Below are 560189 nucleotides of genomic sequence, written 5' to 3'. Positions count from 1 at the left end.
GTAAATACAGATTTAGATATTTGGTATGTGAGATATACATTGATTAAATTATAGCATGTCTCTTAGTGTGGTGTGCCTGTCGGCATAGGCCTCTTCCAACTCTTTCTAGTGCTGTCTGTCCAGGGCTACTCTGGTCCAGTTGGGTCCTAGAGTCAGTTGGATGTCATCTTCCCATCTGGTTATTTGTTTGCCTTTTGTACAACCAAGTGGGTACCAGTGCATCACTTGTTTGCTCCATTTTTCCCTATTGTCACGCAGCATGTGGCCTGTCCACTTCCAATTTTGTTGGTCGATACGCTCGAGTATGTCCGTTACTTTTGTTCTTCGCCTTATTTCCTCGTTTCGGATTCTGTCCCTTAGTTTTGTACCGAGCATACTTCTCTCCATAGCACGTTGGCATTTAGCGAGTTTGTCTCTATGTTCTGCTGTTAATGACCAGGTTTCGCATCCATATGTCATGTATGGAAGAATGCACGTATTAAACGTCTTTCTCTTTATGTGGGTGCCTAGGTCCTTGCTTTTCATCTCATGAAAAACAAGGACATAATGTATACCATGAAAATATACACCGTGTGTTAAGTGGATTACTAAACATTTAGCAGAGCCAAATACATAAAACATTATCGAGATTCAGATAACATGCCAAGCGCCACCAAAGAATTTGGCTCAAATTCAATCTTTTCATCGTTCAGTCGTTGTCACCATCAGATAAATCAAAACGGCCAAGGTGCCCACAAATATCTGAACACCCTTTATTGTAAAGGATTTTGTGTTCATATAATTTGAGCACCTTGGCAGATCCATAAGTTCATATTATTATGTGGTCATTATGTTCCACTACTGGACAAAGGCCTTCTCTTTTTCTACTTGTCTCGATTCTTTGCTAATTCAGGCCAGGGCTGAACCGCGAAAATCGAAGCTCGTAAATTGCAGGCATTTTTCTCTGTCACTCTAATTACGTCTTAATGAGGGTAAAAAAGAAAGATCCCCGCAATTTGCGAATTTCGGTTTTCGCGGCAGACCCCCAGTCTTCCAAAAAGGAGTCCAATGATTATCCCGCCATAAGTCATAGCTTCACAAATTCCTTAATAAAGTATCATTATTATATCTCAGCTTTCGATCAATAAGCTGAAAGCTAAAACATAAGCCGAGACAATAATCTCGCCCCTGATAGAATAATTTCAAGCAGGGAGCTAAAAATATCTCCCCGAAGTTCGAAAATGAATCTTAATGCTTTGGAATAGATTGCAATGATGTTAATGGATGAAGGAAGTACGGTGTCAGTCACAGTCTTGATCAGGCTACAGATATATCTAAGTAGACTATTTTAAAAAGATAATATACTCGTAAATTTGTCAGTTACCTAGCTTTGAAACAATATTTTATTTTTTAAGTTTTATTGTTAACACACTTTTTCCACCATTACGTATGTCAATTCTGTTCGAAGCGGACAAAAAATTAAGCGTATTTTTTTGCATGTTATGTGTACGTATGTATGGTAAGAAAATAGGTATAATCTAAGTTATGGTTGGTTGCTTAGCTTAGCTCAAGAAAAGAATCATAGCGAGTGGAACATTGATATAGTATAAAGAACTGGATACCCAATCAGCCGCCAAAAATGGCCCCACAAAAGTGATGTCAAAACAGATCATGCATTACTTTTTCGTTTAGTCTTGTTTGAAACGCTCAAATGTGAAGTTGTCAACAATTACGAAATGTGCCGTTAAAATATGTAAAAATAACAATGATAAAACAAGGAAAAAGGATGGAATGTATTTCTTTCGGTTAGTTCTTTGGATAGCATTACATAATTTATGTAATCTGGTGGTAATTTTATGGTTTTGAATAAATTAATTTGTTAGTACCAAAGAAGGGATGTTAAGGAACAAAAATCTAATGAGTCGATGTGAGGTCAATATTTTTTTATATTTTTATATGGAATTCATAAGAAATAATATTATGTTTAAATTCAAGATTTCCAAGAAAACCTATGCGACGTGCAAAGTGGACTGCTATTTAATTATAGCAAGAGATAGGGGTGATGCAGTTTTAAACCAGGCAAAACGGCACTTGTGTGTTCGGGCCATTTCCCTGTTTCCGACATATACACCACCAATAAGGGCTTATATCGACTAACTGTAAATGCTAAACCTGTCGGAACACAGTGACAACCACAGGATTTTTTTATAAAGTATAGGTAGACTTTATAAAAAAAATCCAATCAGTATCTAAATGTCCCCGTACACCCGCGCTATGAGTAAATGTAGATCTTAGATACACAGTTATTTAATAAGTAGAATTTATTTCAAGGAAATTAGTATTTAAAGACGTATACTTACGAATTAAAAATTTAATTTGTTTGAATTTGAACCACGAATTAATTTTATTTGAGCTCCCGATTAAATTAAATTTGTTTTATTTATTACTTCTATTGGTTTTCCTGTACAGTAATACATATTAAAGTGTACCAAAGTGACTCCATTCGTTCATTATTCTCGTTTGACGTTGTTTGACGTAAATACGTTACGTTTAGTGCCATCGGACTAAATTTTTTAACAGTGTTGGTACTTATGTTTGCAAATTTGACACTTAATGCTTACGACATTAAGCTCTTTTCTGTACGAAACATTTATCTTGACTCAAAATTTACGTAAGCGTTTTTATCATCAATGCAAATGGTGCGAAACGTCATTGGGATCCACATTTCTTGACGTTTTTGTTCTGCTTTGTGTGTCTATTTCTTTTATATTAAGTCAGTGGAGTGGAATACACCAATGGAGAAAATAAAGTCAAAAGTAAGTAGTTTTAGTACTGGCCACGGAACAAGTCGAAGTTTTGCAACTATAAGATGGCAAAGTGGACAAAATGCCCCTGGCACGGGCCAGGAAGTAAAGCACAGGCCAAGATTGGTCACGCACTGACAAGACGAAAATATTATCCAGATATTCCAGATCGATGTCTACTTGAGATGTGTCTGTGGTTAGGACTCCTACACGTGAGACAATGGAAATGGAACGTGTCTCGGAATGAGTTGCGAGCGAGGTGACCATGATTTCAAGAAAAATGACACATTTTACCTTCTTACCCATTTTGTCAGTGAATCAAATAGTCGTAAAATCTCATAAATAATGACTTTTGACTAATGACTTTGAATGAATCTCATAAATAGTGAATTGTTGCGGTAATCTCCATTGCATTTGTTTGCAAATCGCAGATACGAGTAAGTGTAGGTATGTGCCTTGTTGACAAGCGACAAAGTGGTACTTTTGCCTCGGAATGACACAATGGTACGCTTATGTGCCGTTACAGTAACAAAAGACTGAAAACTGCGAATTAGATGAGCTATTGTTCCTATAGGTAATAGGGTACGAAGTCCAATAGTGTCGTGTTATACTTATACTCGAATACAAGTGATTCGGAATTTTGTGATGTTTTACATTTTACTATCATGATTTTTATTTAATGTTTTGAATGGAATGTGAACCTATTAGTTCAATTTCTATAAAGGTACTTATTATGATAATGTGTTGATGTACGAGGGGCGTTCAAAATATTCTCGGTATTGATATCTTACGACCTCTTCTAAAATTTCTTTCGTTACTGGCCGCTAAGGTTTATTCATTGACATTAAAAAAAAGTATAATTCGAACCGAGATAGTCTTTTGTTTTTCTGCAATTGCTGAACAAACATGAACATCATGTGCGAATTGACAATGTTAACTAAATTAGAACATCGATGCGTGATAAAATTCTTGACAAAACAGGGTAAAAATCAAAAAACCATAAAAGAGGAAATGGATTGTGTTTACCGTGAGTCTGCTCCTTCTTTATCTACCATTCAAAAGTGGTCAAGCGAGTTTAAACGCGGAAGGGAGAGTATTGAAGATGACCCTAGACCTGGCCGGCCTGTAGTAGCTACTTCACAAGAAAATATTGATAAAGTGGAAAAACTTATATTGGAAGATGGTCGAGTGAAGGTAAAATCTATAGCACAAGTAACCAATCTCTCTATTGGTACCGTACATGATATTATACATGACCATCTTAATATGTCAAAAGTAAGTGCAAGATGGGTTCCGCGAATGCTGACTCGGCTTCAAAAAGACATGCGTGTAGCTTGTTGTTCCGATTTTATTGACCTGTGCGGTGAAAATCCTGATGAGGTGCTGCAAAGAATAGTTACTGGAGATGAAACCTGGGTTCATCATTATGACCCAGAGAGTAAACAAGAGTCCATGCAGTGGCACATTAAGGGTTCAGCTCATCCCAAGAAGTTCAAGGTCATCCCTTCAGCTGGCAAGGTCATGGCCACGATATTTTGGGATTGTGAAGGAGTATTACTAATCGATTATAAAGAAAAAGGTGTAAATATCACAGGACAGTACTACGCTAACATTCTACGTCAATTAAAGGATGTAATTAAAGAAAAGAGGCGAGGAAAGTTAACCAAAGGTATTCTGCTTCTGCATGACAACGCCCCCGTCCATACTGCTCATATTGCCAAGGCAGCTATTGTTGAATGTGGGTTTGAAACTGTTACTCACCCACCGTATAGTCCGGACTTAGCCCCCAGCGACTTCTTTTTGCTCCCCAATCTTAAAAAGGATCTGCGTGGAAATAAATTTTCTGACGATGAAGCATTGAAGGCGGCAGTGGAGGAGCATTTTTACACGAAATATAAAAAATATTTTTACGAGGGATTAAAAAAAATAATTGATCGATCTTTTAAGTGTATGAACATAGGGGGGGAGTATATTGATAAATAAAAATATCAAACTTTTCGTACTTGTTTGTTTTCATTCTCATACCGAGAATATTTTGAACACCCCTCGTATGTTTGAATACCTACTTAATAGCAAACTATTGGTTTCTAGTGTTTAGCGTAGAAGTATTGGTATGTTACATGGCACGCGGACTAACTTATTCAAAACACCCACCAACAATGATATTATATAACCATAGATAGGTTATACTCATACTTAAGGAGCACAAAAAATACTTCCATATTTATTTCTGTGCCTACGAAGACATCTGTTATTTTTAACCGACTTCAAAAAAAAAAGGAGGTTCTCAGTTTGACCCGTATGTATGTATGTATGTATGTATATTTGTTCGCGATTATCTCGCGTTTGGCTGAACCGATTTTGATGCGGTTTTCAGAAAAGTGTTTGTTACATTCTAGAGAAGGTTTTAGTATACATAGATCTGAGCTGATGCTGAACCCTGGCTGTACCTAGTGGAACTCAGGTTTGGTACAACATAGGCCCACGCTGTTTTGGTCATCGGACACGCCTTGATGAGCACTTGGGAGAGCAGTACCCAAGATAGAGCTGATGCTGAACCCTGGATGTACCTAGTGGAACTCAGGTTTGGTGCAACATACGCACACGCTGTTTTGGTCATCCGACACCCCTTGATGAGCACTTGGGTGAGCAGTACCCAAGATAGAGCTGATGCTGAACCCTGGATGTACCTAGTGGACCTCAGGTTTGGTGCAACATACGCACACGCAGTTTTGGTCATCCGACACCCCTTGATGAGCACTTGGGAGAGCAGTACCCAAGATAGAGCTGATGCTAAATCCTGGATGTACCTAGTGGAACTCAGGTTTGGTGCAACATAGGCCCACGCTGTTTTGGTCATCTGACACCCCTTGATGAGCACTTGGGTGAGTAGTACCCAAGATAGAGCTGATGTTGAACCTTGGCTGTACCTAGTGGAACTCAGGTTTGGTGCAACATAGACACAATCTGTTTTTGTCATCCGACACGCCTTGATGAGCACTTGGGTGAGCAGTACCCAAGATAGAGCTGATGCTGAACCCTGACTGTACCTAGTGGAACTCAGGATGGTAAACCATAGGCACCTACTGTTTTGGTTAACCGACTCGTCGTCGTGTGCCTATGTTGCAGAGTTACCTAGAGACACCTAGGTATGGGTCGATCGACTTTTTTTTTCTAACCGCCTTAATAACTATAGGAAACAAACTCATATTTTTGCTCAAAACCTAAAATAAATGAAGAATGAACCTATCACTAAAAAGTAAAAAATAAAAATAAAATGAAACAAAAAAATAATTAAAAAAATAATTTAAAAAAAAAACAACCAAAATAACTACATTTTAATTCTTTTTTTAAAAAAAGGGAACCGCCTTCAAAAAATCAACCCACTGAAAAGCACAAAATAATTTTTATATACCCCACCCCTATCCTTGTTCAGTCCCTATACCGTCGTTAAGCAAATTTCTGCCAAAAAGTAGTTAATACCTAATAATAAGAAAATTAATAGCCATCCGGGTAATTACTTAGTTTTTGAAATCGGTGCCAAACCAAAATTTTAGAGTCTTACTAACTTAGTTCTTGCATTAGGTACTTGCTAACTACTCGTTTTTTATTCTGGCAGCAAAGAATATTTTTGTTGGTTTGGCACCGCCTTCAAAAGCTAAGTAATTACCCGGATGGCTATTAATTTTCTTATTATTAGGTATTAACTACTTTTTGGCAGAAATTTGCTTAACGACGGTATAGGGACTGAACAAGGATAGGGGTGGGGTATATAAAAATTATTTTGTGCTTTTCAGTGGGTTGATTTTTTGAAGGCGGTTCCCTTTTTTTTAAAAAAGAATTAAAATGTAGTTATTTTGGTTGTTTTTTTGATTAATTTTCTCCTTCCATCCATCTTTCTCACACTCGTTATTAAACATAAGGTTGCCTCTTTCTCTTTCGGTGTGCGGGAGCTCGTTAGCACGTGCACATTTCTCGCTTGTCCAGCCACGACTAAAGGCAACTTGTCCAATTTGTCACAAGTTAAGCGCTTCAATTTTGGAAAGCCTATAACCTATCTTGAGTTATAAATCATTGCCCACCAAGAGTTTAAAAACCTTTGGACGTAGGACGTAGCATATATGGTTCGATATGATTCATCAAAGTATTCCGAATATTTTTATCGCTACGAGGGGCGTTCAAAATATTCTCGGTATTGATATCTTACGACCTCTTCTAAAATTTCTTTCGTTACTGGCCGCTAAGGTTTATTCATTGACATTAAAAAAAAGTATAATTCGAACCGAGATAGTCTTTTGTTTTTCTGCAATTGCTGAACAAACATGAACATCCTGTGCGAATTGACAATGTTAACTAAATTAGAACATCGATGCGTGATAAAATTCTTGACAAAACAGGGTAAAAATCAAAAAACCATAAAAGAGGAAATGGATTGTGTTTACCGTGAGTCTGCTCCTTCTTTATCTACCATTCAAAAGTGGTCAAGCGAGTTTAAACGCGGAAGGGAGAGTATTGAAGATGACCCTAGACCTGGCCGGCCTGTAGTAGCTACTTCACAAGAAAATATTGATAAAGTGGAAAAACTTATATTGGAAGATGGTCGAGTGAAGGTAAAATCTATAGCACAAGTAACCAATCTCTCTATTGGTACCGTACATGATATTATACATGACCATCTTAATATGTCAAAAGTAAGTGCAAGATGGGTTCCGCGAATGCTGACTCGGCTTCAAAAAGACATGCGTGTAGCTTGTTGTTCCGATTTTATTGACCTGTGCGGTGAAAATCCTGATGAGGTGCTGCAAAGAATAGTTACTGGAGATGAAACCTGGGTTCATCATTATGACCCAGAGAGTAAACAAGAGTCCATGCAGTGGCACATTAAGGGTTCAGCTCATCCCAAGAAGTTGAAGGTCATCCCTTCAGCTGGCAAGGTCATGGCCACGATATTTTGGGATTGTGAAGGAGTATTACTAATCGATTATAAAGAAAAAGGTGTAAATATCACAGGACAGTACTACGCTAACATTCTACGTCAATTAAAGGATGTAATTAAAGAAAAGAGGCGAGGAAAGTTAACCAAAGGTATTCTGCTTCTGCATGACAACGCCCCCGTCCATACTGCTCATATTGCCAAGGCAGCTATTGTTGAACGTGGGTTTAAAACTGTTACTCACCCACCGTATAGTCCGGACTTAGCCCCCAGCGACTTCTTTTTGCTCCCCAATCTTAAAAAGGATCTGCGTGGAAATAAATTTTCTGACGATGAAGCATTGAAGGCGGCAGTGGAGGAGCATTTTTACACGAAAGATAAAAAATATTTTTACGAGGGATTAAAAAAAATAATTGATCGATCTTTTAAGTGTATGAACATAGGGGGGGAGTATATTGAAAAATAAAAATATCAAACTTTTCGTACTTGTTTGTTTTCATTCTCATACCGAGAATATTTTGAATACCCCTCGTACCTATACCTTTCAAAATCGCGGCTATAAACACTTATACACTTATACACATTTTTACCTTATTTCGAAGGTGAAAATGTGTATTTCTGCAAAAAAAAGGTTTCGCCAAGAGAAAATAATAAATACTTAAATACATACTTCCATTATCATTGATTAATATTTGTTAGAAACTAATAGAAACGTTAAACTCTAATGATGAGATTGTGTTGATAATAAATAATATATAGTATACCCGCATGAGCTGATGAATGAGTGAATCAAATTTATGCCCTTCTGAGAATAAACATAAGTATTTGAGGGCAAATTCCTTGAGCCTTGTCGTACTAGAATGAAGACATAAAATAAAGTGAATGCGGAATATTAGACAAAGTGTTAGGTTAGTATCAGGAATCAGGAGAGCAGACACAAGCACAACCCACAATAGACATTAGACACCTTTCATTGTGAGATATGAATTGAGTAACCAGCATGGTTTCTCTTGTGCAGTATTTTCAGAATGCAGTAGTTTGGTGACATTATCGGAGCGGATGGCGCGGCCGGATGGCGACGATGGGGGCAAAGTCCATACTGGAATAGCGCGAGGGTCACTGTGTGATCTTCTATAAGTAGTATTATTCTTATTTTCATTGATAAGGAACAAGGAACCAACCGATTTTTTTCCTGGCAACTGTTTGACAATGACATTGATAATTCACCGTACATTACTGGTCCAACAACTATGTATCGTCGTTAATTACCGACCCACAAATGTACATGAAATTGTCAATATCAGGTGTCAATTGTCAAGTTGATGAAATAGTCGTCTGATGGCGATAGCAGACCTAGTATTACTTACAAGTAGCATAGATACAAGTTAGCTACAGATATAAGTCACAATAGGGAAAACTAGTCGTCCAAGGAGTCAACGTCAGAGCTAGGTCATTCATACTTGCCACGGCTCGTAGGACTTGGAACTTTAGAGCTATTATTCATTAAAGTCGAAGGGTTTATTGGGCATCGACAGGTCGCGGTCCAAATGTCTGCCTGTTTAATGATTCACAATCACTACACCTTATAAAACAAAGTCTAGTCCGCGTCTGTCTGTTTGTATGCATGTTTTCGTGATAAACTCGAAAACTACTGAACGGATGTTCATGCGGTTTTAACCTATCAATAGAGTGATTCTTGAGGAAGGTTTAGGTGTATAATTTGTTAAGGTTTTATGTAACCCGTGCGAAGCCGGGGCGGGTCGCTAATAGTGGCTGTAAGTCAACTCACTGATGGTCGGTGGATCTTATGTCTTTGGGACAAGGTATCTATATGCATATGAATTGTGAGTTGACAGTGTAGGTAGACAGTACAACTGTTAACTGCTGGATATTATGTAACGTGAAGAGTCAGCCTTAGGTAAGCAACAACAAGAGTTAAACGAGGTCTTCTTCTTCTTCAATTTAAGAGTTATCCTCTTTTCGGTGGAGTATTTTCCATTTCTCCCTCTCGTATGCCATATCCTTGACCTCTTGATACGACACGACACCAGCCCTTTCCATTTGATCTACGTAGCCACTAGCTATGCCTTGGTCTGCCCCTGTTAAACGAGGTAGCGGACTCAATTTCAGTTGTATCTAATTCTAGTACCATCTTTGAAAAAAGTGTTTGATTCACCATACAAATAGTCAGCTAGGTAGCTGACAATTCTGAAGGGGTACCGGTCGTCTCATTGATTTTCATTTTCATTTTGTACTCGTCACTCGGTCTTTATTCATCGTTTTCACTTTTACCCATTATCTTCTTACGTAAAATTCTGTAACTCGTCACTTTACATATCATCATAGTTTTAAATCAAATCATAATGAAATAAAACTATTAAAACAGATTATACCGCGTATATTGAATTTATCCTTATATCTTTATTTAGTCTCATCTAAGGATAACCATGAAAATAAATAAAGCCGCCCAGGAGAAACTGACAATAATCTATGTCCTATTTCAATATGCTGCACGAAAAACTAATTACAACCTAATTTAAATCGTCGCGTGACTTGTTTGCGGTCTTTTCCCCTAAGCAATGATATCGACTGAGGTTGGTTTCAACGGTTATCCTCCACTCCACGCATCAGCTGCTTCAACTGACAAGAGCAAACTAAGCAACATTACAAATTAACCATTGGACAACCTTATATCTAAGCAAGAAGGTTTATTTCGTTTCAGTGCAGACGATGGTACTCTAATGTGACACTGTTAAGTAACTCGTCGCTAGTAGATTTAACTGACCCTTAACGATTCATAGTCCATAGTCTAATGTATTAAACGTAACGTATTGTTTTTAATTAATGGCATAATACGAAGAAATAATATCGCCGGTTTCGCACGGCTCAAAGGGCGGGAATAGGGCAGAGGTTAGTGGGGCAACTCTTGAGGCGGTTTTCTTTTGTGAGACACTGGGTCACTTAGTTATTATTATAGGTTTTCCCAGCCATGTGTTTTCAGAACCTTTGTAGGCACGAAATACGAGTATTATTTGTTATTTACCAGTCACATTTCGGTGACATACCAATAAGGCCTTTTTTGACGCCCCCTGGGACCGTGCTTGCTATGATATGCTTGTGTTCGCCTGAAATGGTAGGCCACGTCACAAAACCAAAGCATTGTCACAATAACCTAATTCACGCGTGTCAATCAATATTGGTGCACGTGGTACGCCCCACAGCGGACTTTATACCCTCTGTTGATACGCAGAAGGTCACTAATTGGTTATCGAGTTATTTTTACGCGTATCGCCTTTTGCGTTAGGCCACGAGTAGAGAGTACGTCTACGCCTCTAATCACAGACATCACAGTAGCCTTAATACTAAGTACTACTCGTACTAAATGGTAATAGGTATTATCTTTAGTTTGATCTTGACAATGGTTTTTATACATTTGACTTTACTTTTTATTTATCTTCGCCCTCTTTTATAATTTTATTGACTTTCCTCTAGTCTATTGTACTCAGTGTTATATTTGCCTACCGCGTTCTTCATCAATTCTCATCTACTCAAAGGTTAACTGGAAGAAATCCCTTAAAGGGATAAGTTCGTCTTGGCACTGCCTATCTTGTGCAATAAATGTGTGCTTTGTGTTTTGTACAATAAAGAGTTTATACATAGGTACATACTTTACTTTGTAAGTTTGTACAAGAAAGAAAAATATTCGTAGGTATCCATACGATTGGGTGGAGTGTTTGATGTTGACGTTATTTTATTTCTGTTTAAGTTTGAAATTAAAATAAATGGCAGAGGGGCGTTTTAAATACTTTTTTATTTAAGTACTTAAAACAATGCTACTATGAAAAATTACTTAATATGAAAAAGATAACAAACCTTATTTTTAACTACTGTTCTTTATATTAGTTACCTTCAAGTTCGCGTCTATATCATCATATACGTATCATCATTATTTACAGATTTTAATGGAAATTAATTATTTATTTTTACTTTGAATGTAAATTTCCATTGTATGCTAATATTTTTTCAAATTTATCTAACATCCATAAAAGAAAATTGCAAAGGTTAAAGGGATTATCTGTTAATATTATATTATTTTGAGAAAATTATCATTAAACATGTCTGTATTTTTGTTTGACATTAGATAGGTTAGGTACCCATCTAAGTATCTACTTAATAATAAACTTAGCAGGTACATTCAGCCGCCACAGCCGCTGTACAGATTTACAACACAAAATTATGAATTATCGTGAACTTATAGTTATTATTAATGCCAGCGGCGTAGCGTCTTATATGCCAATGGCAGAGGGGACGACCGAATCCGAATACCTAGTCAACGTCCCCGATTTTTTATTTATTTAAAAAATATGCACAGCGGGTCGCCTCCTATCATGTGCAGATCGGTGACAATGACAACGCCCATTCCCATTATCCCCCCCCCCCCCCCCCATTGAAAAATGCCTAAAATGTTAAGACGACAACGGTGAGTGAAACGTAAATGTCTCACGAAAGTTTAATTTCGATTAATGTCTAAAATATTAATAAATGTTATCTACGAGTACGTTTAGAAAGCAAGCCTCGGTTTTTAATCAACAAAATAAGACAATTAAGTACTCAATTAAAATATTAGTTAGGACTATCTACGTTACTGGTTCGTGATGACCTCACGTCGATTCACGACCATTATCGTCTGTAAGCGCGATAAACGATAAATACTATAACGCCACTATTGACACAACGTGTTTAATGGACGGTTCTGATGGGGCTCCGCAATGATCTCTATCGCGATAAACAGCGACAACGATACAGCTTAATACTACTTTATAGACCCTAATACTAGCCCCTTGTTCTGCAGGTTAGCCCAATTCGTTTTCCTTACCATCTCTATATTTGTGGCGTTCCATGCATATTTCAGCCTAATTTCGCCCGCTGCTGAGCATTGGCCACTCTTCGAGTACGCAACTTATCCCGGTCCTGAGTTAATCTCATCCAGAAGTGCCCCGGGCCCACAATCTTCCGAATGCCGTCCACCCAACGAGCCAACGGACTCTATACTCAATACTCGAACGAACTGAAAAAGAAGCATGGAACGCCATATTTTCTAACATACCTAACTAAAACCACTACGAACAAGAAATTGCTGAACGACGTACATGGGGATTAAGGATTCAATCAGCTTCTGATCTGCTCTAATTGTCCTCGACGTGTCCGTGGCTGTGCGACCGCCGTAGTCTTCACATGAAAAAAATCGTACGAAATGTAAAAAAAAAAAAAATAACGCTAAAAAGGTACGGCTGCTAGTAGGATTCATACGGACGAACAAACATTACGTTTTCGAGGTGCGTTAAAAAGAAAAGAAAAAAAAACATTTTCATCACACTTGCTCGTATAAATATGTGTTATCACAGTCCGTAAGTACTGTATTTCGACTTATTAGGGCTGTAATGTATTTTATTCTCATACTTGCTCGTAAAACATGTTACAAGTATAACCATGGACTAATCTAGATTAGTCTATGCTATAACACGTAGGTATAGGTGAACCAGGATCTATTGAGGGTGCGCCATGTTGCGGAATTTCACTGGAACTAATTTTTTCATACTACACTGAATTGTCACCCTATACATGAGAATAACAGCGCCCTCTTGACAATTATCATATATTACTGGTCAGGCTATAACGCGGTTCGTAAATCCAAAATTTCGCCCTAGGGCTGTCATTTTCGTCTGAAATTAGGCAGAAGTTTTCTTTTACAAGCTTTTATTTAGTTTCACCTGTCCCGTTGTCGGTCTGTACCTACAGGAATTTCAATCCACATGGGTTCTAGCTAAATTGGACATTCCATAGCGTAAGTAAGTACGGAACAACCAATTTAGCTAGGACCCTAACTGGCGTAACGCGTAACAATCCCGTGCGGTGACTGTACTATGCAGTGAAGTGTTTTTATATAGGAAAACTACAGTGAAAACAGCATGAGGCCAGATGCATCCTAAAGTCCACCAGGCAATTAGCTTGTCCCAAGTCCGCAGATAAGTTTGTGGGACGGACACCGTATCAATTTCGACCAGTGGGTCAGACAGGACAGGACTGTCATATCGTGTGATGTCTGGAGGTTGGACTTTGGGCCAGTCGCCGTGACTTAGGAAAGTTTTGAGGACGGGCAGAAGTCTTCTTGAAAGGGTTATCAGACACAAATGTCTTAAATTCTGATTGAAAACAAATCTTAACCCAGTTCTAATTGGTTTAGCATTGGTTTGGAACTCTGGTAGCCGTTTAAGAAGTGTAGTACTCTTACGGTAGATGTCGCTATGAGCCTCCCTAGGGCTCATATATGGTGGAAATCAAGGCCCCAACGTGTCTGTTCTCTTTGACGGCGCAGGAACTAGTATCACTTCTCTCTCCTCCCTCTTGTGAAAATGCCACTTGTCAAAAAAGGACAACTATACTGTTGACAAGACGAACTTCAAATCCAGTTGTTGCCGTTTTGGTGGTTACAAAGCTGTGTATGTGTGCGTAAAAAGTCGATTTTAATCATGTTATATATCGATAAACGCTACACAGCGGAACGGAAAAGCGATTAATTAAAGCTTCAATTTCTTCGTTAAAAATAAACAAAATTGAAATGCTAATGGATTATGAATATATTATAATATAATACAATGATTCAATTATTGCGGAACACATATTTTAGTACGTATTTATGTACCTATTGTAATTAAAAATCTGAACTTTCCCTTCGTTCCTTGCTGTGGCGTGACGATAAAATCGTGATCTGATAACCACGATAAAGAGTAAAAGCGTTTTTTGTTCATTTTAGGTATCGGTAAACTTTTCAAGTAAAATTCAAATTGCAAGAAATGTCGATAGTTTATCGATATGACTTTATCGACATGGCCACAGCGAGGTGGTTACATATTGTTAATCGTACATAAAAACAAAGTGGCAACAGTGACAGCTCGCTTAGGGTCCATCTTTACAAATATTATATCTATGGTGGAAATTGTCGCTGAATTGGGTATGGTCTTGGTAGCTCAGATGGAAGAGCACTGTACTAGTGATCCAGTGGTCGTGGGTTCAAGTCCCACGCAAGACAGTGAATTTTTCCACTTTTAATTTATTTCGATGCTTAATAGCATCGTTCGCAGACGTTTCTGCTTAATACAAAATTAATTTACCTATTTTGTCGGCGAATACAATTATCTGTGTTTAGTATTTGGTTTGTTTTTAGGTTACACAAACAAATTTTTAATAGATATCTTTTTCATTTACTTATAAGAAACGTGTCACAGGTTCTTATATGTATTCCGACAGTATTATTTACTAATAATTACCATTCTTCCGGACGTTTCAGAAAACTTCCCATAAACTAAACTTCTATAAAAGAGTTTAGTGAATTAATTTTGAAAAAGAAGTGGCTGACATATTATTAATATAATTTTTAAATCTAATGTATGACGTGCTAAATGTAATGTATATTAGGTACATGGTCAATAAATCAATCTTTAAGTGTGATGGGGACCTTTGGACCCGGCATGGCATGGCAGAACGGGTTTTAGTTCTTAAGTTTTATATGTACCTTTATATCTTAAACTAAGAAAAATATCTTAGAGACAAAATTACAAAAAAAAAACATAAAACCGGTTTGCTTAATCTTCTTCTACGTGTTTTGTTTTTGGGCTGACTGGGTCTTGATATTAAGTTTACCTATAACCGCTTTACCGACGATTACCGCTGCTTGGTTACAAAATGTATTACAAATCCCGAATCGGAAGAGTGTTTGTGTTATTTTTGATGGTTACGTTACATTAGGTGGCAAAGGTTATGTGATGTCTCGTAACTCTTCAGATAAGAAGGAGGATGCTAGTAGGCCTAGTAGCCTGACATTGTTTACTTTACAGTAATATTCAGAATTCGATAAAATTTACCTACTCGCAGTAAAGAAAAAATACTCGTATTGTTATGCATTAGCATCGTCATCTTTCGCGGTTTGTACTTTTGTACTAGATGTGTAAGGGTCGAGACAAATTCGTATTTCGAATTAGACAGCTTATGTAGATGGCGCCAACTCAAGTTGTCGTTTAAAATTGAAAGTTTGACAATTCAGATACCATGATGAAACATATAGTGCGATACAGGATTTTTTTATACTTTAGGTATACACATCTTATACGATTGTATAAATGATATTAGTGATTACTAACAGGTAATCATGTTGTTAGTGAGCAATTTCATAGATATTTATAGGCAAACCGTCTCTGGGGGAACAAGGACGTGCACTTTGAACTTCCGCCGCCACTGACTCAATTAGGACCCCTCGGTGTTCTCGGTGGACCTAGAGTTGTAAGAACAAGAGTCTTTTTGTCTTAAAATTAAAAAACGAGATTCTAAACTTTAAGGCTGTTTTAGAATGCCTTAAGTGATTCTTTTTTAATCTATTGGAGCGTGTTTTTAAAGGACTTTAACTAGTCTTAAAAATATTGTCGTCATTATTTTTGTTGTACTATCAAAATAATGAAAATTGACACAACATTCTTAATCGTGAATTGAATAGCCAGCAGCAAAAGAAAACTAAATGATTTGGACTGGACACAAGTAAATTATTAAATTATTATGCTACCATGTATGTATGTGAGTTTGTAAATCTGAATGCGTCTTGAAATAATATGTTGCAAAAATGTTGATTCTCCTTTAAAATGCACTCGCATACAAAAGAAAACACTCAACGACTATAGACAAAGTCGAGTCCTAAAGCTGACCCTAGAGACTCGAACGCTTGCCAACACTATTCGTGGGTCGGCGCAAATCTAATAGTAATAAGGAATTAGCTAAGTTGTTTGTCTTCAACTGGATACATACGTCTCACTTGCAAATGAACAAATAAACATGGTTAGGGACAAATAGCAAATAAACACTGACGGGTAAAAATACCATAGTATAGGATAACAGCGTTTTTGACAGATAAATGATTTGTTCTAGGTTCCTAGCCTATCCTTCCACAAAAATCAAAACTTACCCAAACATTCTCGTTGCACAAGTCAAAAGTCTACACCTCGCAGAATCATTGGCATTGAACCTACACATTGGCAGAATCCACCTTAAAAATAAATATAGCACCATCCATACCTGGGAAAATTATGCGATATTTATCGATAATTATCCGATATTTATCGGATCGCGAACCCTGGTGGAATGGAACAAGCATTGTTCAGAGTTTCAATGGGAGATTGAATTAGAAATGAGATTCAGCAGGAGAAACGTAGACTTACCAGCCTTTATATTAAAAAAAATTCTCAGTACTTTCCATATAACAGTTTACATAAGGGTCTAGTAGAATACCATTCTAAACAATAACCATATGCAATGGCATATGGCATGTAATGACATATCTTTACATTTTTTACCTTATTACAATGGAGTAAGGTGCATAATTGAAATCTTTTTCTCAGAACAGGACTTTATATCAGAATTTTATAATCAGGGAACAATCTTACACAAACATTGCTGACTAAGAGTGAACCGCGTTTAAAATACCTATGACAATACTTTGCCTGCAGTTGCACCAGCATATTGAGTAAGGGGCATTTCTTCTTTCCATTGTATTGTAAATTTTTTTTGGAAAATATTTTTATTGATTTAATTTATTTTTACATTTAGTTGATACACAACTCATGTCAATATTTTGTTGTAATATTTATTGTTGAGAACCCTTTGTTTTCTTCTCCAATCAATTCACTTTTTTTTCGATATTTTCTATTACCATTCTAAGCTGCAATATTCACATTATGCGTGAACTAAATATTAAAAGTAATGGATGATGAATTTATCAAGAGGGCTCTACCAGAAAAAAACCTAGTGTGCACAAAAAGTTTAGGTACTCAGAAGAAAAAAGAAATGACTAATAATCAAATAAAAATATTATACCTATTTAGTCACCCAATTTATTAACTCACATTTATAGACGGGTCTAACGCGAAAGGGTCTAGCCGCAATCCTATAGTGAAACAGGATTGCGGCTAGACCCTTTATTCACATACCTTTATTTACCGACCCAATTTATTTCTGCATAAAGCAAAAACTTAATTATGGTCATAACACTCATAACCATTAATTATTCATGAGGAAATTTAATAACTTATGTCTAATTTTAAAGGGTGCTTTGCCTAAAGTTTAAGAGCCATTGTATACGATTATCATAATCAGACCAACAGCGAGTAATACACCATGTTTTTATTTGTACTATTATATCAGTTTCTTATCACTATTGGTCACTTGAGTGATAAGAGATCTGTGATTTAATTTATCACTACCAATATTTACTTACGTAAGTAGTTATCAATTATCATGCTATACACAACACATTGAGTTAGAGTCCATACACACCAGTCACCCGCTAAAATATATTAGAGATTAAAGAACAAAAAGATGTCATTACTGTTGATTTCACAAAACAACATTTTAAATCTTAATACCCTTTTACTACTATGTTTAAACAAAGCCTCAGTCTGTAGGTATAGGTCCTTAAGGTTTCTTAGCCAGTGGAAACCATAACATTTCTTGCCAGTGGCGGATTTGCCCTAAGGCCCAGTGGGCCCGGGCCTAGAGCGGCAAGATATTAAGGGCGACAGTCTATAGATGGGTGCAGCTAGTAGTTACTACAGGGTCTGGGGTCTAGGCCGAAATAAAATATTTTTTAGCTTGTAAGATTTTTATTATTGTAAGTATGTTAGTTTGTAAGGTATGTATCTATGGGCCTTAGTTGCCTGATAATAAATGATATTTGATTTTTTGATTTTTGATTCTAGGGCGGCCAACACTGCAAATCCGCCACTGTTTCTTGCTTATGAGTTATGACTCATTAAAGTTTGTTAGTAATCTTTACCATATTTATCAAAACTGATATAGGTACATAATCATAATCCTATTTTTAACTAATTGTCTCAAAGAGCAGGTATTGTTTTATATAAACAAAGTTGGCAAGTAAAACATAATGATTTCGATACAAATAAGTTATAAGATTAACATAAAAAACATAAGTGCAGTAATTCCTGAGTACTCACAATTAATTTCGTCGATTAACAAAGTACAAGAGAGGCAAAGGATGCATGTGCGGACATTGGATTCCTATATTTGGGAGACGCACAGCGCATAGATGTAATTCTTACTCGAAAGTGTAGGTAGTGGAACAGAGTATGAAAAAGTTCAATGAAAGAATGCGTGGCATTTCTTGACGTCAGAATTCGAGGTTCCTTAAGACCAATTACAGATTTACGCAACGTTGTTAAATAGGCACACGTTTTCGGAAAATAGAAAATCGAGGCCAAAATTTTGTGAGCGGTTTTTTCTTATAGGTTATGCATAGAACGCACAAAAGGCATTCAACGCAATTTTTTTGTGGGAACTTAAATTACACGTACATACCTTAGATTTCTGCGTGCCTCTTCGTAATGTTTCACTTGTAAATTATCACCAAACTTTAAATAAACGCGAAATAAACACTCAACGTTCTTCGATTTCGTACATACTAGTGTTGTGTTTTTCTTGTTGTCATTTTGAAGTTTAGTGTGACCGATATCGAGTCGATGTTTTTAAACGATAATCGGGTTATCACAATCGTTATGATCTATCGCTTTACTATTTTTACGTGTTGAAGCCTTACAACATTTCAACTTAAAAACACTAGCATAAAATGAAATAAACATAGAATTTCAAGCTAATATGTGAAGTGTATTAGTTCTTTACAACGACATCATATATTAGCAATCGAGTTAATAATCGATTTCACTTTGACGTAGAAATAAAACATCGAATCGTTTGGTTCGTCACTAGACATGTTGAATGTCCCGTATTTTGATTAGTAGGGGGGGCGAGTAGCAGCTTCGGCCAATCACATTGCAGCAACTGATCCTAGAAAGGTGGCGTGATCTCGACGTCACAATATACATAAGAAACTTCTTATAATACACCTAGAAATCAATACTCTCGAAATCGTCATTTTGGGAACTTCAGTTAATTTCTCAGCTTCATAGGAAGTTATGGCTTGAATAAACGGATTTATTTGTACTATTTTCCGTAAACGATCGTGCGTTATTTATGTAAAATAATAAACTTATAACGCTTTTAGCGCCATCTATTGTATTTGTTTACAAATACCTCACAGATAACGTTTGGTAAAAAATATGTATTTAACCGGTTCACCCCGGGTAAAACTTTGGTTTCCTCCGAAAGTGGTGCCGTCATATAGCGGCCGTCTCCATACAAATACTACGACATCCATATTTAGCCGTATTATTTAGTATGGAGACGGCCGCTATATGACGGCACCGCTATCCTAGGAAAACCGATCGATTGGGATGGTGCAAGTGGCGCTTAATTTTAAATAGAAGCCTTTCTGCCATCTTTCGACAGAAACTGTTAGAACGCCATTTGACTTTGATTTTCATTCTTTCACTGACATGTGTTCAATTTGTTAAATTTCAAAATTTAACGCCATCTACTCGACAGTAGGCCAAAGGTTTGGCGCCATCGCTCGAAAAGATTGCACCATACCTTTGGCCTAGAGTCGACTAGATGGCGTTACTTAACACAACATAACCTATCAGTTGATTCTATCAATGAAAGAATAAGGATCAATGGGGATGCATTTGAATTACGCATTATAGGGAGGGGGGAGGGGGTAGGAACCCCCCCTCCCCAAAGTTAGGTAATCAATAGTTACCTACCACGAAAATTTTATTTTTATTGTTTGAGTTTATGTTCAATAAAACAACCAATCGGTTCTGTGACTAAAATTGGTTGAGGTGTACGAAAGGGTAATCAATTTGGAATTTCGTATACATATTTTTGAGCACTTTGTCCGTATACATGTTTTTGAGCACTTTGTCCGTATACATGTTTTTGACCACTGCATTTATTTCTTGACAGCGAGTCGGGTGTGTTGTGAACTTGGAGGATATAACCAAACGGAGACGCCTTGTCTGTAACTTTCTGTACAAAACTGTCTGTCGATTTTTTGCGGGGGAGGGGCACGTCAAATGTATGCGTACCGTAAAAATTGCCATATCTGATAAACGTCAGTCCATACGTTGTGTATGACCATTGGCCGCCTATTTTCGACAGAGGGGAAAGCCTGTAAATGGCTACTCCATTTGGTTATATCCTCTAAGGTTGTGAACGCAAGATACCTAACACTCCTCCTCGCTTCGCTCGTCGTCGTACCTAATGGTGACTCTGGCTGCTCTGGCACTGTATTTCATTTTTGACCACTGTATTTCGTAACTTCAAAGACGTATAAAAAAAACTACGCGTCTCCTAGGGAGCGTTCAAGTATTACGTAACGAATTTGGGGGGAGGGGGGGGCTTGTAAAACGTTACGATGCGTTACAGGGGCTGGGGCGGGGGGGTTAGTTTGAACTACGCGTTGCGTAACATTGTTTTTTAACCTTTTCGACGCCGTGTCAAACATAAAAGCTGTCACTTATTTATTCGTATGGCGTATGGCATTATGAGTCGTTCTACAATTTTATTTACAAATTAATGTCTAGGTTCTTTACCCATTGGGCTGCGTTATCATTAAACGCTATTAAGTCCAGAGGGTCACCAGGATATTTCGGACACGCATTCCGGTGAGTTTTTCCACCCACACCTAAACATGAAATCGCCAGATCGACCGTGCCCTGTGAGCGTGCCACGTCACCGAAGTGTTAAAACTGAAATTGAACTTTATGCATATGCACCTAGGACTATGTTGCTCTGTGGTCTATGACCGATTAATACGTCTTTGCCGTTGGACCTGCGGTGCGTATATATTGGTCATTGGCGTCCAAAAGGTTAACCCTTCAGAACTTTTCGTCACTTTACGGTACTTTACGCCACATAATTGTGGCCTTTAAGTAAAAAAATGGTCACTTGGTGGTTACGTAACGTTTTACTAGGGGGAAGGGGGGTACAGAAAAACGTTACGGCGCGTTACTTGGGGGGAGGGGGGGTTAAAAATGACCAAAAATTGCGTTTCGTAATACTTGAACGCTCCCCTAGACACAAATCGGATGTAATTTGAAAGGGGTGACCAACCCCTATAAAATGCCACCCTCCCTCCCCCCTCACTATAATGCGTGATTCAAATGCCAACCCGGATCAAAGTCAAATGGCGTTCTAAGTTTTTATTTTGAACATTTTTCTTATTCGATATTTACGAAACAATATCGATTTCATTTTATTTCATTCCCTTCACTATTTTTATGAAATGGCAAAAATGAGATCGAATCATCAAGCTGACAAAAATGGCATTTATGAAATGACAGATAAACATAAATAATATAATTATCATTACCTAATATCTTTCTAAATTACCTAAATCTACAAGTAAGTATACTCGTAACCGTTATCATCATACATGTCATAAACTTCGGTACAAAAAACATTCAAACAAGTTAACAAAATGTTCAAGCACTACAAAGATTTGTGCGATGTTGTTTCCTTATTGGCATACTGTTCTGCCGAGAGATCGTACTTGCTGAACCGAGAGGCTAACGGTGAATATTGGCTACCTTCTTGCAAAACCGAGAAAAACTGTTGGAATACGACAGCCCAGAAAATGAATGTAGAGGTACTTACCAAATTATTGTATATTTTTTTGTATTTTCCTTTTCTATGTAATGTTTAGCTTCTGCATCGATTCAAAGTAATCACAAGTGCGTTGCTGATTCTTTCAAACCCTTGGACTAACTCAACCCTAGGTATTATAGAGTACTTATTCATTCATAGGGTGCCTTAGGTCTGGTGCCGTTAAAATAGTTTACTTACTGTTACGGTAGATGTCGCCAGGGGCTCCCGGTTTTAGAAGGATAAATGCTGGAAATATTGTTAGCACTTGGGTAGCACATGAACAGTGGCGTGGGCGAATGGGGCCTTCGCCCACGGTCTTGCACTTAGGGGGGCCTCGCAAATCCAACCTTAAATATTACCATCGGAAATCACATTGAAATGGGTCTCGTAGATGTGGTTTTTATATCCCACGGCACGGAATTTATATATTCTCATAGGAGTATCTAAAAAAATCCTTCTAATATTAATATCAATGGCCTAGATGTCCACGGCGGCCTAGAGGTAGAGGAAATTACCCGCATAAAAGCTGAAGACGCCGCCGGTTTGTTTCCGGCCTCGGCCAATGAAGGGCTTGGTCACTTTTTTACTACCTATTATGGCATCTATTTATTTCAGTTTATGACTTGTTAATAAAGTGTTGGTGTTTAGCTATTCGGCAGCGAAGCAAGCGCTTGCCAGCCGCTCCAGGTCTTGAAGACCTGGTTACCAGACCACGAGAGTGAGTGCGTGTACCACGCAGTCTACAAGACCGCCGTCAAGTCGGAGGTCAAGAAACGGATGAGGAATAAGAACGTCAGCGTATGTATTTCAGCTTATAGTTGGTAGTAGTATAGGTAGGTAGTAGTACTGTGTAGATATTATTTCTCTTCGATCTTTCTCTTTTACTCCAATGTATATAGGCGTAATGAGATTTCCGCGGTTATTTAGCTTTGGTTTTGAAACGATCTACCTACTATAGATCGTATTTAAGCCCTTCTTGTTACTCGTCTCCCGGACTTAGGTAGGTACAGTTAGTAAGGGTACAATGGTAGTGTTGTAAATAACGCTCATTTTGAGGCTTAAAGACTCGACTCTTGAGGCTTAACGCCTCAAAGGCGGCAAAGACGATTTCTTACATCCATACGTGTAAAATTAATAAATAAAATTCTCAAATATAGTCGAGTCTTCAAGACTTACGAGTCATGAGGGCTCGAGTCTTTAAGCCTAAAAATAAGCGTTATTTACAACACTGTACAATTGGTCATATTTGGCATTTATTTTCACAGTATTTTTAAATTAGGGCGCCAAAAACCGTCAGTGGGTGAACTCAGTCGAGTTGGATCGCCTGCGTGCGCACTGCAGTCTCCGCAGCCCAGAGATCGCCATGTTGGCGGCCATGGCTACCGGGGACCAATGCAAGGGCCAAGAAAGTGTAAGCATTTCTAATGAGCCACCGTACGGAACATGAAAATAAAGTCCAAAGTTCATGCTTCTACCTTTTCTTTTATCTATAATGTGACACTCGCTAGTATTCTCAAGAATGCATCAAATAAGTAGAATGTCGATGGTAAAACCCTGAAAAATAGTTTAAACGTGAGACCTTCAATCGAGGGGTCATAGAGAGGAAACGTAGTGATTATGTTCTCTTTGGTCATAGGACTATAATCCTCGTTTTTACCAATAAGTTTTCAAAATGTACCTATATACCTACCTAATAATTGCTATTGCTAACCATTATTAACATCCCAAGGAAACCTGGGTACGTGACTAGCAAAGACCTCAAAGATCTTTTCTTTTTTAGAACGTAATCAGAAGCTTAAACCAATAATAAATGGTTAATGACAATTGACTTCCAATAGCAAGAGCTGAAGAGCAGCATGGTGGTGGAGGTGTGCGAAGAGAACACGCTGATTGGGCCGGACTGTGCGGGCAGCCTCGCTGGCGCCGCTCTGCAGCAGTGTCAGCTGCTCGCGGCCGCTAATTACAAGAAAGAAGGTTCATGTCCTCTTAGGCCCACTTGCACTATTCCACCAACCCGGGGTAAACCGGTTAAACATGGAGTTACCATGGTTACCAGTACAATTTAACACTAGGTTAACGGTTGAACCGCTTAACCCCGGGTTAGTGGGATGGTGCAAGTGGACTTTAAGATCATCTTCTTCCTCGCGTTGTCCCGGCATTTTGCAACGACTCATGGGAGCCTGGGGTCCGCTTGACAATCACGTGAGCCTCTAAGCTCTCTTAAGATCGATCCAAATGTTGAGCCAGTCACGGTAAACCTACGGAATGCAACCTATTACCTAATACATATAATAAATTAGCGGAGCAACTTTTATCGATCTCATTCTACCGTATAGCGTCCTAAGGAGTAAATTCACCGCGGATAGCCTAAGCTAGGGTTCGCAATCCGGATCTGAAACGTATGAAATTATCCGGATCTGGATCCGGATCCGCGGATCTTCCCACCGTGCAAACCCTAGCCTAAGCCTAAAGCTTTGGATTCCTCCGAAAACGGTGCCGTCATATGACGGCCGTCATATAGCGGCAGCAAAAGACGGCCGTCTTTACGGTGGCGACATGTGGAAAGTACCACGGCGTCATAACACACCGTCATCCACCAAGGTCAAAGCGGCAAATTTGAAAAATGTAGGCGCGATGGGATAACGTCCCATAGAAAATTTGAATTTCGCGCCTTTTCCTACTGACAAGATTTGCTTGATCATCTATAATTTACTTGGAGGATGAAATATCATCAGAAGAGGAAAATAATCGTAGTACGGAATCATTTATTCAAATCTCGTGTCATTTATTCAAAATGGCGTCACCGCTATCTAATAAAACGTTCACGAAACTATCGACAAGGTCATGACGGCCGTCATCTTACGTTACGTTGACAATCAACGTAACGTAACGCCGTCTAGGAAACCGCGCCATCTTGTTTACATAGACAACGTTCTAGTGACGTCAGTCAACGCTATATAGCGGCCGTAATGTGACGGCACCGTTTTCGGAGGAATCCAAAGCTTAACAGATGTTACTTTGCAGACCAGATCCGTGTGTACCGTGAGTTCACGGAGATGGTGTACCCCGCTCAGTACATGAGCCCGCACCTGTTCAAGCAGCTCATGGTGGACGTTGGCTGGCAGTACCAGCAGTGCCCGGCGCTGTTTAGGTATTTCTTTATTATATTACCTACATCTCTTTTTAGGGTTCCGTACCAAAGGGTAAAAAACGGACCCTATTACTTACTAAGGCTCCGCTGTCCGTAATATGCCCTCCGACTGTCCGTCTGTCTGTCACCAGGCTGTAACTCATGAACCGTGGTAACTAAGCGAAACTCTATAGTTATAAATACATATTTAATTATTTACAATGCTGGTTACTTCTTTCTCATCGACCTATATAAGGGTTGGCATTCTGGTGGACGGCGGCGTATTGACAGTTTTAAGATTTGGCTTGGCACTGACTTCAAACGTATCAGTTGCTGTTAGCGCATATAAAACGGGATAATAAAGTCTGCCAAGCAATTTCCGTCAGCAGAAAAAAGTGACAAATTAAAAAAAGGTAGGCGCGAAGGTCAAAAATGAAAATTAGTCCCAAAGAATTTTTTTATATCGCGCCTTTTTCTACTGACAAAGTTGTTTGACCGGCTATATTTTATTTAATCCTTTTTGAAGTCGTTTTTTTCTTAAAGATTAGTTTTATAGGTAGGTATTAAATAATGCTTTGTTTCACAGTATGCAGTTGTGCACGGTTGGTTGTGTTTTAGAGCTGCAGACATGACAAACCGCGGCGGGATCTCGTTTCACGATCTGCTGATGTGGATAGCAGCCCTGGAGCCCGTGACGCAGCATAGTGGCTCCACTGCGGAAATCCGGTGCAAATACATCTTCAGGTAGTAGCTTCCACTGCGTCCCTTAAGTTGGGTTGGCCTAAGTATACCTACTTTATTCGATGTGGATAGGGTTTCAGCCTTTCATAAAGCTTTAATCCTCTTAATAATGGCAAAGCAAATACCTAAACCTTTTCATTGAAACTTCATCATAGAGTTTCTCAGTAACCTAAACGAAATCATACACAATGGCTTTACCGAAGCGGAATCAAACCCTCCACAGATACTTTGACACCGATCGCGACCAGAAGTTGGAATACGCAGAGTTTAAAGAGCTTGTTGCGGCGGCTCGCGCTGCGCGGCAACTCCCTATTGACGCACTGAGCGTAGCTCGCGACGCCGACAATGTCTACAGGTGCCTATTCCTTCCATCTCAATTGACTAATATCCTCAATGTACCTACTTGTGATACAGCACCGTAAATCATGGCACACCTGTTGGCATAATGCCCCGTGTGCCCGTATACTCGTGGGGGCTTAGCCAGATGATAATCGTTTGAGCTACGACAACGAAACGCTTTCTATCTCTCTAACTCATCCATGTTTACTTTTAGTAGGTACGATAGAATCATCTTGGTTTAGGCCCTCTGCTCGGAATCTGACTTAAGAGACGCAACGGTCATTGCTGTCAGAATCCCTGTTATCTGGGCATCCACTGTTTATTAATGGAAACTCGAAAAGAAAAAAGAAGAATAGGTCTCTTATCAGATGCGATGGGCTTTGATAAAGCAGCCACTTATGACCTACTCTACATTTCTTAGGTACCTACTTTTGTGGGGTGTAGAATCTGTAGATTGAACCGTTCAACAGATTTACCAAGTTCAAGAAGAAACGATTTGGTTTAGCTTACTTTTTAACATGTTTAATTTAAACAATGACCTTTCGCTCTTGTTGAAGCAGGCAGCTAAACTTGCAGCCAAATTCCCAATTGTCTATGACGGACTACTTACGTGGCGTCAGCGAGGCTCGTCTCCGAGGGACCAGCGCCATGCTGCGCGCCAAACGAAGGATCGCCAACTATCTAATCGACCTGCAGTGAGTTGTGAGTTTTATTATCATCACAGCCTGACTCCCTGTCCATGGCGGTGCAGTGAGGCAAGTGAGTATTGAATAGGTAGGTACCTACTATCTTTTAACATTACGTTTGTAACAACTGAATATGCACAGCGACTTACCTAAAAGGGCTAAAAGTGTTGAGTTTTGTATAAAATGTTCGTCTTCGACATTTTACTACCTAAAGTGTCATTCAATAGAACTTGCTAACTATGTAAACAAACCGCCTTACTAAAATTGACACTGAATGTCAATTTACTAGTAACTTTTGTTTACATAGTTAGCAAGTTCTATTGAATGACACTTTAGTAATATATTCGATCTCAGTTGAGTTACCTATAACCATTATTTTGTTTGAAACAGGCAAATGAAGCTGGCTCGCCCCCAAGACAAACAGTAAGTTTATTCTGTCTTAAATAAGTTCTTGCTTTTTAACTTATCCTATTGCATTAGCTTTTGTGCCTAACCGGAGCGGGTAAAAACATTTGTTCCTTGTGCACAACCTTTGCATTTCGTTACGGATTTTTGTCTGAATACGGACTTTTCTTTATAAATGTAATCTGATTTCAGGCCTCCATCACCTGCTACTCCAGTACCGCCACACTTGGCAAAAGTTGCGCAGACTCGCTGTGAGTATTCCTGCACAAGAATGCAGTGCTCTTGATATTCTATAGGGTCCAGGTATGTAACATCTGTACTATGGTATGCAAATAAAGATCTCTATAGGCCTATCCAAGTGCGCAAGCCACATCGGAAATATTAGAATTCCTAATAAGTAACATAAAGTTTGGTCTAAATGAAATAAATTTTGTGGCCACTCTTTGAAGCTGGCTCTAGCTTCGGTGTTGCCCATCAGTTTTTAAATGTTACCAGATCGTTTAAAAACCTTACATACCAAATTTCATATAAATCGGTTCAATGAAGAGGTAACATACAGAAGACACACAGTTAATTCCGCATTTATAATATCTACTTACCTATTATATTAGGGATCTAATAACTGCAAAACTGGGGGGCCTAGCTAAGATATCAATCGTACATCGACTAACGCCAAACAAAAAAAATGTATCAGGATAACAGAGGTTACGAAAAGTCACATGACTGGGTATTTATTTACATTAAGTATGTAAGTTTTAATTGGCGTTTTATATCAACGATTGTCATCTTGGTTAGGCCCCCTGGACTGAAGTCATCGGAAGAGCCAGTCTTATTATTTATCCCGACAGCCTTAGGACAGCAGACAGAGAGCGGTGTATCCCGTCGGGGTAAACTGAGCGCGAGTACTTTTCGCCGCGCCGACTATACCGTGGCAGCTTACTCAGTGCGAGTGAGACGCCGCAACAACGAGATGCTAGAACTCACTGCCATAGACGGTACTTCTTGTACTCTATTGTCCAGCAGACTATCGCACGTCGGGGCCCCGTGGGCCTTCCGTTTTGACTAAGTAGCGTTCTACAAGGAAGGATGTTGGATCCGACCACAATAGACGCGCGGTTGGATGCCTTGCTTTGCTTCACATAAAAAACAAACGTACGTTACGGCAGGGTGAATGGAGGATTTATCGCTCAAGTGGAGGAACCCACAGATTTGGAAATTTTATAGAGATGAAGTACATAGGTAGTATGTACTAGGTAGACACAGGTACTAAAGGTACTCTGTATTTTAATGGATTTGGCATGATGTCACAAGTGTTCCGTTTTGCTGACAGTTGAATAGACACACATTTTGGAACTGCATAACCTATCTTTTTATCAACGGATGCTATGCATAACATGGGTACCTATGTAGTACCTAAAGTAATTTTTTGAGTATTGTCTTATCTATTTTATAAGTGGAAGATGCCTCCTCGCCTTGGAGGATACAACTAAACGGAGTAGCCATTAACAGGCTTTCCCCTCTGTCGAAAATAGGCGGCCAACGGTCATACACAATGTATGGACTGACGTTTATCTGACATGGCTATTTTTACGTTACGCATACATTTGACGTTCCCCTCCCCCGCAAAAATCGGCAGACTGTTTTGTACAGAAAATTACAGACATGGCGTCTCCGTTTGATTATATCCTCCAAGCTCCTCGCTTCAGCTGCTGCTAATTCAACTCGATGGGATTTCGCATAGATAATTTATTAATCCTAATTCTTAACTTTACGCAGTCAAATAACTGTTTATTTCTATAACAGAAGACGCGGTGACCCCCTCAACAGCGAACGTCCTAGGTTCCCTGTCACTAGAGGTCCTGGGGCCATCCACGGCACCTGTAGCCGCGCTCGCTGCTGTCAGATACTTCGCCACCGCCATTAGTAGCGTTAACGCCGTAAGTGCAGTTGCATCTTGACCAGAACATACACACCAGGGATGTTGCGGATGCAGATTTTTTGACATCCGCGGATGCGGATTTTTAAAGGCTCACATCCGCGGATGCGGATGTCAAGATTAGGTACTTAGAAAACGTCAAATATTAAATTTTTAGTATTTTTTTATTTAAAAAAACCTAACGTTTAGTATTTGAGCAAGAATATAGGTGCGTTATATTTAATAAACAGTAACTTCGCCGACTTTTCTGGATCTAGACGATTTCGTTATAGGTAATGACGAAATTACCTAGCACTTACGCCGCCGCTAAGACGTTCCTGTACCGACTTGTTCGACATCCGCATCCGCATAAGCTCCGCATCGATTTTATGCGGATGCGGATGCGGATGTTGAAAATAATGCGGATGTTCCGCGGTTGCGGATGCGGATGCGGATGTTCGCAACATCCCTGATACACACATTAGAATTTAACCTCCTGAGACCCCATAGCTACAAATTTTTGTACATATTCCAAAATCTATTTTGAACTTTTATTGCATAACAAAGAGTTTCAAATTCAATAACAAAACAACTGCTTCCGGGTTTCAGGAGGAAATAAAAGCTTGTAATACTTGTTTGTCCAGAAACGCCCGTCAGTAGCCGGCAACGTAGCGACCTCGGCCAAGCTGGCATGGAGCTGGGCCAATAAATCCGAAGAGGTTGATCTGGGGAACCTGATCATCAAGCTCGCAGACGCGGTGGCTCACATCTGCGTCAATGAGCCGAGATTGCTGCGGATACGATCGCCTATATACGCTGTGGGTGAGATTATTTTGAATTTTCCCAATCGTAACTTATCGTAGATTCTCTTTTTTTTCCAGATGACTGCTTCACTTTAGCTCCTCCTGGTCTTGTGTATTTTATTTGCTAATTATTTATGTGAACTTGCTTCTGACCGACTAGTGGCCCCGAGCTTTCAGGTAGGTAGCCTAATTTGAGAAACCCTTGATGGTCTTTGGAGTTTGCGTTTTAGAGTTTTTAACATTTAGTTTGCTATGATACTAATATATTTTCCGTTTATTTGAGCAATAATCGGTGTTTTAACTATTCCCTCGTTACTCCCGCCGTTCCATCTTCAGGTGACCTCCACGGCAACTTAGCGGCGCTCCTCGCGATGGAGACCGCCTTCTGGCCGATGGGTCCAGCACTGGCCCCGACCCACTTCCTCTTCCTAGGAGACTATGTGGACCGCGGGCCGCACGGCTCCGAGCTGATAGCGTACCTTCTGGCGGCCAAGCTACAGAGGCCGCAGTCGGTGCTATTGATTCGGGGGAATCACGAGACGAGGGATATACAGAAAATGTTCACGTTTCATGCGTAAGTTGCTCAGAATATATTTATGAGACGCTAGGGTAGAATAGGCCTAGGGATTTACTTCAAACTGCTCACTAGTCAAGTGTAAAAATATGGGCACACATACTCAAAAATATGTCCCATTACATAGCTCTTATGTCAGCGAATTAAGAGAACTATATGGGACATGTTTTTGAGTAAGTACGTAAGCAGCACCCATATTTTTACACTTGACTGTACTTGTAGACAACATTTTTGCAGTGAATGCCTAACCAAGTATGGTGAAGTAGAGGGACCGAGAGTGTGGTCGGCGATCAACAACGTCTTTGACGCGCTGCCACTTGCTGCCGTCGTCGACGACAAGGTGAGTCGCTAGAAAGATAATGTTAGGTACTTTGGGTTTGTTGGATTATTGTCTTTAAAAGATAAGGAAATAAAGTTTTTAAATTAGCAAAACATGGCGCAGTCGGTAGGATACGAACCCATGCACCCGTAACTAATTTATTATGATGGAAAAACGTAATCAAATAGTTGCCAGCTAGCAATTCTGCACAAATTGGTGATTACCGGTGGGAATAGCCAGGTCGGTTTTATTTTATTGTTAGATCGTGCTAAATGCTAATTCTATATTGCAGGGTACGGTTCACGGTACGCGGGGTCTGCCGTCTTATGGCCTAAATCGGAATAATTACAATCGAGCAGCAACGCATTCTTCTATTGTAGTTGTCGCACTAGTTAGCGGCATACATCATCGTCATGTTACGCTTTGTGTGGGTTGCAGGTATTCTGCTGCCACGGCGGCATCCCCCCGCCGTGGGTGTGCCCGCTAATATCAGCTATCGACAAGGTTTCCGTGCCGCTACCGAAGCCCTCTGAGCAGAGCTCGATAGCTTGGGAGCTTCTGTGGAACGACCCTGTCAAGTTAGTAGACTTATAGTTACCATGTCCCCATCCTCAAGATCCAATCCTTATTCAAACTACGGCGTATGTTGCAAACGGATGACCGCGTGGGCGGACTCGTGCTCACTTGTTATTTCCATTTCAGCAAGTTCTTATATAGGAACAGCGCCTATTATGAACGTTCGCCACATTAGTTTTTTGTGTCTGTCCTGTAGACCGCACAAGATCACGGCTACGCAGGCGTTGGAGCTGGCCGCCAACGAGGGGTTCGCGGCGAACTCCAAGCGCGGCACGGGACACGTGTTCGACCAGAGCGCGCTTGACCGGTTACTTGTTTATCTTTATCAGTAAACACATCATCTTAATGTGTCCGATTAACCGGGTCAGACGTAATTTCTCAACAAAAGGATTTGGGTGTAGGCACACAATCAGCTGCAAAGATTTACTGCACCCCGGGGTTGAGGAGCCTAGACTAGAGTACTCAAAATCATGAAATTGATAACAATACCTAATAGATATCGTAATAATTATAGGATAGGTATATATTTATAGAACGTTTTATTCTGAAAAAATACTTGGTGAAGTAAGTACCTTGTAAACACCTTGGCCGCTCCGATGTAAAGTATACATGTATGTATGTATGTATGTATGTCACTTTATTGCACATAAACAGGTTTACATAAAACGGACAAAAACAAAACAAAATACATAATAGCTTTACTTGTTATTCCTTAGATTCCTGCTAACGAATCAGCTGTCGCACGTACTCCGAGCGCACGAGGTGCACCAGGCCGGGTTTATGGTAGGTATCAATGTTATCATAATCTTGTGAATTGTCACCATCGTCATCATCTTACGAGTATGTACATAAACATTCTTGGAGCGCATTACGAACTCAATAAATGAACACAGGTAGCCAAGTCAGCGCAGGAGCCCCCCAATTTGGCGCGAAAAAGTTTCCAATTTTGTCCACAAGATGGCAGACCCTCTAACGCTCGCGTAAACTAGAGGGCAGCACCTGCTGATTGATTTTGATTTTTTGCCAGTGTCAGCTGCGCGGGCGACTGGTCTCGGTGTTTTCATCTTCGCGCTACTGCGGCGGCACCAACGACTCCGGCGTGGCTTTACTAGACGACGGCAAGCTGCGATTGTTGAGGATCAATGCAGAATAGGGGCCGTTGCACCAGCGACAATTGTCATCGCCACTCTGCAGTGAACTATGTAATACAATTTTGCGAACGTTATTCTAGACCCCGGACTTTTGTCGCAATGACGTCACAATAGGGTAGTCTGGGGAGTTAATGGAGCGGTGTTAATTAATACGCCTTTGTTAATTAAATTAAAAAATCAGGCATCCACGGTATAAATTACCTGTAAGTTAATTGTCAATTGATTGTTGATACATCGATATCGACGTTGTTCTTTCGTTAACTGACTCTCCGTAACAGATCAAGAGTTTTTTTAAATGACTCGCGGTTAGGCTACGTCTTCTATCAGAACATATCCACTTCAAAAAGGAAAGCTTCTATCCACCTCGATGGGATGTTATTGGTGCATATTTGAAAAGTTTGTTATCGAAGCAGGATTTATAAAGGTTGCTTGGATTTATTTGTATTGACTTACATGTAATTTATATCGTGAATGCCTGATTATTAAATTTTAATGAACACAGCCGTATTAATTAACACCGTTCCATTTACTCCCCAAACTACCCTATTGTGACGTCATTGCGACAAAAGTCCGCGGTCTAAAATAAAGACTTAGCGATATTTCGGGCGAGACTTACTCGTATCAGAGTATCCTGCCATTACTAATCGCTATTAGTCTTCATTACGCCACCATCAGGGTATTTAAAGTGTCATTCTATGGAACTTGCTAACTATGTAAACAAACCGCCATATTGGAATGAATTTAAGTACTAGTGACGTTTGTTTACATAGCAAGTTCCATAGAATGACACTTTAGGGTAAGAGTGCCTACCTACCCTTATAAGGAAGGTACTTATCTATTTACGCTATGCCCATTGCGAATTTATTGCTAGTGGTGTGTCAAAGCTAAATCTGTGATAATGTTGTAAAATTATGTGGTCTACCGCCAATTCGCTATTGTGAATTTTAATTCGATAAAGTGACGTAGAACGTAGACATGGTAGATGTAAAAAAAAGATTGATAAGTAGGTATCTACATTGTTTCTTAACCTTTCTGAACTTTTATTGTAAGTTAATAAATTGAAGACTTTAGTTTCGTATCGAACAAAAAAATAAAAAAATGTGTAATTTCATATTCTCCTCATTTATTTCTAGATTTATTTATTAGAAAACTCTTGGGACTATTACTATTGGAAACGAAAACAACGTGAATCTGAATGATTATAACTTAGTGTAACTTACATTACATTAATTACAAAATACGGTAATTTACAATAGGAATAACGTTAAGCTAGCAGTTGACAAAGAAATGGGGAGAAATATAAACACTTTCAACCCTTGGCATTTCACTCATACAAATTAATTTCTTTCGAAAAACTACAAATTCTGATTCATTTACACTGTTACTAGTACATTTTTATACATCTTACTTATAAATAATAAAAGGCTGGATTTAGAGGCAGACTTACCAAGCATTTTCCTAAGCTTATTTTTTCTTATTAAGGTGTTTGTTTTTATGATCAACTTCAGTTCCATGGGTTTTATTTTAATGTTACATTTCGTCTAGCACAGAATCTTACCTCGCTAAAAAGAGCTAAGAGCAGTAAGTATGAACAAATTATATTTTTAATACATACACACTTCAATATCAAACCCAAATCACTCAACACACCGTCCCCGCCATCTCTTTGTCAAGATTTAACAGGGTTCGAATGGATAATACTCTTGATAATTATCGTTATAAAAATCTGTGAGGAATTAATTCACTGCAAGATATTTTAATAACTTAAAAAAAGTATCACTCAATCTGATATTTATCAAGGCAGATAATTATCTTATTACGAACCCTGATTCATAAATATCAAATACTCAGTTTGATTGCAATCCAACGAGTTTTGCTGGTTGATAATAAATTATTATCTGATTGATTATCAAACATCGTCTATGTTAAACGTAAGTCGAGTCGGGCTTACGCGGCACATTCGCAATATACAGATATTTAAAGCACAAATTTGAAAAATCATTAATAAATACAAAACAAGACACGACCCTTTTTTGATGATGATGGGTTTTCCTCTTAAATTGTTTAATATTTGAGTAACTGTTACAAAAGAAGTGATAAGGCTATTAAACCATTTAAGAACTAGCTAGTTAAAAATAATAAGAAATTAATTTGAGAAGAATATTACAACTGGGGTGGCAGTGCCTCAGTCTTTTATACAAATTAAATAGAAGCCGCTATTATTCATCGAGTTGAAAATCGCTTTTCTCACTTTCTGGTGAGCGTAAAGATTAAACATGTAACTTAAATTTTTATTTATATACACAAGTTAAGATCGAATAAGTATTTTTACGTGCTGAAATGTTTCAATCCAGTATAATAAATCATAAGATCGTAACGTTGCGACAAGACTAAATCATTCTTTAACTGCTTGATTTAGTGTTTTTACACAACTTTGGTGGAAAACAAGCATACTGCCCGCCTTATGGTAAGCAATTTAAAGCTTTTTGACTTTTGCATCAAGACTAATGTCTAGTTTACAATATTTAAAACTTTTGTGAACTATGAGGCCTCTGTCCATTAGTGATTATTACAATAATTATTACACATTAGATGAGGAGTGTCTTTTCAAAAGGGTTTATTTTTTCTGAAAATCTATTTCTAAATTGGACCTTACGTTTTCTTGAGCAAGGTTCTCTCTAGAAGTACCGCTAAGAAAAAAATAAACCCTTTTGAAAAGACACTCCTCAGATGATGTAGGTACAAAAAAATACAATCTAAATAACTGTTATAATTTTACAGCTTTCAAATTAATTACTTGCTATTTGGCAAACTCATTCAAGACACCACAATTAAATAAAAAAAATCGTTCATACACTCATTACAAGTAGTTAGCATTATATCCTAATATTCCTAATGGACAGGGCGAATATTATATTTCTTGGTGTAGAAATGAATTTTATTATAATTATTCAAAATGTCAATGCAAATTATATGCCAATCCAATGCCTTGTTGTTAGATTTATTTTCCATTACAAAATTAGTTTGTTAATTTTAAACATTTATGTGTGGCCAATGAATACTAATACAGTAGGTGCATTGGGATAATTACGTAAACATATTGAAAACTAAAGTATCTACTATACTAGAGGCACTTTATTTAACACTTATGCCTCTGAAATTCAAAGTGTCTTAATAAATGCTGTTAGAGTACAGTCAGTATCAAATAGAAAGTGACGGCCAAAGTGGTCAAATATATCGATACACATCTAAGGATGTGGTAACAAAGGCGTGTTATGATATATTTGGTCACTTTGACCGTCACAATGTATTCAATGCTGCCTGTACCTATGTGATTTTAGTTTAGTAGAAAATTATGAGTTAAAATTACCGTTCTCCGAAGTTAACAGAATAGAAGTAAAAAACAATTGTCTTATAAGGAGATAAACAGCAATACATTTAATGTGGTTAGAAATTGGCTGATTAGTCTGTAAATAAATTAAATGCTGATGTTACACTTAATGTAATACAATATTTCTTATTCATTTAGCTCCTAGACTACCCTAGGAACCTGTTTAAATCACTTCACTGGTTCACTGTAGAACCTACCACATTTGCGGTTTTGACAAAACTTTAATTGTCAAAGCACTTTCTGTAGCTTGAAATAAATTAGAGAATTATGTAGGTGAATTGTTTCATCAAGAATATCGTAATTTTAATTTGAAAAAGGAGAATAACTACAGAAAATGCTCCTGACAAATAAGGATTTGACAGAAACTTCAGGCAAATGTTTGAAATCCAAGTAGAATTTGCCGAAAAACCATTTCACTGCTTACACTTTACAGATAAAGGCTGTTGACGCCAGTCATTAAAAATGGTATATTCACTTCACTATATATTTTAGATTGTTTTTTTATACCGGGCAACATCTTTATTCCAATAAAGATTATAAAGAAAATAAATAACACTATATTGCCCATTCACTTTATTGGTATTCTGTATGGATGGAGTCACTAAGGAGTGTAAAGTTGTAGAATTAAGTAAGGTTCTTCATAGATCTCAATCCATTTCCTTGGGAATATATTTCCTCTGGCTTTCTATATAGACTGCATGTCCCCATAGTGTGCACCGTGTCATATTTTAACTATAGGGTAGCCATCTAGGAATCTTTAAAGCTGTCTTGCGGCAGAGATATCGTTATTTTTGATACAAGTGCGAAAAAGAGGAAATTCGAAACGAGTGGCGATAAATTAAAACACGACCGAAGGGAGTGTTTTAAATCGACACGAGTTGCGAATTACCTATTCGCACGTGTATCGAACAACGTTCTACAGTACATATGGCACTTTAAAGTTTCGACATACGCACGAAAAGTGTTATTTTACGCCCCATATGTACTGTAAAAGTATGTTTGTCATTTTCTTATTCTTGATATGTGGAATTAATTATTTTCATCACTAGTTTGCTGTCTGGATAGGCCATTAAACTCTCTTACATCAGTAGTTATACAGTAATGATCTTTCAAGGTTGCCTTGCGTAGATATCGAACACTAGTGCTTCTGTATGGACAAGTCGCAGTGTATGTGTAGTGTTTTCAGTTTACAGCAGTAACCGGCCGGTGATGATCTCCAAGGCGGCCTTACGGCGCAGATAGGGCATGTGTTGCTGCGAGAAGCAGTAGGGCGCGCCGCGGGCGGAGAATTCCGCAAACGTGCAAGAGAACATGCCGCAGTCGCTGCCGTTCATCTGCTGCGGGATGTCCTGCAATTGCAGATTTTTTTATCAGATTGGCTGTTGACAGAATCCTGGGGTTCAAGAAGTGGTCATCTGAAACTGTAAACTAGTTACCTAATTTTATATTAAAGGAAAAAATGGAAAAATTACGCTTCCGGCAGGACTTGAACACGCAACCTCCGCAATCCGTGCGTTAGCTCTGCCAATTGAGCTACGGAAGCCTTCCAGAATCTTGCGAATCTTTCCATTCCTTCCCTCATGCATACACACCTTTTCGTCTTACGGTAGATGTCGCTATACGACACCCCAAAAGGTGTGTATGCATGAGGGAAGGAATGGAAAGATTCGCAAGATTCTGGTAGGCTTCCGTAGCTCAATTGGCAGAGCTAACGCACGGATTGCGGAGGTTGCGGGTTCAAGTCCTGCCGGAAGCGTAATTTTTCCATTTTTTCCTTTAATATAAAATTTGGAATATCGCTCGCAGACGTAATCTGCATGTTTAAAAAATTGATTTAGTTACCTAATGAATTATTATTTTTTGTTTTGCTCACCTTACTCAAAGAGTCCATATTTATCATTAAAAGATTGCCCCCTTCCTATTTTGACATTCATCCTTGGGATGTTGAGCATAAATCTTCTTCCAAAAGTATATATAAATAAAATAAGACAAGTATTTACCAATTTTTGACATGATTCACCTTTTAAACACTCCAGCTTCCAACTCTTATCATCAAAGGCTGTCCCTTCTTATCCTGATCCTTCAAGTACTGCAGAAGGGCGTCGAGACACCAAAAATTTACCTCCCATGCTGTCCCAAGTACTGGTTTTCTTCCAAAAATTTACCAGACTGACAAGATTTGTCTACAAACTCCACTCACCTTGCTTAAACACTCCAACTTCCACCCGTTATCATCAAACGGCTGTCCCTTCTTATCCTGGTGTTCGTCCTTCAGGTACTGCAGTAGGGCGTCGAGACACGGCTGGTTTCTACCTCCCATGCTGTCCAAGTACTGGATATTCTTCCAAAAATTTACCAGACTGACAAGATTTGTCTACAAACTCCACTCACCTTGCTTAAACACTCCAACTTCCACCCGTTATCATCAAATGGCTGTCCCTTCTTATCCTGGTGTTCGTCCTTCAGGTACTGCAGTAGGGCGTTGAGACACGGCTGGTTTCTACCTCCCATGCTGTCCGAGTACTGGTTTTCTTCCAAAAATTTACCAGACTGACAAGATTTGTCTACAAACTCCACTCACCTTGCTTAAACACTCCAACTTCCACCCGTTATCATCAAACGGCTGTCCCTTCTTATCCTGGTGTTCGTCCTTCAGGTACTGCAGTAGGGCGTTGAGACACGGCTGGTTTCTACCTCCCATGCTGTCCGAGTACTGGTTTTCTTCCAAAAATTTACCAGACTGACAAGATTTGTCTACAAACTCCACTCACCTTGCTTAAACACTCCAACTTCCACCCGTTATCATCAAACGGCTGTCCCTTCTTATCCTGGTGTTCGTCCTTCAGGTACTGCAGTAGGGCGTCGAGACACGGCTGGTTTCTACCTCCCATGCTGTCCAAGTACTGGATATTCTTCCAAAAATTTACCAGACTGACAAGATTTGTCTACAAACTCCACTCACCTTGCTTAAACACTCCAACTTCCACCCGTTATCATCAAACGGCTGTCCCTTCTTATCCTGATGTTCATCCTTCAGGTACTGCAGTAGGGCGTTGAGACACGGCTGGTTTCTACCTCCCATGCTGTCCAAGTACTGGATCTTCTTGCTCCGGAAGTCCACCATGCTCATGCACCAGTGCACGCCGAGGTGCACGGGTACCACCATGAGGTCGTGCGCGAATATGTCCACCTGTAGCGATAAATAGTAAGAATAAAGTATACTTGTTAATTAGATAACTCCAGTGAGACAGTCTAAACATACTGAAATATTTAAAACAAGAACTCTAACATGCTCCGGAAGAATATACATTGATAAATTTAAAGTGATCTGCACTGAGCTCCGCCGGTTTGCACAGGCCTTAAGTGAAAGTTAAAGATAAAAGATAGTTTATTCAAGTAGGCATAATTACAATGCGCTTATGAACGTCAAATAAAGCTAGGTAGACCGGCTCCAACCCTACACCTCTGCCCCGAGAAGATTTAAATCCCCCCTCAATTGGAGGAGGGTATCCCAATTTGGGACCGGCAACAAACTCGGCGGGAGACATCTTTTCAAAAATAATTACATCTTATAATTAACATGCATTACGAGAAAATAAGGGAAAAAATACAATTTAAATTACTATAGAATTCATGCAATTATACACATAAGGTGTAATAGAAATTTGATTTAGAAAATATACATATGTACATGGAATCATACAAATTCGTAGCTCTTTCAGAAAACATATCAAATTCTTACAAAAGGAAAAGAAAATAAGGTTATTAAAAGAAATCCGGATCGCCGCGGATTGACCCTGGTTTCTGTATTGAAAAGAGGACCTCTCACCTTCCGTGTCCACCGGCGGAGGCCGGCCTGGCCACTCTGCATGAGCTTGGGGTAGAAGAACGTGTTGGCGGCGTAGGTCTTGGGCAGGTCCTTGCGTTCCTCGCAGCGCTGCATGATCAGGTTCATGTAGAAGTTGATCACTTCGTCGTTCAGCCAGTTCAGGCCGCTCAGCGTTTGGAGGTCGCGTCTGAAATACAATAGTTTGTAAGTTTGTTTGTCATATCTTTGAACTGGGATACAATGGGTTCTTTTGTACAGAAAAGGTGCAACAAAGACACGCAAGAATGTTTATGAAACACTCAACTCCCGTGTATAGTTTCCGATTAAAACAAACATTAAAGTTTTAAATTTTTGATTGTTACTGATCCGATTTCACAGTCATTTTAATTTCGTATATCTGCTGAATTTAAAAAACCGGCCAAGTGAGAGTCGGACTCGCGTACCAAAGGTTCTGTACATTAAGTCCGACTCACGCTTGACTGCCCCTTTCTGATAGGTTTTCCTGTCATCTATAGGTAAAGAATAGAATTTTAGACCCAGTGGTTTCGGAGATAAATGGTCGGACAGACAGACAGATGCACGGGTGATCCTATTGGCAAGGTGCGAAGTCGGTGGAGGGGGAAGTGGCGCTGATCGTCACAAACACAGGTAATCTTATGGAATGTCCGCCATTAGTACTAGCGGCAGCCGCTTGAACTAATTTTACTGCATAAGATTTAACGTAGAAAGTCTGCCAAAATGAGGGCAGCACCAGTCGTGCACGTAGCGAATAAGGGTTCCGTTTTTTTCCTTTTGAGCTACGGAACCCTAACAAGAGTAGCAGTAGTCGTACATAGTAGCATAGCAGAATACTGGTAATAAACCATTTGATCTTTAGAATAACCTGGCTAATTTTAATGCTCCCCTGTAAAAATAAGAAGTTAACCACGTAGGATTACCATACCTGTGTATTCTTAAATTGAATTTCTCTATAATCAACTGTCCCGATGGTCCGGGGCCTATTGCCCTGTTGATCAGTTTCTCTTGCTCCGGAGTCAGTTCCGGAAGCTCCACAGTTGGCTGGGGCTCCTCAATGAGGCTCTCCGGTATGCTCAACTCATATTTCAACTTATGCTCTAAATGTGCTAACTTCTGTTCATAGTTAACCTTAGAAATAATGTCAGATTCGCGTCGCACATCTTTTAACTTCTCTTGAGTTTCTTGCCTTTTCTTTCTATACTTAGAATCTATTTTTGCGAGCCAATCTGTTGAAGTTACATCCTTATCTCGGTACGAGTCTTTTAATGAGTTAATGGGGTTGATTCTAACTGAAGATGAGGTGGATGACTCTGAAGGTACTACTTCTACTTCAGAGTCTGAAGAGTTGATTGATGCAACTGTAATAGGGTCATATTCTTTAGATGCTTCGCCTTCCCGCTCCGCTAAGAGACCTTTTTCAACTAATCTTATTTCATTTAAAGACTTCCTCTGCGCTCTTTGCGTATTCCGGAACGACGCAGAATCGTCAGCTATATTTATTATATCTATTGGCTTTGAGAATGAAACTGGTTTCGTAGTTCCCGCTACTCTTCTAATCAACTCTTGGTAATTTCTCTTCTCGTCTAAATTGAATACTTCTGATAGTGTTGATCTAATGTTTGATCCGTTGGTGTCTAGCAGTCTACTCCGTGGGAAGGCCGAGGGTTTCTGTGGGTGCATCCACTTAGGAATGCCTGTTTTCTTATAAGTTTTCATGATGCCGGCTGGGGCTTTAAACTTAGTGTAACTTCTAGGTGACAGGGAGTGTCTGTCATTCAACTTTCTACTTATCCTGTAGTATGGTACATCTTTTGTAGGTTCTTTTCTATCGTTTTTAGTTACAAAGAATTTGAAGGGTTTTCCCTGGGGGTCGGAGACTTTCTTGACGAATATGACGTCATTCTCAGTTTCCTCTGGGTCATGGTCATCATCTTCCAGATCTATGTACACTTCTGAAGGTTTTTTAGATTTTCCTGGCTTGCTCTCCACCCATGTGACCTAAAATAACAATATGTATTTTGTACATTTTACAAATTGATGTTGACTTTACTAAGTGATTAGACCAGCCATACTCTAAGTGTGTTCCGCGGAACCCTAGGGTTCCGCGACACCCCTGCAGGGGTTCCGCAAGAATTTAGAACACTATGCTTTAGTCGCCTCGAAAAATTTTACTATGCCGCCACCGTATTGTAGGGTTCCAAGTATTTCAAGGGTATCAAGTATTTCGCTTTCCAAAAGGGTACCGTCAAAAAAAAAGATTGAGAACCGCTGGATTAGACAAACAGTGCTCAGAATAGCAATCAATAGTTCTAACAGTGCACATGACGAAAAAAATGAAATGATTAAGTTTGTTATTATTGTGACTACAATAACACAGATGTGTAGGTAAAAATATTCAATGTATCTGAGATGTTAGTTAAACACTGCATTTTTTTATTAGTCACAGGCAGTCACAGCGGGCTTAAAATATATTAAACTGTCCTTATAAATATTATCCTCTACTTGCATGTAAACTTTTGTTTAGCATTAAAAAAAAAAACATACATAAGCTTACAACAGAAAAAACCTTTTTTACAAACCATCAGTTGCATGATTTGTAATATCTCTATTAAGTAGAAAGATTTGAGATGAGACTGGCTTGTCTTACATGATTGTAATTTGGCCTGCCAACTTTAATTAATTAAAACATGACTAATCAATTACTAAATACACTAATAGCATACCTCTTCCTCATCATCGTCATCATCATCATCAACCACAGCATGCATCACTGGTCGCACTGGGGTGTGCATCCGTGGCTTCCGCAGTGGAGTGGCTGGCCCATGTCCTGTCACATCCACTAACTTCAGTGGCGCAGTGCGGCTTCGGCCGCCTGAACGATTCAACTCTAGTGGGGTTGATGTGCTAGGGTGCCCACTCTCTACTTGTATAGGAACATACCGAACATTTTTTTCCTTCTTTTCCCAGGGATCTAAAACAACAGCATGGTTATGATTATGAAATCGCAAGACGCGAATACAGTATTCTGAACTTAATCTCACCATTAGAAGACATAATGTCGGGAAAATTGGTGCTTCTCAGCTGCTTGAGTCGCTTAAGTGCCGGTGCCTCGTCGCACAAAACATCGTCATCCGTCCTGAAAGAGAACTTGCTGTTAACACCGTTTCCAATGCGCAATTCGCGTCCATATGAAGATTACTTACTTCCAAAACCTCGAGGCTACTTTTAATGGTATTTTGTACATATTTTCCTTCGTATTTCAGCTAATAAGATTGAGTTTTCACGGTCTTTGCCGCCATAACTAAAACGTTGTAAACAAGTGTCATACCTGTCTCGTTTGAAGCTTGTTCTAATGGCTGGGTCATCTTCATCACACCAACCTAGAAGATTGCGCACATAAGCCACAATGGACTTCATCTTATTATAATTATGTTTCCATCACCATTTGTAGGTTGTATTTCTGTTTAAAATGCAAAAACGACGTTCGACAAAAAGAAAAGCACAACGACACCGATATCCACCGATTCGTTTCGTTGACGCTAATTACATTTCGTTAAAAACCGATTATTTCCGATAAAAAAACCGGTTTTCTATTTTTTTTTTAAAGGATCGGTGCTGCGGTTATAGCGATAGCTTGAACAGTTTTTGTTCAAAGGAGTTTTCATTACAACAAAGCCTAAAAACGCGTTCATAGTTAATAATGAAAGACGCCTTAAAACTGTCAGTGTCAATGTCAAGTTGTCAACCTCATGTGAATATTTTGGAGTCGAAAACGGGCATAAAAATTATTGAAATTGAATGAAAAAATACAAAATATTGAAAGTGCTCTATATTTTTTTTACCGAACCATCCGAATGTTTTAGAAATTTCTAGAACGAGGCACATTCTATTGACTTTTCTGTCACTGCGAATAAAGTTCCAACGTTATCAAAATGTTGCAACCAGTTATGCATGTTTTGAAGCAGAAAAATATTATTCTAGCTTCTGGCTCGCCTAGGAGGAAAGAGTTGATCGAAAATATAGTAAGTATATCTTGTTCGTAGATTTCATTTTAGGTTTACGTACCAACATGGTAATTTTAACATGAATCTTGTTTTAGGGGTTAAAAGTAGGATTGTGTCCATCTCTATTTGAAGAGAACCTTGATCTTAAAAGTTTTAAGAGTTTCTCGGAGTTTGTGGAAGAGACAGCGCTGCAGAAGGCTCTGGAAGTTGAGAATCGTCTGATTGGGCAGGGCAAGGCTCCGGACATAGTTATAGGAGCGGATACTATGGTGACTCTGGATGGGGAGATGTTTGGGAAGCCTACCACTAAAGCAGACGCTTTCCAGATGTTGTCAAGGTTGTTAGGTTTGTTGGTTATATCACTTCATCATCACATTTTTTTAACACATTGTTTTTATTTTTACTTTTTATTCAAAGTAGGTATATTACTTTGTAACATTGTTTATTTTTTTTAGTTAACTCATCAAAATAGCTTAACCAAGATATTTGACCTATAACTATGAAATACTGCCCATAGGAAATAATAATGGAACACTCATTTGATTCTTGCAATGAAAATGTATGGTAGTGCACCTAATACTTTATACTTAAAAAAATGGACATAACAAAAAACTTGTGGTCATTTTTGAATACATAGCTGGGTTGTATATTACACAATTTTAGTGGTACAAGTAAATGTTATTTAATTTTTGAATTGCAGATTGTCAGGACGAGGACACACAGTATACACCGGGGTTGTGGTGAAGGCCAAGAACGAAACAGTTAAGTTCACGGAGAAGACTGATGTCATATTTGGCAAACTGAATGAAGACCAGATCAACGGGTACATTGCCACTGGTGAATCTATGTAAGTTGCTAAATTACAAAACAGTAAACTGATCTATTTAGGTTTTAACCCTTTGACCACCAAATACGTTCATAGACGCGCGCGGCTACCAATATCAAACTTCGTGCATTCCCATTCCGACAAGGTCTACGATTACGCACCAAGTGTGGTGTGGCCGTCAAAGGGTTGAATTCAGCCTGTTAATTATAGTGCATATTGTTATTTGTAACTCCATTTTGGGCCTATAAATCCCGGTCTTTTGATATGCTTGCGTGGGGATATATCCAACACGTAGAGGCCCTTTGGAGAGCTTTAATGTCATGTAGAACGTGCAAAGTGAATATATTATTATTTATTGATCTTATGAAGCCAAAAAGATAAGTACTAGAAAATGCATTTTTGTAGATTCATTGTGTGTTACTGCTTATCTTAGAATAGAATAGAATATGAATAGAATATGATTTTGATTGTTTTATTTTGTTTTGATTATTACGATTTGGTAAGGTGAAATTTTAAATGTTTCATCTCACTAAACTATAACAATTTATTATTATCAATTATCGCACGAAGTTTGAGAATTTACGAGGGTGACTGCTGCAGTTTACTATGATTCCTCGAACATCGTGTGTAATCTGAAAATATGATACTAATACAAAACTTACCATCATCATCATCTTCCTCGCGTTGTCCCGGCATTTTGCCACGGCTCATGGTAGCCTGGGGTCCGCTTGCCAACTAATCCCAGTAATTGGCGTGGGCACTAGTTTTTACGAAAGCGACTGCCATCTGACCTTCCAACCCAGAGGGTAAACTAGGTCCGTATTGGGATTAGTCCGGTTTCCTCACGATGTTTTCCTTCACCGAAAAGCGACTGGTAAATATCAAACGATATTTCGTACATAAGTTCCGAAAAACTCATTGGTACGAGCCGGGGTTTGAACCCGCGACCTCCGGATTGCAAGTCGCACGCTCTTACCGCTAGGCCACCAGCGCTTTAACCACAAAACTTACCATATTTCTGCTATTTTTATCATTTCACCATCACCACATCTTTATTCCTTATTTAAATTACCATACATTGCGTATCTCATGTTATCTTTACCTTATCTTATCTTCCCAGGGACAAGGCAGGCGGCTACGGCATCCAGGGCGTGGGCGGAACATTCGTAGAGCGAGTTGAAGGAGATTACTTCACTGTAGTAGGCTTGCCTCTCTACAGGCTCTGTGCTGTGCTCTATGACATGCATAAACACTTATAGATCTACCCTTAGTGGACCTTTTGTGGACCATAGTACCTACATTAATAAAGTGTGGAGATTTTAGAATGTACATACCATCAGATGCGAAATTGCATGGTGAAATTATGAATTAATTCATTCATAAAGTCGCCATGCACTTTTGCAGCTGATGGTACGTTTCAATCCAGAATTAGAGTAACTTACACCAATTTGAATATGTGCTTTTTAAAGGTTCGGCAACGCGCATGTGTCACCCCTGGAATTGCAAGTGTCCACAGGCTTTGGTAACCGCTTACCAACAGATAGGCTGGTAGCTTGGTTGTCAGTCACATGGTATAAACAAAAGTACTATGTAAGTATGTACTGTGTATTCTTGGTATGAGATTAATCCATAATGCAATAAGTAGTTTCATTTTCAAGTCTGCAGTATAATTAATTTATACCTACCTAGATTCATACTGTATCATACTCGTAAAGTGAAAAGCATTTGTACCAAGGTATCTGTTCAAAACAGTGGGTAGGTTTTTTTTCATATGAGTACATATTTTGTTAGATTCCAAAGCAAACTACCTAGAGTACCTAGTTGTTGCTGTGATAATGATATAATGTTTATTTTTAACTAATTCTTTGTTGTTGTAAAATTCATGTTTATTATTAATTGTTTTTATGTTATAAGTGGAGAAATCATAAATAAACATAATTCGTATGATTCCTGTTGTTTTATATTTTTGTAGTCCCTGTAGGAAGTCAGTAGCAGTAGTAGCTAAGCGAGGTGTTCAAAATGCGATGACAAGATTTTTCACTCCATTAAGCGTCTTTTATGGCCTGTTTTTACATATTGATTAGTGTTAAAAACGAGTTCATACCATTTCTGCACCATTCGTCCGATTTTCCGTTACTAACAAATGTGTAAACAGGCCCATAATATTTCTTTGTTCCTATTATAGTTAGAGTACAGATATTTATGAGAGCCACTGTGTCGCAGTCACGTGGATCGCTCCACCGTAGGTACCTGAATAGTTGCAGTTAGCCACATCCTCATTGTGAACATTCTCAAGCTCTTACAATGTTTCTGAGCTAGGGTTGCTAGTTTAACCTAGCTACTGAACTATTTATTTACGCTAAGCTAGCCTACCTACGTATCTAAATAGTTAAATACATTTATATGTGCATTTGCTAGCTTTTATTACCTAGGTACCTATGGTCATCATATACTTGGGGCATCTAAAAGGACTTTCACCACAACAAACGCCGATAAACGAAAAAAAAATACTCGGGGAAGCTACGACAAGTCACGTGACCTTTTCTACCCATTATTTATTTTAGTTTCGATTGACACGTTTTCTATCAACTATTGTCATCTTGGTTAGGCCCCCGGGTATACGTTCATTTATCGATCTTCCTCTATTTATTTTTTCCAAGATGGAGGTTGCAACACGGGGTCAAACTAATACTAATAGGTAGTCTGTGAGCTTTCACGTTCGGGCACCCCGATGCATCAATTTGTGTTTTCAAATATACCATTTTAACAAATAGATCCACACAGAGCTAGCCGCCTCGCGAGGAAATTGCCTCGGGAGCGGCCGCGAGTGCGTTTGCTTCGCCCAAGGCACGTCTACACAGACTGAGCTTCGCGCGGCAATTACCTACCTGCCTCGCGAGGCGGCTAGTCCTGTGTGGACCCGCCTAATTGATCTTAATCTTAAAGTAAAAGGAATAACAGATAACCGTGACTTGTGTCAACCCTGCAGCCGACTTACAATAGAATTGGATGATGCCTTGTTTCCAGCTTCCTGCGTTCATAGTTCGCAATTACGGCCCTAAGGTACCTCTTCACAGTCTATTGACCATTCCTATACCTTATTCCGACCAGTTAAGGTCTTACATGGTCTAATGTGTTGCTGTTAGTCGCGGCGGGCCTACTGGTTTTTTGCCACGGCTTGCTGATGTCGACTGGGGTCCTAATCAAATTAGCGTAAGTACCTAGTTTTAACGAAGGCGCGCGATGGTCCAATGGTGTATTTTGAACAGCGCGGCAAGCGGAACGTTTTGGAAACTCAAAATCCCATACAAAATGATACTTAACGCGTACGTCACGTACACACTACCGAATGAAATTTACAGTAGGTAGGGGTACAGTTGTTATTGTTACTTGCTACATATCAACGGAGCTGACAGTGCTAGATGCAAATAGGTCTTACCTGTCCGTGTACAAGCTAATTTGCAACTAGGAAGCGTGTTATCGCTATGAATACATTGTGTTCCTAGTTCCCGCTCGTAATACTAGCTGTAAGATGTAGTAGTTGCTGCCATAATGCATGGGAGCACGGAAGATGCCAGGCTCGTTACCTAAGTCTAGTGAGGAGATGAGACGATGACATATCATTGTCGATAGTTCCAGAAAAATTACTAGCAAAGATTATTAATGCTGTAGGTACATTAACAAGTTTATCGATCTTTTCGCTATGGAATCGTTATTTATTACTAAATCTGACTCTTATGAATGTTTGCACTGTCGTTGGTTTTGTTGGGTACCTACTAATATCTTACTACGTCGGATCGGACTGCATTACATCTATCATCGAGGCGCACATAAATCGGAACTTGCCAGGAAACATGAAATTTTAATTTGTCGGAACAAATATTTTAGACCACGTTTAAGAATACTAAACTGTACTAAATTATTATCGGTAGGTCAGGTCAGGTCATATAATAAGTTTTTATTCTTACACAAACTTTTTTCCTTTCACCGACACCTTTCCAAATCCAACCTTCCCATCTCTATTCTCATTATTTTTTTCGACATGTCTGCGAGAGCTAGTGATGGCACTTGTTAGAATCGGCAAAAACGCCATTGTTGTGCTGTGGGAACTACAGATTTAACACCTGTCTCGCCCCCTACGGCGTCTGTAGGCTACGCCACGCCTTCTAAATTGCGGTTTGGGAAATAATTGTTACCTATTGAAGCATTCAATCGATCATAACAAGGTAAAGAATTTAAGATTTATTATAGGCATAGGTAGCAATTTAGCAAACGTCTTCCCTACTTGTAGGTAGCAAAACTATCTAACTATCTAGACTGCGTAGTTGTAAGTTATGTTTAGTTATTAGTTTGTATTTTAGCCGTAAGTAATACTAACATTATTTTTCATTGCTTTGTTTTGTTTTGATTTTTGTTACTAACCAATGATATGGACGATATTATGTCTGAAAAAAAAACATCAATTTCAATTTCAATAACTATTTTGGTAGAAAATATGATTCTACTTTGAAGTTACCTATTTGAATCGTAATTTAGACAAACTTGATTATACTTATTATTAACCTTATGTATGGGGTTAAATTAACGTTAATGTATGACAAATAAATAAGTACCTTAACGAAATGTTAAAGGATTTTTTTCATGTGATGATTTATTCTGAATTTGTTTGGTACAGTTAACAGCAGGAGTTGCTAAGCGGGCAAGGTGTTAAAAATACCTTGATACGCTCTTATTCTCTTAACAATAAAGTCGCGTCACGATCATTTTGAACACCTGACCCGCTTAGCAACTTCTGCTGCTGACTGTACCTAACAAATTCAGATTAATTATCACATAAAAAAAACTCCTTTATCTTTTTGTTGAGTTTTTATCTTATCTTATAACTTTAAACAAGAGCAATTCTTGTATATTTATTTATTTATTTATTTATATGTATAGGTAGGTATATATTTTTAGGATCACGGAAACGGCTCTAACGATTTCGATGAAATTTGCTATATGGGGGTTTTCGGGGGTGAAAAGTTGATCTAGCTAGGTCTTACCTCTGGGAAAACGCGGATTTTTGAGTTTTTGTATGTTTTCCGAGCAAAGCTCAGTTTCCCAGATATTTGTGATTAAATGTAATGTAGGTAGGTATAGCTGGTCAATCAAATGTTGTCATTAAAAAAAGGCGCGAAATTCAAATTTTCTATGGGATAATATCCTTCGCGCCTACATTTTTCAAATTCGCCTTTTTCTACTGTCAAGATCTGATTGACCAAGTATAAATGATGCAACAAAAATTTTTGATGGTCAAAAAAAAATTAACTTTTTAAAATTTGACATTAAATACTTAGGTCTACCTATACTCATAGTCAAAGAGTAAAGTAAGTAAAACTCTAATAGTCCTCACAGAAATCCATCACAAAATAGGTACCGCTTCCGAGTACCTATGCGCCGAAACAATAAATTAAGAAAAAAAACATGCGTTCGAAATCCGAAAAGTGAAAAAAGTGCGGGTGTGGGAATAACGGACAGATGCTTTCCACCGGATCTGACGTTTATTATCCTGTCGTCTATTCCAATCAAAGACGCTCATGAGATCTACTTACGGGTGCTTGCGGTACCTAACGATAATCAGCTGTGTAAAATGGTGTTATCTCACGGTTTTGGGACCAGGAGGCCGATGCTAATAAGCTAAGTTTAAAAGGTCTGTCCTGAAAAGGGCGAGTTAAAATATTTAATTAATAACCCCTTGCATTACAATTAAGGGACAAATCATAAACGAAAACGACGCGAAATATATAAGAATATTTCAGCGTTTTCTGTATGTACCTAGGTACCATTAATTTACAGAGATTGACATAATAAATACCGCATTACACAATACGAACTGAGCAAAAGATTTCTAATTATTAACGTATATGATTGTAATTGCAACGTCCCGTTGGACTCAGTATAACAAGTGTTTTAGTTAACTCCATAAATAGAGAACCTAAAAGCGAATGTGCATCACGTTGCAGTTAGTCTACAGTACCTATATACACGCGGTGGCGATGGCGGTTCCCTGAAACATTGTTACCCCTTCATTTCCTGTGCAGTATAGTTATTACCAGTACAATATTATACTGTAGGTACATGTATCTAATAAAATCTGGAGGAGGCCTATACCCTACAAGAGGGGTCCCTATAAATTAAGAAAAAAAAATCTAAAATCGTTGTAAATTATGTATTTGGGAAATAAAAAGGCTTTATTATTATTCTCTTTATTTGTTTGAACTCTTAGGCTAGGTTATTTTATAATATGGATATAAAAATAAAATACAAAAACACTTACAAAAACAATACAAAATACGTATAAACATATTATAAAAAACCTAACCTAGGGTGCCGCCAGCAGCGGGGCAAGGCCCAAGCTGCCGGTGGTCAGGGCTGCAGAGAGAGGAACCGGCGGACTATCCGCGCCGTGTCCAAGATCACCGCCTTCTGCATCTGACCCTTGATCCAACCACCTAGCGAGAGTCTCTCAAGATGTTGGTTATTATTATTATTATATTATTACATGTAAAATATATCAGTCAAAATTTTAGAATACTTACAAACGATATTAAAAATAATAATTGATTTAGAGTTGTGAACCAGTGTTCTATTAACTATTGTCACTGTGAATAGGTACTGAAATTAAATTCCTTGAATGGACTGAGCTATTTACGAACAAACTGGTCTAATGATCCAGTAATTTTATACATTTTGCGTTTGCGTCAAATCCGGTAGTTCTGATTTTTTGCAGACTTGTTTATGATGATGGCCCATGAATAATCCAAGTTTGTGACCTCGAGCGCCGAACACAACTTTTTCAAAAATTGAAAAAACCGCGAAAATTTCGGTTTTTTTGTAGTTTTGGGCGATTCTAACCCTAAAGGACTAGTTTTTGATAGTACCTTCCTTAGAAGTTTTTAAAGAAGACTAAATTTGCTACAATACCAGATTAGAACTGTCTCTGTAGATTGAACAGTTTCCGAGATAAAGCTAAGTGAGTGCAGTGAGTATGCACTTTTGACTCAGGCACGATTGTTCCTAAGGTCAAACAAAGCTGATTTGGTCCAGTAGCTACGAGATCGTACTGTGCCTACCCCCCCAAAAAGGGAGGGGAAAGGTCGGATCGCTATATCTCTTTCTACTCTTAGCAACTAGGGCAAGTTATATATATGTCGGAAAAGGATGGTCCTAATGGCGGTGGGCGCGTGGGCATGGTACCTCGATGTATTACTTCACAGCCAAAATAGTAGGTATGCTACCAACGCATGAAATAAACATTCGGACTCATTAACCATACTCGTGCCTACTATTATTTCAGTACTAAATAATCAAAATAACTAAACGATCTTACGATGGAATCGGATTCAATAAAAATAAAAAGATCACATGAAATCGTTCAAATCTTTATTTAAGTCAAACTACACCGGCTCCAACCCTACACTCTGACCCGAGAAGATTTAACCCGGCAACAAACTCGGCGGGACACATCTTTTCAAAACAACACATAGTTTCTTTATTTTTACAAAAGTAAGCTTCTAATGGCACATAAAAAATCAAAATAACACTTGGAATAAAACACTTAGCTAAACGGTTAAACAACGTGAGAATCTATAAGCTTTCAGAATAATCCTTCAGGTGTAAGCCTTCAGGAACGTAGCGAATTCGGCACGAGCTTGGCTAACGTCCGATCTCTAGCGCGGTCCGATCAAGAAGAAGGAAGCCAGTTCCAGCGGCGGAGCCAACCGCTCCCGCCTCTAATTCAAGTTGGTAAACCTGCCTGACCAGTCTACCAACATAACGACAAAAATGCCTGCTCGTGCCTACGTTCACTCAAGATACACATCTTGACGTTCCAAAGCCTTCTACCTGTCATTTTAGTTCAACAATACGCCAAACATTGCTAATCGATTTTATACAGGCGTCTAACTATGAACTGTAATGCTGCAATACGTCTTTCTGGTGTCTCGCTCCGACATATATGTCGACGCGCAGGTGATAATAATTGGTAAATTCAAATAATGGGCGCTTACATGACATACTTACGATTTATCAAAAACACTTGTAAGCGACGTGGGTAATAAAGATGTCTCTTCAAGAGGCTTGGGAGCGTATTAGAGGCGTCAGGGGTTTTTGTAACGTCTGAATGTGTTCTCGGAAATTGCTGTTTGATAATTAATTAGCTCATGGTTTTTTGTGGACTAGAGTGAGTGGGATCGCCAGGCTGCAGGCTGGCGTCACTCTGGGATTGAACCTCATTCTGGTCGGACAGTGGCAATAAAGAGACTGCATTACGCCTCGCGTACTTGTTCTCGCGTTAAATATCTACGCCCTAACGGATGTACTACCTAGTGCATCCAGCCATTCCTGAATACCTAAACCTATATTAAGCCCCGACATATATATATCATTTTCATACTTAGGTATAGTATACATATTATGCTAAGTTCTGTTATTCTCTTGCCACAAAACATGTTGACAAAATTGTCCAGCAGTATCAAAAAATTGGTTCAGGAGAGTTTATAGGTATTACCTACTTACTCATACATATTTCGTTCATGGTAATGCATTATCAACAATTTTAGTTCCCCCAACACGCTCATTCCAAATATCTAATAATGAGTTAGTTTTTTCGGCATTTACAATTACGTAGAGTAAGTAAGTACCTAAGTGATCAGTGTACTGAAAATTTTACTTGTGCTAATGGCCTGTTTCCGGCGCGGGAATAGAGCAAAGACAATGTCAAGTTCGCGCGGAAGGGGTGCGCTGGCGCAAGTAAACAAAACACACGCACCGGATGCGCGCACGCGCAGTGTACGCGCACGCACCGTTGCAATTAACCCTTTCATGAGTTTCATATGGTGGAAGTGAACGAAAATAAATTTAGTTTTAATTACTAACTTACTTTAATTTTATTTTATTGAAAACTATAAGCTCCTGCCGACGACATGGTCTGCGGTATTAATGATGATTGATGCTATCCTATGTCCTGCCCCGGGCTTCAAATTATCTCCATACCTTTATCACGTCAGTTGAGCGATTTAAACTTGAAAATTTAATAGACAGATAGTCACGCGTTACTTTCACATATTAAATTAGTAGAGAAGTAGCGATGTATATGAAGTCAATTCGTTTTTTATAATTTAGAGTTTGATCCCATAGTAAAAATTATGCATATTCACCTCATAGAATATAGCACTACGTGTTGAAAAAGCGGCCTGTATGATCTTTTATTTGTAGCGATCGTCATTTTTACCATACGTTTTCATATTTGATGGCTCAGGCAAAGGGTAGGTACTTATTGTATCTGGTCAGGAGCTCGTAAAGCTGGCAGTAAAACATGTCCGGCCATCCTCGACCTTACCAAACAAAGCGCGTTTGTTGCTGCTGGGTGGTCTTTTCACTATAGTACAGTCCGTGACAGCCAAATCATACATACTGACTTGGAAACTGCGAACGATCTTTATAAGTTTTCGTCTTAAAATATCCTTTCCTAATTTTTTGCGAATGCGACGCCTATTCAACGCGTCGTCGTGAACCTTGCCCGAACGCACGAAGGTTGATATCTGGCATCTGACTGTAGCCGCGAGCGTCAGATGGAACATAGGCCTCCTCTCCATTTTAGTGGACGTGGACGACGATATAGACGCTATAGCTTTTAGTTCTTCTCAAAAAACTCTAATTTTCATAACAAACCTAAGTAATAAAAATGTAGTTGACTGTACTTTGCCACGAGTAAAATAAATCCGCGGTTGAACCCTTAAACACTTTCCCATTGTAAATAAGCTACGCATTCGGAATAGCTGAGTGCTTCATGAGTGCTTCTGTCTTCGTGGAATCGATTTGGGAAAGAATCATCACTTTAGTGTTTCCACTCCACTGTTGTTGTGATCAAACGAAACTCTCTTGTGTTGTGGATGTTAAAGTAACATTCTATTTCAAAATCACAATGTTCGATAAATATGTATTTCGTGGAACCTTCATTAAGTTGCCATAATGGTACTATATTTGTGCGTGTAAAATACATTACTTATATCGATTGATCAATCAGGTAACTTCCGCCGATTCTGATTGAAATAGGCATGCAATCATTTTTGAAATACAGGCAAATCCTAAGGGCCAAGATATCGTTGATATGATATTAGAAAACGGCAATCGAAACTAAAATAATGTATAAAAAATGTCGCGTGACTTTGCCTGAACCTTTAAAACTTTCCTTAGAAATAAATACAAAGTTCCTCCCATATTGTATTGTAGGTATACAAACTAAATAGCTTATTATAACCCTTTGTATTCCGAACGCACTTTATCACATCGCAACATACATTACTTGTTTACATTCAAAATGATCTACCGCCCGCCCACAGCCCGTGGGCGGCCGCGTAAGGCCTTATCGGGCCATATGGTCCATAACGGGGCATTGGAAGGGCCTCGATGGGAACGTGTAACATGTCGATATACGCCTACGGAAACGTGTTAGGTAAGGCTAATGAACAAATAATAGACTGATAGGGTTCAGTTGCAATTTAATGTAGGTAATGTCTGTTAAAGAATTATAAGAGGTTCAATTTTGTTCAAGATTGTTTCTTTAACCCTTACAGTGGATATCTTATTTTACAAAAATGTCATACACACCACATTATTATTAGGAAAGTAAACTCTATAGTGCTTTGCTCATTAGAGGGAAAATAATAAATTGCCCGATAAAGATGCAGTTCTTATTAAATCAACCAATAGTGTACCTAGTGACAACACTTTTAGGTTCTTTTTGCATCATTATCTCCATGACTACTGCCATAATTACTTCTTTATTGCACAAATTACAAATGGCGGACTCAATGCGTAATGGGATTCTCTATAAAAAAATAAAGCACCAGTAGCAGTGCCTTTCGCAAAGATCACGTCGAAATCCTCACTTAAAAAACACGTGACGTTACTCATAAGTACCTAGTGATAAGCCTCTCCCTTTGACCTGCCGTGGGTGCGCTGCGCCCACGATTGCCCCAAATTTGGTGAAATAGACAACCGCACAACATTATATTCGAATAAAGACTTATTTTATTACATTACGGACGAGTTTGGGCATGTGATTATAAAGAATTGGCTATGAATTTAACATTAAATAGGTTTGGCTTCCTTTGCTCAAAATTGGATGTGGTTAAATTATTAAATTTACAAATGATGCTACGAGTAGTTGAAATGGGATTATTTTTTGATAGCTTATATACATACTTAGTAAAAAGCGGCCAAGTGCGAGTCGGACTCGCCCATGAAGGGTTCCGTATTTAGGCGATTTATGACGTATAAAAAAAAACTACTTACTAGATCTCGTTCAAACCAATTTTCGGTGGAAGTTTACATGGTAATGTACATCATATATTTTTTTTAGTTTTATCATTCTCTTATTTAAGAAGTTACAGTGGGGGGGGACACACATTTTACCACTTTGGAAGTGTCTCTCGCGCAAACAATTCAGTTTAGAAAAAAATGATATTAGAAACCTCAATATCATTTTTGAAGACCTATCCATAGATACCCCACACGTATGGGTTTGATGAAAAAAATTTTTTTGAGTTTCAGTTCGAAGTATGGGGAACCTCAAAAATTTATTGTTTTTTTTCTATTTTTGTGTGAAAATCTTAATGCGGTTCACAGAATACATCTACTTACCAAGTTTCAACAGTATAGTTCTTATAGTTTCGGAGAAAAGTGGCTGTGACATACGGACGGACAGACAGACGGACAGACGGACAGACGGACAGACAGACAGACATGACGAATCTATAAGGGTTCCTTTTTTTGCCAATTGGCTACGGAACCCTAAAAACACAGTAAGTTATTATCAGACTTGCGGTGGGTAGGTAAACATACATTTATCTTCCAAATAAGGTACAGTGTAACGTAAGTAAAATGCAATATATCATAAATTATTTATGAGGAACATTTAATCGCAACCATATACAATAAGTAATACTTTTTTATCGTGAGCAATAAAGTAATGTCATTAATACCTGCCATTATAAATCCTTAAGAACTTTAAAAAGGCTCACAATTACACCAGTAACATGCTTTAATTGACGGGTGAAATTATGCGAAACACTGTTTTAATAATTGATCAACTTACGAGCGACCTTTAATAAATCACAGCCTACATCAAAACGCATCAAGTTCTTTCTCACGGTCAATCCAAATTCGACTTTAATGGTTGTTAATAAAGTTTATAATCCTAGTAATCGATAGATGCACTTGTTGTTAATACCGAAAAGCGCTTGCGCAAGAAGTAAGGGCTCCAAGGCCATATTGGGGGCGGATGACAGCCATATTAGGTTTGTTTACCAACACTCGATAATGCCATGTGTGGTGGGTAGACTGTTGAGGGATTGAGATCGACACATCGTATATCAAACGTTAAAATCACGTATGAATAAAATTTAATATCAAGGGAGTACGTGGGTGTGTCTGAGTTGCATGACTTGTTGATTATGAATTAAGATTTCATATCCCGAACATTTGACAAAGGGGTTCACACATTTAAGAATATGTATTTTCTAAATGTTTAAACTAAACAATACAAGATTTGATTGAATGTGTTATGTCTACACATTATTACCGAGAATAATTAGCTTCAAATGTTGCAAGTTCATTAAATGTATTCAGAGTGAGTCGTGGACAATGTGTGTGACTCAACTCTGTGTACTGTATGAGTGAGTATCGATGCGATGTAGTCGATAAGATGCTCTTTGGGTTTGTTTCAGTGCCGGCCGGCTGCTTTTATTTTACGAAATGTCGAAGAACTGACCGCCTGACTAGTAAATAACAAATAATATTAATTAATCATGTATACAACAATTGACAACTTTTTGGAATATTTAAGTCAACATGTAATAAGAGCCTCTGATGAATTAAAACCTCCAAGAAAAATTCTACCCGCCATCTTGAAGGCTGGCAACGCACTTACAAGTCTTACAACCTCTCTAGTATTACGGGTATCCATGGGTGACGGTAGTCGCTTACCGTCAAGCGATTCGTCTGCTTCTGCCTCTTATTTAGGTACCTATCGGTATCATAAAAAAATCGTCGATCGGGTGACATACGTTCAAGTTAATAAACAAGACCAAGTACGGGTAGTTCGGAAAACTCGCGCGCCTAGTAAATGTTCATGTCAACTTTAGCCAGGCTTCTCCGACACCACGGAGACAACGCCGTCCTCGAAACGTCGGGGCTAAATTTAAAACTTAATTTTATGCGATTAAGTCCCGTCGTTGTGAATAATAATGAGTAAAAATCGTGAAAGTTTAAATCAGTGTATCATAAATAAAACTCTTCAACAACTCAGAATCTGTAACAGAAACGACCTCTACTGCGAGAGATCCGAACTGTTATCATTATCACACATCTCAGATTGCACTGTAAAGGTCAGATTTAGGAACGACCCGCTCCCACGGCCGAGCGTAAGACGAGCGTAAGACGAGCGTAACCTGAGCGCCACTTCAGCGTAACTAAAGCGTCAACGGGGTGGTCGTTATTGGACGCTTATGGGCAATCTTCATCCTGTTTCAATACCTACGATGACGCGGAGGATTTTATTTAGGTGATGGTACGTTATAAATATAACTCATAAGTACCTACCTCATAAGTAGTTAAATAACTTTAAATATCGACTCGATTCCTTCACCAGGTTTTTCTTTATGGAATTAAAAAAGGTTTATTGTGCTCTTTACTTTTTTATCATGGGAAAATATGTTTACGCATGCTGATCTTTATTTGACCCCATTATTTCTTAACTAGAATTTTTTACCGAGCAGGCCTCATTATCCCCGGGTAACCTAGTTCTCAACGAATGTGAATCTATTTAGTTTTGACAAAAACTATAGAATTCTTTTGAACAGCCAAAGCTACACAATACACATCATCGATGGAAGTCAGTTCAACATTAATATACAGGGTGCTTCCTGTAACAGGAGCAATAAATTAAACTGTAGGCTGTACTCCTCAAACTGACCAACATTTGTTCAGCAACTTTTGAAAATAACTCATGTTTTGATTTTTATTACACTTTAAAGTTTATTCTAAGACGCAATGTATTGCAAATTTTGTTATGTTTAAAGCGTGACAAGCAATGTCAAACACACTGATGTCAGCGTACATTGAAGGCAATATTTATTTTGTATGAAAAAGAGGAAGTCAAAGGTTTCATAATTTTTAAAAGTTGCTGAACAAATGTTGGTCAGTTTGAGGAGTACAGCCTTTAGTTTAATTTATTGCTCCTGTTACAGGAAGCACCCTGTATGAACTGGGGCCTTATTCGACAAGCGACGTTTGACGTATCGTGTTGAATTCCCGTTGAATCTGAACAATCCTGTTCACATCACAGTTAGGTGACAATTGAGTTAGGGGTTAATTGATTTGAGTAGGTAATAAAACAAAGTTGATATTTGTTGAATTATTGGTTGTACCAAATTATTTTATCCGCAGTTGATGAACATGCGATTCAATCAACTGGGTCAATTTCACCAAACGAGCATTTTTGTCTAATTCCCATGGAATTTTGAAATACCAACATTACACAAAAAAAAATATGCTGATAATTTGATAAAAAATATAATAAACATTAATTTTCTTATGGGGTAAAAATATTCATAAAACTATAAAAGTTATTTCAATTTAAAATTTTGGTCAGGGCACGGGAATTAGTGTGTCCATGGGAATTAGATTTTACTAGCACGGAAATTAGAACATGGCACAGGAATTGTTTTCTTAGCTTATTTTGGTAGTTAAAACTATTATTTATGTATATTTTAATCTACAATAATATACTTCAACCATACTGAAGCGGCATCGAACATATTTATCTACTTTAATTTTAGTTTCGGACGACAAATCTACGAAAGTATGATACACTAAAAACTACGTATTTGACTAATAGTTTCCTTGATTTTAATGGCAACTAATCTCTCTTTCTTAGTAAAATATATATATTTCAAAACAATACTTTGAGTAGTTGCGTAAACATGTCCGCCTTACATACAAAACTATTCATTAAAAAGTGTCATTATGTATCTGCATGTAGATAGGTACAAGGTGTATGATCTGCTTTATGGCCGTATAGGAAATGATACTAAGAAATAAATAGGGGCACAGAGAGAAGAAGTTATTGTGTAAGTTAATCTGAAGAAATCGAATATGCTGCCTTCATAAATTCATAACACAAACAATTGTTTAACCACATATTAGGTAAGGTGGGGTAAGACTATCACCGGGGTAAGACTATCACAGACAGACAGACATGACGAATCCATAAGGGTTCCGTTTTTTGCCATTTGGCTACGGAACCCTAATAAGGTATCTAATAGTATTACGGTTTTAATACCCCCCTGGCATTGTCTAAAATAACCGACTTGGTTTCACATTACATCCCAAAACTTTTTTTGTAGTAGAAGAACTGTGTTGCGAGACTTGCATCTTTTTACATGTAATGGTTTTGATAGGATCCCATCTCTTTTTGTAGGCTGTCCTTCTTTTCAGGTAATCATACCCATACCATACTGATACTATGTATACACATATCATAACTATATACATCTTTATTCATACTCACATCGTACATCGTAGTGTACCTTTACTTTCCCTACTAATTGTAAGAACTAAAAGGTAAATTTGTTATCGCATATATTTCTATAGGATTACAAACTTATTTATGCAGTTATTAGATCTTTAGAACGTGACTAATATTGCAGTATTATTAGATTTTTATTGGCTTAAAAAGCTTAAACCTAATTACGTTTCAAATTTGGAACTTGTGGGTATGCTAGAAGTACCTTAGAATAATGATGATCGTGAGTGATTGTGTCAGTGACAAAACTAAGGGATTTTAAAGTGCATTAATTCTTAGACTACATGTTCAAATTAAATGTTATTTTGACGGTGCCACTTTGTTTTGCTCGACTTGGCGGCGGCACTGCCGTGTCCCCAGATCCTTTGTCCTTCCCCGGGCCTCAAACTATCTCCATGTCAAATATCATGAACATGATATTGGTTCAGCTGTTTAAGCGTGACGAGATAACAGACAGACAGACAGATATACTTTCGCATTTATAATATAGTAAGAATAGGATATATTTAATTTTTCTTGTATTAGAAAAGCTAATTTATAACAACTAATCTATTAAACGAGCAATTCTTGTATATATTTCGGGGATCTCGGAAACGGCTCTAACGATTTCGATGAAATTTTATCATATATGAGGGTTTTCTGGGGTGAAAAATCTATCTAGGTAGGTGTTATCTCTGGAAAAACGCGCATTTTTGAGTTTTTAGGTAGGACCTATATGTTTTCCAAGCAAAGCTCGGTCTCCCAGATATTTAAACTTTATACGGCATACGCTGTCAGCTGTCAAATTTACAAAAACAAAACATTGCAAATGTGATTCATTTTGTTTCATGTAACCTTAGGTACAGGTATTATAATATGTAATAATTCCAGAAATAGTTTTATGTTTATATAATATTTTAATGTTATAATATGATCAATGAATAAGGTAAGGTGGGGCAAGACTAACAGTACAAGGATTCCATACAAGTGATAGTCTTACCCCGGTGTCGTCCTACCCCACCTTACCTTACGTATTAAAATTGCCCGGGTTATTCGGGTCGATCCTGTATGTAAGTACTATAGTACTTATACTAAAAAACTATTCACAGATTTTTGTACATTCTTTAAGATTTCCTTAAATGTAAAATAGAAAGATATACGTCGTATTATTATTACATATAATATATATTCAATGCCAATATATATAAGTAATAATAATATGACGTAAATATTGCCAATTAACTTACAGTGCCCCCAATAAAAGTTTTGTTGACAATATACGTAATACTTTCTAATTCCCGTGCCACTTAATCAGCTGTTTTAGGTAAATTTGTTATGGGAATTAGGGCACGGAAATTAGAATTCGTAATAAAAAAATTCGCCAAAAATTTAAATCGTGTTTGACCAAACTGTTATGTTATCGCTTACATAAAGATACATAAAGGGCTCCTAAATATGACAATTGCTATTGAAAAGCTATGTGGAAAATAACATTTATAAGGGGCATCGAAATTAGAAAAAAATTGTCGCCCACCCGGATTCCGAAATACTTACGCGATTTGCTCGAACACGCCGCGGCTTGACTTACATCCGCTTGCTTTGAGAGACAGCCGAATACTGCCAGTACAGGTGAGGCGGGACACGAGGCGGTTCAAATACAAACGTCGGCTGTCAGAGCCCTTAAGCCCTTGCTACACGGTCGCCGACAAGCCCCTCAGACCGCGTGGCCTTGGTCTGGACGGACCGTGTAGACAGTTGTTTCCAACAAAATTTGACCAAAACTGATCAAGGTCAGACCAAGGACAGACGGTTAGAAGGCTTGTCGGCGACCGTGTAGCAAGGGCTTTTGAGTTTTGCCGACGAAATTTTACTCGCGCGCTCGGACAAAATTTAAACATCGATCACGAGTTATTTACCACAATGAAGTTAATAGTATATGTGCTCAGTGATAGTAAATATCATCTAGTTTAAGTATTTGACACTAAATTAGTGATACTAATGTAGAATTTTTCGTAGGATTTTTCATTATGCTCAAAAGTAGATTCCGGACAGGGCACGGGAGTAGTAATTTGAGCCTTTAGGTATTTTTATGTGTACTCTAAAAACCAACTAATCAGTGAATTCATATGGAACTCGGTGTGAAAGTGTGACTTCTTTATGTAAAAAAAAATTGGTAAGTATTGTCTGATGCTAACCCGCGATTTTCATCACGGACAGAAAAAAAATCGTGTTCAGAAATTGACCCAACTGTTGAATTGAAGTGGACGCGAAATCTGGCAGTTGTACATGTCGAATAGGGGCCCCTGGCTTGTCTTTTCGAAACAACAGTTGTCATACTAAGTTTGTGGAACAGTGCTAAATAATTAGTAATCTAGACGTATCTAAGACATAATTAATTGCTTATAAAAATCTTAATTATACTTTATTGTCGCTAATGTATGAGAAACATTGCCAAACTATTTAGTTGTATTTTATGTTTATGACCTGACTTTTTAGGGTTCCGTAGCCAAATGGCAAAAAACGGAACCCTTATAGATTCGTCATGTCTGTCTGTCTGTCTGTCCGTCTGTCCGTCTGTCTGTCCGTCCGTATGTCACAGCCACTTTTCTCCGAAACTATAAGAACTATACTGTTGAAACTTGGTAACTAGATGTATTCTGTGAACCGCATTAAGATTTTCACACAAAAATAGAAAAAAAACAATAAATTTTTGGGGTTCCCCATACTTCGAACTGAGACTCAAAAAATTTTTTTTCATCAAACCCATACGTGTGGGGTATCTATAGATAGGTCTTCAAAAATGATATTGAGGTTCCTAATATCATTTTTTTCTAAACTGAATAGTTTGCGCGAGAGACACTTCCAAAGTGGTAAAATGTGTGTCCCCCCCCCTGTAACTTCTAAAATAAGAGAATGATAAAACTAAAAAAAATATATGATGTACATTACCATGTAAACTTCCACCGAAAATTGGTTTGAACGAGATCTAGTAAGTAGTTTTTTTTTATACGTCATAAATCGCCTAAATACGGAACCCTTCATGGGCGAGTCCGACTCGCACTTGGCCGCTTTTTGATGTTATGATTAGAGTTCTGACCGCATTTTAAATAAGGTCTGTTATTACTTAAACGACACTTGGTTGATTGTTATGTCTGATATAGGTACATAAGTAACGTAATGTATAATGTAATGTGTAAATTGTGTGTTTGATAAAGTGTAATAAACAATAGTTCAACTCATTAGGTAATCATTTAGACAAACCATGTTATGTTGCACCTCACTTATGCATGGAGAAGATCGCCGTTTAGTGATAGATAAGACCTTACGATTTCGCATAATCGCTATATACCTAAAACAGAGATGACATAGATGTAATTTTCACGAAAGCGAATCCTATTCCTATGTTAGCTACTTGCTAAATTTTAACTACTTAAAATTAGTTCAGTAGGTATGTACTTTTAGCTTAGCCCAGATGGATTGTTTTGTATCAAGTCTCAGTAGTCATAGAACCCCAAAGTCCCGAATTAATCAAAGTCTACCATCAGCGTTAGCACCAACGCACCATGCATGGGAACCACCTTGCTTTACTGCTAATTTTCCAATAAAACCATTAAAAAGTTAACCCGCAATCGCTCATAATTGTTACTGATTTCGAGCTCACCTTTAAGCTGACTGTTCGTAAGATAGTGGTTGGTAAACAATAGTAGGTAATATCAGTCCCAGTAATAAATACGGATAAGTAGGTTAAGCTAGTGCCGAATAGCTACTTTTTCAAAAAGACTTATAAAAGTGTCTAATTTCAAAGCATATAAGATCTTCTTGAAGTTAAAAGAATACCTAGCTCCCACTTGTTTATTGTCGGGTAAAAAGTGTTTATTGAGGTGATGATTGAGGTACCGTATTGTTTTCGTGATGAATTGGACTTTTTTGACACGGCATGGGAGCTGCGGAAGCGAGATGTGAAATGCGTAATTCCAACATACGTACGCCTAACAGTAGCTCATTCAAAATTAAAGATGGTTGTTGTTTTGAGGATGAGACTGGGAATATTGTATTTATAGTTGGTGTTTGAAAATGCAAATACTCAAGATTGGACCCAAAGAAAGCTTAACAGCGAAAAATCTTAATAAATACGGTGTTTAGATTTAAATAGGTATACATTTTTTATCTATGATCTTTTTATAACTCTTGATTTTCAGTGGTACTTGTCAGTCTTTCTGGTTTTGTTCTCAGAATCTATGTAATCCCTTACGTCTGGAAGATAGTAAGTAAAAACTGCAATAGATTCTAAACGATGCAGCAGGGAACTAGCTGAAAGAAAAAAATCAGTCAATTTTCTCGAGAATAATTCTCGTTAATCAAATTTGTATTTAATTTTATTTATTTTATCGAAAAACAAATTGTGCAAGGCAATGTTAGTTCTACGTATGCCACTTGTCACCGGTCATGACAATCTCAATCGTGTGCGCATTTTGTCATTTGTTACTGTTAATGATTGTGTCACAAATTGGTAACTTCCTTTGTTGTAATTCATTATGTCACCTATGGGAATGTGGTACAAGTGTTAGTATTGCTATAATTATGTGACCGGTTAGCCCGCTGGTGACCCGCTGTAATGTGTATTGTACAGTCAGCTACAAATACTGGGCCTCTTTGATCTGCTTAAACCTTTTATTTTATCTAAATCTTTTAATTAAATTTATGTATTTGGATACCTACCGCGGATAATAATGTTAATGGAATACATATAGTGATATCCATAGATATAATGACGTATTTTTCGTTAAATAGCACAGTGATTAAAACTTACGGAGAAAATGAAAATGAATGAAAATGAAAATGAAAGTTTATTGGTAACAATGGTTCCAAGTCTGTTTAAGTCTATTTTTCACCTACATACACAAACATGGTAAGTTAGGGTTTTTACAGACAAATTCACAATTTGGAAATTCATTACGTATACATTTATATAATTATATTACATTCATTTTATTTTACTATATATTTAAGATTCATTATTGAGATAAAGGTAGAGATCGTGTAATCTCTACTCTCATAGACAGATAGTCCCCATACGGCTGACCTGTCAAAAGTGAAGCCGAAACTCGATCGATGTGTGCGTGCGAGGCTCGTGTTTTACGCTCAGCAACACACACATACATACAAAAACGTGTTGCCAGTATATAGATATTTCTCTCAAAGTGGGGTATTTTATTTTAACCACATCCTTAACACTTGGTTATTAATAATTTGTATGTGTGTAGATTTGATTTTGTAGCAAAAGCTTTTTATGTTCCTTTTAAGGATTTTTTGCATTTCTGTACTTTGTGAAATAAGTTTTCAATAAAAAAACGGATACATTTTTACTATTTTTATTTAAAATGTGCATAAAATAATAAAAATAATACATAAATTGAAATAAAATAATGAAATACTTAAAAATATATATTTTTATGCAATTATACAAGGAACTTCAATTTAGCGTATTTATTTTAGAATGTAAACGGCATGTCTCATTTTGAGGAAAAAAAATCACTACACTGGCAACATAAGAAATGGCGGCTGAAGAAACTTAGGATTTTTGTATTTACGATTACGTAAAAATATCACATTAAACTCGATACTTACGCGTGAAATGTAATGTCAGTCTGTTTGTCTTTATAATATGATGCGTTGTGACACCCATTCACTGCACAAACAACCATCTTTCCTTTTTTTTTTTAAACAGGAGGTGTACACAAACCAATTTGACCTTGAGAACTGCCAGGGCGGTTCGAAAACGGTGACACGAGTGCGACGTGACGTCGCACTTGAAATGGCTTCACATGGTATGTACGAACACTCCATCTGTGCCTGTGCATTAGAACGCGAGCTGTTTATTTTAACTTAACGGTATTGTTATGCAAATGTCCTAAGTATCTACGAGTATTAATTACTCTTACAATAATGAAACAATTACATAATAGGTAGGTATGTAATAATAAAAGATTAACAAAATAAAACAAACGCTATGTGGGACTGACTGTACGACTGTTACTCTGATTCGGCAGTTATAAAATTTATTATCTAATCTAGGTACCTAGGTAATTTATTCATAGACTAAATTGATTTAACGAATAATGGCCATCTAATGATATGGTCGACGGAAGACATGCTTAACAACATCGACAGGTAGTTATTATCCGTATTAAGACAGGGTTTTAAATCAAATTTATTTAATTTTAGTTAAATATTAGTGTCGTAGTTCTCTACGAGCCCAATAAGTTCTTTAAATTGTCGAAAAACAACAGCATCCAAGATTTGATTTCACGATCTGATCCTTATCTGAACAATCGAAGATTATCTAAGTGGTGTGATGATATACATCTAGAACGGAAATTACACCGCGTTGCGCACTTTTTGCTGAACCGAAACTAGTGTAACTTATTGGGAAATTAGCCTTCTAATTAGTTTAATAAGATTGCGTGCCTGTGGTTGATAAACAATAGATTTTACGTTATGTACAAAAAACACAATAGTTTTTAGTGGTACCTACTAAAAACACAATCATTGTTTTGTTATATATTAGTGCCGTAGAACCAAAAAGTGGCAAAAAGGCAAAAAGCCATCCAGTGTTGCAATTAATTGAAAATAAGCTAAAATGTGGTAGGTACCTATTTCAATAACAAATGATCTTGAAAATTGAACTTTCAAATAAAGAATTTAAGGTACATTTTGCATTTGTGATGCAATTTGCCTCTAAAGCAGGGCAGCATAATCTTTAACCTGCCTCAATCAATATACAATATTACCTCAAAGCCATAAACAAAGTTAACGTCAATTATCATTTAAATTGGTCTTGTGCAGATAAAATCGATCAATAGATTCAGCAAGAGTCTATGACCAATTAAATCCCGTTGAACCCTAGCAATAAATTGGGCCACCGAACGAACCGCATCTGATCTTGCATCGATAGTTTCAATTTACATAAGAATGCATTCGATGCATCGATTTCTCGTCGCGGCTACGTATTTGATCTTCGAGATCTGTCGCGAGATATAACAGGACAGGTAGAAATGCGTTTATGTTTCTTACTAGGTAGCTGTTCGTTTAGCAAGGTTTTATTCACTTGCTAAGCTCATAATTTGCCCCTACACGCCACTAATTACCCAAGTAACCATTCATTTTAACGTGAATTAGCTAATGTAATGTTATAGGTAGGTCTGTACGTTTACCGTACTGTGTATATTAAGGTAGGTACCGTCGAGTTTAAATATCAGCTAGGGGCCCGTTTCTCAAAAGCTTGTAACTTGTAATGCAAATGGAAGTCCCTTTCTAACAAAAGCTGTCAAAAAGTGACATCCGCTTGTATTACAAGTTACAAGCTTTTGAGAAACGGGCACATGGGAATGTTGATGGAAGGTAATATAAAACCACGTATCGAAAAGCGTGTCATACTGGGGGTGGTTTTTAGTGATGCACCGCCAGCTGCAAAAGAGGATTATTGAGTACCTTCCGTTACAGCCAGAAATATGGTTGCAGACATTTTTCGTGTCTTGGTTTTGGCATCCAAAAATTTCCCCTCTGTCCTCTTGTGTCTTTTTGCAGAAAAATATAGTTGGTCATGAAAGTTTGTATGAAAAAACCGGCCAAGTGCGAATCGGACTCGCGCACGGAGGGTTCCGCACCATCAACAAAAAATAGAGTAAAACAAGCAAAAAACGGTCACCCATCCAAGTACCGACCCCGCCCGACGTTGCTTAACTTCGGTCAAAAATCACGTTTGTTGTATGGGAGCCCCACTTAAATCTTTATTTTATTCTGTTTTTAGTATTTGTTGTTATAGCGGCAACAGAAATACATTATCTGTGAAAATTTCAACTGTCTAGCTATCACGGTTCGTGAGTGACAGACGGACGGACGAACGGACGGACGGACGGACTGACGGACGGACGGACGGACGGACGGACGGACGGATGGACAGACGGACGGACGGACGGACGGACGGACGGACGGACAGACGGACGGACAGCGGAGTCTTAGTAATAGGGTCCCGTTTTTACCCTTTAGGTACGGAACCCTAAAAATGATATCTTATGAAAACTTATGTGAAGCGCCTGTATACGTATATTTTCTTGGCCCCTTGTAAATATCCCCGGTAGCAATGGACCACTAAAGTGGTAAGTGGTTACGCAACTGAGTGCATGAACAGTTACTACTGTCTGATCCGGACCGGTCGGTTGCAGTCACACCGACGGGAACTAAACGGCTCTTTTAATGCATGGAGTTGCCAAATGAAAACGAGCGTATTCGCTCGTCGCACCGGTGTGCGAATGGCATACCTCAATATATGTACCTACGTGCAAAGTGTTGCCTTGCTCATACACCGGAGCGGCATCTGCTTCATTATGATAACCGCGTATATCGGTACGGTGTGAGATGCGCCTGCACGCGGCGCCCCGACCTCGCAAGGCCGCGTCCGCTGCCGAATAAGGCTCCCGCGCTACACACGTTTTTACACCCCACATTCCACCGAGTAGCGGTACGCTTTGCCATCTCTGATCAGTCTGTAGAGGTTATAATGAGGCATTTAATGGTTTTCTGCGCTTTGTCGGAGGTTTTTGTTTATCTGGCAGGTTACGCCCGATTTATATACACCAACAACCAAGCGGTAACACTGCGCATCCTCATTCAGTTTTCATTTAGTTTGAAATTCATTGTGATTCTCTGTAATTGGAATGTTAATTACTTATTCTTATATTCAAGAATATAGTAAAAAGTTTTCAAGTGAGATGATAAGTTTGAATTGGTATTATGTAAAATACAAACTTAAAAAAGTTCAATAGAAATCAAATTAATGACAATATCTCATTAATATGCGATCTTAAGTAATACTAAATCTTAACATATGAACTTAATCACATAAGCATGCCATTCCGCAGCTTTTCGCTGGAAATCATAGTTGGAAGTCATAATTTTAATATGCACATATGTAGTTTACCTACTTAATACAATTTTTTCAAGAACAAACTAAACAATTGCGTGGGATGTTTAACTCGTTTTTAATCCGCCTACAACAATCAGATAACTCGATTGACAGTCCTCGCCCATAATTTTCCTATCAACAGTATCAACACATAATCTAATGTCGAAATGGTAATATTTAAATACCTGTATATCTGTATGTGGACGGGGGCGGACACTGGACCGGGCACATAATTTGTATAATTACAGGTCGATTTACAAGAATTGGCACAAGTTTTTACTTAGCTGTTGATGCATATTATGAGTATAATTTATTTATATAGGTATATACCTATATTAATTTAAGAAATTTTAGCAGCATTACAGCCAAGCCGTTTCAGTATTGTGCTAGCTACGGCAACCCAGTAGCAACGTCCTTCCCAAGCAGTTAAACAAATCCACTTGATTAGCGCGAATTGTTAATGTTAACGACATTAGGGTCAGCTCACACCATTGTGCCGCGACCTTGCCTCGTTACCCCGGCTCAACACGACTCCTTTCCAAAAAGCCTTATCTTACATACATATGTACAAGATCTTACAACTTTATAAAAAGGACATAAAAAATCAGGCTATTGTTTACTGGGAAAATTAACGAAACACACAATTATTCTGAATTTTGTTGATATCAAATTTAATTGGGATTTTTATGGGCCGTTAGCTACGGGACATTAATTAAATAACCTACGTTTAGTTAAATGGTGTCTTATGGAAAAACAATAATGTTACTAGCTTCCGTGTTAGTTGGCTCAAAATAATGTCTACCGGAAATAATCCAATACCTTCCACGACTCTTCTCTTTCCGCACAGACTCTAACAGGCATTGTGTTTACTACCTCTATTGCTAAAATTATGATTTAAGGTCGGAACTTTATGATATATAAGTATCCAAAGAAGAAAATAAAAAACAACGTGGCAATTTTTAAGTCCAGCTGTCATTTTACTAAAAGCAACTACCGAATATGCCTCCAAACGACATAATATACGACAAATTGGTTTGAAATACGTTTCTTTTATGCGGGGACAAGTAGGTTATTGGGGTTCCTCACAATCTGTGAATCTCTTGTGGTGTACTTGCCAGAGTATTTAGGTGTTCGGTCGATCATTAAGGTCGCGGGTTCGCGTGTTCCCACGTCCGTCACGGCCGGCTGCCGCGCGGTCGCCGGTTCGATTCTCACCGGTGTCTCTTTACGACACCTGTGTTTTCTTTATTTGTCGCCCCCGTTAGTGACAACTATTTAACTTCACCTGAAGTGGCGATACTGATGTGAGTCATATGCCAACGGAAAGTTTGAAATTTTGCATACCTTTTCACATGAAATGATTCCGGAAATTCCTTTATAACTAAGAACTTTCTATAACTCCTGACAAATTTTATATCGATATCTATTAACCTGTTTACATCCAAGTTAAAAAAATAGAAATACTGAAAATGAAAATAAACTGTTGAGTCGGTACGGTTAGGCGAGGAACGGAACCTTGTGTCGACGTACACGTATAAAATGTTAGTAAAATAAAAATAATTATTCCCTCCCGGTAATATTCTTAATTAAAACTTTGCAAGAGTGTAACCAATCGGATCAATCGATGATATTGCTTCGCAATGACCACAACACAAGTAAAATGACAAACAAGTTGAAACTTTGAAATAAGTGTGAGTGTTAGATCAATCATAACAGCTCTTAGTAAAACGACTGCCCTATCTGCAACAAGTCATTTATCTGGATGTATCACATTACTAGATGGGTAATAGATTATCAACTCCTACTCCGGAGATGACACCGTTTTCATATAATCTGACACTGATATTGGCATTGATAGCAGTGTGAAACTGCCCCCGTTATATCAGTTCACAGTCAGAAGGTGCAACTGAAGCCAACGCATCAGGTTTCTAATCCCATCATACCGCTAATGATTAGAAGATGAGACGAAGCACTGATTGTGTACTACTACCAACAGCACCAAATACTGAAATTTTATAAACCTTATTAGAAGCACATAAGGTCTACAGATGGCTAATTTTAAAACAATCGAAGAGGTGTACAATCTTCACTCGTATAGGCGTGAATGTATCTTACGATGATTTAGATTATGTCGGTGTCGGTTTCTGTAAGGCTTCTCACGGGTCGTCACAGCCTCTTTAGCTCGAGGTATGGTCTACCGCGTGTCTGCGATATTCCCACTGTCTACACATTCACACACGCATCTATCCTTTTTACCCTTGTGTTCTACAGCTAAAGTGTGAACGAGATGGTTGTGTGTGTTGCGGTTGGTGGTGTCGGTCTCACGGGGTCGCATCCTTCGGATTGATGTCCGTGTAATTAGGGGACAATTTGAATTCACACCTATTTGTATGTCATTTTGAAGATTATCATACGTTTTGATACTTGGGTGTCAAAAGGTAGTTATCACATTTGAGTTTGAGACTATTCTATGAATTCATAATCACAAATCATTTATTTTACCCCGCCGAAGACGCATTCGAGCGAGTGGCGAGACGAATGAAGATTGCAAGCAAGCAAAACGTTGTTTCAGCTTTCACACGACGCTCCTTCTGTGGAATGAGTGTTCTACCGAGGTATTCTCGAGTTACTTTAGTACGGGGTTCTTCAAAAAAGGAGTGTACAGGGTCGGCATCGGCAATGGGCATGTAACAGCCCTGGAGTTGCCGGCGTCCCTAGGCTACGGTACATAGCGGTGGCTTCGTGATTAATTCGGACTGTTAGAATAGGATATTAAAAGTTGTGATCCTTAAATAAAGAACAACGGTGCCAAGCAATTTTTGAAGATATTTTAATCACTTTCAGTTATAGTTATGTAAGCAATTAAAAGCATCACCAGACATTCCAAACGCTGTTTCAATAGAATTAAGCCACTGATACCTACTACCTAATATATTCGCACCTACATTGAAGACTACTTCAATTAATTTTTGTGTATGGATGGTTATGTAACTTATGTACCTACTTATGAGAAACTCCCGCGCATCGCTCCCGGCCGGACGTCACGTCGAAACCACACACCGGCATGGTCATCGACATGTATAATATAATAATTACATACCTACTGCACCTGGCCTGCCATTCCTATCCGTTATGTAACAGACTTTGTGGTCAAAATAGTTTGCTATAAGAAAGACATACCATGACATCAGCATCAGGCTATGAGCAAAAATCGCGATCAATTCTTTTCATTGTGTACCGATACTTATTTATTACCAAATAGTCATCAAGATATTTAAAGTACCTACTGAATCGGAAATTATGTAGTCTACACAGCGTACTATAGAGCAAAAAAATATAATTCGATACAGATGTCATTCTATCTTAGCTAAGGAACAAGACCAAGAACGTAAATGGCATACCCACAGCAAGAATAAAGAAGAATACAAGAAAGAATGATCCCACCAAAAACATTTTCATGTAAAATGTTGCCAAGACGAAACCATAATGCTCGCACTGACAAAAAGCTTATAACTCTACAGGCCCTACCTTCACAGACTCTACACCTTAGTATGTGGCTTGGCCGTTTCGTCACATGGGCGTAAGGTGAAATATGTATTCATATTTCATTATTTTTTATTATAAAATAGTTCTTGTAATAATGAAACGGCCAAGCCACATATTTTGACTAAGGTGTAGAGTCTGTGAAGGTAGGGCCTGTAGAGTTATAAGCTTGGCTCTACAAGATATCTGATAACTTTTTGTCAGTGCGAGCATTATGGTTTCGTCTTGGCAACATTTTACATGAAAATGTTTTTGGTGGGACTGGGATTTCACATATTTTTGTAAGTTGCTTATGACAATCTTCTGATTTAAAGGGTTGCGGGTGATTTACTATTAAAAATCCTGAAATACGTACTTGGGGGCATCTTTTATATACAATCTTCTTTTTTACTGATTCCCCATACAAACTTCAACCCCCTTTTTCCCCTAACGCCTTTTTCCACCCCTTTTCACCCTTACGGGGTGATTTTGGGGTTGAAACTATTTTATATCCTTCCCCATAACAATAACTATCTACATACCAAATTTCAACTAAATCGGTTCCGCGGTTATCGATTTCCCATACAAAATTCCACCCCCCTTTTCACCCCCTTAGGGGCTAATAATTTCAAGTTTTTGAATTTTTTTGTTGTTTGTGGACTAATACTATCTCACATACCAAATTTCAGCTTCCTAGGACTTCAGGAAGTACCCTAGAGGTTTTGATACAAAATTCCACCCCCCTTTTCACCCCCTTAGGGGCTAATAATTTCAAGTTTTTGAATTTTTTTGTTGTTTGTGGACTAATACTATCTCACATACCAAATTTCAGCTTCCTAGGACTTCAGGAAGTACCCTAGAGGTTTTGATGATCAACAGTGAGTGAATGAGTCAGTGACGAAATCGGGGTTTTTTAGACATTAATAAAATCCAAAGTATAAGAGCTATGCAATTGAAATTTTTTATGCTTACTAAGTCCACTATTGACATCATATCCCGAGAGTTTTGTTTATCTGGTATAATCCAAACCCAAGTTAAGAGGGTTCAAAAAAACGACGAAGCGCTTCGAGAAAAGGTAGGTAGTGCACTTGCGCTTCGCTTTGCTCGTCTTGGCGGGGGCACTACCGTGCCCCCAGATACAGTTGTTGTATGTAGTTATATACTTCATTAGATCATTACTCATACTAAATGACAGTTGGGACAGTCAGCAGGAGAAGTAGCTTAGCTGGCTATATGTTGAGTAGCGTGTGCTAGTACGGAAGCCTCATCTGGTGCCGACTGCCGGCTTCAACAAATCTATTGTTTTGTTACTTTTTTACACTGTTTCTAACTAATACTTGACCACTAAGCCTTATGAAGAATGGTTCAGAAACCCGAGCCACCTCGACTGCGGTGAGCCGCTCCCACGCATTGTTTACGGACAGGTGCCGCATCAGGTTCACTTTTCCCGAAGCTACTTGTCTCTCGTGTTGCGTTTAGTAGCAACTGATGAACTCGCACTTAACACTAGTCAATTAAGTCTTTGTAATAGGGCTTATGAATTATCAGTAGTAAACCATCGTTGCGGCACTTGTGGCGCTGTTAATTGACCAGTTACATACTTTATTGCATCGACATAAAGTCGAGTGAAAGTCTATCAATGGTCAGTAAACAGTGCTGCGGTAGCAATCACACTTAACATAACTTCCAAGCAATCCCAGTGACTTGTTCTTCTGGGTAGATATTGAAACCCATTGCAGTTTAAGCTTGGTAATATCATCGTCCCTAATGTCCACTATCTATTCCTAAACCTTATTTCAAAGCCATAAGCCACACCGATGATAAGTTAAGACTGTTGCTGTTACCGCGGAAGCCCGACTGCGAACAGGCAATTGATTGCGGTTTCAAGTTTCAGTGCTTTCAAGTTTAAGTAGAAGTGTCTGTTACAATCGAAGTCGGTGACCTGGTGAGCCCGGCTGTAGTCATTTGTTTGGATTCTTCACTAGGGTTTCTAGGCTTCAAGAAACCTGATGGTGCCAAGCTGAAAAGTGGTGCCGTGATCCCAGCCCCTTGAATTTCCGCATTACAATTCTCATACATGCGGCGTCGAAAATATCAATTTTTTTATAAAATGGGCTTTATAGTGATTTATTGGCAATTTTTTTATTATTTGAAGTCGTATTTTCAGGAAATTATATTAATTTTGGAGGTTTTCATAACGGTACCTTATATTTTGGGTTTTATTTCCGTCATTCCACTTTCAAAGTCAGGAAACATGTTCAGGAAATGTAACATGACTGATTAAAATATCCCGTTATATCCTGAGTCTCGAGTATACTTGTTTGGTTTTAATTCAACCATTAAAACTCCCACAACGTCTCATTTAGGAAGTATTGTTCCTCGCAGTCGGAACAATTGACGGCACACCGCGCCTTAATGTCTATAAATTATAATTAATTACAGCGTAATCGCACCGCCGTGTGAAAGTATTTGATACCAACAACAACAAAGTTAACTGACCACTGGTATACTTTATGTCGTTGGAATAAGGTTTAAGATGTCCAATAATTACTGATGACGATGGTGCTAAGCCGCGGTGTAGCATCACGTACGGATACTTTTGATTAATTATCAATTTATCAGCCTATATACGATTCGAGTTTCTTACTTCCCACCGCTTGGCACAGGATTCTGCTCCTAAGAGTTCAGGCTCTTAGGTCCTACGTTAGCTTAGCTTAATGTCCGTTGTGAACTTCATAGCACGAACCCGGGATACCTAATATCTATAAATATGCGAGTTGAGAAAAGTATCCAAAAAAGTCGGAAGGGTCTTCGGAAATTTTAGGAAAAATTACAGGAAACAAAAGACAATTTCATCTAGGAAATCGAAAAACATGAGAGTTTCCCGAAGTGTAAATTTCGTAATTTGAGAAACTTTTCGACGGGACTTAAAATAGTAACATCTCGTAGACTGAGCAGAGTCACAAGCTAATAAACAAGGTCCCTTTGAGAACGTATCCTTTTTGAGTAACGGCTTTAACTTTCCAGTATTCATATGATAAATACAGCACTGTCAATTACCGTTAAATATAGGGTGTCACCTGAAGTCACGCGTAAACGCCTTAAATAGCACCCTGTAGCCTTTAGCAATTGACATTACATCTCACCTATACACCAGAGAAAAAATATCTTTATATCGTTTTCGGCAAGGTTCAATATTGAGTGGCAATTTCAGCAAAGCCCCCCTGTAAATAAGTATGGTCTTTGGCAATGTGACATTAGGTCTCAACAGAGAACCAACTTTATTTTCTACAAGACAAGGTTCCATTTTTAATGGTTGCAATATGCAGGGTAGAAATAAATCGGTTAGTGCACAAGGGCGCTAAATAGAGACGTATGCGTGAAACGTGACTATTCAAGAAGGGAAACGTATTATGGTTATTGTTTCCTATACTTCCGATATGGGGTGGCTATGATTGACGATTAATAAAAGATAATCTTTAAGCCCCTTAAACAGTCGCTGAATAAAATTTGACCCTCGTATACCTCTAAGACCTTATAAAGCAGTGTGTATGTTCACGATAAACTCATAATCTCCTTAACGGATTATCATGCGATTTTCACCTATCAATTTTCTGATTCTTGAGAAAGGTTTAGGTGTGTAATTTGTTAAGGTTTTGTGTAACCCGTGCGAAGCCGGGACGGGTCGCCAGTTTAATATAAAACCGGATCTCATAAATGTAAGTTTATGGAATAATAAGCAAAGAAGCGTACTTAAAGCAAGTTTAGCGATAAGACCGCCTGTCGTCTGCCTCTATGTTTAAACAATTGTTTTTTTTTGTGAAACAATTTTTTTAATGTGTTTTCTATCTATCATATGATAGGTTTTCTCTAATTGTGTAGTTACGCGTCGCTATTTTAATATCAGTATTCCACCACCGTACTGTCAGCATGGTCACCGCGGCCAGGTGGCGTTTAGCGGCGCACGCGCAGCTATTTCAGGAGCAATTAGGAAAGCGCGCGGTTCCGATTTCAAACGCGCTGTTCGATGCGTCAGTCTTAGGTAATGCAACGGGTAATAATTTGTATAGAAATTACCGTTGAACTGGTAAACTATCTATATTTCATATTATTTGCCGGTTGGATTCCCTAGTATAGTCAATCTAATGCGGTGTCTCCGTGGTAAGTACTGGTCGAGAAACTTTCTGCTTACACGAAGCATATTAAGCATAAGACTCTTTTAAACTCTTATCTTAACATAATATATTCGTTATATTGAAAAGTTAATTTTAATGCATAGAATTCACCGACGCTTTTAAATTTAACAACTTTTTTGTCGTAGGCATATTTGCTAGGGTGTAAAAGTTTATACGACAAACGCATAAAAGTTTACTGCATTTTTAGAGTTTTGTGTTGGAATTTCGGGGATATAATGCGAAAGTAGATTATTTTTGTTCGACCATGTGTTGTCAAGCAGTTTGGTGGGTTGCAGCTGGTTTTCAGTGTTGATCGAAACCGGATTTTTTGCCGAAATCGAAACCGAAACGGTCGGTCGACTAGTTTTGCTCGAAATCTAATCTAGGTACATGATTTTTATGCCATAATTTGCCGAAACCGAAATTTCGGCCGGGTCCTACCAAAAATACAATTACGGCGAGGCCGTTTTTAGGCCGAAACTGATGAACCTTCGGCCGAAACATGATTTATATGGCGAAACCTGTAACCTGAAAACAGATTTTGGTTGGAGCCACACCCTTTGATCGTTTTGCTATGCGATTTCGTTTCTTAATAAGTATTTAGTTTTTGTGTTCCCGCAATTTCGCAGGCTTGAAGCACCCATAAACATTCGTACTTGATCGTCTTGGGCCCACTGCATTTCGTAGGTATGGTATGTAATGTATTCAAGTCGATGAGAGTAAAAGTAGGTAAATAAAATGAACAAAAAGATAATATTAATGAAAAACATAATAACACTTAAAAAATAAAAACTTCTAAATAAAAAAGATTGACTTTAACGGTATTAAGTACGAGTATAACTGTGCTTAATTTTTTGAGTCATAAAACGATGCTATAAAAATGAAATGCCAGCAAAAACCTTGGAACACCCAAAATGCAGGACTTATCTCTTGTTTTATTAGTAATAAATCTCGTATTGTAAAGGCCGATTGCTGTAAATGTCGTCTGGCCACTGATTTACGCGAGATATGATTGTGTTGCAGTTGCACTGCATTACTGAAAATCATTTTTGGGCTGAATTGAACAGTTGAGTACCTACAATGTCACAATAAATGCAAAATTATCATAATAAACCGGCCAAGAGCATGTCGGCCAATTGGGCTATGCTCAGTGTATGGTTCCGTAGGTACCCTTCCGTCACAAATACTTGTCCATTTACATAACAAGCAAAAGGGAGTGCCTTTCACAGCGCTTTGTATCTACGTCTTTTTACAATGAAGAGAAGACTGCGATAACTCAAAAACGGCTTAACTGATGATTATGTTCGCTATAGTTAGGGTTGCCATCTCTGTCCGAAAATAATAATATAAAAAAAACAATTGAATTCAATAAGGTGTTTCCTCACATAAAAAGTGTCCGGGTTTTCCCCAGTGGGATTCGACAGGTTAAATTACCTAGGTTCTGACGACAGTATTGCAGACCCTTATTATTTGTCTGTCATTATAGTACTTATTTGAAATATAGAAACAGACTTTACCATATACCTATCTTACTATCTGAAATCTAACCAGTGGGAATCGAGAAGGTATTAAAAGTTTTGCCACAGTTCCTCAGTGCCACGTGGCCACAATCATCAAGCAGACGAATTATTCAAAATTGACATTCATGTAAAACGGCGCGGGTGTTTTGCATGCAGCTGGCGCGCGTGTCAAGGCTGTTGACGACTTGTGTATGCGTAGTGGCGGATTACGGGTGGGTCGTTCAACCCTTAAAATGGTCAGAAAACCCAGAGTTTGCTATACAAAAGCATTGGCTATCATCTATATGTATAGAACAGTAACGTCATCTATATAAAAAGCTTTACAAAGTGGCAGTATAGCATAAAAGGATTTGGAACAATAAATACCGTAAAATGGGGTGAGTAGGTTTCGCGGTGAGAGTTGGGTTATGAATGGGGAGAGAAGGGATGAAAGGGGGGTGAGATGGGATTTTAAGGCTACTGCTACAAAAATAATGTATTCCAATTTAAAATGGAGCTAAAGTAATACTCATAATAAAAAAAATCGATCCAACAATCTTCCAAATTCACCTTTGTATGAAATTCCATCTCACCCCAATTACGAGGGACTACGGGGTGAGGTGGGATTTCCTATTTATCGTCAAAGTTATGAAATGGAACTACCTAAAATAAAATAAAAACTAAAATATGTACAAACGTCCGGAACACTTATTATATACACCATTCAGTTTGCATATGTAAAAATAAAATGTTATCGAGGTTTGAATGTCAGTTTTGACCCTACTCACTCCATTTTACGGTACCTAATAACTCTAGCAACTTATAAGTGGGGTATTTAACCAGTGTTGGCCGTAATGTGTAATTCTAATTAACAATTAATCATTTGCATTAACCATTAAATACGCAATTAATCAATTGCATTACGCATCAATTTAATTAAAGTTAATTAGAATTGAATTTTGAGACGTTTAATTACATTGATTGTCAATCTAAATTAACGTTTAATGCCATTAACTCAATTTTTTCATAAACTAATAATTAATGTTACTATTGCTTAGAAACTTGGAGCTAGGTATTAAAATTAAAAATAAGCATATGAATACAAGCTTCAGTGAATTATCAGATCGTGATATTTTAAAATGAGACAACAAAATGACCCTGAAACCTGGCAGTAGGTACCTAGTGGAACTCAGGTTTGGTGCAACATAGACACACGCCATTTAGGCTATTCGACTCGTCACAATGAGCACTTGGGAGAGCAGTACCCTAGATGGAGCTGATGCTGAACCTTGGCTGTACCTAGTGGAACTCAGGTTTGGTGCAACATAGACAAACGCCGTTTAGGCTATTCGACTCGTCCCAATGAGCACTTGGGAGAGCAGTACCCAAGATGGAGCTGATGCTGAACCTTGGCTGTACCTAGTGGAACTCAGGTTTGGTGCAACATAGACACACGCCGTTTAGGCTATTCGACTCGTCACAATGAGCACTTGGGAGAGCAGTACCCAAAATGGAGCTGATGCTGAACCTTGACTGTACCTAGTGGAACTCAGGTTTGGTGCAACATAGACACACGCCGTTTTGGTCATCCGACTCGTCTTGATGAGCACTTGGGAGAGCAGTACCCAAGATAGAGCTGATGCTGAACCCTGGCAGTACCTAATGGAACTCAGGTTTGGTGTAACATAGACACACGCCGTTTTGGTCATCTGACTCGTCTTGATGAGCACTTGGGAGAGCAGTACCCAAGATAGAGCTGATGCTGAACCCTGGCAGTACTTCAGGTTTGGTGCAACATAGACAAACGCCGTTTTGGTCATCCGACTCGTCTTGATGAGCACTTGGGAGAGTAGTACCCAAGATAGAGCTGATGCTGAACCCTGGCAGTACCTAGTGGAACTCAGGTTTGGTGCAACATAGATAAACGCCGTTTTGGTCATCCGACTCGTCTTGATGAGCACTTGGGAGAGCAGTACCCAAGATAGACCTGATGCTGAACCCTGGCAGTACCTAATGGAACTCAGGTTTGGTGCAACATAGACACACGCCGTTTTGGTCATCCTACTCGTCTTGATGAGCACTTGGGACAGCAGTACCCAAGATAGAGCTGATGCTGAACCCTGGCAGTACCTAATGGAATTCAGGTTTGGTGCAACATAGACAAACGCCGTTTTGGTCATCCGACTCGTCTTGATGAGCACTTGGGAGAGCAGTACCCAAGATAGAGCTGATGCTGAACCCTGGCAGTACCTAGTGGAACTCAGGTTTGGTGCAACATAGATAAACGCCGTTTTGGTCATCCGACTCGTCTTGATGAGCACTTGGGAGAGCAGTACCCAAGATAGACCTGATGCTGAACCCTGGCAGTACCTAATGGAACTCAGGTTTGGTGCAACATAGACACACGCCGTTTTGGTCATCCTACTCGTCTTGATGAGCACTTGGGAGAGCAGTACCCAAGATAGAGCTGATGCTGAACCCTGGCAGTACCCAATGGAACTCAGGTTTGGTGCAACATAGACAAACGCCGTTTTGGTCATCCGACTCGTCTTGATGAGCACTTGGGAGAGCAGTACCCAAGATAGAGCTGATGCTGAACCCTGGCAGTACCTAGTGGAACTCAGGTTTGGTGCAACATAGACAAACGCCGTGTTGGTCATCCGACTCGTCTTGATGAGCACTTGGGAAAGCAGTACCCAAGATAGAGCTGATGCTGAACCCTGGCAGTACCTAATGGAACACAGGTTTGGTGCAACATAGACAAACGCCGTTTTGGTCATCCGACTCGTCTTTATGAGCACTTGGGAGAGCAGTGCCCAAGATAGAGCTGATGCTGAACCCTGGCAGTACCTAATGGAACTCAGGTCTGCTGCAACATAGACAAACGCCGTTTTGGTCATCCGACTCGTCTTGATGAGCACTTGGCAGACCAGTACCCAAGATAGAGCTGATGCTGAACCCTGGCAGTACCTAGTTGAACTCAGGTTTGGTGCAACATAGACACATTACGACAAATCGGTTAACCAAAACAAAGTGTGCCTATGTGTTGCACCAAACTTGAGTTCCACTAGGTACAGCCAGAGTTGAGCATCAGCTCTATCTTGGGTACTGCTCTCCCAAGTGCTCATCAAGATGAGTCGGATGACCAAAACGGCGTGTGTCTATGTTGCACCAAACCTGAGTTCCACTAAGTACAGCCAGGGTTCAGCATCAGCTCTAACATGGGTACTGCTCTCCCAAGTGCTCATCAAGACAAGTCGGATGACCAAAACGGCGTGTGTCTATGTTGCACCAAACCTGAGTTCCACTAGGTACAGCCAGGGTTCAGCATCAGCTCTATCTTGGGTACTGCTCTCCCAAGTGCTCATCAAGACGAGTCGGATGACCAAAACGGCGTTTGTCTATGTTGCACCAAACCTGAGTTCCACTAGGTACTGCCAGGGTTCAGCATCAGCTCTATCTTGGGTACTGCTCTCCCAAGTGCTCATCAAGACGAGTCGGATGACCAAAACGGCGTTTGTCTATGTTGCACCAAACCTGAGTTCCATTAGGTACTGCCAGGGTTCAGCATCAGCTCTATCTTGGGTACTGTTCTCCCAAGTGCTCATCAAGACGAGTCGGATGACTAAAACGGCGTGTGTCTATGTTGCACCAAACCTGAGTTCCACTAGGTACTGCCAGGGTTCAGCATCAGCTCTATCTTGGGTACTGCTCTCCAAGTGCTCATCAAGACGAGTCGGATGACCAAACGGCGTGTTTCTATGTTGCACCAAACCTGAGGTCCACTAGCTAGATAAAAATTACGGGCGCCTTTATAAAATTACGATATATTTTTGTTAATTGATAATTACCAATAATATTTTTAATTGTCATTAAAAATTGAATTAATTTTTAATGGTTTCTGAAGCATTAACCATTAATTCTTTTTAATTTTTAATGGTTCGAAATAAATTAATATTAATGCAAATTGATGTTAATGCGAATTGACAATTAATTTTCCTTTAATGGTTAATGGTTAATTCGAATTAACCTTTTCAATGGCTAATTTTTAATGGTAATTGGGATTAACGTTCGGCCAACACTGTATTTAACCCTTAAAATGTTCTAAAAAGCCCGAGGTCACCTTACGAACTGACTGAATGAAAGATCTTGATTCCTTACTTAATAATATCAACGCGAAATTTACTCTTTCTGTTTGTCTGTATGTTACTTCTTCAATCCAATGGGCAATCGTCATTCTTCGCAAACGAAGTCGTAGACAAAAGCTAATTAGGTACCTATCAAATACATACCTTTAGGTACCTTTTGAACGTGAATTGTAGAGATTTATCTCTATTTGGAAAAGTATTCTAGGGTGGCAGATACTTTTAGCGCGTTGTGTCATCTGCTATTACTTATTGATGCTGACAGTACCTGTACCTACCACGTTTAGGTCAATATTTCAAGAGTTGTGTCTAATTATAGTCTTCACATGCAAATTAAACAATCCAGAAATAAACTGGCCAATGATATGTTTTAGGGTAGGTAATAAATTACCTTGTTCGACTTGTGAATACAGATATATATAATATATCTCTATTCACGTTTTTAAATCCTGGGATATAAATTGATAGGCAATTCAAACAAAAATATTAAATACATGCTAATTCACGAAATAATAATCAATAATTTCGCGAATCAGGAACGTAATATTTTTGGTTTATGTAATAAGGATTTCCGCAACGTTACGCCTGATTCTATTAATTATTTATAAATGCAATTAATGTAATACTCAATATACTTACTCATACACACGAGGCTAAGTAGATGTGTACTGGTAAAGCAATGTTACGCTCCGCCGAGCATGTCATGTTAGTGTGACGACATTTTAAAGTGTTCTAGTAGAATTGCGACCGCAAATTATAACTTATAAGGTTTTTGAAATATCCTGCGGGTTTTAGATACGACTTTATGTCAAAATAAACGCTTTGAAAATAAAATCGTACGTGAGCACCTTGAACTCTCCAATGTTTAAAAATACCAATATTTAGGGGCCTATTCATAAATTTGCCTTTTGTTCTACATTGGAGTGGGATTTTTGTGATAGGGATAGGTACCTATTGACGATAGTGGAATTTCTTCTCGGTGTAATTTTCCAATATAGATTGTTATACATACTTAAAGGACACCCTTATCTTAAACAACCAAATGTAGGAATGATAAAGTTGAGCTTCAATGTTTTTGTGGACACCTTATTCTGGAAGATGTATGTTTATCCCCATCAAGGATTAACCTACAACCTACCTAACCTAAACATGTTTAGATTTACGCGACAGCGCTTAAATAATTTACATACATTTTTTTCTGTTTTCAGGTCGAAGAATCCCAGGTGCAAACCGTACGTGGCATCCATTTTAGTATTATTATAATCTAGGGCGTTTATAAAAGTCGTTCCGGTTTACTTTGCTTTGAAGTTGATATAGAACAGTTCCTGGCGATTCTCACTCTACACCTCATGTAAACATTGCAGATTTATCTAAACTTTATCGGGCTACAGACTCAATTAACTTATTTGGTGATCAGTTAATCAAGTCCAATTAAATGAGAGAATAAATAACTATTAATTATACTAGTCAACATAACATTTTCGCTTTCGTATTTATTTAATCAATTAGGATATGCCATAAATAGGCTTTAAACCTATTGTTAACCAAGGGACGAAAAAGGGGCTTGAACCTGAGTTACGCTCTGTAGTCTCTACCACTCTACTTTTCATTTCCAATACGAAGAAAGAAAAATACATGTGTATTTTACAAAATATTAAGTTACCGTATGTCATGAGACTCATGAGGTAACCTAGTAGTGACCTCACTTTTAACTTTTGAAAATATAACGTTTTTGTCGCTACTATTATGCCATGTCCCTGCAAAGTCTGTGCAGAGTTAGCTTAGATGGATTCTTTTAATTGTTTGAGATATTTATATATTGACACCATCGTCATACGACTAAATAAATCATATAAGTGACATGTACTTATAGACACTTCAGCACGTTCCCTCCATATTTATGAAGACTTGTTTTTGCCAGTTGCGACTGACGGAATAAACATCAGCTGACGCAAGAACTCGCCACCAACTTTGCATTGCTAAAGGATTTCAGAATAGCGCTATATTTGTATCGCAGGATGTTTTGTTCCACTTGGGCTTACATCCTTTTATACGAAATTGAAATAGCACTGAATATTGTTTTGGTTCGAAAGGAAACGTATTGCAAGGAACTAACTATTTCAAATATATATTTCCTGAACGTAAATGTGAATGTTATATATGTTTAGGTATTGGTGGTAAAAAGATGGTCTGGGTTACGATATCTTCGAGTGAGTTTTTTGAGTGCCTTCGGTTTTATTTCATGTGTTATTGAATGTATTTATTAGGTAAGTTGACATTGTTTGTATAGTAATTTTATCTTGTGAACATTTTGGGGTCACCTGTAAGCCCGCAAGAGTTTTTCGCAAATAAAATAAAATAAATAAATAAGATATGTAGAGGGGAAAATTATACTTAAGTATGTTTTATAATAATAGCGCCAAAATAAATCAATGGAGCCAATTTAAGTTAAAATTAAAGAGTGATACTTACATATTACACTTTCTAAAAAGGGACAAGTAAAAATTACAAAAAGCTAAAGAGAAAGAACAATTACCCAATTGATGTAGGTAAGCTAAAACGTAATGAAACAAAAATACATAATTAATGGAAGTAAAAATCAATGCCCTTATGCAATTGTTTCAATTCTCGTAGGCGATGGCGCCGTTTTGTCAATTAGACTGTATTACTTACCAAAAGTTCAATTCTAACTCGACAACGCTGTCGTTTACGGCTTTTTTCCTGTGATGGATTAGTTCTGGCGTGTGGGCGGAGCCCTTAATGGTCAATCCATCGATGCTTTGTAAGGCAGATGCATAAAAGAGCGCAATAAAGAACGAGTAATGTTTGATGCGTTTCTTCACCACGCCGCCTCTGTAGGCGTTGGAAAGCTCTTAAAAAAACTGCAATTAAAAGACAAGCTTATTTTCCTGTAAAAGTCAAAGGAGATAAGACATTTTGGTGTAAATGAGATAAGTGGTAAATTATAGTAAATTTAAAGACCGGATAAAGTCAGCGGGAGATTTTACTTTGTAAAACAAAAGACGGTGTAACAATGGTGCAATGATTGACGTCATGGGTCTTATTTTAATTGGCTGGATTTGCGTCAAATGGTGTGTTTTTTATTTTATTACTTTTTTTGGTTGTTGACGCAAAAGTTATGTGTAGATTAGGTAGGTAGGTACCTACTACAATTAACTTTAGCCCAAACATGATAAGTCCAATTAATGCACGATTGATTTGCTTTTGTTAAATCAGTATCAAAATTCCACTGCAATAGTATCATGAGGTATCTAACAATCGACCTACTGCGCCTTCATTTTCGACACATGTCCTTTCATTATTTACTTGTGGAAACTTATAAAATCATTATCATTGTGTGTCAGATAACTGTCATTAAATCATTATCTCAGCAACACCTACCTGAAACCAGGCAAAACCACTCAAACTAAAAAACGCAATAAGGAACTGTTTACACACCACACAATAGGATTCCCATTAATTATACGAGATCTATCAAATCGGCGTCTACGCATTAAGATGACAACTCATATTTTCCAAACAAATACGTAGAAAAATCGACTTTATTGTTCAGTAACTGGGTTCAAAATCAAATGGTTTGGAGGCGAAACCAGCGGCAAAGTTGATTGCTGCAATACCGATAGCATCGCAAGGAAGATGACGGACAATGCTAACTTGATGTATTAAAATTACCATTTACCGAGTTTTTCCTGAAGATAATGAATAATCTATTTGGTACTTCGCGCAAGATGTTAATGTAAGCTTTGTAATTTTCCGGCAAATATTTAGGTAGCGGAAAATTTCCAAAAACATTCTAGGAAAATTTCATAGGAAACAAAGGAAGCTTTCATTATGGAAATGGAAAATTTCGTGTCCCATACAAAAATAATTTAAGGTAAACGTACTGGTGCTCGACGCGGTACCAGTACATGTTATCTTGAAACTTACGTCATTGTCAATAGAGGTGATAGCAGGGTGTCATCTATTGGGCATTAGCATGTCGAGCACTAGTACGTTTACCTTATGAGAAGTTTACGAAATGTTTTCCATGTGAAAATTTCGTAATTCTGGAAAGTTTCCGATGGCACATCAGTAATGATGATGAAGGCAGCCCGAAAGAAGTTTTTCTTATTTCCAAGTAGATAGCTCGTTACAGAAGACTAGCGCCGCACCCGTCACGGCCCGCGCGTGCGCTAACAACGTCACGTCGCTCGCGCACGATTCGGCGCTACGCAGCGCAGGTTCAAGGTCCGGCTAGATCTTTGTTACCTAATAGGGGGTAATTTGCTGTTTCTGCTCACTAATTATGTAAGGGATTTTCTAAAGAACGTTGTTATTTTTACTTGCTTTCGTTTATACGTAGGTATCTACAATGTAAAGGGTTCGAATGTCAATTGAATTACTGTACGAGTATCTGTTAATTACCTTTATAAAATGAGTGACGGAATAAACGTAAAATTGCATACTGCAATATCAAGCAAATTGACAGAAACCGCCTCGGAGAACAACGTCGACGCAACGTAATGCACCACCACAAGTTTAGTGCCTAAGTACTAGTAAAAGTTTAGAACTCATCATATTCCTCGCGTTGTCTCGGCATTTTGCCAAGGCTCATGGGAACCTGAGGTCCACTTGGCAACTAATCCCAAGAATTGGTATAGGCACTAGTTTTTAAGACAGCGACTGCCATCTGATGATCTGACCTTTCAACGCAGAGGGTAAACTAGGCCTTATTGGGAGTCCGGTTTCCTCACGATGTTTTCCTTCACCAAAATGCGACTGGTATGTACCTGAATATCAAATGATATTTCGTAGATAAGTTCCGAAAAACTCATTGGTACGAGCCGGGGTTTGAACCCGCCACCTTCGGATTGCAAGTCGCACATTCTTACCGCTAGGCCACCAGCGCTTCTTAGTAAAAGTTTAGAACTAGGTCAAAAATAATGGTATAGTGGCCCCGCTGAGTGCTGAACTCGACAGCTTTTTCCTTGAAACTAATCAAAATTCAGGCCACCCAGCAAGCCACAAGCCATATCGAAGAAGTGCCCAATCAAATATACGGGATTCATTGTACCGCTAGCCAAATCACACACATATTTACTTTTATAATAGCTCAAGTGTATTAACCTATCATTATCACGTCAATTGTCAATTCATAATCCTTATTTCAGTTACAAAATAGTTCTTTTAAGATGTTTGCTGTTACAGAGTACATTAAAAGGATAGTGGACGGCCTAGCTTTCTCATACAAACGTAGTTCCCATTTTCCTGGATAGTGACATCATGGAAAATATTTTTACACAATTTCTTGTATATCTATCAACCATAGCTTCGTTTGAGTCTTGGATTTTGTGATTCTTTTTAAGAGTTAGGAGCGTAAACGTGCATAGCTGTGGTTAATATAAGTACATCACAATGCGCAAAAATATTTTCTACTAGCGACCCGCCCCGGCTTCGCACGGGTTAACAAATTATACGAGTGTGCTGTGAGGGGCAGGCGGGAACGGAATCTGAGTGAAAACAGCGTGTTAGGGCTACGTTTCTTTAATGACTGTCTTACATGGAGTCGTCTTATGCTTAAACTATATTTATACTTAACTTACTAGCTACATACCACTACAACGAGTACATAAACCTTCCACTTGAATCACTCTATCTATAAAAAAGCGGCCAAGTGCGAGTCGGACTCGCCCATGAAGGGTTCCGTATTTAGGCGATTTAAGACGTATAAAAAAAAACTACTTACTAGATCTCGTTCAAACCAATTTTCGGTGGAAGTTTACATGATAATGTACATCATATATTTTTTTTAGTTTTATCATTCTCTTATTTTAGAAGTTACAGGGGGGGGGGGGGGGACACACATTTTACCACTTTGGAAGTGTCTCTCGCGCAAACTATTCAGTTTAGAAAAAAATGATATTAGAAACCTCAATATCATTTTTGAAGACCTATCCATAGATACCCCACACGTATGGGTTTGATGAAAAAAAATTTTTTGAGTTTCAGTTCGAAGTATGGGGAACCCCAAAAATTTATTGTTTTTTTTCTATTTTTGTGTGAAAATCTTAATGCGGTTCACAGAATACATCTACTTACTAAGTTTCAACAGTATAGTTCTTATAGTTTCGGAGAAAAGTGGCTGTGACATACGGACGGACAGACAGACGGACAGACGGACAGACGGACAGACGGACAGACAGACAGACAGACATGACGAATCTATAAGGGTTCCGTTTTTTGCCATTTGGCTACGGAACCCTAAAAACCGCATTAAAATCCGTTGCGTAGTTTTAAAGATCTAAGCATACACAGGGACAGACAGCGGGAAGCGACTTTGTTTTATACTATGTAGTGATAACGTTTACATCGAGTGAGGAAAACGGGGACTACGAGCTATAATATGTTTGTAGGAGCAGCGTCCCTTGAGTGGTCGTCCCCTTTCGTCTTAAACACCCTTATTAGACTAATACTTCAGAAACTACCGTGTAATAGAGTAGTTGGTCGCTAAGTGTAGTTCGCCGCAATATTCCACGAGTTTAGGCCGAGCGTAATGACTACGTCCGCCCCGGACATCCCGGTATAATTATAACTTGCTGATTGACTCCCGATTCCGGCATTCGCTGCCGCTGCGATACAATTACATGATTTGGAACATTCCAGGGTATGCTCCAAATGTAACGTCTGAAACGAATCAGGCATCAGCTATTTTATTCTGAATTATAATAAGTATATGTTTACCATACATAACACCTTAAAAGGAAGGACTTAGACCCGAGAAGATACTAATCTTAATTTAATGAATAATATTTTTGAGTTTCTACTGTTCTTGAAATGTTACTTGTGTATTTGAAGTTAATTAACCTACTTCTAAGTATCGATTTGAAACTGTGCAAGTACTTACATAAAATGACGATGACAAGTGCAGTCCGAAACAGTTGTGTTTTTAAATTATTATTTTTTGTCAGAAACTTATTGATACCTCATGTGCAAATGTGCAAATGTGCAAAAAATATTAATTTCATCAGACTTCAAACAAAAGCGATTCCACTGGAAATAAATGATAATCGGCCGCGATTTTTATTTCGTTGTCGATTTTATTTCGTCATAGGTACCTATTTAGATACAATTTGGTTCAGTATTTTCGTAATTCATCGGAAAATAACCTGCTTAATTTTTTCTACCCCGAATAGTGATTTCTTATTCATTCCACCCAGAAAATCGACGACAAAATAAATCGGCCCTGATAACGATGACCACAACACAGCTATACCTACTTTATTTCCAATAGCTATATTTATGGGATGTCCTACGTCATTGGAGTTGTATAGATTTACAACACCATTACAAGCACCGAGCGTCGTCCGCGCAATTCCGGTGGTAATTTTATCCAATCAGCTTCCAGCTCACGCGCTAATACCAGTCATTTCCCCGGCACAAGGCTGCTGTGTACTATAATATAACAGCGACATAACTGATCATTCATGAACTTTATGTCATTGCAATAAGGTATACGATTAGCTAACGGTGTACGAAAACCGATAATACTAAAGCTAATTTACAGTATTAGCATGACTTTACGGGCGTCTTTGAACGTGAATTAGTTAAATTTAGTCGATAAAAGCAGGTAATGGAGTGCTGTGTGGTTGTTAATGTGCTATATTAGGTAGCAAGTAGCAAATGTACAGCGAGCTGCAAAAGCACTTTACAGCTGAGAATTACAAGCTAAAAAGAGTAGGTACTTGGCTAATACAACTATTTGCGTGCTGTGTGAATTGAACATTACGTACTAGAGTCTGTGCGGAAAGAGAAGAGTCGTGGAATGAATTCCATACATTCCATGACTCTTCTCTTTCAGCACAGACTCTACCTGAAAGTTGGTGTATACTCAACATACAGAACGTACTATGTGTCGTAAGTGCCTACAGAAAGTTAGCATGCATAAGTAGGTATAGTATATTTTCTTAAAAAATATATTATTACCCATCGTGAAAAATTCCAGAGAGAAAGGAATACTTAAATGAAATGTGAATTTCTGTTTCGTGAATATTAGCCGAAAATGGCATTATAAGTTCCCTAGCGAGTACTAGGAAACTGGGATAATGATGTGTTGAAGGCCAGGAGCCCGATTCAGGTTTAACAACTCGTTAGGGTTTTGATCCTATTTTGATACGACCTTGAAGATGGCTCACGCTAATTGGTGGATGCGAAATGAAATGAAAGTAAGTAATTTTTAACAAGCAGAAACGTCTGCTAACGATGCCTATTTAAGCTTAGAATATAATAAATTTAAAAGCGGATATTTACAGCAGTTTTTCCAATGGGAAATTTATTCTAAGTGAAATGATAGCAGTTTGTGAGATGCACGTCAATTACCAAGACGATTGTCAAGGGTAAATAATCAATGTTAAAACGTTATAATAATAAAAAAGCTTTATAATAACTACATAATTAATATATCCATCAATAATTGAAATACTCTTACCCGAAGTTTTTAACTGAATAAATTAGATCATCCTGTAACCGCTGCACGCCCCACCCGGTGCATACTCAAACTCGGTACTCAATTAATGGCATACGCCTTAAGGAAAACCTGAGCCGCTTAAGACTTTCTTGACACGTAAACCGCACAGCGATAAGGAATGCACGGCCGATTGTGTACTCGAGTGGGAGCTATTTAGTTATACCCGCTAATTTATCTCTTGTAGAATTTAAGTAATCTCACTTGTAATTTTATATAAATATCGATTATCCCATGTATCACAACAATGCTTAACGTAAAATGTATCCACGAATGTCGTGTCGGTACAAACCCGATAGGGTTTCACGGCACTTTTCTGTTTGATTTATTATAAGATTTTAGTATAGAATAAAAAAAAAAAAAAAAAAAAAGGCCGTATCAAAACCAGTTCTAAACCGTATCAACATATTAATTTGAATCGGGCTGCAGAACGAGCTACATGTATTTGTTCTAAACATGACAGCCTAGCAGACACGTCAGTAAACACATAAGTGAAGATATCCGCGTCCGCGCCGACATTCCTCGGGTCGCAGTCGCAGGACAAACTGCCACATCCCGAGTTCTAACCTCAATTACAGCATCATCCAGGCTTGGCAGGCTTCCTGGACCATTAACGTTCTACAATTATAATAGCATGACATTTAATGTGATATGAAGTTGACTCAACTTTGTGAAAGAGAAAGAATGATTATTTTTTCATCTGAGGCCCTATTTACACTTTGAACCTAACCTTAACTTTAAAAAAATCACCTAACCTAAACCTACTTACCTTATACTTACATACGTTACCTTATACTGACTGAAAATATTGTTGTGAAGTGATTTGCCATCTTTTGCAAGAAATTGCAAGGCACGGTTGCAAGAAATAGTGGTCTACCCATATAGGTACCACAGCGACTTCTTTTTTATTATTTCGTTGTTGTCTTAATGTTAGTTATTAATGTTATTATGTAAGTAACTATGTTCGCTAGAAACCGTATGAATTTCTTTGTTTACGCAGCTTGAGTCACGTGGCTAGTTTTAGTACCTTTGTGATATTTTCCACCATGATTCATGAATCATTTGGCTGTTTGTGATCGATACGGTTTATAACGTTAGCGTGGTCGTAAGGGGAGTGCGATGCGTTGGCGTGATTCAGTATGTGATGTAATATGTAAACTACGGAAAATATTAACATTTAGCTTGTCTATGATTAATTTTGTGGAAACTGAGATATTTAAAACGACTAGGTTCTCTTCCTTTTTACTCGGTTTTCGCGAAGCTTGCAGCAACACAACATAATGAGCATCGCTATATTCCTGTAAGAACTTTCTATATTCCTGTAAGTTGGCGTGAGTGGTGGGTCCCACTCGTTCCAATAGATTTTTAGTAGGTTTCTAATTTCACTCGTGCTACTGAAATTGAAAAATTTATTGTCTTTGATTATGTCACATTCTAACACAAGAAACAAATGTCATAATGATTATTAAGGGCTTTTTAGACTTCACAGGCGTTTAAAAATAACCCCTTAAATTACTCGCGTAGGGCCTGACAATGCCCGTGCGCAGCGGAGTGTGGCGTGACGTGAGTCATCCATAGCACGCGCGCAAGGCCAAGAGCTAATAGCTCATCCACAACATCGAGTAGGTTCCATATTTCATGGTATGTATATGAATTTATGATTATGTAAATACTGTACTCAGCCGGCGACTACGACCTCATTTTCACCTCTTTAAAGGTTGAATTTTCAAAAATCCTGAAGTGGAGCTCTGCATTATTTGAAGAAAAGTTAGGTACATATTAAATGTCAAGTCAATGGTTTAGGTTTACACTATTAGAAATACATATAACTCACTTATTAAAAACTTAATTTCACGAAACATCAACTTCCTTCAAGCCCGTCTTTCAAATAGAAACGTCACCCGCTGTTCCGACTTATTACGTTTCACTTCATATTTCATTACCTGCGATTCTGATTTCTGACGTGTTCAGCTTTCAAGATGGCGGCTTCTTCCGGTGCTTCCTGCGCGGGGCGCATGCTTCAGGGGCGGTAGTTTCAGTACACTACAGTTTGATATACATATGTAAAATGAAATAAAATTATTTAGCCGAATCTGGTATAATCTGGTACTTAGATGACGGAACCCTAGGAGGCGACGTGAATACTGTGCTCTCTGATTTGTCTTTTATTAAGAGTAGTTTCGAAAATATTGGTTTAGAACTGAATTTCAGCAAATGCGAACTCTTTATTCAAAAATCTTCTTGTACTTTGATTGACTTACAAACCAAATTTGACGATCTGACTCCCAATATCAAATCAGTAGACAAGTATTCTCTTTGCCTCCTGGGTTCTCCTATATTCGAGGAATCATTTCCCCGTTTTATTTCTAACGCTATAACTAAATTCAAAAGTCACACGACTCGCTTACTCGAAATTAGCCCTCATTATGCTCTTGTGATTCTCAAATTCTGCCTTTTTGTCCCTAAATTTACATATGTGCTCCGCTGTTGTCCTTTTTGGAAACATCAAAATTTATTGTCGCCTATAGATAATTTGATCAAAATTAGTTTAGAGACGATTCTAAACATTCAGCTAAGTGAGCCTTCCTGGTCTCAAGCGTCCCTCCCTATTCGGTTTGGAGGATTAGGAATTCGCAAAATTTCCAGTGTGGCTTCCCCAGCCTTTTTGGCGTCCACTCATAGCACGTCTGGTCTCATAGGAAATATCTTAAGGGCTTTGCCCACAAACTGTGAGATTGCGGGCTTTGAGGACGCCAAAAATGCTTTTAAAATTGCTTGCCCAGGCAAACAATTTCCAGACAACCCAAATTCACAAAGGAGCTGGGATAATGTTTACTGTGATTTAGCTTACAATACTCTGCTAAACAACTGTACAGGTCCAGATCGCGCGAGGCTTTTGGCGGTCGGAGCCCGGGAAGCCGGTTACTGGCTACATGCCCATCCTTCGCCGAATACTGGTACTTTCTTGGATCCGGCCTCCCTTAGACTGGCGACTGGTTTGCGACTTGGGGTTTCGGTGTGTACGCCACACATATGCTCTTGTGGCACGGACGTGGACCGACTGGGACACCATGGATTATCTTGTCAAAAAAGTGCAGGACGCTTTTCGAGACATGCGTCGCTTAATGACATAATCCGTCGGTCTCTTGCCACCATCAATGTGCCTGCTCTTCTTGAGCCGACTGGCATTTTCAGAGACGATGGCAAGAGGCCCGATGGGGTGTCCTTAGTTCCTTGGAGCTTGGGACCGATGTTAGTGTGGGATGCTACCTGCGTAGACACACTGGCACCGTCCCACCTCCAACGGACTAATGTAAAAGCGGGCGGGGCGGCGGAAAGCGCCGAAATTTTAAAACGTAACAAATATAAGAGCCTCGGTAGAGAGTACCATTTTGTACCATTTGGAGTTGAAACTCTAGGTCCATGGGGTCCCAGCGCGCATAAGTTGTTCGCAGAAATCGCGAAGCGTCTGGTTGACGTAACTGGTGACCGAAGAGCTGGCGGCTACCTCGCACAACGTATCAGCATTGCGATACAGCGAGGAAATGTCGCCAGCATCCTTGGTACAATGCCTCAAAGGCCTATTTTAGATTTAAGCTAGTTTTTAATTTCTTTTAGTAATACACTGTATATATCTTTTTTAGCCGAATTATATCGCATATAATTAATTTAATAATATATCCCGAAGTTTCGAACCCATTACAGTGTTCGTTCATGGTCAACGGATTTCTGTAAGTAATACCTACCTATAATTTTTATATTTTAATAAATAGTGGGTGGGTTTAGAAGCGCTGGTGGCCTAGCGGTAAGAGCGTGCGACTTGCAATTCGGAGGTCGCGGGTTCAAACCCCGGCTCGTACCAATGAGTTTTTCGGAACTTATGTACGAAATATCATTTGGTATTTACCAGTCGCTTTTCGGTGAAGGAAAACATCGTGAGGAAACCGGACTAATCCCAATACGGGCCTAGTTTACTCTCTGGGTTGGAAGGTCAGATGGCAGTCGCTTTCGTAAAAACTAGTGCCCACGCCAATTACCGGGATTAGTTGCCAAGCGGACCCCAGGCTCCCATGAGCCGTGGCAAAATGCCGGGACAACGCGAGGAAGATGATGAAATAGTGGGTAGTTTTGGATATTTTAATTTTGACAGAGGTGAATATTTTGTACTTTTTCCTTAGTCACCCGTTGACCACGAACGCTGAAAAGGGTTGGAAGCATCGGGATGTATTTTTGAATGCATTATACGCGATATAATCCGTCTCTGAATAGTTTTATTTCATGAATAACTATCACGGTAACCGAAGTCAATATTAAATTGTGCTTCTTAAAATTATCAAAATGTCTGCCGATTAACTGAATGAAATAGTTGAACATTATAACTCTGAAAACTCCCTACGTTTATGTATACCTAGACATTTGATGTGGGTTACTTTTGGTACTAAGTACATCATCGGTGCTAGGCGGTGGCAGGCGCGTTATGTCACGTTGTTGTAGTGGTTACTTATTGTGTAAGGCCTGTAGCTGTAAGCTTACATAGGTACTTTGTAATTGCACGCTACTCAAACATGCCATTACCATTAATTCTAAATAGGTAACATCAAATTTATGTGCGTTTGTGTAAATATTTAAGGAAGACGATTTTGTAAATACAGTTCATGCATCGTTTTAATGAATATTATTTAATACTTTATTATTGATGGTTAAAATTTACCAAAAACTACTAAAGGCCCACTACGCTTAAGTGGCCATTTTAACTTATATAGACCTCTAGAAACTCCAGATCCCATCACCTGATTAATCTAAGTAAAACAAGTACATTTTAAGGGAGAATATTCTGTGAAACACCATTACAAAATACAATAGGTAATAAATCTTCTAGAGATCATGACCATACATAACTTTATGTTTATATCTGTCATACATATATTACGACTATCATAAGTCAAAATTTTGCGAATTAATTTTGCAAATTAATTCTGCGAGAAGGCCCTAAGGGCTTTTTCACGACTACATCACAATCAAATTCCGACTATAAATAATTTTAGCTTAATTTTGTGAAATCAGTATTGCGCTACTTCTGCGGTGGCTTATCGCGATAACAATTAAACTAAAATAACGAGTCACGTGCGAACCAGGACGCATGGAGACTCGGAGATCGGCACTTTCCTCATTGTCACTCTTAACTTGACGTTATCAGAGAACTTAGAGGTAGAGACGAACAGTGGAACGATTACCGTCTGTTCTGTTCCACTTGAATAAATTTATTGATTTCGTGATTGCATTAATTAATAAATCTAAAGCAGGGAGAATAAAGATCGGTACTTTCCTCATTGTCTGTCACTCTTGTCATCAGATATCTTAGATAACTATTATGGAGCTATTACCATCTGTTCTGTTCTACTTGAACAAAATTGATTGTGAATTTATTTAATTTCTCGTCTTGCTAATCTTCTGCATCTTCTTGAAAAATTTGGGGTAAAATTATTTCGCCTTCGAATCATGCGAACCAAAACTGCTAACGTAATAGAGGTATACTCATATATAATCATCATTGCAATCATCAGTATCCATAACTTTTAAAAATCATTATCTGTAATTTATAAGTTTTATTATGTAATATATTATTTACCAACAATTGGTATTTTTTTTATTTTTAGGCTGTTTATGAGTTATTTATTATTCGCAATTTGCGATATAGCAAAACAGTAGGTAACAATAATAGCTACATAATAATATGTTTAATATGTTCATCATTATCAACAATTAGCGGAATCACATCCTTCCTCGCTATAAATACCACTCTATTTACACCGCTCCTACCATCTTTTACACAAATACCTAGTTGACCATTTGTTAGGTGTTGATTAGTAAAGTCAGCATCAATAACTAATAGTAGCTTATAGAACAATCAAAAGTATCCGTCAACCTTTCGATCTTTTACAGATAGAGATATCTCTTTAGTTCGCATTGAAAAGTATCTGCCACACTTTGTTTTGTATATCTATAAGTCAGTATAAGTACTATTACACCGTGTATAAGTATATTCTTTAATGAAATCAATGTTATCTCGTCAGTGTATCGGGTAACAATGGACAACGTTCTTCCGGGATACATTTAACGCTCCATGGCGCCGGCGCCGCTGCTGGGGCCAATACCGTCCTCATTGAAAACAATGAACCATTGAGCGGAGACCTAGACCGGCATTCAGGTACAATTAAAGTTCTAATTCCGTCCCTATTTTTGTGAGGTAGGTACTCCTATTACGTCGTACCTGTAAAAATAATTTAATGACAATTTTGACGGCATTGACGCAAGCAAAGACAAAAAAAGAGACTACTATATTTTAATATCAGTATAGAAATACATAGTCTTAGATACTTACAAAATTCTATATTTAACTCCTCATCTATTAATCAGTAGTTGACATTCATAAAAAATAGTTACCAAGCCTAGTATTTAATAATAACAGAACAGAAATCTTCAACAGAAACTGCGCTAATTCTTCTAGTTGCTTCTCAATCGACCGAATGAGCAACAGTGATAGAGAGGCAGATAATTTAGATTTACGCAGTAGGCCCTCGGTTCCTCCTCGTTTAAGACGAAACAAAGTTAATTGCGCACGCGTCGGGCCGTGTCTTTTGTACGGAACCAGTGGCTTATGACCGCGTGCCTTAAACACGCGTGTGCTATGATTATCCAGACACGGTTGGTTTCTCCCAAGAAGCTAAATTTTAGTACTTTGCCTGGCTAAGGTCATTGGCCTGGTCAAGGACAAGAAATATTATTTTTAATAAGTAAGTTTTTTTGTTAAAATTTTCATGTTCGTTACAAGCTTTTATTGTCGACTGTACTTTTGTTTTAACAGTCATCCTTATACCAATTGCTAGGTTGTACATAGTTTTATCTCTAGTACGAATCATTATAAATTACAGCTCGATGTCATCATAATATTGCAATGTGTCAGTCTAAATGGGAAAATTTTCAGCTTAATCGGGTACTAACAAGAGTAACAAGTGGCCGAAAAATGGTAGCCGGTTTGCATTAGAAAAAACTTACACAGTTAATAACTTAACATATACCCATTGCAAGTTAAAATACCTACCAGCTTGAAAAAATGTTGATACCTGTTCAATATTTTCGTGAGAAAGTGGTTTGCTCGGTGACTGGAAACTAATAAATAATCTTAAACATATAAAGCGAGGGTCCCAGGAGAGACCCCTGCGGTAAACCACAGGCATTTCATCGAAGAAGACACTGAAACTGTTGAAACCTTACGATACCTTACCTCGTCTTAAGGAATATACTTTGATCAAACAAAAAATGCCTCAAGGTAGACTAGGTAGTTACAATGAGAAAGATTTTGTTTTCCTGTCAATAAAGTAAACTTGACTTTGTTTCACCGTAGTTATATAAACAAGCGTGGCGTGTTATCGCCCACGCCACGTGAGCCGGTTACTGCAATAATTTACACTTTACGGGCAAGGAAAAGGAAATGGGGAAGGCACGTGCTTTTTGCAAGGTTAGTCGGCGAGTCATGCTCGGTGGCCGGCGATGAAAGCGAAGAGAGTCGGAAGCTACTTTAGTGTAAAAACGGCAGGTTTAGGTAATTGCAGCAGGGCAATCTTATGGAAAATAGAATCAGCAAGGTATATGTACATACACACAGTACATGAAACGGTAGGTAAAGGTTTTAAGTTATACATAATATATTTAACATGTCGAAGTCTTACTGAAATTTTGCATTTAATTATTACTTAGACGGGATCATAGGATAGGTATACCTACTGAATATGAGACGTACGTTCATTCACCTTTTACTTTTATAAATCTGTAATACATACTTTAAATTCCCCGACTGAATATTAAATTGCTCATTTATATAAGTACCTACCACTAATATGTAGTTATATGCTGTGCATATCTATTTAAATATTTACTTGGACTTAATTGCATAAAAATGTACCTACAAATAGCTGAATTTATGTCGAATAGCAAACTCTACTAGGCAACCGTTTGATACTTATGATGTAGATATTATCAAACCAAAAAATAGGCAAGTAAATGTAAGAAACTTGTTACATTTGTATATTAAGTGGGTGTGAAAAGGTTAAAAGGTAATAATAATCCCACATGAACGTTGAATATTCAGAAGGAAATGTTTATTTAACACTACCCACGTTTTGACGTAACTTGTACCGTTATTACAGCCTTGAGACTCGAAATTCGAAATACAAATGTCTTAATCTTACCCACTCGATAATCGACGGGTCCCACGGACGCTACGGTGTTATTCAACACAAGTACCACAACCGAGCACGGGTGAATCGAAGGGTAAGACGATAGTAGAGCGAAAAAAAAATTCATAAAAAGCCTCAGAATTAATTAATTACCAAAGTAATAATAATAATAATTATTATTCTCTTTATTTATTTGAACTCTTAGGCTAGGTTATTTTATAATATGGATATAAAAATAAAATACAAAAACACTTACAAAAACAATACAAAATACGTATAAACATATTATAAAAAACCTAACCTAGGGCGCCGCCAGCAGCGGGGCAAGGCCCAAGCTGCCGGTGGTCAGGGCTGCAGAGACAGGAACCGGCGGACTATCCGCGCCGTGTCCAAGATCACCGCCTTCTGTATCTGACCCTTGATCCAACCACCTAGCGAGAGTCTCTCAAGATGTTGGTCGAGACTCTTCGCTATTAGACCGTTCGCTGAAACAACTATCGGGACAATGATCGTCGAATCAACATCCCACATGGCGGTTATCTCGTGAGCCAAGTCTAGGTATTTACTGGACTTGTCCTTCTCGGCTTTCACGAGATTCTCATCATGGGGGATGGTGATGTCAACGAGCACGGCCCGGCGCTGCGATCGATCTATTATCACAATGTCAGGCTTATTGGCTACAATAGTCCTGTCAGTGATGATAGATCGATCCCAATAGAGCGTGGCACGACCATTCTCGAGAACTTGCGCAGGTGAATACTTGTAGTACGGTACTTCGCGGTCCACAAGGCCGTATAGAAGAGCAAGCTGCTGGTGAATAATCCTGGCTACGAGATTATGTCTGTGCAAGTACTCGCCGTTAGCAAGATGAGAACAACCGGAAATGATATGCCTGAGTGACTCTCCGGGACGGCGGCATGCCCGACAAATGTCGACCGTACCGTCCTTCAGGATATATTTCCGATAGTTGTTTAATAATTAATAATATAATTATTATTATTATTAGGAGCCTGTAATGTCCCACTGCTGGGCAAAGGCCTCCCCCCACTTTTTCCAGTCTTCCCGATCCTGTACAGTCTCTGGCCATTCCTTTAAAAAGGAGTCTAGCTCGTCTCGCCATCACCGACGTGGTTTGCCAACTCCTCGTTTTGAGCTGGGCTGCCACTCTGTGGCGATCTTGGCCCACAGCTCACTCGGCATTCGGCAGACATGACCAGCCCAGTCCCACTTTAGCTTGGCCGCTTTCCGAGCTACGTCGACCACTTTTGTTCTGGAGCGCAGCGTGGTGTTCCGGATACGATCCATTAATGTCACACCTAATATGCTGCGCTCTATAGCTCGCTGGCAAACCCCTAGTTTGGACCTCTGACACGCCGTCAAAGACCAAGTTTGTGCACCATAGGTGAGAATTGGAAGTATGCACATGTCCATGAGTCTCCGCTTAAGTGACAGGGGGAGATCGCCTTTCATCAGATGTTTCATGGACTAATAGCTTCTCCAGGCGTTTTCAGTCCGTCTTCCGACTTCCTTCTCTTGTCGCGCCTGGAAGGAAACTAGTTGGCCCAAGTAGATATACTCCTGGACATATGCAACCAGTTCTCCGTTTATCTCAATCCTACGTGGGGTGCTGATATTTGTCATCAGCTTGGTCTTCGACATGTTCATCCGAAGTCCAACCTCGAGGCTTGCATTGCTGAGGTCTTGAAGCATTGATCGTAGCTCGGGAGCAGTTGAGGAGAACAGAACGATGTCGTCGGCAAATAGAAGATTAGTTAGTCTTCTACTTCCGACGACAAGGCCCCTATCACCCCAACTCGGGACAAGCTTCCGGAAGACTTGTTCTAGTGTGCTGGTAAACAGTTTCGGCGACAACGGATCTCCTTGTTTGACTCCTTTTTGAATATTGAAGGATGGACCTGAGGACTGTAGTTTTATGGCGGCCGTACTATTTCGGTAAATGGCGGTTATAAGCTGGATGTAACTAGGATCTATATCTTGACTGCGTAAAGCTGTGAAAATGGAGTCGTGATGGAGACTATCAAACGCTTTAGAGTAATCGATGAATGCGATGCGTTAAGTAATAATTATATAATTAAAACAATAACTAGTGTAGGGATCAGCATAAATGTTAAGTACACTTAATTATTACTATATTTATGAAATTCGAATTTCCAGTAATTAGTACACTTCTATTTGAGCTTGTTTTAGATTTAGGTACTTACTAACTTTTAATTTAAGATAAAAGATAAGAGCGCACCGCCAACAAACTGTTCTACAGTTTGGCGAAATTTTTGTTACTGTTTATGTATGTGTTTTTATATAACAATAAAAAAAAAAAGTAAATGTAAATGAAAGCGTGAACGATATTCGCCGACTGAAAAACCGAACATCGTGAGAGTTGTATGTCGAACGAGTGTCAACCCTAATGTGCAAAACGTTCAAGTTGATAAGCACGACCAAGTGCGGGTAGTTCGAAAAACTCCTAGACCTAGAAAACGTTGATGTCAGCTTGAGACAGTCTTTCTTTGGGATCACGAAGGTCAACGTCTGAGATAATTTTCAGGCTTAGTTATGATCAAGTTCCTTTTATTGAATAACAATGAATAAAAAAAATATGGCGTTGGTCTAAATAGGTGTCAAGTTTCGCTGGTATATTTATCCACCAACACTATACTGCTTGCGTTACTAATGAGAATAGAGCTAGTAATTAAGTCAATAGATAGAGAACCTGTCGTCGACGGATTAACTGGTAATCAATTAAAGATGGAGCCTGATGCGGCATAATGATGAGTCCATAATTAATGACGTATTGGCGTCGGACCGATTTAACGATTTTTAATTGATGGGCTACTGTTTTAACACTTTTAACCTAATTCTGTTAATGATAAGCAAACAATAGTAAGGTAGGTGTGTACTTAATTTTAATTGGTAATAGAACTCCAGCGAAATCGGTAATTAATGTAGATCATTAATGTAATGTACCTATCTAACTAATCTACTTAAACAGAGGCATTTCTGGAAAACAAAGTTACTATCTTTACCTAAAAGAAGTTTCAGCAATTTCAGTATATTAAATTGTACAACGGGACTTAATCGCGTCAATTCGCGTCTCTAAGTTTTTAAGATTTACCTCCGACGTTTAATAATGTGTAAAAATCGTGAAAGTTTAAATCAGTGTTAATCTCAGTATAGTTTAACGTTGTGGAAATACTAAAATCCAGGTAATCCACTAGGGCTAAGATGGCAGGGTTGCATTTTACAAAAGCCCTGTAATCTGTTAATCGTTGTTTACAGCTTTTTCTCTTAAGTTACAAGCTAAAAAAGCTTAAAACGCGATTCGAGCCACTGAAATCTAATAAGCACAAGACAAGACGTGAAATTCAGGAAAGAATCCTGAATTTTTCTGCCACCCTACTTCAGTGACTGTCTGTCCGTTTGTCTAATGAATCAGAATTATATTCTTAGTACCGATCTCATTTCATCCGTTTGTTTTTATCGATGACCCGACGAACCAAAACAAACGCTTGCGCGCACGCAGCCTTCCCGCCACTCCGCGTCGAACCTCCACGCGTGCCGCTCGTGCCGCGCCGCCGCACAGACTCGCGCGCAATCGAACGATCGACTAGCTAGTGCAGTGCTAGGATTCTGTGATGTTCTGTTCTGTGTCTGCCCTGTAGGGCTCTGGATAATTGTGTGCTTTGTGGATTTTCAGGAAGGTAAAAATATGTTTGGTGTTGCTTGATTTTACTTACTAAGCTTTTTATGGAACATTGTTTTTATCGTCTATTGTTTTCGAAACTTTTTGATTGACAGTCCACACGCGTGTTTATAGCCCTTTACCGTTATAAAATTCACGTTCTATATCACTATTGTAGATATGGATATTTTTTGTTTTTATGTGAGCTTTAAAATCTTTTTATGGGATGTTTAATGCTTTTTTTTTCGAGTGGATGCAATGGCACGCAGCATTGGCATCTTATTAAACAACTTTGGTTACTAGTCCCTGTCCCTACTATAAATAGGTCATACTGCCTGGGAACTGCGTCACTGGAATTACAAAAACGTCGTCTCGTCCAGTTCTGTTGTTGACGCTCGAGACAATTAGATCTCGACCATCTTGGGATGGGAAAATAAATAATGATTACGAACGTCTAGATTCTTGGCGGCCGTGATAATTATTTATTCTTATAAGGCTGCAAATTACGAGTGATTATTCAACTATCCTGCTTTTACGTTTGATAAAGATCTTACCTTGTTATATTATGCAAACAATTGATTAAGAAGACGCAAATATAAAAACAAAATATTGCAGTGAGTAGTAGTTGTAATAATGGTGATGCTAATTAGATTGTTAAATATTGTTGAAAATTTAGTGAGCATATCTGTTATTACTAATAATAATTTAGATCAACACCGATTGAATTGTTAAGGAGGTCGCGGAAAAAGACTCACCGTAAAATTTGTAAAAAGCTCCAGCCGCGAACGAAATACGAATCACCTTTTTGCGTGATTCATAAAGAAAACTGCTTCTTCCTCTATGTTATACTGTTACATTTCTTTATTAAAAACTATTCTAGCGGCGCCATTTTTTATCTTAAAAAAATTAACACCTTCTGCATTAAATTCCACAGCGGCAACGAAGAAAAAAATAACAAAAGCTTTGCGGTGCTTCTAAAATGAAAAGTTTAGGGAATCTTCATAGCGAGCATAAATGCGGTAAGCCTTGGCTTTTTGATAAAAACAATGAAAAAAACTACAATAGGCGATGCCACATCATGTAGTTAAAGATCGCCCACCCATTTCTTTTAACCATTCACTGAGATTTGGATCTTCCAAGTCAGTGCACGAACAGAAAAGGTTAATAACGACGTTCCGTCAATCTGTAATTATGGATTGATTTCTCGCCAGCAACTTTTATTATAATAATGATAAATTCGATTAGATATCGCCGCGATTAGCAACCTGCCACCCATATCAATTAGACTCTATTGGCAACTTCTTAAAAAAAAAAGATACCGACTTATTGCACTCAGCTCTAAGAGTTAATTCCCGAGGTCATTGCTCTACCCACTTGATTGGATTATGTAGGTGCATTGCATACCTCTGACTACCACAGGAATTCTCTATGCAGCTAATTTGACATGATTGAGTTATTATGCCTCTACTTGCCGGTGATTATTTAACAGGATGATGAATCATTGATTAAGTCTAATTCATCCAAATCCTATTATTGATTTATGAACACGCAAATGCATTTAATTGTATTTGACGTTTCAATTGTTTTCATGTAGTATTATTACAGCGTCTAGAGAGTGAGCGTTTATAATTGTCATCATTGTAACATCAGTAAAAATCGCATCTTGTTCAAACAATGACAGTAATCAGTTCGTTGATCCATTTTCTAAACAATTATTTTAGCACAAAAACTACGAAGCACATTAGAGCCATGAACACACAGCAGGTAATATATCTCAGTTAAAAATGAGTTAAATCATCTTTTTTACTGTTTTGCTCAACATTTCTGTCGACTCTTCAAATATTAGTTTGTTAGGCTCGGTTTCAATATTATCACAGCAGTGGTCGTTCAAATTTGGATCAGAGGCTAATGCATGTTTGTTTAGGACTTAGCCGCTTGCATAGGATTTCGACGAAGTCTCCGAGATTGTTTGCCCAGCTTCGGATTCTTGCATTTTTGTGATGCGTGCTGCGACCTCAAATATTTAAATTACTTAACTGTATGTAAACAGGCGTCGACGCTAACGCGATAATGACTCAATTTATTATTTCTCACACTCGGTCACACATAACGTTTAATTTTGAAGAACTTGATAAGAGTTGATAATTTTCTACATTTTCATAACGGGCTTTCCTTGTACAATCTTTTATTAGAAACGCAATACATTTTTTATAAGTACCTATTAAGCACTTTGAACACAATTACTTATATAGGCAAAATAGCCATGCAAAATGTACTATTCACTAGCAAAAAGCAGAGCTTTGTAAGGGCTCGCGGAGTTTTTCTACCTAAACGTACCGGACTGCGACTTTGATCCAATCCGAGGCTTGTTTCATGTTCGATCGAGCGGGTAAGTAATAAGTCCGTTAAGAACGCAGCTATAAGTGAGAGCAAGAAAGAAATATACTAACCGGACCCCGGTTGCTGTCCGGTACGCTTGTCTGTCACAGCTTTTACTTTGTCCATTAAAAACGTGTCCAGACGACAAAATCAAATTGCCAATATCATCCACACGTAATATACAATTTCATAAGCGATTATTACATCCTACACGGTCGCCCAGTACTTTTTGTAAGGAAGCTAACTGGCTTTCCTACATAACGTTGGGTCAGCGAGCCAATTGATGTCCTTGAATTTAATTTTTGCGTCTACACCACACAATTGAGCGAAAAACTATCCCGTCTGGATACCTACTGGCGATAATCACGCTGCTCCGCACATAAACACACACAGTTCCACTAGGTACAGCCAGGGTTCAGCATCAGCTCTATCTTGGGTACTGCTCTTCTAAGTGCTCATCAAGACGTGTCAGATGACCAAAACAGCGTGTGCCTACGTTACACCAAACCTGAGTTCCACTAGGTACAGCCAGGGTTCAGCATCAGCTCTAGTTTGGGTACTAATCTCCTAAGTGCTCATCAAGACGAGTCGGATGACCAAAACAGCGTGTGCCTACGTTGCACCAAACCTGAGTTCCAATAAGCACAGCCAGAGTTCAGCATCAGCTTTATCTTGGGTACTACTCTCCTAAGTGCTCATCGAGACGAGTCGGATGTCCAAAACAGCGTGTGCCTACGTTGCAATAAACCCGAGTTCCACTAGGTATTGCCAGGGTTCAGCATCAGCTCTATCTTGGGTACTGCTCTCCCAAGTACTCATCATGATGACTCGGATGTTCAAAACAGCGTGTGTCTATGTTGCACCAAACCTGAGTTCCATTAGGTACTGCCAGGGTTCAGCATCAGCTCTATCTTGGGTACTGCTCTCCCAAGTGCTCATCATGACGAGTCGGATGTCCAAAACAGCGTGTGTCTATGTTGCACCAAACCTGAGTTCCACTAGGTACAGCCAAGGTTCAGCATCAGCTTTATCTTGGGTACTTACTACTTTCCTAAGTACTCATCAAGACGAGTTGCATGACCAAAACAACGTGTGCTGTGGTATAAAACCCGAGCTCCACTAGGTACTCTCAGGGTTCAGCATCAGCTATCTTGGGTACTTAACTGGTCTACCCAGTGATCACATGACGAGTCGGATGTCCAAAACAGCGTGTGTCTATATATGTTGCAGTTACATACAAGTTGCAGTCGTGTATCGGCCCTAAGTCACTGAAGTTTGTATGATCTAAACTTTATTTATAATTTTAGCAGTTCCAAGCAATACGTAGTCACAGGACAAAGGTACTTGAGCTCGTTTAAGCTAACTGTGCACCGTGTTTCATAGCATACTTAGAGTGTAGAAGTATTATTATTATTTTAAACGTCGATTTCATAGAAATTTAAAAAATCGCATCTTTGTGATCTTGCCTACGTAAGAACTATGAAAACTCCCTCCCTCCCCCAAGTAAGAAAAAAAAGAATAAACAAAAACAACGGGTTGCACTCCGGGAGTACCGGCAGAAGTGAAAACTACAAATATTACATCTACACCCTTTTTCTATGCGGACACCGGATTTCATCTTGACTTTTGCAGTTTTAATTTCCTATATTTATTAAACACAATGAATGATGCTATACAAATCTATGCCTTGCTTTGCCTTTAATATTCCTTGAGAACCGATAACTCCAGAAATATCTACCTACATTTTGTACCTACATGTGTATTATGAGTCACATTTCACCCGAACGAAGCCGGGTTTTCATCTAGTATATTTATAAAGTACTCACACATTTTCTTTCGCTATTTCTTCGTTACTTTTTTAGGGTTCCGTACCCAAAGGGTAAAAACGGGACCCTATTACTAAGACTCCGCTGTCCGTCCGTCCGTCCGTCCGTCCGTCTGTCACCAGGCTGTATCTCACGAACCGTAATAGCTAGACAGTTGAAATTTTCACAGATGATGTATTTCTGTTGCCGCTATAACAACAAATTCTAAAAACAGAATAAAATAAAGATTTAAGTGGGGCTCCCATACAACAAACGTGATTTTTGACTGAAGTTAAGCAACGTCGGGCGGGGTCAGTACTTGGATGGGTGACCGTTTTTTTGCTTGTTTATTTTGCTTGTTTTGCTTTATTTTTTGTTGATGGTGCGGAACCCTCCGTGCGCGAGTCCGACTCGCACTTGGCCGGTTTTTTCATTAATAGATGCACTTTGTTCAATTTCCATATTTTAAACACATTATATACACGAATTTTACGAGTACACAGACGGTCGAGCCATCAGCAGTCACCATCCATGGATGTGCGTAGCACGCTGTAACACAAACACACACGCACATTCGCGTAAGCGCCCTGCGCCGCCTAAACGAAACAGCAGGCTCAGGCATACATTTTCGCCGCGCGGTAGAAAGAGAGGGTTACGTCTTACGTCTTACGCTATCGCAAGTTTAAAATTTTTTCCCCATCACAAAAAGTGCACAGCGCCGCTAAAGAAGCTTTTCACTTCAATAAGATATGTTCGACCCCCCTTCACCTCAAAATCGTCTTACGTAATAAATTAATGGCGCCAAAACTGGTTCTCGAACTGAAAATACCCGATTTAAGTTTGCTAACACAACATGACTGATTAGTTCATCAGCGTTACAAAACATACGAGTGAATTGACCTCCGTAGTGAATATACAGCAAGACTGATTATTCTAGTAGGTATTCACAGAAACAAATATTGCTAAATTGGGAATCAAACCAAGCGAAAAGAGGTGGGTCTGAGTCCAAAATGGTAACTCACTTTTGTATTCATCGTTGTTAATGGCGTAAGCGCCATCGACATTATTGAAATTGAAAACACCACATAGATATCGTTGTTTGAGTACCCATAACACAAATCTTCTTGGGCTTTTCTGGGGCTTAGTCAATTTGTATAAGAATGTCAAATATATATTATTTATTTACTACTAACGCCGTCTGTTAGAGAAATAAATAATTAACATTAGCACGAGTGTTAATTCATAATTTTGCCAACAGATGGCGCTAGTAGTAATACAAAGTGTTATTACATTATTTTATTTTTTTAGGTTTATAAAATGATATTTTTATGTTTGATAACACATCTAGACATGAATTTAACTTACTATGTTAAATCTCAAACCTAACAGTGCAGTAGTTTTTCCGTAAAGTGTACCACAAGAATGCATAGTTTGTCGAATAGTGATAGGGCTCGCTTCGCTCGCCCTAATAACATTTACTGGCAATGATTTGGTTCTTTTTCGCATAATTATGTGCAATTAATTTGTCAAAATCTGTGATTCAAGTAGTTGAGTTCCCGATAATCTCAGGTTGCGAAAGGATGGACAATGCTCGATATTCTGCGCAGACGCTTGCTCGTGTGAACAGTGCACAATGCTCACGGCTCCCACGCTCGTGGGTGGTTCTTGCGACATTCAGAACATTGTCAGCGGCTGGTAAATTTAATAGATCTCTTTTCCAAGCATGTCCAACGAGGTCAACAATCTTAAGACATATACGATACCATCCCTGATTACGCAAATATTTTGTGGATGAGGATAATTGCATAGTTTCTCTCCCCAAAATTTGGTAAGCAGATCAGAATCTGCAAAATTGATTTTTCTTTGAAGGTTATGCTAATTTTTTTCAACAGTGTCGTCCGGTCACTTAAGATTTTCCGAGAACTTAAGTGCGCTGATGACGGTCAATAGCTATTGACCGATGAGTCACAAATGTCGAATCGTTTTAACAAAACCTACTTATGGTAACCATTACTTTAATTCATTAGTTCCATGCTCATGATTTGTTGTGGCTAAATGTCGGATCTCGACCTTTATAATCGGTTGCCGACGAGATGTCCACGATCTCCAAACACGATTAGAAAAATATTTCGTTGGAACGTGATCGTTATGTTATAACCAAATAATTAAAGCTTAGAAATTGTGTGGTCACAATCCAAAAGAATAAAGGACAAAACGACAGAAAACATAATAGGTTGCATAATTGTGGATTTAAGATGAGGACTTTTAGGAGATCGTGGAGTCATTCCTAAACTCGGATTGACAAGCGAAAGTTTGTTGGTAATCCTGCACTAAACACCACGTTCGCACTTCACGCGATATAGCGTGAGTACCAGAAAGAATGCGAAACTGCGTGTGTCCACAGACGTATGAACCAATGATTTACTCCATATATTGCATTGGTAAAAACTGTGGTAAGCATTGAATTAAATAAACTATGAGAATAAGATGTTCCAACGGTAGAAACTAGCTGTTGTTTTGTAAATTATTTACAGCACCTGTTTTAAAGTGCTCTACGACAATGATTGACATCTCCTTGAGTTAGTTACCGTGCTAAATTTGACGCTTTATTTTTAAAACGTGTTTGATGTTATTTATGTTGTTACTGTCACAGTAATATCAATGAGAAATGTTTGGCATATGCTATGTGTTGTGAATCTGTTTACGCTGTACAACGTACATAGCTCCCGTCTCGTGAGCATTGTAACAATTTTTGATTCCATAAAATAAACCAGCCTGAACAGTTGAGAACCGGAATTCTCATCTAAACACTGTGAAATTACATGGATTGGTCGGCATATTTAAGATGAAAACTGTTTATCATTGTTAATATTCGAGGCGCATTCCTCGGCGTAAAGCGGTAATTGAAGAAGTAATGCCCGTATATTAAGTACACAATGACTCGTGACATTTTTTGTTACATCCAGTTTCTTTATCCGGAGTAGATCCTATCTTAAGCATTCCTCTCTTGGACGATGCCCCTTGATTCGGAAAAAAGGAAAAACGAACTTTCCAATCATCTAATCTCAAGGCCGTGAGAGCATTAACACGTTTTTCAATTGTTTTTTTTCCTGCACGATTCTTGAGACGCATTCAAGCGAATTGTCACGAACGTCTTCAATATTCAGCTGTTTATCATTAATCATCGATCTTAAGACTAAGTTGCACGAACACGGCGAAACTCTTCTAGATAAACGTAAGACTAGCTTTCTTGAAGACAATTTGTGAAACTTCACACAAAATTCATTGTTTTAACGGTAAAGGATCCAAACTTGCAACTACCGTATTGTTTGGATCAGAAAGCAGTACTTAATTCAAAACTTAATTGCCATGAGAATGTCGTTTTATTCTAATTAAAATGAAATACGACTTTGAAACCGATAAGAATGAGTGTGCAGAGGTTGAAGAAACCTTGAGAAATTCTTTCGTTTTATTGTTGATTGTTTTGACTTTTGAGCAATTTCGTAGAAATCTCTTTTTGATGTCCTTGATAAGGTTAGTTTTTTATGCTAACGGATGCTGGCAGTCAAGGCTGGAGTTGATAAGAGTTTAACTATAGTTTGCCCATAGCAGATAACGGGGGTTTGGCTTTCAAACATAGCAAATGGGTTAAACCCTCTCGGTCCAGAGGGTTTAACCCATTTGCTATGTTTGCAAGCCGTGGATAGGGGATATCTGATAACAGTTCGAAAATTAACATGTACGTTTTCGTTTTTAATGTTTTTATTCCGAAAATGCTTAGTATCTTTGAGTGATCGCCTGAACGGATAGGTAAGTACAAATACTCTATTTGTCAATATTAGTGTGTTTGGAGACAATCTCGGCATCCCACACACATAGACATTAATCATCGTCATTTGCTGGAGCCGGCACATTTGTTTTAATTAGTTACTTGTCATCATTTAATGGCGGACTTAAATCTTCTATGTTTACATTAAACTGCGTGTTTAGCAGACTATTTGATTTTAAGTTAATTTTGTGTAGTCACAAAGAACCGGGATGGGGAGCATATTGAGCGTAGCTTGTATTTTTGAATGCTTTTATGATGTCGGAAAATAAACACCGAATGGTTTTTACCAAATTTTAGAGACTTGTCAAATCTACGAATACTTACCTATTATAAATATGTACTAACATAGTTTTATTTAGTATCTTTCTCCCTACTTATATGTACTTATATTATGTATGTATGTATATTAGTAAGGGAATGTGTACGCCATTTATGCTTTTGTTTCGCGATTGTTATCTGCTCTACCCATACTTTAGAAGTAATAACACTATTTAATTTGGTACAATCTGCATTCAAAACTGTATTTATAAATAAAAAATAAATAAAAATAAAAATCATTTATTTCGGACCACAAAAAATCCATAATATGTTAGTTGAACATGTACATGCAGGAGCTTGTAAATTAGACTATGTTAGTACTTAAAATTAACTTATTACCCTATCTACCCTATTTATCAGTTGTAATTTTGAATTTAAAGTATGAGTACCTACACTTGTCATTCTTTTTACCCTCTCGAATCTCCTCCAAATAACAATGTCATTATTACTTACATTTCCAATTAAAGCCCATCCTTTACTGACGCCGGACACTGGACAAATCCGGAGGGTCTCTACGTATCATTGAAGTTACATCTTTCTGCCCAATAGTATACCCTATCTTAATGCAATAAGGTTTAGAAATGGTCAGTGCGTGTCTTCGAGTACGCAGCTGTAGGCAATTGAAACAAATGAGCACGGCGCCACGGTCCGGTACCCCGATACCATCTCAACCACTTTAAGAAGACCTTTTTCATACAACTATATAAGTATACTTGTATACTTGCTATATGTATTTTAAAATAGGGAAGTTCTGGTGTAGTATGGTCCAACGAAATATGGTAGAAGTCGGAGGTCTTAAGAATTTGACGAGAGTACCTACTATTTAATTATCATTTGATGGATTAAATTGTGCGTTTTGTGGCTACCAATATTCTATCCGCTGTACAAAGAAAGATAAATTAGGTACTCACTGTAAACCTTGTAAAAAGTCTTACAATCTGCTTCAAATAGAATTCATTGGACTGCGTGGAATATTTCAGTCAATTGCATTTCATTTGTACATTTCTATGGTTTTATGCCCTTACATTTTTTCTTAGTACATACTTCTTTCTTCTTTAGTTTTTTTAATTTTGTGGTTAATGTAATAACACACAGACAGTATACGAGTACAGTTAACGTCAAAAGATGAGCTTGTTAGATCATAACATTAGCAATGTATTTGCTGTTTCTATTAATTTCACTTGTTGAAACATTTATTGACGTAACATTTATTAAACCAATGTTGTGCAAGGAAACACTGATACGATTATTTGTTGAACCTGAATAGCCTGTACTCGCTGTACTATAATTTACTATGTGTTGATAACGGCTGATAACACACTCAGTATAGAACTGAAAGTAAGAGAATCGGACATGGTTTATATCGGTTTTAAAATTGATAACTGTTTTTTTTTTCGAATCATGTTTATCTTGTTGGTGTTATACTGGACAATTAATTCCTTTTTTTCTTAAGAAAGAGTCTAGTTGATGGATGATGATAGAGGTTTCTAATTTTACATGTAACCTACCTAATTACCTTTTTACCTTTTTAATCATGAATTTGCAATTACATTTAAAATATGTAAAAATTGAAATCGTTTTAGCTGTTATTATAAATATTATTAAATATTATCATTAAAAAGCTTTTGACTTATCCACTAAGTAAGTAGCAACAATGTTGTATTAAATTAATGCAATACATGTTATCAAGACGCAAATTTAGATACGTACCTACAATTATTAAATTGTACAACGGAACTTAAATTAAGTAGATATTTGAATAAAGATTAATTAGTTCTCATCATGTATTTAATAATGTGTAAAATCGTGAAAGTTTAAATCGACGTACCTACAATATTTTATACATGATATTTATATTAAATACCGTAGGTAGATAACTACTTAGACTATTTTTCTGGCCATTTTGATTTATAAACAATTAAATATACCTTATCTTCATATTTAATATTGTCAGTCTTATCTCGTTGACTCTTTCCAAAGTTTCGAGTGTGGGCGTTATCGCCTTATCAAGTATTTGTTACTTTCTTACGAAATCATTCCACGGTGCATTCTAATATAACTGGGTCAATTAATTACATTTGACTGACATTGGTCTGATAATAGATCGTCAGTTTAAGTGGTACGTAATTAGAACTAAGGGCAATAATTCTGAATCAAACTTATTACCGTTTATACCGTAACACTAAGGGTGACTGATTCATTGATAAAATTCGTGTTTCGTGTCATTGTAGAAATAAAAGACTAACAATTAAGGCCACCTATAAAAAAAGCTTTTATCGAAGACAAAAACCCATTAAAAATAACATCAAACAACGAACGAGGTTGATTAAAAATAATGTCATCAATTTTGTCCGGCGCACCAAATCGAACTTTTTGCACTAACTGTTGATTGGAACCGAGAGACAAGGACCGTGCAATTTAGAGACAATTGAGGTAATTAACTGATAATTAGTTAATTGATTTAACAAGCGATTGGCGGTGTTCAGATCTGGCTCATCGGCGCCGGCGCCGCTCAGCGACACAGATGTAATTGTTTGTTAGCTTTAATTTGACTTGAAGACCTGGCAATGGAAAAAATATTTCGCGTCCTAATCCTAATGTTTTCAATAATTTTATGGCTTTCGCTATGGATATTCCATTATTTAAATTGCTAAAGTATTTTACTTTGCATGATAGAAAAATGAGCGCTTTTTTTTGCTTTAATCTAAATACTGGGGGCCTTAGCCAATGCCAATGGCTTATAGAAAACGCAAAATAAAATTGAAACAATATTTTGTTGCATCTGTCATCACGATTTTTATTTTCGATTGGACAACCTTAAAAACGGTTGCTGTAAATGGATCTCAAACTGTTGAAAACTGGAAAATTAGACACGTTTGTACCGCGACGTAATCCATGACATCTCACCGAAACCTGTAGAACAATGCGGCCAAATCACGGCAATTACATGACGTATTACCGAAATTTCAGCGATTAACTTTCTATAAGCGTAAGCGCACGTTTTGAACGCTAATTGTCTGTTCTGTCTCATGCGTAAACAGGCGTAACAATTTGGAATTTACTGCACAATACGATTAACAATTGCATGAGTTTTGGCTGTTATGACAATAGGGCAGAGCTGCTGCGGTCATAGTATGAAAATTTGTTGTAATATGGTATTGTTGGATATTTCTTGTGGTTTTGTTCTCATGGGTGTCATAAGATGAAGGTCATTTGAAAGGTTCTTCGCCACTCTAAATAGCATATAAAAGCAAAAGCAATTGTAGCATTTTATTTATATGTTGAGGACTATAGTTATCTCAGTTACAAATAATTATTTGCCCTCGAGAAAATGCAAACAGAAACAAGACCTTCTTGAGACACATATGGCGTTATTCATCAACGCTTGTCAAATGTCAAGCCCTTGATAATCGACAAGAGGTTTGTAAAGTTTTATAAATAAGGGGATTGGTTAGTTCATGAATTTACTCGCTCGCCGCTATACAATATGCTATTTTTGTTCGTAAAGTGTGTGATCGACTGATCGTATACGGACTATACGGTATAAGATAACATCAGATCATGGATACATATTAGGGTGGAATCACATCTGTCAGCATCGAGCCGCATTTTATATATGAGAAATCGCTCGTTAGTATGAAGATGCGTACGCATGCTTTCAGCTTTCCGATGCGTACGCATCTTCATACTAACGAGCGATTTCTCATATATAAAATGCGGCTCGATGCTGACAGATGTGATTCCACCCTTAGGCATTTACACAAAAGGAAATAGTCACATACTTAGATATAAAAGCTGTCTCGGACGTCATAGCCGCGTAAAGAAGAAAACTATCGATAAAACAGTGCAGCTACTGCGCTGACGCATTATGATGTGAAGTAGCCATTTGTATGTGTTGTGTTGTGTCAGTCCCTCTGTTCCATAAAAACTAGTAGGAAAGCAAGCATGTGATAGTGAACGATCATTTTATAGATAACAAGTTTAGCCCTTTGAAAAATCTTACTTACTGTTTGTTCTAACATTCTTATTTAGACGGAGATAATCATACTGTCTTTATCTTACGCTTGTACTGGTACCCAAAAGAAAAGGATGCGCATAGTTTTAACTAAATAGACGCTAATGAGCGACGAAAATGTTAAATGAAACAGTTGTCACCAGTTAACAATATATTTTATTGAGTAATGATCTCTCATCTCAACTCCCGGAACTTTCTAAGTGGAAACTTTCATGAGAATTTATTTATGAAAGTTTTCTGAAATTGCGGAAATTTTGAGATTTTGCTGCAACTTGCACATTGCCTTCGATTCTTGTCGAACATAAACCGTATTGCGAAAGTGTTGTCTCCCCTGTACTGCTTGTACACGATCTAGTATTTCTGCTACCATTATTCGTTGAGCACAAAATGCCTCGATTCCATAGGACCTTTAATGGCGTTTGCAACATTCATGCACAAGAATGTCTCGACTCATTTGAGCCGTGGGACTCTGTGTTATTCTGTATTATTTTAAAAGGACGTATCTGCAAGTAAATATCTATGTATTAGTAACAACCTTTTTTAGATGGGTGTGGGATTTTCTTCCCGCTCTAGACGGTTTTGCTCGCATTGTTCATCTTTCTCATGTGCATTAAATTAACATTTTAGTGTTTTTTCGTAATGTAATGATACGGTGGCTATGTGAATATTTCAGGTTAGTTGAAATGACACAGGAATAGAAAAACAGTAGAAGGGACAAGATGTGTTGGCAATAAAACAAGATTATTTTTAGTTTGAATGGAACTCCAGTGTCTTTGCAATTCTGTCACATTTTGCCAACATTTTGAGGAAACAATAGTGTTTTTTCGTAATGTAATGATACGGTGGCTATGTGAATATTTCAGGTTAGTTGAAATGACACAGGAATAGAAAAACAGTAGAAGGGACAAGATGTGTTGGCAATACAACAAGATTATTTTTAGTTTGAATGGAACTCCAGTGTCTTTACAATTCTGTCACATTTTGCCAACATTTTGAGGAAACAATATAGTTAAGCAAGTATAAACAAGTATTATTACCTATAATGATAGTAGGTATTTATATTCAAATGTAAAACAAAAATTGGTTCAAAACGTTACGCACTAATATTCTCGGTTAGGTATTTTAAGTGTAAGAATGGTTCTTTATCCTTGATGAAATATAGTTATCACAATTTCTTAGAAACGAACCATCACCTTATTAATATTTTATCGCGCCTTACTTGAACGTTTGACATTTCTTTCAAACAATACTTACATTTTAACTTATCTGTAAACGGTTAGCCAAGCAAATGTACGTCTTCACCCCAAATAGTTACAGCTTATATTCGCTTGTGAAGAAGGTCAGACACTGACAATCAGTGAGATCGTAGATTCGCACGCGTACTGAATATCCATTAGATTACGAACTGCCTCTAATTTAACAGCGTAGGTACTATGCATTTCTTTAAACGTACCTATTCAGATTCAATAATAATACAATTATTGAAACACTATTTAATTTTACAACTTTTAATATAAAATACGTATGAAAATAGGAAAAGTAGTAGGAAATTACAACATGAGTAATTTTGTGGTATTTAACCACATTTAATCTAATCCTTGCCTGGTAACAAATTACTAATACGTTAGGTATACGTTTTATACTAATGTGTAATTATTAATATAAATAGGTACTTACCTGGTATTATACGTTACATAAGTCACGTACGCGATGTTAAAAATAGGTACAATTATTTTAATGTATTTAATATACTTAATGGTAACAAAAATAATTTGCAAAAAACTAAAGACTTCAACGCGCTTTCGATTACTGTGTTTTCGAATAAGTTACGATTATTAACTAATGCTTCGATAAATAAAATGTAAACACACCGCACAAAGGCGAGACCCTCAGCATTTTGAGGATTTTCAATTTTGTGGCACAGTCAGCTATATACGATAAAAGGGGGAGGTGGTCAAAAATAACTTTATACGATCTTGCTAACTTAGTAAACTTACAAATAAAGTTGATAAGCTCAGATAATTTTGAACTCGCCAGCTTTGCAACTCCGGTACGGACTGCACATCTACTCATGTCATACTTGTAGATAATATTTATAAAAAAAAAATTATAGAATCTCAAATGGCAACCATACAAAGATTTTCTATTTAAACGAATGTTTAGAAGTATCATCTTTAAAATTGTAAACAATCTCATGACCGAGATCAATTAGGCTGAAATTCAACACTCGACATTGCAACCGATACGTGAAGCATAATATTGTAAACAAGACGAGATATCTATAACAAAACTGTTTAGTCTCGAGCCTTCCTAGTACAGATAACGACAGGCGATAGCAACACGCCCATCCGTGTCGTTTTACATTTGAAAGTAGTCTTTAAACAAAAATGTTGAGTTTGTATACAACATACATGTCAGTTACGTCCTTTAAATGGGTAAAAGTAGGTATTGTGCGGACTAGGCACAAACTATTGGGTTGCTATGCTGTGGTCCAACAGGGAGAGCAATGACTGCAGATTTACACGAGATAAGAAATTGGTCACTCGTATGCGTAATAGTTCAGACAAGTAATATTTAAGAGATTTAAAAAACCGACTGGTAACCTAAATGAACGAATTACTCTCCTAAGACGAATCTAACAACACCTCACTATTGAAGCAAGAACGTAGTATTTTCATTTTCGCTATTCGAGTTGGTAAATAAAGATGTGAAGGTTTAGAAGGTTTAGGTAAGATATTTATTTATATTTCCTATTCTATTTCACTATTTCACTCTTCCTTTAGGCATAGTATTAAACGTAAGATTCATAAGAACAACGTTGTTGCCTAAAATAAATGCTTAGTTACGGCATGACTCAATAATTTGCAATTTCAAGTAATGCAAATATTTCAAGTTAGCACTAAACCAATCTACACTTGCAGAAATAATGCGTAGCTAACTTTGTATTTCAATAATTTATAATCTATTCGATCCATTTCTAAATTGCGTGAAGTGTGTTTGTAAAACAGTTAAGATAATCTTTCTTTAGATTACTTAATTGAATATCAAGTTATTACCAAAACATAATTAAATTAATCGGTAAAGTCTTCGGAATTAGGAAGAATGAATTGTCACCTAAGGCATTTTTAAATGAGTCGAACCAATCAAATAAAACTGCGATTTATTCACGAAATTACAGGATTATCGTGGTTTGTCATCTTTTTAATTCACGCACGCGAATGCCTATTCTAGAGAAAACTATATTTTTGCACATTGATTTAATGCTAGCCAGTTCTGCGGAGCACACAAATAAATATAGTAAAAAAAGTAATTCTTAATTGAAAATTTTATTTAAAATAGTTGTCAGCCAGTGTTTGGGAGTCCGGATATCGGCTTCACACTTTCGAGCGGCGGATACGTCGGACGCCCGCTGCATACAAATCACCCGCGCGCTATCCGCCTGGCGACGACACTCAAGGATGCACACCATGGCACGTGTAGCTTTTAAAATAGTATGGATACTAGGTTTTTGCCAAAATATTTAACTTGTAAAAAGTAATGTGCGGGCATTATTTGATGCGCGTCAGATCTAAAAAAATCAAAGTTAATATACCTCTTTAATAACACACTAAGATTAGAGAAACATTATAAGATTAACCGCTATGTCTAGACAAAACCAGTCTAATTTAGAGGTATCATTTTACCGTGGGTTTTTACGATAGTAATTATCAACAAAATAAGATAATCAAATCCAAAAAGTACTAAAAGAGCAATAACAGTAAAACGACAGATAGACTGTTTACCGATAAACTTAATTATCTTGTAAGCCTTTCCAAAGGGCTTTGCGTTGCTAGGTCAGTTTCCTATCTGTAAACTAAATCCCATCAAAAACATTACATGTAAAAAGGTGCAAGTCTCGCAACGCTTTTACTACAAAAAAGTTTTGAGATGTAATGTGAAACCAAGTCGGTTATGTTATTCAGTGCCAGGGGGTGTTAAAACCGTATCAATAAGATATCTTTAATTTGTAATACGTATAATGACATGGCCATCGCACGGCTACATAATGACAAAAGGATCATCGTCACCTATTAAAAATAATTCTAATTGAACATAACGCTAGCGCTAATTGCAGTTTGAGCATTACACATATTTACGAGTACGGTACGAGTAAAGCATTATGTGCGATTGCCAAGTCATTATATGTATTACAAATTAAAGATATCTAATTGATACGGTTTTAACACCCCCTAGCACTGATTAACATAACCGACTTGGTTTCACATTACATCTCAAAACTTTTTTGTAGTAAAAGCGTTGCGAGACTTGCACCTTTTTACATGTAATGTTTTTGATGGGATCTCATCTCTTTTTGTAGGCAGTCCTTCTTTTCGGGTACTCATACCCATACTATGTATACACATATCATAACTAAACATATCTTCATTTATACTCACATCGTACACATCGTGATCGTAGTGTACCTTTACTTTACCTACTATTAGTAGGAACTGCAACAGTAACTTTGTAATATCATATATTTATATGGGATTACAAACTTACTTATGCAGTTCTTAGATCTTTAAAACGTGACTGATATTGCAATTATTTAATATTTTAAAACCCTTTATGTGGCCATTAAACCCTAACTCTGTACCAAATTTCAGCTCTCTGAGTTTATGGGAAGTACTAGTTCTATTCTGATGATCATGAGTGAGTGAGTGAGTGTCATAAATGCGAAACTTTGCTTTCGCTTAACTTCGGAACTAAATGACCTACAGACTTGAAATTTTGGATTTTAAGTATGTGATTATAGCTTACTGGATGACGAAAATTTCTGCGTTCTGGTCTTATCCAGAGGTTCTCAAATAGGGGCCTGAAAATGCGGCGAAATGGTTCCAGTAAAGGATGGTACGGCAGTGTTTGCTTCGCGCTCGACTTGGCGGGGGCACGGGAGTGCAGATCAGCTTTAACTGTAATGCTGTTACAGCCTTATCTTAGTGTTAAGATAAAATAAATGTCCTTTATAATGAGTGTAACAGAAGTTTAGCCGTAACATCACGTTTTGTAGCAACAGAGATTAGAGGTGTCAGGTTTGATGCCTGTTTCTTATCTGGTCTTTTGTTCTATCGTGTTGAACACAGTTGTGAAAAAAAAAAACAGTTATCTGCATAGAGTTTGACAAAGGAGAATGGGCAATTTGTCCCATGGATGTATACTGTTGAGACATATCTCATTTGAAAGCGCTTAGTAATAGCATTATTTTATTGTATGACACCAACTTTAGATAACTTGCAGGGACTGAGCTATTTAAAAAAAAGAGTGAAACATATAAACTGTTTTTTTACAATATACTTGTTACGTAGCCAGTTGTTAGGTGTTTTATATGAAAGAATGTGAGAAATGCTACACTTCTGTATACCAACACCTACGTTTAAGTACGTACAGGGCTAGAATTAATTGATAAAACATATGCTTGAATTGAAAAACTGTTACTATACACTGAAACTTACTTGTATACACAAGCCATATATAATATCGAAATGGCATTATTATAAGCTATTTTTTAAAAAGTATACTCGGACTCAAATCCTTGCAGGGGCGGAAATAAAACTAGTTTATTAGTTAATTAGTTGTGGTAAATGCCGCTTTGATTGCTCTACCTGACACTAGATAGAGCTTTGGTAGCAGAATGGGCAATTTTTACTATTGGTATATATAATTGAGACATATATTATTTGGTAGGTTTTAATTTTATCTATAATTATTTCTATGACACCAAAGACCGAAAGTGTCCAGGGAAGATGCTATTCATGATTTTGATCATGCACTGCGGCGTAAACTGGAACTAAAAAAATGTCATTAATGTAGGGCTACTTTTGTAACCATTAACATCACTTTGCTTACCTGAAATATAATAAAAAATTAAGTAATTATGTTCCGTAAATAGTTACTGCTAAATAAATCGCACAAAACTACATAAGTATGTATTTTCAAATCCTCTCTAGTACTGACATCTTGCGTGCAATAGAAGAACCGAATGAGCGGCTAGTGCTGAATCCATATAGTCGCTTTTAAACGCTCCAAATGTAACCAAAAACTAAGACTTCGCGTATTTATAAGTTCGTTTAATTCCGAACGCACGACATCACGAATACTGTAAGTTTCGTCTATTTGTCTCTCTTTGTTGCTCTTACATATTCGAGTGATAAAGGAAGATATATTATTAACGGCAAGAAAATGTAATCTAAGTTTCTAGAATCTGTGCGGAAAGGAAAGAGAAGAGTCGTACGACTCTTCTCTTTCCGCACAGTCTCTTTGCGTCTTTGGAAAATGGTGTTATACTGTACAAGTGAAACATTTGGGTTTGCATTGCGCGCTACCTAGACTTTTCGTCCGTTTTCCATATAAAGCAGGATAAAATTCATAGACTTTTTTTAGAGGAAGTTAAATATTTACCAAGCCGATGGTAGGTGTATTTCGTTCACTCATATAGATTTTATTAAATAAAACCTTTTGAATATTTTAAACATCTTTATTTCATGCAAATTAAAAAATAATTCACATTATACTTTTCTTAAAGAATAATTCACACTATACTTTTCTTTACTTCACTTATAAAGCGAGCCTTGGTAATAGGAGTGAATAGGAGCATCGAGAAATGCATGGCTAGTGCGCTAATCTTGGACCGTTTGCGAAATGTTCGCTTAGTGCCTCCGCTAGCTGGTGTGGCTGCACACAACACCGAAACGAAAAATAGTATGAGCAATGCAACGCTAACTGGCGCGGACTCGTGCGACGGATTTTGATTTTACCTACAATGACCCCCGGCGCGTGTGCCCGTTTCATGCACCCGTGCTAGCTATTAGAAACCGCTCTTAACCTTTTGAACGCCAAGAACACCTAAAGGCGTCGTACACTGCTTCTTGTTAATAACAGTTTGTGCGACTAATTACCACAATTAACGAAATACTCGCATAAAGTGCGCGTTTTTGGGCCGCGGATTGGATCACTGGACCCACGTGCCCGGGCGGAGCGGCGAGCGGCATATCAAGGCTGTTCATACCCCTCTGTCCAGTAGGATCCAATGTCGATCCACCAGTGGATTGAATAGTACACTAAAGTTCACTGTGATCCACCAACGATTATCAATGACATTTTAGACTTAGCTGTTTATGAATACCACCATTAGTTATCATAACTAACCTAGATTCCAGTGGAGCCTAATATATATAAATTATATCACAGTTTCCACTGAAATCAGTAGTGGATCTTACCAAACCCTGAATTCTGTTCGATCCACTGGTGGAGCATATAAAGAGATGCAAGTATCACAGTATCCACCGAGCCAAATCGTGGATCACAGTGAACTTCAGTGTGCTATTCAATCCACTGGTGGATCGAGATAGTGGATCCTACTGGGCAGAGGGGTTCATACAATGGTCGAGCGCAATGCAAGCCCTAGCACAAGCTAGTGCAGTGCAAGACTGACGCGCAGCTTTAGGTGTTTTTGGCGTTCATAAAGCTAAAATCACCTAATGAGCTACATTTAGATGCCGACCCACACGCCGGTCCGATGTGCGAGTGAGGAACATCTTATATTAGGCACGTGCATAACCTTTAGGCCAATTCGAACGTGCACCAGACATGAAACCCGATATTAGAATAATATTGGAATCATATCAGTTAGCAGTCATTCGCACGATCATTTTGCTCAGACTTGTCCGCATATTAAGTCTGTGCGGAAAGAGTGCTCTTTCCGCACAGACTCAATTAGAGCCACCAGTCTCCAGAGCGTCGGCGTCTAGTCAACTCTATGGCTGCTACTTGACGCAACGTTGGCGCAACTGCGTAGCGACACAATTTTCCATAGCGCTGACTAAACGCCGACGCTCAAAATACGCTTGTGGGAGGTGGCCCTTAATGCAAGCGAGAGGCCAGCGCGAATGACAGCTTAACTGATATAATTCCAATATTATTATAATATCGGTTTGATGTCAAGTGAACGTTCGAATTGGCCTGACTGTCTCACTCGGACACCTGGGCACCGTGGGGATCGGTTATTAGTTCCCAATTGGCCGGATTTTTGATTCTCTTATTCTTGGATTGTGATGTCCTAAAGTAAACCCAGCGAAACAAGAATCCGGCGAATCTATAACCAACCTGGGGATTCGCTAATTTAGACGGCGCGCGAATTTAGTTAGGTACATAGCGTGCTATTGAGGTTTTACCCAATTGAGTCAATTGATCCCCTCTGTTCAGTAGGATCCACCAGTAGATTGAATATCACGCTAAAAAACTTGTCTGTGATCCACCATTGGTCTGGGTAGATCCTGTGAAACTTGCATCTCTCAAATAGGCTCCACCATAAATGATAGAGTGACGTCGAGATCTTTATCATAATTTACCTATCGGTTTTATTCCAAAACAACGACCCAACTTTTTTACATACGGATCTTACAATGTCCACTAGCTGACGCACGCACCCGGGTGCTACATTACAGGTAAAATCCGTCGCACGCGTCCCACCAGTTAGGCTAAGCGTATGCTGATTGCAGAGACGCAGGCGACGCAGTTCACGCGCAGAGCAGATTTTGTAAAGTATGGAACGTCCTTACGATGCAGCGTGCGTAGCTAAATGACGTTCTATACTTTACGAAATCTGCTATGCACTGCGTGAACTGCGTCGCCCGCGTCTCAGCATACGCCCTTAGTCATTATTAGTAGTTGCTCATGCAACCGCACCAGCTAGCGGACGCCCTTACCAAACTCCCTGAGTGCTGTTCAATCCACTGGTGGTGTTGCAAGTGATTTAAGACACATTCGTCAGATTCCTTTTTCGTCAGGATAAATTATAGCCTGTTTTTTTCGGACGAAAACGGAAATACTCTTTGGACAGAAAAAACTTAACTATAATGTGGAAGATTTGGAATTATCCTGTGATACTTGCATCTCTTAATATGCTCCACCAGTGGATCGAACAATTTAATTTAAACCTTTCCTTCATAACTTAACCAGACGGAGCTACCTAACGAACCTAATCTACCTACCTACCTACCTACGCTTGTCTCCCCAGTGTAATGTTTTCACGAACGTCACACTAAATCAATAGGTAGGTAGGTTAGGTTCGTTAGGTAGCTTCAGATGCCCGAAGGGCAAACCGCCCAGAAATAGGAGCCCCGTTCGCGGGGCTCCGTCTGGTTAAGTTGTGCAGGAAATGTTTTTGGAACAGAAAATTCTGACAAATGCGGAATCTGACCAAAAGTCCGTTGTCGTCCGAAAAAAAACAGGCTATAATTTATCCTGACGAAAAAGGAATCTGACGAATGTGTCTTAGATCTTGCAAGGATCCACCCAGACCAATAATAGGTATCCACAGTGAACTCACTACATCATACTGGACAGATTAAATACGTAATGCTCACCGGTAGAACAGAACCACGTCAGCTCTAATATGGAAAAAATAAATAATAAATCTATAGAATTCTATAATCATTAAAAAATCTATATCAATAGGTTGGTAGATGTAAACCAAGTTTCTTTTTGGTCCTGTTGGGTGTTTCTTGCAAATATACAATTGTTTTATTTATCTAGCTTACAGTGTCTCATTTTATCATAAACGAGTATTTAGGTACTTATACTAAGTACAGCACGAATTTTTGCTTACACATATAGCAAAACTATTGATATAGATTAATTTTAAAATGGTTAAGAATTTATAGATTTACCTAATATAATTTCTTCCCATGTATTGAAATTCATGACAGCTGATGTGGTTCTGTTAGAGAACATAATAAAATCAATATTTTGTGAACGTGGTGTAGAGAACCGGTTACGGCAGAAGTAGGTAAGCGGGCAACATGGTCAAAATGGAACGAATGTAGATCATTTTGAATACCGCGTCCATTGTAATTTATATTCTACTAATACCTTTTTGTCGGCCACTGGTATCTTATTGCTAAGAGGGACACACTTGGAAAACAACATTTACGTCACCCTAAAGCTTTGGTTTCCTCCGAAAGCGGTGCCGTCATATAGCGGCCGTCTCCATACAAATACTACGACATCCATATTTAGCCGTATTATTAAATATGGAGACGGCCGCCATATGACGACACCGCTATCCTAGGAAAGCCGATCTTTAGACAGGCAAGACGTAAAACTTTAGACAAACCACGGGCGGTAATTCGTAAAGCCCCAGATCGCACAAACACCTGCGATCTGGAGCATTCACGAATTCACCTCCCTAGGTATGTAATGTACTATTACCTACCTCTGTCTGTCACTCTCGGCAGAAAGTTGGCCTAAAACTATGTGTTCCCAACAGCAGTCGCACACGGAGACTGCATCGATTCACTCGCGCGTGAGCCCCTCGTCGCATTTGCAACGCGCGATGCACCGTGGGCCCACTGCAGTGTGGGCAGTGCACTGCTTTGACCCACAGTGGGTCCACGGGTACGTCTTTTTTTCCCGTATTCCCTGCAGTCTTACCGTGTAGTCTTACCAGTTGGACTACTGGGAATTTCCTTCCCAATAGACTCACTAGTAAGACCATTGGGAATTTTGTGCCCTGTAGACTTACCAGTAAAACAAAACTCCCAATAGTCCTACTCTTACATAAGAGTCTACATAGACTTAGGTTATTGATAGACTTTTCCAGGCATAGTACGATATATCGACCACATACGTGTCAATAGAATTTCAACCTTAACAAATGGATTAAAGTTTCAAATTAGATTGAACTTTCGGAAAATGTGACTCTTCATTAAATAAATCATCAAAACAAAACTATTTGGAGCCTACTTGGATTTTGAGGGAAAACCTTCTAGATTAGTGGGGCCTGAGGCCGGGGAAAATTTATTTAATAAAAATAGATTTACATTTAAATAGTTTATGAACTCGACTGTACTTGTCTTTGAGTTTGTTATTGTTTGTCATTAGAAAAAAATGCATTTAATTTATTTTTCTTCTTAGATTTAATAAAGCTACTGTCTATCAAATATGAGGTCTATGATTTATACATTTTAAAAGAGTAAAACTAATGGGATGAAAATGACATCTGCGAAGTCTTACGACCAGTAAGTCTATTGGGAAGGAGATTCCCAGTAGTCCAACTGGTAAGACTACGCGGTAAGACTGCAGGGAATACGTCATTTTTTTTTACCCGTTGCTCTAACGTTCTAAACAGTGGTCCACGTAGTAATTTATTTTTACCATGTCCCACCGCACTGTTTCTTTTCCAAAAACATTATCACAACTTGGCATGGGCATCTGAAGCTACCTAACGAACCTTCACAACTTAACAAGACTTGAAAGTAGACCACTGTTTAGAACGGTAGGATAACGGGTAAAAAAAATACCCGTGGGCCCACTGTGGGTCAAAGCAGTGCACTGCCCACACTGCAGTGGGCCCACGGTGCATCGCGCGTTGCAAATGCGACGAGGGGTCACACGCACGAGTAAATCGATGCAAAGTCGCCGTGTGCGAGCGCTGTTGGGAACACATAGTTTTAGGCCAACTTTCTGCCGAAAGTGACAGACAAAGGTATACCTACCTACCTTATACCTACCTACCTAATGTTATTTTCTAAGTATGTCCCTCTTAGCTATAAGATAGCAGTGACCGACAAAAAGGTAGTAGTAGAATATAAATTACAGTGGATACTGCGGTATTCAAAATGATCTACCTACACTCGTTCCATTTTGACCATGTTGCCTGCTTACCTACTTCTGTCGTAACCGGTCCTTTACACCACGTTCACAAAAGATTGATTTTTAGGTTAAAACTCACGTTGCGTGAAATTTTTCCATGAGCAAATACTTCCAAGTGCTACCGTAGGACCTAAAATCTTTTGTGATAGTAATGCAAAAATAAATACTGTTGACAGTTCGTCAACAGTATTTAACATAATAATTACACTAAAACAGGTCATGTACATTTAGAATACAGAACCTACATATGTTTGGGTACCTAAGTATTCCGATGAAATATAATTGAAAAAAAAAAAGAACTATATTAGTACCAGTAGTACGATCTACCTGTATGTATTATAATTTTAATGTTTGGACCATAAGAACTATTATATAATCTGTGCCATTGGTTCTGTATCCTATGCACATAGTTATTTATTTTTCAACTTTCTTTGACTACACAAGTACCTATACATTAAGTATATTAGATTTTTTCTTGACCAGGTCGATTCTTCTTGTATCGAAGCTTCCTCGTTCTTGCCGTATAGTTTCTGAAAACATAATTAATAATCTATATCTTGTTTACTGATATATTTGAAGGCGGTTTCTTTTTTTGAGATTAGTTTTTTGGCTTTGGTCAAAGATTGTAAAAAGTACACTGCTGTCAACCCTGTTTACCCCACCTGCACCCATTTACTTAGTAACTTACTACTAGGTATTTGTTATGAGTGACGCAGCAATATCACTAAACAGTTTGGCATTTCGGGTAAGTTTCATCAAGATTTGAGATGTTCCTTCGATCCCGACATCCGAGCTGGATCTTGACACAAATGTTCCTTAAAAACCTTACTTGCATAAACAAACTTAACGAAGAACACAACTTTAGCGAATATGGTCGATCCACCGTTCTTGAGTTATTCCAATAAGTCTTCTCTTCTTAGTAAAAGTAGGGTACAAAGCGCTGCGAAGGCACTCCCTTACGCTTGTAATGTACATGATACCTACTAATAGCCCCCGGGTTGCCTATTCTGACAGGATGCTACGGAACCACACTGAGCATGGCCCGACATTCTCTTGGCCGATTTTTACTATAAGAAGAAGTGACTGCTACAACTTGCTTACTAGTACTTACTTTTAGTATGAGTCGACAAAATGGGCGTCGTTGCCATTCCGGGGTGTAGGGTGTAGGGTAGGGGGTTTCACCGCATGAAAAACAGATATAAAATACAGTGAATTCTTAATTAATTACTTCGATCAATACCTTACTTGCTTAACAAACTGATGAAGAAGACAAATGAGATTAATCAGAGAGACCATGCAGAGATTGGTTGGTAGAAGTATACTTACAACCAAAAAATAATTTTCCAAACGTTGGAGGCAAATCTTAAAAATTAATTATGCCATTAAGTCCCGTTGTAGGTACAATTTAATAAAAAATACCTTCAGCCGAAATGTGAACCTAATCCTTTTATTATTGATTTTCATTTCATTCCAGGAAATGGATAACTATATTCTAAGAAGCAAAAATCCTATGTTGCACATCCCTTAGGCGCGACTGATGACTAACTTACTTATGGGAACGTACACTTGCGTAAGTTTACCGACACAAAGGGCTCAAGTGGGTGTCGAAACCACGCCATAAGTCTGCAAGAGGTACAATGTGCTTCATTGTGTAGACACAAACATACAAACTTACTTGATTGTTTGTAGATTGACCGACACAAATGGCTCGAGTGGGTTTCGAACCCACGCCTTAAATCAGCAAGAGGTACAATGTGCTTCATTGTGTAGACACAAACATACAAACTAACTTAAGCGTCCGTATGTTTACGTAAATTGGCCGACACAAAGGGCTCAAGTGGGTCTCGATCCCACGCCTTAAATCAGCAAGAGGTCCAATGTGCTTCATTGTGTAGACACAAACATACAAACTAACTTATGCGTCCGTATGTTTACGTAGATTGGCCGACACAAAGGGCTTGCATGGGTGTCGAACCCACGCCTTAAATCAGCAAGAAGTACAATATGTGTTCATTGTGTAGACACAAACATACTAACTAACTTATGCGTCCATATGTTTACGTAGATTGGCCGACACACAGGGCTCTCGTGGGTGTTGAACCCACGCCTTAAATCAGCAAGATGTATAATGTGCTTCATTGTGTAGACACAAACATACACACTAACTTATGCGTCCGTGTGTTTACGTAGATTGGCCGATATAAGGGGCTCGAGCGGGTCTCGAACCCACGCCTTAAATCAGCAAGAGGTACAATATGCTTCATTGTGTAGACACAAACGTACAAACTAATTTATGCGTCCGTATGTTATGTCGATTGGCAGACACAAAGGGCTCGCATGGGTGTCGAACCCATGGCTTAAATCAGCAAGAGGTACAATATGTGTTCATTGTATAGACACAAACATACTAACTTACTTATGGACACGTATGTTTACGTAGATTGGTCGACACAAATGGCTCGAGCGGGTCTCGAACCCACGCCTAAAATCAGCAAGAGGTACAATGTGCTTCATTGTGTAGACACAAACATACAAACTAACTTATGCGTCTATATGTTTACGTAGGTTGGCCGACACAAAGGGCTCGAGCGGGTCTCGAACCCACGCCTTAAATCAGCAAGAGGTACAATGTGCTTCATTGTGTAGACACAAACATACAAACTAACTTATGCGTCTATATGTTTACGTAGGTTGGCCGACACAAAGGGCTCGCATGGGTGTCGAACCCACGCCTTAAATCAGCAAGATGTACAATATGTGTTCATTGTGTAGACAAAACATACTAACTTACTTATGAACACGTATGTTTACGTAGATTGGCTGACACAAATGGCTCGAGTGGGTCTCGAACCCACGCCTTAAATCAGCAAGACGTACAATGTGCTTCATCGTGTAGACACAAACATACAAACTAACTTATGCGTCCGTGTGTTTACGTAGATTGGCCGACATAAAGGGCTCGAGCGGGTCTCGAACCCACGCCTTAAATCAGCAAGAGGTACAATATGCTTCATTGTGTAGACACAAACGTACAAACTAATTTATGCGTCCGTATGTTATGTCGATTGGCAGACACAAAGGGCTCGCATGGGTGTCGAACCCATGGCTTAAATCAGCAAGAGGTACAATATGTGTTCATTGTGTAGACACAACATACTAACTTACTTATGGACACGTATGTTTACGTAGATTGGCTGACACAAATGGCTCGAGTGGGTCTCGAACCCACGCCTTAAATCAGCAAGAGGTACAATGTGCTTCATCGTGTAGACATAAACATACAAACTAACTTATGCTTCCGTATATTTACGTAGATTGTCCGACACAAAGGGCTCGAGCGGGTCTTCCTCATGGAACCCATCATCAAAACTGGACCTTGATGCAAATGTAACTTACGGACCTTACTTGCTTTAACAAGAAAGGCAAATTGCGTGTATTGGCAGTTTAAAATCCCTGAATTATAATATAATTAATTAAATTAGTACCACATACAACCTTACATGTAGGTAGGATTAGTTTCTCAGTAGGCCATACACTGCCCCGTCCTCCTTCCTATTACGGACAGGAGGCTGTGGTGGCTCGTCGTACGCAGCGTAGTGCTTGCGGAGCGTCCGCGAACATGTATACCGGACGGACAGCTACAGTGCCGCGGCAGCCGCTACAACACACTGAAAATGACGTTATACTGGACTCGCAGAGCATTTAGCAATCGTTGAGAGTACTTGTTTAGTACATACAGGCTGTAAACAGCGATGTAAAGTACCTACATTACACTACTCTTAGAAACAAAGAGATGCAGATTGGTTTGTACATCAGCTGAACCTAAGCGCTATCATATTTATTGAGTCTTATCGCTACCGCTGTGTTCCCTCTCGATGTCCGCAGAGGTCGTCGGTAACTAAATGCTCTACCATCGCATCGCCGTTGTCCTCCAAAACGGCTCAAAACTGCATAAACCGCTCCGATCTTCCGCTCGCGCCGCTCTGCTTGAGCTACACTTGATTGAATATAAAGAGTAAACTTGACGTACCTACACATTGATATTTTTATAAATGTGCACTTTCCAATTTATTCCGCTGTAAGCTCCTCCATTATGTGCAGTGAGGAGTAAGATGATTTAATTTTATTCTGAAAGGAATAGCAATAAATACATTTTACATTCCATGCAGGTCCCGTAAACTTAGACGAAAAAGCAGACAAATCGAAGGACTACGTTGCTGAATATATAAATTATCACACTAATTATTAACAATGAAGATATTTTATGTGATCCGTGAGTGAGCGTCAACTTGACAACACATTATTTTTTTTAGACAATACATTTACTAATCCATTGACAATCTGTCATCAAGGTATGTATACTTTTAAAAATGATGGGGTAAGACTTCCGAATTTACCGCTCTACATAATAATTTTTTTTGGCTGTTGGCGACATCTAGCGTTGAGTAGTAAAGTTATGGAAAAATTAACAACAATTAATTAACTCATTTAATGAATTTATTTCGATTCCTGCAAGCGTTTGACCGCAGCTACATTATTCGAAAAATAGCTTATACAAATACTTTTCGCATGATATACATGGCTTGTGTATACACGCTAATTCCGCTGTACAGCAAACAATTTTTAGTTTGAGGATTTTTATAAACTGTAAATTCTAAACCTTTAAATACTTTAGCGTTGGAGTTAGCACAAAAAACATAAACCATTTCTTATATTCTTTCTAATGAAATACGCTCTTACTTGTTATATCACGCGTATTATGTAAAATAACTGTTTATGTGAGCAACTTATTTTTTTTTATAGCTCGGTCCCTGCAACTTGTCTGACGTTGGTGCCATACATTAAAATAATACTATGATTAAGAGCTTTAAAACCACATATGTCTCAACAGTATACATCCATGGGACACTCCCCATACAAAATTGCCCATTCTCCTTTATGATATTTCGTTATTCTGACTTGGGCAAAAATACTTATTATATTTTTTTCTTCAATGGAATCCAATCAAGCTCTTTTACTTGAAATACTACTTACTTATTTTTTTTTAATTATATTTATGTTGAGTGTCCATGGGGTACATGCACCTATTTACCTACTAACTATTTTAGCAATTCGTATTTTTAAACTTGTTCATGTTTACAACTCGTTCACATGAAGAAATGCAAGTGCATAAAACCTGTAACCAGCCATTAAAAATGAACCGTTCGTGCTGCACATATTTGGATGTTGTGTAACATAAAGTTCACATCACACGATCGTTTATTACTTCCTTTAGTCGATTAATTAGTACGAATTTAGATACCGCGTCACTGCCAACCTGACGGCGTTAAAATGCAGACCATAAATACACGGATATGGCGTTCGGTTTTTAAATGTTTTTAAACGTTGCCCAACTCGATTCTAGAGTTTTGAACTGGGAACGACGAATGCCGTTAGTTTAGGTACAGGTTTAGATATTTTAATTACTGAGGACGACATTTTGTGAATGTTTGGAAATATTTTATGAGTTTAAGCTACCTATTTTTGTTACTTGCCTCGACATAATTACGAAGAAATATGTGTTTTAGATCCTAGTTTGTTGTCACAGTTACCATGAAATAAAACACTTAATAATTCTTAACTGTTCTAGTTCATTTCTGAACGCTCCAAATAAGATAAAATATATAGCTGGCATTAAAATCATCACAAAATGTAATGTGACTACATTGTACCCACCACAGCGTTTTTTTTTTAGCTTTCATTTTAACTTAAACTTGGTCATCAGTCGTCCTGTCTTCGGTTTGCATTGTTTCAACCCGTAATGCATCTTCATTTAGTTCCCTCGACTATCCATTTAGCATTCGCCCGCATGCGCGTGCGGCTCTGATGGACGCGTGCTCATGAGTTTGCATTTCTATTTACCATTCTAATTTCAACTTAAACATAATGTCAGTAAGGCTCTTTGCGGCACCTAAGTAGACCGGAGAACATTGATCATGCTTTGCGATTTCTGACGTTACTGCTTTTAAATATGGTTGGAATTTGTATGTATTTGATCACAATGAAAGAGTTGAACGTGCAGTCTGTTTGTTATTACATTTAGCTTGCATTCCAGTGGCCGGAACATCTCTTGAACCAAAAAGTCGTACTTATAAGGAACTGGTATGGAGATTCGACTTATTGGAAGTACGAAGCCAGTAATGCACTAGTGTTTTGCCGCGGCACGCGTCTATTTGATTTGTCATGTTTGCGATTGGCATTTGATTTGTGTTTCCAACTTGTGTTTTGCTTGTCATAATCGTGTTTTATGGACGATGGATGCTGTAAATAATGGGAAATGGAAGGAAATAGTTTGTATTTTTAGCACTGTTTTGAAGGTTACTGTAAACATTACTTCTAAAATGTTTACCATTTAGACATAAGAGAGGTATATCTGGTCTGATTCTTCGCAGTGTTTCTCGGCTGTTGAATATAATTCGCATCGTTAATAATTTCATAGATCATAGGTGTAAGTGCGTAGTAAAATCGCTTTCTTGTCAAACAGAAAACTAAGAAGTACTAAGTATATTTCAATAGTAAAGTATCTATGTGAATATCTATATAGGCCACGAACATATAAGTATTATGTACTTGTACGTAGGAAACATGAAAAATTCCGAGTCATAAAGGTCATTCTTAGCACGCTATCTCTTTCAATAAAAGTAAGTATTGAATAATTTTTCGGTTTAGACTCACTTGTTCAAAACAAAAACTTGCTTGCTTGCTTCCTTGCTCTAAAAACAAGTGAGACTAAACCGAAAAATTATTCAATGTTAGTATGTCTCACAACAGTTTAAATTCGATTAAAAATAAGTATCTTTATGTTTGATGTTTATCAAACTTGAAAGTTTGTTTATCTTTACCGGCATGGGAATCTTCATATCCGGGGCTAATGATCGGACCGGGCCGGACCGGGCCGGATCAATAAAATGCACGTAATGCGTCGGTATGTCGATCGATCGAACATTTACGGAATCTCTGTCACTTTCGATTTAAATGAGATAAAACTCTGTGTATAAGTAAGGGGTGCAGAGCTGAGTGATAATATTATATCACACAGTTTTCCCTCTGGCTTTTATTGTTAAATTCGGTATTTGCCTCTCTTTCGCGCGTAATACCTATACCTGTACGCGCAAGGAGAACAGGGAGGCAAATAACAAATTATAATTTTCGATGTTTGCGGTAGGCCCTCAAGAACGCAGTTATATTTGGTGCTGGTTTTACATAAATAATGTATGCGTGAGCACTTTCGATTGTTGTTTTTATTGCTATCCTAATATGAACCAATGACATTGTCGTCAAACCAAAATCGTTTACGTACCTATTCTTAATTTGGAAGGAGCGCTATAAAAGACTGGTCACCAATATTGGCGAACATTCTTTCACTTTTTCGTTGTGTTAATTAGCATGACTTTTTTCAATATTCTTTATTGTTGTAAGTCAAATCTATGGTACTATTTTTGTTGAAATTGAATAATACGTAAGCATATTAATTAATATCAATAGGAAGTTATAATTTAGAGTTGTGGACATTATGCGTGTCCAGTATGTAAATTCGTGACAAGCCTTACAAGATATTACGTGGGAACACATTTAGGACTGGGCCTAATATAGAAGTGGTCACGATGCGTATTTAGCGAGTTGTAAAATTGCTAAATTATCATTTTGACAGCTGATCTTTTGCAAACCAAGCATCTGGGTGGTGTCCATATAAACACGCTTTTTAAAAAATCAAAATAAAATAAAATAAGTAATAAAAATTGTTTTTTGTCATGTTGATGGTCTAGCAGTACCTACTTAGTATAAAAATTTCGGTTTTATGTGATAAGTTGATAATGATAACATACAATACTTTAACATACATGCTTCATAGCATGCATGCATTTTATACATGTTTGTAATTTCTAATACGTATTAAATACTACGAGCGGTTTGTGTTGACAACAAATGAATCTCTAACTCTGCATACAATAAATTGACAAGTAAAACTATTATATCTTCACACAAGGAACATACTTTTATATGTCTATCATAACTGTAACCTTCACCGGACCAAACTAGTGATGCATGGGTCTACAATTAAAACCATTTGTGAACGGAAGTGGGTATCTGTGTGCAATTAGATGTTCCTGCTGAATATACACTATTTCAACATTTTCGCCTGAGGAGGTCCGCAATCTATAATAAAGGAGTATGGCCATATTTTGAAGCCTTGATCGGCGCTCACGGTCGTCTTAAAAGGCAAAGTTTAATATGTAGGTACCTACTTATTTGTGTCTGCAGGGGTATGTTACTGCATTATTAACATTCTAAAGGTACTTCGGAAAGCAATTCAGATTCTAGAAATACGGATCCGTGCTTAAATGCTCCGATGCTTTTGTTAGACGAGAATGAGACGAGTTATAGGGGGTAAAGGACACGCGTCTTACACGCACGATCTATATATGTAGAAAAAGTAAATACATAAGTATGTAGTTACTTTCATGTATTATTTACTCGTACGTTCTTTACCAGAGATGCTTCTTTTATAAAATATTTACAATTTTAAACGTAGGTACTATTTACTCGTGCGTAATTTATTAGAGGGCAAAATTGCTCCAAAATCCACCTCTCAAGTACCTACCTACAGTCAGCAGCAAAAGTTGCTAAGCGGGTCAGGTGTTCAAAATAATCTTAACGCAAATTTATTGTTAAGAGAATAAGAGCGTGTCAAGGTAATTTTGAACACCTCGCCCGCTTAATAGTAACTTCTGCTGCTGATTGCACATATTAATATGCTACTTCACATTTAACAGTTCCGCTAGTATTCTGATTGATTACAATATATTTAATTAGTAATATATTCAATTGTGGCCTATAATTTGGCGTTTGTGCCACGATTACATGTTAATTGTGTCGACTGCGGTATGCTAATTTGTAGTTATGGAGAGATTAAATAAATGATCTTGAATTTAATCGTTTGCTTTTCTATTTCTGTAAACTAAAGCAATATCTATTTCTGTTCATTGTATACATAGGTTAGGTACTCAAGAGAAGTATCCCTTTATTTTGAAAATTGCCTGCATCTGTCTGTTAACATATCTAACTGTACATACATTATAGCTTATAGCTGTATTTTTGTCATTAATAGATAACTGATAAATAAACTCGCACATTGGCTAAGGTGAAACATAATTGTATTTATTAGAACATATCTTTCTATTGTTTCTTAACTACTTCCTCAGTTCCTTCCGCTTATAACTAAGTTTATATATTATTCTCGTACAACGATCGCAGAAACTTCAAACTGCAAGAAATTCTCTTTCAAGTTCAAAAAACAATCCGTCATTTACCTCGTAAGTGTCAACATCTTTAGTAGGTAGTACCAACCTGCTACAAGTAAACCGCATTCAATAACCCTTATATCTTTGAAATTAAGTCTACAATTGCAATTGTCTTTGGAATCATCAGCGTCGCTCTTTTGCAAGAGTTAATGACATGGCAAAGGGCGCAAGCGCGGATGTTGTGGATGCGCGGGCGTCGCGACACGCCCCTATGGTGGTGTTCCAAACATATATTAATAAATCCTCTAAGACACAGACAATAAGGTCGTGTAAATTTATTTTAGTTAATTGAACATTCGTAGTTCTTATGGCAATGAGATGTAGACTATGTACTTTATTAGAAAGTACCTAACTAACAATTAAAAGCCAATATATTAGGACAAAACTTTGTCGCCTCTACCGACGAGTTTCTCAATAATTATATTACCATTATTCAGCTCTAAACCAAACCATTATCAGCGAACCAAATCTCACAACAGACAGAAGCGTGACATGCCATCGTCACACAGTTGGCTGACCATTTGTAAGCCTTATTGCAACTACAAAAGGTCTATAAATGCTCTGTTGAGTCTGCTTCAGTTAATACGTGACGCCACAAAAACGCCGTAAAGCGCGTCAAGATGTATAATAGCATTAATTAGAGATGAGATGAATAGCGCCCCGCGGGGTGCAGGTACCGGGTTCTAAGAAGGGATGTCCATCCCTTATGCTATACGGTGGAGTATGCGGCGCACGAAGTGGATTGTAACAAGTGTCAGATGGTAACACTTGTCTTTTATTAAAGTTCTGACGGACTAACGCGAAAATCAAAAATCAAAATTTCGTTGTAATATTTACAAGTGGAGCTATAATCACTCATATTATAAAACAAAGTCGTTTCCCGCTGTCTGTCCCTATGTATTTTATTGTAAATTATTAACTACTCATACATTTATCCATAAATGCACTAGGTTACATACGTGACACATATTACATGTATTTCTACAATTCTAAGCTAGTTTTTATACATAAAATTATCGTTTATTACTATGTACCTACCTTGTAACAAGTGTAACAGCTGGCATACTTCTATTGTCCCGATATAAACTCGTAAAATAAACAGACATACATTGAACTACATCCATAGGTATTCCAAATACCTTGCAAAAAGAATGGAACAAAGAAGTAATGACTCTACTATTGTCACAAGCAACTACCTATTTCCTTTCGTTTAGGTCAGAATTACGATCAAATACTGTGCCGGTTTTTTACTTGCACTTTAATCTGACTCGGCCATTTTATAAATCAGTCAGTGCAAATCAGAACAGAATGTCGAATATTATTATCGTAAAAACGTTATTGCATCCTGCTCAAATACATAGAAACTATAAACTGACTTTTTGACAGGTTTATAAATGAATGCTGCTAAAATGTATCTTGAGTGGCACGATTAGGTACCTACTGTGATTGCATTTCTTCTAAAAAGTATGATTTTTGCCGCGATTGTTTTGTTACATCTAGCGATAAAATTTTCACGGAATATTTCGCAAGCGGCTCCCTTTTTTTAAATTAACCGTAAGGCCATTCATGTTATTTTGATTTAGCTAGATTCCTAAGTGTATAGTTAAGATACTGTCGATCATATTTAAACCATGCCTGCGCCGGCGCCGGATGTAAGGTCATACGATCCCTAACATGTGCGAATTAACACCAGAACAGATAATTTCAATAAAATCCGGAGCAGGGTAGTAAAATGTTTTATTATAGTCATCGTCATTGTTATGACAATTAAAATAGAACCAAGGTGAAGTTCTGAGAATTTAAAAATGTTATAAAATTTTACAGAAAAACACGGCACACCCACGTTTTAGCTGTAACATTACGAGTTAATTAAAATAAATTTGACAGTCTAGAAAATTCGTGACATTCATTTAAAAAGTGATCATGTTTGCCTTTTTTTTTTTTAATAATCACATAGAGGCAGAATGTTGGATCTTAACATTACTTTTGTGGCCTCATTCTACACCAATTTGTCAATTGTCACTACAGACAAACAGACAGCCAATTTGCTGTACATTTCTGGGTCGACCCGTAACAAACAGTCGTTAGATCTAGTAATTTACCGCGATTGTAAAAACGAGGCGACACCTGCGTAGATGCCTACTTGTTCAAACCACTACACATTTTAATTTCTTATTAATCAAAGGCATAGGGGTGGACGTATGGCCACGCGTTTGGCGGACACAATTAAGAACAATTAAAGAACAGGATTAATCAAAGAAATATCGAAAGCATTGAGAAAATAATCATACACAGATTAGAATCCTGCATCGACATTACCGGAATAAATATGTAGGTTTTAGCTACAATTAGCTACAATTTTGAAATAAACCTAAACCCACAAATCCGCTAATCTTTGCCAAATAAGTACAAAATGGGTCGATTATCGCAACAACCCGTTTAAACCCAAAAAGTAGGAAAGTACATATAAATAAAAGCTCTTATGTCATTTTGGTTCTAGACTGCAATCGCTTTCGATCGCGTAATGTAATGATGTGGGTGACCGGTGAGAGTAGTTCAAGGTAGTCGCCACCGCAAACACGGTAGCTGTAAGATAGTTCACTTTATCTTATCGAATAGTATTATCTTCTGTGCATTTGTATTATATCTCAGTTATAAATCTGTAGAACAGATTTCTAAATTGAAGTATTTGAAGCGTCCCTAAGCTTTGGGCTCTCTAAGCTATGGGGAGCTCTTGTTTGAACTATGCTTTGTAGGTTTTTTTACCTTTAATAAAGACAGATTAAAGATGACCGACCGATTGTAATTATTTATTTATAAGTAAGAATTTTATTACACAAGTAATAACGTAATACATTGGGAATAGAAATATCAGCCAACGTATACAAGTGAAATGGCTGTAGGTTTGATGCGATATGTTCGATCGATGCCTTCGGCAGCGTCGCTATATCCTGTTAAGTCGTTACTAAGTGCTTTAATTCTGGCACGCTTTCCTCATGTTCTGCTAGAGTTTCTGGGAAAGCGCATTCTTACGAATCAAACTTGCTTATGTAGAGTATACTCGATCTAGTAAACTAGGGGGATCTACCAAGGTGGATCACATTACAAACAGTAGATTCATTCTGGGGTTACATCGAGAAGATTTTATGAATCAAACATATCGCGATTAAACTCAATTGTTACACCTCGAAAAATATCACTTAATGGCATTTACATTGATCACTTACCCCTTTATTCATAAAACTTAGCAACCTCTCACAAGCCTCTGTTAAATTTTGTCTCTTTCTAACAAATAAAAATGTCAAAATATGACAAGTTATCATCAACTGTAGGGCTAAGATGGCCGGCTCTTTATCATTTGTCACCATGGCTGTCACGTTCTAACAAATATGTAAGTGCGAAAGTGACGCATAGCGTGACAGGTGATAAAAATGCGACCATGATAGGTGGTCTGTTTGTTAGATTGAACACACGTTTGTCGTCTAAGAATAACGTCATTAACAATTACAAACCTAGTTCAGCTAAGCATATGCCGTTTTTCTATCATCTCTAAAAGGTGCATCTTTCTTTGCAGACATGCTGAAGCACGTGGCGGTGTCTCCGCACCGCGCACGCGCGGACTCCGTCAGCCTGGCCTCGTCGGCCTCTTGCTGCAGTCTCGGCTCCCTCGACCACAGGCACGACTCCGTCGGAGACCTCTCGCAGAGGACGGTGAGTTACCATTTCTTCCTTTAGTGCTCAGCATTGATGAGGTCTTGAACCTGCTTTGGGCCAGAGCGAAAGCCAGAGGAGCGAGCCAGCAGTGAGAAGTATACGTTGGCTCAAGGTAGACCGAATCATCAGAGAATTTCAAATGGTTGTTCAATTTGTGAAGCTCGTTGAGGACTGAAACAAAAACCAATCAAATTTTCCAATATAATAATCTAGATACCAAATAACGAGAAAGTCATGACTGCTGAGAATTTCCAGTCATTTAAAATGTGAAGAATTTGGACATTCGTAGCTAAATTTGAGTTTCTTAAAATTTCGTAATCATACCTATTTCAATTCAATTATTTATGTAATATGTTAGATTTTTACAACCAATACGTCCGCTACAGGAAACTCGGAAATGCGCAAAACTTTGCAACTAATGTAGAGTCATTCCACGACTCTTTCTCTATCCGAACAGACCATACAGTACTTAAGCTGTCTTTGGCATCAATTTTCGAAAAGGTACTTTTGCGTAATACTTTCATTAGTTTCTATGTCAGCTCTATCAGTACCTATTATATCATGACGCAACTGAAAGTTTAAAGAAAAACGTCAAGTAATTGACTACGACGACAATATGTTCCTATCTTCCATCAGCATCATTAGAAAGTTAAACATTACTTGGAAATTAAATGCAAGACCTCTGACTCCTGCAAATTATGAATGTATAAGAAAATCCCTCATTTCCTTTAGGTACCAGTTAGCATTACGTTTGTTCAAATGATTCTATAATTGTTTACGTATGTAAATATGAGGAAATATCGTCACTACTTTCTTTCCATGTATGAAGCAAGGTCCCCAGCACGGCCTTGACCACGAGTAAACTTGAGGCAGGAAGCATTATTGACTTTTAAGGCCAATATTTTTGATAGTGCGTTATCGGTGTTTGTTTAAATTTGAACATGTTTTGAGTAAATATTAGTTTCCTTCCTTTTTGGACTCGATTATTAGTAATATATCAGCTCACATATTTTCATATAGTTTCCTTTATTATTAATAGCGAAGAATTTATTCCTGTAGATTCTTTTGATATTTGATATGGCATCTTCTTGAGACAATTGATAAGAAAAAAATCTCAATTCTGAAAATAAATTTCTATGTTGCTTAGTTTTCATATTATCCGATTTACTTATAGCAGTATTCTTTACTTTTTTTTAATCCAGGCAATGTAGCACGAACATTATCTTAGTGCCTTGCGTGCGGTTAATCACTAATTAGTTTTCTAAATTAATATAAACACATATTAAGAAATCCTGGGAAGACTGCATTGTGTGAATTTGCATGAAACTCCACAATAGTTATATTCTATTGTGTGGGCAATAATTCACAAAGAATGAGAACAATTGGGGAGTTATGGAGAAATACTTACCTCGGTTTAGACGTGGTTTGTGTTGAAATGATTGTATGTTGGCTTGGTCTGTCATCGCCCGCCCTCTAATTTAATAATCTATCTTCAAATTTCAACTGATATCCGATTGTGTTTGTAAAATTCGGAATGATTAAAGAGTTCTATAACAATGCAGAAGGGATAAATAGTGGCTTGGCCTCCAGACATCCTTTTTGAATAATACATGTTTGTTAAACTAGTATACTATCAGACTAATGACTATTGAATCATGTCTAATAGGTATTCATAAAACTGATCGAAATTCGTCTTTCACAACAACAAGTTTTGACATTGCACCACAAAATTAAAGCTCTCTATTAAACGACACTGACATTCTGCATTTATCTTATCTTCAATTTAAAGAGCATAAATAATTAAATTGCAATTTCAACCAAAATACAGTGTGTATTAAGTCAATAATTAAATGTTTGTTCATTAGATGCTTTATTGTTTCGAATGAGTGATGACCGAGTGAGATAGAGAAGATTTCTCGATTGTTCAGCTCGGTATGGTTTTGAACACTCTGTTTTTTAGATGAACAACGTCCTAACTACCTATGCTACTCGTACGTTAGTTCCTAACATTCTCTTAAGAAAAGTCTCTCAAACCCTCTCATGCAAAAGGTTGTAAGTCACAATTGTCACAAACCAAGTTGTGTGGAAAAATACATTTTTTAAGCACACGTGTAAGCGTGGGAGAATTACAAAATGATGGGATTTGGACAGATGGGCCGAGCAAGTGTACTCAGGGCATTTGTTTTTCAAATATGTATAACCACAATGGGTTCTGTGTGCTAGTTTACTTTCCCTGTTGGTTTAAGTTAGATTCTGTTTAAAGTCGTCGGTAGATCATGTGCATGACGGTATTGACTATCTCATAAAATTAAAAACATTTATTTTCTTTGTATAAAATAGAAGCGAAATTTGGAAATAAAACACCTCTTTTTTGTAAAATAGCGCATCGGCCAATACAATTTAGTCAAGGAAGTTAAAGATTTCTTTTAACATTGTGATAGTCAAAGTTTAATAAATATATTGAAAAATACATATAATTATTAATGAAAAACTTAATAACACTTAAAAAATAAAAACTTATAAATAAAAAATTTGGCCTAGGTCGTGGTCGCTCGGTAGGGTACCCAGAAGGCTGGCCGCATTGCCCCGCTGGATGGCAATGCTGATCCGCTGGGCAAAATATTGGCCAGCCCTCTGGTCGCCAGAAGCCTCTATAAGGCGCTTTGAGAGCTCCTTATAGAGGCTACGTGCGCTAGGTCCCCACGGCCCCAGGGTTTCCACCCCAAACGCCGCAAATATGTAGCTACTACCTAGTGTCGCATATTTGCGGCGTTTGAGGCTTTCGGCTGAGGATGCCGCCGCACCAGCACCAACTTTGGTGCTTGGAATATGGGACGGCGCCAGGGTATCTACACAGGTAGCGTCCCAGACAAGTGGCCGACCCATACTCCAAGGCACCAGCGTCATTCCGTCAGGCCTCTTGCCATCGTCCCTGGCCAGACCGTTGGGCTCGAGGACCGACGGTATCTTGGCACTGACAAGGGCCCTTCGGATGACGGCCCTTGAAAAATTGTTTCTTTAAAGATTTTTTTTCCCAAAACGTAAATACATAAATATATTAAATATCTGTATGATTAAAACAAATAGTAAAAACTAAAGTTATAATAAAATATCACTAAATAAAAAAGTTTGTTTTGAGTTAAAATTGCACAACAAACATTTTCATCTTACCTAAAGTCCATGAAACTAATGATGTGATGTCATTGAATTGATTTAAGGTTGAAATTTGCCTGTACTTAAATGATTTGAACTTATGTATTTTGTATTATATTATAAGTTCAGTCGTAGTAAGCGCACATGGCGTCGCTTCAGGCGTCTGACCTTTTTGTAGACATCTTACAGCAATATATAACTAACACATGTGCAATCTGTGCTAACCACTGTCATCACTGTTGCCTAATTTACTAATTTAGTATGTTTGTTACTCACAAATTCTTTTTAGTATATGATTTATACTGGATCAACCAAATCTTGTCAGTAGTAAAAGGCGGCAAATTTGAAAAATCGCGGGTTAGCAACACTGTGTTCGAATAATTCCAAAATCGCGTGTCATCTGTGTGTTATCTGTGGAATGTGGATCGTGAATGACAGCCATCATCTTATTGTTTACATTCTGAATCGTTTCTATTTCAAGAGAAATTTCTGCTGTCACTATTAAATACCAAGATTATGCATGACCTCAAGCAAAGCTGAGGTGCCTACAATGTACATACAATCATGCTCGTTGACGGTAAACATTACTAAAATTTGATGTTATGATAATTCACTCGAACTGACGTATGAAGGGCGGAAAAATAAACACGTTTTGGTTCGATGTACATTGCTGCTTTTCTTAGCGCAATTCTGCTCTTTGAGTGTTACATGGTGTTACCCTACTTTAATTTGCAGTACATTGCTACTGACAAGATTTGCTTGACGCACTATAGCTAATGTTCTGCCAATTGTTTAGGTTTATGGTAAGTTGCACGGTGATTTTATGCATGATGTGACGCACGGGTTCCATATTCGGAAGCAAGTAATCTATACACTTAAGTAGTAGTAATCTATAATAATAGTCCACTTCACTTTAATTTAATAGGGTATCGGACTAAAGAAAAACTCAAGGGTTTATGTAGGTACCTTATATAAAATGTTACATATAAGTAGTTTCGTTTAGCAAAATTTTTATTTTCTAGCATTGTTGTTGTACTTAATAAATGTTTTACATTCTCTTGAAAGTAAAAGAAAACGCGTAGCATAATAAAATCACGCAAGGCAATAATACTACACCTGTATCTTATTATCGATATTTTCCTTAGAAGTACATATTATCAATGACACGGAAAACAACATATTGCCCGCAAATAGCGACCATGATTATATTCTCGTCGAATCATCCTGCCGCATGCACTATTGCATGACTGCTTTTAAAACATGACATACTATGTATCTACTCAATCAGTAGGTACGGTCAAGGATTTGATTTCTGTACGAATTTGTACCTTATCCAACAGTCATATGTAGCTTTCTATCAGAAAAGGGTCCTCATGTTTCCTTGATGGAAAACGGAAAGCCAAATAATATATTTCTTGGATAAATGACGGCTTTCATACTGGTTATTGTGACATCGATATTAGTTTATTAGACTATACGTGTATGTTATTCCATTAATACGGATTTTAATTGCATATCAATAACTTCGGAAGTGCTTGTAATCACTTATCATTTCTCTAGTGCCCCTTTCTTTCCGGCTCATCCAACCAGCAATGAAATATTCTCATGTCCCATCTTAATGAAGCGTAAAACATATAATTTTAATAAACATCTCTTCAGATAAAATACATTCGCTCCATGACACGCGAGTTCATTTTCCCGCCGCTAGATGTCGGTTTTTACAACTGACAATGGCACCCACGCCCCCGATTTGACTTTCCCATGGTTTCTTAGATGATTAGCACACCACGCGATCGCGGTATCGACAATCATGTGAATTATCAGGCCGTTCATTCTTATAGCTTCACATGGGCAAGTGAATCTAAAAACCAGTGTATCTTGAGCCTTAGATTGGTTGTAACTCTGGCTTATCATTAAAGCTCTTATACATTGGTTCTATCGAGTCGTTAACTGGTTTGCGTTGTCAAGCTATTGGAATGGGGTGTTAGGTTAATTTTTGTGTTTTTACTTGTTAATGTGGGCTCCAGATATGTTTTCCGGGAAAGAGATGAATGTGAGATAATAATTTTAATAATTGTGTCGAGACTTTCTCATTATTGTAAATATAGAGATCAAGCTATAGGTACACGCAGGTAGCTATTATTTTACCCATTAATAACTGGTATTTATATACATACCTTACATATGCCTTTACTTAAACATATTTCAATAGATGCATTTTTAAGAACATAGCATTCTGACATTTCTTAAAAGTACCACAAGACTTGCGTCCGTCCAAATGACTAAACTGTTCGCTTCATTTGTTTCACATAAACCCACATCTCCCATTCCAAGTCCCTTTATCGATGCTCTAAATGCCATTTTAGTAACACTTAGTAACATTAAAATCTTGGAGATATGCGTATGCCGATACGATACTTAAGTCGGTAGAGTAAAGTTTAGTTTCGCGAGTGAGTTAGTAATGTCTAGTGATGTGACGTATTTGGTACGAGGGAATATTTTGGACATATAAGTTTTTCTCACTGCCAAGTTTTCCCGATCTAATATGCGCACAGTACGCATTTCGGTACCTAAGATACTATGACAGTATAAAAAATTGCAAAAATAAAAATAAAAGATAATATTCATTATTTTAATTCCTAATTAATTCATTATTACGCCCCACACACATCCATAGTAGCTATAAGCTAGAATTTTAGCCAGTAAATTAGAGTTAATTAGCTTAGTAATAGTTATGTCACCTAAAGGAAGAGCGGCGTCACCCAACACAGGCATTTTTGCTTACCGGGTGGCTCCATCACTGTACATTATAAACAAAGTGTGTCTTATGTAATAAAGAATTTTAGATTTTTTGTTTTTTTTTTATTATTATGAAAAAGACAGTCACGCATAAAATACAATTTCAATCTCTTTTCTTAACTTAAATATTTACCTGAATTTATAGCTAAACACAAGTCTTCTCTACGTTCTAAAATTGTTTTAAATGAGGCTATGTTAAATATGTCTAATTTTTTTACTATCTATATTACTTTCCCTAGTTTCCAGATATTCCCGGTAATATTTCCGCACCGCATCACTAGTGATGAGATGAGACCGCCGCGCGCGCCGGTTCACACGGCAACATGTGCATCCTGCGGCATTGTTCGGTTTATTTTTCTACATCGCCCATTGTTTGACGCGAAATGCATCTGTGCCAGAGAAATATACAAATTTAGAGCGTTTTTGTGAGCAAGTACATTTTTTTGTAAGTCGAAGTGCATATAGTGTTTTTTTAGGATGTCCCAACGGAAATCCGGAAATAATCCGCGCTGAGACATTTTTGCAAAAGATTTTATCAAATAGTTATTGGGGTTTTTGAATCTTCGTCAATTTTAGCAATACGCTAATATAATCTTTAATAAAATTATGGACAAAAAGTTTCTTTCTTTCTTCTTCCTTGCGTTATCCCGGCATTTTGCCAGGGCTCATGGGAGCCTGGGCCGCCTGGGGTCCGCTTGACAACTAATCCCATGAATTGACGTAGGCTCTAGTTTTTACGAAAGCGACTGCCATCTGACCTTCCAACCCAGAGGGGAAACTAGGCCTTATTTGGATTAGTCCCGGTTTCCTTACTATGTTTTCCTTCACCGAAAAGCAACTGGAATATATTCAATGATATTTCATACATAAGTTCCGAAAAAGTCATTGGTACGATCCGGGCTTTGAACCCGCGACCTCCGGTTTGTAAGTCGCACGCTCTTACCGCTAGGCCGCCAGCGCTTTTTTTAAACAAAAAGTTTCTTTCTGAAATTGCTAAAAGATATTAGGTATTCCAGTTCCTAGAAGACTACATACCTTTTGCGTGATCATGATTTGCTGCGCTAATATTTTTAATTTATCTTTTATTTATTACACAAAAGGTAGCCAAATACAGCTGTCTCGGCGCTCAATACGAATTCGTCGCATTTGGCGTCGAGACGCTTGGTTCGTGGGGCAGAGGCGCACAGATGCTCCACAAGGCACGCGGGAAACGGCTGAGGGAGGCAACGGGCGACCCCCGCGCGGGTAGTTTTGCAATGCGCAGAGAATTGCAATCGCAATTCAGCGCGGGAACCATGGTATAATAATATACTCCGCCTGGTACTCTATTCCGAGATTCGCGAATGACCTAACTGGCACTTGCCTACGTCATCATGCTGTTTACAGGTTCTCAAACTTTAAAATGTGGGAGAATTTTAACCAACAGTGAAAATTATTTTAACGGCATTAATTTTAAGTTATTCATGTAGAAACATAGTAAAATAAAACAAATCTATACTGCACTTTTCACTCCTACTCTTACAGTTCCGAATAGAGCAGCCAACCATTTTCGTAACAAAACATTAATTACGAAGCTTACGACGTGAAAAGTTTGGAAAACACTGCGACTGCTGACACTGAGCGAGAAGGGAATAACAATTAACACGCGTTCGACAAGGACGGTCGGTCAGGGACAAAATGGCGGATTGTCAAATGTGAAAGCGCTATCCTGTGTTGCCAGTAGTGTAAACAGAATTACCCGAACGTCTGAAATTTCTTTCGTGAATCGGAAGATATTGCTAATGAATAATTAAAAATGACGTGTTATTGTAAAATTTAAGATAAAATACATATAAATGAAAATTATTAAATTATAAAGAAATAAATTAACTTATTAACCATAGATATAATGTACCCATGTAACATGTTATGTTGAAATAAAGTGGCAATGTTATTGTGACGTAGGCAAGTGACACTCTGGGAAGAGAAGACCATGTTTTATTAGACCATGGCGGGAACGCTGCCTGCGTATTGGGCACCCTCCCGAGGGCACCAAATTTTAATAGGTATTTTTAATTTTTAGTTATAGTTATTTTAATTGTAGTTAGTTTTAGTTTTATATTCCTGTCTATGTCTTTTAGTAATTTATATTTATCTCAGATTTTTCAGTAAAGTCGCAACGTATTTTATATACATTTAGTTCACTGATGTTCTTAACTTTTCATTAAAGTAAATCCATGTAAGTACGAGCGTAATGTTTCTTTGTTCAAGACATAGTTGGATTTTGCGAGCCACATTAGGCCATTTCATAAGCACGATGAGCTAAAATTACTTCAGCATTCGTATATGCCCTAGGTCTCTTAACTTACATTTTCACCGATCTCACATAGAAAGCCGACCGGAAGTGACGAGTCCTTCCTGTGCCCATTGATCACGCAATGAAGCCATTACCGCTTCCGGTGTTAGTAAACAAGCGGCGGCCATTGTCGAGTGACCTTTCTCTGGCTTGTCAACATGGAGCTAATCTGCATAATGGATAATGCAGAACGATGGAGGAAGTTTGCATGGTTCCTGATAAGTTGCCGAAGGGAAATAAAATTATTCCCTTTATTTCTAAATTAGAATTTGGATTAACATTTGTTATATTTAAAAACGAGAATATTATTGGTACCTAAAGCTGACAAAATATTGAGAGCGTAATACGACTTAATATTTATAACTTTATAGAGTTTGTGCGGAAAGAGAAGAGTCGCGGAATGTATGGGCTCCCTATACATTCCACGACTCTTCTCTTTCCGCACAAACTCTAAGCGTTTGTGCTCGTTTGTGTGTGTTCTTTTGATGCAAACTTTTTAGTTTGCATTTGATTCAGCAATTACATATTTATTATTTACAACGGTGTGTCTTAAAGATTTATTTGTCAAAAACGCAAACAGCCTATCCAGGTTGCTGGTAAATCTTGTTAAAGATAGGTACTTCTGACCATAATCGTAGCGAATGTAGTACATAAACAAACGGTAATCTTAGCCTATCAACACCTTTAACCTAACGGATATCACCTCAGATCATAGAAGATATCACTTTAAGCGTCGTTCTCTAAGCGTACTAAGCTTTGAAAAAGCTAGGCCATTGTTCCTGTCATATCCAGTTTCAATCGCTCTGCTATGTAAATTGCGCTCGTATTATACTCCATACCAAGCGGGAACCTACGAATTACCTTTATAACGAACAATTGTAACGGCACCGCACCACCCACGCTGTATGCGGTACATGTATGTACGTGTAACGAGCGAGCAAAACAAAAGCTACCGTATCAAATGAGCCACTCGCTCACGCACGGTGTCATCATAGAGGATGCTCGTGCGCAGTGCACAGTGTAACGCGCGAGCAGTAAATTAATCTCTTGAACTGGCAAGAAGCACTTTTAAATCTACTTAAATATTTTATATCTTAAGTCTAAATATCAGAGCTATTTATTGATGCAAATTATTGTTCTTAAAAAAAAACATCAAATTTTAAAGAGAATTTACACATGATAAGGATCCCATTATTTAATTTGTAATTGGATATTTTAATTTAAGTAAAAAAATAGAACATGAAATAATTGAAATAACAGGTGCACTATTTAACACTGCTTTCTAAATAAGTATTTTCTAAAATGCAAAGACACTGTACTGCTTGTATTCGGTAACTGTGGTAAGCCCCGACCGAAGATAACGAAATGTAATGATCTGGGCAATCCGATATTTATCTTTACATAACCGTTATACAACTATATTAACGCCACTTGGAAAGCACTTTCTACTGAATGTTTCAAATGTCAAAGCCATTTTTATTCATTCTCGCTTTGTTTTTTTAAATAATAAGCGAGATAATAAAAAATACTCATCTTACGCTCATCTTAGTTACTCATCTTTTGATGGTATAACATCCAATCAAATAGTAGTAGAAGTAAAATAATTTTAACAGTTTTGAATGATTCAACGGTTAGTTTCACTAGACTAATCACGGTTCATATCCCGGTCGATATTAAGTCTAGTAAAATTATTTTGTCACCAATGTCAATTTAGTATGTTCAATACAGACAGACAAATAAGTAGGTACCTACCTACTTGACTAAAATAACGTTCCCTCAACACATCAATACATCAAATACCCAATTCCAGGCCTACAGTTACTCAGATGAACACAAATTTCATGCGCGTGACTCGATTTCAGGTCAATTATTTGAATTATTTTCAAAACCGTTACATGATTCGAAATCCTTGCAAATAAAATTACTAAAATTAGATATTATTACAGTGGCTGCATCCAATTTATATGCACGCATGCCACAACATGCATGCTAGTGCTATTGAGGTCCATCTGCGTGCTATATCTAGAAGATAAATGTAAGCTCAAGAAGTTATTCCGATTACCGATCATTCGCCTCATACGATCAGTAAATAAAGATAAACTTGAGATTCGTGATAAATATACACAGTTGGATGTCAATTCCGAACTTTTGTATGATACGTTAAGCGATAGGAATCATAATTATCTAACTGACTTTTTGTAGATCTTATGTCATTGCACTAACTAAAGGTTTACCAATGGTCAGTTACCTACGTTGTAAGGTCGAGTTCACAAACATTTACAAGCCAGTGTTCAAAATATTATTTACACGACTTAATTTTCACGTCGCGTGTCAATAGGTACCTATTATATTTTTGGGACGTTCGCTTGTAAAGATCTTTGTGAAGTCGACTGTACTATAAGTAGTACCATGCACTTATTGCGTCTTGTTTCTGAGCGTGCGTGACATGACATGACATCACGTAGTGATGCGCGGATGACGCATCAGACATCAGTATGTGTTAATATGACAAGGGCCTTCGGATCCTGGAGTAAATCGATTAGCGAGGCACATTGGTTTGACGCCATGTGTCCTAGTCATGGTGGTTGACTAATAAAATGCTAATTAGTATTATTTGGAAAAAAATCGATATTCACAAAGAGCTAAGTGTCTTTTAATTGTTTACTACTACTTAAGACTAATCAATTTTTATTTTCTAAGACAGGTGTTAGCAACGAATTGGTTGACTAGGAGTTAAAAATATATGCCGATCATAAAATAAAGTTAGATATACGAGTAGGTACTAGATATTCTAAGACTGCTATAAGAATTATATAGGTACTTAAAATCTACAAATAACAAGATTGTAACACAGAAATGCACGTGTTACTCGCCTTAGAGTGACTAACCAATCACGTTTCTATGATTGTGCCAAGAACTTTGCTCAGTTGTTAAATGCACAAATTGCTTTATGCACAAATAAGCTCATTTCCATATGAAACTGACTGACGCGTTATGACTTTTTTCCGCGAAGGCAGTAGGTATGTGTCATACCTGCGTAAAATTGTGTGAATTAGTTTAAAAATAATCTGTTTATGTATAAGTAGAAACAGACGGAAGTAAATTTACATGTTCATCCGATCTAAAGGTGACCTCACTACAGTATTCATCTTTTCTTAGATTTTCTGTAAATGAGTCAATAAGTATAATCGATTCGATTAAATTAAGTTTCATAAATTGACGACATCAATGTTGCCATCTCTTGCGAAGATCTCGGGACAAAAAATGATCGCTTCTGTTCATAAAGGCAAATCTTACGGCATGTAGTTGCAAGTTTAGGTATAATTTATAACATACCTATAATAAAAATAGTAAACATTCTCATTAATTAAAAGATTCTCATTCATTCGATGAACATTCTCATTCTAAGAAAATTTGGTAATAATGACTACAAATTACGCATTAGATACGCAATAGCTCAATAGCAAAGCGTAAGATATCTGTTATCGCTAAATATAAACATAATACATGTTAACGGCTCCCCTGATCAAACAAACCGCACAATGGTAACAGTGGTAACCCAGTTGCAACACGTTCTTAGAACAGATAGTGTATCGAGAAAAATAGCTGCATTCAGTACAACACGGTGCTGCAGTCAATAGAAGACAAATGGGGGTCGATCGATAAATACATAAACATTATAAAGTAAGATTAGTAAGAAATTTGTTATCTGAAATATATGAAAGTGTTTATTCTTTCAGTGAAAATCAACAACATATTATTGCTTCTACGTGGTGGAGTGAAAAGTTCGCCGGATACTAGCTCGACTATTTTATTGCTGAAATGATGTCCTATAAAATAGAGCTACCTGTTATAAGAAAATACTATTTCAATAAGCATATACTTAATATAAATAAAGTAATTAAATATTATATTAAATGTTTGTTAGTTTTCTGCTGATCGGTAGCGTTGGTTTCTTATTACATTTAAAAAGGTTTTCAATTGCAACATAATTTGCCCTAAGGTGACTGGCATAGAATGCCTTATGACATTAAGTTCGCTATCGGTATTTTTGTTTTGTGTGAAGTTTATTTTAAATAATATTTACAAAAGACAACCTGTACAATGAAACTAATGAACTAGTATCTAATTAGTGCAATTACGGAAAAAAGTATAATTTTCCAGTGCATTGACCCCTTCGACTAGTAATGAATTGATGGTTAGTCATGTCCGCGGTTGAGGAAAAAACCTCGATAGTAACCGCCCCTCCTTTAATCGTGCTTTTCAATTCGATATCTGAATGATGATTGTCAATTCTATTTAATTTTTTTCGTTACTCTCTGTACGTGCGTTGCTCAATTCTTCACAGCTTTATAGCCAGACTAGCTTCTGCCCGGCTGCCGTATTCGAACTTCAAGATATTCACAAGAGACGATACGTACTAGATCCATTCTAGATACGTTATAGTTTAGATTTCAACTAGTTCTCTTTTACAGCGCAATTCGGCAGCCAATGTCACTTTTACGTTAGATAGAGTTAGATATCTATTAGATGTGAATTGGATCTCTAAGTCATATCTTGTGGAAATTGTTTCGGAGTATCTCCAGAATTGCGGAAATGTCAAATTTGAATCCTAAAAATATCGTTATCGTATCGTGGTGATGTCTAAAAGATATCTTATAGATGTCTATTTTAAAATCCGAATCGGGCCCCGGGTCTACGTCTGGCTAGAATAAGTCTACCTCCATAGTAGATTCCTCCCCCTTTCATGCCCTTAAATGATGATTTAAGTGACGAAAACTATATTATGACTTTTCTAGGGACTCAAACTATTTAGAGACAAACCAAAGAAAGTCTGCAGCGCAATAATTTGACATTGAATTAAAAAACTACATATGGCAATGTTTTTAAGCAGTCAGTAAACGTCATGCACTATGGTATGTGTTTGTCAAAATCGTTTAAATATTCATTGTGTTTTGTGATGAACGGAATAAACATGGTGAAACCTTACAAAACCGGCGTGCGGGAGTTACTTTTCCGCATGACGAATAATTTTACACTTGTAAAAAGTCAGCACGAGGCGATTCAAGCTGAAAAACGACAATGTTTACAAAATTTGGAGTTGATGACGGGTAAGTGGAATGAAACATCTTAATACTTCACCATATGTACCTACTTAGATAATATAATATTGGTTTAGACAAAGGTTTCACAGCAAATTGAACACACCTAATAGGTATAGGCATACTTATGAACTTCCTCTAACATTTCGAGAAACTCATTGGTACTAGCCGGGTTTTGAGCTCGAACCCACAACCTCCATGCTTATGCTCACGGCATGGGTACCTACTAGTTAAAGCTAAAATTAATTTTTAATATATGTTTTTTGTTTTAATGGTTTATTTCGTTTTTCCGAAAACTTTAGTTCGCAAATTGCGGGAAATTTCTCTGTCAATCTAATTACGCCTTAATGGGAGTAAAAGAGAAAGATGCTCGCATATTGAGAACTTCGGTGTTCGCGGTAGGCCCTCTGTACCTATTTACCGCCGTCGCGGATATTACAAAAGCTTATTAATTTTGATGAAGCCAAATGTCACATTCTCCCAATATTATTTATCAATATTAGTATATGTCTACATATTAATAGTGACATCTATTGTTGGAATGAAATTTATTTTACCATAAAAATTAAGCTGTGCATACAGCTTAATTTTTTCATACACGGTAAATATGGTAGAAATTTCACAAGTATCAAGACTATTTAATCCATTTTCTGTGGTGTTGTCGCATACTGATTTTTAAAAACTACTTTTAATCTAGCGCTGCAGACTTTCTTTGGTTTGTCTCTACCTCCATATCAGTTCAGTGGCTTAAGCGTGGAGTGGTAACAGACAGATTTACTTTCTCATTTATAATATTAGGACTTTTTCAGTCAGAGTTGACTATTACCTAAGTACTTAAATCCGTCATTATTGGCGTAGTTACGACAATGAATGAATCAAAGTGTAAATAATGTCGAGGGCCAATTTGTAGACTGATAACCTCTGCACTCGCGGCGGCGCGTTAGTTCCATGTCGTGTCTATTAGAGCTAGAGATGTACGTACAAGATGTCGATAATCATGAGTTATCAAGATATAGTTTTATCGTTACGTGCTAATATTATATGGGATTGAATACAAGAAGAGTCCAAGTGAATCTGATTGTAAATTTTTGCTTTATTGTTTGCCATGTCTACATAACATAGGTATTTTAAATCTAAAATATTCCGGGTAGGAGTTTAAACTGTCCTTTTTCCTACACCTTGACCTTTTCATTAGAAGTTAGTACTGCCGTGACCGATCAAAAGGACCATAAAGAATTGGAAAACTGAAATCTCGTTGATCGCCTGAACTTTTCATATACCCAGACCAGTATAGCTTACTTATATTTAATCAATATGAAGAGCTCACTACAATGATTTCAACAAAAAGAAACGAAACGTACTTAGATGTTTGGGTTGCATGGTAACAGTAGCAGATAGGGCGATAACCTTTGTTACACTTAGCTATTGTGAGTGCTATGTCTAGATATCACCGATTATCGATAACACGGTGACAATGGCAAATAACTGGTGTTGAATAAAACATTGGGATTGTTAGTAAATAAACGGTAAGGGAACAATGGATTTTCAAAAGGGTACTTAAATATTGTTTGTAGGAAAGTCAATGCCATTCATGTGTTGAATTACACATATACATAGTTTATGTTTCGTACCGATGCAATGAAAATTTATATTGTAAACGCGCTTGTTAAACAATTTACTGTGGCAAGTATTTATATATTTTCGATTTTTTCGTTATTTTATCGTAACGTAGCTATTTTATCGTATCGTATCGTATCGTAGCGTTTCATATTTTAAAATATTAACTCAATCTGGGGTTTTACCAATCCGGTTCTAATTGCGATATTAAACAAAGATATGATTTTTTCTTATTTCTACACAGTAGCAGTTCTTTCTATATATTAAAAATCAAGTTTTATTGTTACCTATATTGTTAATTAATTAATTAATTTATTTAGAAATTTAATTCAGGCAACAAGGCCCATATTACAAATACCTTACAGAATACAGACTAACATACATATGTATTTTATAAACTTAAAACTAAACACTAGTTATTTAGTCGATAAAACGGCGTGGCTCCGTTGCATCGGCTGCTGCTGTGTCGGATTCGGCAGTTTGCCCCGGAACCTCCGAAACACGACACCCTTCGGCCAGAAGTCGGCGCACCCGATGGTCCCCTGCAGCGGTCGCGGCACGCGCACCACAAAAGAGTTGAAGTGCACGTAGTGGCGCGATCGAAGCGGGAACACCCTCAGCGTGTAACCGGTCTTCTGGTAAATGTTTGCCTTCTTTATGTATTGTATATTATTAAGGATTTATATCTTAAGATTGTTTCAAATTAATCATCTCTTTAACTATACAAATAAGTAAATTATCTTTAAATGTAACAAATCTTTATCTTATTATCATTGTGACTAAGAGAACGCCTGTGCCCTTTACAATAGCACGCGTGTAAATGGGTGAACTATCGTAAAACTATCGATATTTCGATCATGACCCCAGCCCGGATGGCGAAGGGCTCCAATGGGCTCAATTGTCCGGAAGTCCCGTCCGACCGGAAATGCACTTGCCGCGGCGCGTGACGTCGAGGGCGTGCCATGTTGGGGTAATCTGATATTGATAGAGTTCCGTTCTCAAAAGTTCTGCTTGTTTGGGTTGCTTTGTGTTGGGGAATCCCTGTGACATAAAAGGGGAATAATAAATGAAAATGGGTATTATGGCCCTTTAATATTTCGACCTATCTTAAACGTCCACTGCGTCGTATTTATTACTCCATTGTGTTACGTCGTTCGTATGTACAATCTAAAAGTATACTTAAAATGTCATTCAATAGAACTTGCTAACTATGTAAACAAACCGCCATACTAAAATTGACACTGAATGTCAATTTACTAGTAACTTTTGTTTACATAGTTGGCAAGTTCTATTGAATGACACTTTAAATATAAAGTTTTTTTTTGTGTTTATTTTGGTACTTATTTAGTTAAAGTTTAATAGGTACCTAATTGAAATTGTAGGTATTTAATACATATAAATGTAAATCCTTTTTGAAACTTTAAAGTATATTGTTAGGAAGGCTTACTTAACTCATTTACACTCGCCAGTGCGAATTCCTCTGGTAATGTATGCGGCGCGCGAGTGCGACCTCGGCGTTCTAGGAAACGTTTAGTTTCGCTTGCGCCACTCGTTGCACTGGTGACAGTGGTGACGCGTGCGCAAGTATTTGTCCAATCTCCAGGATCTAGCATGGAATCGTGAGGGTGTACTATATTGTATGTTGTATATGTCTGGCTATGCCGCCTTTGACACTTCGGTAGCAACAATGTCCTGCAGGAGATGCTGATTTGACGTCAATGGTCTCATGAAAGTTGTCGATGATAATGTGAAGCGGAGGAGTAAATGTCGGAAAGCGGACCCTGGGCCCCAAAGCAGCAGCTGAGAGCGCTAGCTGAGCACCCAACCGGGATCATCGCTAAAATAAAAGAGAAAGGGGATCTGTTGTAGTACTTGTAGTAAATAATTTGATGCCAATTGGTTTGGTAAGTCTTTGTTCTCCAGTTGATGGATGCTATGCATAGTATTCAACTTCAGTTCTTTAGGAATGTGGCTGTCTTCCCTTACAATATGAACGAGGCCTAATGATTTGTTACTTGAACCAGTCAGTGGTGCTATTGGCGCGTGCGCGTAGTTGCTAAATCTTGAGGATAAGCATTTGAGTGGACAGGTCGGGAATTCCTTAAGGTCGACAGTAGCGTAACGTGGGTTTTGGAATGTATTACGCGTTTTTAACGGTTGTTCCGTGATGATAGATAATTATGTTTCCCAGAACTCATGGTTCTGCTTGCGATGATCAAAAGCAGGAGACAGCTTGCTGCTAGAGAAAAAAGTAATATAACAGCTATTGTACTAGTTAAGTTATACAACATAATTGAATAATGGTAAACTTAAAAAATATATAATCGTGTGATATTGTTCTTGCTATTTGGAATAGTTTTTGTGCTAAAAGGATTCTTATTAATGCTAATTAATGACTGCCTTGAAGCATACCGTATTTGTCGTGACTCAATTATTGTATCAATAAAGCGGGTCAGTCATAAATCAACTACGTCACACAGTAGAGTCCGGTTTAGTAGGTACTCTAGTCAATACCAAGCGGAATTTCAAATAGACATATTTGCTCTACTACTGTAGTTGTAGGCCGAGTAGCCTTGTCTTTTGAACCACGTCGGATGAGTGAGAAAAGTTATACGTGTAACTCTGCTTACTCCTAAACTCCTTAAAACTTTAGAATTCCTAAAAAGAAAATAATGCCAGTAAAAGGTACTCAGCTGTTTGGTAGGTACCCGTATCGTTTTAATTTAACCTGATGCATCTCAAAACCTGCTTTCTCTACCATACTGCATAATACTTTTTGGTTTCACGCGTCACAATTAGTTTGCATATTACAACAATTACTTTACTTTTATGTGCATCACCAAGCTAGCTATATACCTGGACAAATAGTAATAGTTTAGGACCTAGATTTTGTCAGCGTTGTGTTTCTCAACAGCAAAATGAAGTTTGCTTTTGCGTCTTGGCGGTGACCTTGCGCTAGGCCGTAGTCCACATTGCTGATGCTAATTTATTAGTGGCTGCCGTTTTACTATGAACATTCCTGCCTTTGTCTCTAGTACTACTTACAAAAGCTGTAACAGATTGGTAGATGGATAAGAAAACATAACGTAGAAAATTTCTTTATGTAGGTATTGATTATATAAGGATGAACAGTGAACACTGACAATTACATACAACTAATATACAGTAACGTTATAATGGACACATGGTTAATAATAAATAAGGGATTCATAGAAAGATAAAAGCAAGAAGCAAGAAGCTACTGATTAAGGTGTACATCTGGAAGATTCCCTTTATGGAAGTGAAACGTGGACAATGACCCTAAGAGATAGAAAGAGAATGGAAGCATTTGAAATGTGGTGCTGGAGGCGTATGGAAGGCATTAGCTGGAGAGACAGGATAACGAATGAGGAGGTGCTAAGAAGAGTGAATGAAAGGAGAGCTATCCTGAACACCATTGCAAATAGACGCGGAAAAATGATTGGACACTTAATACGACACGCACGACCACTTCTTTAAAACTCGCCTGGAGGGGCGGATAGGACGCAAGCGGGGTAAAGGAAAACCCAGACGCAGCTTTCTAGACCAAGTGAAAAAAAAAGTGGGGGTCGTGTCGTATCAGAAAGTCAAAGAGCTGACGCAAGATAGGGAATGCTGGAAGATACTCCACCGACAAGAGAATAACTCTTAAGTTAATGATGATGAGAAAGATAAAAATGAAGGTTTCTCAGTAAATGTTGGACCTTTAACGAGTATCCTTATGATATGAAACCAAAAATATATTTACCTTAGGTACTACGAGTAAAATATTAATGTATTCTTTTTCATGGTTTACTGCAAATTAAGGATAAGTGTTTAATTAGTGCCAACAATAAGCAATTGTGTGTAACCGCACTGTTATGCAGTATTATGTTTGGTGATTCATAATGCAATCATTGCACATGCTCGTAACTGGGCGCGTTCATGCACTTATGTGGGCTTTAAGATAAATCCTGGTTCATAGTCGTTGGTATATTAATATCCTGTAAATAATACTGTGGTTATTAAAGTTACTACTGACTATACGTATAAATGTATGAATAAAAAAAAAGTGCTTGCATAAAGTGTTGCATAGCTATATTGTTTGATAGTTATAGTTTTCACCACAGCTAGCTTATCTGTGTTAAATGTAGGAATAAAAGTTCCTCATACTCATACTCATAATCTTTATTGCATATCACATTGTATCTTAACCTATTGCATAGAATCGTGTACAACATGACACCCTGTAGGGCACAGCAAACAGTTTATTCAAGAGGAGATCGAGTTTTTTGTACAAGATGTTATTTATTTATACTTAAATGTTATTTATTGTATAGGGGTACTTTTTTAATTGCAATTATTGGTCGTGAAAAAATTCATTTAATGTATAATAAGCTTTTTTAATGAGGTGATCTTTTAGTTTTTTAAAAAAATCATTGTCGGACTTAGTGTTATTTATTTCGTTACTAATTTTATTAAATATTTTTATTGCCATTGAGTTTGGACTTTTTGAATGTAGTTTTAGTTTTGAGGGTATTACCTGCACCAGCTTATTTTGAAACCTGCTGGCGTAACGTCGGGGTATATCTGAATGTTTGGTATAAAATTGAGGGTATTTTTTTACAAACTTACAGGTTTCCAAAATGTATATTGATGTTAAGGTAAGTATTTTTAGATCGATGAAGTGTGTCTTAGTACTTTCCGGTATATTTATGTTTGCCAAAATTCGTACACATTTTTTTTGTAATATAAATAGGCTTTCCACGTCTGTGCTATTCCCCCATAGAATTACACCATAGGTAAGCCAAGCATGGGCATAGGAGTAGTAAGCTGTTAAGGCGGTGTTGAGGTCGCATGCTTTTTTTAATTCGCGTAAGGCATACGTGAACTGGGACAATTTCGTTTTTATTTTTGCTACATGCGCTTTCCAATTAACATTGCAGTCAACTTCGAACCCTAGAAGAGGAGCGGTATCTACACATTCTAATTGTATATTATTGAAGGTGAAATCAATATTAAGGGGGTTTTTTGATAAGGCCTAAACTGTAAGATTTTTGTTTTTGTGAAATTTACTTCTAAGTTGTGGTCCGATAACCAGTCAACTACGTTTGTTAATAAAGTGGTTAAGTCTTGTGTTATGTTATGGTCGTCTGTACACGATGTGAGGATGGAGATATCGTCGGCAAATAAAGTACACGCCTGCTGTATAGTTTTTGGAAGGTCGTTGATGTATATTAAAAAAAGTAGACATCCTATTGAGCTTCCTTGAGGTATGGAATGTTTTATATATTTTAAATCCGAATGGGTGTAATTTATTTCGCCATTATTTTCATCGTAGTTTTGTATTTCTATGCATTGCTGACGATTTTCAAGGTACGATCTGAACCAATTATGCGGAATACCTCTAACACCTATCCCATATAGTTTCTGTAATAGGATATTATACTGGACACGGTCGTACGCTTTCGTCATATCGAGCAGAATTCCGATCGCGTATCGTTTATTATTTATAACGTCAATAGCATGCTGCATAAACTTGTACATAGCTAAAACTGTTGAACGATTTTTTCTAAAACCGTTTTGACTATCATTAAAGATTAAGTTTTTTTCGCAGTAATCATATAATCGTTTACTCATAGCGGTTTCGAATATTTTTGACGATGAGGGTAATAGCGCGATTGGTCTGTAGTTATTAAATTCTGCAGTGCTACCTTTTTTATGAATTGGTTTAATTTTGGCCGTTTTTAAGAGATCTGGGAATACTCCAAGTGAAAAAGACTGATTTATAAGGAGACAAAATGGAATCGCGAGTTCATCAGCGCATTGTTTTAGCAATATTGGAGGTATTTCGTCTATTCCACAGCTGTGTTTACTTTTTAGATTTTTTAAAATAGATCGAACTTCATTTATATCTACTGGTCGAAGGTAGAAACTGTTTACGGGAGATTCCATGACCGGTCGGCCGGGCGGTGCGGGGGCCGGCGGTTCTATGCGCCCCACCGCTGCAAAAAACTCATTGAATGCATTCGCTATCTGTTTAGGACAAGACGTAAGATTATTGTGGATTTTAATTTGTAAGTTACGTACCGGTTTGTTCGCGGATTTATTTGTGCGTTCTTTTATGATCTTCCACATTGATTTAGTTATATTATCAGAGTTTTGCATTTCTTTAATGTATTGGAGCTTTTTAGATTTTATTATAGCGTTTTTTAGTGTTTTTTCATATTGTTTGTAATGCTTTATGATGACTGGATGATTGCATTGAGATGTCAACAATCGTAACAGTCTTTTATTTTTGCAGGAAACCCTTATACCTTTCGATAACCATTTTTTCTTTTTTGTATATAATTTTAATTGTTGCACCGGAATGCTAATATCAAGAATGTGTTTAAGTTTGTTTATGAACATATTATAATTATAATTTACGTCGTCGCAACTTTTTAACAACTCTAGCCAATTTATCTTTTTCAAGTGTTCTTTAAATTTATCTATGTTTTGTTTACTAAAAATCCGTTTACTTGTTTTCCAGAACGGGCGTATTTTCCTTAGTTTACAACTCAATTCTAAGGCTATTCCTCTGTGGTCGGAAAAGCCTAGGTCGAGAACATTTACGCATAATTGTGCATCGGTAAAATTGGTAAAAATCAAATCAATACACGTAGAACTATTTTTTGTGACTCGGGTTGGCTGATTTACTTTTTGAGAGAAGTTGTACTCTAACATGAAGTCTGTAAGTGTTGACGCTTGTTTATCTTTAGCTAGAATGTTTATGTTAAAGTCTCCCCCTATGATTATCTTTTTTTTCGTGTCTTTTTTTTCTATTAATGCTAATATTAGTTTTAATTGATTGTAAAAAATCTCGCTCTCTCGTCCATTCCAATAAATACTTATTAACAAAATATTCAGTTTACATAGTTCTACGGCAGCCACTTCAATTATATATTCAACAGACATGTCCACTATATCCTTTCTTTCGTAATACTCTTGATCTTCGCGCAGTAGTATACAGGTGCCGCCACCTCCGTAGTTCATGCGATGATATGATGCGGCTAGGACGTAGCCATTTATTTGTAGTGTAGCTTGTTTAGCTTTTGTTAGCCAAGTTTCTGTGATACATATTGCCTGATAGTTGTTATGATCCTCTTCTAGAAATGCTTCAAGGGTGGTCGTTTTATTACATATACTTTGCATGTTTTGAAATAGGACTCGTAGGTTTTCATTGTTTTCGAAAGTTATGTGCGTGCGGGTCAGGAGAATATGTTTTTTCTTGTTTATCGTCCGTGATAGTGGTAGTACTTAGGCGCGGGCTTGTGTGTTGGTCATTTTTATCCTGCTCTGGTGTTATTTGTGTTTCAAGTTGCAGTGGCGATGGCGTATCGACTATACTTCCATTTATTATAAGCTTATTAATTCGAATTACGGCATGCTGTCCATTTTGTCCTGCACGACGAAGGTTATATTGTAATAGCTTACGTTCTCGTAGTGCATCTTCGTTTAGGTATTCTGCAATCGATAGCCCCGTATTTTGGAAACTTCGGGAATTTTGAAGAAGGTATTTGGCCATTCGTTTGCTAATTAGGTCTATTACAAGCGGTCTGTTCGGTTTCGTATTTTTACCAATGCGGGTCATATCCTCGATGTAGCCTGTTAGATCAACGTTTAGGATGTCGTAAAATGTATGTAGCACGCGATTTTCAAGCTCCATTTCTGTTTCTCTGTGGTACTCAGGAAGTCCAAATATTACGATTTTATTATTATTTTCTACGTTTGTAGTTTTTCTTGAATTTTTTATTTGATCTTGTAACTGTTTAACTTCAGATTTTAGAACACTGTTTTCCTTCTCTAGATTTTCAATTTTAGATGAGATTGATTGAATGTTATCTTTCATTAAATTTTGTTCTAGTTTCAGTTCATTTGTAAATGTTGAGAAATTATTGTCGAGCTTGGACATTGCTTGATTTATCTCAAAATGCATATTCGATTTTAGCTCATTAATAATGGACTGGTTATTAAGAAATAGTTTTTGGTCTAGGAGTTTACTGATATTGTCTAGCGTGAGTGTACTATTTTCAGATATATTTTGATGGGCAGATGCGCTAATAGTACGTTCCGGTGTTTGTCTTGCTTGAGGGCAATATGGTGGTGTTGTGGGGTTTTCGAGTGCCTGGTTTGTAGGGCTCATTTCTTCATCTTTTTGGGTATTACCATCGATTGACATGGTCGTGTCGTTAAGTGAAACATTGCTTCGACGAATAGGTGTGTCATCATTTATTCTTATACGACGAGTTACATTTTCGCACATCGGGCAGTGCCATTTTTTTTCGAGCTCGAATTTATGCATCATAAAATATGCTGTTGTCATTTGCATGCAAGTGTAGTGATATTTTCCTGAACATGCAGTGCATATAATTTTCTCGGAATCGTAGTTAATTGGAAATTGACAAAATAGGCAATTCATTTTTCTTTGTCTGTCGGTTTACCTTTACTTAATCGTCAACTCTCGGGTTTCGTCGCAGCGGATGAGCCAATCAGGGCTCGCGGAGACGCTCGGTTGTGCGGATTTTTGTAGTAGGGGCGGGGTCAATGACCGCGTTCGTGGTACCGAAGTATTCACTTGCACTATTTTGAACAAATTTGCAACGATTTTTTTGCTGTTTCACTCACGTATCCACTTTAATATTTAATATATTTTTTTAAACTATAGTGCACTTTTATCCTTAAGGTTCGCGCTTCAATCCAATACCAAATTCGCGCGTGAATATTAGCTTTTTCCATAAGTTTTCGATTAAAAACTGACGACTGGATGATAACAGGTGTTGACTGTCGCGCACTCTCTCTCGCACTTTTCCTGAACTGAACCAATAAAAAAAAACTTGAGTACGACTATTAGTATTCAAGTATAAGTAACTAATAAAGATGCATTTTCTTGAAAAGCCCCAGCTAGCAATTGGAAAGAATATGATCTTGAAAGTTCATACGTTTAACAAATGCCCTTAATGGGCCCTCCTTGGTTGAGTAAGTACTCGCAGTGACGTCAAACGAGCAATGATCTAATTGACACGTGCATGAGTCACTGCATTTGTGCAGCGTTTCCTACAACCAGTGCGCGGACTTTGGCTACTTGAGATTTCTCTCGTAGCCTTGTGCAAGGGTTGTTTTTTTTAAACTTTGCACTAATGTTATTTAGGTGTAGCTTTATTTGACGTTCATAAGCGCATTGTAATTATGCCTACTTGAATAAACTATCTTTTATCTTTATCTTATCTTTCTCTTAACATGTACGCAGTATATCTCAATTACACCAATCAAAGTACGAGCGAGGTACATGGGTGACTTATGTCTACTCGTAATTTACAACAATTTGTAAACGTAGAGAATAAAAATCTTTTATTTGAATGTCACTATTTTTACAGTCAAGACTTTTTACAATAACAATTTTCTGCAAGACATACTTTGATTCCTTGTATTTGTAGCAAATTCTAATAAATATTATGTTTATTGCTTGTTACAGGTAAGTTGATCGAAAGAAAAGCTTCATTGACGACACGGCGTTTTTTATTCATCTGTATGAAGGTATTTTTATTGTCAAATGGTTTTATAAATAGGTACCATTAATTTAGTGCCAGCAAAAATGTGCAGAAGATGATTTCCAAAAATGATCGATCTTTAAAAAACTAGGTATTTAAGTACAAAGTAAGAAAGTTGGCATTTAAAGTCCGTTTATTTTATAATGTTCACAGAAATTTATCTTAGTCGTTTCCGAATATTTCTACACGGTAGTCAACTACTTCAACCTAATTCCCCAACAGAGCTATTATTTATTTAAACTTAAGAGTAATTAGTCGCAATAAACAATCTTGATTGCTTGTACCATTGGCTTAATTACAAAGTCATTGGTTGGTGGTAAACACAGATCCGGGTATCGGTAAATCCAGCCTTGTCATTTGAATGTTCATAATATCGTACGAGGAAGTTGACATTTTACCAAATCACATTTGACCATATTCTAGGAAAGTATATCTACAAATACATATTTAAAATAAAGTTTCGTAGTTCGAGGAAAGTATCTATTGAAGGAGTTGGGCAATTTATAAGGGGTTTCCTAACGCTTGGATTATCCTTAATGTTATTTTGGTAGTTGTAGTAGTAATCATAATGCGCTTAGGAAGTTTTTATTGAATTAATAATACTCTTTTTAAACACAAACCCAAAGCGCACAAATTATATTCTTGTTTGTCGCTTGATGCAGTCCTGGGCGTACCTATTATAGAAAATATACACATTCTAATCTGCTATATTTTGTTCCCACATTGTACACAAAATATTTATTTAATTTTATAACCTCATTGCTCTCCAATAAGATAGACTTCGTTTCATGGTGATGACAGCGTATGGCGTTAAGTTACTCAACAATTATTATCATTTGCACCAGTTACCGGTAACGTTGACCTTAACACGACCTATTGGTTCTTAGAACTGCAACGTTATTCAATAATCACTATTTGCCGCCATTTATAAACATTATCATCCAGTTCCAAAACGTAGTTACAACCATGAGGTCAATTTAACAGTCTGTTAGTCGTATCAAAATAAGATCATAACTGTAACAAGTTGTTAAATCTGAATCGGAATTCTTGAACGTTTTGAAACTCGGAGTTTTTTTACACAGGTGTCACGCAAAAACTCAGATGATTCCTAGAAATCATTACGGCATTTAAGATGTATTTCCTTTTTTGCTTAATCTCTTTGGCGCCGGTGACTAAGATGTCATTTAGTTGCTGTGATAAAAGACTCTCGTAAGATGAATGACCGGAATGAATGGAATCGGAGCATTGAGAGACATCAATGGTCCTTCAAGCCGGATGATCCGAAAAACGTGAAGTATTGCGGCTTTCCGTTACTTTATTTTATGGTGGCGCCAACTTTAGTGAACAGGGAATGTGCATTTTATGGTGGAATTGTTAAATACATAATTATATACGATAATAAATGGTAATCGGTGCGAAATCTTTATTAAGTTAATCTTTTATTAATTTCCGCTACCTATGTTTACCTCTTTTTGATTTGCAGTAGCCATTCCTTGTAGGTAACCTATTGTTTTCTGTATTGAGGTGTGCAAATACTCTTTAGTACTTACTCGTATTTGTATTGTATTGTAATATTTTCAGTGGCATCCTGTGGGTTTTGAGAATTGGTTCCTTCGAATGAAACTATAGTCAAAATGCGATTGAATTTATAATTTCGAACGTCAAATTGATTGATCCCTTATTTGCAAAGTAAGACAATTCTACAAAGTCCACAATTCCCAATAATGTAGTTAACTTAACAGCTGCTTACATCAAATGTTACATTAATACAAATATTTACGAGAACCAGTTGCCACGAATTGCCTATAAAACCCCAGCAGGCTAATAAAGGTAAAACATCCGAACATTAACTTTAAGTTTTCACTTATATCAACCATTAATAACTAGTTTACTACAAGGTCACTTAGTTTTTACGCTGATCTCATTTAAAACAAACGAAAGCGACACTTAATTAGACTACACATTACACATAGTATGCTGGCTTGATGATACTTATTTTAAAGGGATAAAGATTATTTTTGAGCGACTGAACTGTGTTGTCAAATATGGTATGTTGACTGATGAGACTAGAAGTATGTCAATAGGTAAGTGCGTCCCTCGAAACTAGTAATATACCTTTTAATATGGTATTGAGAAAGCGATCATCTTCAAGATCTTGTTTTAATGGTTTAAAAACTTGATTTCACTCGTTTTGATTAAAGGGAATGTTATAAGCACATAGGTTTGTATATATTAAAGATTGCGCATGTGTTTACAAAAAAACTTAAGATTCACAAGAATATTGCCACCGCTATACAATCGAAAATACGCTCTCATTTAAAAACCACATGCTGAAATAACATGATCATTTAAGTAACACATATATTATTACTGGTGTTATTTTTCGTTACTAAAAGTTTATTTTATACAAAACTATGTTTTACATACAAAAGTTACATGATTAAATCTTAAATGTAGTGAAGGTAAATGATAATTATGTTTACTGTAACCTAATGGACCAAGAACTCACGAATTCAATTACTCGAGAAAAAATGTAAGTATCATGATCATGAAAAACTAGGAGTCTTCTGTTTTATTTTAAGCTCAGTATTACGATATTGTTCAATAATAGAATAATGAAAACACTAGAATAATAGATTTATTTATAACACCATTAAAATGATAATACATTATAGGAAAACCAAGCTATAATATAAACGCAATTAAGCTTATATTATATTATACGGAGTAATATAACGATTGTATACCTACGGATTTATAGCGTTCCAGAAATTACTGGCTCGGATGACGCAAAATGCTTTATACATACGTCGTGTACTCGTACCAAAGAAAATTGATTGTAATAGAGATGTAAAGTCTAGGAAATAAATGTGCCCCTTAGCTTGACATCAAAAAACAGATGGCGCTGTACTGTGTCATATGTTCTGGGTTATTGACAAATCTAACAAAGCTTTTTTAAATTGTAATCCGATAGTTTCTGTTGTTATGTTAGTTCTCATACTTCTTTAGAAATCATTTGTATATGAAAGACGTAGGTGGAACCGAGTAGGCGTCGCGGCGTCAGCATCACGGCTTATCTTTTATTTGCTCGAGCTAGTTTTTAGTGCTGCATCTCAGAGCGAGAAAACTCCAAGTCTGTTTAGCAATACAATCTAATAGACCACTTGTTACTGAAAGCTTAAGACCTCAAATGGCGTGCATTGTTCATGGACTTTAATTGTTTTATCTGTCACATGTAGATAAATGATATTAATTCTTTGTAAGTAATGTAACCTCATCATTAATCCTTCCGTGTTTCGTCGTTTCAGCTTAGGTAAACGTTCGTATATGTATTTGTATGTATGTCCGGATGCTTGGCGGTTCTCCTCTACCATTTGCATTTCTTAGCCGATTCTCGTTCTCGTTAAAACTTGAGAGCAGGTTCGATGATTAAAATGATTCTTTTGGTGATTCAAGTTATGTTTTGCGAGGGCTGCAGCTCACAGAGCCACTGGCCAAGTCTTGTTATTAGATTTATCTAGCTCATATAAGTCTGTACAGAACATTTACATCTCACCATATTGTGTTACTTAATGAGTGCGTCCTACCTTATTTAGTTTAAAGCCGGGGATAGGAGATCATAACACGTTTATACGAGTAACTGTACCTATATATTTACTATGTAGTTTAGTGGTGCAAGTAATATAATAACGGGATTACATATGCGTTCCAAATCTGGAAATTGGGGTAAACCTTTTATCTTATGAGGCTCAAAAATACTCTCTAGTAGAAATATAAAAAGACACTTAAACAATTGAAATAAGTAAAAGTTTGGGTGCGGTTTAAGGTATTGTAACTATCACTAAAAAGGTAATTACTCAAATAAAATAAGTCACAAAATATTGAAATACATATATGTAACACCCTTGAGAAGCATCATTAGTTCACTAAAGCTTGTCCCACGCAATTTGCCAAGGTTCAGTTAGACTGTCGCCACTAAAAGGCTCGGAATCTGTGCACTGAATGCTAAGGTAACACTCCCACATTGAATTAGTGTGGTCCAAGTCCAAGGAAAATACTTCAGTGGAGTTGCAACTAGTTGTCAACAGCTATTAAGGAACAAATTGACACATTTGGCATAAAAGGTCGCAGAGTGCACGTTATACGTAGGTAAAACTAAAACAATTTTTGACGTCTACCATCAATACATTTTTGCACAGAAAACGTTAAGGATCAAGAATAGCTGGACATGCTTTTATACTACATCGGTGGCAAACAAACATACGTCTGATAGTAAGCGGTCACCGTAGCCCATCGTCTGTAACTCCACAGGTGTCACATGCGCGTTGCCGACCCTAACACCCCGCACCCTCGTTGAGTTCTGGAAACCTAACTCAGCGGCTGGAACACAAAAGTCACAAAACAATGATGTAAGCATTTGTACTTAATTTCTGCGGTTTGTATAAAAGCGATTTTTGAATGCTTATGTTGTATTTGTACTCTAGTCTAGTCGTAAAGACACAAGAAACAACTGTTGTAACCATAGACTTTCTCGCTTTAAAAGCTTACAAAGAGGCCCTCAAAGGTTATCGATCGGGCGGCGGCTCACAGTCACAGTACAGCATCATAACGAGATCACGGTCCACTGGCACATCCCGCCATTCCTGTGGGTCGGCCGAGCGCGTCCTGAGGGCACGTGTACCGTGCGCGCGCTCGACCGTGGAGAACCGAGATCAGATACTCGTATTATCGGGACTTAAACTTACTGAGAAGATGGATTCAAAACATACTTTTAGACATTTGACGTGACAACGCTAATTAGGGTAGAATTGGATGTCGCTGAAGGAACGAACATCAAATTAAATTTGCCATGGCATGGAATGCAGAGAAGACCTTATTGGAGATGGAAATAATTACAAAAATCTCATGATGAAAATGCAGTAATAAAATCTTTTCTGTTCAAAGAAATTCAAGAACTTGCTGGACTCATTAAAAGATTTTGGCTTGGTTAGCTGATATTATGCTTTTATTTATTATATTCACAGTATATTTTATCTATGTACTTAAATGAATACTGCTGATCGCTAAAAATTAAACCAAAAATGGCTTAATTTCAATTTTAGCCTTTAACTTTCGCGTTGACACAAATAATATAATAACATTTCCAAACGAGCTTTTAAACATCACCAGAGAATTCATTAAAGCACGTGAGGTCAATTCGTATCATTTACTTTTCATCTTAACGCATTCTCGGTCGATTACCGTGCGGGCGCAAATTGGTGCGTATGCGCATATGTTTGCCATCAATCTGCGCAGGACCATACCGGGCACGCACGTGTGGTTACAGTGGCCGTTTAAGCATTTATCATACTGATGCGGATTCGCACGTCGCGTCGCTCCGGTGTCTGAACGAGACAGCGATATGCATTGACATGGGGTATTTTTTCAACCCTCGCGAAATGAATGTATATAGGTCATAACTCGGAATCGCCAAAAAAAAAAAATAGCTTTTTCATAAATTTTGATTGATCAGATGTCGATGTTTTCTATGGGAGAGCCAAAGTTGGATCAACCTGAGGTCCTTGCAAGTGTTGCGATTGTGCAAAAGTAGGCGTAGCGTAGGTTGATGCGGTTCATACAGGTTTTAAAGACTTTATAAATATTATACAGTTTGTACATGTTGAGGGAACAAAAATTAAAGGTGCTATTCGAAGCCTCTTAATGTGACAATAATTACGAAAAGTTGTTGTCTATAATTTTAAAGCTTATTTTTTGATTGAGGCGAAGCTTTAAAGTCTAATTAAACTTGCAAGATTTGACCCGAACATATATACATACAAACATTGCAAGTTAAATAAAAACTTGTAAAAAAGACCCATGCACCATGAGGTCTGCTACCTAAATTCATTAATTAACAAAACCAAGATACCTTGCAACTATAATTATAAGTTTGCCCGTTACTAATGCGGGCAGACGGCATGTAAATTCTATTTACTTTATAACATCTGTAAAGTTATTTGTTCATAACAACCTTTAATGGGCCTACAAAGTTACGAACCTACTCGTTTAGCCCTTGCTAACCCGTAAAGATCTCACAATACTTAATGTCAGTACTTATTAATATAGCTGGTGTTGTGTTCCCTTGCGTGGGCGCAGACGGCTTTGTACGGTAACACTTGGGATTGACCTACTTTTGGAACTCGAATAAATGGCTTTTAAGCAAGTACAGTTAATTTTAACGCCCGTATAAAGGGAGGTCTTATTTCAATGTAAGATCCTTGTCGTGTGTAAAATTTGGCATTGGTTTAGGGTTAATATTATTTTGGTGTCTGTGTAGTTATCTCCGTGAAATATAAATTTAAAATATAAGCTATAACTCACCTTTAGATACTCATTAGATCAATTATGTTAGTTGACATGTAATTTAACTTAAATAATATTAACAACTTTGCTTATTACGCTAAATTGTAAAGACAATTTTAGCTGTCACCGTAACTTCTGCGTCTTCCAACCAAAGTGGCGAAGCTTTTTTCGTTTTACACACGATTATCCTACTTATTACTAAATATATAAAACATGAATTTACGTAAAGTTAACATGGACATAACGCGTTTCGCTTTTAAATATAAATCTGGCAAAAAATGTGCAGCAAATTAAAATGATTAAAGCTAAAATTAGAACAGTTACCCAAGCTGCTGCAGTTGGAAATTAACCGTTAAAAAAATTAATGGCGTCGCATATTTTGCATGTTTCGGAACAGAGAGAGAAAGGTCAGATAGGTAATCTTAGGTTTCAGTATGAGAGTTATATTTTACATGAATGAAAGCAATTTTGACGCTTAATTGATAAAGATCCTGTCTTTAACATGTTATGCCAATGTAAGAACTGTGAGGTGTGACACAATATAAGTAAAGTGAAAATAAACAGTCGACGATTTTTGAAAGGTTATGCTTAGCTTATGGTTATTTTCATCGCTCGTGGATCTCAAAAAAGATACTTATGAAACAACCTTAAAAACCGATACCTACTGTACAATTCACTTAGCACTTATCTCATAAAACAAAGAGGCTTCAGATCATAATGTGCGGGTCGGGTTGCCTCGACAACGCGCCCTTGTGCCACTCTTTATCACTGTTGTTGTATCGTTTATTTTACATTTATTTAGTATCAGATTACGCCGCATTGGCTGACGCTTTGCGGATGATTATAAAAGTGTACTTTCGCGCGATCTTTGTTTCATGTTCCATATTTTATTTGTTTGATTAGATGCCGTTTTTTGATTCTGATATTTACGATCGTTTGAAGAACGGATTTTAAAAGTACATGGACAAGGTGACAGAGTCTATCGATAACTGCAGGTAACTATTAATACATACTTAAGGAAGAGATCACTCGGCTTTTCGTTCGAATTAAAAGGATTCTCGAAAATTTCCATATTTACATTAAATTACACTTTTAAGCCATAAAATTGCTACTACATGCCTACATGTTAACTTTATCTTCTTTTATTTTATTTCCAGTTTATTAAATCATATTTCCGTACTACTTAACTTAATATACTTACCTAACTCTAAATTTTAGACAATGACATGATTTAGTTACTTACCGCCTAAAGGCACGTATAATAGGTATGTGTATAAGTACATATTATAAATATATCAACTACTGTATTTTTTTTTCTCATAACTGTTTTGAGAACCGAACGCCGTTATACACTTGACAATAGATTTGTTATGTTAATATCTGTCTTTATCGTAGGAAACAGTTTATTAAAACGGCACAATGGACCACTATTCGCTTTTTTTACATTTTAAGGCATCAATAGGCGGACGATTGTTGGACAATGTGGTTGTACGCTTGTTAAGGCCACTGATAGGACGTTGTACATCCGGTGTCTTGATGGCTTAAAGCACAACAAGTAGCGGGTGAATTATTATAATATTATAAACTTTATTTTCTTTTTACTTGATATTCCTGTTTTAGTCCTTATAACTACATGGTTTGCATCAATGATCTGGGAATGAAAAAAATATATTTGAGTAGATACCAACGCGTCATAATTATATGTAGATAGGCCTACTTTTGAGTCTAAGGGAGTACAACACCGGTTAAGAAGTTACGACTAAATTTTGTAAATTACTAAAAGAGTGGTTAATTAATTACGACAATTATAAGAAATAAATTATTTTTCAGACAAGACTATTAAAACAAATCATACTTTTATTTTTAAAATTTCCTTTTTATCTTTTAAAATCTTTAAAAATAAATTAAATGATGTACTCTTCGAACAGGATATATGAAGCATATTTAGTAACGGGTTTCGAATTAAACATTAAATTTGATCGCATTTTGCCATCACTTATCTCGTACGGGCGACCACTTACTTATTTGTGCGAGCGGGATGCACTGTGAATGTCATCTTGAGATCAAAAAACGCTGATCACTTGTCGCTTAGAATCGCCAAACAATATGTTATCAGAGCTAATTTTAGTTGATACATCAAACGCGGCCGAAACTATAGCCATAGAGAAAAAAATACATAGAGTGCTCACTCCATACATCAGTTTTAGTACCAAAAAGACTATTAGCATCTAGCATCGAGTAGCGGAACTATCAGTACTGCTACTTGACAATAGATGTAGCACCGACCGGAAAGTCTTATGCTGTTGAGATAAGACTTTCCGGTCGGTGCTACATCTATTGTCAAGTAGCAGTACTTATAGTTCCGCTACTCGATGCTAGATGTAGACACTGAAATTAATAGTCTGAACTGATGTATGGAGCGAGCACTCTATGTATTTTTTTCTCTATGCTATAGCGAAACGTTGGGTCGATGGGACTGTCCGGTCTGCGCGGGAGTTCAGGGAATCCCTTATCTTATATACTCAAGTCAAGAGTAATGATATCGGGGCAACTGGCAATTTAAATGGATGTTATACAAAGTTACCTACCTACCTAAAGACTACAAAACGTTTGTACAGGTAGGTACACTGTGTACAGGCAGCAGAAATAGCTTTGAAGGGTAAAGTGTTAACTGATATTGCTTTGACTTGACAATTTGTTACCATTTATCAAAGGCTATATCAATGAATATCATCAATTCTGTACGGATATGATGGTCGTTCTTGTCTACGTGACAGCGTGATAAAACGGTGTCCGTCACTTTCTTTCCCACGGTGTTAAACAGTGACAGTTATTTTATCACGTGGATAAAGATGGATAAAGCTATCCATAATAGGCTGGCTGGTAAAATAATAGCTTTCTAACCAAGCACTTATTACATATTTAGATATTTCTCAAGCATTCTCTGATAAACTCATTGAGCTATCTAGGAAAGTAGTATATATTTTAAATAATCTTGTAAAAGCAGCGAAAGCGGCGCAAATCCGAAACAAGAACAATACCTGGCCTCGACTCGACACGGCACACGCTATTAAGAAAGTATTTAATTTGCTATTGTTTACATAAATCGATTTCAAGCTGGACCAATAATTTTACGGTTAGTTGCCAACATTGACCTAAAGATTTTTTTATTATAATTGGGATAATTGGTGTTGGAAAGTTGTTCAACAAGCCTACTTTAGTTGCTGAATAAACTAGGCCCTAAGATACTACCTTGGGATACTTGAAATTGTTTGCTATTAACTTAAAATGCTCAGTAAAAAAGACTGAAACAAATCAAACTTCATTTTGAAATGTTGTACGGGTAATTTATTCACAAACTATTACAAAATGATACAGATGATGTTAATTGGTAATAGAAAACCATTTCAAAACACCTTGCCCGTAATATGCCCGTAATGTAACAAATGACCATAGGCGCCATTAACCGCCACTTCGTCGTTATTAGCGTCCCTCGTCCCGTCTTGGTTCCAGAATTAATTATGAAATTATGCTCAATATTGAGCAGCTGCTCTTAATTGAGCACTCGTCAATGAGTGTAGCAAATATTATACCAGTCAAGAAGTCCCCAACAATGTAACTGAGAAGTGGTGACTATGTAAGTAATGACTTTGACTACAGAAAATATTAATAATATTGAATTCCTTGATTATAATTTATAACGATGACGATGTCAATCATTTAATCATTTGTTAAAGTTAAGCAGACAGCTATGGCTAAAATCTGCTCCAAAAAAATCATGAATGAATATATATCATTCTATAATCATTTTAGATTTCATTAAGATTCAGAAGGTCGGCTGTTAATTAAAATTTAATTCAATTTGTTTCCATCTTATCAAGTTTTCGATGCTGTAACGGCGTTGACTACAATATCTTATCTGATTGAAGCTAAGTTTTAGCTGGTGGCCTTATATTTACATTTAATATTAAAACAATACTGTTAATTCTATTAAATTTTTGTGGAAGAAATATTTTGTTCAAGCCAGTCGTCGTTATTTGGTGTAACGAAATAATTGTCGTGGTTGAAAACTAGTTAGGGACTGCTTGCAAGCGTGATGCGCTCCTTAGCGACCCAACGTTGGCACACAATTTCTAATAATTGTTATGTAGTTTTTTTTTAGTTTGTGTGCATTATCATCCTTGGCTGTATATTCCACACTATTCATAATATCCTTATAGCAATTTACCTACTGACCAGTATAATGCACTGTATCAAATTCATTAGAAACCATGTTTGTTTGTAAAACCCCGTTATCTTAGTTCAATGGCGTGTAATCGATATTTACTCAAGCATCGGCCACAAATCGATTATTCGTACAATCGACTAATAAAAGGTTTATTGAATCGAGTGTGAACACGTGTGTGAAATTGCTTTAAGAATCTTACCGATTTTGGACTGAGCAGCCAGAATCTTCTAATTAAAGAGTTTCATGTAACTCGTATCTATACTATCTATGTCTATGCATATCCTTATAACTTTCTCAAACCCTCATCAGTCAAAAAATCACATTGTATATATATAAGAGACATAACATATTATTTACTATGTGCCGGTACAGGGTAGGAGCTACATCTTTTTAGTCTGTTAAAAATATAAACATCTACGTGACACTCTTCAAATTGAAAAGTCAAATTCGAAACCTTGTCACCCGTCAATATCGAGTATTTTGGGAGTAAGTTGGTGAGCCCCTCATTTTTTTTTACAATGTTCAAAATTAGAATAGTACAGAATTTTGTTTCTAATCCAAAAGATTTTTATAACTTGTGGACTTGTTATATTTCAGAAAAAATACGTTTAAAAATGCTAAATGTCTGACTTCATTTTGTCAAATTTTCGATGAAAGACACGACGATTGAAAATAAAAACCGCTTTGGTAGATCGAAAGTATTAGTATACGCACTATATCATAAATAAATGGCCATGATATTAAATTTAGAATTAGCAATCGAATTGCAAAACTAATCCAAGAAAGTCCAAATCATAAACTTGCCGACAACCGGGCCAGTTTCCATATCAGTACATTTACATAACCTCGTTTTACTCAAATAACATTGTTGCCATGGAGTTGCGTTAGCGCATTCTATAAATCGAGTTAAATGTCAATAAATTATCCCCAGTTCCGTGATATTAAGGGATTATAAACAGTCCATGTATAAATCGGCTTTGGGCCCGATTCGGATTTTGAACTAGATATCTATTAGACATCACCAAGATACGACAACGATATTTTTAAGATCTAGCCTGTCAAATATGTCATTCCCGCGATTCTGGAGATACTCTTGAACGATTTTCACAATGTCTAAAACGTCTCGTTATGTATTTTTAGATCTCAAAACGATTTTGAAACGATCTTAAAACGATAATTTAACGTAAAAGTGACATTGGTTGCCCGAATTGAGCTTCTTTTGCAGCTCTAACTTCTTCTTCTAGTTGAAATCTAAACTACATATCGTATCATTCTTTTCTCTAGAACGGATCATGTTTTCCGAATACCGCGGTTTCATATACGTACTTATCGGTAACCAGTGGCAGAAATGTACGAGAGTGTCTACGCGAATTTGAGACTGAATTGAATTAAGATTAGCATTACAGTCGAGTGAAAATTAAATGGTCTGGGGTCACTTAGATTTTAAGTCTAGGAATATTAAGTGAGGTTATGGTTTAAATTATTTATAAGCTATTGTTTTCTATTATTATTTAGCTTTTCATTAACAATAACAATTGTTCTCATTTATCTCATTCATTTAGCTTGATATTGCGTTGACTGTTCTGACAATAGGTACCCCACTAATGTTTAAGCAACTTCAAAATAAATATTGTTTTAATATATACAGAATTGAGAATAATTATGATTAAACGAAGTTCAAATTGTTAAAGATGAATGAAACGCACACCTGCTTGAAAGACGTACGTATAGTCACAGATGAGCACGTGCGTATAAATACATTTAAGAATACGTTGCATACCTGTTCCTTTAGAATATCTCTTATCTGTCTCATTCATACATAGGCCGTACATTCATACATAATACCACCAACCTATAAACGGAAAACAATGGCTATAAAAAGTGAATATGCTCGAGTTACAAAAAACTCCTAACAGATGTCGCGCCGTGATTCCGCTTCCTGCACCTGGCTCCGCACGTGCGGGAGTTCTTTCGCTTAAAACTTCACTGCTTTCGAAACGTCGTATCTCACGAACAAACTAGAATCACTTACGACATTTTGAAAAGTTGGTCTTTCACTCATTAAATTCCAAACGACGTATCTCACGAATAAACTAATGTGACTTGGAGCATTTTGTAAGTTGATGTTTAACCCTTTACTCTTGGCAATAAAGACTTATGTCTTTAAGAAAATGATCACCAAGTTGGTGTCAGCTGGCTTTGTAAAAAACTTCTGCAGCAATGTCTGGATCCGGTTTTGGTTTTTACTTGTTTTAGTGGAGCACATGTTCCTGCGTTTAGGGTAATCACTATGTAGGTAGGTAGTAAATATAATAATGATATAGACGGTTACAGGTGATCTGTCAGCCGGCTTGTGTTCTGTTTAGCAATTTTTTCTGCTGAAACGGTGTCAGAGTCGAGTTAGTGATACTACAGCTGTCGAAATTACCTAGGATTACAAAACTATTAGGCTATTTTAGCTAGATTTAGGAATGTTACGTATTTTGTATTATTTTGTACCTAAATTAAAACATATTACGCAATATAGGAAAATATATTATGTGACTAAAACTCAAAGCTCTTAATTGTCTACATTCATTAAGTAAAATACCTGTAAGCTGCTCTATTATGGCTCCTCTACACGATGGGCCAGCGCCGGCCACTCCAAAGGACGCATTTATTGCTTGCATCTATGCAAGTGATATTGCTATCTCATTCTACCGCATGGCTGCGTCCCTTGGAGTGGCCGACGCTGGCCCATCGTGTAGAGGAGCCATTACGTTTAAGAAGTTGCAAATTGGCCTTTTATGGCGTTATTCGTCATAACATCTGTCAAATACAACACATCGTTGATTATCGCTTGTCCCTATATCTTGTTAGAAAAATACAAAATTTAACACAGGTTTGTAAGTGGTTACTCAGTTATATGAATAAAGGGTATAATTATAATACTGTCTATAACAGGTGGACGGTTCCCGTGACCTGCGAATGTCGAAATTCGAATAAAGTATCTCCGTCTCTCTCGTTCTTGCAATGAGATAGAAAATGTACGGTGTCGTTCACGGTAGCCCCTCGAGCTCAACAATCTTCTACTTGTCCGTTCCACTCTAACCGTATCTAAATCGGTTGCGCCACTTGAAGTCATAACCAGCATCTGCATCTATTTCGGATTCATTGCCTAACAACTGTAACAACATTGAGGTGTCTTCTGTTTAATTGTTTGACTGTGAAGAAGAAAAGGGGTTCTTTACGTGGCAAGAACGTAAAATGATATTTACGGGTTTTACAATGAAAATAATCTTTACAGTACATATGGTTCCGCACTAGTGCGTAAAATAGCACTTTTCGTGCGTATGTCGAAACTTTAAAGTGCCATATGTACTGTAAAACGTTGTTCGATACACGTGCGAATAGGTAATTCGCAACTCGTGTCGATTTAAAACACTCCCTTCGGTCGTGTTTTAATTTAATTTATCGCCAGTCGTTTCGAATTTCCTCTTTTTCGCACTTGTATCGAAAATCGAAAATAACTATTAAAGATACATTTTCTTTATTAGCTTAACTGGCTCCTTATATAGTGCTTGGGCATAGGGCTTTGGCCCATGTACGAAAAAACTAAACGTGAAATATCGACTTAGGTTATAGCCCATGCGCCGGTAAAAGGTTTGGATGCAATGTTACCTACCTTCGTATCTCCGTCCTTACCCAAAGTGACTGGGGGTCGTTTCTCAAAAGCTTGTAACTTGTAATACAAGCGGATGTCACTTTTTGACTGATTTTATTAGTAAGGGACTTCCATTTGTGTTACAAGTTACAAGCTTTTGAGAAACGGGCCCCACTTCGTGATTTAATGGTAGGGATGGTAGGAAAATGCCGATGTTTCCTGAAGCTCTCCACACAAGCCAGAGAAAATTGAGTCTTATGCCAATGTTACAAGGCCTATGCGTAGTTTTTCGTCGAAGCTTTTCTCACCTTATCTGTCCATTGACGGATTCTTCTAAAGCCACTATATTCTGGTTACTTATCACAGTATTGCGACACTCACGACTATCTATTTGCCTAACAGTAACATCGAGTAATGCTTGTAATACTCCCCAATATTCGTGCGTGTTGACACAAGACTTCCGGACTGGTCAAATAAACCCAGGGTCAATAGCTCCTTGATTGGTCAAATAAGCACAAACAAAGATAGAATGCCTTAAGTGAACCTGCTTGCTCATTCAGATTTAAACCGACGTTTCTATGTCTTAAAGTTTATTTTTGAACTGACTGGTATCTCCATCGGGATCGTCTTTTGTTTTAACGGGGTTACATTGGTTCTATCGTCGCGTGCCATGGCGTTTGTCATTACCAAAGTGGTAATAAGGAGAATACGCGAGACGCTCTGTTTGTTTCGTAATTTTGATAACTGCGAATCATGCGCAGCTTTCCGACCTGAAAATTATAATCATTTGTTGGTAACTGTAAAAAAAATATTACCTACTTACTTGATGCAAATTAAGTAACCTTGATCGTTTTGGTTAGTTTTTGGGGTCGTTAGATGATAAACCATAAGCTATAGATAAGAAAAACTTAGAAATACCTAGATAAGAAAAAAAACCAACAATGTAAGATAAGATAACTTACACACATGGATTGTTGCGAGGAGGTCAATTTATGGATTTGGTTAAGTGAATTTGTTGATATTAGCCTTTTCGAGTAGTATTTATGTAAAATCCAATAATCTTTTACTATTGCATTCTCACAACATAAAATATAAATTAGTGATCCTTGAACGTTAAAACTAAAATAGCATTAAAACGATTAAATTGCATCCTCTTTAAATTCACTAATTTAGACCAATTTACGTTAACTCTGACTAATCGCACAAAACAGAAGCAAAGCGATCATTTAGGTAGGTATATAAATAAATAATGACATAAAATTAAACTTCCGACTTCACCTGCCCAAAATAAATATAAAATCTGTAGTTTTCTTTGAAAAAGCGTTACAAATCATCTTAACGCCTTTAATCGGTATGCGGCGGAAATCCAAATTACGACTCTTGGCCTATAATAAGACGACAACTAGTTTTGTATGAAAGGACGTAAGTGTCTTATGTAATGGATGGAGATAAGCTATTTTGTATGGATTAATGGCTCGTGCTTCCCATTTCCTAATTTCCTGCGCATCACACCTCATTCACTCAATTTAGTTCACGTCCTGTGTCCGAGTCTAATATAAAATAAAATACCTACCTTAAATAATAATATTAATAATTCAGCCTATATACCTACGTCTCACTCCTGGGCACAAGCATCCTTTGGCCTTTGCAGATGTTGGAGGTTTCCTCACGATGTTATCCTTCACCGAAAATACCTAATAGGTAATATTCCTGTATAATATCCTGTATAATATTCATAGTCAGCAAATATCAATAGAGATAAGTTCAGTAAGTCCTACACTTTTTACTTACGTAGATAAGGCTCTTTCTGGGTCGTAGTATAGGTACCTCACTTCGAATGTGCGTTACTGGAGGAGGCTTAATCGAACGGGTAGGTTCCGACGAACTTTTAGTGACCTAATAATCTCAGTATGTACCATTTTCACTTTTATACCTGCGATTTTTTAGCACTGATAGTGATTATATTTGAAATTGACTTGACTGTTCCATAAAATAATGCTAACGTACAATTTAAGGGAACCTGTCCTATTAGATATGGAGTCGGCCATCCATCTTCTCATGACAACCGCCACAATTTTAAAACTAGAACTAAATTACACGCTAACTAAATGATAATCTGACATAACCCTATCACCATCATTATTAAGCGAAAATAAACCTTAACTCTTTGACGTCACGGGCTGAGAGACTTGCAAAGTTAAGCTAGTTTGTAATATGTATCGTAGAACCGCCAGGTTGAAGTGAAAACGACCTTAAAAGAAGGGGATAGAGTTCAACAGAGACGCAGAGTTAAGTTGGTAGGGCCGGTGACACAGTGGTCGATCCGACGCGCCCTCTGACCCGAAGATTATCCTTCATCTATTAAGTAATGCAATGAAAGTTCGCTCACGTGACATTTTACTTATTAAATTGAGCTATGAAATCGCTCATCTTGGCTGTACCCAAAGGATTTATACTACAATACAATACTAATACTTACCTATTACGCTTTTTACACCTGTATATATATTGAATTCCGCAATAGTAGAAAACAATACAGAAATGAAACAGCAACGCAAGTAGTGGTAAACAACAGGCTAAAAAGCGATCTCTTCTAGACAACACTATTTGAAGATATTCTAGGATTTCACTAATTTTAATTTATTTTTACAACTGTTATATTATAAATTAAGGTTTGCACAACTACCAGTTTTAGATGAAAAGAAGATCTAGCAGAAAAAAATATTGAAAATTACTCAACTTGATCTGGGCTAAAGGTTATTGACAATATTTTTGGGTTACCTATTAGGTTTAGTTTAATTTCTTCCAAGACGTCGAATTACAAATCGATTTATTATACCATTACTATACATATAACACAAACAAAAGGTAGCTATGATCCATGTTTATTTTTTAAGAATCTTATCTATCTTTCTTGTCTCAATAAGGAATACATATTTGTACCTAACAGAAAATCTTGTCATTCAACTCGTACCAGATTTATTAAGATCGAAGTAAGTAATTGAGTTAATAAAATACCAACTTTATTGTTGTTCTTAATCTGCTTAAAACAGGAAGGCACTAATAAACACTTGCAAAAACCCATGTCGCCTTCCGCACTACTACTCAATCTACACACATCTTATATCACTAACAAACTCTTTGTATTTACGCCATTTTAAAACTGAATAAACCAAGATTGAATTAACTGGAAGAAAGTACAAGACTTTCGTGAACTTGACTCGGAGGAAACGCAAAAAGTGGCACCGGACGCCAAGTTATCTTGGAGCCGGATTCCTTGACCAATGAGCGAATTAACCGCAAAGTTATTTTGGTGCGCGTTAGAAAAGACGGGGAAGAAAATAACGTCATTATGGAAGATGGCTGCAGCTTCTTGAAGTGTATTTCATTGACTAAAAGAGCTCAAGCGAGTCGAGGCTTACTCAATTTTTTTTAAATCAATTCCTACTTGTTATTATACATGTCGATGCAATTTCGTATAGGAGAGAAGTATGGAGATAGTTTGAGGTCCGAGAAAGAACATCAATCATCATCATAAAAGCCGTAAAAGTTTATATAATTAGCTAATCCTCGCGTCATAAATTCAAAGTACATAAATCACACTTGTTTTCCACAAGCGGTGGTTCCGAGTCCCAGAGTCCCGCTTTCAAGTTTCACCTGAGTTTCAAGAAAGAGCCTCTTTCATTTAATAAAACATTGAAGACCCTCACTGAAAACTCTGGCTTAAATATGGGATCGAAAATGCCCTGAAAATCTAAAAAAAGAGTAAGTTTTACTATGTTATTTATCACCAGATTACATATTTTCCGAGGCTGATGCTCGTGAAGTGACGGCAACAGCGCTTGTGTAGTCGGTCACGGTGATTTGTCGCCGACATTTTCGCTTCCGACCACATTATGTCGTTCTGATACAATCTGCAATCATGTATGCAGGCTTTATGATAGTTGGATACGGTTAAGTACATTTTTAAACACGACTTTAGTACGACAGTATATTGAAAAATGTTATTGGTTACGAGGAATGTGCGCGGGGGAAAATACAAGCGACGACAACGCACGGCATGGAAAAAAAACTTGGGACGGAATCATATTATTGGACAGCTGCTTAACAACATTTTATAGCACCGAATATTCTCCTCATCGACCTCATCATGTGTAAAAGACATTAGGGTATCCACAATATCCACATTGCTTATATCCGGAAGGACAAGGACTTAGCCAAAATAAATCACCAGAGCGGCGCCACACTCATGCACAGCACAAATACTAATTAAGTCACAATTTTTACACTCACCGTAATTAGCTGGTAAATTTTATGATAAATATTTCATACCTACGTATCTAGTTCCAAGAACTCATTGGTACGACGGGGTTCGAACCTACGGCCATTTTAAATAATGTTATCCATACGTGTACAAATGGTCGCTAGTTATTAGGGGGACATTGTTTTGATAGTACAGGAAGCCCTTCATTTACTTAAAAGGGATGAAAGAGTTTAGTGAGGGGAGGCCTTTGACCGGAAGGTTACAATTTTAATTGGAGTTTATATACGTTAGAACCGTTTGTTTTTATTTCGGAAAATAACTAAGTCAATGGAATAAATGCTTTAAGGATTATTATATTAGTGTTATAAACTTATAAACTATTATTGACACACTCGACTCGACCCTACAGATGATTTCCTCCTTCAATATTTAAGACAGCAGTGGTGGGTTTTCTACAAAAATAGTTGCCAACCACAGGTATAAAATCAATTACTGGAAACGCTAAAACATCAATAGGTATAAAGCACTAAAATTGCCTACATTTATAATGTAAATCTGTCATCATAACAGCTGAGAGCTGAGTCAAAGCTTGTAAATTCATACTAACTATTGTCAATACTATCCAAACTTATCAATACATCTGAAGACTAAAAAGCTATATGCCTCAAATATTTTAATCGCTTCAAAAGTACAGAAGGCTATTTAATCGATTTCACACAAAGTAGGCCAACATGAATAAAAATTACCTATTCGAATATACTCCCTTTCATATTAGAAAAGCCAACCTAATAAAAACCACGATAATTCATTGAAGCTTCCTTTCGCTCAATAAGCGTATCCAAATGATCGACTCGCATCCTGTAATACATCAATCGATATAGGTACAAAAACTACCCCAACACAAAAATCATACAAAAAGTCCCAAGCGCCCTTTAAACTCTAATATTTATTTTTGAAAGAGCAACCTTAATGGCGTTTAATAAGGTTTATTTTCTTAGATATCAGCAGTTTGTAGCTTTCAAATGAAACAGTAGAATAGGAAGCTTCGATCGCATTACATGAGATGATTCGAGTTTGCCGAGTTTTAGCGAAATATTTTGTTCAAATAGCGACCTTACAATGTTAGTTACAGAGTTCAAATTGTATGAACGGTTGTAGAGTCTTATTGAATTTTATTCTATACCTGTCGATATGTGATTGTGCAAACGCCTCGCTTCCTGTGTATTGTATCGAGCGTCCATCAATTCCTATACAATCGCTTATGCAATGTCGTATCTATATATTAGTTTCATAGTGACATACGACGTTTTAGCATAAATGAGATACGTGTTACAAAACGAATTATTTATTGCGAAATCAGGAAGTGTAAATCGCTGTTTATTGCCTTACTTTTATTAAAAAAATTAATATGAGTATTGTCGACTTTGCTCAGCAGGAGGACACTTACAAATAAGACTCCGATAAAAAATATAATTCTGGAATCTTTTCAAAGGTCTTGTCAAAACAAGCTCTTATTAAGCTCAATTAAGTAATGTTAATTTTATAAATTCTCTACATAAAAAGTAACAGTAAAGACGCTTTTTTATAATTTTACATTTTTGATAATTAAACGTTTTGTAAAGTTTCTTAACAATAAAGACGCTGGTTTTAAAAGTATAGTTAACTATTTTTTATTTTTAGAAACGAATCAATGTTTTTTTCTATTGTCTAGTAAATAAATTAAATACCAATGTAAAGTGTAAATGCGAGTTAAGTGGTTCTAAATTTCATTTATCTTAACTTAAAGTTTACAAAATCCATAAAATGATAAATCACAGTTTCGTTTCCCACAACCACCTGACTTCCATCTTCCATCATTAACCATCTGAACCATTCGATAAACCATCTGCCACCACCTTCCCACCCTCAGGAAAGCTTTCCTGTGACAGGTGGTCATATCAACTTACCTTTACAATCCAAATCGACGCCTCTCTAGCTCTCTACCTTCAAAATACCGCACTTATGTCCTTTAGTTACAAACTGTCAAAACTATGCGCTGTATCAAAACTGAGGGCCTACCGCGAACCACGTTCGACGTGTTGCCTCCCCGTCACACTTACGTACAAATTTACAAGTGCGACAGAGAGACAACACGTCGAACGTGGTTCGCGGTAGGCCCTCTGACTTATGATTCTATCAAAAGCGCTGCACTTATAACCTTTTAACAACGGTAAGAGTGACGCTCTATATTGTAAAAGACGTAAAGACAAGCGAAATTCTCAGCTCGTAAGCTCTTTTGTAACTAACGAGTCAAAGGGCTGCATATCCGGCTCGAAGGACCACGGGCACGGGCGTTGGGCTCACTTGCGCGTGCGCCGCGGTCCGAGTGACAGCGAGTGATGATTGAGTATAAGGAGTACAAGCCGGTGCCGGCGCCGCGGCTGCGGCTCGCGTTCCATCCGCATAATATTCATGTGAGTGGTTTTCGTGTTTCAGAATTTTTATTGTGAATTTTGGTGGTTTTCTTAAAAAGTTTTCGGGTTTCGGAAACTAAGATAAAACTTATTGTGCATAAAATATTGTATTGTGTGCAGCGCATGTTGTTGTTATCGCGATATAATCCGTTTTAATAGATTTAGTTCGTATTGGGCATATTTAAAAGGATAAAAAAAAATTGCTTGCCATAAAAAAAAATTGCAAAATAAATAATAAGTCAAGGTGATTTTTTTTAAAAGTTTCTTTAAGACTGTGCTGACAACATTTGTGTAAAAAATAAAAATCGGGGACAAAATTTGTGTAAAATACGAAGTGTAAAAAATACCCACCAAGATTCGCTATCCAGTTTTTAGCGATCCATTAGTGTTATCAAAAGGGAATTTTATTAGCCAATTTAGTCGAGCGTGAGAACCTGAGATGTAGACGCCGGGTCTGGTGCGCGGGCGCACGCGGAACCTGATTCGCCGCAATCCTGGCATTCTACCGCGTTGAGCAACCACTATCACCTTCCTGTGGTCTCACCGACTGATTAAAGGGCTTTCTATGTAGCCTGGCACACGGCCAAATCATTAAAAAGCTCCTGATTTCAGGATACTGAAAGATTGAGACCTGAAATACGCGAAAGTAACTTTATGTAAAACTTAAGTACATTATAAAGATAGATTATTTTGCCTGAGTATTAAAAGTTATTTTCAAGTGTAGACCGATTTTTACTTTACAAAGTTTACTTTGCTGCTCTTTTTACATCCCTAATAAAATAATTTACGTCGCCATGATTTTTAATAACCGGATTCAAAAGTTTAATTCCAAAATGTTATATCCCTAAAACTATTCATTGTCCCAGCGAAAATCGTAGGGATTACAAACCGTTGAAGAATTACATCGTATACGTCGATCTCGTTTTACCGCTCTAACCATATCCTTTCTTTTGTCCTCAGACCACAATCAAAGTATACGCCCGTCGGCTCCGGCCGGACATCGAATACAAGACCCTCTCCGTGACCTGGGGCACGCGGGCCCAGGAAGTCGTGGCCACGCTCCTGGGCAAGTTCCGGATGCGGCACAGAGACCCTCGCCTGTTCTACCTGAGCATGGAAGTGAGGGTGCGCGCTGCGGGCTTGAGGACCACGCTGGTGTTGGACGACGATGCGAGGCCGGCGGCGCTGCAGGCTTGCCATCCGAAAGGATACTCTAAGTGAGTGTAATTTTGGTTTAAAATTGCAAAATCACTGTTATATTACTATAGTACTCTAGGTAATAGAAGTACTTAATGCTTATTTTAAAAGTTGATTCAGTCTTAAATTATATCATCCGCATTATCAATCGGATGGGTAGGATTCATTCATTCTGATTCTATGTTTATGTATTTCTAGTACTTGTGTCTGAAACTCTCATTAGTGAACACTGATCAGTGTTACAAGGTTAATGAGATTCATAACAGAATTGAATGTCAACAATTCACTGGGTTTCCCAAATATTAATACTACTTATATTACTTAACATTTTGTCACAAGCATTTTCCGTATTCTCAATTCCTCACCTTAATTACAGTAATTTGGGAAATAATTGTTGTTATAATAAACACTTCGAAATACCTCTAGCATAAAAATACCTAATATGTAACTCAAATGTAGAAAACATTAAAAGCTGATTAGGCAAAAATAAACCGCAATTAGCTAAATTAGTGACTTCCGTAGCTTAAGCCATGTGTCCATTTGCCACAATTCCTATATTAATAGTTTAGTAAACACAAGATGTCTCTAAATTCCGCACCATTGTTTACTGTCCCACATTTCCACACAAATCTCATAGCGATTTGGTTAAAATGTATGGTGACATTTACGACATTTGTTTACATTCAGGAAATGTTGTAGCTTGTGGTTTACAAAACATAATTATGAAGAATGAATTAGTCAACAGTGACGAAAATGTAAAATCATTGTCTGATGTTAGGATGGAATATACTGAAGTAAGTTTTTCGGAATTTTTATTTACTACATACTGGCTCCAACATAATTAGAACTATTTTTCCTTGAGTATATTTTTGGTCCAGTATTTTTTTATTAGTGAACAATGGAATAACTATGGTGTAATAGTCAATGATGGATTGAGGAACTGTGAATGGTGCCTGTAGAGCCCAAAGTTTTCGGCGCAAGAAAAACAAGAGAGGACGCTATTTTTCCTGCAGAAAATCTGACAGGCGAAAGTTAATGATCCCCACTTTAACTATTCCAAACACTGCCATATAAATAACCTTTTCTCCGGACCACCGGCTAGCCTCTTAAAAAAGACTTTTGTCTTCCGCTGCTATTCCTGCTCACTAAAAATAAAAAAAACTCACGATCAACTCTTCAAACGATAGCTTTTATTCCATTGACATAAAATATACTTCAGCCTGGTTAGTAGGAAGAAAGTTTAGGTTCTTTACTCGGACCATATGGACCGTGTTGTGTTGACATTTCGAATTACACAACAAACTTAAGTATATAACAGTTATTAGAGTTCTTATTCTAAAGTAGCTGTGGATATAATTGCTTGACTTATTGTAATAGTTATTTGGTCGGTGTAACTTTTGTAAACATATTTAATACATAAAATAAAAAGTGGTTTTTGATCCAGTAATAGATTTAGAGGGGTTGGTTTCTTACACTTTGGATTAGAAAGTACTTCATTTTAATGAGATAATTAAAATGGGCCACCCTTTTGTTGAAGTGTGCTATTAAAGATAACAAAAAAACTAATTAGTTGCTTGTCGAATGTCTTATTTTAATGGTATGTTGGTAATTTGTAAGAAGACGGTCTTACTTTTAATCTATTTTAGGAGAAGAGCGGATAATTTGTCTAATTATAAAATGAGTTTTTAAACAATGACTTGGAAGTTGGGAGTGGATGACTGCATCCACTCCCAACTTAGTTAAGTACTGACTTAACTAATCAACTATGTTTTGTTTAGTCCCCCTTTTAATGACTTCCGCTCAGGTTTAACTATGTCAATTTTCTTTCCAAAATATGAAGGTATTATACTTTATGCATTTACAATTTTGTAGGTAACTTAGATGTCAAAGTGCGTCAAGCATTTTTTGCGATAGCATCTCTGACATGTTCACGGGCATTAAAACGTAGGAACGAAGTGCTTTGTGTATGCAGCGTGCAAGAAGTGCGTGAATGGCGCATTTTCAAGATCTGTATGCAATTTTAGACGATTCTCTCTACACGACTAAGGGTCACTTGCACCATCCCACTAACCCGAGGTTAAGCGGTTAAACCGTTAACACAGTGTCAAATTGTACTGGTAACCATGGTAACTCCAGGCGGTCTAGCATGAGTTGCGTTCTCGCGCGCGACTCCATACTAGAAGTCACGCAAGATGTATGGAATCGCGCGCGAGAACGCAACTCATGCTAGACCGCCAGGTTTAACCGGTTAACCCCAAATTAGTGAAATGGTGCAAGTGGCGCTAAAGCGCTTCACACATCTTAGGTACTTAATTCAGAATCCGAAATCATCGTATAGGTGTAATCGCGTTTTGTAAGTCTGACGCTGACGGCACTAGGGTCGTAGTTAAGATGCCATTTCATGTTCCTATTCGACTTACAAGTACCAGAACAATGTCTGCAACTTCTTTTATTTAATTCCAGGTTCTCTCTGGAGATGCGCCCCGGCGGCCTGGTGAAGATCTACGACTCGGCGTTGATGTCCTCCTCCCAGTACAAGTGTTTGCTGACGAGCGAGCGGACCACCGCCGACGAGCTGCTGGCGATCCTCCTGCAGTGCTACAACTCCGCCGAGGGCGTGGAGCGGTTCTCTCTGTATGAGGTAGGTGTCACACCAACATGTTTGCGAAATCTAACATTATAAACTTTTGAAGGTTTTATCACGTAGCTCAAACTCATGTAAAACGATAGCACTTTTAAAATACGCGTGTCTGCTACAGAAAACTGCGAATCGATGTCTACTTATTATTTTTATTTTTCAACGTATTTATATTAATTAAACGCCTAATACTAAACGCTCCGCGCTTGTGTTAAGAATACTCATTGCTATAAAAAATTTGCAGGCGTTCCAAACATGTCAACCTAAAATTACGAGTAATTTTAAATCATTATAACAGTTTTATTTTTTTAAATTTCCAGGTGTGTCCCTCACAAGAGTATGAGCGCAAACTACATCCCGATGACCTACCCCTGCTGGTCCAACGAGCGTGGCCCGCCGACAGCGACTGCCACTTCCGGGTCCGGCGTAATCCCCGCGCGCCGCCCCTCCCGCCGCGAACCCTCCCCCCGCCAGAGGAACCCGAGGATGAACCCTCCCGAGCCCTCTCAGCTCTCTCCTTAGAGTCAGACAGTGACAACAGGAGGTACAGCCCAGTCTACAAATTCCCTAGCATCAGCTATTGCAAGGAAACGAAAAACGACTATCTCTACATATGACTCGCTAAGTGAATTGTGCAAGTGTAAATAAGACTTATTTTCGTGTGAAGTGTAAATAGCTTTTACCTCAGGACGTTTCTAGGAGTGAAACCAAAGACATGGCTTTGATTAATGGGTTACTAAACTGTATTGACAATGCAATAGAGACTATTAATCGATGGGGTGAAATACGTAACTTTCCCATCTTAACTTAAATGTATTATGTATGTAAAAATAGTATGTAACAATTTATTTTCTAGTCTTGTAGTATTTCACCTCGCTAAAGCGTATGTATCTTCTATCGTTACCAAAATTCGGACAATATTTGAATCGGGCTTACTGTAAATTATCTTGTAAATAACTAATATAAATATTAGCTAGTAGACACCAAAGAGGCAAGCGAGAATATATAAAATTAGAGTTATTTTCCTGTTATGTATTGTAATGTTTAATTTATTTATGAAAATGGCTGCCGCCTGTCGAATTTCAACGCCTGTAATAAAACGCAAGTTTTTAATAAAATGTGGACTTTATTTCACCCCAAGCCCCGAATACGATCCATATCAATGAAAACGGCCATTCGATATAAAGTATTTTATTTACAAATGATTGCAACAATGAAGTACAGACGATGCAATATAATTACAGAGTATGTATGTTCAAAAAATGGGAAATGGATAATATCTAATCGGTACTAAAATTATGTTTTATGTAAAATTTATACATTCCACGCGAGCTCCGTACTTCGAGTGCGACAGTGTTACTAGCCTAATCTGCCGCGCGCACAGTCCTCGGCCTCCGCGCAAGCGTGCCTAAAGCTCAGCGAATCGAAACGGCGCGGAAACTAGACCCGCGGCCGCGGAACGACGAGGGAGCTCATCGAGGCGGCGGGTCTGCAAAACAACCGTTCACAAGCACCACTCACTCCGGCGGCGACAGGGGCGGGGGCGGCCCGCCCCGCGCGCGCTACACGGCGTTGAGCGCGCGCCGCGACGGCCCGTACTCCTCCGCCGGCTCCCGCTCCCGCCGCGCCCGCTCCTCCCGCCCGTAGCCTTCCCGGGGGTACTCCCGCCCGTAGCCGCGCTCGTACTCCTCGCGGGCGTACGCGTCGCGCGTGTAGTCGTGCCCGTACGCCTCCCGCCCGTAGCCCTCGTAGTCCCGGGCGTCTCTCGCCTCCCTGCCCTCCCCGCGGCCGTAGCGCGCGTACCGCTCGCGTGGATCTCTCGGATCCCTCGCGTCTCTCGGATCTCTCAAGTCCCGCATATCTCTCGGGTCCCGCAGGTCCCGCACGTCCCGCGGGTCCCGCAGCTCCCGCGGGTCGCGCGGGTCGCGCGGGTAGTACTCCTCCTCGAGCCGGTCCGGCCGCGGCTGTCGAGACCTTCCACCTGGAAAAAGAGCTGGCATAAGGAAATGATGAGAGCCACTGTTGATGCGAGGAGCCCGCCAGCAGAGACGTTTTCTTATCACCATCGTTAGTCTTTCGCTAAAGTGCCCTCGAACAGGGCAACATGCCTCTATTAAAACGCAACGGGGAAAATTGGAGGCTATGACATACGCTCTAACTCGGGCGGAAAAACTTCGTTGACAGGACACATACTTCAACCCCGTGGAGATAAACACTTAACAACCTGACTTAACAACTCCATGCCAATGAGTCATGATAATAAAAACCTTGGATTCCGTAGTTCACGCCCATCTTACTCAAAAACGATCCACGACGTAAAACACTCATCTCCAACTTGCTCGCATGTGTTAGGTGACTGTTTATTATCGATGTCAAAGGGAATTTGCTCGGGATGTAGGCTCGGAATACGAATAAATTCCTCCAAACGGTAATATAAGAAAACGTCTCAGCCCACAATGAAATCCAGCACACTGCAAACACACGGGCTTGACACGCGGGGGCACGCGCACTTACGGCCCTACGACACAAGACTGAGGGACATCTGCATGATGGCGCCGGTCGTCCGGACCTTGCCGGGGCATGGCAGCACATACTCCGCACACGGCGGCGGCGTCGGCGTGGCTGTGGAGAAGCAAGCGTCAAGCAAGCCCTAACTTAAACGATGACCATTGTTATATGTCGATCCGTCATCTGGGTATCGCTAATAGATCACGACAATGACTTCACAGATGCGATATCGATCCAAATTGAACTTCTCGCAATATCCTCAGAAGATTACAGGATCACTCAGATAACTTTTAATATGAAATGAGTTTATATCACGAACTCGTTAGCCAAAGGGCTCAAACGGTATGTAGAACATTTTCAGAGTGAATCTAGCTCAGAGTTAAATAAATCACACGCACAGGATGCCATAACACCAACCAAAAGTGTTTAAGGGTAGGGATATTAATAAAGAAAATTGTGCATTCTATATTTATTAGGGGTTTGTATTCATGTTGGATATACGTAAAGGGTACGTAAAAATTCCATTTCACAATTCAATCATTCCATTACACAATTTCAATCACCTGAGTGGTCTCTGTAGGTAATCTATTGCTGATATCACGTTAATATTATAATTGGGAATCGATATCGATCTCTAAATGCATGTCGACCTGTACAGTAAGCTGCATCGAAGATCACCCTCGACCATGTTGCATATGTGGTCTTATTTAACCTTACCATGGTGAGGTATATAGAATATTTGTCTGAAGCTGACCATACATCTATTAGGAAAACCCTAAGCACAGTTAGTAAGCGGCACCCTCAATGCTAGTGAAGCGGGTTATGCCGCTAGAAAGAGTTCGGAACCTGTGGTGGCTGCTGCTATATTATATACTGGAATAATATCTTCTGCTCGTTAGTGCGCCTGGCCTGACGCTTGTACTGAAATGAACAGGTCAGTGGGTGAGGGGCGGTGCTAGGGCTGTGGGATTAGCTACAGTTGACACGGAAATAGGACACATTAATGCATTCATTAGGACACTTATAGGTACAACATTGCTACAAAGATATACCTTCTATGGATCTACTGTAGTCGCGTTTAGGTATAAACAAAGTAAGATAAATATAATATCTTTATCAATTGATAGACACAACTATGTATATATAAGGGCATCACCGTGTTTGCCTACGTCAAATCAGCTAAGGCAAATCAAAGAAATATAACATACGTTTATGTCATGTCATAAGAGCGTTAATAACAGAGCCAAGACCGACCCATAAAGAGTTAAGTATAAATTGAAGTAGAAAATGACATCTGCTTAAGCCGATTCTATGTAGAAAATTCGGTGACATCCAACGCCTCTAGATATATCATGAGCAATTGCACAGGGCGATAATTTGTTGCACCGATTCTTTCATGTATTTTGAAAACTTGCTCGTTCTACAAATTTCGAAATCGGTAATAATGCACGAGTGGTTCAGGCGATAAGAAAAATAACTGAGTCGATGCGACTTCATCGTGATTTATAAAAAACATCGTCGTGTGCAATGGGCTCTAAAATTTCCGTAAATAAGTAATATACAGTTTTAGGGTAGTGCTAATGACAATCATACTTGTATTTCGTACATAAAGTTAAAATGCATTTCTAACTACAAGGTACCTCGTGCACCTAAAATTAAATCGTGCCTTTGGCCCAATTTTCCATATTATAGAGATGTACATCAAATAATATTGTTGAATACTTATAGACATCTCGATCGTATTTGCAAAATTGGGCCTAACAACTTACGGTGGTACATTACCTTCAGTGGTTAACAAAATTGTCTGTATTACTGATAACTTGACGAACGGCATTTAATAAATTGGGCACATTCAGTTCAGGGGTAAGTTCCATGAAGGGGTTTTTCACAAGATTAATAAATTCCTCCATCAATTACTTTTGGCAAGATACCATCGTGTAAATTTTCTATGTTAACTCATTCGATATTAACATGATATTAACTGACTTGTTTCTAAAAAGTAGAGTTTCTTAATTAAAAAATGTCTTGTGATTTGAAAGTACCATTTGGTCACGTAGTTAGTTCGCTTCACACGTAATTCAACTTTGTGAACTCTTCAGTGAGGGTCTACCGCGAACACTGAAGTTCGCAAATTGCGGGCATCTTTCTCTGTCACTTTAATTAATTACGCTTTAATTAAAATAATAGAGAAAGGTGCCTGCAATTTTCGAACTTCGATATTCGCGGTAGGCCCTCTGTAGGTATTACGTTGGCACAAACGCCATAAACTTGTAATGATCATTCTCTTAAAAATAAACACGTCAATTAACACCCAATGATCTAAATTGTTACTTCTAACAGTTAGTCTCCAAGCCAGTAACAGTAAGATCTTCTAAGAGCTACATGCAGTCGAGTAAGCAGTTACCTCTGTCCCGGTCATAGGTGTAGGAGTCTGCGCGCTCGCGGTGGCCGCCGGGGTGCGCGGGGGGTTCAACAGAGGAACACACGGTTACACACACACACACACACATCGTTAGAGGTTAGACGTGTTAAAATCAAGACAGGAAAAAGATGCACAGTTAGTGTTAAATTCTTAGGGTCAATTGCACCAACCAAGACCCTAAGAGTCGGTTGCACCAAACCATCTGTCACCAATAAGCTCGATAAATGTTGTTGTATTGGAAGATAAAAACTTCACTGCTGAGTGACGTTGCTGAGCCTTCTAAATGCTAAATGTTAATATAATTGGTGTAACTGGCCCTTAATGAGATAGAATAGAATGTAGTCGGTCGATGAAAGAACTCTTTAACAGGGAATGTATTCAGAAAATATAACATTTCGGAATACAAATTGCCTGATCAAAACTCGATACGTATGATCTTGGTTATTAAGCACGTAGACTATAATATAGACTATGTTGCACTATTATTTACAAAATACCTGTGCGTATAATGATAGAACAGAAATATAATTAGTTATTTATAACTATAAAATACACTATTCATTGAATACACTAGACTAGAGGACAAAATATCAGCAAAATATAGAGACGACCGAAAAAATATGCAACAGTTGCCCGATAAAAGTAGTACTTATTATTCGGCTCTACTAGCATGTGAAACACGAGATAATTTGTCCTCTAACAAATTCAATGCTTTATAACTGTAATGCTGTGTTACTTATTTGATTAACAAATAAAAATAAATAAATAACAATCAGTCGATAAAGCTCGTACAACATCAACATTAGAACAAATACTGTGTCTTAAAGTAGTTGACTCTCAGTAAGGACCTTCCTAATTTTGCTACTACATAGATACGTTATATTAAAAAAACAACAAAATTCAAGACTATTTAATTAGGCACTTAAAGAAGCACACATCCAGAGGTATCCACAGGTCGATGGTTCATGTCCGGCTCGAAGGACCAAGAATCGCATGTATGAATCAAATCAGCAACGCTTAGAATATTATTAAATTGACGTTGGAAGACATTGCATGCTAACGTTCCATTAAACAAGGTGTCAAATCAAAACACCAGTTTTAACAACTCTTAAAAGAAATAACCAAACGACATTTGATTTTAATCTTGGATTTTGTTGCGTAGTGTTCTTGTTTTTATCTCTGAGCATGAAATTTTCCGGGACTTGTGTCCGTCGGGCGCTTGTGTGGACGTGTCATATATTATACTCACCAGGTTGCGCGTGAGTGGACGTGTGCGACGGGTGCGGCATGGCGTGCGGCAGCGGCCGAGGGACCTGCGGCGTCTCCGTGGGGTGCGTCGCTCGCCAGTACGCCTGAAAAATTAGATAATAGTTTATATTTAAAGAAGGGACAAAGAGCAACACTGCGAGCTAGAGCTTCTCCTCTTGGTTTAACCATACGAGACTTCCTTTCACAGAAGAAGAAGGGTGTTACCGTGGGGTTTACCTCCAAATAATTCGCGCTGTGTTCACACGCGTCTACTAGCTCATTCCCGTCAAGTATAACGTCAAACATGCCCGGAGGATACTACACTGTGAGAGCTTCTCGTCTTACGAGACTTAAGAGAGTAAAGGCTTACCTCCAAATAGTCCGCGATGTGTTCACACGCGTCTTCTAGTTGGTTCTCGTCGAGAATGACGTCGAACATATCTGGAGGGCACTGTGATAGCTTCTCCGCGGCCACCATTTGTACGGAGAGACTCTTGCTTTGGCCTTTCCCTCGGGATTTGATTAGCCGTTGTAACACCTGAAAATATTAGGAGGCTAATTTGAGCATGTCACACGTCACCCATCATCACATTGTTCACATCATTTATAGAAAGCAATAATACTACCTAACTAATGGAAAAGTTACCTTAGGACTAGAGATCTTCAGGTACACTATAGTGGGCGCGAGCGAGGTCTTGGCGAGCTGCGACGGGTGGTTGATGGTGTCACAGTCCAGCACCACCAGTTGCAGTCCTCGCGCCAGGTCAAATATCCTCTCGATCTCCGCCTGGAAAGTCAGCTGTTAGCAGGTCTACACGGACCAAGGTGAGGACTATTTTCCCCTTGGATTGGAAGGTCGGATGGCATTCTCTAAAAAACAATACTAATTTTCAATTTCCAAATCTGGGGCTCCGTTAGGATGTGAACGGAAAAGCGCTAAAATGAGGAGACCAGACATTAAAGTTCGGGGAGAAATAGAACTATCCACTTATGTGCACGCAATGCTGATATACTGACAAGATCAGAATATCCAAAATATGGAGTAGGGTTGCACATCAGCAGTGATCGGCACGACCCGTGACGCACCGCGGGATTGCGAGCAGAAATCATAATATGGACATGATTAGATTATAACATAACTCCGTGATTTTGTTAAATAGAATAATTTTATTGTATGATATATATTTGCAAATATACGATAAAGTGTTAAATAAGCTTATAAAATGTATAATTAATTATTAAATAAAAAATTGATATATTACTATGTGATTATATACCTATTTTGAACTTGATGTCGTTTTATTTAATGGTAAAAATCATTCATCTTCCTGTGTGGAATACCTTTATGTACTACAATCGGAAATATTGACTTCCTAAAAAGACCGAAATCTCGGGGCATATCCATGTTAACATAATGATTGAGGTCATTGACACCGCGACACGGGTCGTGCCGATCACTGCACATCAGTCATCAGTGCTACTGTTGATTAAACCTATGTGGACACATGTACGAGTAGGTAGGATAAAAATATTTGTTAATTCTTCGCTATAAATGATTTTAGACAGGTGATGTATATAACTTTTCGTGAAAAGTTTTTGTTGCTAATTTCAAAAAGAATGGCTAATCAAGGCTGCAGTGCACGTAGAGTAACTCCATTATTTTAAGCGATCTGGTCATTGTCCTAAATGTTAGTTAAGCATTCCTAACCTCCGCTGAAAACCCACCACCTCTGGAATTTTGGAACGGAATATATTACCTAAGTATGTACTGACTGCAACGGACTACAAAGACAGATGTTTGGTAAACTTACTTAGTGGTTAGAAATGTTAGTGATCAAGTTAGCAAATGTGAAAGAAATATTCAACTGCTGCAAAACAACTTATCACGGCAACTGCAAGCTTTAATGACGAGTGCGTGTTATTTATATTTAAAATGTTATTACTTTTATAAATAACGATGCAGTGTTTAGTAGTTTTTATTTTAATCTCAAAAGCACTCTTTTAAAAGGTCCTGTTAGACCTGTTGGCAAAAAATGATCATTTGGCCCATGAACCCTATCTACGACATAGGCGGTCTTCACATTGGATGCGGATCCGCATGCCGCTCCATAGTCCGAGCGGGATATCGCTATATGCGTGCATAGCGCTGTCCCTCACACATCGGAACGACGTGCGAATTCGCATCAGTGTGATAACCGCGATTAACGAGTGACATGCGTAAGGTAAACAATCAGGCATTATTATTAGGAATGGAAGTGTTGTGAGTCAATGCATTTTCAACCCAAGCATTACCGCGTCTGTACTCTTTGGCTCTCTTTTTACTCGCGCTTTTCTAAGTTTAAATCGGGTGTTATGTTTTTGTGGTTAGGTACCTGTTTTAATTATAATCACGTAGCATTTTGTTTTGGGCAAGAATTAAGCTAGATTTCTCTTTACCTGATCGCCTATGGTTAACTTTTGCTTGATGATGATAACAACAACTTCACCAATAGTGCAGATTTGTGGCAGTATTAATTCTGATCATGAATGTGTTTCGCGGAAATATATTATAAGTGTGAAAACGCGGGCAAAAAGGCATCCACCGCGGAGTACAGGCCGCTCGCAGCAGTACTAGCGTTCTACGATGAGTACATAGCACAATCAGGCGCACCTGAACCTCGGCTAAACAATTCGATCTCGAATTTGACCTGTCCATGATCGGTTTCTTTGGCGGGTTATTCAATAAGGAGCGTTTTGCCAGCGAAATGTCCGCTGACACCCGGGTGATGATGATCCTGGAACATCAAGACAATGATTACCTGGACTTCGGCAAGGCATGAGGAACGCGAGTTGGAGCGTTCCATGATAGCTCGTTTCGACGGGTTGTTGAGGAGCGACCGCTTCGCTAGGGATATGTCGGCCATCACTCGAGTTATTATTATCCTGCAACGTTAATTGCGCTTACGTTTTGGCCGATTCGTCTAGTTTTGTCTACTTTACCAATCGGCTAGTTTCCACTACGTAAGGAGCTACCGAAATACTATGTATAAATCTAAAAGCTGGTTTCCAAGACTCTAAAAATTTACAACCTACTAAAACTAGCTATGGCTAATACCTATAGAACTATTAAAACGGTCTAATCATTTTCAAAATCACATCTAAATCAAAACCATAATATATACAGTACCTATTATAGAAATCCATAAAACTAAAATATGTTGTTAAAAAAATCAGGAAAATTTTGGGGTAGGTTTTAGACGGTATTAGTTGTCTTGGAAGTTTGTGAGTCGAAATTTTACTCAAGTTATCTTGGTGAATATACAAAGAAGGTGTCAAATGTCAAGTTGATGAAAAGTCACCACATCCTTAGCATACATCATTAGAATCATCATCGACCTCACCTGCCCTCGAACCTTCTCTTCAAGAAGTCAAAGAGCGCTTTCTGCATCATGTCCGTGACCTCGTACCCCTTGAGCGAGGGTCCCACGAGGACCACGGGGCGCATGGAAGGCACCACGTCGTAGGGCGTGCACGCCTCCTGCTTCTTGAAGAAGGGTTTCCTCTTCTCCTTGTTGGCGGGGAGCGCGCCGGCGCCGCGCCCGCGCCCGGCCGAGTCCGAGTCTTCGCCTGGGGATTTGTGTTTGTTAGCGTGTGTGTGTTTGACGATGGCTTTTGTATATTGGAAATGCTAGGGTTCATATTGACGGGTCGTTTGATAGTTTGTCTTCTTTCCGGTGAGTATGAAATACTGCCAGAAGAATGATTTTAGTCAAAATATTATATTTGTAGAGCTGCAATGTTTTAGGAGAGTACCTAAGCTATATAAATAGATAGGTAACACTATTTTGAATTGTTATTTAGAGCGTGGAGACTAACAAATTTTCGGAAACGTTCTCCAAATATAATTTTTTTAATTATTAATAATGTAAAACCTAGTCGTTATGTAAGAACTTAGCATTAAGTTGCATATATTATGTGTCTACTTGGTTGCAAATAAACATTGGAATTGAATTAAAAAAAAGCTTCTATGAAATACTGTTTGCTCTATGGTCGTTGAAAGGTATGTGTACCATGTAAATTGTGTCTTATTTCTCACTCTCACTAGTCATAAAAATTGGTTTCAAGTTGTTTAGGATATTTTCCGTTCCTGAATGTAAGAAAACATTTCAGTAAGTGGCGTTTTATCTCCTTTAGAGTTAATTATGATAGTCACAGTCATACAGTAATAATACTCAACCTATTTTAAATACAATCAAAGGTAGATATACATAATTATAATACAGTAAAACATAATTTAAATACCAAGATAATATGTACATACATTAACATAACACCTACCTACTTAAAAACTAACATTTACTAAGACAATAGTAATGATTAGAACTAAGATACTGAAAATAAAGACCATCAACACATAATAATGCGACGTCCAAAATACTGTAAGAAAATAGAGGGTAAATAATTATCAATATTATATCAGTCGATATCACACAGGAAAATGGAATGAGGATGACACGAAAGATAAAATAATTATTAATAATATAAACATTATTAATAAAGAAAACATTAATAGGAATAAAGATAATAAATAACAAGGCGAAATCAAGAGGGCTGGTGGAGAATTGGCAACATTTCCTGGTGTTCAGGTAATGGGTGAAGTGAGCTTACCTCGGTCGAAGGAAGTGGCATCTGAAAACATGGCAAGAGTGAGTGCTACGCTCGCCGCGTCACAAGACACCCGCCGGGACCCGAGCGAGAAGACAAGGACAACCAAAGTTAGTAGCATGACTTATGACAAGGTAATCTCTCATTCACTAATAAATAGAATTACCTAATGATTTTATCAGAAAAGAAAATATAAAATAATAATATAATAATCACCATTAAAATGTCTGAACATGTTTAACAAAAACAAAAAGTGTTCTTCTGTAGATGTTTCTCAATTCCGTGGTAAACCAATAAACAAATAATTATGTACCACGAGCACAGAATAAGTAATAGTATTACACCGGGTTATTATTACCAAAAACCAAATACATTCGTTTTCATAAGAGGATCATGCATTTAAGGTTGTTTAATTGCCACATTATCAACAGTCAGGGTATATTTATTAACAAGTTGTTCATTGTCTTCAGCCGGGCCATAGATGGTGTCGTATAAAGTGGCACACTCAGGAAATCCCATCAATTTCCACCCGAGTCATTATGGGTTGTGAGATGAAATGGTAGTACAAAGCAGTTATACATTCCATAAATAATTATTAATATTTATATAATTACAGGTCTATATATAAAGGAGAATTTTGATTCGCTACTGAACCACAAGTGACATTGGAAATGTCTGTAGATAGAGAGCAATGTACAGGGGTAATCTATATAGGAAAAGTTTGTTAATAATACGTACAATATAAGTATAAATCTAAATACTAAAGAACATGTGATAGAACCCAACATTTTAGAAGAAGAAATGCCACTTGCAATTTAGATTAAAGAATTGTCTTTAGTCAATATTCACAAAACAGCCAATTACATCGAATCACGACTACACATACACGACCGCCTAGCTTTTCTATTAGTAAGGTATTGTTACTTGCTAGTTTTGTTAAAGGAAGTATATATTAATAATAATCACAGACATAGATATTAGAAAGAGCCAGACGATCAGTTAAGAAGATACAAACAACTGCGTTGTACGTAATGCACCAGACAAAACTGAGCTGTGACAATTTCATTCGATAGAAGAATATTCAGGTCATATAGTAAATTTGCTTCTCAGTACATTTTCAAAAAGTAAGTTAAATCTAGGGTTGACGTGTTGTGAATATAATAATGTTTTCGTTCACGGATATTTTCATTAGGCACCTGTTCAAAATCGTAATGTCACTAAAGTCCGTCTAAGCTATTTTCGCACCGATTTTGTCGTAACAAAGTATGGAAATGCTATTATAAACGTCATACTTTCATAGTAATTCGACGTTAATTTTGACACCGCTATACACTAAGGTGGTAAAGGCTCAGTTCGGTCAGATTCTAGTAGCTTTAAAAATAGACTGGATTCTGGAAGCAAATTCACCATATTCAATTTTAGTTAGTGCATGCTTGTTTTCAAGGTAGTAATATAATAATGCAATAGTGAAGGGACTTTGCCTTAGTCTCATATTGTCTGGCGCATGATAAAAGCGGTCCGTGGACGGTCGAACCTTCTGCCGGAACCCCATTGATAGTAACACTGCTATCAGTAATTTGCTCAAGTTTCTTCAATTTCTTCAAATTCAATTTTATACCCGTATTTCAAACTTACTTTTAGATATTATACCAGAAAATTAGTTTTGTGTAGTAATTATGTTTTCATAATGTATCGTGCAATAAAACACGTGATTTCGAGAGTACGACCAGTATTTGGTGTTGTGCCGATAGGATATCGGTATGTATCGACCAGGCAAACCTATAAATTCCGTAAGGTGTTAAAACTCCTTCTCGTCTTAGATCTTCGGAAGAAACATTCAGCCCGTATTCAAAGAATTCAAAGCATCTTACAGAGTGGAAACTTGAGCAAACTTTAAAGGAAACCGGCAGTGTCAGACCATCCAGCACCAGTGAACGTACCGGGCGTGGGAGGGGTGCTACCTCTGCTGGCGTCGGGCGCGAGGTTGGCGGCGGAGGCGGGGCGCGGGTAGCGGCCGCGGTGCAGCCCGGCGCGCACCGTCTCCAGCTTCACCGGCGACGGGATGAAGCCGATGTCGGAGCCCTCTTTCACGAGGCGCCCGATCCACCAGTTGTTGTCGTACTTCTCCTGGAATTTTAAAAAATTAAATTAAAATTCATTTATTTCAAGTAGCGGTGACTCATATGTACAAAATTCAAATATTATCATTAAACAAACAAACACAAACATTTATATTTAAAACATATAACATTAAAATATAAAAAATATTACAGCAACCGTGGTAGGCACATTGACACCCATCATCTACTTCTCAATGTGTCTGTCGGAGGCAGATCGTAAAATCGGCCTTATCGAGATATTCCTAGGTATATCATGAAACGCCGCCATTTCATGATCTGACTAGCGACTACCAGCCATATCGTTCAAACATCAACGTTTGACGATTTGCCTAGCGACGTTTAGGCATATCAAATAAGTAGGGTGTGATATTCCTAGGCATATCATGAAACGCCGGCATTTCATGATCTGCCTAGCGCGACCATCAGCCATATCGTGCAAACCTCAAGGTGTGATATTCCTAGGCAGATCATGACACGCCGGCATTTCATGATCTGCCTAGCGACCACCAGCCATATCGTGCAAACCTCAATGGGTGATATTCCGAGGCAGATCATGACACGCCGACATTTCATGATCTGCCTAGCGACCACCAGCCATATCGTGCAAACCTCAATGGATGATATTCCTAGGCAGATCATGAAACGCCGGCATTTCATGATGTGCCTAGCGCGACCATCAGCCATATCGTGCAAACCTCAATGGGTGATATTCCTAGGCAGCTAGATCATGAAACGCCGGCATTTCATGATCTGCCTAGCGACCACCAGCCATATCGTGCAAACCTCAAGGGGTGATATGCCTAGGCAGATCATGAAACGCCGGCATTTCATGATCTGCCTAGCGCGACCACCAGCCATATCGTGAAAACCTCAATGGGTGATATTCCTAGGCAGATCATGAAACGCCGGCATTTCATGATCTGCCTAGCGACCACCAGCCATATCGTACAAACCTCAAGGGGTGATATTCCTAGGCAGATCATGAAACGCCGGCATTTCATGATCTGCCTAGCGCGACCATCAGCCATATCGTGCAAACCTCAATGGGTGATATTCCTAGGCAGATCATGAAACGCCGGCATTTCATGATCTGCCTAGCGACCACCAGCCATATCGTGCAAACCTCAAGGGGTGATATTCCTAGGCAGATCATGAAACGCCGGCATTTCATGATCTGCCTAGCGACCACCAGCCATATCGAGCAAACCTCAAGGCTCAAACGGAACGTAAACTTGTATTAAAAGGTACGATCTGGCAACACTGGACTCGGACGCAGCGCCATATAGAATGCAGCGCCACCAGTGGCAAAAAATGCAATTATTTTAAGATGCGATCGGTATGAATGAATTCGACGAATACATTGCTCCCATCGATCTGCCGAATCTTTTATAAGACAGATCGTGATATGCCTGAGTTAATTTTAGTCATATCATGAAATGGCGGCGTTTCATGATATGCCTAGGAATATCTCATCAATTATTTTACGATGCGCCCGGTATGAAGTTAGGAATATCAACGAATACATTGGTCTGACCGATCTGCCGCCTCTTTTATAAGGCAGATCGTGATACGCCTAGGTTAATCTTAGTCAGATCATGAAATGGCGGCGTTTCATGATATGCCTAGGAATATCTCGATATGCCCGATTTTACGATCTGCCGCCGACATGTCTACCACAGTGCTGCCGGGCGTATGCAGTCCGCAGCAAAATGTGATATGCGGACAAAACTTGTCCGCAATCATTCCCAGGACGCTGTTGGAGCTGGCGCGCACACGTCGCACCAGGGAATTTGAAAGGATTGCTGAGATTTTTAGCAAACGTTTTTGACCCAAACGGTGTGACTAGAAAATCATGTACATGGCCAATGTATCGCTATTTGTATTCGTATGTGCAGGGTTTTGGCAAAGATTATCAGCCTTTTATCGGCCACTGAACATAGGCCTCTCACACAGACACACATGTGGTCTGCTGTTATCATCGGGGGCACAATCTAATGCCCTAACAATGGACGCGGGTCAATCGATCGAGTACCAAGCTTTTATTAGGTCCGGTAGACAAAGGCATTATTACATACGTGCAATCGAATAACTTTCGGATAATCGAATTACTTTTACTAATGTATCTTTTTATATTTATGTTTCTAGGGTTAAGTAGCTACTTTTTTGAAGTTTTGCCCTCATGTCTTCCAATCTTAGTTTGACTAACTATAGGTATATAATGAATGGAACATACCTTGATGTGCAAGAAATCCCGCACCTCGAAGGAGATGGCGCTGCCGTGGACGGGCGAGTCGTCGTCCTCCGCGGCATTGTAAGACACGTTGGTGCGCACGGCGAACGCGACCGGCTTCGACTGGATACATACAAATAAACAACTTATCATACGATTATGAGTAGGTAGTACCGGTTTTCTCTTTATTTATTGCTCTCGTCTTCCTTTATGTGTATCCAAAATTCTCATATTGCTATTTGTCCATATTAAATTGTCTTTCACCTGTTAATGTTTGATCCTTTCGCATTTTCTCAAAGGTTGGCTGGAAGAGATCCCTTTTAGGGATAAGTTCGCCTTTATACATAACATTCTTATTTATGTTTTGTTTTTGTCCGTTTTATGTAAACCTGTTTATGTGCAATAAAGTGGCATACATTATGGCTTCTGCTGGCATGTACTAGAATCAACTTAGATCAACTAGGAATCAATTAGGCTGTGGAATGTAGAGAGAGGGCAATAGAGAGTACTCTCTCCAGGTGGGTGTTGAGCCTGAGGCCCGAAGTCCAATGAAATAGGGTTAGGACTCCTAACTTAGGAGTTGTACTTATTTTGCAACTGACATTCGGAACACCATAAGCGCGATGTATGGAAAGTATGGCGCTTCGGTCATCGAATCAAATAAAAGTTACAGTGGATTTATGATTTAAGGCTAGTTAACGCGAAGTTGTGTTTCCTACTGAAGGCGAATTTAGGGTATCTACATTATTTTTACTAATACCTATTTTCCATTAAATGCAACATTAATTAACGGGATTTGTTTAATATACATTCAAAGCTGGAATTTCTCTTACACTTTACAAATCTAATATACCTACAATTAAGGAATCTTTGATATTTACTTTCAGATGTGCACGTTGCGGAAAGTTTCCAAAAACTTGGAAATGTTCTCGGATATTTTGGAAAATTTCATGAATTCTCCAAAATATTACGGGCATAGTTTGTGAATACTTTTCCAAGTTTTTGGTAACTTTCCGCAGATTGCAAATCTGTACTTACTGTTTGGTATACGTATGTGAGAAGGTGAACTAAAGCGATTTATTAAGGCGTATCAAGATAGAGATGTCTAGACTGAATAAGATGTCTAGCCAAGTTAATAGATTTATCAATCACCCAGAAACAACGAATTCCATGTATTAACAAATCTTCATAGTTTATCTCAACAACTTTATTGGCACACAACACTAATCAATAGTCCAAAAAGAGCCAAACAGGAACAAAGGCAAAGGCCAAAAGCAAGTTTTATTTTTTCATCACTTTGTCCATCGCTTTTAAACCAAGCACAATGGTTCAACAAAAATGACTCATGTAGTTACAGCACATTAACTGACCACGGATAGCTCTTATCACCTTACAATAAGGTCTCCGAAAGGTAATTTAACAATTTTGCCGATGGTACTGTTATAGGCTGTTTCAGGCCAGAGAATGGTGTTGGCTTGGAGCCAATTACTTGAATCAATACCGGTCCAGCGGCGGTGTTTGTGGAGCGGCCAATCGGGCCAATTTGACCCTAATGGGCTGTGATCTGCTAGTTTACTCCTCGTTTCAGTTGAGGATGAATCAGACTAAGATAATTGCAATCGTGGATCTTATATGAGTCAGTCTGGATCGCGAGCATATGGTTCTGTAATCTCACCCGACTACAAACTTGGCTTAGTAACACAAAAATTAACGTCTCATATGTACGATGATCAAAAATCGTGGATTTAAACCTCTGTTGTGATTTATCGAGCAGAAAAAGTTGTACTCGATAAAAAAATGCAAAAAGATGGATAAAAATTCTGTCAGCTATCAAAGCCGAAAGGCGGACAACGCAGCTCAGGAGGAGTGGAAGGCATCGTCCCGTTGTGAAAGAAAGAGAGGCACATACCCGAGCCTTGTCGAGCTGGGAGAGAGCCTGCGCTTCCTTCTCTCGGCGCAGAGCCTCCTTGTCTTCGTCCAGCGACAGCTCCGACGAAGGTTGCGAATAGTTTGAATCCGCTGAGCCCTGGAATTGAGAAAGTTCATGTTTAGAAATATACACGGATACTGCACAGGATATTACTTACTAGCTGTAACAAATAAGATACCGATCCACCCAACTATAGTTCAGTAGTACAACGATGGTCCACAAGTTCAACACGTAATTAAATTAAATAAGTATCAATTACAATCTTCTTTTTAGCGTTGCCTGGGTTTTATCTACCTGACGAGTATTGTGAAAATGTTTTGCCGTAGAACTGCGATATATTCACATAATATAGATCTGGACGAAGATATGCGATAGTGTTGGACCATAGTAGGGATAATAAGATTTTGGACTAATATATAGTTGTGTGGTTTTACTGTACCTCATTTTTGGGCTACATAAGTCCCCAGCGACTGACGTGGGGACTACAGCCCAAACCCTGCTGTAAAATGAGGGGCTTGTAGTGAAACACTAAGACTGGTGATTTGATATTGCACTATGCAAGGAGGCTTATTCTGATTGTATTAACAGGTTACAGTTACAGTCCAGGTAACAGAATAAGCCTCAAGATCTTTGTACTTACTAACAAAAAAGGTGTCTCCCTAAAGCGAAAGGAATATATTGATCCAGTAACTAGTTGTCTCAACTTTTAACCACGACCTTGATGATTCTGTCTTCTGTAATTTATATAATGAAGCGAACCAACATTTGAAAATACTTAACTCAATTTAATTTAAGCTTAAAGGAGCTTAAAGCGCTGTGGGCGGGTCCCACATACAAACGTGTGATGCTTTATAGACATCGAAGTCTAGATTCGCAGATCTAGACTAGCTTATTATATTAGTCTGGGACTAATTTAATACTCAAGTAACGCTGCGACTCCCTCGGGCGTGCACTAGATTTAATTTAAAGACTTCATTCGATACACTTGGGGAGCTAAAATTGCATTAAATTGTTAATGCACTTTTGGTAAAGTATTTTTTCTTTAAAGTTTGCAGAAGGTTTGGTTTGGTTTGTTTGGTTTAGTTTGATATTTCGTCATATCATCTTCTCCATTTTTTTCTTAGCTAGTAGCCAATGTGTAAATCATACATTGATATATTGTACATTAGAATGAACCTATCATCGGACATAAACTATGGTAGGTTAATTTAACCCTTAAATTGGCATTGTGCATCACCGTCTAGGGTAACAGCACCAGTGACCAGCCAGGTACCAGTAGTCAGCCTTTTGAGTCGTTTATTGGTCATAAATATCTGGTATATTCGTTTAAACAAATCCCGAGTACTCAAATAGGAGCTTTGATTCCTCATTGGTTAATACGTCACACGACAGGTGCGGTGAGGGAACGGGGGGAAGAAATATACTCGTTCATACAGGTGCTGTTTGTCGACGAGTGCAATAGTGTCATGTTCGCCATATTTTTTACTGCACGTGGTGTTCTCTTAACAGGCAAGAAAAACTATGTTTTAATGTTAAAAGTTATTGTTTTTGTTAATGATTGGTTTATTTATTAGTTTATCTAATAAATTGCATTATATTTGAATGAAAATATCAATATTTCACTTATAAATTGAGGGGGCTGGCCACTGGATAACACTTTTTTCCAAAGAATCCAGTGCCCAGCCCCCCACGGCTGACCTTTGGGTTATTCGTTTATTATATTATTTTCGAGCCAATGCGACCGTTAGGACCGTTAAATTTACATTTTCAAATTTAGTTAGGCATGCCCTAGTCAATTTAAAGTAAAACCCAGTAGTCAGCCGCATTTGAAATAACGTTTTAATGCGGCTGAGCACTGGGTTTCGCGGATCCAGTACTCAGCCATTGACCTTGCTTGGTACGTCGCCGCCAAAAACATGTCCACATTTTAAAACCCTATCTCATTGAAATAAGGTTCAAAAGTGTATACATATTTTTGACGTTAACTATACATAACTATCATTTTGTTTTTTCCTGGTCGGTATATGACTTTGTTTATTAATGTTAATTAGATCTGCATAGACTCGATTAATTAATTTTTACCGAATACCTACTAGGAACATAATTAGATATTACCTGATTTACCTCGTTAATTTTTGACGGATTAATTATTAGAAAACAAATATTGCGATTCTTAGTTTGCAAGAATAGTGTTAGTTAATTAAGTACCTATGGCCAACAAATTTCGTGTCATAAGAATTGTATGTACTTATAAGATTTTTTTTATTAAATAAGTAAACAAGTAGGTAAGTAATACATATATGCAAAAAAATTATAAACTAAAATTAAAAACTACAACTAACTACAATAACTAAAATTATAAATAAAAAATAGATATTATTTTAACATCGTTGATTTTGATATATGCAAAAAATTATAAACTAAAATTAAAAACTACAACTAACTACAATAACGATAACAAAAATTATAAAGAAAAAATAGATATTATATTATCGTTGATTTTGATATAAATATTAGTGATTTTAATCTAATTATTATGAATAGTTTATATAGGCCGAGTACTGGGTACACAGAGGCTGCTTACTGGATTTTGGAGGCTGACTACTGGAGAAAAGTGCCACTTTTTGTTTAAACTTAATTAGAGATATTATAAAGATGATTGTTATTTCTTTAAATATTTGGTTTTAAAACTATGATAAACAATTGATCTAACCATGTCATTTGTTTAATTATCCGACTAATCCTGTAGAAATGCCGAACGTTCAAACTTAAAAAAGTCGTTATAAGGCTGACTACTGGTGCCTTTACCCTACGTTAGTTAATAAAAAATCCTGTCATAAATATATCGAATTATCTAAGCTTTTATTGTCAGAAACTACTTAATAATGATGTTATGAATAGTACTAAAATATGTGATATGGCAAAAAATTGAAATTAACGTCACTATCAAAAAATCTGATCAAAGCGCCGACGCTCGCCAGTACCTCTTATAAGTTTTATTAAATTTTAATAAATTTTCTGTATGGAAGTTATAATTATTATGTTTTGTGTTTTATAAGAAAATAGTAAAGTATATGAATAATTGGTCATTTTGTGTGCATAAGGCATAATAATAAAGATAATCACTGGTAAATAGGAATGTACACCACAGTTACCGTTGACAAGTTTGTAAATATGTACTTACATTCAACCACGGTAACCACCGTGTACGTTGCCAACTACACGGTAAATAAACATAGGTAACCACGGTGTACATTACCAACTTATCTGTACTTAACTTTTGTTTTGAAACTAACGATTTTGCATGTCCTTCTTTATTTAAAATATTTTTAAGCAGTATGCTTTCCTTTCTTTGTCTGTAGTACTTAACACTGTGTAGATCGCATAAGATTTTGGCTTTAATTCCCGTAAAAAAATTATGTTCTGATGATGAATCTGACTGATTCCGATGAGGAGCCTACACGCATTCACACAATTCTATTCTGATGATAGCGGGTCTCTATTGTTTCCCAAAAAAAGTATTGTTTGTCCGCATTTTCGTTAGTCATAATTTGTTTGGTTCAGATACGCGTTACTTTTCAGGATTGCTATAAAACAAACCTAACATAACCTATCTATAGGATAACCTTACAAAAGTCCTGAAAAATTAACGATTTAAGTTTTATGACTAAGTAATGAAAATATGACAAACAATACATTACGACTTAAAACTTTATGTGAAACAAAGGGACCCCCGATAAATAATATAATCAAGCACGATTTAATTCTGAAAGCACGTTGATTGTCTTTCGACCATATTAGAGGAAGTTCTACATTCTCCATCTACAGTTATTTATGATGCCTTGCCCACATTAAACTCTGTCCGTAGCCACGCCATCTACCAACACTTGAACACTCATCGCCATTAACTACTAGGGTAACAAGAGCTTCATATAAACACGAAAAACAAAATTAGATACAGCTTTAGGTTACCTACTTTTAGAACTTCCGGTTTGAGCTATTCTGAAGGACATTGTAAAGCGACGAAGATTGGTAACCGATGAAATAAAAGTTGAGAAACTGTGGCATAACAAAAAAAAATACAAAAGGTTGTGAAATAGAGTCCTACAGACAGTTTTTGGTTTAACAACTTGGGGCATTTTCCGGAGAATGGACCGAAAAATGTATGCTGTATAGGGAATGACGAAGTTTTATTGCATCAAATGCAATATGCTCCATTGTTTCATCGTCGGAGAAACAAAAAAACTAAATTGCCTTTGACAGTTCCACACTAAATGATGTTTTTTCATAATTATTTACGTTAATTTTTATATAATATTTTACTGGCTTCTTGGCAGCGGTAACCAGCGTGTACATACAAGAATGTTACTTTCCTTGTTATAAAATTGGCAACGTGCATAGTGATGTACATAGATTTTCCGAAAAACTAATAATACTGGATTTTTTTTACATTTTTCTGTAGACCCCCAGACGGTATTAAATAAAGGTATGCTACTATATTACTTGTTTTTACAAATTTTTACTCTTGCCAATTTAAGGGTTAAATTAACATCTACATCTAAAATATTATATATCTCTCTCTTTTTACATCAAATAATAGACGAGGATATAACTTTCCGGATCTTAGACTAAATGCTACGGAACTATCTACGGCGTAGCGCTAAGGAGTGAAATGCGCAGTGAAAAAGTTCTGTAATTTGAAAACTTTCAACTTCAATAAATAAATTATGCTATAGGAACTAGAGGATAAATTTATTTGAACTTACTATCAGCTAAGTTACAGTCGTAGTCGTAATGCTTTGTAAAGGTGAAATAATAACGTGACGTGAGAAACCATGAATGGGTAAAGATAGATAGATAAAGCCTTTAAGACTAAGAAGAAGAATAAGAATATTTAATTTGCAATAAACACATATTTCCTTATTATGAAACTCGTTTCTGCGTGCAACGCAATCTACTGGGACTTTTGAGTCTCAAAGCAATAACCAACGAAATTTCAAACTAATCCCTAGAAATGAGGTTGACCAGCGCAAAGCCTATATGAGCGCGAGTATGTTATGCTGTTTAGTAATAAATTCTCTAGAGTCATCCCTTTATTTATTAAACCAAATCCTTTGGAGCTTATGGTGCCATAGGTATAGTTAGAAGATCTCTAAGAGGATAATAAAAAACCTAACAGATCAATTTCGGCGGTAAAAGTTATCTCTAAGTATTTTTTCAGTAGGTACCTACTTGGCCAGTAGCCTTTAGTTTTCATGCATACAAATGCGATGCCAGCAAACAAATTAAAACTAAAGATTAGCGACACATAGTAAGCGTGAACATTGGCATTTTGCGACATAAAAAAAAAACACAAGTTAACTTTAAGCATGTTTTTTTTTATCTATAATGCACCTATAGTAGATTAGTTGCTAATTTGCATTTCGTTGCATATTCTCGAAGCCCTTTTGAATTTGGAACTTTCTCTTATTGTTGCTGGCGACTTCTAGCGCTGATGCATAAATGAAAATGAATCTCACGCAGGTGAAAATAGTAAGAAGGTGAGAATTATAAATTTAAAATGCATACAGTTCCATGCAGTGAGTGTTCCTGTGTATGTGGCCAATGGTCATAGGGTGACATAGTTATTGGCCAGTATATAATAATTGGCCACTCTTAATAATGTTTCAATTGGCTTGTTTCTTTCCGATTTGTAAGGAGTGGCCAATTACTATATACTGGCCAATTACTTAAAGCAGTCACCCTACCTCGCGAAAAGCGATAGAAATTGCTTACCAATATTTTGTAGTTGGTCATTGGGTGCGGGTGCGGGCTGCATGCAACGTACACGGACAGTCAGACGAGCATGCCGACAAGTGGTATTTGTTATGTAGGACAGTGGGAAGTGGCTGTGTGGTTCAGAAGTCAGTACATGTACAGGGTGCGTCAACCGTGTGCCATTTTTACGTTCTGTTGTTCATTGTTTCGGTCTGATTTAATGTTATTTTAATTAACTACCTAAATATGCATTTTTGTGGTAGTTACTTGTATCCCTTTCCATAATGGGTCATCTATCATATGTTACCTACTTGAACGTGTAATATCTTTTTTTCTAAGAAACATGGATACTGTTGTTGGCCCCTGGCTACCGGGACATAAATACAACATAAATAGTTAATCCACCAATTTTTTACTTGATGTTTAAACCTATGTACTCGTAAAAATTTAATATTTTTTCACTATTATTTTAAATATTAGTAAGATGTGTATATGTACTCTTAATGGTATATGTATGTACCTATTTACTTAAAATAATATATACATCATAATAATGGAACTAGATATATTTAATTTGAATTGGCTAAGGATTTTTGTTTCTAAAGTTTATTAAAAATCAAAAGCGTATGTATTATGTCATAGTAAGTTTCATGATATCATAGAGAAAAAAATACATAGCTTGCTCACTCCATACATCAGTTTTAGTACCAAAAAGACTATTAGCATCTAACATCGAGTAGCGGAACTATCAGTACTGCTACTTGACAATAGATGTAGCACCGACCGGAAAGTCTTATCTCAACAGCATAAGACTCGATGCTAGATGTAGACACTGAAATTAATAGTCTGATGTATGGAGTGAGCACTCTTGTCTTACTATATTTTTTTATGATGATATGGATGGTTAGTTACCTAACTGATTTAATTTAAATAACTTAGTACCATAAACACTGTCTACTAAGTCTAGTATATAAAGAAGAAGACTAGAAAGTAAAGGAAAGGAAAACAACAGTAAGAAAAATAAAATGTCTAAAAGAGTTAGTGTGAGAAATATGTGGGTATGATTTCAAAGTAGAATTTAATATTGTAAAAAAAGTATCTAGTTAAGTAGAAATATTAAACAAATAAAAACTATCAAACTACAAAACTAAACTCAAACCACCGCGCTTACCTCAGCTACAGCTCAACACCAAATAAAAAAAAAAACAAAATAAAATCGACGAATCAGTTAAATCAACGACGTATTTTAATTTGTCTACATATCCGGGCAGTCTTAGGCCCGAGCTCGCAGGTTTGACTGGAGGCTCCGGCGGCGGCAGCGCGGCGGGCCGGCGGGTCGAAGCGTGACGTCACCACCCCCTTCCCCCTGAATATTTTACGCCCAAAAACGGCCCAGCGCTATTTTTCGGTGACATTTGTGCGGCTATTCCGTTGTATTTTGTTGTGAATGCAAGTTTTTGCCGCTTTGCGGATGTTTGGCGTCGCGTGGTTTGGAAAAGCATTGGCGTCCATTTTATAATGATTGGCGTTCAACGAATTTTAAGCCTTGTTCATAAAAACAGAAGTCCATGCTCGATAATTCTGGTTTTCAACTATATATTTTATTTATTCGTAGCGTTCGTAATCTGACTTTTATTCATAGCTTTCAGCAGGGCCGTAAATAATTTCATTCAGATATCAATGAGTATAGTGTTACATAAAATTTTACAACATTTAAGCAAATACCTAAGCAAAATAAATACAGTTGGCAAACAATGCTTAAACCACTTTCCATCATGTTTTCGGATCAATTCTACTTCTGGAAAGTCACCAAAACGCATTATGGCAAACCTTACTGACAGTACAAGAGTGTAACTGCATAATTGACGTCAGAATGACGTAAAAAAGAGCCTCCATTAATTATAGCCTGACTTGTGACCTATTTTAAAGGAAGCCATGCACCAATAGTTCGGCTTTTCAAATTGACGCGTGACGTTAGGCTTATTTTCAGTGCAACATAGTACCGGTATCGTGGTCGCGTTTTTATCACCTGTCATGTGATGCGTCACTTTCGCACTTACATACTTGTTGGAACGTGACAGGCATGGTGACAAATGATAAAGAGCCGGCCATCTTAGCCCTTCAGGTTACCCCATAAAATGTCAAAAAATGTTTATGTTATTTTTTTTACTTGACATGTATGTATTTTAAAAAGTGTTATAAAAATTTTATCTTCAAATTATTCTCCTTTTGACTTTGATACACAAACGCAAACGTCTGTTAAAATTATCAACAGAGGCTGCAATAAAATAAAATGACAACTGTAAAACGTGCCTAATTTGCTCCTTGGTGAGTAACTATACTCCAATTAAAAAAATGGCTTATCGTTTATTATATCCAACCATGATATTTCTATATTATTATTTATATACTCAGATAAACGAAATTGTATATAATTTTTGAATTGCTACTTTAGTCATAAAATTAATCTCTTTTCTTGGCGGGGTCTATTAATTTGGCGCACAATGGGGTGACTTTACACCTCTAAGTGAACTAGGTAGGAGCAAAAATACCCCCAACAATGAGTATGTTGTGCCCCGTATTCAAAGCTTCGTTTTATATAAAACAACATTTAATAAAGTTGATTTACCGATGAAATATGTCACATGGGATGTTCTTCTTCATATTCAATTTGTCTGAATATTTAAATGAGGAACAGTTTAAAAAATATTCAAAATTTCCTTAAAGTGGAGCCAATTTTATGACACCATAAGATTGTGAACCCGTTAGTTTATAATCTAACGTAGGTTAGGAGGTTAATATGACGAGTGTTTACAATTTTACGGTGACATATGTAATATATAGTTAAGACGCGATATTGGAATGTAAGACTAAAGTTATTACTCTTTTGGACAATGGTTAACAGATAATTAGGCTTTATAGCCCTTTATAAGTATGTAAAAAAGAAAATACTTAGTACTTAATTACTTTTTATATGACCTAAATTCTCTCGGTCCTCAAAATATTTTTCATGATAAGATACTAGACTTCACTAGAGCATAGGTAATTTACATTTGACTAGAATCTTCGTAAGCTTATTAAGCACATACGCACTAACTATTAAATATAAAAAAAGGAATTGTAGAATGTTTTGCAACCAAACTAAGAAAGCAAGAGCAACCAAGGAACTACATCTCGGATCTGCGACAGATCTCCCCGATAGGATTCCTTGAGGAGTCGGGCCGTCAGGACTAGCCCCCCACCCCCCGTCTCGCAACATAGACGCCAGTCGTAGAGTTGCGTCATGTATGAGATGAAAGGACGGGCGACTGACAGGTCACTATGGGCTATTGCTCAACCAACGTCATGAACAGCCCTAGTAGCACGGTCGCATTTTTATCGTTTGTCACAATTAGGGTTTGCAATCCGGATCCGAAATGTATGAAATTATCCGGATCTGGATCCGGATCCGCGGATCTTCCCATACATTTTGGATCCGTCGTGCAAACCCTAGTCACAATGCCTGTCACGTTCTAACAAGTATGTAAGTGCGAAAGTGACGGGCATAGTGATAGTCGAAAAAATGGAACCGTGCTGAGCCCGCAGGATGATTAAAAAGAATTGGATAAGATCTGTAATTCAGTTTAAGTTTCTTCATCAAGACATTATAAAAGGTACCCGGTTATTCGGTGCTGTTCACTTTTAAAAACGGCAAGCCACGCACGCGCACTTGGCCGCATAGTTCTGTCGATCCAAGTTCATTGAGACGTAAACATTGGAGCGCGAGCGCGGACAGTAAGATACACAATACATAATATGTGTCTTTTGGTAGATCTTATCACGTTGAATTGTTTCACACCAGTTTCACACAAATGGTTAGTGAACTCTATTGATGGTCACCTTAAGGGTAACTTGGTAATTCTTCATCTTTATCATCAGTCTATGTGTATATCCGACTGCTGGATACAGGCCCTTCTTGTCTTTTCTCTCCACTTCGCGTAATCGGACGTGTCGTCTATTAAAACGTCGCAACCACTCATGTCTTTTGCTATAGTATCTACCCACCTCATCTTCGGTCTTTCTCTTCCTCTGGACCCAACAATGTTCAGATCTATCATGTTGTCTATATGCTAGGCTAATTGGGAATTAAAACCAGTGGTTGAATTTGCCTGACTCTCACGCAGTTTAGCAATTTTTCTTGAGCTCATTGGGAAGAGGAAAGCGAAAATAACTCAGACTTATACCTACTTAGGTATATTTTTGACTTGCCGTAAAAAGACTGATGGAGATTTTATAAATAAGTACCTAGGTAACTTTGAATTTATCTATGTAAGCACTAGTCAGGTTAGTTCACAATGAAAATCAGCCAAACGACAAATATGAATTAAGCATTTTTTGTAGATTTAAAATTTTCAATAGGCTGCTCAAACACTTTCGTACACTCGTACAGTGAGATGGGGCCTATTTTAAATGCTTTGTATGCCTATCTGTGTGAGATGTAGACAGATGCTAACGATGATGAGTGGCGGGTAATTAATAAATAGTGGAATATGAGCCATGACTTACGTTAAAAGTTGGCTTTATAGTAAAATTCCTTCTTTCGACAGTGTACAGACCTACATAAGTCATGAACATTCTATACAAATAAATTGCGTTGCGTTCAACAGCTATAAAAACAAAACAACACCGAATGCAACTTCAAGCTACACCCATTTTAGACTTTATTTACACCATTCAAGTTTGATATTTGAACGACACAACACAACTCGATTTGTTACAATGTACTAATAGCAACACATCTGACTCAATAGTCATATGTAGACCTTATCTCCTTGCAATAAGGTTTACGAAAGGACAGAAAACTGAGTCAAAGATTGTTAGCCTGCATAGTGCGTACGGAAGTCGCAGTGGGCTTTACTGCCCTATTTCACAGGTATTTGAATCATATTGAAATCATATCAGTTAGCTGTCATTCATAATTGATTTTTTGATTTTCAATGTAGGTACTTAAGTAATTACAATTTTTCCTTGTCTTAATTGATAGCATTTTGCGTCAATCAGACCTTTCAACGAAAGGAAATTTGTGGTTAAATTATTGCCATCTGCACTAGTATAGTTCCCTATAGTGCATTATTAATTAGTAGGTAGTGTATTAACCCTGGTATTACGCGACGCCTTACTATTTAACACTGAACAAAACTATTTCAAACCGCCAGACGTACAGTAAACATAATCGGAACGTAAGTCGTAAATTCCACCGTATGATTTGCGGCCTTGCCTTCATTTATTCGCATATTGTTTTATAATTAGCTCAATCTGACGGAGTTTCCCGCGAGAGCCCTGAGCATCATGAGACGATCAAGCGTGCTCTGCGTGCTTATCAATCACATACGATGAAAATCATAATTTACCATTTTAGATCTCGATTGATATGATTTATTTGCTCAATTTTGGTAAATCGATTTATCGTACCGTGTTATTGACAATTACTTCTTATTGTTACATTTTTGTCTTCCCTTTGGCAAAACATTGGACCATAGATCGAATTCGCATGTGCTGAGTAGAACCGTGGCTTCTGGGGCAAGAAAGGGGCAAGAAATTTCTTGAGCGGCGTGGCTGCTGATAGATAGAGCCTCTAAAGTGGTCTAAAGGATTAAAGGCTAAAATAAATGTCACTATTGACAGCTGACAGATCATATCCATAAAAATTTGATAGCATTACTGTACGAGTTGACCTTCGTAGCATGCATGAGTGGCCTTGTTTTTTAGATCACTGGCTATGAGTTTTACCAAAATTGCACTGAATGAAGAATCAATAACAAAAAAGGACTAAGTATAAACTACAAACATATCGTGCTTATTATAATCCAACATAAGCGGATCATATGGCAATGGTGATATCATGCAATTTGAATTTAAATATGTTATACAACTAGGCATCTCAAACAACGTGAATGACGGGTAAAGCGTCATGATAGTGGCCTTTTCAATTCTTAGGAAGCAAATACATCAAGGGTAGAAATAGGAACGCTGGATGAATCACGCAGGGATTCGTAAACATTCATTTTGCTAGTCAAGGTTGCTAATAAACGCATTTATGACTGTCGTAACAAACATGTGTCTGGTTCTTGTTCATTTGTTTATGCGTGAGACGGGAAGCATGCATATGTAGTACCGCCATATGACATTAGCCTAATCAATGAAAATAAAACAAATGACTTTCGTTTAGTGAAATTCGTACGTAGCAAACGCATAGGTACTTTAAATTTCTGCTAAGATGCGTTAATTTTGGATTAAGTTGGAATATTTGGGTTTGGCTGCGAGTAGTGGTGGTAGTAGTGGTGTTTAACTGTTATATGTGTGTTAGAAATATAGATAATATAGATATGTAAATACATAAACTCTGTATATGAGGGAGAAAAAAGTGCCCTTCATACTTTACACGTACCTAATCATTATGTATTTTCTGAAAAAACTAGTGTAGGATGAACCTTATTTGGTAAAATTCTACCAGAATTTTTCACTGTAGGTTATATATATTTGAGGAATTGCCAGGAGCTTCTTGCTGAAATTTGCGCTTTTTTGGTTTCGACTCTTCAAGGAACATAAGGAACCATGATGTAATTGTAATTGACTCGGATAAATAAATAAATAAATAATATACCAATATCAGGTACATAAGTAATAAATGAACTATATGAAGTATATTTTGGAAAGTAGACATATACTAACAGGAACTTGCTGTTTTAGCTCACTCGAGCAACATACTTGACGAATGATGTAATTGTAATAGATTCGGACAAACACTCTATTGTGATTGGCCAATAACAACGATGCAAATAGTTTTATATACGCTCGTAAGTAATGTTTCGTTTGTGTCTATTACTATAAATATAAAGCGTTCGTGTGTTTAACTCATTTAAGGCGTGGCTTCTTATTCTGGTAGAACAACAAATAAGTCTGGTTAAAAGACTACGAGATAAGAAACTAAATGGATTTAAACTAGTAAGTCTAGTAACTATTCAGCATGTAGGTACAAAATAGAGCTTTTTAGAGAAAAAAACTGAAATAGATCTCGCATGGGGACTAAAGAAAAGATGATCAAGCCATCAGTATAAGATTACTCTTTAGATTAGGTTTTGCTTGTGTCTAAACTTTTAATATGGGTGGATACTGCAATGTAATTCACTACAGGCAAAAAAAGGATCTAAATCCAAGTAAAACGTCCGTAGTAGTGAGCTTTCAAGAGACTACATACAACTGAGGCTTATGTCTGTGTTCAATGTAAAAACAAAGAACATCGCAGAACACCACAGACCATCACGGACGACAAGTTGACATGTTTCAGCCCCTAAACGGTCACCACAGTTACTTGTGTAAGTAACCTACCTAATGTTTGCATGGGAATATTTCCGCATTACATCAACCAAGCATATGTTCCACTCCCTTCACAAAACGTCGCATGTGAACCTAAACATGCATACACTTAGGCTTTTTTATCCAAGGGCAACACCCTTCAGCTTTACACGCGATTATCAATACCGTACTGATAAGTACTACGTAAACAACTCCATACCGACCTTAGGCGTAACTATTAAAACACTTTAAAGATCACAAACACAACAAACACTATCTGCGCGCGCACCTGCGTGAACAACTTGTTGTATCCATGGCCTTGGTTATAGATCATCCGGCATGGCGGCGGTTGGTGGCCACTGCGGACCACCAGCGGGATGGCGTCGGGGTCGGCCGTGGTGCACGCGCGGCGGCGCGCGAGGCCGCGGGCGAACAAGCCCGACGCGCGATGCCCGAGCCCGAGCCGCCCCGACGCCGGCGGTGAATGGGTGCGCGCGCACGCGGTTCATCAACCGTACGCCAAGATTAAACGATTACTGGAGTGACAACTAGGTCACCTTAGAGAGCGGTTCCTGTACGTGGACGTAAATGTCATTAACAAGTACGCACTTTTTGTGTAAAAAAAAACAATTGGGGCAAAACAAGGAAAAATGCCGTTTGGGCTGAAAAACGCATTTATTACCAAATGAGCTTTGTTCGCTAGGCTGCTCGATTAGGACAAATGATAACTCGATTAGAATGAAAGATATATACTTACACCTAGTACTACTAAATGTTCTGTTTCGGTAGTGACGCAGCTTATGAAGCGGTTAGTCCCGGGCTCGAATCCTGGTAAAGGCATTTGTATGTGTGTTTATCACATATATTATTTTATTCCTGAGCTGAGTTCGTCTGTAGGTATATCAAGGTCTGTTTGTGATTGTTCTCATAATATTTATTTATTTATGCTAGACTTGATTAATACCCTTGATTAATAATATTGATTTGGACTACAAAATGCCATGACCAGATTACCAAACCGTAATTCGTGAGTAACACCCCTGAACTAGTACCATTTTTAGTGGACGTAAGGCCAGTCCTGAGATATATGTTAAATGGATTTAACAGACAGTAAGATTACAATATCCATATTATAATTAAACTTTTTAGGGTTATTTCGGCTTATTTACGATTTAAAAGGTTAAATTATTCCAAATAATCGTCGTTCGTTTCGCCATGGAAAAATCGCATCTGTAACTATTAACATAAAGCCCACACTTTCGAGATTCCTTCAGCCGGTGGCAATGTCACCGATCTTCCGAAACACGAAACGGAGCAGGCTTCGTTCTGATGTCAGCCTAAAAGCCTTTACTACTCTATTATCCTAAGTATTATGCTTCAATTTTGTAGGCGTCAAAACTTACGTTATCGTCTGAGATAAATCGGCAAGTATGAAAAGTAAGGCAATGTGATAGCTTACACAAAACACCCTACGTAAAGTATGTACCTACTTAGTGAAAGAATTAGTTTCACTTTTTGGCTGCAGAGAGTGACGAAAACGGACTCCCAAGTCTAAACATAACCCTCCCTTCCGTGACGAAGAAAATAGGTCAAACAAATCAGGTTCATTGATGCGTATCCTTGCGAGTTCCCTTGATTTATATCGCACAGTTGCCATCGGATACATCGGATCGGCCGAGGTGCTCAAAAATATCTGAAGCACTCTAGCGCCTTGACAATAGAGGCGTGTAGAGATATTTGTGAGCACCTTGGCCGCCCCGATATATCTGATGGCGACTATCGTACGTATCTACAGTTATTGAGATGCATCATTGCCCGGATATATGGGTGATAATACGCGGGATGTTTGGGCGGTAGCAATTGTCGTAAAATTTAAAAAGTAAATTGAGTAATGCATGGGTGCTTTGAAAGAAAAATTTGAGAAAAGGGAAAAAGTAGGGATGCACAATTGTGCAAGGTTTTTGGCAGAGGGGTAATCTCTTAAAGGCGATTCCGTTTCTTAAATGCTCTAAGGTCAGCCCTGTAAACAAGTCACTATAATAGCAATGCACTTGTGACCCGCTTTCGACCCGACGCTTTGGGCGCGCGGCGGTAAGGGTGAACGGGCTTAGCCCGGTAGCAAATGTAGAAATCGGCAAATACCAATCGAAAATTAAATAATTTAGGGAATGATCTGTGTGATCTCTTTTATCATGTGAATACTTTAAATTCGCAAAAGTATCCTTGTATTGAATAATTTTACGGTTTAGACTCACTTGTTTTAAGTCACACACAACATCCACAAACATCCGAAACATGTCGCACGAGTAACTTAAAACAAGTGAGTCTAAACAGTAAAATTATTCAATGTTAGTATGTCTCACAACAGTTTAAATTCGAGTATCCTTGTAGGTACAACGAGCTGCAAAATTCCATGGACATATATCAACGGCTTATCATGAAAACTGGCACAAGGCACAACTCAAAATGAAATGCTATTGTATTTAATATTCTATCTTTTACTGGTAAGGTTTAAAATCGAATGGTATTGCGTTTTGTTTTGTGCCACTCTGTTCATGATAAGCAATGATATTATAAATGGAATAATTTATTAAGTGGACATGCACTTTAGCAGCTGGCTGTACATTTTTTAACACAGAATTAAAATGAGTCAAAAGGTCTTCCGTCTCTCCCTACTCTCCCTAGACGCTTACCTAAATACAACGCTATGAATAAATCCCGATCCATCTCCGATGTAAATTATTGAAATAGTTGTATAGTTGAACTAAGATTTAGGGCCCGATTCAGATTTTGTAATAGACATCTATTAGACATCGCCAAGATACGATAACGATATGTTTAAGATCTAACCTGTCAAATTTGACATTTCCGCGATTCTGAAGATACTCTTGAACAATTTCCACAAGATATGACTTAGAGATCCAATTCACATCTAATAGATATCTAACACGATCTATCGTGAAAGTGACATTGGTTGCCCGAATTGCGCTGCAAAAGAGAACTAGTTGAAATCTAAACTATAACGTATCTAGAATGGATCTAGTACGTGTCGTCTCTTGTGAATATCTTGAAGTTCGAATACGGCAGTTACTGTGATTAGGCAAAAAAAGTTAACTATAGTTAGGTATTAGTAAATAAATTCATTAATGGGCAATTAGGTTATAAGTTATCCCGTAAAAACTCAAATTAAATGCAATAAAAAGGTTGTTCGATGGTTAATTTATACATATTAAGTTGAAGACACTGAAACCTTACTTGGACCACGAGCAATCATTTATGTATTTACGTATGGACATTTCAAATGGGTACAAAAATAGAATCTACAGACTGGCGGGTCAAACGTTCCGAAATAGCTCTCCAAATTAAGGCTGCCTTCGGTGTATAGCGCGGAACTGGGGCGGTCTGATTAGGCATCATCTGCAACCTTAACTGCCCGGAATTCTTTAATAACTTAACAAACCGGTCAAGTGCTAGGCGGACTCGCGTTCCAATGGTTCCGTACATTACCCAATTTTTAACAATCTATTTTTTTATGTGAAACGTGAATGAAATGTCTTTAAATAACCCGTAGCGGTCGGATCAAATACTATATAATATACATAATTAAGTCCGACTCACGCTTGACTGCACATTTCTAATAGGGTTTCCAGTAATCTATGGGTAAAGAACTATTTAGTGTATTTTTTTCAAAATTTTAGACCTAGTAGTTTCGTAGACAGACAGACGCACGAGTGATCCTATAAGGGTTCCGTTTTTTCCTTTTGAGGTACGGTACGGAACCCTAAAACGATATAACTTCAAATGTAGCTAGAACAATTTAGACGGTAGGTAACAGTTATTTCGCCGTTTGATCGCCAACAATACAGATATATTTTGATGCATTGTTTCATTCGCTACTATTGAGGCTGACTGTACGTGCAAAAGTTTACTTAACTTTTTTAAAGTACTTGTTTGTTTACTTAGCGCAGTGAATGAAAACCGACTTCTGACATTTAGCCGGTTCGGGGGCCGCGGCGGTGGCCGACCGGCGGCGGATCCCATTGTATTACAGTACGGTTACCATCAGTTTGTCACTGACATAAACGCCGTCGAGAACGTAATTTACTTTCTATACATCCCGTTTGCACGAATATGCGAGTGCAAGTAAAAGTAAATTACGTTCTCGACGGCGTTTAAATATGTCAGTGACAAACTGATGGTAACCGTACTGTTTGCCCAAATATCGGTGGGCCGTTACCTACCACAACAATATATGTAGGTAAATGACCTTTTAAAAAGTAGTTTTTACAGTATTGCATCTAATAAATACCTACTACAAAAAGAGCTGCTGCAAATTGAAACTTTTTACAGGGCCTACTGCAGCCGCGTCTGGCGCTTCGTAAACCACGCCCGCTAGTTCTTCCCTCCCCGCTAACACGCACACATGGAAACGCTTCGCGCCGCACGTGAAGTTTGTGTGACCTTTTAGCACCATCTAACGTTACAGAAGTTAACTACCATTATACGCGGTCGCTGCGGTCGGCCATAAACTTAAATTCGGAAAAAATTTAAACAGATGGCGTTGTTACTTGTTCATAATAGCAAACAATAAAATAATTAATTAATAAACCTGAATATTTATTGTTGTTTTGGAAGATGTTAACAGCATAGAAGCACAAGCGTATATAGCATATAAGTTAAGAGTATTGATAATAAGAAAATAGCACAAGAACAGAAAAGAGATTATTTTTGATAAAATATGATGAAAAGAGATTTACTTGATTACGCTCACCTGACTTTGCGGTCACTAAATGCAAATTTCAACCTTATTGTTATGGGGTTACAATACCCCTGGGGTTGCAGGCGTCCATAGTCGTTATTATTATAAATGCTTTGGTTGAAATGCTTTTTAACCCTCGAATTTTTCATAGGTACTGTAATAATATGTTACTCTTCGACGGCCGCAAAAATATGTGACACGCTCTTATGGCTCTACAAATAAGATCTAACATCTATCTACCGCAAAACGGCCTTCGGTGTGTAACATATTATTGCAGCTGACTGTACTCGTATTCATTGTTGTATAGGTAGGTATTAATATCTTTTATCCGATCGATTTGCATTTATTTGAAATAAATCACAGTGTTTAGTAATTATATGTTTTATTGAATAAGAGATTATTTAGGTATGTAAGGAATACAGGGTGCCTTTTTGAAACACTCATTTTTAGGGTTCCGTAGCCAAATGGCAAAAAACGGAACCCTTATAGATTCGTCATGTCTGTCTGTCTGTCCGTCTGTCCGTCCGTATGTCACAGCCACTTTTTTCCGAAACTATAAGAACTATACTGTTGAAACTTGGTAAGTAGATGTATTCTGTGAACCGCATTAAGATTTTCATACAAAAATAGAAAAAAAAAATTTTTTTTGGGGGTTCCCCATACTTAGAACTGAAACTCAAAAAATGTTTTTTCATCAAACCCCTACGTGTGGGGTATCTATGGATAGGTCTTCAAAAATGATATTGAGGTTTCTAACATCATTTTTTTCTAAACTGAATAGTTTGCGCGAGAGACACTTCCAAAGTGGTAAAATGTGTGTCCCCCCCCCCCTGTAACTTCTAAAATAAGAGAATGATAAAACTAAAAAAAATATATGATGTACATTACCATGCAAACTTCCACCGAAAATTGGTTTGAACAAGATCTAGTAAGTAGTTGTTTTTTAATACGTCATAAATCCCCTAAATACGGAACCCTTCATGGGCGAATCCGACTCGCACTTGGCCGCTTTTTCTGGATAATTTTGAATTTCAATTGTCAGGGGTGCCTACATTATTTTTTAATACATTTTACAACGACAACAAACAAAAGTTCAAATTCGCCGTATTTTTATTACCCGGGTCGATCGCAACAAAATAGAAAATCATGTTTTTCAAATCTAAGCGTTATTGTAATTTATCTCAAATAACCAAAAAGTCAATCTGACTAGAACTTAAAAACGAACTGAATTATTTTAATATGTCGATTTTTCTTGGTGACCCAGGAGAATTTTTTTTTGTATCCCATACGAAAAGAGCGTATCCCAATCGCGTATCGGTTTTGGTTTTTACCTATAAGTGTGAAAAATATATTCTACCATATACGAAGGATGTGTTTTTTCATGTTTTATGTGTCTTTTTGTACAATAAAGTTTAGTGTTTTACTGCTACTAATATATCATATTAACGATTAACTAAAAAGGTATTTACATCTAATTTAACTGGTAAATTATTAAAGTCCGCTAAAATTAATATATACCTATTCAAAAAAATATTTGTTAATATGTCCCAAAATCATGGCTCATTTTTTAAGTCTCCTGACTTACCAAACATATCGCAACGAAGGCAAGGGCACAACGCGGCATCGTGAACCTAATAACGTAACGTTTCAGTTACTTTTATCCGGGGTACGAAAAGAGGTATTAGATCTATCCTGGGTCTAATATGTTATAAAAACATAGTTTTTTGAAAAATGTTCGTAGGTAGTACACAAAATTTACCTTTTCTTTTAAATGTGATTTGGGTCATCGTTCTCCCTGGTGACTTTTCTGGTGACCCAAGAGACATCAATTTTATTATGACTCAGGAGACTTTTTTTCTATGCACTTTGATTTTTTTGATGCGCTAATTTTGTTATCTAAAATAACTTTAAACTGCTGATATACTTATATCACTTTGCTGATGAGTGGAAGTGGAATTGAAACTTAATTTATTGTTCTCTCCCTTGACATTTTGGCATACATTTGACATGCTGCAGTGCACTCCTAACGTTAATAAAGACATAATTTTTAGAAAATGCTTTAGGAAAACTCACTCTTGAGCTTAAAACGATTAAGTCCTTATCATTGTATGTTAGATTTTTAGTACAGATTTGGATCAGTGAAAATGTCTCTTAGCCAACTAAATTTGTCTCTGGGAAAAGTACGATATCCCTAAAAATTGTACGTACATTTCGCATTTTTCTGAAGGAACGGAATTCATAAATTGGGTTATTATTATTTTTTCAGATTATTTGATTGCATTGACATATCACCAAGATAGATAGAACATTTAAGTTACCAGAAGAAAAGCATTTTGTTATTTTATACAGTGTGGAAAAAGTAGGTTCGATTCCCGGGCGCGACTAAGCGAATTTAAAAAAAAAACAACGTGTTGCATTCCGGGAGTGCCGACAGAAGTTAAAACTCAATGACTAGTCCAAAATGTCTGCAGCACTATGTATAATTGACCCATCCTCCTTTCTATTGAAAACTTTTGGTTCCGAAATTGCTGGTCAGTGAGCTTGTTTAAAATTCGAAATTCAAATTTATAGCGTTAATTGTTTAAAATTCGAATAGAAATTGTAAAGTTACCTTGCAGACCTCGCATCTAAATATATTTGGTCATGATATTTTGAGTTTTATTCACCAGTACTAGAGTTCACTTTTATTAGCGATTTCATCAAGATGTAGCTTTATTGAATTATATTTGAGTGGTATAAAGTTATAATACTGTGAGATCCTCGTATTTCAGCCCGTACAAGATTATAACCTTTTTCATGTAATGTCATTGAGTTTTTCTTTATTGATTTAAATGCCATCTAAACCTTACGGTCACATGATCGCCTTACGCTGTCTCGAGTTTATCATTTTTTCCCCACCTCAAAAAGTGCCTAGCGCCGCTAAAGAAGTTTTCACTTCAAAAATCTTTGAATGCAGTTGTTTCTTTAAAAAACAATAATGTTTCATTTAAGTAAAATGAGCAAACTTAAGGTTTTAAGGCACTTTCCCTCCAGGGCCCATAATTTTTTTCCACCCGGTAGTAGACAACTATTTTTTTCGACTAAATGAAGTTTTATTAGATAAATCGTTGATCACATGGTTCGTTTCACACATCACATCAAAACGTTTGTCAAAGTAATGAAATTTATGCCAAAAAAACATAAATAAAACATATAAATTCAACACATTTTTTAAATAAAAATCTTTCTCGATGATATAAAAGCGGCCAAGTGCGAGTCGGACTCGCCCATGAAGGGTTCCGTATTTAGGCGATTTATGACGTATTAAAAAAAAAACTACTTACTAGATCTCGTTCAAACCAATTTTCGGTGGAAGTTCACATGGTAATGTACATCATATATTTTTTTTAGTTTTATCATTCTCTTATTTTAGAAGTTACAGGGGGGGGACACACATTTTACCACTTTGAAAGTGTCTCTCGCGCAAACTATTCAGTTTAGAAAAAAATGATATTAGAAACCTCAATATCATTTTTGAAGACCTATCCATAGACACCCCACACGTATGGGTTTGATGAAAAAAAATTTTTTGAGTTTCAGTTCGAAGTATGGGGAACCCCAAAAATTTATTGTTTTTTTTCTATTTTTGTGTGAAAATCTTAATGCGGTTCACAGAATACATCTACTTACCAAGTTTCAACAGTATAGTTCTTATAGTTTCGGAGAAAAGTGGCTGTGACCTACGGACGGACAGACAGACGGACAGACGGACAGACAGACAGACAGACAGACAGACAGACATGACGAATCTATAAGGGTTCCGTTTTTTGCCATTTGGCTACGGAACCCTAAAAAAGAACATCGACAAATTATGTTCAAAGAATTAATATCAAAACAGATGTCATAATTAGGATTGGCTACTTTAAGAAAGGGACAGAGAGATTTAATCCTCTCGCTCTGCACGTTTTTCTCATTCCTCCTTGTCAAGCCAAAATAAACTATAAAATGATAGTAACACAAGTACATTGTAATATTCACTTTTTCCACGGTATCATGTCATTGTAAATTACTTATGTGAAATTGTAGTGGCGTGCGACTTTCAAACCGGAGGTCACGGGTTCGAACCCCGGCCCGTGCAAGTGAGTTTTTGTAAGTAGGGACCTTTTTTAGTGGTACTTAAATATAATAACTTTTCGTATTATTGAAATAAAATATTTTATTCAAACAAACTTAATAATATAATAATTAAAACGAATAATATCAATTAGTTTTCAATATTTATTCAATTATTTTAAATTATTTGAGCATGAAACATACTAGATTTATTTTTATCATTACAATAGAAAAAAAGCAAAAAATATATTCTTATAGATATTTTATTTTTAAACAAAAATAAAGCAAAAAGTTACGGTTAGATTCTGATGGCTAAATACCAAACAGCTACCGATACATTTCAATATCTGTCGAAATTTCCTAACCCGTTGTAACTGACAAAGAGTATAGATTTCGACGTAGCATGACGTAGCTAAGCAAACACGCACACATGCGTAACGTATAGGCCTGTAAGAAGGCACCATCATAGGTTTACCTCCGATTCCGTTACTACTCAATGGAGTTACGACTCAACGTTTATTGGATATTAAAATTTTACGTAATTCGGAGCGCTGCGCGAAGTGACATAGGTCTTACCTCTTTGAGGCACGACGGCCATCTAACATTACTGGCATAAAGGATGCATTTATGACTTTGACGCATGACAGAAAGAGAAACCGAACTGCGTAAAATGGGCGTTTGCTGTTGAATTCATAAAATCAAAAATCGATAATAAATCCATCGGTAAAGGATAATAAGTTAATATTTAGTTCTTTGAAAGTTAAGACGAGATGAAAACCTTTGCTGTAAGGTGGATTGTGCTGGATATGGATGTGTTTTCTAGTTGCACGAAGCTAAAACCGAAAAATGAACACGTAAGTTTGGATTTATTTTCTATCGAGAAAATTTTAAGCATTCGTGTTTCGACTACTACGAAATCTCTTATCATATAGTCAAGAAACATATATCCGAAAATCACTACTGTTTGTTTCCGGGGCTAGCCACTGCCACCTTTCTAAGATCCTGTTATTTTTCGATGCACGGCCTTAAATAGTGTTTTTTGTAGTAGTTTTTAGTAGGTACTAAGTTTTTAGGGTTATGATGTATGTTAGTGGCGGTATACTTTATATGTATGTAGTTATTATAGTACACTCCAAAATTGAATTGGTAGTCTTTATAACTTATGGGTCTAATTTCAAAATCTCTGACCTTCTTATAATGCATACTTCAAGTTTTTTCAGTTTTAAGCCGAATCTTTCTATATAGGTACTTAGATTTATACAGATATATATCCAACAAAGTGAGAAGGTACGTGTGTTTTTTTTTTTAAATCCAGGTATATTTATTTCTGCTTGGATAAAAAAAGTAAAATGTGAGCTAATGTTCCACCATACCAGGCGTGTCTCACTCCGCGATTTCATCGCTTTGCTACAGGTAGCTAAAAGTACATCCGTTCCGGCCCCAATTTTGGGGAAAGCCATAAGCCGCGCGTGGCGCTGTCGCCACCTAGCGGCCATATCTGTGCTGATCGAAACAGACGCGTTTTGTTAGAGAGTGAGTCTTCTGTACTTAGTATATACTATTATTTATTCTGTGACCATACTCTAAATACGCTCCGTGTTCGCCCACACGCCGTCTCTATGAGGTTCATCTCCCATCGGCCTTGAGAGGCTGACTCACCGATCTGGCGAACGGACTAAGGCATTAAGAGTATATGAAAGTTAAAGGCGCTTACGACATTTTGAGTAGGGCGGTACGGTGGCGCCGGCAAACGCCTATAAAACCAGCCTTAATGGGAATTTCTACTAATGCTGGCATATGATGATAATGAAGAACTTAGTAGCAAAAATGTGTCAACCTGTATTTATAAATAAACACCTATTATACGGAAAAGAAATATAAATAAAACGTTTGAAGAATGATAATCCGGTCATCATAAGGATGCAACCATACTAGATTGCTAATGTGATCGTGGCCTTATGTGCAACCGACAATGTCTTCGTGCGGCGAACGACCCACAGGCCCATTCGAACGTGCTTGTTGCTTTTATTTTACAGCATGGACAAAAAACTTTTTAAAAGTCGTTTACATAATTAGATTTTACCTCTTTGCAATAAGCTTCACATATGATCAGTTACTTGTGTTAATTTTGATAATTTATATACCTTATTATCTAGTAATAAAGTTCTCAATCGATCAACTTGTGTGCAAGCGAGGCGTCGTAGCACTGAAAGGTTACCGCGTAGCGGCGGCGGCGCGTAGCAACACCGCAGTGGCAATGCCCTCGTAGCTGCATGCTACGCGGCCCCCGCTACGCTGCGTATGGGTTACAAAGAAAGGGCTGTTTTATTAGGGTTCCGTAGCCAAATGGCAAAAAACGGAACCCTTATAGATTCGTCATGTCTGTCTGTCTGTCTGTCTGTCTGTCTGTCCGTCTGTCCGTCTGTCCGTCTGTCCGTCTGTCTGTCCGTCCGTATGTCACAGCCACTTTTCTCCGAAACTATAAGAACTATACTGTTGAAACTTGGTAAGTAGATGTATTCTGTGAACCGCATTAAGATTTTCACACAAAAATAGAAAAAAAACAATAAATTTTTGGGGTTCCCCATACTTCGAACTGAAACTCAAAAATTTTTTTTTCATCAAACCCATACGTGTGGGGTATCTATGGATAGGTCTTCAAAAATGATATTGAGGTTTCTAATATCATTTTTTTCTAAACTGAATAGTTTGCGCGAGAGACACTTCCAAAGTGGTAAAATGTGTGTCCCCCCCCCTGTAACTTCTAAAATAAGAGAATGATAAAACTAAAAAAAATATATGATGTACATTACCATGTAAACTTCCACCGAAAATTGGTTTGAACGAGATCTAGTAAGTAGTTTTTTTTTATACGTCTTAAATCGCCTAAATACGGAACCCTTCATGGGCTAGTCCGACTCGCACTTGGCCGCTTTTTTTATTTAGCGATCAGCGAGATACTGCCGTATTCGAACTTCAAGATATTTACAAAAGAGACGACACGTACTAGATCCATTCTAGATACGTTATAGTTTAGATTTCAACTAGTTCTCTTTTGCAGCGCAATTCGGGGCAACCAATGTCACTTTTACGATAGATCGTGTTAAACATTTTTTAGATGTGAATTAGATCTCTAAGTAATATCTTGTGGAAATCGTTCAAGAGTATCTCCAGAATCGCGGAAATGTCAAATTTGACAGGTTAGATCTTAAACATGTCGTTATCGTATCTTGGCGATGTCTAAAAGATATCTAATAGATGTCTATTACAAAATCCGAATCGGGCCTATAGTAGGTAATGTTCGTAAAAAAACAGTTAACCGGATCAGATAGGCCATGAAATTGAATCTCTTAAAATTTTCAAAATTAATCGACAATAGGTACATATATTAATCCAATAAGAAAACTAACTTAACTTGAGAATTTTCGTGATATTTTTTCTAAAGAAACAAGTACGGAGCGAAATATATCATCATACATTTCGCTCTGAACATGTTTATAGACCTACTAAAGATTTAATATTTTGTATTCTTGTGTTTCCCGTATAAAAATGACAACATAAAATATCCTGCCCAAAACTAAACAAAACATTCTACGCCAGCGTTCTCAATATTGTACATACACATACGTATAACGTATAATAATAAGTACTTGGAAGGAAAAATCCTATATACGGCAAAATCCAGACTCTACCCATAGTCCGAACACTGTTTTAATATTAAATTCTCCCAAACTCCACACAACCTATAATACCACTATCCATGCGAAAATCAACCTTTCAACCTTAAAATAAGGTATACTTAAATAAAATAAAATAACTATCCGCAACACGAAAGATGTTCAAAATTAAACCCACGCCGATAGAAAAGCAACTGTAATACGTAAACAATAAAACTCATAACAGCCGGGCTAGTACATGATTGGCACGACAGTATCTCGCCAGCGAGATAGACTACCCATCCCTTTTTAATTAATACAGTTAGAAAAAGACGCTCCTGTGCTAGGCCTACGGTTGCCGTTGTAAATTTGTAATAGACATGCGGTATACGGGAGCCCTCTCATCGCGACCGTTCTGATTTGAACCTTGTTGTTGTAGTGTTAGGATTGGGTTTGGGTTGTGTTGTTTTGACAGGAGCGCGCATGCGCGGAGCTGGATCGATGGCTGACCTACTTGCGGCAGACGGCTCCGGGTGAAAGCGTCAGGCCAAATGTTGTCGTCGCTCAGCGAGCGAGGGTGACTCGGGCGATTGGCCGGACCAGTCAGCAAGATCGGTGGCGATCAGCAAGTAGCGAGTAGGTGTATAGTGAGTGTTTTCACATGCTTTTGTTTAAAATGAATGAGAAATTGTTTTATTGAATATTTTATACCCTTTTACCTACTTAAAGCACAAAAAACAAGATTTATGTAATATGGACGTAAAACGGAAATATTTTTTTACCTTTTCGTCATTTTGCCACAATTTTCCCCTTAAAAATCGCAGTATTGTTATTAGTTATAATTTATTTATTTATTTATTTATTTAGGAGAATCATTAGTAAAATAAGGACGCTAGGCAAGAATAATTTCGTACATTAAGGCGCGGTGTATAGTAAAATGCGCTATTTTGAGACGATATTTACAGACTTTTACAAGGATTTCATGCATTATTTTCAAGTATGTATAACTTCAGTCTTTGAACTACAGGTTTGCTTGTCAGAAACACGAAGGTTCATTATTTTCTCGATAGAATTTTCAATTGAAAACATGCTTAAAATTGTCTTTATATCCTTATTTTAGTAGTACTACCAAGAAAATTAATGTGAAACTTACTTAATTCAATTGCTTTTAAGTAAATCTACGTTTTTGCTTAACCGTTTATCGATACGTTAACTTTTTCACTCATAATTTTATGAATTTTTCCCGCCCAATATAATTACGCGAGTGCGAATCGCACTCGCGTAATTATACTGCTGCACTGCCGTGTCACGCCAAACTCCGTTAACTCGAGTTACATGAGTTACGGGTAACCAGTCTAAATCGTCTTAAAAACCGTTAAATATAAATCTTCTAAAGTAACATTTTGAAAATCTTCATTATTTACTGAGAAAAGCATATGACTAACTCATGTAACTTTATTTTTTGCCGATGGCGTCAGACACAACTCAGTTAAGTTAAGTCCAGCAGTATAATTACGCGAGTGCGAATCGCACTCGCGTAATTATACTGCTGCACTGCCGTGTCACGCCAAACTCCGTTAACTCGAGTTACATGAGTTACGGGTAACCAGGGCCGGATTAACCCTAAGGCAGAGTAGGCAACTGCCTATGGGCCCCGCCTCGGCTAGGGGGCCCCGGCGGCCCCGCGCGCGCCAAAAAAAATGTGTTTCATATGGCCAAAACTCATAAATAATTTTTTATGGTACCTACTTATACCTAATGTCCAATATCAGTTTCTCAGACACACAATCATCAAATGATTATGTAAATTAGGTATGTTATTTTATAGCTTTTAAAGTCTGTAAATCGAGCTCGAATTTCAGGCTCCCGAGGGCCTAAAACCTCATTAATGAAACTTCGGCCCTCCTAGTAACTGATGATTGGTTCGTATCAGAGCGCAGTTTTCTTACAGTTCGACCTTCGGCGTCGCTTTTTAACGAATATAAACATTGATTTCAGAAGCTTAGCATTTTGCCTCGCATGAAAGCTTACCTCGCTGGTTATAAGTACGCTTCGGGCTTGTTAAGTATGTGGAGATTGCTGAGCTCGACCTTCAGCCTCACTTTTTACCTCAATTTTTGGTTCGTCTACCAAATCTCTTCTTCAGCTTAGCCTTTGGCCTCGCTGCGCCAAGCTCGGCCTGCGGTCTCGCTTTTTAATACAATGGACATTGGTTGGCGTCTGTGATCTAGCTGAGCTTATCCTGAAGCACGGCTTTGACCTCGCATGAAAGCTCGCCTCACTGGGTAACTTCGGATTTTTAGGCTTTTTAACACGCTTTCACAATTTTTTTTTATTGCTTTTCTGATTTACCCAGTACTTAGTACTTACATGCTAGTTTGACTGATTAATGAATAATCATTTAAACACATGTAAAATATTTATTATTAGGTTAATTTTAATCATGTGGCTCGTATGGTCGGACAATCGCTGTTCAGCCTCGCAAAATATTTAACTACTTATTGAGAAAAAAAGAGCTCTCCCTACACTGGACGCAAGGAGGAATCGGCAAAAAATAATATAAAAAACCTTTATGTCCACGCAAGAGCGAAAAAGACATCGTTCGGCATGTTCGGATCGGCTCAACCGACACCTGAAGGTTGAAATTAAAACCGCAAACTTACTTCCCTGTACTGAACAACTGAACTTATGTACCTATGCAGAATTAACTGTAAGGGGGCCCCGACCATTGCACTGCCTAGGGGCCCCGACATGCTTAATCCGGCCCTGCGGGTAACCAGTCTAAATCGTCTTAAAAACCGTTAAATATATATCTTCTAAAATAACATTTTGAAAATCTTCATTATTTACTGAGAAAAGCATATGACTAACTCATGTAACTTTATTTTTTTGCCGATGGCGTCAGACACAACTCAGTTAACTTGAGTTGCATGATATATGTTCTTAAGTTACCGGAGTTAGGCAATTTGGCATGACTGGCCGAGCGCTTGGTTTATACGACAACAATATTATTTCGCTTAAAACGTGGCACGTCTGATTACGCGTATGACAACTTGACTTACATGACTTCGTGTGACCACTATAGTATGGAAGAGTTGGTCATTAAATTCGAATAAAATTAAAACTATTCAATTATGCGGAAAAAAAAATTAAAGATCCTATTCTGTGACCATATTTCCTACATGTAGATTAGAAAAAATTACGATAAACCGCCAACGATAACAGCATTTGAATCTTTAAAACTTTAAACGTAATTATCTCGAAACTCAACTTTTAAAGTTACACGAGATGCGCGTGACACGGCAGTGCTGTCCTTCCCTTAGGGCCACACCACATCTAGCGTCTTTCGAGCGTTGTCGTCTACAATGTCTACATCTCTATGGCCGAACGTCGACGCAACGTCATTTTCCATAGCGCTGACCAGACGCCGACGCTCGAAAGACGCTAGATGTGGGGTGGCCCTTAATGCCGGCGGTCAATGCCACTGTGCGAGTGGGACAGAAATATAAATATGCGCGTGCGATAGAGATAGGAACGCCCGGGTTAATGTACGAAATTCTTCGTGCTTGGCGTCCTTACTTTACTTAAACTGGATAAAATGAAGACTCGCCTCACCCTCACTATGTAAGCGATCTCAACAACACTCGGCTAGTGTCGACGACACAAATACCCGCGTGACCTCACACTACGGTCACGGCGAACCCGCTACCAAACGATAACCAACCTTAAAACAACGACACACGATCTACAACAATTGCATTACTAACATTGTTTTGTTTCTAAAGCTACTATATTCGAAATTTTACCGTAAAGTTTTGTAATAAGGTGTACTTTGGAATGATAAGTGAAATGGTGTTAGTGCGTTTAGGTTTTTCGGATCCTGTAGTAGAGAGTAGTTTTACAGGGATAGTTTTGCGCGAAAGATGTTTGCTTTTAAATTAGGAATGTTTTTCAAGCCATTTTTCAGGTGAAAACTGTGCGTAGACGAAATATAAATTGAGCCGATTGCTCATAAAAGTCATAAAACTTTATCTTTACGAATACAAAAGGACAAAAGAGGTGTGAAAGTGCTTTACTGCACGCACGTCTCGTCCATATAGCGGGAATAACTAGTTATGATACCTACTTGAGTTTCTGGGATTATATCGACAGTCTTTACTTTGAAATTTTGAATTTAATATTTCGTAAAATGGGGTCAGTAGGGTTCGCGGGGAGAGTTGGGTTATGAATGGGGAGTAAAGGGATGAAAGGGGGGTGAAATGGGATTTTAAGGATACTGCTACAAAAATAATGTATTCCAATTTAAAATGGAGCTTTAGTAATACTTACTCATAATATAAAAAAATCGATCCAACAATCTTCCAAAATCACCTATGTATGAAATCCCATCTCAACCCAATTACGAGGGACTACGGGGTGAGGTGGGATTTCCTATTTATCGTCAAAATTATGAAATGGAACTACCCAAAATAAAATAACAACTAAAATACAAACGTCCGGAACACTTATTATATACACCATTCAGTTTGCATATGTAAAAATAAAATGTTATCGAGGTTTGAATGTCAGTTTTGCCCCTACTCACCCCATTTTACGCTATTTTTTAAATTATCTTCGTCGAGTCTTTAACAGAGGACTAAAGAATATAGTCTTAATAAACAACACTAAGATTGCTTGCTATACACACGTACTGTCATTTACAAGTATTTACAGAAACAACTTGAAACAAGTATAGGTACGTTTATACAAAACAATATCTAGTAATGATAAGAGTCGGACCAAACTAACTCTGCATGGCATTTGCAATCACAAAGTGAGACAATGTCGTCATTAATCTCAAATTTCTATGAAAATATGACGTTAGGTATAATAACACCCCCTCACACAAAGCCAATAAATAAATAGAGGGTGTTAGTGTTAGTGCGAAAACAAGACCTGGGGTAAACCGTCCTACGCCAAGAAACTTGCTAAGCACATAGTGTGGGCATTATTTTACGATCATAATTATGTAGATAAATGTCGTGGCTATTATGTGGGTGTCTCACGGCCTTAATAGGGTGAGACGGGGGATGGCATCACGTCTCGTGGGCAGCGGCCGCAATCAAGTGGTGCCGAGGGTTGGGTGGGAGTGTGGGAGGTTTCGATATGCAATAGGGATGATGACACATGTGTTTAATTTTTTAACACAATCTAGTGAAATAGATAGAAAACGTGAAAATTAAAATTAAAAAAAATAAATTAAAATGCGTTTATTTCGGACAGCGTATATTACATACACAACACAAATAAATTTAGAAAACACAAAAACAATAAATTAACATGCACATTATCACATACATTAAATTATTCAATTAAATAAAAATTATAAATTAAATTATAAATTCAACTATCAAATTCTCCACATGCTCACTTGTCTTATAGTGCGCATGTGGCGCGTGAGACTTCGCCCAGTGGCCAAATATCGGGCTGTCATGAGCCCCTGCGACCGCGGTCAAGTAAGAAGTTTGGCAAAACGATCTGAACAAGGTTAATTTAACACTTGTTGTGCATTTTGCAAACCTGCGGATCAACATGTTGCTTCTCACATAGTGCCCTGCGCTCCCTCTCTACGTCCGAAAATGAATAGTTCTTGAGTTACGAAAAATTCTGGTAATATTTCGGTGTAATGTAACGTTCTCGGCGAACGTGGTACATTACAGTTAGTTTTTTAATAATATGATGCTTATATTTGAGGCTAAAATATTTTTTTTGTCGCTAAAATATTAATGCACAGCCAAATTATATTATTATATGCCCAATGAAAGTTCCTGTTTAATATTTTAGTTGCCCGGTTAATAATAAGCCTTACAGTTACATTACCTACAGCTACAGCATTACTGCCCTGAACGCTCGTCTCCATCGCTCTGCTTGTGCTTTATTTTCAGAACATTTGGCTTGCAAACAAAATATCTACCCGAAACCCGAGACACGCGCTCTCGAACCTGGGCCCTATTTAATAAACGTTACAATTCGACAATTTTGTTAAAAAGTAACATATTTGTTAAATTTATGTACAAGTACTGTTTAATAAATCCTACAAATAAGTAAGAAGCTTACAAGTAAATAACTTACAATTATTACCATTGCAAACATTGTTTAATAAACGTTTACATATGTAGAAAACGCCTGTCGCTTTCAATTACAATATTGTACTTACAAAATTGTAATTGTGAAGTACAATTTACATAAAATGTAAGTTTTTTCTACAAGTTCTTAATGAATGAGGGTAGACTTATTTGTTACTCATTAAGAAATTATTAAATTGGTTTACCTATTGAAATCATGGAGAACAACAACAAATTTTATCTCTAATATACGAGAATAAAGATATATTATTCGGCCGGTTTAGCGAAAAATTAACCCATGATATGAAAATCACGAAGTGGAAAGATATTACCGAACAACTAAAATCGTTGAGTATTTATAACAAAGACTGGAAGTACCTACGTGACACAACATGGCAAAATTTTAGAAAAAGGACTATCGTAAGTAATTTAATTATACTTAAGTAAGGCGAATATGTACAGTCATAAACCGTAATTGACAACATTTCATATTTTAAGTGCTGTTTTTTATTGTATGGCTTGAAAGAAGGCACTAACTATTTAATGGTACCCGTATTTTTATTTATTTGCGTAACTAATATTTTAGTCAAAATCCATTCATATTATGAGAATTGTGACATCCATTGTGACATGTCAGCATCCATTGGAATAAGCGAACCATCCACAATGCCTGCTATTCTTGGTATATTATATTTCATAAACGATCTGGGGATATCGAGACAATTTGCAGGCCAGCGGACTTCCTCTCCAAATAATTTACTGACCAATAATCTAGACACATTTTTTATGCAGTTATGTACCGTTGCTTTGGTTACTCCATGTGCATCTGCTACTACATGGTACTGAGAGCCACAGCCCATCCAGTGCAATGTACACAAAATCTGTTCAGTCGGCGTAAGGGCTGCATTTCTTTTTGTATCATGCTCAAGATCATGCCCTATTTTTAAAATATTCGACGGTAGTCTTGCTCACCCGAAATTTTTCGTTGAACGAAAAATCCGTTACATCAAAAGTAAAATGTATCCTTTTACGAAAAACTCGCCGATTCCGTTGAATTACATATTCGTTATCACTATCCTCACTATTACTGTCACTACTTGTTGTTAGAACCATGTTTTTTTCTTATTCCGATCGTAAAGCACACTTCAAATCAAGTTTTGACACAGCATTAAAAACCTGTCGTAATTATATTACAATTTACAAAATATGTAAACTTGTCAGTACAATTATGTGTTTAATAGAGTAAATTTCCATACAAAATTGTAAACAATCACCTGTGAGGTGAAAATGTTTATTAAACAGAATTATGTAAAATTGTAGCTAAAATTAAACAATTATGTAAATTTTCCACTATGACAAATTTGTAACTTATAATTTTTATTAAACAGAAACTTGTAGAGTTGTAACCTGTCAGGTACAACTACAATTTACAATTTGTAATGTTTATTAAACAGGGCCCTGTACTACTTTTGTAATGTAATGCTACACAGTTGTCGAGAGACCCCAAGAACGGCTTAGAATGAGTACATACTGCTCCCTTCTCGTCTCGCCGTTCTCCGATTGGGTCGGAGCGGTGCCTAGACTGCCTAGGCTCTCGGCGAGAGGCTCTCGACTGTTTACACTCAAAGTGATTCGCGAAAAAACCGACAGCCGAGTGGAGCGCGCGGCGCGAGGGCCGAGCAGCTCGGCTCACTGCACTAACTGCTGTAATGCTCGGGTTGTAATGTGTTACATTACACTGAAATGTTACAAGTCAGTCGCCACCTTTAAACACGAATATCTGCTGGGTATCTCTGCAGCATGAGTATTCATACAGATTCTGATGCTGACATTCTACTCCTTCAGATACACCGGTTTTTAACAAAATTCAGCCTCTAGGCCAGAGCCACCCTGTAGACAGCGAAAACCTTGTAATACACGCTAGCAGTAGAACCCCACCCAAAAATATACTGACTGGCAAGACCTTCAGAACGTCTCGTATCTCAAGTGTGCACTTTATGCACTCGAGTCAAGGTCCAAAACAGTTTGAGGGCTGATCAGATATTCCAGTATCAAAGTTTGTTTCTCAGCGAATCGCGGGTTCATTAGGGTAAGGCGTCATAGAAATCTGCCCGTCAACAGTACTGAGGTACCTATTAGTGCATAATTTACTAATGTAAATAAATGATGAACTCCTAAACTATACAATTTAAAGGATGACTCACGTTAGACCGGGCCGTGTCTGGGCCGGAGCTTCCGGAGCTTCGTTTTCTATGGAAAGCATCACATGATCACCTGTCATCTGTCATAGAAAAGTAAGAGCAAGCAGGGACTTCCTGCTCGTTTTTTATTAATGTTGTTTTTACATTAAAAACTGGTTTTAAGTAGGTAAGTACATTCTCAGTATCAGTCATTTTAGTACAGTCACCATCAGTTATATCGGAGCGGCCAAGGTGCTCAAAAATATTTCAGTTCAGATATTTTAGAGCACCTTGGCCGCTCCGATATATCAGATGGCGACTGTACTAAAATGACTGATACCTTGGTCAGACAAATTAGTCAGAATCAGGGATAAAACTAGAATTGAGTACCCAACAATCGATCGAGCCTCCAGCTACTGCTCGGGGAAGCCTCACTTCTCGGAATGGGGGTGATCCAAGTGTTCCTCCAACGTGGAATACATAATAGTTTGAAAATAATCACTACTCGTGGCAGCAATTTTCCGAGAAATTACACGACTTAACCTTGATAAAGTTACTTTCTTTTGAAGGAAGTACCGTCAAACGGGGTGAATAGAGATGGCTGGGGTGTATAGGGACAAAACTTAAAATGTGATTTAGCTGACAATTTCTTAATAACTACCCACACGAATTGTATCATACCTACTATTATTTTCAATCAAATGATACATTTTGTGTGGGTGTTTTTAAGAAATGTTTAAGTAAATCACATTTTAAGTTTTGTCCCTATTCACCTCAGCCATCCCAACTCACCCATGAACAGGTACACACACATGAACAGTAAGCATCAAAAGTAGCGGATCAAACTACGCGCCAAAATTATCTACCTTTTTCTAATAGCTAAATAAAGGTTATTGATTATGACGTTTTAGCAATTGGTTATGAAGTTTCCCGCGAAAATGTTCAGTGCCCAATCTAATACCTTTAAACGAGCAATTCTTGTTTTTTTATTTATTTATTTATATATATATATATTTCGGGGATCTCGGAAACGCCTCTAACGATTTCGATGAAATTTGGTATATAGGGGTTTTCGGGGGCGAAAAATCGATCTAGCTAGGTCTTATCTCTGGGAAAACGCGCATTTCCGAGTTATTATATGTTTTCCGAGCGAAGCTCGGTCACCCAGATATTGTATCATAAACAACAAAGAAACAGCAAAATAAGCTGTAAATAGATTGGCAATGAGTACGGCCGATAGCGCTGATGATTGGGCGATGAATGTCTGTCTGACACCTACGTTTCTCATTCAATTGCACATATGATTAGTTTAATCTTTGATATTGATTGTTTTATGTAGGTACATACTTAACTAAGTACCTTATCTATCTTCTCATGCCTAATTAATTCAATTATTGGTTGTACCTAAACGTAAATTAAGTACCAACATGTAGCCTGTGTAGGTAGACACTAAGTAGACACGGCTTATGCCGAGCCGCGTCCTAATATTTGGTGTAGCGACTTGTGATTAATGACTTTGTTGGTTTTTATACATTTATTGTTTTTACGCCAAATAAATATTTTTCTATTCTATTGTTTTTCCACCTTATGGCTTAATACGAAAACAAGGTATTACCGTGCTGCCCCTACAATTAATGCACGCTATTTATTGAAGGTAAGCTTACCCAAACTTAAAACTGAAAAGCCCAAATACGTCACGCCATTACGAATTCACGAAACAGAGTGTAGGCGGGAGTTTTTAATGGTTTCCATGGAATTGTGAGTGTGTTCAGGCGACGTTGCGTGCCGCGTCACTTCCGGCCGGCCACGCAGGCCGCTGTTCCGGTCTCTGGGAATGCAAGCGATTCATGAAGGCGAATAAGGAGCTTCGCTTTTAAAATTTTAATTTAATTTAAGACGAGAGACGAAGAACTGTTTGAGCGATGGTATGAAACGAACGCAATTGAATGACGAGATGATATGATAAGAAACTTGCATACAATATTCTTCGATACTTTTGCTATAACTACAGTGTAAGTACCTACAGTTAAGAGTAAAATATAGGTGCACATAACTTACTCAAAAATATGTACGTACCGTATTTTTTGACATAAGAGCTATGGCATATTTTTGCTTATGATGTGTGCACCTATATTTTTACACTTGCCGTATAATGAATTCAGTCGATCGAATGAGGCTTTTTAATAGGGTAGGTAGTCAAAAATTGTTGGGTATATAAATCAAATTTAGTTGTAAGAAAAATCTGTGGCTCGTTTTCTAAATTATTTAATTATCACGTGCTTAATGTGATTGATAATAATATATGTACATCGTATTGAAAAGTAAAAGGTATACCTACCACAAATACCTATGTATTAATTACTATCAAACTATGTATTATTAATAAAGCCTTTGAAATGATAAACTGTCCAATAACATCGCCTTGGCAGCGAACTATTCGTCTGGTAGTTGTAAATTAGTTAGGTTAGATTTAAAAACTTGGTTAAGAATTAGCTTTAGGTTTTTTTCTGGTTGGAGACTGAAAATCAGCGGTCTCGCGGAGTCTCATCCATTTTACTGCACAAATATTTGTAAATTCTACCTGTTTCTTACTGTACTTGCAATTCGTTGTATTTTTTGTGTCGGTAAATAAATATCTTTTTATATATTTATTTAAATTCCTCGGAACATAAGTCGGAACAAAGAACATATGATATAGGTCATATAGGTATGCCTAAATTGAATAAAAATGATGACTGTGTCTGTGTCAGTTTCGTGACGCCTCTGTTATTAAAATGAGGTATGAGTACCTATTGGTACCAGTGAACTTAGGTTATCAATTACTTAACTATTATTTAGGCGCGACTTTGGTGTCATTATCCATTTGAACATGGTCACACGCACGCGTGGGCAAGGTCAATAACTACTGGATCCTTTAATAGGTACCTATATGTACTACATTTAGGACTATGAGTATTTGAGTAGGTATATTTTATTATGTCAAAACATGGATTTAATGGCTTTACAGATATTGCCGCATATTATTATTGATAATTCCACAACACTTACGCTTACGCACAGTATAATAATGTTTTTATTTGTATCTATTCCAAACAGCCTTTATAATCTGTAATTTCATAAAAACTGCATAAATGCAATTAGAGAAATCAATGGTTAAAACCATTTGACTGTAAAATTTAGACTGAGTTAAAATCATAACAATTTATATTTTAATATGTATCATGAAAATGTAATGCTATACTTAAATACCCTACGCAAGGCAAATGTCAATGACAACACGATCATAGATCTAAAAAATATATCCATTACAATTACATAGCTCTGTAAAGTAAAATGTTGCAGATAATCACTGAAGGTACCTACAAGACGGGCAAACACGAGAGTTCAATGATCGCGTAATCGTAATCACATTCATTTGAATTCGATGTTCGTTGTTTAGCAATCTTAAAAAGATTACTGTATTTCATTGTCTATTCATTCAATACTGAATACATACCTACCTTCAAAGTGGCTAAGATAAATGTCAATCTTGCGAATGAGCTTTAGCTGTCAACTGAGGAAATCTGTCACGAACGGTGTTTTAGCCAAAACGTCCAAACCTAATGTAGAATGAACACAAAACCGCACTCACCCGTCTCCTCCCCAGCTTATAAAGGCGCTGCCGCCTTATCCTGTCCATTGTCATAAGCACATGTTACACTTTAGATCACTAATTATGCATTATATTAGTGTTTTGGGGCGACGGCGCGGAGCTGCGCGCTAAAAATACTGACTCACGCGCACCCGTCGCAGCTTCCCGTACGATCTGGGGGACTACCACGAACAAACATTCGACAATCAACTATCTTCATCTCTAACACTCTTGCGTCAATAGAGAGAGATGTAGGATGATCTTAGAATTTTGACGCTTGCGATAGCTTCCTGGCATCTTACCGTCTAAAAACCAATTTATTTGCGGCCTTGAGTTCTGTGGCAACTATGCGTAATCAAAGAGCGTTCTTATACTGGTTAAGTCTGGTAATCCGTAAAAGCTAGCCATTGGAATGACCTTTGGCGTATTCCCAATTCTCAACCAGTCTTAGGTGTAACCAAGACAGGAGTAAACTGTCTCACGACTATAATTCTACCTGGTTTTATGAGGCAAATGCTCGGTAAAAGATTGGGATTATGGTGAGACGGTCTAGCCAAGCTGACAATCGCTATCGCTTCGACAACGAAACGCTTTGTGTCTCTCTATCACTCTTCCATATTAGTGCGACAGTGACAGTTGCGTTTCGATCGCTACGAAGCGTAAGCGATTGGCACGTTGGCTACGCCTGATTTCTTTACTTTTATTACTAGCGTGTATGGGTTTGAATGAGGAGAGATTGTCTAATCCCGTAATTTGTAAATGTTATGTAACTTATGTACTAATTGAGTAATAAGTAATAGATAATTTTAATAGTAAGTTTTCATGCAACGAATGTTTGGTTAGTGATGAAAATAACAGCCCTGTAGGGCTAAGATGGCCGGCTCTTTATCATTTGTCACCATGTCTGTCACGTTCTAACAAATTTGTAAGTGCGAAAGTGACGCATAGCATGACAGGTGATACAAATGCGACCATGATAGCTGGTCTGGATACCTATAAGTACTCAATGGTTCACGAGCGCAGATGAGTGGAGTAATCTAGTGTAGTCAGATTTACAGAATCACACATCAAAGTAACTTAAAAAAAAAACATATGATCTAAACTAACTAAAGAAACAAGAAAACTTAAAAAATCAAACACAAATTACACTTAGACTAAATTTAGCCGATAAAATCGCTCCGCGACCCCCCCGATGCAAAAGTGCCCATCACGCTCGCTGCGTTGCCACGTTGAACCGCGATGGATAACCTTTGCATCAGGAAGAACCCAGAGCGAGGATCCAAACCCCTCTCCCGCATGCGTCTCCCCACCTCCCCCAAAAAGGCCTTGGCCTCAACACACCAGCACCCTGTGGTTTCCACTGCAAGCGGGACAAATAAATAGTTCGCCAGGACCTCATATTTCTCCCGCTTGCGAACTGCAGCCCACTCGGCTGCTGCCCCCGCCGATCTCACGGTACGGCCAATATGCGACGCCGCAAAAGTGCTGACACACGTTGCGTCCCACACTAAACATTTCCCTTTCTCCCAGGGAACCAAAGTTAACCCATCCGGTCTCTTCCCGTCAGAGCGACTGAGGCCCGGGGGCTCCAGCACGCACGGCACGTTTGCAGAACCCAGCGCCCTCCGCACGATATCATTGAGCGCGTGGTGCCGTGGGAACCTCCCCGCACACCGACCACAACTCAACGCGTGATGACCGCTGCTCTCCACCATAGTACCGCAGATGCAAACGTGGGGTTCACACACTGCACAGCCCAGGCGAAGAGCAACTGCAATCCGCACCGAGTCGTTGTCAAGCAGTGTACCCAAGTGCGGAGAGGGTAGCGCGTGAAGCCACGCACCAGACTCCGGCTTCGACACTGCGATTACCCTCGCCCTGTCTACACCCACCGCACTCTCCACCAAGCCACCCAGCAACCGCTTAACCCCCACGTCATCCCACAAACGCTGACGATCCGGACTCTCCGGCGCCGTCGCCCCCGGGTTGAGAGCCAGCCAAGCCTCCAAAGCCTCCGCAGCGAAAGGTATGGATACCCTGTCAAGTGTAGTGTGTTCTTGGGTAAGTTGTCAGTAAAGTATACAGCACTATGCAATTGTTCGATGGGGGGCAATGGGGAGATTGGGGAGTTATATTAATTGTGACTATGCGACTGAGGGTAGTTCGAAAATCAGTTTCTACTGCCTGGAGTTTCAATATTGATCTTTTTCTATTATGTAAGTACCTACTTTGAGAAATATGCATGACTCAAAGTTGGCATTAAGCGTATAACAATGCACTACTGTTTTATCCACTACTGGGTTACTTTATTAGGCCGAACACTCATGACGGCAGAGAATACACGAAACACTTCTTTTCAGAATAAAGGTATTTATTGTTTAAGTTTTTATAAACGACCTTCACGATCAAACGTTTAAGAGAGAATGCTCAACCGACCCTGTCCGTTCGCCATGCTGACCGTTATTTTTCCCGGCAAAACCCAGCTTTGCGATTGGTCCGTCGACTTTGTTGACAGCCAATCACAAACCACCAAATACCGGCCTCTGATTGGTCAGCCAATCAGCGGCAAGGGATTTGACAAGCCTTCGTAGGGTTGCCAGAGCTAATAATTTACTTTATACTTTAATTTAAAAGTTGCCAAATAATGAACCCTAACAATCGACCATCCTGACATCGTGTGCGTCCCTGCACACGGTACCAGGTGGAACCCTAACAATCGGAATATCGGTGGTTGAGCATACTGCACAAAAATTAAAATATTCAGTGACACTAATACAATCAGAAGTTTCTTATACTATTCATATGAGTAATCTAACATATTCTTTATACGTAAATCGGCGTAAGCTTTTATTTACAAAAAATAATACCTTGTGATATCAACGTATAAACTCAAATATTTAACAATATGTAAAAGTTCAAAAAGAAGAACAACTCAACTTAGAACCAATCGAATGAGCTTTAAACTTTAAAACATTCTAACGTTCAATCTAAAGGTAATCGACGATCGATTAATCGGTTACCCTGCATGAAAACTTAAGCTAACCTTGACGATCGATTAATCAAGGATGTCACCGCTAATCACTTATTTAAGCCGATCGATTAAGCTTAAATATGACCAGTTAGACAATTACAGCTCTAACACTAACGCTATGATGCGAACCAATCGATTCTCGCATCGAGCCTCGACGATCGATTAATCGAGGGATAACTAGCTGACCTGTCGCTCAAACCGATCGATTAAGCTTGCGCGATGTCACCCAGACGAACAGCTCTGATATCGGGCGCGAGCCAATCGATTTTCGCGTCCAATCTGTAATGAAATACCAGTTCTGTAGTTGAGAGTTTCACAGACACATATAAACAATTAGCGCATAAAATAAACTAATCGTCATCAGTTGCCGATTCTGATTCTTCATTAACATCGAGAGCAGCAACATGGATCCAGGGCATCATTCGGTCTGCCGCAACAGTGGTGGACCGCTTATTTTGTGTGCTACTTAACCCTACAATTGGAGCTACTACATACCGGTCCATACCTAAGACTTTTGAAACTCGATATGGACCCATATATGAGGACAAAAGTTTTTTACTTTGTCCGTCATTGTTAAAATTAGTCTTGGTGATTTTAACAAGATCGCCTTCTGCGTACACACGGGCTGATTTTCTATTTCTATCATAGTATTCTTTTTGCTTAACCTGCTCACTATCGATCCTATCTTTAACTTCTTGACGAATTGTTGACAAATCGGTTTCTTCACGAGTTTCTTCAGTTATTTCATTGAGAATGGGATTTACCTCGACATTCATACAGGCACCAAATAACACTTCAGCGGGCGTCCTTCCGGTCGTCTTTTGAATCGTGTTATTTAGACCCCACTGAATTTTCCCTACAAAGTTGTCCCACTCTCTCTCACCGTATTTTACATTCAACGCTTTCATCGAGTCAAGAATTGTCCGGTTGTACCGTTCAACTTGACCATTGGATCTAGGACTCGAGACTGCATTCAGAATATGTTTAACGCCTTCATCCAAACAAAACCTTTTAAACATATGCGACGTAAAACAGCTACCGCGGTCACTAATAAGGCGGTCGGGTGGTCTGAAGGTCCGGAATATGTCTTCTAAAACTCTGACGACGTTTTGAGCATGTGTATTTCTTACTGGCTTGACGAAACAAAACTTGGTAAACGCGTCTACGACTACCAATAGATATGAGAACCCGCGCTTGGATCTCACGAAAGGCCCGAGATGGTCGACGTGGAGTGTATGAAAAGGTACTTCAACTTTTGTTATCGGATGGAGTAACCCTTCATGTTTATCTTGATTCTTTTTGGCGTACGCGCACTCAATACAAGCACTAACATACTTTTTCACGAAACGGGACATTTTGGGGAACCAATAATTCTTTTTTAAGCGCTCTAGCGTCTTTTCGACACCAAAATGTCCGATTTCGTCATGGTTCAATCGACACAACTGCCATCTCGCACCCTTCGGCACAGCCCAACGAAGCTCTTCACCTATACAACGAAATAATTTATTTTCCTTAACTACGTAGTTCTCTTTTATGTATTGGAGACCCTTTTCATCTAAACTACTATCCAAAATGTCTCTGATCCTTCTGAGTTCTGAATCTCCGAGTTGAAGGGTATGCAGCCAATCTTCGCTGGTTACAGTCATGACGATTGGAAGATCGTCAGATGCATTCTCCTTAGTTCCGGTTACAGGATTACGGGACAGGGCATCCACGTGACTCATCTTAATGCCACTCCTATATTCGATTGTGCAATCAAACTCTTGCAACTGCAACCACCAGCGTGCTATCCGGGGAATCAAATCTCGTTTTGTGAAGGTAGAGCGAAGAGCGCTGCAGTCGGTAATGATCTTAAAATCCTTGCCTAGCAAATAGACCCTAAATTTCCTCAAGGAGCAAACCACCGCCAGAGTTTCCAACTCATACGAGTGGAAATTTTTCTCTTCTGGCGAGGTTTGCCTGCTGTAATATGCAACCGGTCGCAGTGCTCCATCCGATGATCGCTGAAGAAGTATGCCTCCAATGCCTATCCTACTCGCATCAGTGTGGAGTTCCGTTTCCGCTGACGGGTCGTATATTGCGAGAATAGGCCTATCTACCAAACGAGTCCTTAAGTCTTGGAAAGCAGTATCTTGACTAGCACCCCATTCCCAGGCTACCCCTTTCTTTAGCAATTTGCTGAGAGGATACGCTACTTGAGCAAAGTCCTTAACAAATTTCCGGAAGTAGCTCGCCAACCCAAGGAATTGGCGAACATTATGGACGCTTTGGGGTTGCGGAAAATTTACGACACTAAGTATTTTCTTTTCCCCTGGTCTAACGCCTTCTGCTCCAATCTCGTAACCAAGATAATCTATTTTATCCTGTAAAAACTCGCACTTTTTGAGATTCAAGGTGAGATTTGCCTGCTCTATCAATTTTAATATCTCCTCTAGATTTTGAAGACATTCTGATGTATCCTTTCCGTAAATAAGAATGTCGTCCATGTAAGCAGTTGCCTTAGTAAAACGAGCAGACCCTAATATCGCATTTATCATACGCTGGAATACAGCGGGCGCATTTGCCAGACCGAACGGCATACGGTTGAACTCGTATTGGCCGTCCGGTGTGACAAATGAGGTGACATGTTTACTATGCTCTGCGATGGGTACCTGGTAGTACCCAGAGGCGAGATCCAGGGAAATAAAACAAGCCTGGCCAGAAAGTCGCGCAATTTCGTCCTCTATAATCGGCATAGGATACCTCTCCTTGACAGTTATGGAATTTAACAACCGATAGTCTATACACATTCTGAGAGACCCATCCTTCTTGCGAACAAGCAAGATAGGACTGGCATATGCCGAAGAAGATTCCCGTACTATCCCGGCTTCTACCATTTCGTCTACCATAGAGCGCACCTGTGATCGCTCGTGATGAGAGAGCCGATATGGTCGATAAACTACTGGTCGTTCGCTGTTGAGTTCTATATTCATTTGAGCTGCATTTGTGCAACCCAAGTCCTTGAGTGTTGACGCGAAACAATGCTTGTACTTCCTAAGCAAATCAAACAGCTGTTGTTTAACATGATCATCAACAGTTTCACTAATGCGAACCTGGCTTTCATCAAATCCGCCTTCCGCTCCGACTGCTACCTCTGGTGCATCTACGATAATCCTATTAACAATATCAACCTTTTCTGCACGACAGACCGTGATATCCTTCGAAATACTACAGAAACCGGCATGAGGATCAACGGCTATGTTGACGAGACCATTTTTCGAATAATAGAGTCCTCCACAGACCGTGTACTGCTGATTGGGTTTCCCTGCGATGCTATTTTTTACTAATACACTACCACTGATCGAGGGTTCAACAACAGCTCTAATTGAAACTGGGCCATAGAATTCAGCAACGCTCAAAGACTTTATCTTTAACGAACTGACGTTGTCAATATCGACACTGGAAAAAGGCATTCTATAGCCATTATCGAAGAACTTCAGATCTGTAAAGTTTTTGTGGACGCTTATGTGAGGCAATTCTGTATAAGTTTGGCCTACTAGTATAGACTTCTTCAACAAATGATCACCGACCACCTTACACATGACGCTAGCACTAACATCGTCGATACTCAACTCAAGAGGCACTTCTCCAATAGACTGTACAATGGCTTCCCCAAAACCAGTCATTAGCGAAGGCGTATTGTCATGACATAAACCTAAATGCAAAGCGGCAGACTCAGTTATTAATGTAGTTTCGCTACCAAAATCTACAAATCCTTGCAATGGCACACCGTTTACAATCACCTCCTTATAATATTTAGAGCTACGGCTTCTAGTTTCATTACCAATGGAATCTATGCACATTGTCTTTTGCAAGGTATCAGAACCTGAAGCAGGCGACTTTTCTGTTGTTTTGTTAAAACATGTATCTACTGTATGGCCAAGTTTATTGCAGCGTTGGCATCTCAGAAGAGGTTTTGGACAATGCAAAAAACTGTGGCCTTTTTCTTTACAATTATAACAACCAGTCGCCTGCCCCGATCTCGGAGCAAATTTTTGTGCACGTGTTTGGTTGTTATTATTAGTATTAGCCGAATTGTCTACGTTTTTGTTTCTAAATTGATTTCGTTCAAAAGCGGGCTGATAAGAATCCTTATTACTTAAAAGGAATTGTAAAAGTTGGTCAGGGTGATTGCATCGGAGTGCCAAAGCACCAGATCTAAGCGTCCTATCACTCAGGCCGTGAATGATGCAGTCTACGGCCCGCTTACCCTCTATGTCACACTGATTGACCAAAGCAAGCTTCTCATAATAATATAATTCAATAGGTTCGTTGAATTTGCTCTTCCTTTTTAGCATCTCCTCCAAGGTATGACCGTAATTCTGCTCGCAAGGGAATGCATTGAGTAGTTTATCTTGCCATTCTTTCCAGTTAAAAAGGATCGAATTCAGGCCTTCATACCACGTCTTAGCCAGACCTTGGAGTTTCTGCATTGCAAAGTGAGTTGTGGTTTTGTCGTCCCACCCATAAACGGAAGCACATTCATTCACCTTTTTTAACCATACGTCAACACGTTGGTTTTTAACACTAGGATCAAAATTAGGCAGTATATTTTTATGGTCTATCTTTTGCATTGTTTGTGCGTTCCGATTATGAGGTTGGGACGACAAATCCTCTTTTAATAGTTTTAATACTGAAACAAGGTCATTTTTAGAAAAAGATGAGCTACGTGACCTTTTAGAGTGTCCTCTGTTGCTGCCACCGTGTCGCTCCTCCGGCTGATGCTCCGCACGCGAGTCTGCCCGACGCTCAGCACGCGAGTCCGTCCGACGCTCAGCACGCGAGTCCGTTCGACGCTCAGCATGCGAGTCCGCCCGACGCTCAGCTCGCGAGTCCGTCCGACGCTCAGCACGCGAGTCCGCCCGACGCTCAGCAGCCAAATCCGCCCGACGTTCAGCACGCGAGTCTGCACGGCGCCTTATACGCGAGTCTGCCCGGAGCTCGGCAGGAGAGTCTGCCAGACTTTCAGCACGAGAGTCTGCCCGGTGCCTGGAACGCGAGTCCGTGGATCTGTGGCGCGATAGCGTACGACGACGTCCCTCTATTCCACGAAGTCGTTCACGCTCACGATGTAGCTCCATCTTCAGAATCTCTACTCTCTGGCGGCTCGATAGTACATCTTGGTCGTCCGCACGGCTTTGACTTCGAACACGTAAGCTGCTTCGGCTTCGTGAGTGAGCACCACGATCAGGGGTCTGCAGATTTCGATCTCGGCACGAACGTTCGCGCTCTCTGCTTCTCTGCCCCCTGTCTTGGTCACTCATGATCTGAAACTTTCAATGGGGTGTTAGCGACTGTACATAACCCCAACACGTGTTGGACGGGTAAGGTCCAGAATGTATAGGAAGATTAATCAACATCAAAATATCTCGCAAACGGTGCGTGCTACGCAAAAATTAACCAAAATTTCATCCCCTTTTAATAACCCGCAACAATGGTAAACAGTTACAAAAATACTTTTTTTTTTTTTTTTGTTCCACTTTTTTTTTTTGCATGTGCACGTGGTTGCGAAGACTTTAAATATAGAATTTAAGACAAAGAAAACAAGACAAGAATAAATGCGCAATAAAGAATTGTTGCAGATCTAATTATGGGGACGTGGGTAGAAGCGTTTTGACTAGACTATTAATAAAAGTTCCTTCCTCCAGCCTATATGTATATGTCTCACTGCTGGGTACGGGCCGCTTCTCAAGAGTGAGAGGGATTAAAAATTCCATAGCCATAGTTGTTTATTACAATGATAATGCAAATGAACTGACATTATTTACCAAAATCAAATATATCTAAAGATAATTTAATGTTATCTGATATCACTTTTATAAGCTTAAGCTTATAATTAAGAACATAATTACAACGCAACGAGAAACAACAGAAAAATTGCAATAACGAATAAAACCAATTGGGCGTGTACTTACGTTTTAAGTTTTCTTGTCACTTCTGAATTATAACAATGCACTACTGTTTTATCCACTACTGGGTTACTTTATTAGGCCGAACACTCATGACGGCAGAGAATACACGAAACACTTCTTTTCAGAATAAAGGTATTTATTGTTTAAGTTTTTATAAACGACCTTCACGATCAAACGTTTAAGAGAGAATGCTCAACCGACCCTGTCCGTTCGCCATGCTGACCGTTATTTTTCCCGGCAAAACCCAGCTTTGCGATTGGTCCGTCGACTTTGTTGACAGCCAATCACAAACCACCAAATACCGGCCTCTGATTGGTCAGCCAATCAGCGGCAAGGGATTTGACAAGCCTTCGTAGGGTTGCCAGAGCTAATAATTTACTTTATACTTTAATTTAAAAGTTGCCAAATAATGAACCCTAACAAGCGTTACTACTACCCACACTTCCGCATTGTCCGTGGACTTGACTCTTGACACTGAATTCCTGAAAAACATCTAATTCTCGCAAAGACATGTGTCCGTACGTCTTGAGCTAATAGGACACTGTCCAGACCACATCTATTTACAAAACATTAGGTACTAACTATTTGTCCAGTGTATTTAGACCCCAAGATTTGAAGTAAGTATTATGACAGATTTATACTGGTTTTCGTCGAAGGGGACGTAAACGTTGTGAACGACAAAATGCCAGATCAATGTCACACTATCCGGAACTGTTGGCGACACTCATCGTTGCAGACACGGTAATATAAAATGTCAAACAAGCGAATAAGAACCTTAATGTGACCTGGGAAGAACTAAAGCAGATGCAAATCAGGGCAGAGTTATACGGCATACGAAGTCAAACAAATTTCGATATTATCTCGTAGGAGTAAGAAACAGCGTGAGTGCACTGACATTGTTTCTGGATTGCATGCAGAAAGCCGGCAGCAATTTGTGGACTTATCGCTGAAGGCGATGTACATTGGTTAGTTTTGGTTCTCACGATGGAAAATAATTCGTATCCTACGTTCATCTTTTTATTATTATTAAAGCCTTTCTTATACGAACTGTTAACATTTCATTTAACCATCATATGTGTATATATATTTCTACATGCATGTTCGTAAGGTCTTTTTGACCTAGGCCTCTTCCGAATCGCCTTTTTCTAATATATTTAAGTATTTGTCCAACATTCTCTTCCATTCTTGTCTATCTATTGCCCTTTCTTTCCAGTCTTTTCCTATTGTTTCTATTAGGTCTTTTTCCCATCTTGTTTTTGGTTTGCCCTTTTTTCTTTTACCAATTTTTGGATTCCAATTTGTTGCTACTTTTGTCCATCTGTTGTTTTTCATCCTGGCGATGTGCCCTGCCCAATTGTATTTTTGTTTCAGTATATGTATTGCCGCGTCTATAAATCTTGTTCTTCTTCTTATCTCTGTGTTTCTAACTCTGTTTGATAATTTTATGTTAAGGACACTTCTCTCTATTGACCGTTGACATACTTGAATTCGTTTGATGATATCTCCTGTGAGTGACCATGTTTGACTGCCATATGTAAGACAGGGTAGAATGCATGAGTCGAAGGCTAGTTTTTTAAGTTTCATTGGTAGTTTCTTCTTAAATATATCCTTCATGGACCAGTACTTCTTCCATGTCTGTCCAATTCTTCTTGTTATTTCTTTGTTTGTGCAGTCTGTGAAAGATACCTGTTTTCCAAGGTATATATACTCGTCAACATATTCCAGTGATGTATTCTCTATCTGTATAGTCACTTTTTTTGAGTTGGTCATAACTTTAGTATCTGAAAATATAACAAAAACCTTATCCTGGAGTCAAGGTACAGATTTAAAAAACAGACAATACAGGAATAATGTAGGAATACTGATTAGACCTTAATTAATTAGTACGAAATACTAATACTAATTTATTGTAATATTTCATATTTATTTCACTGAAAGTGGTTTTCATGAGTAAAGTTTGCCTTCCTTTGGTTCAGAATTAATTTTGGCAAAGACATATACAATACAGAGTGGATTTTCTTTTTGGGTCAGTGAGGGCAGCTACCAGATCCCGTGCTGCTACGACAAAACGGTCATAGAAGACCTTCCTTCGATTTCAAATTAATGAAGATTGGCTTTTACAGATTTTGGAAAAAACATACAGGGTGCGAGAAAAAGGTCATTTTTGACAAACTTTTTCTGATGCCAATCGATCCCATTCCAATTGAGGATCAAAAGCTTGTATGGAACCAAAAAAAAATTCCGACTAGAAATGCCACAAATCGAGGAAAACTTTTCCCATAAAATTTATATGAAAATGATAACTTTTATTTTTCACATGCTATTTTTGTATGCCAATCGGTTCCATTCCTATCCAGTATCAATAGTTTCTTTGGGGTCAACTTACGGTAATGTACTAATAAGCCACAAATTAAAGAAAACTTTTTCCATACATTTACTATGGAGAAAACGTAAAATTTAATTCATATTTTTCTATCTGGCCAATCAGTCCTGTTACATTTAAGGACCATAATACTGTATAAAGACATTGCTGTAGGACTGATGGGCGAGATAGAAAATTGTGAATAACATTTCACGTTTTCTCCATAGTAAATGTATTGAAAAAGTTTTTATTAATTTATGGCTTTTAAGTAAGTTGACCCCTAGGAAACTTTTGAGACTGGATAGGAATGGAACCGATTGGCATTCAAAAATAGCATGTGAAAAATAAAAGTCTTCATTTTAATCCAATTTGTTGGGAAAAGTTTTCCTCAATTTGTGGCTTTTCTAGCCAGATTTTTTTTTTTGGTTCCATACAAGCTTTTGATCCTCAATAGAAATGGGATCGATTGGCATTAAAAAAAGTTTTTCAAAAATTACCTTTTTCTCTCGCACCCTGTATGTTTTTTCCAAAATCTGTAAAAGCCAATCTTCATTCATTTGAAATCGAAGGAAGATCTTCTAAGACCGTTTTCTCGTAGCAGCACGGGATCTGATAGCTGCCCTCACTGACCCAAAAAGACAATCCACCCTGTATAACTCCGTATAAGATAAATAAAGTCTAAGGAAAAAACGTGCCTCGGAAATCAAGAAAAAGTCATTCTCGGGTAGATGGCGCCATTACCTTTGGCCTATGCTCGGCTAGATGGCGTTGACGGTACCGTTTGATATTTAACAATTTTAACTGATATCAGTGAAAAGAACATGGGTGAAAATCATATAAAAATAATAATTAATAGGTAATAAAAAATCGTTTATCCATATAAAATCATTTTTTTAAATATATTTATTCTTTTTAATTTTTAATTTTAATCGTGTGTCGATAGATGGCAGTAAATTTACTGTGACCCTCTAATACTATCTATTCTGATTTTGGTAAAAAACATTCAGGTTCTCTAGGTATTTATAGCAGCTAACTTTTACATAGGTCTTTATCATCGTAGTTTATCATGCGCAAATTTGGTATATTATAGATCAGGGATGTTGCGAACATCCGCATCCGCATCCGCAACCGCGGAACTTCCGCATTATTTTCAACATCCGCATCTGCATCCGCATCCGCATTAAATCGATGCGGAGCTTATGCGGATGCGGATGTCAAACAAGTCGGTACAGGAACATCTTAGCGGCGGCGTAAGTGCTAGGTAATTTCGTCATTACCTATAACGAAATCGTCTAGATCCAGAAAAGTCGGCCAAGTTACTGTTTATTAAATATAACGCACCTATATTCTTGCTCAAATACTAAACGTTTCGTTTTTTTTAAATAAAAAAATACTAAAAATGTAATATTTGACGTTTTCTAAGTACCTAATCTTGACATCCGCATCCGCATCCGCGGATGTGAGCCTTTAAATATCCGCATCCGCATCCGCATCCGCGGATGTCAAAAAATCTGCATCCGCAACATCCCTGTTATAGATACAGATAATAAAATTCTACTTGTGACTGTAGTACAAAATAAGTAAAAAGTTCCGCATCCGAAACCCGCAAAGGAATAAACAAGCCAGTTTACATGGTACCACTAATGCCATCTTCTAAATGTAGACTACACTAAATCCTAACAAAGTCAACTGAGTTCGCTAGTCATGTACAAGCGAAGTCGGCAGCGAAATGCTTTTAAATTATGCCGCTAGACAGCGCTGAAATTGAATACATTGTATAGTTAGTCGGAGTTATCATAGATGGCGTTACTGGTATGAGCCAGTTAAGTTTCTGGAAATAAATAATCCTATGATAAATAAAATTACATTTCAAATTAAGTTTTTTATGTAAATGCTTAAGTATAATTGTTAAATAATTGATATTTAACAATTGTACTTATCGAAATAAGCGTCTATTTCTATTTTAACGAATTGCCTTTGTGGATATACCGGTGTTAGAAATAGTTTTCTTAAGTAAGTAATCTATGAGATAATTTATGAAAATAGCCATTAGGTATATTTTTTGTTAAAAAGGAGGTATCACTCATCCATAGGATAATACTATACATACTCGTCTAAGATCAAATCTGTACTGTATATAGTAACGTCTGAAATAGACGGTTCGTTCACCCCCTGCGACACAAAGTTGCTTATAAGTTCAACGAGTTCAATCACAGCTCGTCACCAATTACTAACACTTTTGCATCCGTGTCAAAATAATTTCAACCCGTTCTGTGTGAAAAATTTGTTAACTTTCAAATCCGTTTTGTGCAACTTGCATATATGTGACTATTAATTGATAGACATATACAAAAGCATAAAACAGCATGCCAAAACTAAGCGTTATTGTTTTTACAAGCGTGTATTTAACTTGTGTATGTGTGTTCAAGTCAAATCGTGAAAGCTAAGTTAGACCGACTTCCTAGTATTCGATTGGATCAAAACTTCGCATAAATGCATAATACGTATCAGGGATGTTGCGGATGCAGATTTTTTGACATCCGCGGATGCGGATATTTAAAGGCTCACATCCGCGGATGCGGATGCGGATGCGGATGTCAAGATTAGGTACTTAGAAAACGTCAAATATTACATTTTTAGTATTTTTTTATTAAAAAAGAACGAAATGTTTAGTATTTGAGCAATAATATAGGTGCGTTATATTTAATAAACAGTAACTTGGCCGACTTTTCTGGATCTAGACGATTTTGTTATAGGTAATGAGTGTAATGACGAAATTACCTAGCACTTACGCCGCCGCTAAATTGTTCCTGTACCGACTTGTTCGACATCCGCATCCGCATAAGCTCCGCATCGATTTTATGCGGATGCGGATGCAGATGCGGATGTTGAAAATAATGCGGAAGTTCCGCGGTTGCGGATGCGGATGCGGATGTTCGCAACATCCCTGATACGTATATGTAGGTTGGGTGACAATGCAATATTATGGTCCCATCGAACTGATCTGATGATGGAGACAGGAGGTGGCCATAGGAACTCTGATAAAACAACGAAAACATATTGTGTTTGGGGTTGAAAGAAATGAGTAGGTTTAGTTGCTTGTTGCAAGTCACACCTACCTGCAGTCAGCGATAAAAGCTTGTATCAAAAATGATTTTTGAACTGAAAACTTCTTTAGCGGCGCTGTGCACTTTTTGTGATGGGGAAAAAATGTTAAACTCGCAAGAGCGTAAGACGTAAGACGTAAGATGTCATTGAGTTTTCACTTCTGCCGGCACTCCTGGAGTGCAACCCGTTGTTTTTTTTTGTAAAAAACTTATCTACTTATAACTTATAAAACTATTGAATAAGCTTACTGTTTTAGTTTTTTAAATTAGTTACGCCACGTTTTAGCCCCACGTTGGGCCCCAAAACAAAAACAGTTAATCGTAAGTACGTACGTATCATTGATTTGTTGACTTATTTTTCACAAACAATCAACAAATCATTCCCTTACGATTTAATTTTCCAGCAATTATCGTACGTAGGTAAAGTTACTTAAATAATAACTGGTAATGTTTTTTGCAGGATTGTTTAAGTGCAATCAGTGAACGCACACGCGAAAATAATAAATTCAAGAAAAGAGTCAAATTAAGTGACATCGAAACGTGAAAAAAGAGGAGAAAAGTAAAATCTGTTCTGGGGGTCTAGCCAAGGTGACTATTGTACATCGACAAACGCTACAATCGAAAAGTAAAAATGTTAAAAAAGTAAAAATTATTTCAGTTTTGATTCGCCGTTTTCTAGCAACGATTGCCACTTGGCTTAGATCCCTTGCTGGAAAAATCCAACGATTGCCACGCGACACTATTACTGTTTATTGTTGTCGTTCTATTTTAATGTAACTTTTATATTAGCTCGGAATAGTTGGTATTACGCAAGCAACACCTATCGAAACTCAGTACCATTCGTCGACAAAGTTAACCAATCGCGAACCTTATTGAAACGATATAGAGTCTAGGTACGGAAGGACAGTTAAAGTGTGTTGCTGTTTGTATAAACACACGAAAACTCCAGTTGGAACCTTGCCATATTATCCGATGAGTAAGATGTGATGTTTATGGTTCATTCATTGATAAGATGATAGGATCGTGTCAAATTTGTTTGTGATATTTGAGTGAGATTGAGTCTTGTTTCAAGCGACGTCGGAAGCAGTATTTTTGAATATTTTAGCAAGTCTGATATATGTATTTATTTTTGTCTAGTATTTATTTACTAGTGCAACGCACCAAATAACGCTGAAACGCCTAGCGGAAAGAGCGTGCGACTTTCAATCCAAAGGTTGCAGGTTCAAACTCCGGCTCATACCAGTTTAGTTGTCATCGAACGTCAGGCTCCCATTAGTCGTGGCAGAAAGCCGGGACAACGCAAGAAAGATGAAGAGTAGTGAATCGCGCATCAACTGACAGTAAGAAGAGAAGCTTAAAGCGTTATGGAAAACATGAAAGTCATCCTCAATATAAAAACTATAACATTTTTATAGAATTCCATTTTCTTACACCAATAACGAGAAACGTGACCGTGTCTGGAAAGTTTCCATAATACTTGTTATTATTATATTTGCAACTTACTGAGCAGACTAATTATTACATGTTTCTTCCAAGGGAACATAACCCCACAACTACAAGCCAGTCCTACGAAGATAACAACAGACCAATAAACTTCATAATAATATGGCATTCAGTAGTAAAATAAGAGGCATTCTTCAGCCACTAACTGTCAAAAGGAACGACCATAATACGCACCCCCGCAAAATTGTGGGGCTCGTTTAACACGCGTTATGATGATATGACAATTGTCGCTATTCAAAATGCATTAAAGTTACATATGTCGATGCATATATATTTTGTCTACGCAAAATGGTAACAGTATTTGAATAAATTTCGAATCAGTCAGAAGTTTTAGGACTTGGGTAGTTTTGCTAATACGCGTGTAAAAGTAAAAGTGACCAAATAAGCCTTCAGTGCCAGAGGCTGGTATCGAACCATCGTCTTCTGGGCGTTCACAAAATATCCAACATTCATGTATATACATAGTGTATCTATGTAGTGAAAATAGAAGTTATCATCAGCGTAAAAGTGGCTGAAAAGCGTGAAATTACCTGCAAAGCATACTAAAACGTTCAACCACGTTATTTTCAAAATTTACAACCCCCACAGACCCCCCAGCGCCATGAAACTAGTACGTCAGGAAGTTAATTGCCCTATCATTCAATCGGGCAGTCGCAGTATCTGCTTCACACAATCCTGCGTGCCAAACTTGCCCCGAGGCTCACGCAGTTACCTGCTGCCTTTGGAGAGGATAGTTACTGGGATACAGTTACTGGAATTACTCACGTTAGTACTTGAGAATTTAAAAATTAAAGTATGAAAATTGCATTTACTAAAGGTTCTTGCTGACATATGTCTAATGATGAATACTAAAGTTTTTCGTTTTAAGAAGCAATAAACAGCACTTAAAGGAACGTCAATAAGGAGGACTTTTTAAGCTTCAATCTAGTAGCATTCACATGACCGCTCGGCCAGATGCAGCGACTGACCATTCTAACCAAGGCGCAGAGGAACGTGCTAGTTTAATTTACACAGTTGGCAAGAAACTTCCATTAGACAGTTAAGTAGGTAAGGGACTTGTCAGTTTCATGTCTCGTGCTTGCTCGGTTAGCTAAAACATATGGCACTAGCGAGCGATTAAGAGCAAACGTGAGGCACTATTACGTACTCCAAATTTTTCAATTCGCGCAAAGTTAGTATACATACAGTCAAGTAAATAGACACAGACTCTCTGGCTCAAAGTGCTTGTTAAAGCCTTAACACGTGTAAAACAAGGCATAAGCAAGGAATTAATGGCGCACAAAAGGCGCTAAAGAAGCTAGCAAGTCTAGCAGGTAAGGCAAGTAAATATGCAAGTGAACTCGCTCGTGCAAAGTGCTCACTTAAGCCATATAATGCGTAAAACATGGCACTAGTAAGCAATTAAGGGCGCACGCGAGGCGCCGACGTCCCCGCGCCCTAATAGCGAGTGTCTTGACGCGAATTACCCACTTCCCAATCTGGTGGCTCGACTTAATGCTCGTAGGAAGAGGGGGTTATATGTCATGCTTTGATTTCAGTGGTTGTTTTTGGATCCGCGCCCTAATAGCGAATGTGAAGTGAATTACCCACTTCCCAATCTGTGGTGGCTCGCCTTAATGCCCTTGGAAAGAGTGTAGGTACCTACCTATAAAAGTCTCTCCTCACTCCTTATAGTCATTCGTAATTTTAAAGATATTTCCATATATGTTCACGACTGACATTGAAGAAGTTTAGGAATAAGTTAACTACCCAACTAGCAAAAAAGTCTCAGATTGCGCACTTTATAAGAGTAGTGAGCTTATAGCGCTCTTATTTTTGTTTTGAACATATCATCGCTCTTATATTAGTCTTAGACAAGCTAATACGCACTTTAGTAAGTTTAGTCTTATTACCTAGTCTTATATATGTATATAAGAGCATTTTATAATACCATTATGAGCCTGTCGCTCTTACAATAACATTTACTAAGTCTCATTGAACTTGAGAGTACCTGGTTTTATATCCACATTCTCTAAGTTCATTTGATCTTATATTAGACTTTCTAAATGCTATTATAAGAATGTAAGACTAATATCAACATGGCATAATACTATTATGAGCCTCTCGCTCTTACAATAACATTTACTAAGTCTCAGTGAACTTGAGAGTACCTGGTCTTATATCCACATTCTCTAAGTTCATTTGATCTTATATTAGACTTTCTAAATGCTATTATAAGAATGTAAGACTAATATCAACATGGCATAATACTATTATGAGCCTCTCGCTTTTACAATAACATTTACTAAGTCTCATTGAACTTAAGAGTAGGTCTGGTCTTATATCCACATTCTCAAAGTTCATTTGATCTTATATTAGACTTTCTAAATGCTATTATAAGAATGTAACACTAATATCAACATGGCATAATACTATTATGAGCCTCTCGCTCTTACAATAACATTTACTAAGTCTCATTGAACTTGAGAGTACCTGGTCTTATATCCACATTCTCTAAGCTAGTTCATTTGATCTTATATTAGACTTTCTAAATGATATTATAAGAATGTAAGAGTAATATCAGCATGGCATAATACTATTATGAGCCTCTCGCTCTTACAATAACATTTACTAAGTCTCATTGAACTTGAGAGTACCTGGTCTTATATCCAAATTCTCTAAGTTCATTTGATCTTATATTAGACTTTCTAAATTATATTATAAGAATGTAAGACTAATATCAGCATGGCATAATACTATTATTGGCCTCTTGCTCTTATAATAACATTTACGAAGTCTCATTGAACTTGAGAGTACCTGGTCTTATATCCCCATTCTCTAAGTTCATTTGATCTTATATTAGACTTTCTAAATGCTATTGTAAGAATGTAACACTAATATCAACATGGCATAATACTATTTTAAGCCTCTTGCTCTTACAACAACATTTACGAAGTCTCATTGAACTCGAGAGTACCTGGTCTTATATCCCCATTCTCTAAGTTCATTTAATTTTATATTAGATTTCTAAATGCTATTGTAAGAATGTAAGACTAAGCATAGCATAAGAACACTGTAAGTACGTACTTTTCTGATCTTATTCAAAGCTATAATAAGATCAACAGCAGCACTTTAGTAAGATATTGGAGTGATATAGGATCAAGACACTTATATCATAAAAGTGAAGATCAATATAAGATGGTTTGATCTTAAATCGTTTTTGGGAACACTATTGTAAGTATAAGTAAAGCAAGGAACCCTAATTTATTCAACATGGCCATATCATTTGTATTCAGAATGCTTATAAGACTCTAATAGTGCGCTTGAAAAATACAGCTACAGCAATGGCTGACTATCAATATAAAATAAAGAAATAAAATAATTATAAAAATATTCAAATACCATATTTGATTAGGCGCATGAAGTTTGAAGTGTAAAACAGGGTCTACTTTACAGTAAATAATATTTTCCCATATGAATTCTTACCATAACATAAACACACGATGATAAACAGCACGTTATTATAGTTAACATAATTCATAAACACTTACACTAATATATTTTTGTCACGTTGCAGTTAATTTCACCCGTATATTTTATACATCACAAATAGAATGTTTCAAATCTCTGTGTGAGACTGTGTGACTTTACAAACAAATCAATATAAGCCTATGTAGACTTACAAGATACTTACGTTCGACCAACTTAAGCCTATGTAGGCTTACAAGATACTTACGTTCGACCAATATAAGCCTACATATGTAGGCTTACAAGATACTTACGTTCGACCAATATAAGCCTATGTAGTTGTAGGCTTACAAGATACTTACGTAAAAGCGATATTAGCCTAAGGCAGCTTAATTTAGTTTTGAAAAAGATTACTGTGAGTACAAACAGCATTCAATTAGACTGATATTAGAACGATATTAAAATAAATACTCTTATAAGTTGTGCCCAAATCCGGGCTTAGACGATGATATAAAATCAATATAAGAGCGAAAAATTGTAGTCTAGAGACTGTTGTTAGAGCGCTTTTTGCTAGTTGGGTACCGAAAGGGTTAGTAATTTTGAGTACCCTTCAATTAAATCATCAATTTAATTAAATTCAAACCTAAGCAATCATTTCAGCACGAGGCAAGACTGATTGTTTTTGAACTTTCAAACAACAAAACCTACATACTAAGTAGTATCTCTCAAGTGTTTCACGGTAAAATCGTAAAATACAAAATGCTCCAATAACAAAATGTTAAACCATCTCGTCTCCTCTATGTAAAACCACTCCTAAAGTAATTCACATACTCAGAAAACATACATTAGAGGCAGTAAAACAGCGATTACATTACTAGCTCCACATTACTGGCTGCAAGCACGCAAAACTACCCCAAATGTTCCAACGCAAGTGCTCTATCGATCCCCGTCCACAAGTTACCAGTGATGGCTTGCAATTATTCACAGAACTATCCTTCTCCTACAAAACAACTTAAACGGCATATTTTTTAACCAAAAATAAGACATTTTAGCTTCGCACAATCCGTAACCTGTATCAGAAGCGTGAACGTTTTCTGTTTTCAACTGTTTTCACGCAGCGCGCGATTTTCACTGCCTGCTTTGTGTTTGTCAAAGTTTTAGGGTTTGTAAGTCACCGTTCAATGGATGCGTGTTATGTTTACGTGTCTAACGGACAGACAGGTGTTGGATTTATGCGTCGGCGATTACATCGACGGCGACCACCTAAAGGTTTTACGGTTCCCCGTTGTCATTCCCATTGCCTTGAGCAGGGAGTAGAAAACATACGCTCGCCGTTAGGCGGATCGTATGCTTACAGCTTCAAATTAGTTGTAATACGCTTTGCTAACCCTTTGCTAACCCATGCATGGTACGGGGATTCAATATAGGTATTGACTGCTGCCGCTTAATGCATGCAGGTCACTGTTCACCACTGTCAACACATCCCATCCATTCAAAATCATCAGGGGGCCTATACAAAATAACAATCGTACATCGACAAACGCTAAATTAAAAGAAAAAAACCGGCCAAGTGCGAGTCGGACTCGCGCACGCAGGGTTCCGCACCATCAACAAAAAATTGAGTAAAACAAGCAAAAAAACGGTCACCCATCCAAGTAATGACCCCGCCCGACGTTGCTTAACTTCGGTCAAAAATCACGTTTGTTGTATGGGAGCCACACTTAATCTTTATTTTATTCTGTTTTTAGTATTTGTTGTTATAGCGGCAACAGAAATACATCATCTGTGAAAATTTCAACTGTCTAGCTATCACGGTTCGTGAGATACAGCCTGGTGACAGACGGACGGACGGACGGACGGACGGACGGACGGACGGACGGACGGACGGACAGCGGAGTCTTAGTAATAGGGTCCCGTTTTTACCCTTTGGGTACGGAACCCTAAAAATGTATCGGGATAATTAATGCTACGAAAAGTCATGTGCCTACGTATATCCATACATATCTTAAGCTTAGAAAAAATTTAAAAGTGAAAAAATTACTGCGATCCAGTTCAAGTCTCACCCACAGATTATTAACTAGTTGTCTCACCCAAGGATTTAACCGCTTGGTGGTGCTGCTTAAAATATATAGCACAAAACAAAATATTTAATAAAATAAGTATAAGTAAATTTGCTCCACAATAAATAAATAAAAAATTCTTTATTTCAGACCAAAAGATCGATCCATATTTTGTTAGTAACATTTTAGACTTAACACTATGTTAGTAACCTATATCTACTTAGACCTACCGATGACTAGATCAACCCAGTACTTAATGAGCGGGCAGTCGAGGCGCTCGTCTAACGCCCTTAGCATGCTGTTAGTGCTGCCGCGCACACGTCGTAGTAATGAGGCTACTCGTTTTCGTCTGATGGCATAAAAGTCGTCCGTTCGCGCCACGGCGAACATGCCTGACGCACTACAGTGCCTCAATACATAAGATGAAACTGCTACAAGTTCCAAAATTGTTCATGTCCACATGTTTCGAAATAAATAGAAAATGTATTTCCTTGTAAGCAGAAATTTGAATTGTATGTATCATCGATGAAAAGTTAGATAATCTAATATTTCATGCATTTATCTGTACACGATATGTTATCGTACCGAACAATAAGAGGGTTGAAAGAATTATTATGTGACCCGATAAGGGGATGAATTATTCAGTTCAATGCACGATTTTTTTGCATCAAATGTAAGATAAGCATAATAAATGCCACGAATTTGTATATACTTGTATATTCCAATATCAAAGACTTGATAGGCTGGCGGCAGATAAGGTAGTTCATAAAGAAAACTGTTCCAAGTTACATAAATACCTTAGCATTGCTGCTCGAAAACAGCAAAATCTCATTCTGCTATGCTCAAGGCTATTTGCGCTTGGCATGCGATTATTGGCAGAGTTTTTCACTTTTTCAGGACTTAAAACTTATCTGTCTTATTTGTAACCTTAATTAAATATTTTGTTAAACATTCTGTCTTATTGTACGAATAACATATACGAAACTCAGCCGTCTAAAAATAAATTATAGTAATTTTTGATTTGCTTTTTAGTTGCTTTAAAGTCTGATACCCTTATAAAATCGATGCATCCATATGATCTCTTGTGATCTATCAAAAAACCTTACAATTATAATAATATTGAAATATCTTTTAAAAACAATTTATAATATGTTTTTTTATTTATTATCTCAGACTTAAGCTTCTCTAATTCTTGCCTAACGACCATAATCTCCAACATGTCTCCCTAAACCCGTACATAAAAACGAAAGCTACGCATAAAACTAAAACCTAACGAATACGGAAGCTCATTTCGTCGCTCCGAAAATGCACTCGAAAAGTCAATGAACTCTCATTAAAGGGACACTCATTTCCACCGACTTTTCTATCCGTTACTTCTTTGCTTCGCCTTCAAAGGTGTCCCTTAGTAAAAGAACCAGTAGTGTACGTAAAAGTTATATTTAAGCCCAGTAGTGTCATGTTACGCGCCGATGGCCCTTCCATTTTGTCAAATTGAAATAAAACGGGTGTATAATAAAAATACCGCGTATGTGTACGTGTGTGTGTGCTATTGAAGATGGAAATAGCGATGGGATGTGGTATGGGAATGCAGTGGGAAAAATAGACGTGGACATACGAAACGTACCTAAAGTGTTTCACGCGTGCTCTCTTACTACATATTACGTGTACGTGTACATACCTACTCGTACATATTCGTGTGTATATTTTCTAATCTCATTGGCATATTGTTTTACGAGTTGTAGGTAAGTATGTTGTTGTGTGATAATTACGAGATATATTTATACGTATTTTTTTTTGCACTGGCTATAGCTTGATAGGTTTGAGAAATCATTAGGTATCAATAAGGGAAGCATATTATGTATGTAGACTATGAGCAGTGCATTTTTTGATGTTAGATGCATGTAGGTACCTATATGTTACCAGATTTAATATTGTTTTTATATATTGCAGCTAAATATTTCTCAGATATTCAACACAAAATGAAGCAATGATACACACTATTTTTAAATTAAAAGATTAACCCAAAAAACCTGACCGCCCAAAAAACTAGACGTTCTGTAATTATAAACTCGTATTACATACGCGATAACCAAGATTCAATCAACATACAACGTTATAACTATAGGAAACAATTAAAATAATAATCCACCCACACGACCTCACTAAGAATAAAAGGACTTAAGGCACTAGATTTATATGAAGATACGACGTTTTGGTATTAGCAACGGACAGGTTAAAAAAGGTCAACGCACGAGCATCATAAAACTAAAGCTAACACTCGTTGCATTCATGATTATTATAGAAATCAAATTATTTATTCGACCAGTTACAATTCAATAGGAAGATTCACGATCTAAAACTGCAAAGCAACTACATCTGAAACGTTCGGGCATTTTGTTTCTTGTCAGTATTATCACTCAAAATAATTAAACAAGAAAGAGGTGTCAATATTGAAGTTAATGTGCAAGAAATTACTAAAAACCTGAAGGGTTTACAAATAATTTTAGCAATAAAATGTACTTATGACGTGAAAATGTCGCGATCGAGTTAAAGTTTCGATGTGATAATTATTAGAATCGGCATACAGGAAATTATAGCGTATGTGCTATCAATTTGTGTTTTTAATAGGTACGGGTGTGATTGGTTTTTATTATTTGGCGAATTGCGATACTTTGCGGAGGCGGTGACGGCCGCGGCGAATTGACAGCTATACTGCATGAGTAGGTACCTGGTAAACCCGTGTATTCAAATCCAGATGATACAATGGTAGATAGACGCGGGTCTCAATAATAAACTCTGAAGCCACATAAACGCTTTTGAATTACGTAAGTCAGCATAATTATGTTTTATCGATCAAATAACTCTTACAAAAAAGTAACTCTTACTTAATAACTACTTACATAAAATATATTGGCTTGCGACAAAATAAGAAACCCACATTTTTGTAATTATTTTATTTATATGTTGATATACATATATTACAGCTCAAACACGCACTCAGAAGAAACGAAATGCCCCGCTTGCTAGCCTTTGAACCGTAAGTGCAAAATTTATATGTTTTTTAGTTTGAACTTCCACAAATGAGAAAACTTAAAAGTTCAAATCAAGGGTGAACAGGTACCTTCTGGGTGAGCTCGCTCCATCGTAGGCCACGTGTTCGCCTCGGCTCGTCTGTGGCCATTCCATGAGTATAAAAAAATATTAAAAAAAAAAACTGGCGTGTTTGGCCCTGCAAAATCTTGGTAGGTACCTATCTACCATAAGTATTATCCAACTCTCAACCCAAAGACCCATACGCTACGTCTGGTATTATGTACTTATTCCATAATGTACCGTTCACTTTTTAATTGCTCCTTATTCGAATGGATCGAGGCTGCAATCGCCATTTTGCTATAATTATGCTCGATTACTTGTGATAGATACCGGACTAGAATATCGCAAAAACATGTTGTAGAAGTTGAGTTATAATTTGTCGGGAATAGGAGTCAATAAATCACATTTGCATTTAGATTTTTATGCAAGCAAAATGCAAGCAAAGTCACGAAATATCATCTCTCTGGATACCAGACTCGTAGGACAAAAGTACCTAGGTACAAGTACTTATTGCTAAATGTCAAACACCTGGGTTGTTTGCGGCAAGGACCACGTGCTGTATGGCTGTCAGTTCGCGAAAGTAATACTGATACTCATACCCATATTCCATACAAAAAAGTAAATTAAAACGAATGTAATGTAATGTACCTAACTGTTGGAGATTCCGTAAATTAAATAATAAAAAAGCAATATTAGTTTTCCATAATATACCTGGGCGTTTTTTTTAAAGTTGTCCCCTACACTTTTTTTTTCAAATTTGGGATTTTTTATGTTATTTCTACTCAAAATCACGAGATCTTTCTATCCTAATAGGAGAAAAAAAGTGTCCCAAAATTTCCATACATTTTTCGGTCTTTCCATTCCGCGACCGCCATACAAAGTCTATGAAAAATGGTGACGGAATGGAAATAAAAACCTTATGACACTTTTTTCTCCTATTAGGATAGAAAGAGCTCGTGATTCTGAGTAGAATTTTTTTTTAGCCTATGTGTGTGTCCCACTGCTGGGCCTTTGAGTAGAAATAACATAAAAAAATCCCAAATTACCTATTGTGCATCCGCACAAGCAAAAGATCAGGATGTAAAAAGATCGCGTCGAATAACACAGTACAAGCATAAGTACATATGTAATTATGGTACAAATCAGTCGGCCATCTTTAGGTTAACTATTCTTTGTAGTCCTCAATATTATTGTTGACAGTTGGCGCGGCAAATCATTATATGTAATTGTAAGTATACCTACCTAAGTACAATATAATAAAACCAAATGAACTGATTTGAGAAAACATTCATGAAGGCGAAATATTGGCAGGTTGCCTAATTCGCGTGTTTATGAAAAACAACGACATTTTCTGGATAGTATTCATTTCATGAGGTGCAATTTCAGGAAAATTATTAACAGGATATTATTTAGCTTGAACTAGCCTTTAAGAGTGCAATTAACTTGCCAAACACAGATAACATTTGTTGGATCACACAAATATTTAGTTTTATTTACTTATCTGTTATTCAAAAGTTTTTAGTGCCTATAACTAGGCTCCGAAGGTCCTTAAGATCCATTCACGCTGTATAAGTATCAGTAGGTATATACTAGCTTTGAGTTTCATATTCGATTTTGTAACAGCTATCAACATAAAACCCACATGAAATAACTGCTGGCCAACCAAAGAAAATAAAAATCATAAATTACGTCTGCGTACAAATAGTCATCTTCAAAATAATTCCCAGTAATGTAATCCGCATTGCGTACGTACTATTAATACTTTTCGTATAATCGCGTTTGTCACAGCGCTCTGCGCCGGCGCCGGACATGCCGCCATCTTTGATCTATGCTCACTTGTTATTTTAAGTGTGTTATTCACACGTACATTTAATCGCGACTGTCATACGCACGCGGATTTAGATTCAATGTTATCCTTTCTGGTTGCTGCGAGATTTTCTGGTGGTGGGACAATCGGCATCAAATAGATAGTGACGACCAAAGTGGCCAAATATATCGTACCGTACACAACTTTGATACCATAGAAATACGAACGTGTCTCGATATATTTGGCCACGTTGGCCGTCACTGTCTATTTGATGTTGACTGAACAAATTGAAGTATAGCTATTGGGCTACATCACTAACATTCTAACCAACTATAAACATAGGTTTATAGTTGGTTAGAATGTTAGTGATGTAGCCCAATGTTTGTATTATATATGTATAGACATATAAGTACAGTACAATACGAATGAAAAATAAGTTACTTATGAAAAAAACCATGACAATACATAGGTAGGTAGGTACATACTTAATAATAACACCGCAGTAAATATAGAAGCAGTAAATCAGTTCTCTAATTACGAGCAGTCTCAAGAGAGGTACGAGGTTGCGTTACACTGCTGCGATCATTCTATCACGCACGCATTCGAAATTTTTATTCAAGTTTTTAAGATAAATTGTAATAAAATAAGTACATACAAGGAAAACTTATTAGTATGGTGTGGCGGAAAGCGGCCATCAGGCCATCACGCATTGGTATTTCATAAAAATTGAGATCATATTTTAATACCTATTTAGCATTTTGAATCGTAAAATTGAATCGGCATTTCTCTACTTTAACTGTTTTTGTAATTGCATGCATGATCTTTACAAAGTGACTTTTGAAACATAGGTACCCATCCTAAATTACTTTCCTAGCACTCCAGAAAATTTCATAGTCACTCGACTTGGTTAAGATAACTAGTATCTAAAGTTAGGTATTTTTCCGAGTATGTACCTACATTTTGGTGACAGAAGCGAATGTTTCGACTAAGCTGGCCAACTCGCGGCTCGGCACGTAGGCACTCGGATTAACACATACATACCTACTTACTTCACGCTGTTAAACTAATTGAAGAGAAGAGAAGGCTCATAATAAGAGGATTTTTACGGTATCTTTATGAAACTGAACCATGACCAAATTTACGTGTGGCTGGCATTTTTTATTTTATTTTATTTATAAGGCACACTTTACAGACGACATTCAATACATGATTACAATAAAAGTGGTAGGCTTTGTATAGAAATGCCACCCAAAATAAGTGAGCACAGCAAGAACAATAAATAATAACGAGCAAAAACTATCCTAAAATTATAAAAAAAAAACACTACTACTTAACTACTACTGTTATTCTTTTTGAGAAATAAAAATACATATCTTTAAACCGACTTAATTATTAAATTACATAAATGATCTTAACATGTTAAACTGCTTACTATTGTTGTTGTGTAGTATGGTGGCCAAGAACCTTAACGACTTGCCTCTTGAAAACCGCTAGCCGTGAGTTGAAAATGTCGATGTCTCTATGTTGTGATGCTAAATCATTGTACTGACGACACATTCTAACAATTGGGTTACAAAAAGAAGTATTATTTTTGTAGACTTGAAGGGCGAAAGTCTTAGGAGCACGGGATCTGAATCGAGGGGTATTGAAAGTAACCAGGGATAGTAAGCTAGGTGAGTCAATATTATGATGAAGAAGTTTGTGTAGGAATAAGAAGTCATGTAAGAGACGACGAGATTTAAGGGAGGATATGCAAAGTGTATGTAGTCTCTGTTCATAACTATGACGTATGAGATCAGGTTTGTAGCGATAGGACACGAGTTTGAGGCATTTTTTCTGGCATTACAGGATGTTTCTTACGAGCATATTTACATTAGTGTGTATATTTCTTTACATTTGTATATGTCGAAGACGGAGAGGGCTAAATGTGTGGGGCTATTGATAGCGGGTGGTGGGCATGGTACCTCTATGTATTACTTCACAGCCAAAATAGTAGGCATGCTACCAACGCATGAAATAAACATTCAGACTCGTTAACCATACTAGTGTCTACTATATTTCAGTACTAAATAATCAAAATGACCAATCACTATTTTTGATTTAATATAAAAAGATCACATGAAATCGTTCAAATCTTTATTTTACAAAAGTAAGCTTCTAATGGCACATAAGAAATCAAAATAACACTTGGAATAAAACACTTGGCTAAACGGTTAAAGAACGTGAGAATCTATAAGCTTTCAGAATAATCCTTCAGGTATAAGCCTTCAGGAACGTAGCGAATTAGGCACGAGCTTGGCTAACGTCCGATCTCTAGCGCGGTCCGATCAAGAAGAAGGAAGCCAGTTCCAGCGGCGGAGCCAACCACTCCCGCCTCCAATTCAAGTTGGTAAACCTGCCTGACCAGTCTACCAACATAACGACAAAAATGCCCACTCGTGCCTACGTTCACTCAAGATACAACTCTTGACGTTCCAAAGCCTTCTACCTGTCATCTTAGTTCAACAATACGCCAATAGATGGTGGCGTTATTCACTACGCAACTTTATTATTTCGTTACAAGCAAATAATACGTAGCCAAACATTGCTAATCGACTTTATACAGGCGTCTAACTATGAACTGTAATGCTGCAATACGTCTTTCTGGTGTCTCGCTCCGACATATATATATTTACAGTAGTGTGTAATATAATACTAGTGTATTTATACTAGAGTAACTTGGGCAGCACTATCACCAGAGCATCAAGCAAGCTTATAAACCAAGTAGTCGGTTAAATCTAGTCATTGTAAAAAAGGGTTTTAGGTACTATCTACCTTTAGTTCCTATATCACGCTAGTTAAATGCAAAGTCCACTACCTACTTTATACACACCTCTGCTGTGATTTTTTTCACATATGCATATATGAAAGGTTTCCTTACGATGTTTTCAACAAGCACTTCAAATCAAAAACATTAAACAGTTTACAACAGAAGCTAATCATTTTGAATTCTTCACATTCCAAACTAGTCGCTATGCACTGAACATAATATATTTACAATATTTTCCAAGATGGTGGCGCACTATTTTCCTAATAAATCGTGCAATAACGACTGGAATGACATCATTAGCAGACTGCTAACATTGAAATTACTACTTTTCTAATTCGAGAGCACTCACTCGAGTCATTTGGACGGTAATTCAAAATAAGAGCTATCTGCCAAAAAACATTGCACATGGCGTCACATTACAGTCTCGTTACTAACGTGTTTTTTCGAGGAAAGCATTTGGGATATATTTTTTTCATTTGTTTTTCCACAAGTGCGCATTAATATATGGCTACAGCTCTTGGAGAATTAACACGTACGAGGGGCGTTCAAAATATTCTCGGTATTGATATCTTACAACCTCTTCTAAAATTTCTTTCGTTACTGGCCGCTAAGGTTTATTCATTGACATTAAAAAAAAGTATAATTCGAACCGAGATGTTCTTTTGTTTTTCTGCAATTGCTGAACAAACATGAACATCATGTGGGAATTGACAATGTTAACTAAATTAGAACATCTATGCGTGATAAAATTCTTGACAAAACAGGGTAAAAATCAAAAAACCATAAAAGAGGAAATGGATTGTGTTTACCGTGAGTCTGCTCCTTCTTTATCTACCATTCAAAAGTGGTCAAGCGAGTTTAAACGTGGAAGGGAGAGTGTTGAAGACGACCCTAGACCTGGCCGGCCTGTAGTAGCTACTTCACAAGAAAATATTGATAAAGTGGAAAAACTTATATTGGAAGATGGTCGAGTGAAGGTAAAATCTATAGCACAAGTAACCAATCTCTCTATTGGTACCGTACATGATATTATCCATGACCATCTTAATATGTCAAAAGTAAGTGCAAGATGGGTTCCGCGAATGCTGACTCGGCTTCAAAAAGACATGCGTGTAGCTTGTTGTTCCGATTTTATTGACCTGTGCGGTGAAAATCCTGATGAGGTGCTGCAAAGAATAGTTACTGGAGATGAAACCTGGGTTCATCATTATGACCCAGAGAGTAAACAAGAGTCCATGCAGTGGCACATTAAGGGTTCAGCTCATCCCAAGAAGTTCAAGGTCATCCCTTCAGCTGGCAAGGTCATAGCCACGATATTTTGGGATTGTGAAGGAGTATTACTGATCGATTATAAAGAAAAAGGTGTAAATATCACAGGACAGTACTACGCTAACATTCTACGTCAATTAAAGGATGCAATCAAAGAAAAGAGGCGAGGAAAGTTAACCAAAGGTGTTATGCTTCTGCATGACAACGCCCCCGTCCATACTGCTCATATTGCCAAGGCAGCTATTGTTGAATGTGGGTTTGAAACTGTTACTCACCCACCGTATAGTCCGGACTTAGCCCCCAGCGACTTCTTTTTGTTCCCCAATCTTAAAAAGGATCTGCGTGGAAATAAATTTTCCGATGATGAAGCATTGAAGGCGGCAGTGGAGGAGCATTTTTACACCAAAGATAAAAAATATTTTTATGCAGGATTAAAAAAAAAAATTGATCGATCTTTTAAGTGTATGAACATAGGGGGGGAGTATATTGAAAAATAAAAATATCAAACTTTTCGTACTTGTTTGTTTTCATTCTCATACCGAGAATATTTTGAACACCCCTCGTACCTACTTAGGAATTTCTCCCGCACGCTCCGGCTATGGAATGAGGTTTTCTGTAGGGTCTATTTATAGTATGTTTTTTTTTTTTCAAAAGGGAATGTATCTACAAGTTTTTAAAGGGCCGGTAACGCGCATGTAACACATCGAAAGTTGCCAGCGTTCATATTAGGCTAGGGGGTAGGGGGTAGCGAGGTAAGCAGTCATGCTTACCTATAGGCTTGTTTGACACCGACGTGGTAAATAAGTTTTTCACCTCAGCAGCTCGAACAAGGGTACTTTGCTACTTAAAAACAGTGAGAAAAATCGCATTTTGTTCACTGAATGAGACAAAATGAGCAAAATCGATGCACCTCAGCAGCTCGAACAAGGGTACTTTGATTCTTAAAAACTGAGACAAAATGACATTCAAGTGACCTTTATAGTCAAATGTCATTTCAACATGCGGGGTCTAATAAAACTTCGAAATACTTGGGTTCTATTATCTCTGTCCCTTTCACACTGTTAGCAAAAAGAAACAGACAAAAAAAAGTTAAAACGACATTCAACAGTATATACACGGTTTATAATAGACCCCCGAAAAACTTCAGACCGCATCGTTCCAAACCACGTACGAGTATGAATTCTTAATAATTAATAAATAAAAATAAAGTTTAAGATTTGATAAAAACTGATAAAATACTATATTTTAGGTATTTTATTGTAGAATTAAAATAACGAACTCAAAAAATACACAGATCATCACGCAAAATTAATTATTTTACTTTTAAGAATTTCTACCATAGTTGACAAATAGTACGTATCCGCAATTCGGACCGTATCTTACAAAGATTTTTTTTACAAAAAAAAGTTTGAAGTGTCAGTTAATGTTTGTTATTTCTATATTATTTTAATGGAATTTATTATTACGTTTTGTTTTTGTGTTCCATTGCGGTAATTAAACTTAATTGTTTGTATATCTTAAGAAAACATGAGTGCAGGTATTAAGTGATGAACAAGGATTACATTTTTCAAGTTGTCTAATAGGTATGTTCTCACTGCGCTGAGGTGAAAATATATATTATAGAATCTTTCGCTTGCACGGGACTCAAAATAAGCACTCGAAGAAATATCAAACTTTGATCACTTGTTGTACAAATAACTATTTATGTCTTTAATGAAGGACCGGTGACATTTTCTCTCAGAGCCGATTTTCTCGCGAGAATTTCATAAGTGCCAGACAGGTACAACTATGTATGTATACCTAATGTTAAATAACTGACTTTTCGTCGTCTAAAACTCTCGTCGGAAACAGACTTTTTGGTTTATATAAAAATGGGTCTATTAGTACCTACAGTTTAGTTATTTATTCATTAATAATATTCATTGTGTGGGTAATTAGTGTAGGTAATTATAATATTTTACAAATACGGTCGCCGCGTGCAAACGTAAGATTGTATCTGTACGGCGACAACATACGTTATGTTTACTTGAAAACTATAGGAAAATAAAAGAAGCATGTGTCACAAATGATATATATATATATATACCACAACTCTGTGTGGCATGACTGTTCTTCTTTAATAGCGTATGAAAATAAAGTCTAATCCACCGTAAGCTTATTGCCAATAAAAAACAGGAATAAACCGGCCAGATGAATCTAAAGCAACATTAAATTATCAATCAATACCATCGAATAGAAACACAAATACTTTATTCTGTGATGTTTATTCATTCTGAAACTAACTTTCAGTAATCAGGTTTAGGTACCTAAGTATATCATTTGTTTCTGAGTAGGTATATTTGATGATATGATCTTGAGTTTATCAATTACCTACACATAATACATTAGAGGAGTACGTGTTTGCCTTTTCTCGTCCATTACGATCTATACGAGTTGTTTTGTATGAGTACCTTGGTACTACCAAAACTAAACTACATCTATTATAAGATAATAGTTAGTACTAAGTAGATTGAGGTATAACTAAAAGCCCTGAAATTTCTTTCACATGTATTGGCGCGCAAACTCTAATATATTGGACCAACCACGTAAAATCAAATACACGCTTGTTATAATCCGGCATGGGCTATTTTATTAAACATAATATAGCACAGGGGGCCGTTTATTAGCGTAGAAGAGGACTCCTATCTCATACCTAAATGTCGTATATCATTTTAAAATTATATGTAGATGACACGTTTTGATTTCACGAGGCAGAAGTAAAAAGTAAATATATCGTTCAACGGGCGTGAATAATCTTAGAGAATATAAAAGTTTACCGAGACACGGGATGTACCTACGAAGATATAGGGCTACGATTTATTGGATGCGGTATGCCAACATTGACAACGTAAGAAGAGAAGTCAGCAGAATTTGCATATTATAGATATAGTAGAGCCTACTAACCATACCCATATATATAGTACACAACTAACTTAATTACTAAACAAGTAAAACAAGGGACCAATATCGAATAGCACAGGAAGTAAATCCGTAATTCTTGCTCCACTAAAAGGAGTAATATGTACCAGTATAACTCTCTGACAATTAAATTTTAATGACTACATAGGCCATTGAATCAAATCAAATCCACCTCAAAGTGGTTACTTTGTCATATGAATGTAAAGTTAGGATATAAGGGTCATGCAATGTAACCTTGTTAAATACTCCTTTTAATAATGAAAATATTATATGCATCATACCTTCATGTACAACATATATTTGCAGTGTAGTTACCCACGTCGCGGCACCTCACTTTCTTCGATCCGTCATGAATCACGTGTCTGAGTAGTAAGGAAGGACATATTGGAAATATGTACTTTAACTTACCTAAAACAAAGAAATACAAAACTATAATGATAAAGCACTGACATTAACGACAAATGAATGCCTTTTTTATGTCAGAGCAGAATAAATACCTATAAGAAATATTATAATAATAAACTCTCTAGGCATATGAGTAACAGGCTCTTAAGGAGCTTGGTAAGCGGTTAAGGGAGGCAACAGGGGACTCTCGCGCAGGCAGCTTTCTCGCGCAAAGGATTGCCATCGCTATACAGCGCGGGAATGCTGCCTGCGTGATGGGCACCTTGCCGAGGGGCTAGGTTTAGAAGGTAGGTTTTAGGGATTTTTATTTTTTTTATTAGGTTTAGTTTTAGATATTTTATTTTATAAGGTACTTAAGTATTAAGTTTGTATTTTTACGTTAAATAAACATTTTATATTTTTATTACTATTAGGTACTTTATTTTCACTAGGTAAGACTATAGAGCATTAAGCCGCTGGTCAGGTTATAATTTTTTTTAAATGGTGACACTTAAGCCACATCTACACGCTCATACATCTCAAACCCCACGAGTGCATCCACCCACACGCTCAGTATTATTTCGGTTGTCTCTTTCCACATACTAGTGAAATGCTCAAGCAATGCGCACAATTTATAAAGATTACAGCCGAGGAATCTACGGCGTTACGATTTGGAGTAAACAATCACGTACTTATAGTCTGCTTATAGCTCAAGTGAGACAAAATAACCACAATGTTTACTTTTTAGGTATTGTTTGATTGAATATGTTTTTGCCATTACAAATAATTGGTCTCAGAAACGTCGGCTGTCCTACTTATATAGATATATCTATATATCAAGTGCTAAGTCAAATATGGAGCTTATAGTTTGCTTATCTTACTAAACAATATGCTTACAAATCTGGGTGCTGAATAGCAGATACTAATAAAAAGGTATATTTGATAACGAAAAGCACAAATATACCTAATCATTACAGTGATACATTTTAGGAAAAAATATAAACATTTCGTACATATTTTGTCAACTAAGTATATCCCGATGACCCTCCTGCGAAAATGAAGAGACAGGAAGACAATTCCTGTCTACAACATATTAACATTACAACCTGTTGCCTAATCAAATCATCTTTATTGCCTACAATAAAACGCTTCAATACCTACGTTTCCTCTACATCCCCATAAACACGTGTCGCATCCAAAATGCACTCACATACTATCACCACTTCATACCAATTACGAAAACATCCCAAGTCACTCTGAAACTGTATGGCGCGTACGACGTGTTGAAAGCAAGCGATACAAGAAAAAAAACCGCGATGTCGATGCCACGTGCGTCGCGGCGGAAGCGTATCTCCTCCCCTCCCCTCCCCCTCTTGTCTATGGCTATTTCCACAGCAGAGACACTTCGTGAGTACACTTTACTGGATGTGTGACTCCCGCATAGAGTTAGGAAGTGAACAAAAGCGGCGAAATGTATTTTTTAAACCTTATTCTAGACTATAAATTGAAAAGTTTATCCGGTACCTGTTACTTATCATTGGAGGGAAATTTGAAAGAAAAGAGGGAACTAAAGAAGGTTATACATGGGTCAAGCGATGGAGAAATTATCAGTATCGTATCAGAGACAAGAGCGAAGTTTATGATGATGATTCGTTATTGGCGAAATCCGGTTCAATTCAAACGGCCATATATTTTTTTATACAGCCATAAGTTTTAGTGCTCAAAGAAAACTACATATTAAGCCATTATTCTCATTTCGGTCATTCTGTCACAGAACTTTATTAAACGATAAATTTTCACTTGCTTACTTTAATTGCATACTTTTACCTATTGGCTTTGGAGGAACTGGTTGGTGACAAAACTTTAAGCCTATTTCGTAGTATTTGAGACCTTCTGACTGTCATATAATTGATGTGTCTCTTAACTGTCACGCAATCAAATCCAAAAGTGCCAGCTCTATATGTTTGTAGGTGCACGCGGCGGCATGCGCCGGAGTGGCTCGCGGTGTATCCGGCGCGAACGAAAACAACTCGCACGCGCCATTATATATAAACACTACTGAAATGTATAAATAATTGTATGCAATGATTTTACAAAAAAAATATTATGTATTACACAATAAGTATGTATCAAATCAAATTATTCTAGGTACCTGCAATCTGTACCTATGCCACCCAAAATTAAAGAAAATTAACATGTATAAAACTCCACTATTTAGGTGTTACTGTTTTATGCTTCTGACTACAAACAAAAAAAAACAAAAAAATATATACAATTCCCTTTTTGGAAATACGCATCAAAACAGGCAACATACTAATACACACTTAGGTACTTAAACTTGTTTAATAACAATTTTCCTTAAATATTGCATTGATAAAATTACCTATTTCAATTTCGATAAACAGCGTTATATATGGTTTTACCATCTTTATACACCTAATCAAATTGGCTTTTATAAACAACTATTAGACATCGTTTTACCAAGAATACGATCGTCAAGTTTGACCGCAGATGAAAAAAAAAAATATGAAATACATATCTTATATATTAATAATAATAATTTTTTTTTTTTAATAATACACCGTAAGATTGTGAACCCGTTAGTTTATAATCTAACGTAGGTTAGGTTAGGTTAGATTATAATCTCCGTACCGTCAGTTTATAATGTAACTAGCGAGATTGTAATATGACGAGTGTTTACAATTTTACGGTGACATATATACTTAAGTCTGAAACATCTTATAACTGCCTGGCAACTTAAGACATTTACATTAGAGATGCTGGCACTTCCTCGCGGTGTACTTGCACATGTTAATGTTAATCTCGAGCTGGTTACTCATCGGAGTGAGTAATTCCTTTGGTATTTTTATTAATATTCGTGGTAAAATGCAGTAGGTACGTCAGACCTTCGTCGCGGGTCATGCTCTACATGAAGATAATGAATTCAATCATGTTGTATCCTCAATTACGTAATATGTTTGTTTGAATAAAAAAATAAATTAAAAAAAAACCAACTACTTACCTAAGTAATAATAATGTATTATTTCGCACTTGAGCAGATTTGCTTTTAATTCAAACTTATTAACGATAATCGATAAGTTGATAAAACTCATGTCATATCCAAATCAAATTCATAAGCTGTTAATACAATCAGAATACGCCTCCTTAGAGACAATAAAACAGTTACTCGGTTACATAATAAAGTTTAACTAATAGAAATACGAATCTGAAAGAAGATAGATCTGCCTAGAGGCGTATCTCATTTTAAATTAAAGAATACAAATACATAGATATAACAAACATAATATATGTATGTATAAGGTAGGTATAAGAAGACTAGAACAGTACGGTTACCATCAGTTTGTCACTGACATAAACGCCGTCGAGAACGTAATTTACTTTCTATACATCTCGCTCGCACTCGCATATTCGTGCAAACGGGATGTATAGAAAGTAAATTACGTTCTCGACGGCGTTTATGTCAGTGACAAACTGATGGTAACCGTACAGAAGTTTCTTATTAACATTTTTCTACTCCAGCACTTAAATGTGTCAATTAAATGACTGACAGTGATATCTAAAGCAATGTCATTTGAATGCTTTGTCTATAGGCTCATAAGATGACTGCTAGCAGTCATCTTATGAGTATAATACAACTGCTTTATTTTTTTTAAAGATACAAGTTCCGATCATCTTGATTGAAAGAGGTATGTTTTCATTTACAATAATAACTCTTTTTTTTTTAAATAATAACTAATTTTTTTTTAAATAATAACTCTCTTTTTTTAATAATAACTCTTTTTTTTTAATAATAACTCTTTTTTTAATAATAACTCTTTTTTTTAATAATAACTCTTTTTTTTTTTTTTTTTTTTTTTTTTTTTTTTTTTTTTTTTTTTTTTTTGCTGCAGCTGTCATAGAAAAAGTAATGTATGCAACAGCTCATAATTGGTTCTTAAAATTCTCGGGTCTTTTTTTACAAAACTCGACTACGTCTCGTTTTGTAACTTCGACCCTTGAATTTTAAGAACCCTTATTATATCACTGTTGCATAAACTACTATTTAAGTGAACAAGTCATCGAGCGCACCGGCTTCACGCTTTTGTTTTTTATGACTCTTCTTATTCTGTGTGTGTGAGTGTGTGTGTGTGTGTGTGTGTGTGTGTGTGTGTGTGTGGCCTAAACTCTTATTTATAGTACTTACATAATTAATTATATTTAAATGTAAATGATTCACGTGTTCATGAGAGTGCTTATATGTTATTAATTTAAGAAGGACTAAGTTCTTAATTCCCGTGGTTTGTTTTATCATTTTGTGTATTTTTAGTTAGGTACTCTGGCGCAAGAAACTATATTCCCTCATAATTCTCAGATAGTTTAGTTTAGCACTTTTCAACTCGACGACGTGGAGAAAAGGAGAACAAAATTAAGTTCCATTTGTATTTATAGGCCAGCGGGCTCAGCACGGTTCCATTTTTATCCACTATCACTAAGCCCGTCACTTTCGCACTTACATACTTGTTAGAACGTGACAGGCATGGTGATAAATGATAAAACTGCGACCGTGCTACTAGGGCAGGTCTATAAATACATTTGACCCGACTTGACTTTTGAGGATTCATAATTGGCAGCCATGGCTTCAGATTCATACTTGGCGGTAAGGATGCATACATATCCCCATACACTCCATACTTGACGTAGCACTTGCCATGAAAACTTAGCGTGGACCGACTTTATAGTTCAAACTAAAACGTAAGTAGTGAGTAAAATCCACTTTTTTAAACCAAATCCGCATGAATTAAGGAATGAAGCAATTGTTTAATGAGCTGCCTAATGATGTAAGTACCCATAAGCCACCGCCCACACGCCGCCCGACGTCGCAAGCAACCTGTTTAATTAAAATAAATTATCGCGACCGGAGACATCCACTGTGGTCAGGTGGATGCTCGACCGCTTTTGTGAAGATGGTTCCGTACTTACAAACTGTTAACGTTGCGTTCTACCTAACTTTTATGTTCAAAATACCAATCAATTCCAGTCATTAAAAAAACTGGTTCACCTCGACGAAAAAAAGAGGGGTGTTATACATTTGATGCCACGCCAGTGTGTGTATGTGTGTTTACTGTGTGGCATCGTAGCTCTCAAACGGATGCACCGATTTCGAGACGGTTTTTTAAAGTCAAAGCGAACTTTCGTTTCTCGCGAAGGAAACTTCCTTGCGGTAGTTCTCAGCTAGGTTCGATAAAAATCGATAAAGCAGTTTGAAGAGTATCAGCTTGTAAAATGATGAAAATGTTGTGTGATATTTTTGGCATACAATGGTTCAAAATGTTATGATTATCGTAGGGGTTTTTCTGCTCTAAATAGTCTAAACCCACCATTTTTGACCACCATATAGTGTGGTTCCACCACAAAAGGTTCCGTGTGACCAACAGCCACGGAACCCTGACGATGTTTGTCTCTGTACATTATTTTTTACCGTAACTTGAAATAGAAGATACCTGCACATTATGGAGACGACATACAATTTTCGAATGTTAACGTTCCGTCGCCATCTTCTACCGAGAACGAGACGCGACAATCGGTTATTGCCTTATTTATTTTATTGTTGTTTTACCTACTCTATAAAGATTACCGTGACATCGCCTTAAACAAATAAAATTACTGATTATAATGTTTAACATATTTATTATTATTAATATTCTCTTTATTTATTAATATTATTAATAAGTTTTGTTTTCCTAGTTCCGTAGGTACCTATATAAAGAGTATTGTTTTGTATTTTATAGTAATATAATAAGTATTCATATTTAGATTATTAGTGGTAACACGTTGTAAAAAATTTAGTGCTAACCACCATTAATTTGTTAACCTGTTGCTATTGGTGGGAACCTATAATTGGCTTTCTGTTATTTACATATATAACTATTGTACAATTGATAGCTGTTGGTTCTCCGAATAATAAATAAATAAACATAATAAGTAGGTATATATGTATTATATTTAATGTTATGTCTAAAATGCATTAAATGTCGGTATATACATTTCCACACAAAGTAATCTATTTAAATTGCTCTTGAATATGCGATAACTAAATATTAACCTTTTACCGCGGTCGAGAATCAAAAATCGAGCCTCATCATTCGAGCTCACGATTCGAGCCTCATCGCCTGTTTAATGTCCTAAAAAATCTGCATAGGAAAAAATCAAAAACATGATCTTATAGGGTGGTAATTTTGGAACGTATATATACTTATATATTTTTTATCTAAAACAAAAAATATCTTAAGTTTTAAATACCTTGACGTGATTATTTTAGTCTTTAGAACAATGCCAAAGTCAGATGCCGTTGTAACGAAATTATTCTTACAGTAGACATTGGAAATCAATAAAAAACATACCTAGTGGTTGACAGGAAATACTTATTAATAACGATTAGCGATAGTTTTGGACTACATGGCTACCTTCAGCAAATTGGTATTTTTGTTTAAATATGCATATATCTCAGTGTTTTCCAATTCATCAGAGATTATATTAGGTATGTTAAACAGATACTTTAGGATAATCGAAATGGTATCAAAGTAGGAGTGGCTAATTTTGATTATTAGGCAATCATAAAAATGCATACATAATCGCCTATTTTTTATCGTAGGATTGCGTGCAAATCCTAGCATTAATCTAAATTCATATCAAATCCGAAACTAAGTTTAATTACATTCGTATTCACGACCATTAACTTAAATTAGACGATACCATACATAATGTATGTAAAGTGGCCAATAAAACTATATGCGGACGTATGTGTAGATGAATAACAGTAAAGTTCAGAAACTAGTCCGATTACTATCTCTTATATTATATTAATTGGCCGTAAATACTTTTCCACACTACATCACTGTTCATAGTGTTCATGTTATCACTTCATAATCATTTCAAAATGGTAAAAATCACCGCGTCGGGCGAGAAAAGTGGTCTTGCCCGAAGAGGTGTATCTTTTTTTAATTTTTTCCTTCAATATTAAAATTTGTAGTATCGCTTGCAGACGTCTCTGCTTGATGAACATTAGTTTATTCATTGAAACTCTATTTAACATTAGTTAATTCAATAAGAGTAGGTTTCATGATATCTATCTATATAATTTAAGAACGTTTTTACGTATTAAGACCTTATTCTGCTACTTGATAAACATTTCCAAATTAAAAGGGATGGCTGTACGAGTAAGTGCCGCTGTGCCGGAAATAGTTCGTGTAACGTGTCATTTGGACGTGTCACGCCTGTCTTAACATCTATAGCTCCAAATATAGCTGTAAATTAATGGCAGTAGCATGCATAAACAATTCACATTCAAAATTAAATAATGTTACTGTTTATTATGAGAATGTCCTTCTAAAACTAATATTTTCGGTAAACGAGATAAAAGATTCACTAATTTTATGAAAATACAGGTAAAGGAGGGCAATTGCAACGATGACTTGTTTTTTTTAATAATATTGTCTGTGGTAAAATGGCGCGCTCCTTTTTTCACTATTTATGACCTCATGTTATGTTATGTTATAAATGCTATGTAAGAACACGTAGTATTTAAAAAAGAACAAGGTATTTGTAACAAAATTTTGCCCGGAAATAAAATTACGCCACTAACCGCAATAGTTTAATGTCACCGTATATGCGCACTTAATTATGTGCATGTAAGATACATATTTATACAAAAATGCAATATAGATTAAAATTAAAATATGTTTTTTTTTTACTTAGGCATCTACTAATTAGCAAAAGAGCGTGTCATTAAATCCTAGACAATATTAGGGACTTTATTTAATAGGTAAGGTTTAATAAGCAATAAGGGACACATACTAGAACAAATTAAATTATTTTCAGAAAATATTTTAATTTGTTATTTGATTTTCTGAGTATATGACATTTATTTCAGTTAAGCAAGGGACATTTTTATATTTAAATGTTCTGTTTCAGAAATCGTATTTAAATTTTTAAATGCCGAATTAATCTAAAAATATTGTCTTCATATACGAATTCTAAAATGACTAATTAATATTTTAACGAAATTCACCGGTTAGTGTGACTATGTAGTGCAATGTGCTTTTGTGCATCAGACTCATTCTAAGCTAGATATGGGGCCAGTTTAGTCTTTACACATTGATTAATTAGTGTTTAGTGCGAGTTCATACATTTGCTACTTGCGTGAAATGGCAAATAATTAAGTATGTACGCACATATCTTGGTCTAACTAAACAAACTACAAGTCTGGTAACTACAGAAACTACAACTTAATTGTTTATTATTTTAACACTTGAAGTTATACCAACATATAAATGTACCGACCTCTATTTCAATTACTCCGGTTTCCTCTGTGTCATATCTAGAGTCAAGTACAAGCGATGCAAAATTGGTAGCTATAAAATGTATCACCCAAGGTGTGTATGTACTAGAAAGCAAGATAAATTACTGGCACTACACATAAATAAATATGTACCTAAAATATTATAAATTGATAACTTAATAATTGTAACTGCTTCTGATAATCACAAGAGTCTTGCCTAATAAACTCTAAATATAACAAGAAAAATATAGGTATTAATACCTATTATAGTCATCGTTTTTTTTTAATAGCCATATATAGGTACTCCATTACGCATTACTTCGATGGTCACTTTCTCATAAAAGCACACCCGTGTTGTTACAGCGACAAGGCACTAAAACGTACCGCTATTACTCAGCTTTATGAATCACGGCACAAACTCTAGCAAAATGCCGGTTCGCCGAAGAAAAGCGAAAGGGCCCGACATGAAAATGTCGCGTTCCACGATCTTGCATCCATATTTATTAACCCTGTAACCCGGAAGGATTCCTCAGAAAAATCCAACTCACTTAGTACAGTCACCAGCATAAATAAATGACTATGGGCAGCCGTGCAAAAATATCTGATGCTCCATTGGAGGCATAAGTATATGACGACACTACCTCGGTAAAAATATGTGATCCTTTGTGACCAGCAAAAATATCGTTAGTCCGTATCCGCATAAATATCGGATCGGGTCGCTTAAAAATATTTGGTTACTCATAAAATTCAAAATTATGTGATTACTCTCATCTGGAATAAATATCTCTCCACTGTAAAAGCAAATACATCGGATGGACGACAGACCGCCTATTTATCTGACACGATGGAAAATCACAAATATGTTATCGCCCTATAAAAACGAACAATACATGTTTGGTATAGAGCCGTAAATTGTATAAAGTGATTTGACAATTCACGAAAAGAGTGCCGACTTGTCATTGTATATGTCTGTCTCACATTATATTCTGTCATCGATTTGACGGAATAAACTGGATATAATTTTGAATTATAACATAACGTATCGCAATCATGAATCTAGTATATAACTGGATCTGGCATGAGGGGTGGGGGAAATGACAAAACGGGATAGTCTTATGTATCTTTCAGTAGGAGTAGCAGCGAAAGCGCTATTATTGTTTGTCCTTGTCAGTCTCATAGGTTGACCTCTTCATCATTCTTTTTTATGTAAGAAGGAGGTTTATTACACATTGTCTATTAAAAGTCTACCTGAATTATGTCACAATTTAAGTTTGCAAATGAAATATGTGAGACAGACATATGCAATGACAAGTCTGCACTCTTTTCGTGAAATGTCAAATCACTTCAAACAATGTAAGGCTCTATGCTATCCAGGTATGGTTCGTTTTTGCCGATTGATGACATATTTCATAATTTCGTGTCAGATATATAGGCGGTCCGTCTGCCATCCGATGTATTTGCATTCACATTGGAGAGATATTTATGCCAGATGAAAATAATCACATAATTTTGATTTTTATGAGTAATCAAATATTTTTAAGCGATCCGATCTGATATTTATGCGGATACAGAGTAACGATGTTTTTGCCGGCCACAAAGCATCACATATTTTTACCGAGGTAGTGTCGTCATATACTTATGCCTCCAATGCAGCATCAGATATTTTTGCACGGCTGCCCACAGTCATATATTTTTGCTGGTGACTGTATATCGATAAACAAAAACGTAATTCGACTAACGACCCTATTGACGTAATTATACCAGAAACAGGTTTTAAAACCAAAGTGTTTATTACAGTACCTACTCTAAACGTATCAAAATAATTACTCTAAACAAAGCGCTGCAAAAAATCTCAATGCTAGCAAAAACGTTCGCATGCTCTCGAGACGAGCAAAAAACCACTCTTCCTTTCTTAAATTATCCTGTCACGCTCACCTATAAAATGCAATTGGTTTTAAAAATTCAAACTCGAAATGGGAACTCGTTAGAATAACATATCGTAAACCTAAACCACAGCTAATCAAAATTAAACTTTATCACGACCCCATAAAGTTTAAAACAGGTTGAAGGTTTTGTGGTGTGCTGGGTGTCAGGTTGCGGACAATAGAGCGCATGTACCTGCGCGCAAGGTGACCGCGCGAAGGGCACGAGACTGCCCTTGCGCGCGCGCACCCTCCCCGCGTTGTTGCATTCGCATGCGCTGTCGGACACGCCATTACTGAAATGACCAGCCGTAGGGAGGGGCGCGGTGTGCTTTCTTTAGGATAGTCGATAAAATAGACATAGGTGAGATCAGAGCTTTACCTAAGTGGATCTGATAAGGCACCTTAGAGAGCATAAGTGAAACTATTTGTGACGTTCCACGGCAAAAGGTACCTTATGGCACTTGGCGCTTACGTCGCATAGCGCCGCAATAATAATAGCGCGCGGCGGCGGAGCGGCGTTAATAATAGCGTAAGCGCCAACGGCCATAAGGTACCTTTACCCGTGGGACGTCACATTTATTCTGAAAATTTTAGTTGTATACCGTAAAAATATTTACCTAACTTAATAACCGTTAATTTCATAAAATACAAAAATTAACCCTTTAGTCGAGTTACGTCTAAATGTGCAACTGTGAATTATTTTTTTCACTTTGTCGCTTTTCCAAGTAAGTATTCGACAAAATTGTAAAGTGAACATTTTGAAGCAATCATTTGTTAATGATTTATACCTACACATAAATCATTATTATCACATACATATTACAGTAAATGAAACCTTGGAAGGCATCATAACTGTTAATTAGTGATGAGCGTTCTATTAATATGTCATAATACCAGCAATAACTGAATGACATTAACTCTGATTACATAAAATTGAAATCTGTTACGAAATCATTGAAGCTGCCATAAAAAAAACATGTTAATGCGTATTACAAATGTATGATAATGGCATTTGAATCGTCTGATTATTGCAATTCTCACGTTTTCAATTTTTGACACTTTAAAATAGGTAAAGTTAATTAACAAGAGTGATTACGCATATCACCTTACGAGGATGATAATTATTTAATATTTGCTTATTTATACCAACTTTTGCGAAGTAAATTGCTTATTAATTCGACAAGTGATTAAATTATTGTATAACATATTTTTATAGCTATAAAGAAATTAGTTTGATGTCAAAATGTAGTTGTAATCTATTTAGAAAGGACATAACTTGTGTAACTTAAGCCAATCACATTATGTATGTATTTTATGTGCTCAAAATAATGTCTAATGCATATGAAAATACTATATGTGGGTATATTCAATAAGTTGCCTTTTTAGTCTTAACTAATATTGAACAAGCACGAGTGCACGAGTTGCAGTCGCCGCGAGCACTCGAGCCTGAGGACGGACCCCCGAAGGGCCCGAAACATGTCGCCAATAGCGACTAAAAATTCAAGTGAGTGAGAAACCGTTGTCGTCTAAACAGTTTAAAATATGTCTCACGAAAGTTTAAAATCGAATACTGAACAAGAATGCAACTGATGTTATTGATACAACTATACATCTACCGTTCACACATTTATTATTAAGTTATTATGGTCAGCTATCAACTGGTTGAAGGCATGGCTGCATGAAGTTAATTTGTTTTATATTTTCTTATTTTTTTATATTAAGTACCTAACTAAAAATATAATATATAAAGTGCCAACTTAGTTATACTCCCTTCAAATTAATCAGAGAGCAAATTATTTAGCAACCGACTGAGATAAGTAGACCTATAAAAATATGGTTTCCGAAAGAGTCCATTTTATCGATATCAAAATCAAACGTGCCCCATCCCTCGGGCTGTCAAAATCCGCGAGTCTGACAGCGGGGCTCGAAGCGACAGGTGCTGTTTCGACCTAATACGAATCATACCGAATTAGGACGGCAAAAAGCTAATTATTGACCGCGGTACTGGCAACATGGCAACATCGATACGCTGGATGAGTAAATGGTGCAATTTACTTAACGATTCGTACCTCAATAAAACAAAGACAGCTTTGTGAATAGATATATGTAATACAAACGTGACTTTGTTATCTAAAATACTTTATATTGAACTAGCCCGCAATAGACGAAATACCGTCTGCGTAGATTGATGAGTCTCGTGATAAAAATATATGAAGGATCACTTTAATCAGTTTAGCGATTTAAAAGTGAAGAGGTAGTGACAGACGCACATACAGAATATTTTTTTCATTTATAATATATAGTTGGGACAGTCTAGTTTGAAATACCTGCTTCTACAGATAGACCGTTAAAGATTAATGGGAAATCGAACGAAAATAAAACCGAAAGTAAACTGGTCGGGTATAATTCGAGCAATTTCGGCGGAAATGCCCGTGACTCACTGAGTCTTGAGCATTTCTCGGGAATATAAGCAGATTCAAATCGTGAGATGATAAATCCAGTGCTTTTTTACGTAGAGCTTAGTTTTAATTTTTCTTTTGACTGCTACCCAAATGTCGTCTAGAAGAGATCGTTAATTAGAGATATATCGATATTCTTTGAAACTACAATAAATAGAGCTACGTAAAAGCAGTTATCAAGTAAATTTAATGTATTATAAGGACCCATTTGCATGCTGTCAAAAACAGCTAAAAAGGCTTGGAAATGTAACTTTATAACACCTGTATGTAAAACCCTTTTTATGTGCAAATAAATGATTATGATTATGATTATGAAAAAAAAAAAACACTAAAATCATCTTATTTCGCCACCAGTCCCCAACTTCATCTAATATTTATTTTTGGAAGCTATACTAAAACTTATTCCAAATTCTATTGATACTTGATCGCTGTCAGCTTGTATATTCAACTTCTAGTCACTTCAAAACATCAGGATAAGTAATAAATGTTAGTGCACTCAATAAAATCCCGTTTCATTTCAAATACATATCCTGTATCTGTAACACTTGTAATGAATTACGCAAACCAGTGGCACTGGCGTAAACAAAACTACCCGCCCTACGCGCGGGCGGGGCCGGAAGCGACCCAGTTCTGCCTCCGCCTTTCAATCGCGCTGAAAGAGTTTCAGAGCGCTTCATGACGGCGCTTCTGCAAGTGAAGGTTTTCCACTGCAAAATGCAATTACTGACAGTGAAATTATAGTTATAGTAACAGTTTTCCATGTAAAGTTTATTTACACTACTGATGTGCCATCGGAAAGTTTTCAATATTTTCACTCGGAAAAATTACGGCATTTAATAATCGTCATAATATATCTGGCTTTTATCGCCCACTGCTGAGCATAGGCCTCTTTTCAAGTACGCCACTTATCCCGGTCCTGAGCCAATCTCATCCAGAAGTGACCCGCAATCTTCTGAATGTCGTCCACCTAACAAGCTAACGGACGCCATACCTGCGCCATACACATACCTACTATTATTTTACAGAATTTAAAGGTCCCTTTGATTTGTAGGATATTTTCAACTTTTTGGAAACTTACCGCAGCCTGCACATCTGAAATTTTGACGCTTAATTATCGTAATTTTCATGTCACTATAAATGTTTTAATTGCCTTTTGAAAGAGCCTTTCAGGATTTTTTGAGCTTTGATTTGCTTTTTGTAATTTAGAAAACTGCCCAATTTAGGGCTACCTACAGAGTACTTAGTAGTGCGAATAATAGGTTTGAATTTTTTGATCAATTCGGATTCTGATTGAAATTTAGATCATTTTTGAGTAGTCAAGATTTATATTATCCTGCGCCAATAACGTTAACTTAAGATTATTGGCGCAGGATAATATAAATCACTTCGCAGGTGTATTAGAAACATTTGAAATATAAAGGCTTCGCCATAAACAAATGACTTCGGAATTGCTGCTCGGTTCGATCTTCGTTTGTTTTATGTTAATAACCGCGCAAAGTGAAACTGCACAAACAGTCGGCAGGTGCGCGCACGCATGCCGCGGATAAATCATATTTTGCCGACAACTCCAGTGCAATATTTATAAATTCGTTTTCTATTTTTAACCGACTTCAAAAAAGGAAGTTTCTAACTTCATATTTGGCTTGACACCGCCTTCAAACGTAGGTATCAGTTCCTAGCGCATATAAAACGGGATAATATTTTATTTTATCTTTTTTCAAGTCCGTTAAACTTTTTTATAAATATTATTTTTTATTATCTAAGTAGCGTTCCTTGGCTTAGTAAATAAATATACGAAATAGGTATACAAGTAAAGTAATACAATGATTGCCTAATAATGAGGCTCTGGATTCAAAGAGATAGTTCGAGATATAAGAACATTCATCTGGCGACAAATTTATACCGCACAACACAATAGAATAATCCATCAGCACTCAATTTTATTTAATTAATGTAACATGTGATGAATGTGATGATATTTTAGATTAAGCGCGCAAACTATTTAGCATACTATGTAACTAACGGCCTGATTCCAATTTTATTAAACGTCATAAATTACATATGGATCGGATCTGTCAGGGTCAAATAAGTGACGTTTTTGTTTGAATAAACGTCACTTTGGACACTGACAGATCTGATCGAGATCAAATTTTTGACGTTTATTATTATTAGAATCAGACCATAAGTCACAATGCGTGGTTATATTGCTTAAGACCATGTACAAGACCGTATACGTATATAACATGTACCATAGCAACACTACAGTATAGTTCCGACCATAAAACGTACGACGCACGCTAAAATTACCCGCCGGTGTTTAAAAGCCTACAAAACATTCGTGCGTACCCCTCTCCCCTCCGAGTGGCAGTTAATCGTAAAAGTTACCCTATTAAACGTTTACAGCCTTCTAAAACTTTACGCAGTGTTAGTGCTGCGCCCAACTAATACCAGAAAGACGTAACATGATGAGGTTGAGTATTAAAGTACCGCTTTTGAGTTTTGAGTATAATAGCGGTAAAAAACGTGGTATAAAGCTTACGGCCGCCGAATATTAGGGAGTTACCGCTTGGGATAATAATATGTGGGCTGAATTATTGTTTTAGTGGCAGTGGGTTACTGAGAAGAGTCGTTTTGAATTTGAAAATCGTTTGAACTGAGGGCAGGTAAGTAATATGAGCGTCGCCATTGAGCATATTACATATTAAGTGTATTGATAGGCAAGTTCAATTTTAACGAATTGAGAAACTGTAAAGACTGTATCCAATTTTTTCGAAATGGATTATTTTAGAATCCTTGTGTGAGTTTTCCATTTAAGTTCTTAAGAAAACTATTTATCAACTGGAAAACAAAGAAATATGATCATATTGTAGGCAAATTTTCACTCAAAGCATCACTCTGTTAAATACTTACATAAATAAAATTAACTAATGTCTGAAATTGAAAATATATTATTAATAATTAATTAATTAATATACCTATCTTACATACATACTCAATTACTCACATACATACACACATACTTAATTAAGTACATTCAGATAAACACGTCATTTACTTACACCTTTTTATCTTACTGAGACTTTAGTTTGGATAATAGATAAAAAAAATCTTATTTATCTAAAATGTAATTCCTTTGATATTTATAGCGGCAAAATCATTATTCGGTATTTCTCTAAGCGCCACTTGCACCATTCCACTAACCCGGGGCTAACCGATTAAACCTGGAGTTACCATGGTTACCAGTACAATTTGACACTGAATTAATGGTTTAACCGGTAAACCCTGGGTTAGTGAGATGGTGCAAGTGGCCCTAAGATTCCCACGATACAGGCTGAGCCTAGTGTGGGGATCACTATACTGCTTTTATTTATATGTACTTCTGTATTTCATGTTTTTTTTTATTCTTACCTACACGATTCTATACATTATTTTAGCTGTCAATATACAGCCACTACCTACGAACCATATTTTTGATAAATAATTATTCAACATCAAACTTACACCAATTGATGGCGAATTCGAATCAACAGCCTCCGGTCAAAATCAGTCATAAATTGAAGTAGGTAATCTGCATAAAACAGGTACTCATCTCAATCCACTGCCGAGCTCGGACCCATTAAAATCACGTAAATAACACTAATTAAATGATACTGAAATTCTGGTACCGACGTACACTTATCTAAGCTCTAGACGTTTATTTTTATTAGCGGTACCCTAAAAATTGTTTGGGATTGGTGTTATAACTGGCTGCAAAAATGCTTAAAAGAAAAATGTCTGAAGTGCGTAACCTGTTTATATATTATTCGCCCTTATGATTTCGAAACTTAAGTTTACACTTTTAGATGAATAAGGTTACAAGTTGTTAAAGAATTTAATCCTTCTAACTCTTTATTTAAAAGTTGTGATTAAATACAATGAAAAAGGTAGCAATTTAATAAACAGTGAACTTGTTATAAGCCGTTTCGGAGTTGTGGGAGTGGGATCGGGAACCAAGGCCGCCCGGTCGGCAATGTGACCCATTGCGCTACATTTGTTACGTGAATTCTGAGTTTAGAGGTCCCCATTTTTTTGTGGAGTTGGCTGTAAAACTTGGCTATTCTTGTGATTTCTACTACATTATTGTACTTATTTGTGTTATTTATTTTTTTGAAGAGTTTTATGACTACTGTAATGTAATATGTATACAAGACTTACAACATGACTACCTACAGTCCTACATAATTGCCAAATAACAAGTTTATTTTTATATTCAATATTTTATCCCTTATGGCATTAAATTTTCAAACGAATCCAAACTCTAATTAGGTATATTGACATCGGTACTTATACCTATAGGTACAAATAGACTGTACATAAAATATATGTAGGTACCTAGTGTGGATTATTAAGAGGTCGATGCATGAACTTGAAGACATGTTAAACTAAACAAAAACGTCAAACGTCAATTCTATAAATATGCTTTATGTTCTGTCTAGTTTTACTACATATAGGCAGTTCAGTTGATATCGCTTTCTAGTTTCTACTAAGCAACATAATAACAAATTCCTAGTACAACAAACCATATCTTAAAATAGTTATAATGCCCAACATAAATTCTCATCGCAATCATACCAAAAAAATAAAAATAAAATATGATTTCCGCTACAATGATCCAATAATAATTCCACACCCCGCCTCTACCTGCTAAGAGTCAAAAATCAAAGCCGTCTCAAGAAATAAAACGTCACAAACAATCCCTAAGAATAAATATAATCCCCATTAGTGCACTTCGCGAACGACCCCTATTTACTCTGTCTCGCTTGCACCCCGACAAAAAACTAGTACCTACGCGAGACGCGCAATCCGTTGCATTCCATACCCTGCATTAAACAACATCAAAAATCTACATGATTGTGTAAAAAGTAACTCTATCTGAATGCAGTAAGAATCAAATGAGACGCATAAGTAAAGCGGCTTATTTTTTTTTCTCGCCAAGTGCGAAGGGTCTGGGCAATTCGGCCAGCCCTGATACCCGTAAATAACAATAACAAGTCGGGTCGGATTCTGATTTCGAACGCATGGCGATTATGTATGACACACGATTTAGAACGCTTTTGAATTTTTAAATTACATTGCGGTTTTCTTTTTCAGGAGTTGACAGGTGAATGGTCAGCGTCTTAAGTAATCTTTAAAATCGAATCAGATAAAAGTTTTTTATTTAATCAAAATTTTATTCAAGTAGCAAAATGAGCATCACCAAGAAAACAAATTAATTGACGTTATTTAATTAAATCGTGACTTATGTATAATGGTTATCCAACCATTATACATAAACACTTAGTAAACCTTATGAGAATGGTAATCTTAGATCGAACATTTTTGGAGACACAAATCCATTACGATAATTAGGTAATTTATTTACTCGAACTAAAATAATGTCAACATAAACCGATCTTACCTTGTTTCGACAATTTCAAACGAGATCTTCGCTGTACCGTTAAGAGATAAAATTTAGAAATGTAGAAGTTAGGGATGTGCCTCGAAATCGAAAGTTTTATTTTATTCGATACTTTCACAACCTAAGTAATATTTTTTCTTAATTAATTTTTAGGTTTGGACGAAACTTCGAATGTTAACTGCTATGTAAATAAGAAATGTAGTTACATGCCTAGAAATAATGGTGTAATTAATAATTTAATATTATACATTAAAAAGGGTTTTTTTGTTGAGCATATGTAGAAACTAAGAGGCAATAATGGGTTTTAGTTTATGAATGAACTCTAGGTACGATAAAGAGAGGACTGATTGTCGACAGAGTTATAGACTATAACTATGCTTGCCACTTAAATTAGGTAAACACACACGACTAAGGCGTCTACCATTGAAATCGCAAATGACGCTACATACTCTACAGAGTATGCAACGACGTTTTTTTTTTCAAATAAATAGTAAAATTTGATTGAGAAAAGAAAATAATTTAGTTAAAATTCCTATCTTTACGCCTGCTATCTGTACTTTCTTACGATTAATGTTTCTTCAATTATCTGTTCGAGGCTTGAGATTGCTAGAGAGTGAGACTTCTGCCAAGCATCGGTACAGTATGATAAAGAGGAGTAGGTTATTCAGCATTTCATCTTCCAAAAACATCGATCACGTTCGTCAACGCCGGCGCATCACTAAGAATAGAAGAGGCAGCAGATTTGCGCGGGCGCACATATCCATAACTACTTGAACTCTGCGGCTAATGGTCGATATTTACATAAAAACGCGATAATATCTACAATTGCCGGCGCGACGTCGCGCGTCGTGGAAATATACACGACACCCATTTCTAGCATATTAACCTTAGTTTTTTACAGTAACAGATACATTATGAATGCTTAGCTCATTATTAAAATAAAGCATTACTGGTTTTGAAACGTCTACAATGTAATCATACCTAACGTTATCTCAAAAATATGCTTATTTACGAGATGTTGATAATTACCACGCCATAATATACTATAGGTACGTAAGTAATTCAAACATTTATAGACTAAAAATGTCCGTAAATGTATTTACAACGTACTATTTAAATACATATACTTATTGTGTAAGATAAGTTACATTCTTATCGATTTGACAGGTATGATATCGTACAAAACTTCAATATGTCAATTGTTCTAAAAAAATGCCTCTATGCCTAGACATAGATGACGCCATAGCGATTATCCGTTTGAGATAAGCGCATAAAATATTCAATGTTTAATGTTTTCAATTACATTACCTGATTCACGTTGGTATTTCCGTGATTGTGGCTACATTGAGCAATACACGTTTTAACATAACGATAATTGTGAAGATTCAATATAAATGTGAATAAGTAAAATATTATAAGTGACTTTAACCGTTAACTGAGTACGTTGTATCTGACGTAAATGCCTTCAAAACGGAAATGCCTCATGTGTTAAACCATTTACGAATGAAATAGACACTACATACCTAAATAAAAATTGTGAAAACAAAATGTACCTACTTAAGTACTTAATAAAAAAATTACACACTTAAGAATCCAAATAAGTACATATACACGTAAAATGCAAAATTGTGTCGAAATAAGAACTGAAATAACCAAACCACTATGGCACCCAAAGAAATATGTCAATTATTTATGTCAGTAGGTATTTTCGACGCTCGACGACACGCCATAAATAGTACGTAAAGGTCCTTAGCAGCCAGATCACTGAAACAGTTATAAGATAATGTAGGTGTCATAATCTAAACCGTGAGGTGCAATATGGTCATTATGACGTGCTTACGACACCTCACACTATGCGACGCTCTTGAAAACTTGATTTAATCTCACATTAGAAAAAAAAACTAATTTAAATAAGTATCTAAACTGCGACATGGACTAATGTCACTTCACTGGCCACGCACTATTAAAAAGAAAAGTACAGTTACGACATTAGCCATGTAGCTTCTTTACATAATTAGAAAATTCTAAGAACAAAATAATTGGTTGTTAAATGCGAAACTTTTTATGTTTTCATATAAATCTGTGCTCGCTTCCGGTGCTTCATTAATTTGGATTTAATTAAAAAAAAGTATCTTGATCGGTCGGATTAGCATACCGGCTGCGGCCGTGCAATATTGAGTTTACCGGCACTTTTACGTAAGCAGACTAGTTTTAAGTCAATTAGACCAGTTTGTGTTTTATTGTTTTATCCTAGATTCTTCGTACGCTTTCTTTACTTGCTTTTATAGTTCAGCTTGGTATATTATGACTTATCACTATTAGGGGTCAGACTTATTGCAGGTCAAACTTTGACGAGGAATTCTTGATGACTTGATGAGCTTCCAATCCTAGATCTTTAGGATGTCCAACTTTGATACCACACATTATGTAGCTTAGTACACCTCTACCTAAAATTGGTGTAATAACAAAACTAAACTCCTAAGTCATAAAAACGCATCCCTCAAAACGGTTCTAACCTAAAATTGTAACAAAAAGCGTTGTAAGTTAAGTTTTTTTTCTGCCGGGAGCAATGCTGGCCGCATAGACAATGCCGGCCATTATGGCGGACAGTGCGCTCATTACCGGCTTTTTGCGTTTGGATTTGAAACGGGCATTGTTCGGCGTCTACCTGTGCCTGTGTGAAATCTTTTAAATTAAATCGACCGTTAAAATGCAATGTATGTAAATATTCACGTATCTTATGTATACCAAAAAAAAATGATCCTTAATAAATTATTTTTTCAAATTCAACACTAGATAGATGTTAGGTAGAATGTCTAGCTAGAGTTAGCTTGGTCTGACTCTACCTACTCCGTTTAAATCGGAGAATTAGAAAAGTTCCAAGGACACGAACTCAACAAGTAATATCAAAAATTAATTGATCGAATTCTTACAACCAAGATATCCAAGTGCATATTTAAACAAAAAATACCTAAGGTACTTAAAGCCGATACAAAAACAACAATAGCCCAGCATCCAAGATAACCCTAAAGCATTTACAACCATTATAATACGTCGCGTTAAAACATAATGCCGCATTAAATCCCCACACACACACACACACACACATGCAGTGTAATAAGATAAATTCCATATATAAATTCGGTCGGGTCGTGTTTTTTCGGTGTCAATTAAAAATTACCGACTGGCAGGTACTCGACAATGCTGGCCCACGCAAACTCCAATGAAAAAAGGCCTTGAATCTGTATGAGGACCATAGACAGTTATAACTTTTTTGGTTTGAACAGAACGGATGCTGTCTCTGTCTATTTGAATTTGGAACTTGTTCGATTATAGAAACAATCGTTTTCGTTTGGTATTGGAGGCCGGTATGGTAATGTTATATTGTGGAAAGTTTTAGATAATTTATTATGATATTATATCTATTTTAATATCTTTGATATGGTGATAACGCGTTAATAAGGTTGTTAAATTTAAAAATCAACGTACCTACTTAAGCATTGATTTGCTGTTTTTTTACTAATCGTTTACAAATAGTTAACTTTCGTTTTAGAGGATGACTCATGAAAAACGATATTGAATTGACCTTAACTCGGAGGTTTCCATTTCCTACTTAAATATTTACACAGGCTTTTGTGAAAAGCTAAACTACAGGGTCCAACCTAACCACTCAAATCAATTTTGCTAAAGCTTTGTACCTAACTAAAATTGATTTTAACAAAAGGCTGCTATTTAACTGATCACCAGATTTAGGAAAATTTAATACCAAAAATATATATTTTACCACCCTAAAATAATAAATGATCACCAAAATTGTAACTCCATTTTAATGTGAAATGATTACCAATTGCATTACATTTTACTATCCTATTAAAGAAAATGACACCAAAATAATCATTGTAAACCCAAAAATAGTAAATGACCACCAAAATTAGAACTCTATGTTAATGTAAAATTATAACCACATTTTTAAATCTTGCTATCCTATTAAAGCAAATGACTCCAAAATAATCATTGTAAACCCAAAAATAATAAATGACCACCAAAATTGTAACCACATTTTAATTAAAAAGAACCAAATATTTAATATATCGTTATCCTATTAAATTAATTAATCCACTTCGTCACGTTTTTCTAGTAGCATTTTATTTCTGTAACAATCGCAGTTCTAACCTAACCTAACCCACTTTTCTAGTAGCATTTCTTTTCTGTATGGGTCGCTGTTCAAACCTAACCTAACCCACTTTTCTAGTACCGTTTCTTTTCTGTAAGGGTCGCAGTTCAACGCAGTTCAAACCTAACCTAACCCACTTTTCTAGTAGCATTTATTTTCTGTAAGGGTCGCAGTTCAAACCTAACCTAACCCACTTTTCTAGTAGCATTTCTTTTCTGTAAGGGTCGCAGATCAAACCTAACCTAACCCACTTTTCTAGTAGCATTTCTTTTCTGTAAGGGTCGCAGTTCAAACCTAACCTAACCCACTTTTCTAGTAGCATTTATTTCCTGTATGGGTCGCAGTTCAAACCTAACCTAACCCACCGTTCTAGTAGCATTTCTTTTCTGTAAGGGTCGCAGTTCAAACCTAACCTAACCCACTTTTCTAGTACCATTTCTTTTCTGTAAGGGTCGCAGTTCAAACCTAACCTAACCCACTTTTCTAGTAGCATTTCGTTTCCGTAAGGGTCGCAGTTGAAACCTAGCGTAACCCACTTTTTAGAGCATTTCTTTTCTGTAAGGGTCGCAGTTTAAGCCTAACCTAACCCACTTTTCTAGTAGCATTTCGTTTCCGTAAGGGTCGCAGTTCAAACCTAACCTAACCCACTTTTCTAGTAGCATTTCTTTTCTATAAGGGTCGCAGTTGAAACCTAACCTAATCCACATTTCTAGTAGGTAAAATTTCTTTTCTGTAGGGGTCGCAGTTCAAACCTAGTAATTTTGGCATCATTATACTTTATTTGGTAATATGTATACATTTTTTGGTAATCACAGTGATTTATTTAGGTGAAAATATCGCATTAATTTGGTCTTCAAGATTTGGTGATCATTAATGATTTTTGGTAATCATTCAATATATTTGATATTTGAATACAATTTGAAGTGCAGTCGTAATTAAAACGGTGGTACTTTTGTAATTTTAGGCCTTATTTTTTTGGTGTTCAGTATTTTTTTTTGGTAAGAATGATTTTTTTATTTAGGGTACCAACATATTTTTCGGTGGTCATTATATTTGTAGCCTTAAGAGGAGTGGTCATTTCTCCATACAAACGTACTCGACTGTTTCCTCCGTGGGTTTTGAAGCTATAGCAATGATTTTTTCAACACATTAATATTGTCAATATCTGTGTCGGACCGTTTTGCTTTTTTTGATATTTTTGTTTTTTAAGGCGCTAGAGCCCTTAAAAATGGCCAAAATGGCCTAATTAACTATGCCGCAATGAGAGGCGTGGTATTCAAAACTGATATCAATTAGCCAAAAAAGCAAAACGATCCGACACAGATAACTTCATAATCATTTAGATTTCCAAATTTGGTTACGATTGGTTAAGTTTTGGAAGAGGAAACAGTCGAGTACGAAACCTCGATTTTTGAGATTTTTACGCAGGATTTTTCGCCTTGTCCTTATCGCTCTAGTTTTAGGAGCCGCTTCCGTTAACGAGACGGGTATATTTACCTAAAATATTTAAATCTCAGCTCCTGTTTCGTCTTAACAAAATCCCAAAATATTCTCTAATTGAAATTTGAAAACCGCGTTAACCCACCACGCTCCCAAAGTCATACATCTCCCGCGGGTACCTGCATACGAAGGCAATTAGCGGCGGTACCTGCGCGCGCACATGTGTGCGCGAGCGCCGCGCCTGTGTGCGTGCGCGTGTGTGCGTGCCACTTGCGCAAACACGGCCCTACTGATAAATCCTCTAATGGAATGGAGTTACAGTGTTATTCGATGCATTAAATTACGTTACTTGGATTTTTTATTTTAGGTACATAAAAGTAAATTTAACACATCTTAAGAATTAGAGAGTAACTCAGTGCTTTAAATTAAATAGGTTAGACTTAATGTGAAAGCACTCAAAGCTATATTAAAATGTACACAGCGAACTGTTTTACTTCAAATGCATTCTTAGTTTTGAATCTCTAGAGGGATATGCGCCTAAAAGATTTGCGTCAATATTTTTCAAATCACCACCTCCATACAAACGATTACAATTGTATTCAAACGTTAACTTATAACACAACAAACGCTCAGTAAATCCTGTCAAATTGACCAAAAGGAAAGTGCTCGCAGCGTGAGCATTGTGCGCAAAAAAAGGCAATGCAAAAAAGAAAAACAGAAGCTTTGCCGCCGCCGTACCATAGAATACACTCTGACCATTAATATACCCTGTTGCGAGGACATACGGTCTTCTAATGGTCATTTTATTGTTTTCGTACAGACGGGACATGTGGCCAGTCGTAATGGGCAATTAAAATGTCTGAACAATTTTTTGACCGCCGTGACTTCAAGGACAGAAGTCGACATAAGTACCGAACTTTAATAACCATTTGGAGAACACACGTTCTTTCACTAAGACAATAAGCTCGTCAGATACAAACTTTTATCCTTCTCGCTTAGGAGTAAATAAGTTTACGTCTCAAATTTCATTTCTAATGACTGATGTCATACAAAGTGTAGTAAACTATAGTTGTAATTTTGCAATTCACAATCAGTCTCCATTTTCTAAGGATCACTTTTATTCAAAATTTGACTTCGTAGATCATTTCTAAATTGGCAACATCATTTATAATATTTCTAAAACCTGAGTAGGTAGGTATATCAGATTACTTTCAAACTTTTTACCCCTGGAACCATCACTACTCACAACTTTTTCTAATTAAAAAGTAATGTCCATGACCGTAATCTCCACCACCCGCAGCGTCCGTTCAAATCCACAGTTGCAATTACCGCCCTCACCCAAAAATTTATGCGAATCCAAATAACAGGGCGCCAACGCTGATTTACGAGTCATTCTTAGAAAAACTCAGGTAAAAAACTTACTTGTTTTAATCGCGTGCAGTCATGATTCATTTATAGAGTAATACACACGACTAGACGCGAAAAAAATCGAGACTTATTGACGAAGGCCATACGCGGCGTGGCTTGCGGCAATTAAAAATAATTAGGGAGCAAGATGGCTGGTTCTCGGAAGGATCGGTACATTTACATACGATCTAAGTATACTGAGCGCGATTAGGGGAACTAGTGATTGAAAGGGTAAACGGCCAGTATTAATTTCGAGTTATTTGGGGCTCTAAAGTTTTTATTTATTATCTGTACTTAAACGAGTTTGTGGTCATTATGCTATAAAATCTAATGAAGTTATGTATTTAAATGGTTCCGAATAAATACATTGCGATGAGAATCATGATATGACCGCTTTCTGAAAAACTACGCAACTCTAAAGCGTCTTCTTAAACGCGTCCTCTTAGCTTTCTTTTCAGTGACATAACATAATAGTACCTACGTCATTTTGCATTGAAACTGTAACATTGTATAAACTTTCCTGGTTTTAAAGTCTTTTTTCGCTTGTCCAGCGAAATGGGCCATTTCTTTTTAGTCCGCGCGTCAGTCGGCCAGTAGGTCGGCGCTGCATTCTGCAATTTCAAACTGGTCGGTTCATTCACGGTCTTTATATGCGCTGAATTTTCCTCTTCCACCCTCCCAAACTCAAACGCCGTATGTTCCTTCTACTGAGGCGCGAATTTAAACCTAACACCGTTAATTATAAGTTGCAATTTTATAAAAATTGTAGCGATGTTGAGACCTACGTTGTGTGGATCAATCGTAGTAAATTTCCTGGTAAAATAATGACGCTACAGCTGCAAATTGAATTGCGCGAAAGTATATCAAAACGTGGGAATTTAACGCGCAATTTATAAAATATTACGCAGTTCAGTAGGTAGTATGAATCATAAGCTTTAAGCTTTTACTATGACGCATTGCATTTCTTTAACGTGAAACAACCGGATAGGTACCAACGTAGCTTCACCAAATATATATAGTTAAATAAGTAATATAAGTGTATCTTACAAGACAAGTGAAGCTAAAGATTTAAATTTCAATTACAAGCGAGGGAATGGCCAATCAAAGTAATTATACAACTTTTTTTAGGTACTTATGTACATTATAAAAGAAACTGAAATCTTCTGCATATGAGCATGGTTTCCCATATATAAGATCCAGTAGAATAATACATACATAACTAATCCACGGCTTTATTACATTTAAAATACAACAAGACCTACGAATATGTGGATTCTAATAGAACATTTTTTTAATGATTTTAAACCGGTTTTGATACGACATTGACGATCGTCTTGCTTGGTGTTTAGCGCGCATCTCACGCACGACTTTCCCTTCATTCCGCTTGGACCAAACAGCATAAGCGATCTTCAAGGTCATATCAAAATAATAACAAAACCGTATCAAAAGTAGTTAAACCTGAATCGGGCTCATTGCCTCATCATAAAGTATAATAATATAGGTACTCTATCAAACTTTTTTAAGCAGCCACAACGAGAAACTATGCAAGTCGACACAAAACAAAAGAGCCTCGCTCCATCGACAAAAAACAAAACAATGCCATTTGTTGCACCACGATCAAAGCCTGTTCACGTGTTTATCCATTGATTCGTACACAAGTTTGCACATGAAAGACGTCTAAGTCTTTGATGTAGTCTAGTCTAGTCCTGTGTGCAGTGGATGCACGCTATAATTGTGCCGCCGGGCAACGAGTGTAGCCAAGGGTGAAGGATTTGCCGATGGCTATACCTGACATATATTTTATACCTTGACGATCCGTGTAGCACTTGAGACTGAAGAGTAGAAACTAATCGAGTAGAAATAGACCTTTGCATACCCCGACGTCCCTGACGATATAAATAGGTAGTTAGTTATCTACATTAGATATCTAAGTATTACATGGCAATAATATAAATCCTATCTAGGTATTACCTTTCTACCCTTTGTTGTGCGTTTGTATTAAATACTGCAATTATTTGTATTACAGTCTCAGTTGAGTTAATTCGAAAAGCAATACAATCAGTATAATGCTATTACACCGGTTGGCATAATCTGAACTTTTTTTTACTAAAGTTCACGTGAAGTCGCGGGTGCACAGTATACATACATTTATTGAAGACAGTACCGTAACCACGTAATGTTTGTTTTGGTAAGTCTGTAGTTTGTTCAAAATCGGCCATCATCGCAATAGTAACGCGAACTGTTATTACGTTTCATACATCTGTAAATATCGTAGATAGAGAATCGCTAGGTATATCACTTAAATAGAATAGATATACATAATATAACACACAAGCACACGCACACACTTCACATACGCACACACACACACACACACGAACACGCATTGTTTTTTTGTTGTTATTTTTTCGGAACAAAAAAAAGACAAAGACCGTGAGCCGTGAGAGTTGTTGTTGTATGCAAAAATACCGTAATGATTCTGAGATAAGATGTAAGAACGATGCGTTTGAGTTGACGTATTTGCTTTTGGATAATAATTATGTCAGTGTCAAACTCCTGATAAGGGTAGGTAGGGTACTAGTGTCTGTTGTTTTACTATGCTAGTTTAAATGCAAATTTACTTAATGCCTGGAATTTTAAGTTAAACTACTGTCAATATTATGACTCTCTCGTTTTTTTTTCCGCAAGGTCTAAACGCTTTAGCAGCTAACGGAGTGTGAAGCGGCTAACGTGCGGCAGCGGCATTGCAGCCGCTCATGCAGCATACACATTCATTTGTGCGGATTAATCTGCTATTGATAGTTAAGCTCACAACTGTTCCCGACACCAATGGAGAGAAATGAAGCACGAAATGCAATGAGATTCCCACATGATCCTACAACGCTTTGTTTTCATAGCATGCAAATCCACTACGCATTTAGGCTTTTATATCGTGTTATTATCACCGACAGGGATATACGGTCAGATTAAATGTCATAAAAATGTATTAAGTATCTCTGGCAGATTAGATTACCCAAACAACTATTCAAACTTTTAAGAGTGACTGTAGGTTTAGATTTAGCTGTGCTCTTCGTCTCTCGGTGGGGTGTTTTGTCACTTTTGTCCCAGTCATCTTTCCAAGAATTTTGATTTGTAACATAGTTATGCAATCTTACTCATATAGAAAGCAGTCTCATTATTAGGTACTTACAACATCATTTGTGCCTATTACCTCTATATATACTATGTATTTAGTTTCAAAAGAGATGTTTCTGGTTGAAGATATGTCGTCACTTTTGACACAGCGAGATCATATTTTTAGGGTTCCGTAGCCAAATGGCAAAAAACGGAACCTTTATAGATTCGTCATGTCTGTCTGTCTGTCTGTCTGTCTGTCTGTCTGTCTGTCTGTCTGTCCGTCTGTCTGTCCGTCCGTATGTCACAGCCACTTTTCTCCGAAACTATAAGAACTATACTGTTGAAACTTGGTAAGTAGATGTATTCTGTGAACCGCATTAAGATTTTCACACAAAAATAGAAAAAAAACAATAAATTTTTGGGGTTCCCCATACCCCATAACTGAAACTCAAAATTTTTTTTTTCATCAAACCCATACGTGTGGGGTATCTATGGATAGGTCTTCAAAAATGATATTGAGGTTTCTAATATCATTTTTTTCTAAACTGAATAGTTTGCGCGAGAGACACTTCCAAAGTGGTAAAATGTGTGTCCCCCCCCCCACCCCTTAACTTCTAAAATAAGAGAATGATAAAACTAAAAAAAATATATGATGTACATTACCATGTAAACTTCCACCGAAAATTGGTTTGAACGAGATCTAGCAAGTAGGTTTTTTTTAATACGTCATAAATCGCCTAAATACGGAACCCTTCATGGGCGAGTCCGACTCGCACTTGGCCGCTTTTTTAAATTCATAACCTGATATTACGGTTACAATTAGGATGAGCTTCCATGTCCTCGTAATCGTATAGTGCTATTAATAATATTGCTACATTTGCCACTTCCAATGAACTCTTGAACTCGCTAAATAATTTTGCCTCCCAAATGTAGTGCGGCGGTGAACGGTGGGTGAACGCACTCGGATTTAAAAGTACAAACGCAACCAGCGACGACAATGATAAGCATTTCAAATGAAAATGTGTGAATTTCAATGGCAACATTTGCAAGAATGTGAGTGAGCTAGCAATACAGGGCATGGAATGTCATTGAACTGAGAATTATAAGGATGGAAAATAAAACGGTGATAAGTTGGCCAAGCAGTAAAGCTGATTTAAACTATCACGATTTTTACATATATAATATGTTATAGTGTCCGTTGAGACACGACGAAATAAAAACTAAATTGTGTTGCTCTGAAAGAGGAAATTTTATTACAAACAATGATATTTAAATAATAATACAGACCGAAATAATAATAACTAAAACTCTTACCTGAAAGAGAAACAACATTTAAAGCTAATATTCCATATCTTTGTATTTTAATCAATATCTATTTTCAATATAATTTATTAATTGAATAAAGCCTATGACATTTAATGTCTCAACATATGTGTCACAAGTACTCATAGATAATCAATGGTAGGCAACAAAAAGGCTTTATTTACATCTCCCCCCCCCCCACTCATAAATATCATATTATGATTATGATATTTATGAGAAAATATACCTACTATATTATAGCACACTTAAGATTCTTTTGATATTGGAACAAGTTTCGTTATGTGAAAAAAATTTGACTCTAATTTCCTGTGTCCCGTGTTTATCTTATAAATTGAGTCTGATATTTTTTCTAAGATTTTATATGGACCAACTTTTATTTCATCAAGTTTCTTTCTATTTAAGCGATTTCCGTTTTCCACAAATACTAAGTCTCCTACTTTGAGATCACACATTTTTCTATTCTTATCATATTGTTTTTTATTATAATTATGCGACTTTATAGTATTTTCTAACGCAATTTTTCTATCTTCTAACAAGTTCTTCCTCGTTCCTCCTTGCTTTAATTCTATCGGTAAAATATCTACACTTTGTCCTTCCAACAAATATTTTGGAGAAAACCCTGTCACTGTATGTTCCGTTTCATTATACCTTTGAGTACATTCGTGAGCAATAGTTGTCCATGCTAACTTATCCTTTCTTTCATTAATCTTACATCGGATTTTATTGACCAGAGTTTGGTTTAGTCTCTCATTTAATCCATTAGAAAATGGGGCATTTACTGCAGTAAATATAATGGGAATATTTTCATTTTCTAAATAGAGCTTGAATTCTCTTGAATTTATACCTGGGTACTGATCAGACAGAATCGTGCCAATTTTATTACCCTGAGGAACTTTTTGAACAAGCTTTATAAAATCACTAGCATTCTGTGTTTTAGATGTCAAAATAAAGGCATGTCTTGTAAAGTGATCTACAAGTAAATGCAAATATGTTTTTGTGGAGCGTGAGCCCCCAAATCCACCAATAGTGTCAATAGACACTATTTCAAACGGGAATGTAGCAGGACCTAAGTGTGACATTAATCCAAATTTAAATTTTCCTCTGGATTTATTTTTTATACAAATTTCACAGTTATCACAAAATTCCCTGATATGTTTTGATAATTTTTTCGCTACATAGAAAGGTTTTATTTTCTTTTCCATTTGTTTTATGCCTATGTGACAGTAATAATTATGTGTATTTTCAATAATCTTTTTACAAAAATCCTCTGTTAGAATAATTTTATCTTTTTTTCGAATATTCTTATAGTATACATTATCTTTTAACTTCAGTTTGTTTCTATTTTGTATTATATCTTCATTATTATCTTGATCATCTATTATGTCTTCTAATTTGATAAAGTTTACGATTTTTAATGTTTCATCTTGATTCTCATTTGGTTCTAATACCGGATTCCGGCTTAAACAATCTGCTTCTATGTTGTATTTCCCTGGAGAGTAAACTACTTCAAAATTAAATTGTGATAAGTAATATGTTAGGTCTCCTAATTCTTCATCCGTCCTAGCCTTAATATTCATCTTTTCAAGAGGTTTATGGTCTGAGAAAACTGTAAACTTCTTCCCTATGAGCCAATATTGCCAGTATTTTACTGCTTCTTTGATCGCTAAACATTCTAAGTATATAGCTTTCTTCTTTTTCTGAGTATCATTTAATTTTCTTGAAAAATATGCGCAAGGTTTCTCCTCTGCATTATTCTGAGGTTGCTTCAAAATCGCGCCTATGCCTTGGATTGATGCATCCGTGTAAATGTGTATGGGCAGATCTGGGTCAAAGATTGCTAAAATTGGTTGTGAACACAATAGTTTTTTTATAGTCTCAAATGATTCTTGGCATCTTTCTGACCACACGAATAGTTGTCCTTTTCTTAACAAATTATGTAATGGGTCTAATATTAGTGATATATTTGGAACATATTTTCCGTAAAAGTTTATTTTACCCAAAAATTGGCGAACATTTTTTTGTGTTTTTGGTATAGGGAAATCTTTAATGGCAATCAAATTATCTTTTAGCGGAGATATTGTATTATTTTGTATGACATGACCTAAATACTTAACTGAATCTTGTGCGAAGTTACATTTTGAGAATTTCAATCTAAACCCTTCATTTGATATTGCCTCCAACAGTAAAGACAAGTGTTTTATGTGGTCTGTAAATGTTTCCGAAAATATTAAAATATCGTCAATATAATTTACCGTGAAATCTGATAATCCATGTTTTCTTATAATACTACTCAGTATTCGCTGGAAAATGGCAGGTGAGGTTTTCAAACCAAAAGGGAGACAGGTCCATTGATAATGCCCTTCTTGAGTGACAAAAGCAGTTTTTTTCCTATCTTCAACCTTCATAGGAATTGACCAGAAAGCTGAGTTTATGTCTAATGCCGAGAAAAATTTACACTTTCTTGTTTTAACCATTAAGTCTTCAATTAATGGAAACGGTTGTGATTCAGGAACTACAATTTTATTTAAGTCTCGAAAATCTATACACAACCTTGTTTTTCTTCCGTCTTCTTTTTTGTAAGCTAATGTTACTGGCGCGGCAAAAGGACTATACGACTCCTCAATCAACTTTTTTTGTAATAGCTGTGATACCTGTTGTTCTATTTCTTTCCTATCTTCAAATGTGCACCTATAAGGTCTTTTACTACAATATTTCTCTATTTGTAGGTCAATGTGTGCCTCATAATCTTTCACTGTACCTATATCAAACTTATCTTTTGCAAAAAGTGTTTTATATCTACTAATCAGTTCGTCTATTTCAGATTGCTGCTGCGAAGTCAAATGACTCACTGCAACATCAAAATTTTTAACCTCTATGTGCTCATTAAAGTTTATTTCATATATTATGTTATTTGTTTCATTTCGAGTTTCTTCTTCTATACACAAATCATTATGTTTTAAGCTTATATTTTGTTTTTCTTCTGTTTCGGAATCTGATACACCGGGATACATTATAGCATTTCCGGTATCGACATTTTTATCATTTTCTATCATCTGTGTATTTTGTGTAATCTCTAAAGTGTCATGTTGGGTGAGGCGGAATTTCCCTATGCAATCTAACCCAATCAAGAAATCATAGTTAAAATTCTTCTCATCTACAACGAACACATTAACGTCATGTTCCATATCAAAAATCTTTATCTTTAAAGTTACCATTCCTATAGGTTTTTTAACGCCATCAATTGTTCTCAAGTAAGCAGTTACACCTTTTTTGCTAATTGTATTATTTTTAATACGCAACAACTTCGAACTTATTAAAGATACATTAGACCCTGAATCATAAACTCCTAGAAGTTGTAAAGTATTATTTAACAATAGCTTAGTTTTAATTAATGGCGGAATCACAAGTTTTTTGGATCTATTTCACTTAATTCTACCTCTAACTCGGAATGATTAACGCTTCTTATTTGCTCCCGTTTTGGCCCATCAGTATTTTTATTTTTAAACCAACACAACGACTCAGGATGGTACCGGTTTCCCTTATTTTCTTTTTCACAAATTCTACATGGATGATAATCTTTTCCATTCTTCTCCTTATTCTTATTTTCTAGACTCACCGATTTTTTTTCCCAAATCTTCTTGCTCACCAAGTGTTCTAAACCTCTAAGATTGTTAAATAAATCCTCAGTTTCTTTTAGATCTTCTCTGTCTATCCTATCAGCTACAAATATTGGCAACCCTATAGCAATAAGGTCTATCAACGTAGATTTATCCATCTTTTTATTTATCTCTAGCAGAAGCCTTTCTTTTTTTATAGCATATTCGAGTAGAGATCCCTGTCTATATTTAAAAAACATTGCATACCTGACCGGCGACCAACCTTTGTCGGCATAAGTTTCACAAAACATTTTGCTCCATTGCGACCAGTCCGAGTCCACTGTAAATTTAATTATCATTGACCTGTACCAGTCCAAACAGGAATCTTCCAAAAACAACCTAAGCGTCTCGATCTTCTGTGTATCCTCTTCTATTCCTACACGACGGCACTCGGTCTCAAAAGTAGTCAGCCATTGACTTGCATTTGTCGTTTTGTTCGTAAATTTTTCTAAAACCATTTTCTCGGTCAGTTTCTTTATGTTCTGATTCTTGGATATATCTCTCTTTTTATCAACAAAATTCTCCAAGATCTTTGCCAATGCCTCTTCTGAAATACCCGCAGCTGGCGCCTGTAGTTGAGGTTCAAGTGTAATTTCTTCTAACAAATATCCTTTAAATTGCATATTTCCATCTTCATCCATATAAATACTTATCTGTTCTGGTGTCATTGATATCCATACTTGTCTCTTATCATGTCTTTTTTGTAACGTAAGTTTGACTTTTTCGTATGCTGGGGTTTTGATAATCGTCTCGTGCAGTCTCACTGGTTGCAGTTTTTCCGGAATCAAAAAAATATTCTTGTCCGCATTTGTAATCGACGTCATGCAGCATACATTTGTTTTCGGATCTTCGCCCGCTTTCACAACAAATTCAAACTTAAGTTTTTCCATGGTGGTTCAGAATAGCTGTAGAAATGTTGTTTTATAATATGTTATAGTGTCCGTTGAGACACAAAGAAATAAAAACTAAATTGTGTTGCTCTGAAAGAGGAAATTTTATTACAAACAATGATATTTAAATAATAATACAGACCGAAATAATAATAACTAAAACTCTTACCTGAAAGAGAAACAACATTTAAAGCTAATATTCCATATCTTTGTATTTTAATCAATATCTATTTTCAATATAATTTATTAATTGAATAAAGCCTATGACATTTAATGTCTCAACATATGTGTCACAAGTACTCATAGATAATCAATGGTAGGCAACAAAAAGGCTTTATTTACACATATTATTAAATCATAAAACAGGACTTAATCGCGTATTACCTCGACTTACCTCCGACGTTTCGAGGACGGCGTTGTCCCCGTGGGCTCGGAGAAGACTGGCTGACTGAAGTAGATATTAACATCTTCTAGCGCGCGCGTTAAGTTTAAGTCCCGTTTTATAATTAAATAATTTGATAGATAAATAGTTATTTGTTTTAAAAAGGGCAAAGTTGTTGTTTACAGCCTTGTGGTAACATTAATACCCGCGCAAGCGCAAGATTCCAAAATTGAACCAAGAGCGTAGCGAGTGGTTCGAAAAGTGGAATATTTAACGTTATGAGAGTTTCAAGACAAGAGAGACTTGGCTACCAAGAAACTTTGCTACCGAGCGAAACACAAAGCTTTTCACCACACCGACGAGAAGAAAATACTAACGGTAAAATATTACAGATCAAAATGAATTATATTCAATCATTATCATTCAAAATCATCACTTAAAAGTCAATTCCACCAGCCATCATTATTTAGGAAATGCAGCTTTCGTATTAGTTTTTGATGAATAAAGAGAGCCTTTAAGAGTGCGGTGATAATAATATATTTAAGTTTTTACACTTTTGTAGTACCTTACTCCTTACTTCTTAATAAAAATGTAAACTATCTTTGACGTCGACTGTATCTTAGCTTTGCATATGAATTATGTGTGTTACGAAATTCACAAAAACTATATGTTCATCACATCACACATCCGAATAATTCCGAGAACACGCACTCTCCAATGTATGCATGAAAAAATTGCCCAAACCTTACCTGTATGAGAGTAACGTGACAAAAATGTAATGCTGTTTATTTAGGACCCGATAGTTGGGGGATTTATTTACTCTCATTATATCCCTTGTATTACTTGCTATTATACTCGCCGAGGGACGTATTACGTTGTGTCAATCGCTATTACAATGAGATAGAGCTAACTCCGCACCGCATTTGCAATGACAAGGTGTAATAATATCATCATTAATGTCAAATATGTTTATTATGACAAAATATAATTTATAATGACATGGCTTCACTTTGTTCTGTTTAAGGTGGAAATTAAGTTGATTTAGAAGACTCTATTATACTTCAGGGGAATGCATCTTAATACACATGTAGGTACCAGGGATGTTGCGGATGCAGATTTTTTGACATCCGCGGATGCGGATGCGGATGCGGATTTTTAAAGGCTCACATCCGCGGATGCGGATGCGGATGCGGATGTCAAGATTAGGTACTTAGAAAACGTCAAATATTACATTTTTAGTATTTTTTTATTTAAAAAAACCAAACGTTTAGTATATGAGCAAGAATATAGGTGCGTTATATTTAATAAACAGTAACTTCGCCGACTTTTCTGGATCTAGACGATTTCGTTATAGGTAATGACGAAATTACCTAGCACTTACGCCGCCGCTAAGACGTTCCTGTACCGACTTGTTCGACATCCGCATCCGCATAAGCTCCGCATCGATTTTATGCGGATGCGGATGCGGATGCGGATGTTGAAAATAATGCGGATGTTCCGCGGTTGCGGATGCGGATGCGGATGTTCGCAACATCCCTGGTAGGTACATAATAAAAATAAAAATAAATTGTCATAAAATTTCGTTACTACATTTCTATCTCTACCGAAAGCAACAGCGATAGCAATTTCCAGAGTATAATTAAACAAGTGATATTATTGTATGCCGACGGAAAAAGTATTCTTAAGGTGACGGTAGAGGTGGGTAAATTTTCAGATTCTGTCAATTTACCCCATTTCACACACAAGCGCACTTCACGCACACTACCTCACTTTACTGGGACAGGTCATTGACCCATCAAGTTTTTTTAAGATAGCGTTTTGAGTTTAGTGTTAACCACTGACCTCTTTTGAGGAACAGAAACTGTAAAAAAGTTCCATTGAAAGAAGAAAGAGAAACAATACATTAAATCTTGCTCTCCTTGTCTGTTCATGTCACACGTGACGTATTTAAATTCTAATTTAATTCATTTGATTGTTAACTATTTTCTGCATATTATGGCTTTGTCGAGATACGCGTTTTGTAAAGTTAAACCGAATAAACCCAGATGTCATTAAGTCAGATGTAAAATGTTATTTACTACTCTATACGGTTATTCATAAGGCGAAAAATCAATTCAATTAAAAATTTAAATAAATAAAGTTTCGGCAGGGTGGAAATTTAATTAAGGCCGACAAAATAAAATTTAATAATATATGTCGGCTGATGTACCCCTAAGATCTTTACAGATTTACTTGTACGAGTATCGTATATTCGCTATTTATTTTGCTATTAAATTTATAAAATTAAAATAAATAATTAAATATTATACTGGCATTCCACCGCTATTATTTCAGTGCTGAACTGATTATCTTCGATCGTAGCCTTGATGATGTAGTTGTACTTACACTTACGGTGGTAGGAGCGGCAATGAACCCCGCGCAGCGTAGAACGAGAGGTGCGTAGGGATAAGTGCATATACATATAATTCTTCGTGCGTCTGTCTGTCTGTCCGTCCGTCTGTCACAGTCTATTTTCTCCGAAACTACTGGACCAATTCAGTTGAAATTTGGCACACATATGTAAATTTGGCACACAAATGTAAATTTGTGACCCAAAGATGGACGTGTAACGTAAATAAAATGTATTTTAGAGAATTTGAAATACGGTAGCCATTTTGGGGGGGGGGTAAATGAAAAAATTAAAAAATATGTTTTTTAAACTATATAGTGTTACATATCAAATAAAAGAGCTCATTGTAAGAATCTCAAAGATATATTTTTTTTATAATTTTAGGATTAATAGTTCAGCAGTTATTCATGAAAATAGGCAAAAAATGATCATTCTCCGCCCACTTTCTCCGAAACAACTGGATCTAAAATTTTGAAAAAAATACACAAAGTAGTTCTTTATAGTGATGGGTAGGACATCAATTTAAAATGAGTTTGTATGAGTACCTCATTTTCTAAAATGAGGTGTTACAATGTCTTACATCAAATGAGGTGAGGTACTAGCATATTTTCAGCGTCGACTATTCCATTAATTCCAACGGCGACAAAAATATTTAATGTATATACATATTTATGTATTCATCACTTCCTTTATTAATAAATAAATAGTAACATTTAATTTGGAGTGCAATTCTGGAGGTTAAGAATAGAACTTTTAGGAGAAAGATAATTTTAGAATCAAGTAAAATGAATAGAGGAGTGAAGTAAGACATTTTTGCGGTACGAAGTACTGCGACAAATTAACAAAATGAGTGGTACAAATGAGGTGCCTCACGAGTGAGCGACTCGACACTAGTTCTTTACCTATATATGTCAGGAAAATCTATAAGAAATGTGCAGTCAAGCGTGAGACGGACTTAATATACGGAACCCTTAGAATGCGAGTCCGACTCGCACTTGTTTTTGTTTAGCTCTTATTAGGTTTAAAGAGTTTTATGAGTGAAAAAAGAAGTTTTTTGTTTTATGTGCCCGCGTTATTGCCGATCAATTGTGTTTTAAACGATAATTAGACAAAAAAACTTGTTTTTCACCCAACGAATATAGATCCCCATGACACATCTTCCAAGTCGCCTTTGGATAGGCTTGATTTTAAAAATAATTGAAATAATGTTCTATATCATTCATACTTGCAAAAAAAGACTAAAAATAATTTACGTGACCAATGCTTATTATTAGTAAATATCTTACAATTTAATATCTGATATATCACACGATACAAAAAAATGGCCGCAAAGTTAAAAGTTTATTTATTTACGTTACTAGTCCATCTTTGGATCACCGACTCTTTGTCATATGTGAAAAATGTGTACCAAATTTCAATTGAATTAGTCTATTAGGGGCAGACACACGAGTGATCTTAAAAGGGATTTTTTTCTTGAATGATTTGTATGTACTTACCCCAACGCACCTCACGTTCCACGCGGCGCAGCGTAATCAGTAAGTACCTAATAATTAGTGTCCGACCGAAACACAAATTCCTGTATATATAAATATTGTTGTCCTACTTGCTCCCCAACTTTTGGTCTTTGTCACATAGTTTAGTTTCATAATACGAAGTACTATTTCGTATGTTTCGGCCAGGCCGAAAGATTCGGCCGTTTTTTGGCCGAAACCGAAACTACGGCCGAAACATGATTTTATGGCCGAAACTGGCCGAAACCGAAACCGAAACCGAATCTTCGGTCGGAAACTACGAATAATCACAATGGTCTTAAGTACCACAGACCCTACTGTCGCTTAAGTCCTTTATGACAATCTCTGCCTATTAGAACTTATAAAAAAAAAGAAACCGAGTAATTATATCCAACTACCGAACCTGCTTACAAATTTTCTCGAGATATTTGAGAAATGTGATATGCAAAGGAGAACATTCGAACAAACGAAAGTATTTTTGCCCAAGCTGAAACGGAGACCTTCGCCTACGCTCGGTCAGTGATGGTTTAGGTACAGTCAGCTGCAGGTCACCCCTGCATAGAAGATTGTATGCAGGGGTGGTACCTTTTCTCTGCAGCTGACTGTACACCTATAAAAATTGTTGTACCTGCTGCAATTTTATACCGGTACCGTACTTTATATTTCAACAGGTATAGTACCTTCAAAACGAAGCGGTATTGATAAATAATAACGGTACCGTACCGCCTATAAATAATAATAATAATTCAGCCTATATACAGGGTGGTCCAAACCTTGACGTCCAAAAATTTTTTTTTAGATTCCTCACGTCGTGGGCTATCAGAATATACCCCATGTATGTTAGCCGATTTTTCGTAGTTATCGAGTTATGATTTTTTTTTACTTTTAACTTTTCATATGAAATTCCGGGGTTCCCATACAGAGTGGCTAAAAAATAACTGCATTTCCGTTGCCAGGGAGGTTTTGGGATTATACTGAGCAACTTTTACAATGGGGCCAACCCCGAAACCGCGAAAAAAAATTACCCTTCCATAAAAAAAGGAATAGCCAAAATGTATAAAAAGCCAATTTTTTTTTCGCGATTTCGGGGTTGGTCCCATAATAAAAGTTGCTCAGTATAATCCCAACACCTCCCTGGCAACGGAATGCAGTTATTCTTCAGCCACTCTGTATGGGAACCCCGGAATTTCATAGGAATAAGAATAAGAATAGAATAAGAATAAGAATTGTTTATTGCCACATACATGAACATAAAATAGAGTTAGAATTACTTACATAATAAAATAAAACAGTTGTTATCATATACAAAACAAAAGTGAGAAGATCTTTGTATTAGGCAAAGGGTTCCAGTCTCAGCGTGTGCCGGGCCTAGGTGCCCGGCGCTGGTTTTCAGACCGGTCGGTCCCAGACTAAGGACGGTCGGAGAATATTACCTACATAGGAAAAGTTAAAAGCTTAAAAAATCATAACTTGAAAAGTACGAAAAATCGGCTAACATACATATGGGGTACATTATGATAGCCCACGATTTTTGGACGTCACGGTTTGGACCACCCTGTATAGACAATAATCTCAACGCTAGCCCAATGCGGATTGGGGACTTCACACACAGCTTTGAATTTCTTCGCAAATGTATGCACTACGAGTATGCAGGTTTCCTCACGATGTTTCCTCCTTCACCGAAAAGCTAGTGGTAAATATCAAATGATATTTCGTACATAAGTTCCGAAAAACTCATTGGTACGAGCCAGGATACCAATGAGTTTTTCCTTACCGCTTATACCGTAAAGAAATAATGCAGTCTCTGCTTTGCACGATTATTGTGTGGACATAATTCTTATAATCACCGAAACATACATACCTCTACGCACAGAATGTCATTGAAATAAAACATTGTTTTTTATAGTAAATTAATATAACATTCGATTTATACACATAACAATAAGCAGGCCAGGCCGCAGCGATATTGGCCTGTAAGCTTCATCTCGGTCTCCAAATCCGCAAAACTCGCTGGTACTAAATGCTGGTCTTGCCGTTATTAATTATCTTGATTCTTGAAGATTATCAGAACAGCACGTTACGTAATCGCATACATAGACGGAACGAACGTCAACAAAGTAGGTGTAGACACTGCAAGTCTTTAGGTATTAAACGAATTACGCTTCGTATTAATAGATGAGTAATATTTAAATGAACATATAATATTCTCTAACATAAATACAAGATTACAATTAATTGACATCAAAAGTCATTGACGTACAGAAGTCATATACATTTTTATAATGACGCAAAATTGATACCAGCATAATGAAAATCAATCCCAATCAGTAAAACGAGTCTTTAAACTTTTTTCATTTTAAGCGGGTTTTGAAGGAACAAGTTACTTAAATTCGATTGTAATCGTATTGTTTTAGGATAATTTACTGCTGTTTTCGACCGTTACGACCCGTAAATAACAACAACTCACATTTAAAATTTGACTGGAGCTCGACGTGATTATATTTATTTACCCTATTTTATGAAATACAATTTATCTACTGGTATACATTTTCGTATGCGTATATGATGAAATGTCTTTATTAATGTCAAAAACGAGCTATGACGACGTACAGGTCTGCTTCGATGCAAGGCCAACGGCCATCTGACTCGAAGAAGAGTTTTGAGTGATGTCGTCAATGTATGGAAATTATACGAAAGTTTACATTTGGGATTGAATTTCTGTGTTGTATTTGTGAGTAAAAATATAAGTAGATAATAATCTGGTAGTTTAGTTATCTAGCCTTCAAAATCCCACAACAACTCAATTACTGTCAAAGACAAAACTGTAATGCGTCTTGCTCAAACGGAACTCCATATTTTGATTTTTGGACACTTTTAGTGTCGATTTGTAGAGAATTACAGGAAATAAAAAAAAATATGGCGTGAAGAGCCGGTACACGGCTTCTTCGTGAACATATTTACGTATAATTTAATGCAGTTATTAATCATTCATTGAACAAATTGATTGCACAAAGTGAGGTCTAAATCGAAAACGTCATATACCGTCCCCGATATCTCAACGCAAAGAAATAGCAAGCAAATGCTACTTTTGTACACCCAGGTAAGGTTTGAATTTCTAATATTGTTTTTATTATCATGCTCCTACTCGTATATTAAAAAGGTAACATTTGAGTACAAAGTTTAAATCTACACGAGGCCGTTTTCAAATGCTTTAAACTAGTATAAATAAGTTTTGCTAATGTGAACATTTAAATGAAACCATAATTATGTGCCATTGTTAAATGCTTTTCAAAATATTAATGTCGTCATCATGTGACAAATCCTTTTCATCAGGTTTTGCAGTGCTAATCGTAAAAAACAAAAAAATTGTGAAAGTGAAACTCTCTAGGGCCGAAACGTATCACTTTCAACCGTTTCATAAATAAACGTAGACTCACTTTTAGACCATGCGAAATGAAAAATAACTTTCAGTATTATGCCAACATTTACGGAGTACCTACATCTCTTAGTCATCATATCTAGCAAAACCGAAAACAATAAAAATTGCAACGCCAACCAACTGCAAAAATAAGTTTAGCGTTACAAGCGGGTCAACACAACTCGCTAACAAGAGCTAAGATAAAAATGGAGACGCAGAAACGCCCTCGTGCTCAAGTGCGCCACTGAGGCACACGCGACCCAGTTCCGTACAAAGCCACTTGCTACTTAGTACTTACTTAGCTAGTAGTGAGTGACCCTGTTTGCTTGTTGCTGACGGATTGAAAACATCTGCATGATCGTTTCATGGAGACTTCAAAAACTAAAAGTCATAATTTTTTCAAACCACCTTAAAAATATTCTGAAGGACCACCTCAAAAACGCAACGGGAAATCGACTTAATCGTGAAATTTTTCAAGAAACAAATGCAGGGAGTATGTCAAAAGGTACATAAATTTCTTTCTATGCAGTTGAGAGGAAAAAGCGATTTCTCATATTCGATAAGACCTTCAAAATTTTTGGCACACAAAAAATCGTTGTGATCCATGCACCTAATGACCCGTGCAGCGCAACAACAGGTCAACTTTACAACCTCAAACCAAAAGAACATAACTCCATTCAAAACTTCTACACATTCGACCAATTTAGAACAACGATAGTTCAATACAGGGAAGAAAAGAAGGACGTATGTGTGTTCAAAACCCAGATACCACTCGACGTTCTGCGACTGAAAAGTCGGACAAAAAATCGCACAGTCCACATGTCGCACGGTACACGTGCATGCGATCTCGGTGAGCGGCGTATTCTCACGTCCGGCGACATTCGCACAATGGGGGTGATTTATCGCGACTCGCGACCCGGTCGCCCCCGCCCTTCGACACGGCACTGCCGCACTGCCGGCAAGGTGCGTGGTTTGGACACGAAAGCTGCCTTCCTAAGCTTATGCTATTGTGGTCAAATGCTTACGTTTTTCCAATCAATGAATTCAGATTAGGATTCTAAAGTACATGTTTGCATTAATTTTTATTAATTTTAAAATACCTACTGTTGCTACTATACTGCTGAGCAGGGCAGAAAGAAAGCGAGTCGCGAACATTGAAAATGAAAATTTCGTCATCTGCCTCTGCTCAAATTTAATAGGTATGCAAGAGCATTAAGAAGGCAGATAACTACATATGTTGATAGCAATGCATTACCGATGTATACACACTTCAAGCAAATTCTTGTACTTTAAAGTTTATGCACAAACTGAAATGTATCCCGATCGATCGAGATATTAAAATTCCCAGTTACATTACAAAATACATTTCACCTTACGTTCTCTAAAAAAATAACCAAACTAGTTTTTAGAGCATTTAAGTGTCGAATCCCGGCACATGACCGCGAGCACGCCCCACCTCCGCGTTTATCCGAAATTTGCGCAAAAAAAAATTAATGCGATAACGCACCTAACATCAACTTCTAATATTTACTGGTCCATCCATCTACACACCCAAGCTAAACTTTACCTAATTACAAACTGTGAGGGTTCTAATTTGCTTGACAGTTAGCGTTGTTTTCTTTCGTGAACGCTTCCATTGATTTGGTCAACATCATATTTTGATGGAAATAAGAGATGATAAGTGTAAAAAATCATTATGTTCTACACAGCAGTACTAATTGTGTGAAGATCATTTTGAGCACATATGCACAAATATACTTTTCTGAGGTTTAACATTGTAACATAAACACTAAGGTAAACGTACTGGTATTCATTGAATACCAGTACGTTTACCTTGAATACTATTCAACGCGGTCCCAGTACAAGTCATCTTGAAACTTAAGTCATTGTCAATAGAGGTGACAGCAGGGTTTCAGATATTGGGCATTAGCATGTCACTAGTACTTTTTAATACGCTTTTATTAGGTCGACCTGTATGTAACTAACTATATGTAATGGAATCTTGCAAGTTCAATTTGATCAAACAAATCTTAATATATAGTTTTAATCAACCATATATGGATGACTAGAGGAAGATTTTGAAATAATGTGTTGCCATAGCAAGAGCGTAATTATTATAAACTCTCCGATAGGTGCCAAAGTTAACGGTTTATAATCGAAACAACTTCACGAAATAGGTACTTAACGCAAGTATTAATTTATGACACTTTCTACATAAACTCCGTAAACCCGCCGTATATTTGAAATTAAAGAAATTATAGTTATAAATTACAATCAAACTGTCACATTTTGTCGTTACGCAAACACCTAGAAAGCTATGCTAATACGCACATACACACTTGAATTTTTACACAAAAATACACAAACATTTGGCGACAAATAAAGCATAAACCACCAATTTAATCTAAACCTTAATATTATTTAAATACGAGTCGAAATATAAGATGTATTTTGGGCAACGGCAGGTGTAAGTTTGTTGATGTCTCTGGGTAAATCACCGAGTAAGCCATTTACATAAAATCAATTCGATATCTGCGTCAGTACGGCCGGTACCGTGTCCGTAATTTTTAAAGCATACAGATGGAAACATCTGGCCTTTGGCATATTGAGACAAGACACGTATTATATTCTTCCTCTTTATCTTGGCATCTTCTAAGTTTTATGTTGCACCTTCCACGTTTCATCTTACTCGTAGGAGATCCTATGGTAGGTACATAGTTATATAGGTACCAACTCTTAGCAAAATACCTTAGCGTATTAAATTCACTTTTATTATTTAAGTATGTCTGTAACTGCGATTCTCATGTTTTCATAACTCTAATAAGTGACTCTTACATAATTTTAATAATTGACTATTCAACCACGATACTAGACTAGGCCTTACTCTAATAACGGCTGCAGGTTTCCTAACAGTTTTTTTTTACCGAAAAAGCTAACAGTAGATAGATATTGCGCACATTACTTTCCCAGAAATCTTTGTTACAAATAAATGGCTTAGTATGTACATACATTCCTCCGCTGCCACAGCTTTTCCGGCACGATCATGGTGCGTAATGTAGGTATCAAGAAAACATTATGGCGACCATAACCATTCTATAAGCTCCATCCCGGACCACCATACGACCACAAAACGGTGTCATCAAAACGATTTACTATCCCAAAGTAGAAATTAATCTAGCAACATAATACTTGACACGACCGTCGGCCGACGCCGCGCCGTCCCACCCGAGATCGTAATGTGATATTGTGCACACGACTCACTCAAATCATTCCAAAAAGGTCACATATCCAATCGAATACCTCACTCATACGTTCTAACAAACGCAAGAGCATCTCAGACAATACACCATGTTTTTATCTAAAAGGATTTCGCCTGCTTCATATCTAATAATATGCCATAGACAAAAACGTTTTTTTAATGAAACAAAAAGGTTAAAAGCATTACTCGCAGTACCTGACTCGGACGCAAAAAATATGATTAATGAAGGTCAAAATTAAATAATCTGGGAGCAGGTAAAGTGGCGATTTTTTAACCGTCGAGGCATTGTGACGACGCATGGCGTAATTATAAATCGGCCGTTTAATACCTGAGTGATTCACACGTTTGAATCATGATATCCTATTGTGTAATCTGCGTACTGTAGAGTTGCGCGGTGCAGCACGGACATTACTTACACGTCATGGTGTGACGTAGTTGAGCGTGAGAAAAAGATTAAGACTAGCAAAAATAGGTAGAGTAATGATTTATATTTAACCTTTGTCCGATATTTAAATTCATCTTTAAGTTGTCAAGAACCTAACCAGCAACTGGGACCAACCATCCTCCAGGATGGGATACTACTTATGGTGCAAATACCTACTGCAAATAAATATATGAACATTATGAACTGATATAGACTACTTAGACAGTAAACCTAACTTGTATTTACTTTCCTATTAAATTATATATCATAAAGTCCAGAACATCATAAAGTAAAGAGTAGACATTTTTTTTATAGTAACGTCTAATATCGTACTTATATCTTGAGGAAATAAAAATACCACCATAAGATTTAAATGTACATATTAATTTGACCAATAGCGACGTTGTCGAGCAAGTCTCACCAAGTGGTTTGTTTGGTGACTAATATAAAAGTAATAAAATGTACGATTCCCAAATAAATCGCGTAGTTAACACATTCTTTTCAATCGTGATGCATTGAAGCTCAACATAATTGGCCACTGCTATCACTACCATTAAGAGAAAAACCGCCCAACTGGAATACATGTTCAAAGAAAAATATACTTTGTACTACTGAATATAAGACACAGGATACACTACGGAAAAATATTTTAATAATGCCTTTTGTTGACAGCGAACAAGCTGTTTTGACACTTTTGACACCTAGCTAGACGTACTTGCGATTGACAACAAGACGTTCATTGAAAGCAACTATAATTTTCGTATGAATAATAAGGCTATACCATTTTTATTAAACCCGCTAACAAGTACGCACCTAAATAACGGTGCTATGCCGAAAAATATTATGCGTACCGATTTTCAGATAAATTCACGTATAAAGTATAAAATAATAATAATAAGTCAATGCATATTTTGTAGTTTGCATCAAACCAAATTTGTCAAGCTTTTAGGTCGGTTCGATTGAATATCAATTAAAGTTTGTTGACCGTATAGGCCCCGTAGACAACATGCCAATCGCTAACGCTCCGTAGTGAACGAAACGTCACTGTCACTGTCACACCAATATGGAAGAGTGATAGAGAGACACAAAGCGATTCGATGGCGAAGCGATAGCGATTGGCTTGGCCGCCAGTTTTCATTATAAAAATAACACCTAACCTAAACAGTAGTAAAGAAACAAAAGCCGCTTATCTCGAGCTTACGTCGACGCGACGCCACACTAACCAATAAGTACCCTAACTCCCTAAGTGGCAAACAGGCATCGTCACCGATACGTCTCGGGTCATGGGGCAAGGGGGCAAGGGGGCAAAGGGCAGGGGGTGATGGGGGGGGGGGCTAGAGGACGTAACCCGAGCCGGCAGATGGCACGCTCCTTGCACTTCCGAAAACCAGCAAAAAGCTCCTTACAGCCGAAGTTGAGGCAAAAAGTATGGAACAAATTAGAAGATGCGCAGGGTTCCCTCGTAATCATGTACAAGTTATCTGCAGATAGTTAACCCTATCTGCAAACAAACTTTTTTGTAGCTATCTCTGAAGCTGACTGTACTAGTAATGTCCAAATAAATATATAATATGTACTTAAATAAGAAACTGTTAAAAAAAATACATAGTGACAAGCTGGGATTCCAAAAAACGATAGTATGTTAACACAATTTCGTCTAGACGTAGAGACCAACTCGAATTTCCATTATGACATCAAAATGATGTCATTTTCTTATCATTTACGAGCATGTACGGACAAGTCCGAGCGAAATGTCATGCTACTGTTATCTAAATGATATCAAAATGTAAGTTCGAATTAGCCACCTAGTACTTACTTTAGCTATTTCATACACTGTTTGCTAATTAACAAATGATTAGTATGATTATCGAAGACAAAATTAATACCTATGCTTGTACATGTACATTGGACACGCTGTGGAGTAAAAACAGATTACAGTGATGTTTATAGTTAACTTTGTAATTAGTTTTTACTGTACGGGTACAGTGTTTACGTCACAGCTTACAAAATCATAAAATACGCGTATATGTTTCCTTTTAGTTACTAAATGTAATGATAAAGTGTATCTCTGATTTCCCGGTACTCAGATACATTACACATTACAGGGGTGATTCACTACGGAGAGCTCTTACAACAAATATTGAGGTAAATATACTTGATAGTTGATAAACCCGACTTGACGTGACTAATACGCGATTCACATCACACATAGGTACATATTCATAACTATCTACATAGGTATAAAGTATTCCATCCACCCATGAATGATCCTTCATCAAAATGCATGAAGAAAGGCTAGTAGAAGTAGTAAAGGTAGTAGAAGGCTAGGTAGCTACACAATAATTATTAAAATTTTCCCCCTAGTCGCCATAAAAAAATGATATTAGCAAAAAGCGCGAACAACCTCTCTACAAAAAGATCTACGAGTAGATGTAGGTAATGCCTTATGTAAGTAAGTATAGTAACTCAATCATCGATCTATAATACAATTATCTAGTCGCGTTATTTAAGAGAATAAAATGGAATGTCGTTATTTGTTGTATAGCAAAATGAACCCATTACAGGAATGAAACAATACAACAGTAAATAATAAAACAAAATAGTTTTACGCACAATAAAATTATGGTTTAATAAGAAACAACGCATAATAACGAAAATTTATTTGTGTGATTAACACAGATATTTGTTCCTGAGTCTTGGGTATTTTCTAATATGTATTTATGTATTTGTATATTATTATATATATCGTTGTCTGAGTACCCACAACACAAGCCTTCTTGAGCTTACTGTAAGACTTAGTCAATCTGTGTAAGAATGTCCTATAATATTTATTTATTTATCTGTGAGTAATAAAAAAACAACAGGGCATTTATATGAACCATAGTGCCTCGGATCCCTAAAAGCGGCACTTGATGAACATTTGGCATATCCGTACGAGCAATGTTGCACATCTGCTTTACAAAAACACTGCATCTAATGAACTCACAGCACTGTTGTTTTTGCAACAGCCGGCATGGGTGAAGGAATACACTCACACTTGCCTAATTCTCCGTCGATATTATAAAGAGAACAGCAAACATGGCACAATAATAAAATATTGTTTTAGGGGGGTTTCATTAAAGACAGGACATTGGATGGAAACAAAAGATATGTCGAAAAGTTGCGACGGAAGAGTTGGCAATCGCGCGGGTTTTAACGTTTTATAATTATTTGTTTAAAAATTTGCTAGTCAAATCCTTCGGCTATATCGTACTAAATGGCGTATTTATAGGTACTACAATTAACTTGTAAAATATATTACTCTTTCCGGTGTGATTATTGATCATAATGGAAAACTACCAAAACCAGTATGTATAATATATAAGTGATGCAAATTAAAGCCAAAATTAAATTAAATGTTGCCTTATAAGCAAGCAATCTCCGAACAAACATGAAACATATTCGGTATGTCACCCGTGACCCACACGGTACCGTTACCAAGAACGAGAACGTTTAGAAAAATAGAAGCAACTTAAATAAATCCATCGCGCGGTTAATTAAAATCATTTTATATGCAATCCGAATAAATTAAAACAAATCGTAACCAATAAACCACGGTTACTCCGTGGACACGAGGGTGGGGGTCTCGCCAAGAAACGACGCGTTTTATACCAAGTAGAGAGAAATATATAATAATTAATAATATACACATGTATTATGACAACTATTTAATAACGTTGGTGTACCGTACCTATAGGTCCTCCACCGCAGAATCATCAAACGCACTTCAATACAAACGTCAAAATTCTAATCATTTCTTAGCGGATAAAAAGTATATGTACACATACTTAATGCATTTCTATAATTATATAAGTAGTTCACGACTAATGACTAATGTCCTGCATGTCTTAATTATCAATAAATTTAACCTTTTGAACGCCATCTGTAAGACCCAAGAACGCTTGCAATTATCGACCGTACTGGAAACGTTGAAGGTTACTTTGACAACGTAAAGAACGCTTATGAATAAGCGTTCTTGGCGCCCCGGCGGGCACGACTTCTTACGACGCCTCTAAGGGTTCTTGGTGTTCAAAGAGTTAAAAAACTCTGCAAAACCGAGCGATTCTTCCCGCTATTTCTTTCCGTGTGTGTTTCATTGCCCGCATTATCCCGCTAAACACGGTCGTGATAGCCAAGTGTTTCCGCCCGAACTGGTATCAGATGGAATCAGTGTATAAATTAAGCGCAATTTTGGCCGGTAACGTCCTCGATGATATTCGAAAGTGCACTAATGGGAGAGTCTAAAGTCTATTTTTTTATTCGGTAGACTGAAATGACAGTTAATAGTATAAAATGACATTTCATGTTCATACTATTAACTGTCATTTCAGTCTACCGAATAAAAAAAGATACTTTACTACCGAAATAAATTGCCATATGCCAATTCTGAATGTTCGATATACATTTACATATTTTGAAATTGAAGAAGATTGAGATATATTTTTTTTACAAATTTGGTTAGTAGTAAATACAGAGGTAACTAGGTAAGTAATAATAAAGTAAACTAAAGTTGTGGTGGTGGGGTAATTTTTCCATTTTTTCCTTTAATATAAAAAAAGGTGGGAGTATACTACGAGTATAATATTATTATTATTCCTTTATTTATTTATCTTCTCTAAGTTAGGGTTTTTTACAATATGAATATAAAAGTAAAATATAAACAGTTACAAAACAATAAAAAATACATATAAACACATTATAAAAAACCTAACCTAGGGTGCCGCCGCTTATTATTATTATTTGGAGCCTGTCGTGTCCCACTGTTGGGCAAAGGCCTCCCCCCAATTTCTACACAAATCTCTGTCCAGTGCTATGTCTGGCCACTCCTTTAAAAAGGAGTCCATTTCATCCCGCCATCGCCGGCAGGGTCTGCCATAGCCCCGGTTTGAGTTTTCGGGCTCCCACTCTGACGTGATTTTGCCCCACAACTCACTCGGCATTCGGCAGACGTGACCAGCCCAGTCCCATTTTAGCTTGCCCGCCTTCCGAGCTACATCGACGATTTGGGTCTTGGAGCGTAGCGTAGTATAGTATGCCTGTATGAAACTCCGATCAACCTCCGCGTCAATCTCGTAAAATCCAGGGCAATTTTTGTGCTTTTGAATTTGGATCTTATTTTTGTCTATAAGTATGTATATATAATTTATACTTGTGCAATTACGTGGGAACGAGTTAAGAAGTAATTGTTTATACAAAAGGTCTATTCAGAGAGTATTTTCTTGCTATCATTTATTATATGAAATTTATAAAACGTTATGCACGAATATTAGAAAAGAAAACATTACAAATAGAAAAACATTTCAAATCATTTATAATCATATCATCAAATAAAAAAAATGTATGATACTTTTATAAGTTCCTATTACATTTGACTTACCAACTCACTAATTATTCCATTGTACGGAACTAAGGCTAAGTCCCGATAAAGTAGGAAATGACAAAACTTTTAGTGCATATTTAACGCTTCCTTGTGCAAATTTAAATTGGTTTTGTTCGCAACTTGTGCAAGTATGCATTTTGCAGACGAATTTGTGTTCCCTCCCTTTCTTACATGTAACTTGTACTTTTTACAGAAATCAGTGGATAAACTTTGTACCGAAAGTACGCGTGGAACATTTTAAAAAGCGTAGGTAACTCATCGTATGTTTTTGTACATGTATTTTCCTATTATTATTATGTAAATGTTGTATTAAAATTGACTTGTAATAAGAGCCCTTGAGGCTTAGCCTCAAATTGATTGCTCTAATGCAAATGAAATGAACTTGTATATCAGATGTCGCCATGATACCAATTTCCACGAAACGGTGCTTTTCCCCGTCTTGCGCGCTACATGCGCCGGCGCGCATTGATCTTCCATCCATAAATCACACTACGAGATTTATTTATGGCCCAGCGTTAAACATATCAGCGTCTATAAACTAACGTAACGTATGAAATAGTAACCTTCACAACCTCCTGTTAAAAAACAAGCATTATTCAACTTTAAACTCTATCCCTAACAACTAAGAGGAGTTTTTGATGGTTAAAAAAATGAGATGCGAGTTTGCGAGTTCTGTTGTTATGTCACTTAACGTAAGATGGAAATGTGTGTAGCATAAGTAATGAGGTTTTCTAAATTTTATTTTTTAGTTATCCAAGACAATAAATTGGAAAGTTGGAAGGTTCTATTAATGAAGGTAGGTGTAAGGTGCGCGCAATTAGTCTTGTCATGTGAGGTCTTACGTAAAGTGTGAGCTTGTTGTCTTTGTGTTTACCCGGCTACAGTAGAGAAAGGTTATTTTTGTGTTGGTCCGTATGAATGTGTTTTGGATTTCCACTGAGGTCGACATAAACGGAGATGAGAGGAGACGTGCGTGAATCAACCAATGGCATTGGTTCTCTTCTTCTTTCCGCTAGATAACAACTAATACTAGGTATTGTAGTAGTAGTAGTAGTAGTAGTAGTAGTAGTAGTAGTAGTAATCACTTTATTGTACACAACACAACACAGGTTTACATAATATTTACAAAAATAAAGGTAAAAAAAACTTCCTAAACATAGGTATACGATTTTTTTTAAGCCCAATGCCATTATAAATCTAGTATATCTTAATTATTGAGACGTCTTTATAAAAGTTATAGACATGGAAAAATTAACAAAGCTCCTCAAATTTAATTATAAAACGCTTTAACATGTAGGTAAATAATGTTGTCTGCATTCCAAAAGTACAGTTTAATGTACAGAATCTGACCAATACTTTTATTTGACCCACGGACCCCTAAATGATTACACTATCAATAAATAACAACGAGCATTAAGCAAGTCCAGGTAAACCCAGGGCGATATTGATTGTAATTGTAACCAGTCATAGCCGGTTTTAACCACTTAACCTGATCGCGATCGTAAATTACATGTCCATATATTCCCATTAATTTCTCGGGCGTAGGCGATTCAAGACCAACGTAAGGTGGCTTCTAGACCAGGTCAAAAGTGCAGTGTATGTGTTGACACACGAATGCGCCAGGAAGACAGACAACAGAGAAGAATGGCGGCGTGTTGTGAAGCTCGTCACCATCTGATGATGACCATCAAGTGCTAAGAGTGAAACGACGAAAAAGAAGATTAACAAATTAACAATAACAAGTATGTATAAAAGCAGACCAGTATTATACTACTTCGTCCATAAATCATTATTCGTTCGTTTCAGCGTCTTAAACACTGTCTATTTGAACCCCGAAATAACTTACCTAACCCTAAAATTGGCAATTAACGTCAAAAGGTCCAAAGTTTAAGCCCAAATACTTCTAACGAATTGAGTTTAAAAATGCAAAAAGATGGTCGAAAAGTACTTTTAAGGGGCTCAATCAATACTATAACCCCACAAACGTTGCTATGTTAAGTACTTATGTACTTTAGAATTGCCCACCAAAGTAAAGCGCTAACATGTTGCTCGCTCCTATTTATCAGCATACCACGGTATCGGTAAAAGTGTGTGACTGTGATAGATGTGGTTTAATCGCATTGTTTATCGATTCATTAAAATCGTATAAAATCTCCTAATGGTCGCCATAATGTCACGTGTCATAACATATGCAAAAATCTGCTCTGTTTTGAATTTTAAACGTGGGAAAAATTATGGTCTTCCTTATATGCTTATAGACATCACGATATCAAACATTATTTTGCAAAATGTTTATTTTAAAGTACTTAGGAACTTAACTTAAATAAATGACAAACGGGTCTCAATTACGTAATTAGTTAAGTACATACCTACACCAACATAAAAGTCTAAATAAAACGTTTTAAAATGTAAATTCTCATCCTAGAAGTAATTCTAGGATGCTTTCCCGATTGAAAAGCCTTCCTTCCTTCCTACATCTTGTAATTCCGAACAATCCTTTAGAACGTATTCCACAATTATTGTGGCACATATTTGGCATAAAGCATTGTGGCATAAAGAGTTTTGTTAAAATTAACAAATGCGTGCCATATTTTTGTTTTTGTGTTCTGTATCTGTACGACAAGGAGTTTATAACTACATACATATGCAAAACAGTACTTACCCATTTTTATTATTATTATTTATAAAAACGGCACTACTTCTAGTAACGTGTTCACCGTCTCTAATTGGACAACTATAAAATAAACTCTAATTTCTGATCAACAAGTTTAATATCGGTTGTTAAACCCGCATTCTACCGAAGAAAGTTTCCCATAAGACACTCGCTACGCTCCGAATATAAAAGGCACTAAGTGCTCATTGGCCTTATATTTACTCGGTTGTTTCGTGTTAGAGTGGTGAGATGGGACCAGTAGCCGACATTACGACAAATTCTTGTCTATTTGTAACACGGCTATCGCCAAATTGAATATGTATTGGGGGTCGTATTATTGGTGTGGATCGGTGTGGATGGCTATGAGCTTTGGTTTTCGTTGCTATGTGTTTGTTACACGTTTCTTTAGATATGTTGCTTGTTAGAGCAACATAATATGTTGCTCAAACATTACTTCTTAGTGTTTATTAAGTAACTATCAATCTACAGAATAAACCACAAAATTTTCCGAATATAAGCATGTTTTTTTATTGATCCATGGAAAACTAAGTATATTTACTGAGAACGTAAGTTGGATACAGTAGTTTTTCTTAGAATAGAATATATTATTACAAAGCCGCTTAATTTTTTATTATAAAAATAATAAACATCTGCATTTAAATATTACATTTATGCAATAGATGGACGTCTTATTTATTATATGTGCATTATTTAATGTTAAGTCCAGCAATTGTGTGTCGACATCTCATCTCGTATTCACACAATAAAACAGAATAACAAGCGAAACTCTCACAAGACCATGCCTCTGCCGTTAAGAGATGATACAACTCAAAACGAGATTGATTGCTCTAATATGTAGTTAAATTCACAAGTGGAATTACGTTTCTAAGCTTAGCGTACTCGCACATTCAGCAGTACAAAAACACTTCTTTCTTTCAATAACTTCATTAGTGCGAGAGAAACGCAACTGTGACTAGTATGGCATTAATGTAGGTCTGTTTATCTTCATCTGAGTTTCTTGAAATATAAAGGTAATACTCAATACTTTTAATACTAATTATACTTGAAATTTTTTAGTTGGTGATTATTGATAACAATTAAACTCTTGTGGGATATAAAAATTTCAACATTGTTAGTATGGGTATCGAGAGACCTACGTTTAATACGACCCTTAGATTCCCGACGGTAATTATAATCCGACATTAACAGTAGCATATATAACAGTATCGACTAATCAGAGCCCGATACACAGATCGTATCGCGGTTACTACCAATAAAGAGTTTACGATACGCCGCATACGTGGCATCTGATAATAGCAGTTACGTTCGAATAAAAACTGTTTACCGTGAGAGAGCCACCGGGTAAGTGTTTCATTTTATGTTGTTTTAGGGGTCCACGTGGTATTAGGATTTCTAAGGCTACTCGGAAACAAATCAAATTAATTTAGGTACGAACCATAATGTTTCAACCCTAAAGTTAGCTAAAGGGCGCTTCATATAATATACTCTAGAAAACTCGACCCATATCGCCGTAGCTCGGTTGGCCGCAAAGTAGAGGCATTTTGCAGCGAATGGAGAGGACGCTGGTTCGATCCCAGCCCTGAGCACTTTTTCTTTCGTATATGACATCTATTTCTGTTTTATTAATTTGAATGCAGAATGTCAGAATTTTAGTTCACTTTGTATTAACCACAACGTCAATCTAAGAGGACCAACACGGATAGGATGGTCGTGCTTTTATCCTGAGTTTAAATTTTCGCTGGATTATAGGAAAAATATCTATGTTAATCAATCATTTCAGTTTTAATCAAGGAGTTTCTGGTCACATCATGGTCAGAAACTTGAATTTAAAAAGAACATTTGGTAACTAGGTACATATTAGGTAACATGTAAATACATAATTAAGACGATCCTTAATACCTATTTACTTAATGCAAGGCACCCTTTATCTGGAACATTTTCAATAGGATAATATGTAAATTGATATGTAATCTATAATGTATACGGAACCAACTTCACTTATTAGTCCAATATCAAAATTGTTCCCTCCTAGTTTAATAGTCCACCTAATTAACCTGCCGTACTCGAATAAAACATTGTTCATAAAAATTCGAACTCGTTAAACCCACAATAAACCCCAGCACTAAAGCACCCATAAATACCGTATTAATATGGAAAAACAAAATACTAATGTCTGGTTAGTGTAAGTTTTTATAGACGATGTTAAAAAGTTTGCGCGTTTAAAGAAGGGATGGATGTTTGTCACGATTAGCCGTAAAATGTAACGGTTGATAAAACTTCTAAATATATTTATTACCGGAAAACTACCGACGGTAATATTATGCATCATAGGTATCAAAACAACATTGAGAGTAGTAGGGAATACTACATTAGCTTGAGAAAATTATGTAAGATACATTGTAAATAAAATAACAAATTTCAAATTTGAATGCTACCAATGTGAATAAATTATCGAATGCCACAGAGTAACAACCACTGAGCCGTGTATTCAAAAAATCTACCGAATGTAAGTGGCGACGTAAGGAAATTATTTACCGTGTCGTGTGTGTGGTCCAATTAAAATTGTCTTTTGTAATTTATTTGTCGTCAAGGTAGGTACTCTACTCCTTGTTTTGGGCGCGATCAACCAATCAGAGAGCGAGATACGATATGTAGACAGTCATAAAGTTCAGTGGGTAAATGATTTATCAGTCGTTTAAAAAGTGTTTTAGCATTTTGTGATCTCGTATTTTAATTACGGATTTTTTATGGTTCAATAATCACTTAAGTTTTCGGACTTTAAAATGGATCTTAAGACATAACATTTACTTGAACTTTGATTGTAAACCGCAAATAAAAAATGTGTTCCAATGTAAAAAATCGAATCCATGTATAATTCATAAACTTACATATATTATACTTTAATTCTAAACCGTAAAACTTATCCGCTTTCTAGTCGACCATAAACCAGAGATTTACGACAACCGTCGTAATTACAGGCGAAAATTCTAAATTAACTCGGAAAAAACTAATTGCAATTACCAACAAAAACTCTTAGACATAAATCATGGTAACAAAAGATCGCGGCTCGCTAATTGGGCGTCACCGTAAACCACCGCCATCTTGGAATACAAAAGTCAATTCTCTCGACAAAGAGTAGAAAAAACTAACGGGCGGAAACACAATCTCTTACCGCGAAAGAACATAAAAATCGTTTGGCTATTAGATTCCGCGGCAATAGCGTACGACATTTTTATTTTGAAAGCAGCACACGTGCATAGTTTATGTATACAAATTTATACAGTACCTTGACTACATACTTTAAAAAATAATTATTTTTAGTCAATGACTAACGGCCTGATTAGAACTTTAAGATACGTCAAAATATCATATCATATCCGATCCATGTCGTATCTTTGACTCAAATTTATTTAGCAAATTTTTGACGTATCTTAAAGTTCTAATGACGGCCCAATTCGAACTTTAAGATACGTCCGTTAATATGTAGATCTAGAAAAGATATGGATTAGATATGTCAGTGTCAAAAGTGGCGTTTTTGTTTGAAGAAATGTGACATTTGACACTGACATATCTAATCCATATATTTTCTAGATCTATTAACTGACGTATCTTAAAGGCCGTCAGGCCGTTATACGGTGGAAAAATACTATTGGCATTATCGCTCCTGTTTCACCCTTCTGATAGTTGCCTCATAAGTTGGCAGGAAAGTAGTATACATATATATATCTCTGCCATTAAATAAGAAAGTCTTAGATCACATGTTTGTCGTGACTGCGACGTTTCTTACTTTACTGCCCTGAGTATGTAATTTAAACATTTAAACTATAACGCCTTAATAGCCACCCACGCTCGCCCAGAGTTAGAGTACTGTCAATGTGTTCGCTGTGAATGCGCGGGCGCTGGTCGGCTGGTCGCAGGTATAAACAAATGTGCTAAGTAAAAATATTATTATGGCATAATGCGCCATAAAACACGGCGCGGTCGGCGCCCGCGGCTCTCAAACTGCGTAGCCCGTAGCGCGGCGTAGACGCGTAGCGAGCGTGAGCGCTACGAACCAAGGTGACCGGTTATTTTTTGAAACAAAATTAGTTTTTATTTTGCACGAGGAATATGTTTTAATAATTCATATACCTAACTACTCACAAAAGAAATAAAAATAAAATAGTAAGTTTAATTTATTTTGAATGCCTTATTTGACAAAAGTAATAAAATAAATTATGTTGATATTAAATTATTTCTGTTACCTAAGTTTATGTCTCAATTTTGTTTTTGAAAACATATTAATGGCATAACACAATACGAAGCGACATTTGAGATAGCGTCATTGGTATGTTTTTGTAACTATGTACTTATTAAATTTACAATATATTGTGTGTTATAAATTTTTACTGAACACTATATTACACCAAATTTAAATTCTCAAACCAAATGCAAAAAGCAAGAAAAATAAAAAAAGTTTGAGAGCCACTAAAAGATGGTACTTTAACATAAACAATGTTAGTGATTTCTATTAAAACCATTCGGCATTTCGATTTACGAATTATATTAGAATAACGTCTGGGAACGGGTATCTGCGCAATGCGCAATAAATAACCCGAACGGACAGGCGCGTGCGCTACTCAAACACAACTTTATATTCTTCAAGATAAAGTTTATTTTCGAATGTTCGGTGTTATTCTATTTGGTAACTATCGGTAATAAAAATTGTTAGAATTTGGTAAGCGGTATGCATCATCGAAGTATGTCTCATACAATCTAGTTTATTATTGTTTATTTATTCAAAGTATATGTAAGTAGGTGTGGTAAGTATGGTTTCCGCTATCTGCGTACTTTTTTGGTGTCACTCGTGATTCTTGTGTGGAGATTGGTTTTCTTATTGTAAGAGTTTATTTCATGTTGATATTTCGATATCGATGTAATTTTGTTTAAAGATAAAAGTATCAGCCTTACTATTGGACTGTATGTACAATTATTTGCTATACAAATACATTTACATTCTGTACAATCTACCTTTTGCAAAAACCTAATATGTAATAACACATTTTCAGCATTACACGACTGAAATAATGCGACTGAATCCTTTTTTGTAGCAACATAGTGCTACATGCATTTTAAACACACATGCTTGAAAAACAAATTACAACGTATCTTACGTACAATTATAGTAATATGTGGTTACAGAACATACATGCAAGTCACTACATCAACTATACTACAGTGCAGTGTACATACTTACCTAGTTATAAGCGCAGATAGTGTCGAGATGAAAGATTACAAGTAGGTAACAAAGTAAAGTCATTGATAGCATTTTATCTCAACACATATTAAAGAAGAGGTGTGACGCAATGCTGTGTATAGGGCAGTATTTAAATATTTTAAACGCTAAAAGCATAAATGGCTGATGATAAGTAAAAGTAAAATTTCCTATCTTCATAGGGGTTCCTTTTAAACAAGAGCTACATCTACATTTTAGGATAATAAGTACCTACTTTAACAATCGGATAAAACTGTTATACGTTTATTACTTAATATTTACAATTAGATTGCTATTTAGTTTTCTTTTTATGAAAATCATTGCATGATGTAAAAATAAGATTCCTAAAAGCAATTTAATGGTAAATAACACTACAATCGGAGTTGGTTCGATAATCAATATTTTGGGTAACATTAAAATACGTAAATAGGTAACTAAGTCGAAGTTGAGTCTAAATCAATCTTCTGTTGCGGTTTTTACTTTCAAGGGCACGTTTTATAAAGCTACAGGTTACCATTTTACGAGTTTCAAGCAGCAACACTGTTTAAAATGCCTCTCGACATTGGTTAAGCGCGAGAACATGTAACTTCTTGCTTTATAATGGGGTCCTGGGGCCCGTTTCTCTAAAACTTGTAACTTGTAATACAAACTGATGTGACTTTTTGACAGCTTTCGTTAGAAAGGGACTTCCACTTGTATTACAAGTTACAAGCTTTTGAGAAACGGACCCCTGATATACATTTTACAGGGTTCAAAAGGGCGGCCACCAAGCATTGATAAAGGTTCGCTCACCCAGCCGACGTTGAGGTTGGTCTGCAGCCGGAGGTTGAGGTCGGGGTCGGAGTGCGCGCCGCTGCGGCCCAGCGAGCCCGACGTGCTGGAGCCGGAGGCCCGCTGGCCGCGCCCGCCGCCGCCGCCCTGCGCACCACGCCAGCGTCAGCCAGCGCCGGCATGATCACACATCCACGCTGCCTATCAGAGCCGCCTATTTAACCTACCGAGCTCAACACATCGACGACGCTTAGCGCTTACGCTGCGCTGACTATTTTGCTCATAACCTACTCCCAAGCTCAACCGCTGCGCTGCCTAGTCTCCTTATTAGCCTACTACTGAGCTCAACGTTGACTTGGACTGCTTATAAGCTTTAGTTGCTACTGCTATACTGCTTACCTATATCTCTTTGATTGCTTATGTAAATTTTTGTTGAAGCAATGAGATGCTGATCATGCTGATGATTGCTTTTATAACCTACTGGCAAGCTTCTACTGCATGTACCTACTTAACTGTTCTTCAACTGCTTAAACTTTTAGCTGGTCTAACTTTATTATTACTGCCTTCTATAGAAATATACAATTGTTCTATTTTAGTTTTACTTTTAATGCTGCTTTAAAATCTTGCGCTAAAATATAGCTGGTCAACCAAATCTTGTCAGTAAAAAAAGGCGCGAAATTCAAATTTTCTATGGGACGATATCCCTTCGCGCCTACATTTTTCAAATTTGACGCCTTTTTCTACTGTCAAGATCTGGTTGACCACGTATATAAAACCTCCTCCGTTACGTTACCGACTTCTAATATTCATTGAGCTGCCACCATACCAAGATATATAAAGCATACATACTTTGTACTGGGGTTACTTTGTTAGTGGCGGGGGTTCTAGAGATTATTAAAAAAGAGGCAGGTTTGTTTTCAAGCAAGTTCGGGGTAGGGCTACGGTTAAGGTATGTACATAGATGGTAAATATTTTTTGCACAAGAAGTTTTAAGGCACCTACTGGATACAGTACAAATAAATTCGATATGGATTTAACCTAGTATTCAAACTAACAATAACACTTTTCTGGATTATCTTGAGTTTCTAAAAATAGGTAGGTACATTTACAGGGCTACGACGAAGGTTCATCCGGCGCATCCTGTGGAGTAAGCTACAAAGGGCTCTGGTGATGGCGTCAGAAGTGAGACACAAAATGAGTGAGTACGAGTAAGTGAAGGACGGAAGAACTATGTCAAGAATGCAGATCTAAAGGTGGTTGCTACTAGTGGTTATCGTATGTACACTTCATATAGAAGAAGAAATTGCTAGTATTTCTGTCATAGACTCTAACGTTCTTAACTTTAACAGAAATATTAGCATTTGATTATGTGGAAACTAAAGAACGCGTCTAGGTTTTAAAATGGTGTTATTTCTTAAGTAAGCAAATTAGCAGATAATACAGACAAACGCATCCAATATTTCCACATACCGTTATATATCCAATAACACTACGGCATAGGATGGACACATCTTTAAAGTAGGCGTGAGCACTGCTTAGTTGTGTGCGTCTACATTAAGAATATGAAAACCACATGTCATGGCGTTTTAGCCAACATCCATGCAAAATATGGCGGTTTTCATACTCTCACTTAAAGGGTTATTACTTACCTACGTCTATCATTTTACCGAATACTGTCTGCTATCCTTCCGCTAAGCGTCCCGAAGAAGGATAGATGTAATACCCCTTCAGTGCATGGTGTGTTTCATTAATTATTACAAAAAGTGCCATCATATAAAGTAGTGTTACTTATATCAGAGTCACCCCGTGTGTAGTGCCTAAGATAAGCATCGAGATGTGTGATCATGTAGCGTCTAAAAAAGCAACTATATCTATCAGTAACTAGTCATATTCTAAACATTCTTTAGCGTTAGCAAATGGTTGTCGTAGTAAAACCTACTTACCTTTACACATTTTTTGCAACGTGTTAGTAAGTAAAAGATTTATAATTAACCTTATGGTCATTCGTGGCCATAAGAATAAAATAAGTTAGACACAAATGAAAATATTTGTACGTTTTGCTATGACAAGTAAGAGATATTGTGAAGAAAGTAAACGTTAAGCCAAAAACAGATAAGTTAGAAGAAACATTTAAAGAGGATAACATTTACTTCTTCAGTACACGTAAAAAATAAACAGTAGAATATCGTTGCATCCAGCTAATAGTATTGTATTGTAGTATGTATTTAAAATGTCAAAATCACGAAAAACATACATATAGTAAAGATAGACCATTTAACAGGAAAAAAGATCCAAAGAATAATCCTTTTGGCGAATCTGTAAGTGCATGTATTAGAAATGATAATAAGTTTAACCAGAGATAGTAAAGTTCAAATTTTTTGTAATTTTACTTGAGTTTGAATTTAAATGCCTAGAAGACGAAATCGAGCGCTCAAAATTCAAAATCGGCTCCATGGTAGCTTTGAATTGTATAGTTAATAAAACTTCTTATTTCTTAGAACTTTTAAGTAATCTTAGAGGTAAGAAACATCTATTTGTTATCCACCCAATAGTTTTTAAGGTTTGGTATAAAATTGCGCGATTATTATACAATAAATTGGTTTGAAGATTTTAAATTAGATTAGATTAGATTTTGGTAATATATATATGAGTTATAAATCATGATTTGCACAATTTTAAATCATTATGTCAATGACATTTTTTTTTTCCATTTACATATTATACGTTAATGGAATCGTATTTCTAAAACGCCTATAATCCGCTGCTCAGAGCTACAAACATTTTTACATATTGTTCTCGGCAAGTTGCGTAAAAGTGACAGGAACATGTATTTATGGCCATAGAGCGGTCGCCCACGCGACATTCATCGGTTCACTTCAAAAACTGTTATAAATTCTGTGATTTAGAACTAATTATATGGTCGGGCATGGTCTTTGTACATGTGCTGCTACGACCTAAAACCCCACAACCAATTTTGAATTAGGAAAAATTAATACCAATACAAACACATACAGATGTAAATGGTGGTAGGGTTAGCTTTTCAGAAGATTGTCTCAGGAGAGAGAACCTTAGAAGATTTATGAGATATATTTCTAGAGCCCTTGAGATATATTTCTACCACCGCGGAAGTATAGGTATACTACCGGAGCTAAATAGAAGATCTTCCTCAAACTATCTCAAAGACGTGTCGAATGGTTGGTGTGCTACAATACGATTAGGGTTCACATAATACATAATTACACAATTGTTACAGTGGCAAAACACAGTTAAATGCCAGTTTTATTTTTGTAAAAACATTATGATCATACCTCTCACTAAAAACATTCTAGTTGGCATTAGTATTAAAGTATACTTTCCGTATACAGCGATTCCGCGAATCCTTGTATTTGGCGAAAACGAGATATATGATTTAAATAAGTAAGTATACATTACGGCTAGACGACGAATATATTAAGGAGAAACTGCGCTATGGCGGAAACGACTCATCACAGCTACAGTCAAACCTGTATTCGTAATGTACCTACGTACAGTTAACTAAATAACACTATTTTATCATGAGATTTGAGAATTTTTTCACTAAAATAATTCGTTAATTTAGACTAAACATTAATTTAGCTAGCTTTTACAAAGACAAGAAAGTAAATTACATTTAAGTTAAATAAAGGCTTACGTCCTTTCATTATTTAATGTGAATTTTAGTTGAAAATTAATGAGACCTGCTGGTTAATATTTTATAATTAGAGTATATTAGAGTATGAATATAAGAATCGCAATAAAAATATAAACTTAGTATATTGTTTCCGTTTGTAACCATGAGTATCAAACGCTTTTAAAGGAATATGCACCTGCCTTAGTTTACCACTAAAGAATACCCTTTGTAAAAATATGTATGTATCCTATATCCTCTACATATGTGCAACATATAGGCTAAACATAAGTGACACGCGCAAAAAGTAGTACCGCAATACTGGAATATGATGCTGCTGCTCAATGCTGACTGTAGATAATTAAGTACATAATATACCCACATATATGTATTTTTAATTTAAATATTAGAATGTACCTCTCTACGACAGTAATTTTACGAACACTTTATATGTAGGTATTAAATAAATGTGACTCTATCCAAACGATAAAAAAACGGGCCCTGCCCACGTTAACCGCTATTATCGTTCCATACTCATAAGATTCATTACACTTATTGGATAGAGCGAATATTACCATTTTCGTGTGTCGCTAGGGATGGGCTGGATATATCGATAATTTGTAAATTCTATCGGATGTCCCGGCTCTTTCAAGCTCACTGACACCTGTCAACTATATGTATATACGAGTATGTATATGTTAAACTTAATACACATTACGTAGGTTTTAAGGTGTAAGTAAGTGTGTAAAAACGATTGCAGCGTTGTTCTTTACTCCTACCATATTAGTATGAAAAATACGTGTTTTTTTGCTAAATAATCTCAGTAACTCCTCATTTTCAAAGGATCTATTACCTTCAAAGGGTCTATTAATAGTCTTGATATTCAGAACTGTGGAGGTTAATCTCATCTTATAATTTATCTAAAGATAATTAAAAGCAATTCACCATTTATCTTTAAAGGTTATTAACTTATAAAGAAGTTATGTTTAATTATGAAATCAGGTTTGCAAGTTAGATTATAATTTATTAAGATCAATAAGCTATGTAGCAGGTTTTATAATGAAATAAATATATTCTTATTTATTATAAATATTCAGATTCTTTGTTTCGATAGTCACGCAAAACTTACTAAAACTGTTTAAGTTTACAAAGTATTGTAATAAAATTCGCGAACATTGCAAATTTATTGAAATTGCAACAAGCTATTGACCCGTATAATATGTCTAAATTAGATCCCACTTATCCAATTTTAATATTTTCTATTTACATTTAGATACTAAATAATGTCTTTCACTTATTAACTTGCATGCATTTTCAAAGCAGGTGGGCGCAATAAAAAGATCGTATCACTCCGGTAATTTATCGACAAATCCCGTCACTAGTGGAACCAGTTCGCGTGTTAATTGCGGTACCGAATCGGTATCGGGCCATTTGAATATCGGTTATTTATGGTCGCGACATCGTTGAGTACATCTCTACTTGTGGTAATCCTGCTAATGTATGCGCGCACACTTAAATCAACCTATCCACTGCATTTTACATAACTTCTGTCTTTATGTTAATAAGGTTGATATTAGCTTGGTATTTGATGGATTTAAGTTAGTTTGGTGTACGTGCGTGGTCACTTGGTCGGTGTAGTGGGGTTTTACCTAATTGCGTAAAGACGAATAATGTTTCGTGTTGGAAACTGGTTGTCTTTGCTGAGATGAGGCGGTATTACAATTAGATGTTTTTTGACCTTTATGAGCACAGCTTGTTCAATTTTTAACGAATAATTAATGGATTTATGTTCTAGGAGTAATTAAAGTTGTGATCTTTAATTTTATGTTTTTTTGTAATTTCTATGTATTAAGCAAAGTTCATTCGAAAGTTATAAGAACAATAGGGTGCAACTTTACATGTTTTTTTATAATATGCATGTATGATGTTTATTAGACGCCCTTCCTTCTATTAGGTGAAGTTGTGAAGAGACGTACTTATTACAGGAGTACCAACCCAAGTAGCATTTCAAGCTGTATAAAAGCTGTATATAAAAGTTTATTTGTATACTATAAGCTGTACACTTAGGCTGTACAAAGTCTGTATAAGCGCTTGTTAGATAATAAATGACAACAGAGACTTAGTCATAATTTAAACTAATAATTAGGCAATACAAATAATAATAAAAAGTACTTAAACGTATAGTGAATTAATTTTGATAACCGGAAGTACACTTTGTACATTTTAGTTGTGTGTAATGTGTTATAGAGTTGTGATGTAATAAATTATAAATAACGCTTAGATAAATCTTAAATTAATTATCTGAAATTATGAATTGTTATTACAGTAGTTTATAAGTAAATTAATTGAATATAGATAGCCGGAAGTTGTCTTAATTGTCTTGTACAAACTTCGTTCGAATGAAGGTGGGGATTTTAGCATAAAAAGGGCTGTCCACCAGTGGAGGGGCTGATTCTCGCTCTGACTCTAGCTAGCGACGGAAGTCTGGACGGCTAAACTCCACACCTTCAGTCTATTATTTTACTTTCGTGGTCGCATCGCGATACCTTGAAGAGGCTGATATTTTTAATAAGTGGTGTCCTGGATTTTTATCTTGGCGGTGTCAGAATATAATGTAAGTAATATAATAAATGTGTTTTATTCCAAGTATTGTTTTCTTTTTATTTTAAATCTATTATCATATTCTTATGTAACAGCGTAAATAAATGACCCTCATTACATTGTTTGCAATGAATATAATGAAATAGCTTACTTTTACTTTATTTGATTTAAAAGTCTTAAATATAATATACACAGATATCTCCTATTTTTCTATCATCAGAAGTTGGATCGTTAAAAAGAGAAATATCTAAGACCACGCCCCTAATTTTTTTTCTTTTTTTCTATGTTTACAAGCCATGGAGCCAACTCCGATTTTGGAATCGCTTGTAAAAGCTATTCGCGACGCAGTGACATCAAATCAGCGGCACGATGACGTCGCGCTACCGCTGTACGACCCCGAAAAGAACGACAACGGAGCAGAAGCTTGGTGCAGATCGATTGAGAAGCTTGGTGCTGAAATGAAATGGAGCAGCATTCAGCAAGCCGCCAAAGCCGGTAAGGCCCTTCGGGGCTCTGCATTATTATGGTTCGAGACTTGGGAGCCGGAGACCGAACGGTCTTGGGAAGTTTTGCGTAAAGACATTATAGATTTATACCCTGAAAAAAAGAATCTTTCTGATAGATTGTATAAAGCTGTTATGTATATTTCCGATTCAGCCGATACCTATTGTGAATACGCTAGGGAAAAGATAAGGTTGTTACGTAACACTAAGGTAGCTTTCACGGAATCTCAGTTGATTGAACTTGTATGTGGGGGTATAAGCGAAGTGAATGTAAGGATATCGAGTCTAAATAGTGCGGTAGGTTCAACTCAAGATTTGATAACATTGCTTTCTTCTTATGAGAAGGCGTCGAGAAAAAGACCTTTAGAAACTGTTGCACAATCGACAAATTCAAATAATTTAAAACGTTTTAAATCAAATAGTAACGATTTACGTAGGGAAGAGAAAGCGTGTTTTCTTTGTGGGAAGAATGGACACCTGATGGTTCGCTGCCCTAAAAACGTTCCTCAGTCCAATAATAAGGAACCGGTGAGTGAAAACATTCAAACGACTAAGACCACTTGTTCTTTTTGTAACAAGGTGGGTCACTCATTCGATAAATGTTTTCACCGTGTGGCTTGTACAGTTTGCAAGAAAATGGGCCATTCACCTGATAGATGTTTTCAACGTCAACAGCAAGACAAAAACATTAATAACACTGAATCTGAATCAAAGTGACTAGACAAGAAACTAACAAAAATTTATATTAATGACGTTGTAATAGAATCATTGTTGGACTCTGGAGCTGATTGTAGTGTTATTAAAGAATCGGTGGCGAAACGTCTTGGGTGTTCCTTCTTACCTTGTTCTTTATATTATAACGGTATAGGCAATGGGAAGCTTCATGTTTTTGCTACGACAAAAGCAACAATCAGGGCACATGACGTATGTATAGAATTAGAATTGAATATAGTTAAGGATGATGATCTTCACTATGACTGTTTAATCGGGCGAAATGCGGTAAAGAATGGTAATGTAGCGTTAGTAACGGACTCGACTGGTAGTGTTTTAGTACAAACTAAAAATAATGAGCCACAGCCCCAAGTTTGCTTAATTGAAGATAATTCGGGAATGAGTGATCTCTTATTGCGCCTTGAACACTTGGATAAATCTTTGCAGGATAGGGTTGTCGATATTTTTAAAAAATATCCCTCTATTTTTCCGGGAGACGATCATATGAGCACAGTAAAGACGGGCCAACTAAATATTAGATTGAAAAGTGATAAAATAATTCATTATCGGCCCTATCGTATGGCTCCGATTGAGAGGGAGAAGGTACAAAATATTTGTAATGATTTACTTCAAAAAAATATCATACGAGAGAGTGATTCTGAGTTTGCGAGTCCTGTATTATTGGTCAAAAAAGCTGACGGCAGCGACAGATTATGTGTTGACTATAGATCGTTAAATCAAATAATAGAAAAGGAACGGTACCCTCTTCCCCTCATCGAAGACCAGATTGATCGTCTAGGAAAATCACATTACTTTATTTCCATTGATATGAAAAACGGTTTTTATCAGATTCCGGTGGCACCGGAAGCCATAAAATACACTTCGTTTGTTACCAACGATAATCAATACGAGTTTTTAAAGATGCCTTTCGGAATCTGCAATGGTCCTTCAGTTTTTCAAAAAGCCATAACTAAAGCAGTAAAGCACTTAAGATTTCTTTTAGTCTACATAGACGATCTTTTAATACCTTTCACGACTATTTCAGAGGGTCTTGATTATTTAGACCAAACGCTTAAGGCCTTGAGTGATGCAGGATTTACCATCAATATAAAAAAATGTAAATTCTTTGAAACTAGCGTCGAATATTTGGGCAGAACCATATCACATCAAGGTGTTAAGCCGAGTCAAAAAAAGATATCTGCTTTAGTCAATTCCCCTATCCCGGCAAACGTAAAACAGGTTAGGCAATTTATGGGTCTTGCTAGTTATTTTAGGCGTTTCATACCGGAATTTGCTTATCGAACGGCTTGTATAACTAAACTACTACAGAATGACCAAAAGTGGGAATGGGGATCGGAACAACAAGTGGCTCGTGATTATGTAATTGACCATTTGACAAAAGAACCTTTATTAACCATTTTTAATCCAGAATTACCGACGGAATTACATACTGATGCAAGTTCAATAGGCTATGGCGCGATACTTCTACAGAAACATAACGGTTTAAATAAAGTTGTAGCATATTTCAGTAAAAGAACAAGCCCCTGCGAATCCCGATACCATTCCTACGAGTTGGAAACTTTGGCTATATACAATGCTTTAAAACACTTTCGAGCTTACCTTTTGGGGATTACATTTAAAATAATTACTGATTGTAATGCAATTAAATCTACGTTTAATAAAAGAGATATATCTCCACGAGTGGCTAGATGGTGGAGTTATATGCAAGATTTTACGTTTGAAGTAGAGTACAGAAAAGGTCAGTATGTTAGTCATGTAGACTACCTTAGTCGTAACCCAGAATCGAATGAAAAGTCAGCCGCGATTTCCCAAACTGCAAAGGTAAACTCTGAAGTTTCAAAAACAGAATCTATTAATCTGATAAACTCTCCGCGTTCTTGGTTAGAGACCGCCCAGGATCAGGATTTAGAGACTCAGGCTTTAATTGAAAGAGTACGGTCGGGTGATTTAGATAATAATCAGTACATGGTTCAAAATAATATTTTATATTACAAAGCAGACCCCACATCCGCACCGAAATTGTATGTACCCAAAGGAAGTAGGTTGAGTATTCTTCGTTTGTTCCATGATGACAATTGCCACGTTGGTTCCGAAAAGACCCTTCAGAAAATATTTGAGTATTTTTGGTTTCCGGGAATTTCTAAATTTGTAAAAAAATATATAGATCACTGTCGAATTTGTATCGAGAAAAAGGGTCATTCTGGACCAAAACAAGGAATGTTGCATCCTATTGATAAAACACCCATTCCGTTTCATACGGTTCATTTGGATTGTACGGGGCCTTTCCCTGTATCTAACAATGGCTACAAATACTTGCTAATAATAATTGACGGATTCACCAAATTTTGTATCTTAAAACCGCTTAAAACAATGGGTGCTCAAGAACTAGTTAATAAAGTTCGTGATTCAGTCATTATGTTTGGAACACCTTCCTTAATTGTAACTGACCGCGGCACCAATTTTAATTCTCGGCCAATACGAGAATTATTCGAAGAATGGCAGGTTAGGCACCACTTGATTTCCACGGGTACACCTCGTGGAAATGGGCAGGTTGAGCGTTATGTGGCAACAATAACTAACATGTTAAGTACCACCTGTGTTGACGTGTCAGACTGGCCGAACGTTCTAAGTAAAGTCCAACTTTCTTTGAATACTACAGTGCAAAAATCAACGGGATTTTCACCAATGCGGTTACTAGTTGGTAGGAACTCTAATATCCCCACTGTACAGGCTCGGTTAGATGAGGTATTACATGATAACGATGAAATAATAGATGTTAGGGCTGATAGGTTACTAGCACAACAGCGTTTGAAAATAGTATCTCAAAACTCAAAAGACCGATTTGATTCAACCCGTAGAGACAATATTCAATATAATATAGGAGACACTGTTTATGTTAATCAGGACCACAGGCGTCATAATAAATTAAGTCCTAAATATAAAGGTCCTTATGAAATAATAAACATAGAGGATAATGATAGGTATTCATTAAGAGGTATTGGCTATTTAAGGAACATAACCGTAGCGAAAGACAAGCTACGGCTATGGCCTGGTGAATTTGAGGAATAAATGTTGAATACTTAGGTATTAAAAATATATATTCAATTATAAACGATTATGTAATGGTTGTATGTGATGGTGTGGTTAAATGATTATACTTGGAAATATAAAGTGACTATTATGAGTATTACTTTGGCTGATGTCCGGAATCACTGTCGCGGGTGATTAAGCTTCATCGACAGCGGGTGATTGGCCGTACACAGTATGATATGGGATGATTATTTATGATTACGAATTACCAGTGAATCCATGATTATGAAACGGTAATATGTATTTATATTAACAAGTATATTTATATTGTAAAAAGTATATGATCAGTATTATTTGTTGATACTTCGAGAACGAAGTATCTATCAGAATGGCCGTGTTAGATAATAAATGACAACAGAGACTTAGTCATAATTTAAACTAATAATTAGGCAATACAAATAATAATAAAAAGTACTTAAACGTATAGTGAATTAATTTTGATAACCGGAAGTACACTTTGTACATTTTAGTTGTGTGTAATGTGTTATAGAGTTGTGATGTAATAAATTATAAATAACGCTTAGATAAATCTTAAATTAATTATCTGAAATTATGAATTGTTATTACAGTAGTTTATAAGTAAATTAATTGAATATAGATAGCCGGAAGTTGTCTTAATTGTCTTGTACAAACTTCGTTCGAATGAAGGTGGGGATTTTAGCATAAAAAGGGCTGTCCACCAGTGGAGGGGCTGATTCTCGCTCTGACTCTAGCTAGCGACGGAAGTCTGGACGGCTAAACTCCACACCTTCAGTCTATTATTTTACTTTCGTGGTCGCATCGCGATACCTTGAAGAGGCTGATATTTTTAATAAGTGGTGTCCTGGATTTTTATCTTGGCGGTGTCAGAATATAATGTAAGTAATATAATAAATGTGTTTTATTCCAAGTATTGTTTTCTTTTTATTTTAAATCTATTATCATATTCTTATGTAACAGCGTAAATAAATGACCCTCATTACATTGTTTGCAATGAATATAATGAAATAGCTTACTTTTACTTTATTTGATTTAAAAGTCTTAAATATAATATACACAGATATCTCCTATTTTTCTATCACGCTTATACAGCCCTTATAAGTTAAAAAAGGGCCCAAATTATACAGCTTTTCGCGTTATTGGAGCTGTAGAGTAGCTGTATATAAGCTGTATAAATTGTATAATAGCTGTATTATAGCTGTAATTTGGTGTAAAGGAAACCTTAACACTACAGATAATATCTTATAAGTATGATTTAAGAATATAAGTTGTAAATAAGTTTTTAAAAAGAAATACAAGAGAATAAAAATAATTTAAGAAACTAAAATGTCTTCTTGTTCATTCGTAATATTTGTAATGGCGACAAATGTTATAAGTGGATGATAAGTAAGGGACTTTAAATATTATTAAGGACCTTGGGAGCGGATATTATATAGGTACCTAAGTGCCGATTAATATTTATCGTGAACCTGTGTATATTTACCGGCAAAATATTCACGCGCCTGCAAAATAATCAAGAGAAACACAAGAAAAATAAAAAAATACAGTATATATTAGTGTTTGTTTTTAAGGTTAGAATGTATTTTTTTTTATTAAATATAATTTATTTTGCTATAGTCATTATAGTCAATTTATTTTAAGTTGGTAATCTTAAAACGGCTTTAGTTTTTGCTAAATATTTGCAAGTATTTCTTTAATTACATTTTTAAATACGTTTTTATTCATTGTAAAATGGCGACAATCCTTCAGTTTTATAATACACTCAGTGAGAACTCGTAAAGCTATACTATACTTATACGAGTGTCAAATTACGCCACAAAATTGCTTTAATCGGCTCTGTCAGTAATACAGAAAAAAGCTGTACTATAGCCATCATTTATTCTTTTAGTTTTATAATACCCTTATAGGCCAACTACTATACTTATAGGAGAGAAATATTACGCCATAAGAAATAGTTTTAAAACGGAGTTGACGGATACTTTAGTACAGCTACAAGTGCCAAGTGATACTACAATACAGCCAATATACAGCTTTTACGCTAAAATTAGCTTGTAGTGTCTCACAACTCTTAAAGTTTTAAAACGGAGTTGACACATACTTTTGTACAGCTACAAGTGCCAAGTGATACTACAATACAGCCTGTATACAGCTTTAAGGATATAATTAGCTTGTAGTGTCACACAACACCTAAAGTTTTATAGTAGATTTTTTATATTCTGATAAAGCACCTCATGCTTAGCAGTATCCTTTATAATGCTTTTATACAGCTTGAGCTGTATAATAACTGTAAAATACCTTTTATACAGCTTAAATCTTTTCTGACACCCTTATACGTCCCTTAAATTACTCTAAGTTCTAAATTGGCTGGTATATTGATTTTGCCGACACTTACATGCTACTTGGGAATAATACCATTAGTTGTAATCCACATCTTGTCGCCGCACCGCTGGATCACATCCAACACTACCTATTCGTTGTTTTCCGTTCGTCTCCTCTCTCATCTCCGCCTCAATGGAAAGGCAGCCAGATTCAGAATTTGACATATACTTGATATGGTGTTAGTAATAGTTACTATAATTCCAAGAAAAAGTTCCAATTTTCTATTATCATTACAATAACAATAACAATATTTTTATTCATAATTAAAGTTTAGCAGGAAGGTTACATTGAACCCCGCACTAGGCAAGGCCTGTATCGCGGGGGTCATGATCAACACGAGTGACCAGAAATAAAATTTATAATTATACTAAACATAAGAATAGGAATTATTTAGGAAAGAGAGAGGAGTGTGTACTTGTATATGTGTAAGGTTGTTACAAAATCATATTATTTAATACATATATCGGAATTTGCATTGCATATAATGTGAATGTGAATGATAGTCTTCAAATGATAGGTATAATGTCTCGTCTGGCTTAATTATGCTAATAAGGTGATCTATCTTTCATTTTGTTTCTTATTTGCCAAGCAGAAACATCTGCTACAAAACTATAGGAAGTTTATAACTAAAGTAAAAATAATCACAAACTGACCGCGCGCAACAGGATTAGCACTTACAACCTCCTTGATGTTTTCAACCAATTGGTATCAGGCTATGGCCACTAATCTCTTTTCTATTTTAGACTATGCCTTTGAAAGTTGTGGGACTTCTAGGACTGCCATTTATCCATCCTAGAATTCCTAGATACCTGATGTGTCGCCAGAAAGTTTCAAAATTACAAAATTTCCACATGGATACATTTTGGGCCAGTTTTTGTATTTTTATATGGGAATCAAAACTTTTAATTTCCAAAACGAAACTTTCCTTTGTTATCTGGGATATTTTCTGGAATTTCCGACTAACTTTCTGACTTTTTGGAATATTTTCTCAGCTTACACAATGTTAAATCAACAATCTGACGATTAGAAGAATTTAACTAAGTACCTAGTTTTGTTAAGAAATGTTTTTTTCTCAAAATAGATTAATCTTAAAATAAAGAGCGGTCAAGTCCTCGTAAATTAAGAAAAAGGACAGCTACAAATATTCGCGATGCATTAGCAGCTATTTAAAGAGTCTAAAAACATATTGTATAATATTTCAGCATCACTGGTTTGACAGATAGTTAGGTAGTTAATTTAAGGTTGCTAATACATGTGCTGCAAGTGCAGAAAAATAAGAGACATTCGGCCATATTCGAACTTTAAGATACGTCAAATACCAGAGATTGAAACGATATGGAATGGGTATGTCAGTGTCAAACAAGTGTCAAAAGTGACGTTTCTTCAAACAAACGCGTCACTTTTGACACTTGTTTGACACTGACATATCCAATCCATATCGTTTCAATCTCTAGTATTTGACGTATCTTAAAGTTCGAATATGGCTGATTTTCAAATGCCATTATAATTTGCGTCTGATTTGATTATTTAGAGTAACTTTTAGAGCGTGATTACAATCTTTGTCTTTCATTTAAAAAGAGATATTTTTACTATGTAGGAATAGAAACCACACTTGGTAAAATATTTTTTTATGAGTACCTAAGGTAAGCGGACCACAGACTCCCATTGGCAAAAAGCCGGGACGATATAAGGACAACGAAGAATAAAGATACAGCTTTTTAATAAAATACCGTAAAATGGGGTGAGTAGGGTTCGCGGGGAGACTTGGGTTATGAACGGGGAGAGAAGGGATGAAAGGGGGGTGAGATGGGATTTTAAGGCTACTGCTACAAAAATAATGTTTTCCAATTTGAAATGGAGCTATAGTAATACTCATAATAAAAAAAAATCCATCCAACAATCTTCCAAAATCACCTTTGTATGAAATGCCATGTCACCCCAATTACGAGGGACTACGGGGTGAGGTGGGATTTCCTGTTTATCGTCAAAGTTATGAAATGGAACTACCCAAAATAAAATAAAAACTAAAATACAAACGTCCGGAACACTTATTATATATGTCACCGTAAAATTGTAAACACTCGTCAGATTAGGTATAATATCGCTAGTTAAATTATAAACTGACGGTAGGGAGATTATAAACTAACCTAACCTACGTTAGATTATAAACTAACGGGTTCACAATCTTACGGTGTCATATACAGCATTCAGTTTGCATATGTAAAAATAAAATGTTATCGAAGTTTGAATGTCAGTTTTGCCCCTACTCACCCCATTTTACGGTAGGTACTTACGACAAAAAAATCTAATTATTAAATGTTTATATAGGTAACTGAGCAGGAAATGCCGATTCTACATGGCGTGACGTCCAAACTCCAAAAGTCCGGTGAGTGACCTAATCGAAGCATACCAGTTCCGTAGGCGATTGTGTCTACTCTACGGCCAGTATGGATGCACTTAATTTTCTTGACGTTTATGGTCTCTTCAAGCGAGTTCTCACTACCTAACCTGTCATTCTAAAAGGTCGGCGATAATATTAGAACATACGAGTACACATGACGTTTAAGAATGGTGCGGTGGCGTACAGTTAAGCCGGTTACAATGGTTTCGAGAAGCGTGTCGTAAAATAGATCGAGTTTCGCTGGACCGATAATGTTTCTAGGTCATAAAAGAGAACTAATTAAAGCAAGACATCACTTAAAGTACTTTTTGATTGACTATGAAGATATTAGTAGTACTAGTGAATGTGTTTAAATAATCTTCAACAAAGTTTGATAAAGTGCGGGATGAAGTAACTTAATATATTCAACACCAGTGAAAAAGGGTCACTAGAAATTCGAAGTGGTTTTATTGTTTGTGAGTGTAGCAAAAATATATGAAACAAAAATGCTTGGATGTTTTAATTTTTACTATTTGGTGTATGCGATAATGCAATATCATAGATGATTACCAAACATTTGTACAAATCGATAGCCCAAGGGTGGTCCCATATATTTAAATAACATCGATAGTCAGTTGTAATAGTCTCATCTCACTAGCTAATTATTGTTATTTTAATTAGATACGTTACCAGCTTAATTAATAATTATGTACCAGCGCCATTATAATTATTATACTGCCAATAAATAATTCAAATAACCGGTAATGTCCAATATAATAAACTCATTAAAATATGACGTTTTGAGATATAAATCTAAACGATAGGGCATTTATTTTACGACTATAAAAATTAACGAAAAACGGAACCGTTCTCATGCAACTTCGCCTACGCAAACATAGAAACATTCGTAATTTAAAAGTAAAAAAAGTTTTTTTTGGCCGCTATCGTTCGTAAGTTTTTTATAATTATTTACGCCTGGCACAATGCAACGATCATGACTCTGAAGATAAATGAAATAAACCTTTGTAGAAAAAACGCGACGTCGATTTGAGGACCGGGGCTGCATAAAAACGAAAGTGCATCCATTGTTGGACAAAACAGAACGATTTGGATGCGGCATTTGATAGGAACCTTGAGAAACTTTAATGTCAGTTAATAAAATGATATATACATACAATATATAGATAAAAAAAATTGATATTCTATTATATCTACTTTTTTATCAAAAATCTGTGATTAACGGTTATTAACCTACACCTTAACCTATTAAGCCGAACACTGACATCAGAATGATGTTCGAATCATGTTATTTAGATATCGTGATGTATCTTGCGCACGCCAATAGGTACATGTATGGACACATGGTATGAGTGAAATGTAAATATAATATAGAAACTAGCTTCTAGCCGTGACTTCGTATACTTACCTACGTGGAATGATGATGATGATGATTGTTAAAGACTATACTTGGTCCTTTTGCCGCTAAACCGATTTAATCCAAATTGATTTAGCGGTTTAAACGTGACGAGGTAACAGACAGACAGATTACTTTCGCATTTATATTAGGTACCACAAAGCATCAGGTTTCGTCAGGTAAACACAAACTCGCGATCAGAATCTAAAATTTAACGTCTTACATATTGCCAGTATCTTATATATTGCCAGTTCCACGCCTTACCCGATCCTCTTTAACCGTGGTAGAATCGGTAAGGAGATATGATATTATTTTTTGTGCCGGCAGCGCGGGGGTGGCGACACACACAGATGTAATCGTCTCTGTGTGCGTGCATGGAATAATTCGGGAACTAACTATAATATAGAAAAAATACAACCTGTGTATTTTTTGGTGTAAAAATACAACCTGTAAGTTAACCTGTGTGCTTAAGTTGTATTTTCACCCAAAAATAAATACAATTTGTGTCGGTCAGCAAAATATTATCACCGAGAAAGGACATAAGATATTTTTTATTGCAGAGGTCGCGGGCAGAAGCCAGTGAATTATAAAACACATCTCGCACGCCACCCCGTATACCTGCACATCACGTACATATTACATGTGTACACACAACATTCTAACACTTATTCTGCGTGTGTCTGAATGCATTATTTGTGCGCCCTTACATGTGTGCGTGTCGAGTCAGGTGGATTTTACCTTTGGTCCTTTGCTATCCTCTTGGTAAAAAAGGGGCCTATGAGTGTTGCAACTTTTATAAAGGTTTTATCTTTTGTAAGGGTAGTGTCACGGTAACATCGCCATATCGATAATTTATGTGTTGCGAGGGTACGTGAGAAATCGCGGCAGGTTTTAGTGAGGTGGTGAAATGTTTCTTTAGGATGCGAACTTTTAACTATTTGTATATGTATGTGTAAATCGTTTTGGCAAATAATAGAAACGTTAGGCCGTTTTTAGGGTTCCGTACCCAAGGGTAAAAACGGGACTCTATTACTAAGACTCCGCTGTCCGTCCGTCCGTCCGTCCGTCTGTCACCAGGCTGTATCTCACGAACCGTGATAGCTAGACAGTTGAAATTTTCACAGATGATGTATTTCTGTTGCCGCTTTAACAACAAATACTAAAAACAGAATAAAATAAAGATTTAAGTGGGGCTCCCATACAACAAGCGTGATTTTTGACCGAAGTTAAGCAACGTCGGGCGGGGTCAGTACTTGGATGGGTGACCGTTTTTTTGCTTGTTTTGCTCTATTTTTTGGTGATGGTGCGGAACCCTCCGTGCGCGAGTCCGACTTCGCACTTGGCCGGTTTTTACTAGTACGATATGTTGCTCGAGTTTTTATTTTATTGTATTTAATCAACTAAAATACCTAAATTGATCTGAAAAAATGTTGTGGTGCCATAAAGGTAAAATTTCTTTGAGAAATCACGCTTATGACACTAACACTTTGTCACTGAAATATCAGTTCAAAGTCAGTTAAGCCAGACTCTACTACAGATGTGCAAGTTGAGGAGAATTTCAAGTTTTAAGTTAGAAATGTCTCGGAAATTTTGGAAAAAAATCACAAAAAACTTTATTTTCAGAACCTACTAACAGTAAATTGTCTAATTTAAGGCTTATTGAAGATTTACCCACTGATATCAGTGGGTGAGCAATATGGCGGGGGACGCGGGAGGAACGTTAATGCGCCCGATTTATTTGCGCGCGTGCAGGGCTGCGGCTGCGACATACAGCTTTGTAAATACCTATACAAGTACAAATTACTCAACTACAGGCCAAATTAAAGACAGTGTATTTTATAAGTGGTTTACTGACAACTTTTTTAATACTTACAGCTGAAGACTGCAAAAGTGATCAATTGATCATCTGTCTTTATCCATTTTTAGGGTTCCGTACCCAAAGGGTAAAAAACGGGACCCTATTACTAAGACTTCGCTGTCCGTCCGTCCGTCCGTCCGTCCGTTCGTCCGTCTGTCACCAGGCTGTATCTCATGAACCGCGATAGCTATACAGTTAAAATTTTCACAAATGATGTATCTCTGTTGCCGCTATAACAACAAATACTAAAAATAAAATAAAATAAATATTTAAGGGGGGCTCCCATACAACAAACACGATTTTTTGCTCTATTTTTTGTTGATGGTGCGGAACCCTCCGTGCGCGAGTCCGACTCGCACTTGGCCGATTTTTTGTATTCCATAAGTATAATATATCTATTCATGAACATATAAAATATTTGTTGACTTTTAAATAAATGAATTGAATATTAATTTTAAAGGTACTTATGTACGAATATTTATTTCAAAAACAAAACAACAAATATTTTGAATAAAACATAAACCCTTATAATTAATCACAACTGCCAGCCCTACAGGTACTTGCAGGTACTCTTATCGCGCCATCTTTCCACTCCGTATTATATTTCCCCAACTTATTCCATACCGGCCATTCGAAAATAGCCCTTCACACACTCCACATGAGGTGCACGCGAAGTGTAAAATAAAGTTGGTTGCAGGGTTGTCGGGACCGTGTGACGTTTCATTAGAGTTTCGAGATTAACTTATTTGGGTGTTTTTTGCATCTTTGGCGGGCGCCGGTGAGCCGATCAAATTGACGTAACAGGCGACTTGATATGGTTTTAGAGGTTTGTGTGATTTTTGTACTCATATATTTTAGTTTATGGTAACTTTGCACAAAGTTGGCAGTAAGAACGCATACACATCCCTGTAACCTTACGTGACGTAGAACTTGGCATAAAAACTTAGTGTAGTCCGACTCTAGTCTAGTTTCAAAATGTTATTTCGCAACTCTTTCCCTACGTACTCCGTTAGTTAGGGTATCCATTTAAAAACTAAAGCATTGTTTCGTTGCGTCAGGTGTTATGACACGGCGCAGGCAGGCAGGCTGCGCCAAGTGTAAATCTGCGCGTGTGCGCGCGCGCACCTGCTGTGCTAAAAATAGCCGGGACGCCTTTAGGGAAACTTACAGACGAAGGAACAAGAAGAGGAAGATTTGAAAGTAGTATTAGGTACTGCTTTCTTTGTGAGCTGTAGACCTCGCGAACTTCCATTTGTATCCAAAAACTAATCGACCAAATAATAAATTAAAATTATTTACCCCACTCACAAAACTGTAAGATTCGGTTAAGAAATGTGACCAGTTCATTTTTGGCAAGTAATAACTTATTTTTGCGACCTTCGAAGAGTAACATATTATTGCAGGTCACTGTACATAAAACAACATGGGCTTTACAATTGTAACAGTGTTATTACGTAGAATACGTTGTTTACATACTGCAATGAAATGTTGTTATTGTAAGTATCCCTGTACCTACAGCCAGGCTGCGCCGGCGCGGCGGGCGCGCACCTGCTGCTGCTAACAATAACAATTATCGTTGCAGAGGTGACCCCGGTGCCAACGCGTGCCCAAGAGAAAGGGTTACGGCAGGGAGGCACTGACATTTTATATTTGGTGCCTGCGTAGTTACGCAAAAATAAACATTTCGTAATGTTATTAGATACATCAAAATATTTTCCAAAATTGATAGATTATCAAGATAATTTTGACTCTACAAACCAAAGTCAAAAGAAAGGCCTCAAGCGACAAATAAGTTTATTTACGACGCGACATATAAGTACTCGTAAATTTGGTAATTAAAAATGATTATTTTTAAGAGAAACTCAAGCAAAAATTATTCTGACGATAATTATGTAAAATTATCTTATTTTTATTTTAAGTGTAATAAACTGCATTGAAACCATTATTTTGGGCACATGCATCCAATTCTAGCCTTCGTTCATACAAATTACCATTAATTCAAAATAACGGAAAACCTCACCAAAATTTCAAATAACTGACCTAACCAACAAAATTCGGCGTGGCCGCAATTTGGGCACTATCCCAGCAAGATGGCGTCCCGCATGCGCCGTGGCCCAAGGCCGCGCGGAGGACGCCGCAAGGGCACTCCCGCGCAGCGCGCAGGGCGCATCTGGCCCTGTGTTCAAGCAGGTAACCTGCATATCAGTTCAGAGCTTCCAGTTTAAGCGTGAACCCTAAGATTTAATTATGGTACTGGATGGGTCTGTGGCACTATTACGTTTAAGTACTTACATTATGCGGTAACTATGGTTGACAGAAATTTTGGTTTGATAAATCAGTGACCACAATATAGGTACAGCCATACAGCGCAGTAAAGCTTCATATTTTGGCTATCAAATTAGATGACCTTTCTATTACAATCAATAACTCTTTGGTGAATCTAATAAGTTAGGAAATATGAATGTATGTATATCTTAAGGTTAAAGTTATACTGGATTTCGTGTTGGTCAGGCATGATAAGCGTCAATAATAACTACTCTTTTGTCTTATGCTAACTTTATACCAGTTTTGTAGTGACTTAAATCAGTTTGAGTGCGACATCTGCTGTCTTCGTATTTTTTGATGCAACAATATATTAATATGGAGTGTTTGAATTTCAATTTGACGGCAATTTATGGTGAAGGGGAATTAGAATAATGTTTGATGTTATATGTAATAAATGGGGTAACGGCACCTTGCGCAAAATTTTTGTTTTTATGGTAGGCCCTAAGTATTTTTTATTTCAGTTGTTTGTCCAAAACGGTATTCTGACCGGACGGCTTAGTCGGGTTAAGGCTTTTAATTTTCTTGAATGACAATCACTTAAACAAATTGCAAAAAGAAAAAAAAAAAAAAAAAAAACGTTTATTCAGAGATCTTTCTTATAACTAATTACATATATTCTTCTGCCAAACCACAGAGTGGTTTGTTGGCAGACGAGGCTCCTTTATGTATTTGCAAGCTAGGTAGTTGATAGGTAACTTAAACTTAGGTATCTACTCAACCCTTTACCTCATGCGCAGCCCTATATAGCAACTATTAAAGTTCATTTTTAAACAAATACTTTTTATTTATGACATGAAGTAAGGGGTTAACTCTATATTCTTAGCGTACAGTAAAAGAAAATCAAAATAAAATTAAAATGCAACGTATTATTGACTTTGTATTTTGTTTAATAAAAAATTGCTTAGTTTCTTTTTATATGTTTGTTTTGTCATCCTTGTGGTCTTTAAATCCGACGGTAACTCATTATAGATCTTAGGGACTAAATATTTTCTACTTCTCTGGCCATAATAATTCGTAAAACTAGGTACCAGCAATTTATTACTATCTCTGTTTCTTATTAACCTTTGATTGACAATAGGTATTTTAAACTCATCATTACACATTTGTTCTAGAGCTAATACTAACTTGACTTTAAAGAGGATATGTTTTCTTGCTTTGCAATAGAAAAATCAAAATCCAAGGTTTTTATGTTTGATTGAAAGGAAAGATTTTTAGTTTATTTTACTTCCAGGTGCTTTCATTTAATAGACACCTATTATGTCAAAGTGTTTTTTCTTTGGCTATGTATTAGTAAAGTTTAAAAAACCGCGAAATTTTCACATAGAAATATTTCAGAAACTTTTCAAATTTTTGTACATGGTTCGAAATTTACCATTTCTAAAATGAAAGTTTCCTCTAAATACTCGTATTTTCTTTTGTTACCTATAAACATTTTGCAAATTGCACATCTCTAGCTCAGATATTATAAAATTCTGTAAGCAGTAAGTTATTTTAATGTGTTAGTTTCGAAACAGACGCGCTGAAAATGACTACCTTACCTTATAATATAATAACCGCAAGGCATCATAAGTTAGCTGAGCGATATCGCACATGCACTAATGCATCCGCTACTTGCACCGTGACTAAGTGCAGTAATAATAGCGCATAATGGCTGCACATTAAACTTGCATGTGATATGTGTTTGACATGTATTGTTATTATGGAAATTAAAGTTAGCCCTCTTCAGTAGGTAGGTAAAGTGTCATTCAATAGAACTTGCTAACTATGTAAACAAAAGTTACTAGTAAATTGACATTCAGTGTCAATTTTAGTATGGCGGTTTGTTTACATAGTTAGCAAGTTCTATTGAATGACACTTTAGGTACCTATACCTACGAGGGGCGTTCAAAATATTCTCGGTATTGATATCTTACAACCTCTTCTAAAATTTCTTTCGTTACTGGCCGCTAAGGTTTATTCATTGACATTAAAAAAAAGTATAATTCGAAGCGAGATGTTCTTTTGTTTTTCTGCAATTGCTGAACAAACATGAACATCATGTGGGAATTGACAATGTTAACTAAATTAGAACATCGATGCGTGATAAAATTCTTGACAAAACAGGGTAAAAATCAAAAAACCATAAAAGAGGAAATGGATTGTGTTTACCGTGAGTCTGCTCCTTCTTTATCTACCATTCAAAAGTGGTCAAGCGAGTTTAAACGTGGAAGGGAGAGTGTTGAAGACGACCCTAGACCTGGCCGGCCTGTAGTAGCTACTTCACAAGAAAATATTGATAAAGTGGAAAAACTTATATTGGAAGATGGTCAAGTGAAGGTAAAATCTATAGCACAAGTAACCAATCTCTCTATTGGTACCGTACATGATATTATCCATGACCATATTAATATGTCAAAAGTAAGTGCAAGATGGGTTCCGCGAATGCTGACTCGGCTTCAAAAAGACATGCGTGTAGCTTGTTGTTCCGATTTTATTGACCTGTGCGGTGAAAATCCTGATGAGGTGCTGCAAAGAATAGTTACTGGAGATGAAACCTGGGTTCATCATTATGACCCAGAGAGTAAACAAGAGTCCATGCAGTGGCACATTAAGGGTTCAGCTCATCCCAAGAAGTTCAAGGTCATCCCTTCAGCTGGCAAGGTCATGGCCACGATATTTTGGGATTGTGAAGGAGTATTACTGATCGATTATAAAGAAAAAGGTGTAAATATCACAGGACAGTACTACGCTAACATTCTACGTCAATTAAAGGATGCAATCAAAGAAAAGAGGCGAGAAAAGTTAACCAAAGGTGTTATGCTTCTGCATGACAACGCCCCCGTCCATACTGCTCATATTGCCAAGGCAGCTATTGTTGAATGTGGGTTTGAAACTGGTACTCACCCACCGTATAGTCCGGACTTAGCCCCCAGCGACTTCTTTTTGTTCCCCAATCTTAAAAAGGATCTGCGTGGAAATAAATTTTCCGATGATGAAGCATTGAAGGCGGCAGTGGAGGAGCATTTTTACACGAAAGATAAAAAATATTTTTATGCAGGATTAAAAAAAATAATTGATCGATCTTTTAAGTGTATGAACATAGGGGGGGAGTATATTGAAAAATAAAAATATCAAACTTTTCGTACTTGTTTGTTTTCATTCTCATACCGAGAATATTTTGAACACCCCTCGTACATAGTGGAATGAAAAATTAAGGATCCATAATAAAATGTATTTTTTATGATTATTCACAATTCACAAATAGCGAAGACCGATTGACTCACACAAATGATACAAATACAAAAAAAGTAGGTACATACTAATTTTGCCCTTTGTGGAAACTAATAATAGATTTATTTTGCAAATAATGGAATGCATGTTTATCTACATGTATTTTACTATACAAGTTCATTTCATTCTAAATTATAATGACAGAGCTACTTTAGTGCAAATATTTTCTTATTTTTTAGTCATAGTCATAGTCATAGTCATTTATTTATAATATTTTAAATATTACATGTCAATTTATTTAGGTATTATACGTAGGTTCCGTTGTTATATAATATTCAAATTAATTAAATAATCAGCTTAATTAAGATATCAGGATAGGTACAATTACAATGTCAGTTATTCAATGAAATTAGATACATTACATTATTATTCATAAATTACATTTACAAATTATTCGGTAGGTCGAAAAAATCTTTAACATCGTAAAAAGAGTAGTCCAATTGCCATTTCCTTTTAGGCTTTACTCAAGGAGCCTCTTTTAAAAACGACCCACAGCAAAACATGTTGAACACAAAACTTAATTTCAATGACTACTATCACTTCTACAGCATTTAGTTTACATTCACGTTTCACGTTTGTACGCTAGTAGCTCTTTCCGTAAGAAACACGTTAAAAATGGATCACACAAAGTACAAAAGCGAACCCTCCTTACAAGGGATCACTTGATGACCTCTTGTCTATAACAAACACAACAGCCCCATCAGATATAACTAAACAACCGAGGTGTCACAAATATCTGAACACGACACTATTTCGAACGCGTTAGAGCGTTTTCACATTGTTCGATCCGATATCCGATATCGGATGGATAAAAATGTATAAAATATGTGTTTTTCTGTTTCTGTAAATACATACATAAGAAATATATTTATAAAAAAAACTTAATGCAAAAAAGCATACTTGATGTCATAGAGCATTCTCTAGCAGCAAGTTCTCATAGGCACCATCCGACATCCGATATCGGAGAGTCACTTCCGATGATTCAGCCATGTCGGACCCCGTCAGCTGGCGACCCGACATTATCGGATGTCAGATGTAGGATATACTGCGGAACACTGTGATACTGCAGAAGAGAATGTAGGATCCTACATCAAAGATCGGATCGGACTATGTGAAAACGCTCTTAGAGTGCATGTTTAGACATTTGTGAGCACCCTGGCCGTTGAGATATATTTGGGGGCTGTACAAACGGACGCATCGCAATTTGAATAAAAGATGGCCGACCGCGTCTATCCTCGTTATTGCCGACATACCTCTTGCATTTCCGATCGAGGGCCAACGAGCGTGTTTTATTTGCCAAACGATTTAGGGTCTAATGTAATGGTTTTCACATTGCCCAAAGGTCTTTTATTCAAATCAGATGTCAGTGATATTGAAAAGTATAGCTGGTCAACCAAATCTTGTCAGTAAAAAAAGGCGCAAAATTCAAATTTTATATGGGACGATATCCCTTCGCGCCTACATTTTTCAAATTTGCCGCCTTTTTCTACTGGTAAGATCTGGTTGACCAAGTATAGTTACAATTGACAATGACTGTGATATCGTCCAAAATGAATTCTCTGTAATTAACTTTTAGAATTTTCATCGCTGTATTTATTTTAAATGTGTTGCGCACTAAAACGCAAGCTACCTCCGTTGCTACAATAAAAAACCTTCCATCCACGCACCACGCACCTCATAAAAACCCAAACAAAGTGCGTTCTCGGCTCAAATCCAAAACCGGCTCACGCACGGTCCCGTTGCGTAGCGGGAGCGGGCCGCGGTGCGTAATCGTACGGTGAAAGCATTTCGCCAGCGCTACGACCTGCTACGAATGCTACGCCGTAGTGAAATTTTAATTTATGTTCATACAAAATGTTTACACTTTATTGAGTTTAAATTTTAAATAACAGATGGCGCAGAAATCAAAGCACGCAACGGCAAAAATAAAATAAAAATGTTACTTACATCTCTAAATATAAATTAACCCGTGTAGTTTATTTGAACTTAGAACATAACTCTATTTTATATAAGCAGCACTCATTAAGGCCCGTCGCATCGGTCTCAAGTTTAATTAACATCAAAGGTTCAAGTTAAATGTATCGTGCTGTAATTATTAGCGAAGGGATGCGCCCGTCGGACCGAAATAACTCAGTAAAAATAATAAACCACTTGCACTAATGACACGCGTCGTCCCGCTCTAGCTTATAATTGTGGAGTGAGACGAAATTGCAAGCCTACATTATTCATTAGTGCAAAACGAGCAAAAATTTTATAAGCAAAATTAAATTACTTTGACGCTTTGAAATCGATCTGCGTTGTTATCGTTTCGTTTTACATCCAAAGCGTGTTAGCTAGGGGGCTGCTCGGATTTTTCTTCTTAAAGGAAGCAATGTATAAGTAAAATGTAAAGTAATATTTTTATAATATTATTTGAAGAGTGCGTGGTGGTAGAGGACAGACAGGGCGAGGTTATTTCGAGTGCGGACGCCGAATCAAGCGTTATTTATTCAAGTAAAGTGTAAGGACGAAAGGATACAGTCTTGTATTTATTTTGGAAGGGATTTAATTTCAGTTTGCTCGGCGTCGGAGCTGAGGGCTTCAATCTGGATTCGCTTTACTTCGAACAAATGTGATATTTCTATATCTTACTTAGTATTTATTTTAGATCATAAATTAGAGTACTGAAAAAGGATAAATGGTTGAAGGAGAATGATTTTAAAATTTATCTGTAAAATAATATAAGTACAGTCACCTGCAATAGTATGTTAGTCTCCAAAGGCTGCAACAATATTATGTGACACGCTCTTATGGCTCTACAAATAAGATCGTGTCAGATATTTCTGCGGCCTTCGTTGTGTAACATATAATTGCAGGAGACTGTACCATCGCACACACTGTTAACTGACGTTACAGTTCGTAAACCTTATTATAAAAGGCATAAGGTCCACCGATGGACAGTTAAGTAAGAGTATTCGGTTGATTAAATGTTAATTATTAGATATGACTGTTAAAATCACGTTTGTTATTATCATATTAAATTTGGCAACTGTGAAAATGGAATTACATCTGTGTTGAAAATGACAATTTGTTTTTCAAATGTATGCATGGAATAAAATTTCCTGTCTTATAATGTATATTAAATCGAAGAGAATCTATCGTGATTTTTTTCACGGCAACTTCAATCACGGCAGATTTGTAACAATGATACAAATTAAATTAAACAAAGAAATATGTATTAAATAATTCTTTCCCTCCCTGCCGAGGTTTTTTGGAGAGAACACACTGTGAGGTTCGTTAAAAAATGAGTGTACCTACTAGCAGGTTTTTAAAGTATCGGCAACGCGCATGTATCACCCCTGGAGTCGCTACGGCAAATACCACCAGGCGGACCGTATACTTGTTTGCGATATGGTATAAGAAAAGTTGTTTATCATATAAATTGACAGCTAGAGCTCTATTCTGAAGTAGCTACATCGACACTTATATATCTATGTGGGCAGCTATCTGTCATAAAGTTTATGTCAGGGTCAGTGGCCTAATGTGGTGGTAATATCTACTCGTAGTTCGCGCGTCTTATCTCGGCAATTAGTCGTCTTAGCACTCATTAAACGAGATGAAGACACGTTTGGAAAAACATACTTAGGCTAGCGGGGGTTCAGCAAAAAATGACTGAGTGGTCATAGAGCCAGACTGTGGAGAGATAGGTACCTACTACAGGAAATTAAAAAGGGATCATGTGCCTGACTGTTAATACTTAATACAGTTCAAATAAATTTAAACTACCAGCAAGAGAAGCGACAGTACAATTCAATTTACACTTTCATTACTTCCGAGTATTTAAAATGTGTATTTTCACGTGAGTGTTCACGAAAATAAAACAGACGAATTAGTACGAGTACTTTCATTGTCTCATGTTAAGTTACTGTTGACAGTCTACAAAATATTAACAGGATCAATATGCAATAAAATGGACTAAGTAACTGTAAGATTTGTACCGCAATATGTAAAAAAATGCAGGCATTAAAGTTATACAGGATTTTCACTCTTCGAGACCCTATACATCTCTAATTTGATTAACTATATTATTGTAATCTTTTAGTTATGACACTTAGAGACATTTACACCTCTAAATAATTTTAGATTATAGTTTTTGTGTTTGTGTTTTTTTTTTCAACACTATTATTATAGGTAGTTTTTTTTTTAATTCGACAGTTAGAGAGTTTATACATCTCTATGTAATACTTTAGTTTGATTTGATATTTGCGGCTTAGTTGTATTTTATAATTGTTGATGTGTTTTTTTTGCTGTATGTAAATTCCATGTTGACGTGTAAAAGTGCCCTTGTGGCCTATTTGCTGAATAAATGTTGATGTTTGATGTATGTTGTCTTAAATCTTACATCACACAAATAATGACCCTGCTGGGAGAACAATATCAAATTTGCTTGAAGAAATTTCGCATAGGTATAAGTTCGCCTTTCTACTTTCAATTCTATATCTGCAGTGCAGTTACCGAACTGCACTGCACGACATATCTTTGTTTCGTACAATAAAATATTTTTACTTACTTAAAATCGGTAGAAATAATAAGTGATATAAAATATGGTCCATCATATTATGGCGGCTCATATGCGTGATCTCAATACGAATGTCCGCAGTGGCGCCAACTACGGATTACCATCTAATTTCTTCACGACAATATTTTTTAAACTTTCTAAATATCATGAAACATGTCTCACCCACGAATTATGACAAAATGTTACAAATAAGTTGGACTTAACTGTACCTTAAAGGCACTGGTATTAGTAACATAGCTCGTAAATAGATTGCTCAGTATCGTTGTTCTAAATTTAACAACACATAAAATGGACCTTTAACCTTTTATGTATATTGTTAAAGCTTACTTCAAGACCTCCACGCCGACAATACGACCAGTGCTGCATTTAAATAGCCCAAATATTAGGAGAATCTTACACATAACGCAATTCTTATACTTATTCAAGGTTTACATGACCAAAACTTTACTTCCACTTATGAGTCTTATGACCAGTCCAACCAAACTAAATGCCGTGTTAAATTTAAACATAATGTTTTTCTTATGCTGGTTTTTACTTGTATTTACATACGGCTATGGTTAAATCCAAAATATCTATACTAAAAATTCAAGAACACTGTTGTTGACATGTAATTTTCAAATACATATATACAATTTATTTTGTAACAAATGTACAATATTTTGTATTCAACGCCGAACATCCCTACTAATATTATAAATACAAAAATAACTCTATTTGTATGTCTGTCTGTCTGTTACCTCTTCTCGCTTAAACCACTGAATCGATGTACACAAGATTTGATATGCAGATAATTGCCAAAAGCCAAATCAGTCAATTTAAATTTTTTCAATTATATATTTCTAAGCATTGTGATATCGTTAGCAGACATCTCTATTTAAATACAAAATTAATTTTTGACCGCGTTTGATATATGTAATATACAGGATGACATAATATTATCACACTATACTACTCGTATTCGCCGTCACCCTGTATCGCCCGTATACACAGTGCGCACACGCATTTGGACATTACACGTAACTAACATTATTTATAGGCCGTAAATCTCGCGGCCTCATTAGCCGCGCGTGTGTGGGCACCTTTATGACTGGACTTAAAAGGCGAAACACTTTTTACCGCGCGCTAGATTGTGACAATGGATTCGTTATGATGGTAAAGAAGCCGAAAATTACTGAATTTTATATTACTTTTGTTATGGGTAGGACAAGTTCTTTGCCCATGGTCAACTTTATAATCCCAAATGAAATGCAAAAAGGAACTTTGTTAAAAACAACGAAACCTATTACTCGTTGTTGTGTTCGGGTTTCATGAGTATTGAAAGTTGTCTGTTCTACGAAAAGAACAGTCAGCGATAAAAGCTTGTATCAAAAGAAAGTTTCCCCAAAAAACTCATTTTACATCAATAGGTCATCTTGTTAAAATGCGACAATGCGGCATTCTAAATGTTAAACCTGATCTGATTAGACTCCGATCAGAATCGGTGAGTCATTGATTTATTAAACAGATCGACTCTTAATGATGCTTAATTAATATTGAACAATTCCTGCCGGCGCGGCGTTCGTCTAGCTACAAACTCAAAAAAACCGGCCAAGTGCGAGTCGGACTCGCGCACGGAGGATTCCGCACCATCAACAAAAAATAGAGCAAAACAAGCAAAAAACGGTCACCCATCCAAGTACTGACCCCGCCCGACGTTGCTTAACTTCGGTCAAAAATCACGTTTGTTGTATGGGAGCCCCACTTAAATCTTTATTTTATTCTGTTTTTAGTATTTGTTGTTATAGCGGCAACAGAAATACATCATCTGTGAAAATTTCAACTGTCTAGCTATCACGGTTCGTGAGATACAGCCTGGTGACAGACGGACGGACAGCGGAGTCTTAGTAATAGGGTCCCGTTTTTACCCTTTGGGTACGGAACCCTATAAACGTAATAGATTCAAACTTAAGAGGTACAGGACGTACCTTAAATCAGTTCTGTTTTCTACACTGTGTATAATGATTTACTTTTTGAGATTTGAGATTTAGAGCCAAATAATCAATGAACTGCTAGGATATTAAGATTTAATCTTATTAAGAATTGGCGTTAGCACTAGTTTTTACGGAAACGACTGCCATCTTACCATCTAACGCAAAGGGAAAACTAGGCCTTATTAAATATCAAATGAAAAAAATTCATAGCATACAATACCATGGTAAAAAAATATAAATAATTCATATTTATTAATGTAACGTATACAATAATTGTAAACCACATATTCGTAAGCAAATCTTTGTCATTAAAATATTTAAGAAATACTTATTAAACTATTCAGTTCTATTCCCAGGAAAGGCGGGCGAGCATTCCGTAGCAAAATTACAGTAAATCAAAAAACGAACAGAGCTAGTCCGCATAGCATTACTAATAACAGTAAAACATTTGAAACCGCTAAAGAACAATCCGCGTTTCGACCGCCATTTTCGGATTTAATTGACTTAGAAAAATGTTCGGAATAATTTCTATGGGAGAATATTTAGCTATCTTTTGAAAGCACCACTGGACGTTGGGCCTAACTATTTAAGGTTACGTTTCGAGTGAGGAAACAATTGTTATGTTGAGTATTATATACATTTTGTTTTGTTTAGTTTCTTTTGGTGAATGTCACACTGTCTCGTTTCCGCGTCGAATTGTTTCGAGAAATACGTTTGGCCATAATAGGTTTAATCAAAGGTATAGAAGTGACAGCAATTTAGTTACAAAAATATATGACAATTTAGTAAAAGCATAGTCATGTAGAAAAGAGGTTTGTTATACACATTATAATTTTAGGATAATTTATCGTAATTTAAAAACTGACTGAAAAAAACCAAGATTTTCGCTCTTATTTTTTCGAAAAAAATGTAGAAATGAAAATATTAGGAACTAAAAAAAACTACTGCACGTAACAAACAAAAAAATATAGACGAATCAAACCATTTTATTAAAATAATATTCGTGCTCGGTAAATTTGCATAAAGACAGTTAACTCAACCTTCGGAAATCGACTAAGCGTCCAAATTTCTAAGAAAACATTTACAGGATAAGGTTCCAAGTCCAGTTCGCCACAAAATAAAACTGTGGCCTTCCTAACGCGAACAATAGCTGACTTTTTATCAGACTAACTGGCCGGAATGTAGAAGGAGTACCGCATAATGAGTCCGCCAAATTTATTACATAGCCTTTACCTTTCCGAGAACAGTGGAATAATTCGCGGCGGATGCCATGCGCCCGCGCAAACTTCTAAAAACAAACCTGCACTATCTCGATCGCACTCGAGCGTGGAACGAAAGAGGAAGAGGGATAGATAAAGTATGTTGATGAAATAGGATTGTTGTCGGCTCCCGTGTAACTGTGAGGGAAAGAATACAAAAGGTCTTTTGTCTACAGGGTGTCAGGAGCACAGAACCTCTTTAATATGTTCTGTGGTCAGGAGATTGTTATTTTAATAATTTCGCCTAATCACCATTTCAGATATCTACAATTCTACATTATGCAAGTTTAGAAAAATTGTATGATATAATGTAATTGTAGATTGATCGACGAACTTACTACGCAAACTTAAGAAATTACAACACAGATTAAAGCAAAAACATTACTTTGCTATCTGCGAAATAATACCGCGCTAGTCAATCAGTCATACCCACGTACTAGCTTATTTTTCGTTATTTATATTTCGTTATTTGCCGTTGCGGGACGCCAGATCATCAACATCTTCAGCATCTCGCGATGACGCCTCGTAGAGAGGCAAGAGAGGCGTCCACAAGTGTCGAGTTTTGTACTTTTGATGGTGATTTGCGTATTTGCGTATTTATTTTCGCGGTGGGAGGGAGAGAACATTAATTGCACCCACAAAATAGGGAAGTAAGGTACTTACCTATAACGGGTAACCACGAATTGACTCGCACGTTATTATCTCGCGGATTAGCAAAGTAATGTTTTTGTTTTAATTAGATTATATAGATTTCCGTAAAGTAATTCTTGATTATATAAATAATTCCTAACTGAATTAAAATCCATCCTGTAGTCGACCTTGTATTGGGTCCTATGGCTATTCTTACGTAAGAAGCTGATGGGAGATAAGTGAGGGTTTTATAGGATCATTATCTGCGGGACGCTGCGGGGCTCGGCTCGGGATAAATAAGCAATGGCCATTGAAACGCGTTTAATTGCAAACGGGTAAGTATTTCGGACACTGCACACTTTATTACGTGTTTATTGACAGTAGGTACTAATCGTAAAACTTTCTTTTGTGATTGAAATGTTTTTTTTACAGTTCTTTTCCGATTTTTTTTTAATGATTACCTGCCATAGGTGAACATGTATTTTTCCTCAGTCTGCCGTTGACCACCAACTCTCTAAAGGGTTCGAAACGTCGGAATATATTTTAAATTCATTATACGCTATATAATATGTTTATTTATATGGTTTTATTACATGAGTAACCATCGCGGTAACCGAAGACAATATTTGATTACATACCTATGTCAATTACCCACTTTTTTGTGAACAAAGCAACAAGCATCTAAATCCAAACACAATATAAGCTATTTTTAGCATCATTTTCAATAAAATATTTAATATCTATTTTTGTACAAATCCAGTTTCGTATCACAGGATATGACTGAGTTCATTAGCATCAGGGCCGGATTAACCCTAAGGCAGAGTAGGCAACTGCCTATGGGCCCCGCCGCGGCTAGGGGGCCCCGCCTCGGCTAGGGGGCCCGGCGGCCCCGCGCGCGTCAAAAAAATGTGTTTGCCAAGTTTGGCACATGGCCAAAATTCATTAATAATTTTTTATGTTACCTACTTATACCTACCTAATGTCCAATATCAGTTTCTCAGACACACAATCATCAAATGATTATATAAATTATGTTATTTTATAGCTTTTAAAGACTGTAAATCGAGCTCGAATTTCAGGCTCCCGAGGACCTAAAACTTCATTAATGAAACTTCGGCCCTCCGAGTAACTCTTGTATGAGACATATATTATTGTTGAGTAACATTTGACGATTGGTTCGTATCAGAGCGCTGCTTTGATTCATTGATTTCAGAAGCTTAGCCTTTTGCCTCGCATGAAAGCTCACCTCGCTGGTTATAAGTACGCTTCGGGCTTGTTAAGTATGTGGAGATTGCTGAGCTCGACCTTCAGCCTCACTTTTTACCTCAATTTTTGGTTCGCCTACCAAATCTCTTCTTCAGCTTAGCCTTTGGCCTCGCTGCGCCAAGCTCGGCCTGCGGTCTCGCTTTTTAATACAATGGACATTGGTTGTCGTCTGTGATCTAGCTGAGCTTATCCTGAAGCACGGCTTTGACCTCGCATGAAACCTCACCTCACTGGGTAACTTCGGATTTTTAGGCCTTTTTAACACGCTTTCACAATTTTTTCACAAAAAATTTCGCGCTCGCTGCGCTCGCGATTTTAATTACTTTTCCGAGTTACCCTGTACTTACATGCTAGTTTGACTGGTTAATGAATAATCATTTAAACACATGTAAAATCTTTATTATTAGGTTAATTTTAATCATGTGGCTCATATGGTCGGACAATCGCTGTTCAGCCTCGCAAAATATTTAACTACTTATTGAGAAAAAAGAGCTCTCCCCACACTGGACGCAAGGAGGAATCGGCAAAAACGAATAAAAAAAACCTTTAGTCCACGCAAGAGCGAAAAAAACATTCGACATGTTCGGATCGGCTCAACCGACACCTGAAGGTTGAAATTAAAACCGCAAACTTACTTGCCTGTACTGAACAACTGAACTTATGTATGCAGAATTAACTGTACGGGGGCCCCGAGCATTGCACTGCCTAGGGGCCCCGAGATGCTTAATCCGGCCCTGATTAGCATCCCTAACATATAAGGCCCATAATAATAAAACCCATATACAACTCCAACATTAATATTCACCAAAAGCCATTCACCATTCACATCCATTCACTCATCTCAATGAATGGATCAGCGTATGCGCAATGAGCAAACACTTCACTCCAAAAAGTCGTATATGACTTCCAAATGTAAACATAGTTAAGTCATTCAATAAGCGATTGATGTCGTGACGTTATTCTAAAAGGTCGTAAGTATGTACTAGATATTAGGGGAGTTGAGTCATTGTTGAGGAGTGAAAGAACGATATCAGTGGGTCAGAGCGGCGCCCACGCAGCCACGCCCCCTCCCGCCGACCCCTCCCCGTAATGAGATATTAAATATTCTTATACTGTGTATGTACATACATATAATACTATAGGAAACTCCATCAACACATATTTGCTCTTGAAATGTCTAAGTATAGTAAAACATTGATGCATTCGTGATGTCAGCGTCTTTTTATTTATTAAGTAAGTAGGTAAAGTATAACACAACATTCATAACTTCACATATGCAAGGGTAAAGTTCTTGGAACTAAGAGCTCTGAATAAGTGCTTGAAATTATTACAGTTGCAAATATTTTTCCAGCTAGTCATTGCTTCTAAAATAACTCTACTTGGTATTGTAAAAAGAACACGAGTATCTGCGGTCATTTATAACGTAGGAAATAGGTAATATTATATAATAAAATGGTTTTGATTTGGTATGGCTTTATGTCGTGTTTTTTTTCAAGTTTAGGTACTCGTAACAGTCGTAGCAGTCGTAACGTTGTATGTCTTTTTAGGGTTCCGTAGCCAAATGGCAAAAAACGGAACCCTTATAGATTCGTCATGTCTGTCTGTCTGTCTGTCTGTCCGTCCGTATATCACAGCCACTTTTTTCCGAAACTATAAGAACTATACTGTTGAAACTTGGTAAATAGATGTATTCTGTGAACCGCATTAAGATTTTCACACAAAAATAGAAAAAAAACAATAAATTTTGGGGGTTCCCCATACTTAGAACTGAAACTCAAAAATTTTTTTTTCATCAAACCGTGTGGGGTATCTATGGATAGGTCTTCAGCCCCCCCCCCCCCCCCCTTGTAACTTCTAAAATAAGAGAATGATAAAACTAAAAAAAATATATGATGTTACATTACCATGCAAACTTCCACCGAAAATTGGTTTGTTACTTGTACGTAACAGTAGGTAATAGATATCTTAACTTTCAAGTCACCTGTTCTCACTTCGTGGTATTCAATAATTGTGAATCAAGGTAAACCATAAAACCAATTAATTTGTGGTTATTTTTCTAAGAACCCCACGTTTGGGCATGACCGTTTATTGACTACATTGCCGTGTATTCAAAAGTAACAACATATAATGATATGTATTGTATTTAATACGTTCTAGTATTGTTTGACTTGAATGTTGTAATTGCAAATTTGCGTACCTATTGGAATTTTAATAGGTTTAACCCGGAAAGGTGATTCTCTCTTAAGACGAATTCGGAATTTCCTTTTTTATAGATTGTATATTTACCTACCCTCTACTACATTTAAGTTGGGTGAGTGTGTTCGTATACGACCTATACTTACTTCGTAGCATTATGAAAGCAACTAACGTCACCTTAGTCCTTAGTACAGATTACAAAATAAAAGTAAGAGTAACCCTGTCTACCTGTTAGCTCTTAACACAGACAAGACATCCTGTAGACTGAGCATAGTAACGCTACCCCCTCTGCCACTTATACGGTAGTTTTACTCCATCTTCGATCTTCGGTCAATCCCGTGCCGTGATTGGTCCGTGTCTTTGAACGGACCAATCACGGCACGGGATTCGCTCACCTCGTCCCCCCGCACCCCTGTATTTTTGGCAGCATCGGTTTCATGAAATAATTGCTCTAAACTCAGTCTAGAGGATTCCTAGTCTACTCTTAACGCTTATATGAAAGGCATAGTAATATTTTGAGGAGGAAGGACATAAGATAGTTCTTATCAATCATCATCATCATTCTAGGTAGACCAAGTGGCGAGAAAAAGCTAGTAGAAAGATCAAAAAATAATGAGATACTCGACCTCGTTTATTCACGAAATATGACCAATATAATAGAAAAGTTTGCTACGGGTTGGCGGAGAGAATTATTTTAATTAAACAAAGAGTTAACAAGAAACTAAATTTAATACTTACTTTTTTATTACTGTTTTATTTTTAGGTTTAAAGAATTTTATTACTCATAAGAATATTACAATTCACTTACATGAGTTAACATTACTTATACTAAGAAGTAAGAGTTATGTGCAAATTTATTAAGTGTTTCCAAAATATAGACAAGAAAATATATATGTAGGTAGGTAGACATTTTTTATTATTTAGCCCGCAGCGACTTACACAAGTAAGTACGCGAGCACATTAGATTAGTTTAATCAGCTGCGCGAGCGCAGGCGCGAGGTCTCAGGCTAACCAGAACTGCAGATCGCGGGATGGGTAGCGACTATGTGTAATTAGAGATCATGGTTACTAAGCTAGCTCAGGCGCGCCATTAACTTGCCCGCGCTCGGCAGGCGATCAGAATAGTGCATAGCGATAACAACTAGTCAGTATCATAGCTTATAAAACAGAGGATGTACTTATAACTAAACAAACATTTTGGTATGTATTTTAATAAATTAATTTAGATTTTATATTTCAGTGTTAAATATTGAATACTTGAGGTACATATTATATTATATTCACTTTGCATTATTTATTAAAGTTAAGAGAAGCTATTTTTGTCAATAACGTTCTTTTATTTATTTATATTAATATTGAGAGTTAATTCATATTATTGCGACATGTTTTATTAACAAAAAAAAATGATTTGTATTGAGCTTGTAATGTATTATTTTATTAAATAGTTTATTTAATGGTTTTTATGTAATATATTTTTAAAATGTTTCTAATAGTTATATGAATTATTTGTATTAAGGTTATTTAAAACATGATGTTTAAGTAATTTTTTAAAAGTGGTATTCGATTTAGCATCTTTTATAGTATTTGGTAATTTGTTGTATAAATGACCACCTTCGTAGAGTAAGCTCTTTTTCCCGTAATTAGTGCGTGGGGTCCGGAGTATTAGGTTGTTAGCGTTTCTCAATTTCATTTTTTGTACATTGTGCTTTTTAGTGAAAGTTATCTGGATATGCAGGTCCTTTCGCATGATTTTGCGGATTAGTAGACAGGTGTAATATATGTAGGTCTGGTTGATGTTCATTATTTTGGTCTCTTTATAGATTTTAGATGTAGGTGTTAAATGGTTGTATTTGAAGAGAACTTTTATTAACTTATTTTGTGACCTCTGTAAGCTGTTCATATGGGTAGCGGCAGCTGAACCCCATATTTCGATAAGATAGTCTATATGAGGTTTTACCAATGAGTTGTAGATTGTATAACAAATTTGTTTTGGAAGACATCGGGCTATACCACGTAAAGCTCCAGTAAGCGAAGTTATTTTAGCTCGAATTTTTTCTATGTGGGTTTTCCAAGTAAGTTGTTTATCAAGTATAAGGCCCAGGTATTTTTCATGGTCGACTCTATTTATGCTTTGGTTGTTTATTTTTAAGGTCTCGCTAAATTGAAGTTTCTTGTTTTTTGGAGCAAATATTATATAATTTGTTTTGTTGACGTTGATGGTTAGTAAATTTCTTTGGAACCAGCTGTTTAGTAAATTCAGATCAGCCTGTGCCTCGTTTATCAAATCCTGCATAGAGTTGCCAAAATAAAAAAGACTGGTATCGTCAGCATATAAGGTTACATCACCCCTTAGGCCAATTTCGTGTATATTGTTTATGTAAACAAGGAAAAGTAATGGTCCTAAAATTGACCCTTGGGGGACGCCAAATGTTACTGGAAAGGGTTTACTCTCACACTGGCCAATCTTTACTATTTGTTTCCGGTTTGAGAGATAGGACTCGAACATTTTATAGGCGGTGCCTTTGACGCCAATGTCGCTTAATTTTTGGAGAAGTATTTTGTGGCTAACGGTGTCAAAGGCTTTTTTTAAATCGATAAATACCCCCAGTGCTACTTTCTTCTGATCTATTGCAACTTTAATTTTTGTAACTAGATCTACCGTTGCTGTAAGAGTATTTGATTGCGGCCGAAACCCGTACTGTTTCTCGTATAGAAAATTTATTGATTTTAGGTAACTTTCAAAACGGCTTCGAATTACAGTTTCTATAACTTTGGATAGAATGGGCAGTACCGAGATTGGTCTATAGTTTCCAGGGTCTATTTTAGTGCCAGATTTATATATGGGTGTTACTTTAGCGACTTTGAGACTATCAGGAAAGGTGCCAAGTTCCAGACATTTGTTGAAGCAATTTACTAATTCGTTAACAATAAGGCTTTGTATACATTTTACAGCTTTAGTAGTAACGCCATCTAGTCCTGAGCTAGTGTTATTATTTAATTTATTTATGATTTTATTAATTTCATTGGTCGTAGATGGCCTATATTCACAAAGTTCGTGATTCAGTGTAAGGAGTTTAGAAGTATACCCATTATCTTGTTTATTCGTTATTTTGTTAGCTAATACTGTTCCTATTGTAGAGAAGTACTCGTTAAAGGAATCACAAATTTCACTTAGATCAGTCACAGTCCCCACTTCTGTCTGAAGCTTTTTAGGTACCTGCTCGTTCTTCAGTTTATTTTTGGATAAATTATTTATTAATGTCCACATTTTAGAGGAATTCCCTTTGCAATCAGTAAATGCGTTGTGGTAATATTCACTTTTAGCCCTTTGTATTTTTCTAGTTACTTCGTTCCTTTTTTTAATAAATTTTTCTTCCTTTTGTTTGTCACTTAAGTTATTTTTATGTTCACGCCACAACATGTTTCGCTGATTTATTCCATTGAGTATGTCTTTATTTATCCAGTCTTGTCTGGGCGGATTTAGTATTTTAGTCTTCTTTGTTTTACAGGCTTGTACGCTGGTAAGTATTCTTTTTTCCAGGTTGGTGTATTCGTAGCTTTCATTTGTCGTATTGTCCTTGTTAATTGTTTCGTATAGTTTTTTGTAATCAATGGCATCATATTTTATTCTCTCTGTCAGACTTGGTTTACAGTTTGTAATTTCTAGGTATATTTGTTTGTGGTCTGACATCGGTGATTCGATTATTGCCATATGAAAGTCATTTTGGAGTAAGTTTGTACAGATGTGATCTATTATGGATTTATTTGAGGTAGTTTCACGTGTTGCATAACTCTTATCAATTTTGTTTAATATTCTGTAGCCATTTTCTTCTAGTAGTTGTCTATATTCATTAGTAGTTCGATCGGACTCCAATAAGTTCAAATTGAAATCGCCGAAAATAATACTCCTATTTGATGTTAATAGCTGATCTGTGAGATTGTCAAAGAATATTGTGGTATTCACGCGTTCCGGCTTTCTATATACTGCTCCAATATTTAATGCGGTTTTTTCAAGATTGATCTGAAGAAAATGGTTTCCATGTAATTCTTGGTCTTTTATATGGCTGTGTTTGAGATTGTTATGTGCGAAAATAGAAACACCCCCACCTTTAGTACCCGTCCTGTAGTTATAATAGTGAGTATACTCTGGTATTTGTATAACTTTGATTTCGTCCTCAGATTTTAGCCATGTTTCCGTTAGTATGATGAGGTGTATGATGCAGTTGAATGATTTAATGACACATTTTAGCTCGTCTAACTTTCCAGGCTTCACGATGCTCCGAACATTCGCATACAAGCACTTTAGGGACTTCTTGTTGGTGGATATAGATTCGTAATTATCTGTTTTTTGATGTGAAATATTATCTTTAAGTTTATTTTCAGAGGATAAGGCACTTGGAGTAGAGTTGTTTCGAGTAGTTTTTAGTTTTTTGACACATTTTCGATGATTTTAGGCACTCCTTTGATGTATTTAATAGCCAAGTTAGCTTCACCCATTGCAGTCCTGTCTGTTATTTCTTTTTTGAGTTTTTTAAAGTAGAGCTGCTGCTCCCTGGTCTGATCACAGTATATTTTTATAGAATTATTGTCTAAAGTACCTCTATTTCGTAGGATGTTTAAAGCATGATCTTTTGTTGGGAAACATACTTTCAAGGGTCGAGTTTTATCTGATTTGTACTTACCCAGTCTCTTTGTTTCTATTTGTTGATCAAAATCTGGTAAAATTTTGGTAACTATCTTAAGCACTTCCTCTAGATCTTGCGATGACCTTTCGGTGTGGGTGGTAGCGGATGGCTCAGATATGCCTTCAATTATAATATTCTTCTGTCTCATAAATCGCTCTTGGGCTTCTGCAATCACGTCTTCTCGCGAATCGTTGGATACGCTTGGTTCAGCTGATTGGGCTTGTTGAAGCTGAAACACATTTTTTTCTACGACATTTAATTTATCTTGTGTACTGTTATTCTGTATTCTGTGGTTCGAAACTTCTTCTTCAATGTTTTTTTGTTCTGCTGCTAAATTTTCTATTGCTGTTTGGTTACTTTTTAGTTCGTCTTTAATTGTTGTAATATCCCGAGACACTTTATCTATGGCTTCAGTTTGTCTGGCACTGGTTATCTTAGCACTTCGCATGAGCTCCATCATCTCAGTCATCTGTTTACGTATTTCTGATAGCTCATTCATAATGTCTTCATCGCTATTTGTGTGTTTTCGCTTGAAGCAGCGCGGCACCATATTTGCATTTTCACTTTGTTCTGGCGCTGTATCTAATGTATCTAAGTTGGGGTTGGAGCCACTTAGACTACTTCCGTCTGGAGAGCGTACAGTTTTCATCGTCCCGGTAGCTACAGTGGACTCGCTGAATAGCTGTTCTGTGTATTTTTGCACACCTTCGGCCGAAGCGGCTACGAGCGAAGCCGAGAGTCGTAGCGGCACAGGGCACTTATGAAGTAACTACAAACACTGACTTTAAGGTAATTTGATATCTATGTCTTTAGTTTTAAGTATCAGATTGCATTGTACGGTATTAAAATATTTTTAATAAATTTGCACGACACGTCCGACACTTGTGCTCGCCAAGCGCCAATTTCTTTTTTTAGATTATTATTCTATTAATTATTATTATTGATATTGTGTTGTGACGATCTTTTTGTGAATGCATTTTATTTTGACATGTAAAATTTAATGTACATTTTCAATAAGAAATAAATTAATCTAATCTAATCTCTCTAGGTACGTCAAGCTGTGCTTTCATGACCATGACAGTTAACCCGATCACTGGCGCGTCCACTTTTCTACAATAAAAGTTATCGACGCCCGCCGTTAACACGTCCACAGAGGCGTGGGTGGCAGCCTGGCAGATCGCGAATATTCTAATTGATAATTTTCTGTCTATTTGTTAATAGAGGTTTTACTATACACAACGTTAAAATGTCTTGTAGGAATCTGTACCGGGTCTCTAATGTTTCCCATAAAGTTTTCAGTCATAATGTATTGTTTGTCCGCATTTTCGTTTGTCATAATTTGGTTTTTCTCAGAAATGCGTAACTTTTCAGAAATTTCATACAACAAACCTAACCTAATCTAACCTGTCTATAGGATAACCTTACGAAAATCCTGACAAGTTAACGGTTTCAGAATTATGACTAGTGATAATCTGACAATCGTTAAGTCCATTATGTTATGACCTTATGACTTTCAATAATTACGTCAAACATAGGCGTCCGTTCTGTACCTCATAAGGAAAGAACCACTATGCGTCTGTCTGTCCGTCTGTCACGCCAATACGGTTGATTTGCAGTAGGTATATGAAGCTGTGATTGCGATCGCGTGTCGTCCACAATTTCGAGATAACTTGCCCGCCCGGCGCGTGCGTAGCCAATTATTCTGTACTCATCGGACAAGACCATGGATTTTTTTGTTCACCGAGGACAGGCCGGTCGCGGGCTCAAATACTTACACCAGTACGAGAGACCTCACACTGGCATTTTTTGAGCGTCGCGGCGTCTAGTCTGCGCTATGGAAAATGGTGTCGCTGCGCAGTTGCGTCAAGCAGCAGCCAGTTGACTAGAAGCAGACATTAAACTCGTCTAAGTTTATCATTTCGTTTATAATTTTTAGCTTGTAATATTTTTATTATTTTAGGGTATGTATCGCCTTAGTTACCTGATAATAAACTAGTGGCTCTGTGAGCTGTAGACCTCGCGAGCAGAGCTTAAAACTGAATAAATGTATGGCAAAAATATTTATTAAAATATGGGTATATTAGGTACAGTACATGTAATATAAACAAAAAATTAAAAACGACATAAAGCTACAAACAAAAATTAAACGAATACGCTTAACCCGCGCTTGATAAATAAAAAATACAAAATTTTAAATTTTTTCTTAATAAAAAAATTAAATAAAAAACAACTATACGAAATTTAAGTATAAAAAAAATACAAAAAGTTATGTAGCAGTATACAGTTACTGGGGATGGAACCAGGGACCTCCCGATGCAAACAAAATAAGCGAACGTTTGCAAAATACGCCATTATAGTTCTTACTGAAGCTGACGAAATTTAGCTACTCATTCTCAAGTAAAAACTAAATATCTAAATACCGCCAAAACCAGCGATACAAATTTTCTGAATTTTTGGCCATTTAATCTATAAACATATCTCAAAAAGAAAAAACTCTTATGATACCGATACGACTATTAAATTTGTTTAGGCGGGAGCTATCACGACTCCGCCATTTTGAAAAATTTCCAAAAACCGGATCGACAAAAAAAAATTATTTAGTCATAGAATTCGGTCACAAAATTTCACGAAAATCGGTTAAGAATTGCGATCTGTAGAGGAGAACATCCGGACATACAAAAGCAAAATGCCCGAGTCAAAACGAAGACCTTCGCTACGCTTCGGTCAATAATAGTTAATTTAATCTAATTTTTAATTTATCATGCGTTAACACCTAAGTAACGTATGGCCACTTTCATCCATATATATGTCGGAGGCAGATCGTAAAATCGGCCATATCGAGATATTCCTAGGCATACCATGAAACGCCGCCATTTCATGATCTGACCAGCGACTACCAGCCATATCGTTCAAACATCAACGTTTGACGATTTGCCTAGCGACGTTTAGGCATATCAAATAAGTAGGGCGTGATATTCCTAGGTATATCATGAAACGCCGGCATTTCATGATCTGCCTAGCGCGACCATCAGCCATATCGTGCAAACTCAAGGGGTGATATTCCTAGGCAGATCATGAAACGCCGGCATTTCATGATCTGCCTAGCCACGACCAGCCATATCGTGCAAACCTCAAGGGGTGATATTCCTAGGCAGATCATGAAACGCCGGCATTTCATGATCTGCCTAGCGCGACCACAAGCCATATCGTGCAAACCTCAAGGGGTGATATTCCTAGGCAGATCATGAAACGCCGGCATTTCATGATCTGCCTAGCGACGACCAGCCATATTGTTCAAACCTCAAGGGGTGATATTCCTAGGCAGATCATGAAACGCCGGCATTTCATGATCTGCCTAGCGACGACCAGCGATATCGTGCAAACCTCAAGAGGTGATATTCCTAGGCAGATCATGAAACGCCGGCATTTCATGATCTGCCTAGCGACGACCAGCCATATCGTGCAAACCTCAAGGGGTGATATTCCTAGGCAGATCATGAAACGCCGGCATTTCATGATCTGCCTAGCGACGACCAGCCATATCGTGCAAACCTCAAGGGGTGATATTCCTAGGCAGATCATGAAACGCCGGCATTTCATGATCTGCATAGCGCGACCATCAGCCATATCGTACAAACCTTAATGGGTGATATTCCTAGGCAGATCATGAAACGCCGGCATTTCATGATCTGCCTGGCGACCACCAGTCATATCGTGCAAACCTCAAGGGGTGATATTCCTAGGCAGATCATGAAACGCCGGCATTTCATGATCTGCCTAGCGACGACCACCAGCCATATCGTGCAAACCTCAATGGGTCATATTCCTAGGCAGATCATGAAACGCCGCCATTTCATGATCTGACCAGCGACTACCAGCCATATCGTTCAAACATCAACGTTTGACGATTTGCCTAGCGACGTTTAGGCATATCAAATAAGTAGGGTGTGATATTCCTAGGTATATCATGAAACGCCGGCATTTCATGATCTGCCTAGCGCGACCATCAGCCATATCGTGCAAACTCAAGGGGTGATATTCCTAGGCAGATCATGAAACGCCGGCATTTCATGATCTGCCTAGCGACCACCAGCCATATCGTGCAAACCTCAAGGGGTGATATTCCTAGGCAGATCATGAAACGCCGGCATTTCATGATCTGCCTAGCGACGACCAGCCATATCGAGCAAACCTCAAGGCTCAAAAGGAACGTTAACTTGTATTAAAAGGTACGATCTGGCAACACTGGACTCGGACGCAGCGCCATATAGAATGCAGCGCCACCAGTGGCAAAAAATGCAATTATTTTACGATGCGATCGGTATGAATGAAGCTAGGAATTCGACGAATACATTGCTCCCATCGATCTGCCGAATCTTTTATAAGACAGATCGTGATATGCCTGAGTTAATTTTAGTCAGATCATGAAATGGCGGCGTTTCATGATATGCCTAGGATTATCTCATCAATTATTTTACGATGCGCCCGGTATGAAGCTAGGAATATCAACGAATACATTGGTCTGACCGATCTGCCGCCTCTTTTATAAGGCAGATCGTGATACGCCTGGGTTAATCTTAGTCAGACCATGAAATGGCGGCGTTTCATGATATGCCTAGGAATATCTCGATATGCCCGATTTTACGATCTGCCGCCGACATATATACGCCAACATCCTACGGCCTAATAGTTTCATCTAATCTCTCGTGATTTCATTATTTTATTTAAACGTCTGCAACTCAAATTGATTGGGTATAATTACTCTGTAGACAAGTTTTGTTTCTGTGACGCGTATTTGTTTTCGATTGATTGAGATTTAGAAGAGTTTTTTTTTCATAATTTAACATAATATCAAGATATAGGTACTATAGGTAGGTACGCAAGTGTAAATTGTTTCAGAGCTATGAAGCCCACAGTGAGGGCACTGTAACATTTAGATAATTTTGTATACAGTTACCTCGCAAATGACCAAGAGTCATTTAAACGAAGTCAACTTCCTGTTAATGACGTATTCGGGTGGTACCCGAAAGCCTCAAGTAGAATATTCAGAGCTTTCCTCGATTTCGACATTAGCAGCGTCGTATAGAGTTCGATGCCGCCGACGCTCGGGTGTCCCTAGTATAGTAGGGTGGCAGTGAGACCTTGTGAGGTATCCCTAGGATCCTCGGAGCTGCATACCTGGTGCCGGTTAGAGCGGTGGTGGCGCGGGTCGCGGGGCTCGGCCGGGCGCGCCACGCTCATGCCGCAGCGCCGCCCCGCATACCCGCCGCGGCCCGGGCGCCGCGCTGTGGGCAGTTCAATCATGATTATACAGTAAATGTATGTCATTATGGATTGACACTGGGATGTGGACAAGATAATATTGAGTACTATTATAAAGGTAAAAGAGTCCGTCTAAGCTAAATAAGTATGCACCTTGCACCATAGATGCTGTCGCTTGCCAAGTTGATGCAATGTAACTTAGCTTATGGACTTTTCAAGTTCATGGAAAATTGGACATTGTTCTAGGTTGATATAAAATTATGAACAAAACATCAAAACGCAGACATTTAATACCTACTAGTATCCAAAATTCACTCTGATGTTTATGGTCATAATAATTATTATAACTATTTATAACTTACCCGAGAATCATCTCTCAACTATCCTAAAAATCTCTTTTATTTAAAGAATGGGTTAGAAATTACAAGGAAATGCTGGCTAAATTGAAAATCTAACTATCCGATAATCCCAATTAACCTAAATTATATAAATATTACCTAAATATGATCACATGTTCTGCCTCAACTTTAGACCCCTGAAAATAACTGTAGCTGGAACCAGGTATTGATTATTCTTATTTAATTTTAGCTAATTGGGTGACCTGTTATACTTCTGTGTGGCAATTTTAGACACTTAAATACAAAAGTTCATCAAGTAAATTAACAATTAGGTACAGTTTTGACCCATTTCCCCAAAGCTTCACCATATAAATAGGTAATATACTGATTCAAAAATCATTATATTTGTATTTCTATTCACTGCATTCGAGCGCCAAACTACCTCGACAGAAATGGGTGTGCCTTTCATCCCTTGATTAACATTGTACTATTTAACATTTCCATGGAATGTAGTTTATATATATACACCTATGCACACCGGCTACGTGTGCGTAGTAGTACACGTGTGCGTGTGCTACAATATCAGAGACGTGCACACGCCACGCAAGCAGTGCGCTGTCTCTTACAAGGATCCGTATATTACAACACGCAAACGCATCTGCTGTGCACACGCCTTTATGAACTATGGCATATGCCAGATATATGAAACCAAATCAAGTAGAAACATTTTTCATTGTCACAAAACTTTTAAAATCGAACGTTTCCCTATGTGCTAAATACCTCCAACTGTGACCCAGCGCCATTTATTACCATTAATCCAACCACATGTCCACAGAAAACGTCCAATTTGCATCCAAATCGTCGACGAAACGATAAACAATCGGAAAATAATGAAATACACATACAAATTATGCTCTTATGTTCACAAGGGCCTCAATGTGGATATTACTTTACTAGTTTACGCATTATCGTTTAACATATTCGTTCATATTTGAAAATTCAACCTTGCCTAAAGGTAACATAGTCGAAATTTCAAGTTTAATTCTTAATGGGATATGAGGATGAGGACGCTCGTGAAAATTCCCTAAGCAACTTTCTCACAATCGTATAATTTTAGTTTCCGACTGTAAAATTGAGCATTAACTTAAGTAATTAAAGTCCAAATTCATCAATTGTTATGCGTGATTTATCCAACGGATAGCTTCATTTTTATTCGGAAATTGTTGACCCGGTAATCAGAGGCTGGCGACACTCACAAACTAAGACTTAATGTATTAAATAGGCCTTATTTTAATGTAATAAAGTATAATATTAGTCAGTTGAGTATTTTTGATAGTAGGTATCACAGAGCGGAAAGACAACTTTCGAATGGTCAAAACGCACCGCTGTTAACCTACGGCCTCATGTATTATTCGCGTCATAAAAGCTCATTTCTAGCATAACTTGATCCATAAGCTCGTAGAAATTATACACAATTGGGATTCAGGCTTATAATAATGGTTTTCCTCTGATGATGAGCATTACAAGGAGGAGTTTAGGCTCGCCGCCCGTGCTTGTCACCTCACGATATATCACAAGTATTTGTTGGAAGTATCCGCTGATGTTAGCTTTCTATGTAGTGTGAAAGTTTAATTTTAGATAAATAAGTGCTGAATTACTTATTGTGACGTCTTCATTTTGAGGCCAAGTTGGACTAATAAGCATGTCGTTTGAGCTTTTCACACGAAATGCAGGAAACATAAAATTATTATTATATAAATTTATTTGTATAAGTATTCATTTTTCATCCTCCATATTGATAAAATGTGCCTTCTTATTGATACCCGCATTTTTTTAATCTTTTTTATTAAAATAAGTTTTGTCATTATCCTGTCCTAATAACCCTACGTCTGCTACGTATGCTCTTGGAAAATAGACCTTTTCACATTTAAAGATATAATTACATACTTACCTATACGATAAGTAGGTTATTACTAATTAGTTTATATTAAAATAATAAATATCATAAGATTCACAAGCTTAAGCAAGCCATGTATGCCATGATAAGTTCGTCTTTGTGTTTTATTTTTGTACGTTTGAAAATATATAATATATAATATAGATACGGTCCACAAAGTGCCAAAAATATGTATACTTACACCTTAACATATGGGCAATAAGGTCGTGTGTACATATTTCGGGACTTTGTTTGTATCGATATTTTTAAACGTGACTGTACCAACAATGAATGGTTTTACCTGCTAGTTGTTGTTACCATGCCGTTACATGCCTGCACTCCTGCAGTAGTATAGGTACTTAATAAGTAGAGTACATCATGCTCAAGTGCTTGTGCGCCAATTCTACTTTAAAAATTATCATGCATAATTTCATAGCAGTTTCTTCTTGCGACGTTAAAAAGTTGGTTTAATATATACGTGTCTCCTACGTTTCTTCCAGCAGGGAACTTTTTTTGTAAATTATTCAAAAAAAAAGACTTAAAGTTTTAAGCCTTTCCAATTGCATTCTAAATCCAAAACCCTCAGAAATCAGTGGTCATGTCTGCAAAGTGCATTCAACCCGCCGAGAGATGTCGTCTATCACCATCCTTCTCTAATTCACGAATTCAAATTTCAAATTTCCTTCGATTTTCAAACTTTACTTATAGTTCGATTTCCATCATGCCGTCCTCGTCACACGGGTGACCTCGAAATTGTCACATTGATAGGCCATCTCGCACCCTCGCCAAACTTAACTGGGCTGTTGACGATGGTGTTTGAGCCTTATGTTTATGGAATTAGAGTTGAGTTCGCGATGAGCGCAGGTCTTGCTGTAATGGGGCCGGTGCGACTGCAGCGCCGCGCGCAGGCTGGCGGGGAAATTGGTCAAGGTCACCGCCGTCATAGCGAAAATCGCTGCAGTTTACCGTTTATATGACTTCTTTAACACATCTAAAGCACTTTTATGCGAACTATCCTCAGATTTTTTTTGCTATCTACTTACCTGGTTCTTAATGTTTACAAGTAAATAGACATGTTATTTCAATAATTATAGATAAAAGGCAGATGTATCATATATTGCAAGTTATCTCGAAGCTGCTTTTTACCTGCCTAAATCATTATTGTTCAATGAAATCATAATCATCCATTTCTACAGTGAAATAAACAAAACACAAGTATTCGAAACTTCAAAAGTTTCTCCAATCTAAGTACATAAATCTAGCACGAACACAAGTACTTAAACTAATTCCTATTTGAGTGGGTAGTTAATTAACACCTGTTAATCTGCCACACGGCCCATTAAATGTAAGAAAACACATGACGCAGAGCGGGCCCAGCGCGCATGCGCGCGGAACCTCCCTTGTAATTCTATTAAAACATTTTCTACATTTTATACAATTACATCATTTAATTACCACGTAAACGTAAAACCTAAGCGATTCAAAAGCTTAAGTTTCACATGCATTCAATTGAAATAAAAATGTAGTTTTATGAAGATAATGTATGTAACAAGTCTGACAGATGCGAAACACTATAAGTTATTGATATTTCATGCTAGCGAAGAAAATTAAAGAAAGAAAAGACTTTAACTTGTCAAATTGAGATGCCAGATACCAACTGTGCCCTTACATGCGAGAAAACAGACGAAATTCATTCAATAACTAACTAAATGATACTCTATTCTAAACAACCCTCTACAATACTTACACTACACACAAATATCCACGTTAAAAACAGTTGTCACGTACAATAGCAATAGCAAATATCACCGCACTGATCGTCTCATCACACCACCGATGCACTTTTCCACGGATTTCCACGGCTTCAGCGAGGCTCTGCTGGTGCAGGGACGTCGCGCGCTGACATTTGTCATGTGCGGCGGCGCTCGGGGCCGCTCGGGCGGCGTCGGCCGCGCTCGGGCGGCGCCGGGCCGCCTCGGGCCGGCTCGTGGGGTAGGTTCGGGTATTGATCGGGCGCGGTCGGCGCCCGGCCGCCGGTCGCCGGTGGCGCCCTCGCCTGCTAATGAGAGCTGATGGCTGTCCATTATTTAGCAGCCTCCATCCAAGAGTGCGGTGCGAATTAATGGCGATTTTATTGATTTATTGTGCCGAAATTAAAGATTGATTGGAGTTCCCCGAGGAGGCTGCGGCATGCGTCCGCTTTATGGCTTCACGTGGTAGCTCACATGTGGCGGATATACTTACGTCTACCTATATGTAGGTAACGTAGGTATAACTGTCACATTCGTACACATCACCATTTCCTATCACTAATCTATGGACGTTGATAAAAAAATAAATATGAAATCTCGAAATATACAGTATCTGTAAACTTGTAAAATACTTTTAAGCTAAAAGAAACCGTTCGGTCATCCATCTTCTTGGTAGAACATGGTCTGCATTCAGCATCAATCAATTTAATACCAATTTCATCCAAATTCAATCTAACCGTACTGCGAATGCCTCGGTCTACGTCGTTAACTGGAAATTCGTACCTTTGTCTGACTTTCTACTAAGACGGAGATGAGACTCCTCTCATAGCGCTCGCGCTCATAGCTCACGAGCGGAAACCAAGCAATAATCCAGCGGAGCGGAGCGATGTGGAGAACAGCCCTAGTAGCACGGTAGCATTTTTATCGTTTATCACCATGTCTGTCACGTTCTAACAAGTATGTAAGCGCGAAAGTGACGGGCATAGTGATAGTCGACAAAAATGGAACCGTGCTGAGCCCGCAGATGTAGATTACAACCAGTGTTGGCCGAAAGTTAATGCGAATTGAAAATGTTGACCATTAACCATTATAAATTGAACCTTAAACCGTATCGGACGATTATAGTTTACGATTCAATTTATAATGGTTAATGGCCAGCATTTTCAATTTGCATTAACTTTCGGCCAACACTGATTACAACAATGTAATGCTACCTATTGGTTGATTCCTGCGCGTCTTCTCTCATCTCCGTCGCGGTGGAAAGCCTTGCTTCTTTTAACTTTATTGCAAAAGCGTAAGGTCCAACGATGGTTACTTTAATTTAAAGTGTTGCTGTTAGTACTGCGAGCTGCAAAATTGCACTGACATAATATGAATCTTTCGTTCATAAAAAGTATGCACTTATGCAGCTGTTTGTACCTACACTAGATATACATCATCATTTAAAACTCTTGGTTTCGTGTTAGCGCAAGCAGGCGTGTGATCGCGAAACGCGAACTAATACGATTTCAACCGAATTCCAATACATACCTACATTAAAATCCCATTCTATGCTGTGTTCAAACGTCAGGTTTTGTAACGACGAAAGTGTTTGAATGTTTTAAGAAGTTTTTATAAATCTTAATCACAAAATCGACTGAGTACTCTTGACGCTACTTAAGACCACACGACATAAGTAAAATACATAAACTACTAGGACAATAATCATAACCTTCCTAGCTATGTAGTCGGTTAAAAATCATAGGCCTAAAATCAACTAGTCAACGCACTGTCTTAGCCATAGATACAAAGGGGATATCACCCATCGGCGATCGGCAGGCCAGATCGAGTGCACTTGTTTTTCACTGTCTGAGGGGCTAATTGCGCAATTTTTCATTCGCGGCCCTTCTCCCTCTTTACCCCCTCCCATCCCCGCCCTTTCCACTAGGTTGGACCCCCCATTTGGCCATTTCAACTACTTACTTCCGAAACATCGTCTGAGGCTACTACTCAAAATTGAACGCTATTTCAGAAAGGTTAAGGTTTATTTTTAGATTGTTAAGGTGAGTGAAATAGGAGATTGATAGAGTAAGAAGGCGATTTGATAGAATAGAGCTCTTCACGCATAAATATTAACGCGGTACTTAGTGTTTTGTTTTACGAAGCGGTTCCTCCGAACTGCGGGGGTGTAGGTTGCACTACGTATAAGTAGGTACTGCTAACTGCTAAGTAACCGTTTTTTTAAATGTTATGACATTTGTAAGTAGTTTGGAAGCTTTACGGCAGCTGACGTTTATTCAAGTCCTTAAGTGCTTCCGATAAGCAACAAATATAAAAAAGCACGAAAAAGAGATAAATAAGTACCTATTCGTAGCGTCTCGGGGTTAGCCTCATCTCATAGTAGTACATCAATTGTTCGGTATGATTTATCTATGTAGGTATGGTCAAAAATTAAAAATCAGCATTTCTTTTTCAAACCGTAAAACTATAACTATAAACTGTAGTCCATAAGTTCCCAACTTTGGTTCAAAATTAACTCAAATATCTTTGTTTAGCCATAGAACTAGTACATTCAAATAATAATAGTCATTTATTCTAGTTCTGCAGTTCTGTAGTTCTGTGGCTAAATATTTTTATAAATGGAAGGAAAACCTCAGACTAAACCAAATAGTACATTAGCACTTAAGTACCTATACTTAAATAGATAGGTACGTCTTGAAGTTGTGGCCTATAGCTGTACTAGGTACTGATGGAGTATAGTTGGGTGGTTGTACGGTTCTTTAGATTCGGAAGCAGTTTGAATATTGAGGTAATTAATAAGAGCCGGGAGGTCGGCCACCCCACAAAGAGTAATCGTGATAAAACTGAACGACAATAAACATGTTTGTCGGCAGCGACAGACAATCACCATTTGCCAGCAACGAAACATGTCATGGAGCTGCTCCTGCGATTCCCATTCGTTGATATGCCACAATATAAACATTTACAGTATTTTAATTTTATATAAAACAGTTTTAAAAACTAAATTTAACATAGCTGTTTTGGTAACATTTCCATGCATAGATTTTAAAATAATATGCTGTAAACTCGGACAGTTTTCATTCAACACATGAATTCAATTTGTGCCACGCATATAAGAATTACTTAAATCCTCAACATTTGGTATACCTAGTTGACGAAATATTAGAATTTACACACACCAACAACTTGTCGAATCGATGTACCGTCATTTAACTGATTTGCCATATCATATCGTGAATTAATCACACAATTTTCAAATTTGCAGCATATATAAAAATAGTCTGACATTGTGGAAATAAAGCTTTTAATGAATGGATTTTAGAGCTTTATTTATAAGAAAAACTCGAAGTACATTTTCACTTTGAACATTTACCCAGGAAAAATCTTCTAAAATCGATTCAAGTTAAGGAAAGCATAGCGAATATAGCGATCAAACCCCTGAAAGAAAGTTCTTCAGTCTCTACTCAACATTCACATTCATAGACAGTTAAAATACTGTACCTATAAATTATTATAAAACGTATATCAATCCAATCATTCATAAAGTTGAGATATATATCCGGTGCGCCAGCGCAGTAGCTAATGAATAGACAGAATTACCCATCAGACCTAGCTCCGATCATTCTAATAGAAAATATAATTGCCGATATCGATGCTGCAAGTAAGTGTTCCCACACTCGCGTGTTTTCATTAGCAATATGAAGTATTTTATTAGCTTTAATCGATCGATGAATTTGTAATCAGGCTGCGAGAATTTGGAAATTAAAATATAAAAAAAAAATTACAGTGATATGATATCTGAGTTTGTTAGTGTTATCAAAAAAGCGGCATTTTGAATCAAATTAAATACGATATTAATAGATCTTATAGTACAGTACAGCTAGCTCCAATCCCACAGCATTTATACTGTAGGTTTGTAACTGTTCTGTCTCGTTCTTCAAGAACCTGTTATCGTTGCCTTTTTATTTGTCAATCTTAACATTAAAACGAACAACAACGTCCGTCACTACAATTTCAAATTCTATCCCATAATAACAAGCGGATCATCCAAATTAAACGCAAACTCCAATAACGCCCATTAAAATAATATCACGACGTCAATTAGGCTTTCTAGCACCGCCCAGAAACTACGACCACTTAGCAAATAAAACATCATCAAAACCCTCGACAAAACGTCAAAGTCTGCTCCTTGAAGGTGGTCAGTTAGGACGTTTTTAAGAGAAGGATAGCAAGACCCTTGCAATAACTCGCTAGATGCCGTGACGGGAGGGCATTACTGAAGACAACGGTAGGTGCGGCTCGGGCCTATTGACCGCGGGTTTACGCGTAAACACCGCACCCTACCACGGCTCGCTCCGGAACTCACCAAACTTGCACACCACGCGAGCTACTACATACACTTCCCCATAAACAGGGAGCGGTTTGATAGGTACTCCATCAAAAGCAGCAATGATTAGATCCGCTAGCGATGCGTAAAAAGTCCGTTTCAAGTTAGCGAGCCGCAAGCTAACCTCCAGATGAGTGCGTACAAATCACGTTTCGCGCGAATCAATACTTAAGTTCAGGCGATCGTCTCCCTGTTTATTGCAGGGGGTTAGTTGGGGGGGAGGGGGAACCCACCTGACCATTACTAATCAGCTCATCCCACCGACACCTCTGTAATTGTACGTACTTTATTGCGACGTTTGATCGGTAGTTGCTCCGCTTTTGAGGTTGCGACTGCGAGTGAAGTTTGCTGATAGATTTATGCGAAATGTTTTGTGTTGGTCGCTTTATGAGAATTGTTTCCAAAGTACTGTTGCATTTGTTGAAAAAGTAGATTGTTTTGAATGTTTCCATCGAATATTTGTTTCTATTACATAGTTCAACACATGGGTACCTACACTTTACGTTTGTGACCGTCACGCTATTTATTTGGAACCACTCCAATTTTTTTAAACTAAATATGAGGGTCTTATAAATGACTGAACGTTCACTGTTTTCGCACATTATTTTAACTAAACGGAACTTATTTGAATCGCGTACACGTTTATTAATTTTCGACGATTACCTATAGGTAATTGGTCGTAAGACTGACAGAATGGCATAGTACTTTTAGATTTACGCGCGTTTTGGACCACCCTCACTTAAAATAATTATTATTTATAACTTTGTTCCAAATATTTCACCCCATGATGTACATTATCGCCTAAGAATAAATATGACATAAATAGAAATCGTACAGCGATAGCGTTTACTGCATTCATTGTCTTTGACGTAATAGCCCCCCGCCGGCCTAGTTCCACATCGAGATTACGGCCGACTTATTGTTATAGTATCTCCGGCACTCCCTCCACGAGCAATTCTTCTTCACTTTTTTGATTTCGTGTAAACACTAATTGCTGTTTAATTTTTTTACATTTTAAAAAGAGCTCTTTTAAGACAGTTCCAACTTTACCATCATCACAATTTATCTGATCAGCTGGCTCTTGTCGGTGGACTAAACGCCATTTTGTTCATCTCTCTGCCACTATTCTGCAACTCTTCATATGTCTCTATTTCTACGTTGACTTTTTTTTTAGTACCGTGTACATAAACATTTTTCACGGGCAAATTGGAGTTTTACTTTTATCGTTTTCAAGAGCGACCATCATCAAGAATACCTTTCTACTTATTCGGGTATCGATGTCGTTTGATTGTAACGCTTTGAAAATATCTAGAGTCGTGGTCAGATATTTTTAGGCATTATCACATCTTATATTATCTATTTTGGTCTATAAATTCAAATGCCAATTGCATAAATATGGCCGACCTAGTTTGGAAGGCCTTGATCGAATATTGTTATAGGGAGAGTGTACAGAGGGTGTGAATTTATACCCGACAGAAGGTTCGAAACATCCCCCACTTTTGCGGAAGGGGGGGAAATATAGATGTTTTTTTTCTTTAACATTTTAGGAGGACTAATAGATTTTTAGACTACTGTTTTTCTTTAATTATTTAATTTTTAGTTTGCCTCCAACAGATACCATTTTAGCGACACATACATATATGTCTGATGTTTAACCACCAGGCTGATCACCCTCATATTCATGGCAAAACTGATACTTTTTCTGTACAAGCCTTCACATGAATCGAAACAATCGAAAGGATTTATGGAAATAAAGTAAAATCATTCAGTTCCTATTTACCTAATAAATACCAACACCTGCTCTATACAGTATGTAACGTGCCCAACGGTACCCTGAAAACGTGAAATTAATTTCGTTTCTCGATTACGTATAATAATTGCAATAGGTCGGCAATTACCATGGCGCAATCACGGCATGTTTCCTTCCACAAAAGGACTTATTCCGATACAAATGACACGGCATTTACCACCTTATGTATAGGGTGTATGACGTGGTGGCGTGCTGGCGTAATTGTGCGACTCCAAAATGTATAATTTGGCTGGTTACCTCTGTCTGTCACTCTGAAGGTTTGACTGTTTAGGAGTTTTGTTACATTTTTAGTGATTATCGAGATTTTGTAATATAATACACAGTTTTGGTGAAAACTTAAGAATTCGTTTAATTCGTTTGTATCTTTTTTAATTTATAGATGGTTTATTCGCGGACCTACCATACACCTACACCGCACCGCACCGTACGTGCCCGTGATCGATGTACAGTAACTTACCGTGCGTGGCGTACGCCGTACACGTGGGTAATTCGGGTAATTTACTTCCCGCGGAAGCCGAGGGCATGTAGCGCCCACATTATTAAGTGACAAAATCGAAACCTTATTACAAAGGTGCAAGGTTCACATAAGGTAAGGTAATTGTTGTTGGTAGCGCCCGTCACGCGAGTACACCGCAACTTGGGGTTCTGCTTAAAGGGAAGGAAATGGGTAATAGCGATATTGTAATATCAACATTCATTATAAGGCCGTACGTACCTTTAGTGACATTTTCTGCCTAGGTATAGCCCCATTTAGACAGTTCAAGAGCTTGCATGCGATTTTCGTTACATTGCGGTAAGTATTTGGTCGATCGACTGAATTCATTGTACTCTGTATAGTTAGCAATGTATCGAATAGTGCATGCAAGTTCTTGAACCGTCTAAAATCATACTGCCGCATGGGACCAAACTTTTGATAGGTAGGTATATGTAGTTAGATCTCAGATCCACACACAAAGCGATCGGTAATATAGTGAATTCCCTCCCTTTAAGTACTCCACGTGTGTCGTCGTCGTGCCCATTAATTGACAAAATGGAAGCATTATTTATTCCAAAGACACAAGACTCAAAGATGGTCAGTTATGATTAAGAGTGTTATTTTTAGTACGATTCCCAATCGCCTAAGCTACCTTATATTACCTACTCATACTCCATTTGAATTCCAACCTATAGCTTTACAATATAAGGTTCACATTTCAATCAGCGGTTAAAAGTTATGAGCTTTATAAAGTTACTCCATACTGAGGAAAAATAACGTACTTATAGGTAATATTTGGGGTAACTAAGTTTAGGTGCCTTTAGTTTCTAGTTTAGTAAGTTGGGGCCGTATCTGATGTCGTATAAATCAGCCCAGGTGTTAGGCCGGACTGCTTATTAGTCGAAATAGCCAATTGACCGTGTGGTGTAGCGGTTGTATAACTTGTATAACACCATAACGTGAACATTTCAAACCTATTTTATTTGAAATAGGTATCGATGGTTAAGGTTAGTTGGGTTATGTAGGCTCCTTGTAGATAAATCTACTATTTGTTGAGTTACGTATTATTTGAGAGCGCGACAGGCGCGACAGCAATATAATTATGCACGTGCGATAAAGAGAGGAAATGACGGGTCAATGTACGCTATTCTTCATGCTTAGCGTTTTTACTCCAGACATGTGTAGAGTTAACATATTTCAACTTTACCTACTATTTATGGAATTACTCTAAATTCATAGAGCTTAATAACCAGCTCTGAGGAAGGTTCGTGATGGTGTGTTACGTCACAGGTCTCGCCCAGCCTTCTCGTGATCTATGTCCAGTAAGGCCGATAACGTATCGGCTAAATTGGGCGGGACCTTCGCACTGATGGCTATTTCATTAACTATTATTTCTATCGGCAAACTGGCCTGAAAAGAAGAATTTACTATTATATTGTTTTATTTTATTTTTATTATATTATTATTATAAAATACTAGTAGTGTGTGAGAAAACACGGAAATTTAACTTAAGCTCTATAATATTTAGTTTTTTCTTTAGTATTCGCTGCTATAAATCAATACAAATTAATAAAATAGAATTATGTACTTCTTTTTTTAAGCACAAAAATCACAAATTTTATTCAAATTAAACAAACAAAACTAACAAAAATAAATTAAAATAAGAACTAAGCCAAATAAACTAAAACTACCTACCTAATAAAAAGAAAAAGCCTACAAATAAAAAATTGGCCCCAGGTCTGTGCCGTCCGGCAGGGTGCCCAGAAGGCTGGCGGCGTTGCCGCGCTGAACGGCAACGCCAATTGGGCGAGGTAAGCTCCAGCCTTCCGGTCTCCCGTTGCGTCTATAAGGCGCTTGGGCAACTCCTTTTAAATATTTTTAATTACTACTTCTTTTAAAGTTCGTACTCGTTACGCTCAAACTTAAAGTTCTATTACTTATAAACTGTTACTTGCTTAGGACTGTAAATCAGTACTAGCTACTTAACCAATGTCGAGCTCTCTTTGAGGTTAGGTACTATTTAATTTATATTTTACAATCCATTTTTTTAAACACATTAAATACTTAATTTGACTTAGCGAAGTGCGCTATAAATAATCCTATTACTCTACTGCTTTGTAAATATCTACGCAATAACCACTATTTTTCTGACCACGATCGCAGTCATAAAGAATGTCTTATCTGTCCTCACTGAACTAAGCCCCATACGTCCTTTTAACAGATTCTTGCGGCAGGAGATATCATTTTGAAGGGTTATTTACGACTATTGATACAAATAGTCGTGTTTACGCGCTCTCGTGACGAACAAACAACCGTGGAACAATGGCTTTATTAACGCTATCACAAGGATATCGCCGATTACCACTACTTTTCTACACACTTACAAATTGGTACTATCAAAACCAGTTGCAAACCATTACGAATTATTAAATTTGAATCGACGTCCAGGAAGATTATTTATTCAAGTGTTCAAGTAATTTGACTTATTCTTACGTCAATATTGGTGGAAAAAGCAAGTGTCATTGAAAACCACTCGCTCACAAACGTAAAATATATATGTCACATAGGTACCTACTAAAGAAATAGTGACCAGCCAGCCTATTATGGATAGCTTTATCCATCTTTATCCACGTGATAAAAAAACTGTCACTGTTTAACACCGTGGGAAAGAAAGTGACGGACACCGTTTTATCACGCTGTCACGTAGACAAGAACGACCATCATATCCGTACAGGCCCTCCAGTGTCCGAGCCTCCGAGGCCTTGTGAGCGAGGCAGGTTAAACCTGTAGAGAACATATTTCTGTGCAAGCATTTCAAATTCTTTAACAATTCTAATTTGTCAAAATAAAATAGTAAAACACAATTAAATTGTAGGTACAGTGAAAGAGCACCCCTTTGAACACTTGTGTTGGAAACAAACGCAGTGGCGGGTGCCGAATGGTACCGAATGACTCATAACGCTAGGCGCTGATTCACGCACACCTCTGCCAGAAATTAAGTACTTACCGTAAAATCACCCAACTATAGTCTAGTACCTACTACAACTATGGTCCAAAAGTGTAACGCAATTAAATATAATAGGCTACATGACTAATTTTCATTTATGGTATCAATCGATCGGGTTTGTTTTTAGGATCAAATGTCTATATGGGACCCATTGCATTAAAGTAACACAAAAGTCAGAAATTGTAGTCAAAGGCCGACAGTCGCACTTCACTCGCGAAACGCCCTAAACAAAACGATAAGGGAACGTGACGTTAAGGTCTCTGGGAGCCCATCTTGTAGTATGGACAGAACAAGAAAATTGCGTTTTTGTCGGTGAAATATTGCGTTTATGTATATAGTTGCTATACAATATTTTTTTGGATGAAATGTAAGGAATCGAATGATACCCTTACTTTTATCGTTTTTGGAAGTTAAAAAAATACTTAAATTTTGAAACTTTCAGGTCCTGTATTTTTGTATTTTTTCAATATTTTATTATAATATCCACATTATTGTGATAAATTGCTCGTTTTCTATCTATTTTACTAGATTTTGTTATAAAATTCAATATGTGTCATCATCCCTATTACCAATGTTCTGTTTGCTTTTGTCTGAGTTTTTTCTTCTGTATTTTGCGAAATAGCTCGTATAGATAAAATGTAGGGAAACGCCTATAAGAGGAACCCTAAAATTAGCCTTCATAAAGTCGATTCAAATTGTATTACAGAGTGTAGACATGAAAAACCAAAAGCGCAAAATGTATCTCAACTCTAGTACAGGACAAAATGAAAAATCTTCCTTCGAACATTGCCGATCATCCCCGATTTCCCCCCGATCTAACTGTGTACAAGTGTACACTATCGTATTTTTCCAACACACCTCCTAAGTCAGGGAGAACAAGCCAGCTTCATTACACCCTCCCCCCTTCCACCCTCGTCACGTACAGGGGGGGAGGGGAGGCATGAACTAAGTGAAGTTCTATTTCCTACAAAACTATTTATACCACACAGTCGGAAATAGTAGTAGTAGTAGTAAACACTTTATTGCACAAAACAAGTACATAACACAGAGATAATCCAGTAAATGTGTACAAAGGCGAACTTATCCCGTTAAGGGATCTCTTCCAGCTAACCTTTAAGTAACTGAGAGATACATTATGAAATGGTAGTCAAACTAAGATAAACTGTACATGACGGCGAGACTTAAAAGAAGTAGCTAACCCTAGAAACATAACTAAATACGATGCGATGCATTAGGTGCAAAGGCATATACATGTATAAATATACGAAACAATTATATATCCATAAAAATATTAATACATACATTTAAATAAATATATATATATATTTAAATACCTACAAATATACTAATATATATAACCGCACAATCCTACCTACGTGTCGTTCAATTGACATTAATATTATTGCCATAACCTCTTTAATTTTGCCTTCAGCGACGCTACAGACTGACACTGCCTCAGCGGAGATGGCAACGCGTTCCATAGCCTCACAGAGTGTATCGTGAATGATTTATTGTAGGACCGGTGTTTGTGGGGAGGAATAGCGAGCGAAAGATCCGCACTAGATCGCAGCCGGTGGTCACTTCCATCCGCCAGAAATCTAAACCGTTCTGCAAGGTAAGCTGGAGAAGAGGGGCAGAACAGCACCTTATAAAGTAGAGATAAGGTGTGCAAGTCTCTACGGCGGCGGATAGGTAACCACTCAAGCTGAGAACGGAACGATGAAACAAATAAAGGGAATAGAGGGAAATAGAGGGATATATCTTTGACTTACATATAAACGTGTTGGAAATGGACGTGATTATGATTAATATTGAATGTTGATATATTCATAGGTTTATATTCATTGATATATGAGTACTTACAGGGTTCGCGATTATTTACATTGCCATAAAACTGTGCCGGGGCGGAGGTATTGTATCCGGTTACAGAGTGACCAAAAACACAAAAACAGCCAACAACAGGAACAGAAATAGTAGTTTGTTAAGGGATCAAAATGATATATTTCCGTCAAGGGCGTACATTGAATCCTGAATGATATGATGGATTCTAAAGTCCGGAGTCCCTGAGGACTTGGTACGCGTGTTCGAGTGCTGGTACGGAAACCAATCCAACTGATATATTAGAATGCGGGGTACGCCAGGGAGGACTTACTTCTCCGGACCTCTTTAACCTTTACGTCAATGACTTGATGGGGAGGCTGAGGAGCACTGGAGTTGGGTGTCACGTGGGTGACGTCTGTATTAACAGTCTCAGCTACGCTGACGATATGGTGCTGCTCAGCCCCTCCATCAAGGGTCTGAGAAAGCTGGTTTCAGTCTGTGAGAATTATGTTGATTCTCATGGGCTGATTTACAACGTGGCTAAGACGGAACTGATGGTTTTCAAGGCTGGAAGGGGTCCGGATAACATACCGGAAGTCAAATTAAATGGAGAGAAGCTGCGTGTTGTGCAGCGGTTCAAGTATCTTGGCCATATACTGACGGAAGACATGAGCGACGACAGTGACATGGAACGCGAAAGAAGAGCTTTGGCTGTCCGTGGCAACATGATAGCCCGCAGGTTTGCCGGGTGTAGCAGGGGAGTCAAATGTACATTATTTAATGCATATTGCCTCTCTTTCTACACCTGTCAACTGTGGGTCAGGTACAGCAGGAAATCGTACAGCGCCATCCGTGTGCAGTATAATAATATAAACCGGACACTGATGGGGCTGCCGCGTTCCTGCAGTGCCTCCACCATGTTCGCGGAAGCCAGAATCCCTGACTTCTTTGCAGTGGTACGCGCACGCATTGCTTCCTTCTGGGAGGGGATGCGCCGCTCGCATAACACCATCCTCATGTCGGTGTGCCGCAACATTACTTGCAACATGTTTAGGCACTGGCTTTCAGTACATCGAAACGGAAACAAAAAATAGTAACAATTAACTATTTAACTTGTTTTACTTTGCTTTTATTTTAGTTTTAAGTTTGATATTTAGTTTGATATGGGTGTACTATCTACTGTACGTGATGCCTGAAAATAAAACTTTATTTATTTATTTATTTAAAGTAGAATCCTGAGCGTAATGAGGGATTCAAGTGTTAACGTCCAAGACGAAATAATTTTTCACCTCAGCAGCTCGAACAAGGGTACTTTGCTACTTAAAAACAGTGAGCAAAATGCGATTTTGCTCACTGTTTTTAAGTAGCAAAGTACCCTTGTTCGTGCTGCTGAGGTGAAAATTTAATTGTTGGTATATCTTAAGAAAATATGAGTGAATAGAGGTAAGTGATGAAGAAGGAATACATTTTTCGGGTTCTCTAATATGTTCTCACTGCTGAAGTGAAAAATGTTGTGTACTACACGAGATCAAAGTTATTTACATCTCGTGCGCTTTGAGTCCCTTACTACGCTCAAGATTCTAAATTAGATCTATTATAGAATCTTTCGCTTGCACGGGACTCAAAATAAGCACTCGAAGAAATATCAAACTTTGATCTCTTGTTGTACAAATAACTATTTGATACCGTGTGACACATACTGCTTTTCACATCAACTATGAGGAAAATAAAAAAATCTTAGTGTTGACACAATCTGATGCTTAAACAGATTATTTAAGCTAAAAAAAATGTGCAAAAAAATATAAAAATAGTGTGCTAGAACAGAAAAGTGCCACTTTGATCCCTCCTAGCAGGGAGGAAAAGTGCCACTTTGATCTCTCCTAGCAGGGAAGAAAAAGCTCTTTTCCGAATAGGTGGTGTGAAAATAATTATGAATGACCCATAACACGAAAAACACGATCTCCGATTTTTTTTTATCGTAGCCTCCTGAGTCCCAGCGGCCCTTTTAATGGCTTTGTTCCAAAACGTAATTCTAACTTTGATTAGGTTCCAAATTCAAAACAAAACTACCGATTCTGCGACTTATGAGGCTATAAAATATTTGTGAGTAATATAAAGAAACAAACAAAAACAGACTTTTTGTATTTTCTCGTATCATAATGCAGCTTAAATTAAAATATTAAATTGAATTGACTCGAGTGAATTGACTGAGTTTGGATATAGAATGCTAAATTTTAGTTAAAAAAATGTTGCACCTCGAACTTGACGTCGATTTATAATTTATACATGAAAATAACATAAGTACCTAATTAACTCATGAGTCCGAAATGTCAAAATTAATTACGTTTAAATATCTCAATATCAAAAGTACAAGTCAATACAAAACTAAGTCTCACATTCCGTCAATTTTAATATGCCTAATAAAGTGGCAGGCTGGCAGAACAGACATTTGTCAGCAGCGACAGACTCCTTGACGGACGGGCGGTGGGTGGGGGGGGGGCGGACGAGCGACCCCAGATTATTGCGCCGTAACGCGGGGTCACTAGTGCCTCGCGTAATACGAGGATTTAGGATGCCTAGAGCGCCCTCGAGTACTTTTATGGGCATGTGATAGCTTTAATTGAGGGGAATGAGGCACACGGTTTAAGAAGATAGTGGGGGACGAATTCTCGATACATACGTTTTATTCTCATGGTGGATGCTGTTAGGAAACGTGCACCGTGCGTTTGCAATTCACTGACCGGAAGTAAAAGAGTAAAAGCTAGTGTTCTGTTTTGTAGGTACATAAATAAAACCACTCTATAAGCACATTAGATAGGTACCTACTTATGTACTTTTACAATCAAATTGAATGCAAAAAGCATTAAAGTTGTATGTCATTTCGGACCAACGCGATAAAGTGACGATTTCAGGGGAAGTAATTCCAAATTTATATACATATTATTTAAAAAAAACTACGCGTACCTTATTACTTAGTAGTTTTAAATTATATTTTCTAAAAACCGTAAGTGATCAGTTTACATCAACCCAAACAAGTTTAACTTCCTATGCAGCCTGAAAACCTTAACGTCATTACATTACAACCAATCGCAGCTTCTAACTACTGCCCCTAATCAAAACAGCGTTAAAGTAGTCTTGTACTACCGGCCGGGACATAAGTCATTCCGGGCCAGCGCGGCAAAGTAACGATTGCAGGGTAATGCGCGCCGCGCACAGCGCACGATTACTGTACAACTATCATTACGGCACTATTGATTCCTAATCCGCGCTTCCGGGCCGGCTGACGGATTGCCGGCCTTTGTTTTGCGATGTCTTGGGTTTTAGTAGTCGGGTGGGGATGACCGGTGTGGAGAGCTTTGCGTAAGGTTGTTCCGATAATAGTTTATTAGATTTTATATTCAAATGTTATAAATGTGATAAATGTAACAGGCATGTAAACTAAACTAAAATTCTCATAATATTCTCTTCCATCTAGAATAAACAAAACAACACCACAACGTTCGTAAACTATTATACCGTAAAATGGGGTGAGTAGGGTCAAAACTGAAATTCAAACCTCGATAACATTTTATTTTTACATATGAAAACTGAATGGTGTATATAATAAGTGTTCCGGACGTTTGTATTTTAGTTTTTATTTTATTTTGGGTAGTTCCATTTCATAACTTTGACGATAAAGAGGAAAACCCACCTCACCCCGTAGTGTCTCGTATTTGGGGTGAGAGGGGTTTTCATACAAAGGTGATTTTGGAAGATTGTTGGATCGATTTTTTTTTTCATTATGCGTTACAGCTCCATTTTAAATTGGAATACATTATTTTTGTAGCAGTAGCCTTAAAATCCCTTCTCACCCCCTTCTCAAACCTTCTCTCCCCATTCATAACCCACCTCTCCCCGCGAAACCTACTCACCCCGTTTTACGGTACGTACAGTTTGGTGTTGTTTTTTTTTGGTGACCCTTGTATCTTGTATTGTATGAACCCATAATTTTGTAGATACAAACTTGACCGATAAAATAGTTATTTTCACCTCAGCAGCTCGAACAAGTACCCTTGTTCGAGCTGCTGAGGTGAATAATCATATTTTGCCTGCATGTGTGTAACATGTGACTCTATGTATATGGCGAATTGCTTCATCTATTTCAATTATTTAGTTTGCAGACTTTAAGAATAAGTTTTAAAAGCCCGTTATCGATTTTAGAGCCAAAATGTAAAATTGATAGATTTAGTCGTTGAAATTGTACTCCTTTTGTTACGTAATATCTAAATAACAAGTATTGGTTTCTATTAGCACGTCTTCTCATCTTGCCTTTTAATAATGAGGTCCCGAGCGTGCGTCACCGGCAATATGTGACGAGAAACCGCAGTTTTTAAAATTCATCAAAAAATTATAGTGGTAAATTATAAAAAATGATGTAGAGTATAAGAATAGTTTCAGGAAATGTTGTAGATTGTTTAAGTATCAAAATTACGTTGAAATTAAGTCGATTTTCACGAAAATTTTTCACTTGTTTTGAAGTAATTTCTGGTGAAAATTGATTTCGTCTAACTTTCAATATCATATAACAAAAATGTAGTCTATGAAAGTTGGAGTACAGAGTATGTGTAATACAAAATTACCATTTTTAGCAATCCAAACTTTACGAAATTTACAAATATCGACTAAATCAGTGCTTTACGCGCGTTTACCTAAACGTCCATCAGAAAAAAACATTACTAATTTAGTGAGTCAGTTTTCAAAAAAATTATCTGTATTAATGCAAGATTAGAAAACGTGCTAATAGATACCAGTACTTGTTATTTCTATTACGTAACAAAAGGTGTACAATTTCATCGACTAAATCTATCAATTTTACATTTTTGCGACTAAAATCGATACCGGCCTGTTAATTTTATTTTGTAAAGATACAGATTAGATGCTAACACTTTTTTTCCAAAATTTCTTTCATTTTATAAGTTTCCCCATCACCGTTTCAAGACCTTGACACATCGTTAGATTGCAGCACGATTCACAAACGGTTTATCATTTTACTGGCACTTTTATGAACGTGGCCCGAGCCGAGCCCCGCGGCAGACGGCGGGAATCCTGGACACATTCTCGTTGCCTGCATGAGCGAAGCGATTCGCCGACATTTGGGCTAAGTTACCCCGAAATCTGTTAACTAGTACCATCGTCGACACAATTAATTGATAATCTTAAAAGAGGACTAATGTAAAAAGTTTTTATATTGAATTTTTACACGTTTTATTCAAGAGTAAATTGCATGAATAATTCTCACGGAAACTAGTCTATAGTTTCCGTGAGAATTGCTAGGGCAGACTCCGACCAAAATCTTAAAAGGTTAAAGTTGGCTTCATCTGTGATGTCTAATTTTCATTTATTTTCAGTTGTATATCATTACCCTTTATACAGTACTAAAGCAGTATAATTTTAGTATAAAATATCTAGTAATATAGCCACAGAATTTTAAAAATAAGTATGTTGTCAGAGTAGGTAATTGAAATAAAATCCTAGTTTTACAACCCCTCTTACCTGATAATTGTTAATCTTATTGCAAAGACATAAGGTCTGCCGTATGGTAAGAGAGTGTTGCTGTTAGTACTAATACACGCTTTGAACAGCGCTGATTTACCTGAGAGAACGTATCGCGTGAAGCTATTGGAATGCCCATTCGATAAGGAATTCGCTTACAGTGTGTTACAGTACTTTAAGATCAACCTCGAGGTACTGATGGGCTGTCGAAAATTTTCCAAATTGCGAAATATCCTCATTGAAATTTTTGGAAAAATTCACATATTTTTGTACGGGGATCGAAATAGTCCGTTTTCAAATTAAGTTTTATCTTTCATTGAGGTGTGTATGTGTGATATTCACATACGTTGAATGTAGATTATACAAATCCTAAATGTCTGCTCCTACATTCGATAGCGCCTTGGTAGAGCGTAGAGTGAGCTTCGGTGAAGCATACCTACATGTACAGTCAACGGCACAAGTAACCGCTCCGTGTGTAATAATTTTAATTGTAGAGCCGTTTAGGGTTCACTTTTCATTGGACATTTCATACCGTTAATATTGCCATAATCAAATTAGCTTGAACCTTAGATCAACAATTAAAGTCTGTGACCGTAGGTACCTAAGTATTTAACGTACACTTGCAACCCCTCTGGTGTTGCAGGTGTCCATGGACAGCGGTGATTGCTTACCATCAGGCGATGATCTGCTGATTGCCCCCTATATCAGAACAAAAAAACATCAAGTAACTGAGCGGGTAAGATGACATAATTAATCTGCACACGTTTATGTCGTTCATCATACTTCCATAACAATAATAAAGTTTTGCTCAGATCATTTTGAAAACCTCGCCTGCTTATTAGTAACTTCTGCTGCTTACTATGGTAATAGGGTATTTTCCTACTAGTCAAATCAGTTTCTTTTTCAGGAACCAAAAGCAATATAAAAATCGGCCCAAATATTCGTAAATTCTAGCGTGCAAAATTATAATAATTATAAGTCATGGCACTCATAAAACGGATATTATATAACTCAAAACAATCTCATACGGATTAATAATAAGATTAATAATTCCTTATCAGCAAATAAAAATGTAAATCTCAGAACAAATTAATCCGTTTGATGAAAAATCGCATAGTTAATGAAATCCCTAAGCGCCACTTGCACCATTTCACTAAACCGGGTTTAACCGGATAAATCAGGAGTTACCATGGTTACCAGTACAATTTGATATTAGGTTAACGGTTTATCCGCTTAACCTTGAGTTAGTGGGATGGTGCAAGTGGGCCTAAGAGACTGACAGATAACTCTGCCGTTGTAGAAAGCAGTAACTTGTATTAGGTTTATTAGAACTTAAGACTTTCTTACTCTAGATGGCTGCGCAAGATAGACGGTTTGTTCTGACACCTCGATGAAAAGATTTAATATCAAATGTTAGACACCGATCGTCGTAAAATGTGAAATAGTTTGACGCAAATAATGCACTAACTATAAATTAGGTAGGTACATACAGAAAACAAGTGGATAATTAGGTAGGTACTTATAGCTTTTGTATCTCAATACTTTTAATTTGATTACCTACTTTATTGTTGTTAATTATTTATTTTTATATATCAGTGCACAATAAATAAAGCTCTACCAGATTAACCATCGTAACAAACAAATAAATAGGTATTTAAATATTTTTCTTTAAGGAATTCCACAAAATACACGAACTGTGCATTGGTTGGCTAAGTGCTAATTAAGTTATACAACCTATTTTTGAAACGAATAATTATGTTTATTTTTACCAGCTATAATTAATTTAATACCTACTTATTAAACATATAACAGCAAAAATAAGTTAATTCAATTACAAAATAATACCATTTTTTTTACTACAATTTTACATAACAAGCACCTAAAATACTACTTATTGCAAATTATTGTACCTACTTACAACTAATTTTACCATGTTATTGAATATATCTTTATTTAGGTGTATACGAGATATTTTTGTCCCATGTCTTATGGATATTACGATCGGCCGCCGACATGGACACTCCAACATCGAATCGACGACAGCTAGCCGACAGACTATTCGCAAATATTAAAACTGACTCGCGCTAATACTTAATTCAAATAGGGAAAGGAAACATATCGCGTACCTATTAGTTACCCGATGTTCAAAAATAAGATCGATAAATTAAACACGGGTGTAATTTTAAAGTGTAATGTTGTTCGCAAGGAGTGCGTTGTCCCAGCGCGACCGTCCGGTCCGGCGTGGTCCGGTGCCGGACGCCGGACGGACCGTGGGCGGGCGGTGGGCGGTGCAGGCTGCACGCCCCGGCTGCCCCGCACCCCGCGCGCTGTTTATTCTCAGCCCGCCCGGCGGGGCGACAGTCGCCCGTGGCCCGCCGACACCGCCGCACGCGCGCCCGCGACGCACGCGACACACAGAGTGCATTCGACACCGGACATTACAAAATAAACGTAATTGTGCTTTATTACAACACCGTATTACTTTAGATTCAGAATTTAGTTGTATGTGAGACGGGTGCAGGGGTGCGTGGAAATGCATTTCCCGGGTGCAAGGCGCAGGCGGGCGGCGCGCGGGGAGAGGGTGCATGCGATGATGGACATCGTATTGATTTCTATCTGCCCGCGCCTCCCCTATTGTACTGCACGTATCGATCGCTGCACCGGACTTGATTCACGAGTGTGTCCCCGCTGTCCCCTAATGTGTTGATCGCCTTACGTCACGGATGCAGTTGCCGTGAGTTATTCTGAACGCGTAATTGTGGAAATAATAATTACTTATTAATCGCTTGTCGTATTGGATTTAATTGTGTTATAGATTTGCCTATTAAAAATGATTTAACTTGATATCGGACAATTGGTTACATGTTATTTGTTTTGTCAATTAAGGCAGTTTTAAAAACATCTTAATACGCAATTTACAGTTCAAGTTATAAAGCTATTTTTCCGTTAAGAATAATTTCATTTTTTTTTTGTTCTAAAAATATACACCTGGGATAAAATAAAATACGTACTTACTTACCTACTTAGAAATAATTAATAAATTTCTACTTTCAATTATTTTAAGTCATAAAAAAAATAAAAAAATCTTAATAAAGTTGATTGAAATTCGCTCGTCCGAGTGCAATATTCAGCCCCGCGTCGTAGCTCGGACACGCGGACAGACGTAATCCCGCACCCGGGAAATGCCGGAAAGCCACCCCTACACCCGGACACATCATAGTTTTCGTCGTCGATGCATACGAATTACAAAAACACTAGTTTATTCAGTTGTTTATAAAGTTTTCATATTCATTTTTTTATTGCTAAATCATCGAAAACGAAAACTATTCAGCCAGTGCTAAACGGTAAAACTTTTTCAGCATCAAACAAAACAAAACAGGATCGCTATTTACGAAAACTCAAGCTTTAAAATTCGAATTTTGAAATTGGAACGCGCACACGGAGCGCCGAAGCGTTTGGAGAAGACTCGTAGAAAAGAAGTGGCCAGATTTGTTTGGAGCCAGGGGTTAAGGAAGGTGTGAAAGTGGCGGCGTTGCTGGCGCGCGCGGAATGCGCGGGAGTGGAGTTTAGCGCGCGAGCCCGCCCCGACCCCGCCGTGCCGCCCTCCGAACTGCCGGCCATGGCGACCGAGACTGGTGAGTTACTTTTGCTAAGATAAATGCACGTTATTTCTTAAATTAATGGAACACGCATATACAACATGGTATGAATATGAACCGTGTCAGTAATCAATAATATTTTAATAGGTATTAGTAACAAAAACAATAGAATCAACAAAGCAGTCACGGACCATTGATTCTTCATAATCAATCTCAATTTTAGCCCTATTTTATTATTGAATTAAAACACATCTTTCAGTAATTCAATAATTTGACATTTATTTTTACTACTGTTTTAGGTTTACGTTTAACAATAATGCATGTATTCTAAAAACTATACCTATTAGTTCCTATAGTTATTAATAATCTTTTAAATTACTTACATTTGTCACAAAACTAAACATTTCATAGATTGCAAAAATATTTTGGTCCTCATTTATGTAGGTAATTGCCGGTTCGCCTAATTAGATCGTTTTTCTTCTAAAATTGGTAACTATAATTACCTACTGACTAACCATCACTAAAAACTGTAGGTATCTTTCCTCCATAGTGCAGATACCGGAAGTGCTACGAGCACTCCGTAGCGCCGGGAAAGAGCTTCCGGTAAAGGCCGCGCTACACGCGAGCTTTTACTGCGGAAATTAAACTTACCAAGGAAATTATATTATAAAGCTGTTACCACACATTACCAGAACAAATCCTCATATTATTATATTGCAAAAAATGTTGTTACATTCGCAGTCGATTTGCATTAATGAATTATTTCAAAAATTGATTTTATTATGTAGTACTTACTTACGTCAAATAGAAGGTAACAATGATCTTCTAAACATGGAAATGAAATACGCATTGAATAAAATGATGTATTTTTCGTTTTACATGTGATAACAATAGCTACCTTAAAAAGTAAACATTAAAAAAGTAAGTAAAAGTAACTATTGTCACATACTTACTGGAATTGTCATTAAGTAGCTCGAGTTTGACTCTATCTGATACAATACAGTATGTAGAAAATATAGTTACCTACATAGAAAATATCGTCTTATCTAGGTATCTGTAACTTAGGTAGTTACGTAGTTGAAATTAGAATCGTGTTCCCGTTGCCCACTGTTCGTCCTCGCACTTCCGCTGCCGACTGTACTAGGAGCCCTTAATCACGCAGACAAATGCAATATTTATGCAGCCCCGAAACAAACGCAAAAAACGTTGCTTATTCAAATGACGAGCGAACAACCCCGCAATTGTTTACTAACAGAATGTATACGTTGGTCATACGCGCGGCGGGCGCGGGACATGAGTTCGTTGATATTCACCCCCCAAAAGGGGGTTCCCTCCCTGCAGGATCAACCCCCCTCCCCCGGGGGATCGCCACGGCTCTCGTTTAATGACGTTTCTGTCTTTTATTCCACTTTTATACGGTGTGATTTTGTTTTTCGGGAGCATTTTCACTTTTGCGGGAAACTTGTTGTTTTTGTGTTTCGTGGCGACAGTCAAAAGTTGAGTGGCGTTGAGAATGTTAAATAACTATATTTTTTTGTACCTATAAGCGAGAGAGATAACTAGGTACCTACTGCTACTAATGTATACTAGGAGCTATTAAGTAAGTTTTTATTTTTTGTGTGGTAGGCTAATCGGTATTTAACGTATGCGGCATTGAGCAAAAATCATAATTGTAAAGTTTCAAAGCATACGTCGTTTTAGTTACGTAGGTAGGTACTAGGTACCTACTTATGTTTCTACATCAAATAAGACAATGTGAAAATAGTAAACGTATAAATTTGAATACATACAGTTATCTTAGCTACAATATTACCATGTGAAAAAACAGTTTATTGATTTTTTCTTGAAGTGAAAACTTCTTTAGCGGCGCTGGGCACTTTTTGAGGTGGGGAAAAAATGATAAAATCGAGACAGCGTAAGGTGATCACGTGACCGTAAGGGGCGTAAGGCGATTACGTGACCGTAAGCCCCGTAAGGTGGCCACTCATAATTGAAATGGCATTTAAATCAATAAAGAAAAAGACTCTACCTATGTTCAAATAATTTGACGTTGTCATGGCAGTATGTAAATAAACATGTCAATGAAAAAGTGTGATCTTATTTGAGAATGATAATAATATACCTATAATAAATAAATAGAATACCTCCGCTAAACGTATGTATCGTGTTACCGGGCGTCGGTAACATAGTGAGGTGAGTTTTCACTTCTAATCGGCACTCCCGGAGTGCAACCGATGTTGGTTGTTTTTTTAATATATATAATCATTTATTTACAAACAAGATATATACAGTGGTATTACTAAAATCAATTAAAAACTAGCTTAAATCTAAAATAAGCCCTTGAAGCATTGTACCAAGGATGCTGGCGACATTTCCTCGCTGTATCGCAATGCTGATACGTTGTGCGAGGTAGCCGCCAGCTCTTCGGTCAACGTTAACCAGACGCTTCACGATTTCTGCGAACAACTTATGCGCTGATTTATTTTGCGCGGTGGCAATAATATTTACAGTAGAGAATAGTACATATGGTACTACTTTACCGTCAGACAGTGCGATAATTAACACAATACGTGCCTATGTCGAAAATGTAAAGGGCCATATGTAGGTCCTACTGTAAAACAACACACGTGCGGAAAGGTAATTCGATTCGAATTTCCTACTTTTCGTACTTGTATCGTAATGTACATCGTGCACGGTCCCAATTACGGATGTAAACATATTCCGGCGCTTACATTTAATTACAATGGTATTGTTAAACCACTATACTTAATTTGATTGTGCGACGTTAATATCTATTATCCGAAATGGTAAAAAAAACAAGGACATATCCTACCGCCAACGGATTCACAATGTTCTTACAATCCTATATGCTCACAGCAACGTTAACATACCTAGTAATAGTTGCGCATACGTTTCCACAACACAAAGAAATCAATTCGCAATTTGAAAACCAAATGCGTTCAGCAAGCAACACTGTAATGAATACGCGCCAAAATAAAACGGCAAGCGGCGAATTTCAATTTCAACGCGGTGTCGATGTCGGTCCGGTCGTTTACCTGTGTAGGATACAGGGACACACTGGTCATCTATTCAGGCCGTTTGTCATCTAAGTCTTAGAGACGTGTATAAAAACAGACGCTACATAATATATATATCCGCGTCGCTTTTTCAAGTGTAGAGTCTTTAAAAAACATTAGAATAAAATACAATATTTATTAGGCACCGATCAGCTGTCATAGAAAATGACATGTCGGACGCCTCGGCCCGGGCACGGCCCGGTCTAGCGTGAGTCGTCCTTAATTGTTTTCCATCTTATTTTCTCTGAAACATTCGTATTTGTCATGCTACTTCAGTCAACCTCAGTAGTTTTTGTACCGAGCGAGACTGACTGAAATAGCAAGACACGTTCATACGTTTCCGTGAATCAAATCAAACTCTTACTTGTTAAATAATCTTATTTTGATCTGTTGAAACAGATTTTTAACGCAATACAACAAATTTTACTTAGCAAGTAATCAAATCGATCGCGTCAGTTTGGCAAACCGTGAATGTATAAATTGTCCGCACGTCTATCTGACTGGCCCTTCACCCGCGGACGTGCCCCCCCCCCTCCCCCCTCCCCCCACTCCCTCTAATTACTCATCGCGACAAACCCGCGTCGCCGACAACTGAGCACTTGCCACTTCGTTACAGTCGCCGTTTGATTAGCGGGGTAAATAAACCGATTTTATCGGGACTACGGTTTAAATTATATTATAGAGTCCGCCGTATTACATTACGGCTAGCCGTTTTCAAAAACAGGGGCGTTTTGAAATGCGGCGGTTCGACGATTAGCCGGATTGTCATTGCGATACGTTCTTCAATAAGGCGGCCTACGTTTAGCCGCATCGTACTACTGACCAGTTCTTTCGGTCGCCTACGTAACCGGAGTTTGACAATGTTTGCAATTTAATTTATTTTAGCCATGGTCCCACCGCACTACATGTATTTCTTTTCCAAAACATTTCCTTCACAACTTAAATAGACGGAGCCCCGCTTTGCGGGGATCCTATTTCTGGGCGGTTTGCCCTTCGGGCAGCTGAAGCTACCTAACGAACCTAACCTACTTACCTACCTACGCTTTTTTCCCCAAAGTGTAATGTTTTCACGGACGTCTCACTAAATCAATAGGTAGGTAGGTTAGGTTCGTTAGGTAGCTTCAGATGCCCGAAGGGCAAATCGCTCAGAAATAGGAGCCCCGCGAAGCGGGGCTCCGTCTAGTTAAGTTGCGAAGTAAATGTTTTTTGAAAAGAAACAGTCCGACGAACTCTAGATTTGATGGACGGACACCCCCGCGTTCTTCATAGTTTGTTGTTGTTATGTCAGGCAGCGCCACGAGTGTTAAAAATTGGAACTAAAAACTGTCAAAGCGGCGGCTAATGACTCGCTGTATTACATTACGGCTAGCCGTGTTGAAGAACGTATGGCGCCGAATACATTCCGGCGGATTCTCATTCAGCCGCATTCAATCCGGCTAATCGTTAAACCGCCGCATTTCAAAACGCCTCTGTTTTTGAAAACGGCTAACCGTAATGTAATACGGCGGATTATACGATCCGACTGCGACAGATATACTACCTACGTACTTAGATTGGTAGGAAACCAAGAAGAACTTACATTGTCTAAGTTCAACTTATATTGTTTTATAATGTTAAATAAGTCAAATACACAGTTTTTCACCACATCAGCGTAAAAACTGATAAGAAAGTTGCATTTTATTCACATGTGAGGCAAAGTAGTCAAATGCAAATGTATGCTAGTAGATTTGACTTTCAAATGATGACTTTGAATGATACATATTACTTACTTGGTCAAGCAGATCTTGTCAGTAGAAAAAAAGGCGGCAAATTTAAAAAATGTAGGCGCAAAGGGATATCTTCCCATAGAAATTTGAATTTCGCGCCTTTTTTTACTGACAAGATTTGCTTGACCAGCTATAATTAATAACGTTAATTTTGGATTGATTTTGTTTGATATTTAAAAGTGAGTAGGTAGGTATTTTCCTTGTGTTGGTGGTGAAAATGGCATTTCGTCAATTACCTATACCTAAAGTCTATTTTTTTATTCCGTAGACTGAAATGACAGTTAATAGTATGAACATGAAATGTCATTTCATACTATTAACTGTCATTTCAGTCTACCGAATAAAAAAATAGACTTTAGGTTTGCCCTAGCTATGTATTCATTGACATCTCCTTTTTTGTGTGTGACATGATTTATTTGTTAATCATATTTTTTTTCTGTTTTAATTTTAAGTAGACGATCATTTAGTGAAAGCATTTTGTTCTCTATCTATTGGCACTTGGAAAAGCAAGTCGATCTCGTGATAGTGGACGGACGACCGGTTCTCCATACAAATGTAGTCCCCATTTTCCTCTCCGGGTATTGACATGCATTACGGAAAATTTTACACAATTAAATAGGTACGTAACTGACTCAAATCTTTTGTGAACAGCTAATTAATTTCAATGCCTAAATCTGTGCAGTGAGCAATCCGTAAGTCCGTATGGGTCAGCCACGTTTTCTGTGGGGTCAGCTTTAGCCATGGGCCGGTGAGATCAAAGGACCCCCGCGGTACTTGTACTTAATATACAGTCGCTCTAAACTATTTAACCGATTTCAAGTGGGCAAACACGACCGAATGGAAAATTTGGGGCTCCATGCTATAGTGACCAGTGTGGCCACTGGTTTTATTCTGTGACTATTTATATCTGTTGCCGTTATGATGGGTCGTGTTTGATTATATTCCGGTCTATTACTTAGTAATTATGAACATTTTAATACATAATTTAAATATATAACACTGTTGCCTTATATAGATACTGACAAACAACACACTGCCTACTTAGTTAAAAATGGAATTGAAAGTTTTAATCATTTATAGCGGCGAACGAAGTCGTGGGCATAGGGATACTGTATTTTCATTTTTTTAGGTCTACTTATAATAAAGATATTTTAAATGAAAATAATGATTTTTTTTAATAGGCACTTATAGATTATTACAATACTTATTAATTAGTGTTTGCGCTTCTAAAATGGAATAAGTAAGTACGTAACGTACGCCTTAGATTTTTTGTTTTATTGATTTATAAATTAATAATTATAAATAAAATTAAATAATTTTGAAACTAATCAGGCGAAATAAATCAATACGTACCTTATCAATCATATAATCATAGCCATACCTATATTGTCTGTTAAAATTGAGGTGACAGTGACACAATTTCCTTTACAATAAAAGCTTAAGTTTTCCTGCTTCATGTCCGTTGTTTACTACTTACTCGGCTCAATTAGTGCGGTTTTACGTGACACGCGAGTAGTAACAGCAGTTCTTATATAACCATTAGTGAGCATTTCTCAAAAGTTTTGTACATTTGTCTTTTGCCTTTGTCCGCTTTAGTTTTAGGCCTGAAATTAATTCTGAGATAGTTTAATATTTACTTTGACTAACGAAACTGAAACAATACTTTGTTTTCTTGAAGATAAAATAACTTCCTTATCCAAAACGCATTACATTAATTTTTAAAAAATATTTTTAGATATTGGGTAGATTTCATTTGTATGAAAACCCCTATGTCCCATTTTAAATTAGCTGACTTCATCATCAATTTTTTATAACTTGATGAAACCTTTTGTTCACAATTTTTTGTATATTTGATACAGTTTTAACACCCCCTGTCACTGATTAAAATAACCGACTTGGTTTCACATTACATCTCAAAACTTTTTTGTAGTAGAAGCGTTGCGAGACTTGCATTTTTTTACATGTAATGTTTTTGATGGGATTTAATTTTGTCCTGAATTATTTTCCTTTTTTTATTCCAGTTTTTGTTACCATATTTTCGTATATAAAAAGGATTTTTTCCCTAAATTTACTTAGTAGAACTTTTAATGGAAGCTGGTAAAACTAGCACCGTCATTTAGTTTGTTTTGTCAGTTATTTAAATCGAGCTATCATCGACCGACGCATGTGGCTAGTGATCGACCGAAATTAAATTCCAGTTTTGTTACCGAAAAACTCGGGGAAGTACCGTTATTTGTTTTGTATTGCTTGAATTTTATACTTAAGCCTTTTTGTGAGACTCATACAATCAAACTATTTAATGAGATTAGTAATTATAGTGCGTCAAGCAAATCTTGTCAGTAGCAATGTACTGCAAATTAAAGTAGGGTAACACTCAAAGAGCAGAATTGCGCTAAGAAAAGCAGCAATGTATAGCCTGACCAGTAATATATGATAATTGTCAAGAGGGCGCTGTTATTCTCATGTATAGGGTGACAATTCAGTGTAGTATGAAAAAATTAGTTCCAGTGAAATTCCGCAACATGGCGCACCCTCAATAGATCCTGGTTCACCTATACATTAGGGTGTTTCATTTTTCCGAATTTTCGATTTTCATCTGATTTTGCTCGAATTCTGGTTCTTCCTGATTAAAAAATATTATATACCAAAAAAAATTAAATTCGGTGAATATTTAGAGGTTGCACAACATCAACAAAGTTTTCTCAAATAACCAACGACTCTACATCGGAGGGCAGAAAATGGTTTAAGCGGCTACCATCAAAGCGGTGAGTAGTGTCATACTGAACCTTCTACATATAAATCAATTTTAAAATTAGTAGTTAACATGGATTTTGGTTACTCGATAAATATTCTAATTAAGATTTTTCAGTTTTTCCACCTGTTTTGTGTGGTTTTATCGTGTTTTAGACGCAAAATTCAGTTTAATCATTAGATTTTAGTATCAGTTCATTATATTTTGTTATTAAAAAAATTAGTTAATTTTCACGCAATGTATGGGGTTCTCCTTCCACATTTTCAATTTGTGCAACCTTTAAACGTTAATCGATTATTATGAAAATTGAAATAGATAGTTTTTAGAGTGGGGAGACCCGATTGGTGAGCAAAGTTAGGAAAAATATCACAACTTTTTTTTCTCCATACAAAAGTGAAACACCCTAATGTACATCGAACCAAAACGTGTTCATTTTTCCGCCCTTCATACGTCAGTTCGAGTGAATTATCATAACCTCAAATTTTAGTAATGTTTACCGTCAACGAGCATGATTGTACATTGTAGGCACCTTAGCTTTGCTTGCGGTCATGCATAATCTTGGTATTTAATGGTAACGGCAGAAATTTCTCTTGAAATAGAAACGATTTAGAATGTAAACAATAAGATGATGGCTGTCATTCACGATCCACATTCCACAGATAACACACAGATGACACGCGATTTTGGAATTATTCGAACACAGTGTTGCTAACCCGCGATTTTTCAAATTTGCCGCCTTTTACTACTGACAAGATTTGGTTGATCCAGTATAAATTTGCTTACAGTATTTTTTTAAAGTAGGGAAGAATCATATCGTTACTTCCTTTTTTGTTACTTTTGAATAGTTACGTATAGCTAGGAAGTAAGGGTAACAAAATAGGATTTTCAATATAATTCGCATTTATCCGCATGCATATTATCACAGACAATTTTAGCAGTTATTAAGACTTGTGTATACTATTCGTCGACTAAATGTTCCTATTTTGTTACTGTTCCTTCAACATTTAGGAGAATTTTATTGATTTATGTTTATTTTTTATAAAGAAGTTGAACTTGTTAAATGTTTAGTAATTAAGTATAGTCAACCTCGTAAGGTAATTTCGTAAAACAATTAAGATTACTTAAATAATACGCGTTACAACCTAATTTTAAAACCGAGGATTCATTAAATGGTAACGTAAAGAAGTGTTAATCCATTTTATTGTTTTAATTACCTTACACAAGAGTATTTTTTTGTTATTAATATTCGCGTATTTGTTAATACTATCCTATTTAATAAATAATACCATATAAACTCGTGTGTAGTTATTATAATTCCTACTTAAGCTATGGTAACAAAAAAGGAAATTGTGTTTGCCCCAACCCCCTTTCAATACACTTTACACATAAAATTACATTTCAAATCCCGAAATAATTTATATATCCTGAATTATAAGAAACCTTTTAATAATATGTAATAAAAAAATCATGACATTTTTATATCTTTTTTTTTGTTACCGCTATCTACAAAATGTACAAATTTTTTGAGAAATGCTCTAGTACGCTTTAATACATCCTTGTAATAAGGTGCCGATCTCACACCTGCGTCTCACTGTGGGTCACAACTCACAAATGAACGCCATTTCCAATAAATAAAGCCCTTGCTACACGGTCGCCGACAAGCCTTCTAACCGTCTGACCTTGGTCAGTTTTGGTCAAATTTTGTTGGAAACAACTGTCTACACGGTCCGTCCAGACCAAGGCCACGCGGTCTGAGGGGCTTGTCGGCGACCGTGTAGCAAGGGCTTTATTCACTTCAGAAGATGGCCGCCGTAATTGGCGCATCTTGCGATTTCGATCTCGACGCCACCACTACCACTTCATTACAATAATGAGCTGACTTTGCGATGATTGCTCATCTTGGGATATTGCTGTCAGCAAATTTTATTTGTTGTTTAATTAATATTTACTTATTAGACACAGTTTCACTGTTAATGTCATTATTAATGTTGAATTTGTTGGTATTGTCCATGAATGTAGTGCATTTTAAACATTTTCAATTCCAATTGGTAATCGTTTTGTTTACGATCTTACGAACTCTGGGAGCGCTAATTAATTATCTCTTTCTTTTTTTATGAATATTGTACGGTCACTTGTATATCCTAATAATGGAAAACAAGTATTAATTTCAATCGGCAATTGTTAATTGTAATAGGTATACATATAATCATAATCATAATAATTTACTGATAATATAAAATTACATGTCAAATAAATACATAGGTTACAGTGTGTAACTACAGTATTATGTTTAAGTAGGAACCTTAAATAAATAATTAATTAAATAGCTCCTTGTGGTCGTAGAACGTCTGCTCGAGAAGCCATTTATTAAGTTTTGATTTAAAAAGTGACGCACTTTGTGCTGTTATAATTTCCCGCGGTAGATGATTGTACACCTTACGGCCCATGACGTGGGTGAGTTTTTTGGACTTAGCTAGTCTATGCGGCTCGATTCGCAGGAGTCCCGCGCGCACATTACGAGTAGGAATTGCATCCGGATATCCGTTTTATCCGGATATCCGTCCAATTTACTATTCGGATTTAGATTAAGTTGATATCCGGATAAAACGAATAATTCGAATACTAAAAATTTTAAGAAAACTATCTTTATAACGTTGAAATTTATAATAGTAATCACGTTGTCGGTTGATTTTATTTATTTTGATAATTTTTTTCTTTATTAAAATATTACTCCTTGATTGCCGACTTTTCGTCGATATTCTTATGCAGATCGACCTAGCTCCGTAAAAGTAACTTTGAGTGTACTATACCGTGTTCTTGTCAAACATGATGCGCTGTTATTATTGTTAGCGTCCGAATACTTACATTATTAACAAAGGGCGAACAGAACTAAAATGAGTCCAACGGAGGAGGACTTCGGTTGATATTGAACTGCCGAACGAAATGCAGTAGGGTTTAGCAGTTGATGAAGAAGGTTTTAGCATTTTCTATTTGAATAAATCTGTTATGAAAACCTTGATTGACTTTAAATGCAATGTAAAATCTCAACAAGAAGAGACTAACAGTTAGAAGATATTCGATTCTCTAAATATTACCAAATTCAAAACCACTATCAAGAAATGAATTTCGCAGCGTAGACTGCCAATATTAATTAGAGGGCTGAAGTATCGCCATTACCTAGTAAATTATTACAAACTAGCGAGTCGACCCGCCCTGGCTTCGCACAGGTTAACAAATTATACATAAACCTTCCTCTTGAATCACTGTTTCTATTTAAAAAAAAGCGGCCAAGTGCGAGTCGGACTCGCCCATGAAGGGTTCCGTATTTAGGCGATTTAAGACGTAAAAAAAAAACTACTTACTAGATCTCGTTCAAACCAATTTTCGGTGGAAGTTTACATGGTAATGTACATCATATATTTTTTTTAGTTTTATCATTCTCGTATTTTAGAAGTTACAGGGGGGGGGGACACACATTTTACCACTTTGGAAGTGTCTCTCGCGCAAACTATTCAGTTTAGAAAAAAATGATATTAGAAACCTCAATATCATTTTTGAAGACCTATCCATAGATACCCCACACGTATGGGTTTGATGAAAAAAAAAATTTGAGTTTCAGTTCGAAGTATGGGGAACCCCAAAAATTTATTGTTTTTTTTCTATTTTTGTGTGAAAATCTTAATGCGGTTCACAGAATACATCTACTTACCAAGTTTCAACAGTATAGTTCTTATAGTTTCGGAGAAAAGTGGCTGTGACATACGGACGGACAGACAGACGGACAGACAGACAGACATGACGAATCTATAAGGGTTCCGTTTTTTGCCATTTGGCTACGGAACCCTAAAAAACCGCATCAAAATCCGTTGCGTAATTTTAAAGAGCTGAGCATACATACAGACAGATAGACAGACAGCGGAAAGCGACTTTGTTTTATATTATGTAGTGATATAGTTTGTGTCACCTGTTTGTAAAACCATATCTAATCTAGTCAGGCAATTATAGGTTGTGTATGAAATCTTTGCCGAAATTCATTTTTAGTTTTTGGAGAGTATAATTTCATTTTGTCATTACGTGGCAAATCAACACAAAAATTCGTAGGTACTAACTTAACTAACCTAACTTCACGCGCGGTTACACCAGCTGTATGTTTGCACTTGCACATCAACTTCAAAGCATCGGAGAAAAGGTAGAACGCCATAAATAGCTTAATAATTGCTGGTACGCAGCCTTGTGTAGGTACGTAAAATTGTATTATATTACACTTTTTATTAAGTTCATGTGGGTTTTATGAAATAAAAAGTAAGTATTCGAATTATCCGGATATCCGGATACTAAAATAATAAATATTCGAAATATCCGGATACGAAAAATGGGCGGATATTGCAAGCCCTAATTACGAGTCTCGTATCTTCGCGGGGGTTCGATGATGGGGTTCGTGTCCACTAGGGCTTCCAAATACCGGACTTCTCACAATACCGGTATTAATACCGAAAATGTCTTCATCAATACCGGGATCCCGCGGGATCCCGGTATTGGATATGAATCGCTTAAAAATATATAGTTTTATTAAAAAGAGGTCTTAGAAAGGCTCACTGCAATACCAGATATGTCCTAAAAGCTATTACAACAATAAACAATCAATGCCGTCATCTGCAATAATTTTATTTCACACTCCAGGTTGGCAATAATTTTATCCAATTTGTTGACTTCACCTCACCAGTCACATTTGTAGTCCAACTTAACCAACCAGACAACATTTTTTCAAATTTCCGTCAAAATTGGTTTGCCATTATTACAGTTATCCTTGCTCTTTCGTTTTATTTTTTGATAAAATTATAAGAACTAATTATGTTAATATTAATGTCACTATCATCATATTCATCACTCACATAACTTCAGGATTCATCCACCACCAACCACCAAATATTTATCTGACGCATTAGGCAACGATCTTGTTTCAATAATAAAATGCGGGCTAGAGACCAGTTAGAGTTAGACCAAGTAAAGTCTGCAACGATTTTGATAGCATACGCAGTACGCAGTGCAAGTGTTATTTGTACGTCATAATTTCATAGAAGTTTGACGTTTAATATAACACTTGCACTGCGCGTGCTATCAAAATCGTTGCAGACTTCTCTTGGTCTAACTCTAGATGCGTCTGACGTTTAGTAAGCTTTTTGATACAGCCGAATATAATGGATTTAAAGGGTTTATACTGCGCAGTTCCCTCATTTTTTTAAATACCGGGATCCCGGTATTGCCTTTAAAAATACCAGTATTGAAAAGTGCGTTTAAAACGACGGGATCCCGGGATCCCGAAATACCGGGATCCCGGTATTGGAAGCCCTAGTGTCCACTTCATCACGCACGCTAGTTGCCATTCGCAGTATTAAGAGTGAGGGCAGTGTTAATATGCCTAGCGACTTGAGGAGTGGTTTCGCAGAGCTGGTTTGCGGAACGCGCGCTATCGCACGCACAGCTCGTTTCTGGAGGCGGAAAACCCTCTCCCAGTCGGCGGCCGCTGCCCACAGCTCGATCCCATATTGTAAGCGTGAGTGCACTGAAGCGAAGTAACAGGCCCGGACCATCTCAGTTGGGAGTATTCGTGCCAGTCTTTTTAAGGCAAAACATGCAGTTGCCAGTTTTTCACACGTTTTATCTATATGACCTCCCCAGGTTAGGCCGCTGTCTAACTCAAAACCGAGGAATGTAGAGTTCGTATACTAGCGAACCTAGCAAGCTTGGCACGGGTTACACAAAACCTTAACAAATTATACACCTAAACCTTCCCCAAGAATCACTCTATTAATAGGTAAAAACCGCATGAAAATCTGTTTAGTAGTGTTTTGGTAGTGTTTGAGTTTATTGCGAACATATACATGCACTCGCTGCCGTATTCGAACTTCAAGATATTCACAAGAGGCGACACGTACTAGATCCATTCTAGATACGTTATAGTTTAGATTTTAACTAGTTCTCTTTTGCAGCGCAATTCGGGCAACCAATGTCACTTTTAAGATAGATCGTGTTAGATATCTATTAGATGTTAATTAGATCTCTAAGTAATATCTTGTGGAAATCGTTCAAGAGTATCCCCAGAATCGCGGAAATGTCAAATTTGACAGGTTAGATCTTAAACATATCGTTCTTGGCGATGTCTAAAAGATATCTAATAGATGTCATAATATTACAAAATCCGAATCGGGCCCACAGACAGACGAGGCGGACTTTGTTTTATAAGGTGTAGTGATATGTAGGTACTTAATCATAATTTTTCATTTGTTTATATGTCTTCACCCAACCCGATTAACACATTTAAACGTAATTCCTCAAAATATCTCACTAACTTTTATTCACGAGTAGGTATGATTAGGTACCTACCCACTTTTACCAATCTAAGTTAGGAATGTTTATTTGATGCAAGCTGAACAAAATACCTACCTACTTAGTTATAGAATCGTTAGACATTACAATAAGTGGAGTAAAATAGACAATAATAATCTGAATATAGTCCGTCAACCAAATCTTGTCAGTAGCAATGTAAAGCAAACTAAAGTAGGGCAACACTCAAAGAGCAGTATTGCGCTAAGAAAAGCAGCAATGTACATCGAACCAACAGTTTTTTTTTCCGCTGAGCGCGCCCTGCGTACGTCAATTCAAATTGTCACTCGCGGTTTATTGAAAAAAATTGAAACATGGACGGACAATTTAAAAGCGATGTTAAAACAATGTTAATCAAAATGATGAACAAATTTGAAGATATCAAAAACAACTCCCTATCGTAGTGCTTATATTCTCTTTGTTCCCTATCTATGTCTTCTAAGTTTACTGAAATAAAATCATATCAAAATGCAGATAATTAGATAGTGCATATATTTGTTATTTACAATATAATATGCCACTTGTTAATGTAAATTAGTGTACTGTTCTGGATGAATATGACATACCTGTGTAATTTTTTTGATTGGTATATTGTACAATATACATATTAAAAATAAAACAACTGATATTTGGGTGTTTATTTAATTTAAAGGTAAATAAGATAAGGGTCACTTTTCGACTTGGTTGCGTTGTACACGTACATAAACCGCCATAGGTAAGTATTGTCTGAAAAGATACTACCTACTACGAACGCCTTATATTGGGCAAGATTTAATCCTGCAACAAACATGTATGGATTAGGTAGATATTGCGAAAGAACGGCGATATAATCAAGGCTCTTAATACTGTTTAAAAGGTTTACCTTTGTAAATAGTCACAACTGATTGCTGAAAATATTAGACATGTGGGCCTATGGACGGTTTCCAGGACACAATTTATGGTCTTGATGGATAGATTTAGGCATACGTTTTAATTTTATTTATGCCTTTTAACCCTAAAACAAAAAAACTGAAAATAATCTTAAAAGTTCGAAAGAGTTCTTCCAATACTTGTCATAACCTCAATTTTTAGTAATGTTTACCATCAACGAGCATGATTGTACATTGTAGGCCCCTTAGCTTTGCTTATTCTTATTTAATGTATTGGTATTTAATGGTCATCATCATAAAGAAATATCTCTTGAAACAGAAACGATTCAGAATGAAAACCAAATGAAAACAAATAAGGTGACGGCTGTCATTCACGGTCCACATTCCACAGATAAAACACAGATGACACGCGCTTTGGAATTATTTGAACACAGTGTTGCTAACCCGCGATTTTTCAAATTTGCCGCCTTTTACTACTGACAAGATTTGGTTGACGGACTTTAGCGACGTTAGCCCTTCTGTCTATAATTTTCATGAAAACTATCCAATTATTCACTTTTGATCGGTTACGAGAACTAGGACATAATAGCTTTTCCTGCGATCAAACAGATTTTGGTCCCACTTTAAAGTTTTGTCTGAGCCACAAGAAAATATTCTACTTGTAATTTAAAAAACCGTTTCATGTAAATAAAGATAGCAGTGTTCTCACCAGGCGGCGCCGCGGCCGGCGCGGGCGCAGCAGGCGCGGGCGGCGAGCAGCAGTACTCGCTGCGCTGGAACGACTTCCACTCCGCCATGGTCTCCTCCTTCCGCCGCCTGCGCGACGAGGAGGACTTCGTCGACGTCACGCTCGCCTGCGCCGGCGCCACCTTCACTGCACATAAGGTAGGTACTAAAACAGACCAGTGGCAGGTCTTACGGACTTGCAATAACATTGACAAAAGGTCAAAGTGTGAGTACGAGAGGATCAGAGTTAGTCAAACGGAGCTATTTTTGTTTTTCTGCCATGCTGCATAGTGTCAGGTTTATCAAATATTAAAATGAATAGGATACTCGTACTCAACTTTTTGATCAAGTACTTTCAGAGAAACTACCACCTACCACGATACTCGAACTGATATTCGATGTTTTTTGTTCAGGTCGTGTTATCAGCGTGCAGCCCATACTTCAGGAAACTGCTGAAGGCGAACCCGTGCCAGCACCCCATCGTCATACTCAGGGATGTCCACGACAAGGACATGGAGAGCTTACTCAGGTACTAAATCTGACAGTTTTAAAGGATCCAATCATAATATCATGTGACGGATAGTGAATAATAACGTTTCAAACAAAAAACGGTTTCCCAATCTGATCAAGCCATCTCGGAAAATCGGAGAACATATTCCTCCTCGCGTGGTGTTCTTCATGAGTTCATGACTGAGGGTCTTGAAATCATGTGTCATATGGGAGAACACATAGGTAAATTTAAAAAATAATGATGAATTCAGAATCTGCTCCTTAAAAAAATTTGTAGGAGCCGCATACACTCGTCTCAAATATTCTTAATTATGCTATGTCCTCGCGTGACCTGCGAGACCAGTATTTGAACAGTGCACTATTTCCCAGGTTTATGTACCAAGGCGAGGTCCACATAGGGCAGGAGCAGCTGAAGGAGTTCCTGCGAGCGGCGCAGCTGCTGCAGGTGCGGGGTCTGACCGACGTCCCGCCGACTGCGCCAGTGCCCACGCTCGACCAGAAAGCCTCACCAGTTAGTACCTCACTTTGATAAGATCAGCATCTTTATGAAATTTGAACAAAAGCTACACCACCTTAGATATTCGATCTTTTTTTTTTCATTTGTAACGAAAAATCCACAATCTACTAATTAACTCTTGCTGAAACATAACTCATTTATTATTGCTATTTTTTGGATAAACTATCGAAGGACCGTCATTTGGCCTCCTTTTTGTGCTAAAACATTAGTAAACAGGTAGGTAGTTTAGTATAATTTTCCTTTCCTTTAAATGAACGTTTTCCCCCAGCAATCCGCGTCATCATGGACGGAGACGGGGTCGGGCGGGTCTCGCGAGGGGCGGGAGGCGCGCGAGGGGCGGCGCGCGCGCAGGCCGGAGGAAGGCGCGGCCGGCACGCCGCCGCCCAAGCGAGCAAGGTCCTCCGACCTCTACCAGGCGCAGATGAAGACTAGGTGAGGATAGTTATTTTACTCTTTTTATGGTAATGGGTAACCCTTTGACCGCCAAAGACCTCGTCCATTTCGACAAAGTTTACAGTGACGCGTCGCACACGTTAGGCGTGGCGTTCAAAGGGTTATGTTTATTTTAGATTATCAAAAAATCCATTACCAAATTTTAATTTTAAGCTCAATAAAGTTCATCAAAAGGTTCGATAAAGATCCTTGAGAACTATTTCAGTTTATCACCTTTGTAACATTCATGCTAATGATCCCGTAACCGTTTCGGGTGTAGGACGGAGCAGCTACTAGCGCAGGGCAGCCCGGAGCGCAACGGACACGAACTGCTCTTTGGGCAGGGGCTGGAACAGAACGCGCACCTTTCGGCTATGTCTAACAACATGGTAAGTTGACAAGTAACCTAGAACTTCAAGTCTTCCTCAAATGACCCCCTGAATTTTACGGCATTAGATGAACCGTCACCAAAAATTTCGTCATTGTTAAGAAATATCTGAAAATACAACCTAATCAAGTCCCAACATACATACTTTAATATTGTCTAGCAAAAATATATGTTATTTTAATATTTTTCAACCCCTTCGTATTACAGCTTAAACGACGAGTATCTAGTTCAACAGTGCCTACCTACGGTACGCTACACATATTTTATTGTGAATTCCCACAGTCTGGCGACGGCGAGGAGTCATCATCAGACGCCGGAGCCAGCGACACAGAAGGCGAGCCCCGCGCCAAGCAGGAGCCGCTAGACTACGACGACCCCGCACACATGGCCAACACCAACGGAGCACACCCCCATAGCTTCCCTGGACTGCTGAACCTGCAAGGTATGGAGGAGACACCAGCAGGAGACTACGGCACACGTGGCCAACACCAACGGAACACACCCCCATAGCCTCCCTGGACTGCTAAACCTGCTAGGTATGGAGGAGACTACGGCACATGTGGCCAACACCAACGGAGCACACCCCCATAGCTTCCCTGGAATGCTGAACCTGAAAGGTATGGAGGAGACTACGGCACATGTGGCCAACACCAACGGAGCACACCCCCATAGCTTCCCTGGACTGCTGAACCTGCAAGGTATGGAGGAGATACCAGCAGGAGACTACGGCACACGTGGCCAACACCAACGGAACACACCCCCATAGCCTCCCTGGACTGCTAAACCTGCTAGGTATGGAGGAGACTACGGCACATATGGCCAACACCAATGGAGCACACCCCCATAGCTTCCCTGGACTGCTGAACCTGAAAGGTATGGAGGAGACTACGGCACATGTGGCCAACACCAACGGAGCATACCCCCATAGCTTCCCTGGACTGCTGAACCTGAAAGGTATGGAGGAGACTACGGCACATGTGGCCAACACCAACGGAGCATACCCCCATAGCTTCCCTGGACTGCTGAACCTGAAAGGTATGGAGGAGACTACGGCACATGTGGCCAACACCAACGGAGCACACCCCCATAGCTTCCCTGGACTGCTGAACCTGCAAGGTATGGAGGAGACACCAGCAGGAGACTACGGCACACGTGGCCAACGCCAACGGAACTCACCCCCATAGCTTCCCTGGACTGCTGAACCTGCAAAGTATGAAAGAAGACACAAGAAACCTTTGAACTAAAGCAATCAAAATACCGACAATCGCATCGGAACCAGCAATAATTTTAGTCGCCAAATCTAAGGTAAGTACTATATTTTAGTGCCATTACCTTTGGCTCGATCATCAACTGGGTAAGAAGGATGCCATATTCTAAGTATAAATACATTTACTTGAAATCGAAAAATAATCGAAAAAAGCGCTGGTGGCCTAGCGGTAAAGAGCGTGCGACTTGCAATCCGGAGGTCGCGGGTTCAAACCCCGGCTCGTACCAATGAGTTTTTCGGAACTTATGTACAAAATATCATTTGATATTTACCAGTCTCTTTTCGGTGAAGGAAAACATCGTGAGGAAACCGGACTAATCCCAATAAGGGCCTAGTTTACGCTCTGGGTTGGAAGGCCAGATGGCAGTCGCTTTCGTAAAAACTAGTGCCCACGCCAATTCCTGGGATAAGTTGCCAAGCGGACCCCTGGCTCCCATGAGCCGTGGCAAAATGCCGGAACAACGCGAGGAAGATGATGACTTGAAATCGAAAATACTTGGTAATTGTACATTTTGTAGATAGCGGTAACAAAAAAATATATATAAAAATTTCATGATTTTTTTATTACATATTATTAAAAGGTTTCTTATAATTCAGCCCTAGTAGCACGGTCACATTTTTATCGTTTATCACCATGCCTGTCACGTTCTAACAAGTATGTAAGTGCGAAAGTGACGGGCGTAGTGATAGTCGATAAAAATGGAACCGTGCTGAGCCCGCAGGATATATAAATTATTTCGGGATTTGAAGTGTAATTTTATGTGTAAAGTGTATTTAATTGAGTTGGGGCAAACACAATTTCCTTTTTTGTTACCATAGCTTAAGTAGGAATTATAATAACTACACACGAATTTATATGGTATTATTTATTAAATAGGATAGTATTAACAAATACGCGAATAATAATAACAAAAAAAGACTCTTGTGTAAGGTAATTAAAACAATAAAATGGATTAACGCTTCTTTACGTTACCATTTAATCAATCCTCGGTTTTAAAATTAGGTTGTAACGCGTATTATTTAAGTAATCTTAATTGTTTTACGAAATTACCTTACAAGGTTGAATATACTTAATTACTAAACATTTAACAAGTTCAACTTCTTTATAAAAAAACCATAAATCAATAAAATTCTCCTAAATGTTCAAGGAGCAGTAACAAAATAGGAACATTGGTAACAAAGTAAGAAATCTTAGGCATAGTGTTATATACATTTTAATGTACACATTTAGTCTACGAATAGTCTACACAAGTCTTAATAACTGCTAAAATTGTCTGTGATAATATGCATGCGGATAAATGCGAATTATATTGAAAATCCTATTTTGTTACCCTTACTTCCTAGCTATACGTAACTATTCAAAAGTAACAAAAAAGGAAGTAACGATATGATTCTTCCCTACTTTAAAAAAATACTGTAAGCAAATTTAATTACTAATCTCATTAAATAGTTTGATTGTATGAGTCACACAAAAAGGCTTAAGTATAAAATTCAAGCAATACAAAACAAATAACGGTACTAGCCCGAGTTTTTCGGTAACAAAACTGGAATTTAATTTCGGTCGATCACTAGCCACATGCGTCGGTCGATGATAGCTCGATTTAAATAACTGACAAAACAAACTAAATACCTGCCACAGCGCTAGTTTTACCAGCTTCCATTAAAAGTTCTACTAAATTTACGAAAAAAATCCTTTTTATATACGAAAATAGGGAAACAAAAACTGGAATCAAAAAAGGAAAATAATTCAGGACAAAATTAAATGTTTAAAATTAAAATATATTTATTAATAAAATAAAATCAATCCATTACATAATTCATTCCTAAGATAAATCATTCCTAATATACAAAATATTGTGAACAGGTTTCATCAAGTTATGAAAAATTGATGATGAAGTCAGCTAATTTGAAATGGGACATAGGGGTTTTCATACAAATGAAATCTACCCAATATCCAAAAATATTTTTTAAAAATTAATGTAATGCGTTTTGGATAAGGAAGTTATTTTATCTTCAAGAAAACAAAGTATTGTTTCAGTTTCGTTAATCAAAGTAAATATTAAACTATCTCAGAATTAATTTCAGGCCTAAAACTAAAGAGGACAAAGGCAAAAGATAAATGTACAAAATTTTTGAGAAATGCTCTAATAAGGTGTTTCTGGGTAATTTTGAATCACTTGCAAATGTCAGCTAGTTCCGTAATAAATCACCCATGATTCTAGTAGGTAATTGTCACAGATCATTTTCCAAAATAGTCGACATTGGAAGTGTTACGGAACTATCGGAATACATGTTACATGAATTTAATTCACAAATCATGAAATAATCTTCATTTTCAGGATTCCCTGGACTTCCCGGACCATCAGGGATACCAGATAACTTCGGTGAGTAATGTACCTATCGCATTCTACTTCTACCTATCTAACAATATTGTCTCCCTGTCGTGACTCAATAATGACTCAATAGACTCCGAGTCGTAGTAACGAAACAATTAGACCTGACCAGAACATTCAAAATTAATGACAATTCTGCAATTAACAGTCCGAGTCAATCGCATCATTAAGTACGCATTATTGAGTCATGCATGTACCGCATCGCATGCCGACCTGTACAGTATACCTAACACTAATATTCAATTAACGAGCGTCAGGCGTTCTAACATCCCTTAAACGGTCAGAGTAACTTGGTCCCCAAAGCGGTTAGGGAAGTCGTCGCAACAATGGAAGCGAGAGAGCGCTCTCGGTTAGTCCGGTGTTAGGGCGAGAGACGAATATGAACGCGAACTCCGTCTGCCCCAGGAGCGACCTGGCCGGGCGGCGGCGAGGCCAAGGAGCAGTTCCCGTACAACGGCACGGGTGAGCCGCACAAGCCCGCCTGCCCCGCCTGCGGCAAGCGCTACTCCAACAACTCGAACCTCAAGCAGCACCTGCTCAACGTGCACGCCGCGCCCGCCGCGCCGCACCGCTGCCCCGCCTGCGGCCGCGCCTTCAAGACGCGCCAGTACATGCAGATACACATGAACTCCATCCACGGCATCAAGCAGCGCCGCCGGGACAACCCGCCCGCGTACCCGCCCCTCGCTCCGTCCGCCGACCTCGACCGATACACATACAGTAGCGCTTAATGTCACGTGTGACGATGTCTCTAACCGCCGCCTCTGTGTTACAGGGGCGGCCCTGGCGGGCGGGGCGCTGGGCTACCGGCCGCAGTGTCCGCTGTGCGGCCGCGTGTACTCCTCCACCTCCAATCTGCGCCAGCATATGCTCAATGTGCACTCGCAGACGGACCGCGACCAGTGGTTCCCGTGCCAGCACTGCGGCAAGAAGTGCAAAACGAAGCACTACCTCATCAACCACCAGCTGCAAGCGCACGGGATCCGCCAGCGACAAAACTCTTAGAGGCGGCGAGTCGGCGCGGAGCCCCCGCCCGCGCCCTTGCCGCCGCCGGCGCCGCCCTTGCCGCCCGGCCCGGTGCCGCCCTACGCGCCGCGGCCGCCGCTCGCCTGGTGGTGACCCGGCCGCCCGGGCTGGGCCGCGCTGGTCGCCGACGACTAGCCGCAGGGTTTGCCACGTCTGACTAACTGTTGGCATTGCAGATGCCGCGGCCGTGGCAAACCCGGCGGAGGGGGGGTGCCCGCTGTGCGCGCGCAGGCTGGGCTCGCCGGCGGCGGCGCGCGCGCACCTGGCGGCGCACTACCCGCGCGACTCGCCGTGCTGCCCGGTGGCCAGCTGCGCGCGCCTGTTCGCGCACCCCAACAGCGTGCGCAACCACATGCGGCTCAAGCACCGGCCGCAGTGGGAGCGCATGAAGACGCTGCGCTGGAGCTGCGGCCGGGCCTAGCGACGTACGGCTGTGAACGAACCGAGTGCGACTCATTCCCCGGATCGATCTCGAAGCGTCTCTCTCCCCGCGCGGAGACTAGGATATGTCGACTGAAAATTATTTTTGTAGTAGATTAGACTGATATTGTTTACGTAAGATATATTAAGAGCGTAAATAAGAAATGTGATGTTTGGTGCCATTGATAGATAACCGAGTGCTAGGAGTGACGATCGTTCGCCGGACTTCCTGACGCCTGTACTCTTCCATTGTTGCTTCGACACTTCTCCCGCCCACGTTTCGTGTCCTCTACACAGTGATCCTTTCGTTTCGGTGTCGTCATAAATTACCTACCTACTGTAAAGAAGAGACGTGTTCATATTGTTCAACTTGCAAAAACACTTGATTATATTTCCAGAAAGAGCCAAATTCCATTATTATTTATTTATTTATTACTATTCGGAGATCCAACAGCTGTTAACATGTTAATAGGTTTTATAAATGTGATACAAAAAGCCAATTACAGGTTCTCACCAGTAAATACAGATTAAGAAAAACAATTGGTGGTTAGCACTATTGCACTACACATTCATTTCAACGCCAAAGGCAGAGATTACTTTGCGCAATTATCGATATAATTGCGGAAAGTAATCCAATGGAATGTTTGTTCAAGTTGAACAATATTTGCATTTATATTTTCATAGGAAGCAGTTTATAAGAATGTGTTCATCATAATAGACTAACTTATTTTTACCGATGCAGTGGTTGTTAAAACATAATATACCTACCAAATAATGCCAGGGGGGCGATTTTTGAATTTCGATCGCTCGATTTCGTCACTCGATTGCCGGTGGAAATCGGCGAAATGCTTATTTTTTTAATTCGAGCGTAATAAATTGACAATTCCATTAGTAGAATTGAAAATAGTGGAGATATTATTGAACGATCACGTCACGAAATACACGAAATCGAGCGGTCGTTATTCAAAAATCGGCCCCCAGAGCGCCACCTACACGCATGCAAAGATCTCAATTAGGTACTTCAATTATCTCTTCAAAGTTATATTAAGAAATAATCGCCTCTAAACTAAGATGCTAATTGGTGACCCAACAAAGCATTAATTACCGATGAGGTCACATGCTTAACTACTTACTTACCTACCTAAGATAGAATCACAAGTTTTGGGCGAACCATCGCATCGGTAACACGATGAAAAATTAAAATTTTGTATCGCAGATTGCGTGCGTACTTATGTATATTTTCGACCATAGTTAAGACAATACGAAATAGAATTAATAATCAAATGCCTTTTAGCGCAATAGGTACCTAAGATACGTTCAACCAGCATAGGGTTTATTTTTAAACGTTGAAGTACGTGGCGAGCACAATCAAAACATATCTAGTCAATGTAGAGCGTACGGAGGCTTTATTTAATAAAGATAACCACTTTCCATTCGCATATATTTTCGTATTAAAGAATGAGAAGGGTTACGCGTAAGTTTTATAGAATTTATTCTTTTAATAACGTTTTAGCAGAGAATATGTGCTTAGACTGGACAAGTACGATAGATTTGTCATTCCTTGTGTACTTAGCTTCTAATTCCATAAATACTTTATAGCTATAAGCCAGACGTTGAAATAGTGTCGTAGTCTTCCAAAACAGTTTACTTTTGTATTTGCATTGTTTTCACATAGACGGCCTAGCATAAAGTCCAGTCCAGTCTGAAACTCAATATGTATATAAAAATAGTAATACAATAATGGTTGCCTTCAAAATATATGCGATAGGAACCCTTGTCGGATAGATCTCGATAATGAATATTGGTAACTTAGCGAGTAGTTGAAATTGTTCCTGACCGCCTGAGAGGCAATGTCTATATATCTATGATTATATATAACTATTTTTAAGCGTACAACATTGTAAATTAGTCAACCCAATAACCAAATGTTCAATGTGAGTAAACGATTCTAGTTGCGATTGTATTAGTGATACGATATATACGTAATAATTTAATTTTTACCCGAAAAAAGTGTCTGCTTATATAATTATACATACAATAAAACTACGAATTAGAATAGCGGTATTTCACTAATTGTCACGCACACTAAAATGTCAAAAAGGTAAGATCTATGCTAACATGTTTTATTAAACTCTTAACCTTAGCAGTACCTATACTTATAAGGTGTAATGTGCAGGTGGTTCGCGGCGGACACAGGATCTGTTGCGCGTGCGAGCGACGGACCCGCGGCCGTGCCCCAAGTGCGGCAAGATCTACCGCTCGGCGCACACGCTGCGCACGCATCTCGAGGACAAGCACACCGTCTGCCCTGGATACCGGTTAGTTCAGACAAGTTTTCTTTTATTATACGGCTCGAAGGACCAACATTTCTATTATTTTTACCTTTTACCCAACTAGCAGACATTCAAACTAGAACAAAACAAACACATAATTGTGTAGTAATTATACTAACCGTCAACTTCATAATGTGCATATCAGCTAACCATTCCTGTGTCTCTCATTGTAGATGCGTTCTCTGCGGCACGGTGGCCAAATCCCGCAACTCGCTACACTCGCACATGTCGCGGCAGCACCGCGGCATCTCCACCAAGGATCTTCCCGTGCTGCAGATGCCCACGCGGTTTGATCCTGAACTCGCGAGCCAGTGAGTACCATCATTTACTTACTTAATTTTACAGTGCATTGGTGTTAGCTGTAATGCTGTAAAATTTGATTTCAATAAATATCAATATCACGATTAACTTATTATAGGCAAAGAACAAGTAAATATTCTGTTCCCTGTCATCGAACAAATATGCTCAAATGTAGTCAGATCTTATTATCCTTCTCATTTGTCTTCAGGAATCACCATTCTCAGTACTTACCAACAGCAATTTTTATGTCCCCAGACTTCTAGCAAAAGCCGGCGTGAAAGTGTCTCCAGAACAACTCCGCGCGCGAGCGTCACCCACCGGCCCTCGGCGGTGCGACGTCAAGCTGGATGCCAAGTCTGCGGCTTCTGAGAGCAGCTCCATCTGCGGCGACAACGACAATGATGATCTGAGCCAGTCGCGCTATGGAGACCTGCCGGTTTCACCACCTCGTAAGTCATCAGGTTGATCATTTGTACCTACCTATAAAGCTGAAAGGCTCTCGATTGGGTTTCATCGCTGTAAATTCGGAGCGGGTGTAAAAAAATTGGACTCAGTTCTTAACACTGATTTAAACATTCACGATTTTTACACATTATTAAATTGAACATCGGGACTTAATTGCGTATCTAAGTTTTAAGATTTACCTCCGACGTTTCGAGGACGGCGTTGTCCCCGTGGTCTCGGAGAAGACTGGCTTAAGTCGACATCGGCATCTTCTAACCGCGCAAATTTTTCGAACTACCCGCACTCGGTCTCGTTTATCAGCTTGAACGTTTTGCGCACCAGGTTTAGATACGCGATTAAGTCCCGTTGTACAATTTAATAATGGACTCAGTTCTTAGGTAGGTATCTCTCGATTGTGCCTCAGCCTAACAATAAATATTCGAAAAGGACCTTAAGGATTGTTTGCAGGTTTAACATAATGTTCTATCTGTACAGACATAAACAGCCTGGCCAACACGACGATCACAAAGGTCCCCGCGGTGCGAGCGTTAGCGGCGCGCGCGGCCGAGGGCGCCCACGCGCCGGCGCCCCGACGGGACGACTACCCGTACACGGCAGGCTCCACGCTTATTGACACCTACCTTCAGTATATCGGTGAGGACAAACGACCCATCAGCTAGTTTAGCTCGGTCATAATGAAATTGTAATACAAGACGAGAACGGGACCTTAAATTAAATCCCCGCAACCTTACATTCTTAACCTGTGCCATTATTGCAGGAATGCCAAATATAAACCACCTCGCCAACCTGAACGCGATGCACATGGACCGCAAGACTTACGACGAGCCGTCGCCACAGATGGGCTCGCTCCCCCCTCCCCCCACCACGCTCGCCCACCAGAGCTTCCTCAAGCAGATGCAGAGGAAGTACACCGACATGGGCAAGCCGGACATCACGCGCGAGGCCGACGAACCGCTCGACCTAGGGAAGGAGCGGCAACGCAGCGAGAGCGTCGGGGAGGGAGACGACAAGGAAGGTAACAAGGAGTATTACGGCAAGGAGTTCGACGCGGAGGAGGAGCGCCGCGAGGAGGACGAGGCGCCCGACGAGGCCGGCTACTCCGACGAGGAGAGGAAGACGTCATGAAAGACGTTTTGTTGATCACAAACGGTGCTCGAGTGTTATGTTTTAGCTGATTCGTTTCGCAACGTAATATCGGTTTGATTGTTGACCCGTGGAATGTCGTTGGTGCCATTTCAATGTAAATTTTAATTAGGTTTAAAGCGGCGAGCGTCAGGTTGTGTGAGATCACTGTAGGTCCCCGCCCCGCGTTAGTCCGTCGGCGCCACTTGATTGTGAGATTGTTTTAGTAGTAACTAAATAGTATCCTGGTCGACGGCCACCTTTTGTAACGACACCCCCTTAGCCGTCCCCGAGTGTAACTAATCTATTTCACAGACGCTCTGTGAGACAGATGTAATAAATTTTAGACTTCTGAATTACTAGCCTTGTTGTTGTAAATTGTTAAATATAAAATGGCGAACTCGAGGGGCAGGCTGTTGACCAGACTATAGTAGGTAGTGTTTTTGTACGTGCATGTAACGGACCCTGTCACTCGTAGGGCCTTACATCATATTCCATCCGACTACCTCAGCATCGGGCCAATCCGGCGTGTAAAAATTAAAGAGAAAATATATCCACACAAATTGTGAAATTCCATCCATCTACCTCACTTCAATAGATTTAATTTAATATTTTATACAATTTATAGATATAAATAACTGTTGTTTTATGTATTTTGCAGATTGCATTTATATATACTACGTAGAGCATAAATAGTAGTTTAAATATACGCAAGTCATTAGGTGATTGTTAGTGCTGCCCATACATAGATACTTGACATTCTCATTGCGTTGTGTAGTGCGCACTCTCTAGAGAACGTTAGACTGCCCGGCGTGTGGCGTGCGCGTGCGGCGTAAGGCGTGTAGTCGCGGGCCAGCAACGCCGCGCGCCGCACTCCACACGCCACCTCACCGTAGCGTAGCCCTCTAGCCTCCGACATCGAGTGAGCTCGCGACTAACCTATAATATCTACGATATCTTGTATACGAACAGAAAGACAGAGCTTAAAACATACTATTACTATTATTAAAGTGTGTCACTGCTGAAATCTTCAACTGCCTTGAGACTGAACTTTTTTTCCAGGGATACCTTGTTGTTGTCGCATGAAATTCTGCGAATTTATTGAAAATGAAAAGTTCAAATTTGAAACTTAACAAATCGTAATAAGACATAATATTGCATTGTATATAAATTTGAGTGATATGTAAAGTACATGATAAATAAACAGATAGTAACAAAAAGCAATAAATAAAGTATACCTTGATGTTGCCTTCGGAGTGTTGTATATAGGAGGCGGACGACGCGCGCCGCGTGTCGCCGGCCGGTCGCAGGCCAGTCAGCCGCGGTCGTGCAGACGCAGAAGGTTTATTTTGTAGTAATGATGTGGGCTCGTTACTTATAACAATTACTGTGATTACAATCTCATAATAGCCTTCAATACTTATACATATTTTTTAGAGTACAATGTTATAGTTATTTAGTATATTAATAAGTATATTTGTAAGCGAGTCACAAAATTATATTTACTTCCCTAAACCGTAGATTTCACGTTGTTTAAGTATTTAGAGCAATAGGTGGAGCATTTAACCTTTTATATGAAAAATATTAAGCGTTTAGGGAGTTATTTAGAATCTAATGTACGTCATTACAAAAAGACTGCGTAAAGATGCCACTCCTGCCAAGGTAATTCATTGTTGTCATACTAATACAGAATTACTTTAACTCGGGAGTGTAACATTGGCCCAAACTATTTTATTTAGATTGTTTCTTTTGCATTTAAACTGTGACAAAAAATCATCACAAATATTTTAGCTCACTTTTAGGATAGGCCAATGTTACTCTCCAAATTTGTCAGCAATTGGAGTTTACCAATTTGAGTGACATCTTTTTCGTGTTTGGGGTGTAATGACGACATAGGTCCGAGTTATTTTTTAAGTGTGAGTGAGACGCATCACTTCGGTTTGTATACGTTGTTGACCGTTGACAGTGTTGCCATAGTTAGTAACCTCGACTGTATATAAAATAAGTTTTGTTTAGTCTCGTACTTAATATTTGCAATTATTATGTTTTTATTTAGATTTCTTTATGATAAAAACAAATGTATACTGTTTCACAAGACACAAATACGTTATATTAGCCGATAGCCAGTTACCAGAATGTGATTACGAATAGATATTATATATTTTTTCAATACACCCGATTGCCACAGATGAAATATGTCAAAGCAATACAACAGTTACCATGGCGCCATTTAAAAATTCCTGATTCAATCCTTTCACTGCCAATAATGTACCATTTTCATGAAAACTGAACCCGCGTGCCGAGTTCTTATTGGCGGAAGTCTTAAATAAAGAAAAAAGAATCCAATGGAGCTGTTAGAAAACATTAAAATTTAAAATTCTTCCCGATGCCAAATCAATATTTTTCTCACCTCAACATGATCATCGTAACTGTTGCGTTGTAAAATAATTATTATATATAAGCAAACCAGTGAAACGTAACTAGTACTATAAGTCTACTTAAATGTCTCATCGGAAATCATTCTCTCTCACTCGTCAGTGACGAAAGGATTAAATAAGAGGGACAGAACGATTTCCGAAGGACCAAGGACACGCGTTAGTTACCTACCTTAATGAGCTTAGGAAGTTCGTTTAGTTTCTTTATTTACCTACTTACCTCACTAGCATGACAGTTCATGTAAAACTCAATTTATTAGTTTATTGTTGTTTATTAGTCCAATCAGCGGGTGTTTTCACTCCAGCATTAATTATCTTAGTACTGGGACTGGAGGATTACTGTCAAGGGTCACACACTTCGTTGATTGGTGTTTATTGCTCGTTAATTTAAATGATTGAATTTGATGTCAATTCTATATCGGTCACTCTATATTACTCTCTATACTGCAAATAACTAGAGTTGAATAGCCTGAGCTACATGATATCACCTTAGTTGTTAACCCAATAAATAAATAATTATAGACTTTTCAAATAAGAATGTAAAACATAAATACGTTAATAACGCTTATTTGAAAAGACTATCGACACAAATATTGACATTGACATATCTCAATATTATACCCATCCATACATGCAGGTATACGCTAAATTTAGCCTACACAAAATATAAAAGTATGCGAATCCTACAAAAGTCACACGTTACACTGTTGTTAACACAAGCTGTGGTATCATGTATCCGATGTACCTCGAATACTGCACAGCAAAGATTTTGCAACTTGGGAGGTTCATATTCAAAATAGAGATCTTAGCTGTGCAACACAAACATTAGAATCTCATAGCGTGCACAAATAATTAAGTTGGGTCTGATAGTTGCAGCTCGTTTCAAGTATACCACCGGTTACTGTAAGCTCATGCAGCCTTGTTACGTTTCTATTTACATTGGACCGTGGAGCGGATGCACCATCAACTGACAATTTGTGAACTCTATTACAACTAAATAAGGTCTACAAATGTTCAGTTAAGTGTATTGCTGTTAGAACTAAAAAAATCGTAGATGTAAAGGCTCGTTAGGTTGTTGCGTTCACATTTAAACTTAAAGCACTTGAAATAAAGCTTGATTTCCAATAAGTTTTAATTACTATTTTGCGATTTTTTTGGAACGTAATACAAAAATAGATTGGACAGAAAACTAATTCTTCAATTACTTTTCAAATTGTTTTCGATGCCAAGAGCCCGCCACGCGGGTTCCTTCTTAAGCAGTAGCAGTGAAAGTGTTAATCTGCCCCACGGTAGTTGTTTTATCTAAATTGTTAACCCGTCGCCGCCGGTGGCTAGTGTACGATAGGGCCACCATTCCGTCATATTTATTTGCTAGGGTTGTCACAATCGTCGCGCGACTAAAATGCAATAATTTTAATATTCCCGCAAGGATTGTGACAGCATGTTAGAAGTATTGATTTGTATAATTTATGATGCCACGCCTTCGCCATTGTACATTAGTGTACTAGTTGTACGCCGCTTAATTCATTATTATTATATACATGAATAATAAAAATAATTGTTTTGAACTGTGTGGTTTCATTTCGACGTGGGTTTTGTCTCGCTTCGTTTACCGCGACCGTTTTCGTTCTTAACATGACGATGATTTAGTTCAGCGGTCGGCAACCCGCGGCCTGTCACTTGCGGCCCGCGACCCTCCCTGGCTATTTTGTATGTAATATTGGCAAACGACAATGTCTAGTCTAGTCATAAATATTAACAAAGTGCGGCCCGCGTCAACTTCGTTAACTACTATGTGGCCCTTGGCTGCTAAAAGGTTGCCGACCAGTGATTTAGTTCATCAGAATTATCAGAAAGCAAAGGGAACATTTTACACACAGCAAAAAAATTTTTCTTCTTTTTATTTACTGCCTAAACTGGGATAGTTTATTTATTTATTTATTTTTATTTTATTGTTTTATTTGAGAAGCGTAAATGCAACCCAATGTCAACGAAATTCTATACTATCGATTCGTGCCCTTCATTGGCATGAGTCTTACATAATGAAAGCCTAAAAATTTAGTATAAATTACATAGGCTTCCATTCCATTTGAGTGGTCGGCGTTTTCTAGGCCTTATTTTTTACGTGCAAATAAATATTTTCTTCACCAATACTCGTTAAGTTATTATGTAAAACGGGCAAGGTAAACGAAACTACTCATAAAAGGCAATATTATATAACATACTAACCATATCAAAAACAAAAATATTTATTTAATGGAATCCATCGACACAACTATTTCTAATCATCATAAATAACAATACTCTTACAATTAAAGTGCCTAAAATTAAAATTGTAATTACGCATATACATATAAATAGACTAAGCTACGTTCGACAGAAACACAAAATCCCTGGAGCGATCCTTATTTAATTGGTGTCAGTCTAGTTAGTTTGTTTGTTTGTATGTATGTTTGTACAGTGCACTAAACAAGCCGGTTTACTCCTGGCGCTTCTTCTTGGTGAGGAAGTAATGAACGCCGACTGCGACATTCATTCTGAAACCAACAACAAATACTCATTAGAATTTTGAATCGCACTCAATATTTTATATGGTCAAGCTAGACGTTTTCGTCGGCAGAAAAAGGTGATTCAAAACTTGTATTTAAGCGGGATGATTATAGAAGAGATGTAAAAATCTAATAAAAACCGGGTAATGTGCCTATGTTCTGTAGTCACTGAATTGTCAAACTTCAACTTTTGAAAACCAGAATTAGAACCTAATGTACGAAGACTACGAAGCCGTGCAGCGTTATCTGAATTCGAAGCACAAATATTTACCATCAATGAATTATTTATAAACGGTAGGTTAGATATTACAGTATTATAAGCACACGGGTAGAGTCCGGTTAAGATATTCCTACACCAATTTTGCATGCAACAAATTATGAAAGTGCCACTATAACGGTGCAATATAGTAGGGGCCGGTCAAGGCCTCTCATGCTATTTATAGGAGCTGTACTTATCGATCTGATGTGCTTTTCTAGCGTTCGCAACATACGTGACGTGGGTACTCACAGGACGGCCAAGTGCTATTTCTTGGAGGAGGCGAGCGCGATGCCGAGGCCGACGAGGCCGCCGATGGCGATGACGGCGCCCCCCGCCACCGCCATGCCGATCAGACCCTCCTTCTCCATGCGCTTGTTGATTTGCCGCTGTAACACAACACAACACTTCACAGCTCACAATATTAAGCCGCATACATTAGGATAGAACAGCTGCCTCCAAATTACGTCTCGCGAGCCCTTATTCGATTTGAAGGTGGGAGACGTTTTTTCAAAAAAATTAAACTTAAGTAACTTTTTAACATGTTTCAGTATCTTTTTAAGTTTCAATTTGCCGTCACTTTCCCATTTCAATAAACATCCTGTAGGTATGAACATCCTAAGCAACCCCAGAGGAAGAGGCCGAAGACCAGCAACCTGGTGGGCCAACGTTGAAAAAGAGATGACATAAAACCTGACCACACAGACAACCCAGGATAGATTGTCCTGGCGTCGCCGTACGAGGAGGCCCGACCCCATCTGAACTGGGAACTAGGCTGGACTAAGAAGAGAGAAATATCCTGTAGGTATTATAAAAAAAGGCAACGCACAGCCTAACCTAAGGTGGAGGACCTAGAAATATGATATTTTTCAAATGTTGTAGAGGTCCATAAAGAGAGGATTTGTTTTATGTTCCTTTGCAGAGTTGCCTTAGGTTAGGGATGAACACAAGTTGAATATTTAATGATTCTTCAGGGACAATGTCCCGAGCACGAGCCTAGTCTTGTTGCATACCGTGTTTCTACATATTATGTAAATGAGTTGAGTACATTGATAACAGAATCAATACATGATAAAATATTGACATCGTCGCATTTATTACGTAACTCTAATATCGAAGGGCGTTTCTAGATAAATCACTCCATTCAAAACTTACTATGGATGACTGTTTACCTAGGTATGTTTAAATTATAAAAGAATATTTCAAGTGCTACAGCAAGTTAAAATAACCACACGTTTGTACATATAGGGTGACAGCTATAGTTATTGCCTTATTGGCCACTCCTAACAAATTAGAAAGAATCAAGCCAATTGAAGTGTTATTGTTAAGAGTGACAGATAACTATAGCACTCACCCTATACACCAATCTATAAATATATGCATAGTAGGTATAATGGCAGATGTTCGCATAAAAACGGCAATATTATGGCGACATTATTTTTGCGAAACACACCCACTTACACCTTTTGTGAAAATGAGCAGCATCGATAAAACGAAATACGCGGAAAATAATATATGAATCAAGAGTACCTTCTTAAAAAAACCAATAATCATAATAAACACACGTAAACATGAAGGTAAACATAACCTACCCTAGTAGCACGGTCGCATTTTTATCGTTTATCACCATGCCTGTCACGTTCTAACAAGTATGTAAATGCGAAAGTGACGGGCATAGTGATAGTCGATAAAAATAGAACCACAGTGCATCTATCTATGCGAACATTGCGAACATTGCGAACATTGCGAACATTGCGAACATTGCGAACATGCGAAAACATGTCGTAATTTTTATCGTGCTTGAAGGTCATAATCATAAAGATAGAATAAACTTGGTAAGTGCCAATTTGTAGGCACGATGTGAGCCTTATTTCAAAGAGTTAAGGTCTAACAATGGTAAATTGGTAGTTAGTAGTATTAGTACATCAATAACATCACCCGTAACTACGCTTTGCAACTCACACAAAGTAATTTTAATATAATGTACTATTTTAACCAGGGCTCAAGATTTTAAAAAAAGGTTGGAAACTATCACTATACAAGTACCTAAGTATTTGTTATTTTCTTGTTGGTTGAAATGGTTTCAACTTTATTTTGGACATTAGCCACAAAATTGCAATAGACGTAAGTTATTATTTTGCACTTCTTTGTGCTTATAGAATAGGGTATGACTGACAGATGTGCAAGTTGGTAAATGTTTCCAAAAAATTCGAAAAATACTCGAAAATTTCAGAAAACAAAAGAGTTGTAGCATCAAATGTGTCATTGCATTGAATACAATGAAATAAAAGACCAACCTCCAACGCCAGCACCTGCTGGTTGGCCGGCTCAATCTCCAAGAAAGCCTTGACGAAGTGCAGCGCCTTGTTGTACTCCTTGATGCGCGCGTTGCCGATGGCCAGGTAGAACAGGTAGTCCCGCTTGCCTTCTGGGTGCGAGTTGAACAACTCCTTCAGGAGTAGGATACCCTGGAAATGTATCAAATTTGTGCCAGTTATGTGCAAGCTTTAGAGCATTTATAATTATGTCTTTCTCATCACGGGTGTTCAGGACCTTTGAGAGGCGTGTATGGAGCCGAAGCCAACACGTAGAGGCTCTTTTGACACTTTAATGAAATGTAAGGGATAAACCGAGCCGATGCTGTCCTTGCCTGTGTCATGCAGAGACAGCACCCGCCAAGGTGTAAAGGCTATTATAATTATTATTAGGTATTATATTTATTTATTATTTATAAAAGCCTATAGTGTTTTAATGCTGGGAAAATGCTTCCATTTCAATTTCCATTTATCTTGGTTTAGGGCCAGTTGTAGAGATATATGTACATATGTCTAACAAGGATGGGTACCCAACTGTCCGTCTCTGATTTGATTAATTATTATATGTATAGTCGAAATAGCAAAACACATGTCTATTATTTTTTCATGTTCTCCAACATATATTCAAACCAGTAATTAACTAGCAATTGGCTTGAACAAAACTCTTTACAGAAATTAGAGTGGTTTGTCACTTTTCAGAACTTTGGAGGCCAATTTCTTGTAGTAAGTTGAGTATGGGCAGCTAAAAAAAATATGTGTCTGTTATTTTAGACTCTATAACATATATAAAAATAAATTAAATCGGAGCCGGACAGTTGAGTACCCTTCCTTGCAAATCATCCACCAGTGGAGATAACAGGCCTGCCAGCTCTTATAAAATTCATAAATTATTTACCAGAATAGTATCCCTTCAATGAATTCCAAATTAACGAGACTAACTACTTAAGACCAAGCTATAGCCATCAATCTAGATTTATAAAATGCTGATTGAAAATCTGATTTATTTATTTGATTAGAAGTTGTCATGTAATTTGTAAAACATTTCATTTTCCAAAAAGGCCAAAACAATAAACTAATTCAATTAAAAACATAGAATAATTATTATGGGGAATTTTCTAAAGAAGTGTTTAAAATAAAATTGTGATGAATGCCCCTAGTTTGGAGTTTACTTTTTTACACCCCCTTAGCATGAAAAAAATATATTTTAGGGATGATATGCAAGTCATAGGGTTAAAAACATTATTTTAGGGTTCCAGTCCTCAAGAAACCCTTCTTTTGCCAGTCAGTCAGAGGCAGTCAGCTCTACCACCCATCACACACAGGGTTGTAAGCATCAATTTACAGTGCAGGGATGTTGCGGATGCAGATTTTTTGACATCCGCGGATGCGGATGCGGATGCGGATTTTTAAAGGCTCACATCCGCGGATGCGGATGCGGATGCGGATGTCAAGATTAGGTACTTAGAAAACGTCAAATATTACATTTTTAGTATTTTTTTTATTAAAAAAACCAAACGTTTAGTATTTGGGCAAGAATATAGGTGCGTTATATTTAATAAACAGTAACTTCGCCGACTTTTCTGGATCTAGACGATTTCGTTATAGGTAATGACGAAATTACCTAGCACTTACGCCGCCGCTAAGACGTTCCTGTACCGACTTGTTCAACATCCGCATCCGCATAAGCTCCGCATCGATTTTATGCGGATGCGGATGCGGATGCGGATGTTGAAAATAATGCGGATGTTCCGCGGTTGCGGATGCGGATGCGGATGTTCGCAACATCCCTGTTACAGTGGTAAATAAATAAAAATTTAGTTTTGTTTTTTAAAGTTATTTCAATAAATTATCACAAGACATTGATCTTTTTATGTTACAAAAAATTTCATTGTCTACAAAAATAGTTAGTTATTATTTAAATAGGGACAAAGATATTTGTTAAATCCAAAGTTCAATATAATTGAAACAATCAATACATATACATATTGAAATTGAAAACAATAGTTTGTCTTATCATCAGTTCCCACAGTTTAGATAAGGCGTTACACGAATGACAAGTGCTGACAAGCCCTATAGAGGACAATACAAAAATAATTGAAAGAATCAATGTTAAGGATAAAATCATTGGTGATTCATATGATTTATACAAATTAGTTACCTGCACTAATATACCTCATGTAACCTTGAACAAAATTATGATGCGCCATACATAAGTATATTATTAACTTTCGAATCACGCGATTTGTGAAGAAGCATTCTATAAAGTTTGGTGACGCACCTTCTTGATGTCTGTGGGGTAGCGGCTCCGCACCAAGCACCACGCGTACTCGAACTGCGCCTTGTGCGTGACGCGGCCCTGGTGTAGCTGCTCGTGGAACACTTTCTCGAACTTCTGCACAAACACAACAATTCAACACAAATAACACAATGCACCAGTGACTCACGCAAATATTGCACAAAAACAATCATTACTTGCAAATCTTCCGACGAAACCACCTCATCCAGAACGTCTTCCATTGTAAGCGAGTGTTTTAGTTTACGAGTATAAAACGATTTTATGAGAAATCTACTGAGAAAATAGCAATATCATTATTTTTGCGTTTATCAGTCGAAAAATCTGACGGTCGGGTCGGTGCCGTCGGTGGCATTTGACAAATTTGTGACAGATCGGTTTATTCGAATGCTTGTATTTATGCCACAGCTACATACAGTGTTTTAAAGTTTTAATGGTCTCTCTCTCTCTTTAGCCCTTTTCTACCCTTCGGGTGTAGGCCTCCTTCATTCTTCGCCATTCGTCACGGTTCTGTGCAACCTGGAGCCATCTCATCCCCGCAGCCCTTTTGAATTTTGATGTCGTCTTCCCAACGCATATTGGGTCTACTTGATTTTAGTTTTAATGGTATTAGCACGTATAGTGTGTCAAAGGTCTGTTTGATTTCAAACATAGACAGAGAGAATCATACTATCTTTGTCTTACACTAGTACTAGCACCCAAAGAAAAGGATGTAGTTTTTTTTGTTCCTATTTTCTGACAAGATTTGGTTGACCCAGTATATAAGTTATTCAACTACAAATAAAAAAATATATTTCTGAACTGATAAGTACTGTCATTCACTAATGTCAAATCAAATCTGTCAAACGAAAAGTGCCTTTGCGTACGGCAGTTTAATATTCCATTGTCCGGCTAAAGGTAATTTTTGTAATTGCCTTTTGTTTGGCACACAAAAGCCCATTGTTCCTCGTCCAGTAGGCAGCGGGCTACGATGCAAAGTGTCATTAACACGGTGAAGGGAACCGCCCTGGGCGTAGCGGGGTACCTTACTCCCGTGCTGAAGGTGGGTTTATCTCACTCACGTACTGCTGTTGACTTCCCGTCACCCGTGACCGAGACCGTATCAATATGTAAATGAACATGATTAATTAGAATGTAAACAACGCTGCGCAGGCCATCTGCTCAGCGTTTAAGGTTGCATTCGCATTGTGATACGCTATTTATGTGACGATTATAAATATTGAATGTTACATTGATTACCTAGTTAATTTTAAATCTCTATCCTCGTAACTGCTTTAATGTACGTGTTTACTCCTAATCTTCATTGCCTGTACTTCATTATTTATATAATTACATGTCCAATAGGAATCAAAGTTCCAAGAGACTGGTGTGCTCACCCCCGAGGAGTTTGTGGCAGCGGGGGACCACCTGGTGCACCACTGCCCCACGTGGCAGTGGGCCAAGGGCGAGGAGTCCAAGATCCGCAACTACCTGCCCAGTGACAAGCAGTTCTTGGTAACCAGGAATGTGCCGTGCTACAGGAGGTGTAAACAGGTAAAAGGGCTTTTAGGGTACAATTGTCATCTATGCTAACCTTTATATTGATTTAAACTAACACAATTCTCACTCATACTTTTAAAGTTTTTTTTTATTAAGTCCCTTGGTAGTTATAAAAGAATGCTATACCTTACATTAAAAGCAATTACGAGTATCCATTACTTTTATGACTTTGTTGATACAGTAGTTTTTCATTGTTTGATTTTTGTTGTGTGAGACAAAAAAATAGTTATTTGTACAACAAGAGATCAAAGTTTGATATTTCTTCGAGTGCTTATTTTGAGTCCCGTGCAAGCGAAAGAATCTTGAGGGTAGTAAGGGACTCAAAAGCGCACAAGATGTAAATAACTTTGATCTCGTGTAGTTCACAAAACTTTTCACCTCAGCAGTGAGAACATATTAGAGAACCCGAAAAATGTATTCCTTCTTCATCACTTACCTATTCACTCATGTTTTCTTAAGATATACCAACAATTAAGTTTTCACCTCAACAGCTAGAACAAGGGTACTTTGCTACTTAAAAAACAGTGAGCAAAGGCGCATTTTGCTCACTGAGTGAGCAAAGTCGCATTTTGCTCATTTTGTCTCACTCAGTGAGCAAAATGCGATTTTGCTCACTGTTTTTAAGTAGCAAAGTACCCTTGTTCGAGCTGCTGAGGTGAAAAAGTTATTTATGTGTATTGCTTTACAAAAAAAAAACATGACACATAATGTAAATTCTTTTTCAAATCAAAACCTAATTTCACTTCCCCGAGGTCATGTTTCATATTCATAAACCCCTGTTTACCCCCATGGACACCCTTGTCCATGCACTTTCTGGAAAGTTAGGAATTTTGTTTCTGGGTTTATGGTGCATGGGCACCCTGATAAATGATGATTATGTAATATATCCAATTATAAATGTTAGATAGAGTACTGTGAAGATAAAGAGAAGGTGATAGAGGAAGACCAAGATGGAGAAGGTGGCTGGGTGGACACGCACCACTATGACACCAGCGGCTCACCCGCTGTTGAAGAAAAGGTACTTCCTTTCACTTACTTTCACTGTCGAGAGAGATTTAATTTGATCAAGCTGACGAGACAGTATATTTAATTTGAGTATGCTAGTGGAATGATTGAACTAAGTTTGTTGTATTAAATTTTGACCTAGCTAGACTAAAAGGGTTGCCCTGGAAAGGCACTATCATTTTAGATGATATATTGCGTTCACATAGGCTATGGAGCCTTGCATAGCTCCTAACAAGAAGAATAGATGATATTAGATCCTTAATGTTTTTAAATAGTGCTTAAACAACCAGCCCGTAATTGCGAAGTGGACACTTCCGACCTAACTATAGAAGGGAAACCCCTAATTGAAGTGTCCTCTTTCAAGTATCTTGGGAGCCAGATCAGAAAGGATAACAGACTAGCCTCCGAGATCCCGTCTAGGATTGCTAAGGCTGCGTCCACTTTCGGTCGGTTAACGCATTGTGTCTGGGGATCGCATGATCTAAAGCTGCGGACGAAGTTGTCGGTGAACAAAGCCATGGTTCTTCCGATTCTTTTGTATGCTTCGGAAACATGGTGTTTGTAAAAAAGGCGTCATTAGCTTGCTAGACACGTTCCACTTACGTTGTCTACGTTCCATTCTGCGTATAAAATGGCAAGATCGCGTTTCCAACACTGAAGTACTTCGTCGCTGCAAGATGCCTGGCATGGAGGCTCTCTTGATGAAGGGTCAGCTTAGATGGTGTGGGCATGTTTGGCGTATGAGTGATTGCAGACTACCGAAAGCCGTTTTCTACTCCCAGCTATCAGCTGGTAAACGGAAGCAAGGTGGGCAGCACCTACGTTACAAGGATGTGCTTAAGCGCCACCTAACTGCCTGCGGTATACCACCTGACAAATGGGAGGAGCTTGCTTCTCAGCGGCCAGAATGGCGTTCTCGCGTTAAGTTGAGCGTAAAGAACTTTGAAGACGCACGTCTCACTGATCTTGATGCGAAACGTCAGATACGTAAATCCCGGCCGAAACCCTCCTACTTACAATACTTACAATAATTCTGGTCAACTTTACTGCCCCACCTGCGATAGAGTTTTTAAAAGTAAGTTCGGCTTTGCCAGCCATATCAGAGCTCACGCTCGTAATTAGCTAGGGTCGCCGTTGCCGATTACGGCATGGATAACTATATTAAATACTGATATATATATATATTTACTACTGCTATTACTGCTGCATGTATGTTTGTCAGGTGTGTGAGATGACCCTAGATGCGGCCGACACAGGCGACAGTGACGGCGAGGCAGGCGACCCTGACAATGATGATGATGAGGAGGAGGAGGAGGATGGTGAAGCTGAAGACATGGAGCAGTTCCAGGAGTCGGGGCTGCTGGATGAAGTGGATCCTGTAAGTTACAATGCAGTGGTGGCATAATTATATCCCTCGAGAATGCACATTTAATTGAAAACTGTGCTTTATTTTAAATTTTTGATGATTCTGATTAGTATCTCGTTGACTGTGATAATTTATACATGTACTTTGTCTTGATTATTTGACAAACGCTATCATATTAAGTGATCGATAAATTGTTTTTAGGAGCACCCCAAAAGGTAACATACTTAATCCTTATCATAAAGTGAATATTTAGAAAATCTACTATGAAGTAGGAAATCAATCACAAACCGAGTGTTTATATTTAGTCAACAGACCTCGCGCCGCGTAAAGAAAGCAAACCCAAGGAGGCCAAACCGTCTCGCGGCGACGGCGACGACATCGTGCGTACGCGCACGTATGATCTGCACATCACGTACGACAAGTACTACCAGACCCCGCGGCTCTGGCTCATAGGGTACGACGAGGTGAGTCACAGGGTCGCCATGTAAGGAGGGTAAGCCTCGTCGGGACGACATCGTCCGTACGCGCACGTACAACCTACATGTCACGTGCGACCAGTACTACCAGACCCCGCGGCTCTGGCTCATAGGGTACGACGAGGTGAGTCACAGGGTCGCCATGTAAGGAGGGTAAGCCTCGTCGGGCAGCAGAACCACTACCTTCCAGCCGAGAAGGCCGTTTAATATTTATTTTACAAATTCTAAAATATATTACTCTGAAAACATATGGTAGGCTTTAGGAGCTTAAAAAAATCCACTAACTCGAGGTTAACCGGTTAAACCTGGAGTTACCATGGTTACCAATACAATTTGACACTGGGTTAACGGTTTAACCGTTTAATCCTGGGTTAGTGGAACGGTGCAAGTGGGCCTAAAGGGCGTAGGGCGTATTGGGTAAATAATTAAAGTCGTAAATTCTCGTCTGTGGTCTTTTTTGCTGTTTATTAACTGCAATTTTGCTATTTATTATGACGTTTTAAGGTTATTAATGTTATTATAGTACGTGTAAATGACATCCAAAGCCTCATAATAATTTGCAACAGCAATAAAAACTTGACCGTCATATCTGTAGAGCCGGGCGCTACTAAGCGTGGAAGCGATGTACGAGGACGTGTCGGCCGAGCACGCCAAGAAGACTGTCACCATCGAGGCGCACCCGCACCTCGCGGGCCCGGGCATGGCGTCCGTCCACCCCTGCCGGTAAGTATACCTACTGCATGCTGAAGCATTTGTAAACTACCTTTTTTAAGTATGAAGGAATTATTGTATTGGAAAAGTCTACTTAATTAAAATGTTTTTTTTTGTAAATTGGATATGGATCGGTTATTGGTGAATAAGCGAAAACTGTCGATGGTTGGATGACATTAAAAAAACTGCGGATGCAGGGCCCGCCTGGCGAAGAATCGCTACATTCGGATCGACGTGGAAATCGATGAATGTGGCACATTTCCAGCAGCGAACGCGAACATATTGAAAAAAGGCGAAAACGGCAAAATGATGTCTACTTATGTTTATTGTCATTTCTTTACAAGTTTTATTGACCGAAGCGTAGCGAAGGTCTACGTTTTGACTCGGGCATTTTGCTTTTGTATGTCCGGATGTTCTCCTCTACAGGTCACAATTCTCAACCGATTCTTGTGAAATTTTGTGACCAGATTCTATGAGTAAATAAAAATTTTTTGTCGATCCCGTTTTTGGAAATTTTCAAAAATGGAGGAGTTGTGATACCTCGCGCTTAAACAAATAGTCGTATCGATATCATAAGAGTATTTTCTTTTTGAGATATATTTACATAGTAAATAGCAAAAAATGCAGAAAAATTGTATTGCTGGTTTAGGCGGTATTTAGATATTTAGTTTGTACTCGAGAATGAGTAGCCGAATTTCGTCAGCTTAGCCAAGAACTATCATGGCGTATTTTGTAAACAATCGCTTTTTTTGATTGCACACAGAAAGTCTGGGTTCGATCCCCAGTAAGACATAAATTTTTGTATTTTTTTTTTTTCACTTAAACGTCGTATTTTTTTTTTAATAAATTAAAATCTTTGTATTGTTGATTGATCAAACCGCTGTGTGGCGCTGTTATCGTGCACGGTCCCAATAGCTAGCTATGCTCGCGAGGTCTACAGCTCACAGAGCCACTAGTTTAAGAACTGCAATGATCCTATAATATGTGTATCGTACTTCCAGACACGCAGAAGTGATGAAGAAAATAATAGAGACGGTAACAGAGAGCGGCGGCGAGATGGGCGTGCACTCGTACCTCATCGTGTTCCTCAAGTTCGTGCAGACGGTCATCCCCACCGTCGAGTACGACTTCACGCAGAACTTCGCCATCAACTAACTACACTCTACCTTTGTATTTAATCTAGCCGGGACCGTTAGGGCGGGAGCGGCACGAGTGCGAGCGAGATATCCGATTAAATTATTAACGCTTTGAAAGACAGATGATATTAGCGCATCTACTGATAACTGGACACTAGCGCTGTGATCTTGGAACCTAGTGTTGTCATCATTTTTCCAAAATGTTTGTAAAATACGTGCTAAGTAACTATTCTAAAAAAGAAACATCCAAAAAGGAAGTTCGGGGAGTAGTTTTTTATTCATACTATTTGGGAAGCTCGCAAACATCTATCATCTGACGAAATTTAGCCAGCCCAGGCGGGGCCAGCGTCGTCTGTGTGGATATCGGTATTTCCTTTTTAGTCGTTTCTACCATGAAATATGACTTCAGTTTCTCGCAACATTTTGAGTGTAGGTATTCCTATTTGTCCCCATCTCACGTGACCGCCGCCATACATGAGACGGGGACAAGTGGTATTGTTGTACATGCAGCGCCTGTTCCCGGCGGGGACAAATATAATACGCCTCATTTTGCAATCAGCTAGTACAGAGGAATGCTGGCACTATGTTTTATTTTTAAGTTCAACTTTGGAAGACAAAGTTCGGTATCGCCATTTGAAAAACCTTCGCTTAAATTATCATCTAGGATAAATACTAAGCAATAATGCTCCTTATTCCTTAAGGATAAAGTTTGGTTCATTGGTGCTTTTGGGGTCGCAAATAAGGTTCGCGTTTACTTAGCAAAGTTCTAACGGCGCCAAGAAGCAATATCGTTTAGTATTTCTAGAATTCCAATATATGTATGTACCTACCTATGTATTTTTGTTATTGAGGCATGATGGAAACGTGGAGAGGGATAACAAAACTTCCAAATATTTCATTAAACATGACAGTTTACCCATGACATGACATCTTGCCTCAGTCGACTTTAAATAAACTACAGTTTATTAGCAGTGTCAGCATCAGCAGCGAAAGTAATTAGCGGGACAGCTGTCCAAGACGGCCTCCGCACGATACACTCTTTTATGAAATGTGTTCAGATCATTTTGAATAAGTACCTCACCCGCTTAGCTGCTTCTGCTGCTGACTGCACACACCGTCGAAAAAGTAAATAGTTACCTACATAACGGAACAGCATCCGACTAGAGCATTTATTATGTAACTATCCCGTGCGATACCCTATTAGAGGATCAAGCTAACTCTACTGCACACAGTTTTCAATGACCAAGTGTGGAACTGTCCCCATGAACTTCAAATATGACGTTTATTGTGGTATTTCCTCACTTAGTCACGTCAAAGTCGGTTCCTACAGAGTGCTTACAACACTCAAATGGAATTATGCGCTGTATTTTGAAAAAGGCAGTGTCTATAACTAAATGATATTATTAGCCAACGAATTTAGATATGTTTAGTAATGCCATTGCAATAGTATAGAACTAATCACATTTATAAGAGCTAGATATTATTTATATTAGTACAAATAATCGCTGTGGCCACAAAATAAAATAAAAATTGTCCTTCCTATGAATTTATAGTGATGATTGGATATTTTCACAACTTCGTGTCATATAATGCTATGATATCACTAGGGATTGCAAATATTCGAAACTTTCAAATATTCGAATATTCGACTTTTTCTGACGACATATTCGAATATTCGAATAATTATTCGAATATTATTAAAATTAGAAAAGGAACGAGAAATCGGTTTATTATCGTTTTATTCAAAAGCTTTTTTCACATATTGCTAAAACTAATAATATTTTGCAGAAATCCACTTAATTGACTAGATTTTATCATCCTATTATGAGATGCTCACATTTATAAAAACAAGTAAAACGCCAAAATTAGACGTACCTATTCAATATTTCTAGATAAAACGTTTATTATAAATGCGTCGTTGCGTGAAATAATATAACTTTAACCATCCAAATACATAGGTATGTAAGATATATTTTTAGTAGGTAATTATTTTCCGATTTAAATTAACTTGTAGTCACTCAGTAGTGTCGAGTCGCTCACTCGTGAGGCACCTCATTTGTACCACTCATTTTGTTAATTTGTCGCAGTACTTCGTACCGCAAAAATTTCTTACTTCACTCCTCTATTCATTTTATTTGATTCTAAAATTATCTTTCTCCTAAAAGTTCTATTCTTAACCTCCAGAATTGCACTCCAATTAAATGTTACTATTTATTTATTTATAAAGGAAGTTATGAATACATAAATATGTATATACATTAAATATTTTTATCGCCGTTGGAATTAATGGAATAGTCGACGCTGAAAATATGCTAGTACCTCACCTCATTTGAAGTAAGACATTGTAACACCTCATTTTAGAAAATGAGGTACTCATACAAACTCATTTAAATTGATGTCCTACCCATCACTATCACTCAGAGGCCTGTAAAAAGGCCTTTACTTCCATTGTATTTTGAATTTTTATTGACTTTATTTCTTTGGCAAGTTTTTATTCCTAATGGTCGGCTAATTATATAATATTGGAATATTTAAGGGAAAAAGTTAGTTGACTACTGGGTGGATTACTCGTCAGCTAAAGGTGCATGGTTAGATTACCTAGTTGGGCAGATTTGGTGTATGATCAAATTTGAGAATTGCGATAATTGGCAAGGTTTAAGGCTTGGCCAGACACAGAGCGCGACTTGGCGCGACGCAGCGCCGCGTCGGCGCCGCGTGATGCCGACGCGATGACTGTTCAAACAGGGCGCGCGCGGACCGCGCTCTCAACACGCCCTCATCGCGCGCGCGAACGCGGCGCGGCCGCGCGGGAACGCGGCGCGGCCGCGCGCCACCGCTCGCTGCCTAACGTCCGATCCGACTGATGTAACCCAGCGCAACGCGGCGGCCCGCCGCGTCCCGCCGCGTCCGCGCGGCGCAGCGCTGCGCGGACGCAAGGGGCCGCGCGGCGCGGGGCGCGACAGAAGCGGGGCGTGATACCGGCGGGACGCAGTCTGTTTGACGTCGGTAACCTGTTAGCATGTGCCGCGGTCGCGCGGCGCGGACGCGTCGCTGCGTCGCGCTCTGTGTCTGGCCAAGCCTTTAGACTTCAAAAATTCGCTTAACGTACAATTTTACTGAATAAACAGAATGACCCTTTAACTTAAAACTTATGCACCGTAAAAATAACATCCTTTTTGATTTTGTCTTCTTTGAAATTGAGTTAGGTTTCACTATATTCACGAAGTCTATCGAGAGGAATACAGTAAAACTATTATTTCCTTCGTGTTTGGGTACCTACCGTTCCTCATTCACTGTAAATACCCGGAAAACACACAGAAACTGTAACTACAGCGAATGAAATAGATTTTTTATAGTAATAAAAAATATTCGAATATTCGAAACCTGAGTGGCCGAATATTCTAATATCAAAACAGGTCGAATATTCGACAAATTCGAATATTCGAATATTCGAATTGCAAGCCCTAGATATCACGCACCAACACATTTTTATTTGTTATTATACTACGTCGGTAGCAAACAAGCATACGGTCCACCTTATGGTAAGCAGTCACCGTAGCCTATGGACACCTGCAACTCCAGAGGTGTTACATGCGCGTTGCCGACCCCTTTAAACCCATAGGTACACTCCTTTATCATTTTTATTTTATTATTTGTCGAAGTGTGCCCATCACACAAGAGATGCATAGTAAGGGTTCTGCTACATTTGGGTCCGCCTTGGTGACAACAAAGTGTTCCGATCTCATGTAGAGGCTTCGAGGTGTCACGCACTTACCATATTGTTTACTAAGCAGAGACGTCTCATATTAAAATTAAGGAAAAATGGGAATATCGAACATTTCATCTTCTCTCACCGAAGTTTTGTTATTTAAATTTCATTAAATTTAAAACTTCTTACCATACTTGCAATTTTAGTAAACCTCAGCAAACCTAGACATTTTAGCGTTAAATTGCGTCGATTTTGTGAAAATAACCAATCTAAATCCGCAATTAAATTTCTCACGATTAGTTATAATCGTATATCGTAAGCTCACTATTATTATATAAAACACAGCAAAGCTATGAAACGCACGTACGTAAAGGGGCCCACTGATTTCATTTATTTTATTAATTAACAATATACATTGTGTTTGAATGTCATTCTATATTTTAACAGATTAACAGTCCACCGGACGGAATCGGCCTGTCAGTTAGAACAAAATTTTGACAGCTCCGAACAACCGACAGGCCGATACCGTCCGGCCGACTGTTAATCAGTGGGCCCCTTAAAGCCTTACTTTTTATACAAAATCTTGTTTTTTTTGTGTATTGTATGTACGTGTATTGTGCGGTTAGGAAACATTCCTACAAGTAGGTAAGGTCCAGTAAGTAGCTGTTGCGATCGCTGATGATAAAATATTATAGTTTTAAAGTACAGCTACGTACTTACTTAGTTTTTTTTTTTTAGAATTTTCAGTCATTCAAATATAAACATTTCCCAGTGGTAACAAGGTGTACCACTGGGGACAATCCATACCCACAAATGTATTTGAATCAATCGCAACAACTATGAGAAAATAGTTTTATTATTCGGGCTTGTCATACTAATGTATCTCGCTAGATTTATACTATAAAAGCGACATATTTAATAGTGACGTGGTTTTGATATTATAGCGTAAGAATTGTAAGCAACGTTATCATATTATTTACCTCGAAAATTAACTTTTAAATCCACAGCACACTTACTATTTAAAGTTGTGTAAATCTTTTATTTATGAGCATGTTGATTGTGCATTATTTTCACATATTTTTTATTAAATGAATATTTTGCTACCAGTTACTCGTCTTATTTTAGATTTAACGATAACATATCGAAGTTTTGCTCTGTTTGAATAAAATATTTAAACGCGATGAATATTTATGTCCAGCCTAAAACAGTTATAATTAAAGTTTCGTTATTCAATAAGACAAGAAATCGTTCTAATAATTTATTCGTATCATATTATGTACAAGTTACCAGTTCCATAATAAAAATATAATCAGTACATATAAGAAACTTCGACCTACTTACTTAATAACATAATATACAAATTTATACATAGCTGCCGCTTTCGCGAATTTACCTAATGAAGTCATCAGTAATACTGACAATAAATCCCCGAATGTACCACTTATGGTAAATATTACCTTTTTACTGCACTGGGACAGGTGATGCTAAAGTCGGTTAGTTTACAGATATATTACTGGATATTTCGGACACATTTACGTCAGTATTTCCAACAGATTTCCAACCACTTAAAGTTGCAGCCTACTGAAGGTACAAGCCTCCCCTCTGTACACTACAAGAAACTATGATTGCTGGCCGCTGTGTAGCTACACACGGCGCGGCGCGAGAGGCAGTGACTCCACTGAACACACTAATTGTAACATTTATACAAAATACAAATTTAGCGTAAAAAAATAATACAGTCCGACTAATCAAACATTAAAGCATTTTACAGTAGTTGGACGATTCCCTACCTTCTGTGGCGCATTTTAATCCATCGTCAAGGAATACTACTAAAGAAAATACATAGGTATGATTAACGCGTTTGAGTGGCGAACTAGTAAGTGCGCCATCGCCAACCCTGCTGTCGGCTTCAGCAGCTATCACATGTCTAGAGCTTTCACTTTCATATCCGAATCATACATGTTCTTCGTTGTGTTTGTAGCAGAACGGTAATGCCATGCCCACACTGTTGTCACAATACTAACATCTCCAACATACCTACCTATCTCGTAAATTTGGAGACTAAAGCAATAGTGTTCAAAACCACTCACAAAATTAAAAACTATAAACACACCTCAGGTAGACAAAAATATTCAAATCATTATACATAATAATAATATCTTTGGAATATTAGAAAGGAAAATTTAGAACGGATTTATTTATTTACAATGGACGATTTCGACTACCTATTTGAAGGATTGTACTTAACATTAAAGTCAATGACTACCATAATATCCGATATATTTCAAAGATTACACCGTCATATTCAATAATATTAAATGTATTATAGGTAATTTAGTATTCATAACCGTGTTAACAGATAATTGTATCTATTTAAAGCATATTTTGTCGTTCGATTCGTAATATCCGTGAGTCCCATTGTAGCCGCCGTGCAGGTCAGGAGCTCGACGACTCAAATAAAAAGCTTCAATTCTTATAGTGAACTGATATAATTTTCCAAGTACTGGTTTACAAGGGTTCTTGCCAAAACGGTTAAATGTAGAAGTGGTGGATATTGTATGAAGGCTGATGAGAGAGTGATTTGCATAATTTCAATAGTACCAAAGGTGGTTTAAATTTAGGTGCCTCTAATTGGCCGCGATACAAAGTATGTGGAGCGCTCCTATTGGTGCTTAAGAAAAAGCTGCCGAATACTAGCCGAGCCCGACGGCCGCGTTTAGCTACTGCATTAGGAATATAGGTATTGAGATTTTATACAAATAAAGGTTGCGTTCGCAACACCCATACAATCGGGAATGTACACATGAATACATAAGGTACTCGTATTGTGTACAACATTTTATTATAATTATTGTTCTCTTTTGTCATAGCTGTTAAATTTTACTGCTTACTGCTGCCAATTATGTAGAAAATCTATATCTTGAAATTTAAGTACATTATTGGTTAGGATGGTATTCCACCTGTCCAATGTCACTGTGTCTCACTCTCACTAAGCAAAATGTGAGACGCAAAGACGCACTGTATCAAGAAATTGGACAGGTGGAATACCAACCTTATCCTTTTCTATTCAAAATCTCAATTGGGTCTAAGATTACTTCGATATTTGTTACAATAAATTTCCAGTTGTACTAATACGCGTATTTAATTGTCTGTTTATACACTTTATACGAGCATAAAGTCAAATCCGATTTTTATATCCGCGCTCCTTCACATGGTTTGTGAACAATTTACCACCATCACCGTCTATGTCGTATATCATTCTAAGCTACCAAAAGATATGTTGAATTATTGTGACAACTTTAGATTTCTGGTTTCGAACTCAGGTCCTGCACAATTCCACGAATCTCCGAGCTGAACGGAATTATTTTAGTTTTAAACTCCACAATCCGTAATGCCGCGAGGCGTCGCATCGTAATATGTTGGCTTTTGAGAGTCGAATAGAATCAATAGGATTCCCAAGCTTCACGCGCCGCACTTAATTCGCTATTGACTTGAGGGAGCGGTGAAGCTGTCGCAAGGAAGCCATCGTGGCTCTTACCTGGCCATAGACTAGGAATCCTCTAGACTGAGTTTAGAGCAATTATTTCATGAAACCGATGCTGCCAAAAATACGGGGGTGCGGGGGGACGAGGTGAGCGAATCCCGTGCCGTGATTGGTCCGTTCAAAGACACGGACCGATCACGGCACGGGATTGACTCGAAGATGGAGTAAAACTACCGTATAAGTGGCAGAGGGGGTAGCGTTACTATGCTCAGTCTAGAGGATTCCTAGTCTATGTACCTGGCTCACCGTGACGTGCTTAGCTCGCTCCCGGCTTGCTTGGGAGGAGCGCTACCAGCCGCAGCAAGGCGAGGGCGAGCAGTTTGTCGAGGGGGTCGAGGGCCCCGCGCTGCAGCCACTTGGGGATGGTGGTGCGCGCGTGCGAGAAGCCGAGCTTCTGCAGGATGTAGTCCACGCCGTACGGCTCGATGGACTTGCCGCCCCACGACAGCAGTCTGCAACACGCCGACATCATTGTTACCCGTCATCGGAGCCGGCGTTTGTTCTAAGATAACATACCTAAGTAGGTATACAGACCTGACGGTGGGCTCGAGATGCCAGGTGAGGCAGTGGTAGTCGCGGTAGTCCTGCGCGGGCGCACGCGGCCCGGCCACCTCGCCCCACGCCGCGCGAGTGCCCGACCCCGGCGTCTGGGACACACGGAAATACATATGAGTAAGGCAGAATATCACAAACATACTGATTTGACACACACATATTACTTCCCTTCCACTTATTAGGACATGTCTAGATGGGGAATTGCAAGCGCAGTGTGCGTCGGGCTCGAAAGTTTGATTAACAAATTGAGGAAAACCTAAAAGAACATATCGAAATACACTCACGACGCGGTCCTTCTCCTTGATGTAAGACGATATTAAATCGTGCAGGAACAGGAACGCCTCGGCGTCCACCGACACGAAGATGTGGTCCTCGAACTCCGTGATGAAGCTGCACTCCACCACGGGCTTCTCGTCTGTCAATATATCAATATATTTATTTATTTATTTACATAAGGAGATCCAACAGCTAACTAAATGACAATGGAATCTTAAATAGATATATAGAGCCAATTACAGGAACTCACAAATAGATATGTAATAAAAACATATACTTAAGTAACACGCATCACATACACACACACACACACACACACACACACATTGCAAACATGAAAGAGATAAGACTCAATCCAAAACTAAACAGAACTAACAACATTCATATTAATATACAAGCTAATAATATTATATTTTTCATTTGGCTCATTATTTACACAAGGATAAAGATAAAAGGCATTTATTCGTGACAATTGGCCTGATGACAGATTTTGAAATCCCATTTATTATTGTCGGTACACTTGTACTGGTTCCGAAAACACAATATTTCAGCTATATTCATAAGATTTAACATAAACAATTGCATTTTTTATAGCTAGTTTAAACCTCGCGCGAAAACGCCTCGCAAGCCATTTGTGATGTCATTAATTAGTTGGTGGAAGGGTGATACACATTGTTTACATACCTACTTACAGTTACGAATTTTCCCATGAATCCGAATGATATTGTTAATTCAGCACCATGTATTATGATAAATACATTACAAACATTAATCACAATAACTCATTTTATACAAAAACTCTCACACGGTTGCAATTTAAGATGAATTATTTAGATATTCTGAGTGAAATTCACCGAGCGCCGGTTTTATTTTTAATTTTTTAATTTTTTCTGGTTACGACAGCCAACATGGCAATGATAGTTCCATTCAGCCAAATAATTAAAAAAGTTCTTTGGTGAAATATCGTATTATTTACCATTTTATTTATTTAATTACAAATAAATCATCGTGTAATAATATTTTTTGGACGTAATAAATGTTTAGTGGCGAAATAACATCCTAATGTTTATACTGAGATTGGGCCATTTTATAGAACCATATTAATATATATGTTTCTTTGAAACCATTATTTCCATGATTCTTTGTTACTGTCATCAGGCCAATTAGAAATCATGGACGAACATGAACAAAGAAGAACAAAAAACCAAAAGTTGAGAAACAAAACATGAATTGCTCATTACGAAATGGACCCAACCAACTCAGCATAATGCTATAGTATATAGCTATAGATGGTCAAGCAGATCTTGTCAGTAGAAAAAGGCGGCAAATTTGAAAAATGTAGGCGCGAAGGGATATCGTCCCATAGAAAATTTGAATTTCGCGCCTTTTTCTACTGACAAGATTTGCCTGACCATCTATATATCCGCACGGCCGCCGGGCCCCGGGCCATGACTCCTGCATATGAATATCCGCTTCATATTTCGAAGAATATCTCGCTGTCACTATGTTCAAAACCAAAAAGTGCTGAGAGACAGTGTACCGACCCTGCTCGGCGAACTTGCGCTCTCGCTCCCGCTCCGCGCTGTCGGTGTTGCTAGAGAGGGACAGTGTACCGACCCTGCTCGGTGGGCGGCGCGGGGCTCTGCCGGTGCTTGGTCCGGAGGTGCAGCTGTAGCGCCGGTAGCGCGAAGATGACCTCGCGCTGGTGCTGCGCAGGCGCGGCGGACTTGCGCTCTCGCTCCCGCTCCGCGCTGTCGGTGTTGCTAGAGAGGGACAGTGTACCGACCCTGCTCGGTGGGCGGCGCGGGGCTCTGCCGGTGCTTGGTCCGGAGGTGCAGCTGTAGCGCCGGTAGCGCGAAGATGACCTCGCGCTGGTGCTGCGCAGGCGCGGCGGACTTGCGCTCTCGCTCCCGCTCCGCGCTGTCGGTGTTGCTAGAGAGGGACAGTGTACCGACCCTGCTCGGTGGGCGGCGCGGGGCTCTGCCGGTGCTTGGTCCGGAGGTGCAGCTGTAGCGCCGGTAGCGCGAAGATGACCTCGCGCTGGTGCTGCGCAGGCGCGGCGGACTTGCGCTCTCGCTCCCGCTCCGCGCTGTCGGTGTTGCTAGAGAGGGACAGTGTACCGACCCTGCTCGGTGGGCGGCGCGGGGCTCTGCCGGTGCTTGGTCCGGAGGTGCAGCTGTAGCGCCGGTAGCGCGAAGATGACCTCGCGCTGGTGCTGCGCAGGCGCGGCGGACTTGCGCTCTCGCTCCCGCTCCGCGCTGTCGGTGTTGCTAGAGAGGGACAGTGTACCGACCCTGCTCGGTGGGCGGCGCGGGGCTCTGCCGGTGCTTGGTCCGGAGGTGCAGCTGTAGCGCCGGTAGCGCGAAGATGACCTCGCGCTGGTGCTGCGCAGGCGCGGCGGACTTGCGCTCTCGCTCCCGCTCCGCGCTGTCGGTGTTGCTAGAGAGGGACAGTGTACCGACCCTGCTCGGTGGGCGGCGCGGGGCTCTGCCGGTGCTTGGTCCGGAGGTGCAGCTGTAGCGCCGGTAGCGCGAAGATGACCTCGCGCTGGTGCTGCGCAGGCGCGGCGGACTTGCGCTCTCGCTCCCGCTCCGCGCTGTCGGTGTTGCTAGAGAGGGACAGTGTACCGACCCTGCTCGGTGGGCGGCGCGGGGCTCTGCCGGTGCTTGGTCCGGAGGTGCAGCTGTAGCGCCGGTAGCGCGAAGATGACCTCGCGCTGGTGCTGCGCAGGCGCGGCGGACTTGCGCTCTCGCTCCCGCTCCGCGCTGTCGGTGTTGCTAGAGAGGGACAGTGTACCGACCCTGCTCGGTGGGCGGCGCGGGGCTCTGCCGGTGCTTGGTCCGGAGGTGCAGCTGTAGCGCCGGTAGCGCGAAGATGACCTCGCGCTGGTGCTGCGCAGGCGCGGCGGACTTGCGCTCTCGCTCCCGCTCCGCGCTGTCGGTGTTGCTAGAGAGGGACAGTGTACCGACCCTGCTCGGTGGGCGGCGCGGGGCTCTGCCGGTGCTTGGTCCGGAGGTGCAGCTGTAGCGCCGGTAGCGCGAAGATGACCTCGCGCTGGTGCTGCGCAGGCGCGGCGGACTTGCGCTCTCGCTCCCGCTCCGCGCTGTTGGTGTTGCCCGCGCCCGCCTCCCGCTCCCGCGACAGCTCCAGCGACGGGAACGACTCGATGGCTGAAAGGTCATCGTGTTAAACAGCCATCTAAAATGTAATTGCACGAGCAAAAATAACATAATATACAGTGGATTTTTGGTTAATAATCGTATAAATACAAACAATACACAGTACTATGACATAAGGAAATAATAACCGTTCAAACTAAGAACGAATTGTCTCAATTTTTCTCTTAATTTTTATGAAGGTCGGCATTTGAATCAGACCAAGTAGATCTCATTGTTAACACCGCTCCTTATCGAAGAGCAACTTAAGAAAGCAACAGAATGCCCGTGGCCGCGAGAGAGACGCACATACCGTCTATCTCGCTGCTGGCGAAGGCGTAGGTGAACCACTCGCGTAGAGTCTTGAACTGCGGCGGGAAGAGCAGCGCGCGCGTCATGCGGCACACCGTGCCCACGGACTGCTGGCCGCCGCCGGTGCTGCCGCCCAGCGTCGCCGTCAGGGACTGCGTGACGTTCACTTCCAGTCCACCTACACATAAACAGGTTCATTATGTCATTATCAGAGACGTAAGGTCGCAAAAAACAGAAATAGAGCGGCTTGTAATAATGGGTACATGATGGAGGTGCTGGGATGAGAATCAATAATTGTGACATCAATCTTTAGACTGATTGTTTAGAACTGATATTTAAACGCACCATTTGCAAACTACATCCATACGAAAAATTCTGAACTAAACCTACATTACAAGTAAAAGTTGCCGTTGAAATTACCGTCATCATTGGGAAGCTGCTGGGCCTCCGTGGCGAAGCTGATGCAGGGGTCCTTGAGGCTGAAGAGCGCCCAGGACTTGGCCTTGAAGCTGTTCCCGTGGAAGCACGCCAGCGAGATGTTGGCGCCGTGCAGCTCCATCGTGCCGCCGAGGACCGTGCCTGTAGGTATACAGATGAAATATATTAAACGGCATACTAATACATAGTGGAAAAGTTTACGCTGCGGGTGCTGGTCGTCATGTATACGCTCACCGTCGGTAGGCAGGTGTGGCCGCATGCCGGCGGCAGCACGCAGCACCTCCTGCCAGTGTCGGTGGTGGCGCAGCTCCGGGGTGCTGGTCGTCATGTATACACTCACCGTCGGTAGGCAGCTGTGGCCGCATGCCGGCGGCAGCACGCAGCACCTCCTGCCAGTGTCGGTGGTGGCGCAGCTCCGGGGTGCTGGTCGTCATGTATACACTCACCGTCGGTAGGCAGGTGTGGCCGCATGCCGGCGGCAGCACGCAGCACCTCCTGCCAGTGTCGGTGGTGGCGCAGCTCCGGGGTGCTGGTCGTCATGTATACACTCACCGTCGGTAGGCAGGTGTGGCCGCATGCCGGCGGCAGCACGCAGCACCTCCTGCCAGTGTCGGTGGTGGCGCAGCTCCGGGGTGCTGGTCGTCATGTATACACTCACCGTCGGTAGGCAGGTGTGGCCGCATGCCGGCGGCAGCACGCAGCACCTCCTGCCAGTGTCGGTGGTGGCGCAGCTCCGGGGTGCTGGTCGTCATGTATACACTCACCGTCGGTAGGCAGGTGTGGCCGCATGCCGGCGGCAGCACGCAGCACCTCCTGCCAGTGTCGGTGGTGGCGCAGCTCCGGGGTGCTGGTCGTCATGTATACACTCACCGTCGGTAGGCAGCTGTGGCCGCATGCCGGCGGCAGCACGCAGCACCTCCTGCCAGTGTCGGTGGTGGCGCAGCTCCGGGGTGCTGGTCGTCATGTATACACTCACCGTCGGTAGGCAGGTGTGGCCGCATGCCGGCGGCAGCACGCAGCACCTCCTGCCAGTGTCGGTGGTGGCGCAGCTCCGGGGTGCTGGTCGTCATGTATACACTCACCGTCGGTAGGCAGCTGTGGCCGCATGCCGGCGGCAGCACGCAGCACCTCCTGCCAGTGTCGGTGGTGGCGCAGCTCCGGGGTGCTGGTCGTCATGTATACACTCACCGTCGGTAGGCAGGTGTGGCCGCATGCCGGCGGCAGCACGCAGCACCTCCTGCCAGTGTCGGTGGTGGCGCAGCTCCGGGGTGCTGGTCGTCATGTATACACTCACCGTCGGTAGGCAGGTGTGGCCGCATGCCGGCGGCAGCACGCAGCACCTCCTGCCAGTGTCGGTGGTGGCGCAGCTCCGGGGTGCTGGTCGTCATGTATACACTCACCGTCGGTAGGCAGGTGTGGCCGCATGCCGGCGGCAGCACGCAGCACCTCCTGCCAGTGTCGGTGGTGGCGCAGCTCCGGGGTGCTGGTCGTCATGTATACACTCACCGTCGGTAGGCAGCTGTGGCCGCATGCCGGCGGCAGCACGCAGCACCTCCTGCCAGTGTCGGTGGTGGCGCAGCTCCGGGGTGCTGGTCGTCATGTATACACTCACCGTCGGTAGGCAGCTGTGGCCGCATGCCGGCGGCAGCACGCAGCACCTCCTGCCAGTGTCGGTGGTGGCGCAGCTCCGGGGGTACCTGTCCGTCCGCCGGCTTGTCCGCCGCCGGAGCCCCGGCCGTCGCGCCGGGTGCCATGGCTAAATAAAAAATACATTCAATAAGTTTTACGGCAGTCTCCTTCATAATAAAAATGAAATCAAATAAAAATTTACCACAAAAACAAGGTGAACAATGAACATGCTTTGCGCGTTCCTTGGTTTTAAAATATCGATTGAACAGCTCTTACTCGTATAAGGAGGAGAACTGAACAAATTACATTGTGTGACGTCACAGTTTACATCCCTCTAGCTCCACAGGTGTTGACTCGCCCTGCTGCCTCCTGACGTGTTAGCAATGTAGCGCGGACAATGCAGGTATTGTCTCTGTATTTTAGGAGTCGAACTACTGCATGAAAAACTCCTCCAACTCCAACCTGTACTGTATCAGCAGTTCGGGGGTAGTGCAAAAATCACAGCCTAGATTAGTAACTCGACCTGTTGCCTGGCGGGATAGGGGGGCAAAAGTGTACATGAGGGTAAGGTTCAGTCTGGGTCAGGTCACTCACACTGTTGTCTCCGGGCCGGATACGGGTGTAAGGCGGACAGCACGCGGCGCGAGGAGTTGAACTGCTGCGTGAAGAACTCTTCCAGTTTGTACTGCATCTTCAGCAGGTCGGGGGTGGTGCTGCGGCTCATGAGCAGCTGCAGCTGCTGCCAGCACAGCGTGCCGTGCGTCAGGATGATCGCCGGCCTGCGGGAGAGGGACACTTTACAGTTTGCTCAAATACATTGTGTACATTAGAAGATGACATGAAAAACTGTCACACAGATACATAGACTAGGAATCCTCTAGACGGAGTTTAGAGCAATTATTTCATGAAACCGATGCTGCCAAAAATACTGGGGTGCGGGGGACGAGGTGAGCGAATCCCGTGCCGCGATCGGTCCGTTCAAAGACACGGACCAATCACGGCACGGGATTCTGACACTTGACTCGAAGATGGAGTAAAACTAAAACTACCGTATATTTGTGGCAGGGCTAGGGCCCATTTCTCGAACGATACTAGTCTAATATTATTAGTGTGTCGTCGTGGTAATCCATACGATTTGACAGTTCGTGGACTCGTAATATTAGTCTAACACCGTTCGAGCTTTTTCGTTGCAATATTCCGTAAAAGATTAGTACCTGTGCGTGTGCGGCTTGTGTCCGGGCGGGCGCTTGCCGCGCCACAGCCACTGGTCGCGCAGCCGGCACTGCAGCGCCGACACGCGCGCCAGCAGCACGGACGCGCCCATGTACTCGAGGCGCAGCTCCAGCGCGGCCAGGCGCACCCCGCACCAGTGCCCGGGGCTGCTGCCGGGCTCTTCCTCTATGTGCACTGTTGGACAACATTCAATGTCATTTTAAAGAAGGTCTATATAAAGCGAAGCGATCAAAACTGCTCGCTCTACGCCTCACAGCACACTTGAGGGTGTCCAGGCGGTGCCCACTAAATCGGTAAGAACCGGTGAGATGTCCCGCCTCCCCGTGGAGGAGGTATAGACCAGGGATGTTGCGAATATCCGCATTCGCAACCGCGGAACTTCCGCATTATTTTCAACATCCGCATCTGTATCCGCATCCGCATAAAATCGATGCGGATTTAATGCGGATGCGGATGTGGAACAGGTCGGTACAGGAACGTCTTAGCATCGGCGTAAGTGCTAGACTGCTAGGTAATTTAGTCATTAGCCAAAAAACCTATTAGAAATTAGCAGTCAAGCGTGAGTGGCACTTAATGTACGGAACCCTTGGAAAGCGTGTGCGACTCGCACTTGTCCGGTTTTTTGAAATACAAATTACTAAAATGTAATATTTGACGTTTTTTATGTACCTATCATGAAATTCGCATCCGCATCCGCGGATGTGAGCCATTAAAAATCCGCATCTACATCCGCATCCGCGGATGTCAAAAAATCGGTATCCGCAACATCCCTGGTACAGACTGACCGTATGTGTGTATGTCGGCGAGCGAGATGGCGCCGCCCACGATGCCGCCGCGCGCGTCGAGGGAGGAGCCGGCCAGCGCCACGCCCACCAGCATGTTGCGGTGCCCGCTGCTGCCGATGCTGAGCCGCCCCGTGCAGTTGAAGTCGCGGCTCTGCCAGCTGTGCACAAATAACGACTTGCACGAATTACCACGAATCGACTGTGCATGCGAAGTTTTCGTGTCCGGTTCCTAGATGTGTCGAAGGCTTAAATACCTGACATTCCCCATGACGTTGCCCATGTTCATGTGCACGTTGAGCTTATTAAAGTTGACCGCGAACAGCACTAGCGTCTCCCACGCGGCGTTGCCCGCCGTCGTCGCGCCGGGGTCTGCAAGAATAAACCTTGTCACAACGTCCTAAAGTGCTAATTGTATAATCCATGTCAAGCCCTTGTCTGAAAAAGCTTGTAACTAGACTTGTGACGTCCTAGAGCGCACAAATTGTCGAATGAACCGGTTGTAAAGACGGTACCTTTGGGTTTCTGTATGTCTAAAGTCTTCTTCTCTCTTTGTGGTAGAACAGGGGATATCGGAACGTTGTTGCTTGCAGGCCTGTAAAAACATTTATAAGTAAGTATTTAACTGGTGTTTTAAATGCGGTACTTATTTCAGGTACCTTGTTTGAACGCCTAAATTTATATTCCATAAGCAAAATAAACGTGGCTTAATATTGCTTCAATATCGTGTAAAGTTGTGATGAAAGCATTTATTTAAGAAAACTCAATAGAATGTGGTCTTGTAACCTGGCCTCCACGTTGAGGTCCCCCAGGAACATCCTGCGCACTATGGTCCGCCGGTACCAAGCCTTGGGGAAGGCGAGGATCTCCCCGAGCCGGCGCATGTCGTACTTGAACCACGCGGAGCCTACGTCCACGATCGCTGAAACAGAAAGAAACATCAAATCTAACATAATGAAGCAGAGCGAGCCGATTCTCCGCTCTAAACGAACGAAAACCTTTTGCGTCGATGATGTCCATGAATTTCGACGAACGACGAACGGAGCGACCTGTAATTCAATGTTGAACAAGGCTTTGTCTTAGTAACAGAAAGTGGTGCCCACTGGGATTGTTTCAGACTCGACTTCTTTCTATGAGTGGAAAAATGTGTTCCCGCCTGTGACGTCATCGACTAGTGTGGCTTAAGACCTTGACACGAATCTTAGAAAAACACTCACTCGAAAACCTCACAGTCGCCTTGGACTGATCCTGCTCCGTCTGAAAGTCCAACTTCCTCGACCGCGACAGATGGAACTTGACAAACTCCACGTTGATGCTCAACGAGTCTTTCCGCTCAGTGTCCGACAATGGCGACCACTGGGGCTCCTTCAGGCTGGACTTCTTGCCGCCGTACGGGTGGAAGATGTACACGGAGAAGTCGGCCAGGCAGCCCGTCACGCTGAGCCCGCCCATCGCCACCGCGGGGAGACCGGCCTCACTGGACAAATTGCTAAATGTTATGTAAATGTAATAATAACTCTACTAACTAACAAAAGATGGGAGGACGACTTTCCCAAAAACTGGAGGAGAATATCCAAAAACCGCCAGGAATGACGAAATATTATGGAGGAGGCCTACGCCAAAGGCAGCCTGACAGAATAAAACAAATATTTTAACTGTATTACTTTATTATGATGTCAGTGAATAAAGGCTATATTATATTATAATAAACGTGCCGTTAGTGGAGGAGGTCAGAGCAGACCAAATCTTCATACTTCATAAGAAGTTTCTGTGTACTCACTCTAGGGCGCGCTTGGAGCTGAACACGATCCTCAGCGAGGGCAGCTGCAGCAGGCACTCGACCCGGGAGGCCGGGAGGCAGGAGAAGCGGAAGGTGGACGGCTGCATGTGGAACTGCACGATCACGTCGACGGGGAACGACGCGTACACGTACTGTCCGTACGATGCCTCCGCCGACTGAGAGCGGTCGCCCGTCTCCGTTTCTGTACGCAAACATTCTCGGTGTACATTTCAGTTTACTCGACTTCCTTTAGACCTTGCGAATACGCTTTATTATAAATTAGATGCTCCAGTTATCTAAGATTAATAAAAAGACAAAGGCACGATCACGGCCGCGATAGCTTAGAGGTGAAATAGGCAGGGATCCTTTTTAGGGTTCCGTAGCCAAATGGCAAAAAACGGAACCCTTATAAATTCGTCATGTCTGTCTGTCCGTCTGTCTGTCCGTCTGTCTGTCCGTCTGTCTGTCCGTCCGTATGTCACAGCCACTTTTCTCCGAAACTATAAGAACTATACTGTTGAAACTTGGTAAGTAGATGTATTCTGTGAACCGCATTAAGATTTTCACACAAAAACAGAAAAAAAACAATAAATTTTTGGGGTTCCCCATACTTCGAACTGAAACTCAAAATTTTTTTTTTCATCAAACCCATACGTGTGGGGTATCTATGGATAGGTCTTCAAACATGATATTGAGGTTTCTAATATCATTTTTTTCTAAACTGAATAGTTTGCGCGAGAGACACTTCCAAAGTGGTAAAATGTGTGTCCCCCCCCCCCCTAACTTCTAAAATAAGAGAATGATAAAACTAAAAAAAATATATGATGTACATTACCATGTAAACTTCCACCGAAAATTGGTTTGAACGAGATCTAGCAAGTAGTTTTTTTTAATACGTCATAAATCGCCTAAATACGGAACCCTTCATGGGCGAGTCCGACTCGCACTTGGCCGCTTTTTTTTTTTCTTCTTTTATTTCGTATATAGGTACGTAACATATGTGCCCATTAGGAGGATAGGCATCGCAATTTACATTTTCTCAGAAATGGACGGCAAAGTCGACGTTGCCGGTTAAAAAATAGGTCGCGAAGTGCGTAGTTTATGGTCATTCAAAAAATTAAAAAGTTAAAAACATAGCAGTCTCGATTTCGGGACTGCAATGTTGCATACAAATTCCATTTTTTAACGAGTTCCAAACTTTTTAAAACTAAATGGCCATATCAAATGAAGGTATAGGTCCATTACAGGAGGGTACAAGGTTAGGTCCAAACGGATGATCAGCACTTATTATTATAATGTTGGTACCGCGACTATTTAGGTGTCTCAAATACGTTGGCGTATTTTTAACAGAAAAATTCACTTCTTTTTTTTTTAAAGGCGGCAAGCAAATCTTTTTAATGGTTTTACTTTTTTCTGTGAAAATTAGAACGTTGCTTCTGTAAAATATTTCTATTTCTTGCACCATTTTTGAGAAAAGCACTATATATGACTCCGCTGAAAGGCTACTGCCGGCTTCGGATTTAATTAAACGGACTCCCAAGGTCGTCCGTTTAAAACGAATCCTCAGCCTGCGAGTAGCTACTTCCGAACCTCGACATAATGTACTATTATCGACTACAACTGGCACACGAGCGAACGTAATACTGTTACCGGGCGAACGTAATATTGTCGTGGAGCGAACCTGGAGGGGGCGCGGGGAAGGAGGCCTTCGTCGGGATCGGCTCCAGCGTGCGCTCCAGGAACTCCAGGATGTGCGGGCCGATGACGGTCTCCTCCGGGATGCTCTGCACCGTGATCCACGCGAACAGCGCCGCCTTCTTGCCGCCCTTGCGCGGCGCGGGCGCGGCCGCCCACTCCTCGGGGACGGTCTTGGACTCGTAGTGGACCTGACGACAGACGGGCCGATCAGGACCGGGGGCGAGGTCGGACTAGTACCTGGGGCATTTCACGTGAAGCGGACAGGGTAAAATGGTTGAGGTTAGGTTAGGTTTTTTTTTCAATTGTTTCCAATGGGAACAGGTCGGGAAAAAATCCCAGTTGTTACCACTGGTGACAATTTGGTGGTAACTAGTGGGAAATCACCCAATTAATCAGACACAACCATTAATAACAGTATTTAACTATGGACGGAGTGATGTCACTATGGGGCTGACGCCGCACTTCGGTATTGTTATTCCTAAACTACTTTGCGGCCCACTATGAAATTTTGCGTAGAGTATAATATAGGCTTTCAAAATAACAAGCAAAAATTTTTTCAAAAAATGCGAACTTTGTAAAAAAGTAAAAAAAAAAATTCACACTTTTTTCATAAAAAAAAGTTATAAACGAAATCGAAATATGAGGTAATAAAAGCAATTTAAGGGTTAATGAAATGTAGCAGTTAGTTTGGTTCAGTATAGTTCCTCTAACTGAGTCGTGGCATTTAAAGAAGTGTAAATCTCGCCTTAAGTCAAATCTTCTAAGACCCATAATTTATGAAATAGGCTTCCAATTGTAAAAATATTTTGTGGTCGTGTCGAGAACTCATACACGTGTAACATACTCGAATATAACCGAAATCGGAAACCTCAACCATTTTACCCTGTCCGCTTCACGTGAAACGCCCCACCTGCTAGAGTCGGGTACCCACCTTGAGGTCGAGCCCCGGCACGCGGAACACGGTGAGGTCGGGCGCGGGCGCGTGGCGCGGGGCGCGCGACCCCGGCGGCTCGCCCAGCCCGCCCGACGCCGAGCGGCCCACGCGCGTGCGCGACCCCGAGCTGCAACATTACACGGGTCATACGAGATCTGCTTCCGGCGATACTCGGCCGTCGGTCGCGGTCTCCGACCGGATCACCCGGGGAGTCGTATCCGATTGAAGATTATTTTGATCGATTTCGAGTCGGGAGCTCTGTACCCGCTTAGACGGGGGTGCTCGAACTCGCGTGCGATCCATCGGACCCCGCCGGACCCCTCCCGGAGACCTCCGGTACCTCGCGTGCGAATTCTCGTCCCGTTTAAATTAGTATTTAACTTGAGATACGAAATCGACAAACTCGATCCTCGACTGAATGTTTTTCTCGACTTCATATTTTAACGTCAATAATTTAACGCACAATAAACGGTTTGATTTTACAAGCGGTCCCTCGACGACCGACGCTGGTGTTGAGCTAATTGAGCATATTTTCGTTGCCCAGTAGGAGTCCGGAGACGCTTTAGATCTTCTGTGATTTGTCTAAGGCCTTCGACTGCGTTTGTCATGAAACATTAATCAGGAAACTACACTAGTGTGGAGTTAGAGGATCGGCAATGAATTTACTTAAGTCTTACTTAAATGGTAGAATACCTTTGTACCGACCCTTCGGTCGAAGCGAATGGACGGCGATCATCGGAGTCATTTGTCTCTATGGGTGTACCACAAGGGTCAATGTTGGGGCCTCTCCCGTTCCTTATCTACATAAATGACTTAGTGGACGTACTGTTTGCAGACACTTCACTTATTTGCAAAGTCAAAAGACAGCAACAAGCTTACAACGCTGTAAACGATGCCATTTTAAAAGTAGTAAATCGGTTCAATGTTAATAATTTATTAATAAATGAGCAAAAGACTAAATGTATTCAGTTTGTCACTACTAGTAACGTAAGGCATGCGCAAACAAGTGTCGTTGTGAAGGATGAGGAATCGGAATTAGTCGATAGTGCAGTTTTTTTCGGTATAACTTTAGATTCTAAACTCCAGTGGGGTCCCCATATTGCTATTCTTTCGAATAGACTGAGTTCTGCAGTTTTCGCAGTGAGCAAAATCCGTCAGTTAACTGTTGTGAAAACGGCTCGATTAGTATATTTTAGTCACTTCCATAGCATTATGTCACAATCACACCTCGGAATTCATTCATCGCCCCGAGTATTAGTCGATCGTCCTCACATCTTAAGATCGTCATCCTTGGAGGGTTCCTTGGTGTGCAGCACGCACTTCCCGCTGTTGATGTGCACCTTCACGTCCAGCTCGAAGTCGATGTTGGGCTCCGCCGTCTTCGCCTTGCCGCTCCTCCCCTCCGCGCCCGCCGCCTCCGACGTCGGCGCCCTAACAAAAAATACTTCGGTGAGAACGTGTCCAAACGCCCGAGGGGGCAAAGAAAGTGAACATCTGTCTTTATTTTTTATCCTCATCGAGTGTCGCTCCGGACGAGAATCGGAAGCGATCGGGACTAACCCCTCCCGCCGTCGCAGCTGGACCGGGTCCGGCCGCGGCGCGTCGTGGAGCTGCGGCCGGCGGTCGGGCTGCGCGGGCAGCGAGCTCTGGCGCTGCACGGGCGCGGGCTGGAACGAGACCGCGCGCGCCCCGCCCGAGTGCCCGCGCACCCCGCGCAGCGACGCCGAGCGCGAGGGACCTGGTAAACGAACAGTGCCAAACGATAACGCTAACGCCAAAGAGAATTAAAACACCACACGGAGACGTCAATATTACAGAGCCGAGGAGACTCCTTATGAGCGTCTACCTGCGGAATTGCGAACCGAACCGTCTGACGAAGCATTTGAACGCCGATTGAGATTATTTTTATTGAAAAATCCATTATACTCTGTAAAAGAATACATGGAAATGACATCTAATATTATGAATTGATTTTAATATACGATACCAAAATTGTTACTCTATTCCAGCTCTATTCTAATATTGTAATTATGCCTCGTAACTACTTAATTTGACGATCATTACGAGATACTTACCTAGGTATAAGTAGCCATATTGGCATTTTTTCCGTAATAATACTATCATTTGACATTGTATATTTATTTCCCAATATTTATTTGACTTCGTGATGAATTTATTTTGCTATTGATATTTGATGATGATTTTTATCTGTATTGACATTTGTATATAATAAATAGTTGACGATCATAATATAAATTCGTATAGATTAGCTTAGAATAATTTATAATGTAATTTCATATTATGAAATAAATAAATCTAAATCTATAACGGGACCTATAATGAGCCTCGATATGTATGAACGGAACATATATATCCCTTGTCCCGGTCCCCGACGTACCCGTGAGGGGTTCGCTCTCCATGGAGCTCCAGGAGCCCCCCTCTATGATGTCGGCCAGGCGGTCGTCCTCGTCGCCCGGCAGCAGAGTCTCCCCCGAGTCGCCGACGTTCCCCGCCGTCGGACTCGGCTCGTCCGTCCTGGAAAATGGACGAGGCGTCAGACCTAACTGTCCGGGTATAATTCCCGGTTGATACTGTTGTCGCCGTGTCGGGATCTCACGATTGGATCCTGGAGAAATTAATCGATGAAACTCTTCTAATATTTAGACATTGAGGTACTTTTAAATGTAACTCGCGACCCGCTCTCGGAAACCGTCAAATGATGACATACTGTTTTCTGATGTCGGTTCATTTTTGTTAAGGGCTACGCATTGAAGGCTACGCACTCCGGGAAGTCCACGGGCGGGTCCGGGGCCACGAAGGAGCGCGAGCGGTTGGAGCCGAGCCCGAGCTTGCCCTTGGTGATGGTGCTCGCGCGGACGCTCTGCCGGCGGAGCTTCTGGATCATGTCTCTGCGAACAGACATACAATCAGTTTGGAAAAATGAATAACTGTGCTTTAGTTCTTCAAGAAACTAGTTATCCCGAGACATCCAGAGGTTTTATGCGTTATCCTATGTCAGGTCGCTTTGCTAAGCTCATCTAAAAAAAATTATAGATTGGTGTGATAAAATCTCTTTAAAATTACGTTTTACCAGGGCAGAGAATCGCTTGATGGGAAGCGACCGTTGCCCCCGAGGATATAGGTAATCAACATCAAGTAAGCCACTTAAGACTTGGGGAGTAGCATGTTTATACACGCGTTTGAGGTCGTATCAAGCATATGCCTGCTTGTTTTTAATGTGCCACATACCTATAACAATGTTCCAACCTTTGTCTCACTCTCTCTCTCAGACCTTGGCCTGCTGTTGTCCTGATGACCTTACCGTCTGAAGTCCTTGAAGACCAGCGCCTCGAGGTCGTGCAGCCTCTTCATCTCGTACTCGATGGTGCTGTGGCTGGCGCCCAGCGTCCGCAGGTCGTTGATGATCTTGGCCTGCTGTTGTCCTGATGACCTTACCGTCTGAAGTCCTTGAAGACCAGCGCCTCGAGGTCGTGCAGCCTCTTCATCTCGTACTCGATGGTGCTGTGGCTGGCGCCCAGCGTCCGCAGGTCGTTGATGATCTTGGCCTGCTGTTGTCCTGATGACCTTACCGTCTGAAGTCCTTGAAGACCAGCGCCTCGAGGTCGTGCAGCCTCTTCATCTCGTACTCGATGGTGCTGTGGCTGGCGCCCAGCGTCCGCAGGTCGTTGATGATCTTGGCCTGCTGTTGTCCTGATGACCTTACCGTCTGAAGTCCTTGAAGACCAGCGCCTCGAGGTCGTGCAGCCTCTTCATCTCGTACTCGATGGTGCTGTGGCTGGCGCCCAGCGTCCGCAGGTCGTTGATGATCTTGGCCTGCTGTTGTCCTGATGACCTTACCGTCTGAAGTCCTTGAAGACCAGCGCCTCGAGGTCGTACAGCCTCTTCATCTCGTACTCGATGGTGCTGTGGCTGGCGCCCAGCGTCCGCAGGTCGTTGATGATCTTGGCCTGCTGTTGTCCTGATGACCTTACCGTCTGAAGTCCTTGAAGACCAGCGCCTCGAGGTCGTGCAGCCTCTTCATCTCGTACTCGATGGTACTGTGGCTGGCGCCCAGCGTCCGCAGGTCGTTGATGATCTTGGCCTGCTGTTGTCCTGATGACCTTACCGTCTGAAGTCCTTGAAGACCAGCGCCTCGAGGTCGTGCAGCCTCTTCATCTCGTACTCGATGGTGCTGTGGCTGGCGCCCAGCGTCCGCAGGTCGTTGATGATCTTGGCCTGCTGTTGTCCTGATGACCTTACCGTCTGAAGTCCTTGAAGACCAGCGCCTCGAGGTCGTGCAGCCTCTTCATCTCGTACTCGATGGTGCTGTGGCTGGCGCCCAGCGTCCGCAGGTCGTTGATGATCTTGGCCTGCTGTTGTCCTGATGACCTTACCGTCTGAAGTCCTTGAAGACCAGCGCCTCGAGGTCGTGCAGCCTCTTCATCTCGTACTCGATGGTGCTGTGGCTGGCGCCCAGCGTCCGCAGGTCGTTGATGATCTTGGCCTGCTGTTGTCCTGATGACCTTACCGTCTGAAGTCCTTGAAGACCAGCGCCTCGAGGTCGTGCAGCCTCTTCATCTCGTACTCGATGGTGCTGTGGCTGGCGCCCAGCGTCCGCAGGTCGTTGATGATCTTGGCCTGCTGTTGTCCTGATGACCTTACCGTCTGAAGTCCTTGAAGACCAGCGCCTCGAGGTCGTGCAGCCTCTTCATCTCGTACTCGATGGTGCTGTGGCTGGCGCCCAGCGTCCGCAGGTCGTTGATGATCTTGGCCTGCTGTTGTCCTGATGACCTTACCGTCTGAAGTCCTTGAAGACCAGCGCCTCGAGGTCGTGCAGCCTCTTCATCTCGTACTCGATGGTGCTGTGGCTGGCGCCCAGCGTCCGCAGGTCGTTGATGATCTTGGCCTGCTGTTGTCCTGATGACCTTACCGTCTGAAGTCCTTGAAGACCAGCGCCTCGAGGTCGTGCAGCCTCTTCATCTCGTACTCGATGGTGCTGTGGCTGGCGCCCAGCGTCCGCAGGTCGTTGATGATCTTGGCCTGCTGTTGTCCTGATGACCTTACCGTCTGAAGTCCTTGAAGACCAGCGCCTCGAGGTCGTGCAGCCTCTTCATCTCGTACTCGATGGTGCTGTGGCTGGCGCCCAGCGTCCGCAGGTCGTTGATGATCTTGGCCTGCTGTTGTCCTGATGACCTTACCGTCTGAAGTCCTTGAAGACCAGCGCCTCGAGGTCGTGCAGCCTCTTCATCTCGTACTCGATGGTGCTGTGGCTGGCGCCCAGCGTCCGCAGGTCGTTGATGATCTTGGCCTGCTGTTGTCCTGATGACCTTACCGTCTGAAGTCCTTGAAGACCAGCGCCTCGAGGTCGTGCAGCCTCTTCATCTCGTACTCGATGGTGCTGTGGCTGGCGCCCAGCGTCCGCAGGTCGTTGATGATCTTGGCCTGCTGTTGTCCTGATGACCTTACCGTCTGAAGTCCTTGAAGACCAGCGCCTCGAGGTCGTGCAGCCTCTTCATCTCGTACTCGATGGTGCTGTGGCTGGCGCCCAGCGTCCGCAGGTCGTTGATGATCTTGGCCTGCTGTTGTCCTGATGACCTTACCGTCTGAAGTCCTTGAAGACCAGCGCCTCGAGGTCGTGCAGCCTCTTCATCTCGTACTCGATGGTGCTGTGGCTGGCGCCCAGCGTCCGCAGGTCGTTGATGATCTTGGCCTGCTGTTGTCCTGATGACCTTACCGTCTGAAGTCCTTGAAGACCAGCGCCTCGAGGTCGTGCAGCCTCTTCATCTCGTACTCGATGGTGCTGTGGCTGGCGCCCAGCGTCCGCAGGTCGTTGATGATCTTGGCCTGCTGTTGTCCTGATGACCTTACCGTCTGAAGTCCTTGAAGACCAGCGCCTCGAGGTCGTGCAGCCTCTTCATCTCGTACTCGATGGTGCTGTGGCTGGCGCCCAGCGTCCGCAGGTCGTTGATGATCTTGGCCTGCTGTTGTCCTGATGACCTTACCGTCTGAAGTCCTTGAAGACCAGCGCCTCGAGGTCGTGCAGCCTCTTCATCTCGTACTCGATGGTGCTGTGGCTGGCGCCCAGCGTCCGCAGGTCGTTGATGATCTTGGCCTGCTGTTGTCCTGATGACCTTACCGTCTGAAGTCCTTGAAGACCAGCGCCTCGAGGTCGTGCAGCCTCTTCATCTCGTACTCGATGGTGCTGTGGCTGGCGCCCAGCGTCCGCAGGTCGTTGATGATCTTGGCCTGCTGTTGTCCTGATGACCTTACCGTCTGAAGTCCTTGAAGACCAGCGCCTCGAGGTCGTGCAGCCTCTTCATCTCGTACTCGATGGTGCTGTGGCTGGCGCCCAGCGTCCGCAGGTCGTTGATGATCTTGGCCTGCTGTTGTCCTGATGACCTTACCGTCTGAAGTCCTTGAAGACCAGCGCCTCGAGGTCGTGCAGCCTCTTCATCTCGTACTCGATGGTGCTGTGGCTGGCGCCCAGCGTCCGCAGGTCGTTGATGATCTTGGCCTGCTGTTGTCCTGATGACCTTACCGTCTGAAGTCCTTGAAGACCAGCGCCTCGAGGTCGTGCAGCCTCTTCATCTCGTACTCGATGGTGCTGTGGCTGGCGCCCAGCGTCCGCAGGTCGTTGATGATCTTGGCCTGCTGTTGTCCTGATGACCTTACCGTCTGAAGTCCTTGAAGACCAGCGCCTCGAGGTCGTGCAGCCTCTTCATCTCGTACTCGATGGTGCTGTGGCTGGCGCCCAGCGTCCGCAGGTCGTTGATGATCTTGGCCTGCTGTTGTCCTGATGACCTTACCGTCTGAAGTCCTTGAAGACCAGCGCCTCGAGGTCGTGCAGCCTCTTCATCTCGTACTCGATGGTGCTGTGGCTGGCGCCCAGCGTCCGCAGGTCGTTGATGATCTTGGCCTGCTGTTGTCCTGATGACCTTACCGTCTGAAGTACTTGAAGACCAGCGCCTCGAGGTCGTGCAGCCTCTTCATCTCGTACTCGATGGTGCTGTGGCTGGCGCCCAGCGTCCGCAGGTCGTTGATGATCTTGGCCTGCTGTTGTCCTGATGACCTTACCGTCTGAAGTCCTTGAAGACCAGCGCCTCGAGGTCGTGCAGCCTCTTCATCTCGTACTCGATGGTGCTGTGGCTGGCGCCCAGCGTCCGCAGGTCGTTGATGATCTTGGCCTGCTGTTGTCCTGATGACCTTACCGTCTGAAGTCCTTGAAGACCAGCGCCTCGAGGTCGTGCAGCCTCTTCATCTCGTACTCGATGGTGCTGTGGCTGGCGCCCAGCGTCCGCAGGTCGTTGATGATCTTGGCCTGCTGTTGTCCTGATGACCTTACCGTCTGAAGTCCTTGAAGACCAGCGCCTCGAGGTCGTGCAGCCTCTTCATCTCGTACTCGATGGTGCTGTGGCTGGCGCCCAGCGTCCGCAGGTCGTTGATGATCTTGGCCTGCTGTTGTCCTGATGACCTTACCGTCTGAAGTCCTTGAAGACCAGCGCCTCGAGGTCGTGCAGCCTCTTCATCTCGTACTCGATGGTGCTGTGGCTGGCGCCCAGCGTCCGCAGGTCGTTGATGATCTTGGCCTGCTGTTGTCCTGATGACCTTACCGTCTGAAGTCCTTGAAGACCAGCGCCTCGAGGTCGTGCAGCCTCTTCATCTCGTACTCGATGGTGCTGTGGCTGGCGCCCAGCGTCCGCAGGTCGTTGATGATCTTGGCCTGCTGTTGTCCTGATGACCTTACCGTCTGAAGTCCTTGAAGACCAGCGCCTCGAGGTCGTGCAGCCTCTTCATCTCGTACTCGATGGTGCTGTGGCTGGCGCCCAGCGTCCGCAGGTCGTTGATGATCTTGGCCTGCTGTTGTCCTGATGACCTTACCGTCTGAAGTCCTTGAAGACCAGCGCCTCGAGGTCGTGCAGCCTCTTCATCTCGTACTCGATGGTGCTGTGGCTGGCGCCCAGCGTCCGCAGGTCGTTGATGATCTTGGCCTGCTGTTGTCCTGATGACCTTACCGTCTGAAGTCCTTGAAGACCAGCGCCTCGAGGTCGTGCAGCCTCTTCATCTCGTACTCGATGGTGCTGTGGCTGGCGCCCAGCGTCCGCAGGTCGTTGATGATCTTGGCCTGCTGTTGTCCTGATGACCTTACCGTCTGAAGTCCTTGAAGACCAGCGCCTCGAGGTCGTGCAGCCTCTTCATCTCGTACTCGATGGTGCTGTGGCTGGCGCCCAGCGTCCGCAGGTCGTTGATGATCTTGGCCTGCTGTTGTCCTGATGACCTTACCGTCTGAAGTCCTTGAAGACCAGCGCCTCGAGGTCGTGCAGCCTCTTCATCTCGTACTCGATGGTGCTGTGGCTGGCGCCCAGCGTCCGCAGGTCGTTGATGATCTTGGCCTGCTGTTGTCCTGATGACCTTACCGTCTGAAGTCCTTGAAGACCAGCGCCTCGAGGTCGTGCAGCCTCTTCATCTCGTACTCGATGGTGCTGTGGCTGGCGCCCAGCGTCCGCAGGTCGTTGATGATCTTGGCCTGCTGTTGTCCTGATGACCTTACCGTCTGAAGTCCTTGAAGACCAGCGCCTCGAGGTCGTGCAGCCTCTTCATCTCGTACTCGATGGTGCTGTGGCTGGCGCCCAGCGTCCGCAGGTCGTTGATGATCTTGGCCTGCTGTTGTCCTGATGACCTTACCGTCTGAAGTCCTTGAAGACCAGCGCCTCGAGGTCGTGCAGCCTCTTCATCTCGTACTCGATGGTGCTGTGGCTGGCGCCCAGCGTCCGCAGGTCGTTGATGATCTTGGCCTGCTGTTGTCCTGATGACCTTACCGTCTGAAGTCCTTGAAGACCAGCGCCTCGAGGTCGTGCAGCCTCTTCATCTCGTACTCGATGGTGCTGTGGCTGGCGCCCAGCGTCCGCAGGTCGTTGATGATCTTGGCCTGCTGTTGTCCTGATGACCTTACCGTCTGAAGTCCTTGAAGACCAGCGCCTCGAGGTCGTGCAGCCTCTTCATCTCGTACTCGATGGTGCTGTGGCTGGCGCCCAGCGTCCGCAGGTCGTTGATGATCTTGGCCTGCTCGTTCATCTCCTTCTCGATGAGCTTGGAGCGCTTCTTGGCGTCGATGGTGGTGTCGAACACGAACGCCGGGAGATGGTCGGTGTATTTACGCCGGAGGATTATGCTCTCCTGTACGTCATATTTTATTGTTATTTATTATTTTATTTTAATATGTGGACAAATAAAGAAAAAACGATTATTCAAATCTGTTTTTTTTTAAACAAATAAGCAAAAAAAAGAATATAATCGCTTTTGTTTTGCATACCTGTGAATCTTTGCTATTGTCTGCCTCGTCGTCCAAATCACTTTCATAGTCCATTTTGAGAGGATCTTCTTCTTCAAAACCTGACAACAACACTATCAGTACAGTAAGGTACTAAAGCCCAACAAGACTTTATCAAGCCAAGGTGCTCGTAGTGTTGCCACAAGCAGCTTTTTATAGGAATGCTACGCGATCCTTCATCATTATATTGATGTAAATGTTTTCTTCTATTCAAAATAATTTTTCTTGCATCTGTGACAATGGAATTAAAAGAAATGATTTTCGTTCAAAATCGTTTGTAATTACGAACTTTTTTTAGTGACTTCGATGAATTTTAACTGTTTTCAGAGTCTTCGTGCCGCTGAAGATCCGTCAGATGGTGAAGACCAAACAAAATAATGTTAGTGTATAACAACAGTACCCTGTACCTGTAAGCATGGTGAGCGTGTGCCCCAGCGCCGACAGCTGCTTGCCCACGTTCACGTCCAGGTGGATGTCCACGCCCTCCATCTGCCAGGAAACGTTCAGGAACCATTTCGCGTTCTCTGCAAACAAACAACTTATGTAAATACCTATTCAATACTGATCACCTCCACGAACCCACAAATTGAGGTGTCAGGGTTAAACCATTGTTGGTGCTCCAATAAGCGCTCTTGTTAAAAATTACTATCATTGTGAATCTGAATTGGTCATCATTTTTGAATGAATAGGACGTGACGCCCGATGGGGCGACCCTTCGATTTTTCGGAGCTTGTTTATTTATCCTTCATATGTCCCTTCAGACACGCAGCACACGTTGATGGCGCTCTGGTTCTGCAGGCTGGACACAGGGACATACAGTACATGTACTGACCGTTATGTTTGGAGGCGGAGGTGCGGCTGCACACCTCGTACGCCCCTTCAGACACGCAGCACACGTTGATGGCGCTCTGGTCCTGCAGGCTGGACACAGGGACATACAGTACATGTACTGACCGTTGTGTTTGGAGGCGGTGGTGCGGCTGCACACCTCGTACGTCCCCTCAGACACGCAGCACACGTTGATGGCGCTCTGGTCCTGCAGGCTGGACGCAGGGACATACAGTACATGTACTGACCGTTGTGTTTGGAGGCGGTGGTGCGGCTGCACACCTCGTACGTCCCCTCAGACACGCAGCACACGTTGATGGCGCTCTGGTCCTGCAGGCTGGACACAGGGACATACAGTACATGTACTGACCGTTGTGTTTGGAGGCGGTGGTGCGGCTGCACACCTCGTACGTCCCCTCAGACACGCAGCACACGTTGATGGCGCTCTGGTCCTGCAGGCTGGACACAGGGACATACAGTACATGTACTGACCGTTGTGTTTGGAGGCGGTGGTGCGGCTGCACACCTCGTACGTCCCCTCAGACACGCAGCACACGTTGATGGCGCTCTGGTCGGGGTCCGGCTTCCAGTCGTCGAGGGACGTCTCGAAGTCGTCCGCGAAGCGCAGGCAGAGCCCTACGAAGCGGCCCTGTGTAATATTACTTATTGAGTAATACTTTACATTCACACAATATTTTAAGTAAACGACACTTTATTAACGTAAATTAACTTACATCTATTTATTTGCGTTTCGAAATGAAGTAATAATCCGATACAGGATTATCTAGTACCATTTGCTACAGCTTGCACACATTGTGCATCAAAAACGTCACTTTCTGACCCAAAAATACATTTCAATATAGCCTTCTAACCATGGGTCCTGGTGGGTTGTGTTAAAATCTTTCCTCTGACTGTATATATTGTGTGATTTTTAGCCCTTGTTTGTGTTACTGTGTAGGTATATGATGAAGTAAACTTGTCCTCTATATGTAACAACCTTGCTGACGAGCGAGCCCGACGAACACGCAGAGATGCTGGTGCTCTCGAGCGTGACCACCACCGCGCCGCGGGACTCGCACTCGTACACTCCGCGGCCCCACGTTGCCTTCAACATACAAACATTATACTAACTAGAATTATAAATATCAATTAAAATGGTTTTATGAATAAAAATGATTATGATTAAAAAATATCATCATCCTCATTTCATAGATGATATACATCATCTGAAAGAATAAAGAATAAAAGAAAAAAAATCAGAAGATTAAGGGCCGGTTGCACCAACAACAGTAGACTGAACAACGTCACTCAGCAGTGAACGGTGGAACTCCCCATACAATACAATAGCCTACATGACAAATTTTCATTTATGGTATCAATCAATCAGGTTTGTTTTTAGGATCAAATATGTCTCTATGGGACCCATTGCATTAAAGCAATACAAAAGTCAGAAATGATAGTCAAAAGTCCGACAGTCGTACTTCACTCGCGAAACGCCCCGAACAAATTGATATGTGGACGTGACGTCAAGGGCATTGAGAGCGCCCGAACAAATTGATATGTGAACGTGACGTCAAGGGCATTGAGAGCGCATCTTGAAGTATGAACAAAACAAGAAAATTGCGTTTTTGTCAGTGAAATATTGCGTTTATGTATATAGTTGCTGTACAATCTTTTTTTGGGTAAAATGTGAGAAATCGAATGGTATCCTTACTTATTTCGTTTTTGGAAGTAAAAAAAATTGAAACTTTCAGGTGCTGTATTTTTGTATTATTTCCACAATATTGCGATTAATTGCTAATTTGCTATCTATTTTACTAGATTTTGTTATAAAACTCAACATGTGTCATCATCCCTATTTAGCGAACACTGTAACGATATGTCCCGAATAAAACAATCCATTTATAAGACCGTAAAGGTTTGTCTAATATTGGTAGCAGTAAGTTACCACAGGTGGTTGGTTGAGCGGTATGCATATCCCGATGTCGTCGACGTCGAGCTGCAGGAACAGGGTGCTCACGTGCGGCGGCGTTATTTGGGATGTCAGTTGGACCTGGGAATAAGGTAGCGAATATATTTGTTGAAATATTGACCTTTATCCTAACCAATGTAGAAAATGATAGCCTATTTTCTACTTCGCAAAGGCAAGTTGATTCGTTGTGCGTACGTCATGATTATAATTGATTTGCTCCACGGTCCAGTACTCTTCAGCGTGTTCATAGTTCAACCACACTAGAATTATTACAAACATAATTCATAATTCGTTTATTGTCTGTAGAACATGGGTATATACAATGATGGAACATTAAAATATAGAATCACCATGGTCTTGCCATTAGGCGTACAAACAGTCAAACTTATAACTATAACTACTTATTACTACTAGTCATGCAGAATACAATATTTTTAAGTACATTATTAGTTAACAAAAGCGGTCTCATATGTTAAAATGTATCACAGAGGTACTCTTGAATGGAGTAATAGGCTTTTTTTGATAAAAAGTCATGTAAAACGTTCTTAAAACGTTGTAAATTATTACAGTCTGATAAGATGGATTTTGGGAGTTTATTGTACAATTTCAGTGCAATTCCAAAAACACTTTTAGAAAGTAAGGCCGTTTTGAATGGTTTTGCGTATATTTCTCCTCGATGTCTAACGCTATTAAGTTTTGTATATTGACCGATGTTAAGTTTTACGTGTATAGCTACTTCATAGATGAAAAGGCAAGGTAAAGTTAATATTTGATGTTTTATGTACAGGGCACAAGACATTTCTTTTGTGCTCTGAACGCTCTTTCCCTATCTGTGGAGTTTCCCCAGAATATAACTCCATACATGAGACTGCAGTGCAGCTACCTTCTCGAAGAGCTGTTGCGTGGCGGCGAGCACCTCCTTGTTGAGGCTGCGGCGCTGCTCGCTCCAGTACTCGTAGGCGTTCTTGTAGTTGAGCCACACGAGGATGGCGCGGTCCACGGCCACGGGCTGCACGTACACGAGCGGCCGCTTCAGCGTGGTCAGCACCACCTCCTTGTCCTCGCCGCTCACCATCTCCTCTTGGAACGCGTTGCGCATGGCTACACAACCAATACTTATTTGTACAACAAGAGATCAAACTTTCATATTTCTTCGAGTGCTTATTTTGAGTCCCGTGCAAGCGAAAGATTCTATAATTTCTAGAATCTTGAGCGTAGTAAGGGACTCAAAAGCGCACGAGATGTAAATAACTTTGATCTCGTGTAGTTCACAAAACTTTTCACCTCAGCAGTGAGAACATATTAGAGAACCCGAAAAATGTATTCCTTCTTCATCACTTACCTATTCACTCATGTTTTCTTAAGATATACCAACAATTAAGTTTTCACCTCAGCAGCTCGAACAAGAGTACTTAAATACTTAAAAACAGTGAGCAAAATCGTATTTTGCTCACTGAGTGAGCAAAATCGCATTTTGCTCATTTTGTCTCACTCAGTGAGCAAAATACGATTTCGCTCACTGTTTTTAAATAGCAAAGTACCCTTGTTCGAGCCGCTGAGGTGAAAACATATTTATTTATTTATTACAACTTACGTTTTCAAAATACGGAAGTATTGTATACCGGGTGGATTTTCTTTTTGGGTCAGTGAGGGCAGCTGTCAAATCCCGTACGGCTACGCGAAATTGGTCTTGGAAGACCTTCCCTTAATTTCAAATTGATGGAGATTGCCGGTTACAGATTTTGGAAAAAACATACAGGATGCGAGAAAAAGCCAATCTTCATTTCATTATTAATTTGAAATCGAAGGAAGGTCTTCTAAGAATGGGATCTGGTAGCTGCCCTCACTGACCCAAAAAGAAAATCCAGCCTATATATTTAAATATATATAATAATATAAATTAATTTATAATTATGATAACAGACTTCCAATGAAATAAAACTATTAGTTTTATTTCATGAGTAACTACCGCGGTAACCGAAGACAATATTAACAGACTTCCAAGTTTGATCACTAAAAAATACTATTACATTTTGGTGCTTGAAATGGCACCATACACATAATAAGTCAAATAAACGAGGTTTCTGGAAGTAAGGCGGAACTAAATAACTATAATAAATATGTAAACCTTGACGGTCTTGAGATGCCTCGGCAAATTCTGAAATTCAAAAACTAAGGCTTTATTTTGGTCTTGAGAGAAGATTTGTGCCAGTAAACAAGTGCTCTTTAGTGCTCCTTCGTTAAGCAATTTAGTTTCCGTGCCAGTTGTATTTAGCAACATGTAATAATGTCGACAAATCAAGTTTAAAACAACACTTGTCACCGATTCATCGTATAAATATATGTATTTAGTTCATAATTCAGCCTCTGCTATCTGTTTTCGTCTAGATCATGTGGGGTGAGTCCATTTAGTGGTTTCGGAGAAAGTGTCATTTTAATAGCTGATTTGACCATGAAGTATCCAGATTTAACTACATTTGTGTGTGTGTGAGTTTTCTACCGATATTGAATGTGCTGGAGTATGTACCTATCCTGGTGTTGAAGAAGGCGTACTGCTGGAACTCCGGCTCGGCCTCTTCGAACATGGCGTTGCGGATCAGCTGCCCTAAACTCAAGTTCAGGTCCACCTGGGAAGTAAATCATCTACAATTAGTATCGTAGGGACCGCGCACGTAAACCAACTTTTAGCATAGATCGATTTCTTCTTTTTTTATGATATAGGAGGCAAACAAGCAGACGAATCGACTGATGGGAAGTAATTACCGTCGCCCATGGACACCCGCAACACCAGAGACACTGCAATTGCGTTGCCGGCCAATACAGGTCGGCCACGGGATTACGCGATTGGCGACGGCGGCAGCGACAACCATAGGTGGGAACGCAAGGTCCGACGGCCGTGTCTCGCTTCAACCTATGGTTATCGCCGCCGCCGTCGCAAGTCGCTCAATGTCGTGGCCGAGCCGTTAAGATGGTAGTATGCTCTTTTCATTAAGGTCGGAAGCGCGCTTCACTTTAATAGACATGTCCCAACTGTTTATAGTAGCAATGTGACGAGTCCACTTTTTTTCAATTCGAATCATTCGAATTGATTCGGCCGCTGATTCGAATTCAAAATCGAGTTGACTCGACTCGACGATTCGCGTGGTTCGCGACAAGGTCACAGGCACAGGCGCGGAGCGAGTTGAGACGGCGAGTTACGCGGCAGTTGTTGTAAAATGAACCTTCGGGTCACGGAATTAAGGTTTATTTTTGAATGGTCATAGTACCAACTCGAGTTGAGACGGCGAATCGAGCGGCAGTTGTTGTAAAAAGAGCCTTCGGGCTACAGTATTAAGGTTTATTTTTGAATGGCCTTAGCAGCAGTGTGATAGCGTTGACTCGGCTCGGCGAGTTGTTCGCCGAGTTAGCTAGTGGTCGAGTTGATTCGAATTGCCCATAGTCTTGATTCGAATTAACTCATCTGTAGGCTGATTCGAATTATTCGAATGATAACTCGACTCGCCCATCGCTAGTTTATAGTCGGCCGCGGGTACCTGCGCCCGGGCGAACAGTCGCAGCGAGTGCGGCTCGGCGGGCTGCACGTTCTGCACGCGGTTGGACAGCTCCAGCTCCACCGCGCCGGTCTCCAGCCGCACCGAGTGCGGCTCGGCGGGCTGCACGTTCTGCACGCGGTTGGACAGCTCCAGCTCCACCGCGCCGGTCTCCAGCCGCACCGCCGAGTTGCTCGGGGTGGTCGCCGTCAGCTGGATGCGCTGTCGACATAATACCAAACTAAACTTTACGTCCCGGCACCTCCACCACATATATCCTCGCGAGCGACCCGCCCCGGCTCCGCGCGTGCACCTAAACCTTCCTCAAGAATCACTCTACCGATAGGTGAAAACTGCATGAAAATCCGTTCGGTAGTTTTCGAGTTTACCGCGAATATACATACACACAGACAGAAGCGGCGGGGGACTTTGGTTTTATAAGGTGTCGTTATATGGTCCTCATTCATTTTTATCATTTTCCTCGCGTTGTCCCGGCATTTTGCCACGACTTTTGGGAGCCTGGGGTCCGCTTGGCAACTAATCCCAGTTATTGGCGTGGGCACTAGTTTTTACGAAAGCGACTGCCATCTGACCTTCCAACCCAGAGGGTAAACTAGGCCCGTATTGGGATTAGTCCGGTTTCCTCACGATGTTTTCCTTCACCGAAAAGCGACTGGTAAATATCAAATGATATTTCGTACATAAGTTCCGAAAAACTCATTGGTACGAGCCGGGGTTCGAACCCGCGACCTCTGGATTGCAAGTCGCACGCTCTTACCGCTAGGCCACTAGCGCTTTCGTTATGTGGTCCTGCGAACATTATATTTCTAGGTACATATATTACATTTTTAATATTTTTGTATGAAGTCTCAACTCTTCGAGCTCACGTAGTGTCATATTCGAGTCAACGATGAACTTGACACCGCATACCTTGATCCTAATAAGCAAAGAGAAGAGTATCCTGTGGAGCGGCGAGGCGGAGGCCTCCTCCTCGCCCCACAGCGGCACGGGCTTCTCGCCGCCGTACACCTTCTGCACCACCTCGTTCACTTCCTGCAATGTCGCATTACATACATACAGGAAACTGCCCCACGTGACACTCACTATTGTTTTTTTTTTTTTTTTTTTATTGAGTAACAAACAGTCTTATAATAAACATAAGAGCAACTTAGCTAATAGCTACAAATTGATTTATTTATAGACCTGTAGTTCCCTATTTTAGATTTAAGCTAGTTTTTAATTTCTTTTAGTAATACACTGTATATATCTTGTTTGTAAATAAATTATAGGCGATTGTCATTTCATTTCCAACCTAAAAGGGAAATTAGACCTTATCGACTTGAGATAAGTTCGATTTCCTCACGATTTTTCTATACATCGAAAATCAACTGATAATTATTAAATGATGTTTCGTGGCCTTTTCCCTGCAGGGGGATACGTGGGCTGTATACAATAACAACTTGTGCATAAGTTTTAATAAACTCATTTCTATAATACGGAGTGCCAAAACCATAGACTAGGAATCCTCTAGACGGAGTTTAGAGCAATTATTTCATGAAACCAGAGATGTACAAAATGGTTTTAAAAAAGCATTTAAATACAAAATGCAAAATACTTTTCAGATTTACTATTTCAAATGCAAAATACCAAATAGTTTTGCGTTTTGTATTTCAAATGCTAAATGCAAAATAGGTATTTTCAAAATGCTTTTTCAAAATAAAATACCTTTTGACCAAATCTCAGATATTTTTGTTTATTTTAGGTATTTATCATGAGAATAGCCATAGAATAGATAATGTTTGTCATTTTCGTTTCACATTGACAATAGTCAGACATAATAGCCGGTTTAGACTCTCGTGGCTCGCAAGCTCGTCGAGCTAATATAATTTAAACACTAACGGCACGGCATAAGGTTTATAACCGAATGACAAGCCGAATGCGAGTGTGTCGAGGCGAGCCACGAGACGCGCCGGGAGCCGAGCCGCGAGTCTAAACGGCTACATAGAGAAATAAGTAAGACAAGAGTGCTCACTCCATACATCAGTTCAGACTATTAATTTCAGTGTCTACATCTAGCATCGAGTAGCGGAACTATCAGTACTGCTACTTGACAATAGATGTCGCACCGACTGGAAAGTATTATCTCAACAGCATAAGACTTTCCGGTCGGTGCTACATCTATTGTCAAGTAGCAGTACTGATAGTTCCGCTACTCGATACTAGATGCTAATAGTCTTTTTGGTACTAAAACTGATGTATGGAGTGAGCACTCTATGTATTTTTTTTTCTCTATGACGGCTATAAGGCGCGCACTCTGACCAAAGAAAAAAACCGGCCAAGTGCGAGTCGGACTCGCGCACGGAGGGTTCCGCGCCATCAACAAAAAATAGAGCAAAACAAGCAAAAAAACGGTCACCCATCCAAGTACTGACCCCGCCCGACGTTGCTTAACTTCGGTCAAAAATCACGTTTGTTGTATGGGAGCCCCACTTAAATCTTTATTTTATTCTGTTTTTTGTATTTGTTGTTATAGCGGCAACAGAAATACATCATCTGTGAAAATTTCAACTGTCTAGCTATCATGGTTCGTGAGATACAGCCTGGTGACAGACGGACGGACGGACGGACGGACGGACAGCGGAGTCTTAGTAATAGGGTCCCGTTTTTACCATTTGGGTACGGAACCCTAAAAAAGGGCGCGCATGGCTAGCAGACGCCTCTATCGGTCAAATTCGGCAATACAAGCGTTATTCGTTCATTTCATTGACTGGTAATGTTGGCTAAACTTAATCACAAAGTATTTTGCATTTTGAAATGAATATTAAAAATGCAAAATACATCTCGAAAAGTATTTCAAATAAAATACAAAATGGTTTTTATTAAAAGGCATTTAAATGCAAAATACAAAATAGGTATTTTGCATTTTGTATTTGCATTTTAAATAGAAGTATTTCAAATAAATCGCATCTCTGCATGAAACCGATGCTGCCAAAAATACGGGGGTGCGGGGGGACGAGGTGAGCGAATCCCGTGCCGTGATTGGTCCGTTCAAAGACACGGACCAATCACGGCACGAGATTGACTCGAAGATGGAGTAAAACTACCGTATAAGTGGCAGAGGGGGTAGCATTACTATGCTCAGTCTAGAGGATGTCTTGTCTATGGCCAAAACTGACGACGTTCGATTTGGAAGTGACACAGTGACACGCCAGGCTAGGCTCGCGGTAACATAGGTATAGTCCGTCAACCAAATCTTGTCAGTAGCAATGTAAAGCAAACTAAAGTAGGGCAACACTCAAAGAGCAGTATTGCGCTAAGAAAAGCAGCAATGTACATCGAACCAAAATATTTTTTTTTCCGCTGAGCGCGCCCTGCGTACGTCAATTCAAATTGTCACTCGCGGTTTATTGAAAAAATTTGAAACATGGACGGACAATTTAAAAGCGATGTTAAAACAATGTTAATCAAAATGATGAACAAATTTGAAGATATCAAAAAACAACGCCCTATCTTAGTGCTTATATTCTCTTTGTTCCCTATCTATGTCTTCTAAAGTTTACTAAAATAAAATCATATCAAAATGCAGATAATTAGATAGTGCATATATTTGTTATTTACAATATAATAAGGTCACCCGGGGCGAAAGCAACTAAAAAAATAGTATAATATTTTTGCCGCCCTCTACCATGAGCTATATAATTAGAAGGGTTATTCAAATAAATGTACTTAATTGCTCACATTTCAATGAACGTTTTCAACTTTAATTACACTACAAACAAGCTTAGGTTTTTCAATAATTTATTTTATTGTGCCACGAGAGCAGTAATAGTTACATTGACCCCACCTTGAGGTTAATGTGACTATTACTTATAACATTATTGTAATCAGTAACTAAACGTTGAGGGTAAGAGTACACGTTTATTCACGCAACACCTATCCGAAAATGGTATCTAGTCGCAGAGAATAGGGCTCAGTCTCCAGCAAATTCATTTTTTCATTTTAATGGGGTAAATGCAACTATCTTCCATAGTGGCTAGTGTTGGTATACTACTTATCGATAAATCTTCATATGACTTCAGTATTCGTTGAAATCATTAAGCTATGCAGCTTGAGTTTTTATTGTAATTTGAATTGTTTACTGTTAATAGCTCAAAGATGACAAGAAAACAGTGTTTTAAGTACGAGCTCTTTTATAAAGCCTTGTGTGAAATGCTAAGAAACATACGCATTCGTCAATCTGATACCTAAGGTAAAGAAGAAAAAACAGACTTATTTCTTAAATTGGACATTTAAATAATCAACATAATAAAAACAGTTTCTATTTTTTTCTTACAAACTAAAGGAAACATCTGTATTCAACAGTAAAATAACAAGTACTTACTTACGAAAACAATCCAAATAAAACTTTGCATCTTTGCGAAAGATGGTCCCATATAAATTTGGAAAAAAAAAATCCAATTCTTATTTAAGCTACTCATTTGTCATTTGTTATAAAAGTCTTACATGCTTCGCACCAATGGGGACTATCGTTTCTTTGCTCACATGTTGGCGCCACTGTTGACTAAGGTCCAGAGGTATAGCTGTCAAAGGCGACTTTATAAGATCGGCGCCAAAACAAAATTTTAAATCTTGAATCTCATTAAGTTTATTAACTATCATCATATCGAGTAGCTATGCCGCAATGTTGTGCAGTTCCGTTTCGTACGCAAAAATAATTAAAAATATTTTTTGTAAAAAAAATTGTTAGTCCAAATAATCCATATTTGCGATAATTTCACGAAGGAGATCACTTTTCAACAGATATATTAAAGAAATTATAATTTATGTCACGAAACCCGCCACAACCAGCTAAAAGTGAATGTTATTGGACCTCACCCGACACTAGCGCCTCTAGTGGCAAATTCACACGCGATAGCCCCCATTGCAGATCTTATAGGTGAACCAGGATCTATTGAGGGTGCGCCATGTTGCGGAACTAATTTTTTCATACTACACTGAATTGTCACCCTATACATGAGAATAACAGCGCCCTCTTGACAATTATCATATATTACTGGTCAGGCTATAAATAGTCACAAAAATATGCGAAATTCCTTTATCGAAATATCGACACGGAACATCACTAGCAAATGGCACTTTTCATACAAAAACTATGGGGCTATTGCAACTGTCAAAATAGTTGCAATAACCCATGTGCACGAAAAGTTGAGGTTAATGTAACTATATCAATAAAATATTAATTGCAAGACCTACAGTTCAAATAAATATACCAAATGCACTTAAGTTTTATCTTTTCTTTAGGATGAACGTTAAGTTTTGCAGAAAACGGTTTGAAATATTTTTTTTGGCACAAAACGTAACACACCACAATGCAAAGCGTTGCTTCAAAATGGCGGTTGATAAAATTTGCTCTGTCGGTACAACAGTGAGCGATTTAGGAGCGTCATTTGTGTTTTATTTTATAGAGCAATTATTTTTCTACCCTCCAACACATGGCGCTTTTTATAAAAACCATTACATTGAGAGAAACTTCAATTAGTTACCTTAGCCTCATGGTTGCTTTCGCCCCGGGTGACCTTATGCCACTTGTTAATGAAAATTAGTGTACTCTTCTGGATGAATATGACATACCTGTGTAATTTTTTTGATTGGTATATATTGTACAATAGGATTACATATTAAAAATAAAACAACTGATATTTGGGTGTTTATTTAATTGAAAGGTAAATAAGATAAGGGTCACTTTAGCTTACACTATAATTCAGGTCATTAATTGAAAAAATATAATGAAGTTACCAATGTTACCGGGTCACTTCAACCAAGCATAATACTCTGTAGTATTCTATTGCATCTTTGTAAATAGTCACAACTGATCACTGAAAATATTAGACATGTGGGCCTATGGACGGTTTCCAGGACACAATTTATGGTCTTGTTGGATAGATTTAGGCATACGTTTTAATTTTATTTATGCCTTTTAACCCTAAAACAAAAAAACTGAACATAATCTTAAAAGTTCGAAAGAGTTCTTCCAGTATGTACTTGTCATAACCTCAATTTTTAGTAATGTTTACCATCAACGAGCATGATTGTACATTATAGGCCCCTTAGCTTTGCTTATTCTTATTTAATGTATTGGTATTTAATGGTGACAGCAGAAATATCTCTTGAAACAGAAACGATTCAGAATGAAAACCAAATGAAAACAAATAAGGTGACGGCTGTCATTCACGGTCCACATTCCACAGATAAAACACAGATGACACGCATTTTGGAATTATTCGAACACAGTGTTGCTAACCCGCGATTTTTCAAATTTGCCGCCTTTTACTACTGACAAGATTTGGTTGACGGACTTTAAGTAGTATGCTAGTATAACTTACTTTCATGAACACCTTCTGCACGAAGACCAGGTGGTTGAGCAGGTCGGTGGAGAGCGTGTGCTCGAACAGGCCGATGTCGGCCGTCGCGTACAGGTAGCGGCCGGCGCGCAGCACCACGCCCGGCGCGTCCGGGGCCTCGGCCGCCGTCTACACACGGGATTATCCATCGATCGAACATACAGGATAACATTTAAGTGGGAAGTCATGGCACATACGAGAAAACTGTCCTATAAGCAGTGATCGGAATTGGTAGTGCCATTTCACGGGACTCCGGTGCGTAAGCTTAGTATGGATATACCGTTTCACCCCGGGATTTCATATTACCTACTTTAATTAAAGACATGCCAAGAAATATTTTTGTGAAAAAAACCGGCCAAGTGCGAGTCGGACTCACGTTCCAAGGGTTCCGTACATTAAGTCCGACTCACGCTTGACTGCACATTTCTAATAGGTTTTCCTGTCATCTATAGGTAAAGAACTATTTTGTGTATTTTTTTCAAAATTTTAGACCCAGTAGTTTCGGAGATAAGGGGGGGGGGGGGGGGGGAATAGTAATTTTTTGACTATTTTCTTGAATAACTATTATTCCTAAAATTAAAAAAATACCTATATATATTTGAAATCCTTACAATGAGCTCTTTCATTTGATATGTAACACGATATAGTTTGAAAAACATTATTTTTTAATTTTCTCATTTACCCCCAAAAATGGCCTTCATATTTAAAATTCATTTATTTACGTTACACGTCACAAACTTACATATGTGTGTCAAATTTCATCTTAATTGGTCCAGTAGTTTCGGAGAAAATTGGCTGTGACAGACGGACGGACAGACAGACGCACGAGTGATCCTAATCCTATTAGGATTCCGTTTTTTCCTTTTGAGGTACGGAACCCTAAAAATAAGAGTCTTGGAATCCCGAGCCTTATCCATGTTAAGTACAATGTTTGAGGTCATTCACCCCAAATGGCACTACCTATTCCGATCATTGCCTATAAGACTAGCCTTAGATACCTAGATGACAGACTAGTTATAGAATGAAACGATTCACACCTGTCCATTGGGTGCATCTTCTAAAACGCGGGCGGCCACGTGAGCGGCGGGCAGCGCTACGATGGCTGACGACGGGATGTTCGCCTCCGACACCTGACAACAAACGCATCTTCACTTTTAAAGATGGCACGGAGACGGGGGATTAGAAATGATGGCATTGCAGACTATACACGATCAATGATGATCATGATGAATGAACTAACGACGACCGATTGTATTGCATATGGCGTTATCACCACCCCTGACCGAGCCGTAACAGTATGCTGCGCTCGAGAAGAGACTTGCTCTCTCCTATCTCTTTTGGTAGAGACACCTATAACATTGTTAGAAAAATATGGGTAGGTGGTCTGTATAGGTCACGTTGCAGGGACGGCGCGCTCATGTAAGGGACGCAGACCACTGACCAATGTGAAGTTATCCCGTACCTGTAATTTAGTGACGAAGCTGAGCGAGTGTTGCGGTAAGTCCACTGTGAAATGTGCCTTTCTTCCCGATACGCCCGAACTCTGAACGTGCTCCATCTTGTACTGGGCCTGCAGCGACGGCAGCAGAGCCGCCGTGATGCTCAGACTCTGGACACGGAAAGACGAGTGTTCAGTTTCATACTAACTAATATTCTTTAAATAGGTTCAAAAAAAAATATGTAAACGATATAACATAGGTATGTGTTAATTATCATGGTGTGCGAGAAAAACATAAAGCTAAACGACTGGTTCCGGGTGCCGGAGAGTCCGTAGACCTCGCCCGGCTAGTGCTAGTGTAGTGTATAGCGCGTATACCTGCAGGCCGACTTTGAACTGCACCCGGGGCGCGGGCAGCGGCGGCGCGGGGCGGGGACGCGGCGGCGGGGCGGGCGCGGGCCCCGGGCTGCGCGTCCCCGCCCCCTCCTCCTCCGCCTCCGCCCCGCGGGACGTGCGCGACGCCGTGCGCGTCACGCCCAGCTCCTGCCCGACAACAGACATTCATGTACACGACGCTAAAGCTTCGGATTCCTCCGAAAACGGTGCCGTCATATTACGGCCGCTATATAGCGTTGACTGACGTCACTAGAACGTTGTCTATGTAAACAAGATGGCGCGGTTTCCTAGACGGCGTTACGTTACGTTGATTGTCAACGTAACGTAAGATGACGGCCGTCATGACGGTGTCGATAGTTTCGTGAACGTTTTATTAGATAGCGGTGACGCCATTTTGAATAAATGACACGAGATTTGAAGGAAAAGGCGCGAAATTCAAATTTTCTATGGGACGTTATCCCATCGCGCCTACATTTTTCAAATTTGCCGCTTTGACCTTGGTGGATGACGGTGTGTTATGACGCCGTGGTACTTTCCACATGTCGCCACCGTAAAGACGGCCGTCTTTTGCGGCCGCTATATGACGGCCGTCATATGACGGCACCGTTTTCGGAGGAATCCAAAACTTAAACGACCCTCGGCGGCACGGTAATGTCAATTCTCCGAGCTAACATGATGACCCGCTTCAAAACTAAGTAAGCGAGACCATCTTTGAATATATATATAAAAAGATCCCCGCGGGAAAGATTAAAAATAATGAAGGACCGTCGGGCCCTGCGTACTTGTAGCGTGGAGGAGAGCTGCCGGCTGGAGCGCGTCATGACGCCGTGCAGCGCGACGGGGTGCTGCGGCAGGTCCACGCGCACGCCGCCCAGCGTCACCAGCGCCGCCGCGCCCGCCGCCACGCGCCCCGCCTCCCACGAGTACAGCGCCTGCGACTTGCCCACCGACACGCGCACCACCGTCCTGTCGACGCAAACAGAGTTACAGCCAACCGACCGCCCCGGCCCCGTGCCGCGCTAACGTGGCGCCCCGTGCACTCACTGGTGGTTCGGCGCCCCGCCCTCGAGCAGCACGATCATGCTGCGGCCCACGACGCCCGTGAGCGCCCACTGCCGCGCGCGGGACGCCTGCAGCGACGCGTGCAGCGACGTGATCTCCGCCTCCAGCTTCAGCCCGGACAGGGAGGCCAGCAGTCTGGTTCGATGGATCCTGAAAAACGAGCATCGAAAGTCCGATTCCGAAAGTGGTCGACGTTTATAAACGCGGCGAAAGCGATTTTGGTACTCGACCGAAGCAATTTTTTTATATAGGTAGGTACCTAGCGACTCCCATGACGACGATGCCCATCCCCGCCCCGCTGGAGGAGGAGGTGCTGGTGTTCTGTTCGCGGGAGGCGGGGCGGGCGGGCCGGCTCGTGCGGTACTGTTCCGGCAGCTCCGTCGTCACAGAAAACCTGACAGATTTTTTAAAATTAAAATTAGACTAATTCGAGATATTCATAGAAAATTTATCCTTGGACTCTGCCAAGCGTGTCCCGAATCATCATCGTGTGATATCAAAAAATGTGTGAATATACAGTCTATCTTACTTAGCTCTGCGGCGAGCGACTATATATGAAAGTACCACGTATACCTATAATAGAGGACATGCCGGCCAGCTTTACATCATTGTTGGCGGCCCATGAGGGGACGGCGTAAACGAATATCTCAATAAGTACACGTACCTGTGTGTGATAGTGTGCGCGTCCGGCATGTCCGCGTACAGACTGAGCAGCGAGTACACGGTCCGCCAGCAGCGCGGCGCCAGCGAGCCGTCGTCGGGTAGGGGCGGGAGCGGGGGGAGGGAGGGGAGGGTGGGGAGGGGGGTCAGGTCGGGCAGGGGGGGCGGACGCCGCGGCCGCACCTCGATGTCCGGCTCCCGAGCGGAGTACGGCGTGTGCGCGCCCTCGTTCAGCGAGCTGTAGCCTGCCGAACGGAACGAACTACTCAACACCAGCAGTGATGGGTGAAGCTGGCACTATAATTACTCTTCAGGTACATGTGCCATTACTTTCTAACACAGACTATAACTCAAACTACGGTTTGCGAGCCAAATCCATCCATCCCTACTAGCCCATTAAAAAGAAACGAAAATGCCAGAAACGATAGCGTTTCTGGCATTTTTGTTTCTTAACGTGCGGGTATGGACCCGCACTACAAAAGGTGACCACAAAGAGTATGCAGAAAGCTGAAACCTTGGCAGTGGTCCTCTAATAAAATAAAATAAAACCCGTTCTAAACTACAGTAGTAGGCTCAAAAGTGTCAAGGTTAATTCACCTCGCTGCGTGGACAAACATGTGTAGAGACCTCGATTAGTAAACTCGTGATTTGAAGACTTATGTGCATGGCTGAAACTGCATTTGGTAAGAAACATATCCTTCATAACATCTTCGACTTTTTACTGTAAGTATTAATGAATTACTTATGCTTCATATTGTATGTATCCTACCTTTAGTTTTATTATTAGGCTTATGCTAGTATCTATTGTATATTTCAATTTTCAGTTACTTATATATTTTATGAACCTCCAGGTCTTTTTAACAAGCTTTTATTAGGTCGACCTGTATGTAGTAGTTAGGGATTGCAGAACCGGTACTGTTTAAAAGAACCGGGATTTTCGGTACCGGGCAAAAATGGAACCGGGATTTCCCGGTATTTTCGGTACTTTCGGGACTGCCTTCAAAAATCAGTTTTCTCATTAATTTTCAGTAAAAAAAAGCGTAAAACGACCACGAATCTTTCTTAAAACAATAAAAAAGTAGCACAGTGAAGGTACACACTTCTTTTATACCATAATTATGTGTCTTTGAGTCACACAATCATTAATATATGTAATTTGTTTTTTTTTCCTAAACTACATGATATTTTTACTATCTTTGTTGATTGGCAAAAACTGAATTGTGGCTCAGTAATGTCATAATTTTTTTTAAATATGTAAGACGTTTTGTGAAAAAGGATAAAAAAAATGATAATTTTCGCATGCGTTCAAAATGGGCTGTGGACCTTCGAACATATAATAACAGAACTATTAATACGACAAATCAAGAAATTATTCAGCCAGAATTATTAATTCATTTAAAATATCATTATCATATGTGAGTTTCTTATACCGTGTTTGAATTTGAATTAAAAGTAGTATTTTATTAATTACAGAATTGTCTCTATTTTTGCTTCTAGTTAGTATACAAATATGAAATAACTAATTGTTCGTATAAAATTATTTATCGTACAAACATTTATGCCCTTAAAGTATCGAATTACGCAATTTTATATTGTCGGCATTGTCAAACCCATTGACTTTTTTTTTTATTTATTTTAATGTAGTGGTCATGGTCAGCCGTAAAAGTATTACCATCAGCCTTAGATTGATAAAATATATTTTTTTTATAAAACATGATATTTCATGCTAAGTAACAGAAAGCAGTCAAATATTGTACCGGAAGTTTTAGTCCCGAAAATCCCGGGAGTACCGGGATTTTAATTTTGAAATCCCGGTTCTTTGCTTGGCTCTAAATCCCGGGAATTCCCGGTACTTTCGGTACCGGTATTTCCCGGGAGCAAACCCTAGTAGTAGTAGTAGTAAACACTTTATTGCACAAAACAAGTACATAACACAGAGATAATCCAGTAAATGTGTACAAAGGCGAACTTATCCCGTTAAGGGATCTCTTCCAGCTAACCTTTAAGTAACTGAGAGATACATTATGAAATGGTAGTCAAACTAAGATAAATTGTACATGACGGCGAGACTTAAAAGAAGTAGCTAACCCTAGAAACAACTAAATACGATGCGATGCATTAGGTGCAAAGGCATATACATGTATAAATATACGAAACAAATATATATTCATAAAAATATTAATACACATACATAGTTAGTTATTACATAGTTATATTAGTATGTAACTATGTAATGGAATCTTACAAGTTAAATTTGATCCACTTCCCGGTTTAGAAAGAATTATGTGCGTATTATGCACTTCTAACTTATGTATGACAGTATGTGTTCTGAATAAATAAAATAAAATAATATAACACTTAACTAGTTCTGAAATAATTCCGCACCCCGCGGACGCGATGCTTTTTAGTTCTTATTAACAAAGACATGTCAACACATACATTCCCTCTAATACATTTCTATCCTCTTTCCTCGAGGGAGGATAGGAGTAAATTAAAAACTTACCCAATTTCCCCTTAACGCTCTTCCCCGTGGACCTCAGCTTCTGCGCGAAGCTCTGCGGCCTCTTCCCTCCGGCCAGCTTCTGCTGCGCGAGCGGCGGCGGCGCGGCCTCGGGGTTGGGGGTGCGCGTGCGCAGCTCCCACTTGGGGTCGAGCGTGGCGTATTGACTCTCCTTGTCGAGGGAGGACACGCTCACGAGGTTCTCGCGGAAGTCTGAAACTGACGTGTCTGTGGAGGGTGAAAAGTCGGCTCTTTGGTAGATTGGTGTTGATGACACAGACTTCTTATATAATAAACGTGCAAAAAATAGATGTAGCGTTCAGGGATTAGAATGGAAAATTCCAAGAACTTGATGCTGTCAAAACACAATCAGTAACAGAAAACAGTACATGAGATTGTTTTCTTGAAACTTGACGACAGAACAGCAGTGTGTGCGGGTAACAAGTTTGTATAAATTCAAACAAGTTTTGTCACTCCACCTTGGGCTCACTCATTTAGTATAGAAACATACCCGAGTCAGCAGCGTGTTTGCTCTGCCGGTGCGAGATCTTGGTCTGCGTGCGCAGCTCGATCTGCGTGTCCTTCACGTTCTGGTACATGTTGCTGATCTGGTGCAGCAGGCGTAGCAGCGGCATGTTCACCTGAACCACAAATTGAACATTTTAAAAATAAGTTAAGCATCAACGTAAAAGTATAGTATTTTATAATTCATTACTGTCCCGTGTCCCGAATTGGGTTGATAATGTTTCCATCAGCATACACTGTCTGCCCAGTCCCAATACATTACCGCTTTAACGAGGTACAATTGCGGGACCTTTCAACCTTTTTTCAGACCAAACGAATATTAGCTTCTTTACAGGAATTTTATCACAGCTGCCTTTCTTTCTCAAAGTTCTGCCGATCTCTGTGCTATGGGAAACAGGCATGAATGTGAGAACTTATGTACCTGTTGTGATATAAATCGAACGCTGATGTTGAAGTTGAGCATAGTGCTGATATGTTTCTTGAGCTGTCCCCTTGATATATAGAGCACATTCTGACGCTGTATGAGGTCGTCCACCGCCATGTCGGCGACCTTCTTCAGGTCCACGTCGATGGACACTTTCTCGCACAGGAAAGCTGGCGTTTCAGAGGGGATGTCGATGTGCGAAGGCTGACCTGTACAATTAAAAGATAAGTGTGTCATCTCAGAAGCTTCCATGTGTCAATGTAAAGTTGTTAATTCCGTTTGAGGCAGAAAGTTGTCAGATAAGACACCGCCCCAGGAAGCGAACGTGAAGGGGTGCAGGAATGAAGCCGTGCACCGTCCCTATTGGGACCGTGCACGATGGCAGCGCCGCCTAGCGTTCGCAACGTGGTCGGCGCTGTCAAATAACGAGCGCAACAAAATAAAGATTATTCCTTATAAATATTTACTATAATGTACTTAACAATGTGCGGAATCTATTCCTATTTCATGTCAAATACACTTGGTTTTTGCTTTAGTGAAAAGAGTAAGAATTATCTGTGTATTTTATATTATTCGGTCACTTTTCTTCGTTGTTGTTTCGTTACAAATTCAATGAAAAAATGTATGTTTCACTATGTTTTGATGACTCACTTAGTGATCTTCTTCCTGGGGATACGTACGATGCTTGCAATTATAAAAACTTTGACCTTTTTCACAGGTTTTAATCAACATATTTTGTGTTAAAAATTTATGTTCTCCCGCTTTAGGCACAATGTCTGTTGTGACACTTGTGACAGACGACAAATAACCCTACGTGCCAAAAGTGTGCTTTGGACGGGCTTTCAATAACTAATATTACATTCATTTAATGTTGGTACACTGTATTAGCCATACTATTTTATTAACATACAAGAAAAACTCTGTGTTGACATAGACTAGATAAAATGTTTAGGCATTACGTTGTTAAGCCTGGAATAGTACTATATGATATAAAAGGCTAATATCTAGCTCGGCGTTGAAAATATATAAAATTTAATATCACTGTTTCGTCCAGTATTATTGCAGTTTACCACACAATAGCTATCGTGACCCATTTTTATCGTAAGTGTGATTATAAAGCTAAAATAACTGAGAAGTATGGGAATTGACAGAAACAAAGTTACCAAACTTGTCAGTATTGGCCACATCAAGCGCTGCGATCGTTTCGGCTTCCCCTACCACCCGCTTTGCACGGAGCGAATAAAACTGACCTTTCCCCTTGGTCGGGTGCCGGCGCGGCTTCAGCTCGCTGACGACGATGTCGATGCGGAACACGTCGATGATGCCGCCCAGGGACAGCTTGGACCCGAGGGATTCCAGCGCCGGGGAGGCACCTGAGCCTTCCGCGCCGGACTTGTTCTTTGATTCGCCTGAAATCAGATCACAGTATGAGAAAATGCTAATAGCGTCGAGGTGGTTCGGGCCGGATGTCACGCTTCTAGATCCTTCTTTAACCTTGTGCCACCTGCTGCGGACACACGCCCAGCGCGCCCAGCAGCGGCTGGAACACCAGGTGCGCGTCCAGGAGCATCAGCGATCCCTGCAGGGGGTAGAGGCTGCAGGCCGGGAGAGCGGCCGCCATGGCGCGGGGGTTCATCTTTGACGCCGGGATCATGGGCTTCTTCGTCTTGGACTCCTGGGGAAACATTACATAATGTTAAAGATGCAGATAACCAGATTAGTCTACTGATATTGACAATAAATCAACAGAACATCTTATTCGATGTCATCCTCAACATTCAATCATTGTTTATTACCTGTCGGCCATCAATATTCATTCAGTGTGCATTTAGATAGATAGAAAGAATAGTCTTTATTGGCACACCTCAGTAAAAAGATACAAAAGAGAAGAACAATTACTTGAATTATACCTTGAACGGAATTTGAAATTTTTTTTTTCATTCAAGTCCTTGATTAGCAGCGATCGTTAATTTTCCAGCAGTTTTAGTGCAGTATTGTTGGTTAAAAGCATCTGTATGCGTGGAATAGATAATTAGGGTTAATAACAGTAATATTAACCTTAACCAATCCTCTCCCTAGAATTTTTTTTAAGAAAATCCTTTATTTTTACTATGCTGCACCAAAATTACTGGAAAATTAACGATCACTGTTGATTAGACATCAGACTGTTTTTTTATGATATCAATTTTATCACGATACTCACTGTTAAATAGTATTAGTGTTAGCTAACTATTGGTATACCTTCAGAGACATAAGGTTACTTACAACTTTGATGGGTTCCTGCTTGGCCATCCACTGGTACAGGTCCTCCCTGGCGCGGTCGTTCTTGAGGTTGTCATCTGATCCGTGCGGCGAGTACAGCGACGGATTCGAACCCACCGCCGGGAAGTCCTCCTTCAGCGTGCCGTAATCTGAGCCGTACACTTTATAATACACTAACACTGCGTGTCTAAGACACACTTCGCTGACCATTCGTAAACTTTATTGCAATGATAGAAAGTTTACTTTTGATCAGGAAAGTGCGTCTTGGTTTGTATTGTTAATAATAAACTAGCAAACAGTCAAACAAAACATCTGGCACAAATCTCAATATTAGTCATGGTGAAACTAATTAACTGAATGAAGTCGACTTCTTTTTTGTACGTTACAACTTTAGATCCTGGACCAAGTCTAAATTTGTCTGTCGTGTGTCATTTCAGGGCCACTTGATCCAAGCCAATTTGAGGGCTATTCATTTTATCGTTTAAAATTTGTCTGCAATTACTTAAATATATTCTTCAAACTACCAACGGAGCTAAAAACGTACATATAATCTGTTCTGCTTGTCATTATTATTCTTGACTATTTTACGTCAATTGTAATGTGATGTGATGTGATATACTCACTAGCGATGGCGTCATCATGGAATGTTGGCTTGCGCGTCGAGAATGGTAGCGAGGGGAACGCGAGGCTGCCGCGGCCGGCCGCCGCGCGCGCTACACACACACCACACCGGCACTTATGAGCATGCTATATGAAGGGATACGGACGGGCTTCTGTCCTACTTGCACAAACATTCATCTCACTCTCAAGTTCAGTATGAGCGGCAACTACCACAGGTTTAAAGTTCAGTATTAGGATTATTATTTTATTCAGTAACAAAACACGTTTTGCATTAAGCCCGTTATTTGTATGTACATTGTTGTATATATTGTGTGCAATAAAGTTTAAATAAATAATTAAGAATAAGAATAAGAATTCGTTTATTCATGGCAAACTAAACTACATTTAATACAAACGTATTACAAAAGCCGGCCAAGTGCGAGTCGGACTCGCGCACGGAGGGTTCCGCACCATCAACAAAAAATAGAGCAAAACAAGCAAAAAAAAAAGCAAAAAAACGGTCACCCATCCAAGTACTGACCCCGCCCGACGTTGCTTAACTTCGGTCAAAAATCACGTTTGTTGTATGGGAGCTCCACTTAAATCTTTATTTTATTCTGTTTTTAGTATTTGTTGTTATAGCGGCAACAGAAATACATCATCTGTGAAAATTTCAACTGTCTAGCTATCACGGTTCGTGAGATACAGCCTGGTGACAGACGGACGGACGGACGGACAGCGGAGTCTTAGTAATAGGGTCCCGTTTTTACCCTTTGGGTACGGAACCCTAAAAAGTATATTTTAAACAGAAATTATAGTTTACCACGAAAAGCAGGGAAAAATGCAAAGAGCAGGGAAAAATGCAAAGAGCAGGGAAAAAACATACGAGTATACCTAAGGGTGCTCATGCATCAAGCGTGCTCTCTTGTAATTTTATTTTATTTTTTTATTTTACATTGTTTATAGTAGGGGAGCTCAAGAGGGGATTTTTGTGTTTACTCGCGCGGGTCAGATTAAGATATGTGAGTGATATCTTGCTACCCCGTATAGTCTACCTTTACCCCTTTTAGCCATCTATGTTGAGCCCTTGGTTGGTGGGGGGTTCAACAAATTGTTAAGCAGATTGTGGATTTGGTCTTATTAGTCCAAATTAACGCTATACTTGTGCTATTACTAAATCTGATAATTATTTGCACACATTTCCTTAATCTGACGGTTACAATATAAAAATTAGGCGTCAAACTTGTGTTCGTCAGATTAAGAAAATGCCTACAAATAAGTGTTATATTAATTTATAGAAAAAATATAGCATTAACGTGGACAAAAACGACCAAACCCACAAACTGTTAAACGATTTTTAAACCCTCCACCAACCTCCCGAAATTAAAAAAAAATTGTAAAAGCTTTCCGGCTCGCTGGAAAAAAAACTTTATATAACTTTTTTTCTTCTTATCATCTAATATTTCGATTCCAATAGGTCCGTACGACGCTCGAGTATTTACACATTTAGCATTGTCGGCTCCCCAACTATTATTTGGAGATCCAACAGCTGTGACATTGATATAAAAATTAAAGTAGATACATGAAGCGAATTATAGGAACTGACAGGTAGTAATACCAGTAACTTGTCGTTTGTTATGACCGGTTGCGTGTGTTCTGACCTTTTACCTAAAGACATAACAAAGTACAAAGTGAGGTTTGGCATCAAGTGCACTTTACGCTTTCTTGTAACACAAAAATGTACAACAAGGTACTACGGCTCAGACAAAACTTTTGTGTTAGCATATTTTAGGTACTTTAGAGGCAATCATTTTATTTGTTTCATTGCTGCCTCATATAAAGGATGGAATAAAAAAATCCATGGCCTTTTTCAGTAAGTTACGTGATGACAAGGTTAAAAAAACAAGTTATAAAGGGTATAGCCGGGTAAGCATGGCTAAACTGCCCTTAGCGTAAAAAACAATTTCCTGTTACTGGATTATTAACCTATGTATATGTAGTGCTTTCACCAAATATTAAGCCTCAAATGCTTCAGATTTAAAAAAAAAATGCAAAAAAAGAAAAATCATTTTTATTTTATTACAGCCAAAGTACTAATCCGATTTCTTTGTAATTTGGGTATGTTGTATATACAATTAAGGTCGCTTTCTGAAAAAAATAATATTGAATTATCTCTTAAAATAATAGTAAAAAATTGAGATGAAAATTTTCAGAAAAATAAAAAAAATACGTGCGAAATAGCGACAGTTACCAAATTTACATATTTTATGTAGAATTTAATAATGTTTAACATATATTTTTTTCAAAAATTAAAATCGGGATTAACAGTGTGAAAAACTCGAATTTGTAACATCCCATAATACTCTCTCTTCATACAAGCAAAGCTAAGTAGTCATCATAAACGAATGAAGTATATTATGAACGCAGTCTTTACGAATTTGAATTTAGAATGTGACGTATTTTATTCATCAAAGGAACAGACATTTTTCAATCGTTAACGCTCTGTATAAAATTCGTGCCTATTTTCCTGTTCCCGCGCTTTTTTTAGGGTTCCGTAGCCAAATGGCAAAAAACGGAACCCTTATAGATTCGTCATGTCTGTCTGTCTGTCCGTCTCTCTGTCCGTCCGTATGTCACAGCCACTTTTCTCCGAAACTATAAGAACTATACTGTTGAAACTTGGTAAGTAGATGTATTCTGTGAACCGCATTAAGATTTTCACACAAAAATAGAAAAAAAAACAATAAATTTTTGGGGTTCCCCATACTTCGAACTGAAACTCAAAAATTTTTTTTTCATCAAACCCATACGTGTGGAGTATCTATAGATAGGTCTTCAAAAATGATATTGAGGTTTCTAATATCATTTTTTTCTAAACTGAATAGTTTGCGCGAGAGACACTTCCAAAGTGGTAAAATGTGTGTGTCCCCCCCCCCCTGTAACTTCTAAAATAAGAGAATGATAAAACTAAAAAAAATATATGATGTACATTACCATGTAAACTTCCACCGAAAATTGGTTTGAACGAGATCTAGTAAGTAGTTTTTTTTTATACGTCATAAATCGCCTAAATACGGAACCCTTCATGGGCGAGTCCGACTCGCACTTGGCCGCTTTTTAAATCTCTGAATGCCGTTCGCCCTAGCCGCATACAGTACAGCCACGGAGTTTAAGGTCCGCGCTCAGCGAAATAAGTCGCGTTCTAAATTCAAATTGCGTTGGGAATATAACTTTCTAGTATAACGTACAAGTTATTTTGTATGAAGAGAAGGTATTATGGGATGTTACAAATTCGAGTTTTTAACACTGTTAATCCCGATTTTAATTTTTGAAAAAAATATATGTTAAACATTATTAAATTCTACATGAAATATGTAAATTTGATAACTGTCGCTATCTCGCATGTATTTTTTTTATTTTTCTGAAAATTTTCATCTAAATTTTTTACTATTATTTTAAGAGATAATTCAATATTAATTTTTTCAGAAAGCGACCTTAATTGTATATACAACATACCCAAATTACAAAGAAATCGGATTAGTACTTTGGCTGTAATAAAATAAAAATAATTTTTCTTTTTTTGCATTTTTTTTTTAAATCTGAAGCATTTGAGGCTTAATATTTGGTGAAAGCACTACATATACATAGGTTAATAATCCAGTAAAAGGAAATTGTTTTTTTCGCTAAGGGCAGTTTGGCCATGCTTACCCGGCTATACCCTTTGTTAAGTTACTAAAAGAATACAGTAAACTACACACAAACACTTTTAACACAGATCCATTTATGGTTATTTATTCATATCATGCATACAAACATCAATACACACAAAACACACTCTAAACTCTAACTAGTCCACAAATAGCAAATCAACAAAGTCCGCCCACGCTAAGTTTTAGATAACTTTTAACGTGAAGTGCTATATCAAATGTGGCGCACTCATTTCGATACACTGTCACTGCGAAGTCAGTGAAAACTTAGCGTAGACGGACCACACTTCAAAAAAATCTTAGAAGGAGGTTCTCAATGCATTGGTGTTTTTGTATGTTCCAACAAAAATACCAATGCATATACAGAGAAGTGGAACTGCTCGTGAAGACCGTGTGATCTTAGTATTTAAAAACTGTTTCGTTAAGTCGGTCCTTGTTGTTAACAGTTATAATAAGCTACATTAATTTACAACAGTAACTATTAGCCACAGCGTAATAGAAGCTAGTGTGGTGCCAGATGCTCGTGCCACATATCATACACAGTGCATGTGCAGTACCCACCGGATGGCGGCGTGGACGAGGGGAACGAGTGCGGCCGCGGACTCGCGCCGCCGCCCGCCGCCGCTTACAACACACACACGTTAGTGAACCTTACTGCTAGGTATTAGGGTCGAGTATCGAGGGACGAGGGGAACGAGTGCGGCCGCGGGCTCGCGCCGCCGCCCGCCGCCGCTTACAACACACACACGTTAGTGAACCTTACTGCTAGGTATTAGGGTCGAGTATCGAGGGACGAGGGGAACGAGTGCGGCCGCGGGCTCGCGCCGCCGCCCGCCGCCGCTTACAACACACACACGTTAGTGAACCTTACTGCTAGGTATTAGGGTCGAGTATCGAGGGACGAGGGGAACGAGTGCGGCCGCGGGCTCGCGCCGCCGCCCGCCGCCGCTTACAACACACACACGTTAGTGAACCTTACTGCTAGGTATTAGGGTCGAGTATCGAGGGACGAGGGGAACGAGTGCGGCCGCGGGCTCGCGCCGCCGCCCGCCGCCGCTTACAACACACACACGTTAGTGAACCTTACTGCTAGGTATTAGGGTCGAGTATCGAGGGACGAGGGGAACGAGTGCGGCCGCGGGCTCGCGCCGCCGCCCGCCGCCGCTTACAACACACACACGTTAGTGAACCTTACTGCTAGGTATTAGGGTCGAGTATCGAGGGACGAGGGGAACGAGTGTTACGGGCGGGAAAAGAATGAATGAATGAAAGTAAAAAAAAAACATGTCTATGGTTCACTTATTTGTCAGAGATGACATTTAAAACAAGGTTGGCAACACTGTATTTCATTCAATATTATTTAAGTGGTCATTACACGAAGTATCGTAAAATCGCCAAAAAGATACTGCGTGTATGCACAAATTCTTTTTTGGGGAATAGACTAAAGACTTGTCTTGACAACTATAAGGTAGGTTTTGAAAGGTGTGTGCACGACCCTTTAAATGACAAATAAAAGTACGGGTGTAGAATTTTTTTTTTTTTTTAGAATTTGTGCATACACGCAGTATCTTTTTGGCGATTTTACGGAACTTCGTGTAATATATGTAATATCTCTTAGGGCTCATTTAGACGGTGCGAGAACTCGCATGCGAGTTTCATTTACATTGCGTTATTTGATCGGTCGACTGAATTGTTGTAACCTCAATAGTCCGCAATGTGACTAAAATCGTATACGAGTTCGCGCGCCGTCTAAATGAGCCCTTAATTAGGTATTTGTGACACAATAAAGATGTATATGCATATGTGCTGTGCGAGGACTCCCTAGCGTCGTTGAGACCTCTTAAAAAATATGGAACCCTAAAAAGATACTAATAGTAACGCAATCCTAAGTAATTTCTCTTCTCTCTAGGGATTATTAGAAAGCCTCTTTCCAGACCTGAATTTCGCACATTCTAATTCAAAATGTAGGTTTGTGGCATGTGTTATAATTAACCCGTACGAGAGTATTGGACAGATCTGGGAGGGATGATGGTATAATGTGGAATGGTGTGAAAGGTGTTGGCGAAGTATAGCAACTCACCGGGCACCTCCACCTTGTCGGTGTCGAGGTTCAGCAGCAGACAGTTCTCGTCCAGGACCTCGGTGTCCACCTGGTACTCTTGCCAGCCTTCTACCGAGTCCTGTACACACATAATTATTTTTATTTATTATACATACATAATACAAACGTGAACGAAACGAAACGGAATTTGTACTGTACCGAACTATCAAAATTCTCATAAAATCCGCACCAGCTTTCGTAAATCGACCTATTTCATGGCTGACAGCTTTTTATTAGGGTTCCGTAGCCAAATGGCAAAAAACGGAACCCTTATAGATTCGTCATGTCTGTCTGTCCGTCTGTCCGTCTGTCTGTCCGTCCGTATGTCACAGCCACTTTTCTCCGAAACTATAAGAACTATACTGTTGAAACTTGGTAAGTAGATGTATTCTGTGAACCGCATTAAGATTTTCACACAAAAATTGAAAAAAAAAAATTACATTTTTGGGGTTCCCCATACTTCGAACTGAAACTCAAAAAATTTTTTTTTCATCAAACCCATACGTGTGGGATATCTATGGATAGGTCTTCAAAAATTATATTGAGGTTTCTAATATCATTTTTTTCTAAACTGAATAGTTTGCGCGAGAGACACTTCCAAAGTGGTAAAATGTGTGTCCCCCCCCCCTGTAACTTCTAAAATAAGAGAATGATAAAACTAAAAAAAATATATGATGTACATTACCATGTAAACTTCCACCGAAAATTGGTTTGAACGAGTAAGTAGTAAGTAGTTTTTTTTTATACGTCATAAATCGCCTAAATACGGAACCCTTCATGGGCGAGTCCGACTCGCACTTGGCCGCTTTTTGGATGGCTGCTTGAATGTATTGAACTCTAACAAAATTTTGGTGGTAACTACTGGGAAAAAATAATCCCACCTTTTAGCAGTGGTAACTACTGGGAAAGCAGTTACCAGTGGTAAAAGGTGGGAAAAAATTCCCAGTAGTTACCACTGGTAACAACTTGGTGGTAACTAGTGGGAATAACCCTTTCTGAATTCAGAACTGTATTGGGAAATGTATTGCAACTACTAAAGGACAAAGACGATCTTCACAAACCTCAATGAGCTCCGGCAGAGCGAAGGTCACGTTGAGCGGCTTCATAACTTTGCTCTTGTAGTTGTGTTCCAGTAGCAACGGCGTATACAGGATGTTCTTCCACTGACGGCTGAGGACTATCACGCCCTGAAAAATCATTATTATTAATACAACATTTAAAATAAGCTAAATTAATGTCTTTAGGACTTTGAACTACGTTTAATTAAAACTATCAGTTACCGGCGATGTTCTAGTACATGTAGCTTCAACGTAGCATTAAACATTGTTTCATATTACTGCAAATTGCTAGCCGAGTATGATACGAATGGACGAGCGAAGCGAGGCCGTTTAGTAACATCAGACTGCCAATTGTAATATTTGTAATTCCAGTAGGGACGTGAATAGTGCGATGATAAAACTTAAATGTTTCGGAATATATGTGCTATAAGAAAGAACGTCTTTATATACCTGTCGTAACGTAGAAAGTTTGGGCAGATGTCTCTCGGCCAGGTCTGCCTGCACGGCCGCCGCGTCCGCCTGCAGCGCGTACCGCAGCAGCACGCAGCACAGCTGCAGCGACGGCTCCTCGCGGAGCTGCTTGGCCATCGGCGTGTGCCGCCCGTAGCGGCTCTGCACAAACCAAAATATGTCACAGTCATTTCTTAGGTCGCCACGACACCATTTTACAACGCGGTCAGCCTAAAAACGTAGACAGTTGCGATCGAATTACATTAACCTAATGAAGAAGATGCCCGCAGGAGTCGCCTCGCTGTCGTCGTTCTTCCAGTCCCGAATCGTACCGAGTTCGTCCGATCCTTATCCAGGTCCTAGAACATTCGGAGGGTTCTAATCCCGTGGAAACCATGGATACCATCCTAAAAGTCTGTAATATACGCAGTCGAAACCAGGTAAGAGCTCGAACAGCATACCCCTTCCTTCCTTCGTCCTTTTTGCTTCACGGGGTATATCTTTATAGAGTTTGAGCGGAAGTTACAGTACAGGGGAGGGTAGACTGTACGCCACTAGAGTAGATACAGAGCTAAAGACAGCGTACCTTGGGCAGAGTGTGGTGCGGGGCCAGGTCCAGCGCGGCCGCCATGAGGCTCGCCGCCGTGGCCGTGAGGCGCCGCGCGTGCGCACGGTACAGCGCCACCACGCGGATGCCGAGCCGGTTGCACGGGTTCATCCACGCGTTGATGGCCGGCGATGCCGTGCTCAGGAGGTTCCAGTCCAGTCTGAAACGAGGTTAACGTTTATTACGCCTCACGCTTCACGTCACAGAGTCGGAGTAAACGCACCCGTCGCGCCCTCGTGTCACAAAATCGGAGCGCTCAGTCCTTCCCGGCTCGCTTATAACTGCAGCCCGTCAAAGTCCGCCGAAACGTGACATTCCGCCGGGAGCCGACGGCACCCTAATATAGGTTAGAGTATAATATGTAGGTTGGCACTGCAGCCGTGTCGTCGGCCCGGTTCTCAAATTCCCGGGAATTTTATAGTGTCGAAAGAACCGGTACTGAAGACCCGGTACCGGTACTTCCATTTCAATAGGAGTTGTCTTAGTACTTTAGTTCCGGACATTAAATAACGTTTTAATAATGTTCATATCAAACGGAGGACCCAAAAGTGGTAATTTGTAAAAAATCGCCAAGTTTTCTATTTCAACTTTGTTTTTATCTGAAACATCGTTCAGTACTTTTATGCCGGTTACATAAAGGCCTAATGATATCAGCAATCTATGTATGTTTGTATCATAAGTATGTCCCAATGGAGCCTTAAAGCTACTAAATTACACCTATTTAGATGAATAAGGGGACCGGTGAATTAAGCCATAATCTTTAAACAACTTTTAAATCACAAGTAGGATATTATTTATTTATTATATTCCAATATTCTTTTTCTAGGTTTGGTTTTATATGAAATTATTTCGTTCTCGAGTTGAATTTTTAACTCCTGTATCCCGTGCCGTCATAGTGCTGAGTGCATCGACTACGGCCGTGTTGCTCATACACCTTTAAGCCCAGGCAAGTGTGCCGGTTAATTACGTAAAATAGGTGGGAACGATAAAAGTGCTTTTTTATATAAAATAAGTTGTTTATTAATCCTTATGAAATTGTTCATATGGAAATAAGTAATTCATAAAGATTGTACGCTAACACAAACCATTTCTTAAAAAGAATCATACGATGCCTTGACAACCGAGAAGAACCGGGAATCCCGGTTCCGACCATGTTCAGAACCGGGAAATAAAATTTTTGGTACCGGGGCCGGTACTGCATGCCCTAGTCTGTCGCCGTCGGCGCTGACCTGGTGTAGTCGATCTTCTTGGTGATGGGCGTGCGCGGCGGCGCGGCGAAGTTGAACCACACCAGCTTGAGGTCGACGGCGCACGACGACGAGTTGCCGTTGTCCTTGAGCGGCACCAGCGCCGTCTGGCTGTCGGCGCACGGCTCCTCCGGCCCGGGCGGGGACGGTTCTAGAACGACGAGTGGCCGATAACATTTAGTTTACATTAGAATAGAGCGCAGACGAGACATCCTCTAGACTGAGCATAGTAGCGCTACCCCCTCTGCCACAAATACGGTAGTTTTACTTCATTTTCGAGTCAAAGTGTCTTTGAACGGACCGATCGCGGCACGGGACTCGCTCACCTCGTCCCCCGCACTCCAAGATTTTTGGCAATATCGGTTTCATTAAATAATTGCTCTAAACTCCGTCTAGAGGATTCCTAGTCTAGGGAATAGAGAAAATAGGTCGGTGGTGTGTATCATGCTCACAACAGTTCGGGTGCGCTCGACTTGCGGTTTTACGGAACACTATATAAGGCATAGTTTAGAGAGCGGGAAGGAGAGTGTGTCATGCGGAAGGGAGGGAAAATATGGTCACACGCGGGATTTGATAGTAGACACAGTGAGCATTCAGTACATCGTAGCTGCTATTTTGTGCTAATGTTAGGTTTTTTGACCCTACGCCAAAATAGATCGATAGTGTCCCGAGTCCCAAACTTCCTCACTTTCCGGGCCGATACATTCCAATGGCTACCATTGAATATCCAATACACACGAACGCAAGATATACCTGGGCCCGGCGCAGGCGCAGGCGCGGGCTGCGAGTTGTTCAGGTTGGGGGTGCTGGGCTTGGAGCCGGAGTCGCGCTTCCTGAACAGGTCCTCGAGGCCGGACGCAAGGTATACATGAACACAAGATATACCTGGGCCCGGCGCAGGCGCAGGCGCGGGCTGCGAGTTGTTCAGGTTGGGGGTGCTGGGCTTGGAGCCGGAGTCGCGCTTCCTGAACAGGTCCTCGAGGCCGGACGCAAGGTATACATGAACACAAGATATACCTGGGCCCGGCGCAGGCGCAGGCGCGGGCTGCGAGTTGTTCAGGTTGGGGGTGCTGGGCTTGGAGCCGGAGTCGCGCTTCCTGAACAGGTCCTCGAGGCCGGACGCAAGGTATACATGAACACAAGATATACCTGGGCCCGGCGCAGGCGCAGGCGCGGGCTGCGAGTTGTTCAGGTTGGGGGTGCTGGGCTTGGAGCCGGAGTCGCGCTTCCTGAACAGGTCCTCGAGGCCGGACGCAAGGTATACATGAACACAAGATATACCTGGGCCCGGCGCAGGCGCAGGCGCGGGCTGCGAGTTGTTCAGGTTGGGGGTGCTGGGCTTGGAGCCGGAGTCGCGCTTCCTGAACAGGTCCTCGAGGCCGGACGCAAGGTATACATGAACACAAGATATACCTGGGCCCGGCGCAGGCGCAGGCGCGGGCTGCGAGTTGTTCAGGTTGGGGGTGCTGGGCTTGGAGCCGGAGTCGCGCTTCCTGAACAGGTCCTCGAGGCCGGACGCAAGGTATACATGAACACAAGATATACCTGGGCCCGGCGCAGGCGCAGGCGCGGGCTGCGAGTTGTTCAGGTTGGGGGTGCTGGGCTTGGAGCCGGAGTCGCGCTTCCTGAACAGGTCCTCGAGGCCGGACGCAAGGTATACATGAACACAAGATATACCTGGGCCCGGCGCAGGCGCAGGCGCGGGCTGCGAGTTGTTCAGGTTGGGGGTGCTGGGCTTGGAGCCGGAGTCGCGCTTCCTGAACAGGTCCTCGAGGCCGGACGCAAGGTATACATGAACACAAGATATACCTGGGCCCGGCGCAGGCGCAGGCGCGGGCTGCGAGTTGTTCAGGTTGGGGGTGCTGGGCTTGGAGCCGGAGTCGCGCTTCCTGAACAGGTCCTCGAGGCCGGACGCAAGGTATACATGAACACAAGATATACCTGGGCCCGGCGCAGGCGCAGGCGCGGGCTGCGAGTTGTTCAGGTTGGGGGTGCTGGGCTTGGAGCCGGAGTCGCGCTTCCTGAACAGGTCCTCGAGGCCGGACGACCTGGGTTTAGTCTTCTCTTTTTCTGGCTTCAGTTCCTCTGCGGATTTGACGGACTCCCGGCAACTCTCCGGCTCGAGTTTGGGTTTTTCATCCGGTTTGTGGGTTTGGGCGTGTTGGGATACCTTAAAGTTTCACAAATACGAGTCTATATTTTTACTTTCGCACGGGTTACACGAAACCTTAACAAATTTACCTAACCTTCCTCATCACTCTATTGATATTTGAAACCCGCATGAAAATCCGTTCAGTAGTTTTCGAGTTTATCGCGAACATTCCTACATACACACACACACACACACACAGACAGACGCGGCGGGGGACTTTGTTTTATAAGGTGTAATGATGTCTTTGAACCCGCGAGGTGAACATGTAGGTCATATTAAACGACTAACAGACCGGTCCAATCATTTCGAAAAAAGTGGCAGTTTTATTATTTTTGTACTCTTGACAGATTTCCACAAGACACTGATTTTTTTATCGATTTTGTGGTTGGTCTCACACAAAACACCGTATAGGTTTTAGAAAATGTATCTTTAGCAACGTTTAGCGGTCAGCCACACAAACATGAATACCTTGATGGTGATGCCCTCGAGGCCGCACTCGAACATGATATAGCCGATGGCATTTTCCTTCTGCGCGTCTGTTGCACCGTTCTGGCAGCACTGCAATACGAAGCAAAATATTGTTTTCAAGTGGGATTAAAAAATAGTCTAAATAATCCGCTGACAGATGACTGAAATTAGAACTTACAGAATAAACAAAAAAATTAGAAAATTGGAAACGAAAGAAGGAAATTTCCATGCCGTAGAAAACTCTTTTTGTGTGACTATGTGTGATGTAATAGCGACACTAAAAAGGAAAAAATCATAGTTTCGTGCTAAATCACATAAATGAATCATGAGTGTGCCAGCAATGGCCCACGTTCCTAAACCCGACACCAATTGAAGAAGTATTGGCACTCACCGCAGCCTCGCACGTGTTGGCCCCGGGGTCCACCTTGACGAACTTGAAGGCGACCTTGGAGTGCTGGCTCGGGATGCCGGTGATGGTCGCCTCCTTCAGTTGGGACGGGTCGTTGCGGATGCGTCTCAGTTGCCCGTGCACTTTGCCTACAATTTAACACTTGTATAAGAACCGTGCAACAACATTTTACCAGCCAAATGATAAAAAAAAATACAGATTTAATTTATCCCCGAAAGAGAAAATAAAAACTTGTAACATGTAACTCACCCACACTGAGCGTGATGGTAGTGTCCTCGCACTGTTGCTGCGAAGTCTCGATGTATACGGGGTCTCCTCTCTCCGGACCCCTCTTCCTGCCGCTGCCCTGCGCGGAGATCAGCGCCCTTCCACCCAGACCCTTCATTATACCGAACGACTTCTTGCTGCCGAGCGCTCGAAGCGTCGGTCTGTAGTACAACTGTACAGATTCTAGCGTCGTCTTCGAACTGACGTATTTCGCCGTGATGTTCTCTACGGAGACGCCAAAGAGAGACACGCACGTCAAGTCCTGGATGTTGTCTAACGCTGAGAACGATATCATGTCTTCCACCACTGAAGACTGAATGAAGATTACGTTAACTTTCGGAACTGTGACTGTGGCTTGGAGCTGGTCACAGATTGTCTCTTCGTACACATTAGAGTGGGGTATAGTAGCTAATTTACATTTGTCGTCCTTATCGATGGCTATGTTAGACTGGTTACGAGTTTGCATGTATGGAAGCCAGTTGGAAGCGTACTGTTTCTGTTTCAAGACATTTGCGCTCTGCACCGATGAGATACAGAGTAGTCGCAGATGGTTGATCACGGTTATGGGATGTATGTTGGCTAGAACAGGCGTGAGGGACTCGACGAATCTCTGTGTACTCTCGAGGACTAGAGGAGTGAGCATGATGTCGATTTCCCCTCGCAGTTTAACGGACAGACCACTTTTGCTGTCACTGGTAGTGGTTGCCGTCGAAGAGGTACTCTGTTCCTTGTTCTCTTGGTTATCCACGTTTTGCTGTAAGTCCCACCAACCTTGTGGGTATGGATGAGCCTTGATTTGATTATTGAAGTGTGGAGTTAAATTTGAAAAAGGTCCGTGCTGAGTTTGGCTCGTGTGATCCTCTTTCTTGGAGACTAGCTTCATGATATGATTCTTTCCGAAAGGCTCGAACTTGGGCAAATATTTCTGGCCCACGTATATCAATGAGCCATCGTCCGCACGTTTGAACAACGGTAATGTGAAGACATCGGTGCCGCTCGGGAGGGAGCAGGTGCTCCAGTTGGTACATTTGTACTGCGGAAGGTTTTGCATGTAGCTGGCCATCAGAAGAGGAGAGTCCACGATGGGCTTGTTGGTCTGCATGTGCAGGTTTACCAGCGTCATGTCTTCCTGCGACGAAATGGCGGAAATGAAAGAGGTGGACGATACGGAACCACTTTCGGAGTCCGGCTGAGCGCCCGTGCTCAAGTTGCTCATCGTGTCCGGACCGTCCACGGCTTCCGACCTCGGCATGGAGTTCGTCCACTTCTCGTTCGTGATGTCATTAATGCCAAAGGAGCTCTTGTCTTTAGGGTTGCTGTGGCGGCTACCGAAGGAATGCTTGAGACTCGAAGATCGGCTCGGGAACATGTCTTCGTCCGCGGAGAAGAAGGCTTCCGAGTGGTTCTCACTCGTAATCGACATGGTTCTCTGCACTTCCAGGGGAATGGCTTCCTCGTGCGGCGCCGGGTGCGAGTTCAACGAGTAATGAGACTCGGACACGGCGACGCTTCGCGTAGGCACTTTCGGGACCACAAACGATTCAACGTCCGTATGCGCGGGCACTTTCTTGTTCAGGTTGGTATTGTCTTTTACTGTGCAGCTTAGAGCTAACTTTGAATCGGATACGCTGCTTTCCATCTGAGGAACACTCAGTATGCTCTTGTGGAGTTTGGAATCGCTATCGATCTTTGTACTGCCTAGAGGGACTGTGGAGTCGACCAGACGGGCGTAGGGCACATCACTCTTGGTGCTCGAAACTAGTACGTTGCCGCTGCCTTTGCCCATACTGGTGTACGAGAACCGTCGAGTCAAACTTCTGCGTTCTGTACTCTGCGGGGATTTGTTAAGGTTCTGCGGCAGCGGCGAAGGAATAAGAGTCGAGGTGTTGGATGGCTGCAGGCACACATTGAGGCTGTCGTAGGGCGGGGTGTGGAACACCAACTGTTCAGGATGCAGCAAGCTCTGTCCGTAGCCGTACTCGCCGGGCGTCGTCTCTATTATATTAAACATCGCTACGTTGATGCCGTCCTGGAGATCCGAAGGGTTCGGCTTCAAGAAGTTCGCTCCGTTCCTATTTGAACCGAAGAATGCACAGCCGCCTATGCAACCGCACACGGCGGTCTTGCCTTCATTTGGCCACATGAACCACAGCCGTTTAGTTTTCTCGTCATGGAGCTTCAAGAATTTCTGCTGCACCAAATGTAGATTCCTTGGGCTTTGTGGTAACGATGAAGCCGCTTCGAGTAAAACTGGTCCCAACGACACAGATCCAACGCCGACCCAGTTCTCGCTTTCAGGCAGTTTGTTCTGGCTGCTGTTGCTGCCGTTGGAGGCGTGGTGCGAGTTGCTCTGCATGTTGGTCTGCGTGAACAGCGCCAGCTTTATGTTCGGCAGCAGCCCCGTCAGCCCGTTGCCGAACCCGGCGCCGTGCAGGTTGCACAAACTTAGTCTTACGGGAGAAATCCAGGTTTGAAGCGTCGTATTCGTGTCCGCGACGTAAATGTCTATCAAGTCTATCGCGACTCGGATCATCTTGTATTTGATTTCGTTAGTGGTCGGGCACCGATATTTCAGCGCCACATCCGTCTCCGGACAAATGTTGCTGTTCATGCCGTGGTGGCACTGTTTTGTTGAATTAGGCGGAATTAGTTCGTTTTCACTGTCTGTGATGAGGAGTAGAAAAGTCTCGAGGGATGACACGATCTGGTAGAGCTGCGGAAGCGTCAACCGACCGGTCAGCTGACCGAGCTGGAGTTCCATCATCCAGGCGTATTCTATGGTATCTTCTTCGACAGATCGGTTGGTGTCGCTAAAGAACCCGTGCCCCCGTAACTGGAAAGACGAGAGCATCAGATGGCCCTGGTATAGAGCTCCCGAGTTGTTGGGGTTGGTTCGTGACAGATTATTCGCCGAGACTAGAATGGAAGGGCTCAGAAGGAGTTGCATCTTAGTCTCCTTGAAGCTCTTATCCATTTCGAAGCCGAACCTCTCAATCAGTATGACCGGGCAGGGAGGTTCGTTTTCGCTGCAATTCTTTACTAAATGTGCCTGAATGTCGTGGATTATTATCGACACGGTCACGTCCAAAGGTCGATATCGTCGCGGGTCGAAGGCGTCTTTACTGGAATCACTAGTATTATCTAAGGATATGTCTCCGTGCTGGTTGATACTACTCCGATCCGGCTTGGGAGTGTTCTCGCTAGACCAGAAAAACGTCTCCAAATTGGGCGTCTTCTGCATGTCCGTGAAGGTCTGATCCTCGCCGAAGATGTTCTCCAGCAAGTTCATGAAGCTGGTGATGATGGTACCGTAGGCGAGCAGGATGGAGGGCCCCACCTCGAGCTCGACGCTGACCTTGTCGGGCGGCAGCGACGCGCGGTCGAAGGCGCTCCCGTCCATCGTCCAGTTCATGGGCGGCTGTTTCCTCATCCGGGGTATTCTCATGGGGGAAAGCAGGATTTCCTCTTTCTCTGGTGTGGTGATGTCCGCTTGAGGCTCGGGTCCGAGCGGTGCGACGGGGTGGTAGTTGTAGCGCACGCTCAGTGCCACTATCGGCACCGACCAGCACTCCACCCAACCCTGAGATTTCACGCACTTTCTCCTCCATTTGGACGCTTTTAGCCGACACGGGACCAGCTTCATGTTCTTGTCCAGCGACAGCAGCAGCGGCCGGGACGTGTTCACCTCGGGCAGGTACAGGCTCATGTCGACGGCCTCGCCCTGGATCCAGATCTTCAGCGGGATGACGTCGGGCAGGAAGTCCACGAAGGGCAGGTCGAACGCCACGTCCAGCAGGTCGCCGCAGAAGGCCACGTGGTTGTTCTCTTGGTTCGTGGAGCTGCAGTCTATCCAGTTGTACTGATTGCTGACGGTCACCACTTCGCATTCCTTGAGCAGGAGGGAGATCTTCCACGTGTAAGGAACGAAGTGGAGTATGTCCGGTCGGGACTTGTTGGACCAGTCGTTGATGAGATCCTGGATGAAGTCGATGTGCGTGTAGACCAGGTGGGCGGTGGCCTTGCAGCCAGTGAGCCCGAGCTGCCAGCACTGGTGGTGGTTCCACACTAGGGGGTAGTGGCACTTGACCGTGTACTCCAGCGTTTCGCTTTCCGCCAAGCTCCTGTACTGCAGACTGGTGGTGGCCTCTAGATGCAGCAGCTGGCCGGTTATCTTCGTCGTGTATCCGTCTTGCAGCACGATCCAGGGCAGGGTCACCTCCAGGTACGAGCCGGCACCGATGTTTATATGTACGGCGTTCGTTTCTTTATTCTTCGTGAACAGTATGTCGATGGTAGCCTCGTTCAGCGTCGACAGTCGGATGTCGAAAGACTGCATCTGCCTCAAATCTCCCGGTTTCGGCTGCGGCGTCACTTCCAAACTCTTATAATTGGGTGGAAAGAAGAATTTGAACAGGTGATCCCTCTGCCTGTCCGCCCACGGCCCGTAGCTGAAATCTGTTCCTTTCCCACATTTGATATCGACTCCCCAAATGGGTGGCGCCGATTCCACGACATCTCCGTTAGCTAACCGTAGCAGCACGGGCTGTTCCGGCACTAAACCCGGCTCGTCCATATAAAAATACACCTCTATATAATTAGAACTCATCACAACAAAACCTTCACCCATATATCTCGGCGGCTCGTCCACCATGGCAGTGTAGTTCGGACTAGGAGCTAACATAACTTTACAGTTCTCCGCCTTCGCCTTCACGAAGTGCATGAGATGGTCGAGGCTGGACGCTGGCGGTTTGGTGCTGTACACTAGATGCGATTCCTCGACGCCGATAGAGAGCGTCGTGGGGACTAAACGGTTGCCGAAGACGATGCGGGAGGTTGCGATATCTACTTTAATGACGGGGATGAGGTCCCTCCAGGTCCGCGCCATGGCGGCCTCGGACCGGACCGTGTCTCGCGCCCGCCGCCTCTTCTCGTTGGCGTGGTTCATGGCGCGCTCTAGGCCCGCGTCGTCCTGCCGCAGCTTCACCAGCGGCTCCAGCCCGAACGTCTTCTCGAGCTCGCTGTACAGCTCGCAGCGGTTGTACACGTGCAGCTCGAACCCGTTCAGCATTATGGAGAGCCGGGTGTCCGAGTGGGATAAGTCTGGAACGAGACATTTGTACCTGTTATATTTTAATTAAAAGAGTAATCTTTAAGTAATTTGTGATGAAAAATGTAAAAATTTGTGGAAATAAAATGAAATAAAATATTTTTATTCACTTAATTCACATCACAATCACAAAATACTGATGTACTGAAAGGAGGAAAAATCATGAGATGTGTACGGAAGCATTTCCTGAAAACGACAATAAAATGGTATTAATATAGAAGCAGGGTGATATAGAGAAAAATCTAAAATAGCCTCTGGAGTAAATTAACATTATCTCGCGGTAACCGGAACAGCAGTGCGGTCGAAGTATACATGAAATAAAATAATTTAAAATACATTTGGAAGTTAACATGAGCAACATAACTAAGTGCTTGCATTGCGCACCTTCACTAACATCCTTGGGCACGTAGCTGCGCCACCAGCGGAAGATGAGGTAGCCGTCCTGCACGCGCAGCGTGTAGTCGTAGGTCACGTACACAATGTCGCGGAACATGATCTTGCCGGAGAGCGCGTTCAGGGTGAAGGAGCCTGCGGGGCAGTGGATCACAGCTTTCACACAGAACTGCGTTAAAACTAAGTTAGTAATCAGATGTGTACAAACCCTATTTGCTTTCTACTTCAATCCACCGATGGTGCAAAATCAGAAAAGTATTGTGTAGTACGTCACACTATTTTATAAAGTACATAATATCGACGAGCAATAATCATCGTCTAAGAGGCCACAGCTCAAAGATTATTCGAGTTTCCAGTACAAGCAATCCTAGGAAGGTAAGTTACCAGAAACAGTGATAAATATGTGCTCCTTCAGTGAACAGTTTTAAAAACAGACTTGACAAACACTTAAAACAACAAAAAAAATTAACATTAATCGTTAAAAAAAACAAGTGCAGTGATATACACGCATCAGCTTTCAGCTGCTAGTGTATTAAACAATATAATAATTATTTTTGCAGTTTATTATGGTAGCTGACATAAGCATCACATCCAACAAAAGCTGATTAATTGATGGAATGTTCACAAATATTGTTATATTTTGAAGGGACATTTTATAATAACAAGCAAGCACTTTATCTCCCTCACATTTAGGCCCTAAATATTGATTGTCTGTGTTATCTGTTTAATCGTGGAGTTTCTCTAAGTCAATTCTGAGGATTCTTCAAAAATATTATATAGTTCTTGAAATGAATACCTTAAAGTTTATCATAATATGGTAATTTAGATAAGGCAGTAAGATCACATTCTAATGTCTAAAACAACTGATTGAAGTTGTATTGATATTAATTGTTTTGCATATTCTGTCCTAGATTTCTTTCATTGTATCTGCAATGCCTACAAAACAAATATGTAACAAATTACAACTTCCCACTATAAATGTTGTCAGGAACATACCCCTCATTAGTGATAAGACTGCCTGTTGTTTACCTCTACTTAAGTTTCTGTATGCTATGTATTATTTTCGTGTATATACTATATAGAATATAATTTTAGAGTGTTGGTATTGCATTGTAAAAGCCTTGAGTGTCAAATTTAGAACATTTTCAACTGTTGACAAAAAACGTATACCTTTGATCAACATCAACATCAACATTTATTCAGCAAATAGGCCACAAGGGCACTTTTACTTGTCAACATTGAATTTACATACAAGCAAAACAAAAATACATCAACAATTATAATTATGATAACTCAACAAACTCTTAAACTCTTAAGAGTGGCCGGATACCGAGACACAGTCAGTAAAGTCAATTGCAAATTATGTACATAATTGAATGAAGAAAGAACCAAACTCATCATTGAAGTACTACAGCAGTCAGGTAAACACAAATTTACAATCAGCTACAGGCATCGTTATTTCTCTATGTTCTAATTTGGGTTCAAAATGCGAAAGTTTTAGATGTCATGTGTGAAATTGTAACACACGCATGAAATTGTTATATTTTAAGCTCGGTGTAAGTGAACTTTTGTTCTTTATGAGTAATAAAAAATCTTTAAACCCATATATAAAATTTGTTTAAAAAATTTACATATTTGTAAATAATCCAGGATTACAATTATCTTATAAATAAATAATTTTCTTTATTTATTAGGAAAATATAGAAATCACTACAAAAACAAATGTTTTACCAATTAAAATGAAGAAAATGGAATTATAATTACTTAGTTTGCATTACATGTGACTGAGCATTAATTATCTATTGTTATATTTATACCTATTTCCTCTCAGCTTATCATAGGTAAACATTCATAAAGATGAGGCTAAAGTTCAACAACTACATGTTAAACTTTATGTTTTTCCGTATTTCAAATACTCTCACAATATCTTGTGTTATGGCTTCCTAATATAGTTACTTTACTCTTTGGTTATGGCCTTCGGAAAGTGTGCCAAGAATGTTTTTCCAATCAAACTTTAATCCATCAACAAAATAATGCTTACCAATTTTGAAGTTTTCATCTTGGAAATAGAACCTATTGATGAGGCGGGTGAGGATGTAGCCGAGCACGCGGCTGTTGTAGTAGGTGATGTACACGATCCACAGCACCGCCGACATGAGCGACACCACCAGCAACGCGAAGTCGCTGTCGATCTTGACGTCCTCCAGCAGCGTGGAGTTCCAGCGCTGCGCCACCGGGCCCTCCGTCACGTTCAGCCTGCGCACCACACACCCAACACCGCTTAATCACTTCACTACAAAGATTCCACCCTCTGTGTAAGCTACGGTGAACATAAACACAATAGTAGGATACGCAAATCGTAATACTTACATTTTTATAACTACACTACGGATTTCATTTACATTTTATACAAAAGTGTTTTGCGAGTATTTTCAAAACACTGGACATCTCTTTTTTGGTGTTATTTTGATACAATTCCTATTAATTCTTATCAATTAATCACTTTACCCACGTCCTATACTACAGCTTTTTGACAGCTGACTGACGTAGCGTTCCGTTTCCAAGTTATCATGACAATCAAATCGTTATGCATTTCAATTTGATTTGAACATGTTCTGCGTAAACCGTAGCGTACTGACATCTCGAGGTAGTTTATCATGCCAACTTCGTTATTGACAGCGTTTTACACAAAAATAAAACGCTAATTAAATAACTTACCATATTCGGAACCTAAAGTAATATATTGAGAGTGGCAACACTGTAGTTAGTCGTATTGTCCTTTTCTAGCATATACGTCCATCTCTCTCCCACACCCCCACCACTTCAGGCAGTTGCGTTTGACAATTTTGACAGTTAGAAACAAACGCAAATTACCTCATTGTCTCAAAATTATACATATTTACACCAGGCAGGATTAAAACTTTAGGTTCCGAATATGGTAAGTTATTTAATTAGCGTTTTATTTTTGTGTAAAACGCTGTCATTAAACAACTGTACCGATATTCGGAACCTAAAGTAATATATTGAGACGTGTTTGTTATCGCCTGGTGGTGGGAAGACGCCAAGCCAATGTGATTATACATGTACTTACATATTATGTATATGTAATATTATTATATTAGGAGTGTTTAATTAATTAATTAATTATGTAGTACACCCTTTATTTTAATACATGTGAGGAGAGAGGTATTTAGTAAAGCATACAATTTTATATACCATTATATTATGATACTAACTTTCCATTTTATATACGTATTTAATGTAGGTACTTATAAATTTTCAACGAAAATAAGTGAGTCACCACAAGGGTGCTATAGTACTTAATTATATGTATGTGAGACTATGTAAAAGAAGATAAGTCAGTCTACTCTTCAGGGAGCATACAACATCTGTGATATGGAGTGATGTAATTAAAATATGAAAAGATAAAAATCATAAAGTACTCGAGTAGTTTTTATTTATAACTCCCAATTATTGACAAATTTGATAATAATTATCTAGTAAGGTAAGCAGTTGCAGGATATAACAAGGACAAGACCTTTCTTATTTCCAGAATCCCTCAGGATTAAGTAGACGAATATTTTAAATATTCGTTATATCACTATCACTACCCACAAAGTTAATATTGGGTAGGTACTTAATAAAATATCATAGGGAATACTTTTAATGATTTTACTGAATTCTTTTAATGACTGTGAGCCAGTGTGAGCTATTTATTTGGTTATAGCTATAAAATGCATTTAATCGTTTGTACGCTTTACTAACGCGAACGCGAGCTAATGGACCTAAACAAACCTTACTTAAAATTGTGAAGGTTACTTTGAGAGCTTAAGCCATATCATAATACTCATGTGGGCACTAGTTACGACGCTTTTTGGTGCTCTTGACGTTCAAATGGTAAATGTAGAATTGCCACAGAGCTTTATCAATGATATTTGTATAGGTGCAGCTCATTCTGCTTATGTTCATGTTTAGCTATCATCAAGTGACCTTAATTGTACTCATTATTGTCTATATATGCAGTATGAGTAGTTTACCTTATCTGGTGCCTACTAGTAGACATAAACTTGATTGTTTCTGAACGCTAAAGTGGCTTAATTTATGTAAACCATTCATAGACATAGCTTAATTCTGAATATTCAGTCTTCTCTTTCCAGATTAAGAATAAGGTACTTAATTCGAAACCTTAGCTCATCGCATATGTGTTTTTAACCAAAATGAAAATTTGTGTTTATTTTGTGATTTTACATTATTTGCAATAACTGTGCGGAACCATGGGGTCCCCGACCTTTTGCCGGGCACCCGTGGGCCCAAAGCCAACAGCGCAGATGCCGTTTAAGAGGAACCTCTATTTTATCCAATGCTAGGGTCAACACTTTGTCGAATATATTTGATATTTATGTATATTTATCCTCCTTATGACCTAAGGGTAGGTAATTGTAACTTTTTGATATCAAATATACGCAGAATAGTCAATTATTTTGTATTCTGAAGTGCATATAATATTACTGGATTTGGGCCAGTGTGCTTTTGTATACTATATCTCTGGCCTACTATATAGGCTAGTCTATTAACATCCCGCCTCCTGGAAGGCAGTATACAGACTTCTTAGATATATTCACGGTAGTGCTAAGAGTGTGGACCTGGTTTTCCGACACTTGACTGCATGAGATTATTTTTTCAGGTCTCGAGCAAGAAGGGTGCCTAGATAGGTTGAGGTCCTCAACTTGTGGATTTGGTAGGAGCAAGACACAGACGGGGTGTAAATTAGTTAATCCACCATGTTTCAAGAGATTCATGTGCATTCATGCCTTCAGGTTACACTGTAGAGACAGACTAACACTTTGGCAGAGTTTTGCTAACATATAATAATAGATTGCATTTGTTTGGGTGTACAATTACATGTTCCACACCAAAAACATAATTATTTATATATTTCAATCTATTTTTGAAAGGTTTGCGTTTCAAAATAGCTTCGCCTTTTCGCAAGGCGTGCTCCTGTTTCCCTATTTTATTGTGCAAAGCGAACAGTATCACAATGCTATAATTTTGTATAAATTGAGAACTAGAGGGTCATGCCCTAGACGTGACCGCCCAGAAACTGTGCTAGAACCGTTCGTACAAACCATTCAGTCACTATTTTTAAAAACCTTTTGTAGTGGGTACATTCCACGGTCTTAAATTTATTAAACGTGTAGTATCAAACTATGACAAGTCATGATAAGTGAAATAAGTGACAACAGTATCTGGTCCGTGCATAGAAGCACTTGCCCTTGAGGTTAGGGCATGGGTAGTTTATTATAAACTTAATCCGTGCATAGGAGCACTTACGATACAGGTGGTTTAAAACTTCCAGGGTCACAATACAGACACAAGGGTGTAAAATACATAATTCATAAACGTCCGTTAGGCCAGTTTTGTATATTTTATTTCAAACATGCTTGTGCAGCACCGCCAGCACATGATAATTTTCCTAATATACCATGGCAGTCAGGGATATAATAATTATGTAAAAAGGTAGGTAACCTTGGTCATGTCGTGTACATAGGTAGGTACTCGTAAACATGTTAACTGAAAGACAAGTGCTCTCCAGCCAAATATAATTTATGCAACTGTGAGCTGCTCTTACATTGGGATCATATGTATTTATTTCTAGTCTGTCATATTGTAGCAGGCCTAGACTTCAAAGGTTTTTAGATGTTTATAGGGCCGTTAAACGGACCCTTTGTACACCTTGAGCAGGCTGTTTGTTTCACACCATGGGTAATATATATTGTAAACATAGCTTATTTCAGAATGGAATCGTAAGCTCTGTCGTGTCGTGAGCTTACCGAGCCTGATTTAATTAGAGTCCACAGATTGTATGGACCTTGGAGGATTGACCACTCCTTATTCTAATTATCAATATTCTGCCTGGGCTTATAGTCGAAATTAGGTGACTAAATCTCTTAGTATTATCTATGCCACCCAAGTTATGAGGCTTAGCGTCTCCAGACCACAATTTTATATTAGGGTGCAAAGATTTTTTCCCATCTTTAAAATAAAAATGAGTCGAGATGGCCTGGAATCTTAGGTTTTTATTTTACCTATTATAATTTTAGAAATGTTATGTAAATGGAAAGCAGTTTTCACTTTTACCACAGTTAATTAGCCCAATTTCGGGTTTAGCCAATAGGGTGTTCGGGACCCTTGAAATAGATTGGTAAACAAAAATGAAAACTCTAATAACGAAGCCTTGCCTATTTCGACTGATTTTTACCCAAAACATTATTTTAAACCATTTTTACATTCTCTAAAAAGAGATATTTACAACTTAATCTTTGTAATATTTTTGTGATTGTGGTCTACTCGCACGCCTGTGTTATGACCATATCATTTATATTTCTGTGAATATGTCTGACGTGCCTTGCGCAGGCTTACATAGGTTATAATACTTCTACCTTAATACGTAGGTTCTACGTAACACGTATTAACTATCCGATCCATTCGTATTCGAAAACACAAATCACTTGAAAGGGTATACCTCCACACATCACCATTTAAGTATTATATAATTTCAACCGTTATTATACACACACAAAGATTTAAACTAACAAGACTCGGAAGAGACTTAATAAAATTAAATTATAATGGTGACACGTGCACGCTTTACCAGCTCGATGTGTTTTCTACCATGTGTTTTAGTATTTTCATTGGCATAGCCACGGTGCGCGCAGGCAGCCTTTGAAAACACTTGCACATCACTATTCCGGATCATTTTTATTTGTCATCAATAACTTGACGTCAGTTTGTGAACGAATCAAAGATTCTTTTGGCACACCTTACGCAGGTGTAAACATGGCAGCCTTGCGCAGGTTTAGATAGGTACATAATATATTGGTTTCATCACAAATAACTTGACGTTAGTTTGTGAACGAATCAAAGATTCTTTTGGCACACCTTACGCAGGTGTAAACATGGCAGCCTTGCGCAGGTTTAGATAGGTACATAATATATTGGTTTCATCACAAATAACTTGACGTTAGTTTGTGAACGAATAAAAGATTCTCTTAGGCGCACCTTAGCAGGTAGAACCATAACAAACGTAAGTTTAAGAATAAGTATCATTCAAATCAAATACCCTGAGTTCCTTGCTCGACAAGGTGAAAGGCTTTACGCCGCTTTAGAAAGTGTCATTCACGGTGACGCGCAGATTTGCCAAAACTAAACTTTAACTCTACAGTTAACTAATATAATTTGACAATATGAACCAAACCATGCGTCTTCGTCAATGAATCAATCTAAAGATTCCCGTATCGTTAATGCCCTTCCATGTCACAGGCTTCCGATTTTATTTGAAACGTTTAATTTAAGTGTACTATTTATGTAGGTAGGTAAGTAGGCTTAAGAATTGACCCTCTTGTATGTAGTTACGTATAGAATTAATAATCAAGTTATTCAAATTCAAAATAACACAAGCACATATAGCACCTACATGCAAGAGTTCTTTTCCTTAACCTTTAAAGCTGTAAATACCTGCTAAGTTATATATTTAAGTAGGTACCTACCTACATAAATCAAAGATCTAGTTGGAGAGATATAAGTTGATAGATACAGAGTGAAATACTTCACGAACGCATGTCATTCTTGCGCAGAGCCATGCTAATCTCTCTCTATGTCTAGTCAGATTTAAGTTTATGTACTGCCGAAGTACTCACTTTCCACAAAAATAAATGCAATGTTTGCGATGTAGGTTTGTTCGTTACCTTGTGTCCCTTAGAGCGGAAATATCGTCGACTCCTATTCGGGTACACGTTATTTATCAGCAAGTTTATTACCAAAAAAATAATTTTGCAATATTATATTAACCCGGAACGGGATAAAAAGATAAATTGCTGATAGATACTTGGACAGATAAAAAACCTACACGTCTATAAGCTAGATAGTTTAACGGAAAACTAAATTTAAATATTTATTTCGAACGGCAAAAGCCGTTAGAAACTGTTTTTCAATATAGTCAGCTAAACTGGGGTACAAATTCAAAAACTCACCAGCAGTTTAGCTTCACGACCTTCCAGATGGAAAAACAGCAAGCCAATGAGGTAATTTGCGTTTGTTTCTAACTGTCAAAATTGTCAAACGCAACTGCCTGAAGTGGTGGGGGTGTGGGAGAGAGATGGAAGTATATGCTAGAAAAGGACAATACGACTAACTACAGTGTTGCCACTCTCAATATATTACTTTAGGTTCCGAATATCGGTACAGTTGTTTAATCCACCGATACGCACCTAAATGCTAAAATTCCAATGAAGACTTGTCGAAGACTCAATAAAACGCTTAAATTTAAAACAGTTTCCGTTGCCTAGGAACCTCGGTCAATGACTGATTAATTATATTCATGTTTTGTTACTAACGTAAGTTAGTAAATAAAATAATATAAATGGTCTGCAATAATTGTATTTCCTTTAATTTTTAAGCATAACCTAAGACAGTTGAAATATGTCTGCAGAAGCACCGGATGAAAATATTGAGTTCCAGACCAAGGCTAGGTAAACTAATTTCCCAATTTACAAGTTTTCAACAATTACTTATTCTGTAAACTTGTAAATTCTCTTATTGTAAACGGCTCTACAGTTTACATTAGGTACCTCTATGGTAGTTCCCAAACCTGTTAGTAGGTACAGGTACCTAAACGTGTCTATAAGGCGTCCAGTTACCACAAGGTCCACAATCCTGCAATTTAAAAAGTATACATTATACATATATGCATTATATTCGTCGATTTCCTTTCACTTATCTATGAGGGTCATGAAGTTATTCTACAACCGTGATCAGGGTTGATCAGGGCTATAACCACGAAGATCGAATTTCGCAAATTGCGGTCATTTTTCTCCGTCACTCTAATTACTTACGCCTACCGGAATATCAATATCCGGAAGTTACGTTGTCAAACTTTAATGCTACACTTTCGGTTTAATTTAAGACCTATTTTACCCGTCTCAGTGATTCATTTTAATTCCTATAGATGGGTGATCCCCCAAAGCCTGGACGCAATGGCGTTTATCGGGCCGGATGTGCTGGCCGTGGCCCACGACCTCTACATCCTGTTCCTGGACTTCAAGCATCACACGGAAACGGTGTACGTCACCAACAACAAGACTGTTGGCGATGGGGTAGATGTCATAGCAGGTAACTGTCGTCTATTTGTTCAAAGTTTCGCCAACTATTCATGGCACATATTGTACGTACCTCTTATATCTCTTTCAGACGCTATTAGTATTATTCCCACAAATAAAATGAAAAATAAGATACCTACTTATGTGTATTGCTGTGCCCGCAATACAAACGAGTCTTCATCAGAGCCGAACTACAGTGGTTTATACTATAATTAGGTCAATACCAGCGGAATATATGTATGATCATGTATGATGTTGTATTCTACCTATTACTCTTGCAGGTCACCGATCCACAATGTTTGCGTTTGCAGAGAAGGTTCGGAATCCAAGAATCTTTATATTGAGTTTTCCTAGCATGACAATCATGGCCGAATTGGAAGGTAACGTAACATTGAAAAAACATACCTAGTGTTCCGATTGTAAACGATATTTAGGCAAAAATAACTACTTACTTGAGCCCGATTCTGTTATATGTTCCAGATCTGGATGTGAATCGCTACAAAGGCCTGTGCATGATGGAAGGTGACCTCGTGTGCGCGTTTAGCGGGTTCCCTAACTACTTGGTGACAGTGTGGAGCTGGCGCACGGCGCAGCGGCTGCTGTGTCTCGAGACCGGTGTTACCAGGCGCAGCCAGCTATACGTGTAATGGCTCCTCTACACGATGGGCCAACGTCGGCCACTCCAAGGGACGCAGCCATGCGGTACAATGAGATAGCAATATCACTTGCTCCCTTTAACGCATAAATGCGTCCCTTGGAGTGGCCGGCGTTAGCCCATCGTGTAGAAGAGCCATAAGATGCCTGATGATGTAGGATCAGAGATACCTATATCTTATGACTACAGATATGCAAGATGCGGAAATTTAAGAAAACCGGCCAAGTACGAGTCGGACTCGCGCACGGAGGGTTCCGCACCATCAACAAAAAATAGAGCAAAACAAGAAAAAAAAAACAAGCAAAAAAACGGTCACCCATCCAAGTACTGACCCCGCCCGACGTTGCTTAACTTCGGTCAAAAATCACGTTTGTTGTATGGGAGCCCCACTTAAATCTTTATTTTATTCTGTTTTTAGTATTTGTTATTATAGCGGCAACAGAAATACATCATCTGTGAAAATTTCAACTGTCTAGCTATCACGGTTTGTGAGATACAGCCTGGTGACAGACGGACGGACGGACGGACGGACGGACGGACAGCGGAGTCTTAGTAATAGGGTCCCGTTTTTACCCTTTGGGTACGGAACCCTAAAAAAGTCGGAAAAGTACCTACTCTGAAATTTCCTGTAAATTACACAGAAATATAAGAAAGTTCAATTTTACGTTTCGGAAAGTTTCAATCCTGATACAAAAATTACACAATTTTGAAAAGTTTCCAACGGCACATCAGTATATGTGACGTTATCTATGAAAAGGGACCTTAATGTCGATGGCGCTTACGCCATTATTAACGATGCGCCGATATAAATACAATGCCACGTGACGCTGTGCGGCGTAAGCGCCATCGACGACAAGGTCCCTTTTCATAGATAATGCCCCATATTTTCCAAATCTGCAATTTGCTGATGCCCGGTCCCGATATACTCCCGATACAATAGCTAGATTGAATATCCGTCAACAACTGACAAGGTATGAAGGTAAGGTAAGAAGGTAATTGATGTATGGTCTAACTTCCAGAGCGAGCCGTACGGGCCTGATGGTATGCGAGTGTTGGGGCGCCGGCCTCCTCGTCTGGGAGGTGGCCCAGTGCTACAAGCTCAACCTGATGATGAAGCGGCCCAAGGAGGAGGTCTCCGGCTGGGAGCTCTCGGAGCCGCCGCTCGTTGGCATATGCTGGTCCAACGACGGCCAGCTGTATGCTATAGATGAAAATGCCCGACTGTATGGTGTAAGCGTAATCTTGACCATTTTTGTGATATATCTAAAAGTCAGTGAACTTCGAAATAAAATGGTTTTATTTTTAAAAATTTTAGGTTCTATCGGATGGTATAAATATGGTCACCAATCTAGAGTGGTCTGTAGATGCCATCGAAGTAATTCACAAACCGTACATTTGTTCTTTTGAACACGGACTTCTAATCTATGGTCCTGATAACTTGGTCAGGGTGAGTAATGTACATTTATAATTCCTCACCTTGATGGTCACGTATTTTTCATTCAGGATTTAATTCAAAGTCTTCGTATGTCTCTTAGTCTCTAAAGAAGTGCGAGTTGCAATGGAAAGTGGTTTGGACGTACGAGCCGGCAGACACGGTGATGCGCCTGGTGTCCAATGCGGTGGGCACTGCCGCCTGCTTGTGGACAGAAACTGGCATGGTCTACAAGATGACGGGCGAGTCGGAGGAGAAGATTGACGTGGAACTGGTCACTTTTAAGCAAAGGTGAAGTAGCAAGTGGCAATAAAAGATGGTACCAGCCACACCTAAAGCGATATTAGGATGAAAACAATTGTTAGTCTTATAACACTTTAAACTCACGCGTTTTGTACACATAATCTAATACCTTTAAACGAGCAATTCTTGCATATTTATTTCTATATTTATATGTATATATATTTCGGGGATCTCGGGAACGGCTCTAACGATTTCGATGAAATTTGCTCATCGAAAATCGATCTAGCTAGGTTTTATCTCCGGGAAACCCGCATTTTTGAGTATTTATATGTTTTCCGACCAAAACTCGGTCTCCCAGATATTTAATGTTATTAAACATATTTAATTTCACAAACGGGTCTAACGCGATATATTTTCATTGTTTTTAGTGTTTTTACCTTAAATTCCGACGTTTCAGCTGAGTTGCACCAGCTGTGGTCACGGAAAGCACGGAAAGACTGACAACCCAGCAAATGTCAACGGAGATATTAATAAAACACCACTAAACTACCCGAAATTAGTTTATAAAAATGTTCGGGGTGGACAAAGAATTTAAGGTAAAAACAATGAAAATATATCGCGTTAGACCCGTTTGTGAAATTAAATATGTGTACAAAACGCGAGAGTTTAAACTAGTTTAAAGTGTTATAAATGTTATAATATTAGGTATTAAGGTATTAACGTCGGAAAAAAGGTAAAGAAATGTTTTTTAATCGCGTTAGACCCGCGTTAATAACATTCATTAATTTTTACGGTGATGATAATCTGAAATTTATTATTATTGTTTCAGGGGTATCCAGAAAATTCAACTGATAGCCCCAAATTTTAAGTATTTAGCTACAATGAACCATGCTGGAGTTCTTTGTGTCTATGAGGTCTATTCGACTAAACTGGTATATAATTATGCTACTTGTAAACTGATACTTGAAATTACATATCTGTTTAGATAAGAGTTTTAGACGAACTTCTGTGGTGTCCCCTTGATCACATAAAATTCCGAAACCGTAAACCGTAAGTACTTAATGGTTGTGTTTAACAGATGGTAATGAAATACGTCGAAGGAAACGACATCTCTTTCCAAGCGAGCCCGGTGGAACCTCTCATTATAATCTTCGGCGAAGTGGGCCCCAACTACGGCATGGTCCTGATGGTGTACGATCCCGATAAAGGATTCACCAAAGTGGGTGGCATGTGCCTCACGCACCAGATCGTGTCGCAGGTCCAGTTCTCGCCGACTGGGAGGGAGGTGGTGGCCGTGGCTATGTCCGCGGGGCACGTCTTCATTTTGGCGGTTGGTATTTTTCAAGCTGCAGAAACATATTAACCTGGTTCCGCAAGTTGTCCATCGATTAAAATTTAACGTCGCAACAAAGTATATGTTTTGCTGAGTAGAAGAATATTGTTACATGTTTTACGTTGGCCCCTGTTTAAAATTTATATTTCCAGCTCTCAGAAGACTACAAGCTGACCCTTATAAGATACATGGAGGTCGGCCGAGGAATAGCCGATTGCTTCCTGATGCCGGTCAACAACGTAATTCGCTGCTTCATCTTGGTCCTCTTCTCGGATAAATTCTTGATTGGTAAATATTATACCTTTACTTATAGCTTATAGTGATTGATAAATGACAAATGACTATTTATTTTTTATATTCATCCTCTATTTAGTTGGCAGTATAAAAATGATACTTAACGCTTTGTCCAGGGGAGCGCATAGCGGTGGTGAACACGGAGACAGGGAAAGACAACAAGTTTGCGGGCAAGATGCAGGGCCCGTACGCGCGGTTGCTGCCACTCGGCACCAAAGACACTATGCTGGGCATCCCGCACCTCTCCCGGCAGTACCACGTACTCAAACTCGCAGCGGACGTAAGCACTTCGCAAGGCACTTGAGACAAATGACCCGTTGCGCTACTTGCGCTGGACCCTCGAGCGAGCCATGGCTCGTATTATTACAATAATAAGACCAGATTCTCTTCCGGCAGTTTCCCATTCTGAAACTCACAGAAAAAAGAACGGACTATATACGTATGCTATTATTAGGTGAATCTATCTGCTACTGCATCTAGACTTCAAGCTGCATGCTGAAAATGTGCACCCCACACCTCTTCTTGATCTTAATAGGTTATGTTTGTTTTGTTAAATTACCTCTATTTCATCAACAGAAAGGTGTAACAATATCAGTCAAGATGGGTCCTATTATCGACACTGGGCACGAGGTGAAATATTTCGACGGATTTTTCACACCAAACGCATTGCTCACCTTCGGTTACGATGGCGCGATCGTCTTGAGACAGCCCGACGGACGATCTAAATACGGTACGGAAAACTGTTTTGACACGCACGCATACTGCATTGTCTAGTCTTTTTATAAATAAGTAATATTAAGATTTCACGGTTACAATCATAAATTCTTGTTTTCAAACCTGCTGCAGATTTACATTTAGCCGTGACCCACCGGTACGAAAACGGCATTAAGCAGGCGGTCATCGACTTGAAGAGCAGTTACATCGTACACCTGGCGGCCAGCCACACCATGGTGGTACACTGCCTCAGGGGCGAGAGTCCGGAGGCGATGCAGGAGCCCAAGCTGGAGGTGCCGGACCAGAAGCTGTTCGACAAGGCTTCCAATGGTCTGACGATCATTGCTTTGGGCGAGAGTAAGGAAACTTACGCCATTTACGTTTTCTAGTACAAAATAGTGTGCTCTGCATTATAGGAATAAATGCGTGATTTATTCCTATTGTTGACGCTCCGGATGGATGGACGTTAGCTCTCCTGCTAGATTTTTCCTTGCACACCGCGTACTGTGCTCGCTATAAGAAAAAGGTGAGTGGCCCTATTAATACAGTATACTTTTATAGTGTGAGATAGTACCTAAATATCAGTGTCAAATTGACATAAGACGATGATGCTTGACATCACACATTTCAAAATAGACGACTTGTTATCAATGAACTTTAATTTTAATTTTTCAGAGAACTACCTAGACCGGCAAGAGGACAAGAAGGTCCACGAGGAGGCGATGGACTACAAGAAGCAGCGCGACGAGGTGGTGACGGCGTTCACCGCGCAGCGCGCGCAGCTGGTCCAGCTGCTGGAGGAGAACGTCGCCGAGATACCGCTGCATCAGCTCTCGTTGGCCGAGTTTAATCTCCACGCAGAGCACAAGAAGGAAAGACTCAAACAGGTGATGTTACCCTAGACACCACAGCGCGCCCTTCCACCGTCAAGTTATATCCTGAATAAACGCTGCTACTGATCAGCTTTAGTCGCCCAGAAACATCAGTGTACAAGTACAGTCAAGAGTGTATAAATATAGGTGCATACATGATATCTACACATAAATATGTCCCATAGCTCTTCTGTCAGCGAATTATAACTACGGGACATATTTTTGAGCAAATTAGTACCTATTATGCACTCATATTTTTACACTTGACTGTACCTGCTTTGGTGTCACATCAGTTCACAAGTTGGTCTTCAACTTCCTTTCTCAGGCGGAACAAGAGCGTTTGATGATTCGCCTCCATACAGAAGCGCGAATTGCGGCTCAAGACAAGGTGACGTTGTGGATCAAGAAATATTGCTGGGACACCATGATGACTCCGCGAGTTAAAATCCTGGCCATCTTCAGCCATTACCAGGCGAGTATTACCTATTGCAGCATTTTAAGTGAAATTTACGGAGCTTCTCGCACAGGAGTAGAAGAAAGCGAAAAGCTCCGTATACACGTTATGATTGGTATCGGTACACCACAGTCAACTTGAGATACGAAATGGAGGTACGATCCGAATGAAACAAGGAAGCTTCTGTCATCTTGAGAGGTGGCTTTGATCTGATGGTCGCACCTAAACTATTCAATAACAAAAAAATACCTATAATATATGATACCTAAAAAATACCTATGATATTATGATACCGGTAATCTCTGGACTTTCCGTACTGTACTGTCTTTGAGTGTTATGAATTTACTCATGTAGTTGTGAATCCAGGTGGAGAACTACGCCGTGCTGCCGACGCAGCGGGACAAGTGGCCGGAGCTGCAGCAGGTGGCGGCGCTGCGCGCGCTCGAGATGGAAAACGACGAGGACCTGTTCAAGCCCTGGGAGGAGCACAAGCCCGAGCCGTCCGCGATCCAACTCCTCCCGACCGAGGCGCCAGGGAACAGGGAAAAGTTAGTGGCGCTTTATCGACTAGGTAGATTCTTTAAGCGATCAAGTGAAAGTTAGATAACGTCGATCGAAACTTTTCGCCAGGTCTACGTTGTCCGTGCGCAGTGCGCGAGCGTTGTCGGGAGGAACCGACAGCCAGTTCCTCGAGGACATGGAGGCGGAGGAGGAGGCCGTGGACCAGTACTGCGTGTCGGGCACCGCCACCCACAAGTTTGTCTCCGTGCCCGGCTACATGATCCCGCAGACCAGGGCGTATACCTTCCTGCAGATGAACTGGTTGCAGCAGATCGTCAAGGTATTATATAACACACGTGTGCCTGGCTACATATATATGATCCCACAGATGAAGGCCTGCGGTTATAATATATTACTCCCTTCAGTCGTGTTTTAATTTATCGCCAATTCGCCACTCGTTTCGAATTTCCTCTTTTCCACACTTGCATCGTAAATAACTATTTTACTGTCGTACATTCTTCTTCAGTCTTTGTTCGTAAGCGTTCAGTGAGCAATTCAAATAGATTAATTTTGTATCAAAGTCAAGCAGAAACGTCTGGCTTAGAATAGAAACAAATTAAAAGTGGAAAAATTGACTCCCCTGTCTAGCCGACAATATGATCAATGGGACGGGTGAGGGCCCGGTTGAGTTGCGAATGTAAGCTGAGATGATAGGTATATTAATAAATCTTTGGCATGTGAATTGCGTTACTAACGCACGTATTACAATAAGAAACTATAGTGACTCGACAATTTGGTGACTTGAGAATGTGACTATATGATAATACTATTACTTATTCTGTGATGTGACTAGTAAGTTGAGAATATGATATTCATACTCGTATTCATATTTTTATTGATAAAGGTGATGAGCTGATGTGAGTTGAGGACATGGTTTAAGTAACGTACTTGCTAATACTATCAACTGGGGCCCGTTTCTCCAAAGCTTGTAACTTGTAAATACAAGCGGATGACAATTTTTGACAGCTGTTGTTAGAGATGGACTCGCACTTGTTTTACAAGTTCCAAGCTTTTGAGAAACGGGCCCCTGCCAATGGGCAATGGCCTACGCTCGACTCGGTCTCTTCTCGTTCTGAAGCGAGATTGACAACAAAGACTGTTTCAGCTGAACGTGCAGAACATGCGGCTGTGGTTCAACAAGCAGTTCGACGAGCTGATGGCGGCCAAGAAGAGGGAGGTGGGGCTCGTGTGCGAGCGCAACGCCAGGCTCCGCTTCATCATTGACGGCATGTTCCATCACGCTATGCTCATTTCATTGTTTTAGTGCTTCCTTATTTCCTTCCCATCAAGGGGAATTGTCTGCATAAGGCTTCTGTAAAACTGTATTAAGAGAAAGCTATTAATTAACGTGCTCGAGTTAGGTTACGTTACTATGCGTAACCTTAAGAGCCAACAGGAGCTAAGATTTAAATATTTTAGGTAAATATACCCGTCTCGCTAACGGAAGCGGCTCCTAAAACTAGTGCGATAAGGACAAGGCGAAAAATTCTGCGTAAAAATCTCAAAAATCGAGGTTTCGTACTCGACTGTTTCCTCCTCCAAAACTTAACCAATCGTAATCAAATTTGGAAATCTAAATGATTATGACATTATCTTTGTCGGACCGTTTTGCTTTTTTGACTAATTGATGTCAGTTTTAAATAGCACGCCTCTCTCAATAATTTGTTAATAATATTAATGACAAAAATAAAATGAATGGATTAAAATGTAATATAATTGTATATATAATGTAATCATTGACATGTAAAATGTATTGTACCATTTTATCAATAAATAAATGAATGAATGAATGAATGAATTGCGGCATAGTCAATTAGGCCATTATGGCCATTTTTGAAGGGCTCTAGCGCCTTAAAAAACAAAAATATCAAAAAAAGCAAAACGGTCCGACACAGATATTGACAATATTAATATGTGTTGAAAAAAGCATTGCTCTAGCTTCAAAACCCACGGAGGAAACAGTCGAGTACGTTTGTATGGAGAAATGACCACTCCTGTTGGCTCTTAAGTGTAAGGCCTGAGTGGACGCTCGAGTTGGGCGTGCAGCGGAGCGGGGCGTGCGGCGTGCATGTTAAACAAATGCAAACGTATAGGAGCGGCCTTAGTGCACGCCCTGATCCCGACGCTACGCTGCACGCCCCGCCGAACGCTCCGCGACGCGTGGCGTCGGGGTCAGGTCAGGAGTAATTTAAGCAGCGTGCACTAAGGCCGCTCCTATACGTTTGCATTTGTTTAACATGCACGCCGCACGCCCCGCTCCGCTGCACGCCCAACTCGAGCGTCCACTCAGGCCTTACACTAACTTGCAATGTAGGTAACTATTGTATTTACTGTTTGTAAGGGTCAAATCTAGCAAGTTAAATTTGACTCATTGCCTGGTTTCCGATGAAGATGAAAATTTGCATACGCATGTATGTCGGGTGATAATGCAATATTTTGCATAGGTAAGTAATTTCCATTTGAAATGAACAAATTAAACGAATGATTTTGTGACCATAATGGTTCTGCGTCGACTCTTCCCCATTTCTGGTGACGGTGTCGTAACGGCGACGACACTGCGACCGGAATTGTGACCGGAAAAGACGGTGTGGACGCAAAATGTGTCTACACCGTGTCGTAACGGTGACCGAAAATGGTTATATGGGTGGTACCATCGAGCTGATCTGATGATGGAAACAGGAGGTGGCCATTAGGAACTCTGTGATAAAACAACGCAACCTTATTGTGTTTGGGATTTTTAGAATTATCTCGATGAGTATTAGTTGCCTGTAGAAAGAAAAGTACAGTTAACGATAATAGCTTGTACCGAACGTGAAATTTTTGCCAAAAACTTATTTTTTACACAAGTTGCACTGCAAGCTGATGCAAGATCCGAATCCTCGAATACGGTATAAGAAGTTGTATTACAGAGCTGAACAAGCTGTCAGACCTTCGCGGCAGTTTCCACCACCTCGTGATCCAGATCAAGGACCCGCAGTGGGCGCAGGACGAGCAGCCTGAGCGGCTCATCAAAGTCGACCCTGGGGAGGTAGAGTGGGCCATTTTATTTAAAGTTGTCCCCTACACTTTGTTTTTTAATATGTGAATTTCGATGTTATTTCTACTCAGAATCAAGAGCTCTTGCTATCGTAATAGGAGAAAAAAAGTGTCCCATGGTTTTTTTCTCATTCCGTTACCATTTTTCATAGACTTTGTATGGCGGTCACGGAATGGAAAGATCGAAAAATTTATGGAAATTTTGGGACACTTATTCTTCTATTAGAATCAAAAGAGTTCATGATTCTGAGTAGAAATAACATGAAAAATCCCAATTTTGAAAAAAAAGTGAAGGGGACAACTTTAAATATAATGGCCCAGGTGTCGTACCTATAGGTACGTACTTCTAGCTTTAAAGCTAAACGCACAATTAGGTACGTACGTGTCTTGCCTGAAGAATAAACTTTTCTTGGATATTGCAACATAGTACATTACTTTAAATACGGCCTTTAGTAAAAGTATGACCGCCGATGTCTTGAGGAACAGTCCATAATAGATATAAGAGATTATATTCTCGTTACCTTAATATGTAGTACATTATTGTCGAGGATCGGAAGTAGCTTGACGGAAGTAGCGGACGACCTTGGGAGTACGTTTAATTGAATCCGAAGCCAGCAAGTAGCCTTCCAGCCGAGTCATATATAGTGCTTTTCTCAAAAATGGTGCAAGAAATAGAAATATTTTACAGAAGCAATGTTCTAATTTTCACAGAAAAAAGTAAAATCATTAACCTCCTATGGTCCAGCCATACAAACGACACATCCAAAATTTGCCACTGAAATTTTAACCTAAACTGTAGGCAATAAAGTTGATTTTGCGTTGTTTGAAAATTGAACGAAACAAAGCAAAAGCGACTCTGTTCCAATTGAACATGGTTTAAAATAGTTTAAATTACATCGAACCGAATAGGTACTATAAGTAGGACCTTGGGCCTTAGGAGGTTAAAAAGATTTGCTTGCCACCTTAAAAAAAAAGGAAGTGTATTTTTCTGCTGAAAATACGCCAACGTATTTAAGACACTTAAATACATAGTCGCGGTACCAACATTATATTAATAAGTGCTGATCATCTGTTTGGCTGTTTAATGGACCTATGCCTTCATTTGATATGGCCATTTAAAGTTTTAAAAAGTTTGGAACTCGTTAAATAATGGAATTTGTATGCAACATTGCAGTCCCGAAATCGAGACTGCAATGTTTTTAACTTTTTAATTTTTTGAATGACCATAAACTACGCACTTCGCGACCTATTTTTTAACCGGCAGCGTCGACTTTGCCGTCCATTTTTAGGGTTCCGTACCCAAAGGGTAAAAACGGGACCCTATTACTAAGACTCCGCTGTCCGTCCGTCCGTCTGTCACCAGGGTGTATCTCACGAACCGTGATAGCTAATAGACAGTTGAAATTTTCACAGATGATGTATTTCTGTTGCTGCTATGATAACAAATACTAAAAACAGAATAAAATAAAGATTTAAGTGGGGCTCCCATACAACAAACGTGATTTTTGACCGAAGTTAAGCAACGTCGGGCGGGGTCAGTAGTACTGACTCAGTACTTGGATGGGTGACCGTTTTTTTGCTTGTTTTGCTCTATTTTTTGTTGATGGTGCGGAACCCTCCGTGCGCGAGTCCGACTCGCACTTGGCCGGTTTTTGAGAAAAAACAGATCAACCGTGTGCGTTCTGCATTATGTGCCTCTTATTTGTACATTTATTTATTAGTTGGTAAGGTCGTTTTGTTTTGTTATCAGTGCTCGATAGAGCCATACATCAGCCCGAGCCAGATCGTGATCCCGCCGCCCGAGGGCGGGCCGAAGGACGACTTCCGCGAGCGCGCGCTCGTTGAGATGATGGACGGCGTGCTCGAGAAGCTGTGGCACGAGGAGATCAAGAAGCCGATCCCGATGCCGCAGTGCATGGTGAGTGGCACTTCTTGCAGTGGCAAACTTACCAACGCCACAGAATAAATAATAGTACTAAGTACAGAAGACTCACTCTCTAACAAAACGCGTCTGTGCCAATGCTTGCGAAAACCACCAGTCGGAATCAGGTCGTACCTTACGTAATACCGAAGTCTCAGAAGTTTCTTAAACTAGTGCAGAGTCTTGTAAAAACGAGCCGAGATCTCCAAATTGAGACGCAAATGACTCGATTCGAGTTCCTACCAACACTAATAGAGAGTGATTTTAAACGTCAAACTTCTATGCTATCAACATAGTTGCATTGCAGAGTTATCTTGGTCTGACTCTATAAATAAACAAGCACTTAGCTCTGCAGCGAGTGGCAGGCAACACTATGGCAAAATTAAAATTCCTACGAAAATATATCGTTTATTGTTAGACCCGCACAATCTATTTCGTCACTGCAGAGTTGCAGTGCAGGCTTACACAGGCATATTTTCCCCTCTTAATGATAGTAGTGACTTTACAATGACCCGCAGTTGGACAAAGATCCAGAGCATTTCAACGAAGACGACTTACGCGTCGTGTTTGAATACGAAGCCAAGGTGGCGTTCCGCAACGAGGAGCGAGACAAGTACCGCAAGATGCTGCACGCCGAGTACGCCAAGCTCAGCCAAGTGCTCAACGAGGGCGTCGTCAAGTTCAACGCCAAGGTGCGACCAGCCAATTACGCATGGCCAAAAATAAATTCAGATAGTAAATGGATTCGTTTTAATACTAAATACTTAAACTAAAACCAAAACTTGTCTCAAAATAAAATCTAAAAGTACGTACACGCGTATACCTACACATTGTCTTCTAGGTGAAAGATACATGGTTGCTGAAGCTCAAAGTAGACTCGGTTATCGGACAAGAGAACCTCAACCTGATGCGACTTCGTCGAGCCAACCTGGACCGCGTGGAAATGGCCGAGAAAATAGAGCACTTTAGGTATACTTAACTGTTTTAGTTTAGTTAAGATAAGAATATACAGGGTGCCCGGTAATTAGTGGATAACCTTCTAACCACCGACAGAGCACCTTAGGCTGGTCCAGAAAATGCACTTATAGGTCTAGTAAAAGTTTCGTGGTTTTCGAGATAATCGAACTTTTCTGTTTTAATGGCTAGCTCCAATTAAAAAAGACAGAAAAGTTCGATTATCTCGAAAACCACGAAACTTTTACTAGACCTATAAGTGCATTTTCTGGACCAGCCTAATAAGGTGCTCTGTCGGTGGTTAGAAGGTTATCCACTAATTACCGGGCACCCTAGCTGTATAGAGCTGTACTCTTTTTCAGCTAGAGTCACTAATTTCGTAGAAAAATTCCAGAGCGGAGATAGCGAAGTACTCGGCCGAAGAAGAGTCGTTGATGGAGCAGCTGCAGCAGATCCAGGAGCAGGGCGCGGAGGTGCAGGCGGCCTACGACGCGCTGGCGCAGAAGGACAAGTACCTCGAGCGCACCTTCAAGAACCACTTCGCGGACCTCTCGCCCATCATTGTTGATCAGTGTTACAAGTTCTTCAAGTTAGTTAAAGTTCATAGTAATCATTTTTCAAGAAACTAGGCAATGCAGTCTTCCCGAAATCGTTCGGTTACGCCCAATTTAATGGTCTATCTGGTCTATCATAACAAATTGAGTTACATTTCTATTTCAGTCTGATATTTTCCTTTGTGAATGAGGGGTGCATAGCAAGAAACAGGTTCAATAGAAAAGTCAAATTTCTAAGTATACGAACTCGACTGATTGCAGGAAAAGGCCGAAATGGCACATGCGAGCGACCATGACGCCGGTGGTGCTGTACGGGCTGGCGAATGCCGTGCTCAGCGGCGTGCGGCCCGCGCTGCTGCATCCCGACTGCGTCGACTTTTTCAAAGGGTACTTACACGTTCAGAGAAAAAACTAAAGCTGTAATAAATCGAGGCTAAACTAGAATTCCTTTAATATTTTATAACCAGTTGACAGCACAGTGGCATCGGCATCTATTTCCCAGCCGTTGTCATGTTTCTGATAAAAAGCCTTCATTATCGATGATCCAATGTCAATGAGCCATTAGAAAGCAGACAGCGGCTTGAACGGCTTGGTGCCGATCGATGTTGATGCCACTTCTGGTTAAGTGGTTATAAGGTTAATAACCATGTTTGTATTTGGCATCCGTTTTCCACCTCAGAATCCTACGTCAATATTACTTTATTAGAATGAGATGATGATTTTGTCAATAGGGTCGAAGTGCTGGATCAGATAAGCAACATGCCGCCAGTGATGGACGAAGGGCTGTGGACAACCATGGTCAAGCTGCGGCGAGTTAAGATTGAAAATGAGATACGGGTAAGGCTGTTATGGTATCCTGCTTTGTAGGACTTTTTCCATTTATGTCGATGAGGTCCCCATAAACGTTTCTCAGTGGCAGTGTGTGGCAGTTTGGCACCCTTGCGCAATGTCTCCGACTTTTTGGCGAGTAAGGGTCTTTGCAGAGATGTACAAAATGGTTTTAAAAAAGCATTTAAATACAAAATGCAAAATACTTTTCAGATTTACTATTTCAAATGCAAAATACGAAATAGTTTTGCGTTTTGTATTTCAAATGCTAAATGCAAAATATAAAAATTTTACCTTCCAATAAAATTATTATTATGTTTCCTTCCACGTCTGAGATCTTCATTGAGAGCGTAACGCCTCCGGTGACCGATAGATGCCGCTAGCGTCTATGTAGTCGCTCCGCCGCCTCGCCGTGACGTAGTTCCGCTTCCCTTTCCTGCAAACAGACGCCCGCCCCCCGCCACTCGCCGCCGCTATGTCATTGTTGAGGAGAAGTACCGTCGGTATAAAAGTAGCCTAGTAGCCTGCCAGGAAGGCATTACTCAGATCTCAGACGTGGAAGGAAACATAATAATAATTTTATTGGAAGGTAAAATTGTTATATTATGTGTTCCGTTCCACGTCTGAGATCTTCATTGAGACCTGTTTATTATCTCCTGGTGGCGAGTCAGCGGGCGCGCAAGCGTTAGGGCTACACCTACTGTCATATAACTCAGAGAAAGAATAAATATATACGCCTTATTGCAACCCATGAGATCACAATAACTCGATATAATGATGCATTACAGGAAATTGAGAATTTAAACTGTAATCCCAGGTTCGAATCTGACGTTAAACTGGTTTGCGAGATTTCTCATTCGAAATCGCATCCGATCCGCAGAATCTCGGCGATAGGATCGTCTAAAGAAAGAGTCATGTTCCCAATTAACTTAAGCCAAAATATCGCTAAGTAATTGGATAGTTTTCCAGCTAATTTAGTGATTAAGTACATCATGGATCGAAAGCAATCGTAGGCGAGGCCGGATTGGATGAGACTACTGTGTCTGAAGGAAATAAGCGCAGTGTCCCTAACATTTTGTGTAATTCTCACAAGTTGACGTACCCAGACTACCTACTGGGTCTATACTTTATTCCGAAGCTTCTAAGAGAGTCCAGTCGGTGAGACACGTTATCTGGTTTAGAACCGAATTTCGGACACAAAATAATAGCGTCAAAGTTATCTGTGTAATTGCCTGGGCTACAGTGTAGTAGGGTAAGGTCATTGACCCTGCGGCCTGATGCTAACAGTAAAGGTGCGGCAGCTCTTCTATATAGGTACGTTGTAGGATTATTCAAGTTAGGGCAAGTAATTTGAATAAGATTTCTTGCGTCCCAAGCTGGTGGTTTGGGAGGCGCTGGTCTCGCTATTAATGACGATGGACGAAGGCATAGTGTCCGATAGTGGTTCACATACAGCACTTGTTACAGGCTTCTGAACAAGTATCATTCTGAAAGCTAACATGGAGAATAGAAATAGATGTCTGAGATAGCTTGCTACTTCACTGGGTATTAGAGGTACCTGGCAGTCGATCTCATTTTTGATGCACCATGAAGATCATTTCTACATTGTGGGCGTACAGCGACCTCGACAAGGGGACGATCTAGGGAGTGCTCCCCGGTACTGGTTTTCTAGACAACCAGTACTGGACCCGGAAATACCCGGTTATCGCCGGTTCGGTTTTGGAGCGTCCTATCTGACAGGAGCTACGCCTCGATTCTTAAGGTCGTTGACTTGTAAGGGATGGTGGTCCGACGTTGTGTTCACTAGGACCGCCAGTAAATTGCAAGCTTACCACAGCTGCGAGAAAGCTCTCCTCATCACGCCGTCACAGTAAACAGACTAGCCTGGGAGGTGGAGATATCCATGCCAAGTCGTATCACCGGCAGCTGCCAAACGCGTCGTGGTAGCACTTCAAAGAGTCGATTAAGACATACCGTGGTACAATGCGAGGGCTCTCGAAAGCAGAGAGGCCGACCAACAAGGTGCCTATCAGGCGAAGATAGTCTCGGCGGCTTCTGGGCGCGGCTGCCACTCGGGGGACGCAGTGACTTTTTGATAAACCGTCGCCTTTGGGGGTTATACCGACCTGGTAAGTAGCAAGGAACCAGCGCGAACTATAGACGATCTGCTGGCATCAGCAGTTTTTTCGACAACCGTAGTAACGGTTGTATGTTTGTAGTACACTCCTGTCGTCAGCGCTGCAGGTGCGGCCCGTTAACGATTACTCTCCACTTGAAGGGCCTCACTTCGTACATTGTCTACCATTATTAACGGACTACAGGTATAAGGTGAGGACTACGACGGTGCAATCTCCATAAACTAACGTTTGCGAATTTGAGACTGAACAGGAGGCATCGAGTATAGTTTCTGTGAGAAACTCGGCAGCAAGGCCTCTGTATGTTGAGAAAACGAAAAACCTTCAGTCAAACTTGTATAGGAATAGAATAGAATAGAATAGAATAGAATTTCTTTATTTGCCAGAATACGTATGGTACAAGATGACAACAGTTTTACATGTAAGTATCAGTATTCAGTCGAAGACACGACATGCAAATAATTGACTAATAATAATTTTAACATAAAATAAAAGCACAATATTGAAAAAACTTAGATACAAAAATAAAAACTGTGGGTAATTTTTTTATAGTTAAAAAAAAGTCATCCACTTGTATCAAATTGAATAGGTATTAAATAAAATAAAAAATGTCAAATTAAATAGTAAAATCGTTACAAGTTACATAATGGTCGTCGTGTACATAATTTATTTAAAAGTCATTGGGAATATAAATGAATAGTAAGATGTCAAGAAATAAACCTAATCTCTGCTACTTAAAATATTATTCTATTTGATTTAACAATTTCTGCTCTAAAAATTCCCTTACACTATAAAAACAATTTTCAGACAGCCATTTTGTAATCTTATTGCTAAATTGGTTACAATCAATTTGCTTTAGCTCATCGGGAAGACTGTTGAATAAAACTATACACATATTGTAAGCATTTCTGTGGTATACAGTAGAATGTGAAGGAGGCTGATATAATAGGTTCCTGTATTGCGCTCTCCGATTCCCGGCAAATACATCAATTCTCTTTTTAAAGAGTTCAGGGTGCTTTTTCACAAACAGACATGCTTTTTTGATGTACATGCAAGGTAAAGGCAAAACATTAAATTCCTTAAACAGTGGTTTACAGCTGTCCGTGAACCAAGCGTTGGCTATCGCACGAATGCACTTTTTCTGCCGAATGAACGCTCTTTCAATGTCGACCGAATTGCCCCATAGTAAAAGACCGTAGTTAAGTACAGATGCCACATATCCGTGGTAGGCAGTTGTTGCGGCCTGTAAGGATACCGTAATTCTAAGTTTCCTTAGGGCGAACACAAATCCGTCAAGTTTGGAACAAACAACTTCGACGTGTTTTTTCCAGCTTAAGTTGTTGTCAATATGTAAACCTAAAAATTTCACATTATCACATTTTTCTACTAAGATGTCATTATATTTGATGTCTAGTTGGTCAGGATTGGTTTGATAGGAATGAAATTGAGTGTACACTGTTTTCGTTAGGTTTATATTGAGGTTGTTATTGCTGGTCCATGTACTGATATCAGCCAAGGCTTTATTTATTTCAGCTTCATACGTTAGAATGTTCTCTCCCTTGATCATCAGTGTAGTATCGTCCGCAAATAATATACACTTTTGTGCGGTAGCTTGGGGAAGATCATTAACATAAACTAGGAACAACAATGGGCCCAAATTACTGCCCTGAGGGACTCCCCATCTATTTACGTGAAAGTCGGACCGGAACTTTTGTTTCACAAGACTTCTACCCTGACTAACAAATTTTTGAATTTCTGTGCACTGTTTTCGGTCTGCCAGGTAGCTTTTGAGCCAAGAAAGTACTGAACCTCTAATCCCATATATTTCAAGCTTCCTCAAGAGTATATTATGATTAACAGTATCAAAAGCCTTACTTAAGTCAAGGAAAATTGATGTTATTGGCAATTTGTTATTTATTGCTTCTGAGACATATTTGATAAAATGGAAACATGCTAATTCAGTCGAATGACTTTTCCTAAATCCGAACTGATTAGGTTGTAATATCTTTTTCTTTTCAAGGTAATTCGTTAACCTCATAGACATTGCCTTTTCAAATAATTTAGATAAAACTGGAACTAATGTTATAGGTCTATAATTGTTTGGATCTTTGCGACTACCCTTTTTAAATAGTGGTTTAATAATTGATAACTTTAGCTGTTCTGGGAAAATGCCTTGACTAAATGATAGATTTATAATATGTGTCAGGGGATGGGTAAGGCTTATTGCATTTAATTTCAAAATATTCGTAATAATGTCATCATAGCCACAAGCTTTACTGTTCTTTAGGGACATAATTAATTTGTACACCTCATGTTCATCAACTGGTTTCAAAAACATTGAATTTATTTGATTAATCAGATTGTTTGTTGCTTGGGGGGTTACTTGTAATACATCTAAATTAGAACTAGAAATATTAATGAAATAATTATTAAATAAATTACAAATTTCTTGTGGATCGGTATATGTCATATTATTAAACTCTATAGAGTCAAGATTATTGTTATGATTATTATTAGATGTCATCGATGATATTATATTCCAAGTCACCTTACATTTATTCTTATGGTTTATAATGAGCTGTTTATTGGTCATTTTCTGAGCTGCAAAAATACACTTCCTGAGAATATTATTATAGGATTTCAATATATGTTTGTTTTCATTCTTATTTTTTGATGTCCTACACTTCATATAAAGCTTACGTTTCGTGTAACATGATTGTCGTATTCCCTTGGTTATCCACTTTATTTTATTTTGGCGATTGCTAGTTTTTATTTTGATCCACGGAAAACATAAGTCGTAAAATAAACGCAAAAGGTCATAGAACTTTAAAAATGCTTCATTAAAATCCTCAGTACCCAGAATGTCAGAGAAAGATAGTGCAGAGATGCATTCAGAAAATTTAGCAATATTTTCACAACTATAGTCTCTTACGAACTCAAACCATCGAATACATTTATCTGACCTTTGCACATTGATAGTGAGTGTTTGAGCCATGTCATGGTCAGATAGACAAAGATTATGAGTCTCACTTACCACTTTTTTTATGTTTATATTGCTGGCAATTTGGTCCAGGCAAGTATTACGCCTGGTTGCTGTGTTGATATGCATGACAAAATTATAGTTCATCAGTGTACTCTTCAGGTCTTGACTAAACGAGCTGTCTGTTAAAATATTAATATTCCAATCACCACAAATTACTAATTTCTTTTTTTTGTACTTCGTTACTAAATGCATTAACAAAATATTTAACTTATGTATAAATATGCCTACATGAGATCGAGTTTGTTCAGGTATTCTGTAAATTACTACTATTATAAGATTTAGTCCAACAATCTCGGTTCCACAGCACTCAAAGTAAAAATTTGTTGCCAGTTTAGGGTCTAATTTAATAGATTTTACCTCCATCGAATTTTTTACTAGGATAGCAGTACCACCTCTGCTGCCTTCTCTACAATAGGATGCTGCTAATTTGTAATTATTAATTATAATATTGCATTCACAGTTGCGCTTTACAAAAGTTTCGCTTAGACAGACTACATCAACCTCCTGGTTCCTACTTTGAAATTCTTGCAACGCAATTTGTAAAAATTCAATTTTGTTTAATAAGCCATTTATATTTTGATGAAATATTCTTAATTGATTATCGGAACAAGTATGTTTGATCTGTCGATAGTTATTCACGAAAAAATGTAGATTTATTAGGCAGATCGTCACGGCAAGGGTCAACAGTTGATGAATTCATGATTTCGTTTTCCATTTGGATTAAGGACACTAATTGACAAATGTCAGTAAATAATGTTTTTAGGCCTGTCTTATTTAGTTGGCCTGATTTATGATAAAACATATCATAGTCATATACTAAGTTACGATTGCTATCGAGTAGGTAGGCGTAATTATACTTAATATTGTCAATATACAGTAGATGGTTGAACATTTCAATTCTTCTGTTACACATATTTGATAATGGACTAATATTAAACGTGGGAAAGCATATGATAACATTGGTGTGGGTAAGTTTTGACATAGTGTTCCTAATATACAAGACTATATTATCGTAATTTTGGGACTTCCTAAAGTCTTCCTCGCCTATAAAAATAATACAGAAATCCTTTTCATTAAAGTCTTTCAATTTACTGTCGATGTCACAGAGTAATGTTCGCACACCAACTCCCGGATAAACATAATGGCAAACATTGAAGTTGTCGCCTAGCATGTAATTAGATGTTTGCAACATTTTATTATATTTATTGGTACTCAAAATTGAAAGGTTATTCCTACTATTTTTCTTCGTTACACGCGATTGCGATGCGCTTCTCCGAACAACATTTGGCGTGGAAGACGATTCTTGGACTATAACATCCTTACTTGCTGTATGGATGACTTTTGGGTGAGGAGATATAGGTCTGCCATGATCACTTTCAGGCGGTGATCTCGGTGTATTTTCAAGCTCCAAGACCAGGTCGGTGATAGTACGAGAATCCCGTTCGTTGTCGTCGTAATTTTGCCTAGTTTCGTTCGATTTAGGTGTACAAAATAATTGAGATTTATTTAAAGTTTTCGGTTTCTTTGGAGTAGACTTCTTGGTATGAGATCGGCAAATGTGTTCCAATTTAGAGACCTTAATACTGTAATCACCAATTTGATTTTTAAGCATCTTATTTTCGGCTAGCAAGTTTTCAATTTCTTGGTCAGCAATTTTTAATTTTTCCTCTAAGTCGCTAATTTTGGTACTCATTAAATTTAATTTTTCATTTAGGTTTTCTCCAATTTCAGGGCAGCTTCTATTCAGTTTGCTTGTACTTTTTGACGATACTGAAGAGGACGAAGAGTCAGAGTCTCCTTCATCGGGTAAAGACTCGAAAGAATTTTTTGTTGATACTGAATATTCGTATTTTTCTTCTTCCGCGGCATTGCTGTTAGATAGCGAGGTAGAATTGTCTTTATGTATTTCTTTTGAGTTTTTTGTAACTGGGATTTCCTTTGCAGGTTGGCATCCCTGGCATTTCCAGGCTTCTTTTTCCTCCTTCGTCATGGAATTTCGGAAGTATCTGTCAGGAACGTTGGTGCATACGACGTCGTAATTGTTTTGACACGAACAACATTTGAGAAACCTCCTTGTTTTTATAATGTTTTTGCATTGGTAACAGTTGATGGGATCTTTCTTTGTAGACATTTTGTCCCAACTTATTTATTAGAAGAAACGTAAAAAAAAAATAAAAAAAATAATAATTAAAAATAAAAAAGTTTCATGTCGACCGGGAATCGATCTCGCACCTCCGGTTCAGCAGACGGAGTTACGTTACGTAGAGCTATCGAAGCTCCTGACGAGATCGCAAAAGTAACGGATGCTTAGATCGTAGCGCATGTCTCTATGCACTTTCAACGCTGATTGGCTGCTGGGTGCAAGTGATCACCATGTTAACTGCGGTATGTTTTGCACTCTTCGGCCGTTATGAATTATTTTTAAAAGTATTTCGTTTATAACTCACGATTCTGTAGTCCGATTTTCATACACTTTTCACTGAAATGATCTACTGTTTATGCACTACACGTTGATGTTAGTTTATATGGAAACCAATTACTTTTTGCACTAGTTTTTATTTTATATTCACGGAGTAAACAAACGTAGGTGTTGCCTCTATGACAGCGCGCGCGCCCCCCCAGGAGCATGGTAGCATGCTTTTAAGGAAATCGCACTGATGAAATCAAGTCTAAAATCGATTTTGGCGCTTTGCTTAACAAAACTGTTTCGATAAAGTCGAAGACAGACAGATGGAAACTGCTGGAGTCCTCCTGGCCCCTTTCTCTTGGCACCGGAAACACAAGCTCGTTCAGGCGCAGCGGGTTTATTTGTCCCATTTTGTTTATTAGGGGCTTGGCGAACGAGTTCGTCTTTGTAAGACGGAACTTAAGCTGGAGAGCGCGGGCAAGCAGAGAGATAATTATGTGAATACTGCAAACCTTTTCAATGCCTTCAACCTCGGTTTTGAGCGGAGCACACGGGACCTTGTCTGCCGTCGCCTTGGCGACGGAGGAATCCTTAACCGAAAGCAAGAGTTTAGCGGTATGTTCGTGCTGTTGTACCATAGCTATAAGCGCCTGCGTACCTCAATGGGGCCATGTGGACAAGGAAAACTGGTACCGTGGTACACGTGGCGCCGGACGGCAGCGGCGTGGCGCCCGGCCGGCGTCGGCTTGGCGGGCTGCATCGACACGGCCGCTGGCGATATCATTGGGAACGGCAACAGGTAAGTTTTCTTACGAACAGAACATGGGTGCCATTGCAAAGGACGACAGCGTCGTACTTGCAGCTAGTGTTGAGTCGCTCACTCGTGAGGCACCTCATTTGTACCACTCATTTTGTTAATTTGTCGTAATACTTCGTACCGCAAAAATGTCTTACTTCACTCCTCTATTCATTTTACTTGATTCTAAAATTATCTTTCTCCTAAAAGTTCTATTCTTAACCTCCAGAATTGCACTCCAATTAAATGTTACTATTTATTTATTTATAAAGGAAGTGATGGTTACATAAATATGTATATACATTAAATATTTTTGTCGCCGTTGGAATTAATGGAATAGTCGACGCTGAAAATATGCTAGTACCTCACCTCATTTGAAGTAAGACATTGTAACACCTCATTTTAGAAAATGAGGTACTCATACAAACTCATTTTAAATTGATGTCCTACCCATCACTACTTGCAGCATCGACGTAATTGCCGGCGCTATCATGGCAACCGCCGCCGCTCGGAAGGTGCCGGTGCGTGAGGTGGGCGGCGCCATCGTGGCGGCAGCCACCGCCAGCTCGGGAGGCGCCGGCGCGTGACGCGAGAGGCGCCATCGCGGCGGCAGCCATCGCCAGCTCGGGAGGCGCCGGCGCGTGACGCGAGAGGCGCCATCGCGGCGGCAGCCATCGCCAGCTCGGGAGGCGCCGGCGCGTGACGCGAGAGGCGCCATCGTGGCGGCAGCCACCGCCAGCTCGGGTGGCGCCGGCGCGTGACGCGAGGCGCCATCGGGCGGCGCCATCGTGGCGGCAGCCACCAACAGCTCGGGAGGCGCCGGCGCGTGGCGCGAGAAGCGCCATCGTGGCGGCAGCCACCGCCAGCTCGGGTGGCGCCATCGTGGCGGCAGCCACCAACAGCTCGGGAGGCGCCGGCGCGTGACGCGAGAAGCGCCATCGTGGCGGCAGCCACCGCCAGCTCTGGAGGCGCCGGCGCGTGATGCGAGAGGCGCCATCGTGGCGGCAGCCACCGACATCTCGGGAGGTGCCGGCGCGTGACGCGAGAAGCGCCATCGTGGCGGCAGAGGCGCCGGCGCGTGACGCGGGAGGCGCCATCGTGGCGGCAGCCACCAACAGCTCGGGAGGCGCCGGCGCGTGACGCGAGAAGCGCCATCGTGGCGGCAGCCACCGCCAGCTCGGGTGGCGCCGGCGCGCGACGCGAGAGGCGCCATCGTGGCGGCAGCCACCGACAGCTTGGGAGGCGCCGGCGCGTGACGCGAGAGGCGCCATCGTGGCGGCAGCCACCGCCAGCTCGGGTGGCGCCGGCGTGCGACGCGAGAGGCGCCATCGTGGCGGCAGCCACCGACAGCTTGGGAGGCGCCGGCGCGTGATGCGAGAAGCGCCATCGTGGCGGCAGCCACCGCCAGCTCGGGAGGCGCCGGCGCGTGACGCGAGAGGCGCCATCGTGGCGGCAGCCACCGACAGCTTGGGAGGCGCCGGCGCGTGACGCGAGAAGCGCCATCGTGGCGGCAGCCACCGCCAGCTCGGGAGGCGCCGGCGCGTGATGCGAGAGGTGCCATCGTGGCGGCCAGCTCGGGAGGCGCCGGTGCGTGAGGCGAGAGGCGCCATCGTGGCGGCCAGCTCGAGAGGCGCCGGTGCGCGAGGCGGGCGGCACCCTTGTGGCGGCCCGACACCGGCTCGCAGGTGCGTGAGGCGAGAGGCGCCATCGTGGCGGCCGGCTCGGGTGGCACCGGAGCGTGAGGTGGGCGGCGCCATCGTGGCGGCCGCCACTGGCTCAGGGGGCGCTGGTGAGGCGAGAGGCGCCATCGTGGCGGCCAGCTCGAGAGGCGCCGACGCGTGAGGCGGGTGCTGCCATCGTGGCGGCCCGCCACTGTTTCGCTGGTGCGTGAGGCGCCATGGTGGCGGCCAGCTCAAGAGGCGCCGATGCGCAGCCACCGCCAGCTCGGGAGGCGCCGATGCGCGTGATGGACGTTGCCGGCTCAGGAGGCGCCGATGCGCGTGGCGGGCAGCGCCACCGTAGCGTCTTTCGCCGGCACAGGGGGGGAGGCGTGCGCGTGGCGACTGGCGCCACTATGGTGGCGTAGTTGCACGCAACATCACGGCGACACTGTTGCCCGTCGCCTTGATAGATGGCAACCGGCGCGGCGAACGGCCCCGCCGCTGTACTCGTAGTGTTTCCACAGAGTGGCTTCCACGTAACTTACCTTCCTTCCACTTTGAGCAGTCGAGATGCAGTAGCGTGCTCCCCGTGGTCCGGTCCGCTTTCACCTTGGCGCCAGGACGGGACCGAGGTCCGCGATCCACCCGCGCCGCGACCGCAGCAACAGGAGCGGGCGCGTGATGTCTCTCGGAGTCCCGCGGACCGGAAGCGCCTGCGCCGCGACACCTCGGGCGCCGGCCCGCAGCGTCGCGGCATCTCGGAGTCACCTCGGACGACAAGAGAAAGTCGACAGCGCCGACGCGGCGAACGACACGAACTGTCGCGTCGGAAACTAACAACACGAGGTAATACTCCCGGGCTCCGAGCACGAGCACCGACCTCGGCCGACACCTGCGGTAATCGGACGAGAACCGGGGCTTTAGCGTCCAAGTAGGCATTCGCAATGCGCTTCCGAACGCCAAATACAGCTAGAATATCATTAAACTGCCTTACCAGATGGTTTGAGACAATCCAAAACTATCCTATTGCAGCGCGGCCCCGGCACCCCACCGCGCCGGGCCGGCCCCGCTCCCCGCGGCAGGCACGATGACGCACGTTCCTCTCCGATGCGGAGCGACTTACGTTACCACGCGTTGTAACAAACGACACTTGAAACCACTTGTTGACGCACTTCCTACTTCACTCTCGAAAATGCGAGTTAACGGTAACGATTTTAGCAGCATGGCATGTAAAAGATAATTTAGCAAGAAAAAAGTGGGTAGAATCGAAAAGCACCGTTGGAAGATCGATCCCGAGACCGCCAAAAGACTAGTAGTGGCGATCTCTGGCTATATCTCGCTATTTAATCGAACAAACTTTGGATCGGAAATTTTTAAAGCGCCATGCTGCAAAAATGTTCGCAAAAAAAATTTGCGGACCATCGGTCAGGACGGTCGACGAAACAATGACATAGCGGCGGCGAGTGGCGGGGGGCGGGCGTCTGTTTGCAGGAAAGGGAAGCGGAACTACGTCACGGCGAGGCGGCGGAGCGACTACATAGACGCTAGCGGCATCTATCGGTCACCGGAGGCGTTACGCTCTCAATGAAGATCTCAGACGTGGAACGGAACACATAATAGGTATTTTCAAAATGCTTTTTCAAAATAAAATACCTTTTGACCAAATCTCAGATATTTTTGTTTATTTTAGGTATTTATCATGAGAATAGCCATAGAATAGATAATGTTTGTCATTTTCGTTTCACATTGACAATAGTCAGACATAATAGCCGGTTTAGACTCTCGTGGCTCGCAAGCTCGTCGAGCTAATATAATTTAAACACTAACGGCACGGCATAAGGTTTATAACCGAATGACAAGCCGAATGCGAGTGTGTCGAGGCGAGCCACGAGACGCGCCGGGAGCCGAGCCGCGAGTCTAAACGGCTACATAGAGAAATAAGTAAGACAAGAGTGCTCACTCCATACATCAGTTCAAACTATTAATTTCAGTGTCTACATCTAGCATCGAGTAGCGGAACTATCAGTACTGCTACTTGACAATAGATGTCGCACCGACTGGAAAGTATTATCTCAACAGCATAAGACTTTCCGGTCGGTGCTACATCTATTGTCAAGTAGCAGTACTGATAGTTCCGCTACTCGATACTAGATGCTAATAGTCTTTTTGGTACTAAAACTGATGTATGGAGTGAGCACTCTATGTATTTTTTTTTCTCTATGACGGCTATAAGGCGCGCACTCTGACCAAAGAAAAAAACCGGCCAAGTGCGAGTCGGACTCGCGCACGGAGGGTTCCGCGCCATCAACAAAAAATAGAGCAAAACAAGCAAAAAAACGGTCACCCATCCAAGTACTGACCCCGCCCGACGTTGCTTAACTTCGGTCAAAAATCACGTTTGTTGTATGGGAGCCCCACTTAAATCTTTATTTTATTCTGTTTTTTGTATTTGTTGTTATAGCGGCAACAGAAATACATCATCTGTGAAAATTTCAACTGTCTAGCTATCATGGTTCGTGAGATACAGCCTGGTGACAGACGGACGGACGGACGGACGGACGGACAGCGGAGTCTTAGTAATAGGGTCCCGTTTTTACCATTTGGGTACGGAACCCTAAAAAAGGGCGCGCATGGCTAGCAGACGCCTCTATCGGTCAAATTCGGCAATACAAGCGTTATTCGTTCATTTCATTGACTGGTAATGTTGGCTAAACTTAATCACAAAGTATTTTGCATTTTGAAATGAATATTAAAAATGCAAAATACATCTCGAAAAGCATTTCAAATAAAATACAAAATGGTTTTTATTAAAAGGCATTTAAATGCAAAATACAAAATAGGTATTTTGCATTTTGTATTTGCATTTTAAATAGAAGTATTTCAAATAAATCGCATCTCTGGGTCTTTGTAACCATTTAATTATTCATTAGCTGAATTTTCAGATGCGAGCTGTAGGTCTGGAAATGGCATATGTAGAAAATTCCAACGCCATATGGACCAAGTCGATCCTTGCTCGCAAAAACTTCATGATCATAACCCAAGACCTCATCACCGAGCAACGCGCGGCAGCCGAGCACATCGCCAGGAATAGGGTTGTACAGGTTGGCACCCGTCCACACTATTAACGGATAATTCATGAAAGTTATTGCAATTGTGCAAGTTTATCCTGTCCTGTGTGCTTTATGGAATAAATGTTCTTCTTCTTGTTCTCTAAGTATTTGTTGTCAGTTCGTGCTGCCGGCGGGGCAGGTGGAGATCCCCACGACGGGTCACATGGAGGACTACCACGACGCTACGCTCATCCCGCGTGAGGACATCGAGAAAATCAATGAAGTTATTCTGGTAATCATACAAAATGCGAAAATAACTTATTTCTGAATGACCATAAATAGGTATGTACCTATTTTCTTTTGGTAGTAGGTAGGTAGGTATTAAGTATACGATGGTTTTACCAGTCTGCCGGACGATATCAGCCTGTCAGTTGTTCAGAACTGTCACCTTGCGCTTAAGGAAAACTAGGTACCTAGGTATAGCGGACCTGATCGGTTCAGTCGTTTACTAGAGTTATTGCATAAAGTTTGACGGACGGACAACTCCAGAACCATACACTGAGCATAGCCCAACATGCTCTTGATGGCAGGTTTTTTTTATACCACTACCGATCTATTAGGAACTTTTTGTTTCCTTGTATACGAATTTCTGACCTTTATGAACGGTGCGACAGAAGGTATTACGGTATAAGCCTTGTGATTGTAGAGAGTGGGCGAGCTGAAGCTACGCATGATGCGCAAACAGATGGAGTTCAGGAAGGGAATCCTCGCCAAGGAGTGGGCGCACGCGCAGATGAAGATGAAGCTGCGCCACATGGAGCAGGAGCTGGCCTCCTACCGCAGGCTCAAGGTATTTCTTCTAGGGTTTATATATGCTATTTGCTTTGGTCATCATTTCAATGTTCTTACTCAAAGTGGCCTGCTGCTATCACTTGTTATTTAAAAACGAAAATGTTTGTTTACGGTTTGTCTATTTACAATGATTTATATTTTCCAGATTCCGAAAGAGCTCCAGCTGTACCTGAAGAACAAGGAGCGGGGCTACACGGACGAGCAGGACTACGTGCGGCTCGAGAAGGAGATTGAGGCGGAGAAGCAGGCCGTCAACAGGGTGCTCGAGATGCAGATACAACGGGTCGAGGAACTACAGGTGCATGCCGACATTCCTTCATCTTCCTATGAGACTGTCGGTCGGATTTATTATAAGGGCTTACTTTTGTGGCGTGGCCTTTCCATACCAGAATGCTTTTTAGTTTTGAAAGTCGCCCGAAAAGTATTCCTCCGGACCCTTTACTGGAAAAGGCGTAATTTCAGTATAACGTTCAGGAAAAGAGCTGACGATACGTTGGTTATCAGACCGGGAAACTGCCACATTTTCCACAAAACTTTTTTTTGCATGTCATCCTATTGGAACAGTATAGTTATTGAAATTGAAATAATATTTATATATTTAGTGGATTGATTTTAGGTAAAAATCAACGCGATCGAAGCGAAGTCCAACAAACTAGTGACCATGATCACCACACTGAACGCACAAGTTTCGGAGAAACGGCTGAACGAGGACCCTTTAGAGCCGATCCGCACGCGTCACATACTCAAGAAAAGGTAATTTTACCTGCTGTTACGCAAACCTACTATGGTAAAATTTATATAATTATCGAACCTGCTTATGGTAGTAGAGCCGGCCGCAAAATTTCTAACCGACTTGCACGATGAAATGCACAATGGTTTCCCATAAAAGTGATGCTAAGTCCGAATTCGATAGTCTGCCACGGCGGAACTTGCCGAAAGTACGAAAAAGAAGGCCACTTCCGGTGCGAAAAAAGGGGGCTGATTTAACCCATCTGATACCGAAATAATAGTTATGGCAGCAGTTAGAGATTTACATGTAGACACAGAAAGCGAAGTCGTGGCAGACTATCGAATTCGGACTTAGCATCACTTTTATGGGAAACCATTGTGCATTTCATCGTGGTATCAAGTCGGTTAGAAATTTTGCGGCCGGCTCTTCTACTAGATATTTTACGAGAATCGGTTGAGAAATACGACTTGTTGAGGAGAACATTGGACATCAGTCCAATCCGACCAGAACAGCCAAATCTATTTGCGATTTTAGAATTGGCTCCGCAGCAAAATTTTATGAATATGACCTACACAATCTCCTTGCAGAGTACCTATGGCTATTAAGGGTTAAAAGGGCCCTTTATTTTCAGTGATAAGTTCTTTTTCCGTCAGTAGAAAATGGCGGCCAATAAAAAAAAAATCTAAGCGCGAGGGCCGGTTATTCGCCCATAGAAAATTTGAATTTCGCGCCTTTTTCTAGTGGCAAAGTGGGTTTTCCAGAGTATAAAAGACATAGATAGGTATAGCTTGAAGCATGGTCATGCGATACTGACGTTGCTTACAGAATGGAAATGCTGGTACAGCGCAGTCAACTGATCCGCGAGGTGCAGCAGTACCACTCCAACATCGTGCTGTTGCAGACCGAGCTGGAGTTGCTCCGGCTCAAGACCTACCCCACGCTGGCCAGCTTCCGCACCATCGACTAATGCCACGAGGACGCTAGTGTATAGTTATGAGTCCCATGGCTTGTGGAAGAACGGCGGCTAAACGCTTGAGGAATGATGTTGGTGTGGTGATCATGTGCCGTCATCTCGATCCAGTGATGGCCTGATGGCTGTGCAACCTTAAACGTTCCACGGATTATGTTTATTCCGGACCCTCCTTATTTAGTCGTATCGCATGTTTTACAAAATATGCA

General features: G+C 38.8%; 10 protein-coding genes across 28 annotated transcripts; 6 read left to right on the top strand and 4 right to left on the bottom strand.

Moving 5' to 3' along the window:
- Positions 1 to 22115: 22115 nt before the first annotated feature.
- LOC134648551 (uncharacterized) lies at positions 22116 to 32958 on the top strand. The gene is made up of 19 exons (XM_063503070.1): positions 22116 to 22318; positions 22966 to 23115; positions 23597 to 23728; positions 24156 to 24291; positions 25342 to 25468; positions 26066 to 26191; positions 26412 to 26543; positions 27088 to 27222; positions 27604 to 27636; positions 27811 to 27869; positions 28467 to 28613; positions 29410 to 29555; positions 30178 to 30355; positions 30673 to 30910; positions 31148 to 31250; positions 31668 to 31807; positions 32002 to 32112; positions 32522 to 32588; positions 32833 to 32958. The coding sequence occupies exons 1-19, from the start codon at positions 22151 to 22153 to the stop codon at positions 32956 to 32958; spliced, it is 2454 nt and encodes an 817-aa protein (XP_063359140.1). The 5' UTR covers positions 22116 to 22150.
- Positions 32959 to 37529: 4571 nt separating this feature from the next.
- On the bottom strand, positions 37530 to 43749 carry LOC134647780 (sentrin-specific protease 1-like). 2 transcript variants are annotated; one of them, XM_063502083.1, is made up of 7 exons: positions 43523 to 43749; positions 43236 to 43330; positions 42918 to 43165; positions 41120 to 42192; positions 40177 to 40363; positions 39310 to 39537; positions 37530 to 37696 (listed from the first exon to the last, which is right to left on the bottom strand). In XM_063502083.1, the coding sequence occupies exons 1-7, from the start codon at positions 43609 to 43611 to the stop codon at positions 37535 to 37537; spliced, it is 2082 nt and encodes a 693-aa protein (XP_063358153.1). In that variant the 5' UTR covers positions 43612 to 43749; the 3' UTR covers positions 37530 to 37534. The 2 variants fall into 2 exon arrangements, with proteins under 2 accessions (XP_063358153.1, XP_063358155.1); XM_063502085.1 differs by lacking the exon at positions 43523 to 43749 and adding an exon at positions 43398 to 43508.
- Positions 43750 to 44079: 330 nt separating this feature from the next.
- On the top strand, positions 44080 to 46313 carry LOC134648404 (dTTP/UTP pyrophosphatase). Its single transcript, XM_063502925.1, has 4 exons — positions 44080 to 44216; positions 44294 to 44535; positions 44899 to 45045; positions 46145 to 46313. Exons 1-4 carry the CDS (start codon positions 44127 to 44129, stop codon positions 46281 to 46283), a joined length of 618 nt encoding a protein of 205 aa, XP_063358995.1. The 5' UTR covers positions 44080 to 44126; the 3' UTR covers positions 46284 to 46313.
- Positions 46314 to 103238: 56925 nt separating this feature from the next.
- LOC134647794 (uncharacterized) lies at positions 103239 to 190960 on the top strand. Of its 2 annotated transcripts, XM_063502117.1 has the most exons (5): positions 103239 to 103411; positions 140345 to 140481; positions 186968 to 187224; positions 189668 to 189845; positions 190163 to 190960. In XM_063502117.1, the coding sequence occupies exons 2-5, from the start codon at positions 140347 to 140349 to the stop codon at positions 190457 to 190459; spliced, it is 867 nt and encodes a 288-aa protein (XP_063358187.1). In that variant the 5' UTR covers positions 103239 to 103411; positions 140345 to 140346; the 3' UTR covers positions 190460 to 190960. The 2 variants fall into 2 exon arrangements, with proteins under 2 accessions (XP_063358187.1, XP_063358188.1); XM_063502118.1 differs by lacking the exons at positions 103239 to 103411; positions 140345 to 140481 and adding an exon at positions 185861 to 186007.
- Positions 190961 to 191017: 57 nt separating this feature from the next.
- Positions 191018 to 388073, bottom strand: LOC134647786 (voltage-dependent L-type calcium channel subunit beta-2). 12 transcript variants are annotated; one of them, XM_063502105.1, is made up of 13 exons: positions 387931 to 388071; positions 383826 to 383932; positions 206924 to 207040; positions 205018 to 205137; positions 202605 to 202791; positions 200668 to 200688; positions 199401 to 199626; positions 198671 to 198794; positions 196667 to 196807; positions 196391 to 196558; positions 196022 to 196124; positions 192357 to 192464; positions 191673 to 191823 (listed from the first exon to the last, which is right to left on the bottom strand). In XM_063502105.1, the coding sequence occupies exons 2-12, from the start codon at positions 383886 to 383888 to the stop codon at positions 192361 to 192363; spliced, it is 1374 nt and encodes a 457-aa protein (XP_063358175.1). In that variant the 5' UTR covers positions 383889 to 383932; positions 387931 to 388071; the 3' UTR covers positions 191673 to 191823; positions 192357 to 192360. The 12 variants fall into 12 exon arrangements, with proteins under 12 accessions (XP_063358168.1, XP_063358166.1, XP_063358173.1 ...); XM_063502106.1 differs by lacking the exon at positions 192357 to 192464 and adding an exon at positions 193197 to 193271 and having other exon boundaries at positions 191677 to 191823; positions 387931 to 388070; XM_063502098.1 differs by lacking the exons at positions 192357 to 192464; positions 198671 to 198794 and adding an exon at positions 198819 to 198942 and having other exon boundaries at positions 191018 to 191823; positions 387931 to 388073.
- A 19210-nt stretch (positions 388074 to 407283) lies between these two features.
- LOC134647781 (protein abrupt) lies at positions 407284 to 436130 on the top strand. Of its 6 annotated transcripts, none has more exons than XM_063502088.1 (14): positions 407284 to 407417; positions 408326 to 408601; positions 424126 to 424298; positions 424553 to 424668; positions 425019 to 425160; positions 425435 to 425598; positions 425879 to 425987; positions 426269 to 426428; positions 429593 to 429637; positions 433269 to 433410; positions 433599 to 433736; positions 433981 to 434174; positions 434665 to 434823; positions 434948 to 436130. In XM_063502088.1, exons 2-14 carry the CDS (start codon positions 408586 to 408588, stop codon positions 435313 to 435315), a joined length of 1926 nt encoding a protein of 641 aa, XP_063358158.1. In that variant the 5' UTR covers positions 407284 to 407417; positions 408326 to 408585; the 3' UTR covers positions 435316 to 436130. The 6 variants fall into 6 exon arrangements, with proteins under 6 accessions (XP_063358158.1, XP_063358156.1, XP_063358160.1 ...); XM_063502086.1 differs by having other exon boundaries at positions 424114 to 424298; XM_063502087.1 differs by lacking the exon at positions 407284 to 407417 and adding an exon at positions 407469 to 407700 and having other exon boundaries at positions 424114 to 424298.
- Positions 436131 to 439982: 3852 nt separating this feature from the next.
- Positions 439983 to 445489, bottom strand: LOC134647761 (mitochondrial fission 1 protein). Its single transcript, XM_063502057.1, has 5 exons — positions 445340 to 445489; positions 445146 to 445259; positions 442850 to 443020; positions 440805 to 440941; positions 439983 to 440284 (listed from the first exon to the last, which is right to left on the bottom strand). Exons 1-4 carry the CDS (start codon positions 445382 to 445384, stop codon positions 440819 to 440821), a joined length of 453 nt encoding a protein of 150 aa, XP_063358127.1. The 5' UTR covers positions 445385 to 445489; the 3' UTR covers positions 439983 to 440284; positions 440805 to 440818.
- Positions 445490 to 445989: 500 nt separating this feature from the next.
- Positions 445990 to 451412, top strand: LOC134647759 (ubiquitin-like-conjugating enzyme ATG3). Its single transcript, XM_063502056.1, has 7 exons — positions 445990 to 446202; positions 446505 to 446693; positions 447604 to 447717; positions 448927 to 449082; positions 449376 to 449534; positions 450142 to 450269; positions 451259 to 451412. Exons 1-7 carry the CDS (start codon positions 446131 to 446133, stop codon positions 451410 to 451412), a joined length of 972 nt encoding a protein of 323 aa, XP_063358126.1. The 5' UTR covers positions 445990 to 446130.
- A 7484-nt stretch (positions 451413 to 458896) lies between these two features.
- LOC134647812 (bridge-like lipid transfer protein family member 1) lies at positions 458897 to 523860 on the bottom strand. Its single transcript, XM_063502139.1, has 59 exons — positions 523701 to 523860; positions 523372 to 523586; positions 521322 to 521465; positions 515813 to 520930; positions 515546 to 515691; positions 515155 to 515244; positions 514476 to 514704; positions 512517 to 512685; positions 511267 to 511447; positions 510681 to 510842; positions 510234 to 510359; positions 509152 to 509251; positions 503388 to 503477; positions 502768 to 502913; positions 501997 to 502177; positions 501753 to 501911; positions 500500 to 500711; positions 500065 to 500194; positions 499557 to 499772; positions 497058 to 497298; positions 496653 to 496787; positions 496376 to 496543; positions 496114 to 496297; positions 495314 to 495478; positions 494960 to 495106; positions 494535 to 494627; positions 493480 to 493626; positions 488027 to 488149; positions 487100 to 487318; positions 486094 to 486193; positions 484450 to 484667; positions 483543 to 483647; positions 482592 to 482699; positions 482087 to 482243; positions 481174 to 481290; positions 480749 to 480828; positions 480389 to 480612; positions 474222 to 474347; positions 473837 to 473973; positions 472999 to 473176; positions 472711 to 472869; positions 471436 to 471565; positions 470488 to 470692; positions 468807 to 469008; positions 468244 to 468503; positions 467813 to 467948; positions 467542 to 467621; positions 467284 to 467398; positions 467030 to 467187; positions 466226 to 466418; positions 465606 to 465790; positions 464995 to 465138; positions 463365 to 463523; positions 462946 to 463122; positions 462557 to 462647; positions 462278 to 462411; positions 459486 to 459616; positions 459181 to 459293; positions 458897 to 459098 (listed from the first exon to the last, which is right to left on the bottom strand). Coding segments are annotated over exons 1-59 (13956 nt in total). The 5' UTR covers positions 523703 to 523860; the 3' UTR covers positions 458897 to 458902.
- A 5839-nt stretch (positions 523861 to 529699) lies between these two features.
- On the top strand, positions 529700 to 559986 carry LOC134647758 (cilia- and flagella-associated protein 43). The gene is made up of 31 exons (XM_063502055.1): positions 529700 to 529858; positions 530335 to 530498; positions 530767 to 530865; positions 530966 to 531128; positions 532160 to 532370; positions 532456 to 532587; positions 532676 to 532863; positions 533645 to 533747; positions 533894 to 534145; positions 534301 to 534436; positions 534559 to 534722; positions 535019 to 535172; positions 535289 to 535513; positions 535832 to 536043; positions 536354 to 536500; positions 536849 to 537030; positions 537113 to 537323; positions 538149 to 538269; positions 539953 to 540071; positions 541830 to 541997; positions 542519 to 542692; positions 542842 to 542969; positions 543349 to 543543; positions 543770 to 543895; positions 544240 to 544345; positions 557321 to 557479; positions 557607 to 557720; positions 558135 to 558278; positions 558426 to 558578; positions 558897 to 559033; positions 559836 to 559986. Exons 1-31 carry the CDS (start codon positions 529809 to 529811, stop codon positions 559975 to 559977), a joined length of 4779 nt encoding a protein of 1592 aa, XP_063358125.1. The 5' UTR covers positions 529700 to 529808; the 3' UTR covers positions 559978 to 559986.
- Positions 559987 to 560189: the final 203 nt, after the last annotated feature.

The sequence above is a fragment of the Cydia amplana genome, chromosome 5 (assembly GCF_948474715.1).
Source record: "Cydia amplana chromosome 5, ilCydAmpl1.1, whole genome shotgun sequence".
NCBI lineage: Eukaryota > Metazoa > Arthropoda > Insecta > Lepidoptera > Tortricidae > Cydia > Cydia amplana.
This window is presented reverse-complemented; position numbering and strand designations above follow the sequence as displayed.

Excerpts from the sequence above, each read along its gene's own strand:
- LOC134648551 (XM_063503070.1), top strand. The coding sequence starts at position 22,151 with ATGTTCAAGCACTACAAAGATTTGTGCGATGTTGTTTCCTTATTGGCA. Across the intron at positions 22,319-22,965 it reads CCCAGAAAATGAATGTAGAG|CTATTCGGCAGCGAAGCAAG; the intron begins GTACTTACCAAA and ends GTTGGTGTTTAG. Across the intron at positions 31,808-32,001 it reads CTGTGGAACGACCCTGTCAA|ACCGCACAAGATCACGGCTA; the intron begins GTTAGTAGACTT and ends TCTGTCCTGTAG.
- LOC134647780 (XM_063502083.1), bottom strand. The coding sequence starts at position 43,611 with ATGAAGTCCATTGTGGCTTATGTGCGCAATCTTCTAGGTTGGTGTGAT. Across the intron at positions 42,193-42,917 it reads ATGACGATGATGAGGAAGAG|GTCACATGGGTGGAGAGCAA; the intron begins GTATGCTATTAG and ends TTGTTATTTTAG. Across the intron at positions 39,538-40,176 it reads TCCGCCGGTGGACACGGAAG|GTGGACATATTCGCGCACGA; the intron begins GTGAGAGGTCCT and ends TTATCGCTACAG.
- LOC134648404 (XM_063502925.1), top strand. The coding sequence starts at position 44,127 with ATGTTGCAACCAGTTATGCATGTTTTGAAGCAGAAAAATATTATTCTA. Across the intron at positions 44,536-44,898 it reads GCTTTCCAGATGTTGTCAAG|ATTGTCAGGACGAGGACACA; the intron begins GTTGTTAGGTTT and ends TTTGAATTGCAG. Across the intron at positions 45,046-46,144 it reads ATTGCCACTGGTGAATCTAT|GGACAAGGCAGGCGGCTACG; the intron begins GTAAGTTGCTAA and ends TTATCTTCCCAG.
- LOC134647794 (XM_063502117.1), top strand. The coding sequence starts at position 140,347 with ATGCTGAAGCACGTGGCGGTGTCTCCGCACCGCGCACGCGCGGACTCC. Across the intron at positions 140,482-186,967 it reads GAGACCTCTCGCAGAGGACG|ACCACAATCAAAGTATACGC; the intron begins GTGAGTTACCAT and ends TTTTGTCCTCAG. Across the intron at positions 189,846-190,162 it reads AGCGGTTCTCTCTGTATGAG|GTGTGTCCCTCACAAGAGTA; the intron begins GTAGGTGTCACA and ends TTAAATTTCCAG.
- LOC134647786 (XM_063502098.1), bottom strand. The coding sequence starts at position 383,888 with ATGAGCGTGGCGCGCCCGGCCGAGCCCCGCGACCCGCGCCACCACCGC. Across the intron at positions 207,041-383,825 it reads ACCGCTCTAACCGGCACCAG|GGCTCAGCGGATTCAAACTA; the intron begins GTATGCAGCTCC and ends TCTCAATTCCAG. Across the intron at positions 191,824-196,021 it reads GTCCACTCACGCGCAACCTG|GTGGAAGGTCTCGACAGCCG; the intron begins GTGAGTATAATA and ends CTCTTTTTCCAG.
- LOC134647781 (XM_063502086.1), top strand. Across the intron at positions 425,599-425,878 it reads CAGGCGCAGATGAAGACTAG|GACGGAGCAGCTACTAGCGC; the intron begins GTGAGGATAGTT and ends TTTCGGGTGTAG. Across the intron at positions 434,175-434,664 it reads CCTGCCGGTTTCACCACCTC|ACATAAACAGCCTGGCCAAC; the intron begins GTAAGTCATCAG and ends CTATCTGTACAG.
- LOC134647761 (XM_063502057.1), bottom strand. The coding sequence starts at position 445,384 with ATGGAAGACGTTCTGGATGAGGTGGTTTCGTCGGAAGATTTGCAA. Across the intron at positions 443,021-445,145 it reads ACCCCACAGACATCAAGAAG|GGTATCCTACTCCTGAAGGA; the intron begins GTGCGTCACCAA and ends ATACATTTCCAG. Across the intron at positions 440,942-442,849 it reads AGCAGGTGCTGGCGTTGGAG|CGGCAAATCAACAAGCGCAT; the intron begins GTTGGTCTTTTA and ends GTTGTGTTACAG.
- LOC134647759 (XM_063502056.1), top strand. The coding sequence starts at position 446,131 with ATGCAAAGTGTCATTAACACGGTGAAGGGAACCGCCCTGGGCGTAGCG. Across the intron at positions 446,694-447,603 it reads GCTACAGGAGGTGTAAACAG|ATAGAGTACTGTGAAGATAA; the intron begins GTAAAAGGGCTT and ends TATAAATGTTAG. Across the intron at positions 449,083-449,375 it reads TGCTGGATGAAGTGGATCCT|TCAACAGACCTCGCGCCGCG; the intron begins GTAAGTTACAAT and ends GTTTATATTTAG.
- LOC134647812 (XM_063502139.1), bottom strand. Across the intron at positions 515,692-515,812 it reads TACCATCACGCTCAGTGTGG|GCAAAGTGCACGGGCAACTG; the intron begins GTGAGTTACATG and ends GTTAAATTGTAG. Across the intron at positions 471,566-472,710 it reads AAGGATGACGATCTTAAGAT|CTCGGGGTCGCGCACGCGCG; the intron begins GTGAGGACGATC and ends GTAATGTTGCAG.
- LOC134647758 (XM_063502055.1), top strand. The coding sequence starts at position 529,809 with ATGTCTGCAGAAGCACCGGATGAAAATATTGAGTTCCAGACCAAGGCT. Across the intron at positions 532,371-532,455 it reads AAAATGCCCGACTGTATGGT|GTTCTATCGGATGGTATAAA; the intron begins GTAAGCGTAATC and ends TAAAAATTTTAG. Across the intron at positions 536,501-536,848 it reads CCATCTTCAGCCATTACCAG|GTGGAGAACTACGCCGTGCT; the intron begins GCGAGTATTACC and ends TTGTGAATCCAG.